We start from the raw sequence: 554555 nt of genomic DNA, 5'->3' as shown, positions 1-554555 counted from the left end.
CTAAAATTGACAGATATATGAGTTGGCCGATAATTAATTAAGTTATTGGCAGGGAAAATTCAGTATATTTAAATCAGGAGAAAAGGAGACAATTTTGTCATAAACAAACAAAATATCATACACTTAAATATTATTATTAATATTAATAATTTAATATTAATTAATATTAAAACGTCAGTACTCTTTCATGAATAATAATTATTACTATTATTGTTGCTATTAAATTATTATTATTAATTAATATTAAAACGTCAGTACTCTTTCATGAATAATAATAATTATTAGTATTATTATTGCTATTAAATTATTATTATTAATATTACTATTATTATTATTACTACAATTACTAATAATTATCACATCACAGTTTCAAAATTACATTTGACTTTACTTTGTCATTTCTTTACTGATATTCCTTGATTTCAACAGATGCATTTGCTGATACTAACTATCATTGTCTGCCTTCACTCAGTGTCCTGCGGTACAACTTCACTTTTTGTAACTTGACTAACCTTCTCAACTTCCTGTCTCTTGACTGTCCTTCCTGTCTCACAATCCAACTGCCTGTAACTTGACTGACTTTCCTGTGTCTTAAACTTTTCAAAAGTCAACTGTGTTCACCGGGATTTGATCCTGTGACCACTGGGTTACTAGTCACCTGCAATCCCCACTGAGCCAAATCTGCAGACAGTATAAATAATTTCGACGTTCCTCCTGATCTCGGTTTCAGCAGTGAAATTCATTGACAGTTCAACTGATATATGACTCAGGCCAATAATCAACTCAGTTACTGGCAGGGAAAATTCAGTATATGAAAATTCAGGAGACAAGGAGACAATTGTGTCATAAACAAACAACTGTTTGTTAACTTACCTGTTTCTGGGCAACTTCACCTGATTTATTAGCCAAAATGATATATCACTTAACTTTACATGCCTTAATTTATTCTGCAATATCACAATCAGTATCTATACTGTAAGAATCTCCAAACAAATGATATTTTAAATAAAATAAAATAAAATATCAGCTGCTATATATGTCCACTCTGCTAATATAAGGGTAATATGGTGTTGGAAGAGAGAGACAATTTTGTGTTTTTAAACTGTTAAAAATGTCCATTGCAAATTACTAATATTGGTAAATTAGACAGATATATCAACTAACTTTATTGATGCCATGTAAGTCAAATTTCAACTGCCCAAGGTTAGACTTGAAGCAGCAACCTCATGGACACTAATCTCTTGCTCTACCCACTGAGCCAAACCTCTAGATAGCTGGCATGCTGTCGACGTTCCCTTTATCCCAGTATCAGCACTAAGGCTTTTGAAAACTGACTGACAAATGAGTCAGCCGATAATCAACTAAGTGCTTGGCAAGGAACAGATCATCGACGATTTATATCAGAAGAGAAGACAGATATGTCAGCCTACACTTTATTCATGCCATGAAAGTCAAATGTTACATGCCACAGGTGGGATTTGAACTCACGACCTCTGATACACTGACCACTTGATTTAGCAACTGAGCCAAATCTCCAGACACACTTCAAACTGTCGACCTTTCATTTAGCTCAGTATCAGCAGTAAGGCCTGTCGAAAACTTGACTGATATATGACTCAGACTGATAATCAACTTAGTTCTTGACAGGGAAAATTCAGTATTCAGTATATGAAAATTCTGGAGACAACAAGACAATTGTGTGTTTTTTTAACAGTTATAAATTGCAAAGTAGGTCATTGATGACTTATATCAGAAGAGCAGAAAGATATATCAGCCATTATTTTATTTATGTCATGAAAGTTAAAAAATCACCTGTCCCAGGTAATACTTGAATCCCCAGCCTCAGAGATACTAATCACCAGCTTTACCCACTGCGCCAAACCTCCAGACAGTTCAACTCAACTAATATATGAGTCAGGCCGATAATCAACTAAGATTTTGGCAGGAAAAATTCAGGAGGCGATGAGACAATTGTGTGTTGTTTAAATGTTTTAAATGTTCATCGCAACTTAACTTGTAACTTGACTAACCTTTCTGTCTCTCAATCCACCACCCCAATGGTGTTCTCTTGAAGCTTTGTCAACAGCCGCACAGTACAAGTCTTGGTCGTGGTGAGTGTTGTGAGGTCATCCATGTGTGCTCTGACAGGTGGCAGCTTCAGGACAGATCTCATGTGCTGTCCTTCAACACCCAGCAAGATGCTCTAATGATCATCTCCTTGGCCATGGTAAAGGCAAGTGGAAAGATGGTGCATCCAGTCATAATGCCTACTTCGAGGTATTGCTTTACAGTGGTTTACTCTGCTGTTGACAAGCGTAGTTGCACATCCCACAGGTAGGCTTTGACAAGACTTGTGAGGGCCGCTGGGACCCTGAGGAAGTCGAAAGCAGTCCAGAGGAGGTTGTGAGGGACTGAGCCAAAGACATTGGCAAGGTCCAGGAACACCACATGAAGGTCTGTACCCTCCTTTTTGGAAACCTTGATCTGACGCCAGATGGTAATAGCATGTTCCAGGTAGCCGGAGAAGCCTGAGATGCCCGCTTTCTGGAATGATGTGTCAATCAGTCGGTTTCTTTGCAGGTATCTCACCAGCCTGTGGGCTCCCATACTAAAGAAGTTTTTTTCCCCCTCAACATTCAGGAGAGTGATCTGGCAAAATGGGCCGACTTCTGATGAGTCCTTTTCCTTTAGGATAAGGATTTCTCTGGCTCTTCACCAGGATGTCCTGCTTTTGCCATACCATCTTCCTGAGCCTCCAGAGGTATCGTAGGACATCTGGTGCAATATTGTAAAGTTTGTATGGCACTAATTTGGGACCTGGGGCTGATGAGGCTATGCTCTGTGCATCATTTTCACCACTTCAGACCATCTGGGTATGCTGATGTGTAGTTGGTGTGTCAGATGATCAGTTGGTGGGATGTCAGGTGGCAGGGTGACCTCTTCGTGGTGTCAGTTGTCTTTACAGGACTTTTCCAGATGTTTTTTAAGGTCTGCCTTTGACACAGAGAGACTTCCACACTTCTCCTTTGTGATCCAAAAAAGCATAGCAAGGTTAAAGTACAGCATGTTGTCTAACAGAGCAAGTCATAGAATAGCACATCATTCAACATAGCATAAAATGTCATATCATATTGGTGCCAAAGCAGACTGAAAGATTGCAATGCTTTTTAATTTTTTTAAATGGCAAGAAGCAAATCTCTTGAAGGAGGTGAGCCATCGTTCATTTAATTAGCTGCACTTGTGCTCTATCTGCTTTACTGAATAAAGGTTAATTGTACCTCTGAATTCAGTTGAAATCACGTGAATACTCAGGCTCAGAATGTGGGATTTATTAGCATAAATATGTTTGTACATTCTCACCATCCTCATTATTATTATAAATTGCGCAGGGGACAGATACTAACACCCAACAGTTATAACACAATACTGAACATTTCAACAACTTATACAAAAAAAGAGACAAAGGAGGAAAACATCATCGTAGAGGTAAGAGGGGCGGAGGAAGAATCTTTATTCCTCATTATTCTTCTGGATTTTGGCTGCTCTCTCTTTCAACTTTTCTGCATAAAAGTTAAAGGACTCCTGGAAAGAGAGAGAAAGAAAGACGATTTAGTATCAAACATGTACAAAACAAACACTCACCTGCGAAATACTGAGGCTGTAAGGTGTGTTTGTGTGTGTTAATATCTTGCTCCTCTTTCCAAAAGTAAGCAGCAGTGGAGCCCTCCTGGGTACGTCAAAACAGTCTCCACTCTCCAGCCAGGTTTGTCTTGTTTCATCTTTAAATCCCCACTAATACACAAGTAAGGGATTTGTAGCACACTCCCCAAACACACACTCTCTGCCTCTGTTCCTGGCTAATTAATCAGTGTTTTGATCCAGACAAAGTGTTGTGGTGGGTGTTTTTTTATGGAGGGGAGAAGGTGAGAGCTTTTCTGCAGATTACGCAGGCCTCTTACATTGTAAGTTTGATTATTAATGTCTTAATTACTGCTGATAAAAACTGTAGCTGTTCGCTATAGAAGGAGGGAGAGAGTGAAATCCTGGCAGAAAGTTAAAACACCTTAATGAAGGTGAGTTCACCCACATCATCTCCCTGGATTTGGTTTTATTTGTTCAGGTTTTGAGATATCAGTCTGAAATTTTAGCTTCTCCAAACATATTTTGGGGCTGAATTGGAAAATTAAAAAAAAACACTAAAAAAATCCTATTCAGAAAAAATATTTTTGATATTTCACAAATCTCACTGTGAACACTAGAGCTATTTTCTTGGAACAAATCTGTATGTTTTTGCTGTTGTGGTGCTGCACCCTGTATATTGACAGAGAGCAGGGAGAACAAGGACAGGTGGGTTTCTACTTCAAATGTGTTTTTAGAAACTTCTTAACATCCCGACTGTTCACCTTCCCCTCTCCTTGCAACTCCTGCGACTCTACTCTGCTTATAAAACCCAGCAATCACTTAACTATCCTGACATCTGGTGAATAATGCAGCAGCTCCTCTGCCTTCATCCCTCTTTCTCCTTCTATCTTTGCACTGCAGGTGAATGACTGGAAGGTAAGAGGTGGGCTCTGTTCTGCACCTGCCTCGAGGGGACAGCGCATTAAAGTGCTAGTGCTGAGAGAGCTTCTGTGTGTGTGTGTGTGTGTGTGTGTGTGTGTGTGTGTGTGTGTGTGTAAGAGTGTGAGAGTCCTTTGCCAAAAATAGGGCTACATCAAGTTACAAAACGTGCAATGTGCTGAAATGCTCAAAAACACTCAGAGCCAGAAACGGAGCGTGGCTATTGCAGTGACACCATCTCGCTTACACCATATATGGACTCTGACACACACACACACACACACACACACACACAAAAACACACTCACACACACACACACACACACACACACACACACACACAGGAGGCAAGCTGTAGGCCTGTGTACATAGTACATATTGAACTACCCTGAGCACGCTGACCTCTCTGTCACATATCTGTTGCGCGCGCGCACACACACACAATGTAAAGCATTAGGATGCCAACTGCCAGCATTGGTTTAGGTGTTGCGATGTGTGTGTGTGTTTGTGTGTTTCTATTTGTAAACAGATCTGTTCATAATATGCTGTACATGTCTGCATGTTTGTATCAGTGTGGAAAGGTGTGAGTGCATGTGAATGTGTCTAAAACTTAAAATTTCTCCACAAAAGCAAATTGAAATTATGAACAGATTCTGTTTAACATCCTAAAACGCAGGATGCAATCACATTTGTAGCTTATTGATTGTGTAGATCATCTCCTTCATGTATAAACCTGTGTGTTTGTGTGTGTATGAGCGACTCACGGGGGGCTCGGGGAAGGGTGCCTGCTCTCCTAGGCTGCTGTAAAGGTGAAACAGTCGTTTGAGTGACAGCTCGTCTAGGTCCATCCCCTCGTTCTTCATCTGCTCATACAGAGCCTTCGCTGCCGGTAGGTCCTTATCCAGAACTGCCAGACGAGAGGGGGAGACAGGGAACGTCAGCAATGAGACAAAACTTAACTCATCAAATTATTCTTCTTCTTATCTGAATGACAATTATTTAAAAAAAGTGGATTTGAATTATACATAGTATAATCATATATAGCTTAAATTGAAAAGCGTTTAGAAAAGGTGCACTACATTTTAAAAAAGTCAATAAAATTCAGTAAATAGAAGATAGAGAAAAAAGAGAGAAAAAACAATGTCTATTAAAACACATATGAAGACTAAGCCTCTGGTCAGGAAACTTTATCACTCTTTTCATTTTCAGAAATAATACATCTAAAAATAATACATCTAAAATAAGTTATTTTCTGGATACTGTCTCCATCCTCAGATAGGCAAACCTGAAATGATTTAAAGTATGTTCTGTACCTAAAACAAGCAGCTGCATGTATCAAAGAGACAAAAGTGGAAAGTAAGGTCACTGGGGTTGAAAAACGAAAAGAACAAGGGAAAAGAAAACCCCTCAAAGAGAAAAAAAAAAGATGGAGCGGAGAACAGAGGCGAGCAGTGCATCGCTAATTGTGTCCCCTATGGCTGCCCTGACCAGCCGGCTAGCTGATGCTAATTAAATAGTCATGTCTGCTCATCTCTGGTGTGACAAGGTACGAGAGAGGGGAGACGGGAGGGTGAGAAGGTGAAAGGAAGGGGAGGACATGAGGAGAGTTAGGAGGTAAAATAAAGGAGGGGAGGACAAAAAAGAGGAAAAGAAAAGAACAGGAGTGAAAAGGTGGAGAGTGCGAGAAGAAAAAAGTGTGGGGAGGAAAAAAGGATGAGTGGTGGACTGTGTTGCGATTAGCACGCTAGGCTAGCCAGGACAGCTAACTCATTAGAGGATGTGTTCTTCTAACCCCTGAATGTCTTGAAGGCACACACACACCTTGATGCGATGCATTGTTAATGTGTCCGCAAATGTTGATTTCGACGCAGGCTTTGTGTTAGTGTATAAATGTGTGTGTGTGTGTGTGTCTTACCATGACACTTCATCATGTACGGGTACAGCACCTCCTTCTCAGTGAAGTCTGGAATAAGGCTCAGCAGGACCTTGATCTTGCCCAGCTGTGTAGACAAATATTAATTTTCATACAAGAAAAATATCAGCAGGATTCCCACACATTTTCATGGATAAAATTTCACTTATTTCCCAATATTTTTGAAAGACCCATAATACTTTTTTTCTTTTTTACTTTTCACATTTGCACGGCATTTTGTAGAGCTTCAAGAGCTTCAAATTCTATTTAAACATAATTTTAGCTAGCTGGCATAGACGGAGGGAGAGAAGTAACGCAGGGAGAAAATGAAGAAACGTTTGTGATGGTGAACAAAACATCACATATTGGTGTTATGTTACATTTCGAAATAAGATCATCTTATTTCATATGTGCTTAGACCCCCCTTCAACCAAACACCCTCTCTCTCTATTTATCAAACCACAAGTGACACAAGAATGAGGTCCAGTTTTGTTGCAGTCCAATCACATTACAATATGCCCAGGGCATCCTGTAGCTCACCTGGTAGAGCAGGTGCCCTGTGTGCTGCTATGTCGTTGAAAAAACAAAACAAACAAACCCAAAAAAAAAAAAAATGTGCTCAAAGTTTATCTTAGGTTTTTAGCCCAGTGATGCCGAAGTAAAACTGCCTATCCCTGCTTTAACTTAATCTGCACAATTTTATCATTACTAACAGGTATCATGAAAAAGGTGCACAAACTATTCTTAAAAAATATAGATCCTAAAGAAAAGAAGTGTTGTTTTACCTGTCCAGGACGCTGAGACTTCGCAGCCAAGTAGGAAGTCAGCACCTCCTTATTTTCAGCCACAGCGTTACAGCGCTACAGCAAGACAAGAGGGACAAAAGAAACACGTGAGTGATAACATGAAGGGAGGTCAAGACTCTTCAACTTGTGCTCTTTCACCCGTACGTACAGTATATAAAACACACGTGCACTCCACCACACCCACGCATTCATATTAACACCCGCGCGCCTACACTCAGGTTAAAAGGTTAATTATGGATTTAATAACTACTCGTTTCTTTATGAATTTAAATGCACGGCACTGTTCACATCAGAAAGCATAATTATACTCACTTAGTCACACTGTAGGCCATATTTAGTGCTCAGTGGAAATATAAGTACAGCCTGAGATGTTCATTGCCTGAATAGCTGTGAAACTTTAATCAATTACTGGAAGATGGAAAGTCAAAGAGATGAAAGATGACAAAGGTTTTAAAGACAAACCTGAGAACAGGTAATTGTTCAATATTCATTTTGCAACTAAAAATCATACATTATATAAAAAGGATCTGTTGCAGCTGTTTTTTAAAGACAAGAATATGCACTATGCAGGGCAATAAAAGCAAAAAAATAAATAAATGCCAACATTTTTGGTATTTATCTACAGCAATACAGTGTTACTCACTGACCTATGTGTACACCGATATGATACATCTTTCATTGAAGGGTTCCTACAGTTTGAGGCAAGTCTGATTAAAGACTTTTGAAGACTTTTCGATGCAACTTTGAATGAAATTTAAGACCAACTTTACGATAACCAAAAATTGAAGGGAAACAACAATAACCAACATCAGTTACTCAGTCAGGGCCAATGCCCAAATGTTTATTGTGATGTAAATCATGACTATTTATATATACTATATAAGCAAATTATTTTTTTCCCTACCTAATTGCTGAGACCATCAAGTCTCTCTTGTAGTGTACTTAACATTACTGTGCCAGTTCTTTTTGTGATGGCAGATGCACGCATGAAATACAATGCATAATGTACACATTCACTAGGCGAAAAGAGTAAAATTTCTTCAAATTACATTTCTGTGTTACTTTTATGAAACATTTTCAAATAAACTAACAGTTTTGGATGATTCTCTCCCTGAGACAATCCTGACAATACTTATGAGGACAAGTTAGACCTATTTTGACTGAATAAAGTTCCATAAATGAAGTCATCTTACAGGTTGGTCATATCAGCAGATATATTCAAATTGGACTGATGCTAATATTTCATTTTAAGCCTTTATCAGTTGGTACTGATGATGTAATGATAGTATCCTTCACCCCTAACTGTAATGGCTATTTTTAGGGTAAAACTTGATCAGATTCTTTTGATCAGATGCTTTTTTTTTTTTTTTTTTTTAAAAAAAGAACAATTTCAGTGCACTCGACCTTAATAATTCGATATACATTTGAACATGACAAGATTTTAGAAATTATGGAGAAAGTCTGATAAGCAGAAGACTTGTGTTGCTGCGTTTAACCTGTGCATGACTGCTGCTGATGAAGACATGCACGCATACATATGATATAATGTGCTGTGTGTATTTAAAGTGTGTGTGTGTGTGTGTGTGTGCAGGAGATGCATTAACGTTGAGCGGGTATGTTCTCCTGGCTGAGCAGCAATGGGGTCCGATTACCAGCCAGTCATAAACTAACGTGTTTCCCTCCGTCTGCACCTCGTACAGAATTAAAGGCCTGTAAGGCTTTTAACAAGCACACTGACACACACACACGGAAAAAGCTGCCTTCTTTCGGAGTCACTAAGCGGCAGAATGGCTTGAGTACAATCAGGCAATTAGACCGACACTATGCCACTCAACTTTGCTCCGTGCTCTCACTCTCTCTCTCTCCCGTGTTTTGTTTCCCCCTCGCTACACCGACCGCTCCCAAAGGTGACGCCACAACCGACCGGGCCTGCCGCCTCCCCTGCTCCTCACACATATTGCCTAAAAGCCCTGGATACCCAGGGAATGCTTCCTCCTCTTCCTCAATGACTCCCTCGTCCCGACACACACATGTACAGCTGTAGACGAGTGTGTAAAACCTCGCTGCTTCCCTCCGTCACTTCTTAATGACTACCTTCATCCCTCTCGCTCTCCTCTCGCTCCCCGCTGACCTCACCTCCTTCTCTCCTGATAGCCTTGTCATCATTATTGTCTGCTCGCCTACTTAAAAGCTTTTCAGAGTTTTGGGTCCTGCTTCACTTGTGATGGAGGGATGCAGGAGTCGGGCCGCTTCCCTCTAGTGACCCTCGAAGAGCATTTTCGAGGGGAGAAAACAGGCCATGGTGAAGGAAAAAAAAAGGAGCGCAATAGTTTAGCCAAAGGTCACACCAGCGGAGTTTGAACTTTGTGTTCAAATGAGAGAACATGTTTAAGCGTCATCCTTGTAGTTTTACTTCCTATCATCATTAATATTGTTCCTGCAGCTTTGTTTTCTTGTTACGTTATTTGCACAAGTATTTAAATGTTCTGAGTTTGGAGGGATCGCAGCCCAAAGATGTATCAGCAGGTTTAGACTAACAACAATTTTGGCCTGTTCTTTTCCAGAGCAATTTACAATTCAGCGCCGGAGTCATGATTAACAGTTCAAATTTGACAGCAATCAAATACTCTCGCTGATTAGCGGGACGTCTTTACAAAGCAGGCTGTTAATATCTGCTGCCTTCTAACACTATGTTTAGCAATTTTATTCTGTTTTTGTCATTAGTTAGAATTTTTTGTATCAGTATTGCCTCCAGATTAATAGACATGTCCTAGTTTAAAGTTAAAATGTCTGTAAAGGACTTTGAATTGTGTACGAACTGAACTGTGTAATCTTTATTTGTATTTTCTTTATTAATCAATCTCAAAGTTGGTCTATAAAATGTCAGAAAATTGTTTTTATTTATTAATTTTTGACATTAAAACTTGATAACAGGACTATTTTTTTAAAATTGTTCTTGCTTCTTCTTCCTCTCTAATAAAAAAAAAATCGAGCCAAGATGCATATCAAGCAAGAAGCATATTATAGCTTTAAAATCATGTAATCCATAGTTTGTGTTTAAATAGTGATGAAGATGAGAGTAGTGAGTAATGTATCTGTTCATTAACATGCATGCTCGTCAGACATCCCTGTTTAAAGATTGAGAGGGATAATCACTCAAGATGTCAGTGAGGAATGAAGAGCAGACACACGTCGTCTTCATGTCTGAGAGGATCTACACGGTTTTATATTTCCAGTTTCCTTCAGTGCTCGAATGGTCCAGAGGAGCTGCTGTAACTGACCTACTTGGTAAATGAAAGATAAAAGGACGAAATCAGGCCTCAGCAAAAAGCCAGCTTTTATACTTTTAACACATGAAGGACACTTGACTCTGCCTCAATATCACGCCGTTTTCAAACGACTACAATTTGGAAAAACACATTTGCTTTTTTGAAATATGATGCTTTAAATTCACTGACCTTTGGAAGCATGTTCTGTGTATTAACTACAGCTGCACCCTGAAAGTTAAAGATCTGAAACATCGGCTGGAGACCCCTCAGTTCACTGAGATTCTTCGGGCAGGCTTTATTTGGTTTTCTTATTAGTCAGTGTACAGCGTACTTTCGGGAATGTTTCTGCCCCCAAGCATAGCTGCAGAGTAAGCGCTCCTCGCTTTCATGCTATTCTTTGGTTCAGGCAGCTGTGGACCCAGACCCGGGGTGAGTCTGAGTGAAGGCATGTGTCGACAGGATCCGTCATTTCCACACTTTCAACTCAATGTCTATGCAAGCAACAATGCAAAGCATTCTGGTAACACCATGTTACGTTTCGAAAGATGGGAAGACAGGGACTCACCGGCTTTGGGAACTCCTGGAAAACTACGGGTCGGGTACAACTCTGGTATTATATATTAACTACTCAGATTTGATTGTGTTTGTAGCCCTTTGTGCACTTGTTCAAAAAGTACTTTGATTAGATCTTTTTTTGCAGCAAATTATGATTTATAAGAATTTAACATCAATTATTTCTTATGTCCAAAACACAGAGCCAATACATGTCAGGGTGAAAATGAGAGAAGCTCAGATTGTGTGTGAATATGAACCGACTAACACGGATTCCTTTCGCTCATGTTAAAAAGTGATGAAGTGTAGTAAGTGAGGGAGTTAAGTAATACATCTGTGTTCATTAATGAGCGCTTCAGTCACACATGCAACTGAATGACTGAGAGGGGTAATAACTCAGCCAGTGAGAGTGAAATAATCACACAAGAGAGAGGAGCGTCTTCAACTCCATCTTTCTGTTTTTCTCAGAGTATTTCTTGATCTCTCTTTCTGCCTCGTCCTCTTCATCCTTCCTCCTGTCTCTCACCCATCGAGCTTATACATATTCATGTCCCCAGGCTCAATGCAAAGTCATTGAGCTGTAATGTATGAACTGTGTTAAATAAGTGAAGCAGTAGGAGGCCAATTTTCAGACCACCAGACTCATTGGTGGAATGTGGGGGAGCACTTCCTGACATAAATGTGAGGCCGGATGAATAAGTCAACGATTGTGGCGGAAGAATGTCTCCACCTCGGGTCTGACAACTGGACGAATGCATCTCCAGCTCCCTTGTTGATTTGTGTTTTTCTGCAGATTTTAATTACTTTGATGCAATAATTTAAAAAGCAGCCAAGCAAGAGACACTCAAATGGAGAAGTGCACACCGGGACAAAATGCTCCAGATGATTTAAAATTTAGTTTAAGTGGTCACAAAAAGTTTAAAAAAAAAAAAAAAATTTATAGAGCTTTCTCCTCATGCTGCGCAACCTAAATAATGTAACTGCACTATACGGCACATTGCAATGTTTTTGCATTTTCTTTGGTATCAAAAAAAATGATTTATTTAGAGGCAACCCATACCATCATCATCTCCTCTCCTGTTTGCACAAAGACAAACTGGTGAGTGATGAATGCATGTGATGAGAAACACAACCTGACCTGGAAACCATGGATTTCTTCACTTCATGTTTAAAAAGTGATGAAAAGAAGCGAACGAGAGCAGCAAGTGATGTATCTTTATGCATTTGCATGAATGCTTGTCAATTTCCCTCCAGTTTTAATAAAAGTGCATCTCATCTCAGCCTCTGCCAACCACAACTGAAAACCTCTCTCTCTCTCTCACACATGCACACACAGACACAGACACAGACACAGACACAGACACACACACACACACACACACACACACACACACACAGCTTACCTTACCCATCCCAAACAGCAGTAAAAAATATCTACCTAAAATCCTGTTTTTCAATCTCTTGACACAGATTTGGAAAACACTGAGCTCAAAATACATTGCAGTGATAATTAAAAGTGTTGGCTCTCCTGCTTAAACTTTTGGGACACACACAGAAACACAGAGACACACTCATACTCACAGCCAGCATGAACTTGGCGTCTTCAACTTTGTCCACCTCCAGCAGCTGGAGGAAGAGGTCTGTAGCTGGTCTGTAGCAGGCAAAGTGGTTGGCTAGTCGCTCTGCCATAGCACTCACTGCAATACAGTATGCACATGTGGTCAAGTGTTTTTCAAACTGTTTTTCAAGCTGGATTACATCATTTTCATTGTCTTTTTTTTAGAGTTTTCATGCTTTGTATTTCTGTTTTTTTTCTAAATACATGTATGTGTTGTGTGTCTTACACTTGTCCAAGGCTTTGTCATTGTCCTTTTCCAAGACCTTTCTAAAGACGAAGGACATACTGGGGTTTGGGCTGTCTGGACTCGTGTACATCGCCTCCAGAATCTCCACTGCTGAGTCAAAGTCACCACTGATGAGGATGGGGAGGGGGATTAAAGGTTAGTTCAGTTAAAAGTAGATCAAAAGTACAACTAAAAAGCTTTAGATGTTTTATCCCCAAACAGATATTAAGAAAACAGGCGAAACGAACCCTGTTCTGAGACAAGAAGAGTGATTCTGCAACACCCTAAATAACATACATATATATATATATATATATGTGTGTGTGTGTGTGTGTGTGTGTGTGTGTGTGTGTGAGCGTGTGTGTGTGTTATATAATGTATGTTAAATAAAGGGCACAATTCTTCCTTCATCGGTGCAGAATGATTGTTGGATGGAAATCGTGTGAGATCACTAAGAATGAAAAGTTTACCATTTTTAAGATAAATAATGGTAAAATTCCAGAGGGTTAGTAAAACGGTTTCAAAATTTTATCACCACTAAACCTGCTTTTGATTACTGCTGTTCAAAAAAAAATACTTGGTAAAGTACTGTCCAGCATCAAGCAAAGTTAGCAACAGTCTCCAAGATTGGCTACATGGTGCCATCAATGCAAATATTTTATGATTTTCATATGTTTACATTAAGGTATTGGCTGTGTTACTATTTCTAATTATTATGCAAAAAAAGTGGTAATTTTATTTGCCTTTTTCAATATGAAAAATAAATATTTTTAGCACATTTTTACAATTCATTATAATAATAACCATAGTAATTTGAGTCACTACAATCATGATATAAAATTTTCATAGTTTTTCATCTCTGGAGACAAGAATGTCCAATATGGCCATTACTGCAAGAGTTGCTGGACTACGAGGAAAACAGTGTATCAGTAATATGCAAAACCATGAATCACTTTTCAAACTGTGATTGGACCCCTTGTGAGAGGAACATTAGAGATATTATGAAAAACTGGCCAGATAAATAATACATTTTAAATGCTCCCAATTTCACATTACGGTGAAATTGGTTTGTTTGTTTTCCTTTCTCCCGGTTAGTGCAGACCAGCTCATTCTTCCACTCACACTGTGAAATGTTTTTCTGCTGAGGTTGCCACAACCAAACAAAGCTTGCACACCAAAGAGCTACAAATCCAAAACAACTCAATCTGGCAACCCGACCTCGCTACTAACACTTTACGCTCCCTGCTCCCTCCCCACCGTCAGCAGTCGTGATGAATATTTAACACACAGGGTGTGTGTGCGTCTCTGTGTATGTATATGCGAGAGCGTTCCAGAGGTGGGGGAACATATCTACGCTGATTGTTGCGACTGGGACCGTCTGAATAATTCAGCGGGGGGCCCCTCTAAATGTGGCGCTGCGCTTTCCGGGCCTGCTTGCTTTTCCGCCCCGGCTCTTAACCAGTCAGCTTGACTCAGATACAGCGGGGACGCACGTGTCAGAGCCGCTCAGAGCGTAGCTCCCGGAGGTCAGGGTTCAAGTTGACAGGCCGGCGCTGCGATGGCCAATCGGGCGTAAGACTGTCTTGCTATTCTTCACTTCCTGCTGTCCCTCCGAGATGGCAAGGGGACGGTGGCGCTCGAGCTGGGGGACAGCGCTAATGTGGCGAGTGGCACAATGAAAGTTTGATGCACAGTGTGTTTCGTATATTTGTTCTCTGTTGTTTGAGAAGCGACAAAGCAGAAGTGGAGGATGGGTCTTTTCATGACATTAAAAGGAATCCATGAATAATCCTATTATGTCCGTGTTTCCTATTTGTTCTTGACGCCCCGCTCCCTGTGTAAGCTTTTACTTTAAGAGTGTGTCAACGTGGGTTATGTCACACTTTGCTGCTGGTGTTGCATTTAACTGTTTATCTCGGTGTGCTGCACAGTAATACCAACAGAGTTTACCAAGTTGTATAAAAGACTTTACACAGGACAACAAATGCATCATAAATTGAAATTATAATGTTTTGTTCATGCAACATGCAGCCCTACTCATCGACAATGATTTGTTTTTCTGTTTGGTGTCTGTCTGTGCTCCGTTTGACAACACATGGTGATAAGGATAATAGACATGGGTGGTATCACAGTATTACACTATTCCAGAGTTTTTAGAAATCCTGAAGACATGTTTTTCAATACTGTTATAAAGACAGGCGCTCCACTTCCTATTAAACTGATTGTATGTAGTGCACAGCAAGCACCACCAGAGCTAGTCTCCGGTCTCTACTGGTAAAACAGGTAGCTGACAATAAAGACACCACGCCACCTAGTGGCGGAGCAGAGGCTACAAGCAGCGATGAAAGGGCCCTTGCACCCCCATGTATGTCGGGGTACTGGTGGGACTCCAGCTAAAGTGGTCGTTTATTTATGTGAAAGTCGAATAATGCACACAGAGAGTTTGAACCCTCGAGTGAGTTACTTCACATGGGGTAGTATTTACAGTGGCCACTAGATGGCAGTGGAGGGGGCGCAAATTGACACCTAACAATCATGTAAATTCAATGATAATTGTCCCTCAAGGCTCACTTCCTGTTGCCAGTAGGTGGCACAAATACAACAAGTGAATATTGTATACAGATGTGTTCCCGGCAGGACCCTTATCAAACCTAGGAAGTTTCAGGCAGATTGGACAATGTACACCAAAGTTACAGCAATTTCCTGTTTTATGGCTATATGGCATAAAAATTTGACACCGTGCCACGGGAAAACCGTAAAATTTTTGCGCGGACCTTTGATAACTTTTCATCACCAAGGGGTTACAATGAACACACCAAATCTAAGGTCGATCGGATTAATCCTGTGGGACGAATTCGCAAAAATATGAGGCCAAAAATCTGCAAAAATTGACACAAAATTTAAAATGGCTGACATCCTGTTGGGTTTGGGGGGGTGGGTCCAAGAGGCTTTTTTGTGCATCTGGGCATGATACATAAGTGTATCAAGATTCATAATTGTAGGTGAAACTGGCCATTCGGGCTACACGTTGGGGGGCGCTGTTGAGCCATTTTGCCACACCCCTAAACCACCAAAATACAAAATTTTTCACCAGGCCAGACATGCTTAGCAAGTTTCATGAGTTTTTGGGCATGATGCAACCTCCAAAAATGTGATTCATTTGGCAAAAAAAATATTAATCAGGCCAGTTTGTCCAGGTTTCAAAGGGTTAAAACAAGAGCCTCTAAAAATATTACTTATAACTCTGTCTTTCTCTTTATGCTAATCAGAATGTGCCATCCCCCGTGTTTGATTAGTTCCTCCTCAAAACGTGGTCAACGGTCGTCAGCCGTACTGATTTTTAGGTCTTTCTTTATGCAAATTAAATGTGCCAGCCCCCGCGTTTGATTGGCTCATCCGCGGAAGGCGTGGTCAGCTGTATTATTTATATGTCTCTCTTTATGCTAATTACAATGTGCCAACTCCCGTGTTTGATTGGCTCCTCCTCGAAAGTGTAGTCAGCCAATCAAACACGGGAGCTGGCACATTCCAATTAGCATAAAGAGAGACATATAAAATGATACAGCTGACCACGCCTTCCGAGGATGAGCCAATCAAATACGGAGGTTGGCACATTCCAATTTGCATAAAGAGTGACATAAAATGATACAGCTGACCACGCCTAGCAAAAATAAGCCAATCAAATATGGGGGTTGGCACATTCCAATTTGCATAAAGAAAGATCTATAAAACAATACGGCTGACCACGCCTTCCGAGGATGAGCCAATCAAATACGGGGGTTGGCACATTCTAGTTAGCATAAAGAGAGAGGTATAAATGAGTTCGGTGTAAACCGAGATAAACAAGTTGCAATTACTGCGGTGGCATTTCGCTCATTCACGCATTTGTATGAATGCAAGCTGTGCTGAGAAGTGCAGAATTTTCTTCTTTTACTCTTACTATCTGTGTAACATTACTTTTGAAAAAGATGTCTGGGAGCTTGGGAAAACCTGTGCAGCTCTCAGCTGCTCCAACTACAAACTACAACTTTAGAAAAAAACGCCTTTACTTGTGCTGCTGTCTGAGAGGTACAGTCTGCATAGCATCCCTGCAAAGCACCAACATATTCGCCAGAAGTGGGTCAAAAATATTAACAGAAAGGACTAAATTAAACAGGAAATGGTATGATTTTTTCCAAACAGGTTAGTAATGGTTAAATTCAACTCTTTATTAGCTGTCTGTATTAGCTTACGTTAGCTAGTACAATACATTACAGCGCCTCATCACTTCCATGATGGTGATTGTACATTTAAATAACCTAGAAATCGCTGTTTACTAACCGGGCTTTCAGCAGAAGCCCACCCGGCGATCGCAGCAGCTAAACGGGCATTCAGCAGCAGCCCACCTGGTGACACCCGACTAGCCCGGCTGACTACGGAAAATACGAAATTCTTCGTCTGGCCGGTAATACGTTTCAGGAGTTTTTGGGCATGTTGCAAGCTCCAAAAAATGATATTTTTTTTGGCAGAAAAATAATAATAATTTGCATTACAAGAGGGTCCTCGCACCAAGCCTAATAACTGCAAGTTTTCTAAATCAAATTTGGTGAAAAAAGCTTTATTTCAACCAAACTGGAGCTGGTGACTGTTGGAACAGTGGATTTATTAACTAGATTAGAACAAGAGTAACCAAGACAGTCTGGGTGAGTATTATTTTTATTTCTATTGAGTTTGAACGTTTTGTGATGAGTTAATGAGGCAATTAAGCCTCATCAGTGTCCCATGGCCTCAAAGGGTGCAGAGTTGTATTTCTCTGAGGAAAATTGGTGTGAGAATATTACTTTTCTTAAAATTTTGTGGGTTTCTATTGTGTATTAATAGGTCTTAAAAACTTATGTAAGCAGCGCACCCGCAGTCAGGGGGGTGTCACACACACCTATACAGTCATATACCCCAGAGAAATTTTAGGAAGATATGAAGACATGAAATATTACATATCACCCAAGCCTAAAGGATACAGCTGATATGCTGAAAACTTCTTGGAAGAGACGGATTACGGCAAATATCTAAAAAGTTGCACGACCAAATTCCTGAGTTAAAGGCCTTTTGTGCAGGCTTTTATGTGTTTAGGGGATATTTCAAATTCATTTAATTGGCACGTTTTTCTTTACAAAAAGTAGGACAATGTCAGAGTCACCACATGCAAAAATCCTCCACCTTTTAAGATCCTCCTCAACTCAAAAAACAGTCTTACTTGTTGATGTTTGCGAGGGCCATGTTGTTAACAAACACCATGCTGCTCAGGTTGGGGGTTGTGCTTAAGCTTTTCACCAGTGACTCCACTTCCTGTATCCCCTCCACGTCACCTTTGTTACCCAAGGCCTGAATCAGTCTGGTGATGGCGAGCACCGCGGGGATACGGCCCTCCTGCAGCATCGACTTCAGTTTCTTGAGAGCATCTGAGGAGGAGGGTAGGGCATGAGTGTGTGTGTGTGTATGAGTTATGTAAGTGCGTGTTTATGTCTGTTTCTTACCTTCAGTCTGGCCTTTCTTGCTGTGTGTGATGATGAGCATTGTGGAGGCGGAATCGCTCAGAAGGAAGTTCGGCAAATGTGATACAGCACTGAGAGAGAGACAGGATTTTTTTTTGGCTTATCAGACACTTCTAATTCGTTGAAAAAAACTTTTAAACTTGTCTTTCAAACTTCTCGACTGTTTTTAATCCAAGTTGTGCCCCCAAAGACAAAGCAAACTACCTTATACTTGCTAATGATCACAACTGGGGTGTAACGTCAGCCAATATGATCAAAGTTACTGTGAAGATCACAGAAATACCACAGAGGTCGCTATTCATTTCATCTCTACAGCTGTATTTGGTTATTGTGGCTAAAACTATAATCAATGAGTAGACCTGGTTTGTGGCGATATTGGAATCACAGGATTTTTGCTTCAATATGATGATGTACTTTTGGTATTTAATTCACCGGATCACCCATTAACAGACATTTCAATATGGTTAGTATATTTTATACGTTATATATTCTACACATGTGGATGGAAGGAACAATGTGAGTGTACAACTACTATATGCCTCTTTTCTGGTAACACAGTACACATGATGTCATTTACTGCAAGTCTTTAATTCTAGCGGTTTTAATGTGTGTAATCCCAACAGAGGAATTTATTCATTTATATTTCTATATTGTGAAATGAGATATTGTTGTGGAGAACGCTCCGGCTATGCGAGCCCACTTTACCATTTAAAGCAAATCTTTCTAATCTGTGATGATAATATAATAATAAAATGTTATTTATAAAGCACCTTTTAAAACACAGTGAAAAAGTGCTTAAGGTTAAAAACAGAGTACATTTAAAAACATAGAAGGAATGAAACAAACTGAGAGCCAAACACTAGACATGAAGTAAAAAACAGTTGATGAATTTAAAACATGAGGAAAATCATAGTTCTTCAAAAAAAAAAAAAAAAGTGAGGTTTTAAAAGTGGTTTAAAAGACACAGCAGGGGCGAGGATCTCCTTAGGTGGGTCATCCAGTCTGACTGCTTTATCACATTTGTGAATTAAACTGGACTCAGGACCTGATGACTGAATTAAAACCTCTGTGGCATCTAAGTTTTCTGCACTGGGGTCATAATTAAGCATCACATTGACAGAGTGGATAAACACACGAGCTGAAAGATGAGACAGATTAAACAATGGGAACACGTGATTGACAGCGAGTCTGAGCCTCTTGTAAAACCTCTCGCTGTAACCCGGAAAATAATACAGACATCGAACAGTTGATTACTTCCTGCTGAGCGGCTGCGTGTGCGTGTTTGTATATCTTTGCGTGGTATTATGTGAGAGGATGAGACCGGAACATCGAGGCCTCACTCCTCACATCACTTCGTCCTCCCTCGCTGCGTCTATTTGCTGTCCTTTTCAGTCCTCCTCCTTTTCATTTCCTTGCCACTAAAACCTCAATCAAGCTTGCCTCCCATCTTTTTTTTTGTATTTGTTATTATAGCCCTGCAACCAGATTAATCCGTCCGCTCAATTGAGCATCAGGCTGGCAATCCTTATCACCACGGCGACACCAGGCCAAGCAGCATCCGGCAGCCGCTGTGACAGGGTCACGGCGGAGATTGGAGCGGTAACAGGGTCGCCGACGGATTGCCGTGGAGACCGAGCAGAGGGGGAGTGGGGTCAGAATTATTCTTATCGGGTGGGAGAAAATCTCCAGAGGCCGTCTCTCGCTCACCTTCTCCCCCGACACACACACTCTCACTGCCGCTCGCTATCACCGTCTCCTTCTAGGGGTATTGTGCTTCAGCCAATGAATCCAACATCCACCCCTTCGTCTCTCTCTCATCATCATCACTCTCTCACAATCTCTTAATCTCGCCATAAGCACCCTGCTGCTCAATTCTCTACAGATTACCCAAAAACAAACACACACACCCACACGCGAAGAGAATTAATGCCTATAGCGTCTTCATTAACCTCGTACGTGATTAAATCTCGCCCTCCTCGCCTCACACACTCTTCCTTTCCTGTTTTATCTCCTTCCTTTCCTCCCCGCTTTCCATCTTTCCCCGACTCTCCTCTCAGCTCATTTCACTTCTCATTTAGAGTGCAGATAAACGAAGCTTTTATCCAGGCAGGGATGCCATAAACCAAATCAAACAGAGACTGGAGATGAGTTATCGCTTGTATTGCCTCGCGCTTGTTGAAACAGGGGTCTAAAATTGATACGATTATTTCTCATCACATAAGAGAGTGAACCATGTAGAGAGCCCGAAAAACTGCTTCGAGAGTGATAGTGTAATGGATGTTTTTACATATTTTTCCCCCCTGCAAATTAGTAACCGCGTCTTTTCTTTCAGTGTGTCGTGTCATTATACTATTATCTCTTTGCTTCTGTGTTTTTTCCTCTGCAGCGAGAAAGTGATATAAAGAAAGGGACAAAAGGAGATAAAGAAAAAGGAGATTACCTAAAAGGACAAACAGAGAAGATCAGCGCTGCACTGAGCTCAGATCTCTAATACCTCTGTCTGTCCATCCATTTGTCTCGAGCCCTGATATGGCCCCCGCTACGCAACAACACACGATACATTACTAATTGAAGGAAGATTGATGTTTTGCGCAAAATCACCCGCTTCCCAGAAAACCAAAATTAATCTGTACATCCGAGCGTGTGTGTGTGTGTGTGTGTGTGTGTGTGTGTGTGTGTGTGTGTGTGTGTGTGTGTGTGTGTGTCTTGAGGCTTAGTAAGAACCACTGTTCATATCCAGCAGGGCTGAGTGTGTTCGCACACAATCAGTTTATAATCCTCATGTCTATTGAGGAGATGTAGTTTTAGCCTGAGGTGACCCCGTGCCACAGACTGAGGAGACTGGGAAAGTAGCAGAGCATTAACCGCACTACATGTTGAATTTGTTGTGTTTATAACCAAGATGCACTGCTCTGATGTCTGTCTGCCCGAGGGGGGAATACGTAAAAAAAAAAAGTCCTGCATTGAAAGGATAGTTTGAACCCTTTTAAGTGGGGTTGTACTCATCCATAGTCAGTGTTTTACATACGATATATGTTTGTTTAGCACACCCCCCACGTTAAAAAGCATGCAGGAACACCCACATGGAAGCTAAGCAATGTAATGCAAGGGACAAGGGCAGCAGATTAACATATTTTAGCCACCTAAAAAATATCAATGTTAGTTTAAGTATATGCCATATTGAGAATATTTTTATCATTTCGCCTTGCTGCAGAAAGCCTGATCCAACGAGAAAGCTTCAATTCCACAGCTATGCTTTTGTCAAAGCCACCAGACTCTATTGACAAAAACACTAATTTTAGCTGGCTGAACACAGGAAATGCTGGTCTATGGATGCCTTGATCCCTATGTTCGTTTGCCATCAGACAGCCCTTTCCAGAGAGGAACTCAAGCCATTAAGATGCTCTCTTTTTAAAACAAATGTAACATCATTAAACACTGGAGTTGCTGGTCAAACTCAACCTTTGTGTCAATGAGGTACTTTGAGAGTTCAATCTAATCGTTTTAAGCATCAAAGTCGCACAATAGTGCAAACAAACTAACTGATTGAAGCAGCAGTAGACCAGCAGCTCCAGTGTTCAGAAATGTTAAATTCCTGTTTCTCTCAAATGAGTCTGGCTTTGAAGAGAGCAAAACATGGCTCAAGTTCCCTGTGAGAAATTGCTGTCTTGCAGCAAGGTGAAGATATAGATTTTTTTAGGTTATTTTCATAATGCTAAAATACATTTTGCTGCTGCCCAAGTCCACAGCAGCACATTACTTAGCATCTGGGCTGCTACTCCTGCCATCGGCATATTTTGAGACAATGGGCCCCTGGGCACGGATATGCAAAGGACCCACCACTGTGCAGGACATACATACTTTGTGGAAGTTTTGCATCTCTTTGTGGTCATTTTGTGTCTTTGTTTTTTTCTTTTTGTATTGGTTTAATTCTCTTTTATGAAATTTTGTATCTTTTTTGGTCATACAGTGTTGCTTTGTAGTCATTTTGGGGCCTGCTGACTTAGATCCACTGTATGTAATATAACTGACTGATGGATAAGTACCTCTTACAAGCACTATTCAAAAGATCTGAACTATTTATTTATTTCTATTTATTATTTCACTGTTTTGACTCTGATTGATTCAATATAACAAAGATACTAAGAAGAAATGGCTCCTTGGTATTCAGTTGCTGTTGATTATCACAAATGATCATAAAACTGTCGAAACATACTACTTACACGCTTTTTGTAAGGCTTTACCAAAACACGTCATTGTCGTGCAGAATGAGATGTTGAGGCACTTACATGTCCTTGACTGCCATGGCATCCTCCAAAGATCCCTGAGCCAGCAGGGCCCGGATCAGTTGATCATAATGGGCAGGGGTCAAAACCAAACCTTTTTTATCCAATTCCTTCAACAATCTGTAGGCTTCTGTTGAGAGTACAAGGGAGAGAAAAAAATGAGGCTGAGGTTGAACTAGATTTTTTTAAAAGCTAAATCTGAGATAATCTTCATATTATTTCAAGTTTACATGTCAGTTTCTTATGGTAAAAAATATTGAAACAAATCATTGTAAAACAACATGAAATGGGAGAAAATCTGCTTGAGTGAGAAGTTGGACTATACAGAACTAGGTTTTTTTAAATGCACTAGTACTATCAGCCTAATTATTTGAATTACTGAAGTGACTTCATTATTTTTTTTTGTCTTTTTAATTTTATTTATATCGTTCTGTCTAATTGTTTTTTATTTTCCTTTCCTTTTTTGGGGTTTGTGAGATTATATTTATGCCACCGTGTTTTTATATGTGTTATGTGTAGTATTGTTTGCCTGTAAATAAAAATCTATTAAAAAAAAAAGGTTTTAGCACCTCTCATTGATGTCAATTTGTCTGTGTTTAGTTCAGCTCTATATCATGAAGGACAACAACACTGGGACCTCCTGCTGCTTACCTTGGGCTTTGCCCCTCTTACAGAGGCCAAACACACGGACCTTGTTGTCAGTATTATCAGTTACAGCTTCGGGATCTGCTGCCTCCTGCTGTTTGGCGTCCGCTTGTTGGTACCAGCTCTGTAAATGACACACAAAGGTAAAAAAAACAGCGATGAAACTAAGTCCGATGCCTGCACACACACATACACACACACGTTCAACCATGTGCTTGCACAGAGCTGCTGTGTGTGTATATGTGCGCGTATGACGGCGGGCAGGCAGGGCAGGGTCCCCTAATGCTCGGTCACCCGTGCAGCAGAGAGGGGAGGGGGTTAAGCTGTATTGGCTAGGGGCAAATTAGGTCTGGCACCCAAGGGGCAAAAGAAAAGTATGTGTGCGTTAGCGATTGTGTGTGTGTCAGAGAGGGGGTGTCAACTCAAGAGCCCCCAGGGGTCACTAAGTTCATCGCTCCAGGCAACAGCAATCACTTCCTGTCTCATCACGCTTCGGGCTATTGGAGCACGCTCACATGCAAACCAAAGCTGAAGAAAAATGCAGGAACACCAATATTATCTTATTTAATGCAAAAGTCCTCTCTGAATGTGTTGCATTAACTTGATTTATCTATAAATATTCACGTCCTCTTCATTGAGTGAGGCCACACGCACATATATAACCAAGACTCCAGCGGCAGCCATATGGTGGCATTTAGCTGCTGGCTAAATTAGTCTGGCATTACAGATTTACAGACAGATCAAGCTGTAATTCCTTTCACCAGCCAGCCCGTCTGATTGACCACACTTCAGATCAGAGCTGCAATCCTGTTTCCTCTGCATGTAATGAACAGAAGCTTAAAGTGGAGCGGGGTGAGGGGGGGGGGCTGTATGGAGCGAGCAGCTGATGAGAGTTTTCAGAGGTTTTTTGGGGTTAGTTCCTGTGATCAGAGGTTAGGGTCAATGCGCTCTTTGGTTAATCTATGCAGTATGAAAATAATTGAAAAGGAGAGCATTGTGTTTTAAATTATGGGGAGCAGCTTCAGTTTAATTTGGCTACACTCAATACTCATCTCTGCAGCTCTGATGAAGCTCTTCAACAAATCAATACAGAAGATTATACAGTTTTAACTAGACTTACTGTCCATTAACCAAAATACTGCTAGGCACCATCACAGAATACATGGCTGTCGTTAATAAGGGTCGTGTTTATGACGAGTCTTTATAAAGGCCCCTCTCTTACGGTATTCACAACCTTGCAAGTGGAAATTTTCTGAAAGCTTGGAGTTCAAGAGTTGTGTTAACAAATTAATTTTTTTAGAACATTTTTTAGCTTTTTGCCTTTATTGGATAGGACAGCTCAAGTGTGAAAGGGGATGAGAGAGAGGAGATGACATGCAGCAAAGGGCAACGGCCAGAATCAAACCCGTGGCTGCTGCGGCGAGGCCTAATGGGGCGCTCATAATATGTTATTATGAGGCGGGCCTTTACATTTCTTTCCCTGTCATTATGATTTTGCATTTCCTGCATGTTAGCCGCTCGCTAGCTTGCTAAATTGTGAGACTCATTGGCTTCTAGACGCCGATAGTCGCTGTTGCCTAAGCAGCGGTGTTGTCACGTCTTCACCACTTGAACACTACGCACATCGTCACCCTGTCGTCACCATGAGCTCACGAGTTCTAATTGAAGGCAGCAGATTATGGGGTCCTTTATAGGGTTGGGTGCTGTTCCCATTTGAACCGATAGTTGTACCTGAAAGTTGAATGTGCTTTTCAGTGATACTGAACTTATATTATATACATATTTTTTTAAAAAAGCCATAAGTACCACAGAAGATTGTTGCTCTTGTTTTAGCTCGCCGTGCGGCTCTTGGTGCTTTCACCTCGTGTCTGAAGTTGAACCCCATGATTCCACAGACCTCCGTTGCCAGCCTTGTAGCTTCATGGCAGGCTTTGGGGCACTTTTTGGCACTTCCACCTTTTGTCTAACCTGTACTCTCATCAAGATGTGTTCTCAGGCGCCAAAATTTAGCACACATGGATTTAACATGAATCAGTTATCTGTAGTACAGATATAATTTGTTGGTATACTTAAAAGTACTGAGTTCAGTGCCCAACTCACCCAATACCTGACTTCAGTTTATACTTAAAATTCTGGTTATTTCTGCTTTTTTCTTTAGTACTTCTGTAAGAGACTCAATATAAGAATAACTTAATTTAAAATGTGTAAAAGTTCATTTTCCTTGAATGCAACATAGTTATGTATAAAAATGTAAAAGAATAAAAATGCATGCATGTAGAATTGTGATTGGACGCTCCCTGTACTCTTGACGTCATGAGCAGTGCAGCTGAGCAGAGAGCTGCACAAAGCACGGGAGCACATAGTTTCTCTACGGCGTGACTGAGTGTAATTTTAACTTTTTTCAGTAAAGGTTTTAAGCTGCATTACATCTCCTGTCATCCACATCAGACTGAAGTTACTGTGCCTACAGCTCACCAGTGGCTTTTTTTGACAAGGAATGCGACTACAACTTCTTTTTGCGTCCTTATATGTTGTTTGTTTTGAGATTCTTGTGTGATTTGACTGCTTTAACGCTGCTGCTTATCACTGAGATGCAATAAAGCACTCTCTATGGTTGGCGTTTTGGAAAATGGGCTGTAGTAATTCTAATGTTTATTCATCAAGGATACCTCTTATATCAAGGGAGGACTGCAGTTTACCATATATTTAAAACCTATGCAATGTTGGAAAATACTGAGAAATAACCATTATAGGTCACCTGAACCCAAGCTTATATCCATTAACTCCTTTCCATATAATATAAGCTCCAAAACAAAAAGATATCTGACATAGATATCTTTAAAATGACACAAAATTAAGAAAAACTGTAGATCCTCCAATTCAAAAAACTAAAACAGAGAATTTGCGATTTGAAATAGTAAAAATAACATATTGTTGATTGGCAAATCATTCAGTGTGATAGACAAATGTACCGTCACTCCATTAGATTCAAGTGTTCAAAGACAGAAATGTGTGCACAGGCACCATTTTGATTTGTATTTAACGAACGGTTCTGCATGCTTGTGTGTTATGTTTGACCTCAGGCACTTTTCGAGACCTTCAGAGCTCTTGGAAATCTCCTGACCGCTGCTTTTAGCTTTATCTGCTCCATACCCCTCGGGAACCTCCAGGCAATTATTCTTCTGAATGACAGATCAGTCTAATGAGCATTAGTGTGATCTACATATTATAAAGCTAAGGTTTTACCTCAGGCACCTCAAAGGGAGCCTCCTGGCCGTTTTCCCTCAGGATGTCTGCCAGCATGCGCAGGGTCCCGTCCCTGGGAATGACGTTCTCCTCCTGCATCTTCGTCCACACCACCTCTGCCTTTTTCCAGTCATTTGACTCCTCTGGAAACAAGAAGACACAAAACAGCAGTGTGTTTCTTATATAATCTGTTATGAGTGCAATAACACCAGACTAAAGTCAGTCCATACTGTTTGTAGCTCATCACTCAGCCTGCACTGGAGAGTCATTTCAGACAAAGCGCTCCATGCTGAGAGAGGGCAATCACTAAGCACTAATCTGATCAACTGACTGACCCTCAACTATGCTGTAATTTAGGAAACACACTAACTAGAAGGTGTGTGTGTGTGTGTGTGTGTGTGTGTGTGTGTGCATGTGTGTGCAGTGAGGGTAATGGGTTGACATTCAGCTTTAACACTCCAATCACAACTGTTATCTGCTCTGCTCTCTACTGCAGCAATCACACCATGTCTTCTGTTCTTACTTCTGACTGATCCCATCCTCCGTCCCTCTCTCCCTTACACACACACACAGACACAGACACACACAGACACACAGACACACACACAGACACACACACACACACACACACAGAGAAAGAGTCTGGGGCACCAGCGCACCCACAGGCGGAAGGTCACGACAGCAGAGGAGATTGGGGGTAAGTGGGAGGTTGCAAATGAGAGAGGACAAAACTGAACAAACAGACAAATGAAAGTGAGGAAGAGACTTACTGCAGAGACGGAGGAGGTAACCATACATCTGATCTCTGTCACACTCGAACAGCTTGGCTGTCATGTCCACCATCTGCTCCAAGGTCTCCATCTATACACACAAACACAATGATATGTAATTTAAGTTGGAATGTTTGTATTTTCACGTTTTGTTTGCATTGTACTTTGTGGCCTTGAGCAGCTCAGCCTGTATCTGTGATTGTGTGTGTGTGTGTGTGTGTGTGTGTGTGTGTGTGTGTGTGTGTGTGTGTTACCTGGTTGAAAGCAATGCATTTCTCTGCATACCACTGTAGGCGTCCAGGCCGAGCCCTCACTCCAGGCGTCTAAAAAGAAAATAAATTGAGACAAAAACAGATAAGAGAGCGGATGACTAACAGTGTCAATAAACTATCTTCTGCAATGAACATCTGAGTGTCACTATATGTGACTCCTGGATGTATTTTTCTTTTTAGAGATCTCACTGTGTTCCCAAATGTCAAGCAATTATTTTATTAGTGATCAATGTTATTATCAGTGGGGACAATGACATCTAAATCCACAGAATTATGGTCCAAGTGATAGTGGCTATAAATGTAATAAACCAGAATTACCCTTTAAATCTAGTCTGGAATAATTTAAAGCACCAGACCTAAATTACAGGTTGTGTAGCTATGTGCATTATCCATATTCATCTGAAGCCATTCAGCCTAAAAAAGATTTTAAATATTGCTTTTAGTTGATGTATACCCGTTATATTACAGAATTACTATGGATAGATAAACTGCTGGTTTTAAAGTGAAATGTGTCTTGTATGATCTATTGAGTGCAGCACAGGGATGCATTTTCAGATTATCTTTAAGTGTAAAAAGAAATGAAGTGAATGTTTGTGTAGCCTTGGGTGGGTTTAAAGCATGTAGGTACAGAAAAGCTGCAAGGCGGTGCATCACTACACAGATAACACACCTGGTATAGAGTGAAATGTGTTTAGAGGAGTCTGAGACATGCGTTTGGCATTAGAGACGCACAGCAGGGCTGCAACTAAGGATTACTTTTACTTCCAATTAGTTGGTTGGTTATTTTTTTTCTGCTGATTAATGAGTTATTAAGTGTATAAAATTTCAGTAAGTTAAAAGAGCCAAATGTGACGCCTTCAAATTATCTCGATTTGTTTGAACAACAATCTGAAGATAAAAAGACATTCATCTCACAATTATATAAAACAGAGACAAGCAGCCTAATCATATATTATGAAGACTAGAATATGTCTTCGCATTTTTGACTCAAAGAATTTACTGCTCATCCAAATGATCATCAATTCATCGTCTTGTTTAGTGGAGTGGATTGTGTGTAGACTCAGGACAATAGAGGTTATGCTCTATTTGAATTTGAAATCACAAATGTTTAAAAAATTCAATGCACGTTCTTTACAAGCTTTAAATAAATAAAAACTGGTGCAATACCAGTGTCTGCAGTATAGTGTGAAATTAAGCTGTAACAAGAATATGTATAAATTCTGTTTATACCAGAACCTATTTTAAACTGCATTTAGCATTTTTATTACCTTTCTAATTTTGGCATTCGGTTCTTTTGCTAATAATAGTTTGAATGGAAAAAGCATTTTGTTTCCAACCTCAACATTCAGTAGAAAACAGAGAATACATACATTTTTAACTTCAGATGCAAAATAACAGGTTAAAATTTCAAAACAGAACAATAACTATCTAGATTTAAAATGTACTGACTAAGAAGTCCCAACAGTCCTGAATAAGCCTGCATTTTTTAAAGATTTGTAGTACTTTCGTATTAAAACCAATGATATGCAGATAGAGTGTGTGTGCGGTGAAATAAGGGCTGACATAGATTGATCTCCAGGCTCGTGTAGCTCAGATTTAGCCTGATATGTGGAGTGACTAGATGATTATTATCATGGAATAACAGTGATCAGGATTTCATCTGTCTCTTTGGGGGCTTTGATACAATCTGAATAAGACTAGGATTGAGAAATCTCTTCTCTCTTCCTGGTAATCTGAAAAAGAGAGAGACGGAGCGATCTGCCAGGAAGTTAATCTGAACGGGGGATCAACAGCGCTCAATCCCCGCTGGCCTCTTTGATGGGAGCCCATCATACTGTGAGAGGGTGGGGAGAGTCAAGAAAAGACGGGCTTCATCCCTTTCTCTGACCGTCCCTTGCTGCCGTCATCCTTTCCTCCGTCAATCCCCTCTCCCCTCAATCCCTCCCTCTTCCTCCAAATCTCCCCTGCTCCTACTCGGTCTTTTCCCCCTGCCTCTCCATCCCTCCATCCGGCCCAGGCAGAGGCATTATGTTCTTACCCAGCCAGCCAAAGGGACAAATTAAAATGTGTTGCACTCTCTCTCTCTCTCAGTCTGTCTAATCTTCTTAGAGACTAAGGCCCAGTGCAAGTGCTCCATCTTTTTTTCCTCCGATTCCCTTTACTTGTTAAAGTCTTGCGGGCTCAAAGCAGCCTTCTGCACATCTACTCGTCTCTCTCACACACATGCACACACAGGAATATGTTTGGGATTTCGAATCCGTCAGGACAAATCTCCCTAATCTGGGCAGAAAACAAAATCCTCAGAAATAAGAAGGAACATAACTTACACACACGCAGGGCTGGATCAGGAGAATACAAAGTAGAAACAAACAGCAGACACTCTCACTTTCAGGAGGAGATAATGGAAAAATGTCATCGGGTCAGATTTTCAGGACAATCCTCTGACTGACACACACACACACACACACACACACACACACACACACACACACACACACACACACACACACACACACACACACACACACACACACACACACACACACACACACACACACACACACACACACACACACACACACACAGCATCCAGAGTTCATACATATTTTTTAGCGACAAATTTCCATGACTTTTTAATGACTTTGAGGCAAATTTGAAGACCACATATTCTCTGAAATGACCATTGATACTCCTTATCCATCCTTTTTCTGAACTACTACAAAAGTTTATTTTGATATATATAATATAAAAAATAATTAATTCAGAACAGAATTAGAACTAAAAATTTAAATATCATTTAGGGACTGTTCATTATTTATGAGGGGGACGAGGTGGTGGAAAAAGGGGGAGGCATGTCCAATAATTTTTTAAATGATGGAGAGGTACTTATTTTTTTATTTTGGCTTTATGGGAGGGGCATACAAACTTAAAGGCTGTATTTTGTATTTATCTTACTGCAGATTTTTGCCATTTGCCATTTTTTTTCTTTCAGAATTTGGTGATTTTTAAAGAAAACTAATGTTTTTCTGAAAAAATGCTGTTTTTATGTTTGGCAATTTTTAAAGAAACAAATGGTGAATGTGTTATTATACAGGTTTGTGCAAAAGAATTCCATGACTTTTCCAAAACTTTCAGGATCAATTTAGTTTTTATAAACTTTTCCAAGCCTAGAAATTGCTATTTGCAAATTCCATGACATTTCCAGGTTTTTCATGACCATATGAACCCTGAGCATCACGCTGCCTCTTTTCTTGCGTGGCCTTGAGATGTTTCCTTTCTCATCCTTACATACATGTACACAAAAAGAAACAGATAGAGCCGACCTCGTCTCACCTCCACTTAACAAACCCTCTCCATCTCAATTCCTAATGTTCTAATTCCACTAATCACCTGGCCACTTAGTCCACACACACACACACACACACACACACACACACACACACACACACACACACACACACACACACACACACACACAAACCTCTCTCTAACACAAAAATACATAATAGCTCCACTACTCTTTAGCAATACTACCTAACCTTGACCATCGCACACATGCGCGTGCCACAATAATAGGCCCCGGCCACCTGACAATCCTCTACCTAACCTTGACCATTTAGCACAAAATTGGCCACCTTTCTCTATCATTACATTTAATTAGCTGTGATTAATCAGCTGCCAATTATACCAAACACAGCCCAAAGAGAGACACCACTCTGGACTGCCACTTGACGCTCTCAGAGGGGAGAATTAAAAAAAAGTATTTGTGTGTTTGAGTGTGTGTATGCCTATCTGAGTGATAGATATGATTATATTGTCTTATATGTCCTATTGTCATGTAAGAAAAACGAGCGACACTTCAGATGGGAACTTTCTGTTCAGAGACTTTTGTTGTAAACATTAACACAGATAAGTTTTTTTTCTGACTCCAACAGAGGTAAAATAAAATAAAAAAAACCTTTAAACTCACATTTGGTCACCACTACTTGGTTTGTTATGCTTTAAAGCTCTTGAATCAGTATTATTATATTAATAAGAGATGAAATGTGTTATGTGTAAGGTGTCAATCATGATGATGAATCTGTAAGTCTCCTTTTAGCATCTTTCAACTTATTGTTGTTGAGGTTTTTTCAGCTCACAACTTTTTGGTTCACTCTTACTGTTTTAAGCAGCAAAACTAAAAAAAAAGCTCTACTAAACTGTGCACTATGGGTTCAGCACTAAACAGCAGGCAAACAAAGATAGTGGCTGACAGCTTAAGAGCCACATATCTCTTACCAGAAAAAAACAAATTAAATAAAAAAAATAAACAAAACTGGACTGATATTCATCAGTTTGCGCAAAACACAGCTTCTACTGAATATGTAAATAGAAAACTGATTGCTAACACACTCTGTGCAACAACTCTATCAGCAATTTTTTTAACATTAGTATGTCAATGTTGTCTTCACAGCTTGTTCCACTGCACCTAGTCTGGCGTACAGGATGTAGACTGTGGGGATAAAGCCCGTCATTGGCTGCCTATTTCAGATGACAACATGTTTCCTTCGCATACCATTTTCATAATCCACTTTATGAGACTATTCTCGCACAGCTGCATCTATCTCCACACTTTGTTTTACATCTATACGTGAAACAAGCTGAGCTACAAACCTCCATGCTTCAGCATATTTTATTTTTTATGTGCCATTATCTCTTTGGAGAGATTTAGCTATTTTAATGCCGGGGCTTGTCTTTTCCACCACAAAAACCTCACTACATCCTGAGCTTAGTGTCACCCAAAACCGTACAGTGATTGGTTTAAAGAAATACAAATAACTTAAAGGGTCTAGCTATGTGAGACTACACTGAGCCAAAGTGGTGAATTTTTTTTTTTTTTTAAATAAATAAAAGTAAGTGACCCTTATGTCCTCAGAATGGCTAAAATCCTGGCTATAGTTTAGAATTTCAGCATTAACCATTGATTATACATTTTAGTTTAACTGTTAGACTGCTGTTAACAGTTGAACAAAGCAAGCAATTTTAAGGTATAAAACATTAGGTTCAGAGAAATTGTGTGGGATTTTTCTACTGTTTTATGATATTATTTTTACTACTATTATTATTGTTTTTACTATTAAATTGTGCCTTAAACTATATCTTATGTCATGTTCTATCCCATCCTGTATTAATATGTCACTTTTTTTTGCAACTTTTCACTATAACTCATTTTTATTTATTCATATTTTATTTTTACTTCTCTATTTATCAGTACTTATTTTTGTCTTTGTGATGCTGGAACATCTGAATTGGAAATTGATCAAAAACAGCTTATCTTATCTAATTTTATCTTGTCTTATCATATTCTCTAAAGACCAAACAATCCATGCAAAAATAAAACATTTTAGTCAATAATCATTCAAGTAAAAATGTGAGTTTGTGACATTCTGACATTTATACACTAAACAATACATCTACAGGAAGCCATCACATGTAGGAAGAGCCAGATAAATGAAATGTGTCACTGGGTTCAAGGTCATAATTTGAGCATTTTCTTGTTTTCTGTTATTGAAAATTTGTCATATTGAATTCCTGTGTGAGCCCATACTCTACTATCAACCCTGAAGCTGTTTGTTGACAACTGAAGATTCCCCATTTATAGTGTCTCATTTAAAGATCTACAGGTTTAACTTCCCATGAAAAACTAAAACTCAACAGATGGGGTTGACGCAGCCGAGCTTTTGTCCCTTTAACTTACATCTTCCACCGACATCAAGGACAACATGTACATCTGCGGTCCATTTACAAGGCATCATCAACCTCACACAGCCCTGGCATGTAGCTGGCTCTTTTTTATAAGTAGGATAACGGCAATACAATCTAGCAGAAGGGGAATGAGAGCCACAATAACATGTCGATAATATTTAAGAGGGTTTGGAAATCCTCAAGAGGGACAAATCCCTCTTTTAGTGCACACCAGGACACGAGAGACAACAAAGTCAGAGCAGGGGGGGGTGAGGTATTTTTTCCCCTCAGTTTTGTTCTCATCCTGATCAGACAACATAATGGCCTTGTTCTCTTTCCTCTGAATCAGGCTCATCCCTCTATTTGTTTATTCATCAATCTCTCCGTCCTGCTATCCAGTCCCGAACCGCCCACAATGTTTTATCCACGTGAAAATCGCTTCTCATCTGGCCGCTTTGCCTTTCTCTTTTTCTCACTATAATCTACAGGGCTTATAGGAGGACTTAAGACAACAAAGATATATATATTCAGAAAATATTCAGGTCAGATGAGCTACAATAACAATAAGAGTGTGGCTTTTACATCATGCATGTCCTCTGTGGCTCCTGACAGTCGTGCAGAGGTCATCCTGACTTTTGTTCGACTTTTTTTGTCAAGTAGCTCCTTTTTTGCAGCCAGGAAAATCAAATGAATATACCAGCCTTCCATTTATGTAGGTGTCTGTATATTGGTGAAATAATACCCCACTATTGTACATTATTAACATTGGAAATCATTTTTTCATTTCATTTCATGATGAGTCATCCTTTTTTGTAAAAATTTGCCTACCCCAAATCAGCCAAACTAGTTTTTATATCATTAAGAAACAATCTAAATATAACGAGTTATTATCAGCAACATTGCAGTATGGTTAAAATATTTTAGAAAAGACCTAATCAAAATCTGTCCAAGCTTTTTGACAGTTTTCCACAGTCTTTGCTACAGACATGATGTTTAGCACTCAGACAGTAGTGAAATTACTTTGTGGTCAAACTGGTGAATTATCACGCATAGAGATTTGTCTCATAATTATAAATACTAATAGCAGTCAACAAGGTGACTGATTTTATTATTAATTATTATGGTATATTTTAAATCTCTTAAAATAAAATAGCAGTGATCGGCTACATTTCATCTTTACTTATTGTATTTTGCCGCTTGGCCTGAAGCATTACAGAAGGGTCAGCTGTTGTTGTTGTTGTTGTTGTTGTTGTTGGGAAGAGATTGTGGTTGAGATTAGTCACATGAGGCCACTCAACTGAGGAGTCTGCAGTTGGGTTTTTGCAACAAAACCTTGTTGTTACATTTAGATAAAAAAAATCATAAATGTCTCCAACTCTCCGATTGAGTGGTAAAACGGGGTCTGAAAGGCAGCGGTGTATTGTTAGAAAACATGTGATGTGTAGCTATAAAACATGACTCTGAATGCCACAAACATGGTTGGAAAAGCAGCAGTGTGCCGCTAAAAACCACCAAGCTTTGGGTGCCATAAAGGCAAAACCATTCATTTAAGTCACCTTTTGAAAACTAGAATACACAAGTGAAGGAAGAAGCACTATCTAAAAATCCAACTCGGCTACCATAGTTCTTTATGTATGTGTGTTTTTACCTCAATGACTTTGCGAGCCTCACGGTAACGGCCTGTCTGCAGGAATGCGAAGAACAGATCATACAACATGGTCATCTCTCCTCGCTCCCGGCTCGTAACGTCCATGGCTGAGGAGAAAGACGGAGAAGCAGACAGACAGAGAGACAGATGGGGTTAACAGAGCAGAGAAAGGATGCGAATAAAAATGCGTGCAAGGTGAACAAACCCACTGCACACTTCATCTTTTCGTTCTGATTCCATTATTTGGCACAATGTCCCAGGCACAAAGCAGCCGTATCAAGTCTGCTCTCAAACAAACACACGCAGGTCCCGAATGAAAGCCTAAGCTCTCATGGTAAACTTGCTAAAGCGCTCGGCTCAGCGTTACGTACTATCTCTGTCCAGCAGCTTCAGGACAGGTACCACGCACGCACGCGCACACACGCACACACACACACACACACACACACACACACACACACACACACACACACACACACACACACACACACACACACACACACACACACACACACAAACTGCAAACTCAAAGTTATCCAAATGGACCTGCATATTCAGCGAAGCAGAAGAAGGAAGTTTAATCCCTCTCCCTTTACTTGCCTTCATCTGAAGTCAACAGAAAGAACTTAAATCGTTAAGGAACTCATTTATGACCTAAATCTAAATGTAGACACATTTGTAGCCTGATCAGGTGGACTAAATTTGAGTTGCATTTTTGGGTTAAAAATCCCAATTTGAGGCTTTAGCATAAGGCTTAACTACATCAGTTCATTATTAACGCTAATTTATTCACATTTCCTCCTCCACATTCCTGTAGATTTTATCATGACAGAGACCTCCAGGTTAAAAGCACGCACTGTACAATGACCTTTTTTGTTTCAAAGTAGTTGAGTGGTTGCTATGGTAGCCAGGACCTCACAAAACCCCCATTTTATTTTTTTGTTGATGCTTGAACTCAAACCGGGGTCAGACATGTGAATCAAGATCTTTTGACGAGGCATGTTTTTTGGAGTGTTTTGGAGCGCTGAAGGCCAGTCTGTTGGAAGTCGGCAGGTTTTGATGGTTCCAGTACGTTTCTGCTTTTATTTATGATGGTGTTATTTTATTTTAAGGTGACTATAATAGCATGGGTTGATAGGAGCGGGGCGAGGCATGGCGCAGCACTCAGCATATACTCACACAGCTGTCAGGTCGTGTGTGACTCAAGGTTTTTGTCACCCCTCTCTCCTGCTTTAAATACATGAGTGGGAGACATTTGCTATTTCTATATCCACTGGTTAGCTGGCACTGGTTTACATGCTGGCCTTTGTAACACAATCGTTGTAAAGTAATTTTGTTTTTGAGGGTGCAGCGCCCAACTCTGAGGGTCCGCCACCTTTTGGGGGGGGTCAGAGATGAGGGCGGGAGGGAAGGGTGGATGAGGGTGTGGGTGAAAGGGGATGGAAGGAGGTGGAGAGGTGCTCTGCTGCACAGTTTCAACCTTTACACACTCCAGAGCCACTTGCCCCGGCGCCACATTGAACTTGACCTGCTCACCGTGCTGCTGTCAACATACAGGGAAACCGTTCAAAACGTGATCATCAGACGTGCTTCACCGCGACCCTGGTCTGAACCTTTCTCACTCTCCGGTCCTCTTACACACTCTTGGAATTGTTGCCACTTGTTACGTGCAGGCTTAATGCAAACTGAGCGGGCACTTTGGATTAGCTTTGCTCCACACAGAAATGGATGATAAAAGGTTTTTGAGACAAACACGGGAAACACAAAGTATGGAAAAATATTAGAATGTGTCCACGGGAAGAGGTGAAAGTGTGCACTGCCATTATGAACTTTAATGATGCCATCTGGACATATCAAGCCTTCAACAAAGTGTGATGCTTGTGCAAACTTTAAATAAATCATGCCCTTCAGCGTATGCAGGTGGCCGCTGGGTTTAAGGGCTCATTTATGCTAAACATTAGATGTTTTGTCCGTACTCTGAGTTAATTTTGTTTGTATGTGTGCACCTTTTCTGAAAGCTTAAGTATACAGACAAAATGAAGCAGTATCACTGGAAAACATAGTGGTGTAAATAAACCTTAAGGTGCTGACCGTGAACTCCAACAACCCCTGTTAAGATCCAACTGGTGACCTTTGTTGCCTAGCCCTTCTGTGATCATGTCATTTCCTGACATCTCTCTACTGTTAAATTTCTAATTGAAGAAATCTGAAAAATCTTGAGCCTTTTTCATACAGAGATTTGTGGCAATGCCTCAGCAAAGACTCTTCATTGTGCCAGCTTTACCTTTTTACCAGAACAAAACAACGCAGTCATAATGCCTCTGTGATGTGTGATTTTAGAAAGCATGCCAACGTTCCAGAAGCAAAAGAGGTGTGACAGCCGTGACGTGTAATGACGTCTCCCAAATTTTCATTTTCGGTTGCTTCCTGCAGTGCATGACACACTGCCAGAGATGAGGAAACAAAATTTTGAACTGAGCCATGTTGGTTTGATGAAAGCTGATCTTTCAGAATGATACCGACCGCTTGGCTGTGATCGTCCACATCGTCAATCGGAAAGGCTGGCGGTTCAATCCCCCTCTCATCCAGTCAACATGTCAAAGCATCCTTGGGTAAGATACAGAACCCCAAATTGCTTGTAATGGCTGTTCCATCGGTGTGTGAGTACGTGAGTGTTTCAAAACTGAGTGGCAGGTGGCACCTTGTTTGGTAGCCTCGGCCAGCAGTGTATAAATATGTGTGTGTCCTATACAAGTCTATTTACTTAACACATCATCAAAACATCACAGCTGTCCCGCCCTGACCACTGTCCATCTTATACATGCATTGAGTCGGTGCTCAAACCACCTCTGCTGCCGGTTTAGAGGCAAAACAACTCTGTCCCTCTATTCTACGATTGTATTTTTTATGCAGAGCGGTGAAGCTGAATGGTGGTTCTGTGTTTGCATTATACATTCCTGCCTCTAACACGAAGTGTTTAAAGAGCCTACAGTTTAATAAAATTAATGAGGGTATTGTGGGGATCCTGTTAGCCATACTATTTAGGATTGACTGAAACATTATGGTGTAGTCTATAAAAAATCCTAAAATAGAGAAAAATACCCATGCCATGTTTCTGGATTTCAAAGTGACATCTTCATGTTGCTTTTTTTGCAAAGGTTTCTCCTCTAGAATTACATTAATTTGGTTAAATCAGCAAACCTGAGATGCTGGAACCTGCTAAGACATTACATTTTAATTCCTTTTTGTTGTGTGTTAAACTCCTGAAGTTAATAATCAAAAGTGTCAATTAATGTTGGGTTGATTTTAGGCCCAGATTGATGGATCACAAAGAGATGACAGTAAAAAATGTGTAACCTTTCTGCAGCAGTTCGGTGTCTCCTTTCTCCACCAGAAGCACAAGGATGTCGTGGATGCAAGGCAGCTGGTTGTAGAGCTTCTGACACTCCATTGCTGCGTCTAGAGCTCCGGACAGGTCGTCACTGCAGGCACGTGACCACACAGACACACACACACACAAACACACAGAGAGAAAGAGCGAGTTAGACGTCAGGTCTGTCCAATCAGTCATGTAGAGGATTGTGTCTGCAGAAAACAGAGAGTGTATCATGGGGTGTTAACCCTCTGACCTCCTATTGAAGCACTGTGACCCTCTGCAACAATACAGGCCTTTGAATTCATGACAGCACAACTGCAGGTGATGAAGCCTTTTGGCCCCAATACATCATTTTCACACAATCAGGCACGCTCTCACACACCTGTCGGCGAGGGGCTAATGTCTCCCTGGACAGGCTTTTAGAGGAGAAGCAATGCAACAGACAAAAGGACTCGACTGATCTTTACCCTCTCGGCTCAGCTCCTTTTGCACCTTCCAACTTCTCTTGCTTTCTCCTCCTTTGTCCTCTCCAACCCTCTTTAACCTCCCTTCATGTCCTCTCCTCTCATTTCCCTTTTCCTCCTGATCCTCTTTCCTCCCTTCCTTCTCTTTTTCCCCACACCATGCTCCTTTTGATTTCATGCTGTCAGCTCTCTCTCCCCATCCGATGACCTCGCCCCCCAGCTGAGCAATTTAGCCGAAATATGGCAACAACATTAGAGACCCCCACCACCACCAGCACGCTCCCTTCATCTCATGTCATCCTTCTCTTGCACAATCCATCCTCCCTCGCTTGGCCCGTCCCTCCCGAACAAACAAAAGAGCGCGCAGGCAGAGGATGAGTGCGCCTGATGGAGTGATAACGAAAAAAGTAGAGAGATGGAGACGGCGAAAGGAAGCAAGAGAAGCTGAGAGAAGAAGGGGGAGGGAGAGAGACCACTTCAATCCCCTCTATTGTGACAGCGCTGCCATCAATCTGTTGATTGGGTAATTACCATGTCAATCACGCAGAGGTCAAAGCAGACGGGGCACCTATGGGGGGGAGGCAGTCAGCGAATGAGAAACAGACAGATGGACAGAGCGTGAGAGATTGAGAGCGAACAGGTATAATTTCTGAAGTGTTTTCTCCTCTAATCAATTAGACAAGTGGGTAAGAGAAATATGCCCAAAAAGACCAACAGTCCGTAAAAAAAAAAAAAAAAACAGGAAATGGTATGACCTTGAGTTCAGCTTTGGTGAGGCCGCAGCCAAAGAGAGCGATGGTGGGGAGGAGGAATGGAGTGATTAGGGTTGGAAGGTAAAGAGGTCCGCTAATTGAAATGAAGAGGGACAACATTATTCAGTAGCGCCAGTCAAGAGGCTGTTCAACTGCACAACAGTCTGATTGAACGACACAGATGAGAGACTAAGAGATTTTTGAAAACGGGAGAAAGAGTGCGGAGACAGAAGGACAGGAGCGGGTGCAGTCCTGGGTGTGTAATTTACCCAAAAATGAGACAAGGACAAGAAAAAAAGTGTAGAAAGATGTTTAGAATTAACAGTTACTTTAACTGTTGTGGTGCAATGCGGCTTTTTACACTGTAGCCATTTTGTGTAGCGAGACGTGTTGGTGGATGTCGCAAAACTCTCTCCGTTTCATCCCATCTATCTGTCCACCTCATTCTATCCTCCATCACACTACTTATAATCCCTCTATCCTAATGAGACATCTTAAAAAAACACCCCATCACTCTTGGCAAAAAAAGAAGGGTCTGGTGTTGCAATTACACCCCCTCAGCCTTCCTCCCCTCTCCCCCGCTCTCCGCCCACCGATCCACCCCAAAAAAGAGCTAAGGATGTTGAAAGATGGATAATTTCCCCTAGGTACAATTTAACTGTCACTTTGCGTTGCCATTTACTGCAGCACACAGCCCTGTTAATGTCCTCAACTTTGCATGTCAGCCACTTTCCAGCCAATTAAGCCCTGAAAAAAAAATAAAAAAAGGAGCGCTTTGCTCAGTGGAAACCTGAAGGATTAGACAAGGAAGCTCATTTTGCCTCATCTCACTCCCCCCCTCCTTATTTTCTCCCTCTCTGTCCCTCTCTTTTGTTCGGAGGAGATCGGCAGGCCTGTTATCAAGCCACTGTCCTTGCGTGGGGGAGGCTGAGGTGTCTGTGTCTCGATACGCAAATGAGACTGCGATTATGACACCACTAGCCCACTGTTTCCTATGCTGAAGAATAGCACTTACTAATGTGTATGTCATTCACACAGGTGACTGCTTACATGATGCAGTTATTCAAAATCTACATCTGTATCTGTGTGTGTGTGTGTGTGTGTGTGTGTTGCAAAGCTGCATTTATTTTTTGAGCAACTTAAACCCTTTTTCAACCGGACAAAAACCTACTAACACTTCTGGCATTTGTATTTCATGGCAAAGATTACAATCTGCATTTATTCCAGAGACAAATGACTATGCAGTAGTCAGAAGTCTTTTTCAGCCCCGATCAGCGATCAATCAGCCACGATGGAAACACAACGTCAAGGTACTTTTGTCGCCTCTTTTATGCAGTGATGTTTAGTTTAGCTTTTTAGTTTGGTCATTTTTACAAATTTTAAAACTCAAATACACAAATAGAAAAGTAGTAATTTCATGTTTCAAAACGCTTTTGGCCAGGATAATCGTGACAAGTGTTTTCATTACATCCCATGTCTCGAGGGTTCGTCACTATGAGTGATATCGCTCACTTTACAATAGTTTATCTGGCTGGAGTTGACAGTATTGTTTCTTTCAACATCTTTCTTTTCCCTTTACAAATATCTTTTATTATTCTTATCCATTTACTTGTATGTTTCACTTCAGAGTGGTTCTATTTATCCACCAATGACATCCCGTTTTCTTTTCAGCTCTTTTTATGTGATTGTTTTTCTTTGAAACGGTGCTTATCAGCAATGGGATGCCCTCCTCTCACTTAAGGCCTCACCAAAATTCTATGTACACACAATAGAAGACAGTAAAAAAGAGTGGAAGTGAATGAGGTAGCCACTCATCTCCCATCATCTCTCTATCCCCCCTCCCAACCCCTTTTCTTCCATCGCCACCCTCTCTGTCTTATCACACATGTCTTGCCAGCTCTTCACTTTGTTGGACTCATTAGCATTTCCTGTCGCTAATCACTTCCATGAGGATGTGGCAATCTGTGCTAGTGTAGTAGCAGGTTAGTGCACACAACACTGAGTGGACGAGCATGAAGGCTAACAGGGCGGTGCATATGATGGGCTGTCAAGGGCTAATCTGCCGGAGAAGTGTTCATTAAGTCATTAGCGCTGACGCAGCGATGAGACGGGTGCAGGCGGGAGTGATGCCTGCTTTGTCCTCTTTTATCGCTTCCCTCCGTCCCTCCTCCCCCACTGACTGTCTGTTTGTCCCTTGACTGACGGAATGAAGAGGTGGAGACGATCGGACGAAGATAAAAGATGAAAAGAAAAAGAGGAAAAGAGAGAGAGAAGATAAATTCAACTGGAGCGCAAAAGTCAAGTGTTGTGGTACTCAAATCTGCCCCGAGGCTTGGCTGAACCACCACTGGAACTACATGTTAAATTCACTTTACATTCCTAAACATTTCACACTTTGTGTCCATCTTCAAAAGAGACACTTTTATGGAAAAAAAAAAAGTTCCCAAAAGCATTTTATGAATGAGGGGTTGATGATGAAACTAAGAGTATCGCAACCTAAAGGCTATTCATTGCCTAAAACTGTAAATGTTCAGTGTGAGCCACAATTTGTCAAAACCTCCAGACAAGTGAAGCCATTTTAGCAGCACAAAGAGAAATTATCTCGTGTTGTGCATTATCTGATCAGCTCTTGTAATCGGCCGTCAAACTACTGAGAATGATTATCTGCCAATAATGATTGGTTAGCGATTAATCAGAGCACCCTATGCAATCACAACATAACTTGTGCTGCGTCCCATTCAAAGTCGGAGGTCAATATAGTCTGAGCTCCTACAAGACAAAGTACAATGGAACGCCACTCGAATTTGGGAGTTCCTACTCAACAAGGAACAAGGAACACATTGTAAATGGTAAAAAATCAACTAAAAGGTAACATCAAGTATATTTGCATGTATTTTATTAAAATAATACATCTTCTATCATATAGTAGAACCCATTCTGCATGTAAATTGATGTCAAAATTTGAGTAATTAGTATTTTAATAGTAGTATTTGTACGTACTTATTTCTAATATTAGTGTTAAATATTAATATATTATTAAAATATAAGGAGGTGGCCCTGCTGACGGGGAAATTGGCTATGGACTAGCCACAGAAACATCCATTCGTCACTGTCTGTCATGTCTTTTGTTACGTTTGGTGTTGTGCACTTAGAACACTTGGAAGTTGTAAATTTCAACTGGGAAATTCCTCTGATTTTGAATGGAAGCAGCATTAATGCGAACTTTGTTAGCTGCTATTTCTGGCTACCGACTGGTAACAGCTAACCATAACTTTGTTGTTTGTTGTTCATAATATAGAATTATCAAAGAAACAATAGGGTGCAACCCTCAAAGCGTCAGTTGTGAGTTTACAGTATCCTGATGGTTCCCCGGCAAAGATCTCTATTTGTCCGAAATATATTTTATATTGTTCCCAGGATGCAAGCTGCTACTAGCCACCTCATCACACAACAGTGAGATCACAGAGATCATTTGTCAAACACTCATTGTAATCTTCATGTACTTGCTTATGAATCCAAGTTTGTGGCCGATAGTCTAAAGCACTGCTTTTTAGCCTGTGCAAACACAACACAGGAAAACATCCTCAACTGCCATCGGTGAATTTCATCTTATTTTCTGATAAGCAAACTGGAGTCAACAAGGCAAATATCGGCCGATACCGAAGTTTGGGGCTAATAAGTCAGTGCACACCTGGAGGAGGCTAAAATACAAGTTAATACAGAGAAAGTAAATGAGGAGAAATATGTTTTTCTTTAGTGTTTAGAGAAGCTAAACTACCCAAAAAAACAGTCTACCTTATGCTCAGGTGAAGTGGACCACAAACTAATTTTATCTGGACATCAGGCTCTATCTTTAATTTGTTGACTACTTCCTAGCCAGCTAAAACACCAGCCATTAGCTTAGCTTGTTCACTGGTGTTCATTAGTGTGTGTTCACTGCAGTATCATTTGGAGGAAGTACAACTGGCACTTGATTTGTGAACAGGGCTGCGGTAAGCTGTTGTGTGTGAATGTGTATGTATGTGTGTGTGTATGTGTGTGTGTTTTGGCTGCTGTTGATGACCCAGGAGTAAATTAGCCTGCTAATCTCACAGAGGCAGTGATTAACGAGTGAACCTGGAAACTCTTGTTGGTGCCAGAGACCAGACTTACAGCAAAACAAACAGCGGCAGGGGAGCGCCGGTGTGTGTGAGCAGTCTGAGTGTGTGTGTGTGCACGAGCTTCACATGCAGAAGCTCTACCTCTGCTGCAGCATGTACACTAGAGGTAAACAGTGTGTGTGAAAGCATGTGCAGGGCGTGTGTGTGTGTGTGTGTGCAGCCCATAACAGCGCACTGCGTGGCTGTGGTAAATCCAGCAATTAGTGCTCTGTACATAATTAACATGCTAATGAGTTGATCTACTTAAAAGCCGCTCCGACAAATAGAACACACACATACGCTGTGTAACACACGGAATAGAGTTGAGGGGTGGGGCAATACCAGTGACCCCAGTGTTTGGTAACAATCATTTGCATATTTGCATTATGGGAAGAAGCATCGATGGCCATCTCTCACCCACACACACACACACAAACACACACACACACACAATTACACCTTGGAGTATAGCAGTGGGTGTTTCAGGAGATCAGGGGGTGGGGGCTCATGGGAGAGGTTGCAGCTGGCGAATCCTCTAACAAACAAACCTGGCTCTAACAACCACACTTACACACACGCACACACACATAAATGAGCAATTTCCACATCCTCTCTCTGTCTGAATCGCTGACCCAGAATGTAACCTCGGCTATGATCATAGGGAGGGATGAGTGACTCATTGAGACACACATACATACACACACCTGGCAACTGGATTTGGCAGATGAAGACGCAAATCTGAAAACAAAAGTGAGCTGGCTGACTGCTGATCATAGAACTTCAGCCATAGAAATAAAACATACCATGACACAAATAATGGTTTAGCCTTAAATCTGTGTGGACAAGTGTTTGTGATTTACAAAGTGGGCAGAGTTACCTTTCCAGGTAGGCAGTAACAAGGGGTGCGCAGAGTATAGCAGTGGGCTTGGTCAATCCCAGGGTGAAGATGGTGTCCTGCAGGCGTCGGATGGTGTCGGGGCCGCCTTTAGGCCCCACGGCGTTAAGCACTTGGCAGAGCGCAGTGACATTTGTGTAACTTAACACCACCCCCTTCTCCTTCATCTCCTTCAGTATGTCCAACGCCTCTGTCATGGCGGAGAGAAAATAAAGAAACATAACTCTCAACATGCGTGATGCTTGGTTGACACTCTCGATCAAAGAAAGTGACTGTGAGGGCGATTTAGAGGTAAAAGATGAATGAAAAGAACAAAAGACGAGGAGAAAGGGAGATAACGCAGCGAGATGAAGGGAGAGGAAGTGAGAGGTGGGCAGAGCTTGGCTGCGAGAAGAGTAGGGTGTGTGAATATGATAAAAGGCCCCTTTAGCTAATTCCATGTGGGGAAAACAAACCCATATTAAAACAGCATTTTGTGCCCAGCGGGGATGCAAATCCAACCCCGTATAATGCCAACTCTGCGCTAATTGCTACTTGCGGTTTTCTAAACGAGACTACAATTACCGGACCCCTACAATGGAGGCCGGCTTTTTGCCGTGGCCATGTGGAAAGCACTTGGGGGGCTAAATTATAGGTATGTGGCGACAAGGGCCCGCCGTGGCCCCAGTGAGACCTCGATAAGCGGGCTGAGGGGTGGATCAGTTTGGTCAAGTCCAGCCGGTAATGGAGGGCTTTTTACCGGGCCACGCGCCCATCTGGCCAACACTAGGGGCTAAATGGTGAAAAAGGGAGCGTGTGTGTATATGTGGTGTATCAGGGTAAGGTAATTAAGATGTGTTTACTGTCTATTTAGACAGCTGCTAATGGGCTGACAGCGATACAGCCGCTCTCCACCACAGATACTAATCTATACAGCGTGACCAAGTGGAGGGGCGGAGATGGAGAGATGCAGAGACACAGAATATATTTGAATAATGCGTGTTTAGCCAGTCCTCCGACTGCAGGGCAATATGGGCGCCTTGCTTTAAATTCACCCAAAAAAATATCTCCTTGCGTTGAAAAAAGATTGTAGAAAATGCAGAAAAGCAAATAAAGTTAAAGTGAACAAATGTGGGTCTAATGATGCTAACACCTACAGAGTTGGTAATATAACAAAACCCCTCAAAACAGGAGCGTCACTCTCCACTGGGAACACACTCACAGACACACACACTTGTGGGCTGAGGGACAGGGCCACTGGTGAGTGCTTTGGCATCCTAATTTCAGTCTGTCTCTCCATCTCTCCACCTCTCTGTGCCAGTTGTTATGGCGATGGGAACCAAAGGCTGTCACGGATTTAATGGGACGGGGGAAAATAGAGGCAGGAGGGGTGGAGGCGACATGGCTAAACAGGGGAGAGGGGGGAGTTAAAGGGAGGAAAATAAGAGAGGGGTGAAGCTTGTCAGAGGGATAAGTTTGGTTTGCTGGATGAGGGTTTGACAGGAGCGGAAAGGAAAAAAAAAACAAAGTTACTGGTTCTCTGTCACTAGTGTGAAGATGTATCACATTTTTATCACCAGCGCAGTTTGAATTTCTGCAATAAACACGTCTGGACATTCAGAAAATGGCTCCTTTGTAGTTTTCAGTTTCTTAAGTTCTCCCCTTTTCCTCTGCTGTGATGTACTCTAGATGATCAACGTCTTGGCATTTCAGATAAAAACTACGACTTGTGCAAAACATACTTGCCGATACGCTAACCTTCCCGTTTCACTTTTCATACCATTTTTTCCTTTTCATTATCAAAATCTGTTTCTGGCACTGAACTGCGTGTTTAAAGGCCAAGGACTCAAAGTGTATGGTTTCCTTCCTGTTGGCGCTTCCTCCTCTCTTGCTCCCTCTCCAACCCTCTGGGGCCAGAGAAGAGCACCTGTCGACCGACACGAGTCAAACATGACTGCTGGTCTCCTCTTCTCTCTGCAGACTGTCTTATGCATGCACAAGTCTGACGCCCTAAGTAAGGGTTTGAGGGATGCTTAAGTGATTGGGGGGGTCGGATTGCCCTCCCTCGCTGCGGTGGGGTACCCAGCTGTCCTCCAGAAACCATGAGCTTACCTTTCCGACTTGCTTAGGCATCCAGCCACCAGCCTTCAGCCTCCTCCTGGTACTCTGCCGGAGTACCGTGCCATGAAACACAAAAACTATCAATATTAAATGTATTAAACATAAAAATGCTGACCCAGTGTACTCATCATTTTGTTATTTTAATTCTTTAAAAGTTATAGAAAAAACAACAAAAACCAAATCTCCGAATCTCTCCAAATTTCTCTCGAAACCCCCCTGAGACTACAAGACCCCTAGGTTCTTGTTTGGGGGACACAGTTTGATTACATTTAAGCTACCGAAAGTGAAAGTATTGAAATGGACCACATTTATTCTGCTAAATGGCCTTCTCTGTCCTTCCGCAGACTCTTGCATTGGTTGGTTTTTATTATAAGTGTCTACCTGAGTTGGTTCCTTCTTAATTGTGTACATACAAAACCAAAATCAATACGGCCTTCGCTCTAATAGTATTCTCTTCATGTTGGTCCCCAAGGTTCACACAGAACTTGGCAAAAAAGCTTTTCAATTTGCCGTCCCCTCTACTTAGAATAATCTAGAGAGGGACTCAGAACTGTCTGAACTGATCACTATAGGGGAATTTAAGTCACTTTTAAAAGATCAAGAAAATAGCACAATGTTGCACTATCACTACCACAGATGAGATAAATGCCCAATCTTTGGAAAAGTCTCCCAACTTTTATTACATGTGGCCAGAACAGAGACGAGAAAAAGAGCAACAGAGGATGTCCTGTTCGAAGATGGTAATATCATGGACAATTTCCCCGTGGTCCCAAAACAGAGCGCTTCTAGGAGCCTGTCAGAGGAGTGCATGTCTGAGTATGTGACTGGGAAAAGGAATGAAGTAATACCTGTCTCTCACCAAAGCTGTTATTTAGGTGCCCTCACAGTGGGGTTGTCTTATTGATGAGGTCCCCTTATATTTGAGCCAATAACAGAGATAAGAGACTCAAAAACTAAACTGGAAAGCAGAAAAGTATCTCTTTTAATTAAAACGACAACCAGCTTCTAATATAAAATCAATAAAATGCAATGAAAGTCAACCTGCTCACAGATGGTGGTATCAGCATTTAACAATTGCCCTATAATGACCTGACTTGTAAATCTGTGCTGTTTATCAGTTCATATGCAACTTATTTCTTGCTCTCTGACTCTCTGTGTCTCTCTCCATGTCTCCCTCCCTCCCTCCTTCTATCCATACCTCTCTCCATCACTCTGTGACAGACCCGCTAATCACTGAGACCAATGGCTTGGAGTTGATCCGCCCAAATGGAGCTCCACAAGCTAACATCCCTCCGTCCAACGTCCAACCCCCGCCTCCCCTCATTCCCCCTCCATCTCTCCCTTTATCCGTCCGTTTAGCCAGTATGCATATCCATCAGCTCAGCCGAGCATCGTGGCCAGCAAAGCGAGCCAGACCACACACACCCACACACACATCAAGAGACGGGGAGGCAGACAGGCCAGGTAAACAAACATCACACAGCCCAATGGTTCATCTAATGTTCCATGACTTGACTGCTAGTGACACACACACACACACACACACACACACACACACACACACACACACACACACACACAGACACACACACACACACACACACACACACACACACACACACACACAGACACACACACAGCACCAAAGATGAGTCCTGGACCACCTAAAGCCAGAACAAGTTGTGTTTACCAAAGTGGGAGGATGGACAGATGGAGGCAGAGGGGCAAGGGCAGGTCAAAGAGACGCCCGGTGATAGAGGAGAGGTGTATTTTAAAAAATGAAGGGAGACAAGTGGAGGTAGAGGGAGGTAAATGGGGTGTTCAGGCCTGTGTTGATACATGTGGCAGGTTCACTGGGTCAGGATCCATAGATTAAAGGATGTACTCATTCTAGTATGGGATATACTATGGCTGGGCAATGTCAGAAGTTTAACTTTACAATATTTTGGACCAAATACCTCAATATCAATCTTGCAGCAATATTGAAAGGCTGACTATTATTGCTTTTCTAAAATATTTACAGAATAAAATTTCTGATAAAAAATGTCATTAATGTGAATATAATAACAGTGTTAAGTATTATGTTTTTTATAGGAATTATTAATATTACAAATACACATTAAACTATTGGTAACCTAATAGAATACTGAAGTCAATTGCTTTTTCAGTCAACTAGATACATTTTGCTGCAATAAAAATCATGCTGACAAAATTTTCCTTTGAGGATATAATTTTCAATAGGACATTTTTTTTTAAAAAAATTGTAATGTATTTTTTAAAAGAACACTCCACGTTTTGCAACACATTTAAAATTGCAATAATATTGTATCATGGCTTTAGAGTCATGATAATATTGTATTGTGGGGCTTCTGGTGATTCTCTCCCTTAGTAAGCTCAGAAAATGAAATAACTTGACTAACTAATAAAATGAAAAACAGTAAAGTGATCTAATAATATGCTGTTTGTATCAGCCAGCTTTTTTTTTTAGGTGCAGATTTTATTCTATTTTTTTTTTTTTAAATAGATGTCATTTTAGCAGTTCCCAAATGACCCAAATCTTAATTTAATTTTAAGGGTGTCAAAGCTACATGTTTGTTCGCATGGTTGCCATATGACCAAAAGTAGTTTACAAGAGACATAAGAGACATAAGAGACAATTGAAAACTTAAGAGACAATTGAAAACTCAATTGTTCCGACAACACCTAGGCACTTAACCTGACTCTTCTCCGCTTTGCCCTTTGGGGTAAATTAAGTCAGAAGGTCCAAAACCCAGCACCTAATGATTATCTAGCACTGACAAAGTTGTGTGATGTTGTATGTTGACTGTCATCGTAAGTAGTGATACTGAGATTGTTGAATCTCAGATGCTGAGATCGCTACTGGTTTCAAAAAAAAAAAAGGGGGGAAGAGAGAGGCTGTGCGGCACTTCTTCTGCCACTAGACGGCAATACCTGTGACCAATCACACCTGAAGCACTTTTTGCACTTACTAAGGGTTTTTTCCTTAAGTCTAAATTCTTGCTTGTGTTGTACGTCGCTTTGGATAAAAGCGTCTGCTAAATGAAATTGTAGAATTGTAGAATTGTAGAACAACAAAGCAAGTATTCTCTGTAACACTGAAACAAGTCAATCATTGTATTGATTATCTTTGGTATGGATGGCAGCGATGACTTGGATAAATTGTTAATTTAAAGGGATTCCAACATATAACAAGCAGGCGAACTCTGGTGGATGGAACGCAAAAATGTGTCATATGTCATATATACTGTATATATATGTTGTGTCAGATATACAACAAGCGACAACAATATAAAGTGAGTTCATTGATCCATGAGCAAGCCTAAGCAACAGCTGGAAAATAGGTTGGCGGTGCAAGAAGCTTTACTTTAACAGAGAAAGGGAGAGCAGTTTTTCAAAGAAGCGGCACGTCATTAGCCTGCTTGCTAATGCACCGAGCAGGTTACGACATCTCGTTTGGGAAAGCCTGAAGTAATCAGTGGGTTGGTGAGAGAGCAATTAGCAACTAACACGTACATATTATGATTTTGAGGGAAACTTTTTATGATGCACTGTTTTGCACTTTTTTTCTAAACATTTTCTGTTGTTGGATTATGAAGTTTAACTTGATAAAAGTGTGGATGCTTGAGAGTGTTTGTGTAAATACGTTGACTGTGCAGTTGTGTATACTCGTGCATTTTTGTCTCTGTTTTGAATTTCTGGCTAACATGTAGACCATAGGTTGTACAACAGTGTTGGTAATGTTACTGCATCCTAATCATTCAGGAGAAAAAAACAGAAATAAGGAGATGGAAGGTTAGACAGAGGGACTACGTTGGACGAATGTGAAGATCGAGGAAGTAATTTTAAAGAATTGCAAAAGAGTAATGGTGGAAGGAGGGTAAGATAAGGATAAAGTCAAAAGGAAGTGAGGTGAAAACAAAGTTGTCTGGTGAGGTGGGAGGCTTTGAACCAAGGGCAAAAACAACAAAGCCATTAGAGAGGCTGAGAAATAAAGAAAGATGCCAGGAGACATGATCTTCAGCCGGGCCTGGTGTGTGCTGGGAGCCGGGCGGACCAGCGTCTGGGTGGGGACAGGCTAACATCAAGGTTAGCCATGTGTGCTAATGTGGCTGACAAGCGTCCCCTCCATATGCACACTCTGGCTAATGGCAAATGCGTTTGCGCTGCCTATACACACCCCAACACACACACACACAGATGAACACACCAACCTCCATGCCCAGCAAATGCCTTTTGCTCGAATTCACATGCAAATTTGCGTGGTGCAACGTGTGTGTTTGTGTGTGTGCTTGTGTGTGTGAGAGAAATGCTCAAGCACTTCGGCGGACATGATCTGCCATTAGCATCAAGGCGGATTTCAATAATTCTGGAAAAATACACACAGTCCTGTAATTTTCCCCCTCTCTCATTTCTCACTGATGCGGACGTGTGTGCGAGGGGTGGGGGGGTGAGAGAATGACACGTTTCGAGACAGAGCGGGGGAGAGAGGGTCAGGTAGAGAGACACAGATGAAGATGGAGAAAGAGAGAGCGAAGGGGAGGAGAGGAGAGGAGAGGACCGACAAGGGAAACATTTTGCCTGTCATTGTGTGCAAAAAGCAGAGCGACAAAACTGATGGTAATTGGGTCTTCGATGGGCTGAAGGAAACCCACCGTAGCATTCTGAAAATGGCCGGCTAATGTGGTTTGAGGGAGGGAGAAAGACAGATTGTGACAGAGTTGGTGACACACACACACACACCCGCACACACACACACACACACACACACACACACACACACACACACACACACACACACACACACACACACACACACACACACACACACACACACACACACACACACACACACACACACACACCTGTAGGCTTTTTTACTGTCAGTGGAAAAGTAGTGAGGAACTACGTGCTCATGGGTTTAGTTGACACAGAGTTGTACGTATGTGTGTTGTGTTAAATGTTTTGGTTTTTGATTAAGTTTTTAATGACACCTAAAGGTTTAGTGTGGAAAATTTAGGGGGATTTAGTTGGGTCTAGTGGTGAGAAGAGAAGATTGCAACCAGCTGAATCTCCTCCTGGTTAAAATTCTTTCGGTGTTCATTGTTCAGGAGATTTTTACCAGCAGTCGAATTTTCCACAAGTCTCTTCTTTTTAAAACAGAATCGGTGATTAAACTCGGTAAAAAAAACACTGCATTTTGACGTTACAAATCACTGTTTTCTGATGCTTCTCGTTGCAGAGGGGCAGCGAACAACAGTGGCTGACGTGAAAACATGAATCTAGAGCCAGGATTCAGTTTGTTTGTTACGGTCTACCTTAGAAACATGGCAGTGCAACATGGAAATCTCTGTGGATGAGGACCCGCACTCTATGTAGATTTTAATGCATTAATATGTCTAAATACAAAACTAAACCAACGTTCAATTTTTTCAGTTAAGTACTCACATTATCCCAAACGCTCCAAAAACAATATTCAAACCCAAAAAACTCTGTAATTTCAATCAGGGACACAGTTTGTGTCATTTGGTCATCTTAGGGTGTCAGTGGCATTATATTCCCCTTGCACAAGCCTCATGTATGGGGTGGTCTGCCGGAAGCTGTCATAAATCAACCTTTAGTGCAGTTTTAAGCCACATTTTTACGCTACACTTTTTCGATCTTGGTCATTTTTAACACTATATTTTAACTGGATGACAAATTTTAGTCATCAGACATCAGGATCTTAAGTTTTCAGAACATGTCAACCTTAAGTTATGAGAGTTGAGCACACATTAACAGGTGCTGGACTACCAGTCCCTCTGCAGCAAGTAGAACACAAAGAGAGATCTCTGCGTATAATTCAACTCCCGGTAAAAAAAACTCCTGAACTGTAAACACTGAAAGAAATCCAAACTGGGAAAAAGTGACTGTAATGACTGCATTGCTCAGTCTTTTGTTACTGCTTTGACTGAGAGACCCCAAGCAGCAGAAAATTATATGCCAACGTTAAATAGGGTTAATCACTAATTTAAAAAAATAAGAAAAATAAGAAAAGTAATCTTAAGCTGCAGCCCTAGAGGAACTTACCCTCCACTTTGTCGTTCTTGGAGAAGAGCTTGATCAGATTGATGTATTTACTAGTATCGAACACTGCTGCTGAGTCCTTACGATCTCTAAAGACAGAGAGGGTGAGACAGACAAAATTAATGTATTCCACTCACAGTAATGCAACTCATCTATTGTACGCTCTCCTGTTGGACTTGACTCTGATGAGGTGATGAGTGAAGAAAAGGAAACAAGGGAGGAAGGGAGAGTTTCCTGTGTTTTAGCCAGTCAACAGAGCGGCTGGACCCTGCATTAATGTCTCCCCTAATACCACTCAAGTTAAACTTTAATGGCCTACTACTAGTCGCTGCGCTACCTCATGTGTGCGTCACATATTAGTGTGTACCCTGTTTCACTCACATTTCCCTCTTCAGGTTGAGCGCCTCCTCCACATTGTCGTGGCGACAGCACAGGTTGAGGAGGTACGCATAGGCACCAAGCGTCATCTCCTCCTCGTGCTGCTGCTTCAGCTCAAGGGCGTACTGCAGGTTCTGATCAGACAACAAAGCTCTCAGAAAACAGCAAAACAACAAACAGACAAAGCAACTAATTTCAAGAAAGAGAAAAGGTTTTGTGACACTGAGGCATCCAAACACATCCTACCTCCTCCTGGCAGAGAACATAGATGGCTTGTTTGAGAACAGTGCCCAATGGTTCCTTCTTTGCTTTCAGGTCAGCCAATTTCTTTTCAAGTTCGGGCAAACTAGCCTCAATTCTCTGATGGAGATAAAAAGATGTTAAATAAATGTACATAACCAAATACAGACATACACAAGCTTGTGCATGAGATGTTTGAATAGATAAAATATACATATCATGCATGCACACTCATCTCCACAGAGGAGTTCTGTTGAAGTTATCCAAATTATCCTGCAACATTACACACACCTTAAAATCTAAGACACATCAAACTGAAATCAAATAACTAGTAGTGACGAAGGCCAACTTGGACTTTGCCATGTTTCGCCTGTGTGCCAGCCCAAAAGTTGCACGTGAACATACTGCAAAAACGTTTTCATCAAGTCACATTTTAAATGTCAAGAGACAAATACATTCTTCAATTGGACTACAACCAACATCAAACTGGCATGTACACTGTACACCTGAATGAGAGGAAGTAAGTCACAAGCAAAAAATGACGCAAATATTGACAAATCATTTCTGCTAAAGAGCTCAATGGCTAAAGACAAACAATCTTAGCAATCTTACAACAGCAAACTTTGTTTTTTTCCTTTAAATGCATAGGTCTCCCTTTGTGTCCCCTCTCTAAAGTAGGAGGTTTTTTAGGGTCAGTGAATGCAGCACATGCAAAGCTCTCCTTTTTTTTTTTGCACGGTGGGTAAGTGACCTGTGGATCAGTTCAGGGCTGATCAAATCACATTAATGGAAAAGAGGAGCAGATGCAAACTTTTGGACCTAGAAGAACAGACGGTGAAGTTTCACTTTCAATGGGCCTGCTACTCCGTCTGTGCCAACAGTATGTTCTGTGCTCCGAGAGTGTGAGGGAATGGATAACCAAGTGGTAGGTGTAGTTCAACAAATCCATTAGTGGTGGCAGATGTTTAAACATGGAGGGCAGCCAAAAATCAATGAACGCGTAGGAAATCCTGAAAACATGAAGTTTGTTTAATCTAATGCCCTCTTGATTTCAGTTGTTTGTTTCCTGATTTCCATTTCTCTTCTATTGTATCAGCTCCACTGCCAACTTAACAGGCTGAATTGGCGGACAAAGGCCTACTAGTGCTAACAGTGCGTGACGCACCACAAAAATGGGGGTGACACACGCTCACTGACAGCCCAACTGCTGACTGTCAGCCTAATGAGTCAGGACCCTTTGGGGAAATTACAAGACAAACTGTGGTGATTGATTAGATCTAAATTTTTGCAAATTAAATTCAAATGTGAAGTTAAAGCAAAGTTAAATCAATAAAAACCTTCTTGAAGCTATGCACCAAAAATGTATTATATCGCATCTCAAATTTTTACTCTTCCTTTCAAACTGTCGTACTTACGCGGGGAGCAGCTGCCACAAAGCCAGTGGCACGTCGGTCTTTGGGGTCCAGCAAAGCAACCACATCCTGACACACACAGACACACAGTTTGCAGTTATCATCTACACAAACTATAATAAACGTACAGAAAACAAAAGTAGCACAAAGACATCCTTGTGACTGTGTTGACTCTACTGGTGCCAGTGACTGAATGATCTGAACGTTCTATAATAAGTAATACTAAACTGGTAAAATGTGATGAGAACATTAAAAGACAAGCTCTTTACCTTGATGAGCTCTGGGATGTTGTAAGACTCCAGAAGATTCCTGATGCCTCTGTAGATGTTTACTGAAATGATTATGTTCTGCAGAGAGACAAAGAAGGAGGACATCAGCATCTGGAACTGAACCTGTTGCGTTTTGTTAGAGGTCAATGGTTGAGAGTTTAAGAGGAGCACCACCCAAAATAAGAATCCTAACGTATCATTTCCTTGGCCTAGGAACTATTTATCAATACTTACCAGAGAGGTAAGTCTCAAACATGTGATGTTATCAAGCATAAAGTCTGAAGCTGCTGCACAGACGATGAATGGGAGCCTGATTTTGTGGAGTCACTCAACTTTTTTTTTCTTTTCTTTTCTTTTTTTTTTTTACACCCAAACTATACAAGATACACTTTTTTATCAATTCTAAAAACGTTCCACATTAGACAGGGAAATCATTTTACTGAACTCCAAACGGCCAGTTAAGACGTGACCTTTGACCAAAAGTGTAAAACATGATTTAATCTTCCACAACATGTCTGGATGTCCCAACTCAAACCTTCACTCTTCAGAAATGGAGCGCGGGGAGGAGGTCATGTGTTATGTAGTGTGTGTGTGTGTGTGTATGTGTGTGTGTTGTGAATAATCCAAGTGTGATTACACACTGCAAATCATCTCAGATCAGACCCTGTAAGCTCCTTTAAAGCGGGAAGGTTATGAATGAACTGGATATATAGTATATCAGTGTATGAATGTGTGGTGTATGTGTTTGTTTTAAGTAAACTCGCATTAGAGTTCTGATTCTCTGCCCAAGCCCTATTGGGCTCGACCCAACCAGCCGTGTTCAGGCCAGACTGCGCTGTAGTTTCTCATTATTCCCTCATCCTTGAATTGGGTCGGGTTCTTGCCAATTTATCTTTTTATTATTATTATTATTATTATTATTATTATTATCATTATCTTGCATTTAGGACAGGAGTTTTAAAGTACTGAATCGAGGGAAAGTGAGAAAAAGGTAAAGCAATATATTGTAGATTCGGGGAAAAGAGATATAGTGTGCAAGAGAGAAGACAAAAAATGAGAGAAGGAGAGACAATTAGCACATGTATTTGGGCTTTTTAAATGTGGGTGAACTTGCTTACTATGTCCTCTCACATTGCCAGTATGCAAGAAAGTGCATATTTTTGTATGATAACACACAGAGCTCCTACTAAAACATGTCAGCATAAGAAATTGGCCAATAACCAATATCAATATATGCACTGTTGTTACCACCTAATTTTACTCATCATCAAGTCTCTTCTGTAGAGGAATTAACATAATATCATGCATACTCTTACGTGATGGCCCACCAGCAGATGGAGACAGAAAATATCGTGCATCACTAATCCCGATGTTAGCTGGTGTTAGCCGTTTTTTTTTGCAGTGGAAAAGGGTTTTAGTTGCCAGTGTTTACTTCTGCCCTCCCAGCAGTGGGAGAGATGTGCGTAGTATGCAGTTTTATCCACTTTTCCACGGGCCGCCAAGCAAACCAGACGCAACAAGAGGCACAGGCCACTCAGATATGTGTGCGTGTAGGTGTTTGTGTGTGTACCTGAGCCTTCAGTTGATTGAAGTATTTCTGCAGTTTGTCCTCCTGTGCCTGCACCTCACTGCCTGTCATGCTGTCGATTATATTGTATAAGAAGTAGGCTACCGTTTCTGTTGGGGATGAAAACACACACACACACACACACACACACACACACACACACACACACACACACACACACACACACACACACACACACACACACACACACACACACAGTGAGCAGTTGTCTAGGGAATACATTTCATTTGCAACCGTGTCAGTCACTGCATCCATTTGTACATTTATACTATTTTTCTGTAACCTCTGCAGAGTGTGTTTGTGTTTTTGCTGACAGAGGCTGCTTTTGGGGCTGGAGTGTGAGTGAATGTGCAGTGGCTGGCAGTGACAGCTTCCCCCTACTTCAACTCTCTCTCTCACTCACACTCACACACACACACACACACACACACACACACACACACACACAGATGTCGTCTAATGGGATGTGACATGGATAACAGTCTCCATCGCTCCCACCAGCACAAACACCAGTTTCCAGCGCTGGAGACTCTCCGTGACATACACACTGACACGGAGCGACATTAACGCTCCACACACACAGCCAGACGGGATGCTGCTCAGTAGTCACACACACACTTTTAACTACTCAGCGCTGTGTCAGCAGCCAGGCTCTATTTCCTCCAACAGAGAGAGCAGGTCTTTGACTCTCAGACACACACACACACCTGGACATAAACACACACAGGCTTCATGACGAGAAGTGGGCCAGTCAGCAGTATCCTGCTACTGAGACTGAACATAAACACAGACACACACAGAGACACACACACACAGACACATACACGGGGCAACTTTCTGTCATCTGAATTATAGTTGGAAGCTAGCTGAGACAGAGACTGCAGTCTGCAAGTTTCTGTACCGATATGTATTAGATGATGAGCGCACGCGCACACACACAGACATAGACACAGACACAGACACAGACACAGACACACACACACACACACACACACACACAAACACAAACACAAACACAAACACACACAAACCCTTCTCCAGCTTTCTCACCTACACAAAACCACTAACGAGTATTGCATTCAAGTACACTGTCAGATATAAATGTCTTCAATTGCCAGTGAGAACAGTTTGTAGAAAAGCTTTCCTACCAGAAGGCTTGGAGTTGTCTCTGGAGAAGCGCTCGTCGTTGTACAGGAGCTCAGTAATCTGGGAAAACAGATAAATAAATTAAACACACGCATACAGAGTAGGACAAGGATTGTACTTTAAAAGCTACTTTGAATCATATTTCAACATAATTGTTCCACTATTTTGACAGAAACTGTGATAGTGATACACATGGCAGCTTTACTGGGAATTTTTGCATTTCATTTTACCTGAAAAAAAAAAGAAAATTAAAGTTGTGTTTTTTGCTATGTTCTATACCTAACTGTACCTTATATTGGAATATGATTTGTAGGACAGGGCATTTTGTAGCACAGCAATTCTCCTTTTAGAATGATAGTTGTGACAAATTTTACCTTTATCAAAAAAAGTACCAGCTCCTGGGATTTGGATATTGCACTTGGCCATATTATAATATTTTTGATAGACTGTGCAGCCCTACTTAGTGGTTAAATTGCCTGATAGGCAACCCAATCATAAACATTTCTTTTTTTACTATTTGTCTCACCCTGTTAACCTTAACCCACTACATTTTGCAGTAGTTTAAATTTAAGTGTGTAAATTAATTGTGCATTTTCATGTCTGCAGATCACCTTGCTCAAAAATGCCCTTTGAGGGACCAATTAAGTATTTTCAATTTAGATGACAACTCACCCTAAACATCTCATTATTTATGTGGCATATGGAGATTTAGATAAAAAGCGGCAAATGGCATTTGTTTACTATAAGTTTTACTATAAATAATTTTAAAAATCAGTTAGAGCAATTTGCTTTTAACTTCAATAATTATTTTGATAAAGTGTTATCTTTTTTATATGTAGGCTTTTTTCATTTTGTTAAGCTACTAAAGTTTTTTTCAAAATTAGAAATCGTGTTATTGGTATATTATTCTCCGCAGACACACAACTCACAGTGTGGGCATGTTCCCACTTACCTTCACCATGGTCTCCACATCAGAAGACCTGCAGGGGGCAGTAGAGGACAAGACATGAACACCCAGCCCACATGCACCACCAGTGTGTGAACAAGACTCCCATCGTGTCAGGGTTAATGTGCAATTTGCTCATAAGTGAGGCTACGTTTTGCTTTAAGGTTACAAACCATAAAAAGGACATTTCTGAAAATACATCTCTTTAAGAGCAGCACCTCAAACATACACGTATTCTCTCTCTCCCATGTCTTTCTCCACACTCCTACAAACTCTGCTTAACTCCATGTTCATACCATTCTTTCCCCATGAAGTTGTCAAATCACAATATTGCAAAATGTCTCTAATCTAAGCCCTTTTTACTACTTATTGTTTGTACTGTCTGTGAACTTTGAACTATTGGTGAACTACGGATTTAAATTTAATCTGGTGTTTCATTCATTTAAATAGGATGTGAAAATTGTTTTAAATCTATAAGAACATACTAAGAGTTTTTTTTCTCAATTTTATCCTTTTTAAAAAAGATAATTTTTCCTTTTATTCTCCCCTACTTGGAACATGCAATTCCCATCACACTATATGCATGTCAGATATACAAGTTTAGATGAGCTGATACATTTTCTTGACATCAAATGGGGTTTGAATCATGTAACCATAATCCTGAAAGTGTCATGTCGCCACAGCTCCTGAACTGACAGCGTAGCACAATACAATACAGCCAGTAAGAACGACAGATTTTTCAGTTTGACACTCTCAATCCCGCAGTACAAGAGAGGAAAGACAGCAGTACAAAAGCCTGGGAAACCACAAAAGACACACACACACAATTACACACACACACTAAATGATGACAACGTGTGACATTTCTGGCGTTGTCAGCTAGTTGGTGGAGAGGAGGAGAGAGGGGGAGACAAGAGATGAGAGGAGAAGAGAGAAGAAGAGGTCTTTAATGATTAAATTATCCCCTGACCTTGTCTTTGACAGGGGCAGGTCCCGCTTTGCAATGACACGACGCTCATTCGCACACGCACTCACACACACATGCATGCAAGCACGCACGCACACACACAGAGTCCCCTAGCGACAAGCCCAATTATGACCCTGTCAGGCAACCTAACAGTCAGAGGGGTGTGTAGGTGTGTGTATGTGTGTTAATGCAATGAGAGCAAAGTAAATGGAGGAGAGGGAGCCACAAAAAAGACGGACAAACTGTTCTTGGATACAATGACTTTAAATATATTTTGAAATGCATGCACGCACGCACGCACGCGCGCGCGCGCACACACAAACACACACACACACACACACACACACACACACACACACACACACACACACACACACACACACACACACAGAAGACATGCCAAATTCTGCACAAAAAAATCTGGTAATCTACTTTACTTTTGGTTTTGAAATAAACTAAAACTCAATTGCCGCAATCGTGCATCTGCTGCTACTACCCCTATTTTCCTTAGAAAAAACATTATCTACACTTTATCTATTGTGTTAGTTAACATAACAGAGAATGAATAAGCTGAGGTTAAAGCTCAAAGTTGAGCTTGACTGTGCCCATTTCGGCTTTTTTTTTTAGTGGAAGAAATAACTTTGGTCCCTGCAGACAAAGTCAGCACTTTTCTCTTTGACTCACCTCCAGCGTTGCTCAGGGGCCAGAGTGTTTTTGTGCAGTGTGTAGTGTTAAACTGTAAATATTCATAAACACCCCTCAACAAAAGCCCACGGGTCAGACCCTGGTCCTACGGCTAACTCTGTGTGTGTAATTGTGTGTGTGTGTGTGTGAGAGAGAGAGAGAGAGAGAAAAAGAGAGTGAGTCGGGGTCTGGGTTATGAGGGGTATTGGTGGGCATCTGCTAATTTACATATCTCCCACGGTGCTTTGGGGCGAGAGCTGAAGGATGACTGCCTCCATATGCATGAGGCAGCCGTGTGTGTGTGTGTGTGTGTGTGTGTGTGTGTGTGTGTGTGTGTGTGTGTGTGTGTGTGTGTGTGTGTGTGTGTGTGTGGGCAGCTGCAGGGAAAAACACTCCATCACACACACACACACACACACACACACACACACACACACACACACACACACACACACACACACACACACACACAAAGACACACACAGACGCTGTAGATGGTGTGATAGGCTGCACATGTCATACTCGTAGCATATGCTGCAGTGACCTCCATAGCGCTACAGGCCTCCCTAAAACGCCAGTCAGGAGTTGTGAGGCAAAATATGGAGAAATATGGAATATCAAATGACGGAGAACACATTAAGACACAAACAAGCGACGGGCTAATTGACTCACCGTTTGAAGCCTTGGATGAGGCTGCTGCGGAAGTGATTGAGGTCCAACGAGGGGCAGGAAGGATCCGACACTGAGAAACAGAGGAGACGGGAGGATAAGAGATGAGAGAAAACATAAACAGTGTGTGTTCATGTGAATGGATAGACGTGGTTTACAATGCGATTGTATCTGGGGTATAATGTTGGAAACCTAGTAACATGTAAGTGTAAGAAAAGATCCTACATTTTACTCAAACTCACTAAGTCAATACATTCCCCTCCAGAGGCTGCTAAGTACCAACTTCAACTAACTAGTAACTTCAAGCTTCTAATTTTGGCTCCTGGGCAGCTCAAATGCCTCGCTCTAAAACACCTCAAAGATACTTCTGACACAGAGAGTAGTGTTTGTCATTAATGTCACCCATCCTGATTTTCCCAGCTAGGAGTCAACGCCTGTTTCTTTGTCCAGGACACCAAAATTCAAGACAAACAAGATAAATAAGAGTTCCAGGGTTGTAATAAACTACAACTATTTTTAAGAAAGGATATGAGAAGCATTAGTCAAAATGTTATGAATAAATTAAATGTTTAATCCAGAAAATATGGAAAAACAATAAAAGATACCAGTAACCAACTTCCAGTGCCCACGATCACATCTTTAAATTATTTGATTTGTATGATCAAAAGCTCAAAAGCCAAAAGTGTTCAATTCATAGTAACATAAAACATAAAAAGCAGCAGATTCTTCACACAAGAGATGTAAATGTCTGTTGTAGGGGTCTCTCAATCAAAGCAAGAACAAAAGACAGGAGGAGTTCAGGATGTTTTTAACAATAGGTCGAATAATCTGCAGGGGTCTCCTTCTCTCTAAGACAAACAGACCCAGTGGTTTAAACTGGTAAAAACACTGAATAAAGCAGTTTCATGGTAAAAATCAGTGTTTCTCCAACACTGTCTGCAATAGCACGGGCTGGAGCCGAGGTGCCGCTAAAGTTTGCTCAGCTTGTTAACTTAAGATTGAGATGTAAAAATGTGGCTTAAACTCTCTGGGTTTGAACATTGTTGGAAACATTTGTGACAGGTACACAACTCAACAAAATACATAACACTAATCTAGTCATTTTAGGACATTTTAATGTAGAGAAGTTACATATTATATTTTTAAGAAGCTGCGTTTGGCATTTTTTTGCTCGATTAATCAGTAGAAGGAAGCTTTTTGAGGGTGTGCTGTGTTTATGGCAATACTGCATACTGTGGAAAAACATGTCAAATGTTAAAAAATATTAAAAACTGTCTTTATGTGAAATACATAAAGAGGCAACAGAGCAACGTATGTTAAAACGAGTGCCGGATGTTTGAGACTAAAACGAGATGAAAGACAGAAAACAGGAAGAGTCATCCATTATTTAACAGCCTTCTCTATCCCGTCCCTCTGCCAGTTGAGGTGCCTCTCGTTCTCGCTCTTTACATATTCACACAGACTAATCTCTTAAAAGGCCTGATGAGCACAGAGGAGTAAGTGGGCAAATGTATGAGTGTGAGTGTGTGTGTTAACGCTGGTCCAATTAGCCCGCAGGCGAAGCAGCAATTTTTATGATGATGGGTGCTCAAGATGCCAAGATGCAGTAGAGCTTCTTTGGAATGTGTTGCTGTGTGTGTGTGTGTGTGTGTGTGTGTGTGTGTGTGTGTGTGTGTGTGTGTGTGTGTGTGTGTGTGTGTGTGTGTGTGTGTGTGTACACATGCTTACATCTAGTGTAGAGTTCGGCCAGGTTGCTTACAGCCATCGAGCGAATCTCTGTAGCCACGAAGCCATCCGCCTCCAAAGAGATGCCTGCATCCTAAATAGAGACAAATATGTGAGCAAAAACTTTTAATTCACACTTGACCTATATAAACACACACGCACGCACGCACGCACGCACGCACACACGCACACACGCACACACAAACACACAAACACACACACAGAGACATACAGATTACCTTGAAGGCCTGTTGAACTGCTTCCATGTTGGGGAAGGCAGGGAGGACGTAGTTGCACAAAGTCTCGACATCGAGGCCCACCTCGAGCTCCTGCATGCCCTTCACCACCTCAATTATCCCTACAACATAAGCAAAGTCAATAATATCAACTTTTTGTCCTTGAAAGCAAAGCTGGCCGTTTGTTGTGTAGTGACAGAGGTACTTAAGATTATTAACGAAATTTGTGTCAACAGCCAATACAAAAAAACTGAGTTTGATATCAGTGTTGCAATTAAGTTATTTCTCTGACTGATTACAGTTTAAGTCTAAAAAATACCAGAAAATAGTGAAAAGGTCCCCAGAATTCAAGTTGTTTTCTTAAAACTTACAGCCTCGATTCAAAGAATATTCCTCTTATGATGATATAAAAGAAAAATCTGCAAACTGACAGGAAGAGGCTGTAACAAGTGCAGGTCTGGCATTTTTACTTTTTAACTTACGCTGGTGATGCTCAACCTACAGCCCACAAAGCCAAATCTGGCCTGAGATAGGGTGCTAACCACTTTCTAATTTACAATAAAAACAAAATGATTCATACTAGAACTTTTTTGTACTTTGAAAGAAAATAACATGTCAGAGTACATTGAAAGACATAAAAAAAGTTTCTTTATTATAAAGTGTCTGGACTGGATCGCCCGAAACCCCCAATAGTGGTCCAAACCCGAATATCCTCCAATTCTAGAAACTTTCCTACACATGACCTATGCGATGTGACAAGCAACTCATTTACTGATAAATATTCAGTGCTGGGATGGTTACTATTGAAATGTAATAGGTTACAGAATGAGTTACCCTTTTAAAAATGTAACTGAGTAATGAAAATATTTCCAATACTCCATCACACAGCGAAAAATGCAAAGCAACAACATTAATGTTATATAATCTTATGATCTGATTAGGCAAATTGTTTCAACATTTTATTTCATATATATATGAAATAATATGTCGTTGAGAATGCGAGCAGAATAAGTTGGTATCTGTGTGGTGACAGATTAATTAAGAATATTTGGATTAATAGTCAAAATAAAAAAACATTCAAGTGAGAGACAAGTTTCTTATATGCACCTAATGCAAGAAAACAACAGGTTAAGACTTTTAAAACTTTTTTGTTTGGCTGTTTTAAGCCAATCGCATAATGCACTTTTACCGAAACGCACACTTTCCTCCACTCACTCTTATGTACAGGCCTGGAGCTGTGTAGGCACTTTTTAAATATGAGTCTTGGAAATGAGCTGGCACACACTTTCTTTCACCCCTTCAGGTAAGTCACCACACACAGACACACATACCATCGACAAAATGCTAATGGCTTCTTCCCTCTCCACCTTGAACTGGAGGATACGTGTACATAAACATGCACTCGGCCAGAAGTGGACTCCTACACCATCACCCTGCTCTCCAGCAGAGCCCTGAGGTCCTGCCCCAGGGAAGGAGGCCAAAACAGCCACATGCATATGGAACAGGCACACATGCACTCTCAAAACACCCGCAAGTGTGTTGGTGTGCACATGTGGAGGAGGGAGTGCAGCACTTTGCATTTGTCTGGAAGCGTGCCCACAAAGGACACTGGCCTCAATGAGTCCCCGTGTGTGTTCATTCTCAGTGTGTGTTGCTATGCAGTTTTAGGTGCATCTATATGCTACATATGACCACATCCAATGTACCGATCCACCTTGTTCCCAAGCGGACTTCAGCAAACTACCATAAAGTGCTTCCTTGAGTTGACACACCTCAAGATGTTGTGTGTATTTACCCTCCACTCAGGTTCTAAAACACACACACACACATATATATACCGCTCCGTGTTTCTGCAGCCTCTTGGGACATATGTTCACCTGGCAGTCTCTCTCTTTAACTAAATAAAATATGAGTCCCGGGCTTTTATACGCCATTAAAACCTGCGGCTAGGGCTGCATTACCCCAGGTACGACTACCTGCACCACTCCATCCATCCATCCAGCCTTCTCCTCCATCCGTATCACTCATTCATCCACCCATCTCACTATCCATCTACCCTGCTTTCAAGAAAAAGAGAAAAAGTAAACAGGCAATCTTTCTCTTCTTCTCAATGGAGGATCCATCCGTTCTGTCGTCCGCACGTCCATTCTTACCCCCTAATCGCTTTCATCCAGGCTTTTTTTATGAAAGAAAAGAGGGAGCTCCTGCTTTCCTCCTGAATAATCCATAATCAATTTCACGGTGAGCCAGACAGACAGAAAACAAGTGAATGAAGAGCTGGAGGTATAAATGCATGAGCTGGCCTTCTCGCTCTCTCGTGCTTTCCGGCTTCCGCATGTGAGCTTTCATGATCATCAGCACTTTTCTGTTGTCCTACAAGCATGACTTTTTTGTCAAGTCAAGTCTGTGACAAAGAGCTTTTAACCCTTTGAACCACAGGCTGCTTTTCGCTCAGTTGTCGCTCCCATTATTTACAGGCTTACGGCCTTTAAGTCAGGGGCAGTGGAGGTACTAAAGGCGCCAAATTAAGGTCTACATAAAAGGGACAGCCAACAGGATGGGACCATGGGCAGGATGTTTTGACAACGTGTTATGCGTGCAACCCACTGCCAAAAGATTTAAAAAAGCAGCTGATGACAGTTAGCAGCTAACTCAAATAAGAACAGCAGCTGGAAAATTTGGAGAGCAATGAGGTCCGGAGCTTCTTGCCCTCCAAGCAAAGGGCGAGATCGTCCGAAATATATCAGAGACGGTAAATGATTGTTATTGCCATGTTATGCCTGCTGTTGTTTATAAAGAGCTGCTGATGTGTATGTTATATGTTACACCAGAGCGCAATGCTGTTGTGTTACACATCATGCCTCCTTTGCTTCTGAGATGCCTTTGGTGGTCTTAATATTTATGACCATGAAGAGAAAAGGTAAGATTTCGGAGTCAAATTGCCGCAATCTGGTTTCTTTAAAATTACCTCAGCATCTTCCCATGACTGCTATGTGAAGTATGAGACACTGTCCATGCTGTAAAACGTCTCCATAGACATAAAATATGAAGTTGTCGACTACACCAAAAAAGTTGAGAATAATTAAAAAAACAGTGAACATACTACACAAAATAATATGTGATATTATAGTGTCATTTGCTCCCTTCTCCCTTTAGGTCTTTTTTCTTTTCACTCTATAATCCGCACATGTCAGAAACCCTTTTTGCCTTCTCCCCTGTCTTAACAATTTAAATAAAGATTCAACACAGAGGAGAATTGAGAAGAGTAGAGGCCTCCTCAGGTTGGTCAGCATAAAGCCTGACATACCATCCAGGGCAAGAAGTATCAAAGTAGTGAGTTAAGCATGGCAGTGGTCACAAGATATCATCATCAGATTCATGTCTTCAGGTTAACTGTCACAGACGAGAAGTGAGGACGGAGAAACGAGAGGAAAAGAGGAGTGGAGTGAACCGGTCGCTGTCATTTCCTCCCGTCCTTGGACATGAGTACCTGTCACTTCTCCTTTTCTTTCTTCTCCAACACCATCTGTCTCGCCAGCTCTCCGCGTCTATGACTCTCGAAAGGTAGACTTTGTTTTCTGAGAGGCGTTGACGGGTTGTTGTTTGGAGACAGAAGAGAGTGCAAGAAAATCTGTATATTTTGAGGCAAGAAAAGCTGAAATTTCATCCTTGCTTAATTTCTTTGGCTCTCATCCCACCAATTAACTCGGCTGAGGCTGAAATAGAGTTCACGGAGAACTACATTACAGATTGCCGTGGCAGTGCTTCATGAACGCAGCCCACTCTACTTGACAGAGCCGCATTAAAGAAAGAGTGAAAGGGTTGAAGATGAGGTCATATAAACAGAGTAAGGTGTGGGTGGAGGCCAGGAATAAAAGTGGACTAAACAAGGGAGCTTTTACATCTCTCATCACCTAAAACACATAACCAGAAACACTCCCTTCCTCTGCACTTTGCCCTCCCTCTCCCTTCCTCTTTTCCTTACTCCGCCATGTCAGAAGTGATAAGAGCGCGCTGCGTCGCCAGGGCTGACAAGCAGTGACTAGCTGGCGGCAGGTGGGAAGTATGGCCCAGCATATGCTTCCGCTAAACCCGCCAAATCCACACCTCATCAAAATGCAAAGGGGATTTTTCCCCCCCTTCTTCCTCCCCCGTTGCTCTCCTCTCAACTCTACAGCTCTGGCCTCTCTGCCCGCTAGTGACACCTGTGGACAAAAAGTGACACGGCGCTTAATATTTCATGGGCCGTGCACACTGGGGCGCGTAATCCAAAGTGAATTCCCTCAGAGCGCTTGCATTTACATGAAATCAAGTCACTCCTCATCAGTCACATCACCTGCACTGCCCCCCGAAAGCCCCCACCCTTCTCTTTCTCACAAATGTGGACACACACACACCTCCTGCAGCCAGTGAGTGTGTCAGAGAGCGCAATAGGGAGAGAGAGAGAGAGAGAGGGGAAAAAAATGAAAGGCTGCATCATTCATGAGGGTTAAGGCTAACACCATCGGAAATGAGCCAGCAGTGTGTTAGAAAAAGAGATGTTTCTCCACTTTCCTTCCTTCCATCCTTTTTTCCACACTGCGATACTAAATGGATGCAGTCTGATGTGTTTGTGTGGCTTTGAGACTGTGCAGTCAATTGGGAAATTTAAGTAAAAGTGTGTGTCTAGTCTACATGTACGCGGTTGTGCATGTTTAAGCTCATGTCTAGTCCTCTTCTTCGTGCTGCCAAGCAAGGCGCTGAGGCATTTCACCATCCAAACTGAGAATCTGTCTGGACCACACACTGAAGTCAATCTGCACCGTCACCACAGTGGTCAAACCAGTTTCTCCTCCCTGCCAGCTCAAATGCTGTCAATTAGCTGACAGGGGAAAAATACATCATTTATTAATCGCTCTAAAAAACCCCAAAGAGAGAGCCAGAGCTCAGCATATATAAAGCACTTAAAAGCCAAGCCGCCGCTGAGTGCGTTTGACAGGGTACGTTCATCATGAGTTGTGAATTCTGACAAGTCTCCAAATGCCGACCATTTGTCACTGAGATGATTTCAAGCACAAGCACATCGCCGAAAAAAACAAGAGAAAGAAAATATCCTTCTGCAAAGACAGAAATTGGGAACAGAAATATTCCACTTAATACTGTAACTGCACATGCTGAGCCATTATACTGCAGTAAATGGCAGATAGAGAAGACAAACTTAAGACATTGATACCAGATTCCCACAGATACCCCCTTTTCCACCAAATTAGCTCGGGCTCTAAAACTAGTTTGGTTCACAAGTCCTAGAACCTCGGTGCTATCTAGCAAACCAGCCCATGTTTCTACCAGCTTTAAGGGGAAAAATTTAATCAAGGATATGTCACCAAATGAGGGCATTGCAAAATGCACAACAGCAGTGGTAACAAAACGGTGGATTAACTTTTGTCCTGTTAGCATACTTGTTTTTATATGGGCTGTCAACCATTTTTTTTTTTAAACTGCTGTTAATCGTTGAATTTTAGAAAGTATTTGCGATTAATTCATTTTTGATTTAAATGGTGAGAACGGTCCAAAATTAGCTGCCATGTTGGTGGGAAAGAGTATGAGTGTGACACAGGCTGAAGGCTCAGCAGAAAAGAACAGCCTTTTGTCTATTTCCAAAGACTCATTTCGTCTCAAATTCATAAACTGTCAAGGATTTCAATGACCCATGGGAACCTGGGATTATGTGCATTACTGTTATGTTGATGAACTGCAGAAAAAAAAATATCTCAGTCCTTTGCAGAATTTTTTAAAAACAGCTATACAAAATGACAGCATACATTTTCCCTGTAATTTAATCTTGTTATATCAGCCAATTTTACATAAATGCTCTTCAGTTTGTGTGATTTAATGCTGATGCTTTGGTCCTGTCAATTTAACATGGGTCGAGACTTAATAATACTAGAAAATATTGTTTTTCATTAAAACTCATAGGCAATGGAAATAGAGGAGAAGGGGGAGGAGGAGGAGGAAGAGGAACACTTGGGGGAAGAATTGAGCTAAAGAACAAGTTTGGTTTGATAAAGTCTTGGAGAACAGCCACTGGAGCAAAATGACCTCTGGCCCCTCAGCCTCAGGCCTGTATGTGCATCCATGTTTGTGTGTCTGCATGTGCTTCAGGCTACTGAGCCCCCTAGAGTCCACCAACAAGTAAAGGTGGTTAGTATAAATGCAGTAAAGAAGACTCAGGTGCCCCCTGCCAAGAGGCAAAGTTCACTGGACCAACCATCCTCACACACTAGTGTGCACCACTTTCAGCAGCTTCTACACAGTTGATACAGTCAGCTTAGCTTTAATATAGAGTCAGTGTGTGCAATAAATGCCATACTACCAGGTTTAATGTTGAAAATTCCATCTTTTCATAGATGATGGACAATTGTTTTTTTTTGGCGAGACACCAGTTTTTGAGTAAATATTATCTTCACTGTACTCTATACATTTCTTCAGCCTGGAGTTTCATTCAGTAAAAGAAAAAAAAAGTCAAAACATTAATTGGTAAAAACATGTCCTGTAGCTGTGCACTGAGGGGCTACAAGAGGCCAGAATTGGAAGATCAGGACAAGGAATAAAAACTGAGCACACTTTCTGAAAGTCTGAGTTTCTTTTTGGCTCATCTGTCCAAAGTGGCTGTCATTATGTTTTGCGATCTATTCCTAGAGCTCTCCAGAGAGACCAGCATGCGCTTGCGTTTGTGAGGAAGTGTGCACGTATGTCGTTTCATCTCTTCCTGCTCTAACTCGCTCACGCAGGGATCGGACATCTTTGCCCTTGACTGCCCCAGCCCAGTGAAATCTTTCCCAGTTGGACCACTCTGTAGGGCATTAATATTTGAGCGAAACGCTCCTTTAAAAGCTCTTTCTGGTACAGAGGACTGAGGAAGTCATAATCCCCTTTACACCACAGAAATAACACACATACATGCTCATAAACTGAGCATATCATGCTCTCCATGTCAGACTGGACGTACAAAAAGCTGGTGGGCACATTTTTTTTTCTTTTTTAGCAATCCATTAGATTCTCACATATACATGCGATTGCTCACATGAGGCTGGAGTGGCTTTAGGGTCCGACTACAAGCTTCTCAACACAAGTCACCATGTTCACTTCTCAACGACTGGTCTCTCTAAAGCTACTGCCTTCCAGGTGATGGCTGAAAGGTAACATCTGTATTTCTTGGACCCTATTCTCGCCCGTTTCTGTGCCTAACTGCATAATTTTTGAAAACTGTCAACGCCTGCAATGTAACCACTAGAGGCATGTTCACCTCTCACCGCAAGTACTTGATTTGACACTGATATCCTCATATCAATATTTTAAGTATCTGGCAACACAGAGATACACAGAGATAGACTTTTTTGTCGAAGAGTAAGATCCTTTTTGTTTATCCAGAAACATCCATGAAATCACTTTTGCAAAACCCACCAGACTGTTGTTTCCATTAGTCATGTAGACTCAAAAACATGGGAAAATAAGGTCCAGGTATATATGAAGACATTTATTCAAAACCTGAACAGTAGTTTGGCTTGGTTTTTATTAAATCAAGCAAACAAGTGAATTTTCTTTCGAGATTTGGGGCAATACTCAAATATGATGCAGAGTGAACTTTATACAAAACAGGCAAAGCTTCAGTGTAATCAATATTGTTAAGTAATTAATCAAAAGGAAAAGCTAAAATTCATAGCTATTCAACAAACAAAAGAAACTGCAAATATAAAATTCACCCCTGTAATGAAGCTACAGAATCAAAGTTGAAAATCAAAAGCTCTGTGTGTGTGTGTGTGTGTGTGTGTGTGTGTGTGTGTGTGTGTGTGTGTGTGTGTGTGTGTGTGCGCGTACCATGTGTGTTGTTTTCTTTCAAGTGCTGGACAAAGAGGGGCCAAAAGTAGTGAGGTCTTACAGGAAAGTCCTGCTCCTTCATTTTCTTCATCAGCTCTAAAGACATACCTGCGAAAAAAATGTAAACAAAAAATGTTTATATATTATTCAGCTAAATGTCTTTTCAGTTTCCCATCCGGAAAATAACTTTACATAATTTGCATCTAAATATCTTTTATGTGGTTAATTTCTTTATAATCACAATTCACCAAATGCAAATAGATCAGTGTGGGTGTAGGGAAATCAATTGATGTATGCAAGTGGATGAGACAGTCTCTCTAAATGCGAGTAAATGAGAGTGTGAGCTGTACCAGTGTTCTTGGCCTCCAGAGCACAGGCCAGAGTAAAGCTGAGTGCCGAAGTGTGCAGGTTTGACTCCTGCAGCTCTTTGCAATATCCATGGATCTTTTCCACTGACTATAGTGCACAAAGAAATAAAAAATACATTTAAAAATTTAAATTAATATTCAACATCCACTGTAAAAAGGTTCAGGGGGTGATGGATGTACCGTCTCCATGTTGACACAGTGTCTGAGGAAAAAGTTGCCCATGTTGGCGCTGTCGCTGTTTTCAGACTGCAGAGAGGGAAAAGTCTTCAGGATTTGAAACGCTGTGTCCTCCTTGCCCTGGGTGATGAGGCTCAGGCCCAGGTTCATAGCATCTAGAGGAACAACGACAAACACTGAGCCTCATAACACTGTAAACACTGATGATTGCAAGTACAGGTGATAAGTTAGAAGTCACTTTAATAACATTACTGCTGAAGATGACAGTGAAGTGGAAATCAGTGAGGTGTGTGTTTACCTGGAATATAACCCCTCTCATACTTCAAGCATTCGATCATCACTGGGACATGCTGCTGGTGTCCGGTCTTGGCAAGAGAGTAGATGATCTGCATGATGTCCCTGTCCATCAGACTGCAGTCTGTACTCTCTGCTTCCTCCAAAATCTGACAGAGAAAGAGAGAGACAGAGGATGGAGACAGAAAGGATGAAGAGAACAAGGAAAGCAGGGAGAAGAGAAAAAATGAAGGAGATATGGAGAGGACAATTTGTTAGATAGGCAACCATTTATTAGATATAAAATATATGTATAAAATGTATGAAAATTGGGCATTAGTATCGCCTTAACAACAACCTGAATGACCACAGACCTGTTTTAGACTCTCAAGGTCTCCCTTCTCAGCGTAGGCGTTAAGCAGTGACACATAAGTGTCAGCACCGGGTTCAATTCCTGCTCCTCGCATCACAGTCAGGATGTTCTTAGCACTCTCGATGTCCCTGCACAGTGAGAGATGAGAGCTGGTTTAAAATTGTTATTTAAACACCACAACTCAGAAAAGCTCCCACATATTTTCTACCTTGCAAAAAATAATGATTAGGAAATTCTTAAATTTAAAATTTCAATACAAGCATATATTGTAAGCTATAAGAGTGTTGTAAAGCAGTGACACTCACCCTGCACGAGCATGACCTGTCACCAGGGAGCTGAACACGGCCTCGGTGATGGGTAAATCTTTGCTCTTCATGAAGCCCAATATGGTGCTGAGAAAGTGAAGAAGGGACCTATTATGCTTTTCTGCATTTTGCATTTTACATATAGTGTTATAAAGAGGGATGTTCATATTAAATGTGGGTAAAGTCTCAAATAATGGGGTAAATGTATGTAAAAATAATCCCTGAGAGCAAAAACCGAAGACTTTCTACTGTTCTGAGCTCTCCATTTCCATTTTTTTCTACTCTGGCTACAGAATGATGTCATAGTGTGCTGGATATCTTTATATGGTCATCTGTTCCTGCAAGGATTTATACTATGTAGCCTACAGTGCTATATGAAGCTATATCATGCTAATGCCAGGGGAGCATGTTAACTTGGTTGCTATGTTTTTAATTGCTCACTGATTTCGAATCACATTCCTGCAGGAAAATCTGTACTTCATGACCATTAAAGCATGTAAACATGTTCTAGCAGACACCTCAAATACAAGTTTTAACCTAAAAATTGATTCAAAAAGACTAATAGTAGATTTTGGATCTGTAACCAAGCTTGACCAAAAGACAGCTTTTGAGGGCAATGCTGTTTTGCAACCATCTGTCAAGTTGCAGACGTCAGAGCATGAACTCAGCTGTTGGTTGGTTCATGAGCAGAACACAAAGTTTGCTGACCTGGCTCCCTCGATATCCCCATTTTGGCAATAGGCTGCGATGAGTCTCTGGTAGGTAACCTGTGCACAGCAATAAAAGGGACATCAAACAAAGCTTTAAGGTGAGGTACCATTTTTAAGAAGGGATGTAAATAATTAATATGCATAATCAAAAACAATACACTGCATATTAAACAAATTCTTCATTTGAATGACTATTTCTGTTCCATTGGCAGTGCTTGGTTAATTGATTAAGGCACACAGAAATCTAACCAGGTGTTTTTTCTGCCATCACTGTACCCCACAGTGCAGTGCTTACTCTGTTGGGCAGGATATTTGCTGCTTCCATCTTGGCCAGAAAGTCAGTAGGAGAGAACTTGAATTCATTCTGCAGGTAAACCTTCAGCAAGGCGTTGTAGTGACTAACATCATACTGTGCACCTGCGGACGACAATGTGCCAATGCATAACATCAACAAAACTAAAGAAACCACAGCACACAGTGACAAAATCATTATGATTTATATATTTTACAAAGCTGCTGGAAATTCTCTTGAACCTTGTATTTGTAGCTTGAATACATGAGAATGATGCACTTCATACAGCAGCTTTTAGTGTAACTTTCTCCAGTTCAGTCTCAGCCTAATACAGGGTTCCTACAGCTTAAGGCAAGTTAGATATTAGACTTTTATAATGCCACTCATAACTCACATCAATTGCCAAAATATTTATTGCAACTTAAAACATTACTTTTTGGTGATGTTCATGTATAAGGAGTTTGGCATTTTTTATGTGTTTAAAAAAATAAGCAACCAAAAAAAAACAAACAGATGTTATCATTTTTTAAATTTTACAATATCAGAAAAAAAATACTGAAAAATCCAGTTTCACATGTCTGAGCATTTTTAAGAATTTTAAAAGATTTAATTAATATATTTTAATACCAATTAAGGCCTTTTTTAAGATTAATGAATTTAATGCCTTTTAAGACTTTTTAAGAGTCTACGGGAACCCTGTAATAACACAAACAAAAAACACCTCTAAAAGCTTAAACATTTGAAACTGTGGTTAAATGCTTTGACTCTGATGATTGCACTGTTTTATTTGTTGTATTGTTACTGTAGTTTTGGCAGTCACTCCTTGCTGTGGGTGCCATGTGATACTATGTTTGGTTGTAGAGCTCACTGGAGCAAATTCCAGATCTGCTGTAAAGGTTCATTTGGCAATAAATTATTTAATCTTGAAACCTGAAGTTGAGCAGCAGTCAACAGCTATATAATAGAGTACTGCAGTTAAGTCTTAGGCGTCTTTAAACTTTGTTATCTTAGCAAGGTTGTAACAATCGCACACACTTATTTCTCAGTAGTCTCTCTACAATAACACAACTAGAACGTACAGGAAATATGTATACAGTATTAAAAACACAAATATTCTAGAATAAAACAAGAAAGTTGCAAGTATTTAGGGTGTCATCCCTTACCGCTCAACATGTTTTGAACAATCTTGGGCAGATAATATGAGCTCAACAGTATTAATCTTCTAGTGTATTTACACCTGGTTGCATACAAGACATGTTCAAAGGTCAATATTGATTGTTTGGGCTATTTTTTGTTATGGCTGTATGAATCCATGTTTCACATTAAATATTGCTGTACATCGAATGATAAGATGGTTAGGTTGTTCTCAGTTATCAATGTTGCAACCTCTTACCCAACTCCTGCAGCTTGTCCCAGACACGGTGAGCCAGCTCAGTGCGCTCCCCAAGGGCCACCTCTGGCAGCAGTGTCCCACAGCTACGCAGCAGCAACAAGGCCTGGTTACTACTGGGATAACCTGCGAAAAAACAAGAGAAATTGAGGATGGATGTGGAGACAAAGACGATAAAAGCAAAAACACAGCCCCGAAGCCCCTCTGATCCCTGCCGACCTGTTCTGCAGATATCATGGAAGATGCGGAGCAGCAGGGTTTTCGTGATGCGACCGGTTCTCCTCACAGAGCTGTCCAGTCTGGCCAGAGCCCAGTCAAAGTGCTTTGTCTGCTTGATCCGCACCGCAATGCCGGCCTCATCCTTCTGCTCTGTAACCGCGGCATAGTTGCGCACACACCCCACTGCATACGTCCACACACGACTGTAGAGGAATAGATCAGGAGGGTAGAGAAGACAGAGATGGATCCAAGTAGTAAAAGAGAAGTAAAAAGCCAGAAAAAGGAATATCAGAGAAGGAAAAGAGGGAGAGAGGAGACAGGACACACAGAACAAAAACAAATGATGATACAGTGGGTGAAACACAGTGGGTGATAAAATAATATCACGATATTCAGCGTATGTTTGCGATGGGGATATTCTTGACGAAATAACAAAATACTGAAAAATATTTTACCATTAATTTCAAAAACAACTGGACACAAAATTTTGTGTTATGGTTTTATATGTCATTATAAATGTAGATTTGTTTAGAAATATTTAGTGAACAAATGATCTCTTTTCTTTATTCTTTATTTCTTTAGTTTGTAAAAAACAGCTGAAATTCTGTACAAATATAAACAGTAGAACAAATTAAATTAAGCTACAATTGCACAGTACAACAATTGCCAAATACCTTAAAATATACCTAAACTGTACATTTAATGTAGCAATTTTGCTTTTAGCAATTCTTGTTGTTACTGCACACAACACTCTGACATCATCATGTATTCAAGTTAAAATATTGCCATCATGACAACATGATTTTTTCTTATCATATTAAAATTTGAACCCATATTATCACGAACAATGTGAAAAGGCGCACTCCTGGATCACAGACAAACACAGTTCTTCAGCGGGTGCATGTGAGACATGAAACATTTATCAGCTCTCCTTAACTGTCTGAATAGCACAGAATATGTTGAGAACAAAAATGCATTACAATATATTCAAGATATTGAAATGAAAGATGACTACAAATATTTAGGAACTAAAACAGATTTCCAATTGACATAGATTTCAAACACAGATACTATTTAGCAGGAAGATTTGCAGCATCTATATTTAACATGAGTTTTATTGAACATGTGAAATTTAATTAATTACTCGGTTGTAACTGCTATGAGCTTTCATTGAGGCAACAATGCATTTGGCATGGTTTGAAATAAGCAAAGTTTTTAAGGTTTTAGGGTATTTAAACAATCATTAATTCTACCAAAAACTGATTAAAACCACTTTAATATATCTTGAATACAGCATATTGTGTTTTGCTTTGGAACCATGCGATGTATTTTAAGTTGTTACATTTAAAATGGAGCAGGGGGAGCATTTTTCTTCTGACAAGGACAAAATGTGACTTGAGAATTAAAAGTCAAAAAGCTTCACACCTGGCAAAGTAATTGTTTAGCAATTGGTGATCTTATTACATAAATGTTGTTGGTGCAATGTACCAAACAAGTTGTTATCAGTATATCTGTTTTCATAGATTCATGAAACTCAGTTTTCCTGCTGCCATTTCTCAGCAACATCCAATCGCCGCTGTCGAAAATGACAGTAATTTAACATGACTATCACAGGGATCAGCCAATGCAGCAGGTTAAGGTAAGTGTCTACCAGCGTTTCTCTATTGAACAAACAGGAAAAATAACTGAATCTCTGTGTGAGGATGCAGCACCTTATTTTGTGTTATTGCATTTCTCTGTTTGTTTAGCTGATGACTGCTAAATGGCACGCAAAGAATTGTCAAATGGACTAATAAAATATCTGTCTGTCTTTATATCCTGCTCAAAAGCTGTTCCTATTTTAAAAAGCCTTGACCTTGACAGAAAAAGCCCCAGCAGTGACCAATAGCTGCTACCATTTAGCTTTAGCATCGGCTCAGACCAGTGTCCTTCTACAACTTCTTTCTTAATGCCAAATCTGACTAAAAGCTTTCTGCATCACAGATGCTGCAGCGTGGTAACGTGACTGATGCTCTCCAATGATGGGCCTTTTGTTAAAAGCTGCCATGTAGCTAAGCTAATAACAAGTTTCAGAACAAACAAATTTACTGTTTGCAGTTACATACCTATAACGCTTTAAGTTTTTGTCATTGGCTTGTTTATGAGGCAGCTACTTGGTTACACAACGTCTGAACATCACCTTGTGTAAAGGGGGAGCCATGTTTAACTAACCTGAAAGCTAACCTTGCAGCTAACTGTTGGCTAACTTATTCTAACATACACATGGCAGCACGCCACATTAATGCTGCAGCACATATTAAGATGTTTACTTGTGTGTCTTGTTTGTCATTGAGCCGCAATGACAAATCTGCGTCACGCTCACGCGTGGATGGCAGCTACACAAGCTAACAGACATGATACCTGGACGCGTTTCCCGAAACTGGGTAAATCTGTCGGGAACAAACTCCGGTCCTCGTGCCGCCGAGAGCTCCGCTGTACAGCCGACTGAGCGGCGGCCCGGTCCTCTTGGTCCCGGTAATCTGAAGTAAGCCCGAAGGCGAAAATTTGAGTAACCGGGCTGATCTCAAGAGCGCAGCCATGTTTTCTGTCGCACAGTGAAGGGCATGCGCAACACGTGACCGGTCAAAGAAAGTACCGCGAGAATTCGCGTGAGTTTATTTGTATATACTGTGCTAGTGTGGAAGAAGTGGACTTCAAGATCTATGACAAAAAGTAGCAAGTGTATAAATACTCTGTTGCAAGTTAAAGTTGCATTAAAAGTGTATTCAAAATCTTGACAAAATGTACATAAGTACTGGCAAATTTACTTAAAGTACCAAAAACGATTGCAGAATGTCCCATTCTAGGTTCATATTTCACTGGCTCAGAAATATCATTCATGTGCATCACTAATGCTGTAGCTGGTTAAGGTGGCACGACTACTTTGTTTCAGCATTGCAAAATAATACATCATTTATTACTTGATTTATATTTTTTAATAATGTGAATCTGCAGAGAAACTAGTAAGTAATGTCAAATAAATGTAGTGCAATAAAAAGTAAAACGTCACCCTCTTAAACTTAGTGTAGAAGTACTATAAAGTAGCAGAAAATAAAAAATACAAAAGTACTTGAGCAAATGTACTAGGTTGAATTCCATGAATATAATGTTGTAAAAATATTAAATTGGGTATATACATTTATTGTCATTTTAATATATAAAGCTAACCTTGCAATACATGTCTGAGGATGAAAAGATATTTAAAAAAAAAAATATCCTACTAAATTCTTATCACTTTTATTTTCTATGAATTACACAAAAAATTTAATTTTCTGATCGCACCACCAGATACAGGATAAATGTAAATACCTATATGAACAAATACTACATTGCATTTGGTCAGTTAATGAATGTATTATTCTGGTATATCATAATGTTATACTCTGTTTGTGATTATCAAACTTTTAAACTTTACTTACAATGTTTAATGCAAGAACTCGTTAAATAAAATAACTTTCTGCTTATATTTTGTGGTGGCTTAATGCAAAGTGGTGATAGTATCATTCTTTATTTACATCATCCTGAACACAAAGGTCAACAGTATGTGACACGCACACCAGTAATGACCTTTGAAAGGTATACACTTTGCAATGAGAGAAGATCATTTAGTTTTTCATATATTTTTATTACATCATAAACTTTTAAAAACATTATAATCATTAGTTCAATTCTTCAATTAGTTTGCTATACCCTTCGCTCTTTCCTTTCTTCAAGCTCTTTTCAACTTCAGTCTTTGCTTTCTCCATGCTGCTCCTCACGCTCCCTCTTTTACTATGCTCGCTCCACAACTCAATAGCTAGTTTACGAATCCCATGTTCATTGTCCAACACCCAGGCTTGAAAGAATTCACACTTCTTGCTTGCCAGGAAGTATTTCTGTCTCCTTGCTCCTTCCTCTCCGTCTTTGGACAGGGATGTTTTGGCCTGGGAGAACACAGAGCGAAGCTGACTCAGCGCTGCCAGGCAGTATCCCGTAGCATCCTTTCTGTCTCTGCCTGTCGTGATGTGAGCCACGGCTTCCACCGCCCTGGCCGGGGCGAGGGGATCCTCCTTGTCGAGGTAGCCTCCACCCAAAACGAGAGTTTGTCCACAGTCTACAGCCTCTTGGACAGAGGTGAACACCCTGTTTGAGCTCAGGGCCTCAGACAGAGCAAGAATCATGTCACAGAGCTCAAACATCAGTGAATCAGTGTCGTTATTAAACAGGCACAGGGTGAACGTGTAGGCAAAAAGTGCATTAACCAAACTGTAGCATACAAGAGGAGATGGTTTTGCACATAAGGAACTCAACTTTGGGATTTTTGCAGAAATCAGAGGGACGCCAGGAACATTTAAACTTCCCTTGCTTGTTTCCTTTCCGCTTCCTCCTTTATTTTTTTTCAGCTTCATAGCTGATTTGCTCTGATTTTTAACCACTTCTTGTGATGCCTTGACTTTATTATCATCCATATTTGTAGATTTTTCACTCTCTAGTTTGCTCACTTCCTCCTCAAGGACCTCCACCAGTGCTGTGCCTCCCTCTTCATGCTCCTCCCACCATGGCTTCCACAGGGGAACCAGCCCGCCAAGAGCTCCACCTTTCATCAGACCAATAAACGCCTCTTTCTCTTTACTGTTGAGAACTTCCCACAGCTCCTCCTCTGAAAGTTTGTCAATATCTATCCCTGAGAGCCGATCAGTTAAGTCCAGCTCCTCTTCTGCACCATCCGCATCCTCATCTATGTCTCCATGCAGTAACTCCCCTTCTCCAATCTCTTGAAGTTTCCTCAAAATAGCCTCTGCCTCTGTTTCACTCTCCTCTCCAGCCTGTTGAAGCTCTGCTAACCTGGACAGCAGCTCCACGACCTGCACTTTCTCTGCTCCTTCCCCTTCGTTTGTGTCATCTGACACAACACCAGCGTCCTTTAACAAACTTTCCATCCCGCCATCTGTCCTCTCTGCTTTTTGTCTCAGCCCCACAAGAATCTCCTGCATTTTATTTCTCCCATCACTTTCAGTTTTCCCCATATCCTTCAGTTCCTGGAGAACAGACTCCTTGTAAAACTCCTCCGAGCACACGGAGTGATCTGGGCTCTGGTAGCAAGCCAAGCCACAGTACTGCAGGTTACACCGAGGGCAGGTGTAACAAGAGGGCTTGCTTTTACACAACATGCAGACTACACTTCTTCTGGTGTTACTGCCATCCTCTGTAGCCTCTTCGTCTTGTGTCTTAGCTGGCGTGAGAAACTCCTCTTGTCCAGAAGCAGCTCCTCTGGAGGGAAGCAGAACTCCATCTCTGGACACAGTGTCGGGCTCAGTATCTGTCCACTCCTCCTTTGGACCGATGTCTGTCAGGAGACTTCTCACAGACGGAGGGAGTCTCCGTCTAATTGCTGGATTCATAGCGGTTGATCTCGTTGAAGCTCGATGTTGTATCAAAAGGTGGTCACAAGTCCAAAACAGGTAACCTGACAATTGATGACATTAAAATAATGTTACTACGGATGCTTTCAGTGCTTAATTGCGTTTCTGTGACAAAGTGGGTTTGACAGCTTTAGGTGCTAACGTTAGCTTAAAACACAACAGTGTGCTTTTAACGCCACGTAACATCGTAAAACGCTTTAAAATAACACTAAAGGTCGCCAACAAAGCTTTAACGGCAACGCCCGATGTCACTGTAAAAACTTAAATTCCGCTTTAATATTTTTAAAGAACAAAAGCTACTTACTTTAGAGCATCTGCATCAGCACCAACGTTTCCCGTATGTATTAAGCAAGCTGCCATGTCGCCTTTTGATGACGTGTCACGTGGTCTTACTGCTGTTACTTCTACTATTACTACCACTGCAACTACTACTTTTACTATGAATAACAACAACAACAACAACAACAACAATAATAATAATAATTATATTATTATTATTATTATTTAACTTTATTGTTCACACTGCAATGTTTTGTTGAATGTGGAATGGCAAAAAAAACACCATGGGCTTATATCTTGATATAATGTTACCTAATTAAAAAAAAAAAATATTATCACGTATAATTATTTTTCTACAAATGACCCCAATTACATGGTATGGAGCACAAATTGCCATTTGGCAAATAATCTCCAGCTAAAACCAAGGAGAATCCAGGTGAAAAGAACATAACCATATGAAAAGTTTAAATAGTCTATTGCAATTTCTGTCCTTTTTGTTCTTCTTTTTCTTTTTACTTTGCCATATAGGTTAATTGGTCTTGTTCAGACCCTCAAAACTCAGGCATTTGTTGTATGCAGGTATACTTAACTTAATGTTTGTTTAGTCCAAGTTAAGATAGTTTATTCCAAAGATGATCTTATTAGTTGAGTATCAACTGTTAATCAACACACTGTTATAACCATAAGAAGATGAGACATCATTTAAAAATGTTGTTGGAAAGCAGCCATCCAGGTATGAATGACTCAAAACAAGACAGTATGCATATCACAGTCTAAATAACTGTCCTTCCATCTAACTTTCCGTCAGTTTGTGCATTATGCACATCCGTCCATATGTGCGTCTTCCTGACTGCAATGTGTGTCTACATCTCCCGTGGGGCTGTTTGCTATGAGGTGATTGTCTCCTGCAGGGGGTCAAGCATGGTAAAGGTCATGCAGGTGGGGAGTTGTCAGATGGCCGTCCACCCCTCACTGGGCCAAGGGGTTCCCGTGCCGCCTGTCAGAGCCCATGGGGAAAGGGGGAGAAGGAGGGGGGTCCAAGGTCGACGTGTGCCATGCTGTCTTGGCCCCGCCCCTGGCTGCCGTGCCAGCAGTCCTGGGTGGGCTGCTGCCTCCTCGAGTCTCCTTTACTCTTCACTGCCATGTCGTGTGACATGTTAGTATTCCCAACACTGAATCCGTATGCTTACTTACTGACTGTTAGGCTGATAGTATGTAGTAATGCAGAATCTCATCCTGGTTAGGAATTGTTTTTGTCCTCCATGCATGAGATTTGATCATTTTGCTCGTTGTTGACAGTATTATTAGGACAGGAATACTATGATATATATAAAATAGAACAACAACTAGCCAGAAATTGGACAGCAGTAGTTATGTAAGTGAGACACAAAGACATTTTTTAGCTATAAAACCTACATTTATCTTATATCTTTTGCATGGATACACTCTCATAATTATTTCATCACTTGTCCCATCATGTCATCCAACAAAAATAATAATTATACATTTTTTTTCCTTCAAAAAATATTGTACATCCCTCATGATCCATCACACAAACATGCATAATTAGGACCCCCTGTTGTGTCAGTTAATATGCAGATCATTAGTTTGATATTAACAAAAATCTATAATGAGTATGAAATTAATCTTGTGATATACTTTCTAGTGCATGTGAGGTTTTGCTCTAATGTCTTACTTTACTAATGGAAGAGATTATGAAAGTGTTCATATTTTTAAAATTTGATTTAAGTGCATTAAAATGAAAAAGAAAAGCACAAAATGCATGATACAAATACACACACACACACACACACACACACACACACACACAAACACATCCCACTGTCTGCCACCAGCTGATAGGTGACAGGGAACAGGCTCTGCCTTTTGGGCATGTCCAGCCCTGGCATGTCTGGAGCTGTCTACTGTACAGCAGCAGCTCTGTGTGTGTGTGTGTGTGTGTGTGTGTGTGTGTGTGTGTGTGTGTGTGTGTGTGTGTGTGTGTGTGTGTGTGTGACTGCAGTAAAAGAGAGTGGACTTATGTTGATGTAGACTGTTCTGTCACCTGTCAGCCCAAAAGGATCTGGCATTATAGGGCACCCAAAAGGGAGACAGTGTGTGTTTGGGGGGGGGGTCAGTGTCCAGTGTGAGCAGCCGGTTGCCAGTGTTTCACTTTGACTGACTCTCAGGAACTTCTTTAACAGTTAAAGTATAATGCAATTTAATAGATACAATTTAATAGATAGAAGTTATAACACAATTTATATTAATTAGAAATAAACAGATGAGCATAAGGACAGTAAAAAACAACAACAGCAAAACAACAAAAAAGCAGTCAAACAATTACAAAGACATTAAAACAGATACACAATAGATTTAAATTCATGAAAAATAAAAGGATAAAACAGATCAAAAAATAACTAAACTGGGGACAATGATATACCCTAAATTATCAAATGGATCAGCCTACAGTCCATGAAAGCTTATTTACTTTGGATTGGGAGAATGTATACATAGTTTGAGTGTTATTTAAAAAAATAAAAATGCATATATATGAAGCTGAGATGCTGAAAATGAGTATATGTATGTGTATTGTGTTTGTGTACTGTCTGAGTGTCAGTGAGTGTTTGGTGGTGGAAGGTGCATTGCAGCAAGCTCTCAACTGAAACCTGACATAGCAACAACACCCTCTTTCTCCCTCACCCTCTCACCCACCTTTCATCTCTCCCCCATAAACCTTTTTTTCATGAATGAATCCAGGAATGTAAGCTCAGCTCCCCTGCATGAAAGCATCAATGTACTCCTTAAATAATTCATCTCCAGGATCTATTATTTAACTATTATTTTCGCCTGTTCTTCACAACAAGGCTTCACTGTCTCCTCCTCCTCTTCTCCCTGTCAGGTCCTTCGGTCCTTTAATTGACAACCTTTGCAGGTCACTCAGTCCACATAAACAAATCCCTGTTTCCTGTGCAGCTACTTGATCTGCCTCGACCAAGTGGACTCTCCCTTTGAGTGTGTGTGTGTGTGTGTGTGTGTGTGTGTGTGCTGGGTGCAGTGCGGCGTGTGATGTGCTAAAACACAGGTAGATGGAGCGGTAGCCTCTCAGTGACCTAAAGCGGCTGTTGACAGCAGTGACAGTAGAAACAAGCAGGAAGAAGGAAAAAGAAACCTTGCAGCACTCAAGTCAACAGTCTCTCTTTGTCTGTCTCTCGACCCAGGCAGGAAATGGAGGGTCCTGATGTTTCACAGTAGCCTACACCAGTAATTTCATGTACTATTATTTCTTCTACACCAGCGATTTCTTGTACTGTTATTTTGCAACTCCAGATTTTTGCTTACCCAGTCAGTCATGTACTGGTTATCTCGCTGTTCGCTCTTCCTACCTCTCTCCCTTTGATGTGTAAATAGTTATCATTGTTGGGATAATCTATTATTGTGCACAGTTCTGATGACAACTAAAACTGCAAATCTTTGATGTGATAGATAATCCCGAGGCAAATTTGTAGTATATTTTATGTGATTCCTTTTTCTTTTTTTCCATTTGTGATTCATTGTTATTGCCATCTATCCTAACTAGGCTGACCTTCTTCAAAAATATTCTTTAAACTCTCTTTCCATATTTTAAAAATCACATAATTCATATACTTGTTTCATTTATTTAATTAAAGAGTTATTTTTCCACTTTTAAAACAGCATAAAAAACAGATAGATGTAAAGCAGTGTGACAGAGAGGTCAGGAGGCTCGGCCTTCACAGCAGCCACGCCCACAAAAAATTTAATGAAATTAAAGAACATTAATTGTTAAGAAAAAAAGCTGAATAAAATAAATTTTAAAAAAGAGAGAGACGTAAGCAGGTAAGTGCATGTTTCAGTCTCTACTCTCTTTGTTTTTACAGTATTTGGCTCAAAAAGGAGATGTTGTTTGTTTAAACTGGGCTGAAGCTTGCCGTTTTCACAACATCAGTTGTGAAACAAGCAAAAAACTATTGGGAATTGAACTTGCAGCATGCCTGTCTTCTTCAGTAGAGAGACAGACGTGACAAAACGTGTGCAGTGATGACATTCAAACCCTTTAAAGGGGAAACTTTTTCAACATGGAACCTATTTTCCCATGTTTTTGAGTCAAAAGGACTGATCGGAACAAGTTTTGAAATTGGTCCAGTATTGAGTAAGAGTACTGCAGCCATGATAAAGGCCACAGAGTGATCCTTCACGGCAACATCGTACCACAGATGTACGCTCACTAAAAGTGCTTGTTTTTGCTACTTACAGCATTGTAACAACATTATGGAAAGGATCCCTACAGAGAAATCAAAAGCTGTCTTCTTCTTTCTGGTCTGTTTATTATTGTCCTTTTATAACAAGGCTTCTCCTCGAGCAAGACGTGGTTAGACACAATAACAACAGACCAGTTTGAAAAAAAAAGGTAGAAATAACATTTCATTTTTTTGTAGGGATCCTTTCCATTATGTCAGACAGTTATAACAACAATCTAAACCTGTCAGTGGCAAAAACAAGTGCTTTTAGTGATGTACATTAACGTACAGCCCATGTTTTGGCTGTCAGCTGCAGCGGTCTCACTCAATACCCAACCCATCTCAAAACTTGTTGTTCCATTAGTCACTTTGATACAAATAAATGGGATAAAAAACAATATTAAACTCACTTGACCTTATTTTAAATTATAAAGGATGTCAGGCTGAATTTTTGAGGAAATACATAGGCTATACGGTAAACCCAAGACATCCAGAATATTCCTGTTGGATGATACATCAACATTAATATGTGGCACTTTATTTCTATTTTAGTTTATAACAGGCCTGACCTTTCTCTGTGTCATGACTGGTAAAAAAAAAAAAATTGAGTGAGACTTCCATGTTTTTCTCTCTACCTCCCCTTCTCCATCACACCATTCCCGCAGGAGCAAACCTGAGACTGACTGTGTATCGGTGTATCACCCACTTCCATCTGTCTAACCTCCGGCCCCGCCTCTCTCCATCCCCACGAGAGGGAGCAGCAGATCAAGAAAAGGGGAGGAATGGAGGAAGGAGCAAGGGAGCGAAAGAGAGAAGTGTGTCTGTGTCCCAAAGGATTGGTCTCTGTCTGTCTGAATCAGGAAGTGAGAATGTGACGGCAGGAGAGGCAGAGCAGAGACATCTCTTCTGTGTGTGTGTGTGTGTGTGTGTGTGTGTGTGTGTGTGTGTGTGTGTGTGTGTGTGTGTGAGAGAGAGAGAGTGTGTTTTGTATGGACCTTGTTGAGCTGAGGTGTCATATATGTGAAGATCACAGTTTCAAGCTGGTGGCAACCAGGAATGATGCTCCAAATCACTGAAATGCCAGAGACAACTGTGTTGTGATATGTTATGTGTGTATATTTGTGAGTGTGTATGTGTGGGTGGATGTGTGTCAGTGTGTGTGTGTGTGTGTGTGTGTGTGTGTGTGTGAGAGAGAGAGAGAGAGAGACTTACGGGACATTTGATGGAGATTAATACAGCTTTTAGAGTCTGAAAGTGAAAATGTCATCAGTATGTCACCTTGGAAAAAAAAGACACTGTGACACTGTCTCATCTAGATCCTGATGTACACACACACACACACACCCAAACACACAAACACACTAGTTTTGTGTCTGACATACAGTAACACAGCCCTGTCATTTGAACTCAAGTAACCCCTCCTTGGCACCACCTTTAAAAATGCATTAATATAGACCGATTTCAAACTGAAAGTTATTGAACACAATAATATATAAATATAAAGTTAGTGTTTTCATACATTTGAAGTAATGTTTAGGTTGGTAAGTTTATGTGACTACCGCTTGGAGTGGCAGACGCTGGATTTTTCAAACATTTATGAGTCCAGATAAAACAAATATTCATTATGTCAAGCTTACCATTTATCCTTTAGTTTTGGTTCTGTCTCATATCTATAATTTTTAGTTCAACCATACAATTCATCTATAGATTTGAGCTTGATTAAATCTATTTATCCATGACCTTAAGCTTTATTTCAACCATGTATCCTTTAGCTTTAGTTCAGTCATTTATCCATGACTCTAAGTTTGACCATTTATCTATGATTCTGAGATCATTTTAACCATGGCTTTCAGTTCAACTATTTAGTCATATATTTTAAATTTATTTCAAATATTTATCCTTTACTTTTAATTAACCTTTTTTTCAATTATTTTAACCAAATCAGCAGATTTGTATCTGTATTTCTGCATCTCACAGATACGATACTTTATTATGTAGTGGATATGTTGAAACTTGATGACTTTATTTCACAACCTGTTTTGTTGTTTGTTGGTCTCTAACACTTGTCTGCAGCTTTGCAGGCAGCTCACCTTAATGTCACATTGTCCCTAATACCCTCCAACCTCCAGATGACAACGTGAACTCACATACTATGTCACTTTAGAAATGTTACCATGATACTTATGAAACATACAAATGCTAACATTTTCTTCTGGTGGGTGGGCTGATCAATTTATCTGTGTATTTGATAAGCTTTTCCAGCTGTTCCAACCCCTTATCAATTCCTTTTAGCTAACTATTTCAATTCTTTAGTCATTACCCCTCAACCATGCAATACTTTTATCCAATTCTTTTCTGGTAATTAGCAAATTAGTTTCAAACTCTTAATCTAAACATGTAGCATTCAAGTGTTTATTTCTATTTTCTCATATTAGCTGAGCTACTCTGCAGATTTTCCACATCACCATCCCAATAATTGAGGTCCCCTGTTGGAGTACAAGTACCCCTAGTTGGGAATCACTGATGTAGATGCACGTGTACGCACACAAACTGTGTGGATGAATAATTAGATAGACACAGGGCTGTCTCTCTGTTTCCGCTCACACATAAAACTGCATGAATGTAGGCCAACTCACTGTCGGCTTCACTTCCCTCTCAGCACAGTCAAAACAACACACTAACTGTTGTCTCCTCTTGTTCATCAACCTCTATCTATCTCTTGTTCCCTCTATCTATCTTTAACTCTCTCTTTCATGAGGTGTGAGTCACGAGGAATTGTCCAGCAGATCAACAAAACAACTGTTCTTGTGATCGGGCACTGCTCTCACTCGCAATGACGTTGATATAGTTATGGTCACATCATTATATCCGTATTAGCAGGAAAAAACCCTTCACGCTCCAACACCTACATGCCTTCACCGCATGCTATCTCCTGTGTCTGATGTGTGTTCAGACTCATTTACTCTGTGTGTGTCCCTGCCTTATTCTAACTTGACAGATGAAGCTCGACACATATTCATGGTATGTTCAGCCCAATCTGCTATTCTATATGTAGCGCACTGCAGATGTTTTTTTAAGTTAATGAGAACAATAAAATGACTTTCCACAGCTACAATTAAGTCTGTAGTGTACATTTTTCGTAATACTAGTTCAGGAGTCTATTGCCGTTCCAGCGGCACTGTGATATTTTTATGGTTGTTATTTTTTGTCAAATGCTGCATAACAATGTGTAACAGTTAAAGATAAGTAATAAATACCGGTTAAATATTACTTAGTGTTATCAGAAAACAGCAGCATTAAGAAAAATTCAAAAGCAAAGTTCACACACACACACACACACACACACACACACACACACACACACACACACACACACACACACACACACACACACACACACACTCACACACACACACCCCAAAACCCTCACACAATCCCTGAACACAGCATACTGTCTGTTTACCTGCAGGCAAGGTAAAGCAACACAATGGAGGAACTCTCTCAAATGTTGAGAAGGGACAGGGGAACACTTGGCATTTTGGGCAAACACAGTCACACACTCTTACTGCGTTAGTGTTAACCTGAAAAGGTTGTGTGTTAGTGTGTTTGACAGCTCTCCGACCCTGGCTGCGATGTTGACATTAGTGGACACGGACACATCACCTCTGCTTTGGGAAAAGGCCGACGGTGAGCCTGGCCTCGAGCACAGCAGGGGGTTCTCTGTATGTGTGTATGTGTGTTTGAGGTTTTACTGCATATTTATTGTTTTTGTTAAAGTCAAAGCACCACAGACATCTACAAACACCTGCCTGAGCAGATTAATTTGTAGCTCTTCAATGCATCTTTGTGAATTTCTGCATGTGTACTAAATGCCATTGTATCAAGTGTCTCGTGTTGATAAATAGCTGGTGTTGTTTTTCAGGTGTTTATGGTGTGAGTTCTGTTGTATAGGTGAGAGTACTTTTGTGAAGAGCAGCTTCATTTCACACTGAAGCTTTCTTTTCTCAGTTTTGAATAGTAACGTGAGGATAAAACGCATGTTCTTGAAACCTTTCCCCACTCTAATCTACTCTTTCAGCCATTTGTATTATAGCTTCACAGACAAGGAGCCTCAGAGTGTTGATTTTTCACCTTGTGTATGAGTCCGTTGTTGACTTCACTTTGTCACGGAAATCAAATCAGATCAAGTTTTATATTCCGCAAATTGTCATCGTGCCAACTCTGGAGGATTGAGCAAATGGAAGAGGACAGCAAGACGCAAACAAACAAGCACGTATAGATGAATAGCCTGACGCTGATGTCAACAACATGCCCGTCATGTTCAGAGCAGAAACGGAGCCTCTCAACCGTGACATGCAATTGCAGGAAAAGAAGAAAAGGTCAACAAAATGATACAGAGCAAACTAATGGGGAGAGGAATTCATACATCTGAAATCTGCCTCAACACTCATTGCTTTTGCCTCTTTTTTTTCTCTTCTTGTTTCCTTAACCCTTGCATGTGTGTGTGTGTGTGCTTCACGTGTGTTTGTGTGAGCACATATGTGTGAAGTCCAGAGCTCTCTTTTGATATATGTGGTGTGGAATGTCAGGCATGTCTCGTTGCATTAGTGAGCGGTGAGGAGGACGCTGCCTGCCACTGCGCTCCGATGAAGGCGCCTCAACAATGGATACTCCACTCCCACCACCCTTCAACCCCCCCAAAGCCTTGGCACTTATCAGTTAGGGGGTCTGTGTTCCTCCAGGGGGGATGATTGGGGGTGGGGGTTGCCTGTGAAAAAAACTGGCCTGAGGCGATGTTTAAGAGGCAACTTTTCGAGGAATTGTCGAAGGAGAGGAAGCAGTTTTTGTGTTGAAGGCGGTGATGATGTGAAATGTTCTCTGTGGCAGCTTAATCCCTGAGTGCCGCTGCTCATTAGCTACATGCAATGTTGCAGCTTTGTGATTCAGTTCAATATGCAGTCCACCTTCTTCAGCCAAACGTACAATATTTCCCTATGAAATGGAGTAAGAGTGTAAAGTAGCATGAAAATAAAATATTCAAGTAAAGTACCTGAATTCATACTTAAGTACAGTACTTGAGTAAATGTACTTAACTACATTCCACCACTGACTCATACTAAAGGTGCAGGTTTCTTTTTAGCATTAGGGGTACACTCCATTTTGAGCAACAAACACTTGCATTCTGGTGATTTTTAGGCACCAATTGTGCCTTTTCTGCATCACTTTATGTTTTAAATGTAGTGAATTTGATCAGAATCAAAGTCCCCTTTCATGTTTTCATTTTGAGGACAAATGCAAATGTTCTAAATATTGAAGGGGTATCCTCTGCATCCAACCAGATATCTACACCTATGACTCAAACAACCTCTTTCTCCTCCTTTTCTCCATCTCCTAGGTCCGCTTAGATCTCCTGACCTTTGACATCCATCCATACATCCACTAGCCCTTTGGTGTCTTGTCCATCTCGCTATCTGTCTGTCTGGCCCCAAGTCACACTCTTAATGCAAACCGCCGTCTTATCCTCAACCCTTCCACCTCTCTTTCCTCCGGCCCGTTGGCTGCAGGTGGATGTAGCAGGTCTGTCGCAGGGTGGCAAAGCTGTCATTCACCGTGTGTGTATTTGTGTGTGTGTATATGTGTATGTGTGTGAAGGGTGCGAAGGCAGCTGTCATGCTGTCTCAGGATCATATGTTGGCTGTCAGACATGCTGTAAAACTGACATCCAACCAGCAAAACACACACACACACACACACACACACACACACACCATGAAGTCATGTGAGAACACAGAACCCAAAATCTTTATTTTATATGTTTAAAAAAAATGGCATATTTCAACTTTAAATTATGCTGCAATTCTAAATCAGCACATTCTTCTGTCAAAAAATGAACTGAAATTTGTTGGCATATACTAATGTATTGTTTGAACTGAAGCCCACACAACGAAGCACATTTGTCATTTTGAACAGCAGGATGATTGGATTCTTAATCAAACATCTTATGTGCTGAATGGTTGAGCAAGACACTGAAACCCTGCCAGCCATGGATGAATTACTGAACAGGTCTACCAGACACAGGCCCAGGGGCCCAGACTGTCAGGGGGGCCTCTGACCTTCACTTGTAAAATGTCAAATGTCAAATTAGAATGACTGGAAAGAGACCAACAATGAAGAGACACAAAATTACCACAAACACAAACCAACAACAAGATGCATTTGACTACAAAGCGACACACAATCACTACAAAGTCTGTGTGGTTTGCTCCTATGTCTGACATAGTGATTTGCAGGTTGACCCACAGCCCATGGGTCGGGAGGTTCAAGTAAGTTTTTTAGAACAAATTCTGCAGCTTTATCATCAGCGCTGGCTATTGACCAAGAAAATTTGTTGAAGTCCAATATATTTAACCCTTTGAAACCTGGAGCGACATCACTTTTCTTGTGAAAGCAAATAGCAAATAGCTAAAAGCAAATAGGTAACTTTCAGCTCCAGTTCGGGTCATTGATTAACACATAAGTTTACAGGTCAGGCAAAACAGATTGGCTCTCATAATGAGCCAGGGTGGGGTATGTTTTTAAGTTCCCTAAACCGATCATCACTAGTAGGAGAGGTAGTGGGGCCCTTTTTATCTGTGCCCAGGGGCCCATTGTCTCATAATCTGCGGATGCTGCCAGCTCCTAGGATGCTGACCCTGCACTGTAACATCTGTTGACAGAGGTCAAGTGAAGAGAAGAGTTCCCTCAAGGATCAGTAAAGTGTTTTATTATTTCTATCTATTATTCATGCCTGTCCCACAATGCAAAGGTTTTTATGTCATATGTCAAGAATACAATGAGTTTATGTGTTGAAATGTGAAGAAAAATGGCCTGAGATCACAGCACCAAACCTCTGTTGTCACTTTGCAGCTCCTCTACAGCCTGCTGTGTGTGTTGTATCTTTTATTCTGCAATTATCTTTACAGTATGTGCACGTGTAGGAATATGTATGGGTGTTTTTCTGTATGTGTGCATTAATGCACATGTGTTCATGTCTGCATGTAAGTGTGCGTGTGTGTGTTGTGGGATTTCTCAGGAGAAGGTGAACGTCTCATCTCTTTGGTCCCTAGCCTGTTCAGGTAAATAACACATTCACACACCACTGCACACACCATTGATCCCCACACACACACACACAACACATAACCCCCCCCTCCTCTTGTACACCTTTGATCCCACACTCATCCTCTTCTCTTCTCCTCTCTTCTCTTCTCTTGTCTTCTCTTCTCTTTTTATTTGGAAATGCCTGCACAGCTACTTGGTGGTGTGTGTGTGTATGTGTGTGTGTGTGTGTGTGTGTGTGTGTGTGTGTTTCTGATGTCCAGTGAGACAGGGGAGGCGGGCAGGTCTCCGTTGGCCACAGCACAGCTGTCGTTTCAGGTTAGTGCAGGCGAGAGGTGGCTGAGGAGGAGGTGGAGAGGGATGAATAAGTGAAGAGGCTGCAGACTGGACTCATGTTAAATGTAGAAAGGCTAACAGACCAGACTGCTGTTGAGCTGTGTGTGTGTGTATGTGTGGGTGGGTGGGTTTCTGGGTTGTGTGTGCAAGAGAGAGAGAGACAGAGAGAATGTGTGTATGATTCTACGTGCGCACATGAGCTCTACAGAGGACCTGCTGCCTGTCCCACTGAGCTTCCAATTAGCACACACCACTAGAGCAAGACACACACACACAGACACACACATACACAAACACACACTGAGGACCCTAGAGAGAGGCCTCAAACCTGCCTGTCAGCTACTGTTAGATCACACTGCACTGGGCCGACACCACAACACACACACACACACACACACACACACACACACACACTTGAATGCAAATTTACACAAGGATTAAGATCAATAAAAGTTACTCATGTATACACATTTAGCTGAATTAAATGATAATATCCACAAATTTAGAGTAGAGTAAATATAGATTTATATGTGTGTTTATAGAAATAAAAACAGTAGAGTAGAAAAAAATTATAAAAGTTTATCAGATTTCCCTGTTTGTCAAATTGAACGTGATCAAACGTCCACATGAAACACACACATAAGTTTACACACGGCATTATCACTCACAACCCTCCACAGCATTGCCTGTTTTGTCCTTGTGCATATTTTAATGATATCATCAATAATGGACATGTACCCATTCTTCGGTAGGGTAAGCTAGGATGTCACAGCTTCAAAACACACACACACACAATAAATGGGTCAGACTGGTTGAATTTGGATCTTTAATTAACAATCCCTGGTTTGGCTGGTTCATTAGTGAGCCCATTAGAGTGCTGTTTGCCAGTGAGTGTCGCTCCCTGATTGGCACAGACCTCCGCACAGTGTCTACTTAACTTTTACATGGTTGCTAAACCTCAAAGTTCAACAGAGTGAGCTAAGCTTTATTTGATACCTATAGGTTACCCAGTTTCCATCATGGTTCTTCATCAGTTTCTTCATCTTCTTTCATCAAGCTCCATTTTTTCTTGACATTAATTTTAGTCCATGATAGTTACATCATGGTGCATATAGCAGGGGTCTTTAGCAGTTGTTTCATGTGTTTCACCTGTGTCTTGTTTTACTCACCTGTGTGTAGATAGTAATCAGCCCCTGTGTATTGAAAGACCAGTGTTTCATCAACATTGTCGCCCCAGTGTGTTCATGAGTTGCAGCCTTTTCCTTGTGTTTTTGCTTACCTGGTTTTTGACTTTGCTCAGATTAATGGGCTTCTTTACTCCTGTGATTTCCCTGAATGGACTTTTCTTCCTTCGCTGTCTGTCTACACATGACCCCTGCTTCCTTTAGTTAAGATTTGGATTTGATCAACTGTGATTAGTGTTTGGTGCTTTTCTCTGCATCTGAGTCCCAGTTTTGAACAAAATCACTACACTTAGCGAAAAGAGAGACATATACAGGGACATCCTTCTTCACAGGCCTATATTGCATAAAACTGAGTTTCATATTAAACTGAGCTTCAGTATAGTATAGTATATAGTATATATTTACAAATAGGCCAGTTTATATTTTTGCTAATTACATTTTGCATTCGTGTTAGTGTGTGTTTTTTTAGACATATTTTAATTTTGAACAAAAATTTTTTTTTAAAAAAACCTAGATTAAATTAACAAACAATAATTTGATGCCCCCCCCTGCATGACCCCCTGTTGAAGACCCAGGGTATAAAACATAGCAATATAGTGAGATGTTTTTGTGAAATATAGGAGGATTTTCTCCCTGTGGCATACTGTAGCAGACTGGGATCAGCTGCAAGCAGTGGGATGAAAGTATGAGCTTTGAAAAACTAAACCAAGTTAAGATTCAGATAAAATCATGTAAAAAAAAAAAAAAAAAAGTTACAAAAATCTCCAAAACTACATTTATGTGTTTTAATGTAGGACTCTATTTGATCCATTGCTTCTGAATTGAATTTTGTGGAGAACTTTTACTATCTGAGATTTAGTGTCTTTACACAACACTCCAGCAGGGTAAACGTTCCCTGACATGAGGTATTAAGATGACGCACAGGTCATCGCACAGGTTATCTACAGTGAATAAAAGAAGATTCTCTTCGTCTGACATCACCATCTCAATACTATTACTTTGTCTTCTTTATCATTTCCTCTCTTTTTTTAAAGTACCCCTCCACCTTTCCTTGAACCCTCCAACTCAAAAGCATCTCTCCAGAAAGCTTAAACAAATCTTCTGTTCCTCTGTGTGCTCCCTTGGGTGACATCGACGTGACATTACAAGTTCGGGCCCGAGCAGAGATGCAGCTAGAGAAAAAGCTGGGACTGAATATGAAGATGAGGTAGATGCAGAAACGAAGGTGACGGCCTTCTCTCTGTCCATTCAGGGAGAAGATTGTCCTTGCTTTGTTAAATGATTTCTTCCAGCTGAACTCTTCTCCCAATATCAGTCAAAGGGAGGTTGCCGAGAGATCTCGGAGAGAAAACGAGGACTGGATGTATACCCAGAGTTCCCTGGGTCACCTTGGAATACAGCTCACTCAGTAAATCAATCCGTTTATTGCCATTTCAATAACCATTCAGGTTGTTTTTGTCACTCTGTACTGTGCATGGGCCAAGTAGCAGTCAGACCCCCACAGACTATGTTTTACATTTTTTATATTTCATGACTGTATAGGAAAATAAACCGGTTGAAGGCTATTTCAATGCAAAGAAGGGGTTTAGTGCCTTTCCACTCCAACAAGAGGCATATTTAGGGCATGTCTTTGTGCCGCTTTTTTGCTTTCCCTCCTCTGCTCTGTAATTTCAGTCACATCTTGCAGGTAATGGCCAATGAGGCCCCTGACACTTTGGGTTGACACCTTTGGGCCCATTCAGTAATCCGCTCATGTCTCCGACCCATTTTCTTGTCTTCTCTGTGGGTCTCTCCTGTATGTTCTGCGACAGTACCTCTCTGTCCCACTAGATGGGGGTGTTATACTACTGATGACCCGCAGCAGCCATTCATCTCTGACCCGGCACAGTGGGTGCACTTAGCCAGAGCTCTAATTTACCAACTCAGGCCAACCTTTCTATAGCAGGGCATTTTAACAGCACTGTAATTACACTTAAACCGTACTGCGCTGCATGGGATTCTATATCCTTTCAGGTCTGTAGGCCACTGCGGCCTCAAGTTTACAGAAGCAGATTTGTTAGTGGGAGATTTCATTGTGAGACTGGTAGGATACATCTGGCTGGAAAAGTGAATCACTAGCTTCATGTTCCTTGATTTCCTACTTTTGAGGTGCCCTTGAGCAAGGAATTTAATATCCAGACTCTCCAGTTGCTTCCACTGGACTCCCTTTGGATTGTTTGGGCCTGTGTTAAGTGACACCCCAAACTGGTGCCGAAGCAAGTCTGAGGAAAGTCGCCTAATTCATGCTTCATGGTCCTGTGACAAGGTTCAATGATCTCTGTGAGATTATCGGCCTTAGTTGATGGATCAGGCTCAATGGGAGAAAACAAATTAAACATTAAAGGTTGGGTCCAAAATGGTATTATGATAGACTGACTGATTATTCTCAGACGATAGAGACTTGGGGGTGCCTCCAATTTGAAGAATGGGCTGAAGAGATTGCAAGAGTGGCAGCGTTCAAAAAAATGTCCTATAAATGGTTTGGGAGGGTGGATTTAGGCAATATATATTATAAAATGGGGCAAACATTTAAACTTTTGGCATTGTGGTTAGCACTGTTGCCTCACAGCAAGAGGGTCCGCGTTTCGATCCCAGGTTGGAGCGGGATTCGGTCCATGGACGGGGGCGGGGGCCCTTCTGTGCGGAGTTTGCATGTTCTACCCGTGTCTGCGTGGGTTCTCTCCGGGGTCTCCGGCTTCCTTCCACATTCCAAAGACATGCAGGTCAGGTTGATTGGTGACTCTAAATTGCCCTTAGGTATGACTGTGTGTGTGAAAGGTTGTCTGTTTATATGTGTCGGCCTCGCGATAGTCTGGTGACCTGTCCATGGTGTACCCCGCCTTCCGCCTGATGACAGCTGGGATTGGCTCCAGCCCCCCGCGACCCTTGCTAGGACAAGCGGTTAAGGACAATGAATGAATGAATATTTAAACTTTTGGCCGGGCTTCTGACATGGTTCACACCTTGTGAGGAGTCACATTTTTATATAGTCAGTGGGTGGACAAAATCAGCATTTGCTTTGTACTTGCTTGTTTTGTGATGGTTTATTTGTTGAGTTTCGTCTTGTTTTAAATATCTTTGTCCACTGCATATGACAGAATGTGTTTATGTTGATAACTGAGGCCAGTTACATATGTTATGATGACAAACTAGGCAGTTGAGGGTGGGGTGTTTATACATATATTTTGTGATATATTTTGTGATGCATTTTATTCTATATTCAGTTCAAGAAAAAATAAAAACAGTTAATTAGAAAAGATCTTAGGGTGCCCGGTGGCTTTGTGGATAGAGTAGGCGCCCCATGTACAGAGACTGTGTCCTCACCGCAGCGGCCGTCGGTTCGAATTCCAGCCTCATCCCTTTGCTGCATGTCGGCCCCTCTCTCTCTCTGCCCCCCCACCCACACACTTGACCTTTCTTATCAAATTAAAGGCATAAAAAGGCCCAAAAAAAAAAGAAAAAAAGAAAAGATGTAGTGGAGCTGCTCAGGGGTCAGATTCCTGTGTTTGTATGTCAGCTTCCAGGTTATATATTAAAATCCTTAACTTCAGCTCTACATAAAATGTGAAGTGGGTTAAGTTAAGACTTCAGATATGATGTAGAATATATACCCTACTAACGGACATGCAGCTCGGTTTGAGGCAGTGGCACTTCTGCTTAGAGAGTCAAATGCCTGGTATTCATGGTATTTAAGCCCATGTTTTGTAGAAAAGATGTTTCAACATATTGCTGATATTTCCAGCCTTACTTGAAATACTGGTCATTTTATAGACATATAAGTAACTCTGATTTCACCTTTCTTCATAAAATGAAGCCACACTTTGGACCATTTCTTCCGCTGCGTCATGATTCCTTCTTTTGCATCATAGTTTTGCAATGTGCAACTGTTGGAAAAAAACAGGAAAGGGAACTGATTAGCTCAGACGCATTCAATTCTATTGGATCGGACAAATTAAAACAGTTTTTTAATTGCAACTGGTTCACAGTTTCCATGCCTTAACATCGAGTATGCAAATTCTGAGACTGTTACAGCTGCAAAAGTAAAAGTGTTCACCAACTTTAACTATGATCACATTCTCATCTGTTTTTTCAAAGTAGAGTTGGTCCAAGTGACACTTGCTGATGACTGGCGACATATGGCTGCAGCACATGCCCCCCTGATACTAATATACAGCCCATGTACACGCGTGTTCCCTTGGCACACAAAAAGTAGTGGGTGTGCCCCACCATGTGTCTGCTACTGGACGTTAACTGTGATCACAACAGTCTGTGTTTGTGTGAGTGCACGCATGTGTGAGATATATTCATAGTATGACATATGCTTGGAAAATACATGTGTCACCAAGTGTTGGCCATGCATGTGAATGAAATATGTCCACGCATAGCCTACGATGTCTACACACACTGTTTTTTCTGCGTGTGTGAATTTGTACATTGAGCGCAAGCTTGTGTGTGATAGTAATCCGGATTGGGCAGCTGTGCTCATTCGTATTCAGCCCTGAGGCACTTTGAGGCCGTCTCGCTGATTAGGGATCAGAGACACAGAGAAAGAAGGAGAGAGAGAAATAGGAGAGAGTGATGAAGAGAGGGAGAGAGTGAGAGACAAAGAGAGAAAAACAAAGCAGGAGAGAGAGGTCCTCTCCCATTTAGTAAACAGTTGGTTAATGACTCTAATCCCATTAAGCAGGGGGAGCAGCTTGCCCCCTCACATAACATGCATTAATATGTATATGTAAGTGTATAATGTACATACTCTTTCTCTCTCTCTCTCTCTCACACACACACACACACACACACACACACACACACACACACACATCATACCCTGGAAATGAGATTGATTTGCCCTCACAAACAGTCGATAGAGCCCTAATGTAACACTGTAAGCTTTTAAGGAGGCTTGAAGAGCAGACTTATGAAAATGACATGTAAATCAAATGAGCGTTGTATATGTTCAGGCACGATTTGCCAACAATTATTGTTTTGACCCGGCTCCTCAGTTGACAAAAGAAACCTGCTCCCTCTGAGGAGCAGGAAATCAGCTTTTCAAGTGCTCTTGTGTTTGAAGAGCGGAGGGCAAGGCAAGGCGTGATTGCTACACTCTGCGGAGAGGATCACACATGGGGTGATTTCATACAAGCAGAGAAAAAGCGGCAAAGGCACTTAACTCAGTGTTTACTCTGCTAACTTGTGCTGATCTGGAGAGAAAAATAATGATAAAGAAAACTCTCTTTGGTGTATTAAACAGCTGATAAAAAAACTACAATTCAACATTTCAGCTCGTGGCCTTCTTCAACACAAAGCTTGTGTGTGTTTTGCCTCATTTCTATAATGTCTAGATGGCAAAATAAACAAGTGCCTGGTGCAGGAGTTGTTAACCCATAAGTAGATTAATACAGCATACCGAGAACATGAACATGCGTGGGCATACAAAAGCATCAATATGCATGAAAAACATTCAAATGCTTATCCTTTGCAATGCCATTAAAGTGAGCCACACAAGGACATAGGTATTGTTTCAACATTGTGAGGGACACATATGAAAAGGGGGGTTTGGGGGAAAAATGTCCAAAAAACTAAAAGTAAACTGAACTAAACTAAACTAAAAAATATATATTCATGATTATGATTGTTATATATTTGCAATCATCTCATAGAAAATACATTAATGATTTTTATTTTTATTCAATTTTTACAGGTTATTTCCCTTTTTTAATTTCATTATTCTATTGACAATTTCCAAGTAGTTTTCTTGTAACTTTTTACATTTATGTTTTTGTAAATTGTTTTGGTCATTTCTTTTTAAGTTGCTCATTCCCTTTCATGTTTTTGAAATAAGTCAAACCAGTTCGCTCAGGTTTCAAATGGTTTAAAAAAGGATACTCAGCAATAAAATTCAGGCAACTTGAAAGAATATACTTTTCATCTGCAACCATATTAGTGAACAGCATCAGGAAAGAGAAAAGTTATTCTCTCCTTGTGATTAATTCTGCAATCATGCATTAGAGAAGCAGTTACAGTATCACATGTCCTGGGATGGAAAGAAGGTAATGTTGAGCACTTAATTCTCAGTGAAGCCTACAGCACACAGAGAGGAGGGAGTTACATATGGCACTATACTGTATATATATAATGTAGTCTGGCTGTGGCCTGAAGACATTAAGTCTATGTACCTCCAGACAGGCTGCCTTTGGAGACACATAACTTTAGATCTGGTCTGCAAGCCACTGTTGGGCTCTTAGGCTTTTTTCACTTCAACCACTGCTGGTTGACCAAACATACTGTGTCAGAGAATAACTTACACCCTATACTGTAGCCTCTATAATAACTACTTTTTTTTTTACATTATTTTCACGGCCTAATTTTAGAATTGTATTTAACTCCAATCTCTCTGTGTTTCCTTATCAATAATACCTTTTTTGAGGGCATTATAATCAAGGGTGGATTACTAGACAATGGCCCCTGGACACAGATATGCAAATGACTTCCCCCACCTCCCCTACGTCTTCTTTTTGGTTGTTTTGTGTCTCTTTGTGGTCATTTTGAGTCTCTTCTTGGTCCATATGTAAGGCTCATTTATGCTCCCTTTATGTGCATAATAGATTAGTTTCAAATATTGTAAATGTCACTGATCTCATACTTCCATGCGTCCTTTACGTTGTCATAGATACAGCCAATAGATGGCACTAGAGTGCGGAGTCAAACATTTCAGACAACGACAAATAAGCAACAGTGGAGGAGGTCATAATACTGTACCTTTAAACTTAAGCAGCATTGTAGATGGTGGAAGTCTGTGCTGCCATTATATACATCACCAAGATGTTGATGGAGAAACCTTTTCACTATCTATCTATATTATCGATTTATTCCTTTATATCCTTATTTAAATTACTTCTTCATCTCATATCTTGCCTGAGCTATGCTACACTGTCTCCACGATCTTCAGCTGTACTGCTCTGTTTCATCTGTATCTGTAAGCTTTCAGAAAGCATGCATTGATACTGACAAAATGAATACAGACAACTGACAAAAGGCTCTGTTCGTCCCCATCTCCAAACCTTACGTTGAGAATATATGAAAAAAATAGACACACCTCCTGATTTCCTGTGTATTCATGAAACTATGGTAACATTGTGTTTATAAGTGTCGATATGACTCATAACAACATGAGTAACAAAGACAGAGGATGCTTTGTGAGAATACGTCATGGTGGTGTGTTAAATTGAGTTTGGTAAAAAGAAGGCCCTTCATTTCTGAGTACTTGCTTTACACGGTCAAGATAGATCCCTCATTTCATATGATGGAAATGTCTCCTCGAGCCATGCTAGAAAATTCAGTTTCAGTTTCACAGTTAAAAATGAGCACTGATTTAGTTTTATTGTGATTATTATCATTAACACTAGTGATTTAAACTACCACAGTATACAAATAAGATAGCATTTTATATTAACTGAGGTAATTCCACACCAGTGCCGGGTCAAACAGAAGGCACTGGGTTTCCCGTTAATATTAAGGCATATTCATGGAATAAATAAATAAATAAGTTTTTAAAGGGTGTTTCGTAATGTAAGATTGCATATTTTAATTATTATAATCATGTATGTTGTGGAAGTCTTACCTTGACTGTCATATTTGGGTGGGCAGGAGTACTACAGTATTAAATATGTACTGTAAAGTATTTTACAGTATTTTCAAAGCCAGCTTTCCTCAATTGGTAATAATTTATGGGGCTCTAAAATGTAATCCAACCCACAGGAGGAACTTCAGGTGTCAGCATGAAGTTTATTATAAACTTAATTTATGATCACATAAATTATTGATAGTATACTTCCATGTTCCAAACTATTTATAAACACACAGACAGACACACAGGCGCCAACATGATGACATCATGTTCTATGTACTATAATGGAAGAACGTTAAAATGAGTAGTTTGACAGATTTTACTTGAAAATGTATACTAAATGTACCTCTACATGAAATCAAAACAAAGTAATCCCACTGTAATAGCAGAAAGCATAATATATGTAGGTTTGCTGCCTTAATAACTACTATATCTATAGATAAAACAAAGAAGTTATGATCTATATTACAGTCTGTAAAACTCTGTTTAGTTTTTACTCTCGCAATAATTTATGTTAAGATGATGCTCATCTGTAGGCTCCAAAAGCAAGTGGAAGTAAATTCTAATGGAGCTTATACTGAAGTAGTTAGGAGCCAAATTAATAGCTTGACCAGTAGAGAACTGCTATTTCTTTGATAGGTTGCTTAGTATTTTATCCTATCATGCCACATGCCATTATTATCTTTGTCAAGACATCTACCTTAAATGTGTGGAAGCAGAGTCACTCAAATTTCTGATTAGTTTGCTTAAAGAGTACAAGGACTACCTTCTGTAACCTGTTGCTGATTGGAACTAGAGGTTGGCACTAATGTTTTCCTAATGAGTAAAGAAGGCTTTTGTTTACTTTTACCTGTATGAGAAAGAAACTAAGAACAGGGTGATACTGGAGATTAAAAACTTTCCAACGGTGAGCTTGCTGGGAATTATGTAACTGAATGAATACTACTTGGGCAGAGAGTAGACTGTACTGTTTATTGGAGTTTTTTTTTTTTTGGCATTTTTGCTCGATCTGATATTGAGAAGAGAGAAGGAAAGAAAAAAAGGATGAGGGGGGATTACATGCATCAAAGGGCCCAAGCTAGACTCAAACTCAGGCAGTGGTAAGGACACGCGTCATTTCCCTGCTCTGTCCATAATGTCCATAATTCTGCAATATATGAAATATGCTGACTGATAAATAACAGGGAATATAGTGTGTATATAAACAAAAGCTTGGGAAGCATTTCATCCCTCTCTCACGCAAAAACACCAGCAGCAAGTGTGTGAGCAACCAAATAACTTAATTTTTACTGTTTACATTATGTCAGAGGAGCTACATGAGGGACTCATCATTTGACCAATCGTGTCTCAGCTTCGGATCAGCATTTGTCCAATCACAGAAGAGAGCGAGCTAGTTGTCCTGCCCCCACACTGCATGTTGAAAAAGAACGTCATCTGCCTCATACATTTAGCTTTAGCCAAAATTAGCTAGTTGTTCAAATCATAGATACATCTCACCGAAACGACTGTTTTTATTTTCAACCGACAGCCTCCGTAACGATTATTTATTTGGTGCTCTTCGGGTTTGCAGTGCCGCCAAACATGTATATAAAAGCCTTATTCCGATGCAGGGACATGCTGAAAGCAGAACTGATCGTGTGAAATGCTGGCTAGCCTAATCAAAGCTAGCTGACGAGCAGGGGCCGAGAAACGAAAGTGGCTAACATTAACGAGAGATAAGCCTATCACAAGACGCCTGGGTACTTAAACATACCTGCCGCTCAAGCCACAACACGGAGGACTCACGGAGGTAGTTCCTTTCCTACAAAGTAAGTAAATTCTGGTACTTGGAATTAGCAACGTTTCTTGTAAACATCTCATACTAACATTGGCTAGTCACCTGCTAATGTCTATACAAACACTTTGACAACTATGAACTTCGCTAGCTGGTCAGCTAGCAACATAAGTGGCCTCAATTTCAATCAGTGACAACTGACTCTCAGCTAACGTTTTTATATATGACAGCAGGATATTTGTATTTGTTTTGGTGGTAATCATGGTGGTTATGATATTATCAGCCCTGATGTTGCGCCAGGTATTAATCCTGTTTTGTTAAGTGAGTGACGTAAGTTGTTTTTACCTCATGTTTTGCTGGACAGATGTAAAATGTACCAATAGCTTCAGTGTGCCAGTTTATCATAAATTACGTTAAGTGGTTTAAACAGTGAATGACAGTCCAACTTTTGCTAAAAGGTGCATCATTTGGTCAATAATGTAATTCCATTATGATTGTTAAGCGTCTTTTAGTACCTAAAAAAGAGATCTATCTATCTGTCTATCTGTCTATCTATCTATGTATCTATCAGTTATTACAATAACACATTTGCACTCCTTATGTTGTAACTGAATACGTTCTTGTTTGTTTTTTTTTTGTTTGTTTGTTTTTTTATATAAGAGGCTAGAGCAGAGATACTCAATTTGCTGTGCTTGGGGGGCACTTTTGCAAAATAACAGGAGACCAGGGGCCAGTTGCAGCAGCCCCATGTTTCTAGGATTTAAGGATGTTTTGGGGATTTTGGTACACTTCTAGAATTTAAGGACTTTCTAGAATTTTAGGCCATTTCTAGCATTATAGGACATTTCTAGGATTGTGGGACTTTTCTAGGATTGTAGGACATTTCTAGGATTTTAGGACATTTCCCGGATTTTTGGACATTTATTGGATTTTTGAACATTTATTGGATTTTAGGATGTTTCCAGGATTTTTGGACATTTTAACATGTCTATTGGATTTTAGGACATTAGTGGCTTGGTGAGGACCAAGGGATGTGGGGATCTTCCGCTCGCATTTGTTTTTGATAAGCAATCTCTATTTTGATGCTATTATATGTTCTGGCACCTTTTGTATACTAAAAATTCCAGATATACCACATTTGAAGTGATAGAGATTGTTTTTACACCACAAAACCCAAACAGCATAAATGTTTCATGCATAGCAAGGGCTAAACTAAAGTTACTTCCTGTTTGTATTCCCAGTCTGAGTTTGAAACACAAGTGCGGGAATTAGCTTCTTTTATTGCCTTGTTGTGGGTAGTTTTATTGGTGTGTCTGTGGCTGTGTGTTTGGCACTGTGTTTGTGTGACAGTGTGTTCCAGAAATGGCAGCATCATCAGTGGCATGTTTGTGTTGGCACCTTGATGTGAAATCCTGCACTAGCTGTGCTGTTTTAGCCTATGACCACTGCGAGTCCGTTGGCTGGCCCAAAGGCATTTATCTATACACTTTTGGTCACGTCTGTTGATCGAAATTGCTTCATGCACACGCAGATGTGCGCTCAGATATGGTGTTAACTGGCAAGCTTGAAATAACTCAAAGATAAATTTGTCAAGTGCAAAGAGGGGTAGATGGACAAGCTGTGCGCATGTTTCAAAACAGAAAAATACTGAGTTGCTGAAGAATTTTCTAATAACCATCCAGGATAAATGAATACTCCCAGATTAAACTAATGTCCACAGCATGACATCTGTGATAAACATTATTATCCATGATACTGGGGTGTTAAAACCTTTTGTAATTTACCATAAACTTTTATCACATTTTCATTGTCATATTCAGATTATGCCAGATTATGTAAGGTTATTCACTTAAAAAAAAAAAAGAACGTAATTAAGATAAGCACAGATCTTGGGTGTGACTCTATCTGTGATGTCAGGATTTTTACTGCTTTAAATCTGTAAAACATTGTGATTGTGACCAGAACTTAAGCATTGAACCATCTGGATACATTTTATTGTCCATGGTAATATCAAACCAAATTGCACATGTTGTTCCAGTATGAATTGAGATTGCTTTTAAATCATTTAGTACATGGTAAAGTTGAACACGTGAGTTGAGAAAGAATAATTAAGCGCACATCACATAGGTTTAAGCCTAACAAAAAAAACGCAAACACTGAAGAAAAAAGTAATGCCTGCACACTTTCTCCATGCCAAACAAGTTTAATAAAGACAATTGCTACGGTTACATGAATACCAGTATTCCCCTATTATTCCATATATGACAATATTCTGAATTTGATGCGCGTTATATAAACAGCATTTACGTTTAAATAATCTGAATTATTTTCCGTATTTGGCATTTTCAAATTCAGACATGTGGGATGGGGGTGGTATTATTTGGGTTTGAGCATTATTTTTGTGCTTGTAAACAAACTCATTGTTTTGATCCTACTTGGATCTTTATCAGATCCTCTTTATTTTTGACCTGACAAAGATCCAAGTAGGATCAGAACGTTGTCTTTATTAAACTTGTGTGGCATGGAATAAGTGTGCAGGCGTTTCTTTTTTTCTCCAACGTTTGACCTGTGAAATAACGTGTCATTCATCTCCCCGCCTTTCAACACATCTCACCTTTTTGCAACTTCTGAGGCACAGGTTAGAGTAGGCACAATTACACATTCTCTCCTTGTTGCAGAAAACCCGCTCACAGTCCAGCATAATGTCACAACTTTTGCCTTCTTCCTCTTCGGCTGTAGTCTGATAGACTCGCCGTCTAGTTAAATAACGGCCTCAGCTTCACTGACGCCACTGCACTGAAGATGACAGAGGCTGTCTGTTCAAAGAGCACTTGTGCCGGGAAATTGACTGCTTCTGATGCGACTTCAATGATGAGTCATCAAAGAGGGGATCTTACATATCTGTTTGTTCCACCTCTTCAATTTGTAAAAAGAGAGCCCGTATTGAGCGGTGATTCCATTTTAGTTACAGTTTTTATCATAACAGAGGGCAGTCCCAGATAACTTGAGTGTTTTAGTCTTTCAGATGTGGATGTGGCTAATGGATACTTAATCAGCAGAAAGATGATGCCCCGTCTAAATGGCAATATAAGTACATTAATTGAAATTGATCATTTTAAAATCTAGTGTATGCCCTCATTACTTGCTTTCTTAACCAGAGATGTAAACTGCAAAAGGAAATGAGTGAAAACATGTGCTTAAATTATGATATTAAAGCTTTCATATACATCGATATGGCATAGCTGCATTGATTTTTATTTTTTGTTTTTTAGCACTGAAGAGAATTCTTAGTATCAGTTCAGTTTATAAATTGGATAAATAACAACAAGTATTTTGGGAAAACCCTCTATGCTGGAATACAAAGTATGTTGTCAGTTTAGAAAAACAATTTCTGGACACATTACTCAGTCATTCCTTTCATCCAGCAGTCTTGTTTCTGTCTGATCCTTACATTATGGGTGTTAACTTTTGACTTTGTGTCCATTCCATTGATTTGTCCACTTCTTACTACTTTGCATTGTGAGATGATTTTAATCCACAACTTTGGTTATATAAGTTCCCACCAGACATTCAGGCAGCACTCCACACATTGCATAGTTGATGATTTTAGAAACAGTGCTGGACCGCTGGTCTTCAGAAAGGTTAAAAGTTACATTTAATTCCATCTTAATGCCAATTAATTATATGTTATCAGATGCATCACTGTCGTACCCCAAAATGAACCAGCCAGTTTGACTACTCTGCCAAGTAGGATTAGGCAGGTGGGCCCTCATGTGGCACCAGTGTCCTCCTCTGACTCTTATGTATTTTTCTTTTGAGAACCACATGCAAACCAATAACCTTATGTTGGTTATTGAGAATTTCACTCAGCTGCTCCTCTATCTATGGCACTTTAGCACCTGCTTTCGGAAACACCACCATGCTAAATTTCCCATCAGCCTGTTTACAAGGTGATTCATTGTATTCTGATCATATTGTTTTAATTTGTTGCTCATCTGGTACACGGCCACAAACAGTTATTTTCCTTACCTGTCATTTTCCCTCCAAATAAAGAAACCTGTTGGTGGACTGTCATCTGAAATGTAGATGTAGGCAATTAAATCACATACTTTGCACTGCATGTCACCAAAAAGGGAGAGAGGGAGAGCTATTGTGTTAGTGGTAGTTCACTGCTGTGTGTAGTCTGTGGTCTGTGTTTGACAGGCTAATCTGGCCCTGCGTGGATCCCATCAGCAGCTGACTGTTAAATTGAGTTAGCTTGTTAAAGCTGCCCTGCTCGTCTGAAGTCTGAGAGCTGCAGGCCAGTCTGTTCGCCAGCTTTCAACTTTCATTCTCAAACAGCATCAGCCGCTCACTTCATCTTGCAATGTGAGAGCAACAATTGTGTGGTGCGAGTAAATAAGAGTGAGGTCAGTTTCTCCACCTTTGTCCCTGGAATCCACATAAATTTATGAAACACACACACACACACACACACACAGTGGCAAGGCTGTGCAGCTCTCTTGTCGCATGCTGCAACCACCAACATCTACTGCTTCTGTTGCTGTGGCAACCACTCAGCTGCCACTCCAAGCTGTGTAACCATGGAGACATCAGACTGGGTGACATCACTCTTTGGAGTCCTCTGTGCTTACATCAGAACTTACAAGTTAAGCAGTATATTATTTTTTATGCAAAACCAATAGAGTATGGCACGTATTGTAGCTGTGTGTCGATGATGACTTATTATCAGCATCAACATAAAAGGGCCCTCGCTTTGGTACAGTGTGCATGCGGTTGCTGCAGAGGTGAAAGAGCAGATGATTTGGTGTGGTGATTGTGTGCATGTCTTTGATATCTGCTCAATAATAAGTTGAATGCGTGTGTGAATGCATTTGTTGTCAGGGTAATAATTCAAGTGGTTTGGAGTAGTGATGCTTCCCAGCCCTTTGATGTGTGTGTGTGTGTGTGTGTGTGTTCGCTGATATGCAAACCATAACACACCTGTTGTATCTCAATTAAATGAACTGGGAGACAGGAAGTCACTAAGTTCTACATTTATCATATGCACAAAAATGACCGAGAAGCAGTTGTTGGCATTGACATTCTTATGTGTCATGCTCCCTTACAATGTCCATCACTGATTTTATTTATTTACTTGTTTATTGGACAAGGACAAATGCATAAAATATTGCTATATATATATATATATATATATATATATATATATAATACAAAGTTGATTGTAGTTATTTGTAATGATGGAAATGGATTTTTAAAACGCATATTCCATGGTTAATCTTCAAAAAAAAAATACATAAATAAAAGTTACATCATTTCAAGTCAGCTTTTGTCAAATCTTAATTGTGTCTCAATTAAGGCTGGCACAATATCATATTTTCACTAAACAATTTTGGCCAGAAGAGTTTCAAATTATGGCAAAAATAAGTCGTATTCCTCTGTAACATTGTTTATCGTGCATTTTGTGTGTAGAGAGGTGGAGAGTCTGTAGCTATACAAAAGCATATAAAAAGCAATTATCATAATGGATAGTTAAAATGCTCCAGAAGGTGTTGGGGGACAGTGACAAAGCAAGAATGAGATGCTTTTGGAGGCACTGGATTATTTACACAATATTATCATGTGTATTATAAACATGATGTTAATAATTTGTTTCTAAATTTTGTGGTTAACATCAATATAGGCATATCACAACACCCTTAGTCTCAAATAGATGGTGTTCACAATCACAATCAGGTGTCAAGTCATTTGTTACTTGAGATCAATATGTTGTCTACACCAGTTGCGTTGCGAAGGCAGCATCTCAGTAGCATAACAGGAAGAGCTTCTTTCCCCTGTGACTGTCAGACTGGATTTGTTTATCACCAGTGATTATACAATGCACACAACCCAATACAAGCACAGGTAATTGCGCCCAAAAGTCAGTTATGCACATGAAATGTGAATGAAGTGCAAGCTGTCATGCAGGCTTGTCTGTTCGACTAGATGCGAGACGAATGACTATAAAAGGCAGCTTAAATGCTTATGTGTGAAGTCATGTGATTTTTTCCCCTTCACCTACCCCAAGGTACCATTAGTTTTATTTTGGTTGACAAAATCTCAATCCTGGATTTTTCTTTGACCTTACATAATGGATCAGTGGATAGAGAGAAACCAGGAAGTTCTATTTTGAAGTTATGTAACCTTCAGCCTCAACTACATATGATTCAAGAGACCGGAACCTTGAGTATGCCTTCAACTTATTTGTAATTAGCATTTATTGATATTTTCAGGAATTAAAGCACAAGTTAAGAGTACAATTTCTGAGGCTAAGAGGCCATTAAGTAGTGTGACAATCAATAAGACTGTATAAAATCATGTTCTGTCATTACGTAACCAATTAGCATGGCTGCATAGATTTTATTTTCCTCTATCAAGCAGCCTGATGTTCATTTAGCTAATGCAGGTGCAGTTGAAGACAGATAACACATCCTCTGGAGCTCTCCATAGAGTTTGTTAATGCTCTTAGTAGCCAGCTCTGGCTGGCCAAAGAAGCTTTTAAGCTCACTTCTCAGTAAACAGAAGTGGCTGTGCTATTTCTGGATTTGATGAGCAATGACCAGTGTTTGATTTAAATATTTCTTTAGAAATATTAAGTGAACAGTTCAAGAAAAACACACATGCTTAATAGCTCCAGGAGTCCAGGTATCTTTGCAGGGGTCACATTTTCAGACCCTTGAAGATTCATTTGAAATCTTGAATCTCTGTTTGTTCGCTGAAGAGTCATAACCATTGAAACTGTAAGTGGAAGGCTAATTTATGTTCACAAGGTGATTCAACAACTGGATAATGAAATCTTGGCAGTCTATGTTATGAAATGTACAGTATATGTATCTGAGTCATGAAGCAGACACACTTTTGTAGATCTTTTCATTCGGTACAATCACTTAACATTACTGACCACGCAGCTACGTAGGCAGAATTTATTTCCGGAAAAACATGCATTTTAAATGATATTTGACAGAATATAGGCCTACACAGTAAGTTTTACACAATTAAGTATACTAAATATGTTTTTCTTTTAATTGAATGTTAAAGAGTTGGTGTTGTAATGTTTATTTTTTCCCGCTGCATTATAAAAAAACGTTCAATTTGGGAGATATTTATTTCCATCCGAGTCTGAGCCTTGTAATCCACACACAGCAAAATGAACATGTGTGTTGTCAAACAGTTGTAAACTGGCAAAAGGCTGAACATTAAGAAACACAGCTGATCATAATTCTGATTATGGTTAATCATAAGCACTTTCCTTAATCGATTATTGGTTAAATTCGGGATCGACTAATCATTGCTTGAAAATAACATAAAAACTATGCATATTTCAAACAGTAGTTTGCAAAAAATTGATCAAGTACTTGTCATCATCCCTAGTTCAGATGTCTGCAGATGATGTATCAACCATGTTTGTGCTGCTTATTTAAAAGTCAGTTTTGTGCTAATTTTATGTTTTAACTTGGATGATTCGTATAACATTTCCTCAACTGCTGATTTGAATTCACTGTCTGGTTTTCTTTCTTTTTTTTGTCCTGTGTCTGTCTGTTTTTTCTCCCGCTCAGGTAGCAGTGGGTCTCTCACTAGGGAAGAGCCATGGGTGCGTTCCTGGACAAGCCCAGGACGGAGAAGCACAACTCACACGCAGAGGGCAATGGCCTCCGCTATGGGCTCAGCTCCATGCAGGGCTGGCGGGTAGAGATGGAGGACGCTCACACCGCTGTGTTGGGACTTCCTGCTCCTGGCATGACTGACTGGTCCTTTTTTGCCGTGTACGATGGTCACGCTGGCTCAAGGGTTGCCAACTACTGCTCTAAGCATCTTCTGGAACATATAATAAGTGCTAGTTTAGGGGGCGGAGGAACCCAGGGCTCCCAGGCTGGCTCAGATAGCTCCAGCAGCGACCAATCAGCACTGGTTCCTCCTACAGTGGAGGCTGTGAAAGCTGGGATCCGGACAGGCTTCCTGAGGATTGATGAGCACATGCGCAACTTCTCTGACTTTCGAAATGGCATGGACCGTAGTGGCTCCACAGCAGTGGGAATCCTCCTGTCGCCAGATCATTTCTTCTTCATCAACTGTGGTGATTCTCGAGGTGTTTTATACCGCAATTCACAAGTGTGCTTCTCCACGCTTGACCACAAGCCTTGCAACCCACGTGAGAGAGAGCGTATCCAGAATGCTGGCGGCTCGGTGATGATTCAGAGGGTTAACGGGTCACTGGCTGTATCCAGGGCCTTGGGGGACTATGATTATAAGTGTGTGGATGGGAAGGGCCCCACAGAGCAGTTGGTTAGCCCCGAACCAGAAGTGTTTGAGATGGTTCGGGCCCCGGAACAGGATCAGTTTGTGATCTTGGCATGTGATGGCATCTGGGATGTCATGTCCAATGAGGAGCTGTGTGAGTTTGTGAAGTCTAGGCTTGAGGTGACTGATGACCTAGAGAGAGTCTGCAATGAAGTGGTGGACACCTGCCTGCACAAGGTGTGTACAAATTTGTTTTTAAAGCATGACCTTTGTGTGTTTTTGCTCAAAATGTTATAAATGCTATTTTGTCACTGGAATGTTTAACCTCATATATATATATATATATATATATATATATATATATATATATATATATATATATATATATATATATATATATATATATATATTCCAGTCCAGCCATACACAATAACTCATTTTCTTACCTGCTCTTTCTTCGCTGCTCTCTCCTCCCGTCCATCTCAGGGGAGTCGGGATAACATGAGTGTTGTGTTAGTGTGTTTGCCCAACGCTCCCAAAGTGTCGGAGGAAGCTGTGAGGAAAGACGCTGAGCTCAACAAATATCTGGAGTCTCGAGTGGAAGGTGAGAATGGATGGATGGAGAAAAAATAACCAATATTTACTGTATATGCAAACATAATGGGATTGTTGAATGTGAAACATGTTAGTTGGTCATTTTAACAATCTTTCTTTCATTTCTCTTGAAAACAGCTCTTTTTGTTTGGTTTAATGAGTAAATGTAAGGTGATATAATTAATAGGTTCTTGACACTGACATTTTTCAAGACCGTAAATCCCAATTAAATATACTCATATTGTTTTAAAATGTATAGTTGGGAAAAGCATCTTAGATCCAATAAAGGTTGTTCTTGGAGAGATAGGATCTTTCTCCAACTGAAACGTCATATTTGTGTGTATGTTTTCTCCACGGACTGACCCTGCCACTCTATTGTCTAACCTCCAGCCAAGTTATCCACGGCTCACAGCAGAGGAATGACACCATCATGACCTCCTTTTCCATTTCAGCAAGCATCTTCTCTCTTTATTCCCTGTTCGCTCCTCTCCTCCCTTTTACGTCCCTAAACGCATCTTTCTCTCCTTTCCATCCCTCGCTAAAACATTCCCTTTCTTGTTTGGATGGATTTCATTTCATCCCATTTTTCTTTGTCAGGATGCATGAGGCCCTCTGATGAGCACAGTGCAGCTTTTCTAGTCTCTGTTGGTTACGTCAGTCCTCTTGTCTGGCCAGTGTTAATTTTGTGAAAAATCAGGGCTGGTCAGCTGTTTCAGATTTTGGCCAAAATATGAAATGTATTCTTAAACTTAAAATGAACCTTCACACTTGCCTGTTTTCACCAACTTGGTACAAATTTTGTTTTAGTCAACAGAAAGGAAAAACTTGGTTCTAGGGTTTGGAAGATAGGTTTTTATATCCATTGCAAGACTATGTAATGTAGGTGGTAGTTAGTGTGAATAAAAAAAATGTATGTTTCCTAAATGGTTTGATTTGCACTCCAGAGTTTGTTAAATTCATTTCACATTTCAGGGTCAAGTGCAGTTATGCAAAAGTTCTGTTTGGTTGTTTGGCTTCAGGTGCTGTCTAATACTGGAAGACAGACAGAAAGAGAGAATAGAGAGAGGGAGAGGAATTCTCTGGCTGAACATTGACCTGGCCTCACGCCACTCTCAACTCAGTTGCAGCCCTCTTTCTGTCACCATCTCTCTGTCTCATACACATTTATTTCCACAAATTCACTGTCTGTTTTCAATCTTCACATTTTTTTCTCCTCATTTGGCACATTTTTGGTCTCTCTGTTCTGTTCTGTTCTTCTCTGCTTCTCCTCTTCTCCCCCAGCTGTTCTTGGCTATCTCCAGCTCTGTTAATACCGACTTCAGTAACAACATGTCCTTTGCTGTTTTAGAGATGCTGTCCCGGCCAGGGGACGAGGGGTTTCCTGACCTGGTAGCAGTGATGAGGAACCTGTCCACCGACATCAACATGCCCTGTCTGCCACCAGGGGGAGGCCTTGCCAGCAAGTAAGGACCTCCACCCTTGAAGGGGCTATTTTGCGTAATTTTAACACAGCAGTTGTACATTATTTTGTTGTCATAAACATCTGGAATATATATATTTTTAAAGTTTTCATGATTTTGTAAAAATCTGTGTCAGTGTGTTAACTAAAAATGTCTTTTGTAATATGTTAAAAAAACAAGAAAAAAAAAACAGTATTAGAGTATTTTTACATCAAAATCCCTGTCAGTTCTCTTTCTGTAAAACCCAAGCAGTAACCTTTGAGGCTGAAAAATGAAGCCAATAGGGTAGTACCAAAATCCGCAGTTCATTAAATGGCCATTTGAGGCTTGCTCCAAAACTGAGCCAAGAAACCCATGTTAAGATGTTGAACTTTACCAGTGGAAATAAACATGTTTACAGCCTGGCACAAAAAACAATTTTGGTTTCTATAGCTAATTTTAACATTCATGACAACTGTGTGTGGTTAATTGTTTTTATAAGTTACCAATTAAGGCCCAAAGATACGCATTAAAGGGCAGGGCCACTTGAGTCACAGGCTGTCTGCTGATATTGTCCTCGACGGCTTCCAGTCAGATCCATCCCTCACTCCTCCACAGCTCCAGCCTTTTGTCCAAATATGATCACTTCTGGCTCCAAATAACCAACATGGTGACAGTCTAAATGCCAAAATCAAGGCTTCATAAAGGGAGCACACAAACTAACTGGTGATGCCCTGGTAGCTAAGTCCATTATTTATATAGTCTATGGTAAAGCCAGGTTAAACGGTCTTAAATGAGTCCTCCTGCGCTCACGCTTCTTAAAATTTGTCCAATCAAATGACACTCTGGGCAATAGCTAGTCACACCGCTCATATAAAACAGTACTTGACCATTTGTTGGTTGTAGTAGCTAGCAAATTCAGCATGATCGAGAGCGAAAAGAAGAGATGGGCGTTTATATATCCTTTGCAAACACCTTTGTTTTCATTTCCAAAACAATGTTGTGGAGGTGTTATTCATTCACCTCTCCCACATTCTCCTGATTTAACGATGAGGGAGGTATGTGTGGAGCCGACCATCTGGACTCCTCTGTCATAACGTCTCGCGCTTATCTGTAAGTCCGCCCACTTTTGAGCAGTCCAGTGAAACGCGAAGGATTAGACTGAAATCCCTCTTGTAACTGTACACTGATCTAACATTCTGTTTCACTGGAAAATGCGTCACAGGGACTTTTAACCATAAGGAGAGGAATAAAATGACGAAATAATACGTTGTAGTATTGTTATGTACACCTGGGGAATTGATTTCTTATTTTTGTATGTCATTAAATACCCACCCAAGTTTGCAGTCATTACAATACTAGGAAGATGTTTTTCTTTTTTGACAACTGCATCTTACTGTACCTTGTTTTTCCACATACGCCCTCTGTTGTTGCTTTGATGGATTGTTGGAATTGAATAGCTCAAGAGATGTAATCACATTTTTGTGTCTATGTTCTGCAGACGCAGTGTCATCGAAGCAGTATACAACCGTCTGAACCCATATAGGGAGGAAGATGGGGTGAGTATCTCTGTGTGTGTGTGTATATATATATATATATATATATATATATATATATATATATAGATATGTGACCTTTGTCCTTCTTTGGCCATTTACACAACACTCAAACATCTTATGCTTAAGTCCTGAGGCCACAAATGTTTCAGTGGTCTCTGAAAATCTCTTTTTCTTATGCTGATCCATCCTGTTTGATGGACAGGCTGGTGATTTGTGTGTATTGTATTTATTTATTCTCAAAATGAAGTATTAGAATTTCCTTCAGAGGTGGCTTTGAGGCCAACACACCCTCCCATTATGATAAACATGATTTTTTTTTCCTGTGCATAGTGCATGATGCACACCTTCCTGTCAGGCCTCATAATGGGTTATGCATGCATGACAACACAGCTTTGTCGAAAGTCTGTCTAGTGGAACTGAGAACTTTTTCGCTTTAACAAAGTACAGTGAAAGCATTCACTTCTAAGTTATTCGCTCTAAGTGGGGCACTCCCCGTGCATCAAAGACTTCTTTCATCAGTTTATTTGTTTGTCTCCTTCTCTGCGTTTTATCTGTCCTAACACAAAGCAACCCCAAAATCACTCTTAAGTGAACACTTTCTGAATTGGTCTGTATTTATTTGACACTAAAGTAATGTAAAGTACAATTCTAAACAACAGTTTCTGCTACTGGTATTAGAACAGTGTTTCCTTTTTTGAGGATGACTCAATGTTTCTAAAATTTTAAGCTCACTTTTTTTCTCCTGGCAGTTAGCTCTGCATCCTCCATCTTTGTACTGCCTGCATGTGTTATTAGAAACACTGGAAATTTAGTTGCACACATACTGAAGATAAAGCAGTTGTCAAAACTAAATATACTATAAGAATAAATGACAATAAGTCATGACACATACCAACAGAGTAAAGGCATGTAGTTCAACACCATGAACAATGAATTGCTCAAAGGGATACTTCACTGAAAACCTGTTTCAAGTTTCAAATACTCATGTTGTGTAGGTTCAAAAAGTGCCAATTTCAATGCAAACAATCTATTAAAATGTCCGAACATAACTCTCAAACCATTGCTGCAGCATTATACTCTTTCCTCTGTCTTTCCCTTGCTCAGTATGTTCTAGGGACACAAATACGTAGCTTCTGTTTGTTTGTAGTGCATTTTACTCAGAGATTCCACATTACTGGAATAAAGAGGATCCACTTTTGGGTCGGCTTTGCTTTTTAACACTTAAGCAAGAAATACGGGCAAAATGCTGCCCCAGTGTGTGATTTTAGATAGCATGCTTGCATTCCCAAGAAAAAAGAGATGTGACGTTTATACAACAGCATCAGCGTCTAGTGTCTGTCTATGTGTGTGAAGTCCTGTCATGCCAGCTGTGCCTTTTTTACTTTTTAAATTTGGTTCTGTTACTACCTCAGCTGCTGGCTTAACAGCGGAGCTAGTCTGTCTCCCTGCTCTGTGTTCCTACAGACCAGCGAGAAGAAATTTCTGCCTTGAGCAGGTGGTATAAAAGGGACTGGTGTTGTTAGTTGTTTACCTTTGTCACATGCAGCTATGTTTGTTTTGAATAACAATCAATAAAATATACCTATACAATTGAAATAAAAGCAAAGGCATGTTTCTCACAGTATCCTTTCTCAAATAAAGGCCTAGTTTTTTTTTTATTTAGGTGAAGTGAAAAAAGGCTGTATTGGAGATTTGATGGCACTGAGGAGTCTGTGTGAAACAAATGTCATAGTCCAGCAAGTGTCTGAGGATGTGGCTCCCTGTGGCATCCCTCTGTCCTTGGACCCTCAAAGCAGATATAGAAAAACTACCCCAAAAAGCTCTTAAATGGGGGGAAAAAATGGTTGAGACCTCAGGAGGATCAACGGAGGAGGGATCCCTCTTCCAGGACGGACAGACGTGCAATAGATGTTGTGTGTACAGAATAGATCAATATAATAAAATGACATTGGATGGATGGTTAAATATGTCATTGTGTGTATGTGTTGTGTAGAGGTGGATCAGATCCGTCTGTGAAAGAATGACACACTAAGCCGTCACTATGATAATTGTTGCCATGTCCTGAAGCTCTGTCCACTTGTTTATCAGCCGTCTCGTATGTTCTTGTATGTGTGTGTGTCTGGTGGTGGTGCACAAGTCCTGAGGTGGAGCCTGATCTATAAAAGGGATCCGTGTGTGTGTGTGTTTTTGCACATGCAAAACGTTTCCCGTTGGGTAGCTCGTGTTGGGGATGAGGTGATGTTCACCTCATTGTGTTATCTTGGTTTGTCTGGAAGGACGGATTGTTTGTCTTTTGGCACACATGCACACATTCATGTGCTAATTAGAAGGACTTTAACTACTGTGCTTAAAGCCACTGTTTATAGAGTTTTAATGCCATTATAGCCAAATTATTTTGCTGCAAAGTTCATTTGTTTGCAGAAAAATGTGACAGTCTTGGTGAAAATTGGTGTGTTCCGTGATGCTAGTCTAATTTTTAAATTATACACATAATGGCTTTAAATAGATTTAAATTGTAATCATCATAGCAACAGTTTTTGAGGAATGCTGATATGTTAAATTTGACAAACAATTATAGTTTTATTTTACTGCAAGTAACATAATTGTATAACACTTAAGAACACATGTTTTTCTAGCAGACTTCAATCTTTCAATCAAAGGTGCTATCAGTAAATTATCGCTTTTAATAACCTCTTGTTGCAGCTTTGGGAAGCTGCAACATTTGTAAACAAGTGTTCCCCTCAACAGTTTCCAGTATTTGTAATTTTTATGACAAGATTTCACATATCATCATCTCTAAGTTAACTTTTATGGCACTTTAAAGAAAAAAACAAGGCTACATTCAAAAGTATTAAGTATAATTTCTTAAATTTTCAACATCAAGTATTTATATCTACTGAACTGATTCAGATAGGTGGTGCTGCTACTACAACTAGCAGTAAAAACAGAAGTCAGAATGAGTCACATTTTAAGTTTTATCTGCAGTATTATATCCACGGTATTTATTTAATTCCTGTATAGAGTGTCCCAGGGATGATGTTTTCTGTAGGCCAATGTGGAAGTCAATGTTGCCTGGGTTTCCTCGTCAAAAAGCCAATGGGATTTATTCATTGGGTTTTGTATTATTACAGGAAAAAAAGCTCAAAAAAGATTCAAAAAAGAATTTGAATGATTCTTACACATCTTGTTATGCAAGATAATCTTCATGAATGAACTCCACTTTTAGGATTTTTGAGACATAAAAGCTTCAGAACTCACAAGTGAGGTATTGTCTGGCACATTTTTCCTTATTTCAGACATCTAGCCAAACACCCATTCAAAAAATGCATTGTTTTCGAGACAAGGAAGCTGGAGATGCTGAACTGGTAACTCATTTCCAGGTTTTAGGATTTCTTCCTGGGACACTCAATCAACTCATTACAAAAAAAAGGTTATTATGCTATAGTGCATTGACAAAATACATCACATGTAGCTAATGTTAGCTTCATCATAATTCTAATACATCATACTTTTTTGATGTCTAGAAAACAATTAATGAGCGACAGTGTTTGAAAAGGGTAGTAATATGTAACTAAAGCAAGGCAGGCATGACAAACAACAAACCCCAGTTGATATGTTTTGTGTATAAAGCTAAAAAAAAGAATTACTAATGGCTCCTTAAACTCAAAAAATCCCAAAGCATTTTAATAAAATAACCCCAAATAAAAATCAGTAGAATCTCAAGATGTTATTTAATCATTGCAAAACAAAAGTGGTTCCATTCTTTATAAATATATTTAGCAAATGGTGTGTCGTAATGTTCACACCAACACACACACTGATAAGGGATGTATAGATTTGTCTAATTGTGTGTTCACCCTCTGATTAACGCAGCCCTCCTGTTTCATTTGGTAAGTGATCACATATATAACTGTTACACCCTTTCTCCCTTTCTTCCAACCCCTCATCTACACACATGCATACACACTCACACACATTCTTACAGGCATGTAAGTGGCGACCTGCAACGCATATTCCCCCTGTCACCCCTTCATCAGTCTCTACTCCCCGCTCTGATCTCTGGCATGTGGAGCTCCGTTTAGACTCTTAAGGCGTGTGTGCGTATGGACGTCCGTGTGCAGACATGACTCCAGGTTCGATGAGGATGAATGGTCGTTGTTTCTGGTCCTGTCCGTCCCCCCTCTCACGTCACACGCACACGCCCCACACGCATGCATCGCTGTCTCACTCAGCCTTTCCACAACTGCACGCAAGTATATAACAAGTCTTCGTTTCTGTGTCACTCCTTGCAATAAGACGAAAGGCCTTGGGATTGTTGTGTTGGCGTATTGCTACAGAAAAAACCTACACACCGAGATTGAAAATGTGCCCTGGCTTATGCTGCTATTGTAACTACTTTTCAACTATTTTTTTTTTGTTGTTGTGTTGATTGGTAGGTAAACTTGGCCTTGAAGTCCAGTTTTGGGAAGCAAGTCATTAAATGACTGTCATGGTTGTGTTCCTATATTTGATAAGAGCGTGCCCTCTTTTTTCACCCTGCTCTCCCTCCTTTGTCTCGTTTCCCGTCTTCTCTCTTACTCTTCCTTCCCCCCCATCTCTCCTTTTCCCGCCATATTTTCTTCTCCTCTTGCAGAGCGGAGCTGAGTTGGAGTACCACTGGTAGCTGTCCAGCACAACTGCCTGATTCAAAAAACAAAACAGGACCACTTTTCCACTCAAGATCACATCCATAGTCACCTTTTATGTTCCTCTGGGATTTTTTTTATTTTGCTTTTTATTTCCCACACCGAGATCAATCGAAGCAGACATACTGGTTTTAAAACTAATGTGGAGGAATGCAAAACAGATTTTGTTGGTTCTTTTTGTAGAACAAAAAAATAAGAACAACTTCACTGATATCTGAAACAGAACTACATATACAGCATATTCATCAGAGGAGAGGCAAACAAGCACAGTTTTTCTTGCCCCCTCCTTTTCTTGCTTTTCTTTTTGGTGGTTGTTTTTGTGGTGGATTGACGGAGAGACACGGGAGCAGTACTGTTCTGAACACTTTAGGGCTCTATGGTGCTTTTCTCACAACTGAGAGAGAAGGGAGACCCTCACAAACCTGAACCAGCCACTCATGGATGTTTGTAAGACACTGAAGAGACTAAAGTGGTTTGCTGGCTGCATTTTTTTGGTGTTACTTGTTTTGAAGTGTGACCTTTACTTTGCACCTGACTGGCAGTCAATCGACCACACAAGCCTGCGCTTCCCTCAAGCCATGCTGTCCAGTTCAGTCATGCTTGGGGTTCTGGGCATTACTGGTACTCAAACAGGGGCCCAACACTTCACCTGGATGCTGGAGGCAGCCTCACAGAACTCCTGGATTTAAAACTCCCCATGTCCTCGCTTTCCAAAGACTTCTTGGTCCACTTCATAACCCGAGGCTACACGTCTGCACACGAGGGGAGCACTCGTGAGAGTCTGTCTGGCAACTCATTTCAATCTGGCTTCTCCACACTGCGTCCAAACTAAGACAGGACACGGGCCGGTGTGCCTGGCTGCAGATAGGAGTTACATTTGGATGGTTTGAACTAAAGTGAGAGGACTCTTCTTGCACGTCCTTGCTCATTTTCTCCCCTCCTGTCTCTTAAAGGATGTTTGCAAACAGTTGATTTCTCGCTCTTCTCCTCTGTCTCTTTCCTCTCTCTTCATGTGACAGAAGAGACTCAGCTGTCATTTGCATCGGCAGACAATGCCAGAATCATAAGCTTTTGAGCCTGCTGTTGTTAAAGAGATAGAAAGATAGAAATTATATATTAAATTCATATATATAGAGAGAGAGATATATATATTTTGATTTGTGTGTTTCATCTTGATTCCCATCCATGGTGTTTGTTGTGGCCTAATGTGCGTGTGGTCGGGACGTGTGCATACATTTTGCGTGTTGACAAAACACAGAAAAGTTGCACACATATGCCCTGTTTAGAGCTGGCATCAACATGCGTCTCAGATGATCTGATCACAACTGGATAGCACTAAATACAGCTATAAACAAGAGGTGGATCGATATTGGTTTTTCAGGGCCGACACAGATTATTAGTAGTTAATGAGACCGATAACCGATATTTTGAACTGATATGCATTTACAATAAAAATAAAAGTCTTTCCATCAATACTTAGAATTCGGAATATAACAAACTCCATCACAAAACAAAACTGTTTAAATGCCTTTAGCAAATGTTTCATCAAAACTGAAACTTTCAACATCATATACAGCAAGTTCCCAGCAACTTTTTTGTTTTTTTAGATAAAAAATACATAAATAAAAGTAGCTCCCTGAGGTTTTACAAAGTAAAAGTTCCTCCCACGCTAACACTTTCTTTGCACTTTTTTTATCAATAATTGGCCAGGCTGATAATCTGTCGACCACTAGTATAAACGGCCACCAAGACTCGTTTCTGTTCAGTCAAATACTTTCCAAGGTAGTCTGGGACACATTTGGCCACGTGTTTTGTAATATAAATGCTAAGATGTCCTGATGCGACAAGGACTACGTCATCAGCGCAGGATGTGGTAGTTGTTTTGGTGGCAGTGCACTAATGCACTATAACTTACACATTTCATTTCAAGTTGAAAAAAATGTTGCGAGAACGTCCCTTGTTTTGTTCTATGGAAGGAGAGGTGTTGATTTCTGCCGACAGTGGCGTCTCCAGCTGCACTGTCACAACTGCTAACGAGAGCAGTGAGCATGCTACAGAGCAGCTAGTAAAAGTGTGGGCATCATACCTGCGTACGGGCTGATAATTAAATCCGAAGTGCTCAGCAGGAAACACATGATAGGGACAGGTATGAACAGCGATGTGTCTCGGCTGTCCACTTGTGTTCGGATCACCGAAACGCTAACACCAGGTCTAAACAGGCTCACAGTGTTCTCACTGCAGCGGTCCAAGGACAGGGATTGGGGAAAAAGGAATTCCAGCTTCTTCTTCTTCTTCTTCTTCCACTTTTCTCCTCAACACACACAATCCTGCTTGTGCTACAACTTGCCTTTTCTATCTCTCTAATATCCTGTGCAAACAAACAAATAATGCCTATTTTTTTGTTTTGATTTTTAAAAATTCCTATTTTTTTCTTTTTTATAATGTTTTTTGGTGTTTTCAGAGTACTGTGGCTGTGGTCCTATACAGACAGATAAGAAAACGACAAGGGGAGCATGAAATATACCTTATAAAGCGGACTGGGAGAGAAGTAGGTTTTTGGTGTTTTGCTGTAGGAAGTAGAGGGACACCGTAGGGACGGACGAGAATAGGCCCTACACCAGAGCTGTGTTCACACTGTCACTGAATTGCTGTCCTCAATTTTTTCCACAGCTACCCTCATAGACTTTGCCTCAAAGGCACAGGACGGCTGCTGGGAAAGCCCTGGTTTGATCGACCAGGACTCCATTTCATTTTTGTCAACCCAAGCACTAATAAGTGATTGAAACTTCTGATACAAAGCCTCATCCTTTTTTGAAACAAATGCGCGCATATACAAAGCGGATACACATACTTTGCACGTGTATTCTTTTCTGTAGATGCATTTAAAATAGGCTCTAAGTATAAACAAAACTGTAAAATACACTTTTTTCCTCAACCATTCAATGGCAAACTCTGTGCTTTCTGAAGTGGTAGTATTGAAAGAGAATGGGCCTAACAGAGTTTGCTGGCTGATTAATGTTCTTGTGGTACACTTTGCTCTTGGTGCCATATGACAAATAGGTACTTGATTGTGTAGACTTTTTTTTGCAGTTGTTTTAACGGGATGATTGGTTTTTCTGTGTGGTGGAGGGCGAGGGAGGGGCGGGATCTCTATAGTTGTGCATGTTTTGTGATTGAGGGAGGAGTGTGTTTTGTGTGTGAGATGTACTGGGCGGATGGGGAAAACGTGGGCATGTTCAGTGTGGTGGAACACAATGTTAGAAAGGAAAGGTGATGATGAAAGAACGACAGAGAAAAGTGGAATACGTAGAAGGATATAATTTTTCTTTTAATTATGTTTATCTTATTTTAAGATTTTTTTTTTTCATCCAAAAAGAAGTTCTTATTTTTAACTACATCTGATTTGATATTGTGCCTGAAATTGAGTCATTCCCATTGTGGACTTTATACCTTATACTTCCTTACTTTTTTGCATTGTGTGAGGTTTCATCACACTGAACACAGTCCTCAGTTTAGGGTAATCTTTAAGCTATATCAGACACTGGGCTAGGAGAGGAACTAATGGAATAATTTGGATTTTTCTAAGTGGGGTAGTATGAAGTTCTTGTCTATAGTCAGTGTATTACTTAGAGTAGATGGCGGTCTGGTGCGCCCCCGGTTTAGGGAAGTGGCATTAGTACCACTGCTGCTGTAGACGGGGGCAGCAACAAAATGTATTTTAGCCACAAAAAAAGTCCTGCCTAAAAAAAAATCAATATCAGTTTAAGTGTACGCTTTACTTCTCCATCAGACAGCCCTTTCTAGTGGGCAAGCTGTTAACCGCTTCAGTTCCCCATCTATACTCTTCAAAGCCACCAGACTCCATTTACAAAAAGTCATTTTAGCTGCTGGTCTACTGCTGCCTTGATCAGAAAAGTTTTTTTGTGTTATTGTGTGACTTTGGGGAATCTGAACTAACCCTCTTAAACGCCAAAGTCATGTGGTCTTGTTTTTCTTGATGTCAAATCACAGAACCAGCTTCAGTTCCCCATCAGAAATTGCTATCTGACGGCGAAATAATGCAGTGAAAACATTCTAAATATGGCGTACACTTATAATGATATTTGTTTTAAATGTGACTTTTTTTAGTTGGCTAAAATGTTTTGTTGCTACCCTCGTCCACAGCAGTGCATTGCTAAGCTCCTGCGTCTGATCCCAGCCTGCTTCTCTAAAACTGACGGTGATATCTACTGTATGTTATACCCTGACTTTTACCTCATAAAACATCACTTCGGAGATCCGAACTATTCCTTTAAGGGAGGGAAGGAGGGAAATCATTTATTTTTCTGAATGTAATTTTTCATTATTCACACTGATTCCACTGCATGGACTGAATACAAGCAGCACTGCAGCATCACAGTCTCTCCTCGTCAGTCTTTTAATGACAGTACAAGCTCTCTTTGCTCCCTTTGTTTTGAAAAAAAATTACTTGATCATTATTCTGGTTGTGGATTATAATCTCTAGACACGGTTCACTTCACTCAAAAGAGACTCTGGTAAATAATTTGACCCTGACTCGTTGCTTTGCTATCAGGATATGTTAAGACAATTTTACAAAGCATATCGTCTCCTGAAACTGTCAGTTATTCTGGGCCGGCGGGGTCATGTGACTGTGACACCCTCAGCAGGCCCGCGAGAATTTGGATGACATGACATTCCTCATGTGGGCTTTCTGGGATGGAAATGAACCCGAGTGCTCTTTGCCACCTCCTCCTGTCGTCTCCGGTCGCTCTTTCTTTACATACTGTTAGAATTGACAGATTTATTATTGCAATGACAAATTCCACTCTTGATTTTATCGTTTCCAGTGCTTTTTAGCTCTTATAAAAAATGCTGTATTTGATGACATAATGAGGTAGTAATGTGTGACCCACTCACCTTCACCTTTGACCTTTGAGAGGACTAAAGGAAGGGGATGTTTATGAGACACCCGGAGTATTCACCATCCCTTCTTTCTGTACTAATTTCCCAGTATGCTATTGTGATGTTACAGACCATACAGTGAACATAAACGTCAATAAAAGATGGATTTAAGTTTAAAACGCTTTAAAGCTTTTTTGTCACTGTAAATGTCAGCTTTGTGGCTTTTTTGGAAAGCTTTCACTGTTCTGTTTTGCTGTTATCCAAAGGCATTTTTTTCACTGTTCTGAGCCAGTGCGCACAAAAAAAAGCTGTGTGAAGAATAAAAACTCACCATGTTGCTCAGAAAAGAAAGAAGTCTTTTGGCACAACCTGCTGTCCTCTAAAGTTTTAATGTAACTGGGATTATGACAAAAATGATTGCAACAGTTTAGATTTGCAGCACTTATTTTTGTCTATTTAGCTTCTTTCTCCCTGTGAGATTTTGTCTACATTTGACCTGTGGTGTGCAGGACATACCTAGCCCTCAGATGCACCAATATGTGACATTTTGTTTACCATTATCTACATTTGTTAATTTTCTCCCAGTAACCCTCTCTCCCTCCATGTATGCCAGCTATCTGAAGTTATGTTTGAATAGAGTTTGAATCTGATGTGTTTGAAACTTGCTCTGCGAGAGAGGCAAGAAAAAACATTTCTTATAGATTCTTGAAAAGTCATGGAAAGGTTTTTATGTCCATGAAAATGTGTGAATCCTGTAAAATGTCTTAAAAGTGCACAGATAGCACTCATGAGGGTATCAAAAAATACCTGCTTCATTGGCGTAGTTCATTTAGTTTATTCCACACGCCACCATAATATCTCTTCCTGCTGTTGTTTTATTATAAACACCACGCTACATGTAACATTTTAGTCCTTGAAATGTCTTCTTTTTTCTACATTTTGGATCCAAATATAGTTGTAGATGGAGCAGATATATACTGTCCCAGCTAGTGGTAGAAAGTAATATTAAGTAATTTATTTTCCGCTCAGGTTTGAGGTACTTTCCTTTAGTATAGGAATTACTGCACTTAAAATTAAATATTCTTTAATTTAAAAGTAATGTGAAAACATAATGTGCTTTTACTTGTTAAACATATTTAATTAATTACACTTGTACTATTTTGAGTTTTTTTCACACTGTGTTGTTACTTTTCTAAAAGAAAGTAAAGGGCATGAGTAATTCTCCCGCAATGTATCCCAGCCAGCACTGCAACAAGAAATGTTAATCTCCAACCATTCCCATTTCCCAGTTTCCCACATTCCTCAGGTGGCACTGCTGTGTGTGCGTGCGTGCGTGCGTGTGTGTGTGTGCGCGCGCGCGTGTGTTTGTGAGAGATAAGGAAGAGAGGAGTGTGTGTACTGTGACCCTCAGAGCAGTTGGATTACTTGATGTTGGCTCTTTGAGTCAGTCTGTGTGTCTGAAGAAGAAGAGCTGCTTTTTCTCGTGATTTCTTCTTTTAAACTCGGATCAGATGAGTTTTAAAAGAGACACCGGTGTTATGGAGCTGGGGGAGTGCACCAGAAACCCGGGCTATAAGGACGCAGACGGCGGCGGGTCGGACACCGTTAGCGCGGACCCCGAGGAGAAAAACGACTCCACTTCGCTGAAGCTGGACGCGGCGGAGGACGAGTACACGCAGATCAAACCGTACGCCGGGATGCCCAAGGAGGTGTTGCTGCTGTACTCATCCCAGGCCCGGTACCGAGTGCCCCGGGAGATCCTGTTCTGGCTGACGGTGGCCTGCACTCTGGCGCTGGTGGCGCTCACCGTCACGGTGATCGTGCTGTCGCCGCGCTGCCTCGACTGGTGGCAGGCCTCCCCGGTATACCAAGTCTACCCCCGGTCCTTCAGGGACTCAGACGGAGACGGAGTTGGGGACCTCAAAGGTGAGATGCCCCAGACCCCGCTGAGTGCTCTGATACTGGAGGTCATTATGATCTGTCATTTAAACCGTATTCACCAAACTTGACATTTCTTTCTATTGACGGCTTTATTAAAGTCATTTGGTAGGAATGCTTGACGCATAAATTATAAGCATCTAATAGGAATAACTTTTGGTAATTTATGGGTTACCCGGTTGTTTGAAAATCTTACTCCAGCAAAACACTTTTTTAAAAAAAGCATTAAATTAGTTTTTAAAAATAATTTTAAAAACTACAAAAACAAACGAGACAAGAAGATGACCTCCAGAAAGTGCTAAAAATTGAAATAAGATTAAATCTTTTTTTTTCTATAAAATTTTAAAATATAGAATTACAAGAAATACAGTTTTGTGGACATTTTACCTTTTTTTTTTTTTTTTTTTTTAAAATATTAGATAACACTCCCCAGCTAATTTTGAAATTATTTCCTTGTCACCTTTAACACATTTTTTACAGGGTAATTGCAGGCATTTCTTGCTAAGTTGCTCATCTTGTTTTTCCACGTTTTTGAAAGAATTAAAGAAATCTTCTTAAGTTTCAGAGGTTTTAATATGACTAAAAGGCATTTCAATGCAGCACAAGAAAACTGATATTGATCCAGGTGTTAAATAAATAGCCTCAGTCATTTACTCGTTACAAAATCATTTACCAATGCTTTCCACATTGATTATAAGCATATACTAGGAATGACCTTTTGGTTGCCAGCTTGTGAAAATCCTCCTCCAGCAGTCACTTTATTCACCTTATTAAGTTGTTATTAACCTGTTTCTGGACCAAAAAAGTTTATTTACAGCGTTTTAACATTTACATTTTTTATTTTGGATAATAGTTCCCTTTTAGAAATATTGGTACCGGTGATGTAGTGGAAGGTAAACACAGGTACACATGGTACACCCACCTAGTTTTCTGTGCTATTAGCCAAAAAGCCAGTGGAATATTAGGGAGAGCATACACACTTTCTCTAGTAGTAAACACACCTCATCAACTACCACTTACACCACTAATTAATGCAAATGCTTAAATTATACTGGTTAAAATTAAAAAATAAAATGCACTGAGAACCATAAAAAAAGTGATAGTAAAGTGATATTGTAGTCGTATAATATATTAGCACTTAACGTTGTTTTAATCTTTTTAAAGACAGCTCTGTAATTATTACTCTATCCACATTGTTTTTTACTTGTCTGATATATAGCACCATACAAACCAAATATACGTTAACTCTACTGTTGATAGCATCAATATTTATACATGTTTTTCTCTTATTTGTCTTCGACCTTGTCATTGGGACCAAGTACTCCAGTATTCACCGTTGTTGTGTCTCTGGTCTCTGGCAGGAATTCAGGACCAGCTGGATCACTTTGAGTATCTGAACATCAAGTCAGTGTGGATCAGTCCCTTCTATCGCTCTCCCATGAGGGACTTCGGCTACGATGTGGAAGATTTCCGGGCCATCGACCCGCTCTTTGGAACCATGAAGGACTTTGAGGAGCTCCTGGCTGAAATGCACAACAAAGGTGTGTTTTTAATTTTCCCTGTGGATGTAGAGATTTGATCGTGGATCATCACATACCTTCTTTTAGGGGTAGAAGAGTGCAACAGTGTGTTTGACTCATACTAATCTGTCTCTGTCTGTTTCCACCAGGTTTGAAGATGATCATGGATCTCATTCCCAATCATACCAGCGACAGACACCGCTGGTTTAATTTGAGCCGGAGTAGAGATCCTCACTACGAGGATTACTACATCTGGACTGACTGCGATGCAAACAACCCGAGGCCTAATAACTGGGTTGGTAGTGATTTTAAATGAACTGATGCACTGATGCACTGATGCATTGCACTTCATAGTAAGGTGTGATGTATTTGAACTTCCAAACAAGTTATATAGCATAAAAAATTTAACAGTAATCACATGGGTAGTTTCTTAAAGGAATACTTCACCCCCAAATGATAATTTGTATATCAAGTACTCACCCGGTGTTACAATTAATTTAAGAAAGCATTGTTTTTCTCACATTCTTCAGTGGTGAAATAAGCATGCAAAAACCAGTTCATCAAGAAAATTATTGATGAACTGGAGTCATAGGGGTCCACGTTTAACAACAGCAAATCTATATCAAAACATTTGTTTACAATTGCTCACACAACTAGTTCAGTATAACCCAAACCTCATTTATCTTGCTGTGTGCTCAGTACTTCCCAAAAAGACAGCTCTGTCTGACAGGAAACTGACCAGAAAGTGAAACTTATCTATGCTCTCTTCAAGTCTAGACTCCATTAATCTAAATTGCAATTTTACCTCACTTAATATTGGGGCCGCTGCTCTACGACTGCTTTTGTAGGTAGTTTGTTTGTGTGACTTTTGTGAATGCAAACTAAACCTTTAAAACACCTAAGTCACATAATTACACAAAAAAATGAACTGATTGAGGCAGTGGTGGACCAGCAGCTGCTTTACTCAGCGAGGTAAAATTACTGTTTTTGTCAGTGGAGTCTGACTTTGAATAGAGCATAGATAATTTTCACTCTCAGTTCAGCTTTAAATGCAAAGTTTTAGCCAAACTGCTCATGTTTGGGAAGTACTGAGCATATGGCTGGATAAATGAGACGAGGATTATACTGCACGAGTTGTGTGGGAGTTTGTAAACAGATGTTTTGATGGAGTTTTGCTGTTGTTAAATGTGGACCTCTATGACTTAATTTCATTAAGACGTTTCACAGTTTTTGCTGCGGAAGCATGCGAGAAAAACATAGTTTTCTTCATGAATTCAACGTAACAAAGGGTGATTGACTGATATACAAATACTCATTTGGGGACAGAAGTGTTCATTTAATATCTACATTTCCTAATCCTCTTCTCCACTGTTTCCCTCCTCCTCTCTCACAGGTGAGTGTGTTTGGAAACTCATCATGGACTTATGATGACGTTAGAGGACAATGCTATCTGCACCAGTTCCTCAAGGAGCAACCAGACCTGAACTTCAGAAACCCACATGTCCGCAAAGAGATCACTGTGAGATTACATGACCGCACACTGCTCTTTCTCACACACCTCACATACATTACCTCATCTACTGACTCATTCCGAAAAGCTTTTGGTTTTTGGTGACTCATACCTCGTCCTAAAATCTTGTTGTGTTGTCCTCATCTATTTTGTCTTCTCTCATGTCCAACAATTTAAGAGGTGTCGAAAATCCTGTCTTATCTTTTGCAGTGATGTGTGACAGTCATCTGATTACACATTAACTTTGAATAGCTAATAATTTGTGCATTTAACTGCTGCTCAAAGTGCAACATAAGGAATTACAGACTGTGAATGTGTGCACAAATGTCACTAACAGTAACAAGTCCGCTTTTGTGCTCAGTGGGGGTGCAAGAAAATATCGATACTGTTGAGCATCTGAATGTTTTGTGATACTTTATCGATTCTTAAAAACACTTCTTTTTTTATTAATATTTTAATATCAGTGGAAGTGATTCATTTTGTGTTGTGTTTAACCCCCAACTACGAAAGATCCATTGATGTTGTAATCTGTCATCAGCCGTTTGACTCTTCCACAAACACAACAACACTATCATAAAAACAAAAACACAGGCCTATGAAACAGGCAGAGTCATAAAGGATGCACCTCTATAACTGACAGTTTTTCGGAAATTAAAAAAAAAATTGCAATGTATGGCCTTGCTATATTGAAAAAGTACGTAGTAGTATGGCAATATATCAAATCATAACCCTGTATTGTGATGCATCGTACCACCAGATTCTTGCTTATTCACAGCTCTAGTTCTCAGCACTTTTTGCCACATTCTCAATCATAATGTAGACACACTTTTTTATTACTTCATATTTGTCATTTTATTTTAGGATTTAATTCATTTCTGGCTGGGGAAGGGAGTGGACGGGTTCCGCGTTGACGCAGTGAAGCACCTCCTGGAGGCCGCACATTTGAGGGATGAACCACAGGTGGACCCAGATAAACCACCGGTGAGTTTTAGCTCCTCATAACATTTACCCTCCGTTCAGCAACTGTACCATTGTTTACTCTAATGGGTGCTACGTCTGACGGCAGGAACGTCTGCCTGGCTTAGTTCTAGCAGCTGTTTGTCCTCACACTGACTCAACGTGTCCACCAAAGATGGTAATGTCTGTCTGATCTGCCAGCTGAAATTGATCCATATCAAATGATAGAGCAGATGTGACACATTTAACCCGGTGTGAGGCCAAGCTTCAGCTTCGGTCAAATTTAATATCAGTGACAGACATTTGAGGGTGAAGTATTCTTTAGTCATTGCAGTTTCAGTTAATATTTTGGATACATTTTGGGGTGTAAAGTGCACAAACAGTTTGCCACTCTATTGTACTCTCACCTTGCAGCCACTATGAGATATGCACAGATATGCAAAAGGCTCCATCACCTCTCCTACATAGGAACAAAGATTTGAGGTGTTTTTGCATCTTCTTTTTCTTGTTTTGCATCTCTATATAGTCACTCTGAATCTTTTTGTGGTTTTGCGTCTCATTGGGGTTTTGTGTCCCTTTATTTCATTTTCTTCTTTTTTTAGGTCATTTTGTGTCTCTTTGAGGTCTTTTTTCAGTAACTGCGTGTGTCTTTAATGTCATTTTGTGTCTGTAGAGGTCATTTTATGTTTTTTAAGGTCATTTTGTTTTTTTATTGGTTTATATGACCTCCTTGTATTCATTTTGCGTCTCATTGAAGCTTCTGTGCATCTCTTTGTAGTCTTTTTGAGTCTCTTCCTGGTCGATACTAGTCAATTTGAGTTACATTTTCGAGGTGAAGACTGGGGGGGGGGGGTTGACAGTCTTGGCCCCTTGACCCGTGCCTGGTAGGCCTGCTTAGTAATACATCCATTCTCACAGTTCTTCTATTTTGAGCTCAGAAGCTCAGGGCTCAGTTTTAGTTGACAATCTTTGTTGTAACGTTGTTATGCAACTACATTATGTATTATTTTGTCGAATTATATAAAGCTTGACATGTCAGAGTCCAGATATAAACGATGTGAGGGATAAAAGTGGCACTGTGGGCAGAAGCAGCTCCACTGAAGCAGTACTTTCCAATGAAGCTGGGAGGACAAACATAATCAACAGCTGTGTGGGAGCATTCGCACTGTACACGATGTATCATTCATCATTTATCTCTCGCCTAAATGGCAGGTTCACCCTGTGCCCGTTAGGAGAAAACACTCTGACTGGAATTCAAAGGGTTCATGATTCATGCAGAGTTAAGCTCACTGAGAAAGAGAGTTTGTTCCATGGAGACTGAAGTTATTTCTCACAGAGGAAAGATTAGTAGAAAAGAGGCATATTTTGTTGGATTAGCGAGTCATTGGGATTTACTTACCACCGAAGAACAACTCTGTAATACTGAGACTGACTCGTCTACTTACTGCTGACTGAGAGGTAACCTCACAGCTGCATTGACCGAATGATAACCCACGCCAAGCTGTGCTTTAAAGTGTTGAACGAGGGGCTCTGTTTGGGCACTACACAGAGATTTTCATGCATTTACAAAAACACGAACCACAACATTGCAATGAAGAGTCACAGCTGTGTTTTTATTGCATTGTTGGGAATTTTACCACAACCCTCAACATGATTCAGTCAATCATACCTGAGAAGCTATCTGTGTTGTTATTGTTTTAGTGCCAGTTTTGGCTTTAACCTCATACCAATGCCGGTGTGCTTAACTAGCAGTTGGTTGAATGTTTCACTCATGTGGCGGCACGTGAGCTCAGTGGTTAGCGCAGCTGCTGTTTTAGTAATGAAGTCTGTGAATAGATTCATGGCTTTCTGTGTGGAGTTTGAGGGCCGTCTTTGTGTTTGACTCTACCACGCAATAAGACGTACGGACTGGGTGTTATTTTGTAGGATTATTATGTCACTGTCCCCCTATAGAGCTCTCAGATTTTAAGCAGGTCCCAGCAGGTCAAATTTTCCAAGTAGGTATAACTTATGGGGACAATTCACCCCTGTATATGTATTTTGGACATTTGGGTGAACATTCCCTTTAACAAGACTAATTTCTGCTGATGTTTCTTTTTACTGTCCTCTTGCCCTTTTTATTGAGACTACAACGACCAGCAAGTGTCAATAAAATGAGCACAAAACTCTGAACATCCCTTACGCAGCACTCCTGTGGGTCTGTATAATTTGGCCTCTTCTCTCTCTCTGTATCTGGTTTCTCTTTCTTTTCCAACCACCTGCTCTGTGACTGGACCCCATGCTTTGGCCAGACAAAGGAACACATTAACAGCCAAGCTCTCCTAACTCCCAATGGGCAGAGGAGAACAATGTTTGGCTCTCTTAATTCACTATATAAATGATGATCTCACGCCTGAAGATTTACCATGAATGGACCACTCGTACCCTAAAGCAAATGTAAAACCTGGCTATAACACATGGGCTACGTTCTCTTATATTTTTTTATATCCCCAACCCTCCAGGAGTTTGTAACCTCAGAGTGGGACCTCCACCATGACTACACCACCAGTCAGCTGGGTTTGCATGACCTGCTGCGGGAATGGAGGGCAGTGATGGACGAGTACAGCCATGAGCCTGGCAGATACAGGTATGGCAGTCATAACAATATATACATAACTGGGACTGATAATACTTTCACCTTCTTAAGTATTTATGATGATGATGATGCCATAAAACTTCAATAATTCATTCAGAGTTTAATTTCTAACGCATTCTTGATTTTTACAGTCCTGTGCATTGTGTGTTGCACAGTGGAGTCAAACCATTTGTTTATAACTTGAGTGGCCTGTAAAGCCTAATCTTCTCAGGCAGAAAATTTCAAAGCCCAACAATGCCCAGTCTAGTAACCAGCCGACATCAAGGAACCACTAGCACAGGAGTCAGAGGTTCAGTAATATAAATTTGGGTCAAACCATTTAGAGCCTTAAAACTTATGACAATGAATCTTAAAACCAGTCCTGAAGTTAACTATTAAGTCTTGTTCCACTCCAGGTTCATGGTGACGGAGTCGTATGATTACCACGAGGTGGACAAGACCATGATGTACTACAGCACCCCACTCGTTAAAGAAAGTGACTTCCCCTTTAACTTTTACCTGCTGGACCTGCCTAAGAACACCAGCAGCCTGTGGGTTCAACATCTGGTCCACCTCTGGATGGCCAACATGCCCAAAGGACAATGGCCCAACTGGGTGGTGAGTCACAATCAAAAGTTGCAAGAAAATTTATTGAAAATAAGCCGAAAAAAAAGTAAAAAAAAAAAACACATACAAAACCTAGAAATTATATTTCTTTTTTTCTGTAACATAACTTAAATATATAAAAACAGTTTTCGGTACATTTCCCCCCCTTTTTTATACATCTAATAATCTCCCCCGGGTAATTCACCTTTTACTAATTTTTTGCAGTTTGTATGAACTTTTCTTGCAAAGTGGCTCATTATGTTTTTCAAACATGAAGTTTGACAGTTAAGAGGCTCATGCATTTTCCTCTAGGTGCTCAGTCAGACTTAAGGAAAAAATGTTTGTAGCTTTGGGGAGGGGTCAACAACCCAGCTCTCCTTCTCCTCCAATAAAGTACAGTCCTTTATTGTCATCTATCCTGTATCCTTTACTTTCTAAAATTGGCTGTCTCTTTCCCTACCCGTCTATTTCACCCTGCTGTCTCCCTCTACATTTATCTCACCCACCTCTCCACCTGCTCTTGTATTTCTCCACTGTTATCAGGTTGGGAACCATGACAAGCCTCGGATTGCCTCCAGTGCTGGTCAGATCTACAGTCGTGTGATCAACATGCTGCTGCTGACCCTCCCAGGCACGGCCACCACCTACTACGGCGAGGAGATCGGCATGGAGAACATTAATGTCACGGACAGTCAGATACAGGACCCTGCTGGCAAATACAATGCAGTCAGTACTGTGAACACACACAAAAACGTACTCATTGGAGCATCTCTGCTAAATGCAGTCAGTGCAAAAAATGTGCAGTGTTTAGGCTATAAATAGTAGCATAAATGTCCTCAGATGCACCACAAAATACAACCTGTAAAAAGGCCATGAAGTAAAATCGGCAATCTGTATGCCATTTAAAAAATTGCTGCTGAAGATTCTCAGTCATCCAGGTCATGGTAATAGTAACATTAAAACATCGGAACATCATAACATGGTAAAAACACAACATTGAAAAAACTAAGCAATTTAACCTTCATGTTAAGATTTATTGCATGTTTGTTGTATTTGAGAATGCGTTAGTTTTACCTTGTACCTCATAAACTGGCGACAGAGTGCACATGAAATTGTGTCTATAAACATTCACTGTCAAACTGTTTGTTGTCAGAGGAAACTGAAATAGTAACATGATTCCTGTCCTCTCGCTGCAGAGCGCCAGTCGGGACCCTCAGCGCTCTCCAATGCAGTGGAGCGGTGACATGAACGCCAGCTTTAACAACAAAACCAACATCACCTGGCTGCCTGTACACCCCGACTACAGGAGCGTCAATGTGGAGGTACAGAACTCTTTCAATACTGTTCAACTCTCAGGGTTCCCACAGTCCTGGAAAACCTGGAAATGCCATTGAAAATCATCTAATTTTCCAGGCCTGAAAAGTCATGGCATTAGTAAAAATCATTGTTTTTGAAAAGTCAGAGAACTGTGTTTAATTGTTGCAGGAAACTTTCGGGAGAAAAACTTTGACATAATTACATCTAATAATCTCTTCCACAAATGTATTTTCTGTAAGTTAGCTTTCGACATATTGCAGCTCAAATATGTGTCAGCTAAGGGCAGCGCGATAAATTTTTTCAGAATCAACATTGTGCTGCTGCTTGATACAAATTACACACTACATAGTATGTATTGTTATTGGAGATTTTTTGGAAGTGCATATTTTTTAGTATTTATTTATTTATTTTTTTCCTATAGATAATTACAGAAGTGCTTTTATGTTGTATGGTAAGCTGTGAATGAACTACCCTAACAAATATAATTTCCTGTGAAGAATTAGTGAAGTATCTATTTATCTATCTTAAAACTTGCACAGTTCTCAATTTCCATGACCAATACCAGCCAAGACTTCCTCTTTCAGAGAAGTTACGTGTATATCTGACGTACAGTGGCAGAGAGTGTGTGTGTAGAAAAGTAAGCAGACCAATAAGCGCAAAGTGAGGAGCATGCTTTTCCAAAATGGAAACTTTATTATGAGTCCTTGAAAAGTAATGTAAAAATTTTTAAATTTTGTCCATGAAATTGTGCAGGAACCCTGAACTCTGAAGAAACATCTGTTGTAAGTTTCTTAGTTTACGTCTTTTATCCCCTTTTAGGTGCAGAAGAAAGACAAAAGCTCCATTTTGGCTCAGTACCGTTTCCTGAACACCCTGCGTCAGTCCGAGCTCCCCCTCCACCGCGGGTGGTTCTGCTACGTCCACGCTGATGCCACCGTCTTCTCTTACCTCAGAGAGCTGGACGGGCTTGCCCGAGCTTTCCTAGTGGTGCTGAACTTTGGTAAAGAATCTGCCATCACAGATCTGTCCTCTGTTCAGGAGTTACCAGATGAGCTGAAGGTGCTGATGAGCACAAACCGAGTCAACGACGGTAAGGTGTTGCAAAAGTCTCGTATCCAGACAGAGGCAGGAGAGGGCTTGCTGATTCAGTACTCCACCCACACTCGCTTTAACCCCAACCACCCTGAACAGTGCTACGTCTCTGAGAAAGCCTGCTATCTAAGTGCCATGGACATACTTTATAAATGCTAATGAGTAGACAGTGGCATTTAATATTGCAGTTTCACAGCAGCAATCAAATCATCAAGATTTGTCTTTGGTGTCTCCTTTCAGGAATTTGTGTCATAATAAAGAGGACCATTGCAGATGTATTCACAGTTGATGTTATCTTCTCTTCCACTGGTGTTGTCATGGTCGAAATGGTAGATGTTCGGTGTTATCTCTTCCTTCTGCGTGGAGGCCGAGGAGGGTCCAGGCCCAGCTCTGTGTACAGGAACGCTAACGTGAGGGCTTCCTGCGTCAGGGAGAAAAGACAGAGGGCACATTTGTCAGTCTGTTACTCAACTGACAAAACTAATAATAGTTTTTCTAATGTGACAAAGGAGTTGAGATAAATTCAAAATGCAAAAGATGACAAAGAAAGATAAATCGTGTGCATCTTGGATTCAACAGCTGTTTATTACCAATAAATCCAATGCATTAGTTCTATCATAAGAAACCTAGGTGGTATGTAGAATAGAAATTCAAAATAAAATAAAAACAAAATAAAAACAAACTTTTATCCACATGGCTAATTACCTCTAAAGATAAAAAGGATTTATTGAGCGTGTGTGATCTGGGTAAACTGACTGAAAACTGCATACACACCCAAACTGTGCAAATTACTTATTTAGAAAAATGAATCAAACAGAACTGCTTCTAATTAGTCTTATTTGTAGATGCATTTGAATGCACACATTTAAAAAAGCTCGGCTTTTGGGCAAAAAAGTCTTTTCCGACGTTAAAAATCCCTTTAAGACCTCTCCAGTCTTTCAGGAGAGTGTGTTACCTCGTCCAGCATCAGCTCAAAGTCCTCTGGTCCGAGGTGGTTTGATCCAGGCTGGATATTGAGAACTGTGTTTGGTGTTGGTTCATTTTCTAAAAAAAAGAAGAAAACAAAAGTCAGAGGCAAAATGGAATGAAAATCTCTCAAGTTAAAAACTTCCTCTTTTAATTTTACTGTCTTCCCACTTTCTCCGCTCCCCCTCTCCCTCTGTCCAGTTGCCCCAAATCTTCTCCCTCTCTCTCCTGACTCAGTCTTTGCTTTCCTTTCATTCATTTGTGCTCCCATCTGATATCGCCCTCCCTCTCCTCAAACCCCTCCATATTATCCCCCCTCCCTCCCCGTCTCTGTGGCACGGGCTGTTTCACAAGTGCGGTCTTGACCTTGACAGCTCCCAGTCTGTGGCGTCTAATCTCTTGCTCTGATACACTATCTCTTTACCATGCTAATGGGCCTGCCCACCCGCCTGCATGTGTCTCTGCCATCAGCACTTTATCAAAGACTCCGGAGAACAGAGAGAGACAGATTAGGGAGACATATACACACAGACCCTTAAGCTGCCTGCTGCATGTGTGTATGAACAACAGAAAAGTGAGAGAGGGTGAAAGAGAGAGATAATGTGTGCATCTGAAACTACACGAGCGAACGAGAGAGAGAGAGAGAGAGAGAGAGAGAGAGAGAGAGAGAGAGAGAGAGAGAGAGAGAGAGAGAGAGAGAGAGAGAGAGAGAGAGAGAGAGAGAGAGAGAGAGAGAGAGAGAGAGGTGTAAAGAGGAGTACCACCAGTGTGGTGGAGGCAGATTATAAGTGAGAGGGAGAAAGAGCCTGTCTAGGGGGAAATGAGAGCAATTAGCTGACACACACACACACACACACACACACACACACACACACACACACACACACACTATACTACAAGGTGACCTATGCTATACTTTGGTCATGAACTTCAAATGCTGTTAGCAGCATCCCCAGACAGACAGCCATACTGCTGCCTCTCCAGACATGCACACTGACACTACTACTGGGAGCCGACCCCGAGCTATTAAAACCTCTGATGATGCAGAAACTACACCTAAAACGAACAACACACAGACACACACACACACACACACACACACACACACACACACACACACACACACACACACACACACAGCTGTACAAAAGCAGGCATGGCTGTACACAATATGCATATAAATCAGTCATGTCCAGCCTGGGGGGCCAATTGTGGCCCCTGAACTGATTATAAATGGCCCTTGGTTTGTCTTTCAAAATATACTATAGATGGCTTGCCACACAATACTGATCAATCAATCAAGATCACTTTTTCCTTTCACCTTGCAATGGCAGGAGTATCATCAGTTTGTAGAAATGCACCAAAGAGGAACTAATGTGTTTTCCTCATCAGAGATAAACAACAAGGCCGCCGCAAAGAAGCATCAACAGTGAGGACTGACACTTTTTGGAGCAGTGAAAAGTTGAATACATTTTGTTTGTAATTTTTTTTCTTTAATAACCCATTTGATCCCAGACGTAGCTGGCCCTCAGGTGTTTTCACATATCTAATCTGGTCCCCGCTCAAAAAAGTCTCGACACCCCTTATCTAAGTGATCAACAAGTGACTAAGCTGTTGTGACGGCATGTGTGAGAGTTCATGTGTGCACGCACCTGACTTTGGCTTCATGGTGAAATGTGCATGGATGGCGTTTTTTAGCTGCTTGGCGTATTTGAGGACACCTGACAGAGGAACCCTGGCATCACCGCTGTAGGCCGTCAGCAGAACCGATGGGTAGCACTAACACACACACACACACACACACAAAGATGGTTAACCTACAGTACTTTACACTGCAAAATGTATTAATTATTAGGCAAGGCAAATTTTTTTATATAACGCATTTCATACCAAAAGGCCACCCACATTGCTTTTGCTTTTGTTTGTTAGATGTAACTGAGACCTGAATAATTAATTAAAACTACAGTTGAGGAGATAACGATGGTGAAAAGTGAAATCTACAATTAGAATAGTTACTGTTATGACTCTTACTCCCCTTAGGCTCACATTTCTACTGCATTAAAAGTTCAAAATAAACCATTTCCCATTGGCTTTCAGTTATTTTTTCTAGTATAGATCAGCAATAAGTGGGAAAAAAACAAGCAGAGCTTCTTATGGAGGAAAGAACAAAGGATCCTTTGTTTCAGAGAAAGCCCAAAAACCACCAGTAAAGCCGATGTTATTCAAACACTGGTTCTGGACCAAACAGTGGGCCATGGGAAATTAAGATGCAAGCTCAACATAATCTGATCAGGTCAATTTACACTGCAGGAAAAAATAAGAGTAAAACTAGTAGTAGTAGTATTTATAATATCCTACAAATCCAGTTGAATCTCACAATTAAATCTCAGCAAAAATACTTGGAAATTCACATGACAAAATGCATTTTCTAAAGCCAGTGCACAAAAATTGCAGCAACTTTGTTTTCGTTCCAGTCTTCCTCTCCATACCTGAGGGGTAATGTTGTGAAGGGGACAGTAGGAGGAGATGGTGAGTCTGTGTTTTGGGTTTTCTACAGGGTCCCCCCATTCTTCTCTATCCTCTAACGTCAGAGGCAGACGGGGATCCTCCATCGTTCCCAACACATCCAGGAAAGGAGCCTAAAAACAGGAAAAGAGATGGCATTGGATAGGTTCAGGTTACTTTATTTGTACCGGTAGGTAGATTTGGTTTGGCATCCATATAATATAGCTGTCACCACAGACAACATAGGGGATTAAACATGACTAAAAGATGAAACAATTAAAGTGTCCCAGCGCTAATCAAAATGTTAAATATGAATACCAATAAAAAAAAATACTAAGACAAACCCTAAAAACTGTGACATAAATTAATCAGAAATACAGGCTCAAACATTATTCTGTGCAATTTTTTTGTGTGTTCACTGTGGTGTAATGCAGAGAGAGACTGTGTTTTACTCTATATTTAACCCTTACATGTTGAAGAAAGCCTGTTCTGTTATATTTGTACATAGAACAACACTAAAAGCTACACACTCTCTTCACATAAACACACAAATCTCTAATGATTTAACCTCTTACCTGCAGGGTGACGGCCCGCATCATGTGTGGGTGTGTGTTGCACAGCGCTCCCACTGGCACAGCTCCAGCACTGCAGGCTGTCACTGCCGTGAGTGACGGAGAGGAGACTCCTGAAGAGAAAAGGTGATGGAGACATGCTCTGAGGTCCTCCACTCCTCTCTGCTTCCCCTCCACGCGAGCTTGTCTTTGCCAGGACAGACCCCGCTCCCCTCCGCCTCTAAGAAAAGGTAAAGAACACAGACACACTTCAACACACAAGTTTGAATTCCAGACTTCATCTCACAGACATTTTCCAGCAATATCCAGGGTTCCCATATATTTTCATGGGAAAAATTTCAAAACTTTTCCATGACTTTTCAAAGACCCATAATAATGTTGCTTTCCCTTCCTGTCCAGCACTTTTCAAACATCAGAATCAAACTGTTTTCACACATAATGTCAGTTTAGGGAAAGACGGCATGCGGGGAGAAGATGAAGAAATGTAGGTGATAGTGAACACAAAGTTGTTGCACACTGATGTATGTTTGAGCTAAATTAAGTCAACAGCTACAGAAAATAAACTTGCCGTTATGTTATATTACGTGTTTAATTTCATCACGTGTCATTACATTTAATGACTTTTCCAAAACTTTAATTGATTTTTACTAATTTTATGACTTTTCCATGCCTGGGAAACATGACTGTGAGATTCCATGAATTTTCCAGGTTTTCAATGACCCTGGGAACCCTGAATATCAAGCCTCACAACATCAATACAAATTAAATGAAAACACAGATACACTCAGCCAATCAGGTTGGTTTTTCAGGTACTGGAGAGATGATGTGCTACCTGATGTGGCAGTAGGCCAGAGCCCAGCCCTGCTCCAGCAGCAGCCTTTTCTCCGGGCAGAACTCCATGTTTAGGTCTCTGCCGTAAGCTCCGTACACATGGACCAGCAGCGGCGCCTGTTTCAAACCCTCCATAGAAACTGAATGAAACAGAGTCACCGGCACCGAGGAACCATCCTACAGAGGAGAGGCAGAGAGACGTTACAGAGTATTAACCCTTTAAACCTCAGCAAACTGGCTTCACTTCTTTCAAAATCATGGAAAGCAGGTAATGAGCAGCTTAAAAAACTAGGGGAAATGGCAAGTAAACTATATTTATAATTTTTACAATTGCATATTTAAAATCATGTCATTTAAAATCAATTTTAAAGCCCTTTGTTAAGGTCATTTCCTTGTTTGTTTGTTTTACTCTCTTTTTCTTTTTGCTAATTTTTGGGTAATTTTCTTAGACTTTTTTTTTACTATTTCTTGCTAATCTTTGGGTCATTTCTTGTTAAAAATAATTTTCTAAATTTACTTATTTCTTGAAATAGGTGGCACATTTCAAAGTTGCTCATTGTCATTTTTTTTTTTTTTAAAGAAACTGAATCAATTCGCACAGGGTTCGAAGGTATAAATACTTGTGAAAGGCATCTGAAAGCAGCACAAGAGACGTGATGATGATCCAGGTTTCAAAGGATTAAATAACCTTGAAACAAGTCTTAGAAATTTGTCTTGCAAATGTCATCACCTGCCCTTCTGTGTTAGGGGTGGCATGACAGAGTGTCTCTGTCTCTTATGGCTAGTTACCCTAAGAGCTTCATCAGTGGACACTTGAGTCTTAATACAAACTGCTCACCTCCCTGCTGATACAGTTTCACGGTGCCTGCATGCTTCTTATATGTCATGTGTTCTCACCTGGCTGCAGGCCTCTAAGCGGGTGGTGGTGTAACCGCCCTGCATCTCTGGGGGGGAGCCATCTTTAGTGCCTGATAAAAGCAGCCCGTCTGCAGGGTACAGACAGTACGGCATCGGGGGGCGGACTGGAGATGAAATCAAGAACTCAAACACACTGCGTTGGTCTGCCAGACCTGGTGTCTTGGTTTGGATGGAACAGGCCCAGCAGGGGAGCTGTGGAGTGTAGAAATATCAATGTCAATATCAATGCATACATACACAGAAAGATATGTATATGTGGAGATGTGACTGGTTTCATGATAAAGCGCTATAAAATTCCTGATGGTTAGTTTTACTATTACTAATTATATTTATATTATTATTATAATTACTTAAAGCTGTGATAATTTTGGTCACTGTCAATGTGACATGAAATACATCTCTATGACCCAGTTTATATTTGATGCATTGTAAATATCTTTCTTTTTCTGTGTGGAATATGTAAAACAAATCACCCTCCGGGACATCAGAGACCATTCATCTAAAAAAATCAGCAATGTAACAGAAAAACAGGACCAAGAGTAAGCAAAATAGTACAGAAGCAAGTTATATGACTAATAGCAGGCACGCCAACAGGGAAGTAAGATATGCAAAGAAAGAAAAAATTGAAATTGAGTTTTGGGTCACACTGACCTGTACAGCGTATGCCTCCTTCGGATCGGTCAGTGGGACCACGATCAGGGCGAGCTCACCGGCTGGCGTTCTCGCAACCAAAACAATGTGGTCTCCGACAACGTCCATGTCTTTGAGTACAGTGTCAGAGCCGGGGGTAAACAAAGGCACCCAGGAGACCATGGATGGCTCTGAGAGAGAAGCCTGTACCACCTAGTTTTTTGAATTTTAAAATTAAAGCATGAAATATTCATAACCATGTTAAATTGGACACATTAACCCTTTGAAATCTGCGAAAATTGGCTTGATTTTGTTTTTTAAAAATGGGAAAAGGCATTGAGCAATGACAGCGGAGATGACCCAAAAATGAGCAAGAAATGTATAAAAAGTACCAAAAAAATTACTTTGAAATTTGTAACGAAGAAACAAAAACAAACAAGGAAATGACCTGTAAAAATGCTTTAAAAACTATAGTAATTTTGTAACATAATTTTAAATGTTCTTATGATAAACATGGTTTTCCCTAGCTTTTTCTCTCTTTTTCTACAGACATTTTTCCCTACCTTTTAAACATTTTTTTTCTTCAAATACTCATTTGTTTCACTTCGTGAAACATTTCTTATCAAGTAACTCATTGCCTTTTCCCCATGTTTTTGAAATAAATTGCACTAATTGCTCAAGCTTCAAGGGGTTAAATACTTGTGAAAGGCATCTGAAAGCAGTACAAGAAAAGTGATGTTGCTCTGGGTTTCAAAGGGTTAAACAGTGCCGAAGTAAACCTTTAAAAAAAAACCCCTGAGACAGTTTCCATGTTGTATTCCTGTGAAATGTATGTGCCCTATAAACAGTGTGTGTTTATCGGTGTACTGCACAAACTCCTGATATTCTACCTGATATTCTTGTCCAGGTCCAGTATTAGCCAGTATAATCAGACTCCGTCTCCAGTGCTCCACGTGGTACAGGAGGTCCAGCTGACGTGGCTGAACCAGTAAAGGCTCTAAATGGGAAGTTGTTCCATCAATCAGCAGCACCTCTGAACTGCTCCTGCTGTTGCAGTTGATGCTCACTATCTGTCGGTCTCTGGAAAGGGCAACCTCTACAAACACACTGAGGAGATGTCGGTGTATCAATTATAGATGGCGTGGGAGCAGAAACAGCTTAGATGTGACATCACTTACACTTACTCAGGATGTGTTTCCTCATACACAGAAGTTACCCGGCTTCCGCTGGAGGTCAGGTCCAGACGAAACACTCTGCTGCAGCGCAGACCCTCCAGAGTCGTGTAAAACAGGACCTCATCTGTAGCCCACTCTTCACCCGCACAGACACACACATACACAAAAACAGCCTTCAGTTTTAGTCAGTGTACTGCTGCCTCAAGTGCAGAATATAGAAACTTACCAAAGCTTAAGACTTTGTCCAGTGTCATTATGACGTGTGGGGGATCCAGAAGAGGGGAGTTTCTCCTCCCGAGCTTCACAACCACACACCTGAATGGGCACAATCATCAATTTTTTCATGCAGTAACTAACAGTCTAGCTCAGTAGTTCTCGACTGGTGTAATCATGGGGTCCAGATTTAGTTCTTAGTCATTAGTTCAAAGTCCACACATAGGATAAACTGCCACATTTTCAATTTTATTTCATAAAATGTATACAAATCGTCAGTGTAGACCATAATAACATGAAACATATTCCTTGACTAAAGTGCAAAAATCGAGTCACATAGGTCCATTCAGAATGGCCCACTTGTGGGCCGCGACCCACCAGTTTAGAACCACTGCTTGAGCGTACTCAAGGTATTTTGTGTGTATGTGTATTTGACCTTGGCTCTTCGCTGAGAGTCGTTTTTAGTGTTGCAGCGAGATGCTTTTCTTGTGGGGACAGACGTATTCTCTGGACAATCCACTGAAACCTCTGCTTCCTCTCTTCATTAACAAGTTCTGTCTTCTCTTCCTGTCCAGGGACTTGTCCCAGATTTAGCACCTGCTCTGGCTCCGGCTCGCCTACAAACGAGGAGAGGAAACTGAGTCATTCACAGAAGTGTTCTTAATAATGGAGTGCATAAAAAGTTACAGATGCGATATGGGAATAGGGTTATAAAAAGGTGCTGCAATTTAACTTCTGTAATCTTCTTTTTGATTTGCTTCCAGTCCCATTTAACTTTTTTTTAATAATTCATTGTTTATGGATGTGTTGTCAAGTTTTTGGAATGCAATATCATCGTTAATGAGAAGTTTCCGGCTGTAAAGAGCTGTTCACTTAAGAAGGCAGGCTGCATTCATGTTTTCTGCTTACTCTGTCTCTGGTCCATTCTGTAGATGCCGTCACCTTCGATGAAATACACATGGTGATGTCCGCAGACCTGTAGAAACAACAGCCATTACACTGAGCTGTAAAACATTATTTGGAATTTCACAAATACCTCGTAAGCAACTGCTGATTAGTGTAATTTAGGTCTTAAAAAACCTACTTATCTCACACAGAAATGCATACACTGTTAATATTAGTGTCCTAACTACTAGGAAATAAGTCATGATATAAAGGATTATAATTAGATTGCTGTTCTCATGCATCAGGTTGGCAGGGGACTAAAATGTAACTGTTTATTTATGTTCTTTTTGACATCTTTTATCTACCAGCCCCACTGAGGTAACATTCAAAATCATGACAACATTGTTCAAACCCAAAGCAGAAGGCAGGCCTCACCACTGAGTAATCAGGTATGTTGGAGAACCTGCGGTACGTTGCCTTCAGTCTCTTGTAGAAATACTTCTGCAGGTCCTTGTACCTCTCAATTCCAGAGCTGAGATGATCAACTGAAGAGATTGAAGTGTCCTGAAATCAAACAACTTTATAAATAATGGAAAGACTTTATTATACTGTAACTACAAGCTTGCAATTGCAAAGGCCATTGCTGTTCGAATAAAACTTTCTTGCATCCTGTGCAAGTCCTGTCTTTTATCTCATTTCATCTATTTTCATCTTTCATCTATTTCACATTATCATCTGGCTTTTTTTGAATACTTTTTTTGCTCAACTTGATGAACTCCTTCATTTTTTTCCAAGCCTTAGTTTGGCTTTATTGTTAGCTTCTAATAATAATAATAATAATTATAATAATAATAGCAATACATTTTATGTATTGAGCACTTTTCAAGAAACTCAAAGACACTTGAGCAAAAATAGAGATAGAGCAAAAAGATGCAAAACAACAGTAAAAATAAATAAATAAATAATAATGAAAAGATAAAATAATTGCACATTGTGATAAACTGCACGTTAGTTTAGGTCCAGATGTTGTGTCTAAGACTTAGTTTGAGTTTTGGGGGAATAATTACTGGAAATAAAACAAAAACTTAAAGCATTAGTTATACAGTTACACAGGTGTTTGTGTGTCCGTTTCCTGCAGCTCATTTCCGTGTGAGTGCAGTGAGTCTCAGCCAAACGGGCTCAGTTTCAGCCCTGTGCCCTTATCTGTGACTCCGTACAAGCGCAGTTTTGTCAGCCTGGTGAAAAGACACCGTTTTTGAATAATAGATGGACCTGACGTTATCGACGCGATAGTTTAACAGTCAGTAATGTCACACCAGAGCCTGAGGTGAGTAAAAACAGCATCTTTAACGTTAACTGAACACCCTTACCGACGTGTAACAACGATGGACGGACAGGGAGAGCCATGTTATCCGTTTGAGACCGGCAAGCTCCCAAAACCGTAACCGAGACAGTGCGAGGAGACGAGCAGATGAAGACAGCAGAGAGGAGAGCACTGCCATCGCGGAGATTAATTATCAAACTGTTATTCAGCTATATTAACATATAATAGCGGTAATAGTGGTTTTAAGTAGCTAACTGCCACAATCGGGTAAGTTAAAGTCCGTTACAAGCGCTTATTTTTTATGTGAAAAATAATCATTGTATTTAAACATGAAAAATTATATTATTTAGGTAATTAAATCAACCATCTGTCCGTTGACAGCAGCAAATTCACTACACGTGCATTATTTCCTAAACAAAGCCCGCTGTTGATGACGTAGCGAGCAACGTCAGACTAAAACAATCAACTTCAGACATGCGCAGTGCCAGTTTGTAACTGACAATCGGACATCGTCTTTTCGACAATCTATTGGTATGTCTCAAACGCCAAAAGTGTACGGAAGTAGCATGTACCCATTGTGGGTGTAACAGGTGATCGCAGTCGAGCATACCTGCGAACACTGCTGCGTTGGTGGAGTTTACAGATGAAATAAAGCCTTATTTTTGTATATCCGCGTTTTGCCGGTAACTGTGACAGCCCTACAGTCAGTGATTTTGTTTACAGATTGATTCCCGCCCACAGCTTCGAGGGTAAAATGGAGAGGGACTCCGCCGGTGCTGCAGAGGAGACCGAGCCGGCGTCGCCTTTGAGGAAAAATATTAATGAAGACTCCCGCGCAGCTAATTCCCAAAGCTCCCGGGAAGAAACCTGTGCTACTACAGATGTCGCCAGAGCCAGGTGGACTCTGCTGAGACAGGTAATGCTCAGCACAAACCTCCTGTGGTTTTAGACTATTTTCACAAGCATTTTTTGGAAAGATGTGTTGAATGTTTAACACAAAATGCGTTGTTGGACATCTTTGGGTTGTGTTTGTCCCCTGTAACTGAAGTAATAAGGGTGATGGGATCATATTGTTGTACCTAATCTTTCTCCCTGTCATGTTTCCCTCTCGATTATGTCTACACAGCTGTTGTTTACTAAACCATGAAATACAATTGGACTATGTACTTCACATTGTATTTATTCCTAACCCAGTACATGAAATATGGAGGAGCATTGCCAGTGTAATATACCTGTTCAATCTGTTACAGCAGTTTTTCTTCACAGTGCTATGATCCGCTTTGACCTATATTATAACTTAATCCTTCTGTAATTGTGTCAACAATTAATTAATTTAAGTATTACAGCTTTACAGAAGCTTTGCCACCAGTAAAAATCTTTTTCTCTCCACTGGTTACAGAGTCTGATCAGCTTTGCAAGTACAAGAATAGTGCACACGCTTTTACTTTTTCCCATAGATGGGCATCATTCAGAGGTTACGCTCGCCTGACCAGAAAAGCTCCCTGCAGTAGGGCCATCTTGCATTCTGCATTTCTTCCTCCTGGTGCAGTAATGACCTCTATGTGCATGAACTTCACCAGAACAAATAGATCCTGATACAATGTGATGGATTCTGTTTTTAACATTTAAGGATAAAAGATATAAAAGTGGCAAAAAATCTTATACTCTTGGTTAATCTTCCTTTTGATGAATAATAAATTAAAGTTAATGAGTAATAGTTGAACAAACTTGAATATATAAGTTTAAAGACAACACAATGAAATCTGAGAAGCTCTTGGTACAGCATGTACATGGACAAAAACATACCAGAAATGCACAATACATACCAAAGGTAACAACAATAAATCAATAAATCAGATATAGTGTATTTCACATTCATACTGATGTGTCTAAAACTGGAGTCTAAATGTCTGCAAGGTCTATATCTTGCTGTATTTAAACCTTCAGACACCCTGAAGCCTCCTCACATGCTTGCATTCAGACAGTCAAGGAATCTGAGGCCTCCATAAATACCTAACCACCATGACCATAGAAGAATCCTACGCTCATACAGTTAGTTTTACTATACATGGTGACATTCAAATACTTTCATACTGAATAACTTTTTTACAACAATATGCAATTCATTATAGTTAATTATACAGGGCAATCTTTACTCTGTTTATAAAAACACAGACTTAAAGTATAGTTAAAGGAATAGTTCATCCAAAAATGAAAATTCAGTCATTTTCCGCTCACCCTTATGCCGATGGAATGTCGGGTGGAGTTTTATAGTCCACAAAACACTGCCAGAGGTTCACGTGGAAAAAGCTTTGCACTCATCTCCCAAACAATTGAGGCAAATAGTGACCGGGTTTTAAATGTAAAAACACCAAAACAAAATAATACCACGATATGTCTCCATGTTGCCCGTCCAAAGAAATCCAAGTGTCCTGAAGCTCTGACGTGCAAAGTTATTTTGACAAACATCGCTGGTGCCATGTTTTTAAAGCCTTGTTGTAGCCTGTAGCTCCCAGTGTGGGACCCATGTTCACGTAAGCATGCTTGTGCGAGACCAGCGAGAACTCGCCAAATCTGCACGCCAGTGTTTACATGCTACCTGGAAGCCTCCCCTACACGCAGTAGTTTTAAGATCCAACAAAGGGACTTGTTGCTTGCTGCTAACTCCTAAGTGTCTCTTTCTCACTGTGACATTGTTAAACATGACTTTGTTAGTGAAATTTTGAACAAATTAGAAATGTAAAATTTGTTAAAAATATATTTTCCTCTATTGCATGTTGTGGTCCTCCCAAAGGACCTGGGAAACATGACTGATTGATTCAGCAAATGCGCTCAGATAAAGCACTTTGCACCACACACTTAATACCATGCACTCTGTGCCATACAGTTTACATTACTGTTAATGCACTTTTGTCCAATATATGTATTGTTGCTTTTCTTTTCTCTTTCTCTTTCTCTTTCTGTTTCTCGTTCTCTGTCTTTCTCTTTCTCTTTGTTTTTGTCTTCTTATTTCTTTCTCTTTCTTTCTCTTTCTCTGTCTTTCTCTTTCTCTTTATTTTTATGTTCTTCTTTCTTTCTCTTTCTCTTTCTCTTTCTTTCTTTCTTTCTTTCTTTCTTTCTTTCTTTCTTTCTTTCTATTGTCTGTGATCTGCCAAGGGACTATGGATTTTTTGTATTTTATACTGATGTTAATTAATATGCTATGTCCTTTTTAAATAAACATTAAATCAATTAAATACATTTTCAGCAAATTTACCACTTAGGTATGTGCTCTTTTGTGAAAATCTTTTAACTCCCTTAATTTTCACTCCTGTCTCTCACAGGTGTTGCGTCAGAAGCAGGTGGACACTCCAGAGGTCAAACAGGTGTCTGTTCGCAGGTTTGCAACATTTGACCTTTTCACCAGGAAAAGACTGACACAAGACCCCAGTGATACCTCCGATGACCAGTGGGCGGAGTACAGAAGTGTCTACTTTCCTGAGTACAGTGCCTTACTCAGGTACACAAACTGGAATAGACGCACATAAAGCTCTAGTTTTGTGACAGCATAGATAGAGCACAGTGACAATGCAGCACAAAAGGGGTCTTTTTTATGGTACCACTGTACATCAGACTAGCTGGGTAAGAGTCAGTATTTAACAATTTCCAATTAAAATGTCATGCTGCTTTTATTATTAAAGGTGAACTACACACAAAATTTCAAAATTCATACATGTCATTCCTATTGACTAAGACAGTCAAAAATATTCAGAAACTCCCCCTGTCTCCTGGATCCAAACAATTGAGTGCTAAAACTCAAATTTGTGATCTCATCTTGTATAAATCTGGATCTGCTCCATAGACGATGAATCTGGAAAGATGGTGACTGTGTATTTATCTGCAGAGCCCTGTGCTTGAATTTTCTTATTTTTGCCTTATTTTGGGACATGCATGGGCCTGTACCCCAATAGTGCTCAGGTGAGGTCATATACCATATACAGCAGGCCTCGAAGAGACAAAGCACTAAAAACACAAATTGAAAAGCTGTTAAAATAATAGTTATTTAACTCTGATGTCTAAAAATGTCCCTTTTCCAGTGACAGTCACCACAAAGGTATGCAAGTAGTTTAGATTTTAGAAATGGGAGCTAAATTTTTAAACTTGACATCGAATATAGTTATTGATTTGCAGAAATATATATATATATATATAACAAAAGTTCTTCTTGCCAAACACTTTTTTTACAACTCAGCAAGCTCAGCTTTTGACATGTATAATTAAATTCTTGTTCACATTTTGATACTATTGCTTTGGAACAAAGCCAAGTTTAAACCAGTAGTTAAGATTTTGTGGCTAGTTTTATTGTCAAAAAAAAACCCAAAAAAAAGAAGAAAGAAAAAAGTTGTTAAAAGAAAAAAGAAAAAAGCAGAACATATTGTTCTCCCAGACTGCTGTGTAATCCTCTGTATTTGTGTCTCTCAGGGATAACCTGGGGCCAATCAGAGTTAATGAAGTGCTCAACAGTTTTGACAACACCGGTAATGTCTGTAAGTACACACTTTATCTTACTACTTGAAGGCATGTATTGTCATATTTTTGTGTGTGTATACGTTCACAGAGTGCAGTTTTACCTTCACTACTCCCTGGCTTTTATCCCATTCTGACACGCACACACACATGCACGCACACACGCACACAGGAACATACTCACTACAACTTTGGGTGTTAGCGTCATGCTGTGTGCTGCTGGTGTTTGATTGATGGTTTGATGCTGATGGGTTGATTCCATCTCTGTGAATGAGAGTGTGTCTCTTGTGTGGCTTCTACAGCGATTTATCATGTGGTCATTCCTCACAACTACCTTGAGATGCCCTTCAGAAGGAAAGTGGGCTGCAGTCTTCTTATTGCTCCAGTCGACAGTGATGAGTGGTTTGGGAGAAAGGAAAGAGCGTGACTCAAACAGGGGTTTGCACATGCTCTATGATATGGAGTGGAATAGCATCACCTGAAACACAAGAGCCTTGATTTCACCTTCATTCTGTTGAGTTTTTGTGAAGCATTTAGCTCCGCTGAGTTTACTTCAGTTTGAGTTTTATTCCAGTTTTCCTCTGCTTGGTTATTTCTTGTCTTTTAACAGTGTCAATCCAGTATGAGGGCTGTTTACATGAGTGAATATGTCAGATTCACACAATCTGTGATTTTTGGATTAATCCAACAAGTTTTCATCCCAAGTTGTACGTATATCTGCTTTTAAGTGGACTTTCCCATCTGCATATTACATATTATATTCCTTCTGTGCCTGTTATTGATGTTCTGTGATACAGCTCCCATGTCAACACAAGCACATGACGGGCTTACGCTCCATGTGGTTATGTTTAGACACCACAAACACATGGCAATCAACAGCGGGACATCAACAAACGCACATGCTTGCACAGATGGTTAGGATTAGGCAGCATGGACATGGCTGATGAGATTTAGATAAAAGAAGCAAGAAAAAAAAACATCACATTGAGACCGGAAGTGGATATCGGACTCCCTCATGAAATTCTGGGGTTTCTTGGATCCATCCATTGTCCTGCCTGCCCTTGTACGGGCCTTCGTGCTACTTATATTGTGTTGTTACCGGCAGCATTTCAACTTGATGTGCCGTCCAGCGGCGTATCATGCGGACACGACAGGTTTTGTCCAGCCTTGTTTTCAACTGATGCCACCCATCTGCGATTCATGTTGCCATGGCAGGTGCCATCTGGCTGTCTGGCCATCCTGTGGTATATAATAACACTGTGGACAAGTTTATTAAAGATAACAACATGTGTTTCAAAGGTACAGTGTGTAGGATTCAGTGGCGTCTAGCGGTAAGGATTCCAGATTAAATTCTACACGCTGGACCATTAATACAATGATAAGAATATGTTTTAACTTCACAGATGTGCTCAACTGACAATACATTTAGATTTGACCCCTTTCAAGTAATTATGGACCTCTTCCTGTGCAGGTCCACCTTCACAGGCATGTGACGGGTTCTGACAAAGGTCATGGGTCAGCGTTAACCAGCCAGATGGCTCCACAGGAGTCAGGGTCAGAGGTGACGGTCATGGCTGGGGGCTACTTCACTGAACACTGGGATCAGACTATATAAGTCATGACAGAGCTCAGTGGCAGCTCCCATTCCAACCTGCTGCAACGAATAATCCCTTTCTTCTACAAGGGGACAATGGGATCAATACTTTTTTTCCTTTGGAGAGAGAAAATGAAGAGGTCATCATGTTTTTGCCTTGAGGCACTCTAGCAGATTTCCTTGTGTTCTTCGTGATTTGCATTCCCCCTGTTCTTCTTTCACTTTCTCCTTTAGTCCTGTAAAGCAGTAACTAGTGTAATTAAAACTGCAAGCTGCGATAAACGGGGGCCCATGCACCTGTGCGCATGCCGGGGTTACTGACAAGAGCACATCAAAGTGTAAAAAAATGTCATTTCCTGTTGCCAATGGGTGGCGCTATGATCATAACTTAATGCAGGTGTCTTGAGGCAGAGACCGTTATCAAGCATGAGAAATTTTAGGGCAATGTATCGAAATGTTCATAACGGCCAGAGTTATGAATCACTTCCGGGTAATGGCAAAACATGGAAGTTTGATGGCTTGCTACAGTCACACGGCATGATGAAAACTCAAGCTTTTGATAACTTTTCATGATGAAAGTCTTAAGATTATACAGACAAAATTTGAAGTTAATCTGATAAAATTTGTAGGAGGAGTTTGTGAAAGTATGAACCGTGTAAATGGACAAAAATGCAGCAAAATTGCACAGTTGATTAAAAACTTTAGGGTATTTTTCCAAATACTTTTCTGTATGCCTTAGGATTGCACATATACTTGCTAATTTTCGTACATGTAGAAAAGTTGTAGAGGGTGCTGCATAGCCATTTTGTCATATCCAAGCATGAAAGCGAAAACATATAACATTTTTCAAAAGTTCTGATTACGTTCAAAGTTTCTTGAATTTTTGAGCACCTTTAAGCCCTCAAAAATGCAATTAATTTGGAGGAATAACAATAATTTATTGGATTTCAGTGCGGTCCTCCTCGCATCGTTTGGTGCTCAGCCCCTAAATATCTTATCCCTCATTACTCTTCTCACACCATGCATATCCGACACATCCCTCCATCTCAATCTACCCCTCTTACCATTTCTCCTCTTTCTTCCTCCCCCTCTGACCCTCTCTCCTCTCAGCTGGAGTTGTGCTTGGCCAGATGGGTAACTGAGTTCCTGACTTGGCTGGTGGATTAGCACAGCCGGAGATGAGAGCATAGAGGTGGGGAGAGGGGAAAAAAGGGGGGTAGATGGTGGGTGGGCATGCCTGAGGTGGAGTGTGTGGATGTGTGTGTGTGTGTGTGTAAGGAGTGGAGAGCTACTAGCAACGGGACCTCGCTCATCAAACAATGAGCCAGCCATCTCCCTCCTGTTCTCCATCCCATGTTTGGGACTAGTAATGCGTGAGATCAATTAGGATTGGTTGAGAGGAAGCTCTGAAAGGCCCAGAGGTGACCCTGTCAGAGCTCTGGGGTATATTTTTGGGAATGGCAGAGAAACCCTGATAAATACACAAACATACACACACACTCCTACTGATGTGTGCAGTTAAATATATACATCCACACATTTACGCTTGCAAAAATCTACCATCTTGCTAATGAACACATTTTCACTTCGCCCGCCATCACACCCTCTCCACCTTTCCTGCTATCTTGATAATCCCCCACCCCTGAGGTGTGGACAAGCCCAAATCCTGGGGGTCCTTGTCCTCCTGAATAGCAGGCTAAAAAGCCTGGCGGGATTAGCCCGCAGCCTCCAAAATGTGTAGACTCAGCTTAAAATTGCTACCCCCCTCTCAGCATGACCCTTGCTGTCGGCCATTGTGTTTGTCCCACCACTGTGCACGTATGTGAACAATATGTTGTTTCTTAAGGTGACGATAAGCTGGAGTCAATGGTTTCATTTCAAGACCAGAGGAGCAGGCAAAGAGTCTCAATGAAGATGTTTTAGGAAGTGGAGAGCGTGATTTCGAGATGACATCATACTCTGTCAGAATGAGAGGATTCAGAACATTTTGAAGGAGGAAGATTCAAGCCTGAGCCTGGGTTTGACCTTTTAAAACCTGGTTCAAAATCTTTTTTTTTTGTAGTTTTCTTGCATTCAAGACGCCATTCACAAGCTATTTAACTCTTGAAGCAAATTGATTTGATTTCTTTCAAAAACATGGGGAAAAAGTTTGGCACAACTTGGCAAGAAACACAGGGTGTTCACTCGAAAGAAAATGCTCAGTTGGGCACAGTTAAGTAGAAATAAAAGTAAAATGTTAAACTGACAAAGCCATATTAAGGCTGTGATGACTTTTCTAATGACAAAGTCATAATTATACTTTAATCGGGTCTGGTAGTGTTTTGTTCTACTGCCGTGGTTTTTAGGTCGTTGTGTGTCAGTATATGTTTCAGTACCAGCTAGGTCTGGGCTATATATATCAATATCATACCGAAATTGTACAATCAGTGTCGATATCGCCTAGATTTTGGATATTGTACTTTCTTAAGTGTTGTCTTTCCCTGGTTTTAAAGGCTGCATTACAGTAAAGAGATGTGGTTTTTTGAACTTACCAGACTGTTATAGCTGCTGGCCTTTACACGCTGAGTCATTATATCAACATCACTGGTAATAATTTGATCTAAAATCTCATTGTTTAAATACTTTGCAACAGCAACAATAGTCAACCGTACAATGTTGTTGCAGTATTTTTTCCACAACGCCCAGCTGTTGTATCAACTCCAATCACTTTGTTTGCTATAATCATAGCACGGAAAATATTTTCGTAAATCAATATGTTAAAAAATGTATATGAAAACTATTTTGGGGGAATTTATTTTGCAGATATTGAATTGGGTAAAAAAAAATCTGTCTGTCTATCGCCCAGTTGGCTACAAATTTTTTGTAGTTGCAGAGGGCAGAAATACGACTTTTGGTTTTTTGTATAAATTGTGTTTTTGATGAATATTTTGAATCCACGTCCATGAGGACCTCCACCTGGGGATACCTGGTGTTTTATAGAGGGCACATGCTTCATACAGGTGGTTTTGGTGATATAGATACTCACCTGCGTTCCTCACGCCGAATACAAAGCACCCCCTCTGGTGGTCATTCAACAGTCATTGATTTGCAGTCACATTTGTAACTCGTTTTATGTTGTCAAGGAATAATTGGACCTATTTCAGACCAGATCACTCTGAACTATTTGAACTCTGAACTTCCGACCTCCTGGTTCTTTCGCTGACAGCGGGGGCTTGTAAATTGTAAGAGAGCTTTGTGCGGCTGTTGTTTGGGGTTTTAGGGGTGCTTGTTTCCTGCTAGGGATCAGGATTTTAGGACACAATGCAGGCCCTTGGGGTTGGGTGACTAAGAATGCGTCACAGGAGGTGTGTGCATGTGTGTGTGTTTTGAGAGGGTTTAGGTAGAGATTGTTGACATTGCAGGGCTTTTGGTAAGAGGGCTTGCTGGGATGTGGGGTTACTTGTTGGGTTTATGTTGCAGGAAAAGGTCACAGTGACAGATTGGTGTGCCCAATCACACACAGACAGGCATAAATTATCTGTTAGTGTTTGGAAGCCAGAGATGCAGCAATGCTTTTTCCTGTTCCTGCATTAGTGTGTGTGTGTGTGCGTCTTTGTGTGTAATCAAGAGCTGAGCATCCTAATGAAGCCTAATAGAGCTTTCTTCGCTACAGCTGTCATTGTCTGAATGGCTACCAGCCTTTCAGCCTTTCAGCCTCTCAGTCATCCTTATTATCTCCCACAGACTTCACCTATCACCAACAAAATACTATAAGCCCCAAATGTTTGAGTGCTGGACAGGGAGAGCTGTGGAGGGTGGACCGGTTAGCTCATCGTTTCTCTTGGTATATCTGGTGTTTATGGAAGCAAATAAAATAATTCTTTAAAACTACCAAATACTTCATACTGACATTTAAAGCCCACTTAAGTAATGAATTTGAAATATTTTACAATGAAATGCTGAATTTGAACAAATTCACTAATCCAGATACAAAAGTTTCAGAATATCAAATAAATAATAAATCAGGTTGCTCAAATTTGATTGGTTAAATTCAGATCCAATATGTGGACATATATATATATATATATATATATTCAAATTCTGAAATTGTTGTATTTGAATTTGTGAATGTGGAAAATAAACATGTATTCAAATTCATTTTTTAAAAATTGCAAATTAATAAGAATTAATATTTGAATTTTGAAGAGGTGAATTTATATTAAAAAAAACCAACAAAAAAAAAATCTGATACATAGTTGTTCCAAGTAAAATATTTCAGTACTGGAATTCAGTGGTGTTTAAATTTCAATATTACATTTCAAGTGTTTGTTGATATTATATTACTTTCATCTCTTCCATAGAAGCTTTCATCTCTTTCATAGACATGAAGTTGTTGCAAATAAATCATTTTCAGTATTTCTTAAAAAGTCAATCTTTTCTATTCATTGATTGGTTGTCTGGTCTACTAAGTGTTAGAAAATGTTTAAAAGAAAAACTTTATCAGTGTTTCTCAAAACCCAAATATGCCATTTACTGTCACAGAGAAATAAAGAAAAAGAAGTTAGAACTGTAGAATTTTGATTTGAAAAAAATAAATAAAACAACTAATCAGTTATCAGATTAGTCTGTGATTAACTGGCAATAATCTTTTGTAGGAGAGAGAATATATATCAGCAAAGGTAAAAAAAAAAAAAAGTATTTCCTAATAAATAAGGCATTATGCTGCTTCCCTCATCTCCTGTTGCAGATTTGGACAGGTGTGTGTGTTTTCTGTATCCAGTGAATCTGTCACAGTCATGTTTGTGTGCTTAATGTGTTGCACTAGTGTTCTCACTGTTTTGTGCGTGTGTGTATGTGCTTGCACAAATACACGCGCGCGCATGTGTGTGTGTGTGTGTGTTGTAATAGGTGCCCCCTGTAGCCTCCCCTTGTGCCAAGCCTTTAGCGGAGCCCTGTTTGCATAATTATGCTAATTCATTGTGCCATAGTGCTAATTAGACCTTGTTAGACAATAGAGCTAGACTGGGAGCTGGCAGGCATACACACACACATACACAGACACACGCTCACTCAGACTGTTGTGTCAATGACAAGGTTTGTGCTCCCCCTCTGCGCTGTTTATAACTTGCTCTCTATAGAAATGGTTCTCGACTGATGTGCTCTGGACCGAGCTCAGGTGTCTCTTACGATTTTGATTTAAGCTAATGGCACAAAAATCGATGTGAAACAAGAACACTACACAAATACCCTCACAATCTGCTAAAATTGGTCCATGCATGTATTGTCGTTTTCTTTTATTCCTCTGAGCTTTAACAGGCATTGTATTTGCAAGGTTGACATTTTTTGCGATCAAATAGCTTCACTAAAAACTTGGAAAAACCCAATTTCATTTCATGCAGATGTTTTTATGCGAAGCATTTGAGTATTTTGATTATACTGTAATACAACTCAATTCTATTTCGTTACTTAAAATTGACAGTTTTTTTTCTACCGTACATTTTAAACAGATTTTGTTACCAGATACATTTTGATGGGTTTTTTAATATTTATTTTGTTTGTTTGTTTTATTAAGTTACTTTTATGTTGTGATTTATATTATATAACGACGACAGTTTAACATACATCTTATGCAGATTTTTTTTACGGGATTATTTTTTATTTGCATCTATTTATTTTTTATTATTTACTTCTCTATGTTTATTGTATTAAGTTACTTTTAGTTTCAGTTTCTATTATATCATGTTGACTTTTCCACTTTTTTCAATGCAATAGTGTTGTATGATTTTTTGCAAAGGAAGTCTTAGTGTGACTGTTGAGCTGCCCTGTTTTTTGTGTTCAAGCTTCTAACAAATCCTTGAAGGTCTGTTTTTAAGGGCTTTTAAGGCATTAACCTAAAAAAAGGCCTTAATTGGTATTAAAATGTCTTTAATCAAAATATTTTAAGTCTTAAAAATGCTAAGACATGGGAAGTTTGATTTTATGACTTGTTTTGTGATGTTGCATCATATAATCTCAAAATAATCTTTTTTTTTTTTAAATTTTTGTAATTTACCAAATGTCTCTGACATTAGAGGAAGGATAGTGTAACTAACAAATGTCAGATATTTCCGAATTCGTAACCCTCATTTCTTCCACAAGCCCAAAAATAATGTTTTTTGATCAAAAAAAAAAAAAACAAACTCTGAGTAATCCTCCACTTTTGTTTTTTTGTAAAATTGGTCTAAAAGTGGCATTTAAGAAGTCTTAAAAATTAAGAACCCTATATCACAAAGTGGTAATCAGGGTCAATAAATGTGGCTAGCCTTTTAGCTTACACCATTGCCGTTTCCTTACCTTTTTAAAAAAATATATACATCAAAATAAATTATCCAGTTTCAAAATAAATTGTTGTTTTTTTTCTCATCTGTAATAAATGTAGAAGAAACACTTATGATAGATAGTACGTTGTTTTATTAACATCTTTCAAATAAGCCAAATAAATATTTCCAAGCACAATTAAATGCAATTTTGTGTGATGTTTGCTACTTCTGTATGTTATTTAGAACTGGATAGAAATCATAGACTGATATGCTTCATAACTGCTGTTTAAGATCATTTTTAGCAATTGCCACAGTAATTATTTCTGAGTCAATAATTTAACCACTAAACCCAAAAAGACAGTCAAACAGTAAGTGGCTCTTGGAAGTGTGTACGCACATGTGCATGTAGTGTGTGTGTGTGTGTGTCACTTTGTGGTGCAGGAGTGGGGGTTGGAGGTGGAGTAGGCAAGACTTGAGTGGCTTGAGGGCACATTGAAAGAGTTGCCGGTTGACTTAATTGAAAGTAATTGATTTTCGCTTCTTGTCTCCTCCATCCGTTCACTGGAGGAAACAAGAAACGGGGACTTGCCTGAAGTACCGCTGGATGTTGGAAGATTCTTGACACCCGAGAAGTAAACAGTCATTGCGCTATATCTGAACACAAGTTGAAGCTAATGTGCAGATGCAGTTATAAATGTTTATATGCGTGCACACACATGCATGTGCACACTGAAATTCCCCACAGTTAACCGCCATTGTGACTTTCACACAATAGGGATTGAAGGTGAGCTGTTGGGTGTAACTTTGCTCAGGGAGTCTGCTCCCATTATAGCCAGCAGTTGATTATGTGAATTTGTGCATGACTGAGAGTTTGTGTGTGTGTGTGTGTGTGTGTGTGTGTGTGTGTGTGTGTGTGTGTGTGTGTGTGTGTGTGTGTGTGTGTGTGTGTGTGTGTGTGTGTGTGTGTGTGTGTCCAGATGCGTGTGCACGTGTGCACTATTACCAGTAAGCGGTGGGGATTAAGTTCAGGAAATGAGTAGAGCGTTAAAGGGTGCTTCCCTGCCCAGTGCTCCTGCATTGTCACTGCTGCTAATACTCAGCTAATTACAAGGACATACTTTAACAGCAAGCTCAGCCCGTAACCCTCATGTCTCTCCACTTCGCTCCCTCCCTTTCTTAGGTTACCCCCTCACCCTAGAGTTAGGGGATGAAATGAAAGAGAGAAAGAAAAAAAGAAAGAGTAATAACAGGTCTCTCCCCTCCCTAAAAGCTCGCCCTCCCTCTGGACGGATACAATTATTGGATTTTTCTCCATTTAAGTCACCCAACCCCCTATGTGCCCCTCCTGGCAATGTCCCCTATGGTGCCTAAGCTCAGCATACACTGGCCCCTCCAACCATGTAACACACACAGACACACACACCAAAAGAAATAAAGCTGTGACTTATATCTAGGTTGCTGTGCCAACTCTTGTGGTAATCATAGTTTGTAAACTTTCTTTTTCCACTTTAGAAAGAAAGTAAGCATAAGTAAACATAAAACTGCAGCACATTTTATAAAAGCTTTTTCTTAAAACAGATTGAAGCAGTGAGATTTGAAATATAATGAGAGATCAAGCTGAGCCTTTTTCATATTTATTCCAAGTTTCCATTTGTTTGTCAGTGTGTCTGCATGCGTATTTGTGTGTACCATGAATGTATGCACTCACACAAATTTGCTGAGTATGCTTGCATTAGAGAGCTAAGTGATTAGTGCATGGTAGTTAATTTGGCTCTCCTCCCTCTTGTACTGATCAAGTGCAACACTGTGTACTTCCAAAGGCACAAGTGCACACACAAAAGTGTGTGAGTGTGCGCTTGTTTGTTTATGTGTGCATGCACAAGTCAGTGTGTGAACGTCCCTGATGATGTTTTAAAACAAATAGATGATTAATGTGATTAGTGTGTCGGTCGGGGAGTGAAACGGCTATGGTAAATGGCTACATGGTCATATGGGAATAGGCCTTGGCTCCACTCCAAACACTCAGTCTGTGTGTTTGTGTGTGTGTGTGTGTGTGTGTGTGTGTGTGTTTCAGAATTTCCTTGCTTTGCATTGGTTTCACCATTTTTCAATATTTCCCCCACTGCATTTACAACCAACACCATTGGCAGAAAAAAATGTTGTCATTGCACGTTTCTGCAAACCACTGATAAGTACATTTACTTATTATTTTGTAGTGGATACACTGAAAATGAACTTTTTTAATGATACTGTCCTTAAATTGTGGTCAGATTGAGGCACAAAACACATTTTGTCTTAAAATACTCAGTTTTTCTGGGGTACAATCTCTGCTGGAAAAGTTGGCACGCAACCAATGCTTCTGTTAAATCTGCAATAGGTCGCTAAAAACACCCGTTTGGGTGCTACAGAAAAAACGATGGGTCCCTAAAACATACATGTTTTGGAGGATGAAATGCCACTGGATGTGGTCCCCCAAAGAACCCTAAAACTCAAAGCCATGGAAAAAACAAAGATCAGTCCTTTAAACGCACCCATGTTTTTGGGCTCAAAAAACACTGTAAAAAAGTCATAGTAACAACAGTGACTGGTCTCCAAAAAATCACCCAAGTTTGGTGCCTTTAAAGCTGCTGGAAAAAAGCTATGGGTTGCTAAAAAACACCCACCTTTTTTGGTCTCAAAATGTGGTCTGCAGCTTGGTAGCCGTCTTGCTTGTAGGTGTCGGTTCATCTACCGTCCCCTTCACCTCCCAATAACAAACTATGTCACTTTAGAAACATTAATACCAATGATACCAATGATAATTTGCTTTTGGTTTGCAGAAATGTACAGCACCATCATTTTCTTCGGAGAACTGGGCTGCTCATAAAAGCTGTCATACCTCTTTTTTTTATCCATTTAAAGGAAAGAAACAAAGTGTTTCAGCTCCTACATCCACAAATCATACAAACTCCTGAGTGAGCACCAGAGGTGGCTTTTACTTAATCTTTAATTTACAGCAAGGGATGGATATGCAAAATATATATTTTATTAGTCACTGTAAACATGGAGAATTATCATAAATGAGCTATACATCTATCCTTGGTTTCTGGGACTGTTTCCTCAAAAAGCCACACCAGAGAGGCGGAGCAGCCTTCAACCTGTCAATGTGTGTTTGCTGAAACTGCTAATGTGTTTGTTATTTAGCTAAAGAGCCATTAACTTGTGTAGTGAGTCACTGTAAAGCTTTAATGCACAAACTGCTACAGTACTTGTTCACTCTGTCAGTCTCTCTCTGTCTGCAGAGACGCCCTAAATAGCCCCACAGGGGCCTTTAACTGTCAGTCGGCTGTGCTAACGCTGAAGTAGGTGTTGACGCTAATGGGTGTGCTAAATGCTAATGTGAGCTAGCGTGGGCCTCTGAGGGGAAAGTTAACTGATTTTCAAGTGGCCCCCTGAGAGACGGCCCTAATCGCTAACTAGCTGTAGCATCTCTCTGGGGCTCCAGGCTGAAGGGACTAAAGCAGTTCTAACTGCAGACTGATATTTGTGCCGAGGCTTTTATTGTGGAGTATTATGGGAAAAAAGATGTAGTGGACTGTTGTCTGTGTTTGATGTTAGTTGGGGAAGTTAGAAAGAGTTAAATAAGGAGACGGTGAAGAAAAACAGTATGTTATTATATGTTAAGAAACACTGTGAAATGAACATTTAGATTTCCTTCAATTATAAATCAGAATCAGAATCGAGTTTTATTGCCAAGTACATTTACACATACAAGGAATTTGACTTGGTATTTTGGTGCAAAAAATAATTATAAATGGCTTTTGATCTATCTGTCCACAGCAGGCCACGGCACCACAGACAGTGCAACTAGTATATATACATTTAGTCATTTTTTTCCACTTAAAAAGGTCTTGAATACCTGACAGCACTCAAATGATAAATAGCAAAAGTTTCTCCTAAATAAAGCACTTTTTTGTGCGTGTAAGGGCAGGAAATAGAAATGAAGGAACACTGACACTCTTTCAAGCCTCCTGTTTTAGCCTCTCTGTTCCCTTATCTCTAAAGATACAGGGTCCAGGCCAGATATACCACTAGGCCCTGATGTTGATTAACTAAAAAAATCATTTTTGGCTTATACATACACAACAAACTGCTGTGCAATTCGTGTGCATGTACTTAACATGTAAGTGTGTGGGGGTGTGTCTCAGCAGGGACAGAAGAAGAGAATTGCAGGAAGATTAGTGTGCAACCAGGTTGCTAGACAGATCCCCTCCAAACTCTGCTGCCCCACTGGGCCTTTCATCAAGAGAGAGTGTGTGTGTGTGTGTGTGTGTGTGTGTGTGTGTGTGTGTGTGTGTGTGTGTGTTTGTGTGTGTGTGTGTTTGTGTGTGTGTGTGGGTGGGTGGTGTGTGTAGGTTCAGGGCTGGAAGTAGAGAGGGAGGGTTAAGTGTGGTATTACAGATGGAGATTTTTTTTTTTTTTCAATTTTTTTTTTACATATAATTTTTCAGTATCCTTCATCTTCTCCCTCCCTCCCTTTCTTTCTTTTGCAACCTTACATACAAATCCCACTTTTTTTTGGTCCTTTGTACTCTCTAACAAACATTGCCCTTACCCTGACCTTAACTGCCTTTTAAATAAACCTGAACACGATGTTTTCATTGATGTAGCTGTGTGGAGGTTCCCAATGTAGGAGGATGCGCTGCCTCTGGGGGGCCGTTACATACAAACATATAAAAGCATTTTTAATAAAAGTCCTGCACTGTTCAGTACAAAGTCTAAAATCTTTAGAAAAGGTGTATTTATGACTAATTTGGGAGCTTGGTTGCAAGGACACCCATGAATTGAGGTCACTGTAGCTAGGCTAAACTCACTGCTCACCATTCCTTCATACAGGATAAAAAAAATAAAGATGTTCCGATGCCATTTTTCCTTCAAGATGCCTATTCTGATATCCAAACTTGCAAACTGGCCAAAAGAGAATACCGATCCAACATCATTGTATAGAAAAAAATTGACATCTGCATACTTGTAACTATACGGATGTATAATATTTGCTGTCATTGTTGTATGGCATGATTCTGGTTAAACTCTTAACTCTGTTAATCATGAACAAATACATAAAGAGAATAAAGGCCATAGGACTTTATTATCTAATTTGACTTTTTTTAGAGCAGCATTAACATAGTAAAATAAAGACAAATACATTTTTAAATCGGTAACCGTATAAAACAATGATGCAACAACAGCTTAATGCTTCACAAATGAGTTCTTCTTTCTCTGAAACAGTAGCTGCCAGTGGCTGCACAGCACAGCTTGCTGAGTAGGCTAAAAGAGCCGAAAAAAGAATTGATTATTTGGAAAAACTGCTGTTTCATCCAGCTGTGATATTACTTTGAATTTTATTTGTAAATTATTTGTTATTGGTGCATACATTTTTGTGCCTGCAAATACCTGGTCCAACATTTTAGGCAGTATTGGAGGCATTTCTGACACTAGTATTGGTATGGGAACAACTCTAAAAAAAGATTTGTGTTATTATGTGTAATGGGTGAAATAATAAGTCAATAATATAATCACAATTATATATTTTTATAATTGATTAGTGTTGGATGTAAATTTCCCAAAAACTTTGTTTTGTCCAGGTTCTTGAATGTGAGGATTTTCAGCTTTTCTCAGATATTTATCATTGTAAATTACATATATTTTGGTTTTAGACTGTTGTTAAGACAAAACAAGACATTTATACATATCACATTGGACTCAGATGAATTATGGTTGGCATTTTTCTGTATTTATTGAAATATTATGTAATAGAGTACATGATTTGTGAAATTAAAAAAAAGAAAATTGTCAGGTTAATTAATAATAAATGATAAAAAAATTGTTATTCACCTTTTTCTATATAAGAAAAAGTCAGAACAAAGAAATCAAAGACCATAATTACAAAGCTTTAGTTGTTATCAGTAAATCATTTGGTAAAGAGACTGCATGTTTGAGATGGATCCACATACCCAGTAGAAATCCAGAAGATGTTTTTAAGGTAAAGACTGTATTTTTGGCAAGTTGTTTAAAAGATGTTTCACTCCTCTGCAGCAGAGTTTCAGCTCACTATGTCAGTGCCACAGGTCCTAATTTTCTCTTCCTGTGCTGCTGGTAACATCTTCCCTCCCTGTTTCATTGCTTTCCACCCTCTCTGCTGTGCTTCTTCCCTCCCTCTCTGCCTTCCTCTCACTCTCTCCACCCACCAGTGATTGCACAATCTTCCCATCACCACCATAATCATAACAGCCCAGATTCTGTGTGCCAGTGTGTAACAACTGCCAGTCTGCACACACACACACACACACACACGCATGCACACACGCGCACATGTGTCCTGGAGGAGAAATACAGTTGGAGCTTTTATGCTGCTTTCCCAAGTGGCTGTTTTCGAGCGCAGCCACAATGGAGGGCCTAATGTGGATTTGTTTAGAGAGCTGGTTAATTGGAGTGGGATGCTCTAATTGCACCTCTTTCATGGTGTGTGTGTGTTTGTGGATTTGGATGTGGATTTGTGTGTGTGTGTGAGTGAATGTGAGTGTCACCTGGCCTTTGTTTGGACTGTGTGTGGGAAAAACATTTGCTCAGCTATAACTACACTACACAAACACTATAAGCTACATAACACACACATAAGGGGTGTGAAGTGTCTAAGTACAGAGAGCTGGAGGGAAACAAATAGAGAGAAAAAGAATACATGAATAGTACGCCTTATAATAGGTATAAGCTACTGTATGTGCACACACCCCCACCCGCTTCCCTCCATCATTTTGGTGAATGCACAACTTGTGTTTGTCCACATGCATCTGTACAGTGCTTCCCTCTGCCTCTTTTAGCTGGTGTTGTCCCCCAGTTGGGGGTGCTCTAAGTCTTTGTATGACTCCACTGGCTTGTACATGTGTGTGCACTGATGCCTGGCTATTTGTATACTGAAGCTGCCTACCAGTTTGGCATCTGTGTTGTCATACCTCATTGTCCTGGTATGCCTTTTAAAGAGGTACACTAAACTCACACATACATAGATATGCACAAATATTATATGTAGGACAAGTAGTTTTCAGTGTGGTCGTCAGGCCTACCAGTAGTCAGCTGCTCAGCATTTTACAAATGAGGTGGCAAATAAGTAAAAGCTAGAGTAAATAAGTGAGGAAATGTAATAAATGCAGCTGGTTCCATAGAGGACACAAGGGGCTTAGCAGCCATCAACTTCTATGGGAGATGTTAGACGTGTCAGAAAGTGCTCTCCACCACTATCATCAAAACTCTAAGTATGAAAATGTCTTCAGGAATAATGGTGTTTAGTCAATGACAGGGAGTACTGAAGCCGAACACCTTATTAAAACACTTTATGCGGATTTGTCCTTTATTATGTCATCTATGTGTACATGAAACTTGGGAACCAATCTACTAACAAAATGAAAATTTGAATATGCCAAAGTGAAATGATAAAAACTGGAGAAAGAAATTGATAATAAAAAAGTTTTGCTAACTCTTACATCAATGCTCATGTCTATCATAGTGTTGCAATATGAGAATTTCACGGTACAATAACCTTATTATATACACTAAAAAAATGTCACAGTTTTACGGTATACTGTATAACAAAATTTTTATTATTGTTATTATTATTGTCAGTTACAGTGATATGAAATGAAGATAGAGAGAACAAAAGCTTTATTATAAATGAAGCCATTTTTTTTTTAATGCGTAAAACATCTGCCAGCCAGTAAAGGAGCAAGAAGATGAACACACAGGTGAAATTTTCTGTTTGTTTTTTTTCCCCCCAATATTGTAGATGAGGGTTATCATACCATGTACATTTGCTTAAGTGTCATACCACAGTATACCGCTGAAAACCCAGTTTAAAATTTATAATGAACATATTAATGATGCCTTATAATCTGCTTATATCACTGTATGATCATAGTTGCAAGAGCTCATAAATATTCATAATGCTGTATAACTGTAATCATAAAACATTACATCACATTTATAATGACTTAAAAGAGTCATAATACTTTATAACTGCTGGTATTTTTTTAAGAATCATAGTGTATTATAATTCTCATAGATGGAATACATAATCTTTTATAATACATTATAATGTGAGTATATGATCCCTGTTTGCTTTTAATAAAGTGAACAAATATCATTCAGTCTGTTTAAGGACGACACAAAACAGAAATTGAGTACTCCAATTTACACAACTTTTTGATGATGAACGAATAAATGATGGACATTTACATGTTGCTGACACAGTTCTGCTTTAGGGTCATAAAAGACAGTAAAATGAGAACTGGTTAGGTACTCGAAGTGGACACAACTAAATGATGGACACATGTACATCTCACTAAGTTAGGTTTCCCAAAAAAACATTCTTTACACAAAATTGAGTCAAATTATGGATACTTACTTGGAGTATTACTGTTACAATGAATTATAACAGTGATAATGATGATTACAATGTATTTTAACTATAAGAGTTATAATACGCTTTGATTATTGCAAAAAATGTGTGAGCAGAAATTATGACCTTATATGTCATCATAAAAACACCTTATAATGTGTTATAATTGGTGTTATAAAGAATTATGAATATTTCTAAGTGCTAAAAACTGCAATTATAAGTAGATTATATTGCAATATAAGTATGTTTACAATGTAGTATAGACATGGGCATCATGATAAGTGTTGCTTTATATTAAAATGAATTTTGCTGTCAGTTTTATCCACTTCTGAATCTTTTCTTTCAACCCTCTGTAATCCACTTTCTTCATTCCTCATCCATATCATTTGTTTTTCCCTTCGACTTTCCCTCTTTACTTTGTCTGTCCAGTTCTCTTTCAGTCTCAGTCCACCATCCACTTATGATGATTGTGTGTGTGTGTGTGTGTGTGTGTGTGTGTGTTTGTTTGTATATGTGTGGCTTCCCCTGTGTGAGTGCAAACACATGGCGTGCCCTAAGTGGGCCATAGGCCTAAAGCTAATCAATGATCGTCATTTAAGCCCATTCTCATCCTGCAAACACACCCGTGCACAGACACACACACACACCACAGTGCTTTGCTGATCAATTGAAAATAAGTGTCATTCACTTTTGGCTGTCTGCTAGAGGACATGGACAGAGGCAGGACGGTCCGCCTCTATTTAGACTGTTTGTGTATTTCTGTATTTTAGTTCTCATTGTTTGACATCATGAGATGTCACAGTGATCTCTTTTGTTAGCATAAGTGTGTGCTTTTGCCTATCTGTGTGTGTGTGTGTATGCAGATGCACGCGTGTGTTTGCAGGGTCAGTCTAAATGGAGATGTATTATTAGTAACCATTCTGAGCGTGGTCACTGTAGTTCCCCAGCAAGGCAATCAGATCACTTAAGAGGCTTCTTGGTCTACGGTCTATGGCCTAAAGCTTCCTGTCTCTCCTTGTATGCGTCTTTCTCTCTCTCTATCCTTTAATGCCCCTCTCCAACACACACAAAAACCCCAGCAGCCACAACCATCACCCCTTATCTCCTCTCTCCTCATCCTGCCTCTTCTCCTCTCTACCACTCCTGCCTCCTGTCCTTTACCTCCATGAGGGGAAAAAGGACAAGGTCATGAAGATAAACATAGAAAAGTGTAAGTGGAAGAGAGAGAGAGAGAGACAGAGAGAGCTGAAATGAACCATCTCATTTGGACATTAGCCCCCGGGCAGCTGTGGTGAGAGTCTAGCTAGCCTAGCGGATAATGCCCAATTGTGTATAAGGCATTTTTTAGCTTCAGTTAGCCGGCTGCTTTGACAAGCTATTACTGGAAAGAATGAAGAGTAGAGCAGAGTAATGCAAGACTCCCTGACAGGTGGGTAACTGCCCCTGGGATTCAGTGGCAAAGATGTTGCTTTGCTTACACTTTACTAGTGCAACACACACTAATACACACTAATGCACGTGTGTATTTGTGTGTGTTGACAGCATGCTTAGTGGACTGTTTCTGTCCGTGCGTGCACTTTGACGGACAACATCACTGCAGAGAGTCAGCTCTTTGTGCTGCATATAAACCCTGCTCACTTGAGTAGGCTGTTTGGTGAAATGTCCCTTAACCTTGGTGACACTGAGGAGTTTTATAGTGAAAACTGTGAATCTGCTCACATGGATCAGAGGAGCTGTAGCCCAGAATCACAAATAAACATCCATATTATACACATCACTTATTATAAAGATGCATATGAAGCTTAATCTATTTTGTATCTTGAATTATTTATTAGTTTTAGTCACTTCAGTTCATTCCAGTCTTACAGTTTTAATATGCGTCAACACATGTAAAATAGTTGTATGCAGTTTGTGTTTTTAACTTTGGGCAGATTTGGGTGATACATTGGTTTTTGTTAATTATTTAATTTGAATTAATGTTATGAACTGCTACCAATTTCCCTAAACTCCTGTATTTCAAAGTGATGTTGGTCAGGTTTGCATGTTATTAATCCCAATTGGGAAATTCATCTTTGTATGTTTGCTTTAGTTATCATTTTTATTGCTAAAATAAAAACAAAAGTTATTTGAACTTTTTTCCCTTCATTTTCTGTATTTTGTTTTTAAGAGGAAAACTATTTATTAATGTTGGTTAAGTGGATGTGGTGTGAAAAAATTAAGATTTAATTTTTAAATTTTTAAATATTGATTGAATATTGATCCATCTCTGGGTTTTCCTCCCATCAATTTATTAATTATTTTGGTTCATAAAATGTCAGAAAATGCCCAAGTTGGTGTTTTCAAGTTTCTTATTTTTTTTCAGATCAGTAATCCAAAATGTAAAGATATTCCATTTACAATCACATAAATGGCCGCAAATCATCAAATTGGCAAAGCAGAAAGCCATCCACCGTTTCAGCATTAATGCATTCAGTGCAGATAATGTTTTCAATATGCAAGTTAAGCCAAATTTGTGTTTCCTTCATCTATGGACAGAAAGGTCACGAAAATGTTTTCAAAAATTAGCTAAAAGCTAAAGTTGTGTTGCAATGAGAAGAGTTTTTAACGCCTTCGCTGATTTGTTTAATCGACACAGCCTCATTATTAAAGAGATGCTGGTCCAGTGAGTCATTTCATGTTGTCCAACTGTCCTAACTTGTTGTTTTACTCTTCATTACATACCTATACTGCATCATATATGTATACTCTCTGCAAATGTGAAGCATTATGTTTCTGTGATTTTAACCTCTGTTCCTCCGACCCTTCTTGCTTTACTGTCAGATAAATGCATTTCCATGATATCTACCATAACACCCAGGAGCCTCGCCAACTCCTGACCACTCAGAGGATCAAAACAACTATTATGCTGTTATGAATGTTCCACTTACTGCATGTTTTTCTTAGTTGATGTGACCCAGGCTCCTAACAGCCCGACGATCCACACAAACTGCTGCATTGCTGTTTGAAAGAAATTTAGAGTTACCGTGTTTGTCTGATCTGCAGTTCTACAAAGTGTTCACTCTCAGTGAATCTGTAAAATGCTCTGTTATTTACACTGGCACAAAGTCACAAATGTCCGTGGGAAGCAAAGTGGAGAAGCTGTTCTTGAGCTTATATCCATGACTTTTTACTTTAAGTTAAGCAGAAAAAAGTCACATTTATAAATTTATGCTCACATATTTTTACATATAGTCCTGAATTCTGAACTGTAAGAATTAATATTTTTTTATTCCAAATAAATAAGTACAGAAAAACTCAATAGTAATATGCAAAAATCAGGTAGTAATGATGATACTGTGCTCCATGTGTGCACACCAAAGTAAAACATGGATGAGCTTTGCAGAGAAGAGGAGAGAGAGGAGAGGCGAACACAGAGAAGAGGAGGATGTCTAATAGAGATATATCATTACACTGTTATATGTGTAATCTATTGTCCTGCCATTGAACAGCAGCAGCGTGGGTTTGGCAGTAGGCCATGCACACACACACACATACACATACACACACGCTGTGCCTCCAGTGGGGCAGTAATAGAGGGTGTGAGTGTATTAGTCGCTACAGTCCAAGTGTTAAGTGCTGGCCTGGTGTGTGTGAGATCGATGACAGCCGGGCGGCCCCTCATCCACACACACATAGACACACACAGAGCTGTGACACATAGCCTGGGGTCAGGGGTCATACACAAACATCTCTGTCTCTCAAGCACACACAGACATCTCTCTCTACTTCAGTGTGTATGTATGTATCAAAAACACTCTGTGTCTATTACACACACACGCACACACACAGCCATACATACACCCATCCTGTCCTGTGACTGTAGGGAGGGGCCTGCTGTCAAGCACCGGTGGTCCATCGATACTCGGGCAGAGCACTAATGCCTGCTGTCTGCTGATGGACGCTGGCCTGCCTCCAGGGACCATTATACTCACTGGGACACAGACAGACTCACACATACACCAACACACATCAGTGCACTAACATGGAACACAAGCCTACAGAAGTACTTGCACACATTGCATAGTACTTGCAGGATTAAACACATCAAATACATGTACAGATACATGTAGGTATATTTTTATTGCTGCACATCTGTAGTTTTGATTGTATAACTCAGTCATGTTGGATGGAGTCTGGACATCCAAAACATAAGAACGACATGTAAAAAAAGAGCTTGTTTAAGTTGGTTAATGCAAGTGCAAATTTTCACCCCATCTCCGGCCACACGGTGCCACCGGAAGTATCTGTGCAAAATGCAAAGCCATGGCATGACAGCTTATTTAGCTCATGTAATGTCTTATAGTTTTAAAAAATCACGTTTACGATGTTAAAAACGTATTTTTTACTGTTGCAGGCCTTAAAACATTTTTACAGCAAAGTAGTCTGTGCAGATCGGCTACAGCGCACATCATTTGCTGCGGTGCATTCCTGCTGCGGTATTTTATGATACCATCCCACACAGTCCTCTTCTTTGCTGTCCTGAGCCAGACAGTAGGGTCATCAGGTCATCAGCGTTCACGTGGCTAAAATCGCCAGAGTGCTGCAGGATCAAGTGCTACATTCTGATCCTTTGCCATGCTACCCATCGAACTGCAATCCAGACACCATTAGAGCTTACTCTTCTCTACTTTACTGTGGCTCTTTAGTCCTTTTCTTCATTCTCCTTTCCTTAGCACCAGACCCCTCGTCTCTGCAAAATCCCTCCAATTGAACACACTCTCTCAGGTCTGTATTGCTCACTGAGTGTCAGGCTCAGTGCCTCTTTAAGTGAATTAGCTGAACAACAGATGTGTTGAAGAGAGGAAGATGATAGAACAGATATCTCGGGGACCCTACAGTGGATGGAGCGAAGCTGGTTCATGTGTCTGAACTCTTACAGTAACTCCCTTTGATGTTTACTATCACATGTAAAAAAACAGCCATGTACTAATCTAAGGCTGTGCAGGAACTAACAAACCATTTTTTCCAATTTTTTAGGCTTTATTTAGACCCCCCAAAGAGTATAAACAAAAATGAAATAATGAAATCAGGGTCTGAGCAGCCCTCATTGGACACACGCCAAAAATATATCTGACCTGTGGCAAACACTGTACTGTTTCATCTGGGACAATTAAGTAAAAAAATCACCATAAAACTGACCATAAAAGAAATATAAGGCCGAAGGTAGAATTGATCCCACAGCTGCTGTGGCAAGGGGCGCCACAATGAAAATATTGTTTTTGTATATGCGGCGCGTGTCTCTATATGCAGCTTGTTTTCCCTTGTTGGCCACCATAGGGGTTCCACTTAGGTTAACAAACCCTAACCCAAACCATGTGGGCAATTGCTGGTGAAAGGTAAAAGTGCAGCAAATCATCCTGAATTCTAGGAGCAACTCGCTGGGTTCAACTTGAGACATGAGGCTGAAGCTCCTCAAAATGGGGAAGCCAGCCATGGCCGCAACTATGGCCACTCCATAGTGAGCCAAAACTTCAAATCGCCAAAGTGCTACAGCGCCGATCTGCCACAAAAGTTTAGGTGTCTGGTCTATTTTCTTGTCTATGTTGTTTTAGAAATAGCTTTGCATCACTGCTGATCTAGCAGAAACCCACATACACGTATATACACACATACACAAGCAGACAAACGAAACCATTTTTACACAGAGACCGTGCAGTAGGTCAGCTACGAGGTCCGTTATTTATGGCGCCTTTTTTGCTTTTTTATACAGAATAAACCAACAGCGACATTTTAGGCAGCATGGTGGCACCCTGGAAGCAAAAGGGCAGTGACATGTGTGACATGTAACACAACAGCAGTGAGAGTTAATTATATTTGGCTGTCTTGCAGGATACATTTAATTTTCATAGAATTTATTCATGATATAAAGCCAGTGTTCATTTTTTAAATTGGAATGTGTGTATTTATGCATCCGTGTGTGTGAATACAATGTGTAATACAGTACCAGCCTATATAAGAAAATGTTACAGCACTGGCACTAAGAGGGTTGCTTTCATATAAAGTAACAATTTGATTGAAAACAGAGTTATTACTCTTTAAAAATATCACCAAGTAGCATTGTGATCTCATTCAGCCCTTTGTATCCATGGCTGTCAGCAACGGCAAAAATTAGTCTGGTTTTTGTTCCAATATTGATATCTGTACCCTGTGAATTCCTCATTAGACCAGCTAATTACGACCCAACACTGCAACAGAGTCTTTGTTTTATTGGCTCGACACAATAAAAAGGCATCCCTAGAGCTCAGAGAAACCACGGGCCCATAATATAATAACATGAGGGAAAAGAGAAAGTGTAACATGTTACAATAAAGCTCTTGATGGTGTTTGGAGTAAATCCATATTAGATGAAAAGAATAATTAGAGTTGATATAAATTCATGGCATAAGGGGAAGTTGACGTCTCTTGATAAGTCTGTGGATATAAGTGCTTTTCAGGGGTACTTGCTTAGTGAGGAGGACATTTTTTTATTTTCTCTCTGTCTTTCTCTCTATATTGGTTCAGAAAAAAATACACAGAAAATACACTGAAATGCTACATTAAAGGAACAGTTCACTCCAAAACCAAAAATGTATCAGTTGTGCTATTCATCAGTCTAGATTGTTTTGGTGTGAGATATGGACCACAGAGATGTCGGCCTTCTCTCCAAAATATTGGAACAACAAATAATAATAAAAAAACCCAAACTCAACAGCAGTGTCCCTTTCCAAAATCATGACTTGATTACTCAAAAATAATCCACAGACCTTGTTGTGAGCAATAACATGTGGGAACTATTTTGCTTTCTACTGAACTGCACGCCGACTGTTTCACCGTGCAGGCATGCATCTAGTGTTAGCTCAACTAATGTAACAGCTCAGCCGAGGAGGACGGAATTAATGTTTATATCTCATGCTGGTGGGAGAAGTTTAACTAGACGTAGGCGTGTCTTGATAATTACGACTTATCCTCAGTACACGGACATAACCTCTCTCATTTTACTGACTCGAATATTGCCCATTACATGTATGTTTGTTTACATGTTTTGAGAGGAAGTCCTGATAGGTGTTAGCAAGCCAAATCCTAGCAACGAGGTGTGGTTTGTAGTTTTACCCTCCAACAACTTCCTTCTCTCCATAAATCGCCCGCATCCACCCAGCTCCCAAGGCATCCATCCCAGGGGCAGATTTTGGAGGTAACTGAAGTGTTCCCCAGAGCTTTGCTAAGCTTGTCTACTAGTCCCAAGAGGCGTCACTTATTTTGTTTTTGTCGTCCAAACTTTGTATTAAGTCTCAAACTGAGTAATTTTTGGCTACTCCTTTAAAGCTACTCTAATTTGATGTAAACTTTCATGTGTATGTATATGAACAGCTGTTACTTTTTTTAAAAGTATGTGAAATATTCATAGGTCAATTCCATTGTCTGAATATTCCCAAAAATTAAACATTCATTGCTCTTTGTCAACAACTTCTCTGGTGTGTTGCAGTCATGAGTGTCAGATTTTCGAACATATGTAGGTACACAATTCCTTCTTCATTGAATGATAAGGTTGATGGGTGTTGTTCGGTCAAAAGAAAATAGTTCCCACATTTAACTGCTCACAGCAAGGTCTGTGGATTATCATGAATAACCGGGTCATGATTTCTGAAGAGAGACATTGCTGATGGGCTTTTTAAATATATTTTTGCTACTTTTAACGCCACATCCCAAGTACCATCTAGTTCCATTATATTGGAGAGAAGGCAGACATCTCTTCGGCTGATATCTCTAACACTCGGCCACTCACACAAAAACAACCTAGACTAATAAATAGCACTACGAGTAAGAGGAAAAATGTGTTTTTAATTTTGGGATGGACTGTCCCAAAACAAGCAAGAGCAGAGCAGCAGAGGAGACAGGGACAGGGAGGAGAGGAGTGAGCAACACAGAGAGAAGACATGAAAACAAAGTGAAACATGATGAGCGAGAAAACAGTGAAAGGACACCTTGAGAGAAAGAGAAAAGAGGAAGATGGGTCCTGACAGTAGAAGGGGGCTGTCTGCAGATGTGCCTGCATCAAATCCAGGCGCCTGTGGGCATCATCACCATACAGGCATACACACACACACACACACACACACACACACACAAACACAAGTGCACAAATGCACACACAGATGCACAGTGATAACCCATCAGCACTGGCCAAGTGTTGTTTAATCCAACCTGACTTGCACTCGACAGAAAAAGCAAATTCACTTCCACTCACAGTCTGGAAAACGGAGCGCTCTTCACATAAATGGCAGCGCTCTGAATTACCCCGTTTGTGTGTGTGTGTGTGTGTGTGTGTGTGTGTGTGTGTGTGTGTGTGTGTGTGTGTCTGCTGGCATGCACACACTCCACAGCTCATGTTTTTATTTTTGTGATGATTTTTTCAGTGTGTTGGTGCGTGTGTGTTTACATGTATTGGTGGTGACAACCTCTTCAGCAGTACCCCCTTCATTGTGTGACAGGCAGATAGCTAGGCTGCTCTGCTCCCTATTGTTAGGGGGCTGTCATCAAACCCTGCTTGTACAGCCAGTTATACTGCTGTGTGTGCGTGTATGTGGGAGAGACAGAGAGTTTGCACTTTGGTGCGCTTCTACATCTTCATGTGCGCTAATGCATACACCTGAGCATGTTTTTCTATCCGTGTGTTAATGAGTAGGCTTGTTTTTGTTTGTGTATATGAGCATATGTGCATAGGTGAGTGTGTGTTTGATTTGTTTATCTGCGCTACAATGAGAGAGAGAAGAGAAGATGAGGGCTGACAATCCATTGTTTGACAGACTGATAGTTTGGCTGGAGCGCTCTACTGTACTCCCCTCTCCTCTCCATTGTTATGTGACTTGTCATTAAGCCCTTGTTGCCCAGTCAAAATGGGCCGGAGTGCTTGTTAGCCACAGCACTGTCATTTGTGGAGAGGAGTAGGTGAGCCCGACACAAACACACACACACATAAACACACACATGCGGAGATACGAGAGGGCACATTCGCAGAGTGGGTACCGCAGATGTGAAAAATAATTTTTGCTCAGTATCTATGGTGCTTGATGTATTATTAACATTCTCATATAATATTGTTAACAAAGACACAAGATGTGCTGATGAAATTAGGAGCCCTGCAGTGCTGAAAGAGCTAAGGAGAAAATTCCCTACAGTTTTCAAAGAATAACACAGCTCTGGGAATAGAAAGGTATTAATGAAGAGGTGAAAATTGGTGGAAGGAAAACAACTCCGGTGTATTTTCTTTCTGTAATAAATAAAAACAGGATAACTCTGTTAACAGGCTCAATGGTTCTTCTGGTCTTGTTAAGATGTAAAACCTTTTTTTTTTTTTTTATTTGTGTAAGTTACAGTCGGGTAGAGTGATAGTGGAATTTCTAAAAAGAGTAATTTCTGTTTTAGTTTAGCCAGAAGTTGTCTTTAACTTTGTATTAAAATTTATGAGCAAGATGACATCTTACTCAATCTTGTGTCTGTTGGGTATGGGTTCGATGATGACAAACCCTCTGGACAATGTCCAAAATTTCAGGCTGATCTGGTGTTGCCAGCAGATATCTGAGTCAAGACTTCCCCCTCCATGTGCTGGTCCTTTTGCCTAATCACTGCAAAGAGATATCTGCATATTGCTGCCGATGAATTAAAAAAAATCTTGTCCTGTCGCCTAACAGGACAAGATTTTTGGGGCCCTATGGCAACACACAATGGGCTTAGAAGTTGTTATTCCACTGTGTCACCAATACAAAAATTGGCTTCAAACCTTGCCCACTTACTGGGGGCCTGGGTTGGACTGGTGTGGGTGTGGAACTCAATACCATAGCTACACTTCCTGATTGCTTCTGCGCAAAATCTGGCTCCAAATGACAAAGACAGCAGGGCCTGTATCTAGGATATTGATAAATAAATAAATAAATGGTTACTCAAAATACTTTTGCTACAGATACAAAAGAAAAGGCCACGTGAACATCTCCAAATGAACCCTTTGCATGTAGAAGCATATCCATGGTTGAGTACAGCTGTTTGTAAGTGCAACATCAACATGTGACTGGATCCAGCAGTCTTGAGATCCTTGAACTGTAAATGAACGGAGGTACTTGTACCTGAGTCTCATGCTACACTTAGGGGCTTTTTATATGGCAATGGTTCTTACATGAAAGGTTAAACTTTTGCTGCGTTTTGGCCTTTCATTCATCCAACAACTGCATTTAGGGCGCCTGAAAATGCAAACTTTTGAAACTGGGTTTCAGAGTTTAATCTTTTAAAAACACATCTCCTTCTGTCTGTGTGTAAAGTGACTAAGTGCAGAATCTGTGAGGACGGTGACGTCACACTTCGTGCATGTGCGTGGTGTTCTTCTGTCATGTGTCGTTATAAAGTTACTCTGCCAACTGCTGGCCTGGCATGCATACAACAGCATTTTTGGTTGTTTTTGTGGATTGGTGTTCACAAGGATCATTCTCATAATGTAATCATATATACACTTTTTTTTTAAATGTAAAGAAAAGAGTTTTCCGTTTTTAGTACTGTCGTTCTCGTCTAAATGTGGCCTTAGCTTGTGCATTAATGTTATATTAAAAACATTCAGGACACCTTACAGTATATGATGTTGCACAGCTACACCAGACAGAAGTACACACACAAAGATTTGGATTTACAGACAGACAGACAGACAGACAGACAGACAGACCAGTATCCCTCTCTGGTCCATTTCCTGTGTCTGGAAGACGAGGACAAACAGGTGACGTCACTTCCTGCTGAGGACAATCACACAGGAATAGGCTGGGAGCCTCCAGAAGTGCTGTCATCGCCATAACAACCCTGACCACAGCCAAGAACACACACATGTACACACACACTAACACACACACAAACACTATTGTTAGCTCCAAACTCGTCTCTGTTTATTGACATAATTTTGTAGCATTGTACATTTCTGTCGGTCTGTGTGTCTTTTCCCCGATCTCACTTCCTTTATGCTTTTCTATCTGCTGCTTATTTAGTCAGTTTCAGCACTGTGTGTTTCTCTTTTCTTCAGATACATGCTGACTTACATATTATCTGTTCCTTCAGCCTCACAACTGTGGAGTGGTATCAGTCATTACTCTTCATCTTTGAAAGTACATAAATCTGAAACACCTGAAAAACACTTTGACGTCTTAAAGATTTAGTAAAACACAACCCTGAAAGTTGCCAGGCTGTTCTCAATACCTGTTTGGATATTTTTTTTACGAAAAGAAATGCACCCAAATCAGCGTAATGAACACGTGATCATATGCCAGTCATTTGTGCATAACCCACATTAATGAAAAGCTGCAACCACGTGGCCGATTCAGTTACAGTGCCTAACAAGGAGCGGTCTTGTAAGGAGGCAGGTTGGGGTGATGGACGGGTCGAGTCATAAAACCAGACTTTCCCCCAAGATTTTCCCACAGAGCCAGGTGTTTGAAACCGTATGAACTTTTAGTGAATTTTGGGAAATTTTAAGGTATGTCTTCACCTTGTTTTTTTTCTTAAACCTAATTTTCTTATCTAAACCCCTAACCTCCGTAACTGTACATTTATTACATTTACGTAGGGACGTAACATCATTCGTGGGGATATCATACTCAACTGTTGTGTGTGCATATACTATACTTTACTTTTGTTTCTTGTCAAATCTTCAGGCCGTATTATCAAATGAATTTGGCAACAGCACAAAAATAATGACAAAAAACCTTAAAGAAATGTTGAATATTGTTAAAAATCTGCATTGCAGTGGCGCCCAGTTGCTCACCGGGTAGAGCGGGCTCCCCATGTTTTTTAGTGACAGAAAAGTAAACAATTATGAGTAATACTGGTATTTTATTTCTACAGTCTTTCAGTTTGAGCAACTTCAAGCCTTATTTATGATAAGAAAGGTCATAGGGTCACTAATGAAAACACGCCGTAATAGAAAACATGGATGATACAAAAACATCTGTTGTCCCACTACATGGTCAATGTGAAGGGGTACTCTTCATCATTCGCTTAAAGCAGGAACAAGCTGTGACCTTGTGGATGTAGTGAGAGCGAGGTCCTTTCAGAGGCCACAGTGCTGCTCCCCTGACCTGCAGTACCTCCTCTGGCCTGTAGGTGGGAGCAGTGGCTGCAGTTTGACAGCTCTGCTGTAGTAGAGGAAGACCTACAGCAAACACAGAACAACTGAGGACTTTTCTTGATTGAGTACAAAGAAAACATGCAATAGAAGGGAATAACAAAGTTGTATTCAAGTTGTCTTGTGATTGTTGTCTGCATTTATTTTCCTATCAGTATGTTTTGTAAGTTTGTCAGTTATGATGTGAGATTTAGTGGATTTAATGAAGTGTTTTGTTATGTTTTTGAGATAACTTCCTATGCTCTGGGGTCTATTTTACTCTACTTAAATCTATTCTGTTTCCTGGTAGTGACTTACAGGAAAGGGTACGGTGAACAGTTGATTACACATTGTTACACTCAACGCATTCGCCTTGATGTGCGCTCTTATGTGTGCTCTTAATTGATTGACCCGTTGTTATGGATCGCCTTGTGGTCGTCACACGTCAATACTGCCAGGTCTTAGTATTCCTGGGTGAGAGGGGGAGAAGGAGAATGGGGGAGAAAGAAAGAAAGAAAGAAAGAGAGAGAGAGGGGGAAGATATTGATCAGGTGCCGTGTGCATCGAATTCCAGTTTACCTGACCTTCCAAACTGCTGCCATCATCACCGCTGATGTCCATTCCTCTCTTGCTTTCTTCCTGCTCTCCTCGATTCACTGTCCTTTTGTCTCAGCCCCGTGTGGATTCGTGCATGTGGGTGTGTAAGTGTCCCTGTCTTCTGTGTGTGTCTGTGTGTGTGTGTGTGTGTGTGTGTGTGTATGCATGCATGCTTGAACTGCAGATAAAGCCTAAATTGAGCTGTTTTGATTGTTCACTGAGAGTGCCCACAGCACAAGGCCCCTCGGCTGAGGAGCACATACGCGCACACACAGGCACACACACAGACACACACACGCACACACACACACACACACACACACACACATTCAGCCCCGCTCCAGTCACTCTGCACTCCTTCTCCCCTGCTTTTTTATTAAGTGGTGTTGGCAACAGCATTGAAAATTCTTTTAATTACTAGTCAGAATAACTTTCTGTCTCTGGGATGAAGCGGGCTACTCGTTAACACCAAACACTGAAAAAAGCCTCCTGCATGTCTTAATGTCTCACTACCACTAATCCTTGTTTACATGTCTTGTTTTTTGGGGCTAGACTAGCTTCAGGCCTAACTATAGGGAGGTTGTTTTGCGGAAGGTGACTTGGAGAAGAGTTTTTAGAGCGATTACAGCTGTCCTTGTCGAGTAGTCCTTAAGAATTTCTTTTGCTAATTCATCAGACTATTTAACAGAAAAATTAGTCAAATTTTCTTCCTGGTATTATTATTCATGGAGTCATGTAGAAGGACATCTTTTAATACAGTGCTTGTGAAAGTTGAAAGAATATTTATAAAAATTTATGTTTATGCCAGCGATGTGTTTTTCTCTGTTAAGCCGAAGGACAGACTGGCTGAATAAATGGCCAAGTGTTTCTATTATATGCTTTTCCATTCATTTCACTATTCCTTTTCTTAGCTCTGAGGGGTTAAGACACACAAAAGTAATATAGACTGAGTGTGCTTTTTACCTGGTGCCGCTACATAGATTTACAATTAAAAATCAGTGTGTGAATATGAAACAGTTGTGTTTGTTAATATAAATAAGATCACCATATTCATGACACCATGCTTTGGTGCAAGAAACAAATCAAAAATGGAAAAAGAGTGCTTTGAAGTCTTGGGTGACATGTAGGTATAATGATAAAAAAAGCTTTTGGTCACATTCTACTCCAATAAATGAGTTAATAACTGAGTTAAAGGTGTATCATGCAGGAATATTTGGTTGTTGTTTATGTGCAGAGCTATTGTGCAATATGTTAAGGACACTTGTGCAGTAATTTTGTGTAGGACTTTTGTGCAGTTACTTTAGGTAGGGCAACTCTGCAACACTTGAGTCTAGGACACTGTCCAATACTCTTGGGATATGTGGTTCTGTGGCTGATACTGTATGTTAATTGTGGTTTAATTGGACATGTGTGTCTCCATGTAACGTGTTCTCTTGAATGACTAAGACAATTTCTGCTAAGGGAGAAAATAAAGGCTAATCTAATCTGATTTTATTGCTTCATCATATGAGATGTAGATGTGTGTGTTCTATGTTTGGATGTCTCCTATTGTTGCCCCGATATTACCTGAGTGCTAAGGGAGTACATGCCCATAAAAAAAAGCACAGAAAAAAAGGAGAAAATAGGTAACACAGGCAGAGGGCAGAGTCTCTTTTTTTGCTGTGTTCACATTTTTTCTGCATTGTGTCTGCAATTTTTGTAGTTTCCTCTTGGATGCATGCTGCTAAAGGTATGGTACCTGGATGCTAAAGTCCCGATTTCACCTGTAAGCTGCAGGAATGCCCCCAACATAGCAAAATAAGAAGATTAGAAAATATAGGCAGAGGGCAGACTCTCTGCAGAAAAATGCACCGCTGCACACTTCTAGTGGGTCATAAGTGATGATGTGAGAGGAGGCCTATAAAATATTTTTAAGGAAAATCCTGCTTAGTATACCTTTAAATCTCAGCTTTAGTATTAGATACTTTCATTGGTTCTGAATGTGTAGAGCTTTCTTCTCTCCATCATTTTTAAATATAATGAAATCTAAGCAGTTCTCAGCCAAGGTCTCCAGCAGGAATCCCTTTGCTCATATCCCAGATTTAGCGAGATGCATTGGCATCTCTGCTTTCAGAGGGATTTAAGAGGAGAAATACATATTTGTTGATTTGAAAAGGGAATGAACCTGAACCAGAGTCCAATGATACCGTACAATTATGCAAATGCACACTTAAAAAAAAAAAAAAACTGCACGCAAATGATTTGGCGGAAACGCTTTAGGAGAGTGAGAGGTGTGCATGTGTTCACGTGGATGTTGGCATGCAAAAAACAAATGCACTGGACATTGTTCTGTGGCTGCACACACACGCGCACACGCACACACACACACACACGCACACTGAAAAATACACACACTCCAGGGATGATGTCTGGCTAGGTGGATAAAGTAGTGCTATTGTAATTCGATAGATGGCTTTCCCTAAGATAATCTGCCTTAAACAGATGATCATTTTGGGAGTAGATTTGATTGATGTGGGACAGGCAGAGGAAGAACAAGAGGGAGAGAGAGCGTGAGGATGTCTGTATTTTTAAGTCTGTGTGTGTATGTAAGAGAGAGAGAGAGAGACAGAAAATTAAAAAGGGTACGTATGGTGGAGAACAGTATTTTGTGCCAGCTGGACTCTGAATGATGCTCAAACTGGGACTTCTCTGTCCCCCTCTGTCTCCCTTTGTTTCTCTGGCTCTCTTCATGTTGTCATTGTTCATTTGACCAATCACACTTTCCTTGTTTCCGTTATTTTATATCCTCTTTTTTATAGCATTTGTGATGCTGTGGGCCTTTGTGCACAGTCATATTTGACTTACGTCATTTCAAAAACTTTGCACGACTTCCTGTTATTGTTGCAGCATTGATACACTTTACCCTTGAAACTGCAGCCAGATAATGTTTGGCATTTCTGCCTGAAAATAACTTACAATTAATCAATTACTAAATTAGTGGCAGAAAAAAAACAGTTTCTACTTATTGGAGCAGCATTACAATAAAACCTGAATATCCGCTGCAAATTGTGCTCTGCATTTATGACACCTGTGTGACGGCAAACAAAGGCTCAGAATAACGGACCCTGACATCCCAAGTTATTAATATTGCAATCACCAGCTTAATTTTTTGCAGTGCGGTAGAATAATAAAATCAGCTGCTTTTTCAGTCCATTAGATACATTTTGCTGCTATATAAAAATGACCTAAGTTAGATAAACACACTGAAAATTTCAGAGATATTGACATAGTTTTCCCTTGAGGACATAATTGGCAGTTGAAAAAAGAAAATTATTTGTCATATATGCTAAATACTCATCATATTGCACAATATTTAAAATTGCAATAATATTGTCTTAAGACTTAAGTATTGCGATAAATTTGTATCATGGGGCCTGTGGGTGATTCCCATCCCTACCTCCCAGCATCCCTCCCTCATCCCTCCCTCATCCCTCCCTCCTGAGTGGCCTTTTATTTGCTGAAAAAGGGGAAATATTGGAGGGAGAAATAAAACTCTCTTCCTTCCTTCCACTCACTTCCATCTGCTGTGTGTTTAGTGTTTTCCTGTCTCGCTCTCTTTTCGTCTAACTCTGCCTTCCTGTCCCTCTCTCCCAACATAATCCTCCGCTCAAGCCCCTAGGTTGCCGTAGAAACATCAATAACATTCCTGCTTGACAACATCTTAGTGCATTAAAGTGGTCGTTGGGAGACTCGGCCCAACAGAGGTGTGCACACACACAAGACACTCACACACTCTAACTGAAAGCCATCACTAGCATTTCCACAAAAATAGCAACGACTCTGCCATGTCTGAGGAACAGAAAGAGGGAGAAAAATCAGGAAAAGTTTAAAATATCAAAAAATCAGGATTGAATATTTAATCCAAATACTCTATTGTACTATCAAATGAGTAGGAAGAATTGAATTCTAATCCATGTTGTCAACATTTCTTAACATTTGGTGACATAACAAAGTGAAGCTTGACATGTATCAGACTTAGACCTTTCATGGCGGTGAATATGTGTTTGTGAAAGACACAATTTAGATGAACACATTTGGTGCCGATATTACAGAACACTTTTTTACATTTTAATTTTTGTCTTGATTTTGGCATTTCCGTGTTATCGATGTTTTTCGTGGCTGCAGGGTGCTATGGTGATTATCAGAAGTTAGACCCCCACCCCCCCTTCTCCCTGCTGCCAGGTGTGAGTCTTTAACTCTGAACTCTGACCTCTCGTTTGTAAGGGAGGGGGGAGGTCCTCAGGCTGCAACTAATGATTATTTTCATTATTGATTAATCTGGAAGTTGTTGTCTCAATTAATCCCTTGGTCTATAACATGTCAGAGGAAAGTGAAAAATGCACATCGAATTTCCTTAAAGATATAGGGTGAATATTGGTAAAGTGGTACACTTTCTGACAATTTACCCTCTACATCATCTTTAAATTTCAAATGTTTTAGCCCTTCATATGATACTACTCTTAATAGTTTATGAACTCTACTTTACTGTACAGAAAAAAAGAGAGAATCATGAATGAAAGCATGGATGACTCTTCCTCAAACTCACACTAATGTAAAACCACATTTTACCCCACTCTACCGTCAAAGTGGGACACCTTTAATGGCAAACCCGGACACTTGAAACACATTTTTTTCCCCTCACATTTTTCAATTTTCCTTTGGGGATCAAGAAATTGCCTTTTTATGGCTGAGGTTTAAAAATGGCTCTTATCTGGCATTTGTATGTGTTTTAGGTAGCCATTATGGTCTTACAGGTTGTAGTAGGTTTAGCGAAAAAATTTGAGACGGAAATGTATTAAGACTTTCACCAAGATCTGCAGGAGCTGCTGCTCCAGCCTGAAGGCTTTTAATAAACCTTTGAGAAGACATTTTAGTCATACATTAAGATAGAAAATATTAAAAATTGCTTTAAGTATTTTTTAGATGGATTACAAAGATTCCTGCTAAGTTTCCTAGTCCCAAAATTTCCTCTGTTCACCTTAATGTGAGACAAGTTTAGTCATTTCTGCAGCACAGCAGCATTGGATCTGGACTGCTTATTTCCGTTTCTGTTGCACTCTAAAGATGACGTGTGTGTGTGTGTGTGTGTGTGTGTGTGTGTGTGTGTGTGTGTGTGTGTGTGTGTGTGTGTGTGTGTGTGTGTGTGTGTGTGTGTGTGAGAGAGTGTGTGAGAGTGACAGTATCCACTAGAGTCCACTCTTGGCTTAGAGTAACATCACTTTCTGTCACTTTTGCCTCTGTCTGTCTCTCTTCCTCCCGCCCTCTCTTTCTCTCTCTCTCTCTTGCTTAGTCCATCTCAATTAATACTCTCCCACCTCCCTTCGAGGGCCTATTATACATTAGCCCTCTAAATCGAATCTCATGGAAATTGCCAGGGAGACTAGCGCCGCCAGTTTGACTGACACACAGCTGGATTTGTATTCAGCGCGATGAACAGCCGAGCACCTACACATGCAAAATTACATACACAGACGTGTGAACACACTCGAGCGGTCAGCCACATGCTCGCTACATGACTGGGGGTGAAAGCGAGCAGTTTGGACACAAATACAGTGAACTGAGCAGTAGGTGATGCTTTTTAATACACACAGATAATATAGTGTACAGTACGGGGGCAAAGTGTGTGTGTGTGAGTGTTTGTGTGAGTGCGTGTGTGGCGATAACGATGCTCCCTCTTGGTGACAGTGGCTGCAGATTGTTCCATGGACAGACCTGTCATCATCCCAGTCAAATTATTCTGATTGGCTGCTGATTTCCTGATGGCGTCCCTCTGTGTGTGTGTTTTGTGTTTGATTGAGAGCCCGTGCGCTTGCATTCTTGCATATGGGATTTGTGTGTGTGTGTGTTGTGTGATTTCTTGATGGAAGCCCCGTTTCATCATCTGTTGCCATTCCCACCTGTCTCCACGGTGACTGTGCTGTGTCTAATCACTTGATGTGATTTGTGTTGGTAAAACAACGTACCTTCCTCTGATGAGGGCCTCCCCCCCAGTGTGTGAGCGTGTGTACATGTGTGTGTGTTTGATGCAGGCACCCTTCGGGGCTTCCAAATCAACATTGTCAAGATCCCGCTGTCCCATTATACAGAGACAAACCTTTTTGTCTGATACACACACACACAAACACACACACACACACACACACACACACACACACACACACACGCACATACACATAGGGCCAGATACAAACTGAATTTGTAGCAGATCCTTGTTCAACATTGTGCAGTTGTCTTGTGAAGCAATCAGGACAGATTTTTATAACTTCCCAGTTTTACCTTACTGTTTTACGATGGTGACACACACACACACACACGCACACGCGCGCGCGCGCACGCACATGCACATGCATACCTTGTGAGTGCTCTTGTCAGACAACCACATAATGGGCTAAAGAGGTACACGAAACAGATGGTTTTCCAGCTAGCCGCCTCACTAATGCTAACAGGACATGTCACACGGGCAAAGAGAAGAAGAAAGAGGGTGAGAGAGATAAAGAGGGAAAGTCGAGTCGGGAGAGATATTTATTCAGGGACAGAAAGTGACAGAGACTGACAGCGTGGAAAATCTACTTTCAAAAGGTTATGTAGAGAGAGGTGGCAGAGTTGTTACAGAGCAAGAGAAAAAGTACTTTCTGAAAAAGGACTCGAAGTTTAAAGCAACCAAACCTCCACTGCAAACCCTGCTTTAAAGCTGGGTCACATTAATTTGGATGCCAGTTTTTGTATGAGTGTTTGTCGTCATCTATAACTTCTCAGTTAGTTTCAATTTTGGATGGATAAAGGGCTGGATATCGAACCGCAATACTTTTTGAATACCTGCCGAAATGTGTCTGTAGCATTAGAAATCAAAAATCAACTATCTTTTTGTACTTAAAACTTAAAACTTTGGATTCTTTTTTTTAGTTTATGAGAAGTTCTCCATTGAACACTGATGCATCAAACAGTTTGGCATTATTATAATGAAAAAAAAAAGAATTAAAACATGTCAATTCTGCAGCATGCACCATGATTTGTGAGACCTGCACATATGAAATCATTTTTTGTGTTTCTTTTTGTGACGAGGTTATTTCAGAGTAATGTCCTTTCTGTTTTAAGTCAGTGGGTGCAAAGGTGCATATGAGGACGTGTGTTAAAGGGTAACTGATATTTTTCAACCTGGACCTTATTTTCCTGTGTTTTTGTGTCTAAGTGACTAATGGAAACAACCATTTTGCATAAAAATAGAAAAAGGTCTGCACACTGTTAAACTCCCAATGGGCAATTATTATTTTTATTTGTTTATTTTTTAATTTTTTTCATTAGGCAATGTTTCGATCTACAACATCTTCCTCAGGCCAACAACCATTTTGGAAACAGGCTGCAATTTAACCAATCCAATCATTTTCAGTTAACACTTTAAAACTTGTTCGACATCAGTTTTCTTTCTGCATTCAGACGCAACTCTCAAGCTGTTTAACCCTTTTGAAACTTGAGAAAATTGGTTTGATTACTTTCAAAAACATGGAGCAAATAGGCAATGACCAACTTGGCAAGAAATGTCCCATAAATTGCAAGAAATTAGTAAAAGGTAACAAAGAAATTGATCTGAAAATTAGTTTTAAAAGAGAAAGAGAATTATAAGAAAATTATCAAAAACTGTGTAAAAATGTCCAGAAAAATAGATTCAGAATGATTAAAATTATATATTTAAAGTTATGGCACAGGATTTTTTTTCAATTTTTTCAGGTAATTTTGTTGTTGTTGTTTTTTAATTTATAAAAACCTATTTTTTTGGTAGTTTTCTTGTAACATTTCACTGTTATCTTGGTATTTTTGTGGGCCATGTGTTATGAAGTTGTTTATTGCCGTCTCCCCATATTTTTGAAAGAAATCAAACCATTTTGGCCAGGTTTCAAAACATTAATCTCTGTCCACGGAAGGTACTTGCTTGTCGATAGCGATTTCAGGGCTGTTTCTGGTTACACTAAATGGAAATTACTCCAAAAAAAGTATATCTCTGTAGGGATCATTTCCATAATGTTGTCAGACAATTGGAGCCTGTTAGTGACACAAACAATCACTTTAGGTGGGGTAAATTGATGTTGCAAACATGTCCTGAATGGCCACAGTGCAGCTTTTATCGTGGCTGCAGCCCTCTTGCTCATTACTGGACCAATTTCAAAAACTGTTGTTCCAATTAGTCACTTTTATACACAAAAACATGAGAAAGGGTCCAGGTTAAAAAACACCAAACTTACCCTTTAACGCCAGAAGGACAGCAACAATAAAAATAATTGACACAAAAACAGACGAAAACATTGGAAAAAAAGGCGACAAAACAAAAAGACAAGAAATGAAACAACTGTATCTTTCCACTTTCTTTCCAATCTCACCGCCTCTTCCACCGCTACACCAACACTTCACCCTAGAGACTCTGTGTTACCAATCTGAGCCAGGCTGTGAAACATTAGCACCATGCAATATTCAGCAGGACTAAGTCAGGCTTTTAGCATCAGGCGGGTGTAGGCTCTATATGTTTAGAGGCAAGCCTGCAGCAAGAACAATCTGATTAGCTAACAAGCAAGAGCTTTCACTGCTCAGGGTAGTGTTTGATGTCTTTGTACAGCTGTGTTTGTGCCGCTTTTATGTGTGTGTATTCTTAAAGTGTATGTGTGCCATCATGAAAGATGCTCCTTTGCTTTTCAGCTAATCTGAGAGGGTTGAAAGGTGAGAAATGGTGCAGAAATTATGTGTTGAATGAAATGTTAAAATGGCAGTTGTGTTTGTCTCCTCACAGTTACTGAAGTTGTGCGCGCTTCTGTAGTTTCCTTTCAGTTTTGCTTTGCAATTTCTGATGTGACATGTGGCACAGATTTAAAAAGAAGTGAAGATGTTATAGTGTTTGTGGGAGCGGGAGCTGAGGTGTGTATTCTTCCACTGGCTTTGGGTCAACAACCTCTGACACTCGCACACACATATATACTGTACATGAGCGCACACACTATCTTCCCTCCTGCTATATCACAATGCAGTGTGCTTCTTTCTTCAACAATGACCCAAAGAAAACCATACAAAACTCCCTGAGCCATTGTACTGCAGCTAAGGACAACACAGGCTTATAACTCACATTAAGTGTAAAAACACTCAACAATACAAATAAATAATTATTCAATAATGCACAGAAATAAAGCATCCTAGTCTTTCTTTGGCAGTAAACTGAGAGATAACACTGCTGAACTGACTGAACTTTCTTTGTGATTCTCTTGTTTTCCCGCCTTCCTCCTCTCTCCTGTCCGCACTCTTCGGTCATGCTAAAATTCTTCTTTCTCTTCCTTCCTGATGTTACCTCTATCCTTATGTCCCCTCCTGAATGTTTTGGACCTCAAACGGACACAGAGAAAAAGCTGCTGAGTAAAAGGAATATGTCTAATACGTGAACTGAAAAAAACAAACACTTGGATTATGCTATAGGTACACTGTCATTTAAGTAGAGGAAATATTAACAGCGTTAAACAAATTTCTCATATTTTTTGCATGTGTTTGAACTGCAAACATCATCTCCAACCCAAAAGTCTTGTTGGTGCATCCTAAAGCTGCGTATGCACTGAAATATTTGCACCCATTTCTGACACTATTTTTGTGCTGTTTGACTCATTTTGGAGTGAACCAAATTTCAGATTTGTATAGTACCGATAGTGACTTAGGCAACTGCCCCAACACGCCGTAGAAGATTCATATGTCAGAAATTTTGGTCGGTTGAAACAGAGCTACGAGTCAATGACCCGCAGTCGGTGCCTTTTTCTCACTGTGCCAGTGCAAAATAGCAAAAAGAGAGTCTGAAAGTGCCATTGTGACACACATGTATGTTTTTGCAAACTAATACTTTACATTTGCATGTTGCATACGTATCATATCAACATTTCTAAAGGGGTGTAATGTATGATCTGACTTCGTCATTGGGAGGTGAAGGGGATGGTGGATGGTGTGTCACTTAGACGAGACGTAAGCCAAGCTGCACACCAATGAGACCAACAAGAACAACAGCTTTTTTGTCACCAAACTTGGGTGTTCTTTAGGGACCCGACACTGCGTATCCAGCTGGGATAGTGCTGTGCTGTTTTTCTGAGACACCACTGCTTGTCCAGCGATGATTATGCCTATAAAACCAGGTATTTTAAGCCAAAACATTTCCCTATCCATTACCAAGTGGTTTCTGTGCCTAAACCTAACCCCATATCAACCACAGAGCTGTGATACATAGAGTTTTAATATATCCGCTACATAATAAAGTGTTCCCATGCATGGTTTGCAGAAATGTACAAGGCCAACATTTTTAATGGCAACTATGTTGGAAAATATAGAGGCCAAGTTGGTGGATCTCTGGCAACATTTTACATGTCTTCTCGGTGTTTCCTTCTCCTCCAATCTCGACCGATAACAACAGAAACAATGGCAATAATCATTATTATGAACCACGAGTAACATTACAAATCATTGCAAACAAACTTCTACCTGCCTCTGAGCTTTCACACGGATCTTTATCAATAATTGTCAATGGCTAATGGTCCGCAAGGGCCGACGCAATTCATCTTTTATTTTTGTTTTTATACATCACATACATATGTTCAATGTGAGCTCTTGTGTCATGGCTTGATAACCAGACCATACAGTGTGAACACATGAATTATGAGGTTTTGCTTTATATCGTTGATGATTTACTGGTACAGTAGGTGTTAGAATAAAAAAAAAAAAAGTATTAAAATGTGCTCAAATCATAAAGTGTATGTCAGGCATAGGACACATATCTATGCAACATGGCAAAGTCACACGATGCTTGCAGTGTTTCAGTATACTCTCCTCTCTTTGTCCTCTTGTTTTCCTTTCCCCATCATCCTGTTTACCTCCTTAAATTGAGACACTATTTCTTCTTTTTCCTTTCTACCTCCCTCCTCTGAATCCTTCCCCTCTCTCCTCCTCTACAGTGCACCAGTGTTTCATTATCTACTGAAACTTATTATCTACTACAGCAGCCAGGTCTCTCTTATGTGCATATATCTCTTTATCTTTTTCTATCTTTTACTCACTTTATCCACCTACACACACTCGCTCACACATATCCTCGTCCTGTCGTTGTGAATTCACTGCTCTGGTAAACTGTTAAACCTACCCACGCCATCTAACCTCGCGTTAATCCACCATCTGACTCTTCTCTCCGCTTCTCTTCCTGTCGCTCATCCCTTTCTGGCAAACAGCAGCTCCTGAATAATTGCAGCGAGGAAGAAATTTTCAATGCATACGTGATGGGCTCTCTGAAGCATCTCTCTCTCTCTCCCTCTCCCTCTGAAAGTCTATCCCTTCTTCTTAATCCTACCTTGTCTAACTGAAGAGCCTAGTTTTAGACACACACACACACACAGACACACACTTCACACAACTGGGATGAAAGCAGCTGGCTGCAGGAGGAAATGCATAGGGAGAGAAACTTATCTCTCAGCGGCACCATGTTATCCGATACACACACTCAAACGTTGACTGTTTGGTTGCACCTATTCATTTATACACTCACATTACGGCGTGCACACATATAGAGGCGCACACGTACAGCCATTCACATACATCCACCGGTCAATCGCTGTTTGTAACTCGACCTTAATGAGAAGTGCTTCTTCATATAACAAAACACTCGAGTTGTTGATCATTCAGTTTGCCCATACATCTGTTCAATAGTGCAGAGTGTGTGTCTGTGCACGCGTGTGTATTTGTGTCAGGTGTGTAGGTGTGTGTGTGCAAGATCATACATTATGTGGAGTGTTTTAACACTGTCATGATTAGTGCAGTTATGTGTTGTCAAGTGGGAGGAATCACTTCCATTTCTAAACAGGCGCAAACATAATGATGTTTACACACACACAGACACGCCGACGCACACACAACAACAATGCATCCCACAGAGGGATGTTTGAGAGGTAAAGTGTTCTGCTCACTTGACAAATAATACAGACCCACCTTAACACCAGTATGTGGCTTTGAGGGATGCACTGATTTTACAATTCTGGGCGGCTACCGATGTTTATGTGGTGGATGGCAGATACTGATATTTTTACATTGTTGTTTATTTTGTTTTTGATATTTTTTCTCCCTTTTGTGCCAGGGAAACACAGGCATTTACACTATAAAAAATAAGTGACATGTTTCAAAGGCATTTAGCCCTTCATTACACTACCATTAAATGAGCACAAATTCAACATATAAATCTATGAAATGACCTCTAAGCCTTTGAAACCAGGATCAACCTCACTTTTCTTGTGCTGCATTAAGACACCTTTAACAAAACCTTGGTTTTTCGAAAAACAGGTAAGATGCTGAGATGATGCTTTTGGTAAAAAAAGCCTATAAGCAACTTGCCATGAATGTCCCACAAATTGAGAAAAAATAAATGATTTAGAAAATAATTTCAAAGAAAACTATATTTGTAAGGAACTAAATTATTTATTCAAAATTATGTTGCAGAATTATTGTAGCTTTTTAAGCACTTTTTTCAGGTAATTTCCTTGTTAGTTTTTGTTTTTTGCTTTCCCTTTTGTGTAATTTTCTTGTACTTTTTCCTAGATTCTTGCAAATTTTGGGTCATTTCTTCTTAGGTTGCTTATTGCCTTCTGTCACTTGCTTTTAAAAGAAATCAAGCCAATTTGCTCAGGTTCCAAAGGGTTAATATAACCTTTCACATGAAAAACTTTTTTAAAATAAGTGCCTCCTTTGTACTATACAAACCCAAACACATTTTCTTGGGATGACCGCTGCCATCAGCGATCTTGTCACAGAACAGTGAGATCATAGAGTCCATTTGCAAAACAGTCATTGCATTCGTCCTGTGACTGGTCATTAATATAAGTTTGGATGTTAGTCACTGGCCCTGCTTTGTAGCTTGCAAAAAAAAGGTGTGATGCAAAAAAAAAATAGCCACTGCAATCATTGAATATTATCTTATTTGCCAATCGGCTGATGACAGTCAACAAGGAGAATATCGTCTGATACTGATGTTTTTGTCGATATTTTGGCGTTCCCTGGTTCTGAGTGTGTGTGAAACCAGCTCACTTTTCCCTTTTATGTCAGCTCTATGGAGCTTCACAAAGTTTCTACACACACATTTGCACACACACAGTCACCTCTCATTCCTGTTAGTTAATCCTCCCGCCCTCCAGCTGTGCAATCATAATTTAAAGGTGTTGTCTGTATAATTTCTGTGGATTATGTGATTAGGAAGCTATTGTGGCAGATTAATGTGTGAATGAGGTTAACCCGTGATGAAATGGCTTTTGTCAGCCTGTGCCCTCTGCAGCCCATTGTAATGCTCCGTCCTTGTCCTTTTGTGTGTGTGTGGAAGACAGAGAGACAGGTGGAGGCCAAAGCCTTCTAATCTTTAAGCCACCGTATTTATTTATGATCATATGTCCTGATTTATTTCGTTAATGTGTCGAGTGTTTAGTCCGGTTTAACCCTCACCTCACTCAAACTCTCCTCATCCCTTTGCCTGCTTCCTTCCTCCCCCTCTTTTTCTACTCTCTGCACATTAACTCTGCGGAGAGAGAGTGACGGAGCGACACAGCTCAGAGCAAGAGCTGCTGTTGGATCTAGATGGGGCTCTGAAGAGAGGAGGCATGGCCGCGGCAGAGCCCGGAGCCAGCTGTCACAAATAGAACATTTAATAGTGTCTCTCTTTCTCTCTGTCTCTCTGGAGCTGGTCTGCTGTCGGCTCAGGTCATTCCAGATAGGACTCTATCTTAGGATGATCTCACTGACAGCACCCACTTTAGACTAATCACTCCATTTAGACTGGAGTGGCCCTGAGGTGGGAGGGTGAGTGAGAGAGGAAGGGAGAGACAGAAAGAGAGAGAGAGATGACAGAGATGAACAGTTACTACCCCGCAGGAGGAGAAGGAAATGAGGGAAGAGCCGAGCAACGGCCATGAGTCGTTGAGAGAGAGAGAGGAACGGCAGACTGATTCTGAAAGAGAGAAAAAGAGAGATGGCAAGCAAGTTTATTTTAAGAGCAGCCTGTGAAGCATAATAATTGTTAATTGAAATGAGGAGTGTATTGCTAACCTTGGGATATTTGTGTGAATATATATGTCGCAGTCTATTTATGCAGGCCTGACTGTTTGTTTGAGCTTGTTTACATGTGTGCGCACGTGTTCTGAAGTCAGAAAAGTCACCGAGATTGCACCCGTGTCTCTTTGTGTTTCTGACCATCGCTGCTTTCTGATGGTAGTCAGGTTTCAGATTTCTGAAGTGTTGCCCACAACTCTAGTTTACAATATGAATGGATTTGGTGTTTAGCTCAGTTAAGTCCATTCTCTTAGTTTTTTAGGTGAAATTAAGAATGGAAAAGTTCACAAAATGCACATCCAGACTGCAAAAAAATAGACGCTGGGCAAAAGATGATACAGAGAAGAAAAAACAAAGACACAACAAGCACTAGACTGTGCTCCCATAAATATTTAAATCAGTTACCATTTAAATACTTTTTATGCCCGGTCACCTGACAGGTCACTCAATGAACTTACAAAAAACTTTTTTATTGACAGATTTTTCTTGAAAGATTGATTTTTAATGACCTTGTCCCTGACTGTAAGAAACAGTTTTTACACACCACTGTATGTTGTATGGAGAGTATTTTTGTTCCTTTGATTTAGACGTGACATTGAAAGTATTGAGTCAACAGGACCTGCCTTCAAGATATAGTTTCAACGGGACATGAAATAGCTACAGAATACTTGCACATCCTCTGACTATTGAAAGTACACTGTGATCCCTGATGGCACCGTCTATTCAACGAAGCCCAGTGTGTGTTTGTGCGTGTATGAGGTCTTTTTACTGTATGCCAGCTAATAATGTACAATAGCTCCCTCTTTCCCGTGTGCCTCTCGTTCTCTCTTTCTGTGGCCAGATAACCTCCACCTGTCACTCCTCGTCCTCCGCCGCTCCTCTCCCATTCTTCCATCTCTCTTTCCATCCGTTCATCCCTGGGTGTCCCTATTCATCCAGAGTGATGGAGTTGGTCCGACTTGCCATTGCCTTTCAATGTGGGAGAACACACACACACTCACACATACACGCAGACTTTGTGTTTGCCACCCATTTACCTGACTCAATGCCTCTATTCTCTGGTTTCAAATTGACCGTTGGCTGGACAGATGGACAGATGACCCATGGTGGTCCTTCTCTCTCTCTCTCTCTCACTCTCACACACACACACATATACACACATACACAAAATAAAGATTTGGGTTCTCCAAGAACACAAATAAATGTTCAGAATACATTACATTCTTTATTCTACTTTTATACCTCAGTTCTACTTGCCTTCTCTCTCTCCGTCTCTGTTGCTTTCTTCCATAAGAATATGTGCAGCATCACTTTAGTGGTCTTGAGAGTTTCTTTGTAAGTACCTAAGATAAGTGTGATCATTTCCTATTGCATTATGTCAAAGTTTCAACTTTATTGGCCACATACATTGATTCATACTAGGAATTTGACTCTGATTCTTCAAAAGATTGATACACAGAACAAAGGAAAATCTAAAGCAAGACAATATAGATGTACAGCTAAACAAAAGTAAGCAAAAATAATCATAAAGCTATTCTGTGCATGCAAATAAGTATGAAAAAAGATTCTGAGTATGCATTTGCAACATGTTCTCATTCCAAGGCGTAACATTTTGCTGCTTTGCAGTGGGTTTTCGTGTCTACATATTACGCTCTAGGTATCCTTCTGCTTCTGCTGGTTAGGATTAGGAAAAGAAGGCACATAGTTAAGTGTTGAAAAAAAAAATACATTCAGATAGGAAGTGAACACCAGACTCCCATGTGAAAGTCCATGGTTTGTTGGACCCATCTTCCCCTCCTGCCCACCCCTTAGGTGCACTTGTGCGCCTTACATCATGTCGTCATGTCATTTGAACCTGGTTCTGTGCAGCCATGTTCACACCTGACGCTGTTCAGCCGCTTTTTATGCTTATGTGAAAGGTGGCTTTTGGCGTCAGGATCTTATGCCAAAAGTATTATCAAAGCAGCAGTATTTTACGAGTTTTGAATGATATCGGGCTGGTATTTGCACCATAGAGAGAATAGTTACACTGCAGCCATTTGGCTCACCCTGAAAAAACATGATTATGGATCCCACTGCTTGCTGTGCTGGATGAGTACTTGTCGTGTTGAGGAATCAAGCTCAAAAGCTTTTAGGATTATGGTAAAGAGGTCATGATGAGGGCTAGTACTGGCCAATCTCTCATGTTGATCTCCTTGAGATCAAAGTGGTAAAATTCAAATTAAAAAAAAGTACCGCCAGACGGCCAGGTAATGTTGTATAATGAGCATAGAGCTAGCATAAAACATAAACTTTAGCAGAATAGCTGAATAGACCATTTCATGTTAATGTCATATTTCAGCGTCACCCAGGAATATACAATAAATGTAAATAGCCACATTGACTATTTGCTGTAAACCCCCAGGAATAAATAGCATTGTTGGGTACAGGCAACTTGGTGAAAAGAGCATCTGCCAAATGAATTAGAGCTGCAACTATTGATTGCACCATATTTTTTAATGATCAGAATGTCAGAGAAAAGTGACAAATGCTCCTCGCAATCTTCTTTCGCCCTGTGTTATTTTTTTAAGTCTTTTTTTTGCCAACCAGCATGCCCAAAATATCAAATCCTCACAAATGACAAGCTGGAACTATAAATATTTGCATGAAAAATTACTTAAATGTGAAACAAATTATTAAAATAGTTGGAGATTATTCTGTACATAATTCATTTATCAATTAATTAACTGTTTAGCATTAAAACAGATAAAATAGCTGGACAGCAAATATACAGTGTCTACATATAGTTTACTGATGTATATTACATTTACACTCTGTGAAGCGAAAAATGCACAGCATCTTTGATATACCTATGAAAGGTTGGGCCGCAACATGGTACGCGTTTGCTGAGCTCTTGTATCATCCATAACTGTGGCTTTGTCAACAGTCTGTGGGCCAGATCTCTTCCATCTGAGGTTAATCCTACAGAGAGAGAAGGATCCCAAACCTGAATATTACCGCAGCTCAAATCTCCTCGCAGTCAGACGCCACTACTCACATCTCACACCTTCACACAGAGGGGTTTGCATGTCAAGATAAGTGGAAAAGGTAAAGGGAGACAAACACACACGGTGCAGTACGCTGAATGGCAAATGCACACACACGCACGCACAGCACATACCCGTATAAAGACTTATTCATGCACACAGATAGACCCATACCGAGGAAGGACACACTTACAGTATGAACGCACACACTTGTGCACAGACACACACTGGCAGTGCGGCTCATCTGTGTGGTATCTGCTCTCTTCTCTCTGCAGTAGGCAGATAAGTGCCATAGTCAAACCAGCGAGGGAGAAACACTGTAGTAGATAGGCCCTGTAGCTACTCGGTACTCCCTGCAGTGGCTCTGTGCAACTTTGTGTTTGTAGAGACTGAAGCTGAAATGCATTTTGAAATGTATGGAAATCCCTCTTTCTGAAATTCAATCAAATGTTAATGTAAAGTTGAAATGAAAGTTGCCATTTGAACCAACTTGTTGGAGTTTAGTTAATTATGTATTATCGTTAGTTTGAAGTTTTCCATGTTTGTGCACACTTACTGGATTTCTTGACTAAGAAAAACAGTATGAAACATTGGTGGTCAGTGAATACCATAAGTTATATCTTATTAGGAAGTTACTGCTTAGAAGAACATTTCAACAGCAAATTGGCATCAGCATCTGTTTATCAATCACTCATCTTGAATTAGTTTAGAGAACTTTGCTTTTCTTGAATGCATCCATGGTGAACGAAGTATCCAAAAAAGGTGAACATTCATCACAAATTGAAGTCAAAGACGACTACGTTTAATAACTTCAAACCTATATCAAAACATCTCTTAACAAACTCTTGCAGTATAATAAGATAACACATATAATGTGTAAGAAACAGTAAAATGATGTTCAGATATAGTTTCACTGTTAAAAATAGTCCCTGTTAACTTCAGTTCATGGAGAATGTTGCCTGTTCTTAGTTCTGCATTCAACGTGATGAATGCACGTAACGTCATGCAAGAAAATCAAAGATTTCTTTATGAACTGAAGGTCACAGGTGGGGAGTAATTGATAAACAAATGGTCATTTTGCAGTTTGAAGTTTTCCCTCAAACTTGTTTTGCTCTTTCACCACATGCAAGCATGTCTTACCTGTTATTGCAACCCTCTATCTTATTCTGAACCAGACTCTCCCTTAAAAACAAGCAAACAAACAAAAACACAAATACTTGCACTACTGGTGAACCCCACATCTTTGGAATGACTGTACGCACTTCTCATAACCACTTTGTGAAGAATATGACCTAAAAACAACCCCTCAATCCTGTATCCCCTTTTCTAGTACCCTATCTTATAGCTATAGTTGTTCTTATGAAATGATAAATGATAAAAATATAAATAGCATTGCAGCAGCTTTGCACTAAGCATTTCCAATCATTTGTGCACAGTTCTTCAGAGCACCAAAAGTGGTTGTGCCATGCTGCAGGCTTCAAACCTTTTGTGGTCCCAGTCTTTTGTGTTCAGTACTACAGAGGACTTTTTTTCCTCTGCATTCTGCCCCGTTGTGCCCTTCTCTATAGTGTCCATCTTATTCAGCTCGTTTGCCCTACTTTTTCTAACTATCCATATCGCAGCTCATTATTTGTATAATCATGTGTTTACTGTCTGCACAAGGATTAAAAGGGCGACCCCAGACTGCTAACAACCGATAATGAGAATGAACTCAGTAATAGCCAGATAACTGGTTTGCTGTTTTATAGTCTCATCTTTGTTTTGCCTCTCTTTAGCCTGTGATCTCTGTGTCAACACGGTTGCATAATTTGACTCTGGCTTGTTACCAAATTTGTTTGATTTAACTCACTTTACAGTAGCCTGAGACACATCAAAACGCACTGAAATAAAAAAAAAAATGCTTTTCCGACAGTGTACAGATCTTGCATTGAAATCCATTGTGATTAATTGCAGGACAAACAACACAAAACAAAGATTCAAAAGAAGTAGTTGAGAGTTAGGACAAAGTGTTGTTTTTCGTTTTTTTCTCACTGTAAAGGTTCTTTTAGGAGCAGCATGTGTGAACCTCTTTGATTTCTTCTCCGTGATTCTGTCTGCCTCTGTGCACTAAGTGTGACCTGATGTGGTATCATACAGTAGAGCATCAGTCTGAAGAGCTCCATTGATCTGTACACTGACCGATAGACCCATAGACTCCTACAAAGCCGTCTGGGTTAAAAAAAAGAAGCAATAGCAGTTTATCTCCTAGCAACATACAGTAACATCATCCTGAGGTCTTTCTTCATTCTGTGTCAGACTCTTTTTCTTTCTTTCTCTCTCTTCTATTTTTCTCTGCCTCCTCACACCCAACAACACTTGAGTAGACTCCTTTCGACTGCCACTACCCGTTGTGTGTGTGTGTGTGTGTGTGTGTGTGTGTGTGTGTCCGTGTCCCTCAGGGGTCCTTGTGCATGTCCATCTCTGTGCTTTCTACCATGCAGGATAAAAGCCTTTCAGCTGTGACTGCTGCCAAATCAGCCCCTGCCACACCACCGCAACTCCACTCCAGCACCAGTTAACTATCACACTGCTGTCATTAGAAACAGTGTGTGTGTGTGTGTGTGTGTGTGTGTGTGTGTGTGTGTGCGAGAGAGAGAGAGAGAGAGAGAGAGAGAGAGAGAGAGAGAGAGAGAGAGAGAGAGAGAGAGAGAGAGAGAGAGATGTAGAGGATGGGCTAGAAAGCAATACCAGGCCCAGCAATCTGGGTCACAGGATTCAGATGGCTGAGCACCAGTGATATGTTTCTGATCAGGTCCACTGGTGTAAACGCCTTCAGCACTAGCTAAGGAAACACTGCAGATAGACTCCTTGTGAACACAAGGTTCAGTGAAAGGGGCAAATGTGGTGTATTACAGGCTAGCTTTATCCACTCACAATCAGACTCTGTTTAGACAGCATCCTGTTCCCTTTAAGGAAAAGTCAGTTAGTATTATGTGTTTTCTTACTTTCAACAAAACCAAAATTGAGTATGAATTGATCATAACATTGTGTAGCCAAAACAAGAAACAAGACAAGCAAAATCATAAATACAATAATTTGTAAAGCCTTTTTGGTCATGCAACATAAGATTCTTCTGTTTCATTGTCTTTAAGCTGAGGTCCTTTTTGCTTATTTAACAAGTGGACGCTTTAGCTGTGACTGTCCATTAACATTCAGTTTAAAAGGTTAAGAGGACACTTCCTTATGTTATTTTTAAGAGGGTTTAGTTTCAGCCTCCCTAAAGCTTCTGACTGGAAGGGTTAATGGGGCACGGCATTATCTAACTGTTACGTTATGGTCAAACCAAAACAGGCAACTTACCTGGCTAAGGGGGCACTTCCACTCGTGACCTCTCGCACTAACTAGCTCATAATCCAGGTAGCTCACTTGTTGACAATTGTGTATCAGGGGACCTAAGTGGCTTTACACAACTAAGTCCCTTAACAGATCAGACAGCTCTCCTTAATGTCCCACACGAGCCATGTGTGGGATAAGATGAGTCTCAGATGCAGAGCTGGACTATAGTTCCAACTTCTGGTAACTGAGACAATAATAACATCTGTTTCCTTGTTTGCCTCCCTGCCTCTTTAATCCTCATTTTAAAGGCTACCTATGGTATTTTTCAACCTCAACCCAGTTTTCCATGTTTTTGTGTCCATGTGACTAATGGGAAAACATTTTGTTTATGTTACTGTATTCAGAGAGAGTGCTGCAGCCGGCTCGAAGGGTATCTGCAAATTCTGATTTGCTGAAATGTTTCAGAAAATACAAATGTGAATGACTAGTTTACAGAATACAGATATATAATGTTAACACTTACAGTGCTGTTTTGTTCAAAGCATATGCATAATTTGCATAGATTGAGTTCACAAGGTCAAATAAATTCACAAAATTATGTAAATCCAACTAAATTTTAGGTGGACTTAACAATTAGATATAAAGTAAACATATTGCTAGATTTTTTTAGATTTTTTAAGATCAACTTCTCAGATTGTTCAGTGCAAGATCCCCAATTGTGATGAAAAAATCTTGGAGAAAATCCCAGGCAGGGAAGTCAGAGATTAACAAAGTGGCAAAGAGGTGGGGGGATTTGTACACAAATGGAGGAGAGAACAAGAGGAGAGAGGAGCGCTTTTTGACAGCAGAGGTGAGGGGTCAGATGTAATCAGCACCTCTGTAATTCTCCTCAGCAAGTCAATTCTCTGTTTGTTTGTTTTTAATATTCTCTCTCCTTCCGACCACGGTGTATTTGTGTGTGTTTGTTGGAGTTGCGAGGGTGGAGAGGGGGGTCGGCTGAGGAACGAGGAGATGAGAGGCTGACTATCAGATGGCACGTGAGTGTGCGGTTAGCCTCCTTGCAGCTCACGTTTTGGGTCTTCGATTATTTTTTGGGTTGCAACACTGAAATAAATTGTTTCATTTTTATCTTTGTGCAAGAGTGTGCGTTTGGGGGTCGGAGGGGTTAAGAAGATGCATTTGGTTTAAAAAAAATGTCTTTTCTCTTTCTCTTGTGCCCGCTCTAACCTTTCCTCCTCTGTCAATCATTCTTGTTGCCACAGTGATGGAGAGGATTGCATTAACATGGAAATAACACATTAGGTATGCTTGAGTTTGTATGTTAGCCATATGGCATATGTTATGTCTCATCCAGTGTGTCTGGTGTTTATGAGTTATGCGTTAACCCCGTTCTGTGTGTGTGTGTGTGTGTGTGTGTGTGTGTGTGTGTGTCCCTCTCTCTGTCACACGTACACACACAGCTGCCATTAAAGCACAGCTGACTCCATACCTGCCATATGACACATGACCCTTATGCTCACAAGCAGTCTGCAGTACACTAACCGGCTCACTCTCCCAGCAAGCACAGCTGGCTCACATGAACATGTGTGTGTCTGATCGTCCGTGTTTGCATGTTGAGCAGTCAGAGAGCGTCGTGGAGGAAACAACAGGGTTGATAATTGGACATGTCCGTAGAACACACGCAAACAAGCAATGTCCCCTCCCTACCGAGGAGCTATAAACATGTAAATGAGAACAACACCGCTCTCCTCCTTTTCTACTCCCTTGTCCATCCCCTTCATTCCATCACTCATCACTACGTCCACACCGCAATCAGCATGTGTGGGAGAGCAGGACGCGTTGTCTAGTTGGTCCTAGTGGGGACACTGGCTGAATATGTAGGCAGGGAGCTCGGCATGGTGATTAACATGTCTGGCAGGGGACAGCATGTGTTAGGACAGACAGGAAGGTGATGGACAACATCGTTTGGAGTTAGAACAAACAAGAATAATCCTAGACAGTTTTTTGCTGTAGTCAGACTTTATTGAAATACAGAGAAGGATGTTTTAAAACAGAAGAGAGAAACAAAAAATGCAAAAAAAAACAACCCAAAAAATCCTTTCAAAATTTTTATGCACTTCAAAATAGTTTGTCAGATTCTGGAGGAAATGTAATTCCTGTAATTCATCATGTTGAAAGCAATGCAATCCTGGCAGCATAGTATTTCTTTCAAAACAAATTTGCAAATAAGAAATATGTAAGCATAACTTAAGACACAGGGTTCTCTGCATGTTTTTAAGACTCATGGAGGGTTGATTGTGTTGTTTTATATGTCTGTTATTAAAAATAGCAATTTGTTAGTACATGTAATCAAAACATGAAAAACAGGAGTCAGGTGTGCAGTGTTGTCAGTGTGTCCAGTAAAACTTTAATTGAACAGCAACTGTCTTTGATTGACAAAATGCTGCACATGGAAAGCAAAATCAATCATCTGGATCATCCTCATTTTATTGGTTTCAGAAAATAGGTTGCAACAGTTTTCAAATTTCAACAAACACAGTTAATTCATATATACAGCTTGGCACTTTATCTTATCTGTCTTCGCATTTAGCTGCATCTTGTCTCACAGGGACACTGACTGATTCAGTTCAGTTCAAATCCTTGCCAATAGTAGGGACAGAAAATGGAGAGGCAGTCAGTCATGCTGCAGGCCTTTCAGTCATTTGAATTTCTGTTGTCTTTCTGTCACTTAGCAGTGCCTCTCAGATTCAGTCAATCAGGTAGTTAGCCATGTATCTTTGTGCTCCTCTATAATAGGCAGTATTAGACTAAGTAGTGTTTACTAGTTGTGCTGGTAGCAGTGTTACATTTACACAGAAAAGCTCCCATCAGTATCCATACAACATCAGCAATTGTGGCGTCTGGGAGGCCACGAGAAAAGGTAATTTGAGCAAAAGAAAATGACACCTTGGGAAAAAAAGGAAGATCGAGCGGTGAAATAGAGAAAGCAAGTAGAAAAGAAAAGAATAGAAAAATACATGGTGATTTACGCAAAAGTCCAAATGACAGGGAATTGGCCACAGACACCTGACTGTGTTATTATATCACCATCAACAACGGCGTGCTCCTCTGCCAGGGGGAAAGACGGCAAGAGGCTGGAAAGAAAGGAAAATAAAGAATAAAATGAGTGAAGATCTCCCCAACACAAACAAACCCCCCCCAAACAAGCGTGTTTTCTTTTGGCTCGTGCAGCGAGTGCGAGGCTATCAATTCAACCTCCCTGGGATTTTTTTTTTTTTTTTGAAGCAGCTCCATTGCTCGGCTCTCATTGTTGTCGTATTGTTTGTCAGGGTCCAGGCGGGGCCAGGCAGAGGTGGTGGTATCAAGAAGAAGAAGGGACAATTTGATGGATGTTTGTTGATATCTAGACCACTAGGGCTCTGATTGCCTAACATTAAACCAGCAATAACAGGCCAATCATCCCACTTACACCTCCACACGCCAAGCAGCCGAATTGGATCAAACTGGCTTTTTCTCTCTGTCACTTTCTCACTCATCCTCTCTCTCTCTGTCTCTCTCTCTGTCTCCCTCTCTCTCAGTCGATTCCTTGCTCTTTTCTCCTCTCTCCTGACATGCTTATTAGCTGATATTGATCCAGGCTGGTCAATTGTCAGCTCCTCTCATCCGCACCGTATTGACGGCATAATCAGTGAGAGAGGAATGGAGGGAGGGAGAGGATGATAGGCAGATGAAATTTTCTGTCAGTGGGTAAATTATTGGCTGCTGGCTTGTTGACCCACGAAGCTGCTCGTACCTCCTGGACACATTCAAACACACACAATCAGGCTCATTCATAAAAGTGAGGTTCATTTTCGAGAGCATTTATGTATTAAAAATACATTTGCTGTAAGAACCTGTGTTCATTGAACATGTAGACTGATATGTTCATTATCCTTATCAGTGTAGACAGCGATAATAACTGTAAAATGGAAAACATCTGTACTTTCTAACCAAACTGCCACTGGAAAAAAATAAAAATAAGATCCTCAACAAACTATGAAATCTGCAGCGAGCCATTGCAGACACGTATACAGTATATAAACACTTAAAAACACATGCTCAGATGTATTCATCAACAACAGCAACAAACTGGTTAATGTTAACTTGTGCATCAAAGATGCTGTGATTCATACTTTGTTTAACCTGTGCAGTAAATCTGTGAGTGATCAGCTGTGCATGATCTGCAGTGATCAGCTGTGCATGATCTGCAGTGAGGGGCTGAAAACTTTGGCGCATGCTCACGAGCTGTGCAAAGGGCTGTTGTGTTCACTGTTGCTGTAAACCAACATGACGTAGAGCTGCAGCGAACGAGTATTTACATTATAGATTAATTTGCCTGTTATTCTCTCAATTAATCAGTTAATTGTTTGTCAATAAAATGTCAGAAAATAGTGAAACATTTCCCAGAGCTCAAAGTCAAGTCTTTAAATGGTGTGTTTTCGAACAGCCGTCCAAAAACCCAAAGTCAGTTAGTTTATTATCATCTATGACAAGAGAAAGCATCATATTTAAGAATCATTAAATCAGCATGTTTGGCTTTTTAACTTTAAAAAAAAGAGAGACTAAAACGATAATTTGATTACCAAAACAGTCGAAAATTAATTTTCTTACGATCCACTAATTGACTAATTGATTAATGGACGAATCAATGCAGCTCTAACATTAAGCAGGACTTCAGTGACCATCCAGTGTGTTCGATTCAGCTTAATACAAAATATTTATGGGAGAAATTCTGTTCTTTCTCCTTTTCTTTTTTTTTTCCTTTTGGAGGCATTCGATAGAAAGTAGATGTATTGGTCATTTTTTAAACCAAGTTTAATAAATGAAATAACATTTTTCCTTGATCCTGCTACATCTTTGGAGTTTAAGGATGAGTTGATTAAAATCAGCAGATACTGTGAAAATTCCATGCATTTCCTTGGGCAGCTGGTGGCATCATTCGATTTCTGCAGTGCATCTTTGAGTCTTGTGTCCAAATGGCTCCTACAAGGTCAGTCCATCCAGTGAAACAGCTTGACCCGGGATGTTAGGGGTTTAACCATGTCTCTGTGAAGATGTGCGCAGAGCAGTCTCTGATCTCCTATTGTTGAGTGAAACTTAATCACATCTCATCCACTCCACTCTCCTGCGACCGGACATTAGCCAGAAGAAGCTCTTGATCCAAGTCGGGTCAGCCTCACCATGATGCCACCTCTCCTTCCTCTCTTTGTCCAGCGCTTTCGGTTTCGTTTCTCCCCTGGTCTGACTTGCTGCTTGGCACGTGTCACCAGTGGGGATCCTCTCGCAGTCTGCTGCGTTCAGTCACTTTTCCCGATGTTGATAAATGCTTCTCTATCATAGAAAAGTCGTGCTTCAGCAGAAGGGGTCATGGTGTCAATATATATGCATACATATATATATATATATATATATATATATATATATATATATATATATTACATGTTTTACACATGGCACAAATGGATGTTTTCTTCAAACAACTCAGATTTGAACCACTTTAGGTACATTTTTGCTTTTTGGCTGTTTGACAGATGTCAGTCAGGCTTAAGTTATTTAAGTTGTATCCACATTGTTGATGTGCAAACAATGTGTACCTTTGGTGCTTTTTGTAGTTGGCACATGCATGTTATTCTTGACAAGTGCATTTTTTTCTGCCTTCTGTCAAAAGGTTTGGGCTTTACTTCAAGGACCCAGGACCACTGTCTGGGATTTTAATATGTATGAGTGTGTGTGTGTGTGTGTGTTTGTGTGTGTGTGTGTGTGTGTGTGTGTGTGTGTGTGTGTGTGTGTGTGTGTGTGTGTGTGTGTGTGTGTGTGTGTGTGTGTGTGTGTGCGTGTGTGTGTATATGGGGGTGCATTATAATTAGAAAATGAAATCTCATTTGATAAGTGGAGTGTCACGTCACATATGCCACTTGTGTTGTGACTGTGCCATCACCCCCTAGTGCCTCCCCTGACTCCACTGCCTCGCTGCCCAGCTTCAGGGCTCCGTCTCTGGGGAGAGAAGCAGCTGGCATGGCCCCTCTGTCGCTGCAGGGCTGGCGCCCATCTCATATTCTCCCAAACGCTGTGCAATACACACACACTCACAGAAAAACACACACTCACACACGGCTCCTTCTGCACATTAAGTTTTAATCAGGCACTTAGCTGGGCATCTGTTACAGCTCTGTCCGCGCGGCGCGTTAAGGACCTGTCGCCGCAGGTTACAAGCCCAACAGATCCGCTGACTGATAGACCCCTGGCCCACTTAGCGGCTGACGTCACAGCTGTATCTGCATGGTCTGAGAAAACTGTCTCACTGCCTACTTGACCCTTAAATCAGAGATTGTCACTGGCATTCATTCAGTGGCCTTTTTTTCTGCTCTGTGATTACTCTGAAGGTAAAATAAGAAAGAGGAAAATAAAAGAGGCTCAAATGCAAAAAAATTAAGTTGATGTGTTCATGTGTCAATATTTGCTTAAAATATACACAAACCACTGCCAAATTCTAGTCCAAGTGGATGTTTTTGGCAAATTTAAGGAAACTCCCTCAAAGCCTTTTTGAAATATTGCATTTTGAGAAATTGTGTTCACAGCAATAAACAGATATGAGGTCACAGCCACCTTCACCTATGACCACCAAATTCTCATCAGTTAATCATTGAGTCCAAGTGGATATTTGTGTCAAATTTGAAGAAATCCCCTCAGGGCGTCCTTTGTTTACAGGAATGGGATGGACTGAAGTATGGAAGTACAAAAATATGGATTGACAACCCAAAAACATAATGCCTCCACCTTCAGCAATCGCAGGTGCAGATGCAGATGCCTAAAAAGCACCATCAAAAGCACCACATTATATGTTAAGTATGAATTCCATGTATGTGCATTTCTGTAACGAAAATAGAGGTCTATGTGTGTCTCTTGATTTTCTCAACAACGGTTCATTCGATCGACTTCATGCTTGATGAGTGTGTTGCCTGGGACGCAAGGAAGTTTAACGATTAGTGTGAGCTCTTGAGATCACATGGGACTTATTTATTACAACATAACTACCCACAGACATACACACCGTGTCATGTATTGAGAGGGGACAACATACTGGGCACAGCTGGCTCTCTGTCGCTCTCTAGAGTACATTCAAGAACAGATCAAGAAAGACCAGAGATGTTACATTGTAGCAAACTCAGACATTTCAAGCATCAGTGATGTAACTCTAAATGCTTTTGTTCAAGGAAATGGCTGATTTTATTGAGGCCATAAAATGTTCTTGTGACTTTTGCACCCAAATGACGCATATCTGCTTGTATTATTAGAGGATGCAACTATGCCATGGCAATACAGGTGTATTGGTCAGGACCCAAGAAAGCACAGTGTTGAATAGAAAGGTCTTTGAATGAGCTGTTCTCAAGAAAGCTGAATTTCGAATAAAAGGAGCACTTTTAGAAGGTTAAAGTTAAGCAGCAGGTAGATGATAATTTATATCAATTTCCTTGAGAAGCTGTATCACCATTCAGGGTTACTTCAGGTTGGGTTGAAAACCTTGGATTATTATCAAGGTTAGTTATTCAGTGAAATAAAGAGCAGGCATTGTGATCTAATGCGTTTTGTGTGTAGGGTGAGAAGAATGAATGCAAGTCAGTTATGTGTGTGTGTTCATAGCACTGGAAATATGAGAAACCTTTTCACCTCACCAGAGTTTAAATACCTTTCCGCTAAATTTTTATTTTCTTTTTAAACTTACAGCGTTACTTAATGTTCAAAATCAAGACTGAGATTCAGTAGCCAGTCGCTACTGAGTATCTCACATTTTTCTCATCAGTCTTGTTCAGGGCTTAGTGGTGAGTTAGACTTGAAGCCTAGGTGGAAAAACATTCTAGTACGCAGTTTATTTTTTGATAATATTACATTGAAGATCACATGTATTTTTCACTTGCGGCATTCCACTTGCCTGAACACAGTTTACCTTCCCTGGGCAAATGTTTAATGTTAATCTTAATGTTAATGGTGGGCATGCAGCACTGCCAGGTAGAGTGCACTCAGTGTACTGCGGTGATGTAGTTAATCTAGAGACAAGGTGCAGATATTTTTCCCTCATTGACCAATCAAATGGTTGAAAAGTAGGTAGATTCAATTGACTAAGATTTTTTACTAGTAAACACAAAGTGCAGTTGGAACTGATGGAACGTTATAAGTTTTGCAGGTATGTGACAAATTTAAAGTTAGAGCTGGTGGTGGAGCTAGATAAAAGGTCAGGGGATCACCAAAGTTATTTATCTTGCGGGGCACATGGGTAGCAAATTTCAAGGCAACTCTTTCAGTATCTGGCAAGATTGTTCCATCTGGAACAAAGTGGCAGATAAACTCACCGTCTGACATAGCTGTCCCTCGAGCCCCATGCTAGTGTGGCTGAATAGACAGATAGATGGAAACGTAATTATACATAGTAGAAGTTCAGAGAGAGAACTGACGTTTCAGAAAGGATGAAAAGGAAACCGAGAGGGATGGAGAAGCTAAAGTTTGAGGTGAAAAGAAAGAGAGGAGCACATGTGAAGAGTTGGACACAGTCAGACAGACAGAGCTGGGTCACCTTGGCAGGTTCTCCATTGATCACAGGAAACAACCTGCTCCTTCCCCAGACACCCACAACACACCTACAACACACACGCACACACACACACACACACACACACATGCACACAGACACACACACACACACGTACGTATGCACACTTGCACACACACACAGCACAGATGCACACACAAACATACTATGAGCAACATTATTAAATCTGACATGAGGAAGTTGGCAAGTGTCATATGAGTTGTTTTGCGTGTGTGTGTGTGTGCATTTGCATGTATGCACACCACACACACATTTGAACCCACAAAATCTCAAAAAGGGCTGCTCACACACCTGCTACACAAAAAGATACTCCGCACAAACATTGTCTTTGCCTTTCTTTCCTCATGCACCCGGTTCACACAGTCCCTATTCCCATCTGTTCTACACACACACACACACACACACACACACACACACACACACACACACACACACACACACACACCTTCCCCTGGGTTTTGAGGTGACAGTGGCGTTGACAGTTTGAGCATGGGTTGGGTGGGTTTTTTGCGACAAGTAAAATTAGCAGTCTGCCGCAATTCTTTCTTTCTTTCCTTGTTTTTTTCTGACTGCCTGTCCACTCTCTCTCTCTCTCTCTCTCTCTCTCTCTCTCTCTCTCTCTCTCTCTCTCTCCTCTCTCCTCTCTCTCTCTCTTCGTGGCTGCTCTGTTCAGTGGCCCGCCACATCGTTTCTCTTCCCTGTCAACGTACACACATACATGCACACTGTTTCTCTGCACTGTCAGCCTCTCTGTGCCGCCTGACGACTTAATAGCTCCCAGTGAGTGGATTTGAGCACTCCGCCTTTGTGTGTTTACACGCGCTTGTCACGCCCGCAATATTCATATGGTGATGAGAAATATTCATTTCTGGAGGAGAGGGGTGGAAGGTGTTGGCGGTGGCCCGGTAGGGAGGGAGGGAGGTGAGGACGGAGACAGGCGAAGAACTCTGAGCCCTGACATCTACTCTGCTTTAGTTTGTTGATGCCCTTCCTGTCTACGATCTCTCATTTTGTCTTCTCGTCCCTCTGTCCTGTTCATCCTTCCTGCCTCTCCTGCTGTCCTTTACTCTTCTTCCTGGGCCAAAACATCCACGCCTCTGTCAGGTTACATCTGCCAATCCCTCCATTCATTGTGTATTCTGGTTTCATGTCAGTCTTCAACTGCGGCTACTTGAGCAACTAGCGCAAAGATTCCTTGCTCGAGGACACTTCACAAGTAGTTGGCATCACAGTTTAAAAAAAAATGTCCTATATGATGTCGCACTCAGTTCACTGTGCACACTTCTTCTTCCCTCCTCTTTCTTCCCTTTCTCCTCCAAAAACTTCATAAAAATCTGAACTTGGAGCATTGGATGATCGTGATGTTCGGCACAGGATTTCTGTCAGTGTGAAAGCTTTAAAGAAAAAGTGCTTTACTTTGGTGGTGGTGCAATGAACGGTGCACACAGTGTTACTTAGTGCTATTTAGCATTTTGCTCAGCTTGAAATTTGCTTTTTGCCCCACTGTTTGGAATTTGATGCACAAGTGGGAGGTGAGGCACAAACAGGTGGGAGGTTATTTTAAATGAGGCAGCACATATGAAGTTGTTGGTACAAAAATATGTCCCAGACACTTTCGCTGAGTATAGATAATAAACTGGATATGAATATGGAGGACAAGTCTATACATCCTCAGAAATGAATCAAAAATATCCTGTATATAGCCGCTCACATCTCGAGCTGGTGGAGCCAGAGTCTGTGGTATCTCTGTTTTGTCCAGTTCCCAATCACAAGCAGTGCCATTGCTATCAATCATGATGTCAAACCCTCTTTTATATGCATTTGTATACGTACATAAAAATTTTACTTTTAATATGATTAAAACATGCATATTTCAGTACAGCATCTGTTTTCCACAGCTGCTTTCTGACAAGCATCTTCATCAGTTCATTAGTTGACAAATCTGAAGATTTAGCTTGTGACCATTCCCAACCTTGTGAAATATGCAAAAATGCATATAAAAGTGTGGCCAGGACTTTTTGAGCATTTTCTACTTTCAGAAAAGTTACCATGTACAGTAAGGTGTGTGCATGAGAGAAAGAAATTGAAAGGTAATGTGTATATTCCTCCGGTCTCAGCTCATAGACTGCCTTTTTTTTTTGTTTGTTTGCTTTTTTTGCAATTACAGCGCAGAACATTTTTAAAAAGTGTCCTTATGTGTGGGATGCATGCAAATTTGATTAGGATTTTAAAACTCCTGTAGTCTATCTTTAGTATAATAAGTAATACTGGTAATACTGATGTAACCATCCCCTGATATGGTTCCATCAGTATTGTAACTACTGTTTTATAGTGCAACAAGACAGTTCCTACATTGATTTGGTGAAGAGAAGCAAACATGCAGAGGCAGAGAGAAACTCAGTCAGATGTTCCATGTCTGTCCTCTTCCTGCTCCTCCTTCTCTGTCCTCTATTGTCGAGCGAGCGGCCGGTCTCAGGACTTATCTTGACACCGGAGCAGCAATCACAGGCTGGGAGATTGAGCGCTGTTTATTTTGTGTCAATATGTCCGCTGCGACCCGAGGGCCTTAGGGAATGCAAACACACACACACACACACACACACACACACACACACACACACACACACACACACACACAGATTCATTCACAGCCTCGCTCACTCAATCACCACCCACCCCTGTTTAAAATGAATGTATGATATCTCGCCTTTCACTATTCACATCTCTGTTTCTCTCTCTCAGCAGTATGACGCTTAATCTCAGTGTCGCTCTGTTTTGTCTGATATGGGGCAGCACCAATGCATTTTTATTCTCTATCTTTTATTGCTTTTTATTCAAAGCCATGTGTGTCTGTGGATGTGCGCTTTTGCGTGGATGTATGTCGGGAAAAAAAAGTATTTTTGTGCTCTGCAAATTTAGACTGCATGTGTGTGTGTGGACTCCCTGCCTAAAGAGTAAATCATCTCACTAACGAAGCAGCACCATCTGCAACCACTGTTGACCACCAAACCAATGACAGGCCTCGTCTGCTTTGGCTGACAGCTGACATTGTCCCGGCCCCTGCTGGTAACTCGGGGCAACAAATTGGTCTTGTTGGGTGATGATGGGGTGACTAGTGTGTTACTGTGTGTGTGTGTGTGTGTGTGTGTGCATGACAGAGAGAAGGGGAGAGAGAGAGTGCGAGAGAGAGAGTGCGAGGGGGGACAGACACACAGAAAGAATTGAGAGGAGCTTATCCCTCCCACTCAATTACTGACTCTGACTGTGTGTGTGTGTGTGTGTGTGTGTGTGTGTGTGTGTGCATGCTGTTTCTTCCCTCCCATTCATCTTCAGGCTCTGACAGTTGGCTATTGTCTGCTGCCTCTGTCACTGATGTCACATATCATACAGTGCAAGTCGGTCCAACCCTGCATCACCCATAAAATCTTCATCACTCGGTGTGTGTGTGTGTGTGTGTGTGTGTGTGTGTGTGTGTGTGTGATCATTAGGACCATAGTATAGGGGTCTAAACATTACCCATATGTCCATTTCTTATCACATGTAACGATACACTCTCTAATTTGGTTATTGAGCCAAAATCAATTTAAAAGGTCAGCTGTAAACTGTCTTGAGTTTGTGGTTAGGCACAAAAAAAACACTTTTAGTTTTTGATGGCACAGCCCTAGGTCTAAAAGCAGCGATGTCTCAATAAAAAGAACTGCTATTCAAGAAAATACTTCTGCTAGAAAACCAGTTGCTAAAAAATACCTAAAAAAATCCCCATTTGGGAGCTGAAAAGCAGCTGGAAAAAGAGCCACAGGTCAATAAAAACACCCATGTTTGGGAGCTAAAAAGCCACAAGAAAAACATAACAGTTTCCTAACAAACACCCACATTTTTGGGCTAAAATGCAGCAGGACATACAGCAGCCTGTCATCACCAACACTTATGTTTGGGAGCTGAAAAACACTAGAAAAAGAGCTATGGGATGCTAATAAACAACTTAGTTTGATGGCTTAAAAGCTGCTGGAAACACAGCAATGACTCAGTAATAAAACAACTGGTTTTGTTGTTTGTTGGTCTCAAATAGTAGTCTGCAGTTTAGCAGATGTCTGGTGGTTTCACACCATTCACCATACGCTCCACCTCCTGTTTACAAAGTCAGCTCAGACACTTTGTCACTTCAGAAACATTAATATGATACATATGAAACATGCAAGGGTAAAGTATTCAGGGTTACAGATTTGTACAGTGCGGACATTTTCTTCTGGCGACTTGGCCAACATTATTGATCAGTCGCTGTCATCTGCTGAGCTGGATCCAACAGATCCTGACACATCCCTCACTGAGATCATTTTAGTTGTTAGATGAGGCCATAAACATCCTTCTCCTTCTTCCTCACTCATTTATTAGCTGGCCTTTATTGTGTGATGAACTTCAGCACCTGTGTTCCTTCCTTATACAGGTTGATTTTAGATTTAATAAAAGAGATTTAAATAATTCTGTCTGATTTTTTAGTGGTGGTGGTCTATCAAAGCAGCTTGCCTCAGGTATAATACGCTGTGGGAGACGCTGCAAATATGATGTGAACACAAATAAAGCGTCATTTGATGAAAATTAATGAGCATAAAAACTTCAGCACAAAGTTTCTTTCCAAATATGAAATGTTTTTTTTTTTTTTTTTCAGATTGACTTTTAAAAGTAGTAATCTGGTCCGGCTGTTGTCCAGAGGGGCAGAGACAATTGCACAAATACACAGAAGTGCATGTGCACACACACCTCATGGGAGCCATTTCAATAAGTTCCAATCTCGGATATGAAATATTCATCACAACCTTCTGTGCCCAGTTACAGTGCCATGCTCTCTGTATGTTGCCTGGGTTTGGTTTCAGTCCACTGATACACACACAATCTCACTCACACTAGGTGTTAAAGTATTCTTGTCTTGTTGTTGTCCCACCTCTTCTGCCCTTCTCCATTTCTCCATTTCACTCTCTGTTGCTCTGCCACTCTCAGACACTTTCTCTTTTTCATGCCCCGTCTTCCTTCTTCCTTTTTTTTGCACTTTCCCCTCTTTCACTTTAGCCCTTCATGCCTCCTCCACCAAAAACAAGAAAACATTCCTTTTTGGATATTTTTATGGTTTCCCCCCTAATTAATTTGTCTCAAAGGTGTGTGTCTGTGTGGCATGAAAACTTCCAGTTGTTTAAGATATGGAAGAAAGTAATGTATCTTCTGTATATGTAACTTATTACATCACAAACACAAATGCATTTCTCTATAGTCAGTGAGTACGTTTAGATGATGTTAGAGAAAGTGAAAGTGTTGTGTTAGTACGACTAAAACTGGACTTTTAAAATACATGTAAACCTGTTAGTCTGACTTAAATCGTATTAATTCGATAATTCAACTGGAATGTGAGCCGTTCCATCATGTAAAAATGGGGGGGGGGGTTAGGCATTTTTTTTAAATGTAAGCACTGAAGAGGGGCTTGTGTTTTTAATTTTGTCTTAGGTAAGGGACATACAATGAAGCTAAGTGATGTGTGACGGTGAATGGGGCCGCAGCAAAACATACCCACGCCACCTAAAAAATCAATATCAGTTTAAGTGTACATTATACTATTTACTTACCTTCCACAACAGTCAGTGTGGGTGGCGGTAAAGCAGCAATTCTATTGTTCAATTGAGTAAAATGACTGTTTTTAATGGAGTCTGGTGTTTTTGAACATTTGGGAACAGGCAGTGAGCGCTGTACTGTTTCCTATAAAAATGATGGCAGAAAAAATGAGATCGAAAACTAAGCTGATCAAATATGAATCAAGATTTTGTCACTGCTGATGCCTAATTCACAAACATATTTTAGCTTACCATTTCAGTCAGCTTTCATCTGCCAGGCTTCATATGATTTTTTTGACAAGCATGCATCAGCCAGCAGTGGGAGTGTTTGGTTATTTGCAGCACAGATAACCAAATGCTATTGGTTATTTGCAGCACAGTGCATTCTGGTAGATGTGGGTTTTCTACCTCTTGAGCAAAAACAAACACCACAGCCCTCGTTCTCTATTTTCTTTGATCATGTAGTACAAATTTCAAAAGTATTTGCATTTTTTTGCTGCTTAAGCAGCCCAGTTTTATGAAAAGATTGTCTTTTTAGCAATGAGATGCTTCTTTAAAAGAATACACCCGTGAACATGTTGAATATCAAATTCTCACATCATGTTCATGACTGTGAGTGTGTCTTCAGTTTCCACAGTGCACCGTTGCTCCTCTATTATCAGCTCTTTTTTTGGAAACTGGCCTTCACTGCATTTAAAAATGAAAGAATACCTGACAGTTTATCGATTAGAACTATTATTTCGTAATTGCTTAAAAGTGAAAATATGTTGAAAATCAATTCTTTCTTTTTTTAATTTTCCAATACTTTTAAATCATGAACTGACCAAACTGACAGAAAATGGGTCACAATCTCCAGACAAGTCCAGACAATCAAAATTCTAAAATTTCAGTCATACATTCATCATTGTCTGGTTTATTAATTTGTATGTGTGGAGGCACTGTTTTGTAGAATTCTGTCTGCGCATTTGTTCAAAAAGAGACAAAAGATTAAAAAGTGTTCAGAATTCGATGTATCGTGTTTTGTATTTCAAACTCCAAGAAGAATGTAGTGTCTGTAAAGCAAAAACTTAATGATGAAAATAGCATTTTTGCTCTTAACAGGCTCATCTGGCTACATGTACAGTGCGGAGGTGAACATTTCACTTCAAGTGAGCACTCACATGCGCACACACACACAGATACCCACACGTGTGGAGAAGGAGGTCTTCTATGGTACAATAAGTAGCGGACCAAGGGGCCACATCCATTATGTTCCAGCATGGCTGTATGAGCGCTCCTTTGTCACCTTGGACAATAGACACACTCTGAAGGGGGCGCATGCAACTTTGTCGTGTGTTTTACTTGGGATTGTCTGGAGGCTTTTATTTTTTTATTTCTATTTTCAATATTAGAATAGAATTCCAGTGATTGTGCGTACCATTGTGATTTTCCAGTTTGACTTCTCAGATGCAAAATCCTCCGTTTTTAGTCCCCATCATCGGCTCCCCATTGCCCCAGTAAAGGCTCTCCCTGCCTGGACATTTGAAAAGAGACATTGGGGAAACGAGGAAATGACCCATGCTTAGCCACACAACATGCTAGCTGTGCTCAGACAATCAGCATAGCATTAGCAGGACTGTTGAATAGAGCTGTCATGGCTGCCTAGCCTCGGGGAGCCGGTGATCTGCCTATGGGCTTTATGGAAAGTGGAGGTCCTGTGGAGCCACTGAGGGCCAGAATGGAGGCCAGTGTGTGTTCTGTTATAAACTCCTCAGAGCGCTGAGGAGCAAGTGTCTTTGTGTTACACTCCTGTCCTGTGCTGTTTGTTGCAAAATTATAAGTCCTTAAAACCACAGTTTCCAAAATCCAGAATGAATTTTGAATCTAAAACATATTAAGCTTGAATTCACAAGTCAAAAATCTACAAAACGATTGCTAATAACCTGATATTCCTTAGTCCAGTGATACTTCATTTACAGCCTGTGGGCCAAATCTGGCCCTTGATAGGGTGCTGGGTGGCACCCCCCTACCATTTTCCCAAAAAAACAAAGTGATTCAAACTAGAAGATCTTCTCGTACTTTTAGTATACGTAAGGTGCCAGAACATAAAACAGCATCAAAATAGAGCTTGTTTGTAAAAGAAAAGTGACAGTGAATCCTCTGCAACCCCTGACAGACGTCCTAGCTAAGCTCCTATGTCCTAAAATCCTAAAAACACACTGAAATTTGAGAAATGTTCTATAATCCTAGATATTCCCTCAAATCCTAGAAAGATCCTAAAATCCTGGAAATGTCCTTTAATCGTAGAAACATTCTTGAATTCTAGAAATATCCTAAAATCCTTGAAGTGTCCAAAAATCCTAGAAATGTCACAAAATCGTAGAAACATCCTACAATCCTATAAACATCCTAGAATCCTAGAAACTTTCTAAAATCCTGGAAATGTCCTAAAATTTTAGAAATGTTCTAAGCTCTAGAAACCTCCTTAACTTCCAGAAACATGTATGGGGCTGCTGCGACTGGCCCCTGGCCTAATGTTGCAAAAGTGGCCCCCATGCAAAGCAAGTTGAGTGTCCCTGCCTTCGTCCTGCCTGTTGGTTAATCTACCTGTCTGCCTATGTATTGCATACAGTTTTAATGTTGTATATATTTACGTTCTTCTACTCCTCAGTCGCGCTCCCTTCATTCCTCTTCCAGGTGTTGTGGAAGGTTTTATTTTGAAGAGACCTGCCTTTGGGAGAAAGAGAGAGAAGCAGATAGACAGAGCAAGAGAGGGAGTCGAATAGGGCTAAGTGGCCTTTCGTTGCCCCCAGGGTGTGCTCCGTTGGCGTCCGTGGGTGCTCTTTGTCCAGAGCTTTCACTGTGATTAGAGCATTTGAGTTGACAATTCACTTAAGACCCCCTTTTCTTTCTCTCGCTCTCTCTTCCCGTCTCCTTGCCCCCCCCACCCCCCCACCCACCCTCTATCGCCTTGCTCTCTCTCTCACACACTCTCAGGGTATATTACCTGTTCTTGTAATGCAGTTAAGCTCAGCTAGAAGCCTTTCCTCGTAATACCACTTAATTCCCCATGTGGCAGCCAAAGTAACTGCAGTGAGGGAAAGAGAGAGGTGACCAGTGATGGTGGTGGTGGGGAACAAGGAGAGAGAGGGGAGATGAGAGAGTAGGATTGAGAAAGGTACCATCTATGCTGCTGCTGCTTGGTGGGCCCGAGCCGTCGACCCAGTGTGATAATGGCTCTGATTGCAGAAGTCCAGTGTGCCTCTGCCTGAGAGTCTCATGTAAAATATGGGACATTTCGTAAAGGCAATAAACACATAGGGCTTTTGAGAAGCAGGAGGTGGAGGATGACGGAGGCTCCACTTGGATTAGTCCTCCTGTAATGCGGTGTTCCTGACAACCAGGGAAGTCTTAAACATCCAACCTCCTGCTGGGAAAATGCAGTGGAGCGCTACTTAATGTCAGTGTTTCCGATCCAGGTGGGGTTTCAGGCTCCTAACCCGACTTTACTGACAGGTAGTCATGTGACGGCACCTCAGTTAGAGGTACACAAATGATGCTATACAATATGATTTGAAAATGTTAAGTTATTTAAATGAGTCCCAGTTTCTTTAGCAAGCAAGCCTGTTAAGTGCCTTTTAAAGCACCCATATTCATTTCCCTTTTGTTGTGGTGAATGACTTAAGATGAGCTGAAATAACTGGACAAAAAAAATTAGTTTACTAATTTGCTGAAATTACATCTGCAACTACACAATGCAGCTGTCCATTTCTGCAAACCACAAATAAGTTACATTTGCACTTTTCATTAATGTTTCTAAAGTGACGTAGTATGAGATGATTTTGTTGTTGGGAGGTGAAGGGGCTGGTGGATGGCGTGTCTCCTAGGCAAGACGCCTGCCAAGTTGCAGACCACAGTTTGATATCAACAAACAAAACAAGTTGTGTTTTGGCGAGACATTGCTTTGTTTCCAGCTTCTTTTTAGGCTCTAAAGTGGGTAATTAGTAACAACCTATTGCTGTTTATCCAGCATATTTTTGGCTCTAAATACAGGTGTTTTGTAGCAACTTTTCGGGCTGTTTGCTTCTGCTTTTCATTCTCCAAAAGGGAGTGGTTTGTAGCAACCCAGTTCTCTTTTTTCAGCAGGGATAGAGCTTATCAAACAGGGTATTTTAAGCAAAAATTTTTTTTCTAACATACCAAAGTGCTTTATGTGCCCATATCTAATTCCCTATTTACCATGACATTGTTGAAATGTTAAGTTTCAGCATATCCACTAAATAATGTCATGCAAATGCAACATATCCATAGTTTACAGGAATGACCAAACATTTTTGTAACTAAGTACATATTTAATTTGATTTTGACAAAAATACCAACACATTTACTGGTTTCTATTTGAATAATTGTTGGTTTTCTCATTCATCTATGGTATTAAAATAAACATCGTTTAGTTTTAGACAATTGGTCAACTTTGGTGTCAAGAAATTGTGATCGACATGTTTTGTTTTTTACTATTCTCTGATATTTTTTGATAATTGTAGCTCTTAACTCAAGTTCACAATTTTAATCTCTATGCTGTCCTCTCTCTTCATTGCATTAAAATAGTAGGCTGAATAGACAGCTATTTAAAAAAAATCACACTGTATCAACTCAACAGCAAAAGTTGAACATAAAAAATGAGCATTAATTTCAGAAAATAGAGAACTGATTTTGCAAATGAAAAAATATTTTTTTGCTGTCATTCTCTCTTTTTACTTTCCACTACTTTAGCCTGAGCTAGAAGCCAGTAGCCAGCAGAGATAGAATAAGACAGACGAAATGAGAGGAGAGGATGAGAGAATACGTAGCAAAAGAGGGAAGAAACTGACAAAGTGACAGAGAAAGAACGAAGGAAGGAGAAAAAGATAGAGAGAAGGAGGAGGAGGAAGAGGAGGAGGGGGTGACATTGCTCCTGGGTTAGTGCTCCAAAACGGAGTGCTAAAATCATTTCAGCTCAGATAAAGCTCTGGCCACTGCCAGGCCGCCCCGGGATATCTGCCCTGCTCATCTGCCTCTCCAATGAAACGCCTGCACACAGGGAGCCTTCAGGCAGCCCGACACACACACACACACACACACACACACACACAAATATGAACATGCCCGCACACACTGATGCAAATACACACCGTCAGAAATACACAGGGGAGCTGCTGTATCACATGTGCATGCACTGGCTGGCCTCTCATGGCGAGTTTGTCGCAGTGCAGTTTATTTCAGTTGAGAGAGAGAGAGCGACACAGAGCCCCGGGGTCTCCTTCCTCCTCTGAACTTCCCAAATTAACACCCTGCCACCACCACTCCTCGTCCCAATCAACACTGCCCACACCCGTCTCAATCATATATACCTCAGCCCATAAACTCTCCCCACGCACCCCGTCTTTCTATCCTGCTCTCACCTTCTTATGAACTGCTTTCACCGTGCCCTCACCACCAGTCTTTGCTCCGAAGTTTAGCCTCGTCATTTCAGTTTACTCACGATCAAGTCTTTGCCTTGTTATTCTTGCAAAAATGCCAAAACCAATGTTGCGACCTTCTTGATATTTCTGGAATGGCTGCAAGGACCAAATTCAGACGCAGATCAGTGAGATAACAAACTATCAAAGTTAAATTAAAGTCAGTGTTTCGTGCCAACACTGTGAAACTGGCCAATCAAGGGCTGGAGTGACCCTGCAGGCAGCCAATCATTCGAGTGGATCAGCATAGTGTACACAGTATATGACTGTATTCTGTCTATAAAACTTTCTGTAGCGTAAATCAGATCTCTTACAGAGTTTTACTGCAACAAGCTTATATTTCTAATCATCTTTGCTCAGTTGTGATCTCAGCAAACTGTCTTTGCCACTTATGCCATACTGAAACTTCTCTTCTTTCATCAGCCACATCCAATCCATCATCAAAGCAATTGTATTGATGATGTATTAAATGTATTGTGATCAGAGTGGGGATTAGGTGATTAAGACTAGAACTGAAACAATTTGTTGGTTATTCAATATTTGCTGTTTTTTCTTATCTTATTTTCGAATAAAAATTTTCAGCATTTTCTGACATTCTAAATCGTAAAAAAAGGTACTGTTTATGGTTTGCTTGAGCATGAACATAACTGACCTAATCGCCATGAAAAGAATGTTAGCACTGTATGTTTCTGCAAACTACAGATATTTTACATTTGAACATTATAATAGCAGATATGTTGAAACTTTATGGTTCAACATCAATTTAGTTATCAAGTTGTTAGGTATAGGCATAAAAACCACTTGGTTATGATTAGTTAAAAGTTATGTTTTGGATTAGAATTTCGGGTTTCAGTTGCACAATCACAGCTGGAAACGTCTTGCTGAAAAACAACCAGTTTTGTTGTTGGTAAGTCTTGAGCACTGCTCATGTTTTGGCCTAAAATTCCAATTTGTGGGGGCACAGTCCTCCCAGAAATGCAGCAATGTCACTTTAAAGATCAATCACTTTTGTGAAATTATCCCAGCAAGAAATACACCTTTGCCTATGGAAAAGACAAACAGTTTTTATTGCACTATCCTGCAGAAAATGCAGCAATGTCTCAGTAAAAAATGACCATTTTTCATTGCACTATCCCCACTGGAAAGCAGCGATTGGTTGCTTAAAAAAAAGAAGAAGAACCCACATTTGATGCCTTTCAAGGCTGCTTGTAAAACAATGACAGGGCACTTAAAAAACAGTTTTGTTGTTAGTAGCTATTGAACAGCAATCTGCAGTTGTCTTCAACTTGGCAGGTGTCTTGCCCAGGGTGTGGGGCCGTCTTCCATGTATTGCCATAGGTTAGAGCATTAATAGTCAATTTGCACAGTTAAAACACATTCCACAGTCCATTTGAGAGTCTGCCTCTCAGCAGCACTGTCTCTGTATCCAAAACAGACCTGCACCCTCTTGTTTGCCTGCCCACACCCTTCCTGTGCTCCCAATAACCTCCTCTCTATATTATGTCTTCCCCCATCTCCCTCTCCTCTCTTCTCTGCTCGGCACCTCTTCACTGAGATAGGAAATCTGGGTCTCATGTTTAAGGCATCAGTGCAGTTGTTGGGCAGACTCCTGGATGTGATTTCTGTCTCCCTCCTCTGTCACCGACTCCCCGTCACCGTCACTCTTACTGAATATATCCTTTTCTCCTTCCCCATCCGTTGCCTCCCTCTTTGAATTTCTATAACTTTGTGGTATACAATTTAAAATCTGTACCCCTCACTACAAACTGATGTGCCCACAGACGTACTTACACACATAGGGGCAGACATATTTTCCATCCAAAAGTATGCACATGCACATACACTCATGCATACACCTCAGACTGAGTCACGGTGGAGTGGGTGAAGAGTTTTGTGCTATCGCTTCCTGCCAGTCTTATCTATGTATAACTGGTTGATGGCGTCAGAGGGCCACCAACCAAACTTTGATTTGCAAAATTTGTGATTTTGAGTGACTGACTTATCTAAATAAAGTACAAATAACTCACCACACACATATAGTACTGACTCCATCAAGTGTTTAATAGAATGATTATCCAATGAGATGGTTGTTGACTTAAACTATCTCAACCTCAAGGTTGAATTTGTAGCTGTTGTGGAGCTTTCGATCTTTAGTAGCAGTTACATGTTTTTTTCTGAACACTGTAAAGACTTCTCGTCCATGTTGGCTTTAGAGCTGCAGTGATTAGTCCATTGATCGACTAGTTGATCAAAATAAATTTTTTTAGTACATTTTAAAAAAAACATTTTAGTCATTTTTGGGGCAACATTGTCAAACTTTTGCTTTTTTCTCTGCTTTGTATCACTGCAAGATTAATATCTTTGGGTGCTGGACTGTTTGTCAGGGAATTATAATGCCATTTTTATGCCTCGGTGCCGGTGATAGCTGAGGCGGGAAGCATTATGTTTTGGGGTTGTCTGGACGTACATTAAATTTTAATATTTTTGTGAGGTGAAAAATTCACGATTGAGATTATCAATATATGGTCAGTTTGTTCAAAAAACGTGGGTTTGGAAATTTTGAGTATACTTTAGTGTGAACAGTCTGTTGATTGTGGTATACTAAACCATACTTTCAGTAGACAGGATGCAGACAGAGTATGTGGGCAGTAAGTTTGTATGTGATTCAGAACACAGAATAATCCTCATGCTTAAAAAAGACAAGATGGTAATCAGTTATGGTCTGTATGCAGTTGTTTTTTTTTTCTTTTGTATGTAAGTGCCATTATGTGTGTATGTATCATTATGCACTCACTTGTTTGTTCTTGTATCATTTGCAGATGTAAATTAAATTCAATGTTATTGACATTTAAATGACATTTATGTAACAGGCAGCCAGACAAGTTAAAATAGAAAAGGACGTGGGTGAGCAAACGAGAGATAAAGAATCTACACTGAAACTACTGGTAGAAACGATTTTATTATAATGCTTATAATGTGAAAAATGACAGCAGGGACAGAGGTCGCAGACTTCCCCAGATAACAGCAGAACAACTGACACAGCTGCAGCTTCTCGCCTTCCACAGTCTTATTTACTTGGAGATGGGTCTTGTTTGAGAAGAGGTATTTTTTTCGCAAAGCCTACTCAGGGCACCAATTTCTGTTGAAACAACTGGTGTTTTGGTGTCAAATAGGGTGACACTTGTATTAAAATGGCTAGTTGGTTGAAATTTCTATCCATAGTATCATCAAACGTCACAGTCGCAGGATACTGACAGTAAAACAAATATAGAACAGTTTTCACGTTCTGCATTTGGGAAATTTCCACATTAAAATTTCTAAAAACAACTAGACCAATGTCCAGTATTTTTTCAGTTTCATACTTCAATTATCCCAAACTTTTCTGTCATTTTAATAAAGGACAGGGTCTGTGTAATTTAGCTGCCTTCGCCTGTTTGTGGTTGTCTGGCAGAAGCTGCCATAAATGGACTTTTTTCTGAGATTTAAGCCCATTTTTTACTATATGCTTTTTTAGATCTTGGTCAGATTATTGGTCATTCTTGGTCAGGTTATCAGAGTAACAAGCTGAACAAACATTTGCTGCAGCTTGGCTCCATCCCTGGTTGTAAAACTGCTTTATTCAGTGTTTTTAGCAGTTCATATCATTGGATCCATTTGTTTTGGAGAGGAAGTATCCTCTGCGGATAAAACGGCTCCTGGTAAAAACTTCCTGAATGCCCAGATTTAATATGAAACTGCTATTTTGTGTTTTTACTAGTTAAATCATTAGGTCTGTTTGTTTTAGGAAAGTAAGAGACCTCTGCGGATAATTCAGCTCCCAGTAAAAAGCTCCTGACACATTAGGATGTGCTGAGCTGTCCGCAACAAGTCAAACAGTATCAGAAAAACAACTTTTTTTGTTGTTGTTTTTTTATGTGAAACTGCTTTATTCAGTGCTTTGGTTATGGTCCATATAAAAGACCTCTGCAGATAATTCGGTTCCTGGTAAAAACCTCCTGAACAGTAAACACTAAAGGAATCCTAACCGGGAGACACTTACTGCAATGATGGCATTGCTTCGTAGATAGTAAACTTTATAATATTAAAAAAGAAGAAATACATTGATATTTATCCAATGATGAACTTGTTTTATTACATTTCACTCCATATACCTCCTGAACTTTGCTATAAGGAAGATTATTCTGTTTTTTTTTTTTTCCTGTGTCACATTTGTTTACATTCAGAGAGAATACTTCAGGTTGAAGTCAAGGAGGAGCTCAGTGGCAGCCGTCATGTTTTCTCACATAGTTTTATTCTTTTTCTACAATCCAAGAAACGGGAACCTCTCATCAGTCATTTTAATCTCAACTGTCCGTTTTCTCTCCTCCCTCCACCCATTTCTCATTTTCTACCTTCCTCACTTCCTTCACTCTCTCCTGCCGTTCTCACCTCCCATCTCTTCTCTTTTTTCCTCACACCATCCCAACTCTTTTCTCCCCCTTTTTTATTCCCTTCTCTCCATCTTTCTCTTCATCAGTCACCACCAGTCCCCTCTCTTTCTCTTTCTGCTGTCCTAATTGTTTATATACATTAACATTCAAGAAACTAGATAGCCCGGTGCAGGTGACACCCTGTAATTTGACATCCTTGCCTTTCTCCAAGGAAGGAGAGAGATGCAATCTGTGGCAATCTACATTGTGTGTGTGTGTGTGTGTGTGTGTGTGTGCGTGTGTGTGCAGCGTAATCTGGGGTTGTCACACGGCCCCATGCCACTCTCCGTATGCTAATCAATGAATGAAGCTCTGCAAAGCTCTCGTCTGCCAGCTAAACCCCACACCTCAGTGCTGATATGTCTATTAGCCGCATGTCAAACTCCCTCTTTGTTTCTGCCTCCTCCTGTCGCTCCCCGCATCTCATTCCCTCCCCTCCCCTTCGATCGTTCCTCCTCTCTGTAATTCTGTCTCTTGCACTCTGTCCTTCTATTTCTTTCTCTGTACTTACTTACTCTTTCTCTGAATACTATGATTCTGCTCCTGTACGCCTCACCTCCCCTGTATTCCTTTGCTCCTGGACAACTGTGTACTTTCAATGGTTATACTCACAGTTTAATTTTTACTGTCAATGAGAAGTTCAGGGCATGATGGTGAAAGCAGCTGATTCATAAAACGTCAGTATAATAAAAACAAGAATACCACTTATAGCTTGAAAAACATTTTTCCCTTATTCTGCTTCATATTTAAGTAAAAAAGTGGACGATGGAAATGAAAATCGAAAGATGTGTTTATTCCAAAGGTGTATCACCTATTTTTGTTGGTTTGTAAAAGATACTTCCCTGATTTTCAACCATCTTTTTATCATTTTATCATAACAATGTGGGGAGTATGAATCAATCCAACCAGTGCCGAGACCCCCCAACCCCTCCCACAAATTGTGTTATCCAAAGGAGTTTTGTTGGCTCTTGGAGCTGTTGCTCTATTGCTTGTGCTTCTGCATTTTGGTACTACCCACTACCCATGCCACCATCGTGGACACAAAGAGTATAGAAGTGGACCAAGAGACAGACACGCCCATAAAACTTAGTAGTGCTGCTTGAATATAAACCAAGATAATGTTACTGCACTGCCTATTCTCTTCTAGATTGTTTTCAGAAACATATTTTAGTGCTGTGTTTAGCTGTAATAGTAAGAGTTTGTGAACAGGAAGTGGGTGCTAAACTGTTTCCTAAACAGTGAAAATGGAGGCTGAAAAAACGGAGAACAAATTGTAAAACTAAGCAGTGCTGATCAAATATAAACCAAGATTCTGTTACTGTCTTTTCTGAAATGTTTTCAGAAACATGTTTTGGCGAACAGGTTAACTGTTATATGAGGTTGTAAGCTACCAGCCAGCTGCCATAAGTTTGCGTTACTTCACTGACCAGCCAGAACATTTTTTGTCTGGTGTGGCGCAGTGCATTTTAGTAATTGTAGGTTTTTTACCTCTTAAGCAAAAGCCACAGCCTTTTTCTCAGTTCACTCTGGTCATTCAGCTGTAATTTCAAAAGTATTTGCATCTATCTCCATCTACTGCAGACAGCCATGTTTTAATAAACCATCCTCCCAGCAGTGAAATACTTCTTAAAGGTTTGGTATCAATATGATACTGCATGGAGGTGAATTCTTGGTCTAAATTATATGTGGCATTATACAGAGGAGCCCATAATATCAGGTTTAGTGCTTCCACACTCAGTAAGTAATGCTACCATGGTAGCTTTTCACATTACATCAAAGAACTGTTTACACTTGGATCACAAAAAATGTATAAATAGTATATTTTCGACATAGACTCCCTAAATGTGATTTTATTTGTACATAAAATAAATATGATGACAAAATACACCCTATAAATAATATCATACACACACCGTGCAATGACTTCCTATATTGGTGCAAAGACAAGCTGCCCTGCTTGCTCTACATATGGCATTGCTGTGCTTTTATAATATCCCTCCCACTGCAGCGCTGTCCTCTGCATCAGCAACCTGCACCAGATGAGATTCAGGAAAAGAGTCCATCATGTCAACAGATATGCTGACAAACAGGGAGAGGTGAGATAAAATGAGATGTGGTCATGCATTTGTCTTAATGCTTTTGCGAGCTTTAAGACAGGATGACAGACAGACAGACAGACGGACAGAAGGGCGTGGAAGCAGGCAGAAAAGGAGGCAAGCAGACAGTTATAGGGGCAGTTAGACAGGCAGTCAGCCCTGGCATTTTGCAGCAGATAAGTAAGCTATCAGAGGAGGGGGATAAATAGCAGAGTAAAGATTGGTCCCGGCCCCCTCAGAGAGGAGCGGGGGGCCACAATGCAGGCGTGGTGGGCAGATAGCCCCCTGCTCTCATTATACTCTGCCTAATCCAAAACGATGTTTACTCAGAGAGAGAGAGAGAGAAGGGCCACGCTTATCGAAGCCCTGCACAGTCCTCCAAGCGTGTGCGTGCATGTGTGTGTGTGTGTGTGTGTGTGTGTGTGTGAGAGTATGTGTTAAAATGAGCCTATTCCAATGGAAAAAGGGATCAGGAGTGTCTCCAAGGCAGACTCTGTTGGCGAGAATGTCGATGCTTATCACACATTGCCTGGCTCCTCTGGTGAAAGGCGAATAGGCTATCTAAACTGCCTATTCACAGCATGTGTATTTACCATACCAGCTAGGCAGAATGATCATTTCGTAATTGCTATTCTTATTAACACACTACAATTAATAGTTCAAGGCTTTATAAAACCTGACCTAATCAGATTTGGTAGGGGATGATATTTTGGGTGCTTAAGTGCATTTACACTAGGAAATATGGAAAAACGCAGTACACTGTGGGTATTCAGATGATGCACTCAGAACAGTCAAAAAGTTGATATAATATTTCTCACACATACTGGTCACCATGTTGCCTACATAGCTGCAGGGGTGGAACCACAAATGCATTTGTACTTGTGAAATTTTGCCTGATTTCCACAGTGAACACTGAAGCATTGTACATATATACATCTATATTTTAAACTATCACAATACTTTTGTTGAATAAAAGCCATCTGTTTATTTATAGCATCAATTGGGTAATAATATGGTGCCCCAAACTATAACTTAAATGCTAATATTAGCTTGCTAACTAGCTAACAGTGGCACATTTTATCACAAGGCTTTGATGTTGCATGTCTTGTTGTGTAAGCTGTATGATCAATGGCCGTAAGTTACATTTGGTGTTTATGCATGTTAAAATTCATTTTTATATTAATATTTTTTTATTGTTTTATATATTATAATTTTTAAATATTTAATTAGGAAGTCACATTGAAATTAAAACCTCTTTATCAAGTTATAACTAGCCAAGACAGGATGATACAGTAGCATAAATACAAAAAGTGCATTAAAAAGTAGCAATATTTAGTCTAGAATGTGTTAGTTGATTAAAGCAGCTACAGCTAGCAAGGACCATTTACTTTAATCTAGTTGAAAATAATTTAAAGAGATAAAAGTGTCAAATCTGAACTTGACCAGCAGATCATTCCAGGACCAAGGACCATAGAGGAACAGATATGTTTTGCCAGCCTCTGTGCTGATAAATGCAACTTTAAACTGATAAACTAAACACAGGTGAAGTCAACTGAGCAAACAAGCAGATAGAAGCAAGCATAAACTGTTGCAAGTGACAATTGTTCATCAAATGTTCACCTGCTTGCAATTTACAGAACTTAAGAAATAACTTAAATATACTTGCACCGTATTCCCCCACTTGACTTTGTCCTAGTGGCGTTCCAATTTTTGTTGTTATTTTGTTGTGCCCATCCAAAGCCAAAAACACTTTTTGTTGTAGATTGATGCTGCTTTATATAATAATGTATATCAAAATGTTTCCAAAATGCGCAGCTGTTTCAAGACAGACTTTTGCTGTCGTTTCAAAATACAGACTCTACCCTGTCAAAGTGTTACCTTTTACAAAGTACCATATTTTTGTAAGTATCATAGTGTTTTGTCGCAGAGATCTCACTGATGTTGTCAGTTTGAAACTCCTCAACTAACAAACTCGACGCAGCGACCAGTTCTCTCGTGCCTCGCTGTGGTGCCACGCACACAAACACTTGCACATAGCTGCACACACTTTTCCCTCTGTGCACAATCTTTGTAACTCTGTCTTTCTCTTTAACTCTGTCTCTCTCTCACACACACACATACAACACACATGCACACACATCAGCTCTGTGGTCTTGTGAACTGTGTGTACACCCTGTCTAGGCTGTCCGGGGTAATCCTGGCCTCCACTAAAGTAGCCTTGTGAGAGGACAGATTGTCAGTTGATCATGGCCAGCCGAGAGCCTTATCCCTTATTGGATCGGCCATGGAGGAGGCTTAGGAATTATCTGAGGCCTCGCTTAATGTGGAGACGGATCACCGCCAGAGAGCCACGGAGCCTGAAGACACGCTGGGCCGGAGGGGAGAGAGAGAGAGAGACACACTGTGTGTGTGTGTGTGTGTGTGTGTGTGTGTGTGAGAGAGAGAGAGAGAGAGAGAGAGAGAGACAGGTGCGTGTATCAGTATGTAATAGTGACAGAGAGGCATCTGTGTGTGTGTTGTGTGCGTGCTCAAAGCAACATCATGGCCCACTTAACCCCATCTTGACACCTCTCTCTCTCTCCCTTTCCTTAGTGTATTTTTTTCCCCATCCAATCCTGTCCTCCTCACCTCCCTCCCATTACTCCTGTTATTCGTCATCTTCTTCATGGTCACTCCTCTCCCTGCCTAATTCTCACTCCTCCTCATCTGCTTCTTCATCTCTTCTCCCTCTTTTCTTTCTCTGCTCCTTGCTTTCATTCCTCAGCTCATCTTTTGAGCCCCATGTTTTATTTTGCTGCCACCTCCATGCATCCCGTCCACATTCCCAACTCGTTAAATAAACCCGCTTGGTCAGTGATTTTGGCATCAGACACTGAAGCAAAAGGCACTTTTTCACGGTTGTTTATAATACTAGCAGCTTTATAACATCAGCTGCAGTTTGATATGTGCCTGGGTGGCGTCAGTTGATAACTTAAGCGGCAGTATGATACACGGACAGGAGACATCACTTTTTACCTTTTGCAGCAGTTTGATATGCGGCCAGGTGGCATCAGTCTGTAACTTTCGCGGCGGTGTGATGCATGGCTGAGCAGCATCACTTATAACTTTAGCGGCAGTATGATACACAGCCGTGTATCATACTGTCAGTTTGTATCTTAAGATACGCCACCAGTAGCAGTGTGATATAAGAAGCTGCAGAGGCCCATTAAAGAGAGGACGGGACGGGCGGTGGATGGGCGCAAAAAATCCCAGACTTTCACCTGAAGTACAGTGTTTACTTCCTGTATGATGGTGCATAAAACCATGATGTTTTTTTCTAATCCTAACCTTGTCCTTTTGTCACACAAGGAAAAAAACAAATTGTGTTTACTTACATTGTAAGTGTATTTTAAGACTATGCATCTGAGAAGCAGAAATTGTTTTCCTGTGAAAATAGAAGTGCATTTTAAAAAGACATAATGCATGTAACAGGCATTAAACGATGTGGCATCCTGGAGAATCAACAACAGACTCAGGAGGATATCTATTCAATTAAATTTCAATTCAGTTTTATTTATAAAATCCAATATCAAAAATCAGAAATTGCCTCAGGGGGCTTTATAGCATATGTCATCTCTGTCCTTGGACCCAAACAGTGGATAAGAACAAGAAAAAAAAAGAAGAAACAAAACAGTAACAAAATGTAACAAACATATAACAAAATATCTAGCGTGTCATTTGTAGCCTTGAAAGTCCACTTACCAAGTGGGGGTATTTGACGAGTTGGGATGAGAATGTGTTGCTCCATTCTGCTTAACTTTCTCCGTCTCAACCCACCTCCCCTCCCCGTTCCTCCCTACACCTTCCTCCTGACTGCTCTTTTGTAGAACTTTTAAATTGTTCCCATTTTCCTCATCCACACTGTTGTTTGCTGCACTCTGATCATCTCCTGCCTCCTCCTCATCATCCCGCTTGTCCTCTCTTCTTTTACTCATCCTATCCTTTCTATAGCACTATACCGCAGCATTCTGTCCTCAGCAGGAGAGCTAACAGAAGCTGATAAAAGAAAGGCGAAAAACAAACATTATATTTTCTGCAGATAGAAACTGAGCAAAATTGCTTGCTTTGTTAGGGGAAACTGTTGACCAACACCTCAAATCTCTGAGCCCTCCAGTGTCTCTGTAAATACAGCATCTGTAGAACACAATGACCAACAGCTGGTCTCATACATAAACTGACCTTTGTGACATCTTTTAACATGTGGACTGTGTAAAGAGCGCTTTAATTCAGAGACATTTAAACAGTGAAAAGCAGCAATCAATATCGCTTTCAGCACACGCTCACTTAAGCAGATCCTTTTATCTTTTAAATGAATGTGTTCAGGCTGTGTATAATTAATTCTTGCTACTGAGGACGGAGTAACAGCCTTGTCTCGAGTACTGTTAGCTTATCTTGGTTTAGCTATTTTAGGTTGTGTTTCCCCAAATAGCACCTGGATCCACTTGAGATATTTGAAATAGTCCTTTAGCTAATTCCATCTCTGCTGCCTGATCCCGGGGCATTCAAAGGCCAGGGATGCCTCAGGAGGTCGCGGGTGAGGAGAAGGATACCCTGCTGACCAGGTTACCTTTCTTAGCCTGCTGCCACCTCGGCCCGAACCTGGATAAGCAGCAGAAAATGGAGGGATGGATGGATAATTCCATCCCTGTGCATGAGATTACTGACAGCTACTGAGGGCAGATTAGCACTGCCATAAGTCTTGGAGTTCCCAGGGTCACCGTCGGGTCACCAGGATGTTTGGGGGGTTTAGGACCACTTCATTACACAGTCAATTCAAAGGGTAGCTGCAGCCAGGAGATGTGATTGGCTTAGCAGGCCGTCTGCCTCCAGTACTGTACACTGTGTCAACCGTGCAGCATGTCTTACTGACATATTTTACCACAGCATGAGAAAAAAGTTTGTTGATAGTGAAAACTGATGATTTTAAAAAATTAAAAAAGCAGTCTAAAATTTGGTTCAAATGATCTTGAGAAGTTCTCAAAAAAGCATCATATGTAAGTGTCTGATACCTGTAGACTGCCTAAATAGTTTAATCAAATCTAAATGTGAATAAATTGGACTCAATTATAGTAATAATAATAATAATGCTACCACAGCATGCAACCACATGAAATGATTTCATTAGTTTATTTTGCCACTTTTCTGTACAGAGACTAAAGTAGGCACCAGTGATTGGTCAGACTGCAGATGAAAATAAAATCATGAAGTTAGTTACATTATGGCATAGCAGCAGAAATAAGCCACTTATTTGAGAAAAAATGAACAATTGGCACATGTTCACAGATACTTAAAAAACAAACTAAAAAAAACAAACATTCAATCAGAAAGACTTTACTTTTTGTTTGTCTCACAGGTTTGAAGTTATTCCTGCAGCAACCCAGACAAAAGTTAACCATGTTAGCACACAACCCCAATAAGCTTCACATAGGGTTTTCGGGGGGTGACACCATTGACAAGGTTTAGTGCCTGGGGCCGATAACTATATTAAGCTGATACACACATGCACACACACCTACACTGCTTCATCTAGTAATTGAAGGTGAGAAATAATTTCATTATCCTCAGGAAGAGTAATCTGCTCTCTACTCCTGATCCCTTCATTTCCTACAGTGCACCTCAACCTGGGAGGCACGCACACACACACACAAACAGGCACCGCATACTTATCACACATGCATGCACACACGTACACAAACACACAGACAAGCACACATAGTTCCTATCACCCTGGGCTATTAATGTTATTGGAGTTGGGGATTAACCATCAGATTCACATATGCTTTACAAAGCTTTATTACTTAGAGCTGTCTGTCTCGCTCTCTCTCACACACACACAGACACATGCATGCATTCACACACTCACTCATGCACTTGCATACACACAGGCACATAACTCTATTAAAGAAAGTTAATCTGGGAGTTGGGGCACCAGTTGGTGGACAGGAAGAGGCCCTCTGCAGAGGGGATGAAAACATGGTGAGAAATATCCGATTTAAACTTAACATTACTGGTGCTTGACTGAACTCAGTGCACAGTGTTATCTGGTGATTTTCTTGATCTGATAATCACATGGGCTTGAGGCATTTTAGTTTAACACACAGATGTACAATTCCTTTAAAGTGTGGACATCCTGACAGAAAACAGCCTGAAAGGGAAAAGTACAGCTTTGTCCAGATTCTTCCTCTTAAACCTTCCTTTTCAGGTTCAGGGATGTTGTTATTGATGCCACTCATGACCTCTGTACATCATCAGAAGTCAATAGCAGAAAGAAAACTAAATAAAACTGCAGACTAGAGTATAGAGATGATAATTTTTCTTCTTCAGCTCATGTTGTTAGATGGCAGATCACACCAGGTTTAATGTTGCATTACCACCCTCTACTGTTCACCCGCCCAAGATGTTCTGGGTGGCCCTTCATGTCAATTGTCATGATGACACACATCCTCGCACACAGAGGGGAGGGGCTGAACTGTCATTTTACAGGGCAAAGGTTTGTGGTAGGACACCATTATGTTTCATATGAACACACAACCACAATGGGGAGGGGTCAAACTTAAGGGGGGAGGTAAGATTTAGGATGCAGCTTAAGATGCACAAGGACCCACATACATCTATTCTAGAGGATGAACAGGAACTGAAGCTGCTCTGGTGTCTCTGCTCAGTCCTGCAGCACAACAGGGCTTTTAATCATTTTTCTTGCCTGCCTGGAGAATATTGGAGTTAACTGTTATTGCTGCTTTTAATTTATTAGGGTAAAAAAAAAAAGTGACACATTAAGATTTGTTCTGTTAAGTATGTGCAACAATCTATATCACAATAAATTGTCTTGATAAATGTAACAATAAGCATTTTAAATGTCATCAGTACATAACTTTTATAATTTATATAAATATATATATATAATCTGAGATTTTGCTGCACCGACAAACCAATTGACAGTATAAAGTTTACCCTGTGACAAGTGCCCAGCTGAAGGGGAATAACAGATGAAATTTAAAATGTCACATGTCTTGACACTCTCTAGACACACTATAGCTACTCTGGCTGTCATTGTATGTGTGTGTGTGTGTGTGTGTGTGTGTGTGTGCTGTCAAGCCAAGATGTAGAAAGCGTGTTTTTTTTTCTAATGGGGAAAAGGAATATTTGGACATTTTATCAATAGGCATTATTAAATCCTGCTTGCTTGAGCTAATCTTGGCGGACCGGAGCGAGGGGAAAGAGAGAGAGCGAGAGAGAGGACGAGCGAGAGAGATAGACACAGAGAGGGAAAGTGAGAGAGCAGTGATGTCTGCCCCATGAGGTGAAGAGAGACCGCCTGTAAGCCGCTTATTATATCGACTACCACCTTTTCTCTCTCCTCCTCCTCTCACCCAGCCGCCCTACCCAGCTTTCTCTCGTTACCTCGCTCATTTTCTATCTCTGTCTCCCTCCCTCCCTCACTTGCTTTCTCCAACTCAGTCTATATCCCCTCATTCTCTTTTTCTCAACAACTCCTTCATATAAACACACACAGATGCATGTGCGCACACAAACACACACAGACTGCGCCAAGCCGAACCTTCTTGTTCAAAGCCAGAAGCGAAAAGCTGAAGTTTTATTCAAATGAATGTTTACTTCTTCTACTGCCAACGTGTGTGTGTTGAGAGAGAGAGAGAGTAAGAGAGAGAGAGAGAGAGAGAGAGAGAGAGGGAAAATAGCACCAAGTATGCAAGTGTGTGTGTGCTTTAGTGTGTGTTACATGCACAGCAGAAGGAGAAGGGCTGACAGTAGGTGATAAGCCAGACAGGCCTGCACGCTGTGATTATCACCCACTGGACCCCCTGTCACACACACACACACACACACACACACACACACTTGCATACACAGTGCCCAATGAGAGAGTGTGTTGCAAGGATTTAGGATAGACAGACGGACAGACAGACAAACAGAGACAGAGAAGCCTTGGATCACAGGCAAGGTGGAAACCACAAGAGAAGCAAATGAACACAGACTGGAAAATACAGCGCATCCAATTATGTTTCACTGAACACTCATTGTCTTTATTTGGGTTTTATATCAATATTAAGGCGTTTTGATGTTGAGACACTGGAATCAAAGCACTTTGTCACATTTACGATGCGAGTCAAATGATGCAAATAAAGATCTGTCGCTGAAATGGATAGAAACATCACTTAGTAAGTGAGTCTCTAACTCCCTTTTGGTCTCTCTCTAACTCAGGTGTGTGGCCGTCTGAAGAGGTGATGGCTCATTACTGCCTGCAGAAACGTCACATGTTCAAGTGAGTTATCCCTCTCTTTAAACCTGTTCACTCCATCCTCAAAGTAATGATTCACCATGAAAACAAGAACTTATAGCCGTCATAACATTGATTAGGATCTATATATTTTCTGATGATGCATTTAAAGGGACAGTTCACCCTAAAATCAAAAGTAAATATCTTTCCTTTTACTTGTATTAATATCTATCACTAAACAACAATCTAGACAATCTAGAAAAAATATGTATTTTGGATCTTGGGGTGAACTCTCCCTTTAGTTTAATCTAATTGAAACAGTTAAGAGTTGTTTTTTATTATTATTTGACAGTTGGACATCAGTAAAATATTTACTGCATAAATATCGAAACATTCAGAAATATGTTTGTCAGAATGCAATGGCCTTCTTTCTACCTTGTTTGATTTCAAACAAAATTAAAAAGCTGCATGACAGGAAATCATTTCATAATAAAAATCAGTATGAGCACCATTATTCTTCCTCTGTAAACTTATTTAAAGCATGGCATTTGCTGTAATAATAGAAGATGGAACAGTAGAGAAAGGCTTTTGGATCTGCTCTAATTTAAATCCTGAAGTAAATGCCTGGCTCTTGTGTCATTCTGTGCCTTTCCATGCCACGCTGTGTTGTCCTGTGTTGCTCTTTCCCCTGCTCTCGTCTGCTGAGCACCGGCCTGCCCTGCGGCACGGGGCTGAAAAGCACCCAGGCACCTTTGATTTCCACTCAAGGTGGAACGTCACCCTTTGATTTCCTGTTTTAACATTCAAGAGGCGGGAGGCGAGGAAGAGAGGGGTATTGATCAGAGCAGCGTAGTGAAGGTCAGCGAGAGAGGGAGGGAGGCAGGGAGGGATGAAAGAGGACAGGGGTAGAGATGGAGGGGAAGGGGAGATGAAAGGAGGAAGAGGATGGAGAGATGGGTTGAATGAGCATGCAAGCTACAGGACTGTGTGTGTGTGCGTGTGTATGTGTGTGTGTGTGTGTGTGTGTGTGTGTGTGTGTGTGTGAGTGTGTGTGTGAGTGTTTTCTCAGATTCCTGCTGATTGAGCTTGTGCTTCTCAATGTTCAGTATTCAGCTTTCAGGTTGATGGTTGAATTGATATTTCTTATCCTGCTGTGTTTACTGTGTGTGTATGTGCATGTGTGTGTATGATAGCGTGTGTAAGTGTGCATCTACTGTACAGTATGTGTGTGTGTGTGTGTGTGTGTGTGTGTGTGTGTGTGTGTGTGTGTGAGTGTGTGTTGGTGCTAAACTGCTAGGTTTGGCTCAGCAAGGTGAATCTCACTCCCACTCTCTGCTGTCGCCCTCTCTCTGTCTCTCAGGGGTGCAGTGTGTGAGTTAGGAGGAGGTATGACTTGTCTTGCTGGGCTCATGGTAAGTGACACACAGACACACACACACACACACACACACACACACACAGATACACAGATATTTGCTGGAGAAGTGGTTTGGCTTCCCTAATGAAACTGACCCTCACCAATCAATACACAAACAGCATGTGCACACAGTATCCATACCTATTCATATACATATCATTAGCTCCTTATGTGCCTGTGTGTGTTTTTGTACCTCAATAAGTGTATGCGTGCACACTCTTAACCCACTTTAAAATAGTCACATGTCTACTCTTCGGCGTTCACCACCTTAGGCCGTATTTACAGAACATCTTAGCATCTTAGCCTGTGGTTAGTGTCTTACTTATTGAATAACTCAGTTGAGAGTAATTGACAACATGTATTTGTACTGAAAACCGCTCCTAAATCTATGAACAGAAGACTCCTAAATTAGGAAAAGCTTTATATGGTTGATTAAAAAGTTATGGAGAAGTTTTGAAAATTTGCCTATGACATTGTGTAGGAGCCCCGACGAACAAAGCAATTACAGAGAAACGGTCGTTGGAAATGGAAATCTTGGATCTCAGGCTCCCTCTAACAATGCTCATCAAATATGTGTCAAAAAAAATCATGCAAGTAACAAAATGAGATATAAGCCATATTACACTGCAGGAATCAAGTATATAACATAAACATACTACAAAATAAAAAACATCAGTTTGGGGTAGATTGTGGTGTAGATTGTTTAGATATAAAGCCAGTGTTTCTGATTAACAGGATTATTTTTGAATGATGTTAATAATATTCTCTTTTATCATGTTTCAACACATTCACTCAATCACCAGACCACCTGAATCCTAGCTATATGAACTAGCTTAGGTCTTAACTGCTGTCCTGTACTGACACAACACACACACACACATGCACACAAACACACACACTCAGATATACCGCAGTCCGTCAGCCATAGGGTTTATTAGCAAGGGTCTTAAGGGCCCTTCCACATAGCAGGCGTCAGTGTCCCATCGATCTGCTAGATGCCATTCTGTGCTGTGTGTGTGTGTGTTTGAGGTGTGAGTGTGTGTGAGAGCCTGGTTTTATCTCTTAGCAGTCAATACACCATGTTTTGACATTGGTGGCTTGAGATGGAATCCTTCCTTCACACCTCTCCTTCTCCTCATCCCTCCGTCATCCGTCACTGACACCACATTCAACTTTTTTTTTCTCTGTTGCCCATGTGAACACTTCATTAATTATTCCTCTAGTTGTTACATTTCTTTCCTCCCTTCCACTCTGTGTTTTTGTCACTTATTCACCCCCTTTTCCTTCTGTTTTTCCGCCCCATACCATTTTCAGGTCCTGATTTCAATTCCCTCTTCCATACTTCAACATCTCCAGCAGTGTCCCGTTTGGCTGCACTCTGGATTCCAGTATAATATTTTGTTTAATACTCCACAAACCAACCCATCACAAGAAGCATCCACCCAAAATACCTTGTGACATGCAATCATATAAAAATATGTCACCTTAATATTTGTTGGCTCAACCCCAAAATAGATTGAATTAAGATTCTCTTGGAAGATGTGAAGCACTTTTGCACTGACAAGCCTGGTGAAGGTTTTTAGCTACACTACTGACATGACACTAGGGATGACTGTGTTGGTCAGCCATTTGGTTGGTCCATCACTCGGGTCAGAACTGAAATAACCTGAGAACTATAAGACAGAATTTTGTGCAGACATTTATGATCCCGGGAGTAAGAATCCTAATATCTCTTTTTTGATCTCCTAACCAGCTTGCACCACAAGCTGGTCAAAATGGAAAAATGAAATTCGCCAACTTTCAGCTAGTGCCAACACCAGGCTGATATTTTAGTTTTATGAAATGTCCCTTGAGATTCATGTTCCCCAATAAGAATTCCAACAGTCACAGCCATACATTAGAAAAAGTTAGTATCTCTTTTGGTGTCTCAAAAATATACTCAAAGGTCATTTGAATTAAGTTAAGAAATAAATCCTGAAAGTCATCAGTCATTGATACACTGCATACCTGACAAAAGGTAAATAATCAGTAACAAAACACAACACAACACCTCCAAAATAACATGTTAATAATTATGTCTGTGAATGGGGTTTTTGTTTTAACTGCTTAGCTATTGGTGTTACTCAGGGAAGCACACTTGGTCCTCTGCTCTTCTTGCTATTCAGCCACTGTAGATGTACTTATTTTTTTGTTGTGTAATAAAACCTTATCAGACAGATGAACATATTTACAGATTACACATATTAGCAAACTTATAACAAATAATAAGTCTTCTAAATCAGATAACAAAATAAATAATTTATCGGTTTAATTTATTTGTCACATAAAATTATGAGAATATAATTTCAGTGAAATGCAATTGTAAATGGTTTGTTCATGCCCTTTAGAACAACATCTTGAAGTATTTTACAATATGAGGCACTATCAACAGGATTACATACTTTACATACATACTATGTCAGTGGCTTCCAAAACTGCTACAATTGTTGAAAAGTGAATCAATGATGTGACAGTGTTGTGGTTTATGTTTGATTGGGTTTAAGGATACATTATGGTTTGGGATTACTTTGCTGAGGTTACGGGAGCTTCATTGTCATTGTTTGCATTATAAACACTTGGTTAAGGTAAATGATCTTGGTGATACTTGAAAAAAAACAAAAATTGATTCAAAAGGTATAGTTTTAGGTTTGACATTGGATTCTGTATTTCACAACAGTGCACAGAGTTTGACATTTTGATAGCCTTTGTGTAGATTAGGATGTTTGCGAACATTTCTGACTCTGCATTTGTGTGCAATGGTGTTGGAGGGTTGTTGCAGCGTTGAGCTCCTGATCTTTCAGCTGGATGCTCTGGTTCAGCCTGGAGGTCCCTTCCTCCGTTTGAGCAGATGGTGGGACGCACAGCACTCAGTGACCCCCTCACACACCCTGCAGGGCCGTAACATGTGTGTGTGTCTGTAGGAGTTCATGTGTGTCAGAGCGTACATATGTTTGTGTTCTGTTTGCCTCAGAAATTTTCATACACTTGATATGCTCCATCATGTATTTTCCATATGCCATATGAGTCAAGATTACATTGAATCAGCCTTATGGGATTTGTGTGCATACCAACACAATAGCTACTTGCACTTACACTCACCCATGGGTGTATGCACACACACAAACTCCTTAACAGAAATTGACAGCCTGACACACACTTGCTGATATAAAAAAGCATCTGCAAAGAAAAGAGAATGTGAAATGATGAGGTTATAGTAAAGCACACACCTCTCTATCTATATCTCCCTCGCACAGAGACACACAACGCAGCACAAAGCTTTCTATCCATTCTCCCGTCTCGCTCTCTCTCCCTCTTTCTCTTCGTCTCTCACAGTCTGCGCCGCAAAGTTATATGAAGGGCATCAGGCAGGCCCGGCGAGCCGAGTGCAGAGTGACAGCGGCGAACGGAGTGATGGCTCGGCCCGATAAACACCCAGCGTCAAATGAAAAGGCTCTGCGCTTGCCATCATCCCCTGTCACAATGCAATTACTGAACAGAGTGATAGCAAGATAGCAGCCCCCACCGCTAGCCACAATGATAAAAGTATTGACTGATTTGATTGAATGATTAAAATAATGCAGACATAAAAATGGGGTGAAGATAGAGAGGGAAATGGCAGAGAGGAGAGGGAGCAATGGAGAGGGAGGGTGGGGCGGGCTGGGCTGCCAAGAGTGAAGCTTTGTAGATATGGTTATGTCATTATTGTGTGTGTGTGTGTGTGTGTGTGTGTGTGTGTGTGTGTGTGGGGGGGGGTGTTCAGATGTTTGCTTCATCTAAGGGTGCTTTTGGTTTTGTTCTTTTGTTCTGTGTTGTTTCATTTCTCTGTCTCTTTCCTGTCTCTCTGTCTCTCAGGTTGCCATTTGTGCTGACGTGAAGGAAGTTCTGCTATCAGATGGGAACGAGAAGTCCATTCAGAGTATCCTTTCATCGCCCCCTCTCCTTCTCTTTCTGTCTATCTCTCCATCTCTGCCTCATTCCTCTAGCTCTCATTTATTTATATGCATTCTTATGGATTTATTTATGTGGAAACCTTTGTTTTTTTTATTGGGGTTTCATTCAAAGAATTTGTCGTTTGTGCATTCCTGTGCACAAAAATCACACATAAATTCATTACATGTGAAACAAATTTCACGTTAAATTCACAGGTAGAGACATGCAGTTTTAGCACATTCACGTGTTAAATTTGCATATATAGATATAGATTATACATGGGAAAATACCAGTTTCGTATGTCATTTTTTATGCATAGGACAACATTCTTACATTTTATATCACATAAGTAACACCCTTTGGTGTGCCGCTCATTTCAGCTGATCTTTAAAAGCAGAAATCTGCATATGAATGGATATAATTCTTTGAAAAGTTAATATAAAGATAAGAGAAAATAGCCAGTTGGTTCTGAGATTGTGTTTCTGCCAATGGGTCAGCCTCTGCACAGACTGTTTATCTCCTGTTCAAACGTGATTGGTCAATACCACTTGGAGTACAAACAGACTACAGACTAAAATCAGAACACTTAGGATACCAAAATCGTCATAGCCAACAAATTCAGCATATAAATGTATAATCTGTTTAGAGATTACATGAAATATTACATAGTTAAATGTGCAGCGTGAGATTTCCAAAACATGGCCTTACGCTTTAAACTATACCACTCTAGTGACAGTTTTTTCAGTGTCTGTGTCAAAATTTGGTCTTTATATTCCTAGTATCTTTTCAAAATAAATTTCAATGTTCACAAGAAACATCAACAAAACTGCTTAGTTTGGTTTAGAAAAAAGATCAAAGACTGTCAATTTACGTGAGTAAGCTAAGGAGTATGTCATGGCGTGTTAGTTGAAAAAAAAAATCATCATTGACTTTTGGTTTGGACACAGACAGTGGTTTCCCTGGTGAATGTCTTGTGTTTGTTTGACCCATTCACCATCCCTCACTCTCTATGCACACTTTCATGCTCTTTATACTACGTCATTGCCATGGATGGGTTCATGGAGTTAGTTGAAAGCACAGTGCATCTCATATAGACACTAAAGGGTACCTTGTGCATCTGTATGAGATGCCAAGGGCCACTGACCAAGTTGCCGTGTCTAATGCCCTGGGAATGAGAAGATCATGTGATTTTTTTTGTAGGAATGTTGTATTAGATTGCATTAATTTTAGATAGGTGTGCCGAATGAACTGCCAACTGAGTGCACGCCAATGAAATAATTGCAACCCCTTAACTACATTAGTCTAATAGTTTCTGCTTAATCAGTCATAAATCACTGTGCCAGTTGTTGTTGTCTATTAAAATCAAAAACATCTTGCAAGCTAAACCATTATTATTGCTAATCAATTCTGTAAATATTTTAATATCTTCTTCACTTTGCTATTAAGATTATATATTTTTTTAATGAAATCTATTTTTGCAGCGACCTCCTGCAGCTGTGCAGTGTCTCTTTTTAAAGCAGTATCGTAAACAAAAAGTAGACAGTGCGCTGTAACCTTGGTGTGTCAGCCCTGAAATCAGAGACGGGTTTGGAGAGAGGCAAAGAATAGCCAACCACCTCTTTTATCTTTACGCAAAAGCAGCAGATGGGGCACCCACAGTGACAAATACCCAGCACCAGCGCTCAACATGGCATCTACCAATCCCAGCTGCCCACAATGCCATGTTAAGAGCACAGTAATTGCCATCCTGTCAGATTTTGTTTGAGACTTCATCTAATGCTAAGGCTAGGGTTAGGGCTTGATGAGTGTTTTACAAACAGGAACAATCAAGGTTTGTTTAAAATGTGTTTGTGTGTGGTGAAGGTTTAGGCCTATAATTAAGTTTTTAGGACAAATCTTTAGGTGAGATTTTTTTTTGCCAACATTTGTTCTTTTGAGTGGGTTATTGATCAGCTCTGTCAGCTTGCAAGCCATCTTGCTCCTTTTTTTATCCATTTTACACTTCTCCCTGTCTGATCTCCTTTGTAGCCTCTTGTTTTTCCTCTCTTTTCTCCCAATCTTCTTTCATCATTCTTGTCCTTTTTCTCCCGTCCTCCCAGATCTCACTTCATTCACTCGACAACTTAACAGACAAGAAAAAATAAAAGCTCAGACTCGCTACAGTTGTTTCATAAAAGCAGGAAATATAAATACACATTTCTTCCCCATTGACCGACATGGCACTTCCATATTTAGCTGTGCTTACAATATCTCCGTCTCATCCGGCTACAGTGCTCCTTTACTGATCACAATAAGCGCAAACAATAACATTATGGAGCCTGTAAAACACACACACGCACACTTGGGCACACAAACAATACGCCATTGACCGACTGCTTTGTTTCGCAGAACAAACACATAGAGAGAATTGTAAGTGAAATCATAGCGAGAATGGATCGAACACACACAGAAAGAGAGAGGGAGGGTTGAGAAAGACAACAATAATTTGTTCTGGGCTCAGCCAAATTGTCCCATTCACACACTGCAGACAGTGTGTGGCATTTCCTCTCGCCAGGGAAGCTGTTGGTCTTAGCCGTGTGCTAATGGCCACTGTTTGTCTCACATGCCCTTATCGTGTGGCCAGTGTTAACAATAGAAAGAGATAGTGGCTGTGATATGGCTCAGTTTTACAGTAAAATAGATGAGACGATATGCAGAAAAAGAAGTTGTGAATAGATGGCGTTTAGATACATCTAGTGAATAGATTTTTCCCCTTTCCTTAGGTCCTATCTACACATATGCAGATATTTTTGTAAAAGGATATTTTCCTCCATTATTTGATCTCTTGTCCACACTCGAATTGAGTTTTAAGTGACTAAAATTAGATTTTTTTAAAAACTGTTTATATGTGTGAGTGTTTGGGTAATGATGACAAAATCTCCTCAATATGTGTTGTTTTCTGGAGTGAGATCACTCTAGAAACAACATCAATGGTGGACAACCAGTTTACTAAATTTTTGTTAGCACTGCTTGGTCTCATCAGTACTTTACACTTAAACTTAATATTGATGCACCACTTAATGGACTTTTGGAGGCATTTGCTGCACCCAGTGTTCAATTTAACAATTTAACACCAGAGCAGGGCTGCGTTTTTAGCCCCTTGCACAATACCAAAATTGTGACTTCATTGAATGCATTTGTCTGGTTACTTTAAGCTGCCAATTTTTTGTTGTTTGTTGAAAATTGGCTGATTTTTTAAAGTTTTTGTGTTTGTAAAAATCTGTTCGTTTTAAATTTTTTTGCGGTTGTGTTTTTAGCCTGTTGTTTTAAGTGAAATTTGTCATGCTGCTGTCTTGACCGGGACTCCCTTGAAAAAGAGATTTAGAATCTCAATGAAACTTTTCCTGCTTTAACAAAGGTTAAATAAATAAATAAAATATTAGGCCTGCCTGAACATCTTGATACTGAAAAAAATACCAGGGCAAAACCTACATCTGGGAATAATATAACTAAATAGAAACTAGAACTAACTAGAACAAGTATTTAGTAGACTGCAGTAACATTAGAGGAAGAAAATATCAATTTTCAAAAACATCTGTGTAAGTGTATACAGCTGTAGAAGTTGTTGACCTCATTGATGGTGCAGAGAAACATACAAACATACACTGTAGAGAGCAGAGACTGTGACCTTGAATACTCATGCTGAAAATCAATGGAAATGTTCCATTAAGAATGATTGATGCATGTCATTGGCTGCTACTTTTCTACTTCAAGTGATGGGAGCAAATATTCCTCCACTTTAATGTTCAATAATACACAAACCTCCCTCTTTCACTTCTCCCCTCTTTTCTTCTGCATGTGTTTCTAACCTGTGTGTGTGTGTGTGTGTGTGTGTGTGTGTGTGTGTGTGTGTGTGTGTGTGTGTGTGTGTGTGTGTGTGTGTGTGTGTGTGTGTGTGTGCGCGCGTGCATGTGCTGACCTCTCCCCCAGTGGTGTGCTGGTGATGAGATTACAGTAAGCTGCTCTGCTCTTCGTCCCGTCATCCCTATGCATAATACACTGATGCACAGGTGTCCAGCATGAGTGTGTGTTAAATGTGAGCTAACCTACATATTATTGTGTAACTGTGTCCGGGAGGCCTCTTTGATTTTGGACTCACTCTCCAGCTATCAATCCATCTATCAATTTATCACGCATTCCTGCTTCTCCCTCCTGCTCTCTGTCTTTGTCGATTGGATTTGTCTCAGCTCTTTGCAGGCTTTAAAGACAAGGAAATCCTAATTGAATTGCTTTGCAACTCCACAAGCCAGTGTATTACTAGACAACTTGACATCAATCGCCCTGCCTTTGTGTGCGTTCATCTGTGTGTATGTGTTTTTGCGGCAGAGGGAAAAGTGTGAGTTTGTGTATCTGTGGTTAAAAGCTTTCCCATTGATCCAGCGAGAGGCTGCTGTGATCTGCTTCTGCAGGCTTGCTCTCTATCCCTGAAGATCATCTCCGCTCACTCATGTTGTCTCCATGTGGGTGTCTAACATATGTGTTTTTACCTAAAGAGGGTCCTGATGTTGCTTTTTTGCAACATGACACACACTGCAACAAAAAACATAAACCAAATATCTTGTGATAGGAAAGTTGGCAGAATCTCTCAGTTATTAAAAGGTGAATCTGGGCAGTAGAGGTAGATGATTTATGTCTTTTCTCCATCCTAAGATCCATATGTTTCAAACATGCTATGGTTCACACACAAAAAAATGTATATTTGGCAATGTATTTTTCTAAAAGATTCATTGCAATAATCCACATGCTGTGGAATTGTATGTGATTTTAACAACTTTAAACTATGCCAATGGTGAAAAATTTTCCATGAGAGGCCTACCTGCAAAAATTCATTGCATATAACAATTGTTTGTATCTACTGAAAGCATCCTTTGCCACATGCAAATAGAAAGCACATTTACTTCATATAATATGGGGTCTCCAAGCATGTTCCCACAGTTAAAGATATGTGTCTGTGTCTATTATGAATCCCTGACTGCGGCACATCAGATGTACGAGGGCTGGTTAAAAGAAACAGGCAAGCTGGAAAGTTTGGGTCAACACAGGTATCAGCTAGGTGAGAATATTTTCTTATCTCTTTATCTTTCTGAAAATGTTTTCGCTCTCCAGTTTAGATAGGGCTATGCAATACAATTTTTTTTAATGGTCATTGTAATCTCAATTTGCGTTAAAAAAAACATAGCAAAAGACTGCAATATAGCACTCAGGCATTTTTAGTTGAAACAGACTATCAGTAGAAATCTTCACTTTAACGTGTAACTATCTTTTTTATGTTCAGTTCAATTTTGTCAAAAAGATTGCTGGAGATTATTTCTTTTTATTTTTTGATTCAACAAACCATTTTGTTCTACTGTAGAAATTTACTGAAAGCAGCAGCAAGGCTGAACTGAATCTCTTTTTATAAAAAGTAAAATTGTTATTGCAATATTCAGTAACATTGTTGCATACTTGAGTCATTTGCCTAAACCTAATTATTACTCTAACATCAGGTCCTGTGAAGTATTTGAATTAATTATTGGCTGATATTTTTATATAAAAAAAACAGAGGAAATTGTTCCATTTGTATCATTAGCTATCTGTAAGTGATGGTTTTGGGCCAACATGTCTTAATACCATCTTTATATTTGTATTGTATGAATCTCTCTTATGAATCATATGAATTGCTAACTTAAAATAATCCAAATTAATTTTTATCTTGAATAAATAAATCAATTTTATATCTTAAATAAAAAAAAACATCAACAACAAAAGATCACCCCCTTTTGTGTGTGTGTGTGTGTGTGTGTGTGTGTGTTTGTGCGCGTGTGTGCGTGTATTTGCACAGTCATCCAAGCAAAATGATTCCTCTTGATAGAGATCCAGAGAACTTTCCACCACCCGCACACACACAGGCACACCTCATATGCAAGGACGGGCTAAAACGTAGTTAATTGTTGTCCCTGTTTTTTTTATTTTTTTTAAACATTTTACCAGACTGACTGTTTTACTCCCCTAGCTCTTCCCTCTTTTTATCTCTGTCTCTCCGTTTCTCCCTCCTGCACACATTTACATGAGTGGAAGATGGAGTGAAAAAGTAAACGTATAATTAGGCAACATTACTTTGATTGTTTTCTTTTCAGATTATGCCTGCTGTCATCGACGCACCGCAAGAGAGGGCGAAGGGCATGATGCGATTGGACAAGGGGAGGGAGAGGGAGGGGCGTGTTGCGTCGTGTGCGCAGATGCATGCATGTGTGTGTGTTTGTGTGTGCGTGTGCGTGCGTGTTGGGACCTCCTGCTGTGAATTGAGATTGTGTTTCTAGCGGGGCCTAATGTTTTGTTTACTGAGTGTTAATAATGTCTAATTAATAATCCCCCACTCTGCCTAACAGTCTGAGAGAGAGAGAGTAAGGGGAAAATGGTGTGGAAAAAGAAATGGAGGAGAAAGCTACGAACAGTACAGCGCTTACACAATCTGGAACAACTAAATTATATCCATAGAAAAAGAAGCAAAATTAAACGCTTACTTCAATGCTGTTTGCCACTGAAAAAAAAAAATCATGTAGCAGATTGTCTGAGCAATCGTACGCAACCACTAACTAAGGAAAACATTATTGAAATAACTGTAAAAACAGAGCGTTAACTTTCTGCTCCAATGACAAGAATTTGACCCAAAATGACACCAAACTGAAACTTATTGTGGAAAAAAGCTGACATTGATACAGACACACCAAAATATATCAGAGCTTGAGGAAAATCCAACACAAGAACTACAACCCAACCGCCAGAATACATGTTGGCATGGTATGTTTCTGCAATTCAAGGTCTTGCTAAAAAACACCCAGTTTTGGTGCCACAATAATGGCTAGAAATGCAGATCATGTCTTGCAGAGAAACATTTGTTTTTTGCTAAAACTTGTGCCATAAGTGATTGATTAAATGCTGCAATGCCTAACTAAAAAACACACAGTTTTGGTGCCATAATCGCTACTGGAAATGCAACAGTGTCTCGTTAAAAAATACAGCTTCAGTGCCACAATCACAGCTGAAAATGCTGCAGATGTCTTTCAAAATCATCTAGTTTTGGTGGCACAATTGCAGCTGGAAATGCCACAATGTATCGCCAAGAGACAGCCAGTTTTTGTGCCATAGCTGCAGCTGGAAATGCTGCAATACCTGGCTAAAAACCACCCTGTTTTGGTGCCATAATTGCTACTGGAAATACTGCAATGTCTTGAAAAAATTTAGTTTTAATGCCACAATATTGGCTAGAAATGCTGCTGATGTCTTGCTTAAACAACCAGTGTTGTTTTTGAACAGTGGTCTACAGTAATCTAGACCTCGGCAGTTGTCTTGCTCAGGTTTCACACGATCCACCATCCACCACCTCTCGATGATAAAGTGAGCTATATACACATAATAAAAACTAAGCACTTTAGAAACATTAATATGATATCTATGAAACACACAAATGTAGCATATCTGTGGTTTGCAGAAACATACAGTGCCAACATATTCTAGGCTGGAAACTGAGCTCCTTCATAATTTCTTTCTTGTATGGTTCTCTAACTATAAATTATTAACAATAGCTCATCTATCATATATTTTCTTTCCTTTCTTATTGCTTTTTAATAGAGTATTTTGTGTAGAAATGTACAAATCATTTGTTTTAAACGCTGGTCTTCTACCGTAAACCACGTGGAAACTGCTTTAGTCATACCAATAAAATGAGGAAGAGAGAGGACAGTGTGATCTTTCAATAGCAACATGTATGTTTTGTGCGTGTGTTTGTGTGTGTGTGTTAGTGTTCACATGGTATAAATGTCAAGTGTCATGTCAAAAGCTCCCTCTCTTTACCTCACAGATGACATCTCTTCCCTCCCTGACACTTTCCCCAAGTCTCTACTGAAGCAGAAAAACAGTGGGTGTTAGAGAGAGAGAGGTGTCATGGAGCTCAAAGTGTTTGAGAGAGAAAAGAAGCGATGAAAGACAAACCGCCGTCGCTCGCTGTGCGATTTCACCAAAGCTGGCTTCCCTCTGTCACCGACTCTGAAAATACTAAAGTTTGGTTTCTGTTTTATGTGTGTGCTTACAGAATGGTGAGGTGGGACTGCGAGTCAGACATTTCAGCACTGGAGGGTCACTTTGACATTGTCATGTGTGCAGACTGGTAGGTCCTCTCTCACACACACACACACACACACACACACAAACACACACACACAGATTTATCTCAGTGTGTGCGTTCATGGCATTAATTTTCACTTTTGCACGACAGTTCTTGCATGGCCCCCCACCAGCACTTGGACCTTCCCCTGCCTTGTCCACACATGCACACACACACACACACACACACACACACATATACATATGCTCAGATGCCCGCCTGCCTCCATTTTACACCAAATTGCCTCGTTTTCATGCTCAGTGTCCCAGCAAATGGATGACTTAGGCAAATTGCAAATAATTGCGCCTTGACAAGGAAGGAGACACAGTAAGATAAAGAAAGAGTTGAGGGCGGATAGAGGGAGGAGTAGAAATGGAGATGGAAATGGAGAGATAGAGCAACATAAACATAACAATTAGCCCATCGTTCATTGAAATGTAGATCTTGTGGCCAATTGAGAATAACATCTTTTTTATTGCTCAATGCATCTGGATGTTTTGTTTTTTTTTGTGTACCCTGTACAGCGACATTCTTTGAAAAAAAAACACGAGGAATGGAAAGAATGATCCATGATAACAACTGAGAGTTTGCATTGCTCCTCTGAAACATGATTCCCTTCTTTTTCTTTTCTTTGTAGAAAATCAATTTTAACGGTGGATTGTGCAACCTTGACTTGTTTACAGACGCACTGACAAAAAAGAAAAGTATACTTTGCTCTTTGCAACTAGTGTATCCTGGGCTGAGCCAATTCACACCTACAGTATCTGCTAGAGTAGCCCAGTCTCCAGAAGAAAATGTTGGCATTGTAAGTTTCTACACATCACTGTATGTTTCATACGTATCATATCAACTCACTAACGTATTTCTGATTACATATGTATGTGCTGACTTCGTCATCCCGAGGCGAAGGCGATGAGACGGCTACCAAGACACTTTACATGAAATGCAAAAAAAAGCGTTCTTGAAACACAAAAAAATTCAAAGCTTCAACATATCCGCTTTACAATAATATACAATAATATGCTGAAAATCTGTATTTTGCAGAAACATAAAATGCCAATATTTATTCTGGCTATCTGGTTTACTAAAGAGAGAAAAAATAAGAAGCATCATCTGTTATGTCCTCTTAATCATGGAGACGTGAGAAATTACAATGAAATTAAGAAAAAACAACATCAAGGACTATATATAAAGAAATATGTTTTTTCTCGTGTGAATAATGTAAATGCAGCACTCTCATATCTCAATATCTTGCCATATTTGCTATATAAAGATTCCCTATCTGTTTTGCGCCACCATTACTTCTTAGGCCCGTTTTACACAGCATGCCTCAGCAGTGCATGAGCAGCGCCGAACGCGATGTGTTTTATTTCAATCATATAAAATGTGGTTTCAGGCATGTTAATGGGAACTGATTAATTCTGAAATGGTGTTAAAACGGTACTTGCTTTTGTCTTGAACTGCTGTTGAAAATTTAGAACTCTATTTTAAAATGAAAACGTGAACGTGACCGTGCTTTAACTTGGCCTCCACATGGTTCAGCCAAACTGTGAGACGATTCTGGAAGCAGAAGCAGAGGGCTTGCCCAGAGTGTTTTAGCAGGAGAGAACTGCTGACCTTGACTAGCGATATTGTTGGATGATGAAAGGATCACTTTGAGGAACTCTACTTCCTGGTGGAGCTCACTGAGGCAGTCAAAAAAACGTGATGAGTGGTGAGGTATAGGGATAGATGAGATTCACCCTGAAATGCTGATGGCAAATGCATTTACGTCCATTTACCAACACACATGCACACTGACACACACGCTCACACACACATGCTGAGAAGATAGACATGCTGTTGGCAGAAGCAAAAGTACTTGACAATTTTCCAGCTTCACAAACACTGACCAAATTTAGCCGCTGTACTGTATGTGTGTATCTATCTGCACAAGTGTGTGCATGTGTGCTAAGTGCAGCATTAGCAAACGCCGTTATCATTGTTGTAATGTCACGGTCATTACAGGTAATAGTCAGGAACAGCACCCAGAGGGAGAAAAAGAGCCGGCATCTAATAGAGGATATTTTACAATGGACTGGCGTGTATGCACGTGTGTACGATAGATTGAAGCAGATAGTGTGAGAACAGAATAAACTGCATGTGAATTTTTGATACTTCAGGTTCTTCATGTCTTTCAGCAGATGTGTGCTTTAGTCATGCGTCACTGCGGCGTGCGTGCTGCAAGATGTTTTTCTCAGTGGCGCCATCTTTTCCGCGTGTGTATGCAAGTGAGTGACTGTGTGATAATTGCAGTGATGGTGGTTGAAGAGTGATGGCTGACCGATTAACGGGCGCATCGTAGTGATGATCACCTGCGAAAAGGTCAACAATGCGGCTTCCACTCCGATTAATTATAGCTCCCACTGGTAGCTACGGAACCACCGCTGAGCAGCAAGGGGAGCCGGAGAGAGGAGGGGAGCAGGCAGAGAAGTGGAGTTTGGTGGAACATTGTGTATCAGTGGTACATTATGTGCTTTCTTTTTTGGATATCCTGCTTGTCCTTGAGTACGGGGTATTATGCAGAGGGAGAATTGTGGAGTCTTGGAGTGGATTTTGCTGTTAGAGATTTTATTTAAGTGTTTTTAAAGTGTGAATTCAGTAGTGCTCGCTGCGTCGCCAACTTTCAGACTTGATGAAATGGCCCTGCTGCAGCAACACATTATGAACTGCCTGTCTGTGTGATGTCACAGCTGGGAAAAATACAAGGAATCATAGCTTAGTGTAGTGCCAGACTTGGTCTCTAGATATAAAAAGTCAAGGCCAGCTATACTGCTAGCCAGTCACCATAGCTGTTGATTAAAAAATATTGCTACAGTTGGTAAATTACTTCTGCTGAAAATGAATACCCCTTGGTGAAAAAATGTCACCAGTGACCTTCATATACAGCGCAGTAGCCCTGCCAATTTGTTGCAAAAATGGGAAAATAGCCTCCACTGCTGCTTGCAGCAATCTTACAGAAAGTCACCCACTTTCAGTAAATATTGAATCTTACTCTTGAAATGCACTTCTTGTTCTTCCAGCTCTGCCAGTTTAACCTGTCTTAAGCAAAAAGAGTTTAAGGCCCATTTCTCCATCATGAAACAAACAAAAAGGAGGTGTAGGTAAAGCTGTTAGGATTGACAGAGAGGATGGCGAAAGAAAGAAGTAGACAATAAAGAGATTTAAAATATAGCTTAAAGAAATAAAGAAAACGAGGGAATGCAAGGATCACATTTAGTTACTCAAAGACGTGTTTTGCTTATATTTATTTCACGTTTATTTGACCTTCACAGCGCAGGGTTTGACACCAGAGGGCTGTTTTCACATTCATCTGCTGAAAGAGTAAAATGTCTCTGTGCTCAGTTTAAATCTGACTTGAACACATTTATGTCCAAACATGATTTTATGACAATCATGGTCCAGTATGCAACTATGCACATGTGATGGTGATGATGAAACCGAAAACCTCTGATGCACACACACCAGACATGGGGACTAGAGTTTGGAGCTTGGACTCAAACATAATTTTACTGACTTACGTAACACAAAAATAATTGTTAAAAAAGTAAATAACACTTTGGAAATTCATATGTGTGAAATACTGCAGGTTTTGGAGATTTGTAGTTTTTGCTGCAAATTAAATTGAGAGTTATTAAATTTTCTATTCATACATACCTACATAGTACATAGTATGATGATAGCCACGTTAAATGTATCTTTTTAAATGTGTAGACTTAAATGTTATATATATATATATATATATATATATATATATATATATATATATATATATATATATATATATATATATATATATATATATATATATATATATATATTAAGTGGGGATACTAACAAATAAACAAAATTTAAAAAATGACTTGAGAACTGACTTGACTCAGACTCGCGATTTAGAATTTATGATCAGTGCTTCTTTTTTTTTTTCTTTTTTGGGGCAAATAATATAAAATTAATATATTATAATAACTTAACATAAGATCCAAACAAAAAAATCACAAACACATTCACAATCACAAAATGCAACGTCTGGGATATCAAAATAAAGGATTCTGGACTGATCATATCCGTTTATCATGCCACTGAAAACAACGTGGACTTGCTCCTTGAAGACTTTAACACTCTGATGACAATGGACATTTCAGTGGCGATGTCTTGTGTTCAGCAGTGAAACCTTTGAAATATACAATATTTGCATATTCACTGACTCAGGATTGAGAGGAGAAAGGCGGCTTTTTGGAATTTTTAACTAGTTAATTTAGGAGATATGCCTGTCATAAGTGATTTACAGAACATAAGACTGACAGTGGTGAAGGAATTGTGAAGTCTGCCCTCTCATGTGCGTGCGTGTGCATGTGTGCATGTGCGTGTGCGTGCTTGCATGCATTTGTGAAATGGAGAGAGAGACAGAGAGAGGGATTCCTGCAGTGGGCATGTGGGTGGCAGAGGATCCTTGGCTGGGATGTTGGCATGTCTGCTTTCTCCAAAAGCTGTCCATGTGTGGGCCCTGAGATAAAGCCCTGTTTATGTGTGTATGCATTGTGTGTGTGTGTGTGTGTGTGTGTGTGTGTGTGTGTTTGTACATTTTATCTATTTTTGTACAATATTTGTATATATATGTCATTTTACTCAAGTTCAACCTGACTGTTATACCTTTTAGCGGATGGATAGGAACTTAGCATACTTAGACGACTGGTGCATGAACACAAACAAAACACAAACGTGTCTCTGTCGAAAGAGCCATGTGATGACTCGGCACAGTAGAGACTAGCCTGGACAGAAGGTCGGAAAGATGTGATGGCAGGCTTCAGCTATCAACGAATGAGGCAAAAATCCCTATAAAATAATAATAATAAAAATAATAGTAATGAAAGAAATAATCAAATATATATAGGCATTCTGTTGCACTTTCTGTGACTTTGAGACAGTCAACACCCGAGTGTTGCTTGGTGCATGCAGATTATGATGGATCAAGATACATTGTTTACTATTTATGTTAAATTTTTAATATAAACACATCATTATCCTCCTTTGACGTTTCCTTTTTGTGCCAGTGTGCTTTCCACTGCACTGCAGAACAGAATAGGACAGAACTGACCTATCTATCCACATTGCTGATACATGCCAATATTTTACTGTTAAAAAAAACAACAAGCTGGTAAGATTCAAATAAAATAGACAGTTTACAAATATGTTGACCCCTTTGTATCATCAGGACTTAACTGTGTCAGTGATAAATATTGAATCAATTATCTGTTGCTCAGATCTTATTAAACGTGTAAGTACAATACTGGTATTGAACATTTTATATTAAAATATGTAATAATTTTGCATTTTTTGCCCAACAAAAAGCTAAAAATAGAATACAGTGACATATTAATGGATCTTAGATTCAGTTTCAGAAAATATGAAAACCAAGAGGTGTCCAGCCTTTTTACTAGAGTTATTCTCAGAGGCACACTTAGTGTCTTAGCCAAGAAAAATGTAATTCGCTCCAAGAGTGCCATTCAGCTACACACACGTGTATGTGTATATGCTGTGTATATGCTTGTATATGCTGCTTCATAGGATGAAAGAGGCAAAGCAGTTATGTGCTGCCTGATGGTTTTGTATTAACTGAGTTTTTAAGAGGGTCTAGCTTAACACACTCACTGGATTGCACTTCACTGGCTCTATATTTAGTGTTTGCGTGTGCTGTTTTGTTTCTTTTTGTGTACATGGTGACTAGGTTGTGTTGCTATTCCAATCTTAAGTGGCTTAGTCTTGTTTTCCCACATGACAGCACATGTAGTAAGAGAGAATTTCCTGGATGGTGTGGGAGTGAATGATCTGAAACTAAGAGAAAATGCATAACAATTCACCGAAAACTGGAGTCATTCTAAACGGGACAAGGGATTACTTACAGACCAATAGCTTAGAGTTTATTCGTTCAAATCTTGACAGTTCGGAGAAAGTTTGGTTTAGAAATTTTTATCTGATTTTGATGAAACTGAAGATAGTGCTCCTTCACATTTTTCTTTGGCTCACAAGTCTGAAAATGACCAAAATATGATACTTTGTGTCAAAAATAATACATAATACCCTAGAAATGCATAACAACAACAAAAAAAACTTGCGTCATAACCCTTAAATTTCCCCTTGGGAGACTAAGCAGATGATGTCATGCATTTCCATGGGCTCACCCCTGCAGCTTTGACGACATCCTGCGTCTTCACATACATGTGTAAGCAGACAAATATAGCAGCAACGCCGTCACACACACACACACACACACACACACACACACACACGCCCTTTTCATGCCCTTTGACCGCCAGTCAGTTTTGACTGGAGTTTGCTGCGCTGTCCTGGGCGGGAGGGGTCAGCGTGAGACAATAGCTCTCTGACAGTCTGGGGGCGTCAGAGGTGACCTTAAAGGGTAGTCCACTGAATTTGAGAGTCCATGAATATTACACTGGCTTTATTAAACTAAACAGTGTTTTAGACTGACAAGAATATCACTTATCAACATTTAATTATATGTTTAAGTGAAAATTTAAACAGCATCTTACTTGCTTCGACAATTCTGATATGTCAACTAAGTATGTGGTGAAATAATAGCATTTGGATGCAAATCGATATTATTCTTACACGTATATACAAGCGGTATTCGTGCCTTGTGGAAAAGATAGTAAGTTGTGTTGAACTGTTTTGAATAGCGATAAATGGCAGCATTTGTCAGCTGTTAAAGAAGTCAGAAGCAACCAACACTTAAGACAAAAATAAGAGCTTAAAATAAAAAAATAAGAGCTTATAGAACTTGATGAAAAAGATTTATTGCCAGGTATAGTTAACACAATACGAGGAATTTGCACCAACCCACCAGAACAAATTCCTCGTATTGTGTTAACTATACCTGGAAATAAATCTTTTTCTGATTCTGATTCTGATTCTGATTCTGATTCTAATGACACCAAAACTGTGTCGATAAACAGAAACAGTGGTCATACACTGAAATCAAGCATCAAGGATATACGATGGGCAGATAAATTATATGACTGGTAAACAAACTGATAGTTGGCATGCAACCTAATGTGGCCTAGGTTTGTAGCAGCAGGGATTTTTCCTTTTTATTCTTTCTACAGAATTTCTCTGATTACATGCTGTATTTTCTTCCCCCTTTGGATTGAAGAATTTCGCATATTCTTTGGTTATTTATACTACTTTTATACTGTAATACTGTGTATATTGTACTTCTGTTCAAATGAACAAATCTTGCCTCTGCAATAATAGTCTTAAACTAATGGGTCCATCATTCCTAACGGCCCAACTGCCACAAAAGGTTCATATTGTATGTGTTTGCAAACCACGAGTACATAGCAGTAACGTAGTATATGAGCTGACTTTTATCATCAGCAGATGGAGGGGGTGAATCACATGCTACCCAGGCAAGACGCCTACCAAGCTGCAGACCACAGCTTGAGACCAACAAACATTGAAACAAGGTGTGTTTAACAAGTCATCGCTGTGTTTTTAGCGACTTATTAGGCACCAAACGTAGGTGCTTTGTAGCACCCAGTCAGCGGGGATAGTGCCACAAAAAGTGTTTGTTTTGAAATGCTGCTTTTCCTGCCCGGATTGTGCCCCCAATATTGAGCATTTTAAACCAAAACTTTAACTTCTCCTAATCATACCCAACTGGTTTTTGTGCCTAAACCTAACAACATGTTAAGCTCCACGTTGTTCAGTTGTAAAGTTTTAATGTATTGGCTACGTAATAACAAGCAAATATTACGTGTCCGTGGTTTGCTGTCACGTACGATGCCAACACTGTTTTTTCAAGTGACTGGGTTAGGAACAACCTAATAGATATCTTTGTTTAACACATTGTTTAATTAGCAGTTAACCTTTGAATTTCTCCTTGATGGCTTACAGTAATGGGTTGTTTTTATGAAGCTTACTGTATGTAACGTGGCTTTATTTGTCACGTCACAATGTTAAGGCAGTGTCTGTAGACATCATCAGCGGTGACTGTTGCTCTTTTTTGTTAACTGTTGCCCTCTTAATGACATGATGTCCCTCTGCTGCCCTCAGTGTGTGTGTGTGTGTGTGTGTGTGTGTGTGTGTGTGTGTGTGTGTGTGTGTGTGTGTGTGTGTCTGTCAATGTGTGTGTTTTAGTTGTTGCCTCCACCCAACTAGCTCACTTCCTTGTTTTCCTTGTCACTCACTTTTCCCGTGAACCAATATCTGTGGCAAAATAAACCAAACACAAACCTCTCACCTTTCAAGTCAAATAAACTTTGCACCTCTTTCTAACCTTAGAAGAAAAACAAACTTCACTCATACGTACACACATCCTGGTTGTGATGGTAAGCCTGTTCCTGGTGTAGGTTTGGGCATGAGATGCAGAGTAGCTGCTGTGATGCTGTGAACCTCTCGTTCCTCGCTGGGATCAGAGGATTTTAAATGAGGAGAGGTCAGAAGCTGTGATTGGAAAGTTATGTCCAGATTGCCACTCCACTGGCCAGTTGGACGGATGTGCAGGATTATGTCAAATCTGCACTGTATTGTTGCATTTTAGTCAAATTACTCCACTCTCATCTGTGATAATAGGTACACACAAACACACACACACACACACACACACGCACACACACACACACACGCACACACACACACTGCTCTACTTACTTATGTAATAAATTGAAAATTGCCTTTGTGGACATAGAGACAGGTGTTACTTTGTTTAGAATTATCTGAGTGGATTTGGGCAAGCATGTGTGTGTTTGTTGCATTTATCTCCCACAAAAAAACGCACTATTATTTTAAATCAACTTGTTTAAAAAGTAAATTATGTAAAGTAGAGAAAAAGAGAAACAATTTGCTGTAACGTAATTTATACTTTTAGATTTATATCAGCTAGGGCTTAAAAAATATTACAAGTTGTTTTCTGTGACCTTCCTTAATACATACAAGAATAAGGATACATGTACATACAAGAAAAAAAGGTTAGAAAGGGAAAAAAATCAAATAAAATAATTAAATGTATAAAAAAAAATAATTAAAATATTTATATAAGTCTGGACATTTTACCCATTTTAAAATAATTATTAAAGTCAGTGATTTCTCTCTCTCTTGTTTTTAAAACTGATTCTCAGGTTTTTTTCTTGTCATCTTTTCCTAATTTCTTGCAATTTGTGAGACATCACTTGCCAAGTTGCTCCTCTAACAATGTTTTTAAAAAAATGGATAAATAAACCAAGCTTAGGTTTTAAAGGTTTAAATGCATGTGAAAGGCGTCTGAATGCAGCACTAGAAATCTGATGTTCCAGATTTTAAAAGGTTAAGAAGCATTTTTGTAAGTTGATTACTGTAACTTAAACAAGAAGAGTTCATGCAATCTTACCGTTCAAAAAAATATGTAGACTTGTGACTCAAATCAAAGCCATCATCAACATTTTGTTTATGTCCATACGTATTCATGCACACACACACACACACACACACACACACACACACACACACACACACACACACACTCTGACTCAAACAGGCACTCTGGCATCTTATACACAAATACAAACATGAATACACTGTAACATGTATACACACTTCCCCATGGAGCACTGTGTGATCTGATATTATGCAGCTGAAGTATTTACTGAGTTGTGCCTTATACTTATTATTATACAGTGGCAGTATGATAAGCTTGATATATGGTACCTTTATTATGTTGTACCAATCATTTTGTTTGTGAAGTTGTACATATGGTGGAAAAAACATGCATAAATGCTCTAATTCAAATGTACACACTCTCAGCCACACACACATGCAAGTCGCAGTGCAGTGGTGTTAAATGCACAATGGAACCAGTTAATTAGATTTCATTACATTTATTTTCTGATTTATTTTTCCTTTTGTGTGTTGCTTTTGTTCTTATATCTTCACATTAACTTCAGAGCTCACTCTCCAGGTATTAATTCCACAAATTCAAGGTGCTTTTGCACCGCTTTGAAGTATCCCAGTAAAAGTGTGTATGTGTGCACATGCACATGCGTTTGTGTGTGTGTGTGTGTGTGTGTGTGTGTGTGTGTGTTTACTGTTATGATGTTATCTGTGCATGCTGGATTTTCTGATGTTCTGCATTCCTCTCAGTGCCTCGACAACAGGCCGAGGTAAATGCACACGGAAACTCAAACAAAAAGGAAAGAGCATCTTACTCATGCAAATTGTTTTTCCCCCTTCTTCCTGTTGGTGGATTTATTTGTGAACAAAAGAAAATAAATAGCCTGCTGCTTTATCTGGAGCTGCTATCATAAGAATGCATTCTAACCTGACTCTCCCTCTCCCTTTCAGTTTGTTTCTCGACCAGTACAGAGCCAGCCTGGTTGATGCTATAAGGAGATTACTGCAACCTAACGTAAGTGTGTCTGTGTGTGTGTGTGTGTGTGTGTGTGTGTGTGTGTGTGTGTGTGTGTGTGTGTGTGTGTGTGTGTTGCCTCTGTGTGCTACTGTATATATCTCTGCTTATCCCCTTCCTCTAAATCACCACCCACTCCTCTCAATCATAATTAGGCCTCACCCAAAACCCTATACACATTAATAGTCTGACAGGATTAATATCATGTAATGCTTTAATGCTTATTATGAGCAACTTGAATGCATCGCTCTGATCTCCGGCTCTCTCTCTCCTGCCTTCCCTTAATCATAAATCCGAGGCAACTTCTCCCTTTTGGCCCCGCGATAAGACCCCATGCTGTGACAGCCAAAGCAAATGGGGGGAAAAAAAGCAAAAGGCTGGAAGAGATAGGGTTGAGGTTTCTATTCATCTGAGGAAAGAGGGGTGTGTTTTAAGTACAGAGGCCAGACTGGTATAGGGTGTATCTGTTTATGAAAAAAGGAGATGGGGGAAGAAGAGGAGGAAGGGACGAGGGAAGAGTGCGATGGATCTTGTTTGAAATCTTTTAAATACAGCAAACCAGAAACATGCAGGTTAAAATGTTAGTTTGAGTTTAACACAGAGTCATTTAAGGGCCACAGCATAAATAGACCTTGTTCAAAACCCGATATACAGTAACAGTCTGACAGAATCCATATCATGTAATGCTTTATTTATTCATTTATTTATCTATTTATTTATTTTTGCTTTTATTTGATTTTACAGAAATAGACAGTTGAAAGTTCATTATACAATTATTCACACTTTCCTCTACCCAAACAAACCTATTCGACCCTATGGCATGAGTAATGAAAAAAGAAATAATAACATTCATGTTTAAGAGACAAAATAAACACATTAATGATCAGAAAAAAACATAAATAATGAAAAGGAAAAAATAGTGTTCAAAGATTTACATGATTTGATTGACATTTTAATGCTTAATATAAGCAACTTGAATTAATCACTCTGACCTCTGTCTCTCTCTCCGTAATCATAAATCCAAATAACAGAAAACAAACAATAAAAAGAGAGCAACCTCTCCTTTCATAAACACTGTTTCTGTGGACTGTTTTCACTAGAACTACGTTTTCAGGGTTCCTGCAGCTTATGGTAAATTAAATTTAAAACTTTTTCAATGCCACTTGGATTGAAATCAATATTTTTTCAAAACTAAAAGAAAACAACACACAAGCTGACATCAATTACTTATGTTAAGGGACACTTTCTAGCCAAAGATGTTTATTTTTACATAAACATGACTTTGTTTTGGTCCATGGCAGAGACGAGGGTTGAGCAGAACTGGGAAATACTAACCATTTGTTGTTGGGTTTTCTTTACGAGTTTTTGTTTCTCACTTTGCCTGTGAGATTCAACTGCTTTGATTCACACTAGACTCAGTTTGAAAAAGCTTTTGCATAAAATACGTTGAGTTTTATTTGCACTGCCTTTTGCTAGTTTCAACCATGCCTCGAAATCTTAATTAAATAGCCCGTTTGTATCGTATCAGGGTGCATCTAGGGTATAGTGACAGCTAAATCCTCTGCTCTGAACGTATAATATATAAGTGTTGTTGGAATTTTTAATCTGATTTAAGACATTTTTACACCAGTGAAGGCCTGAGTTTTAAATTTGATGAATTTGATGCCTTTTAAGACTTTTAAGGATCTGCAGAAACCCTGCTCTCTACAGAAGAAACAGTCCCTGTGGAAGCCACCGACCACTGCTTCTGGCAAGAGATGTTGCTGTTGCATTTTTTAAATGTCATTTTTAAATGCTGTCAGCACCTTCAATGGATTTCTTTGACAGACATTTTATTGGGGATGGATGCAGGAATCCCAGAGACCGATATCTCAAAACCTGGGCACTTAAAAATGAAACTATCCACTTGATTATATGCCACTATAATTTAATGAGAAATATGTTTGTGAACTAACCCTTTAAAATCCAGTTTCTTTTTTAAATTTGTTACAAACGACAGAGGTAACTAGAAAGACAAAAGGATTATATTACTAATATTACTCTCAGCAGTGACACGCGTTTCCCCAATTGACATTTCAGACAGCGTCATGCGCAGTAACACCTGCAACCCAAATCTGCGTCTCGGTTGCAGTTGAATGCAGAAGCTGCTGTTGTTGCATGACAGACATGACATCTGGCCATTGTTGTACATCTGTGTGTTGAGTCTCTCTTCATGTCTCCCTCTCTTTAATCCAGTGGAGATAATTCAGGGGCTAATATGATTTGAGTGTCGGCCATCAGACTGTCTCTGCCACAACAAGCTTTGCCAAATATTTAATAATTTGCTAAGCTGATTAAGCAATTAACAAAGCAATTAATTCTCCCATCTAATGGCACTAATTTGTTGTTTCTGACAAAGGTGGTCCATCCGGTGGGCTGGATCCCCTTAATCAGCTGATTAGTGCTGGGAGGAGTTGTTTGTTTGCTTTTAGTGTGTTTTTGGAGAGAGGGAGGGGGCGTTGGGGAAAAGTGCAACTGGATATAGAGATGAAAAATCATCCGCCAAGCGTTGTGGTCCTGTGTTGTGTCAGTGTTTGTTTCGTAGTGCGTATGTGTGCGTTTGTGTGAGCATCCCCCTTTGCTCCATTTAATTAAAACAATAATAACACAATCAACATGAAATACAACTGAAAGCTGAAGGATTTCAAAGAAACTTTGAACCTGTTGGTAATCCTCTTAGTCCTTGCAGGACGTCTGTGATGCATGTGCACATACAAACTGTCTCTGTGTCTTTCCTCACACATGTGTGTTCACATTTCCACGGTTGGTTGGGTTAGTAGAATGTTTTTTCTTTTTTTTTTTTTGTTTTTGGTTTATCATTTAATTTGTATCTGGTAAAAATCAAAGAAAAGGGAGACAAACTGACAACTAACAGTGTGAAATTCCCCCCTACGTAAATGTACTCAGTACTACATTCATTATCCAACTCCGAAAGTTTCAACCCACCTCTGATTTTGTTATATTCAGGGCATGGCGTTGGTGTTTGCTCCACTGCGAGGTGAAACTCTGAGACTGTTCTGTCAGCTGGCCCAGCAGGCCGGACTCTGCACCTCTCAACACCAGCAGTATGATGCTCAGGTCTGGGATGTTCACTTGAAGGTAAGAAATGCATCCAAGAATAGAACGACATACCCTTTTTTCACCCAAATTAGCGTGTAGCAAAATGTTTGGTGGAAATTTAGAGACAGATTCAGATATTTCTAGTCCAAGTTAATACTATTCTTACATGCCTCGTGTTTGTTGAGAGAGTGTGTTGGTGGCTGTAATCGTGCCTTGTCAGACAGATCCAGTTTTAAACGCTCAAACACTTGTAAAGCTCAGTTTTGGAAACTGTAATTATCTCAATGTTAAATCTTGACCTGTGCAAACCTGTTAATATATGAAAGTATTCCTTCTAAAAGTGACTTCACTGTCAGAAACAGTGAAGTCCACAGACTGATGAAGACTCTTTTTTTTTTTTTCGGTTGAACCTTTACAGGCTCACAACATGTGAGCTTTGCATAATGAAACAGGCTTGTATGAAAACCTTTAAAACACAGTTTAATTACTTTCTCAAAAATACACCGAATCTGTTGCTGCATAATACAGAAACCAGCAACAATCCAGGTCGCATAATGTGCACTCAGCCTTAATAAAGACTGGCGGATTAGCCTGTAGTTTGATGTTTAGAGACACTTTGTGAGCCACACCGGAGCTAAAAGAAGCTGCCTTAACTTGGCACCATGAGGGAAACAAAGAGAGGGAAGGAGAGAGAAAAAGAGAAAAGGAGTGACAGAAAGCACATGAGTCGGCAGTGTTGAAAGAAGTGGTGTCCAGCTGTTAACTCCATTACACACACTGCTACAGAAGAACAGGACAGCAAGGAGTGGGCTAAATTGGTGCACACACATTCACCAACACTGGTGGGGCAATTGGACAGACTGGCCATTAAAGTGCCTGTTAAAGTGGCCTGAACCCCAGTAAGGAAAATCTCGCTCCTTCTCTCTTTACTACTTGTCCCTTACTAAATTTAGCATCGCAATCACTCACCCATTCTATATCGAAGTGGCTCTGGACCCTCTCAAACCAACTTTAGGTTGAGGAGACATTGACAGAATCAAGACAGGTTTAGGTTCAGGTCAAGTTGTCCCAGTCCACATGTGACACCACCCTGCAGTGAGAGTGTTTGTGGCCACCGTCTTCATGTGACGTAATGAGAAAGACGAATGAAATTTTGCAATGTCACTGACCTGTGCAAACACTGTCCCCAAAAAGTTTTGTTAATATACATATAATTTGAATTAGCATACATTTTACTGAAAAAGATAATGCCCACCAGGTTACATTTTTATCAACTAATAAGAAATCTGTTCCCTGTTAATATTGTTCTCAATTGTTTTCTGAAAACATCCCCTCCTGAAAAAAAGTTTGATAACATTTTTATGATTAAGTTTTTGCCAATAAAAGCATTTGGTTGAAGTGAGGGAAATATCGGTGTCTTGGTTAAATATTTAAAAAAAAAATCCATCATGACTTGAAGCACAAGATGGGACACAGCGCATTAACAACACAACCCACTGTTGAAATACCAAATTAATTTTACTGTGCACTAATGAACAATATCACAAACAATTATGACCATTTCTGCTTAAGAGTTCAGTGGCTAAAAGGAATAATCTTACCTATTAATACATTATTTTAACACTCACATCCTCTTGACTTTAGTCGTTTTGCTTTTCTTTACTTCCGTATCTCTTCTTGTGTGCTAAGCTGCCAATCAGAGTGATTTCACTCACCAATGGGCTCCATCAGGTTGTGCGCCACCGTAGGCTCTAAGACTGTTTGAGACGCAGGACTGAAATCGCTCTCATTTCTGCACTCAGTCATTCACCTTGACCTCCTCTAACTTGTGGGCAGTACAATAATGTTCCTGGATTCATTTTTTTTTTTTTTGCCAGTGATTGTAACTCAGGCAAAAATCTAATTTTCTTTAAAAGATATTGGCAATTCAAATTAGTAGTACATTAGTTTATTTTGTCGCTGTGTACTATAATATTTTTATTTTACCATGATGAATTAAAGACAAAATAAAGTTTAGTCTTCTGTTTAGTTTCCTTTCTTAGTTAAAACTGGGAAGAAAATATGCAAAAAGTTGCTGTGCAAATAGGTCAGATGCAGGGAGAAATAGAGGCCTATATATGCAGAGAGTGAGACCCCTTCTGATCGGAAAAACGCAAATGATTTTTGAACATGCATAAATAAGACAAATACTCGTTAAGTTCATTCAATCTATGAGGATTTGCTTCAGATGAAAAGTCTTATAGTAGGTGGTTTTAAGCTCAGCTATTTTAGAAAAAGGTCACAAAATTATAGTAAGAATAGAAACCAGCGACTCTGAAAGAAGGAAGAAGGGGGGAAAGCTGAAAATTACAAAGTGAAGAGGGACTAAAGAGAGATAGTGGCATTAGAGTGGATGCTGCCATTGCTTTAAATTAAAAAGAAATGCAACTTTGTTTGAGAAAGCTGCAGAAAGAATTGATTTGGCCTCAAGGCTGCAGAATACAGTCATTGAATAATTCTAATGGTCCAGCACCTCGACCGCTTGGGGAAAATTGCTACTCAGACCTGTTTTAGTGATGAGAGTTGCTTGACAACAGAATCTGAGTGGTGAAATTCAGGCTAAAATTGATGTGGGATAAAAACTAAATGAAATAAAAATCAAAAACACCCTGAAAATACGCTGGCTTTTCCTTTCTTTTCTTTGGCATGCAAGGGGACTGTCAGACTTTTTGGCTCATTCTTGAAATTCACACTTCTGCATGATACACACACATACACACACACACACGCTGTCACACATGCACACACACATACACACACACACACACGCAGTCACACATGCACACATACACACTTGCACAGTGGGGTCAGGTGCTGCATGTGGATATGAGGACAAGTTGAAGTGCCCCCCTCACATCTGAAGGTGATTAAGTCTCCTCTGCTTATCTTCTGATGAACACTCTGAACAACCCCTGTGTGCTGTTTTGTGTGTGTGCTTGAATGTGACCGACTGACCATTCTAGACACACACACACACACACACACACTGTGCACACACAGCTAAGAAACAAGCTATATCACAATCCCGCACAGACCAGACATCACTCAGACAGCATATTGGCCAGACATTACACACAAACACACCTCATGATGATATCACAGCGAAACATACACTACCATCGTGCACACACACACACACACACACAAATGAGCAGCTGCTGCTTATTTGCACCACAGATTAGCTTTCTTCAGCTATATTTACTTTCAGTGGGTGGACCAGAACACAAGAAAAATGCATATCAGAACCGACAGAGGAACACACACTATGGATTTTCTTTCACTGCGGCTTAAAACAATCAAAGACCAAAAGCAAGTGTATCAATTTTGAGGAACAAGCTGGAATTGAAAAGCCTATATATAATGCCTTTAATACTGAGAATAAAAGTAGTTGAAATAACCCAAATTTATAGACCTGCTTAATTTTTTTTTTAATTTCTCGACTTCTTTCTTTAATGAGATTATGTTTGAATAAACTTTTCACATTTTGAAGTATAATGTTAAATATGTTATACATCTATTAATTTGAGCAGTAATTTATAATATTAAAGACATGGTAAACTAAAATTAAATCTGCACATCTCTATTTTATTTATTCTTTATTCCATTGTTTTTACTCTAACAAGTGAACAGATACTGTAAAGCTGTCATTGTTTTGCTGTTTTAGCAAACGAGGCACTGAATGAAAAAACATTTCTATGAAAGTGAAAAAGCAGAGGCAGGTTTTTAGTTTGCCAGACGGCCACTGCATATTGTAACACAAATATCTGCAGTGCTGGGGCATTACTAGTTACATGTTATTAAATTACATAATAAATGCAGTCTTAATCAGTTACAGTTACTACAAAAACATCATTAAAATATTGGTAATTGCAAAGGGATTACAGCTGAATACATTCTCTTTTTTTCTAGAAAGCTTATATGTCGAATAAAAAAATACTTCTATTTCATTGCATCTTTTTGGTGCAGTTTTGTCATTTTTTGGCATAGCCTATTCCTGGACATTTTTCAGCTTTATTGCCCAGCTTAAAACGTTTGTTCTAAAAGTAATTAAATGTAATAAGTTACATTACTTTGAATGAGTAATTCAAATAAAAAATTGAAATCACTATAAAAACAGTAATATGGAAATGTTTCCAAAATCTGTACATCATTATGTAGCAAACGTATGCAAAAACACATCTAAAACTAATACTCTACTACTGAACCTTACTTAAAAGTTAAAAAAAAACTTGCCCTGTCACTTGGATTCGCTCTTAAAATGAAAGGCTTCTTTCTTAGCTCATGCTACGCCCATCCACCAAGTTTCAAGAAAATCGGGCAAGTACATTTTACGTGATCCTGGTAATAAACAAACTGAAAACATTACCTTAGCTTAGATAATAATATAACTGATGTTCAGTGAAATCAACTCTAACTCACCACATGTGTTATGGGAAACCCCCTTTTGCTTATTTCCCAGCGTATTTTGTTTGGAATCATTAGCATGGAAAGCAGAGCTTCGTAAAGCCATAAGATCACATCATATGATACCACTGAAAGCCACAAAAATATCATACTGAATTATCGCCCAACTCTGATCTCAGGCTAGCAGCACGCTCTAATCGAAATCGAAACTTGTTAAAATATTCACAAAACAATATCCTGTAATTGGTTAAGTTTCCATACGTGTCATCTAGGCTGAGTTTTACTTCTCTTCTTTCTCCCAGAGCGACTCACAAGCTCCTCCATCTGGCACCGACGCCGTTAAACAAACGTACCCTCAGTCGCTGCGAGTGCACTGGCATTCCTCGCTGTGCCAGATTCGACACACGTCAGATTTGATTTTGTTTGGAATATGCCGCCTGTCTTAATGTTTGCTTTGTGTGTGTGAAAGACAGAAAAAAAGCGAGCAGGGAGTGTTTTTAGCAGGTCTTTACAAACTAGACCCCCAGCTCGCTACGCTGCAGTTTTCCAAACATACACACACTTTCGCCCTTTGACACAAACACACTCGAGGGACTGGAGACAGCAGGCAGGCAGGCCCGATGTGCAGCGGTAGTGTGTGTGTGTGTGTGTGTGTGTGTGTTTGTGTGTGTGAGTGTAAGGCGTGTGCTGGGACGGGCAGACAGGGCTAGCGCGTTATCCTCTTATCCCCACTGTTGTGGAATAGAGAGGCAAGCAGCTGGAGGGACTGCAAGCAGCCTGATAATGCCAGCGCTATTTTCTAACCCGCCATCTTAATCTTGTTACTCAAATGGTTGTGAAGAGAGAGTCATGAATTTTAATTTCTCTCAAACACACACACACACGCAAGTGAGTGTGTGTGCACATGTGTAGATACCCCGTCTCCCTCACATGCATAAATAGTATCCCCACTGTGTCCATGCACTCACACTCATTTCCCTGCCTACTTCTTTTCTGTCTCCCTCCTTCACTCTCTTTTTCCCTCTCCCCCTCAGCTGCCTGGCTACCCCCCACCCCCCACCCCCTTTTCTCTGACATATCTTCCTTCCCCCTTCTTCACTCTCCCTCCCTCTGCTCCCCTCTATCTTCCCATTTCCTACATCACGACCCACTTCTCTATTTATTCAAGCCTGTCCTTCTATCCCTTCCTCTACTCGTCTCTCCATCCACCCAATCCCTCATTCTCTGTTTCCTAATCCTGCCGAGAGAGACCCCAGACATCCGGTTCATCCGTCCCTCCCTTGTCTCAGAGCCCCCCTCCTCTTTCGTTTTTTCCACCTTGTTCACTTACTCTCCGCTCTATACAAGCAGAGAAAGAAAAAAAGAGGCAGAGAAATAGAGAGCACGAGAGAGGGAGACAGAAGCCGAAAGTGGCAATAAAATAGATGACTTGCACCTTGGAAAGGAAAAAAAAAAAAAGATTGTGGGGTCGGTGGGGTGGGGGGTCGCGTTGAGAGCCGATTTAGCCAGCCACCCATGAAGCTGATTAGGCAGCCTGCGATCAGGAGGAACAGCTTTGCTTGTTAAACTTTTCACCTCTGCGAGCTCTCAGCCCTCACCGCGTTAAGGCCCCCTCCACTCCCTCCCTCCCGCTCCATCCCTCCATCTATCGCTTCCTTGCTCCTTCCGCCTGGTAGAATTTGAATGTGAATGCTGGCCGTGGTCCCCATAGCAGGCTTAGCACAGGGGGCAGGCAGCTGCCCCTCCACGCCCAACCACCCCCTGGGCCGTCTGCTCCCGCTCTCTCTGCCTCCCTCTATCACTCTCTCTCTCTCTCTCTCTCTCTCTGGGGGTCAGCGGTTCAACCACCGGCCGGTGCCTGGAGGGATGGCCACAGGAAGATAACACACATGAAGGGCACAGGGGGAGAAAGGGAGGGACAGAGGGAGAGAAGGGTGAGACAGACACGAGCAGTTTGGACATATTCAGGAAGAAAGGAGAAAATTTGGAAAAAAGCAGAAAATGGAGAGATGGTGGCAAAGATCTCTGACTTTGTCAGGAGGGATGAGACATTTAAAAAAGAGATGTGACAGGTCACAGTTTAAATCACACTTTGGAAAAAAGACCATTTTTTAACTAACTTTAAAACAATTACTTCAATCAGCAACACATAAATGAATTAATTTTTTTTTTTCAAATCTAATCATCAAGTTCGATTAACACAACAGTTTGGAAATCGAGTTGAGAAAACCAAATTCATTTATGTGTTATCAATTGAAGTAATTATTTTAAATTAGTAAAAAAATAGCTTTTTTTTAGTTTACAAACCTGTTTTCTGGGTGCTGTTGTATGTTGTTGTAACCTGTAAAAATAAATAATTAATTAAATAATTTGCTTTAACTTTAAAAAGTTATTGTCCACGCTGCCTTAAATTTTTAACTTGACTAAATTTGAGAAAACAAGTTAAATAAATACGAAATGACCTCAACTTTTCTTCCCAAATTCAGTCAACTTATAATTTTAAGGCAGCCCTGACATTAACTTTTTTTTTAAGTTAAAATAGTTTATTTTTACAGTGTAGACTATATTCACAAAACATTTTCAGGACAACCACTTTCTCTGGTTTTATACCCTTGTACCTCCAATGTGTACTTGTACATTGTAGCTACTTTTGTATGTAGAATGTGTGAGTACCAATACACACTGAAATTGGAGAATTAGAGTAGAAGAGCTCAAAATACTCAAGGGGGGAAAAGGGAGGTTACATTTTTCGGCATGTGTTTCGTTTCACGGGTCACTTATTCTTGCGTGTCATCAGGTCAATAGCAAGGTGGAGCAAGGTCTGTTTCTGGCTATCCAATATATGGTAGTAATAATAATAATTATAATAATAATAATTATAATAATAATAATAAAAGTAATGGAATGTGTTGCAGGCAAAAGTTAAATCAGTTTTTTTGCAGAATGCAAATGTGCATCTGTTTAGTTTAATTTAAATCATTTTGAAATTTCCATTTAAAGCACTTTGGTCAAAACCTGTGATTTTTTAAAATGTGCTCATTACATAAATTTAACTTTTTTGTGTGTTGGCACCCCTGCTGTGTCAGAGCAGTGGTCTCAATAGGGAATTGCATTTTACATGTGGTGCTAATGTCAGCCTGAACACAGCCTAACAACCACCCAAAAGAAGCTTTAAATACTCTGATTAATTCAAATGTCCATAGTCCTGGTTACTCTTTGTACTTCATTGCTAAATTCTACCTGCACAGTCAGACACTTATTTGCATATTGCATGCATTCATAACTGAATATGCAACTGTCTAATCAACTTATTACAATATATGTGTTTTAATACAGCTGAATGCAGGGAGAGACCTGCAGGGATTGTAGTTTAGCTGAGATCCACCTGAGTGTAGAAGAAAAGTAACTTTTACTGAGGAGAAAAGTTTTTCTTTTTCAAAAATGAATGATTGATGTTTTAATATACATTTAACAATGTTAGGTTAAAATGAACTATTACAAGTCCTTTTTCAGTTGCTGATCAATGTATTTTGATGCTGATATTGATATTTTGAAGGATTTCATGATTTTAATGAGTGCCACAAAATGGCCTAATTTGTTGGTAAAACAGCACACAGTCAGAGTTTTGGTTTGTATGTTTAGTAGGTTGGAGGGATGATCATTTACTTGCATATTACTTACATGCCGCTGACGGGAGTGAATTTGGGGTCAGTCTGAGTTTCTGTTTGTTGTGGAGAAACCTTTTCACACAGTCCCCCCCCCGCCCCCATCCTGGTCTCACCACACACATGCACACACAGACAATCACACACTCTCACATGAGCCGACCCACTAAACTCACTTTCATAAGTCTCTGATCATTTGGCCAGACGCTGGGCGAGCTGATTAGCCGGAGCATGCCCAAACTGCCAAGTCTGCTTAAAAGGGCACCGAGTGGGCATCCCACAAAGCTGTGTTTGTGTGTGTGTGTGTGTATGTGTGTGTGTGTGCATGTGCGCGTGTCTGTGTATAAAAATTAAAGTTTTTGTGTTTGCAGGAGTATGCACACTGGAGGTTGAATTAAATAATTAGTAAACTGATTTACAGAAATGTTAGCAGCAACTGTTTTTCAAGGAAAAATGCCCAAAATTCTCTAGTGTAAGCTTCTAAAATGTCAGAATTTTTTGCATTTCCTTTGTCACTATTTTCTGGGGTTTTATGATCAGTAATGAAACTTATATTTAGATTTTAGGCCCATTTTTGTCAATAATATCTGTTCTTGAGCTCTACTACATAGATAAATTAAACATTATCTTGATAAAACCTGTCATGTTGCAAGTGTGATTTTCTTGTTGTTTTTTTTAAATAAAGGTTCAAAGAAGGAAAAAGAAATAAAAATTGGCCATAAGATTTAAAGTGTGAATTTTGGGGAGATTTTTTTTTTTTACTTCAAAGCTACAGTTGGTAACTTTTATTTTTTAAAATATAATATTGTGACATGTTTGCTGAAACTTTCACTACATGTCCACATGAGATGGATACTTTGTGAAAAAAATAATGCCACTCTTCCATTTCCTACAGCCTCTAATGGTATATGCTAGAATCTACTGCAGCTCGTGGAAAACAACCAATCAGAGCCGGAGAGATGTTGTCAGAAAGATTTTTTAGTGTACTGTTCAGCTCTAAATTGAGGAAGTTCGTGATCCAGACGGCATATTGGAAGCAGTTGAGCCAAACACCAAGCGCCGCCCACCAGCTGGAACAAACTCTCTCATTTTACAGCCATTACACTAAAATATGTTTCTCCAAGCATTTCAATAGGCAATGCAGTTACAGTATCTTGATATCTGATTGGTTCTGCAGACTTTGACCACGGTTCATGACTGACAGCTGCATTAGAGACTCCTCGGCTCTGACTGGTTGTTTTTGTTCTCTTGCATTGGTTCAATTAGAAGCAATTCGAGGACAGGCAGAGGAACATGATTATTTTTCACTGACTATCTGACTTATGTACCTGTACATTGCACTGGGTCAAACCTCACCCTCTGACTACTTGTAACTAATAGTTGCTTTTTTTTTTTAACATGTTTTTCTAATGTGTGCTTGGTGGTGTGGTGGTTAGTGCTGATACTTCACAGCCAGAAGGTTTCTGGTTCAAATCCAGGTTGGGGCAAGGTTTGGTCTTTCAGCAGGGGGCAGACTTTGCATGTTCTCATTGTATCTGCATGTGTTCCTCAGGGTTTCCTCACATCATACTCACATACCAAAGACATGCAGGGCAGGTGAATTGTTGACTCCTAACACATTAAAAGTGGGTTTTCACATGGTTCTTTCCTCTTTAGTGCAGGTATGAACAATCAGTCTCTCCCACCTGACTCCTCCTCTGTGCAGGTGTGGGTAATCAGTCTCTGAAGTGAATATTTAGTCAGACAAAGTGTGGCGCACGGCTTCTTTGGAGGATAGAGAGTGAGTGTTAAACTGAACAGTGTGATAGAATACCCCAGTAAAGCCACAGTAGCAGTTATTTGTTTGATCCTTTTCAGTTTTCAGTGACTATGTGGGCCCTCATGGTCACACCATGGCAACCAGTGTGTTCCACAATATTGTAAAGTATTGATGAAATTAGAGAAAATATTCAACCAAACTGAAGGGATGCTTGTGTAGAATTTTCAGTCTGTTTTGTTTATGCTTTCGTGTGTTTTTCAGATGCTGACGGAAGGAAAAGACGCCTACGACGAGAACATCCACTATCCTCTCCTCGTCACCTTGACCAAAGGACCTCAACCTGTCAGCCACCAAAACAAGTGAGCCCTCAGCTTCACACAGTACCACTCCACATCCTTTTGGATATTTGAGATGGAATGATGCTATAGAGTCATGTTGACAATGTGAACTATGAGTGAGGGGGAAGAATTGCACTGAAAGAGCAGTATTAGAAAACAGTAGGGTTGCGTTTGTCTCAATGTCAAGTGTTTAGTCAGAGAGAGTGAATCAAGCTGTGGTCATATTTGAGATATTTTTCATACTAATGCCGGCCACTGAGAGGGTTTATTATCAGATATGATGCATGGCTTTGGACAATACTTGAGCGTGCATGTTTTGTGGTGTGCAGTGTTGAAGAACAGCCTCATTTCCAAAGCAGTGGGGGCACTTTTGTTGTGGCTGAGGAAGAAGAAAAGGAGAGGCGGATATATTCCAACCTAGTATGTTTTAACCGTCTGCCATATGCCAAATAACTAATGTCAGCCTCCAAAATATCAGTCCTTTAATCAGTTGGCCTGTCATGCTGTTGACCAGTCACTGCTCAAATCAGCTAATCACTCATCCCTTCAGTTAATCAGTCAGCCAGGAAAGAGAGCCACATTTCCACACAGTCAGCTGACCAGTTTGTAACCAGTCTATTCAGTTACCTAATATGGCAGTTTGTTAGCCAGTAATCCAGTGGTCATTCCAGCCAACAAGCCAGTCACTGAACCAGTCCCATCAGTCAGTACTATGGACATTTCCTCTGTCACTTATTCAGTCAGTATTAACCTATGCCACTGTGTTTCTGGCCCCAGCATGGAGGCCAGTTTTAATTCATTAACCATCACAGACTGTGGAGCAGCTCGCAGTTTTATTTCTCTTTGTTCCCTTCTTCCCCCGCTTTAATTTCTTCTAATATAACCCATTCATCCCAGTCAGAGGTCAGTATTAAGAACTTCTTTTGTGCATTTCTTACAACAGTACATGGACATATTAAGGCGTGTTCAGACTGAGGAGCAAATGTTGCTGCCCAGGAGCTACAGATCACGTAGTACACAGTAAGCCTGGGCAATATATTGATTTTATATTAATATAATGATACGAGATTAGATATAATTTTAGATTTTATATGTGTTGTTTTCTCACAGTTTTAATTAGGGCTGTCAGCTTAAACATGTCAATCATAATTTTAACAGGCTGTACTGGGCTGAGTCTGTAAAGCTAAAGTGAACCTAAAAGAACTAAGAAATCCAGTGATACCTATCCTGCCTTGCTAAGCTCTCAGTGAAAGGGCTGAATAATGCTCCAAAGTTAGACTAAATTTTGGGGATTGAAAAGCAGAATTAAAATGAGCTCTATGGGAATCTCCCCTTTAAGTCTGTCCCGTGAAGTTTTTGCTGTCATTTGATTCCTAATCATGATAATCTGGTAAGAATTAATTTACTTTGTCAATCTGGACTTAAAAGCTTTTTTTGCAGTGCAAAATAATGACCAAAAAAGTGACTTGAAAAAAAGTGATTAATCGCAATTAACTATTAAAATTAACTATCTAAAATTCTGGTCAATTGTGATTTAAAAAAATAATTGTTTGACAGCCCTAGTGTTAATGTAATGTTTTGAAATTACCAGACTGTTTAAGATGTTCTGTTAATTGCCTTTGCTCATTTACATCATTTCATCCTCATCACTGATGATTATTTATCAAAAATCTTATTTTGGGAAATATTTTTTTCGGCCAAACATCATCATACTATTTGACTATCTTCATATTGCCTAACCCTGTTTCACAAGTAGCCTAAACTACATCACATTGTAATTCAACATAACACAGCTCTGTCGGTGTGTGTTTAAAATGAAAGACAGACACTATGAGTCTGCCAACATTAACTCCAACTTTACCGGTAATTTTCTTTAAAAGTTTTATACTGACAGTCCAAATCTGTTGTGTCACACACACACACATATCAGCCCCCACTGTGTCTGCAGCTATGAGTCCACCAGGTTGCACTGACAGCAGTGGATATCAAACGTGTGGCAACAGAAGCGAGGTCGCTCGGCAACAATCAGATCCTGTGGCAGCTGCTAAACGCGCTCAGTCTGAACCAACCTTCAGGAAGTGTGTCTGAAGACAGACAGCGAACGACAATACATGTGCATGAGGTTTAATGACTCTTATCACTGGCATTTATTGATAAGTGACCTAAATACTGTGGAACCGATTTTTTAAAAATGTATGATATGCTGTGGGATTTCTTCACATCTTGACTGTTTTTTTTTTTTGTAATGCAGACCTCTCAACAGTCTCTTACTCTTAATGTCCACTGGGTGCAGACACTCTGCTGCCAGTTCACTCTGTTCACTGGCTCTGTCAACGCAGTATCTCACTCAAAGTTCATGTGTACCAAGTCTATTTTTCGCTGTCCCGTAAGTGCTATGTTTACTTAATATTTGAAGGAGTACTCATTATTTCATTTAGTCTTTAAATACATACGACAAAACTATATTTTTTGTTTGTTTATTAAGAAGCAGTTTTCTTTCTGCTAATTAACACTATTCAGAAAGTACACATACAAACATGACTTGATGTGCACAGTAACTAAAATGCTACCAAAATCACAGTATATGAGCTGAAGACATGTTTTCAGACTGCATATAAAACACCCAAAAATATCTGCAAACAATTCGAAAAAATATTGGAATGTGGGTGCTGAAGATCAGACTGCTTGAGCAGCGACATGATGCAGCCACATCCAGTGGACAACAGGGGTTAGAATATGATTTCATATCGATAAACTCTAGGTCTTGAAAGTCAATCTCATATCCTCAAGAGAAAAAATGTCACACATTTCAGACCAATTGCTCCTCCATTTTCTGTTTTTTTTCTATCGGCACAACTGTTTTACTCAGGTCTTTTCTCATGCATTTAGTTGTTTCCTGTTTCCTGTGGTATTAAAGAAACGCCAAGTGTCAGAGGGTCACTCGAGCCTAAAGCTGTACCTATCACTTGTAGAGTGTTTCCATATTTCACTGTGATCCATTGCTGTATGCAACAGCCAATAAGCTATGCAGTATCTCTCAGTGGCTGCTGTTTACATTCCTCATATTGAAGAAAATAATCCACCAACAGAAATGAGAGGTATTCCCTGTGCGTAACTACTCAGAAAAGTAAATTAAGCCGGTTTTATCAGTGGTCTCAGTGCTTTGAGGGCTTAAATTGCATTGCAAAAAAATGTTCGCATTGCAAAGGTTTAGAAGTGTGTTTAATTACAGTTTTATCTGTAATGCAGTTTGCTGTATACCTTTGATATCTGTGAGCTAACACATTAATACCATCCCAGCTGTGACTGTGTACAGTGACTTCATCGCTGTCTAATGTGACATCACCAGCCCCAAACAGTTTACTGTGATATCCACTCTGCTTTACTGCTTCTCGCAGCATCACTGCATCTCACCAACTCATGCACCTCTGCTGTGATCAGAGAGTGCTAAGACTTTTTCTTGCAAATCGGCATTTCTCACCAGCTGCCAGTTCTCTTTTCTGCCCTCTCCGTATCAGGCTCTCTAGATTTATAATGGTGCTTTCTGTTCTCACCTGCCTTCTTTTCTTTGTCTGCGACTAGTTAAAGTAATTACAGTTTTGTGGACCTGGCTCCAAAAGGACAAAAAAAACCAAAATCAGAGTCAGAAATTAACACAACAGATATTCCAAAGTCAAATCCTACGTCACTAAATGCAAGCTAAGAACAGCGGGCTAAAGTTTGTGCCCACTAGCTCCAAAATCACAAAGTGATGAAACTGGTTCTTTAAAGTAACCTGGTTCATGTCATTCATCAGCCACTTGTAAACTGACTTAAAAGACAATTCTTTTGGTTCACTAACCTCCCACTAGTCAATGGGAATAAGGTGAGTACAGGCACTTCTTTTTTATTTTACTTCGATCACTGGTGGTGATGTCACATTTTACACAGTGATGTCGTCACTTATTGTTGTAATATTAGTGCAGTGTGCTAGGACACTTCTCACTGTGACATCAACAGACATTGAAGGAATCACTGACAGTCAGTATCACACACTGGCTCAGGGAATGTGACAAGCTGGCAGTCCATGCAAGAATTACACTTTTGACCATTTGTATATCGATTACTCACTTTGTGTTACGTGGAATTACTGAAGAAAACATGCATTTTCTTATTTAAAATACTATGTTTTAGTGAAAATGAATGTGTCTGGGAAGTACTGAGCATACAACTAGATAAATGAGATTTGCATTATACTGCACAACTTGTGTAAGAGTTTGTAAACAGAGGTTTTGATATCGTCTTGCTGTTGTCGAGCACAGTCTCCCATGACTTCAATTCATCAAGAATCCTCTTTTTTTTTAATTCTTTAATCACTGTTAAAGGCAGGCAAGCAAAACAAAGTTGTCTTCCCGTATTGAACATAACATGGGGGGATTCACTGATATACAAATGGTCATTTGGGGGCTTACGTATTCTTTGAAAACAAGCATTTTATTAAACTATGTTAACAAGAAAAATCAATAGAGTGTGTAGATCAGCAATGATAGCAGTGAATGAATTTGTGTAGTGTGCTGTTGCAGTGTTTATAGCTCAGGTGAGCCTAATCAGCTGACCACCCTCCTGTGTCAGCCAGGTGCCTACTGAGGTTGGCCCGGGCAGCCTCTAGGACAGTTGGGTCGGGGTGGGGGTGGGTGGGGATCACAACAGTGTTATTTAGAAAAACTTGTGTGCTGCAGTTGAGAATTACCCTGGGCTAACATCATACAGAAATGCTCTATTCCCATCTATTTATGTCACTGTGTAGGCTGTGTCTCAGCTCAAATATGTTTTTAAATATTAAAGAGAATAATATGTGCAGGCCTTACCCACACTAATTCAGAGCAATTTCAGATTGGATCTATTTTGATTCTTCTGTCTACACTGATTATTTTTTGTCCAATCATTAAAAAACAAAACTACAAGAAAATTCTCCAGTTAGATTTCTGGGCTTTGACACCCGCAACAAAACTGAATTTATTTAAATTAAATATTTCAATTTATTGACTTTAGTGTGGACACAGCCTCATGTAATGACGTTCTCCATTCACATCTAATTTCCTCTGCTTTACTGTAATCAGTGGGTAATGGTTGTTGTACTCGGTGATCTAAGTGTGGGTCTTTTTTTGTGTGAATGAATACAAATAAATAAATTTTCTTTGAAAACAATTGGGCTCTAGGCTTAGTTTTTTCTTTTGAAACTTGTTCTTCTCCAATTATCCATGTGAAATTGTACAAAAGAAAATTTTCACAAAAACTAAAAACAGCAATATTTCCTCTGTCACTTTTTTTACGATGATTAATTTAATTTCAATAATAGAATAATATAAATAACAGTAATAACAATAATAAAAATAATAGTGTAAATGTAAAAACAACATTTAATACTGCATTATTAACAATCCAGTATTAAATGTTCACCGATGTAATAAAGTTTCCTTTGTGCCCAGATCGGCTGTGGCCTGGGTTTCAAACACAATGGCCTCCTGCAGGCTAAGCTGGTGCCAGACAAGGTAACACACACAGATACACACACATGTGCTCACACACACGTATCAAGCCCAGTCAACAGTCTACCCCTCCACAGGAAGAAAAGAGAGAGGGATAAAGGAGGGAGGGAAGGCAGTACACAGGGGCTAATCCTGCAGGCTCACTCTTCTGTTTATCAGTCAGAAGGAGGGAGGGAGAGTTAGCAGAAAGGGAGGGACCAGAGAGGCCTCCTGATCTGTCTTTTGATATTTTAAAGAGGTCTGTTCTCTCCTCCCCAACACTTTGCTGAAGAGACAGAGGAGAGATAGAAAAAGCTGCAAAGAGAAAGGGAAAGGCTGAAAAAGACAAGAGGGCAGCGGAGGAGGAGAGAAAAGAAATGGGACAAGACACACTGAATGGCTTGTAAGGAAAGATGAAGTGAGCCCGCTGGAAATGAGGTGAAACTAGATCGAAACAGCAGGGAAAAAAGCTTCAGCCGTTGAAGAAAAGAGAAGCTGACTGAGAGATTGAGATTGACTGGCCGAGTGAGTGATCGAACAGAGAAAAAGAGAGAGACAGAGTGCTCCCGGCTCGACACAAGGGCCCCATTAACTTGACCACTTGCCCTTTGCACACAAAGGCAGGGCCGGCCCACTGCCCCTCCCACCCAATTATCCACGATTAGGCTCAGTGCACTGTGTCAAGATGGAGAGGGGAGGAAAAGAGGAGAGGGGGAGCAAGGCGAGCACAGGGAGGAGGAAGCAGGGGACAGAGGGAGTAAAGACTGAAGGGAAGCGAGAGGTGGATGATGAAGGACGACAAAATTGTTGAAAAGACGAAAGATATTCAAACATTTGATTTAGTGTCATCCATGCAAATGAGTGTTTTGTCAATGCACCGTGAAACCTTTTCTACTGTGGCTTATATATTTTCTGTATTTGCTTGTGTTTCCCTGTTTGCAGTGTGGTTTTTAATATTGTGTATGTGTTGTCAAATTAGTGTCTCAGTTTGCTTTTGTTTAAGTTAAACATATGTTGTTAAAGTGGTGAAGATATTTTCTTCAGTTGCTTGTATTTTGTTGAGCATAGCGTCACAGTATTTTGTGTGGCAATATTGTATCACTGGATGCCAAATATTGTTCGCTTTACGTATGTATGTATTAATTATTTAATTATCCAAAAAACATTTAATTTGTTGGTACAAAAAGACAAAACAGAAGGGGAAGAACTAATTAAAAGAGAAAAAAAGAATACAATTAAAAAATAAATATATCAATTATAATTAAAATAATGATAGTAAGAAAATGACAATAATATTGACAATGTTAATCATAGCAATAATATTCATAATAGAAATGCATATTTAGGAAAAAAAAATAGATAAGATAGCTCGGTGGTAATAGTATGAAAGGGATAAAACAAAAAAAAATCGACCAAAATAAAAAAAATATATATATCTATTAGCTATTATTTTATATAAATGATTAATATTGCAAATACAAATGTAAGTTTTGGTATGGCCTACCAGAATAAATAAATCAGTTCCTTTTTTCAGACATTATGCTGTAAAAAAAAAACAAACCAACAAAAAAAAAAGTTGAAAAAACTGGAAACTTTCTTCTTTTTTAAATTTTTAAAAATTTTTTTTTTTTTACATAAAACAGGTGTTAAAAAGGTTTTCCCTTGGGAAAACAATTAACAGTTTAAAATAAGTAATATATCATAGTATATGTTTTTCCAATATGTTTAAAATCCCAATAATATTTCATTGCAACTTGAGCATCAGGATAATATCATATTGTGGGGCCTCTTGTAATTCCCACCCCTACCATTTACCCATCTGTGTGACACTGGGCAACATTAGCGTACACTTTTACTTGTACTTGTAGGTTTGTGACCAATCAAAATCGAATATCAAGTCTCCCTTTGCTCTGTTTGGGTGTCTACCAACTCCGCACTTGTGTCCCTTGTGCCCCAACATGTTGTCAAACTGTCACACACGCCGGCTGTCGCTTTTACACAGACAACATTTGGCACTGTTACTCCCTCCGCGGCCGACTTACATGCAGAAAAACTGTTTGCCCATTCCATGTTTGTATCTTTTATACAGAGCGGCAAAGCAGAACAACAACACATCATTCCTGCCTTAAACAGGCACTGTAAATGGGCCTGGAGATGCAGACACACTCATCGCCCTCAGTGACACAGTATCCCCTGGCCTCATCCTACCTGCACACAAACACACAAACATGACACAGTGCACCTATCCACACACAATATGCAGTCAAATAGGCTGGTACATGCAACAGCCATGACATACAAACACACACCGACGAACACACAAATTTTCTTCACTGCACTCACCATGGGCTCAGCTGCAGTCCAGCCGTGTTGTGTCATGTTGTGCTTTGTTGATACTCAGCCGCCAGCGAGCTGGCATCCCCAGGGCCTTGGGCTGGTTGCCACTGCAACATGGCACACCACCACTGACTGCACACACACACACACACACACACACACACACACTATATTTCAACACAGTCTTTGCCCTTGTTTTGACTGACAAATTTTGATGCCACAATTTGAGATGTCGAGAAAAAGGCAGAAAATGTCCTAATTTAGTATGTCGAAAAATGGCCAAAAACTACATAGTATGTTGAAAAACATAAAATTTTGACATGTCAAAAAAGTGGTTGAAACGACATATTATAGCTTGTAGAGACACGTCATGGTATATAATGTCGAAAAAAGGGCCAAAATCCTCATAGTTGCATAGCATGTTATTACGGCCAGCTCGCAGCCCACACCAAATAAAAGAGACGCACTCAAAAATAAGACAAACCAACTAATGTTTATTGATATACATTAAGAATATGTAACGGGCTGTTGACTTGTGCATCAGTGATGTCTGCAGGTGAGTGGATGCTGTGATAATGTGTGGTGCATGTTGTTGTGCGAAGAGAATACAAGGAAAAAATGGTGCAGGGCAGTGAGGCTGGCTGATGGCAAGGCAGGAGCAAGAGTGGGACCATCCCCACCATTGGCCAGGTGTTCCCAATTAGCTGGGAACACAGCTCCAATAGCTCCACAGAGCCAAGAACCTGGAGACACAAACGATCCATGGTATACACAACAACAGGTCATGACTCTGGGGTCATCACAATGTCGAAAAAAGGGTGGAAAATGACAAAGTATAGTATGTCAAACGTCAAATTCTAACATGTCAAAAAATGGGTAAAAACATCATCATTATAGCTTGTTGTATAAAAACGACATGACTTAAAATTTTGAAAAAACATGGCGGACGAAGACATGGTATAATATGTCAAAAAACGTCAAATTTTGACATGACAAAAAAAATGCGTGAAAAATACATATTAAACCTTTCATGATAAAGCATGTCAAAAAATGACTTATTAGAGCTTGTAGAGTTGCGTCAAAGCATGCAATGTTGAAAAAGAGCCCCAAAAAAAATCATAATTTAGCATGTCCAAAAAAATGGCCAAACAGAACCCATACTATAGTATGTCAAAAATGGTCAAATTTTGACATGCCCCCAAAATGGATGGAAATGACTTGTTATAGCTTATAGAGATGCATCATATCATACAATGATATCATACAATGTTGAAAAAATAGCCCAAAAAGTCATAATTTAGCGTATTGAAAAGGGGCAGAAAACCGCATAGTATACTATTTCCAAAAAGGTAAAATTTTTACATGCCCAATAAAGGGCTGAAAATAACTTATTATACCTTGTAGAGTTATGTCATAGCATACAATGTCAAAAAAGGCCAAAAACACCATAATTTAGGATGTCCAAAAAATATCTAAAAACTGCATGGTATACTATGACGAAAAAAGGTCAGATTTTGACAATTTCCAAGTATGACAAAAAAATACTCAGGAGAGCTTGATGAGTCGCATCATAGAATACAATGTTGAAAAAGAAAGACCAAAAAAACATCATTTCACATGTCCTTATACTTATAATAGCTTGTAGAGACGTGTCATAGTATAAGAAGTGGAAATAAAGACTGGAAAACACACAAAAAAACATTATTTCGCATGTCCAAGAAATGACCAAAAAGGCAATAGTATAGTATGTCGAAAAAAGTCAAATTTTGACCGCTCCCAAAAATGGCTGAAAACGACTTATAATAGCTTGCAGAGGTGCGTTTTAGTATACAATGTGGGAATAACGGCGGAAAAACGCCAAAAAATCCATCTTTTAGCATGTCCAAAAAATGACCAAAAAGGCAATAGTATAGTATGTCGAAAAAAGTCAAATTTTGACCGCTCCCAAAAATGGGTGAAAACGACTTATATTAGCTTGTAGAGACGTGTCATAGTATAAGAAGTGGAAATAAAGGCTGGAAAACACACAAAAAAAACATTATTTCGAATGTCCAATAAATGACCAAAAAGGCAATAGTATAGTATGTCGAAAAAAGTCAAATTTTGACCGCTCCCAAAACTGGCTGAAAACGACTTATAATAGCTTTCAGAGACGTGTCATAGTATATTAAGTGGAAATAAAGGCTGAAAAATGCACAAAAAGCCATTATTTCGCATGTCCAAAAAATGACCAAAAAGGCAATAGTATAGTATGTCGAAAAAAGTCAAATTTTGACCGCTCCCAAAAATAGCTGAAAACAACTTACAATACCTTGTAGAGACGTGTCATAGTATAAGAAGTGGAAATAAATGCTGAAAAACAAACACAAAAACATTATTTCGCATGTCCAAAAAATGTCCAACAAGGCAATAGTATAGCATGTCGAAAAAAGTCAAATTTTGACTGCTCCCAAAAATGGCTAAAAATGACTTAAATTAGTTTGTAGAGACGTGTCATAGTATAAGAAGTGGAAATAAAGGCTGAAAAACACACAAAAAAACATTATTTCGCATGTCCAAAAAATGACCAAAAAGGCAATAGTATAGTATGTCGAAAAAAGTCAAATTTTGACCGCTCCCAAAAATGGCTGAAAACGACTTATAATAGCTTGTAGAGACGTGTCATAGTATAAGAAGTGGAAATAAAGGCTGAAAAACACACAAAAAAACATTATTTCGCATGTCCAAAAAATGTCCAACAAGGCAATAGTATAGTATGTCGAAAAAAGTCAAATTTTGACCACTCCCAAAAATGGCTAAAAATGACTTAAATTAGTTTGTAGAGACGTGTCATAGTATAAGAAGTGGAAATAAAGGCTGAAAAACACACAAAAAAACATTATTTCGCATGTCCAAAAAATGACCAAAAAGGCAATAGTATAGTATGTCGAAAAAAGTCAAATTTTGACCGCTCCCAAAAATGGCTGAAAACGACTTATAATAGCTTGTAGAGACGTGTCATAGTATAAGAAGTGGAAATAAAGGCTGAAAAACACACAAAAAAACATTATTTCGCATGTCCAAAAAATGTCCAACAAGGCAATAGTATAGTATGTCGAAAAAAGTCAAATTTTGACCGCTCCCAAAAATGGCTGAAAACGACTTATAATAGCTTGTAGAGACGTGTCATAGTATAAGAACTGGATATAAAGGCTGAAAAACACACAAAAAACCCATTATTTCGCATGTCCAAAAAATGACCAAAAAGGCAATAGTATAGTATGTCGAAAAAAGTCAAATTTTGACCGCTCCCAAAACTGGCTGAAAACGACTTATAATAGCTTTCAGAGACGTGTCATAGTATATTAAGTGGAAATAAAGGCTGAAAAATGCACAAAAATCCATTATTTCGCATGTCCAAAAAATGACCAAAAAGGCAATAGTATAGTATGTCGAAAAAAGTCAAATTTTGACCGCTCCCAAAAATAGCTGAAAACAACTTACAATACCTTGTAGAGACGTGTCATGGTATCAGAAGTGGAAATAAATGCTGAAAAACACACACAAAAACATTATTTCGCATGTCCAAAAAATGTCCAACAAGGCAATAGTATAGTATGTCGAAAAAAGTCAAATTTTGACCGCTCCCAAAAATGGCTAAAAATGACTTAAATTAGTTTGTAGAGACGTGTCATAGTATAAGAAGTGGAAATAAATACTGAAAAACACACAAAAAAACATTATTTCGCATGTCCAAAAAATGACCAAAAAGGCAATAGTATAGTATGTCGAAGAAAGTCAAATTTTGACCGCTCCCAAAAATGGCTGAAAACGACTTACAATACCTTGTAGAGACTTGTCATAGTATAAGTGGAAATAAAGGCTGAAAAACACACAAAAAAACATTATTTCGAATGTCCAAAAAATGACCAAAAAGGCAATAGTATAGTATGTCGAAAAAAGTCAAATTTTGACCGCCCCCAAAAATGGCTGAAAACGACTTACAATAGCTTGTAGAGACGTGTCATAGTATAAGAAGTGGAAATAAAGGCTGAAAAACACACAAAAAAAACATTATTTCGCATGTCCAAAAAATGTCCAAAAAGGCAATAGTATAGTATGTCGAAAAAAGTCAAATTTTGACCGCTCCCAAAAATGGCTGAAATCGACTTATAATAGCTTGTAGAGACGTGTCATAGTATAAGAAGTGGATATAAAGGCTGAAAAACACACAAAAAAACATTATTTCGCATGTCCAAAAAATGACCAAAAAGGCAATAGTATAGTATGTCGAAAAAAGTCAAATTTTGACCGCTCCCAAAAATGGCTGAAAACGACTTATAATAGCTTGTAGAGACGTGTCATAGTATAAGAAGTGGATATAAAGGCTGAAAAACACACAAAAAACCCATTATTTCGCATGTCCAAAAAATGACCAAAAAGGCAATAGTATAGTATGTCGAAAAAAGTCAAATTTTGACCGCTCCCAAAAATGGCTGAAAACGACTTATAATAGCTTTCAGAGACGTGTCATAGTATATTAAGTGGAAATAAAGGCTGAAAAATGCACAAAAAGCCATTATTTCGCATGTCCAAAAAATGACCAAAAAGGCAATAGTATAGTATGTTGAAAAAAGTCAAATTTTGACCGCTCCCAAAAATGGCTGAAAACAACTTACAATACCTTGTAGAGACGTGTCATGGTATAAGAAGTGGAAATAAATGCTGAAAAACAAACACAAAAACATTATTTCGCATGTCCAAAAAATGTCCAACAAGGCAATAGTATAGCATGTCGAAAAAAGTCAAATTTTGACCGCTCCCAAAAATGGCTGAAAACGACTTATAATAGCTTGTAGAGGCCTGTTTTAATATACAATGTGAAAATGAAGGCCGAAAAACACACAAAAAAACAGTATTACCAACGTCCAAAAAATGACCAAAAAGGCAATAGTATAGTATGTCGAAAAAAGTCAAATTTTGACCGCTCCCAAAAATGGCTAAAAATGACTTAAATTAGTTTGTAGAGACGTGTCATAGTATAAGAAGTGGAAATAAATACTGAAAAACACACAAAAAAACATTATTTCGCCTGTCCAAAAAATGTCCAACAAGGCAATAGTATAGTATGTCGAAAAAAGTTAAATTTTGACCGCTCCCAAAAATGGCTGAAATCGACTTATAATAGCTTGTAGAGACGTGTCATAGTATAAGAAGTGGAAATAAATACTGAAAAACACACAAAAAAACATTATTTCGCATGTCCAAAAAATGACCAAAAAGGCAATAGTATAGTATGTCGAAAAAAGTCAAATTTTGACCGCTCCCAAAAATGGCTGAAATCGACTTATAATAGCTTGTAGAGACGTGTCATAGTATAAGAAGTGGAAATAAAGGCTGAAAAACACACAAAAAAACATTATTTCGCATGTCCAAAAAATGTCCAACAAGGCAATAGTATAGTATGTCGAAAAAAGTCAAATTTTGACCGCTCCCAAAAATGGCTAAAAATGACTTAAATTAGTTTGTAGAGACGTGTCATAGTATAAGAAGTGGAAATAAAGGCTGAAAAACACACAAAAAAACATTATTTCGCATGTCCAAAAAATGACCAAAAAGGCAATAGTATAGTATGTCGAAAAAAGTCAAATTTTGACCGCTCCCAAAAATGGCTGAAATCGACTTATAATAGCTTGTAGAGACGTGTCATAGTATAAGAAGTTAAAATAAAGGCTGAAAAACACACAAAAAACATTATTTCGCATGTCCAAAAAATGTCCAACAAGGCAATAGTATAGTATGTCGAAAAAAGTCAAATTTTGACCGCTCCCAAAAATGGCTAAAAATGACTTAAATTAGTTTGTAGAGACGTGTCATAGTATAAGAAGTGGAAATAAAGGCTGAAAAACACACAAAAAACATTATTTCGCATGTCCAAAAATGACCAAAAAGGCAATAGTATAGTATGTCGAAAAAGTCAAATTTTGACCACTCCCAAAAATGGCTGAAAACGACTTATATTAGCTTGTAGAGACGTGTCATAGTATAAGAAGTGGAAATAAATACATAAAAACACACAAAAAAACATTATTTCGCATGTCCAAAAAATGACCAAAAAGGCAATAGTATAGTATGTCGAAAAAAGTCAAATTTTGACCGCTCCCAAAAATGGCTAAAATCGACTTATAATAGCTTGTAGAGACGTGTCATAGTATAAGAAGTGGAAATAAAGGCTGAAAAACACACAAAAAAACATTATTTCGCATGTCCAAAAAATGACCAAAAAGGCAATAGTATAGTATGTCGAAAAAAGTCAAATTTTGACCGCTCCCAAAAATGGCTAAAAACGACTTATAATAGCTTGTAGAGACGTGTCATAGTATAAGAAGTGGAAATAAAGGCTGAAAAACACAAAAAAAACCATTATTTCGCATGTCCAAAAAATGTCCAACAAGGCAATAGTATAGTATGTCGAAAAAGTCAAATTTTGACCGCTCCCAAAAATGGCTAAAATGACTTAAATTAGTTTGTAGAGACGTGTCATAGTATAAGAAGTGGAAATAAATACTGAAAAACACACAAAAAACATTATTTCGCATGTCCAAAAATGACCAAAAGGCAATAGTATAGTATGTCGAAAAAGTCAAATTTTGACCGCTCCCAAAAATGGCTGAAATCGACTTATAATAGCTTGTAGTGACGTGTCATAGTATAAGAAGTGGAAATAAAGGCTGAAAAACACACAAAAAACATTATTTCGCATGTCCAAAAATGTCCAACAAGGCAATAGTATAGTATGTCGAAAAAGTCAAATTTTGACCGCTCCCAAAAATGGCTGAAATCGACTTATAATAGCTTGTAGAGACGTGTCATAGTATAAGAAGTGGAAATAAAGGCTGAAAAACACACAAAAAAACATTATTTCGCATGTCCAAAAAATGTCCAACAAGGCAATAGTATAGTATGTCGAAAAAAGTCAAATTTTGACCGCTCCCAAAAATGGCTGAAAATGACTTAAATTAGTTTGTAGAGACGTGTCATAGTATAAGAAGTGGAAATAAATACTGAAAAACACACAAAAAAACATTATTTCGCATGTCCAAAAAATGACCAAAAAGGCAATAGTATAGTATGTCGAAAAAGTCAAATTTTGACCGCTCCCAAAAATGGCTGAAAACGACTTATAATAGCTTGTAGAGACGTGTCATAGTATAAGAAGTGGAAATAAAGGCTGAAAAACACACAAAAAAACATTATTTCGCATGTCCAAAAAATGTCCAACAAGGCAATAGTATAGTATGTCGAAAAAAGTCAAATTTTGACCGCTCCCAAAAATGGCTAAAAATGACTTAAATTAGTTTGTAGAGACGTGTCATAGTATAAGAAGTGGAAATAAATACATAAAACACACAAAAAACATTATTTCGCATGTCCAAAAAATGACCAAAAAGGCAATAGTATAGTATGTCGAAAAAGTCAAATTTTGACCGCTCCCAAAATGGCTGAAAACGACTTATAATAGCTTGTAAAAACGTGTCATAGAAAAGAAGTGGAAATAAAGGCTGAAAAACACACAAAAAAACATTATTTCGCATGTCCAAAAAATGTCCAACAAGGCAATAGTATAGTATGTCGAAAAAAGTCAAATTTTGACCGCTCCCAAAAATGGCTAAAAATGACTTAAATTAGTTTGTAGAGACGTGTCATAGTATAAGAAGTGGAAATAAATACTGAAAAACACACAAAAAACATTATTTCGCATGTCCAAAAAATGACCAAAAAGGCAATAGTATAGTATGTCGAAAAAAGTCAAATTTTGACCACTCCCAAGAATGGCTGAAAATGACTTAAATTAGTTTGTAGAGACGTGTCATAGTATAAGAAGTGGAAATAAAGGCTGAAAAACACACAAAAAAACATTATTTCGCATGTCCAAAAAATGACCAAAAAGGCAATAGTATAGTATGTCGAAAAAAGTCAAATTTTGACCGCTCCCAAAAATGGCTGAAATCGACTTATAATAGCTTGACGAGACGTGTCATAGTATAAGAAGTGGAAATAAAGGCTGAAAAACACACAAAAAAACATTATTTCGCATGTCCAAAAAATGTCCAACAAGGCAATAGTATAGTATGTCGAAAAAAGTCAAATTTTGACCGCTCCCAAAAATGGCTAAAATGACTTAAATTAGTTTGTAGAGACGTGTCATAGCATAAGAAGTGGAAATAAATACATAAAACACACAAAAAACATTATTTTGCATGTCCAAAAAATGACCAAAAGGCAATAGTATAGTATGTCGAAAAAAGTCAAATTTTGACCACTCCCAAGAATGGCTGAAAATGACTTAAATTAGTTTGTAGAGAGGTGACATAGTAGAAGAAGTGGAAATAAAGGCTGAAAAACACACAAAAAAACATTATTTCGCATGTCCAAAAAATGACCAAAAAGGCAATAGTATAGTATGTCGAAAAAAGTCAAATTTTGACCGCTCCCAAAAATGGCTGAAAATGACTTAAATTAGTTTGTACAGACGTGTCATAGTATAAGAAGTGGAAATAAAGGCTGAAAAACACACAAAAAAACATTATTTCGCATGTCCAAAAAATGTCCAACAAGGCAATAGTATAGTATGTCGAAAAAGTCAAATTTTGACCGCTCCCAAAAATGGCTAAAATGACTTAAATTAGTTTGTAGAGACGTGTCATAGTATAAGAAGTGGAAATAAATACTGAAAAACACACAAAAAAACATTATTTCGCATGTCCAAAAAATGACCAAAAAGGCAATAGTATAGTATGTCGAAAAAAGTCAAATTTTGACCGCTCCCAAAAATGGCTGAAATCGACTTATAATAGCTTGTAGAGACGTGTCATAGTATAAGAAGTGGAAATAAAGGCTGAAAAACACACAAAAAAACATTATTTCGCATGTCCAAAAAATGTCCAACAAGGCAATCGTATAGTATGTCGAAAAAAGTCAAATTTTGACCGCTCCCAAAAATGACTAAAAATGACTTAAATTAGTTTGTAGAGACGTGTCATAGTATAAGAAGTGGAAATAAAGGCTGAAAAACACACAAAAAACATTATTTCGCATGTCCAAAAAATGACCAAAAAGGCAATAGTATAGTATGTCGAAAAAAGTCAAATTTTGACCGCTCCCAAAAATGGCTGAAATCGACTTATAATAGCTTGTAGAGACGTGTCATAGTATAAGAAGTGGAAATAAAGGCTGAAAACACACAAAAAAACATTATTTCGCATGTCCAAAAAATGTCCAACAAGGCAATAGTATAGTATGTCGAAAAAGTCAAATTTTGACCGCTCCCAAAAATGGCTAAAAATGACTTAAATTAGTTTGTAGAGACGTGTCATAGTATAAGAAGTGGAAATAAAGGCTGAAAAACACACAAAAAAACATTATTTCGCATGTCCAAAAAATGACCAAAAAGGCAATAGTATAGTATGTCGAAAAAAGTCAAATTTTGACCACTCCCAAAAATGGCTGAAAACGACTTATATTAGCTTGTAGAGACGTGTCATAGTATAAGAAGTGGAAATAAATACATAAAAACACACAAAAAAACATTATTTCGCATGTCCAAAAATGACCAAAAAGGCAATAGTATAGTATGTCGAAAAAAGTCAAATTTTGACCGCTCCCAAAAATGGCTGAAATCGACTTATAATAGCTTGTAGTGACGTGTCATAGTATAAGAAGTGGAAATAAAGGCTGAAAAACACACAAAAAACATTATTTCGCATGTCCAAAAAATGACCAAAAAGGCAATAGTATAGTATGTCGAAAAAAGTCAAATTTTGACCGCTCCCAAAAATGGCTAAAAACGACTTATAATAGCTTGTAGAGACGTGTCATAGTATAAGAAGTGGAAATAAAGGCTGAAAACACAAAAAAACATTATTTCGCATGTCCAAAAAATGTCCAACAAGGCAATAGTATAGTATGTCGAAAAAGTCAAATTTTGACCGCTCCAAAAATGGCTAAAATGACTTAAATTAGTTTGTAGAGACGTGTCATAGTATAAGAAGTGGAAATAAATACTGAAAAACACACAAAAAACATTATTTCGCATGTCCAAAAATGACCAAAAAGGCAATAGTATAGTATGTCGAAAAAGTCAAATTTTGACCGCTCCCAAAAATGGCTGAAATCGACTTAGAAAAGCTTGTAGAGACGTGTCATAGTATAAGAAGTGGAAATAAAGGCTGAAAAACACACACAAAAAACATTATTTCGCATGTCCAAAAAATGTCCAACAAGGCAATAGTATAGTATGTCGAAAAAAGTCAAATTTTGACCGCTCCCAAAAATGGCTAAAAATGACTTAAATTAGTTTGTAGAGACGTGTCATAGTATAAGAAGTGGAAATAAATACTGAAAAACACACAAAAAAACATTATTTCGCATGTCCAAAAAATGACCAAAAAGGCAATAGTATAGTATGTCGAAAAAAGTCAAATTTTGACCACTCCCAAAAATGGCTGAAAACGACTTATATTAGCTTGTAGAGACGTGTCATAGTATAAGAAGTGGAAATAAATACTGAAAAACACAAAAAAACATTATTTCGCATGTCCAAAAAATGACCAAAAAGGCAATAGTATAGTATGTCGAAAAAAGTCAAATTTTGACCGCTCCCAAAAATGGCTGAAATCGACTTATAATAGCTTGACGAGACGTGTCATAGTATAAGAAGTGGAAATAAAGGCTGAAAAACACACAAAAAAACATTATTTCGCATGTCCAAAAAATGTCCAACAAGGCAATAGTATAGTATGTCGAAAAAGTCAAATTTTGACCGCTCCCAAAAATGGCTAAAAATGACTTAAATTAGTTTGTAGAGACGTGTCATAGCATAAGAAGTGGAAATAAATACATAAAAACACACAAAAAAACATTATTTTGCATGTCCAAAAAATGACCAAAAAGGCAATAGTATAGTATGTCGAAAAAAGTCAAATTTTGACCACTCCCAAGAATGGCTGAAAATGACTTAAATTAGTTTGTAGAGACGTGTCATAGTATAAGAAGTGGAAATAAAGGCTGAAAAACACACAAAAAAACATTATTTCGCATGTCCAAAAAATGACCAAAAAGGCAATAGTATAGTATGTCGAAAAAGTCAAATTTTGACCGCTCCCAAAAATGGCTGAAAATGACTTAAATTAGTTTGTAGAGACGTGTCATAGTATAAGAAGTGGAAATAAAGGCTGAAAAACACACAAAAAAACATTATTTCGCATGTCCAAAAAATGTCCAACAAGGCAATAGTATAGTATGTCGAAAAAAGTCAAATTTTGACCGCTCCCAAAAATGGCTAAAAATGACTTAAATTAGTTTGTAGAGACGTGTCATAGTATAAGAAGTGGAAATAAATACTGAAAAACACACAAAAAAACATTATTTCGCATGTCCAAAAATGACCAAAAAGGCAATAGTATAGTATGTCGAAAAAGTCAAATTTTGACCGCTCCCAAAAATGGCTGAAATCGACTTATAATAGCTTGTAGAGACGTGTCATAGTATAAGAAGTGGAAATAAAGGCTGAAAAACACACAAAAAAACATTATTTCGCATGTCCAAAAAATGTCCAACAAGGCAATAGTATAGTATGTCGAAAAAAGTCAAATTTTGACCGCTCCCAAAAATGGCTAAAAATGACTTAAATTAGTTTGTAGAGACGTGTCATAGTATAAGAAGTGGAAATAAAGGCTGAAAAACACACAAAAAAACATTATTTCGCATGTCCAAAAAATGACCAAAAAGGCAATAGTATAGTATGTCGAAAAAAGTCAAATTTTGACCGCTCCCAAAAATGGCTGAAATCGACTTATAATAGCTTGTAGAGACGTGTCATAGTATAAGAAGTGGAAATAAAGGCTGAAAAACACACAAAAAAACATTATTTCGCATGTCCAAAAAATGTCCAACAAGGCAATAGTATAGTATGTCGAAAAAAGTCAAATTTTGACCGCTCCCAAAAATGGCTAAAATGACTTAAATTAGTTTGTAGAGACGTGTCATAGTATAAGAAGTGGAAATAAAGGCTGAAAAACACACAAAAAACATTATTTCGCATGTCCAAAAAATGACCAAAAAGGCAATAGTATAGTATGTCGAAAAAAGTCAAATTTTGACCACTCCCAAAAATGGCTGAAAACGACTTATATTAGCTTGTAGAGACGTGTCATAGTATAAGAAGTGGAAATAAATACATAAAACACACAAAAAACATTATTTCGCATGTCCAAAAAATGACCAAAAAGGCAATAGTATAGTATGTCGAAAAAGTCAAATTTTGACCGCTCCAAAATGGCTGAAATCGACTTATAATAGCTTGTAGAGACGTGTCATAGTATAAGAAGTGGAAATAAAGGCTGAAAAACACACAAAAAAACATTATTTCGCATGTCCAAAAAATGACCAAAAAGGCAATAGTATAGTATGTCGAAAAAAGTCAAATTTTGACCGCTCCCAAAAATGGCTAAAAACGACTTATAATAGCTTGTAGAGACGTGTCATAGTATAAGAAGTGGAAATAAAGGCTGAAAAACACAAAAAAAACATTATTTCGCATGTCCAAAAATGTCCAACAAGGCAATAGTATAGTATGTCGAAAAAGTCAAATTTTGACCGCTCCCAAAAATGGCTAAAATGACTTAATTTAGTTTGTAGAGACGTGTCATAGTATAAGAAGTGGAAATAAATACTGAAAAACACACAAAAAAACATTATTTCGCATGTCCAAAAAATGACCAAAAAGGCAATAGTATAGTATGTCGAAAAAGTCAAATTTTGACCGCTCCCAAAAATGGCTGAAATCGACTTATAATAGCTTGTAGAGACGTGTCATAGTATAAGAAGTGGAAATAAAGGCTGAAAAACACACAAAAAAACATTATTTCGCATGTCCAAAAATGTCCAACAAGGCAATAGTATAGTATGTCGAAAAAGTCAAATTTTGACCGCTCCCAAAAATGGCTGAAATCGACTTATAATAGCTTGTAGAGACGTGTCATAGTATAAGAAGTGGAAATAAAGGCTGAAAAACACACAAAAAAACATTATTTCGCATGTCCAAAAAATGTCCAACAAGGCAATAGTATAGTATGTCGAAAAAGTCAAATTTTGACCGCTCCCAAAAATGGCTGAAAATGACTTAAATTAGTTTGTAGAGACGTGTCATAGTATAAGAAGTGGAAATAAATACTGAAAAACACACAAAAAACATTATTTCGCATGTCCAAAAAATGACCAAAAGGCAATAGTATAGTATGTCGAAAAAAGTCAAATTTTGACCGCTCCCAAAAATGGCTGAAAACGACTTATAATAGCTTGTAGAGACGTGTCATAGTATAAGAAGTGGAAATAAAGGCTGAAAAACACAAAAAAAACATTATTTCGCATGTCCAAAAAATGTCCAACAAGGCAATAGTATAGTATGTCGAAAAAAGTCAAATTTTGACCGCTCCCAAAAATGGCTAAAAATGACTTAAATTAGTTTGTAGAGACGTGTCATAGTATAAGAAGTGGAAATAAATACATAAAACACACAAAAAACATTATTTCGCATGTCCAAAAAATGTCCAACAAGGCAATAGTATAGTATGTCGAAAAAGTCAAATTTTGACCGCTCCCAAAAATGGCTAAAATGACTTAAATTAGTTTGTAGAGACGTGTCATAGTATAAGAAGTGGAAATAAAGGCTGAAAAACACACAAAAAACATTATTTCGCATGTCCAAAAAATGACCAAAAGGCAATAGTATAGTATGTCGAAAAAGTCAAATTTTGACCACTCCCAAAAATGGCTGAAAACGACTTATATTAGCTTGTAGAGACGTGTCATAGTATAAGAAGTGGAAATAAATACATAAAAACACACAAAAAAACATTATTTCGCATGTCCAAAAAATGTCCAACAAGGCAATAGTATAGTATGTCGAAAAAAGTCAAATTTTGACCGCTCCCAAAATGGCTGAAAATGACTTAAATTAGTTTGTAGAGACGTGTCATAGTATAAGAAGTGGAAATAAATACTGAAAAACACACAAAAAAACATTATTTCGCATGTCCAAAAAAATGACCAAAAAGGCAATAGTATAGTATGTCGAAAAAGTCAAATTTTGACCGCTCCCAAAAATGGCTGAAAACGACTTATAATAGCTTGTAGAGACGTGTCATAGTATAAGAAGTGGAAATAAAGGCTGAAAAACACACAAAAAACATTATTTCGCATGTCCAAAAATGTCCAACAAGGCAATAGTATAGTATGTCGAAAAAGTCAAATTTTGACCGCTCCCAAATATGGCTAAAAATGACTTAAATTAGTGTGAAGAGACGTGTCACAGTATAAGAAGTGGAAATAAATACTGAAAAACACACAAAAAACATTATTTCGCATGTCCAAAAAATGTCCAACAAGGCAATAGTATAGTATGTCGAAAAAGTCAAATTTTGACCGCTCCCAAAAATGGCTAAAAATGACTTAAATTAGTTTGTAGAGACGTGTCATAGTATAAGAAGTGGAAATAAAGGCTGAAAAACACACAAAAAAACATTATTTCGCATGTCCAAAAATGTCCAACAAGGCAATAGTATAGTATGTCGAAAAAGTCAAATTTTGACCGCTCCCAAAATGGCTAAAAATGACTTAAATTAGTTTGTAGAGACGTGTCATAGTATAAGAAGTGGAAATAAAGGCTGAAAAACACACAAAAAACATTATTTCGCATGTCCAAAAATGACCAAAAAGGCAATAGTATAGTATGTCGAAAAAGTCAAATTTTGACCGCTCCCAAAAATGGCTGAAATCGACTTATAATAGCTTGTAGAGACGTGTCATAGTATAAGAAGTGGAAATAAAGGCTGAAAAACACACAAAAAAACATTATTTCGCATGTCCAAAAATGTCCAACAAGGCAATAGTATAGTATGTCGAAAAAGTCAAATTTTGACCGCTCCCAACAATGGCCAAAAATGACTTAAATTACTCTGTAGAGACGTGTCATAGTATAAGAAGCGGAAATAAAGGCTGAAAAACACACAAAAAAACATTATTTCGCATGTCCAAAAAATGACCAAAAAGGCAATAGTATAGTATGTCGAAAAAAGTCAAATTTTGACCACTCCCAAAAATGGCTGAAAACGACTTATATTAGCTTGTAGAGACGTGTCATAGTATAAGAAGTGGAAATAAATACATAAAAACACAAAAAACATTATTTCGCATGTCCAAAAAATGACCAAAAGGCAATAGTATAGTATGTCGAAAAAAGTCAAATTTTGACCGCTCCAAAATGGCTGAAATCGACTTATAATAGCTTGTAGAGACGTGTCATAGTATAAGAAGTGGAAATAAAGGCTGAAAACACACAAAAAAACATTATTTCGCATGTCCAAAAAATGACCAAAAAGGCAATAGTATAGTATGTCGAAAAAAGTCAAATTTTGACCGCTCCCAAAATGGCTAAAAACGACTTATAATAGCTTGTAGAGACGTGTCATAGTATAAGAAGTGGAAATAAAGGCTGAAAAACACAAAAAAACCATTATTTCGCATGTCCAAAAAATGTCCAACAAGGCAATAGTATAGTATGTCGAAAAAAGTCAAATTTTGACCGCTCCCAAAAATGGCTAAAAATGACTTAAATTAGTTTGTAGAGACGTGTCATAGTATAAGAAGTGGAAATAAATACTGAAAAACACACAAAAAAACATTATTTCGCATGTCCAAAAAATGACCAAAAAGGCAATAGTATAGTATGTCGAAAAAAGTCAAATTTTGACCGCTCCCAAAAATGGCTGAAATCGACTTACAATAGTTTGTAGAGACGTGTCATAGTATAAGAAGTGGAAATAAAGGCTTAAAAACACACAAAAAACATTATTTCGCATGTCCAAAAAAATGTCCAACAAGGCAATAGTATAGTATGTCGAAAAAGTCAAATTTTGACCGCTCCCAAAAATGGCTGAAATCGACTTATAATAGCTTGTAGAGACGTGTCATAGTATAAGAAGTGGAAATAAAGGCTGAAAACACACAAAAAAACATTATTTCGCATGTCCAAAAATGTCCAACAAGGCAATAGTATAGTATGTCGAAAAAAGTCAAATTTTGACCGCTCCCAAAAATGGCTGAAAATGACTTAAATTAGTTTGTAGAGACGTGTCATAGTATAAGAAGTGGAAATAAATACTGAAAAACACACAAAAAAACATTATTTCGCATGTCCAAAAAATGACCAAAAAGGCAATAGTATAGTATGTCGAAAAAAGTCAAATTTTGACCGCTCCCAAAAATGGCTGAAAACGACTTATAATAGCTTGTAGAGACGTGTCATAGTATAAGAAGTGGAAATAAAGGCTGAAAAACACACAAAAAAACATTATTTCGCATGTCCAAAAAATGTCCAACAAGGCAATAGTATAGTATGTCAAAAAAGTCAAATTTTGACCGCTCCCAAAAATGGCTAAAATGACTTAAATTAGTTTGTAGAGACGTGTCATAGTATAAGAAGTGGAAATAAATACATAAAAACACACAAAAAACATTATTTCGCATGTCCAAAAAATGACCAAAAGGCAATAGTATAGTATGTCGAAAAAGTCAAATTTTGACCGCTCCCAAAAATGGCTGAAAACGACTTATAATAGCTTGTAGAGACGTGTCATAGTATAAGAAGTGGAAATAAAGGCTGAAAAACACACAAAAAACATTATTTCGCATGTCCAAAAAATGTCCAACAAGGCAATAGTATAGTATGTCGAAAAAGTCAAATTTTGACCGCTCCCAAAAATGGCTAAAAATGACTTAAATTAGTTTGTAGAGACGTGTCATAGTATAAGAAGTGGAAATAAATACTGAAAAACACACAAAAAAACATTATTTCGCATGTCCAAAAAATGACCAAAAAGGCAATAGTATAGTATGTCGAAAAAAGTCAAATTTTGACCACTCCCAAGAATGGCTGAAAATGACTTAAATTAGTTTGTAGAGACGTGTCATATTATAAGAACTGGAAATAAAAGCTGAAAAACACACAAAAAACCCATTATTTCGCATGTCCAAAAAATGACCAAAAAGGCAATAGTATAGTATGTCGAAAAAGTCAAATTTTGACCGCTCCAAAAATGGCTGAAATCGACTTATAATAGCTTGACGAGACGTGTCATAGTATAAGAAGTGGAAATAAAGGCTGAAAAACACACAAAAAACATTATTTCGCATGTCCAAAAAATGTCCAACAAGGCAATAGTATAGTATGTCGAAAAAGTCAAATTTTGACCGCTCCCAAAATGGCTAAAATGACTTAAATTAGTTTGTAGAGACGCGTGTCATAGCATAAGAAGTGGAAATAAATACATAAAAACACACAAAAAACATTATTTTGCATGTCCAAAAAATGACCAAAAGGCAATAGTATAGTATGTCGAAAAAGTCAAATTTTGACCACTCCCAAGAATGGCTGAAAATGACTTAAATTAGTTTGTAGAGACGTGTCATAGTATAAGAAGTGGAAATAAAGGCTGAAAAACACACAAAAAACATTATTTCGCATGTCCAAAAATGACCAAAAGGCAATAGTATAGTATGTCGAAAAAGTCAAATTTTGACCGCTCCCAAAAATGGCTGAAAATGACTTAAATTAGTTTGTACAGACGTGTCATAGTATAAGAAGTGGAAATAAAGGCTGAAAAACACACAAAAAACATTATTTCGCATGTCCAAAAATGTCCAACAAGGCAATAGTATAGTATGTCGAAAAAGTCAAATTTTGACCGCTCCCAAAAATGGCTAAAAATGACTTAAATTAGTTTGTAGAGACGTGTCATAGTATAAGAAGTGGAAATAAATACTGAAAAACACACAAAAAAACATTATTTCGCATGTCCAAAAATGACCAAAAGGCAATAGTATAGTATGTCGAAAAAGTCAAATTTTGACCGCTCCCAAAAATGGCTGAAATCGACTTATAATAGCTTGTAGAGACGTGTCATAGTATAAGAAGTGGAAATAAAGGCTGAAAACACACAAAAAACATTATTTCGCATGTCCAAAAAATGTCCAACAAGGCAATCGTATAGTATGTCGAAAAGTCAAATTTTGACCGCTCCCAAAATGGCTAAAAATGACTTAAATTAGTTTGTAGAGACGTGTCATAGTATAAGAAGTGGAAATAAAGGCTGAAAAACACACAAAAAACATTATTTCGCATGTCCAAAAAATGACCAAAAGGCAATAGTATAGTATGTCGAAAAAGTCAAATTTTGACCGCTCCCAAAAATGGCTGAAATCGACTTATAATAGCTTTGTAGAGACGTGTCATAGTATAAGAAGTGGAAATAAAGGCTGAAAAACACACAAAAAAACATTATTTCGCATGTCCAAAAAATGTCCAACAAGGCAATAGTATAGTATGTCGAAAAAAGTCAAATTTTGACCGCTCCCAAAAATGGCTAAAAATGACTTAAATTAGTTTGTAGAGACGTGTCATAGTATAAGAAGTGGAAATAAAGGCTGAAAAACACACAAAAAAACATTATTTCGCATGTCCAAAAAATGACCAAAAAGGCAATAGTATAGTATGTCGAAAAAGTCAAATTTTGACCACTCCCAAAAATGGCTGAAAACGACTTATATTAGCTTGTAGAGACGTGTCATAGTATAAGAAGTGGAAATAAATACATAAAAACACACAAAAAAACATTATTTCGCATGTCCAAAAATGACCAAAAAGGCAATAGTATAGTATGTCGAAAAAGTCAAATTTTGACCGCTCCCAAAAATGGCTGAAATCGACTTATAATAGCTTGTAGAGACGTGTCATAGTATAAGAAGTGGAAATAAAGGCTGAAAAACACACAAAAAAACATTATTTCGCATGTCCAAAAAATGACCAAAAAAGGCAATAGTATAGTATGTCGAAAAAAGTCAAATTTTGACCGCTCCCAAAAATGGCTAAAAACGACTTATAATAGCTTGTAGAGACGTGTCATAGTATAAGAAGTGGAAATAAAGGCTGAAAAACACAAAAAAAAACATTATTTCGCATGTCCAAAAAATGTCCAACAAGGCAATAGTATAGTATGTCGAAAAAAGTCAAATTTTGACCGCTCCCAAAAATGGCTAAAAATGACTTAAATTAGTTTGTAGAGACGTGTCATAGTATAAGAAGTGGAAATAAATACTGAAAAACACACAAAAAAACATTATTTCGCATGTCCAAAAATGACCAAAAAGGCAATAGTATAGTATGTCGAAAAAAGTCAAATTTTGACCGCTCCCAAAATGGCTGAAATCGACTTATAATAGCTTGTAGAGACGTGTCATAGTATAAGAAGTGGAAATAAAGGCTGAAAAACACACAAAAAAACATTATTTCGCATGTCCAAAAAATGTCCAACAAGGCAATAGTATAGTATGTCGAAAAAAGTCAAATTTTGACCGCTCCCAAAAATGGCTAAAAATGACTTAAATTAGTTTGTAGAGACGTGTCATAGTATAAGAAGTGGAAATAAATACTGAAAAACACACAAAAAACATTATTTCGCATGTCCAAAAATGACCAAAAAGGCAATAGTATAGTATGTCGAAAAAGTCAAATTTTGACCACTCCCAAAATGGCTGAAAACGACTTATATTAGCTTGTAGAGACGTGTCATAGTATAAGAAGTGGAAATAAATACTGAAAAACACACAAAAAAACATTATTTCGCATGTCCAAAAAATGACCAAAAAGGCAATAGTATAGTATGTCGAAAAAAGTCAAATTTTGACCGCTCCCAAAAATGGCTGAAATCGACTTATAATAGCTTGACGAGACGTGTCATAGTATAAGAAGTGGAAATAAAGGCTGATACACACACAAAAAACATTATTTCGCATGTCCAAAAATGTCCAACAAGGCAATAGTATAGTATGTCGAAAAAAGTCAAATTTTGACCGCTCCCAAAAATGGCTAAAAATGACTTAAATTAGTTTGTAGAGACGTGTCATAGCATAAGAAGTGGAAATAAATACATAAAAACACACAAAAAAACATTATTTTGCATGTCCAAAAAATGACCAAAAAGGCAATAGTATAGTATGTCGAAAAAGTCAAATTTTGACCACTCCCAAGAATGGCTGAAAATGACTTAAATTAGTTTGTAGAGACGTGTCATAGTATAAGAAGTGGAAATAAAGGCTGAAAAACACACAAAAAACATTATTTCGCATGTCCAAAAAATGACCAAAAAGGCAATAGTATAGTATGTCGAAAAAGTCAAATTTTGACCGCTCCCAAAAATGGCTGAAAATGACTTAAATTAGTTTGTAGAGACGTGTCATAGTATAAGAAGTGGAAATAAAGGCTGAAAAACACACAAAAAAACATTATTTCGCATGTCCAAAAAATGTCCAACAAGGCAATAGTATAGTATGTCGAAAAAAGTCAAATTTTGACCGCTCCCAAAAATGGCTAAAAATGACTTAAATTAGTTTGTAGAGACGTGTCATAGTATAAGAAGTGGAAATAAATACTGAAAAACACACAAAAAACATTATTTCGCATGTCCAAAAAATGACCAAAAAGGCAATAGTATAGTATGTCGAAAAAAGTCAAATTTTGACCGCTCCCAAAAATGGCTGAAATCGACTTATAATAGCTTGTAGAGACGTGTCATAGTATAAGAAGTGGAAATAAAGGCTGAAAAACACACAAAAAACATTATTTCGCATGTCCAAAAAATGTCCAACAAGGCAATAGTATAGTATGTCGAAAAAGTCAAATTTTGACCGCTCCCAAAAATGGCTAAAAATGACTTAAATTAGTTTGTAGAGACGTGTCATAGTATAAGAAGTGGAAATAAAGGCTGAAAAACACACAAAAAACATTATTTCGCATGTCCAAAAAATGACCAAAAAGGCAATAGTATAGTATGTCGAAAAAGTCAAATTTTGACCGCTCCAAAAATGGCTGAAATCGACTTATAATAGCTTGTAGAGACGTGTCATAGTATAAGAAGTGGAAATAAAGGCTGAAAAACACACAAAAAAACATTATTTCGCATGTCCAAAAAATGTCCAACAAGGCAATAGTATAGTATGTCGAAAAAAGTCAAATTTTGACCGCTCCCAAAAATGGCTAAAAATGACTTAAATTAGTTTGTAGAGACGTGTCATAGTATAAGAAGTGGAAATAAAGGCTGAAAAACACACAAAAAACATTATTTCGCATGTCCAAAAATGACCAAAAAGGCAATAGTATAGTATGTCGAAAAAGTCAAATTTTGACCACTCCCAAAAATGGCTGAAAACGACTTATATTAGCTTGTAGAGACGTGTCATAGTATAAGAAGTGGAAATAAATACATAAAACACACAAAAAACATTATTTCGCATGTCCAAAAAATGACCAAAAAGGCAATAGTATAGTATGTCGAAAAAGTCAAATTTTGACCGCTCCCAAAATGGCTGAAATCGACTTATAATAGCTTGTAGAGACGTGTCATAGTATAAGAAGTGGAAATAAAGGCTGAAAAACACACAAAAAAACATTATTTCGCATGTCCAAAAAATGACCAAAAGGCAATAGTATAGTATGTCGAAAAAAGTCAAATGTTGACCGCTCCCAAAAATGGCTAAAAACGACTTATAATAGCTTGTAGAGACGTGTCATAGTATAAGAAGTGGAAATAAAGGCTGAAAAACACAAAAAAACATTATTTCGCATGTCCAAAAATGTCCAACAAGGCAATAGTATAGTATGTCGAAAAAGTCAAATTTTGACCGCTCCCAAAAATGGCTAAAATGACTTAAATTAGTTTGTAGAGACGTGTCATAGTATAAGAAGTGGAAATAAATACTGAAAAACACACAAAAAACATTATTTCGCATGTCCAAAAATGACCAAAAGGCAATAGTATAGTATGTCGAAAAAGTCAAATTTTGACCGCTCCCAAAAATGGCTGAAATCGACTTATAATAGCTTGTAGAGACGTGTCATAGTATAAGAAGTGGAAATAAAGGCTGAAAAACACACAAAAAAACATTATTTCGCATGTCCAAAAAATGTCCAACAAGGCAATAGTATAGTATGTCGAAAAAAGTCAAATTTTGACCGCTCCCAAAAATGGCTGAAATCGACTTATAATAGCTTGTAGAGACGTGTCATAGTATAAGAAGTGGAAATAAAGGCTGAAAAACACACAAAAAACATTATTTCGCATGTCCAAAAAATGTCCAACAAGGCAATAGTATAGTATGTCGAAAAAAGTCAAATTTTGACCGCTCCCAAAAATGGCTGAAAATGACTTAAATTAGTTTGTAGAGACGTGTCATAGTATAAGAAGTGGAAATAAATACTGAAAAACACACAAAAAAACATTATTTCGCATGTCCAAAAAATGACCAAAAAGGCAATAGTATAGTATGTCGAAAAAAGTCAAATTTTGACCGCTCCCAAAAATGGCTAAAAACGACTTATATTAGCTTGTAGAGACGTGTCATAGTATAAGAAGTGGAAATAAAGGCTGAAAAACACACAAAAAACATTATTTCGCATGTCCAAAAAATGTCCAACAAGGCAATAGTATAGTATGTCGAAAAAGTCAAATTTTGACCGCTCCCAAAATGGCTAAAAATGACTTAAATTAGTTTGTAGAGACGTGTCATAGTATAAGAAGTGGAAATAAATACATAAAAACACACAAAAAAACATTATTTCGCATGTCCAAAAAATGTCCAACAAGGCAATAGTATAGTATGTCGAAAAAAGTCAAATTTTGACCGCTCCCAAAAATGGCTAAAATGACTTAAATTAGTTTGTAGAGACGTGTCATAGTATAAGAAGTGGAAATAAAGGCTGAAAAACACACAAAAAAACATTATTTCGCATGTCCAAAAAATGACCAAAAAGGCAATAGTATAGTATGTCGAAAAAAGTCAAATTTTGACCACTCCCAAAAATGGCTGAAAACGACTTATATTAGCTTGTAGAGACGTGTCATAGTATAAGAAGTGGAAATAAATACATAAAAACACACAAAAAAACATTATTTCGCATGTCCAAAAAATGACCAAAAAGGCAATAGTATAGTATGTCGAAAAAAGTCAAATTTTGACCGCTCCCAAAAATGGCTGAAAATGACTTAAATTAGTTTGTAGAGACGTGTCATAGTATAAGAAGTGGAAATAAATACTGAAAAACACACAAAAAACATTATTTCGCATGTCCAAAAATGACCAAAAAGGCAATAGTATAGTATGTCGAAAAAGTCAAATTTTGACCGCTCCCAAAAATGGCTAAAAACGACTTATAATAGCTAGTAGAGACGTGTCATAGTATAAGAAGTGGAAATAAAGGCTGAAAAACACACAAAAAACATTATTTCGCATGTCCAAAAATGTCCAACAAGGCAATAGTATAGTATGTCGAAAAAGTCAAATTTTGACCGCTCCCAAAAATGGCTAAAATGACTTAAATTAGTTTGTAGAGACGTGTCATAGTATAAGAAGTGGAAATAAATACTGAAAAACACACAAAAAACATTATTTCGCATGTCCAAAAATGTCCAACAAGGCAATAGTATAGTATGTCGAAAAAAGTCAAATTTTGACCGCTCCCAAAAATGGCTAAAAATGACTTAAATTAGTTTGTAGAGACGTGTCATAGTATAAGAAGTGGAAATAAAGGCTGAAAAACACACAAAAAACATTATTTCGCATGTCAAAAAAATGACAAAAAAGGAAATAGTATAGTATGTCAAAAAAAGTCAAATTTTGACCACTCCCAAAAATGGCTGAAAACGACTTATATTAGCTTGTAGAGACGTGTCATAGTATAAGAAGTGGAAATAAATACATAAAAACACACAAAAAACATTATTTCGCATGTCCAAAAATGACCAAAAAGGCAATAGTATAGTATGTCGAAAAAAGTCAAATTTTGACCGCTCCCAAAAATGGCTGAAATCGACTTATAATAGCTTGTAGTGACGTGTCATAGTATAAGAAGTGGAAATAAAGGCTGAAAAACACACAAAAAACATTATTTCGCATGTCCAAAAAATGACCAAAAAGGCAATAGTATAGTATGTCGAAAAAAGTCAAATTTTGACCGCTCCCAAAAATGGCTGAAAACGACTTATAATAGCTTGTAGAGACGTGTCATAGTATAAGAAGTGGAAATAAAGGCTGAAAAACACAAAAAAAAACATTATTTCGCATGTCCAAAAAATGTCCAACAAGGCAATAGTATAGTATGTCGAAAAAAGTCAAATTTTGACCGCTCCCAAAAATGGCTAAAAATGACTTAATTTAGTTTGTAGAGACGTGTCATAGTATAAGAAGTGGAAATAAATACTGAAAACACACAAAAAAACATTATTTAGCATGTCCAAAAAATGACCAAAAAGGCAATAGTATAGTATGTCGAAAAAGTCAAATTTTGACCGGCCCCAAAATGGCTGAAATCGACTTATAATAGCTTGTAGAGACGTGTCATAGTATAAGAAGTGGAAATAAAGGCTGAAAAACACACAAAAAAACATTATTTCGCATGTCCAAAAAATGTCCAACAAGGCAATAGTATAGTATGTCGAAAAAAGTCAAATTTTGACCGCTCCCAAAAATGGCTGAAATCGACTTATAATAGCTTGTAGAGACGTGTCATAGTATAAGAAGTGGAAATAAAGGCTGAAAAACACACAAAAAAACATTATTTCGCATGTCCAAAAAATGTCCAACAAGGCAATAGTATAGTATGTCGAAAAAAGTCAAATTTTGACCGCTCCCAAAAATGGCTGAAAATGACTTAAATTAGTTTGTAGAGACGTGTCATAGTATAAGAAGTGGAAATAAATACTGAAAAACACACAAAAAAACATTATTTCGCATGTCCAAAAAATGACCAAAAAGGCAATAGTATAGTATGTCGAAAAAGTCAAATTTTGACCGCCCCAAAAATGGCTGAAAACGACTTATAATAGCTTGTAGAGACGTGTCATAGAATAAGAAGTGGAAATAAAGGCTGAAAAACACACAAAAAAACATTATTTCGCATGTCCAAAAAATGTCCAACAAGGCAATAGTATAGTATGTCGAAAAAAGTCAAATTTTGACCGCTCCCAAAAATGGCTAAAAATGACTTAAATTAGTTTGTAGAGACGTGTCATAGTATAAGAAGTGGAAATAAATACATAAAAACACACAAAAAAACATTATTTCGCATGTCCAAAAAATGACCAAAAAGGCAATAGTATAGTATGTCGAAAAAAGTCAAATTTTGACCGCTCCCAAAAATGGCTGAAAACGACTTATAATAGCTTGTAGAGACGTGTCATAGTATAAGAAGTGGAAATAAAGGCTGAAAAACACACAAAAAAACATTATTTCGCATGTCCAAAAAATGTCCAACAAGGCAATAGTATAGTATGTCGAAAAAGTCAAATTTTGACCGCTCCCAAAAATGGCTAAAATGACTTAAATTAGTTTGTAGAGACGTGTCATAGTATAAGAAGTGGAAATAAATACTGAAAAACACACAAAAAACATTATTTCGCATGTCCAAAAATGACCAAAAAGGCAATAGTATAGTATGTCGAAAAAAGTCAAATTTTGACCACTCCCAAAAATGGCTGAAAACGACTTATATTAGCTTGTAGAGACGTGTCATAGTATAAGAAGTGGAAATAAATACATAAAAACACACAAAAAAACATTATTTCGCATGTCCAAAAAATGACCAAAAAGGCAATAGTATAGTATGTCGAAAAAAGTCAAATTTTGACCGCTCCCAAAAATGGCTGAAATCGACTTATAATAGCTTGACGAGACGTGTCATAGTATAAGAAGTGGAAATAAAGGCTGAAAAACACACAAAAAAACATTATTTCGCATGTCCAAAAAATGTCCAACAAGGCAATAGTATAGTATGTCGAAAAAAGTCAAATTTTGACCGCTCCCAAAAATGGCTAAAAATGACTTAAATTATCTTGTAGAGACGTGTCATAGCATAAGAAGTGGAAATAAATACATAAAAACACACAAAAAAACATTATTTTGCATGTCCAAAAAATGACCAAAAAGGCAATAGTATAGTATGTCGAAAAAAGTCAAATTTTGACCACTCCCAAGAATGGCTGAAAATGACTTAAATTAGTTTGTAGAGACGTGTCATAGTATAAGAAGTGCAAATAAAGGCTGAAAAACACACAAAAAAACATTATTTCGCATGTCCAAAAAATGACCAAAAAGGCAATAGTATAGTATGTCGAAAAAAGTCAAATTTTGACCGCTCCCAAAAATGGCTGAAATCGACTTATAATAGCTTGTAGAGACGTGTCATAGTATAAGAAGTGGAAATAAAGGCTGAAAAACACACAAAAAAACATTATTTCGCATGTCCAAAAAATGACCAAAAAGGCAATAGTATAGTATGTCGAAAAAAGTCAAATTTTGACCGCTCCCAAAAATGGCTGAAAATGACTTATATTAGCTTGTAGAGACGTGTCATAGTATAAGAAGTGGAAATAAAGGCTGAAAAACACACAAAAAAACATTATTTCGCATGTCCAAAAATGACCAAAAAGGCAATAGTATAGTATGTCGAAAAAGTCAAATTTTGACCGCTCCCAAAAATGGCTAAAAATGACTTAAATTAGTTTGTAGAGACGTGTCATAGTATAAGAAGTGGAAATAAAGGCTGAAAAACACACAAAAAAACATTATTTCGCATGTCCAAAAAATGTCCAACAAGGCAATAGTATAGTATGTCGAAAAAAGTCAAATTTTGACCGCTCCCAAAAATGGCTGAAAACAACTTATAATAGCTTGTAGAGACGTGTCATAGTATAAGAAGTGGAAATAAAGGCTGAAAAACACACAAAAAAACATTATTTCGCATGTCCAAAAAATGTCCAACAAGGCAATCGTATAGTATGTCGAAAAAAGTCAAATTTTGACCGCTCCCAAAAATGGCTAAAAATGACTTAAATTAGTTTGTAGAGACGTGTCATAGTATAAGAAGTGGAAATAAATACATAAAAACACACAAAAAAACATTATTTCGCATGTCCAAAAAATGACCAAAAAGGCAATAGTATAGTATGTCGAAAAAAGTCAAATTTTGACCGCTCCCAAAAATGGCTGAAATCGACTTATAATAGCTTGTAGAGACGTGTCATAGTATAAGAAGTGGAAATAAAGGCTGAAAAACACACAAAAAACATTATTTCGCATGTCCAAAAAATGTCCAACAAGGCAATAGTATAGTATGTCGAAAAAGTCAAAATTTGACCCCTCCCAAAAATGGCTAAAAATGACTTAAATTAGTTTGTAGAGACGTGTCATAGTATAAGAAGTGGAAATAAAGGCTGAAAAACACACAAAAAAACATTATTTCGCATGTCCAAAAAATGACCAAAAAGGCAATAGTATAGTATGTCGAAAAAAGTCAAATTTTGACCACTCCCAAAAATGGCTGAAAACGACTTATATTAGCTTGTAGAGACGTGTCATAGTATAAGAAGTGGAAATAAATACATAAAAACACACAAAAAAACATTATTTCGCATGTCCAAAAAATGACCAAAAGGCAATAGTATAGTATGTCGAAAAAGTCAAATTTTGACCGCTTCCCAAAATGGCTGAAATCGACTTATAATAGCTTGTAGTGACGTGTCATAGTATAAGAAGTGGAAATAAAGGCTGAAAAACACACAAAAAACATTATTTCGCATGTCCAAAAAATGACCAAAAAGGCAATAGTATAGTATGTCGAAAAAAGTCAAATTTTGACCGCTCCCAAAAATGGCTAAAACGACTTATAATAGCTTGTAGAGACGTGTCATAGTATAAGAAGTGGAAATAAAGGCTGAAAAACACAAAAAAACATTATTTCGCATGTCCAAAAAATGTCCAACAAGGCAATAGTATAGTATGTCGAAAAAGTCAAATTTTGACCGCTCCCAAAAATGGCTAAAAATGACTTAAATTAGTTTGTAGAGACGTGTCATAGTATAAGAAGTGGAAATAAATACTGAAAAACACACAAAAAAACATTATTTCGCATGTCCAAAAAATGACCAAAAAGGCAATAGTATAGTATGTCGAAAAAAGTCAAATTTTGACCGCTCCCAAAAATGGCTGAAATCGACTTATAATAGCTTGTAGAGACGTGTCATAGTATAAGAAGTGGAAATAAAGGCTGAAAAACACACAAAAAACATTATTTCGCATGTCCAAAAAATGTCCAACAAGGCAATAGTATAGTATGTCGAAAAAGTCAAATTTTGACCGCTCCCAAAAATGGCTAAAAATGACTTAAATTAGTTTGTAGAGACGTGTCATAGTATAAGAAGTGGAAATAAATACTGAAAAACACACAAAAAACATTATTTCGCATGTCCAAAAAATGACCAAAAAGGCAATAGTATAGTATGTCGAAAAAGTCAAATTTTGACCGCTCCCAAAAATGGCTGAAATCGACTTATAATAGCTTGTAGAGACGTGTCATAGTATAAGAAGTGGAAATAAAGGCTGAAAAACACACAAAAAAACATTATTTCGCATGTCCAAAAAATGTCCAACAAGGCAATAGTATAGTATGTCGAAAAAAGTCAAATTTTGACCGCTCCCAAAAATGGCTAAAAATGACTTAAATTAGTTTGTAGAGACGTGTCATAGCATAAGAAGTGGAAATAAATACATAAAAACACACAAAAAAACATTATTTTGCATGTCCAAAAAATGACCAAAAAGGCAATAGTATAGTATGTCGAAAAAAGTCAAATTTTGACCACTCCCAAAAATGGCTGAAAATGACTTAAATTAGTTTGTAGAGACGTGTCATAGTATAAGAAGTGGAAATAAAGGCTGAAAAACACACAAAAAACATTATTTCGCATGTCCAAAAATGACCAAAAGGCAATAGTATAGTATGTCGAAAAAGTCAAATTTTGACCGCTCCCAAAAATGGCTGAAATCGACTTATAATAGCTTGTAGAGACGTGTCATAGTATAAGAAGTGGAAATAAAGGCTGAAAAACACACAAAAAAACATTATTTCGCATGTCCAAAAAATGTCCAACAAGGCAATAGTATAGTATGTCGAAAAAAGTCAAATTTTGACCGCTCCCAAAAATGGCTAAAAATGACTTAAATTAGTTTGTAGAGACGTGTCATAGCATAAGAAGTGGAAATAAATACATAAAAACACACAAAAAAACATTATTTTGCATGTCCAAAAAATGACCAAAAAGGCAATAGTATAGTATGTCGAAAAAAGTCAAATTTTGACCACTCCCAAAAATGGCTGAAAATGACTTAAATTAGTTTGTAGAGACGTGTCATAGTATAAGAAGTGGAAATAAAGGCTGAAAAACACACAAAAAAACATTATTTCGCATGTCCAAAAAATGACCAAAAAGGCAATAGTATAGTATGTCGAAAAAAGTCAAATTTTGACCGCTCCCAAAAATGGCTGAAAACGACTTATAATAGCTTGTAGAGACGTGTCATAGTATAAGAAGTGGAAATAAAGGCTGAAAAACACACAAAAAAACATTATTTCGCATGTCCAAAAAATGACCAAAAAGGCAATAGTATAGTATGTCGAAAAAAGTCAAATTTTGACCGCTCCCAAAAATGGCTGAAAATGACTTAAATTAGTTCGTAGAGACGTGTCATAGTATAAGAAGTGGAAATAAAGGCTGAAAAACACACAAAAAAACATTATTTCGCATGTCCAAAAAATGACCAAAAAGGCAATAGTATAGTATGTCGAAAAAAGTCAAATTTTGACCGCTCCCAAAAATGGCTAAAAATGACTTAAATTAGTTTGTAGAGACGTGTCATAGTATAAGAAGTGGAAATAAAGGCTGAAAAACACACAAAAAAACATTATTTCGCATGTCCAAAAAATGTCCAACAAGGCAATAGTATAGTATGTCGAAAAAAGTCAAATTTTGACCGCTCCCAAAAATGGCTGAAAACGACTTATATTAGCTTGTAGAGACGTGTCATAGTATAAGAAGTGGAAATAAAGGCTGAAAAACACACAAAAAAACATTATTTCGCATGTCCAAAAAATGACCAAAAAGGCAATAGTATAGTATGTCGAAAAAAGTCAAATTTTGACCGCTCCCAAAATGGCTGAAAACGACTTATAATAGCTTGTAGAGACGTGTCATAGTATAAGAAGTGGAAATAAAGGCTGAAAAACACACAAAAAAACATTATTTCGCATGTCCAAAAAATGACCAAAAAGGCAATAGTATAGTATGTCGAAAAAAGTCAAATTTTGACCGCTCCCAAAAATGGCTGAAAATGACTTAAATTAGTTTGTAGAGACGTGTCATAGTATAAGAAGTGGAAATAAAGGCTGAAAAACACACAAAAAAACATTATTTCGCATGTCCAAAAAATGACCAAAAAGGCAATAGTATAGTATGTCGAAAAAAGTCAAATTTTGACCGCTCCCAAAAATGGCTAAAAATGACTTAAATTAGTTTGTAGAGACGTGTCATAGTATAAGAAGTGGAAATAAAGGCTGAAAAACACACAAAAAAACATTATTTCGCATGTCCAAAAAATGACCAAAAAGGCAATAGTATAGTATGTCGAAAAAAGTCAAATTTTGACCGCTCCCAAAAATGGCTAAAAATGACTTAAATTAGTTTGTAGAGACGTGTCATAGTATAAGAAGTGGAAATAAAGGCTGAAAACACACAAAAAAACATTATTTCGCATGTCCAAAAAATGTCCAACAAGGCAATAGTATAGTATGTCGAAAAAGTCAAATTTTGACCGCTCCCAAAAATGGCTAAAAATGACTTAAATTAGTTTGTAGAGACGTGTCATAGTATAAGAAGTGGAAATAAATACTGAAAAACACACAAAAAAACATTATTTCGCATGTCCAAAAAATGACCAAAAAGGCAATAGTATAGTATGTCGAAAAAAGTCAAATTTTGACCACTCCCAAAAATGGCTGAAAACGACTTATATTAGCTTGTAGAGACGTGTCATAGTATAAGAAGTGGAAATAAAGGCTGAAAAACACACAAAAAAACATTATTTCGCATGTCCAAAAAATGACCAAAAAGGCAATAGTATAGTATGTCGAAAAAAGTCAAATTTTGACCGCTCCCAAAAATGGCTGAAATCGACTTATAATAGCTTGTAGAGACGTGTCATAGTATAAGAAGTGGAAATAAAGGCTGAAAAACACACAAAAAAACATTATTTCGCATGTCCAAAAAATGTCCAACAAGGCAATAGTATAGTATGTCGAAAAAAGTCAAATTTTGACCGCTCCCAAAAATGGCTAAAATGACTTAAATTAGTTTGTAGAGACGTGTCATTGTATAAGAAGTGGAAATAAATACTGAAAAACACACAAAAAAACATTATTTCGCATGTCCAAAAAATGACCAAAAAGGCAATAGTATAGTATGTCGAAAAAAGTCAAATTTTGACCGCTCCCAAAAATGGCTGAAAATGACTTAAATTAGTTTGTAGAGACGTGTCATAGTATAAGAAGTGGAAATAAAGGCTGAAAAACACACACAAAAAACATTATTTCGCATGTCCAAAAAATGTCCAACAAGGCAATAGTATAGTATGTCGAAAAAAGTCAAATTTTGACCGCTCCCAAAAATGGCTAAAAATGACTTAAATTAGTTTGTAGAGACGTGTCATTGTATAAGAAGTGGAAATAAATACTGAAAAACACACAAAAAAACATTATTTCGCATGTCCAAAAAATGACCAAAAAGGCAATAGTATAGTATGTCGAAAAAGTCAAATTTTGACCGCTCCCAAAAATGGCTGAAAACGACTTATAATAGCTTGTAGAGACGTGTCATAGTATAAGAAGTGGAAATAAAGGCTGAAAAACACACAAAAAAACATTATTTCGCATGTCCAAAAAATGACCAAAAAGGCAATAGTATAGTATGTCGAAAAAAGTCAAATTTTGACCGCTCCCAAAAATGGCTGAAAATGACTTAAATTAGTTTGTAGAGACGTGTCATAGTATAAGAAGTGGAAATAAAGGCTGAAAAACACACAAAAAAACATTATTTCGCATGTCCAAAAAATGACCAAAAAGGCAATAGTATAGTATGTCGAAAAAAGTCAAATTTTGACCGCTCCCAAAAATGGCTGAAAACGACTTATAATAGCTTGTAGAGACGTGTCATAGTATAAGAAGTGGAAATAAAGGCTGAAAAACACACAAAAAAACATTATTTCGCATGTCCAAAAAATGACCAAAAAGGCAATAGTATAGTATGTCGAAAAAAGTCAAATTTTGACCACTCCCAAAAATGGCTGAAAATGACTTAAATTAGTTTGTAGAGACGTGTCATAGTATAAGAAGTGGAAATAAAGGCTGAAAAACACACAAAAAACATTATTTCGCATGTCCAAAAATGACCAAAAAGGCAATAGTATAGTATGTCGAAAAAAGTCAAATTTTGACCGCTCCCAAAAATGGCTGAAAACGACTTATAATAGCTTGACGAGACGTGTCATAGTATAAGAAGTGGAAATAAAGGCTGAAAAACACACAAAAAAACATTATTTCGCATGTCCAAAAAATGTCCAACAAGGCAATAGTATAGTATGTCGAAAAAAGTCAAATTTTGACCGCTCCCAAAAATGGCTAAAAATGACTTAAATTAGTTTGTAGAGACGTGTCATAGTATAAGAAGTGGAAATAAATACTGAAAAACACACAAAAAAACATTATTTCGCATGTCCAAAAAATGACCAAAAAGGCAATAGTATAGTATGTCGAAAAAAGTCAAATTTTGACCGCTCCCAAAAATGGCTGAAAACGACTTATAATAGCTTGTAGAGACGTGTCATAGTATAAGAAGTGGAAATAAATACTGAAAAACAGACAAAAAAACATTATTTCGCCTGTCCAAAAAATGTCCAACAAGGCAATAGTATAGTATGTCGAAAAAGTCAAATTTTGACCGCTCCCAAAAATGGCTAAAAATGACTTAAATTAGTTTGTAGAGACGTGTCATAGTATAAGAAGTGGAAATAAATACTGAAAAACACACAAAAAACATTATTTAGCATGTCCAAAAAATGACCAAAAAGGCAATAGTATAGTATGTCGAAAAAGTCAAATTTTGACCGCTCCCAAAATGGCTGAAAACGACTTATATTAGCTTGTAGAGACGTGTCATAGTATAAGAAGTGGAAATAAAGGCTGAAAAACACACAAAAAAACATTATTTCGCATGTCCAAAAAATGACCAAAAAGGCAATAGTATAGTATGAAAAAAAGTCAAATTTTGACCGCTCCCAAAAATGGCTGAAAATGACTTATAATAGCTTGTAGAGACGTGTCATAGTATAAGAAGTGGAAATAAAGGCTGAAAAACACACAAAAAAACATTATTTCGCATGTCCAAAAAATGACCAAAAAGGCAATAGTATAGTATGTCGAAAAAAGTCAAATTTTGACCGCTCCCAAAAATGGCTGAAATCGACTTATAATAGCTTGTAGAGACGTGTCATAGTATAAGAAGTGGAAATAAAGGCTGAAAAACACACAAAAAAACATTATTTCGCATGTCCAAAAAATGTCCAACAAGGCAATAGTATAGTATGTCGAAAAAGTCAAATTTTGACCGCTCCCAAAATGGCTAAAACGACTTATATTAGCTTGTAGAGACGTGTCATAGTATAAGAAGTGGAAATAAAGGCTGAAAACACACAAAAAAACATTATTTCGCATGTCCAAAAAATGACCAAAAAGGCAATAGTATAGTATGTCGAAAAAAGTCAAATTTTGACCGCTCCCAAAAATGGCTGAAAATGACTTATAATAGCTTGTAGAGACGTGTCATAGTATAAGAAGTGGAAATAAAGGCTGAAAAACACACAAAAAACATTATTTCGCATGTCCAAAAAATGACCAAAAAGGCAATAGTATAGTATGTCGAAAAAAGTCAAATTTTGACCGCTCCCAAAAATGGCTGAAAACGACTTATAATAGCTTGTAGAGACGTGTCATAGTATAAGAAGTGGAAATAAAGGCTGAAAAACACACAAAAAAACATTATTTCGCATGTCCAAAAAATGTCCAACAAGGCAATAGTATAGTATGTCGAAAAAAGTCAAATTTTGACCGCTCCCAAAAATGGCTAAAAATGACTTAAATTAGTTTGTAGAGACGTGTCATAGTATAAGAAGTGGAAATAAATACATAAAAAGACACAAAAAAACATTATTTCGCATGTCCAAAAAATGACCAAAAAGGCAATAGTATAGTATGTCGAAAAAGTCAAATTTTGACCGCTCCCAAAAATGGCTGAAATCGACTTATAATAGCTTGTAGAGACGTGTCATAGTATAAGAAGTGGAAATAAAGGCTGAAAAACACACAAAAAAACATTATTTCGCATGTCCAAAAAATGTCCAACAAGGCAATAGTATAGTATGTCGAAAAAAGTCAAATTTTGACCGCTCCCAAAATGGCTAAAAATGACTTAAATTAGTTTGTAGAGACGTGTCATAGTATAAGAAGTGGAAATAAATACATAAAAACACACAAAAAAACATTATTTCGCATGTCCAAAAAATGACCAAAAAGGCAATAGTATAGTATGTCGAAAAAAGTCAAATTTTGACCGCTCCCAAAAATGGCTGAAAACGACTTATAATAGCTTGTAGAGACGTGTCATAGTATAAGAAGTGGAAATAAAGGCTGAAAAACACACAAAAAAACATTATTTCGCATGTCCAAAAAATGTCCAACAAGGCAATAGTATAGTATGTCGAAAAAAGTCAAATTTTGACCGCTCCCAAAAATGGCTAAAAATGACTTAAATTAGTTTGTAGAGACGTGTCATAGTATAAGAAGTGGAAATAAATACATAAAACACACAAAAAACATTATTTCGCATGTCCAAAAAATGACCAAAAAGGCAATAGTATAGTATGTCGAAAAAAGTCAAATTTTGACCGCTCCCAAAAATGGCTGAAAACGACTTATAATAGCTTGTAGAGACGTGTCATAGTATAAGAAGTGGAAATAAAGGCTGAAAAACACACAAAAAAACATTATTTCGCATGTCCAAAAAATGTCCAACAAGGCAATAGTATAGTATGTCGAAAAAAGTCAAATTTTGACCGCTCCCAAAAATGGCTAAAAATGACTTAAATTAGTTTGTAGAGACGTGTCATAGTATAAGAAGTGGAAATAAATACATAAAAACACACAAAAAAACATTATTTCGCATGTCCAAAAAATGTCCAACAAGGCAATAGTATAGTATGTCGAAAAAAGTCAAATTTTGACCGCTCCCAAAAATGGCTGAAAACGACTTATAATAGCTTGTAGAGACGTGTCATAGTATAAGAAGTGGAAATAAAGGCTGAAAAACACACAAAAAAACATTATTTCGCATGTCCAAAAAATGTCCAAAAAGGCAATAGTATAGTATGTCGAAAAAGTCAAATTTTGACCGCTCCCAAAAATGGCGAAAAAGGACTTAAATTAGTTTGTAGAGACGTGTCATAGTATAAGAAGTGGAAATAAAGGCTGAAAAACACACAAAAAAACATTATTTCGCATGTCCAAAAAATGTCCAACAAGGCAATAGTATAGTATGTCGAAAAAAGTCAAATTTTGACCACTCCCAAAAATGGCTAAAAATGACTTAAATTAGTTTGTAGAGACGTGTCATAGTATAAGAAGTGGAAATAAAGGCTGAAAAACACACAAAAAAACATTATTTCGCATGTCCAAAAAATGACCAAAAAGGCAATAGTATAGTATGTCGAAAAAAGTCAAATTTTGACCGCTCCCAAAAATGGCTGAAAACGACTTATAATAGCTTGTAGAGACGTGTCATAGTATAAGAAGTGGAAATAAAGGCTGAAAAACACACAAAAAAACATTATTTCGCATGTCCAAAAAATGTCCAACAAGGCAATAGTATAGTATGTCGAAAAAAGTCAAATTTTGACCGCTCCCAAAAATGGCTAAAATGACTTAAATTAGTTTGTAGAGACGTGTCATAGTATAAGAAGTGGAAATAAATACATAAAAACACACAAAAACATTATTTCGCATGTCCAAAAAATGACCAAAAAGGCAATAGTATAGTATGTCGAAAAAGTCAAATTTTGACCGCTCCCAAAAATGGCTGAAAACGACTTATAATAGCTTGTAGAGACGTGTCATAGTATAAGAAGTGGAAATAAAGGCTGAAAAACACACAAAAAAACATTATTTCGCATGTCCAAAAAATGTCCAAAAAGGCAATAGTATAGTATGTCAAAAAAAGTCAAATTTTGACCGCTCCCAAAAATGGCTAAAAATGACTTAAATTAGTTTGTAGAGACGTGTCATAGTATAAGAAGTGGAAATAAAGGCTGAAAAACACACAAAAAAACATTATTTCGCATGTCCAAAAAATGTCCAACAAGGCAATAGTATAGTATGTCGAAAAAAGTCAAATTTTGACCACTCCCAAAAATGGCTAAAAATGACTTAAATTAGTTTGTAGAGACGTGTCATAGTATAAGAAGTGGAAATAAAGGCTGAAAAACACACAAAAAAACATTATTTCGCATGTCCAAAAAATGACCAAAAAGGCAATAGTATAGTATGTCGAAAAAAGTCAAATTTTGACCGCTCCCAAAAATGGCTGAAAACGACTTATAATAGCTTGTAGAGACGTGTCATAGTATAAGAAGTGGAAATAAAGGCTGAAAAACACACAAAAAAACATTATTTCGCATGTCCAAAAAATGTCCAACAAGGCAATAGTATAGTATGTCGAAAAAAGTCAAATTTTGACCACTCCCAAAAATGGCTAAAAATGACTTAAATTAGTTTGTAGAGACGTGTCATAGTATAAGAAGTGGAAATAAAGGCTGAAAAACACACAAAAAAACATTATTTCGCATGTCCAAAAAATGACCAAAAAGGCAATAGTATAGTATGTCGAAAAAATGTCAAATTTTGACCGCTCCCAAAAATGGCTGAAAACGACTTACAATAGCTTGTAGAGACGTGTCATAGTATAAGAAGTGGAAATAAATACATAAAAACACACAAAAAAAAATTATTTCGCATGTCCAAAAAATGACCAAAAAGGCAATAGTATAGTATGTCGAAAAAAGTCAAATTTTGACCGCTCCCAAAAATGGCTGAAAACGACTTATAACAGCTTTTTGAGTCTCATGATAGCATACAATGTCAAAAAAACAGGCCAAAAATGCCATAATGTAGCATGTCAAAAAAAGGGCAAAAAACCGCATTATATAGTGTGGCGACAAACATCAAATTCTGACATGCCCCAAAATGGCTGATAATGAGATAATAGGTGTCAGAGTTGTGTCATAGCATACAATTTTGAAAAAAAAAAAGGTAACAACAGTCATAATTTCGCATTTTGTTAAGGGTGCTTGCAACTCACAACAAATAAAAGACGTGCTCACAAGGTAGACAAATCAACCAGTGTTTATTGATATAAATGAAGAGAAAGGTAATGGGGTTTGGATGTGTTCATCAGTCATGTCTGCAGGTGAGTGGATGCTGTAATAATGTATCATGTGTGTTGCAGGTGGGAAGAGAATACAGAGAAAAAATGATGCAAGACGGTGACGCTGGTTGAAGACGAGGCAGATGCAACAATGGGACAATCCACAGCGCTGGCCAAGTGTTCACAATCACGCAGTCTGCTCTACACAGCCCAGGACCTGGAGACACAAAGCATACATGGAATACACGCCCACAGGACCCAACTCTGAAAACCCACAGGACCCACAGGTAGAAAAACGTCAATTTTGACATGTCAAAAAAATGTCTGAAGTATACAATGTCCAAAAAAAGGCCAAAAACATCATAATTTAGTGTCAAAAAATGGCCAAAAACCGCACAGTATTGTGTGGCGAAAAACGTAAAATTTTGACATGCCCCAATAATGAATGAAAACTGCATATTATAGCTTGTACTATAGCTCATAGCATATAATGTCTGAACAAAGGCCAAAAACGTGAAATTTTGACATGCCCCAAAAATGGCGGAAAGCAACGTAATATAGCTCGTAGAGACGTGTCATAGCATACAATGTCGAAAAAAACGCCAAAAACATCATAATATAGCATGTAGAAAAAATGCTTGAAAATGACGTATAGTATGTCGAAAAATGTCAAATTTTGACATGTCAAAAAATGGCTGAAAACGACATATTATAACTTGGATGTGTGCACCAGTGATGTCTGCAGGTGAGTGAATGCTGTGATAATGTGTGGTGTGTGTTGAAGGTGTGAAGAGAATACAGAGAAAAAATGGTGCAAGGAGGCTGGCTTACCGCAAGGCAGATACAACAATGGGACCATCAGCAGCATTGGCCAGTTGTTCCCAAATATGCAGTCGGCTCCACGCGGCCCACGACCTATGGGGACACAACAAAGCATACATGGTATACATGCCCACAGGACCCTGCTCTCAACATCCACAGGACCTGACTCTGGGGTCATCACAATGTCAAAAGAAAAAGGGGAGAAAATGACACAGTATAGTATGTCGAAAAACGTCAAATTTTTACTTGTCAAAAAAATGGCTAAATATGACATATTATAGCTTGAAAAGCCACGTTGTGGTATACAATGTCAAAAAAATGACCAAAAACATCATAATTTAACATGTCAAAAAAAATGGCAAAAAGAACACATTGTAATGTCAAAAACAATTCAAAAAATGTCTGAAAAAAATACATTATAGATTGTGAAGACACGTCATAGTATACAATGTCTAAAAAATGCCCCAAAACATCTAAATCTAGCACGTCTAAAAAATGGCCCAAAATACCATATTATAGTATGTTGGAAAACGTCAAATTTTAACATGTCCAAAAAATTGGCTGAAAACTATTATAGTATTAATTATTAAACATTATAGCTTGTAGAGACAAGTCATAGTACACAATGTTGAAAAAAGGCTAAAAATATCACAATACAACATATCGAAAAAATTACTGAAAGTGACATAGTATAGCATGTCAAATTTTTGACATGTCAAAAAAATGTCTGAAAACAACATATTATAGCTTGTAGAGATGTATCATAGTATACAATGTCGAAAAAAAGCCCCAAAATGTCATAATTTAGCACATTGAAAAACTATGACATTTTGAGGACTTTTTATGATTTACTATATGACATTTTTGTGACATTTTCATGGAATACTATAGCATGACTTTCTTAAGGGTTTTTTAAAATGACATACTTTACTATGACTTTTTAAATATATATTATTATATCATTATATCATGTCCTTTATGACATACTCACTTTGTAAAGTGATGCAGTATCTGAAGAATGTATTGTGGTTATTATTATTATTACATTTTTAATTTGGCACTGATGTCGAATTGGACACAAGGATGAACTGATCAGAGTTTGGTGGCCTAGGTGCAAGGTCACTGTGAGCTCACAAAACATGTTTTTAACCATAACTTTAGCATTCATTTGCTAATTCTGACAACATTTCACACAAATGTCAAGTAGCATAAAATGATAAAATGATGACATTTTTCAAGGTCAAAGGTCAACTTCACTGTGACATCAACATTTTCCAATCTTAAACTGTAAGTGCGATTTGACTGGTGTGCAGAGGTATTAAACCACAAAGCAGTAATTCTAGTTTTATTTTAGGACTGAAGCAAAGATAATGGTTTTTCTTTCAACGGTATTTTAAGGTATTTAAGTATATGACATGCACCAAAAACTGTGAAGATAGTATATTCAGGCATGCACATACACATGTTTCTCACACTCGTTGAGATACAGATTGTGTGTGTCAGGTGTAAAACTACACCTCTGACTGTTTGACCTGCACACTTACAGCCACAGCCATAGACTCAAATAAGCCATGTGTTTCAGTGTATATACAGTGTGTGCATCTCACAGCCAAACATATTTACCCGTCCCCTGTTCTACTTTGTAACCCCTCCCCTGCACCACTTCGTCCATCGCCCAAAATCTCTCAAAACCTTTCAAGCCTTTTCCTCTCTCTTCTCCTCCTCAAGGCAATTTGAGGAGGGCTTTTTAAATGATCCGCTCATTATCGGTTAGTGGAGTCACTTTGGTTTTTCAGCTCCGTCTGCTTGCCTTCCTGCTTCCTTTCCCCCCTCTCTCTCCTCTTTATCTCCCTCTGTTTTTGAAGGGTTTTTTTCTGCTTGCCCCCCTCCACCCGCACCCCCACCCCTCCCACTCCTCCCTCTAGAATGGCTTTTTGGTCCGTTTGTTTGTGCTCATGAAGTGGAATGCTGCAAAGTCCCTGAGAGCATTTTTTCTTCTTTTTTTTTTAAATTCAGAAAGCCATTGAGTATGAGTTGACATGGCAGAGTGGGAGCTACCCCCACCTCCCACACACACACACACCACATTCACAACGCACACCTGATGCTGGCCTTGACGACAATAATGTTTTCCATTACAGGGGAAGGAATTGAGAAATATGTGGAGGTGGAATTCTGTGGTATTAATGTAGTCACCTGGAACTGGGTGGAATAGGATACGGTCTATACAGAGTGGGAAATGTGTGGGTTTTAGTGTGTTTATTATTGTGTATTTTTAAAAAAACAACACTTTTGTGGCCTGTAGACACATTTAACAGACGTAAACACTCGAAATCAATTGCGCATTGACTCCAATCTTTTATTTCAGATGCTTTGGTGGCTATATAGGCTGCCTGTAGTTATTCCCATTTACCTGTTCAGCCCCTCGATCTCTAATACCCATTAAACCTGTCCATCTGGATATGTAGGAGGCTATTTCACTGACTGACTTATTAGCTGACTGAATGGAGTGAGCTAAGGTCAGTCCGGATGCTGGTAATATATATACGCACGTTCACACAGTACAGTGATGCTTACACATGAGCTTATAGCAACGGGCTGCTAATTAAGGGGGCTGTGCTGTTGACAAAAGCACTCAACTTATAGCTGATTAGGTCAGACCGGGTGGAAGCGACAGACATGGCGAGAGAAAGAAGGAAACAGACTGCGAGACATATAGAACGACACAAGTGGTTTGTGTTGGTCGAGAGTCCTTCCTATAAATGTTGACAGTCTCTCGTGGCAGTGTTTACCCTGCTTTTAATGGCAGAGGGCCGACATTAGCCACTGTAGGGGCAGCGCTGAATTAACACCTGCCTCTCTGCATACAAGCAGCTCCTTTCTGTGCTATTGTCTGCCTGTGACTTTGTCAGTCAGTTAATCAGCGAGGCCATCAATCAGTCTGTGAAACGACTACTTTGTTAGCAAGCTTTACATTTAATGAGTAAGACATGCAATTAGTTAAATTGGCAGCCAGTTGTATTTTTCAGTGTTGTTTTTGTATTTTTGTACATGAATATTTGATAAAATAGTCAAACTCTTTGTTGATATTTAACTATGTTACGAGAATTGTGTTTCTCAAAATTATTCACAAATGAAAATTAAAAAAACTATTTCTGCACTTTGTATGTCCGCCTTTCACCTCAATGCAAAGGTACATAAATGTAATGTTTCGTTAGTTAAAAGAAGTCTCTCTGAACATAATCCAGGCAACAATTACGTTGTTACCACAACTGACATCTCTTTGGTGCAGATGGAGTCCACCTGAACAAGGTGGGTGCACGGGCGCTCTCTGCCAACCTGGGATACGGCCTATTGACTACCTGACTACCTGCCCACTGCATCACCTTGACGGTTCACACAAGTCCAGCACTGACCGGTCCATCAGTGTTTGATGTTCCCCTGGTCCTAGTCCCTCTCACAATGGTTCCACCATGTATACAGGTACACTTTCTACTGGACTTGGACCATTTAATGACACTGTTTACATCCCTGTCAGGATTTCCAACAGGTAGTTGCAGAAAAATATTATAAAGAAAGAAAATCTTGATATTATGTCCTCTGACATTGTACATCATGGCACTTGCAGAAATATAGATCTATATAGACCATCTGGTGTCTGTAGTAGTAATCTTATCACAATCAATGTGTCTAGAAACTCCAAACCTGATATTTCAGAGAACACAGCCTCTTTCCCTAACTCATCTGCAGATTTCAAGAGGTGAAAAGGCATTGGATTGATGCATATAAATGTTCGCAGCATTATAAAGAAAATTGATTACATAAATATTTGTATTTTCAACAACAACCCTGACATCTTAATCCTTTAGGTGCCTTGGTTAAAAAAGTCAATTAGTGATCATATTACACTAAAATATGATAATTTGTTTAGATGTGATAGACTTACTAAGTGTGGAGCTGTTAAAATCTATGTCAAAATTCACATTGAAGCATCCGAGTTAGTTAGTGTGTCTGTCCCAAAACAAAATGAACTACTGATAGTAAATATAGAATTAAGTCCCTCTCGAGGCAGTTACTGACATTGTTGAGAATCTTACTCCCTTTATGTCCTCAGAAGTGACTGTTATGGGAGACCTTCCCTTAAACTGGTTGTCCGCAGACTCAGACAGTCTATAGTCCATTTGCACTGATCTTAGATTTACTCAACTGATCTCTGATCCTACTCACTAAATCAACCTTGATTGACATTATATTGACAAATCAGCCTCATAAGTATTATTCCAGTGGCGAGCTTCCGTAGACATAAGTGATTATTGCCCAACTGTATGTACCAAAGACACTTGGTTGCCCAAATCCAAAACTCAGATTGCTATCAAGAGAAACTTTTCTTCTTTTTGCCCTCCACCTGTTTTCTGCTACTGCATTTACTGCAGCCCTTCGAATCACTGACTCAAAGAAAGCAACTGGGGAAGATAATCTGGCTCCCTGTCTCCTTAAGATCTCTGCTCCCATAATTTCAGAACACATCACACATATTTTTAACGTAACAATTTTTACTGGTACAATTCCTAAAGTACGGAAGTCAGCTTGTGTTTTACCTCCGCACAAGGGAGTAGAAAAAAGTTTACAATTATCATCCCATTTCAAAATTGTCCTGTCTGCCCAAAATCCTTGAATCATTAGTAAACAATAAACTTGTGTCATTCTTAAATAGATATTCTGTATTAATCCCCCTCCTAGCAAGCTGCCTGAGCCCAACCAATGAGCCCTAGCAGCAAACTACTTGAAACAGAACATCAAAAACAATAAAACTGTCAGGAGGTTTAGCTCAGTGGGTTAGATGGCTGGTTGGTATCGCTGAGGTTGTGGGAACAAGCCTTACTCAGGACAGGTGTCTTTTAATAGTTATTGTCCAAATGTGATAGATAAAGGAAACATCCAAGATGGTATGAATAACTGAAGTGTGGCTCAGGGGAAAAGCAGCTGGTTAGAGTCTCCTGATTTAGCAGTTTGTGCCTCACAAGTAGAGTAGTTATGCAACAGTACAAAATCCATGGCTGAAATTTAATGGGATAATGCCAGAATTAGAAAAACTATACATATACAAGACAAGGAGACAAATATGTCACAAACAAACAACATACCATACATTTGTAATGTAATTTAAAACTAATTTCCAGCAACTCTTCATCACCTGCACTAGTCTATATAAGCTTCCAACAGCCCACCATCATTCCCACTTAGAGAATGAGTGAAATCAAAGAAAGGCAGTTAGGCTGGGGCACCAGGCTCCCCCAAAACTAAATCCACCGCCGATAAAAAAAAAAAAAAAAAAAAATGGAAGCAATAGAGAGCAGCTGAATAAGAGAATCCCATTTAATGTCTGACTTTTGAACCACTGATCCTATCAACTTGTTTTAAAAGTCATGTAAAGCAGAGAATCTAGAGGTGGCTTCTAGCTCACCTGCTAGAGTGTGTGTCTGCAATGGCAAATTTTTTGCAGCAGCCCTAGTTCAATTCCAGCTTGTGGCTCTATGCTGCATGTCACCCCCTCTCTCCCAGACTTCCTATTATTCTACAGTTGTCCTGTAAATAAAGGGAACCCCCCCCGAAAAAATAATCTTTAAATAAAGTGGAGAATTTAGGTTTTCCACTGATATCAGATTTGCCCCTTTAAAACATCCAGACGCTCCGCAGTGAACGTGGTTACATCATCAATTTCTGCGCATTGATTGGCCAGAGAAACCCAAGTTGTTCCGTCCTCTGAGCCAATCAGCGAGGGCTCTGAAGGCTTTGTCCCACCTCCTGTGTCCCGATTGGATGACGCTTCCAGCGTCCATGTTTTTCCCGGAAATTTGAACACACGGAGGAAAAACGAGACGAAGCACGAGCGTTTGTTTACATGGAAACATACCCAAAAAACAGCATATTAGCAAAACAGAGCTCAGCAAAAAGCGAAACCAAGATGTGAAGATGACGGTGAACAGCTGAAGAGACGCTGCAGCTGATCGTCGTCACAAACAGCTGATGCAGCAGCAGGAGGAGGACAGGCAGGACACACCAGTTTGGAGACATTAGCTGATGTTTGGTGAGTGACTTACTTTTTACGGTGTACTTAAAGTGAATCTCTTTGAACGACTGTCGGGGTGAATTAAATGTGCGCCACACTGACGATGCCTGCTGCTCAGCCCGGATATATTTGTTCACCAAAGTGACTGATGTGTTTTGTATTTTATAGGAAACTGCGGCGTCTCCAAAACTGAGCGAAACGACAGGCGCTGTGAGCCGCTGCAAGGGTAAGATTTAAAGAAAACAGCTGAATGCACTGTGCTGAATGGGATCAGTATGTGTATCGGCATACATATCTACATATCTAAACATATCTATGCAGTATTAACAGCACAGCGCAGTATTGATTGTACTTTTGTGTTTTCAGCTGCTGGAAGCGAGGAGAGCTGTCTCTGCCGAGGAAGAAAAGGATGTTTGGAGAGGGATCACATCAGACATGACATTAGATGAGGAACACACCGCAGAAGGCTGCGTTTTGGGCCACCCTGAGACAGACCGGCACCGACTGCAAACGACCCCGAAGCAACAAAGAGACATTTCAAGCATCTCATGAAATAAAACAACTCTAAATAAAGCTTCATATTTTCAATATCTTTTTGGCAAATGTGTGTTTTTCTCAATGAACTGATACTGTGACAGGTGTCTTCAGTAACAGAATAATAATATTGATAATAATTATAATAAATAATAACATATCAATTTATATTGTTATTCTAATAATGATATGTTGATATATTATTATAATACAAATAACAATAATATAATATGGACAATAATAATATAATAATATTATATAATAATAATGATGATGGTGGTATATTAATGTTATATATTAATATTTTTAATAACGAAATATTATTATTATAATAATATAAATGGGAGGGCAAACCACCAGTGACCAATGAGAGAGGGATATTCTGTCCAATCACAGGTGATTTTCAGCTCGCCCCGCCCCCTGCCCCCCCATATATGGGCATTTTTGGTCCACAGTCGGACTTTTCGTGCTCTGGTCGAAAAGTTGACAGATATATGAGTTAGGCCGATAATCAACAACGCTCAAAACAGGTCAAAATCAGTATCGGCAGCGACGTCTGTCTAAAATTGACAGATATATGAGTTTGCCGATAATTAACTAAGTTATTGGCAGGAAAAATTCAGTATATTTAAATTCAGGAGAAAAGAAGACAATTGTGTCATAAACAAACAAAATATCATACACTTTAATATTATTATTAATATTAATAATTTAATATTATTAATATTAAAACATGTCAGTACTCTCTCAAGAATAATACTATGAATAATAATAATTATGACTATTATTATTATTATTATTATTACTACTATTATTATTATTATTATTATTACTACTATTATCATTATTACTACTATTACTAATAATTATCACATCACAGTTTCAAAATTACTTTTGACTTTGTCATTTCTTTACTGATATTCCTTGATTTCAACATGCATTTGCAGATACTAACTATCATTGTCTACCTTCACTCAGTGTCCTGTGGAACAACTTCACTTTTGGTAACTTGACTAACCTTCTCAACTTCCTGTCTATTGACTGTCCTTCCTGTCTCACAATCCAACTGCCTGTAACTTGATTGACTTTCCTGTCTCTTAAACTTTTCAAAAGTCAGCAGTATCCACCGGGATTTGATCCTGCGTCCATTGGATTACTAGTCACCTGAAATCCCCTCTGAGCCAACTCAGCTAACAGCATTAGCAGAGAAAATTCAGTATATGAAAATTCAGGAGACAAGGAGACAATTGTGTCATAAATAAACAACTGTTTGTTAACTTACCTGTTTCTGGGCAACTTCACCTGATTTATTAGCCAAAATGATATATCACTTAACTTTACATGCCTTAATTTATTCTGCAATATCACAATAAGTATCAGCAGCAGTGAGGCCTGTTGAAAACTTAACTGATAAATGAGTCAGACAATAATCAACTAAGTTCTTGGCAGGGAACAGATATATCATTGACGACTTATATCAGAAGTGCAGACAGATATGTCAGCCAATATTTTATCCATGCCATAAAAGTCAAATGTTACTTGTCCCAGGTGAGACTTGAACCCCCAACCTCTTGCACTATGAGTGAATGCTTTACTCACTGAGCCAAATCTCCAGACACTTTGCAGCCTATAAACCTTCACTTTAGCTCAATATCAGCAGTGAGGCCTGTTGAAAACTTGATCGGTAAATGAGTCAGGCTGATAATCAACTAAGTTGACTTATATCAGAAGGGCAGAAAGATATATCAGACAATATTCTATTTATGCCATGAAATTCAAATAAGGTGTGTTTCTTGTAAGACTTGAACTAACAACCTTAGGCATGCTGAGCACTTGCTTTACCCACTGAGCCAAACCTCCAGGCACACTACCTCTTTTTGACGTTCCCTTTAGCTCTGTGCTAAGAGAGAAGCCTTCAAAAGGCACTTGTCTCAGATAAGTCTTGAATCAGCAACCTTAGAGATACTAACCACCTACTTTAACCACTGAGCCAATCCTCCAGACAATCTGCATGCATTTGACGTTCTGTTTACCTCAGTATCAGTAATGATGCCTGTCGAAAACTCAATTGATGTATCAGTCAGGCCGATAATCAACTAAGTTCTTGGCAGGGAAAATTCAGTATTCAGTCTATGAAAATTCAGGAGACAAAGAGACAATTTTGTGTTTTTTTTAACTGTTTAAAGTGTTTGTTGCAAGGTACGTCATTGATGACTTATATCAAAAGACCAGACTGATATCTCAGCTAATATTTTGTCTTTGCCATAAAAGTCAAACACACCAGATAAGAGTTGAAGCAGCAACCTGACACACACTAATCACCTGCTTTATCCACTGAGCTAAACCTCAAGACACTTTGCATCTTTTCAATGTACCTTTTAGCACTTGTGCCATTCTCTTTTACAGTAAAAGTCAGTCCAGAGGGTTTAACAGGAAAAAAAAATCTGTTGTGAAAATTTGGAAGGAACTTCAGTGACTTTCAATATGAATGACACCAGCCTGTCTGATAGTCACTCTGTAAATCTTGCCAAACCTTCATTTATGATTTATTACCTTCATGTATGTACCCATTTGTCTGTCTGCCTCCTCACCTTGTTCTGTCTCCATCTCTTCTCCCCACCCGTCCCCCCCTCTCTTTGGCCTATGTGCCTGTGGTCGCCAGGGCAACAGCTCTAACCTGCCGACCCATGTTCCCGTGGGCCAGGGGGCCATTAGGGGCCAGTCAACAAGCCTCTCTTCCTGCCACAAGTGGTACTGGCGGGATGGAGAGGGCCCTCGTCTCTGCTTTGAAGGTCAATGAGGCCGCAGCCCGGCACTCTGCCAGTGACTCTTAGGCCCCCCAGACCAGCATGGCAAAAAACTGCATTGAAACGAAGGTCCAATTCAGCCTCACGCAGATATAACCATTGTTACAAGTCCCCGGTTTGAGTGCATATCCTGGATTTTACAGTGAATTACTGCTACACTTTTACCCTATCCAGTGATGAAATCAGTTTTTCAAAGCATCCCATTTTTTCTATAACTAAGTGAAGTCTCACAGGCATACTTCTGAAAGGCTCAGGTTTTGTATGATCACTTACTTTACTGATGGAAAAAAGTGGACTCTGACTGCATTGCTAATATTGGATAGTGGCTACAAGATATCACTATAACCTCACCAGACAAGTGTGGAGCTACAACAATTAATTAATCGATTAGCTGACAATGATTTAATGAATTTCCAACTTAGTTGAAAATTAATCACTTGAGGACATTTTTTAAAAGAAAAAAAGTCACCCAAACACCTAATTACATGGATTTTGTATTTAACGGGAAATGTTAAAATCTGTATTCACGCCTGGCAGAAGTCATTGGTATTTATAGGCTCTTGCTACAATCAGCTACCATTGGCAGTGATGGAAAAATGACACAGCGATGGATGTGCTAATTTTGGCCCCTCTACCCACACAATACAATGGTGGGCTGCCACAAAAAACTGTCCATCTCTGTACAAACAGCGCTCTAAAATGTTTTACAATTTAGTCATTTTGAGAGTTTTTGAGAGAAACTGCCTTTGTAAGAGATTAAAAAAAAGAAGTAAAGACAGGCATACTCATCTACTGCAGCACTTGGCAATAAGAAAAAAAGGCTATCGCCTGTTTTAAACTGTTTTTCCTGAATTAAAAAAACCCGGACATACATGCATTACTTTTGTCTGAAAAAGGATATAAGACAGTAAATTGAATATTTTTGAGTTATGGACAAAACAAGACATTTGAGGACATCAACTTGGGCTCAGGGAAACACTGATAGACTTTTAAAAATATTTTTATGACATTTTATGGAACAAACAACTACATAATTAATCAAGAAATTAACAGTTAAACAAAGATGAAAATAATTGTTAATTGCAGCCCTAGACTAATGTGGTCCTTACTCTTTTGGTTTTATCCCCCAGTGATGTCCTCTTGTGGCCCTTTATCTCAACTTTAACCTGTTTATGAGTCATAAGCTTTTCAAATTGTTTCAATTAAAATTTTTTAGAGGTTTAAAGGGGTAAGTTTTTATTTCAAGAGAAAACAGTATGATTTTATCTTGCTATCCCATTTTTTAAATGTATTTATTTAAGATTCAAACCCATGTAAACCACATCCAACCGATGTAAATCTGTTCGCACTAGCTAAAGAGCTAATTTTCTTTGGTGGTCCTTTTGCGTGATGTTAAATGCTAGAATAATAAAAAGAATACAATAGGCACAATAGTTTAAAATATACAACACTGAGGTAAAAAGACATATAATACAGTCAAACATGTCCATGTTAAGAATACACAACATAAATAATCAATATGAGTGGCCTAAATCCAAATATAATTGTCACTGTTCAGATTTATTTTGAATTGCTGATTAGAATCCGGGATCACTGTAACAGACTGCAGACATGTTGCATTTTTCTTTTATTTACTGTATGTAATTAAAGTATAATGTCCTCATCTGGCAGTGTATGTTAGTCTGGGAAAAACAATCCAATTAAATCTGATATTAAACAAAAGTAAACTGAATACATTGCAGTTTTAAGGTACTGAGTTAGTCAACAGCATTTTTCTCACAGTCTACCTCTATGTCAGCTTACCGGGTGGCATGCACCTGTTCCAAACAATTTTCCGGCTATTCTGTTTTGGGGAGGTAAATACTCCAGTAGCCACTTGTCTGCCTCCTCAGGGGGAAATGTACATAGATTATGTCCACACTAATCCTTCTGCGACAAAAAGGCATTCTGCTTCAATACGGCAGTTGGTGTAAGGGTTTCAACAGATACACTCATCCTTACAAACACACACTTGCACGTGTACACACACACAAACACACACATTTCCCATCCATATGTGCATAAGGACGCCGGTGCAATTAACCTTTAGCTGATTCAGTCCTGGTACTCTGTTTGATTGAATAGAGCTGGAGTGTTCCCTGAGCCATAACCACAACCTCATGTGCGTGATTGAGGGAATGTGTGTGTGTGTGTGTGTGTGTGTGTGTGTGTGTGTGTGTGTGTGTGTGTTTCTGAAATACTGAATGTTGAGCTTTAAGTAATGAGAGTAGGGGCGGTAGCCTATTTCATAGCTTTCTTATAAATTCCCATGTGTCTATGCCTGTAAATCTGAGTGTGTGTGTGCGTGTCTGTCTGTGTGTGTGTGTGTGTGTGTGTGTTTGTGTGTGTGTATTTGCCCCTGACTCCCCATAAGTGCATCCACTTCTCCAGCCAATGAGTTTAGACTCTGAGCTTCAGTGTTATGGCCTGGGTTTATCCTGCAGAAGAAGAGTCCTCTGCTTCAGCTTGAGTCCAGCCTGCGGCCCTGGCACACTGTCATCTGTCAAGAGTCTACTAGCCTCAAGCTCTCTCTTTGTTATTGGCTCCAATGGATTGAGCTAAGTATGTGCTGAAATTATTGGAACCCCCTAGAATATTGGCATGATTCAGAAGAGCCAGCTTATTGTTGCCCTGCATGTGTACATTCATACACCAAATTTCTGTTTTCTGTTTCTCAGTGACTGTTTACATGCACACTACAGTTTCATGTCATGTAAACAACAAATTATATTTAGACATTCTGAATTAAGCCTTACTCCGAATGTAGCATTTTCCAATTAATCTGTGAGAAATGCCTATATTACAACAGAAGAACATGTTGCACATCAACTTCAGAACAGGTGTGTAGGAAAGTGACGTGTGGGACACAAACTCCATCTAACTTGCAAAGGAAATACATTTATTGCAACATTTTGGAAACTGCACCGTCTTCAGGCAAACTCTTTTTACATGCACATGGAAAGACATTAAACTTTAATTACAGAACAGCAAATGAAGGAAACTACATGTTGATAATGCAACATGTCTACAGTCTCGCAATATAAATCTGAAGGGTTGCAATGTTATTACAGAAAGAGAGCTCAAATATTTCTGTTTCTCCTGAAATAAAGGATAGTTTTAGCCCTTCAAGACTCTAAAATGATTGAAATAAACATTCATCTGGCAAAGGTCTGCTTATGAACATCTAAATGAGCATTGCAATAAATGCATTTCCAAGTTAGACAGTGATCATTTGTAAATATGCCTATTATCTGGGTTTTCAGATCATTATTTGAGCATGTATACAGCACATTCTAAATATGTGTCTCAAGTGGGATTCTTACCGTAGTTTGCCACACGTGGCCTTTGATGTTTACAGTCAGCTCTGGGCATTGTAAACAAACCAACTCACCAACAGTTTGCGAGGCTGTGAGGTAGAGATGCACGCCCAAAGCCCACATTTCTGGTCAGATGAAGAAACACACCTGCATGGTCAAACAAGTTTGCTACCAGTGGATACATTTGTAAAACTCCCATTTTGGCAAAATGGCAAAAGTTTTTCTAGCGGTTCCTCCATATTTGATATATGATAAATGCGATATTAGGGCACTGATCTAAGTCAAACCCAGCCATAACTAGATGCATGTAGACAGAAAAATTAGTGGAATACTCATCTTCATTAGCCATTTAAACAAGTTTGCAGGAATATTGTCTTTTATTAGAATAAGGGAAAAAAAAATAATATTTTGTGCATGTAATCATCGTCATTGTTGTTGCTCTATTTATCAATCATATCTATGACTACCTGCGCACCTCCTCACTAAACACAACCTCACCTGGACCTCAGCCATGCACAACTAGTGAGCCATTTGTCTGTAGCGCAGTTTGTGTCCTTCAGTGCCAGCTGATTTAAACAAGAGCCCAGCTGTAGAGGCAAAAGCTGAGCACTTTACTTGTTGCAGTTGCTGGCCTGATTCCCCTGCAGCTCTGCTGTGCCAGCCGGCCTTGAAAGGAAACAAGAGTGCCAAGTCTTGCCCACTCGTGTCTGTTCTTGAGTTTTACTGGGTTATCAGTTTGGTGTAAATATGAGTTTTTGAATTATTGACACATAACCAATTTTATGCATGGTGTGGCAATGTATGGTCTGAACACTGAATGGTTGGCTGCACCTCGCTGTTACTTTTTTTTATTTGTGGACATACTTGCTCATCTGTTGTTGGTTTCTTTGATAAATTAATTCATTGTTTGGCCTATAAAATTTTAAATATATAGTAATCCCACAGCCAAATAAATTAAGTTTGCAATGAAATGAAACATGGGAAATTGGATTTGATTCATTATTTAAATAAAAATAATTATGGCAGAAGATGGAAGACTTTATGTTTCGGCATCTTAGAGAGAGATAAAAAAGACTACAAACCTCTTGTTTCCTAGCAAAGCTCACTGCTTGAAAAATATAATATGCTAAAAATATCAGCTAAGGACAGAAACATAGTAGCAGCACTTCCATGTAACCACAGCCATATCAGCAGCAGACAGACAGACAGTTTGTCTGCAAACTACAAATGTTACATTTGTGCATTTTATCAATATCATAAAAACGTTTGTGAAGTGACATATTATATAAGATGACTTTGTCATTGAGAGATAGAGAGTATGGTGTCATCTTGGCGAGACACTGGCCAAGCTGCAGACCACGGCACACCTCTGTTCCAGTAAAAGGGTTGTGTTTTAGCGAGTTATTACTGTTTTCAGCAGCTCTTTTAGGGCTTTTTTAGAGACAGTGCTGCTTTTCCTGCTGGGATTGTGCCACCCAAACTGCACATTTTAAGCCAAAACATGATATTTTCCAAACCACAGGCAAGTGATATTGTGCCTAAACCTTACCACATGTTAGCCAAAGTATTGTTAAAGCCTTGAGTTTCTTGAGTGACCACCACTAGAGTTTGTTAAAAAAAAAAAAAACACAATTTCCATCTTACATCGGTAATTATTGATCGTTTTAAACAAGATAAGGATATAGCTCTAAGAGACTGATTTAATTGGTGATGAACCTTTGACTTTGTTGTTAACCTGTAGTCGTGCCACTGCATTTAACTTTCTGTTGTCTATATAACAAAATGAGAGAACGTATTAGTGATTAACTCACTCGTGTTTCGAATCCATGACTATATATGTATACTATATCTTTGAATACTTGTGTGCAAGTGTAAGTATTCTGTTGTAGTTTTGTGTTCACTGTATGTTTAAAGGTAAATTGGCAATAGATACTGTATGTGTTTTGAATGTATCTGTGTGTGCATGGATGTATGTGGCTGCATGCACATGACTATATGCTACTGTATCGCCCTGTCTCCCCTGCAGTGTGCTCATGCTATAACGTGGCTGTGCTAGCTTAGAGTCATGCAGCGTGCTGTTGTGCGCTACTAACTCACACAGCTCTATTAATTAGCTGTTTGATGCTGTTAATTGGGCTCCCACTGCTGCACTAATTGATAACGCCATTGCCATTGACAACACGAAACACAAACACAGAGAAGTCTCTCGCCGACAACCTATTCAAGCACCAGAGAGTGCGAGTGGGTCGGGTGAAAAGCGGGAGGAAGTGATGGATGAGAGTCAGCAGCAAAAGGCCCGCGGAGGAGAGAAAAGAGAGACAAAGAGAGATGAGGTGGGGGGGGTAAAGAAGGGGCAAGATGTTAGTTGGGGTTTTTTTCATCTTTTACAATGCAATTTCTAAAAGTTTTTCTACCACTGTATTGGTATTCACGACTTGTGGCTAACTCTCACAAACAACAGTCTGTGTTTAGTTTTCCATTGGATGAAAATGTAAATGCAATCTCATGTGTCAACGCCTGGTAATAGCAATATCATCTTTCTATTGCTCTGTGATCTGCATAGCTCCACATCCCTCCCCTCTCTAATGGCACTGTTCAGCTATTCATTGAAATGTCTGTTATCATATATAGCGTGTGTTTTTACCTGTCACTGTCTCAGAGCGTGAGATGCCAGCGCTGAACATTGGAGGCCAAAACAATATTATATGAGCAGTCACATTATAAAATTCATTTCGAAAAAGGGAATGTTTATATCTGAATTTTACCAATTAGTATTTCACATGGGTGCCACTGAAAAGTTCTATAATTGTCACTTTTTTGTGAGCGAAAACTCAGAAGCTTTACTTTTACAGCAAAAGGCCCCAGAGTCACTGACAGAGTGCCTTTAATTTACACTTTTTATAATGGATCTAAATGACTCTTTAGTTTATATAATCCGTGAACTAAAATTGAAACGGGATCAAGAAATTAATAAATAACCGTCACCACTGTCTAACCACTTTGGTCAGGATGTAATATCTTGACAAACATTGATTTCCACAAAATTTTGCTCAGGCATTTAGGGTCCACAGAGGACGAATTCTAATGATTTCTTGGACCACTGTCCAACTCACTAATGGTTTAAATGACAGCCAGCACACAAATTACAATATTCAACATAAACCACAATGGTATGAACAGGAACATTACTAATACCAACAAGTGCCATTTGTGTTTTAGAACATTAAACAGCAACCTACAAACTTCTCAGTCCAGCACTAGGCATGATGGGAACTGTGGGCGCCTCTACAGTATGACGGTACATAGTGTTGCACACACATTCATGCTCTGCTGGACCTACTACCTCAACAAAAAACAGCAAAACTCAGATTTCAACACACAGAGGCTGTGTAACTTCACTCTTTGCCCAGGACGCCAATACGCCAGTATTTCTTTATATAGCAAACAGTAATTTGCTGCTATATTAACGCTCTGAATGTTGTATGCACCTCCTTTTTATTGCCATTGTCAGCATGATGCCGCAATAACGTAAGCATTCTGCTTGAAGCACCACTAAGTACGATCTCACAGGGCTGCTAGCATAGCTGCAGACTCATAATCTTGTTTCTCTATTGTACTTATATTTCCTTTTCTCTCCTTTAAAAGTTGCCTAGCAAGAGGTGTGTGTGAGCGCACATGTGCACGTGTATCCACGTGCATCCATCTGCTGTGAGTGCAGCACTGTCTTTAATGGTGGCAGTGGTGGCAAATTACAGACCAGACCATTACTACCACACACACAAAGAGCTCTTTGGACATCTGGACACACACCTGTTACCCACCTTATGGTAGCAAATGCAGCACACCCAAATGTGCTCTCTCACACACACACACACACACACACACACACACACACACACACACACACACACACACACACAGTCTTTTGCGGAGGCTTTTTCATTTTTCCATCCATTTTCTAAAGAAAAGTACTCTCACTCTTAAGCTGGTATATGGCCTTCCTACTCTCTTGCTATTATATGTCTTTCCATTAGAGGTAATTACTGCTCAGACTACAGTGCTAGCTCCAGCATTCTCATACGGTTTTATCACTTTTGGTCAAAGAGCTGGCTTGATCATGTCAAGTATGCATTCTACACGCTGGAAAACATGTCACACGATACTTCAGTCAATAATGGCATGTAGCTAGGGAATTCTTATTATCTTTTTTATTACATGCATGTACAACTGATGGTTAATTTTTGTTTGCCATTGTTAACAATATCTAATCTGACAGGTAACAGGTTTGCCTGTGAAATGAATAAATGAAAAAAACGAAATGCAACCAAAATGTTACTTGTTTTTACCAAATCAACCTGCTTAGCAAAATCTAAATCATAAGAGTAAATTCATGATAAACACTAATATCCTGCTGTCAGGAAAACATTGTAAATATTACATCTTTACATCTTAAAAATATAAGGTGTCATGTGGAAAACAGTTTCAGACCGCCCTGAGCAAATTGGCTCTACTTCTTTCAAAAACACAGGAAGTAGTCACAAGCTATGAATTACAAAAAAAATTACAAAAGGAGAAAAGGGTGTAAAAATAAATAATAATAATAATAAATCCAGGTTGCTCATTGACTTTTTAGCCATGTTTTTCAAAGAAGTCAAACCGATTTGCTCAGGTGTCAGAGGTATAAACGCATGGGAAAGGCATCTGAATGCAGCACACAACAAACTGTCATTCCAGGTTTCAAAGGGTTGAATCAATGTTCCTCTATACAGTAATGCACTTCTTTGAAACTCCCACTGCTCCTGAGAGACTCATAAACCAGCCGTGACCTGACAAAATGGCGTCCGACAAACATGAAAGACAACTTCCTGTATTTGGCCCTAGTGCCCAATAGCGGCCTGCTCTCGTACATCAAACGGAGCTCAATAGGAAATGTCCCTGCGGAGACAATAACAACCTTGATGGCTTTGATTTAGCCGGCGACCTCACTGTACAAACACTGCACGCAAGCCTGTGTTTGGAGGTACCCACACCTCCCAAAACTGGAGGCTTTTATTATGTTCAGTGTCGGACTTCAGACACTGCCTGAACTTCCTGCCAGCAGACAAAATATGTTTCCTGTGTCACCAGGTTGCTGTGTTTGTGTATGCACGCGCATTGTATTATTAGTACCCCTCTGTAGCCTTTTGTGAACCATATGTGTTGGTTTCACAAAAGAATTTGATCTAGTTGAGCAGCTTTTCACCTATTATCTGACTGCCTCAAAAGACTTTTCGCTTGCAGTCTGTAAAAGAGAATTTCTTCCAATTAACCTGCTTTACTAAATGCAAAGAGATTAACTGCCCCTGTAAACACATCATCACTAAATATTCTGATTTTTGACCTTCTGTTGCATATTTCCATAACACATCAAATCTGATTAATCCTAAAAATCCCATAAAAGAAAACTGATTTACTTCTAATGCACAGATCATGTTTTGCAGTCTATTCTGTGTGTTTCTCTGAAAAATCAGAAAGCAAGAGCAGAACAGTCTTCCACGGGGAACAGATTTGCATATCTGCCATGCCTCCCGACAGGCAGAGAAGTGCTATCCTGACAGGCCTAATGAACTAGCCGTTTAAGTGGTCAAATTATACACTCATCCCTTTTTATCCTCTGATATCCCGTCTTTGTACAGGTGATGGAAAGGCAACTTTCTCCATTCACACCCCTTTAGAAAAACCAACCTCGCCTAATCCCTACTCCCTCTTTCTCCCTCTCCCTCTCTCCATCTCTCTACCCTCTATTCCATGACATTGGCGGAAAGTGCAAGCATTCATAGAATAGAAGCGAGAGAGAGAGAGAGAGCGGCAGAAGGGAAAAGGCAGTGCTCTGAGGCCCTTTGTGGAGAGAAATCATGTCGAAAAATAGAGCCGGGGCAAGAGAGAGAGAAGGAGCGGAGGGAGTGGGAGAGGGAGAAAGAGAGAGAGAGGCTGTCACAGACCTCAATGGCAGCATTATGTAAATGGCTGACATCCCCTGATGTAAAGCTGAATAGAGAGACATTAATGTCTTGTGTATATTTAAAAAGCCTGGGCCCAACTCCTCAGGATTGCGAGCGGCAGATCCCGTAATCATGTTGACGAAGTAATGGCAGAGAATTAGTTGTCCATTAAAAGTGTATTATGCACCACGCTGGCACATGAAATTACTCTCAAATAGTGGAATGGCTGAGGGGGAGTGACGAGGGAGAGCAAGAGAAAGATGGAGGGGAGTGGGAGGAGGACGTTGATGGATAGTTCATGCGTGTGTGCGTGCGTGCTCGGCGGGGGCGTGAGTGCGCGCCTGTGTGTATGAATTCCCCTGCTCTGACTAGGGGAGGCAGGTGATTGACATCTTTAGACTTTGAGAAATCAAAGCAGTGTGAGTGTGTGTGGATGGGTGCACAGCGGGACCTGAAAGATTCTAATGAGGTTATAGAGGGCTGGGTGTCACACACGCACACACACAAAGGCGCATTTGCATATGCACATGCACACTCGCTGCTCCGCACACAAGTATAGATATGTGACAAGTTAAAAGTATGAGAGGAGAGCGTGGAATGGGATAATAAGACGGAGGAGGGGGTGAAAATGTCTTCCAAATTAGTGAATAGATGGAGGCTCATTCTTTACCCCCTTGGCTTTTGTTGTTCTCCTGCACCACATGAACCACAATTGACATTAACGTAGCACTTGATATGAAGGAGAAATATTTCTGTGAGCCAAAAGGAGGAATCTCGCTGCACACGCACAGGTAGTGTCAGTTATCTCGTCTCAGTCGTCTTTGAGCGGCAGTCTTTAGAGTCTGCTGTCATATTTGTCAGATTGTCCCTTTGTCAGGCCTCATGTGTGGTATCTGGAGACCGCAGTGTGTGAAACTCTTGAAGTTTCTTTAAAAAAAAAAAAAAAAACTGCTTCCAAGCCAAATTCCCCTACATCTACTTGTCAAATAACACGAATATCACTTTTCTGTTAGCTCCTTCCCTGCAGCCATATTCAAAGAGCACCGGCGCAGAGGTTTGAGTTTTTTAGGTGCCAGCCAAATACAGTGAAGTTAAAATAAACATCTAAGTGATGGTTTGCAGTCCCGCCTCCCTCCCTCCCTCCTTCCTTCTTTCTTTCTCTCCTCCATTCTTCTCTCGTGTCTGAGGCGATAGAAATGTAATTCAGATGTCAAAACGCCCCGTCTCGCTCTCTCCCTCTCGCCCTCTCCCCCATCTCTCTGTCTTTCTCTGTCCTTTTCTAGTCCGTCGTTCCTATTGTTCTCGCGGCTGCTCCTTTATCGAGCGAGACATCGCCGAGAGGGGGAAGAAAAGAAAAAGATGACATGCTTTCTCAGCCCGTTGCGGCGCGTCCCCGGCTAGAGTGGCTTGTCATTTGAGCGATAGAGGAGTGACAGCTTCCAATGTAGAGGGAACACCCCTGCGCCATAATGGGACTGACTGGGCTGCCACAGACCTGTCTGTCTGCCTGTCAGTCAAACCTGTCCATCAGCTCTCTGTGACACCAACCTGTCTGTCTGTACTGTACAGCACTCTGGCCTTTTGGCTGTCGTGCTCAGCCTATAAGAAACTCTATACTGTCTGTATCTTTCTCTCTGTTTGTGGATTTGTCTTAATATTTACTCAACTATTAATAATGTGGACTGTCTGTATTTGGCTGGTGGTCACTGTGCTGTATCTGTGTCTGCCTCCCTGTTTTCTCTGGAGCTTCTTCTCACTGAGCCTACATTTACCAACCATCTCTCTATCACATCACACATTCTCATCCCTAACAGTATGTGTCGCACCATCCTGCAGCCAAATTAGCTGTCAAATTACCCCTCTGACGGCCAATTGATTGCTATGACATTTCAGTACATATTGCCATTCCCACTGCACCCTGCCGTACGAGACATATACCACAAGATGCACCCTCCTCCTGTTCTCAACAACAATGCACGTTCACATCTGGTTAAATGGAGTTGTTGGAAGCACCTGAAAGCTTTTGGACTGCAAATAGTATGAAATATAGATGGTAGTCCCTGTGGTCATGCCAGACACACTGCTTAAATGCATCAAACGATGCAAGGCCAACTAGAGTTTGCTTATGCTCTGATTTGTTTTAAACATTGCCATCTTTTGAGATAATTTTAGGGCCTTTAATGTCTTATGAGACTGGCTGAGTCAGTGTGAAAACTTGACTGACACTTCAGGCCGTATTTATTTTGTTGACGTGCAACAATTTCGGATGAAAAAAAATGGACCCAGTGTTCAAAGGCCTTTAACGTTGTCATTTACCTTGTTTAAAAGGCAGGTTTCAGTCAAACGTCCTCTGGTTTCTAAACAAAAAAAGTATTTTTCATTTCCACTTTGGTAGCTTTCCCGAACCTTAAATTTCTCTCTCCTCTCCTCTCCTCTCCTCTCCTCTCCTCTCCTCTCAGCCAGTCTGGCTCCAACAATAGCCATCAGAGCCCCTCCGAGGGAGGCCATCGGGGCACAAAAGCACAACGGAAATGAGGGATAACTTCTGGGAAGTCTGGCCTCTCCTACTCATTACCTCCCTCTGGCCCTCCTTCCTCCCCTCCAGTATCTCTCTCTCTCCCCCACACACTTTTTCTCTCCCTCTTGTGTCGAAGTGAGTGATAACTTCTGGGGCAGACTGGCCTCTCCTACCCCACTTGTGCATCCCTCCTGTCCTGCTTCTCTCTCTTTCTCCCTTTCTCTATCATTCCATCCTGTATCTCTTGGTCTTCATCTTCATCTATCCTTCTCTTTCAATGTGGACTAATTTGTCGCGAGGTTTCGCCACACACACACACACACACGCACACACGCACACACGCACACACGCACACACAAACACACACAAACACACACACACACCAGAACCCAGACAGAGGGCAAGGAGCAGGGGGCCTTTGTGACACGGGTTAGACAAGTTGTAGTTAAGAAAGGACTTATTCTGTATGTGTGCAAGTGAGTGTGTGTGTGTGTGTGTGTGTGTGTGTGTTTTGGGGGGTTACAAGGGAGAGGAAGGGGGTCAAGAAAAGGAACAGAACTTTCTCTTTTGTGTTGTTTTGTGTTCTTGGAGGAAGAGCACAACAAAAAGGGGAGAACCCAAATGATTTTGCTGCCCTTCCCTCCTTCCGCCCCCTCCTTGTTCACTCACTTACTTATGGGACCCTGTTGAATGGGCAGAAACGGCCTCGAGGGTGAAGAGAGCCACACAGACAGACGGACCACAGTGTGGAGATGTTTGTCCAACAGAGAAGGAGAAAGAGTGGGAGAAAGAAAGATGGAGTCAGGACCACCTGAGTGTCACCCTCACCCTGTCTCCCCCTCTCTTCCCTTTCCTCCTCTTTGGCAGAGGGTCACCATTCAGCCCGAACCGGTGACAAAGATGTCCAGTGTGCGTTTTTAAGAAAAGAAGTCAGTGTCTAAAAGGAAGCTTGACTGCATTGCTTTAACTACAGTGTGTGTGTTTGTGCGTGCAAGGGAGTGCAGACCACACATTATCAAAACTAGTGAGAGTAAGACAAAGTGCAGGAAGCTCAATTTTCTGAACAAACTGCCTGCTGAACATAAAATATCACATTAAAAGAAAATAAAAAAAAATTGAAGAGAAAACAGTGCCGCACAGAGATTCATAAGAGTACGTTTTTCAGTGGAGTTGTTGGGTTGTTTTAAGATTAAGTAGAAATGTGATTTTACGTTCTTCATTTCACCTACAATTTTCTAATTTGAAGCACAATTGCTGAAATCACAGTTTACTTAAAGTGTTTGTTGAACTGCAGTTTCTTTTTTTATTTGTACTTTCTCACAATTTTTAAATGAGCAATGTGAAACACTCATGTGAGTTTGTTCCCACTCAGACGTCTTTATTTGACTACAAGTGGGAGTTCTTTTTCAGAACTGTTGCAGTTTAGGTCTATCGTTTTTTTGACATAAGTGTATTGAGTTATGCTTTTTTTAAAATATATTTTTGGTAAATTGATTATTATTAGGGGTGGCTGTTTCTGTCTCATTATGAGGCTTGTCTACTGACCTATTTTTATTGAAATGAAAAGGTGCAGCAAATATGTTGAGCTGTTGCATTTATCTAGACTTTTTTTTTTTTCAGGAACACTTTTGGGTTAGAATTATAGTTACAGTCTTTTATTGCCCAACACCTCATCATGTTCCTATTGTAGAGATTATATACAAACGTTTAAACTCAAATTAGCTTGTGTATGTGGGTTATAAACACTGGTGATGCCAGCAGACCAGAGCTCTGTACGGCTCAGCAGAAAAGTAGGAGACTCAATTTTGTTAGTCCAAAATAAATTTGTCCGATTGGCAACTGCATCAAATCACTGGGAATCATCGGCTCCTCTGTTCAAGAAATTAAATCTTATCTATTTTTAATATCAATATATATCAAACAAATATTTGTATGTATAAATGTATGTTTAAAAAGCACCGCTTATCAGATGCATTTCATAACTTCTTTATAATGAAATCTGACATTCATTTACCTCCCCTATTAACGCACAACTCTCAGACAATATTTTCTGAAATACAGAGGATCATTACTGTGGAACTTTATTAGAACTTGTCCATCATTGTTTTCATTTAAGTCTAACATGAAAAAAACCTGTGCTGTAGTTAATGTATTAGCTGTACTGATGTGTATGTGTCTGTTTTATTTCTGTTGACTATAACTACTTGTTCGATATGTTGTCATGGTAAGGCAAAATTTTCTGTTAGTATTCGAATAGATTGTAAACTCTTCACCTCTCCTGCACAATTCTTGTCATGTTTGTTATCATCTATTTGCTTTTATTTAATCTTGTGTGCCAATAAATAAATAAATAATAAAATAAAAATACTTATTCAGTCTCTCATTTAAACTCGGCACCAACTGAATTTTGAACAATGTTCGCGTGCTGCTTGGACGGACACAGATGGTATTTTGCATTGCGTCTGCAAAAAAAAAATTCACATTTGCGCTTCCATGGTTGTCAGTGCCAATCAGAGGCGACTGGAGCTGGAACCGATAAATATTTGTTATTCCTGCAAAGTGATTTGTCCTGGTTGTGAATTTAGATTGTAACTGTTCCTTTTTTATACAAAAGGCAGATATTAGAAAAAAGTTAGTGAATGTCTTGCCCAGGGAAAAGAAGTTTTATATATTATTAATTTAAAAATACAAATATGTTTGGAGGAAATGTATTGAGGAAACGTTATTAACTTATGTTCCTGGTAAGTCACAAAATGTTAATACTGAAATCCTAAGTAAAATGTTCACTGACAATGTAAAATTTCATCAGTTTTTCTTTCATATGCACTCTTGCGATACAATATGCGCTCATAGTAACTTAAGCACGACTCAACTTTTTTATTTTATGTTGAGGCATTCACAGCACTTGCTTTAGATTCTCTTAAGATCCAGGTCTTGATTTAATACAAAAACCCCTCTGTCTCAGGTGTCAACGCCAAGCACTTTGTACAAAAACAGACCACTTTCTTAAAAAAAAGGTTGCCTGTGAACTAAATCGAGGCAGGGATAATGTGTCTTACCACAATGTAATTTCAAATAACTAATTCATAGGCTGTAAATATAATTTCTAGGAGACCGTGTCGTAAACCAAAACTATATCGTAATACAAACTTGATGAAGTCTGTCAGAATACTTTGTTTGCAAACCTGTGATATAAAAATTCTGAAATCGTGAAAAACAAGCCCTTTCATCTCTGATATACCACTTTGAATAATGGCCTTTTTGAGTAAAAAGAAACATTTATTCCACTTTCTTTTTTTTTAAGTTTTGCCTCTTAGCTTCTGGTTTCCCAGGGAGCACCAATGCAGACATCACAGTAATCCAATTTAGGAAAATACTTAAGTAACGCTTTCATGTTAATTTCAACAAAATCTGCCCGTGTTACCCTCCAGCTGACGCCATCATTTCGCTCCTCGCTCTGTCACTTGTTTCCATTCTCTGTGGCTTGTTTTCATTCTCTGTTTCTCAGAATAACATTGAGTTTGGCCACACGGTGTGTTGGGTGCACACTGGAGAGAGAGCGAAAGAGAGAGAGCGAAAGAGAGAGAGAGAGAGAGAGAGAGAGGGAGGCCTGCGTCCCATTAATCTGCCACATATGGTGGATCTGCAAATGACAGATCCTTAATGGTAAACATTGACGGATAGCGTTTGCTTGTTTCTATTGGTGAGCTGGATGGGTACACTTGTGATAAGTGCTCCATTGCCGAGGAGAGAGATGGTGTAAATGGGGCAGGAGAATACCACTAATAAAGCCCCCCCCCCCACCTCTGCTCCTCAAGCTAGACCTTTTGTCCCACCTGCTATTCTCCGGCTGTGAAATTAGGCTGCACCCCCTCCTCTTTCTCAGTCCTCCTTTCTTTATCCACCTCTTTTCCTTTTGGGTGAACGGCCATGTGAAGAGGTTCATTACCGCTGTGGCTGGCCCTACTCAGGTATGGCTAGGTCTGTTCCCACTATAGGCCCAGAGCTCTCTCTGTGTCTGGCCCCGCTGGCTCCCTGGAAAAGGGAAACATGGCACACAAAGGTCCTGTTAGCACTTCCTATGAAATCAGCAGTTTTCTCTAGAGGTACAACGCTCCAATTACTTAACACTCAGAGGATGCTATACCCCCCACAACACAACCCAGTGCTTCAGTGTGTGTGTGAGTGTCTTAGTCCTCCCCATCATGGTATTCTTCAAGGAAGGGCCTGTGCTAGGTGGCTAATTAGCACTGAAGACACTCTCCTCCTTTTCTTCCACTCATCCTTAAGCTTTTCTACTCCTCCCCTTCTTGCAAGTGCATTTTATTTACCATTCTTTCTCCAAGATGGTGCCCCCAGCTTCCTCTCCTACTCCCGCCTTGACATATTGTACACTATACAAGCAGCCCGTCCATAATCGTCCAGGGCTCTACCCTCCTGAAATGCACAGTGGAGACCCTGGAGGAGCTCTTCATGGCTGAGGATGCTACTTGGAGATGACAGGTCGTGGATCCCTGCATGAATGGCTGCCCTCCTTCCTGATGCTGTTACAGCCTTGTTAAACAGCTCCATAGGGTCTATGTAGACTTTGTTAGCAGGAAACTATTCCAGATGAGGCAATCATATGGGCTAAACAATCCTCACAAATTTTCCTGTGATAATGAAATTGTAGAGTAGCCCAAATAATGCTACAATAAGTATCATAAGTTGTTTTCGTGCGCCATTATTCTACCTCATAACATCCACTAATGAGTTTGAATTACAAAATGCTACATCTACAAGGAACTAATAAAATCCGCTAAGATTTAATATTTTAACCCTCTGACACATTATCCAGCTGGCTTGAATTCTTTCAAAAACATGGGAAGAAGGCGGTGAGCTACAAAAGAAGAAATTAGCCAAAAAGTTACCCAACCAATTTGTAAAAAGTACAAGAAAATGACCTGAAAATTAGAAAAAAAGAAAGAAAGCAAAAAAAACAAGAAAAAAACAAGGAAATGGCCTGAAGTTTTTTTTCTTAATGTATAATTATTACACTAACAACCAATAACATTTCTTACCAAGCTGCTCGTTGCCTTTTTTCTTTTTTTTAAATTTTTTTTAAAGGTTTAAATACTTGTAAAGGGCATCTGAAAGCAACAGGGAGAAGTGATGTCACTTCAGGTTTCAAAGGGTCAAACTGCAAACTTTTTTTTTAAACAATTCAAGTTTTCCGTTTATCGCTCTACTTGCATGCTGCTAATCAACGGTACACATGAAATTTTGATATCATTCAGTCACAAAGTCTTCAGACAAACATGACCCAGCGGCCAATACAGTGAGAACCTGGGTGGTCCAGAGATCACCATGAGAGTTAAGTGCAGTGAAAGCAGAGCACAAGTGAATCAGGAAGAAGGGATAAGAGTGTCTCCTTAGTACAATAAGACAGGTGTGGAGAGGGCTGGAGGAGGGGACAGAAGACGGGGGGGACAGATGCATTCACTGACTACAGACCTGGACTTATATTTCGCTTTGGGTGAAAAGGTAGCTGCCCTGGGATCTAGCAGCTAGCACTTTAATTTAAACTTTTGTTGTTTTCATGACAAACTCATCCTTTGACTTAAAGAAATTTTTTAAATTCTGACTTGTTATGGAAAAGAAAAAAACTGCAAAATAACTGACATAAACTTTCCTGCTAACTGAACTGCATCTTGTATTGGATCTCTATAGGGACGAGATAGACCACAAAGTTATCGCCATAACAGCAGACAATGCTTCAAATATGGATGTTGCTTTAAAGAAGCTACACATTCTAAAATGTCGATACTTCACACATCTGACAGCAAAGAAATACAACATATATCTATACAATCACCACAGTTTCAAGATTAGTATCACCAACACAGTCTCTGATCAAATGTCTCCCCTTCTGTGTTTTTGCAGAACATTATGACGTGACAGTGAAGTTAACCTTTGACCTTTTGGATACAAAATGTCATCACTTCATACTATTAAGACATTTTTGTAAAATTTTGTCAAAATTTGCCTATGAATTCTTGAGTTACAGCCCAATTAAAGTCACGGTGACCTTTGACCTCCACATTCTGATCAGGTCACCATTGAATCCAAGTGGACATTTGTGCCAAATTTGAGGAAATTTCTTCCAGGTGTTCCTGTGATGCTTACGAAAAGGAAATGGACAAAAAAAAAAAAAAAAACAATAGATCTGAGAAGCTGCTCCTGGTATATTTAGCAGGATTTCTATAGTGATCTTTAATGACCCAGGATGTAAATAATGCTTTTGTGTGATGTTGTCTGTCTAAACTCCTTTTACAATCATAAGGAAACAGTTTCCGCCCTTTTCCATAATCTATTATTAATTTCAGATTCATCCTCATAGCCTATCAATCATCATGGGCTGGATCTATAACCAGATTACTCGGAACTACCCTATATAACGACACATACACACAGGCAAACACACACGGCCACACAACTATAGATATTATTACAGTAACATTATCACTAATAGTATTGGTGGAGGTTTATCCCATCTCACTTCCTATCATATCACTAGATTGGATTATTGAATTCCTGAGCGTGACGCTTGAATTAAACTTCTCTCCCTCCGTGCTAGGTGAGGAGATAAACACATACCAGCAACAACTCTGCCCATCTGCCACTCAGCTGCACCCGTTTTAAGTCGAGGGCACAATGATAACTCGCTCACAATAAAAGCATCGGCAGCATAAAGCCACAAAGAAACAACTTTTGACTTTGATGACAAAGTTACTTTATTTGGAATTAATTTACTTTTGCTTTATGTTAGATATAATGTAAGTATACCGAGGCTAGCAGACTTCTACCTTTTATTTTTTGTTTCATTTAATTCACTTTACATTAACATTTACTAATGTCCTCTTGTACATCTGCATGTTGCACAATTTCACTCTTCCAGCATCGATAGTGGGTTAATTTCCTCCCTCAACAGAACTTGATCAGTGGTTTTTCTTCACTCTTTTTTTAAAACACATTTTCCGACTCAGTTTGGGGATTTAAAGGAGTCATAACACGACTTCTTTAACCTCTCGGCCTCAGCTGCTGACTTGAGCTGACAGGTTAATGTTGGCTCACTTTACTCTTTAATCAGGGGAGTGTTTTGTCTCAGTGTCAACTGTACAATGTCTGAATATTAAAAACAGTAAGAAAGAGAGAAAGAAATCATAATATTAACATGGTTTATTGACATGTGGGCACTAAACAAATTGACATCTTGTGGCTGAAAAAATGTATCAATCGAAAAGCACTTTTATGTTTACATTAGTCTATAAACCTTTAAAGAGGGGAATTTATGCAGCTTTTGGGATTTAAGAAACTCAAGATTTGAGAAAACGTGTCCAGCTAATGACAAAGCAACCCTTTTATACATATATTATTATATTCTATAATGTTTTATAATTATTTGCTACCTCATTTCATAATTAATATAAATAATATTAGAATTACATAAGAAGGCAATTACAATTAAAGGAGATGGCTGTATTCACGGTCTTATATATCTATATATTCTACACTACCCCTTTAGTTATTAATTGCTAAATAATAATAACAATAATAATAATAATAATAATCATTATTTGGTGTCATTTATAGTAATTCAAAAATTATTACAGTCAAGTTATTTAAAGTTATTTCCCTTTCTGTGTGTCATCTATTTTTCGGTTGCAGTTAAATATGAAGAAATGAGTTGCGGCTCCAGAATAAAAGCGATTAAAGGAGAGAGGATTATTTTGAATGAGGTCAGTGTTGATGTGAATTAAAACAGCGTCTCCACTGGAGGCCTAGTCACTCAACCAGACAGTGCCGAGGAGGCTTATATTGGCAGAGGCGTTAAAATCCCGTTTTCTCCCCTCTCTCTCTCTCGCTCTCTCTCTCACTTGCACCACCTCTTCTCCATCTCTCCCCTCGACTGAGAAAGCCGAGTCCTGAAAGACAACCCGCATCATCATGCCATTAAATATTTAAGCAAAACACTGAAACTATATGAAAGATTAAGGGTGCATAAAAATAATTAAGGATTATCGCAATGAAAAATGCATGCTCGCTGTAACCTAGGAGTTCATGATATGAACAATACAATATTAATGGTCTGGAGTGGAGGACTGTGCAGGCAATTCTGTAGCCTCATTAAAAGGAATGTGTTTGTGTCTGGCTCCGGCAAGGCTGCAAGCTACAGATACCAGATCAGCCTGCACTGTTTACAGGTCGACAAAACAAACAAAGGTAATGAAACCATACGGTGTAATAAGGTGTGTGTGTGTGTGAGTGAGTGAGTGAGTGTGAGTGTGAGTGTGAGTGTGAGTGTGAGTGTGAGTGTGAGTGTGTGTGTGTGTGTGCGCAGGGGATACCTTACCATGGGCCTTTCCTAATAAAACACACTGATATGAAACCACCCAGCAGGCTATTTGTAAAACAACTTTTCCACGTGGCATCAGTAACACTGCCACTGCGCCACAGTCACACACTGAAGGTCATTTTCAATGCAGGTCGAATACCAGGGATATATTCAGAACCGCGGAAATTAGAAAGCACCAATACCTTTAAATCACATTACCATGAACAGACTCCATTTCTTTCACTGAATTATAAAAGCGTGAACAGCCTCATATATCTTTTATGTCCATGGCCCATTTTTTGAGGAGAAGTGCGCTCATTTCTCGCGGGACATTGATATTTTAACAGTGTTTTAATTATTGGACGAGAGAAGCTGAAGGGCCGGCGCAATGATGAGGTTTTCCCACATCGTTGGTTTTCAACAATGTCAGCTCTTTGACACATTTTCAGGTCATTCCGCGATGAATGAAATACAAATGAAACCCATCGCCTATTGGAATAAGGTATCAATAATTGCCGGCACAGCGTAAAAAAAGGCCGCGACCGGAGAATTTGGGAGATTTGACCTCTCCAGGAGCGGGGGATTAGGGGGCACACATAATAATAGGGGAAGTTATTGTGTCAGCGGATTATGCAACTATCTTTAGGTGCCAGCACAGGCCTTATATATGATGGAAATGTGTAAGTTTAAAAAGCGTCAGAAATATGTAAATAAAAAATACCCTGTGGTTACTTATGGTAGGAATGGTATGAGCTGCGCCTTAAAAACTGCCCTGTTTGTCTTTTTTTCTGGTGCGGAAGTCACAAAAAAACTCTGGATTTCAATATCTCCATTTTACATGTTTCAGGGCTGCACAGACAGTGGAAAAGGTCAAATGTGTAAGTTTAAAACACATAAAATAGATCTCAATAAAAAAATACCCTGTGGTTCCTCATGGAAAACGTGCATTGTGTATCTTAAATATTTTATTTTCTTTTATGATGATTGCTTCAAATGCAGTTTTGCTATTTTTTAATTAAAATCAATTCTACTTTATTTATGACAAATTTGGCACTTCCAAAATTCCGCTCAGAACCTATTATCTGACTAATTTAACTTCCAACAAAAAAAAAAAAAAGATTGGGTTTTTTACACACACACACACACACACACACACACACACACACACACACACACACACACACACACACACACACACACACACACACACACACACACACACACACACACACACACACACACACACACACAGGCTGAAGTGCTCCTGTCAGAGCCTCCTCAGTGAGATGCTCCCCTCCATTAGTGCGGGTGACCGCACACTGTGGCTCTGCGCGCGCTCCCCCGCTCGAGCTGCAGATTACACGCAGATTCTGCCGCTATTATGAATTCAAATACATCCTCCCTGTGATTGAAGGGAACCATTACAATAAGTCACGGGCTGCTGCTGATAATGGCACAAGGTAAGCACAGCCTTCAGCCGCCGTGACAGGATATTGAACGGAGGTGAAAAGTTAACAAAATTATCAAATAGCCAAAGACTGTGCTTCCTCAGATGTCACTGGGCCGAGAAATGAAATAATAATACAAGAAAAAAAATACATGGGCTCCCATAAGAACGAATTTAAATCACAGACTTTTCTGCAGCTTTTGCTGCTGAATAGCACAAGCACTAACTACTACATAAAATACACTCATGCAGCTTGACATGTGGTGATAATATACATGTGCCTAACGCAAGGTACAGTAAAAAGCTTTCCTGTTGCAAGCTGCTTTCCATCCTTTTCATGCTTATGTCCATAACCTCTGTCAGAGTGTTCTTATTTTAAATAAATGTGGGAACTAAAAACGGTGGCCTTGTATTGAGTGTATTCTGTGCGCAACAGACACAGAGGGGCAGCAGCAGCTCCTTAATCATCTCAACAGACTCCCTGGCTTGCATTGTTCCTCAGTGGCGTAATTTTGCCCAGCAGTATGTCAGTTATACATGTTCTCAGACAGGAGGGAAAACCTGATGAACAATAAAATAAATGTGGGGAAACCAAAGCCACTGGGGATAAATATTTGGAGTGAAAAAGTCTTGCTTTTAACTGATGTTGTATTTTCATGTGAATAAAAGGTGATGCTGTCCGTCTTATTCTTACAATTTCCCCACACAAACCAGTAAAAGCCAAAGAATGGGGATGCTGTGTGTTGTCGCAGTCGATATTTATGCTAATGTCTGTGCGTGCGCGCGCCTCATGGAGTCGTTCTGCGGGGAGAAATGATAGTCGCATTAACCCTTCAACTCTTATTTCATGGCTGCCTCGTTAAGAAGCTTGTGGATTTAATTACCGGCGGTGGAGGCTGGGAAGGTACAAGGCCCCGTGTCGCCGTGTAATTGGAAGCATTTCTCTCTACACCCAACTTAACATTTTCCACCCATCTCTAATTGTCGAGTACAATTCACACTCATTAATAAGGCGAATTATGTAATTTTCAAAACAGGACTTGGTTGTGGATGATAGAGAAGGAGGGGGATGTTGAGCAATAGACTGATAATTCCTGCGGACTTGCAGTACAAAATACATGGCCCATGCTGCTGCTGCATATAAGCAGAGCTATAATTAAAACCACATCAATTTTAGAAGGCGCCTTTTGTGCATACATAGCATTAGTGTTGGGGAAACTCTTAAGTGCCCATCCACACTGTGCATGCATACTATACTTTTGCTTGTGAAGTCAATTTCAAAATGGCTATCTTGTAGAATGCACTGTGGGCCATGCGCACGCGCGCGCACACACACACACACACACACACACACACACACACACACACACACACACACACATCAACATAACCTGCACTATATTTAAAACTGTCAAATCACATCATGGAAACAATATGGATCAACTGATATATAGCATGGCCTTGTTCGAGAAGTTGAAGGTTAATTTGGCTCAACATAACAATATTTATATCCAAGAACACAGCACTTTTCTATAATGATCTCTAATAAATCATACTATGCCTCCCCAAAGTATCAAAATGGTTCAAGATTGGCTTCAAGGTTAAAGCTCCATTCACATGGGATAAAAAAAAGAAGCTACTGTGCTAAATATTTTTAAAAAAAATCACCTTTACTGACTTCAGAGATTGTCATATATGTGATAGCTTACAATAGTAGTAACTTCTGACAACACCTTAAAAAATAATAAGTAGTGATGTAAGTATCTAGGTCATAAACTTAAGTAGAAATAGCCATATAAGCCATATAAGGGTATAGAAATACTCATAATACTAAAAATAATAAAGTCTTACTTAAGTAAAAGTACATGAGTATTGGCATCAAAATAAAGTACCAAAAAAAGAAGTACTTAGCATCCAGGCTGCCCTAAAATTTTAAGTTGACTGAATTTGGGAAGATGAGTTTAATCTTTATAGTATCATCTCAACTCATCTCCTCAAATTCAGTCAACTTACAATTTTAGGGCAGCCCACAACTTTTTTTAGGTTAAAACAAACAGTTAATTTTTTACAGTGTAGCTTAACGCATAATGATACATTTTTATTTATACATTTATTTATATTTTGTCCTAATACTCTGTAAAGTAACATGTAACTAAAACTTTAAAATAAATGCAGTTAAGTCAAAAGATCAATGTGTGTCTGCAAAAGGTATAGAGTACCCTAATATGGAAATACTTAATGAAAGTACTAGTATGTCAAATTTTTATTTAAGTACAGTGCTTGAGTAGATGTATTAAGGGGATCAGAGGAATTTAGGAGTATTTAACAAATGCTGCAAAGAGGACGAAGCTGCTAAAAATATTTGGGAATATAAATTAGCTGGACTAATTCACTAGGCTTCATTGTGGCTACTACATGGCTTCATTAATTAACTCCACCCCTTCTGTCCTTATCAGTTCCCTTTTCTTTTTATTCACTTCCCTGTTCTCTCTCCTCGCTGCCCTGCCAGGTATCAGAGCCACGTGGCTTTTTTCAGTTTGCTCACACGTTCATATCTTCTCTCTCTCTTGTTTTAATCACCATTCAATAACCCCCACGATGACTCTGTGAATGGCGACATTTAATGGGCCGCACTTCATTTGCTCTTTTAAAATTGGCTCGCGTTGATGGCAAACAACAACGACAGGGCCCTGCCTGGAATAGAGAAATCAGGCGCGGTGACAGTCGTGGCGAGGCGAGGGCCGAACACTGCTGCAAATGAAGTCCTCAGCCACAAGACTCCATTAAAACGTCGCAATGTGATACCAATCTGCAACTTTATTATTACCCGCGCCCCCCACCCACCCCCTTCTACACCAGCACTGCCGCCACTGTAGCCGCCACGGTACTCCATTCTGCATTATCAGAAAACACAGTCATTAAAAAGCATTTGACCTTTTTGTAGCGAGTATCGAGAAATTACCTTTCCTGTTTGGCTCTCGCCCCCCACCACCGCCGCCACCCCCCTCCTCCTTCCCACCTTGTTCGGCGAATAAATCACTTCATGGCAAATTGTAATGCAACTCCTCCTTTGCTCTGAGTGGCGTTAGGTTCGCTCTGCCTCGACAGCGCCTGAGGAGATACCGCCGTAATTAAATGTTACATCTGCCAATTGTTTCACAGGGACAATGAGGAGGGAGGGGACGGCTGGAAAGCAGAGGAAGAGAGGACGGGGGAGGAAGCGGTGGAGGAGACAAGTGGAGGTGAGACAATGCTCCAGGGTGGACTGTTTGAAGAGAAGATTGCAGAGGCCAGCCAAGGAAAAAGGGAGGAAGAGAAGGGAGTAGACAGGTAATAGGAGGAGAGGAGAGATTGGAGCAAAGACAGACAGATAGAAAAAGCTCTTGGCCTCACATTGAGCATCTCAGTGTCATCGTCCTAGTCTGTATTGATCTGATGTGTGTGTGTGTGAGTGTGTACCCTTGTGCGAGTGTGTGTGAATGAGACAGACAGATGAAGTGTTAGAAGTGTAACAGCGTATCCTAACACTTTGAAATCCTCTGCTCAGACAGCAGCTATCTCACATATCTTGGCCTCGCTGCCTTTCACCGACACCTGGAACCAATCGCCTCGCTTAGTGGAAAACAACCAAAGTGCCCGTGGCCGCCTGTGTGTGCGCTTCCGTGTGTGTGTCATAATGAATATTTATTGTCTTACAATGCATCTCATCATACACCTCAGCATCCACTGACACATCACACACATGCACACATGCATAAACATTCAATGACACACACTAATGTCGCACACACACAGCTCCTCCCCATGTCTACAGAGCGAGCCTTTGTTTACCCCTGGTGAAATGAAAACTGCGACGGGAGTTGTTCCAGTTGTTACATATCACCCTGTGAGCAATTAGCAAACTGCACAGGGGGCGGAGGAAAAACATACAACGTTCCACATGACACCGTGTGTCCATGTGTCTGATTTCTGCCAAGCGCAAGTGTGTGTATTTCTGTTGGCGTGTGTATTTTACCTTCATTCTTTTGAATTAGATCATTTGTGTCTTTTTCTGCTTTTACAGACAAAAACAGCAGAGTGTCACGAGAAGTAAATGGAGTGCAGGCACCACACTGAAGCCATGTTCTGCATTTGAAGGGTCACGTTACCCACAATAAAAAAATATGTTTTCTCACTTGCCTTTTGTTTTATCAGTCCGCACAAGCAGTTTTTGTTTTCTTGGTTTCGCCTTGGTTTTGAAATATCTAAGATTTCTGCTGCTATCCCGAGACAATGAATGTGAATGGATTTTCCTCTGTGGTGCTCACAGCATTGAAAAACAGCATTTAAAAAAATCTCTTAGGTTTTCATCAGGATGATTTCTTTAGAAAGTAGCTCCGTTCTTTTTTTTTTTTTTAAAAAAAAGGTTTACGATAGGGTCTGTGGATTTAATTGATTCTGAGGAGAGGGGATGAATTTTTAAACTGTCATTTTTAAATGTAATGAAATTCCACTCGCCTCAATACTCGGTCAAATACAACCCAAACTATCTCCATAGCTCTGCAGGAGTACAGTCAGAAAATGTGATCATTTTTGTGATGTGGTGAATGGACCTTTCTGGACAAAACTGTTAGATTTTGGAGAATGCACCCAGAAAAGTTTTGTAAATTTTTTATTTTTCTAAAGATTTCCAGGGGATTTTAGTTAGGGTAATTATGTGACTGCTCCATGCCACCAATGATCAATAACTCTGGTATATACTTACAGTACATACAGTAATGTGTCAGCACTGTATTGTGCTGTACCCCCAGGCTAATGTTACATTAACCTAAGCCGTGCCACCGTAGCAAATCAACAAGGGGATGAGGGACGGATAAATGGGGGGTTATGTGGAAATAAACCCTGCCATATGTGCTGCAGGGAAGAGATGCATTTCCATAACAGCGATAAATTGGATTTAACGGCAAATCATAGTCAACAATGGTTGAGGACGCTGAGGGCTGTTGTCTGTCCCACCCTACAGCGAGGATCTACGGAGACCTCCGTGTGCGTTCATCTGCCTAAACGCTCTCGTCTCGGTGAAGGTATGAAATCGCTCTGACCGTAAGCACCTTCTCTTTCCAGCCGTGACCTGTTATCCATTTAGTTGAGTAGAGTCAGGGGAGTCCTTATTTCTGCCCGCGGGCGGATGCCAGCACAGAGTCGACCCGAACAAGCCCCGCCAGTCAGTCTTTAAGCTACGGGGAGCAACCTACCTGTTACACCTGCTACTCAGGCCCACAGGTGACACGACAATGGAGAACTGAGGCCTAATGATCTAAACCGAGGCTCCAAATGAGCAAAGTTAACATAATTTCACATACAAATGAATTATAAACCATCTCACATACTATTTACATAGTTAATTTATTATTTTTTTAGTAAATTGCTAAATACCCAAAGATAGAAATTAAGCAAAAATGTCCTTCGGGATTCTATCCTGGTTGTATTTTAAGTATTCTTTGTATCTACGCAACATTGTAATACCAGTTTACAAAGAAATGTCTCTCAACTTGTGAAGTTTGAAGCATTTCTCTTAAAAAAACACACACACACACACACACACACACACACACACACAAATTGTAACAATAGGAGTCCTAACACTCAGTTTAAATGGGATGGACCTAATTGTAAAAAGCAAAGAACACAGAGGAAGATCACACACACACACACACACACACACACACACACACACACACACACACACACACACACAAATACGCACACCTCCCACTGACGGTGATAACAAACAGTGATTAGCATGTGAAAAACAACACAGACGGGGTGTAAGCAAGCAGATGCCTGTTCCCCTATTAGCCATGTTGATTAGCCTACTGTCTGGATATCTTTGTTTTGGTGGATGTGTGTCTCTCTCACTCTTCTCCGCTCTCTCTCCCTTGTCGACACACCCAAGGCCACCCTGTAAAACCCAAACTCATCCTAAAGCCAACTCCTGCTTCTTTTACCCAGAAAACAAATACACAATCAAACAACACTAAGCCAATTTCCTCCCTTGCCGAAGCTTATTCGCACGCACACACACACACACACACACACACACACACACACACACCTCCTCTAATTTCCTGGGGCCGTGGTACTGGCAGGGAGTGTGTTGTAGCGCCAACAGAGCTCTGTGTTTGGGGTAATTGCTCTCGCTGCGTTAGTATGGAAATCTGCAAATGTGTGACAGGGCCAGATAGCTTCCTCCAATGTTGTTCTGATCCTGCCTCTAGGCCTGCAGCCAAACTATTTTATCTCTTAATGCATTAGAGTGATCTTCCAATTAGCCCATGCTCATAATACTCCCCCATTCCTGGTGGCTGCCTGCTCTGGGCTGCGGAGAGACGGGGAGGGAAGTGGCGTGTATGTAAGCGTGTGCAAGTGTGTGTGTCCACGTAAATGTGTGTGTTCTGCGGCTTGATGGGATGGGGCGGCGGAAGAGGAGGAGGAGGAGGTAGGCGGGGTTGCCGACCAGGAAAAGTGAAGTGGAGAGGATGCGGATGTGTGTGTGTGTGTGTAAGTGTGTACGCGCATGCAGGCGTACAAGAGGGGCGGGTGGGTAGTGGGTGGTGGTGTGGCGATAGTTCTGCTTGAGAGGTGAAATGAGGTGCTTATTGTGCGCGGTGTGGGGGTTGCGCCGTTAGTCCGGGGCTCCTGTTGTAAAGTTTGCTGATAAGGGGAACCCGGCCCTTGAGCATCCATTCTCCTCGGTGTATTAGCGCTCCCTTATCAGGGGCCCAGATAAAAACCGGCATGCCATTTGCCTTCGGTGGAATTAAGCCCTCCTCCTCCTCCTCCTCTTCCTCTTCCACCCTCCTCCCTTCTCCTTCCCTTGTCTGCCTTGGCTAACCGGGCGGGCTGCGATTAACCTCGACACTGTCCAATATCCTCGGCAGACTCCCGCCCGCAGATTAGCCGCTATTAGTTATGACCAACTAAATTAACCACCGCCGCTTCCCTGAGAAAGAGAGAAGGAGGGAGTGGGAGATGGAGGAAGAGAGGTGGATGGAGGGAGATGGAATGAGCATGAGGAGGTTCATTTAGAAAGAGAGGGACAAACAGGGGAGAGGCTGATGGAAAGAGGGTGAGAAGTGAGGGAGGGAGAAGGAGAGAGGCCAAGTGCTCTGAGCGGTGTGTGTGTGTGTGTGTGTACACTCTGAAGTGGCTCATTCTGTATCGCACACTCTGGGACGTACGTATTGCAAGCCATACACAACCTCCGGATGCGCTGATATTAAATGATATATGCACATGACACACAACACTGGAATTGCCAGAAAATATTTTGAAATCAAAACAAACCGAAGTGTTTGAAAAACACATTATTTTGTCATATTCACCAAAGCAAATGCTAATTTCTTCCATAAATGTTCATGTACTCTCTCACACAGACACGCTGGCCAAAACATCACTAATTACCACAGTCATTTTGCACATACTATGCAATTTTACTTATTTACTTAATGTCATTTCACTTGACTCCATCTCAAATTATAGAAAATCTAACCATTGTCTCAGTAGACTGAGCCAATCATCACGATAACTTTGCCTTTGAGTAAAGCGCTCTCCTTTTCAGCAGTGTCAACACCGCTGAATAGACCGTCAAGTGAAAATGAACACAATTTTCCAACACTGCTAACTGTCACAAACACTCTGCGGCTGACAGCATCTCTTTGGTTAATGAGCCGCAGGGTTTACAGCAGGAAACGTTCTCACATTAATGGCATTTCTGGGTTTGATTTTTTTTAATTGCATTCAGCACCTTGTTGGAAAACATCAGGGGAATTCAAACAATAGACTCATTGAATGAAAACAACACACACAAACACACACACACATAAAGGCATGCACACTGATATTGTGTTTCGAGAATTAATGTTATTTGAAACACTTTAAGGCACGTTTTAATTATTAAATTAATAACAAAATATTATTTTTGATTATTTCACATGAATTGACTCAGTGGAGGAGCTGGTTTAAAAAGCACAGAACAGTTATTTTTATGTGCAAAAAGAATAACGTGTGTACAACATAATTTTATATTATGAAATTTACGTTCAACCTGTTCATTATTTTTTATTTCTGTTTTGTTTTTGTTTTTTCCACAACAAATTAAAGGCCATTTTTAAAAAATAATGCTGTCTTTGACTTTTTTATATAAATATATCAAATATATCAAATTCTATTATTTAAAAATAACCTAAATTAGTTGTGTTTGTGATCCTGCTCAACATCTTCATCTCTTTCTGTTTGTTTTGCCCTGAGTTTCTGTTGGTCCTCAGACCCGCCTGCGTACTCTTGACAGAGGGTCAAACAATGTGACTGGCACAATACAGAGGGCCTTGCATTGCTCTGTGTGTGTGTGTGTGTGTGTGTGTGTGTGTGTGTGTGTGTGTGTGTGTGTGTGTGTGTATTTGTGTTGACTTGGGAGATAGGCACGTTGGCTGGGGGCCACGGAGCACACACACTGCCTTTCTGTTTGCATGAGCTGACCCCTCACACACACACATCCCAAAGACACACACTCACAGTGTCACACCACACCCAGCTAAGCCTGCGCTAACAATATTAAGCCATCACATCTGGCCCACATCTGGGCTGTATTGACAGAAGATGCGACAGGGGCAAAGCACGGCAGCAACCTGCACGCGGCGGCTGCACGCGGCGGCTGCAGCCTCGGCACCCCGGGCGATCGTCTCCCCCTCTCCCTACGTTTGCTTCTTCTCTCTTCTTACTCCCCCCCAGCTGCTTTTCCTCCACCATGTGCAGATATGATACTGGTATTCATACGGCCCTGAATAGACAGACAACCTCATACATCCGAAAATCAATACTCAGCAGGTTGATTCATCCAAAGAGCTAACTGCAGTATTAATTAGAGATCTCTTTAAAAATCAACCCACTGTTTGCTTCTCACATCGAGACTGTGACTATTTCTCTTTTAGATTTTTTATTTGTTTAGTTATTTTGCTTTTTTCAGGGGTAAGTTTGACCAAAGAGAAAAGTTAAAAATATGTTTTTATATTGAAATGATCCAAAGATATGTTTTTACATGTGAAAAGGTTTCAAGTAGAGGTAAACAGATTTTACACAACCTGGGACCATTGATCAACTATGTAAGGGGTCTACCTCACCTGGAGCTATGAACTTATATCTCTATAAGTGGTTTGTCCTATATGTTTTTAAATGCACTACAATGCACACATTATGTTTTGTTTTGTTTTTTATGAGACCTGTCTATTTGTTTTTCTCTCCCCTCCATTTCTCTTCACTTTTCTGTATATTTGTACTTTGAGATTATATCTTATGTTAATATCTTGTCTGATAAACTGAAAAATCCCTATAAATAAACTGCTAAAAAAGAGACACAGCAGGTAAGTCAGTCCATATCACACATGATCTTAAGTTGTCAACATAAATGTTTAACCAAATACGCAAATATTTATTTTTGGATAAATTGCATTTAATGGTCAGCCACAGTCTAAATTAAAGGACAATTAAAAAAACAAATTGTTGCTGAATTCTATGACAATAATTCTAAAAAAGCTAAAAGCTAAAAATGTCTCCATAACATGCCCTATATTGTCACTGTAAAATACTTGTGTCGCTTTGAAATGTAGCCCGCCAACAATACAACCTAAGCTGCAGTGAAGACTTGTATTAAACAAACATGCCGCTGCTGTTTTACAGGAAAAACAGCACAACATGTGAGCGTGCTGTACACATGCTCTCCTTGTATTTGATGTCGGCGGTACAGTGGTGTGTCTGCTTCACAAGATTGCTCGGTGACAGTGTGCCTTCCCAAACCGGTCTTCTCTTTTCCCTTTTTGTACTCAGCTGTCACTCAGAAGCCTCGAGTATTGGATAACGCCATTGAAAACGGCCGCTGTAATTTTAATGGGGAACCAGTGGGCTTCAAAGGACAAGAGAACATGGCACGGTTGTTGCCCTCCACCGTGTAAAACCACAACAGGAGAGTAAAGCCCCCCGCTCCCTCTCCCGCCGCCACCCTGTGTCCACAATGGAGAAACCTGTTTATCTCTGCGTACAATTAAGAGTGTGAAATTCAAACATGCCGAATTAACTAAGAAACCCCGCTTTTGTTACAAAGGAAACAAAGCCTCAGGAGAGAAGAGAGAGAGAGAGAGCAGGGACGGAGGAAAAAAAGGATTTCTCAGTCATGAGAGAGAAAGACAGCGTGGCTCACTGATATCCAGAATAATCACATTTCCCTCAAATAAATCAGACTGGTTGGCATGTGGTGCAAACAGACACACACGCACTGTAATGCATCTACAGACACAAACACAGGTTTAAAACCAGGACTATGACTTTGCATGCTGACTTTTTATTTTCACCATCCTGCTCAACACAGCACCCTGAAGCTATATGACAACGTGCCAACCCCACCCTGTGCGCTCGCTCATTCACCTACTGTTTTTGGCCCGCTAACAGGCCGCTGGCATCGCACGCCAGCCAGACCACCCTGACCGCCCTCCTCTCCATCTTCTCCTCTCCCCGCGCCAGCAATCAATCCAGCCAGTCAGGCTCAATGTGGTTTTACTTACTGCCACGACAACACCTCACATTGCCCCACTTCCACCTTAAGAGAATGAGTAATCAACAAACCGGGAGCCATTTGCCGACTGTCAGTCAAATCCAGGACTCCACTACGCTATCAGTCCTCCACCGTCACCAAGCCCTCCTTTCCTTCCTTCCTCTCCTCTAATACCAATTTAAATCGTTCAACGTGCCTTTCCTCCCGCTGCCATTATTCAAAAAGATCATAATAGTTTTCCCTGTGCCCAAAGCACAAAAATCAATTATTTCCCCACAAAGACTTGAAAGTACTTAGCGCGGGCCTGCGAGGGGAAAAGCTGTGGGTTATATCAAATTGAAACTGCACTCATTACACAGGCACACAATTAGTTACCTCTGGTCTGCCTGCCGCTCTTTAATTTCCGAAACGGCATATCTGTATTATAACAGAAACAAGCATGCAAATGCTATTGTTGGGGATTTAGAGAAATCAATAGGACGGCTGGCGAGAGGCGTTTGGTGGCGCTGTCACTCAAAATCTGCTGCCGGCGACTGATAAAGGTCTGAATTCAAATTAGCGCCAAAGCCGGCCAGTGACATCAGAAGTGACATCCGAAATAAAAGGGACGGCTTCATGATATATGTAATTATTCTCCTCGCATTTGCGCTACATTTTTTTTTCTTCACTCTCCCTCCTCTTTTCCTCCCCTCCCTCATTCTCTCTTTTTCCTCATTGTGTGTACTTGTGTAACTGTGTTTTGCATAAAGGGATTAGGAGTGCCTTAATGAGAAACTGTAATTGTTTTTTCAGCCTCGCTCTATGGATATGTTCGCATGTGTGTGTCTGTGGATATTTGTGCCGGAGACACAGACTGAAAATATGTCTTGAATGAATGTTCCTTGTTTAATGCAAAATGAATACAGTATTGAAATAATATGTTTTTTTCCCTCTTCCATATCAGAGGACTATTGGTGTGAAAGCTGGAAGGTCTGGGAGAAAACTATGTTATGGAATACATTTCCCCACAATAATGAGCCAAGAGCTGATACTGAACAATGGAAACAGAACCAGCCTCAGCTCCACTTTGTCTCAGATACCAAATTATTGACATCTTTTCATTTTCAGTGTTACCAAACTTTTCTGTTTTGCAGAAATCCTGATAAGGTATAATAGCTGCCGACACAACTTGAGCAAATACATGAGTGTAGCGATGTGTTTAACATTGGATATTACTCACTGGAGGCCATTTATCAGTGTTTTCTTCCATTAGTCACTGTTGATAAGCTGTAATGCTGAACTGAAGTCTCTTTAAAGTACATTTCAAATGCAAAAACGGTAATCGGTGGCTGGAATGTTTTTCAGAAATGCCATTTAAAGTGTCACTCTGTTAAATAACATATTTGAGCATGGTCTAAATATATATTTAAGTTTATATTAACTAATTATTTGGCTCAGGAGTTAATTAAGACCTTTTAACAAGCCACTCAAAACAAAAGCGAGTTTTTACACTTGATCAAAGTTGAGAGTAGAGAAACAAAAATGCTTTAATGTGATGTATGTTAGGGGCGGGGGGAAATCGATAAAGCATAGTATTGCGATATTTTGTATGGCAATATTGTACTGATACAAGATGACTTCTAATTTTGTGAAATGAGATGTGATGAATATATTCGTATGACACTATAGTTGTCAGAGATGGCGCAAAATGTTGATGAGTACTAAGTGTGTGAAATCTCAATATATCGCTCACTATAGAGCAAACTTTTTCGTGTTTATTATTTAGAGAGAAGTGACTGCATGATTTGGGACACACAGAGGGCAAACTATCAGCCATGTGACATCTTGAGGGATGAAAATGTTGTTTAAATATAAAGAAGCTGTCACCTGTGTAATTTCCTTAATTAAAAGTTCTGGGGTTTGATCCCCAGCAGCGGGACGTCTGGTTTTCTAAGTGAGGGATCATGTCCTTATCAGCACACAATTGACTCCTGTTGTTGGAACACCATGTCCTCCTCTAGGGCACAGAGGGAGACATGGAGGGGACAGCTGTGGAGGCTCATCACCAGCAGGTGAAAACTAGCAGTTGCAGACACTGTACGAGCGAAAAAATGTCTTGAGCCAAAAGTGGAGTTAGAGGAGGCAGGGGCCAGCATGCAGAGGAACTGAGACATGACAGTCATGTTAGTATCAAGTGTAAGGCTGGATTTTAACTTTAATCAGGTTATCAAGAAGCCATTAGCCGCATTTACACTGCCTGTTCAAGGCGGGAATATCATTCCGATATGCCACTTCGCTGTTCTGTATATAACATCCGATCACAGACGGGGGGACGGAGTGGTCTCGCCTCTGGGCCAGGAATGGAGGTAGTACTAGCATCGAAACGAGGTCTGTGCAAAACATAAAGCCGAGTGTGATGTTTCGACAATGTGTTTATGTATGAAACCCACTACAGGAGATATAAAAAGCTGCTGTTAGCATAGTGGCTTTTTCAAAGAAAAAGAACAGCGTTCATAAATGTCGGCCAAGTGGGACAACATTGAGATTTGAGAGGTAGTTATGGCTTTCTGCCTTTTCTGCCTTGCTTCTCTTGATCCTGGTTTTGCACTGATTGTAAGCATATGAAAGGTTTAACATTATACTGTTCAATCGAAATAATGTGACTGTGGGGTTTGGGGTCCTCTGCAAAAAAAGAAATTGAGCTATAAACACTTAATTTTGTGCATTCTTGTTATTTTTTTATGCACCAATTAGTGCCTTTCTACATCAATGTATGGTATAATTGTCTTTAATTTTGTAAAAAGTCCTCTGCTACTTTTATTGGGGCAGATGCACATGTTCTAAATATTTCGGGGGACATGTCAGCTTCATCTGCCTCGAAATCTACACCTATGATCTCAGTCTGTGTTGTGGACTAAAGCAAAAGTAATTAATTTCTAGGGGTCAATCAATATTGTTTTTTCAGGGCCAATACCAATACCAATTATTAATAGTAAATGAGACCAAAACTGATATTTGGAACTTTTTCAATAAAAAGAATTAAGAATTTGGAATATAATAAACTCCAACATAAAACTTTGTTTAAATGCCTTTATCAAATGTTTAATCAAATAAGAACGCTCTCTGAGGTTTTACAAAGTTAAATTTCCCATGCTCACACTTTCTTTGCACTTTTTAATTAACTAATCTTATCGGTGATCTTTTTTTTTAAATGCCAATACAGATAATCAAAAAAATGCCAAACATCGGCTCCAATAATCAGCCATAATCTGTCGACCCCTTTTACTTTCTATATGGAGTGATTAAGTGATGCATTACTTTAAAAAAATAACAACACGTAACACATTACTTTTTTTAAGTAACAAACCCAACATTGTTGAAGGTAGGGTTATAAATAAGGTTTTAGCTAATGATGGCTCTGTGACCTGTGAAGCAGTTAATCATCATCATGTCCAGGATTTCTTCATTCCAGCTCCTCTCCTCTCCTCTCCTCTCCTCTCCTCTCCTCTCCTCTCCTCTCCTCTCCGCCCTTCCACCCCTCTTTCCACGCTGTGATGCTCACTTTGGCAGAGCGGAGCGATCAGCCATATTTCTGCCTTGTCCCGGAAACAAAGCCCTCTGCTCTGGGCTGGGCCAGAATGAAGTGGGGCAAAGTATGCAGGGGAGGGGAGAATGTGCCCTTTGTTGCCCCCCTGCCCCATTCTCTCTATCTCTCCATATCCTGCCTCCCCCTTTTACTCCCACCCCTGCTAGTTCTCTAACACTGAAGGGAATGGCGAGGGAGGGGTGGCTGGTTCATTCAGCATCGGTTAAACGTTTTCACAGCGGCACAATGCCGGGGCGGAGTAGGCAGGTGCAAGGCAGAGAGAGGGAGGAATGGAGGGAAAGGCAGAGGGGGAGAGAGAGGAAGAGAGAGAGAGGACGAGAACAACAGGTTGACCTACAACGGACCGTAATCATGTAGCACCATTAACCCCCAGAGACCCCCCACTCTCTGTCTTTCTTGCTTTCTCACTCTTTCTTTCTCTTTCTCTCGCTCCCTCACCAGTGTACACAAGCTTACTGCCCCGGCACTTGTAAGACCAACCAAGGACACAGACACACACACACACACACACACACACATACACACTGGCAGAGCACACAGACACACTCACACCTCAGTGGTACATTTGCACTCATCTCACATAGATGGCTAGTCAAGTGCGAGTAAAACACACATTCACGCGCGCACACACAACAACAACAGAGAGGGCATATAATACGTCAAATCACACATGCTAAGATAAGCACTCATGTCATAATATGGACACACTCAAGCCCGCACACACACCGGCTTTCTCCTGGCCCAACCAAGTGTGTGATGATCAGTAGGAAGGCTGTAAGAGAGGAGGGAGTGTGTGTCTGGGTGTCACTGTGTGTGTCATTCATCTGCTGCCAACGAGCAAATCTTACTCACTAAAGGTCTGTTGGCGTTTATTTACTTGTATGCGTATGTGCATGTGTATATGGTTGTGGGTGTCTGTGTGTGAAGACTTTGTTCAGTGTGTCCAGTTTAACTGTCTGAAGTTTTTAACATACTTTCTCTTTGTGTGCACAAACATGGTGGTAATTGATTTTTTTTTGCAAAACAGGCCACAGATGGAAATAGTTTCTTGTATTTAACTTTCACCAATGAATGGAAAGAGCTGCAAGCTTGGCTCTGTTATTTGTTTTGTAAAATAAAGGTTAAATAGTTTTAAGAATTGATGGAGAGATATTTGTACATAAATATCCTGAAATATCAATATTCTTTGAGTTTCTCTAAAAGATTTCAACTGTGCTTCCTCATGAGCCTTTACAGTCCTGATAGGAATTTGCATTCAGAGAAATCAAACAAACAAAAATGTTACTCATGTCAAAAATACACCTCAACCTGGATACGGTTTAGTGCGAGTACTTATAAAAGTAATGACTTTGCGATAAAACGATCCGTATCAGTGTTTATGTTTGATGTTTTTGAGCTGTATTACCGCTGTAGATGTTTAAGATTGTGGTAATTCGAACTCCTATATATACTGTTATATACTGTTTGAGCTCAGAAAAACAGCCCTGTTTTTAACTTTGTGATGATACATTTTCAAGCTGATCCAAGAGGGTTTTTAAATGGTTTATGTAGCTTAAGAGGCAGGAGAATTTCTGTAACACATTCAAAATGTGTTATGTGTCATGTTAATGTGGAGAGGGATAAAAAAATACTTCTTAATTTTTTGAAAGTGACCTAGTATGAGGTGGCTTTGTCATCGGGAGGTCGAGGGGGTGGTGGATGGCACCACACCTAGGAAAGATGCCTGCTAGCTGTAGACTGCTGCAGACCACTGTTTGAGACCATCAAACAACAAAACCAGTAGTGATTAAGGAATCCATCACTGTTTTTCTGTAGCTTTTTAGTCCCAAACGTTGGTGCTTTTTTAGTGACTCATTGCTCTGTTTCTACCAGGGATAGTAGCATGAAAAAGCAGTTGTTTTTCACAGACATAATTGACTAATTTTTCTGTGGGGATTTAGCCACCAAAACTAGGTATTTTAACCAAAACATAATCTTTTCCTAAATAGAACCAAGATTTTTTTTTGTGCATAAACATAACCACACATTAACCACAGCACATCGAAATAATAACATAACGTGACATATCTGTGGCTTGCAAAAATGTTCAATGCAAAAAAATGTTCTGGTGACTGGGTAGAAAGAATATAAAGGCCTCTGTGTGAGAGCTGATTCTCCATTTTAGCCTCTTTTACTAAATCTTCCCTGAAACTGACCTTGAGTGTGTTGCTTTAGTTGACAGAAGGCATCTCATTTCTTCATTGCATCACAAACACGGCTCAGTAATTCATCTGTTCCCTCTCCTCTCCTGCAACATTTGAGAATTCCTCCTCTCTCTTCCATCCTTCACTGTCCCTCTTTCCTCTGTAACCTCACTCCTCCACACCTCTCCATTCCCTGAACACACCTGCTGCTCTGGATCCTTCCCTCCTCTCCGTCTCCCATAGGTGATCGATGACCCTGCGAACATGAATCTTCCATTAAAGCTGGAGCAACCAGGTCAGGATACGCTTCTTAGTTTGCTTTGTCGCGTCCTTTTTCCTTATCTTCATGTCCTTTGTCGTCGTTTTTTTTTCTGCACCTGTCCTCTTTGTCTTTCTCTTTTTCCTCATCTCACACCTCAAATCTCTCCTTCCTCCTCCCTCCTTTTTTAATCTTTTCTTTTCTCCCCTCAGTCTCACTGTCATTCAGACACAAGTTCATGTGAATTGTCTCGAGTCTCCTCCTTCCCTGATCTATCTCTACGAGTGTAATACAAGATGAGAAACTGCATCGTACTGAGAGATGCAGGCTATGGAGTACTCTGGCACGCATGTGACCACACAAAAGACACATCACACACACACACACACACACACACACACACACACACACACACAGAGGCAATGGCAGGCCTACTAGTGCAGTACCATTAAGCAAAGCAAACAGTAGCTGGAGTCCCATGTGTCCACCTTGCTAATTTTGAAATGCCATGTGATATTAACATAGGCAAATCAGGTCGCATCTAGCTCAACTCCAGTTTGACAACCGCACCATACGCTCGGGATTCTTTATCTCCAAAACTGCACTACCTACTATTCTGCTCCCTCATTGTCTTTGTTGCTGGCTTCGCTATTCCCAAGACGACATCAAGAGATGACAGAGCCCGCACTCTGGGGATTGTTTATTTAATCTGGGATTCAGTAATACACGGTCGGACCCCGAACAGCCGATGTAAGCAACCCATTAGCTGCCATGTAAAACCAGCTACCAGCAAGAAGCCACTATAGCCTTAAAAGAATTCACTGGTTCCAGTTGCACTTCTGCGCTGTTGTCAAGGAGACTGACCGCTGTGTTTGCTCAGTGGAAAAATAACTGTGCTTGCAGTTTTCATCCTACATTCGCCACATTGTAAATTGCTGCATTTGAAACTTGATTGTGTTATTTTTGATCTATACTTGAATGACTTACTGGACTTCACTCTTTGGACTTCATTCTGGGCCGAGCACGAACCCTGCCAGTTCGTGATGTTTCCAGTCAGTATGCTTTCTATTGCTCCTCTGTAGAAGTTCTTGCTCTGGAATTTAGCCTTCCTAAGTTTCCGTAGGAAGTAGAGCCTTTTCTGTGCTTAGCATAAAAACGGCAGACTTTGTTCTGACCTAACATCAACACACCATCAGTAAAACTGCTTGGGGGGGGGGGGGTTCTGGGACAGCAGAAATCACTGTTGAGCCCTCCGGAGATGTAGTGGACTAATCAATGAAACATTGCCCACTTGAGAAGCAGCCGTCTATCACTCCCAATAGCAAGGCCAATGTCACGCAGGCACTCACCACCTATTTGCACAAGGCATGTTCTCAACATCGCATACGTGTTTATTTGATTCTGGCCACCATCCTCTTCATAACCAACTCTGTTTATCATCCTGACTTGCATCAGAAATTCAACTGATTCTTCTACTACTCAGCAGGAGCGGGAATCTCCAGGCACTTTAGAACTTGTTTCAATTATGGTTCAGAGATGCAATAATTAAACGATTATCAGTGCATTAAAGTTTTTTATTTCTTTACATGATTTATTTTTTCTCTCTGTGCTACTACTATTACTTTTTTAAAACATAGCATGTTTGTTATGGTCCATAATTAAAATAATCAGTAGGCCTGCCCCTTAAAAAGTCAGAGATTCAAATCATCCGACCCCTCAGTCAACTGAACTTGCTTCAAGTTGAGCAGTTGTTTTTCGTTTGTTTTTGCTGGGCAGTTTGCTGGGCAGTGTACTTCAAATTATATTCACATATTTATTTGAAATTTTTAGTTTTACCAGGAGAAGGATATTTGTGAATTTTTAACAGTTGCCTATACTTCACTAAGAGCACAACAAAAAATGTGCTGGGGACATGCCATGAGCATGGGCACATTTGTGGCATGTCAGCATCTCTCTGAGTTGGTTTGCATTGATAGTCTGCTTATTAGTCTGGAACCTCTCGGTTCATTTCCAGTTTCCAGGGGGCATTATCAAAAGCCATAGATCAAAAATGATCATAATGCAACTGGACAGACCTACAGCCAATCAGAGCAACAATACATGTAAAGTTATGCTGAGCTAAGGACGAATGTAAAGAGACTACACTGTGTATAGATGTGATGCTGCATCAGCAATACCTCAATTAATGAGTGTTGCTGTTTTTGCCATCAGAATTTGAAAACAGTATGTAAACAGGAAGTTCCACACTATCTGCTTGCGAAACTGTCTTAACGGTGCTCCTTTTTACTGAACTAGGTTTATGCTTGACATAGTGTCCTCCGAGCAAGGGTGTGCAAAACAAAAATGACATTATGACGTATTTTGTATTAAGTGCAAAAGCTCTTCAAGTTGTCAGTCACTGCATGAAACCCGCCTTACATCAGATAAACAGTTGTGACTGGCTTGAAGCAGGTCAGGTTGGGTGAAAATCTGTTTGAATGCTTTTGCCAGAGGAAACACAACTTGAGCCTGGTTCCCAGGCTAGTTGATTAACACATTTTAGAATAAGGAGAGTATCCGTTCTTTGATACAGACAAGTGACTGACATCTTAAACACACCAAAATATGAGTAAAAAATACTGGCTGGTGTGTGCTGCCCTTTAGTCAACCTGTACAGGCAGCGACTGAAAGGTTCCGAGTGTTGTTATGATGCAAGATGTCAAGCTTCACACATTAATGGCTTATTGGACGAATCTCCAATTACTCATCTCCACTATTTAGAGTCTGCTGGGAACAATAGTCACAGCTCTGAATGTCACACCTCTGATTTTGCTCAGAACATGTCTGGACAGCCACATGTGAAAAAATACTTTAGCTGTTCCAGTTGAGCAGGGATTCCCCTGCTCCTCAACCCCATGCTGCTAGAAACACAATGACTTGTTCTTGCTGTTTATCCAAAGTGGGGAGTTTTAGTTTTGGATAGGCATTTAGAGGATTAACCGGGTGCTTCCAAACATTCCTGTGTAATTAGACACCGCCGCTGTCAGTCATGCAGAAGCAAAAGCTGATTGGCTGAGTGTCAAATAAATCGCTGCCTTTGGGAATGTCCCTGGTGGAGTGTCAGTAGTTAGTCTTTGAGCTGCTGAGTTCACTCACCTCGACTGCTTTATTCAAAGTCACTGGAAGAAAAAAGACCCGGGGGTGAATGAGTGTTTGAGTGTGTGAATTTAAAAGAGACGGAGAGAGAGAGTGAGAGATGAGGAAAGCAGACAAGGACAATCAAGGAAAACCCTCCCAAAATAGTTCAGGGACATTGCTGTTGGAAAACAACAGAAATGTTTGCAGGAACCTCTAACTTTGTCTGAGCTAGGTGAAAGTGAGAGTTAAGTGGAAAGGGGAGGCAAAAACAAATGCACATCTTGCAAACAGAGAGGGGGACAGGGCAGATACAGAGATGAGCCAACATAAATGAGAGAGGAAGAAAGTAAAACCGAAAGGCAGACCCAGAGTGAGGGGTTGAGTGAGAGGGGGAGCATGAGGACACAAGGGGAACTAAATGTGGATCGTCTGATCTGGATCATATAGTCAGCGCTGATGAATGATAGATGAGCGGAGCATTACCACCCCTCTGCAAACGATGGCGAGGAGGGGAGGCAGGAAGAAAAACAGAAAAACAACAACAGTCACGCTTCCTCCTGGAACCTTTTGTCCCCCGGTTGACCCAAACATAACTGGGTTGTCTCTCTCTCTCTCTCTTCATATTTTTGCATCTCTCTTTTTCTGTTTCTGTCTGTCCTTGCAAGAGTGATGTTTTTTTCATTTTTTTCAAATGCCTAAAACAAAGTTATGTGTACCTGATAGGATGTCTTGCAGCCATGTGGGTCAACAAAGTGTGTGACCTCAACACAGGAGAGCCCTGTTTTTCTCCTGTCAGCTAAACGTCTTCCTTTTCATCCTGACTATGATCCAACCACAATCTTTTCTTCACCTAAACCTTGTCATTTTCGCAAAAACAAATGTTAACGATAGCTGTGGGTTTTAAATTACTCATATAATGACATATTGCATATTTTGGTGTTCACTTTGGCGTAGGGGTTTAGTGGGGCAAATACACATTGCTGAGCAGTACGGCTGAACAATACGGGAAAATTATCTAATTGGTCTCCTGGATGAAAGTCTTGTGTTTGTTTGATCCATCCACCAACCCTCCTGCCCATCCTACCCGGACTCTCCCTCTCTTTATACAACATCTGCCAAGCAGCAACCTTCAGGGCTGAAAAATTAGGCCAACATAGATGTGTGTGAATAGCCACTTGAGGCTGGCTCCAGAAGCATGTTAATATTATAATATTAACATATTAAAATACACAACTTCATAGCAGAAATAAACATGTTTACAGCCTGGTACAAAGAAACAGTTTTTCACAAAAACTCCCTCCATGTGTGGGGATGAATTTTTACATAACTAATTTGTTTACATTTTTCTCAACCAAATGTGGTCTCTTCTGGCTCCAAAACAACCAGGGCTGTACCCAATGCAGAATAATGTAAGTTTAATCAAATTTAGCAGTTTAAAACACATATTTGACTATTCATTCAGTGGGTCATTTAGTATGAAAGTGACATCCATGTAATATAGTGAATAGGCTAATTGCACTATCGACGTATCAGAAAAGTGCAACATTTTTTGTCAGCACTAGATATCAAATAAAAGCCAGAGACTGCATCATATTAAGTTGCTGTGAGCTGTAAATTCACTGCTTCTAAGTAGACAGCAGATGATAACATTATCTCAGAGCCTTATGGTGCAAAGCCTCTCCTTCTGTGTGCCTCGTACGCAGCAGCCTGTACCAAAGAGCAGCATCAATTAGAGGAGTGCTCACTCTGAGGCAAAATCTGAGGACCCAAACATACCCAGAGGTACACTGACTGACAAAAGAAACTGCTCTACTCAAAGCAATCTGAGTTAATTGAGGGGTCTCCAACTGATGATTCGAATATCAGACTTTCAAGTAACAACCCTGCAAAAAAAAGATGTCAACGACTGACATGCCAAACTCAAGGCTTCAGAACAGTGTCCATAAACCAATAGGTGACATCAGAGAAGCTACGTTGATTATTTTTACAGTCTATGCTCTCAGCATCAAATATTGTCACAGCTGGGTTTATAGTAATGAGCCTGATGCAGCTCATAAAGATGCTTAAGGTTGCCTTTTGTTATCACACGCCAAGGGGTGTGAAAAAGCACCGGTAAACAAAGAAGAACGGGCTGGCTGTTTGACTTTTCTATTTTTTGACAAGGTAAACGACATGTTAGGGCACATGAGTCAGAGTATGCATGGCTGCATGTGAATAATGTAAATTAAAAAAATGAATAAAAATGGAATATTCATTTTCATGAGCCATATTAACAGTTTAGCAGAATATTTTCTTCGTCAGATTAAGGGTAAAAATGAAATGGAGAGATGGTACTGTTGAATTTCTTAAATGTCATTTTCCAAAGCTGTGAATACTTCAAACTAAATTCCATTCACTCCACAGTGTTGGGATGGAGGGAAAAATCTGACCTCAAAATCAGATTTTCCTAATATTTTTGATGTTAGCCACTTAGACTACAGTAGATTTACCTGCAGTATCCCAACAACTCTATTTCAGATATTTATACTGTAGTCACATTGAAAGTATGAGTGAGCAGAGAAAGAGAATGAGCAAAACAGTTTGCCTAAGATTCGTCTTCACCTTTACATGGCAAGGTTGCTTTAGACAGACATGCACAAAAACACACACTGTGCTCTCGCGCCAAGGTGGTGAAGGATGAGAGAGGGCAACACAAAGCCCTATTCACTGATAGCTGGCACACAATAACATTCATTTTCCACTTCTTAGCAAAATATTATCAATTCTTAACAAGATTGTGGACCTCCACTTCTCTCTATTAAATGGTCACAAAGGCAAGTATGCATCTCGGGGTGAGGAAAAGATGAAATTCCTGTGGTGACATCAAAGTGCTTTGGAGGCAGCACTTTATAGTAATAAAGCCACATCAACCTATGAAAGGGATAGGTGCCTGCTGTATTTTCAGCTGCCATTGCTGTTGTTTGCAATCCTTTCTGAACACAACTTTCCAACCTTGACGGCCGCGGATGTCGAATAGTTCTTCGTTTAAACAATAACCAAGTCGTCTGTGGCACTTACTAATTTTACAGTGAAGGACATGGCATTATTTTGGGGCATTGTGCCTGTTTGTGAGGCAGTCATGAAGTTACCTGCATCAGCCCAGTCGCCAGAAGAAAATGTTGGCATTGTACATTCCTGCAGTCCACAAATAAATAACATTTGTACATGTCATATATATCATATTAATGTTTCAAAGTGGCATAGTATTTGAGCAGACTTTATCATCAGGTGGAAGAGGTGGTGGTGGAAGGTATTGCACCTGGGTAGGAAGTCTGCAGACCACTGCGATCCATCACTGTTTTTTCAGCAGCTTTTTGGTCAGGAAAAAGACGTTGATTTCCCAGTTGGCTTAAAGGCCCAAAAAGCAGCGTTTTATATCAATATATTGCTGATTTTACTGAGATATCACAGATTTTCTGGCCAAAATAGTTACCAAAAAAAGGAGTTGTTTGTTGAGGAGAAATTTTGTAGTCGGGACAGTGACACAAGACATCACTTCCATCCAGGTAAGATTGTGTCCTAAAACAGGGGCTAAAACATGATCTTTTCCTAACCTTAACCATGTGGTTTTTGTACTTACACCACAAGTTAACCACAGCATTTTTTGAACCTTAAATTTTAATGTATCTGCTAATGTGCAAATGTAACAGTGATTTGCAGAAATGTCCAAATGCCAACATTCTGTCTGGTAATCGGGTTGTTTGGCATACAAAAAAATCAGTGCAACACATTTTTAATATTGTCTTTAAACCCAATGAGTTTTGGTGACATGACTGAGGTTTTAAATATGACCTCTAAAACATTTGCAGTTAAGTAATAGACAACTGAGAAATCAGAAAGTGGACAAAATAAAGTTTACACCATTAAAATATGTAAGTCTTGAGCAGTAAGCACATCCCCGTGGCATTTAGTTCCATTCTCTCACCCAACAGAAGCTCTTCCAAAAAATAAGAAAAAAAATAAAAATAAATCTTAAAAACTTAAACAGCAACACTTGAAAAGATATTATCTTGCACTTTCCTGTTAATATTTGGGTCAAACTTTTAAAGATGCTGTGATGTCTTTTCACTTATTTTTATGCCTCTTTGCCAAAACTTTAAATTCCGGCTCAAGTATTTTCTTGGGCCTTGTTTACCTGCATGTTGTCTTCAGAATCTCACTGCCACTCAACCATGATTTATAAAAGCAATTTGACCTTCAACCAAGGTTTACTGCTTCCCTTCCCAAAAGGAAGTACATTTAGTCCTTAATAGCAATTCTGTATGGAACATTAGGTCCGACCTTATCGAGATATTGCTGTTAAAATAATGGGCATTGACCTACAGCACCAAATATAGCTGGATCGCTGCAGATTTGAAGTTGAATAAGCTGAATTCAAGTGATGAATTAATTTTCCACTACTCTTCCCTTCATTCTCCTCTAAACACAGTCTGCTCTGCCTGCGGCAAGTGTCCTGCTCCGCTCGCTCAACTGGAGAAAAGCTTAAACTCCCCCTCAGGTAAGGATGTCTCCAAGGAACCCACACTCTAAACACACACACACACACACACACACACACACACACACACATACACACACAGGACTCAACACACCTGCAGAGCAGCAGAAAGGGTTTAAAAGCCTGCCTTATGTTAGCTTAACATTAGCATCTGTTTAGGCTGAGCTAATGAGGAGCTAAATGGTGAAGTGCTGTGAAGTGTGTCGTAAGTGTTGACATTGTGTAGATAACAGCTCAGATAAGACAAGCTAACAGATTAGCAACTGCAGCCTAAACAGACAATTTGCCTACTGTCACAGATATGGAGCAAAACAAACAGCTTATTCTGCCATTCTCACATAACATTTCAGGTTTCTTAATCTTTTTCACTTTGTGTTTTTTTTGCATTTCCAGAATTATCACTAGCTGGGTTTCCACCCAAATGTAGCACACAATTTAACAGCATTTTCAGAAAATATGCAAAAGAAAGTGCTAAATTATGCATGCTTTTTCGTCACTACTATTTTGCGATTATTGGTAGTTGGTTTTTCGAGATAAGCAGTAGATGACATAATTTAAGAACAGTGAAAAACAAAAACAAAAAAGTTTTAAACAACTATATTACAATTCCATGCTCTTGGAAGAGTAATGTGGCAGCTCAGTGTGCATACATGAACATGCTTGGTTTGTCCGTTCTGGGCTACTGTAGAACATCATTGCAGACTCCGTAGAGGATGGTCCGACCTGTACGTAGATCTATTTTATGGTTACGAAAACACAACAATTCTTATTTTCAGGTGATAATACACAAATGAAAATGTTGTATGAATATTATATAGCATTTTTGCCAATAGATGTCCCTAAACCCTACACACTGGACCTTTAAGAGCCATCCTGCGACAATGAAGAGAGCTTGTGGCGGGCAATGCGATGACGGTATGTCATGACTGTATTTCACTTAGTCACATTTACGTTTTAATTTCTTCTTAAACCACTTTTAAGAAAATTGACAATTAATCTACTTGTACCTTGCACCTTGTATAATCACAAAAACTTTTTTTTTTGAGTTTATATCGTTTCCACTCAGGCTTTTTAATGCACAAACTGAAGATGCGCATAAAAAGAGCAAAATGACCTGCACCACATGATGCTTTTTCCTCCCGAAGAATAAAACCAGTGATGGCTAAAAAGTATGCTTCTTCTTTATTTCCGAAATGTTCATCCTAAAATGTTCAGTATTCAGTGAAGTGGATACACTGAAGGTCAACAGCATTTCTTTATTATCAAATATATTATCAAACAATCAATGTAAGACTGGTTCTCCTGGTTCTCCATTTATAAAATCCCTTTTTGAAATATGTGGTACTCGACTCGCAATCTCTATATGGAGTGCATGCCATCCAGACAGCAAAAATGCTGTCTGTGATATATATTACTTTTTTATTCCAGCGGTGCAATAAACAATATAATGCCTCAGCTGAGCAGCCAAGGCAGATATCCTTTTATTATACCTCAAAAGCATGTAACAAAAGCAAGAAGAAAAGAAGCACATTTCAGCATTTTGCGGCAGGTTAAAATGATGCACTTTAATTAATGGAAACAATAATGTGACAGGGTTAGTTCTCAAATCACAAAAAAAAAAAAAAAAAAACATTTACTAGTCAAGGATGTGCTGAGTTTTTTAAAATATATTATCTTATTAAATGTATGCTTTCACCTCAAGACAATGGTGGTACAGCAGCACACCTTGCCAGAAACAATGTTTATTTTTACTAGTTACTCGGGTAAATCCACAGATCTCAGTTGATTAAAAAGTATCTATCGTGCAAAATTGTGACAGTTTTCCTTCATGTCACAACACATTTGTTATCTTATAACAGTTCAATTAAAATGCATTGATGTGATTTTATCTCAGTGATGTAAAAATACTAACAACACAGTAAAAGTAAGTACTGAAATGTACTACAACTGTTGACGTGTTATTGTAACAATAGCTGTGGTCATCGTTCAGAGATCTGGAAGGCCTGCATTAAAACTTTCCACTCTGAGCAACATCCCCAGCTCAATGTGAAAGTATAAATTCAGATAATATGCTCAATCAGAGTTAAAGCACTTTAATTGAAAGAAAATATCCATTATAACTTTACAAAATCTCATGGCCTTTATCACTGCATCCAATCAACAGCCATTACTTTTCAGTGTGACATTTACCGTGAAAGGCAGACACGGACTGAGACTGTCTGTGTTGTCTTCAGCATTACGTGATTAGAAGAGAGAAATACAGTAAATGAATAACGCTAATAAAAAGGAGCTAGAAGAGGTGACAAATCTCCTCATGTGGAAGTCAAACATTAAGATGGTTAACAACAAAAAGGAATTTTTAGGAGTAAAGTTGATTCCACATTTTACATCCACACATGCAAGGAATTTATCATTCAGATCCATTTCTATGAGATCTAAAGGTCATGCTTTCACAAAAAAAAAACACCAGAGGAAAGGATTATCCGAACCTAAAAGCATGACGACGTCATAACAATAAAAATATAATTTTAAGAATCATATATATAACTAGATGGCAAAGTCCACGCCACAGCTCTAACAATAACAGTGAACGACAGCACTGGGATCACTTTCAGAACAATTTAATAAACGCCAGACATACTGACAACCAATCAAAGTCCATCTGAATTAACACAATGTTACTTTTGCTTAAACAACATAATTCTTGGGCTCCAAATCACCCCCCAAAAAAGTTTTTTTTATCAAACATCCTACTGCCTAATGGTCTTCAGCCACTTTAACAATCAGCAGGACACGATCAAATTAACTTTGACACTGTGTGGATAAAATTTGTATATAACTACTCAACAACTATCGTAACATTATGTTGGATCCTCCTAACTTGTAGGAATTTGGCGAACCCTTATCCCCCTGGTTTTCTTTTTCACTGAACAATGTACAGCAATATCAGCTCATCAATATCCATTTCCCTATAGGGTGCCAACACAGCTGGAGAGCACAGAGCATGCTCGGCGCCACTTTTTATAAAACGCATCTTTCATCAGTGAGAATCTCACATTGTTATCTTCATCACCACAGTTGTCGGCACAGTTATCGATTATCGGCCTCAATGTGATGTTGTCATGAAGTTTCATGCATCATTGGGATCTTTTTTAATCTTACAAAGAAATTTTGCATAAAGCAATATCTACTTGCAATTCCTTGTAACAGAGTGTGTGTTTGGGTTCTGAACAGTTTAACCACCGTTTTAGCATCTCAGACACAACTACCAAGACAAACTTCAAGGAAACATAAAGGAAGGATACATCGTCATACTCCAGGTTCATACTACATCCTCTGAAAGTCACTGAGTAGCTTATTGTGGGTTCTACACATAAAGACATAAAAACTAACAGCATTCTGCTACTTCAAGGTCTTTTACTTTCTGCCTGCTGCAGCGTGCCCTCTCTCACCTGGATGTAAGTGGTGGCATTGTGAGGATCATGTTTTCTGATTTCTCCAGTGCCTTCAATACCACTCAACCAGACCTGTTCAGTAGGAAGCTGGTCAGGATGGGTGTCAGTTTGTCCACTGTCTCCTGGATCTCCGACTTCTGTCAGAAAGGCCCCAGTCTGTGCGTCTAGGCAGCTTCCTGTCTGATGTGGTGGCCAGTAACACAGGAGCACCTCAGGGGACTGTTCTGTCTCCATTCCTGTTCACTTTGTATACCTCCGATTTTCAGTACAGTTCTGAATCAGGCCACCTGCAGAAGTTCTTGATGACTCTGCGGTGGTTGGGTGTATCAGAGATGGGCAGCAGTCGGAGTACAGGCAGCTGATGGACAACTTTGTGGAATCATCTGCTCCTGAATGTTACGAAGACCATGTTCAAAACTTTCCTAATCTAATCTAAAACTAATCTATCCTTTCTTTCCAGTCGCACTAACTTTTATAATTCAGGCATAATCATTTAAATTTTACACTGACATTTTGACAAGGACTGCTATGTTAAAAGAGCAAAACTTATAACATTATAAAGCCACAGATTCTTCAACACAGGTCTTGTTTGATGGAGGTTGAAGTATAGTGCATCCACATATGGGCACTGGTCCTTTGTCTGGTAAGTTGTCTGAAAGTTTGTTGGACTACTTGCCTTGGTAGTGCCAAAGGTTTTTCATAAAATCATATCACTGCATGCATGTAAAGACTTGTAAAGGTTTTATGAAACCTTAAAAATAAAAACTAACGTTGAGCAGATTCTAGATTGATTTTCCATTTGAAGATGAATATCTGGTCGACTGCACCTGACATTCTCATCCAGTGTGATAATTACAGTGGAGAGCAATAGACGGGTAGCGAGAGAAAAGATCACTGATTGAATAACACAGGAAAGATGGGGATGAGTCATGAGATGCTGATTATTAGAACAGTGGCTAAGATGTTAGACTTACAAAAGGTCATTAAGATATGGCAGCGCTGAGATATCATAGATGAGAGCAGTAAAATACTCAGAACAGCGTGGAGACGGCAGAAAAGAAAGTGAGTGGTGTTGATAATGGCGTGCGTGCATTTTGTGACTGTCCGTACACCGCTTTGCAGCTTCTCTTTTTCTCCTTTTTTTTCTCAGTTTCTTTTTCCTTTTTCTCTTCCTTTCTTTTATTCTGTCACTCTCGCCCCTAAATCTCCCTATGAAATCTACTCTTGCCACGGGTAATTACAATGAACAACTTCATATGGCTGCTCCGCCTGCTGCCAAGATAAGGCGGGGTAGCACGCGCAAACACACACACACACACACACACACACATACACACACATACACACACACACACAAAACCATCCCCTATCTTATCTCCATCGTCACAGAACAACCGCCTTCTGCCCAATTCTGCCCTAATCTTCTGCGTAAACAATACTGATATTTTACCGCCGACCACAATGAAAGGAGGAGGGAGGAAAGGGGGGGGGGCAGGAGCACAGAGAGGAGGAAGGGGAAGGAGAAAAGGACTGACGCAGGAAAGATGGAGGAGAAGGGTGCGAGAAAGAAATCACTCCTTAATAAAAACTCCCTTTTAATATGCATAGCATAGTATGAAATTAAGTAGGCTGTTATAAAGGTACATTTTCACTGTTGCAGTTCTTTGTTATCTTTGCTACAGTCGCTCCATGTCAGTGGCCTTTTATTAATGTGCTTTAAAATCATAGCATTTCAGACCAAGAATTTAACTCTATAGGTTTGTTGGGTTGACTGCACATTTACTTTACTTTGATGCCGACTGAAAAAGACTTTCACTACATTTTCAAGCTTCCAATCACTGTGACCCAGCATCCTTAAAAACTGCAGTTTAGGTAAAAGCTTAGTTAAAGGGATACGTTGCAGATTTTCAACCATTTTTGTATAAAACAATGTCGGTTATATGTTTGTCCCTCCATTTAACCAGTGTCTAAATATCGTTGAGTGTCGAGACAATTTCCGGATATGCCTCTCACTCTACGCTTTTGCTACATGATTTGGTGGAGGACATGCAGCCCCTACCTGCCAGTTAAGAGGATTGAGGAGTCTCATGTCTATGACAGTATAAAACAGTATATAAAATATACAATTTATATAATATAACAGATTTTTCAACAACTGGGAATCACTGCAACCACAAGAGCTTCTTCAGCATAGACATAAAGGTGTACACAAACTGTTAGGCTGATTAGTCCAGTAGTTTGTGAGATTTACTGCAGACAGACAGGCACACTCACACATGTAACGGAGAAAATAACACCCAAGTTGCACCACATCAGAATTATCCTTTAAGAGTGTGTAGCTAAAGTCAGTAAAAATCTGTAGCCTACAGGCAGGTAGAAATTACAAATATAATAGAAAAATGGAATGTAAATGCACTGACTGAACAAAACCTAGCATACACCTACATCAGCTTTGATTGACATCCCGCCCAACAAGCTTCAACAGAGGCTCCTGTTGTGAAAACACTACTGTTTGCTTTTAGTGACCTCAGTCTATACCTCAGTGTAAAATAGCCTGGATCCTCCAAAGTGTCTTGGCATTTAAATAGTTTTAGCTGACCTGAAAGTCCGTGGGACTGAAGCGATCTGAATGCTGAGGCTTTTAAGAGGATGCCCAGCTCCAGTGCGGAGCGGCACAAACTGACAACAGACCAAGGTTTATGTATATATTTAGATTTATAATTCAGCTCCTACACTCAGCCAGCTTTCTTCCCTGAAGCCACAACCAAAGGAACACAGACATGAGCTGCGTGACCTTTCAGCAGAAGATTGCGAGAGAAAAACGAGAGCAATGTCAAGGAAATTAAAGAAAATCTCCGTTATGACTAAAAGCCCCCCATCGCGCATTGTGTGCGATACTTTGCATGTATATCTTGTTATTTCAGCCTCAATTAAACTACAGAAGCAGCTTCCAGTCTAAGCAGTTGAATCTCTCACTCCCTCTGTCATCCTGTCTCCCCCTCTCCCCCCGTATCCTCCTCCCTCGGCAGTGATGGTGCAGGATAACCTCGAGGGTCTGAGGAGAATTAGAAATGAAAGTTGATTTAATCAGTCGCTCGCTCACATACACCTCAGTCCAGGTTAGAGGGGGACAAGGGTGTGTGTGTGTGTGTGTGTGTGTGTGTGTGTGTGTGTGTGTGTGTGTGTGTGTGTGTGTGTGTGTGTGTCATCAAAACACGGCAGCTCACTCCAAAGTCCCTAAATCAGCCAGGACATTTCTATTGTCAACACAACACTAACAGCAGTGCTGAGGCCAACTGTTTTTCATGGGAAACTGTCCAACAAGCAGCTTTAGAACCAGTTCATTCACATAAACATGTTGTTACTTCTACTGTACATTAACATGAGAATCAGATCACAATAAATTCGCCTTGTAAAAAAAAATATTTATTGCTGCATTTTGTTTCTCCCGAATAACATTTTTGTATTTCAAGTATTAGCTAGGCTTGTGACAAAGTTGAATGTGTAATCTAATTAATATTCTTTACTGAGCTGATAAGCCCCCTCCTGATGTCAACAATGAACCTGGTATAGTTGTCGCATAATCCAAATTTTCTGATCAAGATGACGTCTGTTCAATGTAATATGAGGTTGGAGGATGTCATATAACAGAAAGGTGGCAAAATTGTAGAAATACTGAATTCATGAGACGAATTAAAACCAACACAACCTTTAATCCTTCTCAGGGAAATCTGAGCAGTCACCAAATAAGAGTAAAATTGTCTAAATATCTGAGAAACATTTTCATACATGGTCTAATGCAAACACACCAATATCTCAGAAAAAACAACACTTATTTTTGTCATTATCCCTGCTGGAGACTTGAATGCAGAGGCTCGTGCACACCTTCAAAATTAGTCCATAGCTATAGAGAAAATTCCTGCACACTGTCCATCTACCTGCAAAAAACTTCATTATTAAGACCTTCATCAGGTTTTCCTGCTGAAAATAAAACACCAAGGGATCACTGCAAAACACCCATGTTTGGGGCCTTAAAAAGCCCTGAAAAAACACAGACAGGTTGCTACAGATGCACGTTTGAAGCCCAAAATGCTGATGGAAAACACAAACAGGTCGCTAAAAATTAAAACAACTGGTGTTGTTTGTTACTCTCAAACAGCTGTCTGTAACTTCAGCTGTGGTGCTTATGCCACCCACCACTCCTTCCACCTTTGATGAAGTATTCTCATATATGTAATCAGAACTATGTCACAAAATTATACGTATAAAACATAAAAAATTAATGTATCTGTGGTTTGTAGAAACTTAAAATGGCAACATTTTCCTCTGGCAACAGGGCCAAAATACAACGCCTTCTCCACACTGCGAGGAATAACATTTTTGAATGAAAAAAAAAAACATCACTGAGTGAGTTTCAGTCATTGTGGAATATAAGCTCTTCAACGGGTCTCTAAAAAAGAAAAGGGCTCCTAAAAAAATTAAAAATTTCCGCTTCCTCAGTGGTTTCTACGGTTCTGATCATTAAATATAATATAATAATAAATAATATAATAATAATATTAAAATAATATTATAACAATATACAAATTAATATTGAAAGAACGGAGAAACTCCATTCTTAAGGCAACAGAAGCAGGTCACTTTTATTAATGTGTCTGTTTAATCTCATATCAGTGCATTCATTAGGAAAATTCAGATAGTGTAGTTTCTCAATAACTCGTTTTTTTTTTAAACGGTCAAAAACAAATCTTGATTATATGACTAACATAATAATATTTGGTTATTACTTGGATATAGAAAACCATAACAAGCTCAAGAGAGCAGCTTATTTGCGATTCCCTCGAGGGATGAACACTTGTTTTTCGCAGCCTGTCACACAGTAAACAGTGTGAAAGTAAACACCAGACAGTATGTTTTAAACGTGTCATAACGACAGATAACGGCGGCTGATACTCAGAGGGGAGGTTTTGTGACCCCTGGTCTTTGACAAAGTTAACAGATACAGGAGGCGTCTCTTGCTGACAGATTTTCAGTGGTTGATACCATGAGAGCCCATTTCAACACGGTCGGGGGTGGATTTCACTGTGTGCTGTGGAAGCCTATTTGTTGTGGAAAGGATTACGGTGACCGATCTAGTCGCAAACAAGATTAGTGGCCGCGGATCATGTTTGATTGGGAAGCTCCAAAACATCCCTCACAACTGAGACAAGTTGCTGCCCTGCTTGTAGGCAGAAGGCAGGAAATCACAAAATACACATGCAAATAAATCAGGACAAGAGGACAATCTGTACTCTTTACTTCGCTCTCTCTGACCAACACATGTCTGCGTGTCTCACTGTGCAGGTCTGTCTGGCTGACTCTGAAAAACAAGAGACTACAAAGTGCAATCTGAAGTAATTTTTCCTTTGATTTCCAGATTCTGAGCTGCAGATTTGTGTCTTTTTATAGAGCTGGCCACAAGATGCACACACACACCCACTCACACAACCACGGTCACACACACTCAGGAGTATCTGTAATCCCTAGTTGAGACAGGCAGACACCCCCGGTGCATCACTCTCCCGTTCATTTCATAGATCTGTCATCGTCCCCGGACAAAAGCACCTCGCCAGGATGACTAATCTGCGCTCGGCTCGCTGTCCTGGCTGACTCAGGCTGCCATGTCGATTCTATTTCAGACGTGACTCAGCGATCGCTGAAGCGAGCTATGATTGGAATGGAGACAAGTCACACAAAGGGGAGACAGAGACAAAGATGGACAGAGAGCAAGAGAGAGGGGGAGAGAGGGGAATTCTATTTATTCTCAACTCATTAAAACTTATTCAAAAGCTGAGAGATGACTGGAGGCATCACAGTGCTTAGATCACTGTGTGTGTGTGTGTGTGTGTGTGTGTGTGTGTGTGTGTGAGTAAGTAAAAGAGAGAAAGAGACAGACAGAGAGAGAGTAAGTGTCTCAGTCCTCCCTTGTCTCCCCTCCAGCAGAGACAGTGAAGGCTCCAGGGCTGACACAGGGGACAGCCCACCTCAGCCTGGCCCAGAATCCCTCACCTTGTCTGGGCCACTAAGCACACTGCGGCCCCTCAGTCACCAGGCGTACCCATCCAGACAGTGATGCTGCCTAGCTGGGGAGGCTGGGACAGGAGTGGTTTTGGGAGTTGGGGTGCAGGCTGACAGGCTGTCATAATAACGGTGCGAGCACACACACACACACAGCATAAAATATCAAGACGACGATATGTGAGAGAAACCACATCCCTGTTTCTCCCTTCACGACGTCTTTCCCCCGACCCCACCCATCGCCGAAACCACCAACCTACAGTGTCCAGGCAGATCATCCTCAACGACCCAAATTGGTGAGGTAAGCAGAGTCTGACATGCATGTACACCGGCACGTACACATACAGACATCGTACACTGTGCCAAGACACACAAACACTCCCTTAGACACATACAGACACGCAGCACCTCGCACAAAGAAGCACATGTATGAACTTCAAGACTACACTGCGTACAACACAGGTGACCATTCACCTGTCACCGACAAACACACACACTGTGTCCCTCTCTGTCTGCAATTATGGAAGACACAAATTTTGTAGCTACAAAACATTTATGACAGCCTGGGACATGTCCAAATCATGATAAGTCATTTTAGTGCCTTCAGATTTAGGGATATGGGCAGAAATGGAACATAATTTAATAAGTATGTATCCTTTGGTGTATAATGGCCTGAAAATAACAACTGTTGTGTTTTTGTTATCACAGCCGTTTACATCTACATAGGAAGCGGGTCCTCGTCCACAGAGATCACCGTGTTTCACCGCCATATTTCTACAGATTTCCAGAAAGAACAAACCAAACAGCAGCTCTGGATAAGGCCATTCGTGTTTTTGCTTCGGCCACCAGTTAGAAGCCCTTTTGCAGCAAGAGATTTGGAAAAACACTCATTTGTTTAAACACAAAACAACATTTTCAGTGGTTTTATTGGTTTAAATTACTGTGTCTATTTGTTTTAAAGAGGAAGAGACCTCTGCAGATAATTCGGCTCCTGGTAAAAACCTCGTGAACGTCTGAATCTTAAGTCACAGAGAGAAAAGGTGAGCATAAGACAGGTGCTCGGCTCGGGGCTCATGCTGAACAGCTTTGCAGAAAAACTGATTTGTAACATGAAACTGCTTTATTCAGTGTTTTCACGGGTTTAAATCATTGGGTCTATTTGTTTTGAAGAGGAAGAAAGCTCTGTACATAATTTGGTTAATAGTAAACACCTACTGAACGTCTGGATAAGAAACACTCAAACATAAACTCCTAAAATGATTTGATCAGTCAGATTGGGACATAAGGTCTTGGAGGTTTTGGACGAGCAGAGGCTGCTGTCTGATGTCGGAGACCCTCTATTTTGGCCTCTCTCTCTCTCTCTCCGTTTCTTTTCCACAGATACATTGCAGATCGGTGGGCCTGCTGTCTTTGCCAGGCAGTGGTACACCATTCCTGCTGAATTATTCACGTCTTGCGGAGAAGAGGAGCAGGAAGAGACAGACCGTATAAAGCCAAGCTAATTAAAGTGGTGGTATTAAAAGTGTGCCGTGTCTCTTCCGAGAAGAGAGGAAAGAGAGATCAGCGGTGATACCTTTCCTCTCTTCGCGTCTCTATCACTCGTCCCCCCGCCTCCCTCCTTCTCTCGCTTCACTTATCCCCCTCTTCCCTCGGCTTTCTCAGGAAAATTACAACCTGACTGCTCACTTTAATATTTCAGCATCTAAGTGAGTGTGACAGGCTCTCCTTTGTGTCGTTCTACCCCCCTCCTCCTCCCCACCTCCACCCCCTTCATGTGTCTCTACCTCCCTCCATCCACCCACCCCTCTCTCTCTCCCTCTTTCTCTGCCCCAACCTCCGCGTGTCGTTTGCTTATCGTTCCCCCGATGGCTCAACTTTTTACCATGTGACAGGAGAGAGAGAGAGAGAAAAAACAAAAACAAATCAGGCTCAAAGCGAGGCCTCTCTGCCAGGCTATCAGGCTGTCTCTCTGTGAATTTCATGACACGTACACGACCATGAACCTACAATGAGGAGAGGTATCGCTTCGCCCTGATGTACGCCACTCACACTCAGGCTTCGACGCACACAGGCGGTGTTTCGGAGTGACAGAGAGGGTAGTGATCTCATCCACAGAGACAGACATGGACTCAGAATAGAGGTGTGTGTGTGTGTGTGTGTGTGTCTTTGTGTGTATATTAGAAGCCACCTCCTATGCTTGAGCCTTGAGCTCCTTTGAAAAGACGTTGCTGCAAACAGGAATGGCCTTTTGTGTGTGTGCGCTCACATGTATCATCGCAACTGAATATGCATGTGTGTCTGGACACGTATTATACACAAATGTATTATACATGTTGGAGTGTGAGAGGTGTACTTGTTGGTGCGGTGATAAGAGCGTGTTATTGGAGGTGAATAGTCAAGAAGATGGCTCGGTGTGTTGTGTGTTCATAGGCACTATGATACACATCAATAATTTAGCTAGCCTCCCCTGCTCCCCATTCATTCTATTTTCATCTCTGCCATTTGATATCCCTGTCTGCTTCCACTCTCAAAACACAGCGTATTATGTCCAGAAAGCGAGCGAGAAATATACAAAGAGCCCGAGGAAACAAGCTCTTTATTGCAAGAGGTAGGAAAGTAAATGCTGCAACAACGGCACGCTGACAATATATGCACAAAAGCATTCAGGAATTACATATCCGCACCTACACATGCACTGGTATGTCTGCACACAAACAGCGTTCCACGCACACAAAGGGGATCGCACACACAAACTCTCAATGCAGTGAGCAGGTAGCGACATTGTACACAACATTGATCATATAATTTACTCCTCTCTATCAAGCTACAAGGCTATTGATCAAATAATTCCATATGCGGGCCTCGGCCACTGCCAAATTGCTAAAATGGGGCTGCTCTACTCAAAGCGTGTCCCATAATGGTTTTGGCATTGATCGCGGCTCTCCCTCACTCACTCCCAATGCAAACAAACTGCATTTAACTGCAGAACTTGAGAGCGAGAGAGGGTATACGGGCGAAGCGATCACACAAATCACACAAGCGCAGAGAGCTGAGCGACAACACTGACACTTCAACATGCTTACACCGAACGTACACACACAGGCTTTCAGCGTACGTCGGGGTGTATATTTGTGTGTTCATCAGATGTTGAAATGAACTATTTGCTGTCGGTTTCGGAGTAGAGCTGCATCGTGAAGCGGCAGGCGGGTTTAGGAATGATTGGAAGATTAAGGCCAGTTGAAAGGCCAATTTGACCCCATTTTCACTCTGATGGCTCAGCTGGCTGATTTCCTGCCGCTGCGTCGCCCGGAGGCTGGAGTCACACACACACACACACACACATACAGTTGGTGTGTTAATTCATGTGTGCAGCATTTCATGCATATACGTACAAAACCTGTGAGTGTGCGGCACATGCATGTACACATGGATACACATCCACAGATGCCAGTCGCTGTTTGTGACAGAGAGTGTGTGGCAAAAAAGTGAAAGGAAAAGAAATGAAAAAGACACAATAGGATGAGTGATGCACAGACAGACAGAGGAAGTGACAATGGCGACAAGGTCTAGGTCATGAAATCTCATGGAGGGCCCTCCCTTCAGACTCAAAGTGTTGTTTGGCGACGTATGTGTGTTTTTCAACTCTTTATGTCAGGAAGAAATATTGTGAGGTTCCAAAAAAGCTCATGAAAGTCACTCTGTCAGGCTGTCAACACAGAAACGCAATCTGCCACTTTTTTCAGCTGCCCATCATGCACGTCTGACGAAACAGATATGTTTCGACTTTAATCAGTACGGCCCTTGTAATTGCTTGTGTTTGACCTGTGTTTTTCATACTTAACCATGATCTGATAAACTGTTTTAGGCTTTGTTTTACAATCCAGATGCCAGAATAAAATGTTGGTATTGTACATTTCTGCACACCACAGGTTTGTGACATTTGTTTCATTGACATTTGTTCACATTTCATAAATATCATATCAACATGCCTAAAATGACATAATTCAGATTAAAGGTACATCAGCTGTGTTTCTTATCAGGAGGAGGACGGGATGGCAGATGGCTTGATGTCTAGGCAAGAAGGCTGCCAAGCACCTGATAGAAGCAGACCAGGACCAACAAACAACAAACAAACAACAAAAATGAGCGCTTTTTAACAACATGTCAGGGCACTTCAGGCCATGTTTGTAGCAACCAAACCTAACCACACTTTAACCACAGCAGTTCCAGTTTCAAAAGCTGCCAGTAGCAATGTGGTATAAGTAATTGGAAAGTCCCTTGGGGGGGGGGCGGGTCCAACAAATCCTGGACTATCACCAAGGAGGCTGCTGTCTGCTTCCCATATGACTTTTGAGCTAAACCATGATGATTTTTTTCTAAACCTAACCACATGCTAGTGTTACACAACAAAATGAATGTAACTATGCAGAGTTTTCCTGACGTAGTATGTTTATTTTGAAATAGATTGTATGCACCTAAGGAGCAGAAACTTACATTTTCAAGACAAAAAACAAAACAACAAACAAACAAAAAAAAGTGCACTTTGAGAAGACACAGTGCATTTTAACAGGCATAAATCGACACACCTTCCCAGTACGTCCCATGTAGATGAACGACCACTGACCAAACACTAGTATTTGACGAGCTGGGATGAGAATGTGTTAGTAGTAAAAGGAAGATGACCACAGATAAGTGTTTTGGCTGATTGTATCCTGTAGACAGTGATGGAGGACTGAAGCTGCTGCTGAACTGCTGACGTGCTGCTTTCATCGAGCAGCCTCCCTAAACATGGTGTAAACACACATGAAGCTGCAAAAAATGCATCTTTTTCTCTCTGTTTCTGCCCTCTGTCCACACTGAGCTGGCATTTAACTCACCTTAAAACTTTTTATTTTTCAAAAATGGGGAAATTGGAGATTTTGTAAAACAATAACACACTATCCTACTACTTGCCAGATGTTTGCTGTGCTAACCACTAGCAAGTGGGAGAGAAAAGGGATTTAAGTTTAATTGTTTTTTAAAAAAACAACCTAAAAACACCCCTTGTTTCCAATCATAAACAGTGTTTTAAAATGAGCTGACTTAGTATGGATGTAGTCTCAGAGAGAGATGCAGGATCATGAGAGATCCGTAGAGGGAAAGAGCTGAGAAGTGCGACAGTGGAAACACAGGAAGGGAGGAGAGACGCAGTGGACAGGGAAGGATGGGAGAGAGATAGAGTGTGACAGAAAAGGAGAGAGAAGGAGAGTCCAGCTGGTGGCAGAAACAGAGAGAGATGTAAGGATATGACACCTCCTGTCTCCACACCAGCCCTCGCTGGCCTTTGCTGGGACATACATGACAGCCCTGTCACACTCACTTAGACTCTCTCTTTATCAAGAGAGATATATGTTGTGAGGAGGAGAGTCATACACAGTGGGCAGGAGAAGAAAAAAAGGAGAGAAGAGTAAAGAGAAAGAGAAGAAAGACAGAACCAAAGAACGAACAAACGAAAGAAAGAAAGGTTAAAAGCTGTAGTGACACTGAATCAACTCACTTTCATATTTCTTCCACACTGGTGCCTCTCAGCCTGCCATGCTATTAATGTCCTTGACATATCACCAGCCTGTGTGTGTGTGTGTGTGTGTGTGTGTGTGTGTGTGTGTGTGTGTGTGTGTGTGTGTGTGTGTGTGTGTGTGTGTGTGTGTGTCATCTAATCGTTAGAAACTTTCTAAAGCTTGTTCACATCCACTGAAAGTTCACAAGCATCTCTCTCAAATTAGTTTTTAACCTTCGACAAAAGTTTTAATTAACAAATGAGCAGCTGCTCCCACACTCAGAAACATTTTCTTTCACTGTCATTTCACTGTAACTGTGCACATCCCTCTGTTCTGTCAGAGGTTTTTTTGGAAGGTAGATGTGTGCTTCCAAAGCACTCATATTAGGAAGATGTGGGAAAAAGCACTGTGAGTGTGCACTGTGCTGGTCAGGATGTGTTGCTTTAGGTACCGACATGACCCAGAGCCACGAGTTTGAAGTATTCAACCTAAGTCCAAAACTGGCACCGGCTTATTTCATGTATTTCCAGATGATATTGCACAGTGGAGCAGCAGAGGTTAAGCCAAGTTAAACATAATTTTTAAGAGTCCTCTATGTTGGTGACCCCAACTCCATCAACACAGAGCGCTCTCATTAAAGTAAATGAGCATGCTACGTTTTAGTACTCAATACTTCAGTTACTCTGAATACAGCATTGAGGAGGTTTGGCACTAATGTTGAGCAATACGGCTTTTTCTCTTTAAAATTACAACAGAAATACAGCAACATCACAATCGCCACAAAAAATGTAGGCATTCCTGCAAACCACATTTTGTTTGTATGTCATTATGTGGCAGATAAATTGCAACTTCACTGGTTTTTTTACATTTCAACAATGCTGTGATTAATGTGTGCTTAGGTTTGGGGACAAAAACCACCTAAAAGATCATGTTTTGGCATAAAATACCCAGTGTAAGCTGTTGCGATAACTGCACTATTGTCATACCAAGCTATTGGCTCGCAAGCAACCGATGCAACTGTTTCCTTTTTTTATGGGAGCGCCGTGTCCTTGCTCTAAATATCAAACGCCAGCAGCATGAGGAGGAACTGAGCAACTATTCTGCACTAAGAGCTGCATGTTTGCAATTTTTGTCCTGGTCCCAGAGAGTGGAAAAATATTCAACTTTGGGTAAACTGCTGCAGCCACTCATCACTGCTGCATTTTACCCTAACAATCAGATTCAAGGAGCAAGACAAATACAAAACCACACAGACCGACCATCACAGTGCTGACCAACAACAACAACAACAACAACAACAGACAAATGAATACTGAATCCACACAAAGCTCTAGGTCTGTCGTCTCTCCCTGCATGCTTCAGCTTTCCTCTCATCAAGAGCAAGTACGCTACCTTGTGCCGACACTTGTCGGGATATTCTATATCATCGCAACCAAAGTGTCTCAGCTGAAAAAACACTGCGCAATTTACTGCAACTCATCGCCCTTCTTAGTTCTGCATTTAACAATAAACGACTATTTATTTGGCTTAAAACTGTCTGTTTTGTCATTTAAAGAGCGATAACATACCTAATAATAGTCCAACTGAGCTTATTTACAAAGCAATAAAGGTTAAATAAGCAATCTGCAAAAACAATGAAAACTGCAGTAATACTACATATTGTGCTATTGTGTCCACCTTCATCACTATTGGTGGGATTCGTACAGGTGGTACAATCCCGGCTGGAAAGGCAGCAATGTATCTGTAGAAAATCAAATCCTCTTGGTGGCACTAACCCAGCTAGAAACGCGGCAATGTCTTTATTTTTTGAAAAAAAGAAAAAATTTTCATGGCACTCTTTTTCCTTGAGGTCACTGAAAAACACCCACACTTGTTGGCTAAAAATTCACTAGAAATGCTGCAATGACTCACTCACCACACCAAACTCAGAAATCCTGTTTTTTTTTTACACCTCGCTGTGTGAACTTGCCATTATCAAACCACTTGCACAACGCTGAAGGCATGATATTGTCAAGAATATCATTATGCTGTTGCGTAAAGATTTTTCTTTATTAGAACTAAGAACCAAACCATGAAGCCCAAAACAAAAGCACACAAAAGTGGCAAAATATAGAACGTATATCCATGTTCGCCCCCTCCTTCCCTTTCCAATGTTACTTTGCACCCACCATCCATATTCATGCCTGTGGAAACAGGAGAGAAAACATCTCTGGGCGTCCCATGATTTGCATGTGATAAATAAATGAGGTGAACCAATCAAGGGAGCTCTATCTGTGTATGTCTGTGGCGCTCAGCTGGTTAAAATTGCATGACAGGAGGAGGGGAGGAGGGGAAAAAATGATCGGTCCAGCACGGTAGTTAGTTTATGTAAAGAAAGAGAGACACTGAGTGAGAGAGAGAGGGGAATGGCAAATGCAGAGCCTTGGAGGGCCCTGTCGCACCGCTCGACACAATAATGAATTTCAAATAAGTTATTCACTTCAGGAGTAAGTGGCTGGCACCCACTCCTTACAGCTGGTTTGTTGAGATAATTGATTTTCAAATAGTTTTGAGGACGAGGAACAGGGACGGGGGCTGGCGGAGGGAGAGGAGGGGGACGTCAGCGAGCGAACAGGGGATGACAACTACAACAGGGGTGGTGTGGGTGCGTGTGTGTGTGTGTGTGTGTGTGTGTGTGTGTGCAGCTGCTACTTTTGAGTGTGTGCATGTCAATTATGTGTGCGAGCGAAGTTACAGGGATGTTTTAATTCGCGTAGGAAAGAGGCCGTGTCGGAATGGAGGCTAGCTGTAATTAAACTGATACAGCTCTGCAGGCGCGCACACACACTCATGTAGGAGAGATTAATTTTTCATGTCTCGCACGTCTACTTCATCTCCACCGTCTCTCCTCTCTCGTCCTGGCTCAGGGCGTGTTGGCTAGCTAAACTTTGCGCCGCTTTTCGCAGCGCTGTTAACATGGCAGCCCTCCTCTGCTGGCTGCACTGACACAGATAACTGAGCATCCGGGATGACAGCGACACAAACTCAATGAGATGCATTAGTGGCAGGATTTGAATTGACAATGTAATTTACCACATCTCCCTCTCTCCTCTGCCAACTCTCTCCCTCTCTATCTGTCTGTACCACCCTCTTCTCGCTATCTCTCTGTTTAATTCATAGTAAGAGGAAGAAAGTGAGGTGAGGAAACTCAAGCAGCCGCCGGGGTTTCCATCATGAATATGTTTCACACGTTAAACATCATACAGGAGAGAGGAAGAGATAGAACAACAAACGCTGTCCAGCCATTGCTCTCCTGCATCAGATCACTTAAAAAGGATCTCCTTAACCTTGATAATACATTTTAAAATGGTAATTCAAAATAAACCAGAGTTGGAGAGAATACTAGAATAGATTAGTAAAAGTACTGTTACTTTGAGATTTTTGTAACTGCTTGCCCCCCATTTTGAGCTGCAGGGTCGCCAAAACAAATGAGTATTTGTTCTGGGTTTGCTCTGCTTTTTTTGTTGTTGAAGCATTAGGATAAGAGGAGTGAGGTGCAGGGTTAGGTTAGGGGGCGATACAGGCTGAAAATTATATTGCGGTATATTTAAGCTACATCTGGATACACAATAGATAGGCTGGCTAATGTATCATCATGATATGACTCTAGATATCGTCTTAGATTTCAGATATTGCAATAGTGCACGTGTTGTGTTTTCCTAAACTCACCAGACTGTTCAAGCTGCTCTGTTATTTGCAAACATACACATTACTGATGATTATTTATATTTATAACGGGGTATTTGTTCAAAAATATTGTGATGTTTTTTTCCATATTGTCCAACTCTAGTATACACATCAAACCACAGAGCCCTTATATCCACATCAAAAATACATTTCATTTTTATAGACAGCACTTTGCCGCCTCTGCTCACAAATGACTGACCTTTACAACCACTTTTGTCAGTCCACAGACAGTAAATAACCCACAATGAGGTCTAATCACAAAAGGACACCATGGGGATGCAATAATCAATATCAAGAAACCGAAAATAAACTTCTAATTTCTTATAGAATTAACGGCAGAATAAAACATCACTAAAGCAGACACGACACAGAAATGTATCAACAACAAACTCTGGAGGCTGCAGCCCCAAACACACATTCAGAGAGCTGCAGTTCAGCGCAAAGTGTAACGCACACAACCCGCGAGCACGCACAGCACGCACAGCACGCTAAGCTGACGTTTTGCTGCACTCACCTGTCTGAGCGTCATCCTGCGGGTCTCCTGCACCACCAAGTCCTCCTCAATCTGCTCCAGTTTCAGCTTCTCTGGGCCCAAAACCAGTCCTCTCTGGCTCTCTGTCCCAGTATAACCAGTCCTCTCAGGCTCTCTGTCCCAGTATAACCAGTCCTCTCAGGCTCTCTGTCCCAGTATAACCAGTCCTCTCAGGCTCGCTGTCCCAAACAGCCAGTCCACTCGGCTTCGTGCTGCACTCCTCGAAGTTTCCAAATATTTAGAGCTAAATGCGACTCTGCAATCACAACATTGCAGGTATCATCGGTGGGAAACAGCAGGAAGGCCTCCCGCACCTCACAGATGGCAAAACTTCGCTGGTGAGCCACCAAGTTATGCATGTTGACATTTAGCATGTTAGCCAGCTGCCGCACAAACGCCATAGGTGTGTTTGATTTGAGTCACGTGACACGCTCATGGGGCGGGGCATTCAATCTGCTACTTTAAAGGAGACTTTACCTGTGCATGTGACTTGTGACTTGTGATTTTGCGCAGTTGGCTACAATACTTATAAAAGACTTATGATTTTAAAAATACAAAAAATGACTTAAGTGTTAAGAGCAGGCTAAATGTAATTAATTTCTTCCATCCTTGGAATAGACTACAAACGTACAACGAAAAAGTGTATAGATGCAGTCTATTAGGGAATTTGTTTTCTCATGTTTTCATCATGAAATAAATGCTTTTAAGAGGAATTGTCATTATCTTTTGTTGGTTGCACCTGTTCAGTTTATAATACTTTTACCATCTTAATTGAGTATTAATAACTTTATTTGTATAGCACTTTTCAAAATCAAGTTACAAAGTGTTTTACAAAGAAATAAAAACAAGTTTCAAGTTTCAAATCAAGCCTACCAGATAAAGAATAATTAAAAGTAGAATTGATACAAGAATGATAACAAGCAGACTATAAATTACTAACAAAAGAAAAAAAAAACCATAAAGACATGTAAAAAAAAAAAAAAAAAAAGATTAGAAATGAAAGTACAAACTCATCCACCATCAGCATGCCATCCATATAACTAAATAATAATCATGGCCTAATAACAATAATAATAATTACTTTATTTACATAGACCTTTTCAAAAACAAGTTACAAAGTATGTAAATACATGTAGAGATATAACAGTAAAGATATAAATACATGAAAACAGGAGAAATAAGCAGGAAAAAATAAATAAAAGTAGAACTGATACAATAACAATGACAAGTGAGGTATGAATTACTAAAACACACTTTAAAAAAAAATAAAAGTGAAATCAGAAGATTAACCAATTCCAGGGAGAGCAATTCTGGAAAACCATATTTTTAAGAGAGAAAAAAAAACAGAGCAGTCGTTACAGCATCATGGGGCCCTAACTCCAAAGGCTCAGTGTACTCTGTTGTTTACCCTTGATGAGGTAAATAGCTAATATATTTTAGTTTTCAGAAAGTTGAAGCAATGCCACAAAAGTGATCCCTTGTAATCTGTGTCATCTCTGCTCTATATTAAATGTGCAGAAAGTTATGGATTACGCCTTTAAACTAGAAATCCAGATGTCTGACTACCAGTGTTGAAAAAGTAACACATTTAATTGGTGCAAAAAATATTTCAGTGATTAAAACATGACTTCTGCATTATGTTCACTTGATTTAGGTGTTATATTACACACCATAACCCCCCCCCCCACCACACACACACACACACACACACACTATAATAATGCAGCAGAAATTTATGTTAAGCAACATTCTGGATCAGTCATGAAAGTAGTGTAACAACAAGTCAGCGATCTTTTCAAAACCTTAAGTGGTGCTTTAGTTGTCACAAATCCAAAAAAACGTTGTCATTGAACCTAATCCTGGGTTTACAGAATCATCCACCATCAGCGCCGTTTGATGGACGGTTTGAGAACGCACCTCCCCTCTCCTTCCATGACTTGAATTCTCAGGCAACAAGACGGTTTGACAGCTTTGGCCTTGGGCCTAGATACTCATTTAGACCATAATTGAGCTATAAGCTAAAAGGGTAATCAGGATAGCCTCTATTTAGCACCTGACTGACTGTCTCTGTGTGTGTGTGTGAGTGTGTGAGTGTGTGTGCATTTGAAACTCAAACCTTGTCATTGTGCAAGAGGAGGAACGAGGATCTGGCTCTGTGCAGACATGTACATAATCTCTGGAGCCAAATTCTCACACAGGACAGAGGTTTGCGGGGCTAAAATCAGACACATACATGCACATGTATACACACACACACACACACATAGGGGCTAATTGTACACACTTGAGAACACACTCGGAATACAATAGTTTTTTGTGTTTGTGTGCATGTGTACATGTGCGTGTGTGTTCTTTCTGATTCAGATTGACAGGATGCTTAGGAGGCTGTGTGCTCACTATAATTACACACACTTGAGAAATGTCGGCTCTCGGTGTTGGAGAGGAGGGTGTAATCAACGCTCGCTCTGTCATACACACACAGACACACACACACACACCTGACATTCTTGCAAAGATTAGCAACACACCTCTTTGCTCTGGAATCCAATCTGAGGATGAAGAAAATAAGTCAGGTACACACACACTCACACACACACACACAAAGGAAGCATCACTGCCATCGCAGTCATCATCAGTGACAGCTGTTGTCTTATCATCAAATCTGTCATCATCATCACTATCATCATCACCGTCATCGTTGCATGTTGTTGGCAGCAATCTTTGTTTATTACTTTCGTCAAGAGTTTGTAAAACATAAACCCATTTGCGTGTGCATGCTCACACACACCCACAAAAATAACACTTTGGGTGCTTGTTTTGGATATTTGTAAACTGCCGAACCATATTCAAGTTCACGTTGAGGTAAGATATTTCGAAAACAGAATGAGCAAACAGGAAATGGAATAAAAAAGAGATTAAGCCTAAACATATTTTTATTTGTATATGGACACAAAGAGACAACAAAGTGTAGATAATGCAAATCATTCGAAGTACACACACCTTCATGGCTAAACGTTTAAATATATATAATATAATATAAATGTCGGCATTATATGTTTCTGCAAACCACAAATATGTTACATTTGCTCAATTCATACATTTCAATATTACAAAAGTGACTGTATATAAGCTGACTCTGACATCTGAAAATAGAGATGCCTTTCAACTTTAGTTTTAGATGGCGTGACACAATGTCCGAGACAACAAACAAAAGCGGTTGTTTTTTACAATTCATTGCTGTGTTTTGTAGCAATCCATCACTGTTTTTCTAGCGTTGATAGTCCATGAAAAGTGATTGTTTTTTACCAAGACATTGCTGTGCTTCTTGCCAGAATTGTGCTGCCAAACCCAGGTATTTCAGGTTTCCTAACCATAATCAAGTGGCTTTTGTGCCTAAACCTAACAACACTTTAACATCATCACTGTTTAAAGTTTTAACATATGTGCTACATAACGTGCAAATGTAGCGCATCCAAGGTTTGCGGTAAGGTACAATGCAAACATTTATTCGAGCGATTGGGCTGACACATTATTTCCAAAAGTGGATTATGCACGATTTCCTATCTGCTTAGGTATAACTAAAGCAGCCTGGTTCATGGTCACAAGAAAAAAACACTTTCAGAAATTGTTCTGCGCACCGTGGTCTTCAATGTCACATCAACACTGAGCCATTTGTGCATTTCATAAAAAGATTATTCACACGGCTGCAACAGGTTTTTCTGTACATAAACACGTGATTTGTGAAAAGAATAAACTGTTGGGGAGAGAAACACTTCAATAAAATGTTTAAAAACAATGAATTATGGCTTCTGTCTTTGCCGTATGAATTCCCAAAAGAAGACGTAAATCTGGCTTCATCTCGATCAAACATTCAGCCAGCATTTTTCTTCTGGAACTGAAAACTTACTTCTTAAAGCAACTTTCTAAAAGCTAAGCTGACTAAAAGTGTTTTTCTCTCCGTTCCTCCTGGGCATCTTAATTACCTCGGGCACCATTTACCAGAGGTTATTAAGGAACAGCTGTCCCCTCCCTATGTTTATGTATGTATGTTTCTGCCCTCCCATCTCAGCCCTTAGGCTACAGTGCTGCCTTTTAGCATAACAAGCGTGCACTCCGCAGTCCAGGTTCCACGGTCATTATTCTGCACCCTGTGGTCCCTGCATTCCCAAGTACTCCCGCAGGTCCCAGGCCTCCCACAGGGCAGTGTTGAGGGAACACTGTTTTCATTAAGACGGTCATTTTCTGCACACTGTGATTTGCGTGCGTTCTTTTAAATAGTTTTTAAAAAGCCAGGGCCCCTTGCATTAAATACCGCCGCAGTAGAACTATTAAGTGGAGAGAAGCAGCCGGACAAACTGTCGCTGTTATGGCATTTCAATTCCGTCACAATGGGATGGCGTTAAGACACACACATGCACAAACACACACACACACACACACACACACACAGACCCACGCACCACCTTAGCCCCTGTTGCGGACAGACGGCACGTAGTTAAACATCTAAACATTGCTTCAAGCCTCTTTTTTCCATCATTATTACTTTTGCACAGCTTTCATTATTACTAAGATGCTGAGAGACACTACAGCTCAGACACACACACACACACACACACACACACACACACACACACACACACACACACACACACACACACACACACACACACAACCGTCCACTGTCTTCTCTCTACCAGCAGCCATTAGTCCCGTTTGCCGAACTTCAAGACAGGCAAATTAATTACGGCCTTCTTGATCTAGAAACAATTATGATTGCTGCGCGGCCTCCTCGGCGGAGCCTCAAAGTGTCATGGCTGCCACTCCCAGCATCTTTGAAGCGCTGTGCTAGTGGATGGCACTATTAGTGTGGCACTGCATCTTATCACCGTGGCCCCATCACCCTCCTAAGAACTCTGAGGCAGTGTACCCTCTAATAATTAATAATTACCAAATCTGACTGCAGATATGCTTTTTCTCATTAAGACCGAAGAGAGATACTTGATCATTTCTGTGTGTGTGCGTGTGTGTGTGTGTGTGTGTGTGTCTACAGTCATGTGTGTAAATGCATGCTTTGCTGTGTGTGTCTTTGCATAGCAGTCTCTTACAAATACATCCATACAAAAGTTTTGTCAGACTCTTTCAGAGGAAACCTTAACCAGGTGCTTCGAGTTGCCTAAACATAACCATAGTTGCCTCAGCTGCCGGGGGCCAGTTTCACCAAATTTGCAAGGTGCAAGCTGAGATTTGCATTGCATTGAACTGGTTTGCACTCAAGTTCTAATTTGCAGAAGATTACCAATTACTAATGTATCAACTGCTTCCTTCCTGAAGGCTCAATGATCAACACAACTAATAGAGAGTAGAGTCAAGTTCATTTAAGTCACAAATTATCACTGTCTTAGAAGTAGGGCACACAAAGCAAATTTCTAGGTATTAAGTTTACAACAAATATACTATCTAATGCAAAACAAAAACATGAAATGTTTTTAAGAGTATTTTCTTTAAACTTGGTGAATTCACTTCAGATTGGTGTTCTTACATGTTTGGTGTTTCAGGTTAAAACGAAATGCAGAAAGAAGCAGCATAAGAAGAACATGAGAAATATCCACAGACATGAATACATTTGTTTGTCCTGAGCTGGAGGTTTAGGCAAGCAGAAATTTTGTCAGCCTTTCATAGCTGAGACACGCACTCAGTCATGTTCACGTCAACTCACTGAAGTTAGCACAGCAAAGTCTGAAGGGCTCACATTCCCACATTCCCACATGTGCGCGCGCGCGTGCGCACACGCACGCACACACACACACACACACACACACACACACACACACACACAGAGAGTTTGTTTGTGTATCAGATCTGTTTAAGTGTGGAGGTGAATGTGTGTATGTACATGAATGTGTGGATGTATTCTGTGCAGAAGGATTTTACCAGCAGAAAATCCGCAGGCCTGATTCCTCATGAACGTCTTCTGAGACAAACCTTCATCCTTCATCTTTTTTTGTTTCTTGTTCTTTGACAAGCTGTAACACATTTTACAGAAAAGCATTTTTTGGGCTGCTGCTTGTTAGCTTGTTAGTTTGCTATTAAAAATGTGGCAACAAAAAAACCCCAAAAAACTGTGAACACAATTACCTCTCTTACAAAATAAAGTTATGAAGTTACTCAAAGGGACAGTTCACCCCTAAACAAAAATGCACATTTTTGCTCTTACCTGTAGTGCTATATATACATCTAGATTGTTCTGCTTTTAGTTGCTGAGTGTTGGAGATATCAGCTGTAGATATTTCTGCCTTCTCTCTAATATAATGGGACTAGGTGGAACTTGTGGTGCTCAAGGCACCAAAAAAGACCTTATTGTGAACAGTTTCTTACAGGAACTATTTTTTTGTTCTGAACTACACCAGTCACATATGCACTGCACAGCATAAGGAAGCATGCAGCAACACATGGATGAGAGGCTCATGCTCGGGACAGCACAAGATGTGCGTCCTCCTCGGCTGAGCTGTTAGCTAGCTCAATGACACCTCTGGACCATGAGTAGATGAATGCTTTCTTCTGAGTGGAAACTCAGTTGGCAAGTGTAGTTTAATGAAAGAAAATAGTTTCTCTATGAAACACTTCACAAAAAGGTCTGTGGATTATTTTGAGTAACCGGATCATGATTCAGGAAAGAGACATTGCTGTTGAAGTTTTTTGGTTGTTGGTTGTTTTTTTAAATCAATTTTATTCTTTTTTTTTCTATTTCTTTCCCATTTTTTAAAAAATTCCATTTTTTTTTCTTTGTTTCTTTTTCTTTTTTGTGTGCTTCGAGGACCACAAGCTGAGTGCCATCTAGTGCCATTATATTTGAGAGATGGTAAATATTTCTGCAACACACAACAATTCAAAACAAAACAATCTACACTGATAAGTAGCACTACAAGAAGAAAAAGATGTATTTTTTGACACTGTCCCTTTAAAAGGTAGATTCACTTAATGACAAAATAACATATTTTACTCACCTCTTCTGGTATGCAGCCTTGCAGGAAGATCATATGTTGATTTTTTTTTTCAGTTGAAAGTCTTTCCAATGAAAACTGCTCACAGGGACGTCTGCGGTTTATCCAGCGTGACATGGACACTGATTCTGGAAAGACAATTTACTGTTTTTGAATATTTAAAATGATAACTTTTCAATGTTGTGCACAACACAAACAAAATTTCACTTACCTTCTTTATACTGTTTTTCTGTTTTCCTGATCCAAACTACATAAAAACATTTTTAAAAAACAAAGCCATGTATTAGTATATTGAGCATTACAAATGGAGATGACTTTTTGGAGCTGTTCATTAGCTTGCATTTCACCAGGATGCTATTTGACTGCCAAAATGTCACTCAGACTACATACTTGTGTCTCAGCTTGTATTCTGAAATGTGCAGGGGAAAAAGAAAAAAAAACAATGGCTTAGCTATACAATTAATTTATCTGAAAAAAAAAATCAATATGAAAGAATTCTTTAAGATAGAGCGCCATGAAAAGGTCAAATCCATCAATCAGTCCCTCTCTCACTCCCCACTTCTGTCACTCATGATTACTTTATTTCCTTGCGTCTCCTTCTGCAGCTTCCCTCCCTCATCTTGTTCCTTCTAACGCTTGTTCTTAACATTTTGCCTGCAGGAAAATAACATTACACCCCGCTACTGAATGGGCTTTTTGCATGTCTCTATGTGTGTGTGTGTGTTAGTGAGTGCATGTGCTCAGACGCCGGCAGGCAAGTGGTGGTTTGGGTGTGAGTGCCTGTACCTGTTTCCATTCAGGTATAGTGTGCTTTCACTTGCCTATCTGAGCATGTGCATGTGTGTGTGTGTGTGTGTGTGCACGTGTGAATGGGTCTGGTGGATTGGGTGCGGTAGCCTTGCGGCTGCCCCTGGCCTCCGGACCTCTCCCACAATCAACCTTCCCCTGCCTGCCTTCACCGCACTGACCTGGACTATTGTCCAGCACAAAGCACTTTGGAGAGCAGCACCTCAGCAGGCATTAGCATTTTAATCACAACACACACACACACACACACACGTAAACATTGTGGTGTTTTGTGAGTGTAAAGCCCGTCAACAAAAAGCGAATATTTCAGTAAAGAAGTGATTTTATATGAGAAAAATAATCTCCATCACAATGGGAGCAAAAAAACAGAGAACTTCCATCAGAACAGAATAATAATGTTTTTCTCATTTAATAAACCATATGTACTTTCTGCTTTATTTGTCTCACCGACTACTTCTCCAGTTCCTGCTTATCTATCAGCAGTGCTGGAATGTAATGTGACATATTTACTTAAATACTGTACACATCTGTGGTTTTTGTAGTGTACATGAGCATTTCCATTTTATGTTGCTTTCTACATCTACCCCACTGCAATTCAGAGGCAAACTTTACTTGACTACATTTATTTGACAGCTTTAGTTACTAGTTACTTTTCAAATTAAGACATTTGTTTGTTTGTTTTGAGTTCAGCTTCCTGGTTTTGATGTGAGAAACATGGATGTTAAATGTCCCAGTGTACAATGAAAAATACCAGGTTTTGACGCTAAACAAATGTCTGCTAAATGCCCCGACATCTTGTTAAAAATACCTGATTTTGTTTACAGAAAATGACTGCAAAGTGTTCCTCTGTCTTGTTAAAAATACTTGCTTTTTTCTGCTGCTAAATGTGCAGATGTCTAATTAAAAATACTCAGATTTTGTTAAGTACTTTTACTTTTCATGCTTTAAGTACACTTTGCTGATTATACTTGCATACTTTTACTCAAGTAAGGTTTTGAGTGCATGTCTTTAATTGTAACCGAGTATTTTTACAGTGTGGTATTTGGTACTTTTAATTAAGTAAAGGATCCTTCTCCTCTGCCCACAGGTGTTTTAGTAAAATAAAAAGACCCGAAAGAAGACACTCATCCTTCTTAATTGTTACCATTAGATGCACTTCCTGAGCTAACTGCATTTAAAAGCTGTTGCGTAGAAGTGATTAAAGATAAGAAACACCAGCCCTTGTTTTTTTTTTTCAGAGAAGCCATTTGGAGTTTTTCATTTATGCACAGTATGGAAAACAACTTAAAAAGCTTTGATTTGCTGCCGTCATTGCTTTTGTTATATTGTTATTCTCGCTGTGTGTGAGCGTTTTCATGGCAGCGTGCACTTAACGTGACACTGCCTACTGTCAATCACCTGACACCCACAGGGAGAAATGGGAATCTCTGCCAGGAGTACATGTCACATTAAACACCACAATCACATCCGTGTTTGTCATTTAGCTGGGACATAATTGTAAAGTTACTTACCTTTAGGCAAGACTTGTTTTTTAAAGGGTGATGTTTACTGTGATTGTTGAAGCCTCTAATTAGATGGCAATGTGAGACAATGGGCCTCATGCAGTAACATTTTCTTAAATTTCTCTTTTATTTTCTCTTAATTTTCTTGTAAGACAAAACCTATGAGAAGTCAACTACAGGTGCACCAAACCATACAAACCTGCTCCTACCCAGGTGTGTTCAATAAAGAATCCTACGTTAAATCAGTCAGTTATTAGCAAAGGTAACGCCCCTTAAACACTATACAAGAGCAGATTTTGTGCTGTGTGCAAAGACTGTGGCACATGGCCAAGACTGGAGACATGACACTTAGAAAGGTTGTAAAAAGACATTTTGCAGTAGTAAAATTGATGTACTGTTAAAAAACTTAAACAAAGTAAATGTGTTTTCAGGAAAATGTAATAAAAGTAAAAGTATGCATGCGAACGGTTTAAATATATTACATAAATCAAAATAATTAAGATAATCAAAAGGAGAAGCAGCAAGTCCTTATTCATACAGCACATGAGAAGTTTTTGCAGGAAAAATACTTTAACAGTGATTAAAAAAAAATAGTTGCAAGTTAATTTTCAAATTAATGAGCTAATTGTTTCAGCAGCACTTGTATACTTCAAATGCTTTGCGTAGAAAAATCAAAATTTGTAGGAGTTATTTAATAATAGTAATGGAGTCAAAAGTATAATATTTCCCTCTGAAGTGTAGTGGAGTAGAAGTGGAAAGTGGCGTGATCTTAGAAGTAAAAGTCAGTCAGATTTGTACTTTACTGGAGTACTTGAGTAAATGTACTTAGTTACACTCCAGCTCTGGTCAGCAGAGGGACTCACAGTAACTGAAATCACAGTGATTGGGATCTATGGACTAAATATAGTAAGCAAGCAAAGTTTATTTTTATAGCACCTTTCGCAGACACCAGTCACAAAGTGCTTCACAATCAAAATAAAATTAAACTAAAAACAAATAAATCAAAATAAAGTCCAGATAAAATATACAGAGAGAGCAGATAAAAAGAAAGGATTAAAACACTTCATGCTACCCAAAAGCCTGTCTGAACAGGAAGGTTTTTAACTGCTCTTAAACTGACTAGTCAGGTGACCTCAAACTGGATGGGAAACTATTCCAAAGTTTGGAGGCTGCAAACTGGAAGGATCGATCTCTCCAGTTCTTGAAGTGCATCTGAGGAACATTTAGAAAACCCTGATAGCTAATCTAGTATTTCTTTACCCCGAAAATTAATAATCCAATCATTATAATTACTCTGAAACATTATCAAAATGTAATAAAATGATATTCATGCAGTTTTTAAAGGTCTTCCAATGTAAAACGTATATTTCCTTCCTTCCAAGGCAGCAATTGTGAAAATTAGATGTTTTAAAATTTTGTCTTACCTAAGAAAAGAGCAAAAATAAGAAAACATTGGTGAATCCCAAAAGCAGTGGGTGCAAACAAAATGAGCACAAATCCTGGATACGAGCAAAAATAAGAGAAATATTTTTGTATATTGTTTCTTGCATTAGGCCAAATGGGTTTAACTCTAAATTGTACTCGAGAAATACCAGAACATAATACTTTTGCTGTGTAAGAAAGTACTGATCAGCAGTTTAACAGCACTAATTTGACTAAAAACAAACTGCATTTCTATAATTGTTTGGTCATAGTCCATGCAGTTACAAGCTTTGTTTACGCTCCTGCTCGGTGTTTCAGTGTCACAATGAAATCCCTCCTGACAGAAACAGTGACAGTCGGCAACAGGTTAACACTGGTTCCTGCAGGTGAAGTGAAAGAAATCCCCTCAGTTACATGAAAATCACCCACTTATAAAAAGAGGTGTCATGTTCCAGGTGACTCCGGTGCCATAGAGTTAGGCCTCAGCTTAATAATAAAAAAATCATAACCGGGGCTAAAAATATGCAGCCTTCCCTGAATGAAGGCGATGAGGAGGAGGATGTGATATCTTCCCGTCTTTAAAAGCAGTCTTCCTCTTTCACGCCGTCCCACTCTCCGATTGGTATAACAGGTAATTAGTGGTGTGTCATGGCCCCGGGGAGCTGAGGAACGAGGGAAAAGGTGGGTGAGGAAGAGAGGCAGGGAGAGTGAGAGAGAGATTTCTGATTACCTGACAAGTTAGGGCTGGAAAGGCTACACTTAGCCCATTAAAGATTTTTTCTCCAGCATGACATTTGAGAGCAGCTGCGAAGCCGCGCGCCACCTTGCCATTTCCCAGTACACTGGGCATCCATTTAGGGACAGGGATGGAGGGAGAGAGAGAGGCAGAGAGAGGGAGGGGGGAAGAGAGAGAGAGAGGCCACCAGGCCATCACAGCGGCACAAATGGATTTCATTCACCAAGGTGAACTGTAGTACACTGATAAATGCACTTCCTTGAATGTCAGCAAATGTCACCCAAGAAGCCATTTGCCACTGCTTTAATAGCTTCCCCAGACTTACGGAGGGAGTGACAGAAAGTAAGAAGGTATGAGGTGAGATAAGGAAGATGATGAGTCACATGGAGTGAGGGACAGACAAAGCGAGGGGACAAACAAATGCACAAGCGAAGCACACAACACACGAAAACGACGGCGGAGGGATTAAGGCAGAGAGAAAGAGAACAGATGAGAACAAGGTTGGGCTATTGTCACTTCCACATGATTAAGCAATTAGCTATTTGAGACGTCTCCAACAAGGTGGTGCAACGAGACAGAAGTGGCTATTTAAGAATATGATCCCTCTCTCGATTTCTGTCTCTTTCTCTAACCGTTCAGTTTATCTTCACATTGGTGTGTCTGTTTTTGCACCTGCCTATCCGTCAACTTCTGAATGTATTTACAGTATATGAGTGTTTGCCTCCTTTCACTCTCTGTGTGTACATAGATATACTTGCTTACACTCTCATACACACCGTGTCTGTTCAAGCAAGAGTCCACATCATTAGGTGTAATGTGAGAACTTGCAGGTTCAGTTAATGCCTCAGCTTCCTGAGAAGTGTCACGCGAGGACAGGGTTAAAACAAACATGCACAAATATGAGCAGATACAGGGCTGCACGTACACCTTTTAACAAGGGCGAAGGTTTCTTTTCAACATTGAGGGGACACGTGAAACAAGGGGGATTCGAGGGCAAACATTAGACACTTATTTTCCTGCATTCGGATTAATTTCCATCATAGATTGTATAAATAATGGACGTAGCTACTGTGACGTCGCCCACTGGTTTGTGGACTTTCTTTTGTAAAGCCTTTTTAAAGCCACGCGGCGATCTTGGCTTTTTGGAGTCAGAGGTAATTATAATTTGGTGGGAGGATGGAGCTGTGGAGGAGCAAGGGGTGGATTTGACTCATAAGCCACATTTGCACTGTTCATGGCAAGAATATCACGCCGTTATGCCGCCTCGCTATTATGTATATAACATCCAACCGTGGAAAGGGGGGACTGTGTGGTCCCGCCTCTGAGCCAGGACCGGAAGTTGTAAGGGCAACGTAACGAGCTCTGTGGTAAACGCAAAGTCAGAAAGCTGTGACCATGGGCAGCATGGGAACGACGTTTTGATGACGTGTTTATGTGTGCGACCCACTGTGGGAAACTTAAAAAGCAGCTGCTCGCGATTAGTGGCTAATACAAAGAAGAACAGCGGCTGTGAATGTCTGCAAACTGGGAAAACCATGAAATTCAGGAGCTCCTTACCCTCCGAGCAAAGGACGAGATCAGCCAGCATAAAACGGGGACGGTAAATGAGTAGCTAGTATGTCATACATTGACTATACGTAAGTATCTCATACAGCCCCACTTCAAAAATCCTGAACTATCACATTAAGATCCAGATGATCTGGAGGTTTTTACCGGGAGCCGAATTATCCGCAGAGATCTCTTCCTCTTCAAAACAAATGGACCCTGTGATTTAAACCAGTACAAATGCTAAATATAACACTATATAGAGCCAGTATTTGGTTTGTCTGTTTTGGGCTACTGTAAAAAAAAAACATGTCAGTGTAACATTGTCATCCGCATAAGGACCCGCTCTCCATATAGATATAAACTGTTCATTCTAAGGCAACAAAAACACAAACATTTTTATTTTCAGGTGATTAAACACGAAAGAAAACACACCTATTCTACTCTATTCTACTTCTGCCAATATGTCACGGTAAATCCTACACACTGGAACATTAATTGTTTCAGTTAAATATAGACCAGCAGTTATTCTTCAGCTAAAAGTGTTTTCTTAATCTTGCTTCAGCGTACAATATTAAAAGTCCAATGATAAATCCTTTGACCCGTTGCATGAGGTCATTTTTTGTTAGTAAAGAAATAGCAGATAGACTGAAAAATAAAAGCTCTGGTTTCCCCCAATTCCCCCACTTGTTTTTCTGCTTCTCTTTCACTTGTACAATACTTAATCCTGTTGTTTTCCTCACACTTGTTTTACTTCTTTTTAAAAACTTGTATATTATGTGTGAAACCTCCTTTTGTCTCACAACTTTTCCAGCACTTTCATGCCTGCATGTGTGCTCAGTATGCTTGAATTTAACAAATATGGCTCTGTGTGTGTGTGTGTGTGTGTGTGCGCGCGCGAGGGTGTGTAGGTCGTTTCGGCTGCACGAGTACAACGCTGGCTGCAGCCAATCCTAATCCCCCATTCATTTCCACAAGCAGTTGCTAAGGTTACAAATTACCTTTGGTGCTGGTAAGTGGTTTCTTTTATGACACTGGACGCCCTAATCCTTTTACTGAATACATATTTCATTTAGGATTAGCACAACAACGGATACAGTTGTTCTTAGAATATTCCAACTCCAGCGCTCTGTTTTTGTTCGTACTCATCAGGCACACCGCTTGCATATCAACGGCCAACTCTCCTTTAAATTAACTAAATAAATTAATAAATCTTATTTTATTTTATTTCAGTTTTTCATTCTTCACTCTATAGTTGCAGAGAAGCCTGAGGGGAAGTGAAACTCTATCAGGCAGGTAGTGTTAGATAGGTAACAACACAGCTATTATCTGGCAAACAATTGATTAGACCACATTATTCTCTTTTTCAGGTGTCTTTTAACAGATGGCAACAAAGGAGACGCTTTCCTTCCTTTAATCTCTGCCAACAGTTGATACACACTTCGTGACGGCTTTTAATGAAAAATAGGAACTTTCATGTTTTTCGGGAACTGAATTTGACTGTTTGAAAATGACAAATGGATTTGAGCTGATGATTGGCACACTGATTGAGTTTTGTGGTGCTTTTAATTCAACGCCGACAGATGTCATACATTCTCCTCTTCCCACTACAACCAGTATTGAAATGGGGTGTTTTTCCTCTAACTCCAACATCTCCATGACCTCAAAACTACATCTGTGTCCCCATCGTGTTATTTAAAACACACACAATGAATTTTTTACCCAGGACAGTCCAAGTCAGGCCTCTGTCTGCTTAAGTGTGAGGGGATTTAACAAGAGTAAACACAACTTTTATAGTTTACTTGATTACTAGAGAAATAAAACAAAGCATTGTCTACTTGATGGCAATGCAAAGAAAATTTATTTTTCAATTATACATTTCATACAAAGACGATTTAAAGTGGCTTACATAACTCATGCAGACGTCAAAGAAGACATACAGTACGTATAGATGTATTATAAGTATAGAAAAAAATTAATTAAATTATGAAAACAAATAAATAGAAGTGAGTTTAGGAAGCACAGGTTGGATAATGATCTGCGATCTTAATATTCAGTAGAAAACATGCTTTTATAGTTTTAAACATCAGAGTCACCTCTAACTCCTGGAAAGTAACACCAGTTTGTGCAGTACAACTAAACACTGCCTGTGAACAATTTACACGCCACAACCTGATGACCTGAGACATGTTGACTGTTGTAAAAATTAACAAAAGATATGTTTTAGTATTTAACCATACAGATATTTCCAGAAAAGCATATGGTATTTTAAACTCTACTTGTTCTTTGTTAGGACCCTATCAGCTGCAGCCTGAGCGGCTTTTTGGGGAGAGACCTGAGGAAAAAAACAGTTTAAGCTCAACCTGCTGGAAATAAAAGGGTGGATAGGTTTTTCTGAGTCTTGCCTGGACTTGAAAGCAATGATTCTCACAGTTTTTAGGATTGTAATAGAGTTTGTTATTGACTTGATGTGGCCAGGAGAATTTGAACTTGAGCCTTTACAGCAGGATTTCTCACTTGATTTTCAAAATAAAAGAGCTAAGAGTTGTTTTGAGGACAATTATGATTCTTTTAAAGGTTCTTCTTCTTTCCCTCTCTCTCCTATTTGATCTAAGTTGCTTTGTCATTGAAGAAGAGTTACAGTGAAGAAGAGAAAGATGTTTAAGGACCAAATTGACCGCAGAATCTAGTATAATAAAAAGGAAACCAGGATGCAATGGTGGAAGAGGTACTAAGGTAAAACACTTAAAAACACTTCAGCATAAACAGCCTCACACACAGACAGGCTGCGTGTATGCTGAAGTGTTTTAACTGGCAAAATTGTGTGTTTGGGAAGTACTGAGCTCAGACCTAGATAAATAAGACCTTTTTTTATACTGCATGAGTTGTATGAGAGTTTGTAAAAAGATGTTTTGATATAGTTTTGCTGATGTTTAACAACTTTTACTTCAGTTAATGAAAAATGTTCTCCTTTTTTGGATTCTTTGTTCGCCATGCAAGAAAAATTATGTTTTCTCGGTGAATTCAATTATAACATGAGCTGAATATTGATATGATCATTTTGGTGGAGAATTATCCTTCAAGTATAAGCACCAGTGCAACAATTCAATAAAACTCACCTACATATAAAAGTTCACTTCTAAAAGCATCAAAGGTACTTTCTCTAATGCGACTGATATTATATTATATATGATATCATTAGATAGTTAATACTGATGCATCGATGTGTAAGCAGCATTTTAGAATTATAGCTGGTTACGTTGGAGCTACATTTAATCACTGGATATTTTCTTTAGCCAAGCAGTTCACAATTTAAGAGGGACATAAGATAAATCTAAGGGGTCATAAGATGAGAAATGGAATAAGAAAGAAGAAAGTTTTTTTTTGCTGTTATTTGTAAAATGTTGTTTAATGAAATCTCTCTGGCCCTCAATCAGTTCTTTAATTTACACAGTATGAGCAGTTTCGAAGCGGCTGCAACAGTAGTATGTAGGGAGATATAGGCCAAAACGCTAAGGAACCACTTGTTTTAATTTTGAAAGAGTTGTATTTATAAACTTATCACTTGCTGTTTTAGGTAAAATCTTTATCTAATAATCCCCTTCGAGGGGCTGGTGATGTAGTTTAGCTTTGGCTATATATGCGTTTAGCCTGCATGACCACTGCTTGTGCAACTGTCAATGTGTCAACTCGTCAATTTTCTCTGTACTTGTTCCCTCGCAAACAAACTAATAAAATAAACAGCTGTCATATGAATGTAGTGGAGTAAAAGGTATGATATTTCTTGCTGAAATGTCATATTGTAAAAGTATTGTGTAGCAGAAAATAGAAATACTGAAGTAAAAGTGACAAAAAATGTATCTTAATAAAGTACTAAGTTATTTTCCTTCACCGCTGTCATGATATCATCGGATTTGATAGCTGACTACCTGCTCAACTGGCTGAATAAGTTGCTGTTTTGATAATTAGCCGCTGCTAACTGGCTGGCTGGCTGAATGACTGATGGGCATATTGACTGGCTGCCTGTCTGCCTGCCAAACTGACTGACTGGCTGACTATTGAGGCTTAGTCCTGCTATGTGGTGAGATCATCATCACTGGCAAGCACAACAAAAGACTGATGGGAAGAGGCTGTCAGCTTGTGTGTGTGTCTATGTGTGTGTGTGTGTGTGTGTGTGTGTGTGTGTGTGTGTGTGTGTGTGTGTGTGTGTGTGTGTGTGTGTGTGTGAGGGGCGGGAGGGATGGGTGGGTGGGTGTATAAGTGTGTGATGGCTTCATTCCTGTATCAACACAGTTCTCTCTGTGGATGAGTCAGTAGGCCAAGCCTGACCATCATCCTCTCTCATCTCTCTCTATCGCACACACACACACACACAAACACACACGCACACACACACACGTGCGCGCGCACACGCACACGCACGCACGCGCACACACACACACACACACACACACACAGGAAATCAAAAAGCTCTCATCACTCACACACTCACACACATACACACACACACCACACACACACGCACGCACAAAAATGTGGGCTTGGGGGTGAAGTGGTGCTTAGAAGGAGTGAACTTGGGGTCAGGGTGGAGAGAGACAAGAGAGGGACAGATAACACTTGTGTTGGAGACACTATGTTTTATTTTCGGCGTCTGTTTCTGTCGACTAATGCTGCAATTTTAAAACCGCTAAACTATTCATAAACAACGTTTTACAATCATATCATGGTTGTATTTTTCCCAGCTCTCTTCTCTAAAGGCGTGGAATAAAGAGAGCAGCAGAGAGAGAGAAGTGACAGGAAGAGCGGAGCCCTTGTTAGGACGGACACATGGGGGAAGGGATTTAGCGTAACACCCAGCTGTCTACCTGTCTGTCTGATTGAGGGGAAAGTGGGGTTTTCAGTGTAACACAGAGCCAAGCTGTTCTCCTCTGTGGCGGCTGAAAGTGTGTGTGTGTGTGTGTACTCTCGTTGCTTGCTTGGTCTCAGGGGCGCCATGGTGAGGAGGAGATAGGCAGACAACCAAAATCTCTCTCCCCTCTCTCTCCTGTCTCCAGTATAGATGTCTCTATACGGACACAAAGGGAGAGGATGAGAGACACCGAGAGAGATGGAAACAGAGGGAAGGCGGCAACAAAACAGGCCCTCTCCATGCCAATGCAAAGCCCCGCTGCACCCATGTTACTTTCTGTTTTTGTCTTGTTTCTGTCCGCTGAATCTCAACCGCCCGCTTTGAGGATATAAGACCTCTCCATTCTTTCTCTTCCTTCACTCTCTCCTATCTTTTGACTGTGCTGTCCATCCTGTTTCCTTCCTGACTTTCTCCTTCAGTGAAAGGACAGACTGAGCAGCGAGTTTGTCTGAGCTGCTTCATTCATACTCGATGTTATTGTCCTCTGAGCAGGGGCGTAGCACCAAATTATGGTAAGCAGTCTCTGTGGCCCCCTCGCCCTCCCTGTCTTCAGCCACATCGCTCTCACACACCTTAACATTATTTTTTAAAAAGTCAGTATGCTTTCTTTCCCTCACCTTTTTGTCTTTTTTTTTTGGGAACCCCAATTACCCGTTCTTGGGAAAAGACATAACAGTATAACAGAAAAAGACGTTGCTCTCTCAGTTCCAGCTGCGTTTGAATCCTACATTATAGCAAGATTTTTTGGTAAACCAGTGCAGCTGTAGTTGCCAGCATCCTACTGTTATTTTACAGCATCACTTCTGGAAATTACTTCAACAGTATATTACTGTTAAATTTATTAAAGTAATCTACAGCAGAATGTGAGGTCTACAGTGTAATATCAGCTCCAAAAAACATCAAGATTTACCATATTTTGGAAAAAAGATAAATTACTGTTAGGCTGTATTTTTACAGCAAGTTACAGTGTAGTTAGGGGGCGGGGCTTTACCATTTGGTGTGTTTAAGGGGTATGAGGGGCCTCGGAGAGCTTCCAAAGTTTTTTGATTGAAAGTTCGATCTTTATATACTCTCTATATAGAAATATCGCAGTAGTTTTGGGGCACCATGATGATATTTGTTTATGATATATGAGCTATTTAGATTTTAAATATATAATAAGTCATGGCCTGCGCAAGAACTACAACTCAGTAATGAGATATATTTCATTTCATATCTCCGTAAAAGATCTTTGTTTTCGGTTTGATTAGTTAAAGCTAGGTCCTGTGTAGTGTTGTGTTTTGTATGTTATCGTTGTTGATGTCGTTGTTGTGGTGGTGATGGGATGTGATTTTTTTGGTTTGGGTTTTTTTTGTGAGTATGTAATGTCATGTATCGAATGTGGTGTTTGGTGTGGACCCCAGGAAGAATAGCTGTTGCTTTGGCTATGGCTAATGGGGATCCCAATGAAAAATAAGTAAAAACAGAAACAGACAAATTGAAATTACTGTTGGCACAGAATTTGAAAAAATAATTTTAAAAAACTGGAAAAGTGGGCCTGGGTAATCAGGCCCACATTTTGCATGACCCTAAAATTGCTTTATCATTCAGTTGCAGTTGTTTTTTAATTCTAATGATATGAGCAAAGCTGGTACATAAGTTTATAAGGAGGAAAGCTGCTACTATTGGACTTAATATGATGAAATCTAAAAATATATCGGTCATATACTCAAATACTACTTTTTAATTAAGGCTATATGTATTTGTTTCATACCAGCTTTCAGTTACATATGATCCTAGTTTTTCCAATTATGCATCAGTTTGTGAATAAGTTTTATTTTTTGATTTTAAAAAATCTCTAATAGGATTATGTAACTGCAGTAGAATCAAGTCTCTCAAGTTAATTCTTAAACATTTTTCCTCTCATCTACAGAATAATAAATTTCTATTTAAACTTAAACTCCCTGTGGTAATATGGGAGTGTGCAAAAACAAGCTAATTACATACCTACTTTAAAAAGAATTCAATAGCTAATACAAGTTTTTTTTTAACATATAAGAATCTCATCCTTTAATGACTAATTTCTTAAAGGAATAATCTACATAACATGTAATTTCCATAATGCAGTCATTCTCATTACATTAGAGCAAAAGCCAGTAAAACGGTTAAAGGCCTGAACAATGATGCAGTGGCAATTAAAATGCTGGATAACCCACCTGACCTGCAGGCAGTTATCCCTAATGAGATAATAATAATCTCCTCTTAAAAAAAGAACATTTAAGTCTATTTCCTTTCAATAACTTACATCATTGTCATGCTGCTTAAATATGGTTAGTGCTGTGGATTCATCAGTGGTTTGATGCAAAGCGACATAAGTGGCAGTTTTTTAATCATTGGTTAATCATTCAAGTTCATGGACTTAAAAAACATTTATGATCATACATAAAACACCAAATTAAATTATAGGTGCAAAAAAAGTGAAAAGGTTGACCATGGTAGTTTATGATTATGAATTTGGATTAATTTAATGACTGATTTTTTTAAAGCATGTTTTATTTTATGTATTTGCTTTTGCTTTGCAATAAAAATGTGCAAAATGCTTGAGCATAAAATCTTGGAAAGTAAAAAATCAAGCTAAACTGCAGCAGCCTTGAACATGTGAGGATATAAATAGACACCAGACTCCACAAGTCCAAACACAAAAGATTTCTCAGGCAGCCGAGGAGGGATGCAAAGTGCTAAACTCACCAGCACCCAGTGACGTGGTGATATTGGTCGCTTTCCTGCCGGGGGAAGATTTAATAAACGCTGAAAAACAAACACGGTCTGCGCGGTGACGGGGTTGCAGCGGGGTGAGGACGGTGGCACACACTGGACACATCCTCCTGTAGGAAGGAAGCAGAGTTGTGGAGGGGGAAAAAAGCAAACAGGAGCCACGGACGGGTCTCTTTAACCCCGCCGTGAACCCGTGACCTTACCTTCCGACTACTTCCCATTACCTCTGCACGACATTTAGCCCACATACCGCAGAGCGCACACGCACACGTAGCATTGTGTGGGGCTGTTTGGGAGGGGTGCAGGGGAGCAGCGAGGGCGGCGGCGTGCTGTTCATGGAGGGGTCAAAAGAATGAAAACCACCGTGTTCACAGGGCAATTACAAAAAGGCATGGGCGCTGATGGTCTGTGCAGCCACAGTCAACTGGGAGAGAAAATATTATGGTGCAGCACAGAGGCTACAAAAAACAGCCAGGTTGCCAAAATATTACAGTTCCGTTTTTCACCTTTTTTTCATTTTATCTCTTTTTAATTGACGGATTAAAGGGGTTCACAGCGAGAGAAAAAAATAGGGACAATATAATACAAATAGCCAATCACAGAAATGTCCCCATTTTTATATCGTTATCGTTGTTGTATTACAAGGAAAATATCAAAAGACAAAATTCAGTATTGTATTGTAATTTAAAAAAAAAAAAGAACATTGGATGCTATTTTGGTAATTATCCTATGATATAGCCACTAAAAGGGACGTATAGCTGACTAAATACACATTGTTTGCATTGGTTTTTCGTTTGGTCAACAACTAAAAATCACACGAAAACTCGGTAATAATTAGATATTTCTATGATGTCTTCAACAGCAATTAAGCCTCCAAGAAATTGTTGTTTGACATTATATAGCACATTTTTAGACACCATCCCTATTATTTTCCTGGTTTGTGTCAGGAAACTAAAAACTATGAAAGTATTTCATATCCTACAATAAAGCTACTATAAAAGTACATAAAGCTGAGTAAATCTGCAATGGAGTTTTGTTTGTTTAATAACTAAAACTCACATTAAAACTCTGTAATAATTAGATTTTTTATTATAATGTTTTCAAAAACAATCCTGCCACCTGAAATCACAATATAAAGCACATTTTGTGCTTGCTTTAATTTTTTAATTTTTAAATTATGATGCCTTCAGCAGCAACCAAGCCTCCAAGAAATTGTCATGTGACATTATATAGCTCATTTTTTAGGTACCATTCCTGTTATATTCCTGGTTTGTGTCACGGAAACTATATTATAAACTATCAAAGTAGCCAATAGTATCCTAGATAAAGCTGCTATAAAATGACTTCTAGTTGTGAAAATGTACATTGTTTGCATACGAATTGAGTTTTCATTTGTTTAATAACTAAAAGTCACATTAAAACTTATTATATTTAAATTAGAATGCTTTCAAATGCAATCCTGCTACTTAAAATTGTTTTGTGACAATATAAAGCACATTTTAGCTACTATTATTATTCCTGGTTTATTTGGGTTTTATTGTGATAAAATGTTGTTTATGAGAACTACATACCGACTTCCAGTTGTATTTAATTCCCTGCGTTAATGCAGTTATATTTATATTGTTTAACGGGCTGTTATAGGCTACCAGATCTATGTTTTGCGGTCTGTGCCATAAAGAGTGGGGGGTTTCTTTTTATTTCCTGTGATATACGTGGTGCTTTTAGATTATTTTCCCTTTTGAAGTGGCTAAGCTGTCTCTCAAATGTTAAGAGATAGCAGGTTAACTGGGTGTAAAGGTCGCGGTTGCTTAAGAAGAGAAATGAAGCGGCCACAGGAGACACGATGCAGGGCAGCAGATCCACAACTACAGCTGCCACACATGAATGTTTGATAAGCGGGCGGGATAATGGCTCCTTAAATCAGTCAAACATAAACATCTCCATCGCGCTCTGACATCTGCCACCCAAAGCTAATAAATTAGAGCTGAATAATGAATGAACATTTACAATAATAAATGTGGAATATCTCGATGTGTCATTTAGCAAGAAATATATAGGTCAAGTCTATATATGCCTGACTGTTTTTATTATGACAGCACTTATGACTTTCACTGTTTGGTCTGAGCATTACTTTAAAAAATGTTTTCTTTGTTGTGTTTTGTATCTGCGTGTGGACACGGCAGGTTACACGCAGGCTTCATTGGTTTCAGCAGTGTGTGTTTGAGCCCCACGCGTAGGAAAACATTATGGTTTCAGTAGCAGGGAGTGGGTGTGCGTAGTGAGCGTATCTAACTTGATACAAACTACTGATACTGTAAGCCAATCAGCGCCGGACTGAGGCAAAATACACCACAACAAGCAGTGAGAAAATAATATTTCAGCTACGGGAAGAGATTAAATCGTTGAAATGCGCATTTCTCTTCGAAAATGACAAACAAAAATTTAAACATTTAATCGAACGTTTTTCCCCTTTAGTCTATGATGTGAATCAAATTTAAATTTCAGCTTTAATTGTAGTAAGTTGTATTTTTTTCTTGAGTAAAATGCTTGACAAATGTCAGTCGCATGGCCCTCTGGCTACTCTTTTTAAGTCTTAGAAATCACTTATTTCCACATACTGATTTAATAAGTACCTGCAGCAATTAAAGGAAGCTGTGGATAGAAAATCTTGGAAGATGCGGAATCTAAATCCGGTTGTTTGAGGGCTTTATTACTATCACTAATTGAGATATAGGCCTAAAGACTGCAATGGCAGTGATATGCTGACAATAATGCATGTTTACCTTTTTATTATTTTTGCAACACTGTTAGAAACAAAAACAAAACTATAAGCTCATAAGAATCAATAATAGCATTAATAGTCTGGTTCATACTTGCGGTTGTTGTATTGTTTTTTTTTGTATTATTCGAAACCTCTGCGATACACAGCGCACTACGAACAGAAAACTAATACCGAGCACTGTTTGTTTTGGAGTCAAACTGCTGTTGACTCGTTACAACTTTCCTTTCCTTTTTCCTTTCCTTTCCTCTCACCTGTGCAGCAGCTCGGCTCACCGTCACCCCTCCCTCCTGCTCTCCCAGACGTCCGCTATTGATCTGGCGAGCCAAACGGAAGCGCGTGACATAAATCAGATTGGACGGCCGCTGCTCATCCGTGAGTAACCGGCTCCTCAGCCGCCGTTATTATCCTGTAAGCTAATATCCAGTTATAGGACGGTTAGTTCCGGTCCTCACCTCTGATTGGCTGCTGAGTGGAAGCCGCTGTGATGTAATCTATAAAAAACACACCTGCACCGCCACAGCACCTGCATCAATCTGTTGCCAAGCAACCACTTCACACGGATGTTTTTGTTAATGAAAAGAAAAAAAAAAGCCAAATCCTTAATCAAGTATCAAAATGTATATATAAATAAACAATTATATTTTACATAATATAATTATACAACTATTTATATTTATTTTTAATTTTATTTTAATATTTGTCATTTTACAGATTTGGGTTTTCTCAGTGACAGATGATTTGAATTTTTAAAGTATTGAAAGTGTTAAAAGTAAGGTTGATAACAGTTCTAGACTGATGTTCTGGGATTTTTCAGGTTTAAGGGTTCTCGTGGTCATTTAAATTAACTTTCACAGACACCCGGGAGTGTCAGGAGAACAGTGTTTTTGAAGCCTATTAAGGTGGATATATCCCATTAATATTAATATCCTTGAAGTGATGTCCAGGTGGGAGAGTGAGTTAGATTAATTTGACAAAATCTCCTCCAAGTCCAGCAAAGTAGGTGTTACTGGAGGGCAAATAGATTTAATGAAAGACAGCAGAAGAGGATCCAATACATCTATGGGAGCAAAAACAAGCAGTCTACATATTTCAACAGTAACTATCAGCCTTTTCTCAACTACAGTGCATAATAAACTGCCACTGCTGTAATGAAAAACTATGCAAATTGTCCAACCAGCCTCTGTTTGCAACTGTTCTTCCAGTTTTCTGATATGCTGCCTTCCTGCCTGCCTCTGTGCAGGAATTGTTCTCCTGAACAATGATCACAGCCGTGCAGGCCAACAATCCCATGCACACTGAGCGGATATGACATGGCCCACCTCTTTTACACTTCTTGCCTGTCTCAAACTTGACTTGGGGGTAAACGGGCAATCGAGTGGAGTAATGTCAAAAGCTGCAGTCAAGGAGGGAGGGAGAGGGGGAGACTGGGAGGGGGTGGGGGGCTGTGACGTCGGTTTGGTTCATTGCGTGCCATGCAAACACCGCAACAAACAAAATGTGAGACAATGACAGGATCGTGGGTGACACGGTGACTGCAACCTTCACTCAGACGCACAAAAGAGGGAGAGAGGGGGCGCACTTACTCGATATGGATCTATGGATCACTCACATTAGTCGATTACAAAATAAAGCTTTAATGAAAGCATTATTCGCTGAGAGAGAGAGAGAGAGGTTGCTACGCAGAATACTTATACTGCAGCCTGTCTATACTTACTGATTCTTATGAATCAAAACTTGACGTCGGCTATTGTGTAAAGAGGCCACTTTCAGAGTGTTAAATCATTATATATATACAAGATTATTGTAACATTGTTATCGGCGTTTTGGTGTTCAGGGCTTCATGACTGTAAATGTGGCTATAAAGACCCTCACTATGATAATGACAATACGATATTGCGATTAGTTTGCCAAATTGTTAGTTCCCAAAACCTCCAAGCCGGTGATAGAATTAACACTGGACTCAGTCATTTCTATGTAGGCCTACTGTTTTTGTTTGTTTGTTTGTTTGTTTTGGTTGATTGTTTTTAGCTGGTCAAAGTGGGACCATTTATGGCTACTTTATTTGCTTGGGGCAAAATTACTTTTTTTGTGTTGTTTTTTGTTCAACGTTTTACAGTTTAATCGGAACCTGTTAAGTAACTAATAACTAAATCATCAAATTTAAATATAGTGGAGTTAAAAATGCAACATTTCCCTCTGATATGTCATGGAAATGAAGTCTAAGGTGGCATAAAATGGACATTAAAAAGTACCACTTCCTCAGAACTGTAGACCTGGGAAATGTAAGCAACATACTTTAGAACAATTTATCTCAATGTTTTTTTTAATAACATTTAAATATAGTAAGCTTAGACACTTGGCTCTAGTAAATGATATTCCTTTACAGGTAAAACTGTAACACTGAAAGTCAGGCCTACTTAAATTAGGTACAAAAGTATTATCTGCAAAACTTCTTTGACGTATAAAAAGTAAAAATACTAAATATGCAGAATAGCCCTCTTTGGTGTGTTTTGTTATATAGTTACAAAGTATTGCTTAAATATTAACTGTAGTGTATTAACATGTAAATAGGCTATGTCAGATATGGGTGAAATACTAATCTGGAAAAAGTCATAACCGTAGCTGGCAAATAAATGTAGTAGAGTATAAGTACAAGTATTTTTAAGTACAGTACTTGAGTAAATGTACTTAGTTACTTTCCACCATTGCCTTACTGTTATGTCTTCTGTCTGTGTATCGCAGCTGTTTTCACACCGCCTCATAATCTCCTCCGCCCTATCACTGTCTTATAAATAAGCGGCTGTTTCCCCGCTGAAATGTTAAAATGGAAAAGGTCAGCAGTGGAGCACGTGGCCGGCCCAGCAGCATGTGAACCCGGCCGCGTGGCCAAAGAGTTGAGCGGCCTCGACTGTATGCATGCTGTCTGAGGCATCCACATCTCCCACATTAGCGAGCTTTGAGAGCGATATGTCAGCCAGAGTAATTACGGCCTGTCAGCTCCTGTGACACCGGGCTTAAGGGCCATCTCCACAGCTCCTATCTGCATCTAAGAGCCGGCCCGCTTAATCAGCCCTGACAGTCAAGTCCAAAACAGTCATATTTTCCTGGAGAAATTCTGTCAACATTTGTGCTGATGTAACTCTGGCCAGCTCTCCAGAGTCCAGAGTGCACTTTTAGGGCCCACACATGCAGATGAGTGACTGATACTCACAGAGTCTTTAAGAGTTGGATGTTTGACTAAACTGAAGCTGAGAAAGTGGAGGTTTTACTATTCAACAAAGTCACTGGGGAGTTGAAGGTGAGCATCATATGTAAAGCTCGGGGCAACGCATCTGATATGCACCCATTATATTTATTTCTCTGTCTCCAAATCAACCCATCTACCTGGAAGAATGAACACTGCACGGCCTCCTCCAGCGCTGCTGCTCCGTGTCACACTGCTGCCGCTCTTTAACACGGGGGGGACCAGGCGGCTGTGCGCCTTAACTGATGGGGAGAGAGACGACATGAGAAAATGCGTATTTGATATAGAAGAAACGGCATGAGCAAAGAGGCTGTATGAGTGCAAACGTGATTTTTTTTAGAAACAGTTGTCAAATATATCAAAGATCCCAAACTGTTTTTCTGTCACTATCAGCAGGCGAGAAAGTGCCAATGACCTAAATATACACTGTAAAATCTGACAGGTTGCTTTTACTGAAACAATCTAGGACAATGACTGTCTTTGAAATTCTAAGTAAATGTAATTATTAGTCTTAATTGATGTTTACCTTATATCTCATTGCTAAGTTTACTTAAAATTTAGTTATATGTACTCAATTTTGTGAAGTTGTTACAACTGAAGTTTAATTGTCATGTCAAGTTTAATTAAATCAGTCTTTATAAGTTTTAGCAACTTCAGTAAACTTTATCATATTTAAGTTATATCAGTAACTTGATTTACTGAAATTGCAAACACTTAGAAATAACGAGGTAACTGCAGTTGACATTTTTAAGTTGCAACAACTCCACAAAACTAAGTATTTACAGCTAAATTTTAAGTGAAACAACTAGATATAAAGTAAACACAGTTGAAGATTTGTAGTTATATTTACTTTACTTTTTCAAGGCAATCTTGATAATCTTGATTCCAAGATTATTTTGAGTAAGACTAACCTGATTTTACAGTCTGGCCACTTTGTCACCTTTTGGCGGATATTTTACAAGCAATGGCAGATCTCATTTTTGAGTGCAAACCTATTATGTAACAATAAAAAAATAAGCATCTTAAGTCTTCAATTCAAGGAGAGCAAAATACTCATAATTTCACTTAGCTTACATCACCATAAACAAGCCAAATATAAAAGAAAAAAGCAAGTATCCTCTTTGACCTGAAGACTTGAGATGTGCTACCTATTTTCACTTCTTTGAAATAAGCTCACTGGGTTTTAGGTTTGGCACTTCACTGAGATTGTTGAACCTCTTTTTCTACATATTGTGTAACAGTTTGTCAGTTCAATGGACGATTAAACTGCCTATTTAAAAGAATTAGGATGGCGTCTCATTTGCCAAAAACAGCTTGATAAGAGAAAATATTGTCAAATGTGTCGCTTTTATTTTAAAGCACACAACTGGCTACTAAAAATATGTAAATGACCTCTTAAAGGGGGAGAGAAAGTTGTATGACTCCAAAGAGAGCATATACTCACACCCACATTAAAGTGTAATAATAGAATACATAGAAGTTGGACTTTTAAATTCATCCCAAAATTTGGTGGAAGCCACCTGTTTCGGAAATGATGACCGTGGCGCGGAGGGAGAGAGACCAGACGAGCCTAATTGATTTTTAAGTGGTGTCTCTGTGGGTTAGGAGAGTAAGAGGGGAGTCCACTTCAGGGATCCGCCAAACTCCTCCAGTTTGTACCTGAATTGAGGGGCAGTGATGTGTTGCTGATGCGGCTCAACAAGCCACACTGGGGGCCAGACGAGGGGTGGACAGAGGGGCCAGAGCCTGAACTGCTGCTCGGTGCTCCGGTGGGGGTGGGGGGTGGAGGGTGATTATAAGTGAACTTACTTCTGCAGAGGCAATAAGCTGACATGTCAAGCCTCATTCAACAAACAATAGAAGACATATCAGGTTTGTGATAGGGCCACGCAAACACCCTCGTGCTCTCTCTGCCCTGTCTGTGATCACACATCCTTAAAAACTCAATTTCAACACATTTATAGTCTTAAATGTGTTATTATTAGATACAAGTGGGTTGCCAACGTCGCATTCTTATAAAAAGGAGGTAACACACGCGCGCGCGCGCGCGCACACACACACACACACACGCATGCATGCATCACGGAGCCCCGGACCTGCAGAGAAAAAGCAACTCTCCCTGAGTGAGCGGAAGAAAAGGGGGAGAGAGGGAGGCCGGTTCGCAGCTCCACTCTTCCAGGGTCTCACACACAAGATCCGGGCGCGCGGCTCCATTGAGTACGAGGAGGCTTTTGCATGGAGGTTCATTAGAAGTAACGAGTTGACACAAGGTAAATCTTAATGTTGAGGCGCCTTTCTCTACCGGCCCGGGGAGGAGCCCTCATTAACTGTCGCTAACAACCCGTGTAAATACACTGATTGGACAGCTCCGATACAAGCTCCCAGCCCTGCCAGGAAGTCCCCCTAATGAGACCACACAATAAAAACAATAAAAGAAAGGAGAGAGAGAGGGAGGGACAGGGAGAGAGAGAGAGGTGTTAAAACTTTTGTACAAGCTTTTGCTATTAAAGTTGGCGCCACATTTACAGATCATTATGACAACACTGTCAAAAATTGTATTCCATCGTCGCATTTTTTAATTTCTTTTATTTCAAGTTAAGGCGCTGCCGTGTCTAGTGCATGCTCCTGGAGACGTGCACGGAGTTGTGACCTATTGCACCTGTGATTACAAGTGCTAAGTTGACAACTGTTTACAGTTTTAAAGTACAGTAACCGACTTAATTGTTTTGGCGCTTTGGGTCATTTAATTAAGTACATCATAAGCACGAAGTCCTGCGTAATTTTAGCCTTTAAACGGTCTTAAAAGGAAAAATAAAATAACATTGCACAGCAGCATGACATAAGTTTTATCTGAGAGAAGAAGAGAATGCACTGCAAAAAATATCAAAAATACTTCAATCCTAATTTTATCATGCTTTCCCCCAAACGCGGTTAAATTTTGCAATTGGCATTAAGAATGTTTCCGCATTACATAATTTTCGCACAAAAACGTGTTAGATTTTTAAAACAAAACGCACCATATCCCGTTATGAATAAAAAAAACACTGACTTACAATATTTATGAAACTAAGCTGTGATACAAACAAGTGATATCAGCATAGCTCATTGTCAGGAATTTCGCACTTTTTCAGGAAGAAACATATTTTCGAAACTCAGCGGTTCAGTAAATGACTTGTTTAGATCGATACTTTTTACAGTGTGGACTCTGTGCAGAGTCTCCGCATCCTGGCATGGCCAGCATGGGACGGAGGGGATTGTGCGCCCCGTCCCGACAGCATTACACATCTGCTCCGCAAAGGCACAGACCTCCCCGGTGCTCGGTTAATAAAAATGGCAAATATAGCAAATTAAAAACGTTTTTTGTGATCTAACAGAATACATCTAGGGGAGGGGGGGGGGGGGGCTAATTAACTCTAAACTAAACAAATCTAAACTAAAAAGGGATGATAAGCTTATCGATATCATTTTATAAATATTTTTAAAATGTCAGAGAAATACAAAAATAGCCGTCGAACATTATTGGTAGCATCATAGACTGAAACTTACAGGAGCAGCGGTTGCTTTTCCATCCAGCTCTTGAACAAATTGACCAGTGAAACAGCAGTGGACCAGTGTCACGTCCAGTCCCAAGCTCGAGTGGTGACAGTCCGTGGACTGGACTCTGTTCAGCTCTGCAGGGGAGGAAGAAGAAAAGAAGAAAAAAAAACGAGCAAAAAGAATAAAAAGGAAATTCCTAAAATTTTTGGTTAAAAACCACCAGCACTGCATTTCTACATTACTAAAAACTGTCAACGATAATTAAAAGTTCTCACGTTAAAAAAAATAAATGCATGCTTGCACGCGTACATGCATATAACATTATAAAGATGCAATGAGTCTAAAGGATTAACAAAAATGAAAAATGTGATTTCTGGGGGTACATACCCGTCGTTGCTCCAAAGTGTCGTCCTGTGTATTGTTGAGATGAATCCAGGATGGAGCAGCAGGCACACGAGTCTCTCCTGTGTTTGCCAGGGAGGGGTGTGCTGCTTTTTCTGGCCAGCCTCTGCCAAACCGGGGTCAACGAGGGAGCAAAAAATAAAACAAGACCCTTTTCTTTCGTGCTGTCTTTCTCTTTCCCTCTTACCTTTTACAGTCAACACCTTTTTCTTTCTTTCTCTCAGCCGGTCCCCTTCTCTCTCTCTCTCGCTCCCGTACATGACGTAACATCAGCTTTGTTTATTTGCTGCCCTTATTGGAACAGACTGATAAAGAAAAATAACTAATTGGCAATTATGGAAACTAACATTTTAGATTCATTAAGTGCTTCAAGAATTGAATCTCTTTTACTTTATATACATAAAAGTTTTCCAAGCAAAGTTTGGCAAAGTGATTTTAAATCAATTAACAGAAATAATGTCACACGTGAAGAAACATGTCTGTGCAAAGCAGATGACAGGCGCCTCTGTCTGCTTGACCAACACATTAACAGTGTTTCAGCGTGCAAAACGTGTTTGTGTTGTCGTGTCTGGAGGTTTAGGCTGTAAGTAAACGGAGAAGACGCTAAATGCTCGATGTGCATTCAGAGCTCTCGTCCCCCGCTGCTCGGAACATTCAGCAAGCCCTCGGATAAACACACAATTACGGCAGGTGAATAAACTTGTTTGGGGGGTGTTAATTACATGCTTAACGTAAACAAAAGCCATGTAAAAGAATGTGAATTACCACTGGCTTTCCTCAATCCCCCATTCAGGTTTTACATTTCACCTCTAGTCTTTTTCGAGAAGTGATTTCCGAATTGCCTGCGAGGGCTACTCCCAAACAAGGCTCCTCCAAAACATAATGCTGGATAATACCTGCAGCCTCGACTTGAATGGTGATCACCTAAATTGGTGCACCAGGAACCCAGTAAGGTAGGAGGCTTTGCATATTCGGAGTAGTGCTCCTAAGCTGCACTCTCAACTTAATTTTGGGGTCGTGCGTGTGTATATGTGTGTGTGAGAGAGAGGGAGAGCGACAGAAGGAGAGAGAGAGAGAGAGAGAGAGAGAGAGAGAGAGAGAGAGAGAGAGAGAGAGAGAGGGAGGGAGGTGGAGGGCGTGGGGGGGTATAGGCTAGGAGGTTAGTTTTAACACCAGCATGAAAATACCAGCCTTTACTTCCAGTCCACGGAGCTTTCCAACGGGACCAATTCAAGTGCCACTTGGAATTAGTTTGTATAGCAGTGCAGTGGACAGGTTTGATCCCATATACTACCCCCCACCCCCACCCCTTCACACGCGCGCGCACGCACAAACCAAACGCATGACCCTGCAGCAGGATCATCACAGCCCCTGCTCTGTATCACATACACCTACAGACAAACACGCGTGAATACATGCGGGAATTATCCTCTTTTGCCCAAAACACCCGTGCGTAAAAGTGCGCGTAAATGCACCTGCAGTTGATAAAGTATGTCACTTAAGGTGCGCATAAACAGGTAGCACTGACTGTACATGCACGGTCTACTCACTGTCAGTCCAAGCTTGAAGTCGGTGGTCTATCTGGACAGCCCCGGAGAATGTGCAAATCTGAGAGAGAGGGAAGGAAAAGTTTTGAATTCCTGAATGATTTTGTAGAAAGGCGGCTTAGGATCATTATGTCAGCTTTATTGAGGGCGGATTAAGCGGAGTCTAGATGCTACGCCTTGTACACGGCCCTTTCACAATGTGAGCACTGTTCGTGTTAGAGTGAACTCACACTATTTTAACACCCTATAAGCCCTGTCTAAATATGAAGCCGTTTTAGCCATAAACATGAAAATCACACCGCCGTGGCTACTGCTATAAGCCGAATCCTGTGACTGGATGTGGACATTGATCATGTCCTTACCACTAGATCAAATACATGAAAACTGCTTTTATGTCCCCAAGAAGCTTTCATGTTGCCATTTGATTGTAATTCAAATACTAATGGTATTAATTAGGAGACTGGACTATCAAAAACACCGTGATAAACTGGTGGCATTAAAAGGGTGATGCCATTGGCAAATTAGTTTTCGAGCTCAAACGCCATGATCTTTGTTTAATCAACACAACGTTGCGCATCGATATTCATTTGGAACAATAAATTGTGTTGGTTGGAGAGGAGGCAGCGGGCAGGGGGCCAGGGCTGCGCCCAGCGTCCCGGAGGCAAGGCCGGGGACAGCAGGAGGGGGAGCCGCGTCACACTGCAGCCTCCACCCGGACCAGCACCCACCAAACACACCAGCGAGCCCGAGTAAAGTCATGCCATGTCTTTCAAAATCACCGGTGGATCCAGGGCAAACGCCAAAAGATTATAAGATTGTGTCAATTTGATCTTTTAGAGAACAAGAAAATGGAAAGTGATAACATATATGAAAATGAAAGACGTAGAACATGACGCCTTCTTTTCTCTCCCATAAAAAATGAATGGACTGATAAAAAGATAAAAAAAAAAGTAGCTACTACGGGAAAAATGTACGAAAATAATGTGCAAATTGACTCGCTTCAATTCAAAACGTGTATTCCGGAGTTGCAGTCATTGGTTGTCCATTTGTCACCCTTTTAAAGCTCCCTCTGCCTCCCTCCCTCCCTTCCCGTCTCTGCTAAGCATCTCAAGTCTACATATCTTCTTTAGCTTTAACGAGCCTCGTTAAGATCGCAATAATATTCCACCCTCTAATTGCTCATTCCATTCAGCAGATAGGCGAGCATTGGCTTGTGCCTGATGCGCGCGGTGCGGTGGGAGGGTTGCTGTGGAGATCGGAGACTCTGATAACCCCCCGTGCGTGCTGCACAAGTGGTGAAAGCCTCGCGCTACGTACTGGCTAATGATTGGCACGCTTGACAGTGATTGGCAGGGCTGCCATGACAACGCTACAACGACACCAAGAAGACCAATAGAAAAGGGAAACAAAATGTTTCAATGCTACACTCAACGGCGGATTTAGGGGGGAGATATTATGAGGCTGGTGTCATTAGGCGATAGCCATTGAATCATTCAATCTTTTTTACTTGCCGTATTTTTTCGGTTTTTCCTTTTTCTCGATAATTTTCTTTCTCTCTCAGGTCATTTCCATGGTTTTCAGATCCCCTTTAGAGCTTTATCCCTCCCATTTCTTCCTACCAAACTTCGCTGATCGCCCTGTGCTCCTGGCGAACAGCGCTCCCACCACCAGGTCTCCAGAAGACTTGTCCATGTTTCAGCTACCGACCCTCAACTTCTCCCCGGAGCAGGTGGCGAGCGTCTGCGAGACGCTGGAAGAGACCGGAGACATCGAGCGGCTGGGCCGCTTCCTCTGGTCCCTGCCTGTGGCTCCGGGAGCATGCGAGGCGATCAACAAGCACGAGTCCATCCTGCGCGCCCGGGCGGTGGTGGCTTTCCACACGGGGAATTTCAGAGACCTCTACCACATCCTGGAGAACCACAAGTTCACCAAGGACTCGCACGGCAAACTGCAGGCCATGTGGCTGGAAGCACACTACCAGGAGGCCGAGAAGCTCCGCGGTCGTCCCCTCGGACCGGTCGATAAGTACCGGGTGCGGAAGAAGTTTCCGCTGCCTCGGACCATCTGGGACGGCGAGCAGAAGACGCACTGTTTCAAAGAGCGGACACGGAGCCTGCTGAGGGAGTGGTACCTTCAGGACCCATATCCAAACCCCAGCAAGAAAAGGGAACTGGCTCAAGCCACTGGACTCACTCCTACACAGGTCGGAAACTGGTTTAAAAATCGGAGGCAACGAGACAGAGCCGCGGCGGCCAAAAACAGGTTGGTGATTTTTTTTTGTCCTCGCTGACAAAACACAACAATGCAAGAAAGTTTGTCTAAAAGGTATAAAAATGACAAGAAAAAGAGGATATATTTTTTTATGAAACATGTAGTTGTGTTTACGGACAGACTGTCTGGTGAGAGGACGAGTCTGTCTGGCAGGGGGAGGGAGCAGGCTGCGGCGACATTTTTGTTATGAAGTGAAATCAGCTTGAACACCGAAAACACTATTTCTGTTGTTTGAAATATCTAAAACTACATTTTGAAAGTACAAGATGTTATTTTTTTTATTGCGAGGACCTTATTTTCGGCAGATATAAAATTTAACTTTGCGGATATTTTTAACACAATGTGGATTTATCAGAGAAAAATAAACTATTAATGTTAAAACTCAAGTTTGGCGTTCAAATAACTCCTAATAATAATAAAATCACAAACGGGTTCGCTGTTAAACTGAAAAGACGATTATAGCCGAGTGTTTTTACATAGAAACAGCTTGTTTACGTTTTCCGTGAGAGTGAAAGTGCTGTAATAACTCACAGAGTGATCAAATTAAATATAGAAACATTACTGTATTTCACTTATTTATAGTTTAGCCACTATTTAGATGTTAGCAGTGCAAACATCCCTGTGAAATATTTTTAATCAGTTAAAAGCAAAAAGTATAAAATAAACAGGACGGGATACTTCTTTATATGTATTTGGACAAATATTAAATTGTTTTATCTTCACCTTTAAATACATTTCAAATTGTTTTATTTTGCAAATAATTTTAAATATTATTGTGTTTGCTACCAAGGCTATGTAACTATTTATTTAAGCTACACAGCGTAGCGTAGCCACATTTATCATTCTAACATGTAACTTAGCACTGTTGAAAAAAGATTATCTCAAAGGATAACAGAGATATTATTGATATTACTTGACAAAAATGAGCACGCGTATTAAAAGAAGACATAGGCTGTATTCATAACATTAAGTGTGGTATCATTCCATTGAAATGCTATAATTGATTAGAAAATACCTCGGAGAGCACTAAGCCATATGAACACTATTCTAATCTTTTTTGCTAAATGAAGAGATATATTTCCAGCCTGACATTATCCCGCCGTGATGGAGTTATTATCATGAGTGGATTGGAGATAAACATTTAGGATGATTGGAGTAACCTGGACCTCGACGTCACTCATTCATACATCAGACTGAAATACATCTGTGGTCAAAGCCTCACGATATTTTGGTTCAAGGCCTATATTTTATTTCAACAAATAATAACAATTTGGTTATGAAACAGCAGAGTCTTTTGGATTTGTAGGATAAATAAAACCGTGCAGCACTGAATAAAAATAATGATCAACGTAATGGTAAATGATGGCGACAATAAAAGCAGAATGAAATAGCTGTTTTTGTAGAAAAGTACCTTTTATAAAAGTTTTACTTTTCCTACAGTGATATGACTCGTAATTTAAACGCCAGATTGCTGACTTGCGCGTTGCCTACTTTTGCAGAAGAAAAACAAAACAAAACAAAACAAAAAACCCCAATTTCTTCTAACATTTGGTAGTCTAAATAGTGCTGTGTTTTGTCCCCTGAAAGCTGGCTATTTGATAAAAGCATGCATGCATGGCTGGGGCCGGCAGGGGGAAAGAAAGGCGAGTTTGAACCCCTATTTTGCAGGAGGAGGAGGGGAAAGGGGGACATTCTCAGGTCTAATTGCCATTTCTCTCATTTTTTTTCTCCCCTTCTTTTTACCCTCCCCTCCTCGCTTCTTTTCTTCTCGCAGGCTCCAGCACCAAGCAATAGGACCGAGCGGTATGAGGTCCCTGTCAGAGGCCGGCCTCACCCCTCACAGCTCGGCGGAGTCGCCTTCAACCGCGGCCAGTCCGACCACCAGCGTTTCCAGTATGACAGAGAGAGTTGATACTGGGACGTCCATCCTGTCCGTCACATCCAGCGACTCGGAGTGCGATGTATGATACGGAGAGGAGAAAAAAAGAAACACACAAAAACAAACAAAAAGAGAAATATTTACAGGGAAAATGGACCTGAGAGGAAGAAAAAAAGACTTATGAAATATCGCGGATGAAAAAAGGACCGATTGATATAAATATTAAAATAAAAAGAGATAAAAGCACGTCGTTTTTTTTTTATTATTAAAAGCGCTTTCAAAGGACCCACGCCTCCCCCTCCTCTTCATACCCCCACACCACCACCACTACAACTAGACTACTTGCATGTCTCTCTTTTTTTAAATTTTGTAATCAGGGAGAATAACCTGAATGCAAGATTTTCCATCAGGAACATCGATCAGAGGGAATAAAAACAGATCGTCTTGGTGTCTTCGTCGCTTTTGTTTTTTTCTCTCTTCCTCATCTCCGTTTTTTTGTTGTTTTTTTTTTTTTTTTAGTCCAAGTGCTGATGATGATGGTGATGATGATGACGGCGAAGCAGCCGCCATGCAGACAAGATGCAATCCTGTTTTTACTTTGTGTTCATCAGACAATCATTTTAAGTCGTAAGCACCTTTTTTAAATACACTTCTGTCACTGCCTGTGTGGGGTACATGGTTTTAAAAAAATGTCGAACGGAATCGTTTATGACTGTATCAGATTTTTATTTTTATTTTCAAAATTTTATATTGAATTATGTATATCTCAAATAATGCGATCATTCTCCCGGTCTGTAATATACGTGTAGAAATATGCTTGTACATAATTATTGCTCTCCCCCCCGTCTCATCCTCTTTTCTATCCCTTCCTCACTTTTCTTGACTTGGTGTTCCTACATAAAATATTTGTCAAAACTTAGAAGTGCTCTAGGCGTTTTTGTTGTTTTTGGGGGGTTGATAACGACATGTTGAAATTTACATTTATGCAAAAAAAAAAAAAGAAAAAAAAAGAAAAAGAAAAGTGGAATTGCTTGTTATTACATTTATTCAAGACTACAGGCTGCCCCCCCACCCCCTCTCCTCTCTGCCGCCCCAAGGTCGCCCAAAGCGCTTATTTACATTAGCCTATTCAATGTTTCTTTCTTGCGTGGTTATTATGTTAATGTACCATACATTTCTAAATCAAATACAGTATTCAATTTGCTATACCTCTTTGCATGATGTCTGTCTCTCCATCCGATTACGGATAAGGACATTGATAAGTGGCTAAACACATGTTCATATTGGGTCATTATTGGATTGTGGGAGCATTAATGCTCATCATGGCTTACGCGTTTTGCACTCAGATGGGTGAATTTACCTCAAATTATTTCCGGAGCAAAGTTGACTCGGTTTATTTTAAGATCACATTGCGCTTTTGCGGGGACAAAACGCAAACTAATGTTGCAGCTAAAATGTGATACTTTATTGATTTTCTATTTTCCAGATGTCATATTTCCTATCTTTGCCATGTGATGTAGGTAAACTCGCCCTATATGTCTGCCTCTGTATACTAATTCTGGCAAACGTCAACGTCATGCAGCACTTAAAAATGTGAGTGCTATTTCCTCTTTTGTTTACCGTTGCTAGTGAATACAGAAATTAAGTAAACGCGCCATTAAATGGGCTAATCACGATGGGACTCCTCCCCTGTCCCAATCTCCCATTGTGGCCCGCTGAAAAGAGCTTTTCTTCCTCGGACGAGAACCATTTCCCCCTCCAAAAAAAGGCTTTCTCTCCTGCAGTCCCTTTCCATCTAAATCCCCAACCAATTATGCTACAGACTGGGGCAGATTTGCTATAGGACACTGTTGCAGAAAGTATAGTTTTGGTGGAAACACTTGCGCAAAAGATTTTTTTGCTTTGCTAAAGCTGCGCTGAGGATTTCCTCTCATGTTAATACGGCGCTGTATTAACTGCGGGCAACTCGAGTGTCTGTGAGTGTTGCAGTCATCTTTAGCAGCAGAAAGTAGGACAGGGGCTGCTGTTTGGCTCAGGGAGACCGCAGGACTTTTAGAAAGTGGCAGAAAAAGCTACCGCGGCGACATCAATAGGGTAAAAAGCTGCAGATTTCTCCCTGATTTTTCTAAGACAGCTGAAACTTTCCAACAAGCTCATGTGGGCCTACTGTGTGTCAGGGATGAACAGGATGTTTGGATATTTTTGCAGGATGTTTGGCAATTTTGTGCAAAGTCTGAAAGCTTGAATATAAAATACTTTGGGGCGGTGTCAGTGTGAATAAATGCGCACGCAAAAGAGGCTAGAAGGGGGTGTTTAACATTTAGAATAGAGACCAGTTCTGGTACAAAAGCGAGCCTAATTAGACTCGTTTCATTTGTTAATCTGATGGATACAAGTTATTAACAAAGCAGGCTATGGGCACAGGGGTGTAAAAACATTAAACAACCTTAAAGTCATAAAAATTACTGCTGTAAAGTGAAATCTTCTCCGCTAAGTCTGCTTTAATTTAACAAAAGTTAAAATTGTGTTAGCTTGTGTTAAAGTAAAAAGCGGTGTTAGATACTTTCGACCTGACTTATGGATAATGTTTTTTTTAATCAGTCTTCTCTGGATGAAATGTGCGCATAAACTATCTGCACGCACACTCCAATCAAAACACAAAAAAGTGTGTCAGAAGCTTCAGCCATACGATTCAATAGGCCCGTGATCTTAAAATAACCGAGGCCATAACGCACACAAACGCACAGCTCAGCTCCCCTTGTTTCTGGCTGAAACAAACCACCTCCCGCCGCACTCATTGGCAGCCGATTGCAGATGAAGTAAATCATATTTTAAACCCATTCCGGGTCTTAAATCGGCCTGCCAGAGACAGATAGGCCCTATCAAGAGCACCGAGGGGCCATGGCACCGCCGCACCACCAGACCCTTATCACACACACAAACCCCCACCTCTCTCCATTTTACGCACTCCACAAGTTTTATTGGCAGCGACAAGTCCCGGCTATGATTGAGATTAAATTAATCGTAAACTGAAGAGCATTTTTATCGGCAAAGGAGGACACGAGGATTAGGGCTCTATCTGAGAGATGGAGCCACAGATAGGGACTCATGAATACAAAACAAGCGATGAATGGGGCTTCATTTGCGCAACGTTACGTTCATTATCCCAAGGCTGTGGAAACGCAGTGTAAATATGCAGATATAAACTTAACTTAAGCGAGGGGAAAAATAATAAAAGCGACGTGTTTGTTTGAAATTATGCTTTTAAAAAAGTCAGCAAAACATGCAAACTTCCACTCCTTTATGGGAGCGCTCCTACTTCATGAACACAAATAGTGTATTTATAATATATTGCCACAAATGTCTGTGTTAAGAATATTATACGATACCAAAGACACACCAAAAGTCAATGTTAATGAAATATCATAGTGATTTTCCATTAGAGCATGTAAATGAGACGCATGTAAACAGGTCTACATGATTGTCCTCGCTGCTAACATATGTAGGCCAGAGTGGCAGCAGTAAAAAAGAAAAAAAAGTGCTGGAAGTGTGAGTCTATCTGTTGCTGGCTGGGGTCATTAACAGTGGGGGAGCTCTTGTTCGTGATCTGTCAACTCAAATATGGATCACAAGACAAAGGAACTTAGCGAGGAGTAATCTCTGTGTGTGATACTTACATGAGAGTAAACGAGAATGTGAGACAAGTGCGGCAACAATGGAGAGACTCGCATGTTTTTCTCTTTTCGCTGCCTGGAAGTTGTTTTGCATTTGTGCATCTGTCAAACAAGATTTGCATGAACGTCAACAACATAAAGACGATTAGGGTTTTTTATGACTTCCAGATTTTAAGTCAGAGTGATTTAAAGTGTCTTAAAGTGCGAGTGAATGCTCTTCTGAAAAATAGATTTCTCTCTGACTTGTTTGCGTCGTGATGATCCGCTTAGAGGTCGTAGTTTACCTTCCCCTTTCATTCCAAACCGCAACATCTTGTATACCGAAGTTAATGCAGGCACTGTGAGTCCAACTATAGGGAACAAGAGGAAGGAGGGGGGACTATTAAGCCAGAGTCTGGCGGTGAGAAATACTTGCCCTGCCCTGTTTTTTCTCGGATTTCACCGGTTAACTGAACACAACTTTCCTATTGGTGTGTATTCATGCAGCACCCAAAGAGCACCACTTTTCCTATAGCCTCAGCAGCGCGGCTGTCAGTGTAGGAATGAGCGGGGCCCTTTGCACTAAACTTTCTGCTCTCACTCTCTGCTTTTCTTTAATAGGTAAGACGCGGGGCTGCAGCATTCATCCTGACTGTAATTTATACTAAGTTACATGACCATGACCTATCATTGTGGATTTTAGACGGCAGCTACTGTTCTCCTTTCCTGGTTGGGCATCACTGAAAAGGCCAAAACAACCGAATATTCATTAATCAAACATTATCATTACCTATATTTTCACCTTAGCATCACTCTTAAAACATAGTGAAAAACATTTAAGAGGAATTACAGCAGCATTTTTCATGATTTTACGCACACTAAATGGATTATTAGATATTTTTTAAAAAGTGCCATAAAACTCAATTAACTCAACTGTCCTGATATTGAAAAACAGGCTATATGCTAAGAGTGGTGTGTGGATGTGGGGTCGGGTCAACAGCTTTATAATTCGGCGCCTTAGTAAGCAGGTAAGCGTCCTGTGATATTTTGATTTTGTGCGTCCATGAGGTGCGTAAATTGTGCGCGTTTTTGCCAGGCAGGCGCCATGCACCTGCTGCTTGTTGTCAACTGATCATCCCCCCCAGCCCCATCACACACACAGTCTGTCAGTCACCCATTTATCACATGCACACACACACACACACACACACACACACACACTCTCCAAGACAAGAGCAGCGTTTGAAAAATGTTCTATTAAATTGCAATTTGGAGGTCACACAAGGCAGGAGGCGATGATACAGGATCAGCGGTGTGTAAGCTTCCATTATATGTGGGCTACCGTCTATAGATCATACTCTGTCTCTCTTTCATACTCAAGTCGGGAGGTGTGTGTGTGTGTGTGTGGGGGTCAAGGAATACTCCAGTCTAATGCTTATTAGTGTGAACTGCCATTGCACAAGCCTCATCTTTTTAAAACAAGCATAACATGAAAGCAACCTAACTCTGGCTTACTCAACCGAACACAACCCCCCCACCTACCCACCCCTCTCTCACGCGCACACGCGCACACGTATAGCCTTACACGGACAGCACATATGGAGGTTGTGTGTGTGTGTGTGTGTGTGTGTGTGTGTGTTGGGGTGGGGGGCGCTTGGTGCAGGCTGTGATCTCTCGCCTTGTGCACACCGAGTGGACAGAGGGCTGAGCAGCTTAAATAGAGCCCCAGCACCTGTGTTTTCTACCGCCGTTCTCAGGCCTTCTTAGCATGGCACGGCACAGCACAGCACTGATGGATATATGTATGCAATGAGAACCGCGGCGCGAACACGCAGACGTTACCCACACCATGTGCCAGGAATAAAAGGCAAGGATGTTTATCTTCAGAATAAAGCTACAATGAATAATTAAACTGGAGTCCCCCATATTGTGGATTTACATGCTGCACCCCCCTTTCTCAAATCTTGTTCTGGTTAAAGGTTACTTGTCCATTAACCAGCTTTTACCCCATTGTGCCTAATCAAAGTCAATCGATTTGACTAGATTTTACAATAAAAAAAAAACAGAAATTGACACCACAGGAGGTCATTTAAAAGTGGATATAAAGAAAAAAGAAAGAAAAAGCGGCCAATTCGAAGCAATATTCGCCTTTTCTCCATTTGCACTCCAACACATCTGCTCTCAGTCATTTTATAAATATTCTCAAACGTCTCCTCAAATACGTGACGCCACTGAATATCTATTTATGAGCAAGTAAACCCATTAAAACTGACTCCATCCTACTCTCGGACTTGGTGCGTTTTGGTGACACGTCCCCCCGTTTTACTCCCCCTTTCCTTCCATGAATTGGCGATTGTTCCCCGCTCTGGTGCTGAAGGCTATTGTCTGTCAGCTGGAGCTCCTGCCTGCTCTGGTACTGAAAGCACCGGATGAACCTGGACACGGACACCCGGTCCCGCTGCGCCCACACACACCTCATACACCAAATATTTTGTGTAACTATAAAGATTTGGGACAATGACGCATGAATCTGGACGGAAAAAAGGCTCGAGGTAAACAACGTCATGGGCATAATGACATTCAAGGCCTTTGCAGTAAAGATTGTGCATCTTTATGAATGAATGGAGTGAACATCTGTCGAAATCAAGTCAAAACAAATCTTTAATTGTCTTACATCCAAATCAAGACTGAAGAAAGGCTAATTTAAGGTAAAACTACAATTTCATTGTTAGAAAACGGCTGTTAAAGTTAAAGTTTTTACATGAAAAATGGCCCACCTCAAACTGGTGTGTTATTTGTGAGTTCTGATTGAAAAATCATCACATGTTGAAGTTATCATAGTTTGATTAAAGCAGTTCATTTGTTGTATATGTGCAAAAATATATTAAATTGTCTGCCAATTATAGATGATCTGATTGCAAGACACATCGTGTCCTCTAAATGTTTGTTGTTGTAACAAAACCAGCTCACAAAGGCTCATGTGTACTGGTGCCATAATTCTAAAATATGCATTGCACCATATCGGTTTAGCATATATCACAGTGACAGGCCTAATATGTGGAACGCCATGAAAAGCTACGGCTTCAGTAAAGCCTGCCCAATGACACGCCTCCTTTTTGTGCACTTAACAAAAGGTCGCGGATTGGGGTGTCCTTATCAATTTAACCTCCATTTACTAAGATATAGGATGGATTACCCGTGATGCCAAGCTGCACCAACAGCCCCGACCAGAGGAGAGAGCACACTGAGAGGGGACAGCGGCGGGGCAGGCAGGTGCAGAGCCGGACACAGTGAAAGCTGAGCGCAGCAGAGAGCCAAACGCGTTCCTGGACTGCCATCTAGAGGAATATTTTGGTAGAAACATGACTCCAAAGCGTGTCTTTCTAAACTGTTTCTTTCGTGTAAAGTGCTTTTGCAATGGGAAGCAAAGAGGACCAAAACTGACACTTTTAGTCAAGTTTTCTGAAGTTCCATTTTCATTATTGTTTAAGGCTGAAAGCATTCTAGATGTCTCACTTTAAACAGGATTCCCCAAATGTCAGCCTGACACCTCTGGTGTCTTTAAAGACGTCTGTGTTTGAATGATGACTATTCAACATGAGCTTGTCCTAATGGAGGCACCAAACATTCCAGCAGTGTTTAGTAAGTGGTTTCATTCCACCACTGACAGCACTGTTTGAATTCTTACCTCTATATACCTCTGTACTGCTATATTCAGATGCCTTTTATGAGTATAGACATTTTTTAACCCTAAGCTTGTTGGTTTGCTTAAAAAAAAGGAGGCAATGAGCAACTTGGCAGAAAATGTCCCACACATTGCAAGAAATTGATAAATTTAGAGTAAAAAAAAAAGAAAGAAAAAAAAATAAGAAAAAATGTCCACAGAGTTATCATTATCATCATCATCATCATCGTTATTATTATTATTATTATTATTATTATTATTATTATTATTATTATTATGCCTTTTGGGTAATTTTCCTGTTTTTATGTATGCATGTATTCATTTTTTAACATTCCTGTTTTTTTGTTTAATATTTTGTCTGTTTTGTTTTTTTGTGCTAAGTTCAAGTTCATTTTCTTGTACTTTTTACTAATTGTTTGCAAAGTTCTGAGTAAATCCTTCTGACTTTGTTCATGTCCTTCTTCCAATATTTATTTTGAAAGAAATGAAGCCAATTCGTTTGGTTTTCAAATGGTTAAATCCTCCTTGTGCTCCAGTTAATGTCAGTGCAAGCACGAACATACATCTCCAGGCTTGCACTACAGGGACAACTGCAGGGCCAGAGAAGTCATACTGCCCACGCACACACTGTACACACACTGTACACACACTGTACACACACTGTACACACACTGTACACACACTGTACAGGGTGAAATCATTAAAGTTTCATTGCATGAAAGTCAAATGATGTTGGAACACTGAACCGGCCTCTCCATTTAGTGCTAGATCAAAGATTCAGACGCCAGAGAGTGAAACGGAGCCCTCGATCCCTGGTTAATTTTTCAAAACTGATACCCAGAGTTTTACTGAGGCCGCCAAGGAGCCAAGTGACTGACTGGTGTGTGTGTGTGTGTGTAAGATGCTGGGGCTGCTGGTGGTGGTGAGGAGGCATAATGGTGTCCGCTGGAGCGCGGCCTTTTAGAGTTTAACTCCCCTATTATGGCGAGCTGGGGAAGGGGGAGGAAGAGGACAGGGAGCAGGCAACAGAGAAGGTTTCACTGTAAATGGACAATGAAATGCTTGCGGCAAACTAGGCTTGAATCCACCATTAAATCAATGAAGGAGGAGAAGAGTATGCAGGCATGTTACACGCCATAAGCAATATCTTTTTCATTTCCCCACTTTGGAGCCACTCACATGTTCTAACACGGTTTCAGCCCCATTTCAGGTTCACATGAGTGTATAAGCAACCTTTATGTGGGGTCACTAGAGTCGGTTTACAGTTGTAGCAGCTCAGTGGTTAGATGGAGATACATCCAACTTTCATAGACTCATTAGCTGATAGAGCCTGGAGGTAAAAAAATGCACTTTAGGAGAAAATGATTGGATCTTTGGACTCCTTTTATGAGCTGCTACAATGCACACATCAAAGGGCCCATAGGACATGAATTGCAAGATGAATACATGAATGGAATACAGACAAACACAAGCAAACAGACATATTTAAAGCTCATACCTGAATAGAGTTTGAGAAACCATATTATAGTCTCCCCCTTCTGAATTTTCCACTGTCCACGTCCCTCCTCACATATTCAGCCTTCATCATCCAACTGAAAGGTTTTGCTTGTCATAGCTGCTCTTGGATGGAGATTAACCATCTGGAAAAAAAATGGAGAATGTTTAATGACATTCCTGTTTCATATTCACCCTTCGCAATTCATTGTCTATGAGAGCATCTACTTAAGAGGTGCATGGAAGATGTACCTTGCTAGTTAATAACCGGCTCTGGGCTCTGGAGCCCCTCAGCTGAAGCGTGCTGTTTTGTCCGACCACTTTTTCTATTTTTAATAGGTTCCTGTACATGAGTCGGTCGTGGAGTATCTTTAAAGCGCCTCTTTAAAAACGGCCTCTGTCCCGAGGTGGCCTCCAGAACACATGCATTATTGAAGCATGCACCGGCCTTGTCCTCCGCTCTCCCTCCACTCAGTCCAGTTCAGCAAGCAGCAGCAGCTGCACAGCTCCCACAAGAGCCAGGCGAGGAGAACGAAAACACTGCCCTGAGTTGTTCAGAGCTTGGAGACCTGATGTATGACTGTGGAGAAGGATGAAAAAGGAGCGGTTACAGGTCAAAACATCAAATATCCTTCACAAGTTCACATTACAACTGAAGTTCAGATGCTTATGTTCACCCCAAGAATGTTGGGAAGCTCAACAGTCAGGTTTTTCACCCTGGTAAAGTAAATATGATGACACAGAAACATCTATATCACATTGCTCATAAGGAGTCGACACATCTCAAAGACTTAAAACAATAGCAGAAAAAGTTAAAATTATATCAAAATTATTCTTTATGAGCCATATTTTTGAACATCATAAAGCACTGAATATTAACCCTTTGACACCTGAGCAAATTAGCTTGATTTCTTTTAAAACATGGGAGGAGGGCAATAATAAAGAGAAATCATTCAAAAATTGAGAAAAAAGTACAAGAAAACTAAACATATAATTAGTATAATTAAAAACAGTTTTTTGGGGGTGTTTTTCCATAGCTTTTAAAAAAAAATTCCAACTCAATACATTTTTTGCAGTTTGCTCGTTGCCTTTTTCCCATAGTTTCTGAAACTAATTAGCTCAGAGTTCAAATGCTTAAGGGATCTGCTTTAAAAAACATATTTTTAGGGATATACTGTATAATTTCATCATTGCTAAAACAACATGCAGCTGTTTTAATCCAACATCAAATCTTTGGCTTTGTGTCAGTATCTTCACTCTGCACTCTCTCACACGCACACACGCACGCACACACACACACACACACACACACACACACACACACACACATACACACACACTATCAAAACCAAATGTGAGCAGTTGGAGAGAATTGAGAGAGGGCAAAGGGAGAGGTTGAGAGCTGTGTAAATGGTCAATTGGCTTAACTCAGTGGTGTCTGTTCTTGGTGTGACGATGTCAGTGGGCAATGTGCAAATGTGCACTCTTTTGATTTCCCTGATGTAATCCTCTGCAGCATACTGGTAGCTGTAAAGCCCCGGGGAGGAGAGATGAGTGAGACGCTGGATAGTGTTTGTTCTAGGATTAAGATATCAACTCCTCACGTTCAGTCATTCAAATGTCACACGCACGCATGCAGAGTGCAAACACTGTATGTGTGTGTATGAACACACAGGAGCATATTCTCGCACACACACATCTTCTGCTCCTGTATTCACACTATATATCTGAGTCTGTGCTCACAGAGTGTGCAGCTGTCTCATTATGTTACACTGCCATCTAGTGATCTGTAATAACTGGCATTTAACTGGAAAACCTTTAACCAGATTGCAAACTTTATCCACACACTCTTACATTACTTTAAACTTGACTGGAGATAGCTTTAACTCTTTTAAAATATTTTTCCCTTGTCAGCATGCAAACATCTGTACAAGTTCTGCAGCACTCAGGATGTAACTGCTCAGCTATCAGCTTGCTGTTGTGGCATTCGGAAGGAGAAGCACATTGTTTCCTAAAATGTTTGAAGTATTGGATATAATAATGTAACATGAATTTGACTAGTTTTTAGTTGCAGTACAGGTTCAAAATTTAAATTCTATGTCAAAATGAAATGTCATGAAAACAACTTATTACTGAGTCTAATTATAAGTATGGTTATGAATGTTTTAGTAGGTTTGTTATTCAACAATCACATTTTTTTTTATCTCAGCAGGATTTCCAATGTCAACTTCAGAATCCATCACACCTTAAAGGAGCAGCGTGTAGGATTTAGTGGCAGCTAGCATTGAGGATTGCAGATTGTCAAGCATGAACTCCTGATTATGATTCCTTTGGTGTCTATTGTACAGGAGGTTTCAAACTGCTGAATTATCCACAGAGGTCTCTTCCTCTTCAAAACAAGCAGTCCAGTTGATTAAAACTGGTAAAAAAAAAAACAAAAAAAAACACTGAATAAAGTTAAGTTGACAAAGACCCGCTCCCTATATAAACCGCTCATTCTAGGGTTACGAAAACTCAACACATTTAATTTTCAGGTGATTACACAGCACTATAGAAAATGTATTTAATAGAATATATTTCATTTCTACCAATTTATCCCCCTAAAATACACACTGGACCTTAAAACTCAAAGACTGCGACTGTCTTTGACATTATTAGCTGGTATTGTGCGATCATAGATTAATATGATATCATATGATCACACCTTTTCTTATTCCTGTCATTAAATGCAACCTCAGCTGTATCATAGATTGTCTTTAACATCACATGTAGACAGGTAGTACAATCGTCTTCATCTCCTCTCACAAATACTTAGCCAAAAAAAAAAACCCCACATGATTCATCTATTAAGAGATTATTAAAATTCAAGCAGGAAATGGGCAATAAGTTAGCAAACACTTGACAAATTGAGATACATAACCTAAATGTATAATCAAATGATGATGGAATAAATCCTACACAAAGTTCTTTGTAATTTCAAACATAAGTAAATACACAAAAATTAATTACTGCTCTACATTTTTTGACAATTACAGAAGCCTGGAATTATCATCACTGACACCTTGATATACAAACACGAGTCAAGCAATAATCAAAAGAAATGTTTAACTTTAACCACAAGGGGTCATCACGAGCTCAAGGTTCAACATTTGACTTAATTCATGAAATGATAGGATGCAGCACAACTGAAGGACAAACCCAACAGCCAGAGACAGCATCTGGCACGATTTCACTCTTAATACATTACATGCAAAACTATTCACTCCTCAACTCTAAAGAGCACACGGCCTTTCCTGTTGTCAGCACCAGCTGCTAATGGCATTCATGGCTTCCAGATCCATTCCAGTAGTTACATGTGTGTGTGTCAAGTCAAGTGTACAATAAATTACAAATGGTGTATGCAGAAGCTTTAAGGTCACTGACACATATCCCCCCCTCTATGCCTACCTCTCATTGTGTGGTGAAATTATACCCGTGGCATGTTTTCTGCATTTCTCACTACAAAATTGCTTTGGCTGAAACCCAGGAGCGTTTGAAGTGCAGTGGAGAAGCTAATCAAGCAGTAAGTGAACGGCAACAAAGCAAAAGAGACTTCAAGCAGCTGCCACTGCTGTGGGTGAGAAAAAAAACAACAACAAGAGGAGTCCACAGCTTGGAAACCAGTCTAGTGTAAGTTATCATGAAGAAGACAGGAGAGAGGAGGAGGGATGGGAAACAGAGGGAAGGAAGCAGAGAGCTATAGCTATTTTTCTCATTTTTCATGCTGACTTAACTCGAGTATGAAAACACAAAACAAGAAAGTGCATTTGAAAGACATTTATGAGTATTGTACTGACATTATATCCAGCAGTAATACTGGATCTGCTATCACGTGACAGCATCCCTCTCCATCACCTTGTCTTTTTGTCACAGAGCTTGTAAATTTTGAGTTAGTACAATATAATCTGTCTGCTCCGGGAAGCAGCAACATACCAGATGCATGAGATGAGTATTTGTGCAAGTGAGCCTTTCTCAGCTTTCTCTAATACTAAACATTTAAAGTAGATGAAAGAACTGCATGTCAGCATTTGATGAAACAAGCCTTAAACACTAGAGACAATAATAAGCACTTTTTAAACTCACAAATGAGTAGACCTTGACAAAATAAGCTTTGTTTGGCAATGAATACTTTGTTTACATAGCAACTCTTATCTTGTAGGCCGACAATATGCTCAAGGGCGTAGGTTTCGTTTCAACACTGGAGGGGACACACATGATTTGGGGGTCTGCCAGATGATTTTAAGCATCAAACACCAAATTTTCTGGACATTTTTGAATGCACCAAGTTGTTACTTTTCTGCATCAATTCATGGTGTAAAATAACGTCTCTAATTCTGTAAAAAAAAAAAGAAAACTCTGCTACTTCTATAATTTTATTGAGGGAACAAATGCACATTTGAAATATCAGAGAGGACTTGGCCATTGCACCCCACCCCAAAGTCTACACCTATGAACATTAGGGGTGTAAATCACTGGTACCATCCCAGTACTATATTATGTCGATACTTTGGACAACAATACAATATTTGCCGATATTTCAAAGTCAACATGATATAATTTTGATTTGATTCAATTTAGGAGCCTGCGACTGTTATGAGCCGATATTATCTGCACATTTACCATAGTCAGTGACAGCAGAAGCTGCCACCCCTTTCTTTGCTGTCGGCCAGAAAAGATAAAAACAACATATCCAAAATAATTAAAACTGGTTAATTCTGTTTGAAAACGCTTACTGAAATAATGTTTTCATTTATAATTCAAACCATGATCTATAACTCCTAAAACTTCAGGGCTGTCTGACTTGGAGACAAACTTCCAACATCCTCAAAACGTGGATTAAAAAGATGTTTTCACTAAAGTATAAAACTAAATAATAACTGTCAAGGATCAAAGACAAAACAACCGTCTTTTGTAGGTCACATTCCCCCACATATACAACATGCTAATGTTATTAGCATAAGCCTATAGCATTGAACAGTGCAAAAATTAACTTAGCAGCGAGCGGACTTTTCCTCGACTCATAACTGAACCAGCTTCCTATAATTTATGCTTTGACTTACTCACCGCTGGTTTGAGTCTCTGCATCTCCCGACAGAACAAAACAGATGACTTTCAGTCTGCATGCACGTTTTTCTCAGTCAACATTGTCGAAACCGCAGCGTAACGTTAGCAACGTTAGCACCGTTAGCAACGTTAGCAAGAACAGGTACGCAGGTACGTCATGTTTCCTCAGTACCGCTTTTGTTCAAATATAACGTGCGCTGTCTGTTGACTCGAAGTTTCTCCGAAAACAAAACATTTCCACACTGACGATTTGTTCCCGAGTAAATAATCGTAATATATCCTCATCGTCTTTCTCTCGGCTGCCCGCCATCATCTGCCGGACGCTGTGTGGCGTCACGTGACACAGACTTTCAAAATAAGGGCGCGCCTGAAATGTTTCTTATGTTTTCACTTTGCATCCATGCTATGTGATCGTCGCTCATTTAGCCGATACATCGATGCAGACCGATGGATCGTTACACCCCTATATAAACATATTTATTGCTGTTTTAAAGTATTTTTCAAATCATAAAATTATTTTTTCATTTATTTAAAAGGGAGTTAAAACATAAATGTTATCATTTGATGCACCAGATTATAGTTTATAGTTTATTCGCATCTGCAGTCCAAATATGATAATAGTTCTCAGTCTTGGGAACGTTACTAATGTAATGGGTTACAGATTACCAGTTACCCTGTTTAAAATGTAATAGTAATGTAACTATTTTAATTACTAAATAAAAGTAATATAACTTATTGCATTTGATTATTTTGCTAGAAATGGTTGTAAACTGGGCAATAAAACAGAAAAATGTAAGTATAAAGGCTTTGAAGGCATTCCTGCATGGCGAAGAAGTGCAAAGCAACAGAATAAATGTTTTATTCTACATCTACACTTATTACAGAAAAATAATGTATTCTATTGAAAACCACTTTGTAAACACCAACATTTTGATTAGTAACTGTAATCTGATTTTTTTTTCTCACTAACTGTAACAGAGTAAAATTGCATTTATTTTGTGATTTAATAACATGCAACTAGTTACTCCCCAACACAGTTTATCCTTTCAGTTGCTGTTGCCTATTAGTTAATATTAGTCTTATTAAAAACATATTGATTTGTAAACGTTTTAATTTTATTGTGTGTACATAGCACTGTGTGTGGATGTAAGAAGTAGCAAAAAGAACTCTAATCAGATCACCATGTATAAATAAAGGTTTGGATGAATGAATAAACAAATTTACTTGTCTATAGCTCCACTTATCTCTCTCTGTGTAGGTGTGTTCTTGAAGTCAATATAATCCTTTATTATCATTTTTAGAAGCTGATTTTACTCATTTATGTGCTCACCTGCCCTCTTCTCAGTGCACCTGATGCAGAGCCAAGCTGTGCCACTTTGTGTGTGTTCATCACTGTGGTCAGGGGCCTCACACACGTGCAGTTACACTCTCTGGTCACTAGGCGGGAGCAGCGTTAAGCTCAAACAGGTCCTTCAGCACTTCCCTGCTCAGAACTCAGCTGCTTTCCCCCTAAATTATGGAGAAAACCAAATGGTTACCTTTCATCACGTCTGTTCTGAGGTTTCATTACTCTTTAAACAAATCTACACAGGAGTAAGTGGAGTGAGCACAGTGTGACAGTGTGTGTCTGCGCAGTGTGTGAGTGGAGGAGTGAGGTTTCATGGACATCTCAATCTCAGGTCGCTGTGTGTTTGTTGGTGTCAGAGGATCATATGAAGGAGTTTGTGTTTATCAAGCAGACGCCTTCATTTATACTCACCTCGTCTTCCTTTTCTCCTCCATTTACAGATTGGTTTTTATGGTTACAGCCGTCCCACCTCAGGTGCAAGGCCTACATGCTAGAGGCCACACTCCACAAACTTGGACATACTTTTGACAGCTGATAAGGGCATGAAAAACAAATTATTATTGATGGTATACACAGTTTGCACCTGACTTATTGCTCACTGAACTGTGGAGGTTATTAAAATAGCAATCCACTGCTGCACCAGTTACTGCAGCCAACAACATACCTTGCATGCAAAGTTTAACTTGAGTAGTTTTTGAAAACATTATTTAATTTTTCTGCACAGTGCCAACACTGAAGAGTGTGCACACACACACGCACTATGTGCTGAGTCAACGGTCGGGCTGGTTGAACCCGTTAATGTGTTTAGCTGGAAACAGATGAACCTGAACTGTACACACTCAGAGAGACAGGTCAAGTGTGTACAATCAACAGTACTGATTGATCAAAATGAAAGGGAAGTTCCCTTTTGTCTGCAGACAACCCCAGAGCAGGATGTGAATGAGCTGCATAACCTTTAAGCACTTAAAGCAACAAGTTGTGTAACAGTGTGTATTTTATTTCCATCATTGTTTTATTAGTCACTGCCGTCTGTAAAGCATTTAGAAAACATTTAGATCAGGAGGACATCATTAAATGTAGTTCATGTGGGGTAATGTAAATAATGCAATTCCAACATAAAAACAAAGACTGAGAAGAATATACAGACTAACAGAGAACTAAATGGGATAGGACATTGCCAATTTGTGTTTTAACCCCTTAGACTCATTAGTTTTGTTCTCCTGTGTTAAGATGCCTTTCAAAAGCTCTGCAATCTGAAAATTGGATGAAAACATAGTAAAAAAGCAATGAGCAACTTGGCAAGAAATGTCCAGAAAACTCAGGTCATTTCAAAATGACCTGAAAATTACCTGTAGGGAGATTATTGAATATTATAGAAAAAACAGGGAAACCATCTGGAAAACTTTAGTTTTTAACTCTTATAATTAAATATTTAAAATTATTTTGTTTTTTAACACTTGTTAATGGTCATTCTGTTTATTTTTTTGTTTTGTTTTTATTTTTATTTTTTTCTTTTATCAGGTATTTTTCTTGTAACTTTTAAATAATTTCTTGCTATGTTTCTAGGCCATTTCTTGTGAAGTTGCTCATTGTCTTCTTCTTCTTCTTATGCTTTTTGAACAAAATCAAGCCAATTTGCTCAGGTTTCAAAGGATTTACAGAAATACACGCAAGATGTTTTCATTTTTAAAAGAGTGAATTGTTAAAATAAAATAATGAGGTGCATATAGCTGGAGTGAAATATTTTCCTGAGAAAAAATGAACATATTTTAGCCCGAATTGCTTCTGGTACCATTTCACGGATCCTATTATTGACGTTAAGGAAGTATCCTGAATTCATATTAATAGCACATGGAACTTGTCATCTAATGATGACTAAGCTTTTCTCAGGTCCTGAACAAGGAAGTGAACAAAAAGAAATATCAACTTCTAATGAGTGACAGAGGAATGTGCTGCACTGCTGAACATAGTCAGTCAGAAATTAGTTGCAGGCTGTAAAGAAAAACTGTACATTATGTAACAATGTGTCTGAAATATATAGTCACAATAACATAGCATCTAAGGTTAAGGAAGGTTAAAAACAACTAACAGTTTGCCAAATTGTGCATCCTTGTTTTTACATGTTACTGTGATATCATATGACGTCTACTAACAATAATGAAAAGGGGGACTGAGCTGATGAATGGCCTGGTTTTAACAGCAATTTATCTGAGTGACATTCTGTGCTGCTAGTTGATATAACATCAAGTAAAAGGCTAGATAGGCCGAACATAAAATACAGCGCGCTATGAAAATCTTGTGCATGATTTAACCTGCCCCTTTGGTGTTCAGAGTGAACACCCAGCGAAATCATAAAGAATGGAGTAGTTAATCTTCACGCTGGACAGATTTAATGGAACGGTGTCAAGTGACAATAGCTGGAAAAGCCATCTGAGTGAACCTAATGCGATCAGAATAGCCCGTGTCTGTCTCCCATCTAGGAATTTACAGTGGGGGGGGGGGTGAGCCTTTTCTTAACCCACAGTACACACACACACACACACACACACACACACACACACACACAACCAAGTGTAGTGTACAAACACACAAAAATACTACTGTCCTCTCTACTTTACCTACACACGCTGAAACAAAGGAACACACTAATAATTCTACATAGTTTATACGCTTTACTTTAACTCCCTCTATTTGGCATTCATAAGCAGTCTACAACATATCAATAAATTGTTATAAGACACTACAATGTGGTTGTTTTAGGTATTATTTAATGCATATGTGAAAAACTAAACCTACTAAGGCTGGCGTGTGAACAAGCAAATACAGTGATTAAATATGTATTTATAGGATAATTAATCATTCCTGACAAATACTGCACATTAAAACGCTAAAAAATGTCCTTACATGTGCGATGACATTATAATGTGTTAAACACCATTTATTAATGTTTATATACTGCTTATAAATAGTAAATAGGGGACTTAATGTACCTTTGTGTGTTTAGGCTACAGAAGTTAAATGTTTGACTCCAGCTGAACCCTTTATATATATATTTTTTATATGTCTTTGTCTCAGGAGTGGGCTGCAGCGCTGGACTTGGTCTGCCAGGTGACCTTTCACTCGAGCAAAGGGCACCCGCAGTGTGCTTATGTATTTGTGAGAGTGTGTGTTTTGTAACAGTACGCGTCCAGCACACAGGGAGTGCATTAATGCTTGTACTCCCCTGGCCATCTCTGTCTCTCTTTTTTTTTGACCGTAACTCTACACCGTGCTCCCCCACCTCCAAACCCCTCCTCCTCCTCACCCCCCAAACCCCCCTACTGTTTTATCCTGTTCTATGGGACACACCTGATACACCAAAAATGCACAATGGCTGAGGAGAGGCTGAAATCATTGTGCTCATCAATACACACACCACAGAGTTTGACCTCAAAGTGTTTATGAAATTCAAATAGAGAACAAAAACAGAGGCCTTAAATGTGTTCTGAAAGTAAAATGTCTTGCAAGTAGTTCTAATGACATCATTTCGTCAATAGTTGCTTTTTATTGATTTGTCATTACTTTGATTAATCGGGCCAAATGTGTAATACTGAGCTATACAAATTACAATATTTTCAGTAACTGAATGATTTAAAGCATTTTGTTTATTTCAGCTGGTCACAATTGGATATTTGGACTGCTTTGTTTACAAATTGTTGATGTAAAGCAACCAATAACAGCATCAGAAAACACTAATATTTAGTATAGTATAGTTTTGGCAGAGGTGTGTAATTAAGTACATTTACTAAAGTACTGTACTTAAATCAAAATTTTAGTTACTTTTACTTTACTTAAGTACTTTAATCATGTTCCACTTCCTACTCCACTGCACATCAGAGGGAATTATTTTACTTTTTACTCCGCCCAAATGCCCAAATGCTGCAAAAATTAAACAGATGTAGCTAAAAGGATTTGTCGATTGATTAGAAAATTGATTGGCAACTAGCTTGATAATCATTTCAGTTGTTTTTCATGCAAAAACATTTCATAGCTCCAGCTCCTCAAACTTAAGACTCGGTACTTTCCCCTTGTAGGTATTTTAATTTCTTTTTGTTATTCATAAATTGATTTGATTTTGTTTCTAAATTGAGTACTTTTACTTTTAATTCTTCAATGCAATTTCGTAACATTTTTGATGTGGGACTTTTTACTAGTAACAGAGTATTTTTATGGTATAAGTACTTGTAATGAAGGAATGGATCTGAATACTGAGTGTTGTTTAATGCATTACTGTAAAAAAAAAAAAAAACCTGCCAGTCAAGTCTGGAGTGATAACAGGTTCCCAAACTGTATTTTAAATGCTCAACTCTTGTTAGTGTTCAGATTGCCTTTAATGTTTATGTTTTGGTCAGCTTGTGTCTGAGCTCTTCCCCAAACAGGAGGTGGATTTTGGGTTTGGCACTAACAACAACAATACAAACCATCATGAACTTGTATGGGTGCATAAGCACAATTGTATCTCTTCACATGAAAACAATGACCCTGCACTGCGGCTCAGCGTTACTGCATCCCACCGCCTGCGTACCATTTTCATTCATATCTGGATGCATGTTATATTTAGGCAAAGCCCTAAAATCCTTCAGCTCAGCAGGCATTTTCTACCATGTGTGCATTGCAGATTTATTTCTTACAGTATCACTATGAAGCTCTCTAAAATCAGTTGATAAGCAATGTAAAGATTCTATGATATTAATACATATATGAATTTCTGCACAATGTAAAAACACAAAAATATTAAATGTAAAAATACTGTGCATGCATTATGTTTGAAACTAAAAGAATCACAACTTTTTTTGTTAAAATGATTGAAGTTGCAAAGTATTTTGGTATTATAACCCATACAGCAACATGTTTACTTCCCAGCTTCTCCTTCTCTTGGCAGTGCCACTGCACCTCATATATTACCCACTTATGTTTTTTAAGATTATCAAAGAGGAAACTCAGTATTAAACATGTTATTCTCATTTCACAGTAGTTTAATCTGTGTTAGTGAGCGGTATGTTGTTACCTATAACGAGAAGAGAGGGAAGAGTTTCTTTCTTCACTAACTATTAACTGAAGTTGAAGTGCAGCTCAGTCCAGATTCAGTAAAATATGATATATGAGACATAAGAATTCAGGCATGACTGCAAGTATTTCTCTACATAAACGTCCAGGCGTTCACCTAAAACTAAAACATGTGAAGGTTCAAATCAGTACACATCGTGTTGCTCCAGAAGCCCGCAGTGAAAAGTGAGCATTTAATGACAGTGACAGTGCAACCATGTTGATATTCCTCTCTGCCGTCTGACTCAAACACTTTCCACTCTGCAGTAGCAGTATATCAGTAATGTAAATCCCAGCTGTCTCGCTCCCTTGTTAGTACAACCACTAGCTTCTCCAGGCAACAAGTGTCAAGAATATTAACTGTTTACACTCAGTGACATTGCTGGTTTCAGATATATTTGTTGTGTACTATACTATTATCCTCAAAACCACTCAACATTTAATTTATGGCAATTAAGTGGGATCATATATGGAATCAGAGCTCGGTCACTTGCTGCACATTTTGTCATTAAATTTATTTGGGTTGTCTTAAGATCAGTGGATCTTTAAAGTGACCCAGTGGATTTGACAAACCACCCAGAGAACCTGACTTTATGCCTCTCTGTCCTGCTGAAGTTTTCTTGAGCAAAACAGTGAGTCCATTCCTGCTCTGCCACTGCTGCTATAAAAGTTTGACCTCTGACCTCCCTAAAGGGGGTCTAAGTGCAAAGAGAATTTTCCCACTGGGACCAATAATGTGTCACATTATAACTATCATCACTGTACTGGACATTTCTACAGAGTGCATTATCATCACTTAACAAAAGGTTAAATTCTCATCATGTTGTGCTGTTGACAGAAAACCTTGTATCTCCAGTTTTGGTTATTTTGTGCATTAAAGAAACTGAAAGATAGTTTGTTCTTCTGTTTTTCTAAATCAGAACACCTCTTCAAATAATTTGGAAAAATGCAAGAAGTGCATTGTTTCTTTTGTTTGATAATGTTGTTAATTTCTTCGCATTTGGGAGACATAAGGTTTTTACATGGCAGTAATGCATGATTTGTAACTTGTCACTGTGATCAGTTTTGATCCACTGCTTTTTTTCCACTGCTGACTATGTTTACAATAACTGCTTCATCAGTTTTCCCTGCAGTTTGTTAATTAATGCAGCTAATGTCTTCTGAGAAAGTGAAGCATCATTATCACACGTTTGTCGATAGAGTTATCTTGCATAAAATCTTACTTGATTAAAATTAAAATATTAATTAAAAAATAATCAATTAGAGTCCTAAATGACGCCAGTAAAAGTGCATTTTGTGAACTCTTGTTCAAATAAAGGAACATCCATATAGTACAGTTACAGGAAACGCTCTCTTAAAAAGCCGACAGCATCATACAAATTTATACTTAGAAATTATTTTCTGTTAATGCATGTTCGTGTTAATTACTTGAAAAATCCCGACGAAATAAATCAATGTATTATGTCGGTATAAAATCAACTTTATGTCTTAATGTTTTGTCCTATTAATGAGCAAACAACACTTTAATCCAGACCTGACAACTGCAAATAATCGCCGCAAAAAAATATAATAAAGGAATAAAACGCAGAAAAAAAGGGGAGAACAGGGCCGCGATTTAAATTACTTTAACTAAATAAGATTAAAAAACAAACAAACAACTTATTTACAACATTTTTAAAATTAAACTAACGCCAAAATCAGTATTTTGCTGCTATTATATGCGCAAAATAATAATAATGAAAACTATATTTTAAAAAAGTTTTTCATTTGGTTATAAAACGATAATAAAACAGTTTAGTGAACCAACTGAATGTGGATATATTCGTAAAACAACAAAAGCTGATATAATCTGCAGCAGCCACGCGACTGTATGTAGTGTCGTCGTTGAATATATAATCCTCTGCATTATTTCATGTTTTTAAATAGATACGGAAATTAAATGATAATCAAAACTCAAATATTCACGAAAACAGGGCAAAAAAACCCGCATTTTTATGGTTTGACTGTGTAATTAAGATGGCAATAATTACACACTAATTTGCTCAGTCATGGAACACAAACAGATCTCAGGTCAGAACAAATCCTACAAACCTTAATATGCAATAAAAGTGAATGGATGTAATTTTTACAAGGCCAGGACTCCACATTCTCAGCTGATTATTTCATCGCGTTGTTTCCTGAGGCAAAGTGGCATTAACCTCTTTTCTACACGATTGTTTGCTCGAAGTTGTTCAACACTTGAAGTTTTCTCCGCAACATCCTAAACCCTCGGTGCGTGATTAAAAAGCTTGTAGACGCGACTAGTTCACACCTGTCCTGCTGTTTATGCTGATTCCTCTGCAGATTTTAGGGAGGGGGGCATTATTCCTATAAGCCAGCTTGGCTGAATCACACCAGCGTTTATAACCAGTGCGCCTTGTTAGGACTTTTCTTCAATGCTGGCGGATTTTCCTAACATCTCGTGCCCAAAAAACCTTTAATAGCCTCCCCTCCCCTCCTCGGGCGCACATGGCGCGCTCACAATGCCAGTTCAAGTTCACATTTCAAACCTTATGGGAAACAAGAGAAAGTACGAGGAGACGAAAATCACAACTCTGTGGGGTTACAGAGTTGGTTTGGTGAGAGACCAACTATTCCGTGTTATGTCTCCTCACAAGCCGCTATTATAGGCTTGTTTTGAGTAGACCCATATGCACTCAAGTCCTCGTTAATTAGAAAGCGTGGGCTTTGGGCTGCATGTGTAATTGACCTTCATGCGCCAGGAGCTGTACCCAACAAGGTGCGACTGATCCTTCGCCTCTACAGACGCGGTCGAGACAGTTCACACACTCTTTGTGTACACTTTTCATATTTACACTCCCATTAGAGCCGCCAGGGCCGACAGGATAAATTATTACTGAACCATAAATGTCTTTTGCTGTTGTTTTAAGCATTAAAACAAAATAGTTCTCCACCCATGCGCGTGTCAACCCAACAGCCAATCAACATGTAGTAAATTATGAGCTATGCTGACATATATAGACAATCTTTGAAGTCATAATTGGTGTGAATTATATCTTATAATGATGCATAATTGCTATTTTAACCCAAAACAGTAAGATTAAAATCGCACGTCAAAAGTGAGAGGAATGATGCTATGATAAATTACACAAAGAAATGCCATTATACTGTTATCATTGTGATAATAAACCACAAAGTGCATCAGCATATAAGAGAGAAAGTCCTGAAATAAAAGTATAAAAGGCAGAAAAGTTGTTGTTTTAGGTTTATTCTCGGGCAGCAGACTTTTTGGGGGTGGGGGGTGAAGGTGTTGCACGGCTGAAGCTGTTCAAACAAAGTGTCTTCTTTCAACGCCCGTTTCCAGTTCTGTGTTTTCTTTTTCTTTTTTTCTCCCTCTCCGCCAAACACTACGGCACTTTTGTTCTCCTCAGCCGAGCGCGGAAAGATAAGGTGTCATCACTTGAACATCAAGGTTCCCAGTTGGGAAATGCGCGTATAAATTTCGCCCAGCTTTGCCCATAATGGCCACATGCCACACATGTCTCTTGGCTGGTGTTGTTTTTACAAAGCACTAGATTAAGTCTCACTCTCGTTTTGTCATTTTAACATCGGCAGTGATGACTTAGGTGAACTTTGACCTAACGTCGGCGATCGTCACTTAACATAAAAGCCCATTTCTGCAAGCAGAGTAACATTCAGAAACGCAATCTTCTCATTCAACAAATAGATTTAGGGTATGTTCCCTAAATCTAAAAAAAACCCCAAAAACATATCAAATATGCCCTATGCATATTTTCACATATTTCCCAACTTTTGTTTTCCCAGTTCTTACATTTTCATTTTAACTGCAAAAGCCAAGGACACAAGCCTGGAAATAACTTGCAGGGAACGAGCAGAAACGACTTCCCCTGCAGCATTTATGATTAGATGGTAGATAATCCCGGGATATCGACTCGTGCACGCCGGCAGTCTGCCCACACGTAAAGGACAATATCCCCTTTCTTAGAGCAGTCATATGTGTCAAAGGCTAAGAGCTCTTGATTTTTAGGTAATGCTATCTGATTATACATTTCCCTAAAGTTATTAAGGAACTGAAGGTTCAGCGCACATTCAGGAGGCCGGAGGAAATGGTGAAGCATGGATCTGATCCAGATTTACCACTGCACACAAAGTTATAGTTTGCGTCAATAATGAATGTACATTTCTACAGTCAAAGCAAGATTTGTTTTAAAAAAATGCACACATAAATTCCAGCAAACAAAGCCTATTCGATCGTGAAAAGAGTGATATTTGCCTGCAGCTGTTCTAGTGTGGGAATATTTTTTGTTTAAATACTCTTAAAATGTCACCCAGCTTGAATGGTTTGAAGAGGTGACCAGTATAAGACAAACTTTATAAACAGACAGGCTTTCTGCAACAAAATGATAATGATAATGATAATGATAATAATAATAATAAAAATGGATAATTATTATTTTTTTAAATGTCAAGAATCATTCACAATCAAAGAAATCCTCCATTTTAAGCCATGTATTTCTTTTTCTTTTATTGTAAAGGGTATATGAAACTATAGGTGAATCGTTTTATGTTTCATTATTTATCGCAAAGTTTACATGCAGTCTCTTTCCAAATGCAAATGATAATAATAATATCAAGAGATTAAGATATTTCATCTTATCACGGCTCTTATAAGACACTTGAGAATATCATACCCCATCACAACCCCCCTCAAAAAAAAAAAAAAAAAAAAAAAAACTTCTTATGGCTCTCTTGGAAAACCCTATGTAAACAAAAAGGCGATGGGGTACCTGTAACTCGGTGCCTAAAGAGTCTGTTGATATATCTAAACCCCTAAAGTAACAACGGTAATAGTAACAAGAATTAAGACATTTTATTGTTATTGTTTTCAACAATATAACATGTTACGTTATTACATTCCGGTAAAATACTTTTTCTTTTTTTTTCTTTTTTTCTAGAACGACCTAGTTCCGCCTCACTTTTTGTCTGCACCAGCACTGCAAAAATGATCCGTTTTCAACAAGTCATAAAATCTCCATTAATCTTTCGAATTATATTTCCCTTTAGCGAATTAAAGAGAAATTGTGCCAATAAATGGCTCCTGTTTTAAGCGTAACTCCAAAATTTCTTAAGTGCTCTGCCACTTGTTTCTAGAAAGTCCCCGAAACAAGCAGAAGTTTAATTTTGGGATTTTTTTTTATCCCCACGTGTTTAAAAAAAGACTTTAAAGGTTGAATATGAGACTAAATGATTTGGTACGGTGGCTATTTTCGCAGTGTTCCAGGTTTGCACCTTGCCGCTTGAAGCTTGCCTTACGCCACCTCGTAATTACTTTTCCAGAAAAAAAAAAAAAAAAAGACGGTGCTCTCTGTCCCCACTTCTGTGCTGTTTTTTAAGAGCCGAGGTCCACTAGATTAGAAGACATAGGGTTCAGTATGGTGTCGTGGTGCAATGAGTGGTGATGGTGCACCGAGTCTACGCCGCTGGGTACCGGGATGGCGCTGGGTCCCGGCGGGGGCGCGAGGCTGTGCAGGGACTGTAAACCGGCGTTAGAGCCGAGGAGCAGAGCCGGGCTCGGAGACGTGTGATCCGGCGTCCCAGAAGGTGTTTTATCGTCGTCCGAGCTACCCAAAAGAGATTTATTTCCATTCATGGAAGAAGTCAATGGGTTGTGACTATTGCTGTTGGAGTTCTCGTTGTTTTCTCTGCCAACAGAAAAACAAAATCAAAATCAGCATGGTGCAAATAATAATAATAGTAATAATAATAAAAAAAAACCTCCTGCAACATATTAGCGCATCAGAAAAAAATACGCAAAAACTGTGAACTGTTAAACTAGCTACATTACACATAATATAAACTAGAAATATGCAAATTAAATAATTCTAAATAACTTTTTAACACTGTGATAAACACAAAAATCATCCACACACACACTAAGCAAAACTAGTCCGTGCTACCATGTGTAGTTAAATATTAATTAGGCGATATTTACAGTAGACACAATAAGCATCATTAATACCAATAAATGATCAAATGCTTAGTCTAATAATTTATTAATGCACCAATCAGCAACGCTTTTATATGCACGTGTACCAAGATGCAGACAATAAGTAAGTCACTGAAATAATTAGAGACTATGGCTCACTTCACCAGCAGTGCACAGAGTTAAATGGCTGCAGACAATAAATCTATGTGACTATTGAACCTGCATTAAGTGTCTGTGTTTACGGCAAATTAATTTAACCGGAGTGACCTGTATGGGTAAACACGCCTATCAAAGTGGGCAAGCTCACGGCCTTCGCTAAGTCTGAGTAAATGACAGCTCTAATTATTGCTAAACGTGTGCATGTCGCATATGGTGGAGTTCATATGTTTGCAGTGGTGAGTAAGGCTTTTTTCAGTGGGAAGACATGATTTACGCGGAGCTTTCAGTCCGAATTAGTGGCCAGAGGGTGAAAGAAGACACCAACCCCGGCGAACACCTGACTACAACACGTCTCCCCAAACCCTCTCAGCACGCCTGTCTGTGTGATTTCCAACATTTGGAAAGTACAAACGACTCCTAATGAAATGTCAACCTGGCTGATATGGGGGCTGCGAAACCCGCCACATCAATTACACCGCAAAACAACTTTTAAACGTGTTCTGAGATGTTTTCTTATGTGTTCACCCCAGTGTCTGAAGGGTTAAAAGCTTGTTTTCTTTCACCTCTCTGATCCTAATATGGAAGTCAGATTTTATCTCATAATAAGTGTGCTTAAAACATAAAAGTGGGTTAAATGCAACTTTTATAACCTTGTAATTTAAATGGAAACAAGCCTTTAATTTTACGCCTTTTAACTTTTTACGCACGGCCTGCACAATTTTCACAAACATAAAACAGTATGGACGAGAGTTTACAACGCAACAGTATAAAAAAGTGGCTGCGTCTATTACAACTTTTGACAAAAGTGTTTGGAAAGAACTGGAATAATTTGATAAAACTGAAAAGATATATTAATTTTGGGTCAGTTTAATAAATATGCAGATGTAGGTCACCAAATCATTTGCTCACAGAAGAAACACTGACTGCCTGTTTCAAATATGATTTCTGTCTATTTTTGCTTAATGACACAATGCTAAATTACTGGAAGATTCCCCTATAATATGAAAAATATTTGAAATGTCTATATTTTCCTACCTCTCCTTTGCCTCCGCTGCTCGGTCTCGCTGCCGTCGGTTTTTGAACCAGTTGCTGACCTGCGTGGTGGTGAGTCCCGTGGCCTCGGCCAGCTCTCGTTTCTCCCGCGGGGACGGATAAGGATTGTGGGTGTACCACTCCCGCAGGACGCTCCTGCTCTTCTCCTTGAAGCAGTAGCTCGTCTCTTCCCCGTCCCAGATGGAGCGGGGCAGGGGGAACTTTCTCCGGACGCGGTACTTCCCCACTGCGCCGAGCGGGCGGCCTCTCAGCTTCTCCGCCTCGATGTAGTGCGCTTTGAGCCACAGCTGCTGCAGCTTCGGGTGGTTGTGCGGCGAGAACTGGTGGCTCTCCAGGATTTTGTAGAGCTCTCGGAAGTTCCCTCGGTGGAAAGCGACCACGGCTTTCGCTTTAAGGACGCTCTCATTTTTGTGGAGGTGTTCGCACGCCGGGAGGGACCAAAGGAAGCGCCCTAGCCGCTCGATGTTCCCCCCTTGTTGGAGCACTTCGCAAACACACGCAACTTGTTCCTGCGTAAAACCAAACGTCGGAAGCATGGACATGGCGACAACGTAAATCAATACAGATTATATTGTGCCTTACTTCCACGTCTCCTCTCTCAGTCTCACATTAAATCAAAACGCACTAAGTCCATAAGCGCAAAAAAAGGTCCCCAAAAGAGCAGCCTAAAACTTAAAACAGCCCAAGGTAAGGTAGTATCCAACTGCGTGTTGTGGAGTAAACTCAAGTCCATTCAGCCATGCAAACCCCAGGCGACAAATCCTCATAAAGTTGGTGAGAAAGAGAGAAAGTTGCTACTCCTTCAACCGTCCTCCTCCACCTTTTCTATGCCGTTTCAACATAACCTACTCCCGCAGACCGGGCTCGCTGGCTCGTTTTAATAATATTATTCTAAGCTGGCAAGACAAGCGATTATATGAACTCTGATTGGTCGGTTATCTGACCCGGGGATGGTGAGGATAAGACAATAGCCTTAGTCAAATTATTTGCCATGGTTACGCTGTCACTCAAAGTAACCTGATATGCTTTGAGGTGGCTCCCTGGCAAAGTCAACCCGATTGTTCCCTTCACGACCAGCCCGCCTACCAATAGAAATATTGCTCTGATTTTTCTTCTAAAACACTTTTTTCCCTTTCCCCTCACTTTGACAGACACCTCGGGCAGCCAAAGAGCGCAGAGCAGGGGGTGTGCGAGGCGAAGGAGAGCCGCGCTGGTCCCACAGCTGGGGGAAGGATGGCGCCAGAGCGCGCGCAGCCTGCTGCAGTACGTCTTCATGCCTCCAGCGGCTCTCACAAATCAATCAGGACTCCCACAACGCCCGGAACTTTAAAGTTAGTCACTCCAGCATTTCATACCAGTGACACGACTGTCAACTGCCGAAAGCACGTAATGTAGCGTTTAAAGAAAAGCTCGCAAAAATACCTGACCGGCTTGACAAGTTAAAGAAAAATGTATACAAAGAAAAATAAATCATGTCAGAGAAGGCCATGATTTTCAAATATAAATTTAGATACACTTGATTTAACTTCAACTGAAGTTGTAAAAATGGTATTTGTAAATTGGAATTTTGCTAACGTGGTTACAGGTGTTTGGAAATAACCTGAAGTCAGATATAAATGAAAACAGACTGCATGTTCAAACATGTGACCATGGAAGTGCGTCATATAGATATGTAATAAATTATAGTAAGACAAGAAAAAATAAGACTTGAGTCTTTTGAAAAAGTTCAAAAAGTAAATTCTAGATAGCAATTTATCAAACACATTGTATGCATAAACACTGTACGCCATAATATCCCCAAAGGAGCTCAAATCTGTTATGGATAATTTAAGGGACTTTTAAAATTTGGTATAAATATGACATTTCTATATTTCTGATTCTTGTAAGAATATTATATTTCTGCAGGAACAATAAGATATGTAGCCCTAATTTATTATAATATTACCGTGATACACTTTATTATTTAATACATATGATAACAAAGATAATACTGAATCTGTATCTAAATATGGAGTGAGCCAGTGACGGCAAGAGCGCACAGACAGAGTGGCAAACAATGTTAAGGTGTGCAGCCGGTCTCGTGGTGACATGAAGTGCTCGCGTGTGCGCTGAGGAGTCTGCTGGACGGAGGGAGAGCAGAGAGGGGCGAGAGGGGAGAGTCTGTCGGGCAACAGCGGAGAGGAAGAAAAACGACATCAAGCAGCAGCACCGGTGAGCCAAAAAATTCCGTTTGTATTTAAGTCATCTGGCTGACACGGTTTAGTGCAACAGCGCAGGAAGATGGGAGTCAGAGATGATCAAAATCACGAGCTGGATTAGAAGATAAGATTGGAAGAGTTGCCCTGAGTAATCAACTCAAACGATGATTAAGATAAAATGATGCGGAAAAACAAAGTGAGGGGAAAGGAAACAGTGAGAGAATGGATTTTTAGATGCAAAATGAGGAGGTTTTATGAATCATGATACTTGTTGATGAAAATGATGAGTGTCCTCCCGATGGAAGACCTCTGCTGCTCCCCAGACTGAGAGAAAGTGGCAGCAGCAGCAGCATGATGAAAAACACTGTCATATGGTTTGTTGTGGTGTTGTCAGGTATGTGGTGGTGACGTGTGTCACGCGGACGGCCATGTGTTTCTGTTATTGACTGTTGGACCAAAGATTGACCAGTTGGTAGATTTCTATCGCCTCACCATGGGACCTCTTCATTAGAGATACGATTGTCAGCTACACCCACACTCAGTATCACATCACTCGACCCTGCTGCTGCCTCTAACCACACACACACACACACACACACACACACACACACACACACACACACACACACACACACGGACTCCACTTTGCTGCTGACTAAATGAAAGGTGTGCATAACATTAATTTATGTTTCAAATGAATGATTATGATAATAAAATTAATTAATAATTTCTTAAGTGTAATTATGTGCAGAACTAATTTTTATACTAAACAATAAGATGTAAATATATAAAATATATATGGAGGTCCCATCAATAATCATATCATCTCAAGGGTGCAAAAATAAATTTTAGTCATTTGGGGATCAAATTTTTCCTCCCAGATAAAGACCAATTTGTCATAATTTTCCCTCCTATTATTGCGGCGAGCTATTTCATCCAAGTAGTGACTGTTTAAAAAGGGAGTTATTAGTGTAATTATGAAGTTAGTTTATCACCACACGAGGAGTTCTGTAAGAGGAGCCTGATCCCTGTTTCCGCGTTGTGTTCTGCCTTTGTTTAATAAATTGACTTGGGTTTCGCCTGAAGCGCAGTTCAGAGAGTATTACGGCATTAAGCTGACTGATGGTAATCGTCAGGGGACCGGGGGCTCGCCTGAAATGGATAGTGAGGAAAACAAGGAAGCGATTTATGCATATACATGTACAGCTCCCATAGAGAAAATCCCATAACTTCAATAAGAATGAATGAATTATTCCCTCATAACATAAAAAAATAAGTAAAAAGGACATACTAGTATGTATATTTAAAATAATGACAAAGCCATTTAGCATAATATAGTATAACAAATATAGAAATAAATAACTGTCTGAATGGCTATTTATTTGTTGACTTTGATTCAGACAGTTCACTCATCGGGGAGAGCTCGAGCGCAGAGAGCGAGACCGACGAGTGAAAATATGAGCGCGCCTGTAAACACTTTGACAGACGTGACATTTTAAACAGATTTCAGATAAAACTTATCACCCCCATCCATCTAACATACACACGCCTAAATGCCTCGTAAGTGAGCCCAAAACACACAGGAGGCTCTCCCGCTGCTGAAAGAGGTGCTGCAATTACACTCACAGTGGTCACACTATATTCCACTGGGGTTATGCATCCAGACATTTTCATATCAAAGGCCGCTCAGATGTGCGCTGTGAAGCGCAATAATTTATCAGAGCTGAAAAGTACTCTTTACCAGGCCGTAATTGATAAACAAATATGAATACATGCTACTTTTTGTGCACTTCAGATTTAACTTTGGGCAACAGCCATGTGTCCCCTCTGTCATCAGTGGTCACATGAAGGCCCACTTCATCCCTAACTGACTCTGTCCTTAGTCATTTGGATTATTTTTGGGCATGATGAGCGCAGATGTAACTAAAATAGGGTCTGGAGTCTTATAGGAGCTTGAGGTTGGGGGCCATCAGGGGTCTCATAGATGTTATTTTGATGAGATAATGCACTATATGAGCATGAATATTTGGATTATTGTCCCACCCGGCTTTATGGTATCCCATTTTATTTATCACTGCAAATAATAACATCAACACGTATGAAGTTCTATGGAATAAAATCTTGGGGATCTCATTTGGCATATTAGTGTGAAAAAATAATTCCTGCCTAAAATTGTGCTGGCTGTTATGAAGAATATAAAATATAAATATTTGTAAACAAAAACCTTAATACAGACATTGTGACAATACTGGTTGACTATTGGTGCTTTCACAAGATATTGACACAGTGAGATTGTTAGTGACTAATCATCAGTAATGTAGAAGAGGCAAATAATAAAACAGCTAGAACAGTCTGGTAAATTCAGAAAATTACATCACTTTACTGTAATGCAGCCTTAAAACAGTAAAAGACAACACTTATAACATTAGGATATCCAAAATCTAAGATGAAATTTAGTCTAATATCCCAATAAGAGTTGCAGCGATATACTGGTTTTTACCCTGATATGAAAGTTGACTGTTATCATAGCATGTACATTCACATATCTAAGATAGTTTGGGGAAAAATGCAACCATGAATGTCACCTTTGTTTAAGTTATTTTCCAAAGGGACACTTTTTAATCATACTTCGAGCAAAAATGGTTTCAAGTTTAAATTATCGTAATAAAACATTTGTTCAACCAATAACCCTTTTAACTATGAACTCACAAGTGGTCTGCCCTGGTAAAATGCACTACAATGCACACATTTTGCTTTTTTCTGTTTTGTGTTTTGTTTGGTGACCTGTCTGTTTCCCTGTTTCCTTACATGTCTCTTTATGTTTATGTTCATTTTTGTACACTGATATTATATTTTATGTTAATTTCTTGTCTAATTAACTGAAAAATCTCTACAAATAAAGTGCTAAAAATATAAAAATAACAAAAAAAAAACCTCTTCTGTTTTCATTCCTTTAAGGAATTCCCTTTTTATCCTACCACTGCGACCGTAATCCCGATATCGATATAATATCTATATATCGCCCAGCCCCTGTCATAAGGAACACCTGCTAAGCTGGTCACATTCAAATCAAAAACTGGAAAACATTTGATTAGAGAGCAACGGGCCAATTCCACAGAGAGGATAAATCAGAGTAAATACAAGAGAGGAGCAAGCAATTAAAATGTGAAATACAAAGCGTCTCCGTTATTCATGGTCAGGGCCGCTGTATGCGTGCACCAGCAGTGACAGGGCACCCCGGGGTCCCATGGCTGGCCCGTGACAGTGTTTGTAAACCACTTGTTTCCACGGATCAGTTTGATCAGAGGGCTTCGGCTCTGAAACGGTAATTATTACGGCCGCTGATGAATGGAGATCGCGTTTCCTCTAATAGCCAACCCCCTATTTTCACAACCTCCCACCGCTCACCTCGGCCGCTCTCCACCACGACCTGCACTAATTGAGCTGATTACTGCAAGATGTGTGTTTTGGTGTGTATGTGTTTGGGGTTGGGGGGCGCATAGAGGCTTATATTCTGTAAGACTGACCTGAGACAAGCGCAACAAGGGGTTGATGAGTAACATTCTTGTGCACAGACATCCAAATGTTAGGCAGAGAGAGAGGAATTATTAAAGCCAGAACCTGTGTGTCTATACCGGTTAAAGGGATATGAATGAGGGCCTATCCAATAATTGGTTGTTTACATCTATCTTGTTACCCCAGAGGCCGAAGCGATCCTATAGAGCGAGCAGGAGGATTTCAATAAACCGCACAGGCAAGCAGCAGGGAGGGGTGAGGGTGGAGGAGTGCGTGTAAATGTGTGTGTGCGCGCGCGTATGTGTGTGTGTCTCGTCTTCATTTCCAGAAGGCTCTGACCGGTCGACAGGTTCATCAGATTGGACGGTTTACATTTCAGGCCAACTCCAGAATATATAGGCCTGCACAACACGCAGCGATTTCACAGGCAGTTAAAAGGTGAGTCAAGCATCACCTTTAGATAACGATCATCGCAGGGCAAACACCAGCATGAACAAAATCATGCAGAAAAGGCAAAAAAAAAAAAAAAAAGGTAATTAATGAGAAAGTAAGAGATACGTAGGTGAGATTCTCCATCCACTTGCATTTTCCTTTGAATATATAGATAAGCAAACGCACAAGGTATGATAACATCCCTACTTCAGCATGGAAGTCATCTTGGAAATGTTTTTACTCAATTGAATTATAACTAAACACATTATAATCATTTAAATTCAAGATTTCTGCCAACATGGGATGCTGGATACAGATACTTTACATACAAACTCAATGTCTAATTTCCATTATCTATAACTTTAAATGGTAATCAAAACATCCAGTGTTCATTCAGTAAATACGTTTACTCTTGTTTAAGGTGGAAAAACGTTCTGAGAGAACACTCTGACTACAAGATAAATAAAGAAATGTGTCACTGATTAAACTGCAGTGCAATTCCATTGTGGTTTTATAGTTTTTTTGTGCAGTCTGACCCATATAAGTTTAAGTTCAACACTGGGGTGAATATAAATACAAAACAGTGGGTTTGGATCCTCCCTCAGGAAATTTTGAGCATCAAAAACTTAATTTTCTGCATTCTGGTGATTTTTTTTGTGCACCAATTGTGCTTTTTCTGCATCAATTTAACTTGGAAATTTCAATTCAATTTAACAAAAAAGAAAAAAACCTCTGCTACTTTCATGTTTTCATCACATTTAAGTCACATCTAAATAATGAGAGAACTAGTCAGAAATAAATAAATAAATATCTGCATGAATGCTTGGATTAAGTATTATTGAATAATGTCACATACTTCATGTAAGACCTGAACCTAAAACTAGCAGGTGAGCTGTTTTCACCATTTTCTACAGTAAAGAGGACAAATTAAAAGCCCTGCAGTTAGGCACAGCCTGTTCAGTCATGCAGCTACATGTATTACTAACTGGCAAAAAAACAAAAGGCTTAACACACCAATACCCCACTGCCCACCCACCACACACCAACACACTACTGTGGAACTAATTTACACCCAAATTACAGCTGGCCTGAGCACTGGAGCAAACAGCAACAAGTGTCTGTTTTTCTACAAGGCTGGTCATTGGAGCTGATGAGTAGCAGTTTGTGTGTGTGTGTGTGTGTGTGTGTGTGTGTGTGTGTGTGTGTAAAACAGAAAGGGAGTGAGAGAGGCTCTTGCTGCTGAGGTTAATTTATTCGATCAATCACTCCATTTGATTCCTGTTTATTTTCAGGAGTCGCATGGTCATTTCAGCCGCACACTGAGCCCTTTATGCGCTGCCAAGGCGTTTCCCCTTAACCACTAAGACCGTATTGCATGCATTCGGCTGTAATTTGGAGAGGAGAAGGGCTCCAGCACTTCTCAGATATTTCACGGTTCCTAACCTTTATGGTGAAATCCCCTCAGACCTGTCTCTCGTCAAACCCGCAGTGTGCAGACACGCAGGTATATGAGTTTCACACATACACTGATTTATGTCAACGCTGTGGGCTTGTTTTAAATGACTGCAAACACACTCCAGTGTGGAATTATGTATTATTATCATCTACAATTTGGCAAATGGTGCACAGGGAAGAGTGTGCAGCCTCTCCTTGCATACGTTTTCTTTCGTACAAGCTAGACTGTATGATTTTACTGTAATTTTTTCTTTGCCTGAACCAGTTAGACCTGCATAAAACAGCATCTTACTCTCTTCTTTGTTTTTAATTTGCAATACATTCACTAACTAGCTTCAAACTAAAAGTTTGTATGGATTTTTATGTGCAGTTGATGCAGTTTATAATGCTGCATATTGAAAATGAATTGCAAACCTAACTAGCACTTAACCCGCTCCTTTCGAGTATTTTGATACAGCAAGCGACTAAGAAAGCACCATGGGACCAATATGTGCGATCAGATAAACATCAGCCTGCTCTACATCAAAGGAGACAGAAGGCTGGGACGTATAATAGGATCTTGAAAACTTATTGCTTCTGCTCTTGTAACATTTGAAATCGCAAATAAATGCCTCCTTTGGCTAGTAACACGAGGGAAGAGTTTGCCCCCACCCCAAAAACAAATAAAAAGAGGACTCCACTGTGATGTTATGTCAGTGTAAATAAGGCCAGAGCTGGGATCACAACTTATTTTGGAAACTGGTGTTACTAAAACAATGAAGGAAGCATAGAGACACTGAACAACAACAAGTCAAATTACCCACGACAGCTGTGCAGTTAAAGTTCAGCTTTTACAGTATATCCGCTGAAGTTACTTGCAGAAAACATTTCTCGAATGGCCACGTTTCTATTTTTGTTCCAGAAAATGTGTGAATTCTTAAATTGAGTATTCTCCTTAAATCAAATACTCCATATCCTGTGTGAATCTTATAGATCTTACAGTGTAGTTTTCCTTTACATACAACCCGAGCTCTCTACTTATAGCAAAAGTCTGCAGCATCGCTTAATGTTTTTCCCTCATGCAACATTCTTCCTTTTTACAGTGCTGGAACTCGTATGTCAGGAAAGAATTTATTAAAAGCGACCCACAGTAATTAGCAATGTGCTAATGCTTGAATTTGTATCCATTCCTGTATGCCGGGTTTTTACAACGCTTCGTGGTTTCACTTGAAACAAAGGCTTGACCCCGTGTCATTGGCCATATGGGCAGTAAATAGTTCCATGATAGAGTCAGGGGTTGTAGTGATACTGTACCGCAGAGAGAGACGTCTTATTATATATCATACTACATGGTGTTTTTATGGCATGAAGATGATTGTCAATGAAGCTTTGACAATGTATTGGTGCTTTATTTTTTTACTGTGTCCAGATACATCAGTTTGTGGGTTTTACTTTTTGTTATTAGTATCTATGGGGATTCAAAATATGCTGCACAATTTGCTCTGTCTTTAAAGATTTGTGTTATGTCAATAAACTTAGCCACTTTGATGTTATTATGACATGGCAGTAATTGTTTAACATCATATAAAATATTGCAATTGATATTGAGAGTCTGAATTTTGACAATATAATTTGCATTGCACGAGCATGAATGATTTAACTGAAGATTAAATGGACGCCCTACCCTACATCCCCCCTACAAGATCTACCCTGTCTCACGTCAAATTGTATAATACCAATGTTTGTTCACAAAGCAAATCGTTGCAATCAAAAAGTGTAAGGAGTTCACAGTTCACAAAACCATAAATATCTACCACATGTGGCACAAAAGGAAAAGTCAGGGAATCACCAAAGTCATTGGGATAAATCATTTTGGACCCACGAATGTCTGTACAAAAGTTGGTGCCAACCCATTCAACAGATGCTGAGATATTTACAAGATAAGTGAAAACTTTAAGCTGCTTGTGGTGCTAGTAGACAAGTTAAAAGAACCACCAGTGTCATTAGGATTCATCTTCTGGGCACCACGAATGCACCAAGATTCATGGCAATCCATCTGATAAATGCTTTAAAGACTTTTTTTTCTCTAAAAAGACAAAAAGGTATTTTCACTAAAAACTACAAATGTCAACCACGTGATGATGCTAAAGGCAAGGTCCGGGTATTACCAATGTCATTAGGGTTCATCCTCTCGGCAACATAACTGTGCCAAGATTTATTCAATCCATCCAATATGTGTTAAGACTTTTTTTCTCTGAAAACAAACAAAAAACAAAAACATCTCAACCCACCATTGGTGCTTGAGAAAAAGTCAGGTAATCACCTAATTAAGTAAGATGTTTCCCCTGTGCACCATCAACATCTGCACAACATTTCAGTCCAAACCATGAAACAGTTGTTGAGATATTTCAGCCTTAATCAAAGTGGGGGGCTGACTGACAGACCAACATTATTGCTAGAGCTATGCTGCAAGAATGGTTAACATTAAAACATATATATATATATATATACATATATATACATATATATATGTGTGTGTGTATGTGTATATATGTACATGCCATATGTATAACCAATGCTTTCATCACAGTATAGACTAGACTAGATTAGATACATACATTTAATGCATCAGTCATTTAAGCTCTGCAAACCCCGTATTCACTCTAAGGCCTCCAAGAAATCCCATTAATAATGTTTCTTTTATCGTCTAAATGACTTCTCTCTCATTAAACCAAACCATCCGTCAAACTTTCTGCTGTATTCTGCTCACTATAGGGCATATTATGAGATATCGTGAAGATGAAGGCGAGTGTTTGCTTTGTAAATAGAAGTGTGGCACAGTGTATCGCTCATTTGTTTTTATATGGAAGAATTGGATTTCATGATTGCTTTTTAATTCTGCCTGCAGGGTATATTAAACGCCTGCAAACCTCTGAACACTTTGTCCAGGAAACTAACAATTATAGTCAATCTGAGCATATGGAGACCACAGCTATTTGAGAGAAAAGATGGGGCTTATGTGGAGGAACTGCCTCATGCATCATTACACTTTACTAAGGTTTAGTTTCTCAACACAGTGTTGCTGTTTATGCCAGTGATTCAACCTATACCCTTTTAAACTTTTCTCTACAAGCCAGTGTGGATCGTAACGTAACACCATCTATTACAGCAAATTATATTTGAACGTAAGAGTATAATAGAATAGAATAATACAAAAATGTCATGTTTCTAAGTGTATATTTGTAAACTAATTGCTTCTGCACTTGAGCTGGAGTTCAGTAAACGTGAACGTTTTTAGTATTTGTAAAAAATGAAATTACTTTTAAATATATTTGATAGAACTTGAGATCCAGAGCAGCTTGTTTACATTAAAGTAAGCATAAACTTACATCTTCCCTGCCCAGACTGATTCTGCTGGTCCCCGAATCAAACCCTCTTTAACTTCTTTACCTTTTTCAACATTTTTAAACATTTTTAAAGCTCTCATAGCCTGTGATTAATTTCCCATTTTGGGAAAAACCCAATCTAACATTACTATACAATGTTCATGTTCTGTCCCAAACCAATATTTTCAATGTAACTTTTTCATCCATTTATGATCTTGTCACTTAAAACAAATTAGAATCACGATGGCCATAGGGTAAGCAGAGCAGCCCAGAAAACAACAGGTCTTACCTACAACTGCCCACAACTAGTTCTCTTAAAAATGATGCTCAGGTACAAATAGCTTTCAAAGGCAAATACATTTAAAAACAATGTTTCTGGGATCAGGCCTTTTATCAACATACCAGTTCCCACAAAATTTTATGGACAAAATTTCAAAACGTTACATGACAATAACTCATAATTAAAATGTACACTGAGAACATGAATCCATCTAAAAAATGCAGTGCAGTTTAAAAGTAATAAAGTAGAAGTGGGGCATAGTATAGGAAATTGTCGATTCACGACCCCATAAAATCACATTATTTTTCTCTTGTTCTAATATATCAGATTCAAATTCTAATCAAACATAATCCCAGTAAGAAGGCAGACAGGGAGGAGAGACAGAGCGCAGGGAGAAATTGAAGGAACGTACGTGATGGTAAACAAAAAGTTGTCAGGCACTGATTTACATCGGAGCTACATTATGTCAACAGCAACAGAAAATAAGTACACCGTTATGTTTCATTGCATAGAAGGTTATCCACAAAAGATTACTTTAACATTTAATTTCATCCATGATTTTTCCCAAACTTTCAAGGATTTTTACTAATTCCTCTTTTCCAGTTTTTCCACAACTGTGAGAACCCTGACATAATGAAAAAATATTTATGTGGAGCGCACCTACAAAACATTCATTGTCAACATTTTTCATTTGCTCTGCCTACAATATCCTTTCACGTCTATCCTCCTCAAAATACTTGGATACAATTAGGAACAGATTATGACCTTGGCTAAATACAAAAAAAAAGTTGAGACCAACTTGAAGCATGAGACAGTTTGCAGTGACTTTAATATAAAAGTGTTTTAGTTGCCTAAACCAAACTCAGTGCAGTGCGAACCTGTCTCTGACAAAAGCAAAATCCTGTTTTTTGAAGGCCAAAATATCCACCCTGACCTCCTCCCCTCGGCTTCTGTACAGTGGCTACAACACATCAAACTTCCTGGATTGAGAAAGACATTGCCAGTAAACATAATTCAACCAGCAGAGCAGCAGTGTAACCCTTGAAACTGAGCCCAACGGCCACACAGATACAACATACTTCAGCTTCTTTAATATCTGGTTTTCTATGTGATTTCTCAAAGCTGATGACCTCAGGTGAGAGGCAAAATAAGGACTGAGCTCTGAATTTAGAGTTTGTTTTGTGAGTCAGCTTTCTTCACCACCCCATATCACTACAATTTGGTGGGAGTTATGACTAAAGCGCATGCATCAGTATTTCCTCTGTCATAAAAAAAGTCAAATGGCCCGCCGTATAGTTGCAGTCTGCGTCTGCAAGGATTCATTTGTGCTTAGTTTCCGTGAGAGTGCAGCGGTTTACTCCGAGATGCCTTTCCAGACCACCAAGACAAAATGAGACGAGCTGATAATGATATACAGTATGAGCTACGACAGACCCAAAGCTTTTCGTACGAGCTCTGGAGGTCATCTCTAGTGAAGACGTGCCTGTCGGCGTGCAGGGGGATGATGAGCTTTCACACAAGCAGAAAGAGGGGGATTACTGTCAATTGCTCCCAAATTTGCAATAATACCCGCTGCCGGGCCACCCACACATGTGCTGAGAGTCAAGTGATAAATTGCTGCATATGTCCATTCCACAGTGGCAACTCCACCAGCACGCTGCCCACAACGATCTCCATTCTCTTATGCCGTGTGACATGTGGAAACAAGTGCAACAGCTTTAACTGTAAGAGGCATTGAAAATCCAAAATGTTTACTTGGTTATGGAGGTTCAAAATGGAGAGCTGTTTTACCAGCTTAGTATTCGCTATCAGGCTAAATATTTTTGTACATCTATTTCTGAGTCAGCAGAAAAACAAGCATTATGGTTTAAATCTTTGAAATTTTATCTGATCATCATATTTTTTATCTTTTTACAGTCTGTCGTATTTCCTTTTAGTATAGTTGTTTCTGATGTGAAAATGCAGGAATATGGAAAATCTGCATGCAACTTTAACAACTACACACACAAGTTCAGTGCGATTTATCTGTGTTGCCCTGTTCCATGTTCTGCAAATTTTATGAAAGCGGCCCAACGAGATGCCACTCCACACAACAAACCATACAAGACAGAGAAAGTCACCAGAACAACACTTTGGACGAGCGTGTTAAGTTCGAGTTAAGTTCGAGTAAATGCCAACGTGAAACTGACTTTTGACCTTTTACTGGATCCTGGCGGGTCTGCAGCTGCTGGCTGAATGCAGCAGGTTGACTAAGCTGCATTGTTGGGCTTGAGTGGACCAGTGCCAGATTGCGTGTTTTTTTCTTTTTATGGTCCTGACCAAAAACGACCGGGCCACGAGGTAACTATGTCTCATTGCAGCAGTGTCTAAGAAGCTATCATGAACTGCACAATAAATTAACTAATTGGACCCCAAATGTGATGCTAACAATAGCTGTTGTGGCTAGCCCAGTTCTTCTTTTTATGATTTTTTTTGGCTTTTGCCTTTTTATTATGTATAGGACGGCTTAAACGTGAAAGGGGGAGAGAAAGGGGATGACATGCAGCAAAGGGCTGCAGGTTGGAGTCAAACCTGCCGCCGGTGTGGTGAGGACACCGCTTCTGCACATGGAGTATCCACTCTATCATGTGAACTACCAGGTGCCCCTAGTTAGCCCAGTTCTGTGACCAGCATATAATATTAGCAGCTGCTGGTCAATCTAAAGCTACACGTTGTCCTTTAATTAGTTGTTGGGGTCATTACGGTGTTTGTTGTACAATATTGGGTCTTGAGTAACCAAACTGACGTCCCTCATTCTGGCAGCAAGCTAACCGTGATCTGGAGGTATGACAACAGTTGCAACAAAGGAATTCATTGATCAAGCATATATTTCCACAACCAGTAATCCATCGAAACTGAGGTCCACCCAAATATTTTTCCTTTCCCAATAATGTTCTGCAAGAATGTACGAACAAGCATTGACAATAAGCTACAAAATCAATTTTTGTGCAACATTTTCATAGAAAAATCTGAGAAACAGCTTTTAATTTGAAATTTATCATAGTACTTCTACCTTATAGTTGCTAAATGTTAAATCAAAATGACTATGAAAATATTACATCTTTATCAACATCACGTGCTCTTTTATACTGAACAGCAATGCAGTGAAGAATTCCACCACGCAAGAAAATTTTTTAGCCGCTCAAAATGAATACGGCATATCATATATTGAAACTAAACCCTTCAGTGTGTTGTCATGTAGGAATATACGGTAATTAGTTCTGATCATATCATTCCTCTGCGAAAGAGCCAAGCAGATGGCTAATCCGGTCCCAGTATCTAATCAGAGCAGTCATTCTAATGACAGTATAATTTCATAAGAGGCCTTTTGTCTCAGAATATTCAGGAGCAGCATGGGGGGGAAATCGGAGATATTCATCATCAGCACAGATTGGAAACAGGCCCTAATAAATGACACATTTGCTTCCTGCCTGTCTGCTTTAGAGGAATGGCAGAATGCAGTGAATGTGGTACAGTGTGTGTGGGGAGGGAAAGACATGGTTGGAGTGTGTGGGTGGACAGCAGCTGCAACTTCATGCACTTTTCTGACTATGCATGTGTTCGTATGCCCTTGTGTGTGTGGAGGGTGAGGTGTGTGTGTGTGTTGTATGTTTAGTAGTGAGAGTATTAGAGTTCAGTCAAGTTAATAGACGGGGCATTAATGTAGAATTTACACCTTCAGGTCAGGGCACCAAAAATCTAATCAGTGCTTAAGATGCAGCTGGTCGCTCAAAAGAGCGTGTGTGTGTAGTTTTACAGTTGTATTAGGCCGCACAGAACTCTATTGCTCTGATCTGCGTCTTTGTTGCCATGCAGTTATGATAATGAATATGAAAAAAATGTGTTTCTAATACAGCCAAAAAATGAAGAATGAAATAGAAACGACATCCATAAAATCAGATGTGGCTGTAAAATCCAGCCATGTTTCTGTGTGTGTGTGCACCGCGTAGAGACACCGGCCCACGAAGAGACGTATTATTTACAGCACTGCGGGAAGTCGCAGCCCAGCAAAGACAGACGAAAAATATATAGACGCACGAGGGCAGGATCTTCTTTTAGCCAACTTAAAGCTCCGAGCCATATATCACGTTGGATCTCGGCTCGCTGTTTCCTGCAAACTGCATGCAGCCTGACGCTGTGCTTCTACCTTGGGAAGGAGTATCTTGGGGTCAGGAAGTGAATATGAAAACACACACACACACACACACACACACATACACATACACACACACACACACACACACACACACACACACACACACACACACACAGTGAATCTTTCCCTGACCCCCCCACTTGCTCTCGTATACACACAGGTACAGACTAAATTCATTCACCTACACACACAGACACACACACATACACATACACACAGACACACAGACACACACACACACACACACACACACACACACACACACAGAGGCATGGAGGGGGCAGGCGGGGTTGTAGCAGCCAGAGTCATATTTACATCAGCCAGTGTAATATTATCAATAAAAGCCAAGAGGACAGCAGCTCGCCATAACTCACGACAGGCAGGGAGCACCACAGCTGTTCAGAGTTCGTCTTCCTCTGAAGCAGTGGGGGGAGACCAAGAGAGATGTTAGAGCAGAGAAAATGAAAGAGAGACAATGGAGAAGGAAAAAAAGTCATGAAGACAAGAGGATAAATAAAGACACAAAGAGGGAGGCCGAGACCTATTATGCTTTTCCTTATTTTCTGTCATAATGTTACAATGTCCTTTGTTCATATCAAAACATGGCCAGAGTTTCAAATAATGAAGTAAACATATGTGAAAATAATCCCTGCGAGCAAAAACCTCAGGCTTCTGAATACTTTGCTGCCAATGTTTTTTCCTGCTTCAGCTTTAAGCTGAAATCAGCTCGTGACGGATTTCTTTATATGGTCATCTGCTCCAGGCACCCTGCTGCAAGTGTTTACATTACACTGCTACGCGTTGTGAAGATTTTGGTTTAGAAACTTTTATTGGTGATTTTTTTGTGGAAGAAAGTGCTGCTATACTCTGTTACGGTCATTCTCTGGCCAGAAATATAGTGCTACATGTATGTACAGGCTAATGTGAGGGGAAAATGTAACCTTGGTTGTTGATGTCGATAATTTCCAACAGAATTCGCATCATAGTCCAACTGACACATGGCAGGATACAGAGATTTTAGTTCACAAGCTTTTTTGGGGAACTTCTGACAGTAAAAAGCACGCTCTATTCAGATATAGTCATTCTCTTGCTGCAAATATACTGCTACATGTAGCTACATGTGAACATCAGGTAAATCTTGCAGATGCTGTTAATTTCTCTCCAGTTTCGGGTCAGATTTCTGCTGGAACATGTCCACTTTTGAAGATCTTGGTTTAGGACCTTTTACCTGTAATTTTTGCACGATAGAGAGTGTCGCTATATTCAGTTACAGTCATCCTGTGGCTGCAGTCACGGTGCAGAGACACTGAGATATAAAAGACCCCAAAACACTGACCAATCAGAGCAGACTGAGACGGGCACCAAAATGGAGAGTTTCAGACAGCAGGTGAATTCAGGTGCTCTGGCACAGACAGTATGAGGAAAATAAAGTGTTTATGAGTATTAAAACATGAAAACATGTTCTTGTAGGAACCTAAACACAAATATGAATCAGAAAATAAGCATAATAAGTCCCCCGTAAAGACATATATCCAAAATAAAGCCATTTTACCAGGCTGGGAAATATTGACCATATTATTAGGGCTGCAAAAAACACAAATTTTCAGCCTGTAACTAATTTGATTATAATTTATTAATAGTCTTTAGAATATCAGTAAAAACGTTAGGGTAGTTGCCTTCACAATTTCTAGAGCCCAAGACGATGTCTTTAAATGCCTTGTTATGTCCAAATTTTAACTTATATTAAACTGAGACAGCAAAACCTAACAAAGGAGAAGCCAGATCCTGAAGTGTGGCATTTTTGCTTTTAGATGACTAAAAAAATCAACTAATTATTTCAAAGAAGTTGCTGATTAATTTTATGACAAATCAATTTAACCGCCTAATTGTTTCGGCTCTCATTTTCATAAATCAATATTTGGTGGCATTGTATTATGACAATATAATCATATCGTATAAACATTAAACAAAATTCTGTTGTCCGAATTAATGATTTTCATGATTATTAAGGATTTTTGGACACCATTACCGTGCCATATGGCTTAACCATGGAACACCAGTTGCTGCAGTGAACTTTACTTTATGTGATTTTTAGATACATTTACATGTTATTATGTGCTGAATATCAAGATTAAAAATACTTAAATCATACTATTGATTTCAGCTTTATTGCTCAACTTTTTATCCAATTTAACAGTTTTTCTTTATACTTCAAATATACCTTTACAGTCTAATTGTAAAAACAGGATGATTTGTAAGTCACGGACTGTAGTCAGTTGATGAATTCAATCTGAATCAATAAGAGTTCTACTTTCATGCATGCCAGTAATCACGTTTTTTCTTTTTTGGGTGAAATTAGGTGTCACGTCTCATTTTGGAGCGATGCTCTTCAAATACTTCATCACCGGCCCCTCTCAGTTTCACTGCAGACGCTGGCTGACCTCATCGAGTGACCTCACCAATCACAGATCAAAGTCTTTGGGTTTCTGGCTGGTCAGGTTAATCAGAGGACCACCCTGAAGAACCAATCAGGTAACATCTTACTCGACTTAAAGGAATTAGGCCGCTTTTGACGAGCAACTATGTACGTTTCCTCTTGTGATGCACTGAAGTGCACGTTTGAGGTTCTTCTGTTTTCCCTGAGCATGTCACCGAGTCTGTTTGGGGGACTTTGATTTCAATTACATCAGTCATTAGTCATTTGGATTTGTTTAATTTGGGCTTCGAATGCATGCAAAACAATAGTGAGTGAGTCAACTGTAAGGGAAAGGAAATAATTAGAGGCTTATACATAAGGTATAAACCTTATATTGAAACTCCATACTGTTCTACTTTATTTTTCTTATTTAGTAATATTTAAAAACAAAACTGGTGTTTAAAAATTAATGTTTGAGAACAAATAACCCAGTCAAATCAGGGCCTATTTAGTGTGCAGGGACTATGCATGTGTGTCCATACATATGAGTGTGTATGCAGGTGTGTGTGTGTGTGTGTGTGTGTGTGTGTGTGTGTGTGTGTGTTGCTAAGAAAGGAGTGCTTGTATCACTTGCCCCTTTTTGAGGGGAAGTGACATGAGATACTTAAAGACCAAAATTGCCTCACTTAGCCAAACAAACTAGCTCCCCTGACATACACACACACACAGACACTCACTTATACACACATAAACACACACTTATACTTGCGCGCATGCACATACACACACACACACACACACACACACACACACACACACACACGTATACACACGCGCATGTCTAGAGCTCTCTAATGGCCAATAAACTCAGGATGTTCATTCCTCCTCTCAGGCTCACAAAAACCGAACAGCGAAATTATTGAGAGTAAACGGATTCCACTGTAGCTCTGCCTAATGACCACACACACGCACACACACGCACACACACACAGTTTGAGGGTCAGCGAAGGCTGAAGCAGATAGGATGTACATAATAACCCTAACATGGCTTTTATAAGCCTTCAGCTCTTTTGAAACGACAACGGCTGGGAGAGAACCCAGGCCTGCATATAAAAATACTGAGCTTTCGCCAGCGAGACTTTGAAGTTTTTTTCCTGCTCGATCTCAACTGAAGAGACACCCAGGGACACTAAGTGTCCATGCAAACAGAAAGACATCTTACTAGTGAATAAGAAAAAGCATGTGGGTTGCACTTTTTAGGCGAGATTAGTGTGAAAAGGTCAAGCATGTAAAGAGATGAAAAACAAATTGCAGATTATTGCAACAGTCCCTATGCTGCATCAGTGTATTAAGTGCGTTGAAGAATTTAGAAACTATATTATCTGATTGAATGAGAAAGATTTGTGTTCTGTAACAGCGGCTCTTGACAGGAATCCTGATCTCCAAGATAATACATCCTATTTCACTCTGCACATAAATAACCGTACAAGCTTCACAGAAGTAGTACAAAATACAGCTGGGCTTTTTGATGCAGAGAAACAGACATTGCTCCCACAAATTTACAGAGCATTTCCTTCCTTGTCTTGATACTCCCATCTGACCCGTTTGCAAATTATTGTCCCATCTCAGCTGGTAAATTCACTTTCCCTCCAAAGGACAATTTTTGCTGTAATCCCCCTACAAATTTCAAGAATTCTGTCATTTTATAGGGATGGCTAACAGGGGGAATGGGCCAGTACAGTGCAAGTGTGTGTATATGTGTGTGTGTGAGAGAGAGAGTTAGACGAGAGAATTCAACCCCCCAATACTTCTAATGGTTTCTTTCGGGACCATATGTCCTTTGCGTCAGCACAGCAGCAGTACGGCCTCTACAGTTACAGTCGGGTTCGGTGTGAAAGACAGACATGTTGTATAATAGAAGGTGGGAGGTGGAAGGTGGAGGGCATTAAGCTGTGTGTGTGTGTGTGTGTGTGTGTGTGTGTGTGTGTGTGTGTGTGTGTGTGTGTGTGTGTGTGTGCGTGTGTGTTGCATGGGGAGAGCTGCAGAGCGTTTCTGAAGAAGCAGATCTCTCCGTATTTCCTTACCGTCAATAAATCTAGGAACTCGCTATAGTGCTGACATAAATTAGCCTGCACCCCCGACACACCTACCTATCTTAAACCTCACTACCACTCAAACTTTTCTTGAACACACACACGCACGCACACACACACACACACACACACACACACAAACAGTTGATACACCCCCCCTCCTCAACTCAAGTCTTCAATCCCTGGTTCGAACTTTACATCAATAGGTGTCAGACTCTTTGCACACACACGCAAAAGTGCACTTACAAGCAAACTTCCATACACGCTTTGCACGCACACACACAGCAGCAGCACAGACACCCACATAGTTTTGGGTAATTAGTTGTCTCTCTCGTTGGTGAGTGCGTTTCCTCCTCAGGGTCACTGATAGCAAAACGCCTGTTAAACTTTATATTCCCTGATGGGGCGGAAAAGAGAGTGAAACAGAAGGAGAGTACACTCTCATTAACACGGCGCTCTGTGTTTGTGTGTGTGTGTGTGTGCGTGTGTGTGTGTGTGTGTGTGTGTGTACGGCTGGAGTTTAACATATGTGTTTACGTGTGTGTGTGTGTGTGGCTGTCTGGGTGGTGTTTCTATGCTCAGGCCAAGTCTTGTAAAGGTGAAAAGATACTCTTTAACCTCAATTTAGGCCAAGCCTTAAAAGTCTGCAGGAGAAGAGAGACAATTTGTGTGTTTACACTCCGTATTGTCTCACAAATGGGTCCTTTTTTTAAATAGTCAATTACAAAATTCTCTGAAGGTGTGTGTCAATAAAAAGAAAAATATATCTTTTATGCAAAATTTAATGTGATGAGAAAAAAATGATTAATTTGATAGTGAAAAGAAAAGAGAACTTATTGCATATTATGACACAACATATAGGAAGATGAATTTATAAAATAGAAAAAAATACTTAACAGATGAAATGACTGAAAACAAATTTGTGTCAAAAGATTAATCGATGAATTGATTGATCACTGAGTAGAAATCAGTTTCCTGCAAAAACGCCAGTGTCTTGCTTCAGCTTTTCACATGTGAGTATTTTGCTGTTATTATTTATCTTATCTTATAGTTAAGCATATGTATTTGGATAGACAAAACGATTTTAAGATGTCACCTTGGAATTTATAATTTATAACTGTAAAAAAACTAATATTATTATGAGGATTATGAGGATAATCCTTTGTTGTAGCTCTAAAACAATGTCTCTGTATGTTTGTGCTGAGGAGTCATAAAAATGGTGTAAAATTATTCTGCACTTCTTCTCAACAATACTAAAGCAGCAATTTGACATGTATTTAGCATGTAATTAAGAGCAGAATCTGTTTACTGTGCTGCAATGATATAGAAGTTATTTAAATTCTAAAAAACTACAACATGTTTGCCTTCAATGTGTTATATTTTAAAGAACAACTAGAATAAAACTGACAAAAACTGTAAGAAGTAAAAAAACAAAAAAAAAACAAAAAAAAAAACTACTACATTAAAATATAAGCCAATAATTCCTCCAGTACTCACATCTATGCCGACACAGTTTACTCTTAAAAAAAAAAAATTCCCTGTTGACAAAAAGAAGGATGTGGGAGATTTTAATGGACTCAGCAGAAAAAGCTTCTCTGAGGCACTTTGACGTTTTCAAACACACACACTTTTGGTGAATTAAAGAGATTCTGTAGATAGCTGTGAAAGCTTATCCTGTGCACCTCAGCAGATTCTAAAGCCCTTTTTCTTATGTGATCATTTTAGGTAATTGAATAAATTCCCAGAGCTCGGCGTGGAATTAGAAGAAGCTAGTCTTTGGTCAGAGGAGAGCTTTTAAGAAACCGAGGGAACGCACATCAGAGGCCCAGCAGTCGATGGTAATGTAATGAACGTTTACATTTACCTGCCTCTCACCTTTCCTGTTGGTATATATCCTCAATCTAAACTGCACTCGTCAAAGCTCCTGTCCAGTTTGCTTTCATAAATATACTGTATCTTTTTTTTTTCCTCATCCCTCGCCTCCGCGTCCCTGCCTTGGAAATGAAATATTTGGTGTTGCAGTGAGGGGGGGTTGGGGTGTGTGTGTGTGTGTGTGTGTGTGTGTGTGTGTGTGTGTGTGTGTGTGTGTGTGTGAAGGGGGGCAGAGGGCTGGTTACGCTGCCAGAACTAGCACTTCTGGTTGGAAAAAAGGGGTCTGAGTTTTCGTCAGACGTGCAGTGCGGACAGACAGGGCGAAGGAAAAGGCTTTTTGAAAGTGCAGTCCAAGAGCAACAGAAAACACTCCCTCTTGACCGTGTGGTCAAAAATGGGTGTAGAGGGAGAGGCGGCATCTGGCACGCCGCCTGGAGAGAAGGGGGAGCAAAGATCCCCGCCTCGGCCTGCTGTGTCCCCCCTCTGCTGCCAGCTGCAGCCTGTGGGTATGTGGTAGGAAAAGAGGATGGAGGGAAACAGGTAGAGCAGAGAGGGAGAGACAGGCAGACAGATAGAAAAGAAGAGCATCAGTGAGGAAGACAGGCAGACGGAGGTTCACGTACAAAAGCGCCAGGCAGGAGGATACTGAGAAGCATGGAGGCATATCATGAACAAGGTCAGAAAGACACTGCTAGGAAGAACAGGAAATGATACAGGATATATCCTCTCATTCTCTCTCTCTTTCTCTCTGTCTGCACTCTCCGAGGCCTGCGCTGTAAGTGACAGCGCTGCAGAGGGAAGTTGACATTGCTGAAGTATGAATTTCACCCGTTTGTGTTTTGCGGAAAACACGGAATCGAGGCTGTCTGTCTGGATCAGGGGCTGGGCCCTTGACCCCTGAATGTCCCCTCCAAAGCAGACGGCAGGGTTTTATTGGCCAGTCAGACTCAATTTATTAAACACTGTGCAACTCTATTCTCGGCTTTTGAGTTAGTCTTTCCAAATGTGGCTGTGATATGTGTTTGGACGTGGATATGAGAGGTATTTCTGTGGCCAATGATGGCCTATTACTTGAGAAACATGCTGTTTTTTCATAAAAACTAGCATGTAGGATAACCCATTATACAAAACCTTGAAAAAGCAACGTTTCTTCAGCATATTTAGATACATTTTAACTCCCTGTGATACTTTTCAGCTCAGACTGAAACCAACATTTTGCGAGAAGAAGAAATTCACTCAGTGCAGATGTACAAATTCCTTGCAACAGGAGATGTTTGCCCAAAAAAAGGGCTGCTTAATTAAACAAAATATTATCGAAATCACCCTGTGGCTAAGTGCCATATTGAAATTGCAAGAGCAGCATGTTTTTAATGAAGGTTAAATGTTTGTCACAACATGCCATCATAAATGAAGCATTGTGGTGCTACAGGGATGCCCCAACCCACAAATCATAGTCCAGATGTAAAGGAACGTGCTTGTTTGGTACAAGGGGCAACCTCCGGGGCTGAAAAATGGAGGCAACTTACAAGTGCCAAAAACTGCAGTTCCTCTAATGGCCACTTGAAGCGACGCTTTCATAATTAGTTAGTTAGCCCTCCAAGCTAATGATGCTGACTACGCAACTGACAGATAAGAAATAGTTAGAGAATAAGTTATAGATAGAGAATAACTTCTTGCTGACACCAGATATCATATATAACTGTATCATATAAAGTTGCTCTGAGCTCTTAATTCACTTCTAAGCAGAAGGAAGAAGATGACTTTATCTCAGAGCCCTAATGGGCAAAGCACAAGAGTGCTTGGCTTGAGGGATCTGAGTCGACTGAGGGGTCTCCGACTGATGTTACGAAACTTTGACTTACATTGGGGCCTAGTGCAGACCCTCAAATCAACGCACCATCAACATTTATGTTAAAAATTATTATTCCAGCCAAAATCGCTACTCATATTGCAATTGCACTATCTGTCAAAACAATCACAGTATGATTTTTTGCATATCGTGCAGCCCTCGTCTCAAACATGACAAACAGCTGCATTAAAACATGATCCACCCTTTAACACTGCAAGGTACAGACCTCCCAAATGGTACAATGTGAAAGGAAATATACAACTCATGCAGCTTGACTTGGGCAAGACTAGACCTCAACCTGAAACACAAACAATACGCATGCAGTATGCAAGTTTACTGCATGCTCATGTACTGTATATTTACACACAGATACACACAAGCACTCACAGGACAGTGGGTAATACGATATGCGCATCTATGGAGTGGTGGAGTAAAGTGAGACCTTCCTGTAATCAAAAGAAACAGCGTGCTACAATAAAGGCTGTTTTGAAACGGTCTGTGGCCTGAGGGATGGATCCCTCTGTTGGAATGAGGAAGAGAAAACGGACACTAAGCTGTGTGTCACAGAAAGAATAGAGCAGAATAAAGTAGAACAGAGCAGCAGAGAAGTGGCTGGCTGTGCAATCTTAACAACATTGTGTTGTGTTGAGCTGAGACCTATTTTCTATTCTGCCTTTGTCTTCTTTTCCTTTCTCCTCTCTTCTTTTGTCCCCTCTTCCCTCCTGACTTTGCAGGTTGCAGTGTGTTTGTGAGTCTCTTGGGCGACATCCATCAGTTAAATGGATAGGGGCTATGCAACAGCAGTGCTACAGTGAAAAGGAGGGCAGGGCGTATTCCCTTTCCTAAATCCAACCAGTCTGGAATCAATCTGCTATCACACTACCGGCCCTAAAACACACACAAACACACACATTTTAATCTTTAACCCTGGTGAGGCTGGCCCGTGCTATTTTTCATCCCTGTACGTTTATGCACTGTAGTGTTGTATCAGGTCTGGGATATGGTTCTCCACTACATCTCTGACTTCACCTGCTGCTGAAGCTCTTTACCAGAGCGCTGGGAGTTAACGGCTGCCATAAATAGTCATAGGAGTGTGTGCAGCGATCTGCAGGGCAGCGCAGGGCAAAGATATATCTGACAGGAAAGGAGCAAATCTCCTCTCCATGCTACCTGCTGTAAAAAGTTAAACCTTCAGATCAGAGACAGGTTGATTTTTGAAAAAGGATACAGAAATAAATAAAGTCTGTGAGGTGTCTACAGCACACTCAATTTGATTTGCCGGCCACTGTCTCAAAAACAGCTTGCACATGGACAGAGCATTCACAATATAAAACAAATCAAGTCAATTCAGAGTGAAAGTCTCAAAATTCTGGGTATAGGTATATCAACCGAACCAGAACAGCAACAAATATGTTTTTGTATGCAATATATTCTAAGCAGTATATTAAGGACATGGTTGCTGCAGAAGTGGAGATATAAACTGAATATAAACAGATGACTGGCTGAGATTTTGTCATAATTTTTTTTTACAGTCATTTGCAATAATATTCAGTCCTCCTTGATAAACACTGTATCCTAAACAAACGTGCCACGCTTGTTTCATTTCCCTTCTCTAATTGGGCCAAAAGTGAAGATATTTTCACAGTTTTTTGTTTGTTTGTTTTTTCATCATGCTGTAAATTTGGTGTTGACACAGAGTGGTAAATCTTTTTATGCGGAAATCTACTCTTTTTGTTGAGTTTTTTAATAAATAATTCTCATGATTACTCAAATGACAAAACCGAGGAGTAAAGAAGCTTTTGGTGTCAGTAATATATGCAAAGCAGAAATGGACCGACAACACCTTATGCATGGGCGCTATTGAAAACAAAAAGGTTTGATTGCAGAACTGTGGCTTAAAAAAGACATCTGCGTTTATTTCACGGACATGTGGTAGAAAATAACTCAAAGTTATGCAGGAATTGTAGGTTACTGTTTGTAAACAGAATTTTCAGCAAAAGTGAAGGCCCATCCTAGATTCACTCTTGTTTTGGAACGAGCTTTGTCCACTTGATATTTTACCTTGACATGTGCATTTTTAAGGTGCTGTGTTGGCAATTTTCATAGTTTCCTCTTGGATGTGTGCTGCTTATGGTCTGGCATCTGTTTGCTCTTAGAGTGGCACAATAGGAAGAGATATGGGTGTCATGTCAAGACTAAAATGAACCTTCCTTTTCAGCACTCTGCGGAGCGCTGAAAAGGAAATGTTCAAAAGAGTTCATCCTCTGATGAGTACTTAGATTTGTATGACATTTGATAAAAATCAGCCTGATGTTAGGACCTTATATTTATTATGTGTGAGCTGAAATTGCGTTAAGAGTGACCTTAAATATGAGGACTTACCGACAAATACTCAAAACAAATTTAATTGAAATTTGACAAGTGGCCCAGTGCTGGATGTGCGACGTACAGCAGCAAATACCTTCATAATTAACAATGCACTACCTGAAGAAACAAATGTTATTTTTAGGACGTGAAAAATCACATTGCATTGTTCTATGACATATGATTTATAAAGAGCCACTAAAGGCGTCTGTGGTGTGTTTATCACTGAGCAAAATTAAATGTATTTACCAGAAAAGAAACAGGAATGATTTGATTTTAATTTACATATCATTACTGATGCTGATGACTATGAGTGTCAGACCAAAGCGGACAGTGATCACAGGTCAAAGATGTGTCTATAAAGCTCATAAAAAAGAACTATTCTTTAATTTTTAAAATGCTCTGAATCAGTCCAACCACACTTATCTATCAACCAACCACGGTGAGACTCCAGGGCAATAAGACTCCAGTAAATGAACAGACAGCCTATTGTTCCTCTGTGGCTCTTTGCTGCCTCACCTCTGCCTCTGCCTGCTTAATTAAAGGTTAATTGCGTAGAATAAGTATGCACCTCCCGCAAATGCTCCACATTTCTCTTTCCATCCACTCAGAGCAGAGTTTGTGTGTTGGCTTGGTTGGATATCTGGAATTTATCAACTTGTTCAGGAAATGAGAACCAAGCTGTACCTAACTCAATGTGTGAGCAGGTACAAAACCAACATATGGGAGTGTGTGCTGTGTGTGTTCAAACAGAAGCATATGCACACACACACACACACACACACACACACACACACACAGGCAGAAGAATTCAGCACTCCCTCCGTCATTTTTAATCAAGAATATGATCCCTCATCCCATCTGGGTTTTCTGACTTGGTGGGCTGCAGCGTGCACAACACAACACATCCATTTATGAAGGAGTGAAGACACACACACACACACACACACACACACACACACACACACACCAATACGCACACATACATTATGCAAACATGGATAGACAATCTGTGTGGTTGATGAAGCTGAGACCACCAACTGTATGCAGGGAGTTTGGCCTTAGAAATCGCAAAGAGCAGATGGTACCACTCTTGTAATTGACAGGGATAGCCATTGAAGCAGCCGCTCTGACACAAACATACGCAGACAAACACACACACATTTACAGGAACGATTTTGTTTTCCAAAGACAATTATTCTCAAAAATGTAGCACAAAAGCGATGCAGCTGGCACGCAGAGGGGGAATAAAAAAAAAAAAAAGAGCACTGGTATAATTTTAGTACACTATTAGCCTAAAACCTGCGTGTGTGTGTGTTGTGCTTTGTCCCCCTTCAGGTTGATTTATTCAAGTAAATCCTTGTTCTACTGTCAGAGGCCTTCTTATCACTTCACGATCCCCTCTGCTCACTTACTGGCTTGTCTGTGTGTGTATGCATGTGTATGTGTGTAGGAGGACAGAGGTCAATGAGATAACATTTGGTGGACCACCTGCCGGGAAGCTCAGTTTGCTAAATACAAAGTCTCATCTAACCCACTACTGTGTGTGTGTGTGTGTGTGTGTTGGTTTGCTGTTTACCTGAACAACTGAGGTACAAAAGTATTTGATTACTGATAATGTTATGGGACAAGAACCATGTGAGGAGGAATACGGGCAAAACATGCAAGCCGTTTGTCTTCATCAGTGTAAGCTGATCAAACACACGTGTAAACAATATACACCAACTTCCTACCGAAAGGTCCTCTCATCTCAAATAATTCACCCCCAAAATTACCATTTTTATATCAATTATTCACTGCGTGTTAGATGAAGAAAATATTTTTTCTTGCATGCTTCCACAGTGAACAAAGAATTTAAGAAATCTTTATGAATTGGAGTAAAAAGGGTCTGCGTTTAACAACAGTAAAACTACATCAAAACATCCGTTTATAACTCTCACACAACTCACTCACTATAATCCAAGTCTTATTTATCCAATCAAAGCCAGACTTCAGTGACAAAAACGATAGTCGGTAGTTAGTTTGTATTATTGTGTGACTTTGGGGGATCCAACTGAACCTTTTCAGAACACAAAAGTATAGAGATAGTATAGAGACATAAGTATAGAGAATTTTCTCTATTTTTGGACTGCACATTCACCGTGTGGGGTTGCAAAAATAATGATTTCATCATAAATTCAACGTAACACAGGGTGAGAAACTGATATACAAATGGTCATCTGTGAGGTGAAGTATTTGTTTAAGAGTTTCGTTAGACTGCCATAAATCCTAACTATCTTCAACTTAAAAAACAGTGGCAACAGAAGTGAAACAATTTCCAAAAGCCACCTCCTTCTTAACAAGTGTGTATTCTTAAAACTCTCCCTAAATGGGCTTTATGACAGGAGCACACAGCCACATGTCACCTTGGCTTATCATTAGTCCAGTGCCAGAGGGAAAGTGTTACCATTGGACTATTGGAGTGGACATTAACAAGTTCTGCTACCAGCTCAGTGCCTCATAACCTGGAGGAGTGGGGTGTCTACATCATTAGCTTTAACTAGCTACACTGATAGCAACTCACAGGGAGGTTCACACACAGAAACACAGAGGGCAGTAGAGATGAAGAAAGAGAAGAGTTAATCTAAAAAGTTCTCATTATTTAAGAATACAAACAAACTTTAAATCGTACGATAGTTTAATTTCTTATTCACCAGAGATTATAGATGGATGGAAAATTTTACTGTGTGTGTGCGTTCAGCCGTGCACAAGGGTGTGCATATACTTGTAATGTGTAGATGGATGTGCACGTGCCTCACAACCAGAGGAATTTTAATTGTCTGAGACAAAGGATTTAATTTTTTCCCAGTACATCTATCTTTCACTCCTTCACTCTCTCTGCTCCTTTTTTTTTCACCGTCCTTTCTTCCATGAAACAATAAAATCGTCTGGCCTCTAAGTTATGGAGAGCGTTTGAAGTGGCTGGAGGAGCCAGTAAATTTAGTGGGCACCTTTGGGAGCCGGTTCAGTGGTGCAGTGGCTGCACCTATATTTCATGTGTGCATGTGCACGTGCCTGTGTGGAGTATGTGTGTGTTTGCATGTGTGCTCACAAGAGTCCTGGCTGTGCCTGTGTGTGTGTGACAGAAATGTGCTTAGATTTGGTGTGTGTGCACGTGTGTGTAAATGTTCATGTGGCTCTCTATTTCATAGTCATGCTGATTTGTGACCGTCTACATCAGGTTTCCCAGGACGCAGTAAATCCAGTAAGCTGGACAAACGCAAGCACGTGTTTGTGTATGGGCGTGTGAATGAACTTGCATGAGGCATATTTTACAGTTGTGGGTTGACCATCTTTGGCCAACTATTGCCCATCATTTTGTGCAATATATCTGGTGCTACTGGTGGTAGTTTGCCTTTACTGGATGCTGCTCGACAATGTGAATCTGTTGCAGAGGCAGTTGATGAAACGTATCTGTTTATTCAGTCTAACAAATCTGGGATTTCACTCATCTAATTCTCTCACCTATTTCCAGTATATAGTATTTTCACTTGAGTTAAGTTCTCTTCTTTTCAAAAAGACAAAAAAAAAGAAAAAAGAAAACCCAAAACAAACACGTCCTGTGCAAAGCTATGCATGTTTAAAGTTCCAGTTGCAAGTTTTTACCTCAATTTGCATTGCAAGCATATTATAAGACAGATTAAATAAGTGTAAAATGATTAGTGGCAGAATGTATGTGTATGTCAAACGTACGCTGGCTGTCACCTGGAGGCATTGTGGTGCTTTTACATGCAAATTCATAACCTCTCCTTTTTTGTCAACGCTACTTTTTTGAGGCCAGCTTGGTGACTTGGGGGCCCCGACCCATTTTAGACCGGTGACTTGATCCTTTCTATAAACACCCCACCATAACCCTACATGGACAAGTCATACAGGAGTTATAGCACAACCAAAACATTCTGCCTCACTTTTAGACAGTAATACTGTAACTCTATATAGCTCTAAACACCAACGCCCACAATATTCTCAGTTTTGAGATAAACAAACACTTGCTAAACTGTTAAGTGACACATGAAAGCTAAGCCACCAGTTCTTGGATTGTATGTCAATGTATGACAGGTTTAAATTGTGATCTCAATTCTAAGAAAAGAAATTCAGAAGAGGTTTGCATTTAATCCCCAATCATGCAGCCTTATGTGAAGAACACATTATTGTTTCCTGTCATCAAGGAAGATATTTCAAAGGTCCAGTATGTGGGATTTTGTGGCATCTAGCAGTGAGATTGGATGATGTTGGCCAACACGAAAATGCAAATGGCCCAGAGCCAGTGTTTGGTTTGTCCATTCTGGGCTACTGTAAAAACAACATGGCAGACTCTATTGAAGAGGACGTGCTTTGTATGTAGATGGGACGCCCTCAGAAATAAGATGGTTCATCTCAAGGGGTTTATCCTCATGAATAAACTTGTACAACAATATAAACCACTTATTCTAAGGTAACAAACACAGGATTCTTATTTTCAGGTGATTATAAACTTATTGGAACAGTTACAAATATCATGTTCCATTTATGCCTATAGATTACCCCTAAATCCTACACACTAACCATACACAAAGTAGCTAACGTTTAGCAAACTACTATGGAGCTCAATGTCGATTTCAGCAAGGACAAATGGTTGCTGTCGTCGACTGACCCTTTGACCTTCGAGAGTCTTGTAAGAGCTCTTCCAAACTGCCATTTAAACTCAGTAATCTCCATTAACCAGATCCACATGATTCACCTGCTGCACAGCACAACCTAAACCAAAGTCCCCACTCATCCTCCACAACTTCAACCATCCAAGTCCTCTTTTATAATTGTTTTCCTCCTTTTATCCACAGTATTTTATGCTGATTTGGGAGGTCTGTGCTTTCGTAATTGCACCACTTAAAACTCTTTTAAACTACTTGTCACATTTACACACACAGACACACACACAAACACAAAGAGTTACGCACTGGTGGGCACGGCTACCATACAAGGTGCCACCAGCTACTCTGTTCACATCATCCACATGCACAGCGACCGCGCTATCCGGAGAAATTTGGGGTTCAGTATTTTGCCCTTCAACATGCAGCCTGGAGGAGCTAGAGAATGAACTTACGGTCTTGCCATAAGTGGACAACCCGCTCTTCCTCCTGAGCCACAGTAGCACCTAATTTACTTGCATAACTATTGAAAATACTTCTTTAAACAAAGTTGTTGCTGTGTTTTACCCATATTTCCATCTCTTTGCCGTTGCCTCACTCATCTGTTGCATCCCAGTCTAGTGATAATGCCATCACAATGCATTTGTAACAAATTTATCATTTGAAGTCAGTAATTTAAGAGGTAGAAATGTGAAAACAGTAAAGACGGAAAGATGTAGACACAAAGAGAGATTTGCATCAGAAGGAAATTAGTAGCTTTATATATATATATATATATATATATATATATATATGCTCTCTGTCTCTTAATGCTCCTGTCATTTTCTTCCCCTCCCTCCATCTCTCTCTGTCTTTCTCCTTTCCTCTCTCAGTTTTCCTAGACACCTGTGCAGGTCTAGTGTTTCAGCCGAGTCCCTGAAAAATAAATGCAGAGCTCCAATCTCTTAATCCACTCGGCTCCACGCAGCCACGTCACATGACACCGCCACGGCCGTCCTGATGCCCAGACAACACTGGAGGGAGAGATTATTGTGTGTGTCTGTGTGTGTGTTTGAGGAAGAGAGAGCCAAAGAAAGAGAAAGCAACAAAAAAGTACATATAAGCTACTGTAAATGAGGATCTGTGTTTGTATGTTAATATACACCAGTAGTTGTTCTGTCCAGTGCATTCGGACATCACATTTGTCTGACTGAGTGTCTGCATACTGTATGTTTTTTAGAAGAGGAATTGGAGTTGGGAGAGGGGAGGCAGACTAATCTCTTTTCATTCAAATCAAGGTCCTTGGTCCATGCTTTGTGTGTGTGTGTGTGTGTTTTGGGATGATACCCTATCCACAGCAATCAGTCTGACCTCCACTCTGGAGTGAACTGCTCTCAATGATTAATGGATCTGCCTCCGTGCTTGGTCGCCAAGGCAACCCGAAACCTGATAGCCCTCAGGAATTCGCTAGCTTGCCCTCAAAGTTGGTGTGTGTGTGTGTGTGTGTGTGTGTGTGTGTGTGTGCGTGTTTGTGTGTGTGTGTGTTGCTAGGCTGTGGGTGGGAGACAGAGAGGCTAAATGTGACGCTTTGGAAAGATGGTGTTGGTTGTGGTAAAGGTGGGAGAGGAGGAGGGAGAGACATCTGATTCAGTCAATAAAACAGGGTAAAGACATTTCCTGTTCGTTATTGTTTTCTTAAATCCATATAATGCATTTCATCTTCGTCTAGTCATGGGTGTCCACAGCCCTTTCTCTTAAATGGTAAGTATTGTTTTGGGCTATCAGTATCATGGTTTTTGTTTTAGGAGCATGTAAAATCTTGGTATCATTGCGTGCCACCTCCTAAAGTGATTTGGGGTTAAAATCAACACTACTGTTATTTGCAAATGAAAATTCGAAACTGTACATGAAAATGTGCAACTGTTTGCATCATTACTGCATGATTATATCTCCTGTGTGAGACGTTTGCCCATCTTAACCCACTGATGATTAAATCCATGTTAACAAGATGGCAGCTCTTAAGTTGAAGTGCTGCAGCTGCAGTGGACCGTACGCTTGACAGACCAACTTAACACTATGATGTTATTTTTAAAGGGCCACTTAACTCTTTATTGATCTGGAGACCACTGGGGCTCATTAGACAGAGGCTCAAGGTTAGCATGGCTTACATGAAGCACAGTGCTGATGCTTTTGTGCCATTGGATTGACAGTATTATAGATCATTTTTCTTTTTTTTTATCCCTTCAGGTAAGCAAAGAGTCAATTGCTACATTGGACGTAAAACAGTGCACACAAATCTAAGGTAGTTCTTATCACCCTGATGTATGCTCAAGTGTTCCTATTTCTGACAATTTTGTCTTTAATTAGTTATTCATTTCTACATTAAGGGAATTTTACGCCATGACTGACAGCTGTGTGAGCCAATGCGTGCACTCGCCTTTAATGGCACTGCTCGCGATTGGTTGGATGGGTGTTTGGCCAGAACTCCGCCACCTCAGAGATCACTACTGCACAAAATCTGGCTCCGAGTGACATCACCAACACAAGATGCAATGACCGTATCCTGGATATTTTGGCTTCACTTAAGCATAGCGAGGATATATGGGGATGCGTCGTCCATCTTTATATACAGTTGGCGGTATTTGACGAGTTAAGGATTGAGAATGGGCTGGATGGGATTAAGAGTCACAGTACTCAGTCTTTTAAGTCTAAAAGTGTTCTGAGGTTTGAACAGGTAAATAATGTTTTCAAGGAAAGCTGTCTTCCATCTTAGTATGTTAAACCGTCCATCTCTCAAATTAGTGGTTAAGAAACTGTAGTATTACAGCGCTCATACAAGTTGTGTGTGGCTAACGGCTGAATGTGTGTGTGTGTATGTGTAAGTATCTTGTATCAGAGCCATTGTGATAGCTGAAGGATGAATCTCTAGCAGGAAACCACACAGACTGCACGCTCAAACGCTCTGCACTGTCCCAGCCGTGGCATGAAATACCATCCTTGAGTGTGTGTGTGTGTGTGTGATTAAGTGAGAGAGAGAGAATGACAGAGAGAAGGTACTTAACAAATCTGCATCTTTGTGTCGTTGTATGGAAATACTGTAACCAGTGTTCTCAGCTTCAGATAATCACATCTGTGGTTTCTCTGAGTTTTGTGCCACCATGATGAAATACTTCCATTACCGGTCTGCAAATACAACTTGACTTTCTGATTTCCCTCTTCTTTGGAAAACTCAAAACTGTGGACTGCACTTTACTAACCAGAACTTGTAATGAAACACAAAATATGTGCAACCAATTTGCCTATGGAATTAGCATTTGGCTAAAGGAAAGAATCAAATTCACAAAAACAAAGAAATTAAGTAATTTACATGGTAATGCTTCAGCTGAAACAAACTTCTCTTGTTTGTACACAAGTCACATCTCTATGGTTATTAATTTCGGGGGATTATACAGTATGCAGACTTCCTAAAGAGATTACAATTTTCTCATAAAAAGCAGCAAACTAACTAAAGCCGCATGGTTATTTGATTAGTTCAAGAACAAAAACTCAAGAGTCCAGAATGTGTTTCTGATTATCTGATTAATGTTATTGTGTTTTTACTGCCAGATACCGATCCGACAGTGGTGGTGTTCATGTTTAGGTGTACATGTGTGCATGTGTGTGTGTGTGTTTGTATGTCACTGTCTGGGTCTATGTGTGCATGTGCTGAGTGACGGACGCAGTGGGGGTATCTGTGACAGTGTGTCAGGCATGTAAACCCAGCCTGACCTGGTCTGCTATGGTCCTCCAGGTCCCTCAACACACACACACAAACACACACACACAAACACACACACACACACACACACACACACACACACACACACACACACACACACACACACACACACACACACACACACACTGCTCTTGTTTCTCTGTTTTCTGGTGCTTCCTGTGTTCTCACACTAGTTGAGACTATTTGACAGGCAGACCTTTGCTGCTTCGCCAGTAGGATGCTGCTGTCAGTGTAAGTCGTGGTGATGCTTTTCTAATGAGATGCGCTATCAGCACAGAAACACAGATTGTATTTTCTCACATGAATATGATGCTAAAACACTGACTGAGGCTGTTACTTTCAGGTATGCAGATACTTTTAAAAGGACAACATCTACTAGATGACTTGCTGTCTGACAGGGCTGACATGTAGTCGGTTATTTTTGTATATTTATGTTCATTTTAATCTGGCAGGTAGAGGCTATTTATATTTATCACAACCTGAAAGGAAAAAAGCAGGATTTTGTGGCACATCAGCTTGTTGACCGGATGGAAAATGTTATCAAATGTTTGAGCTTGAGCACACTGATTAACAGATTAACGTTTCAACACCACCGTGGTTTCACCAGAGATAAAAACCAAAAGCATTTATTTTCTGGAGGGTCTGATGGATCAAATTATTGTTTATACTTATAAACTGAGCCTCATACAAGGTTCCTACAGCTTAAGGCGAGCTAGCCTTTATTTCCACTCCTATGAACTTTGAGACCAATTTTGCAATTAGCAAAGTTGAATAATAAGGACAATTTTGCCAAAATGTTTATTGTTACATAAAACATGCCAGTCCAGTGGAAAAAGTTAGATTTGGGAATTACCTCATCATCACCTAAATCAAAATCCAATCCTCAAATCAAAATTGTTTTCTTGATGATTTTGGTTTGTTCTCAGTTTGCATGTGGGATTCCACAGCCTTAAATCTCACCATGACCTGTTTAAGAGGAGGGACTTGGTGAAGGTAAGTGTTCCAATTCAATTATTTTGTATTTAAAGCTCTCGTCTATCGGAAACATTTTTTTCTTTAATGATGACCTCATTATATAAGATCTGAAGTGGAAACAAATGAAAGAAAATGAATGAAAAGACTTCTGAACAATCCTGCTGCTCTGGCCTTCCTTATCACCATAAACTTCCTCTCCATTCAAAAATTATTCTGATAGTTAAAGATGTTTAGATAATTATTCCCAACATCTCCTATATAACTCCAGAACCTCATTTAAACAGAAAATATATTCAAACTGAGTCTCATCCACACTTTACAGACAGGTGCAGAGGGCAAATTAAATCATGCAAAAGAAAACGGTGCCTGCACACTATCTGCTCCAAGTTTACTAGATAATTAATTCAGTGCAGACTCTGTGCAGAAACGTTTTTTTTAATATTAGATATTTTTAAAATGTCTCATTGTGAGTTTTCCTAAAACAGCTGATGGTGCTAGAAATATGTAAGTAAGACGTACCATGTCTAACTGTATTGGAGATGATACTTTCAGTGCCTTTATAATATCATACAGTGCTAAGAACTTTATTCTTAACTGTATACTTAACTAAGCCTGTAAGATTACACCAGGAAGTCAGAGACCTATAATGGCAACAGAGGCACAGCACACACACAACACAGGTGCACATGGTGTATGATGCCTTTCAGTAGTTTTTATACAGTTTGTCGAATTTGTTTATGTGTAAGAGGATGTTGATTAGCTCTGAGGATATGTCTAACATCTGTAAAAACGTGTGCAACACAAATGTAGAAATGTTATTGATTGAAATGGACTTTTAAATGCATGTAAAATAAATGCTGCCAGTGGTGCTAAATTAAAACGCACAAGTTTAAACATACAAACTAATGAGATTAATGTGTTTCTATTATCTAACAATTACATGCATGAAAGTGTAGTTTCAGGCTGCAGGTAGGTGTAAGGAAACAGCAGAAATTCAACTTGATATATAGTTGCAAATGTGACTGCATGCAAAATAGGCTGTGTGTGTATGCATCTGTAAACAAGCCAGAGTCAGACGCAGTTCAAGTGGACAAACTGTACAGTATTTCCAACCACCCAGGCAAAAGCAGCAGAAATGTTAAATCATTGTGGAATTTCTGACACATCATCTGAAATAAAAACACATCTGTGTCTCTACACAGGAATGAATTCAGTCAGTTAATAAGTACTATTGGAAATTTGACAATCCAACAATTACTTCTGTTTTTACAGTTTGTCTATTATAAATGGTACTATCATCTAAAGTGTTATTTTGGCATTTTTTAGGAATATATGTCTTTCAAAAATTTAACAAAAAAAAGCATCCACAATTTTAAGTTTTCTTTAAAAATAACCAAAACATTTCAGAGAGAAAAAAAGTGCCAAAACATTCTTAAAAAGAAGAAAAAATCACCAAAAACATCTAAAAGAACATAAACATTCCAAACCACATTTCTTAAATAAAATCTTCAAATTTTTTTTAAAACAAAAATTACCACAAAAAATCTATCTATTTTTTAAACATTTCCATGATTTTTCAAAACTTTCAATAATTTTACCAGTTCTGTGACTTTTCCAGGCCTGGAAAATGTGATCGTGAAATGCAATGACTTTTTCAGGATTTCCAGGACTGTGGGAACCCTGTAATAATGTCTGTATGTGTGTGTCAGCAGAGAAAAGCAACAGGAGGTCCAGGAGGAACAGAGAGAATAAACTGTGAACATTTAGTGTGTGTTCATATGCATGTGTTACGGTCGTGTGTGTAAAAATCTGAAGGAAAAGAAAGAAAACATAAAACTCAGATCAGGTTATCTGTCACAATGAGCCTGAGCAAATCAGTGATTGGATCTGTCATTTGTCAATGAAAACCAGAATGTTATTAAGTTCAGTGATATTATGTTTAACCCCGTCTGTCAGCCCGTCTTTCACACTCTGTGCCCTGATGAGCGGCTGAAATTAGTCATAATCATAACACTGACGTGTCTCCAACTCACTTTGTAAATGGATAGAACAACTCTGTCTCCTACAGACATGACACCACAGCGCGGTGTCCTCCCAGTTTAAAGTGCTGTGTATTTATGTCAGTGTAGTTTGTAAAATGTGTGGCCACACAGTACTACATGTCTGTTGCTATAGTGTATTCATGCAGCTGTGCACGCAAACTCTTAAGGGGGCAGGGAAAAAAATGCAGTGACCTTTAAGGATGCTATTCTAGATTTTTCACAACTAATACCAAAAGAAAAGACCACAGCCAACAAAGGATTGATCCCACTAACAAGTATTACGTGGTCATCTAAAGCCTGAAAGAGATGAATCCCCTTCGAGATAGATCTAATGTGTCAAAAAAATTATCCAACACAACAACATAAGGTCCAACATAACTGCTATATAATAACGTACAAATGTTACATACCCGAGATTTACTGAAACATACAATGCCATCAATTATCATGGCAATTAAGTTTTCCTTTATTATGTTCAAACACTGTAGTGTATTTTAGGCAACTCCCATTCACTGTCCTTACATCACACTGCCATAAATATCACTGTAATCACTAGTGCACCAAATCTGAGGCTGAAAAAAATGCATATTTACTTCCTAGTTAGTAAAGTTTACTTGTTGTGCAGCTGTTTAAGGAAATTATTTAGGTTTTTGACAGAGTAACACATCATGTGTTTTGTCTCTTCTTTTTAGATGATTTGTTGATAAAAATACAACAAAATTTAAATAGACTTTGAAGATTGCAGCATCACAAAAGCCAACAAAACAAGCACATGTGCGCTTGTGCCACCAAAGGAGGCATTTGGACCACTTAATGGCCCCAGAGAGATTACAGGAAAAAAAGGCACAGACAGATCCTGACTAAATTAAGAATTTCTAGAATAATCACTTTGGTGATTAGAACAAAAAGGGCAGTGGTATCAGCTCACTCCTTCCTGTGTACATCGCTGTATATGCATCATGAGTAAGTCTTGGATCAATTGTGTTTCCATGTCTACCTTTAACCCTTTGAAACCTGAGCAAACTGGCTTGATTTCTTTCAAAAACATGAGAAAAAGGCAACGGGCAAAAAAATAAATAAATGACCGAAAAAAATTCTAGAAATTGAGTACAAAAAAGTACCTGAAAGTTAGTTAATCGACAGACAGACAGACAGATCGATAGATAAATGACTAGCAAACTTTTCTTTAAGTAAGACAAATTTAAATTTGTAATCCTGATAATTAGCTATAAATATTTTTCTTTTTTTCGCTAGCTTTTTAAATAATTTTCTAAATCTATTAAATTCTCGCATTTTGTGGAACATTTTTTTGCCACGTTGCTAATTTCTTTTTTCCCCATTTTTTTCGCATCAGTTACTCAGCGTTTAGACTGTTGTGAAAGGTGTCTGAAATCAGCACAGGAAAAGTCATGTCGCTCCAGGTTTCAATGCGTTAAAGATATGGAATAGCATGGGTTAATACGTCAACATGCATGCACGCACATGTGTATCCGTGCACGTGTGTGATGAGAAGCCTGACAAAATGAAAGGCAGCGAGTGGAGCAGGGTTCAGTACAGGCTAGACCTCTAGCCCTAATCAGGTTACATGATTAATGAGGGGGGGAAATGGGCTCATGTTGTATTAAGAAAATGTGTGTTTGAACCCAAAGCGGCGGGTATCAGCAGCCTAATGCATCAGCCATCGACTGGACACCTGAGATCCACGGTCTGCTGCGCTGTTAGCTCGGTCCCAGCGGAGAGACGCTGCATCGATTCTCCTAAAACTCCCTCTCATTCACTCACTTTCTTCCTGTTTCTCTTTTATTCCTCCTTTTTTTGTTTCTCGTTTTATCATTTATGTCCTTTAATGCTCCCCTTTCACACCTCCTTTGTTTCATTTAATTACCCCTCTCTTGCCTCTTCATTCTGCACCCTTAATCCGTCTTCCTTCTTCTTTTCTTACCTCCTTTTTGCACTGCCCAACAGGCTCGCTGGGTTTGCACACACTGTACAATAGCATCAGTGTTTTCTGTGTCTGTTTTTTGCCTCTCTGTGATTTAGGTTCATTTCTGGCGTTGGAGCGATGGCCAACACTCAGCCCTCACAACCCAAACATTGAACAGTCTGAACAGTCATTTAATCTCTGCGACTCGTGGCACCACAGACTTGTCTGATATATTAGCTAGCGCTGCCTCATCCAATAAAGATGACCGAGGTTGTGTGCGAAACATACTGTAGAGGCGAGAACAGTACTTTCTGGACTGCTTTCCATGGCAAGACAAAGGTTTATTCATTATTCATGTCTCGAGGTTTCCACTAAAAAAAATTCTAAAAAATCATTAGACGGTTTTTGTATCAAAACATTTACTTTGTAAGCAACGCAACGGTTTTACCGCAGCAAATAACACAGTGACAGTTACATTTTGACTCGGCTCTTTGCCCCGCTGAGTGAAAGTAGCTGTTGTGTTATTGCTGGGAACCAATTAGACAGCCTCTGTGGTTCTTTGAAGCTGACTGTATCTTGACACTCTCGGGGGAGGTGAGTTGTTATGCAGTAGCTGTAGCACATATGCACGAGCTGATGAGTGATTAGTCTGGATTCAAACACAAACACAGCTAAACCAGAGCCTTGCTCATTTTACCCTAAGAAAATATTCAGTTTTCTATCTTATCAACAGCAGGGATTGTGGTGCACTAAATTGTAGTGTTACATTAACATGTTTGGGGTTGAGTCCTGGCTCTGCTGTGTTATTATGAGGGATAGTGACTGCAAAGGCCAAAGGGTCACAGGGTGCACAGTAGCAAAAAATGGCCTTTTAGCAGCATCAGGTGTGTTTTGTCAAAGTGAAAAGTAATAGTGTTTAACAGTATAAACAGTGAAGAAATACAGACTGAAATCAGGATACAAAGATCTTGTGACACAGATAAAGTTGAATTTTTCCTCCTTGTGGTGTCATTTCCTCTGGGTTTACTCCCTCGGTCATGTCAATATGCCAGATTTATGAATAATCAGAGCGCAGTCTGTGTTTGCTCTCCTCAACTGAACCATCATCTCCAATGAGATAGTTTACTCTGAAAAGTTCAGTGACTGACTCTAACAAAGGAGAAGTATAAGGCGTTCATTAAAACAAAATAACCCCGGGCTCAGAGAATCAAAGCAATAAAGCAGACTGGATAAATAAATAAATGAATGAAATGAAGATCGTGGAATCAAGTCAGAGAAAAGGGTGAGGAGACCACAAGAAACCCTTCAGATATGGAAACAAACCTGCAATATATAGACAAACGATTAGCGTACCATGTCATCAGTAAAGATGATTCACTGTTGTAGCGTTGCGCCCCGATGTACACACACATGCACGTGCACTGTAGATGTAAACACGCATACAAACACGAGCACACACAGAGAGAGACTCCCACTATGAATTCTGCAAAGACAGCAAGGAAAATATCTGTGTTTTGAAAGTATTACCAGTCATATTTTCATATTTCTTTCCCCCCGCTGTTATAATTTTCTCCCCTGTCAAACAAATCAAAACGCCAAGACCAAACGGAGGCTGAGGGAGCGGCTCAGATTTTCCACTGTCAGGTTCACAAATGCTGCTCTTACAAACAGGCACTGTGCAAGAAGACATGACCTGATCTGTGCACTGTGACCGTGCATAATGTGTGTGTGTGTGTGTGTGTGTATTGATTTTCAGGTCAGGGAGAACAGTATAGCTCATTATGTTTGATCTGTTCTTCCTCTTATGTATGCAAATATACAGTTATTACTAATATTCCTTAAAGTGTAATGTACCCTCCATTTTTAAGGTGGTGTATCTTACAAAGATCCTTACTTCATAATCCTCAAAATTATTAGCGCTTTTTATTACCAGCATTAGCTTTAATATTATAAAATGACTTTTTGTACTTAGGTACAGTAAATACTTCAAGACTTTTACTAAAGTAATATCTTAAAACGTGACATTAAATTCTACCAAAGTCAATTTTCTAGTAGGAAATCTTTACTTTCACTCAAGTATAACTTTCAGGTATTTTATATTGTTTTGTAGCAACCTGCAATTTTACTATTTTAATCCTAATCTTGAAATTAATGTAATTACATACTTGTATTATAAATTAATCAACATAAAGCCAATGATGAAATGAAGAGGTTAATTCTATAGGTTGACATTACTGACTTTTTTAAAATCATGATTGATGCTCAGTATAATGCAGTGTGAGTGTTTGTATGATGTGGTAGAAATGTAGTTTAGATTTCATGACAAGTGATTGTGTCTGGGCCACAGATGTTTAACCGCTTCAATACTTAGGTTTCTATTCTAAGCAGACTTTTTCAACCTGTCCAGTTACTGCAAAAAGGGATAACTCATTCACTACAGTGACGAGGTGATTAATGTTTTTTTTTTTTTTTTAAATTCATATAAAATGAAAAAAAAAAGACTAATTTAATAACTCATTTGGGTTTTTAAATGGCTACAGATTGTAATTCATGTTTAACAGGCAAAATTAAACCCTCCACACTGTATTGATGCTTTGCACCACAAGCCATCTGCCACACTACACTCAAACTAAATATATCATCACAAAAAAACTGGGATGATGAAGCAAGAGTCCATTTCATCTCCCAAACAGGAAGACCAGGCGATCCGCTGCCTTCTGGTTACATTTCCCCTCAGAGCGCCATCCGTCATCAAAGGGTCAGGGGTCGGGAGATTCATCAAAACAGTTTGTGCAGCGTGAGGTACACAAAGCGGCCTCTCAGGATTAGAGATGGCCTGCTGTGTTTATGGCTGTCTACATTAAGACCTATCCCATCATCACCCGGGCCTGCTTGGTGTGAACTCATCAACCATTCCAATGGGCTGACATGGCGAACCGTCACATACACAGCTCTCTCACAGCACTCCCTCTCCCTGCAGCTTCACACAAATAGTAATCAGGTCGTACGTTAGTTACACTTGTGAGTACTGCTACTTTTCTGAGTACTTTTTACCTTCTGCATGTTGTTTGCCTTTTTAGGTATTAACACCTAGTGAAGGCTTACGAGAGAGAGGCTGGGCTATGGTTGAAAAGATTCATGAGATTTGTTACAGTGTATGAGAGTAACACAGGATGTCATCAATTAATTGTACAGTCACAATTTTTGGAATTAACTACAAAAGAAAAAAAATTTATTGAGCTACTGTGAAACTTCCACATATTTTCCAGACTTTTTCTTGGTTTATAAGAATTCAAAACTCTTTACTCTTTACTTGTCCTTTAAAAAAACAATCTGTGTGATTAAAATCCCACTTATCATCAGTGCTTTTTTGCAGAGTACTTCCTGTGCTATTGTCAGAGTTAATGCAGTAGTGATGCTCTTGTTTTATAGTTGGACCAGGATATCTAGTCACATGGTACTCATCCACAGACTATACTTGATGCCTATTGTGTTTGACATGCGTTGATTGCTAGACAGCCGGTGTGGAAGAGGAACTTGCCCCCAAGCGTCCGATTGGCCTATTTAGCAGATTATTTTGGTTTCCATATTTTCTCTAATACGATGTCTGTCTGGGCTTGTGCAACCGAATGTAAAGTAAGAGTTACCAAAAATGCCTCCATGATGAATTTGTGACAAACTAAAGTTTGGTTCACATGTCGCTCAGCATTGAAAAATCTTGCAGGAGTCCATATATCTGTGTGTCTCTTTCTCTCTGTGTTCTTGCCTAACGATCGTGCCGGCTCCATTAGCTGATGTTTGGACACCTGTAGGCGCTCGGGGCTGGACGAGGAGGGCTGTCAACGAGGGGCTTTGGCAAATCGAGAGATTATCCAAACAGTGGGACACTGGCTAATAAAAACAAGCCCCCCGTTCACTGCATTAGCGCTGCATTAGCGCAGAGGGTACGGAGAATGGGGACCCGGGGGTCTGAGTGATGCACTGTACAAAGCTGTTTAAGGGATCTTCTGTAAATTATTAGTGATTTTCTCCAGGCTGTATTTACTAGATAAGTTACTGGAGTGTTTCCTTGTTTGAGGGAGGTGAGAGGGGGGTGTAGTTCTGTGTAGACATTTGCAGGACTGGAAACTCCAATAATCAAAATGCAATGAGAAAAATATCCTATACTGTACTGGAGATGAAATTCATATTTCCAGGAAAGGCTTAATGGAATTGCTTATTAGCTGTATAATGAATGTACAGAGAATAACACGGTTATGTGTGATAAAAATACTTGTTAATGTTTGCTAAAATTAAGGAACGTAACATTTAACATGACAGCTGAATTCATGTAATTGTGACACTTCCACTTGTGCAAGAGAAAAAATATTTATCTATATTGTACTGATGCAAAATGTATTTTAAATCCTTCTTACCCACGCAGTCATATCTCATTACAAATGCAGGGTAAAAAAAATCAACAGCAGTAAATGACAAAGTAATAATTAGGAAGAAAGTTGTTCAACAGTCGGCTGAGTTTGCAGTGAGTGTACGCTGATCATGTGCAGGGTCAGAGAATACAGTAAGCACAGTATATTCTCTGCCGCTGTACAGCAGCCGCACTCAGGGTGTGTACGCCGGTCATGGGCATAAACTTCAATTTCTGGCCATGACATTTATTAACTCCTACAAATACGACAGCTGCTGTTTTTTTTTTCTTTTCTTTTTTTCCTCAAGGCACGGAAAATGAAATCATCTAATTTCCTTCACATAATGTTGGGTTTTTTGTGAAGTTTCTCAGGGTGAATTAAGGGAATGGTTTCAATGCATTAAATCATTTATTTACACAGTGAAATGCCTCCTTTTCCACCAGTGACCAACACGGCGTAGGTGCCGTAACACACTGTAATCCATTTATACAGTTGGTTAATATATGGGCACGGGGTTAAGGGTTTAATTTAAAGCAAATGAGATTGGCTAAAATAAATCTGCTTCATGTTTCGGACTGCAGAGTTTTCACTGTCCTCGACTTTTACGCATTTCCAGAGTTTGTGTGTGATAAAAATTGTCTCCAAAGTAAATACATTACATACATTTATTCATTCATAAAGATTTGCAAATAATAACTTTACATATGAGCAGTTTTAATGGCAATAACTGTTAGCGAGACAGCGTAATGCCATTAGGGTATAATTGCTGGTCTCTGAGGTGGGAAGGACACTGCTGGCAATAACACTTGGAGAGAGGGAATTTGCCTTTTATTAAAAACTGCTTTGGTGACTGGGAGTAAATTCATTATCTGACTCTATTAGCTCAGCAGAGTGGGAATAAACTACAGAGGAGGTACCACAAAATGCCTCAGGCCAATGTGTTTGTGCGCTCTGTGTTTTCTTTTTATTTTATCACGGCTCATAAACAACAGAGAGTCTTTTTAGATTGACTGCTATCAGTTACGTGGCTTTCACTCCAATGTGAAATCAGATTGAGACTTTTTTTTTTACATAACCAGAGATGATGACTTCAAGATCCTTTCAGGCAGATTTATGATGATAGAATTGAGGGGAAGAAAAGCATCTTTTGTTTAATATATAAATAAATAACATTCTTTTAGTGCTAATCCTAACAAAGAAGTTTCAAAACAAAAACTTGTTTTTCTGGTTTTGCACAAACAGTGATACTAAAATATGTGTGTATTTTGTCTTTTGTGTTGTCTACAGTTACACGTCCCATATGTTCAGGCACTCAAACACTTCCATACAGTGCGGCCCTTAGCGATCATTTATCATAAATACATATACAGTCACTTATATCAGGGGAAACAGGCAATCCTCAGCTCATCTCCTCCATCCTCCCATCCTGCTTGGATTTACACCGCAGAGCCCATTTCAGCCACGACGTACATCCACTCAGCTCCCACCACTTTACCCACCTCTCTGCCTCTACCAGCCTGTTTCTCCTTATAGCCCATAATAATCCCCCAAAAAGCCTCTCAGGGTCTGCGTTTCCCAACTCTGAGAGCAGCAACACAATGGCAGCTCAGCGAGAAGCACAGGCAGGCAGAGATTGGTCAGTTTGATGAATGCATGCACATCTGTGGGAGATTTCCTCTGCAGATAAAATGAACACTTACTGGTTTTTAGTTTTTTTTCCCTCCCCGTCTCTTTTTTCCCAACGCTACGAGTTAAATATGTATCTGCAAGACTTTTGAGAGGGTATTGAGCTGTATTGTTTGAGAATGGATAGTGCTCAGCTTCATGAATATTAACAAAGAAACTCAATAGATATTGATGTTTTAAGTACAGGCCAGGGTTTCCACACACTGTCATGGACAAAAGTTTTAAAACTTTTCCATGATTTTTCAAGGACCTTGATCTTTTTCTCTTTTGCCACTTGCCCGACCATTTTTCAAATATATAAATTTAAAGCTGTAATCAAACATAATATCAGCACCCCACCTGATGTGTTCATGGACCCTCAAAATGTTTAACAAACAACAACAATAATTTCTGTTTTCACAGTATCTGTTACAAATGGTGTTATCTGTGCATTTTTTTATAGAAAACATGCCTTTCAAAAGTAAAATAAAATACTTTAAGTTTTCTATCAAAAACTGCCAAAAACTAAAAATTGCCAATAAATAACATGCTTTCTTTAAGAAACTGGCAGTACAATTAATACAAAATACAGCAATTTTAGGTTGTATGCCCCTCCCCTAAAGCCAAAAGTGGTTAAAAAATAGTTTGACATGCTTAGATCAACCAAAACTTTGTCACACATCGACACATTTTAAAGCTACGTTGCGTCGTGAGCTACAGAAAATTCACCATAATGTCACATTAATGTCATTTAATGTATCACACACAACCGATTTCCATGACTTTTCCCAAAACTTTCCATGACTTTTCCAGGCCGGGGAAATGTAATTTTGAAATTCCATGATTTTTCCATGACAGTGGGAACCCTGTCAGGCTACTCACATATTCAATTCAGTCTTTCGTCACATAATTTCTCTGATGCGGAAAGTGTGCTAAGGGTGCTGACACTTACGCTCATAAACTGTGACTTGTGCTGAACTTGCATACTGTCGTTACAGTCGAGCTCCAAGTAAATGCTAACAGTCTACAGTACATGTCAGCTAAAAGCTACGCTTTTTAAAGAACGCCCGTCAGGCTGAGTTTGTTTTGTCACGCTGTCCAGCAGCACATAAGAATCACGGTTAATAACACAGACAGCACAGTGCAATTCTTATCTCTACATCTGATGCCAGCTGCAGCCCTGATACAGGAATTATCATGCTTAATTTAACCCCTTCAACATGTCTTCACTTTGACACTTTTCTCTTCCTTCACTGTGACTGTGCTGCGGTGCGGAGACTGGAGGTGAATAATTTGTTGGTGTGGCTGTGACAGTGGAGGTAGGAGCCTACAGGGGTTTAGAGACCAGACTGTGTGGGCCGATCAGGTTGCAGTATTGACCCGAGGTCTGGCTTGAGTTGTAAGAGAGAGCTCAGAAAGAGAAGCAAATCCATGAAATAAAGAAAAATCAGTCTGTGTGTATGAGAAGGAGAGAGGACACAAGGAGCAGAGGGAGAGAGAGAATAATGTGAAAATATCTATTCTTTAAATCTGAATGATTAAATCATGAGTTAAACATATTGATATCTAAAACAAAAAAGGAACAATATGATTATTTACTGTGATAAAAAAATGGAGCAAGAGACTTATTGAAAAAACAGTGGAGTAACATGAGCGTGAGTAACATGAGCCGGTTAAACATCAGCAGCACTTTATGGTAGTGACTCTGTGGCCAAAGCAGAAAACTCTCCTAAGATTATGGTTTTTTATTACCAGCTACGAATTACCAAACCATCAAAAATACTTCTGCAATATGAAACTGAGCTCTTTGTTTGTCTTTTAATTTGTTAAAGGTCCCTCTTATCACGGGAAGCTGGAGACGAATGAGACAGTTGAACATAAATATTCAGCAGGTAACCTGAGAAGCTATTGGTTCATTTCAAAAGATTATTATTGGATAATTATTTTGAATTTGAAATACAATTTTACTTATATGCCTACAATGACACATGACTGACATAAAAGTCCTGGATCATAAAAAGAAAAAAGCTGCTCAGAATGTAAGTGGAGTTTGATGTAAAAATACTCATTTAACATTTGCTTTGAGTGAATTATATTCTCTGTGTAAGCTGAGGAGAGGTCTGAAAATACTCTTTAAGACAGAATTATTAATTTTTTATTATTTGGCTGCAAACAGCACTTTGATTTGGACTCAATATTCTGACAACTTCACACTGTCACTCAGATTATCTTATGTATGTTCTCTCTAATTATTTCAAGTGACTGTAGCTATATTTCTGGATTAATTCATTGATTTAAATTAGGCTACTAAAAAAACAAAAAATCATTTTAAAAAAAGGTACCCGGCGATTGGATCACACCTCATTTATCCTGTCATTTAATAAAGAAATGATCATGTGAAATTTTATTTATCTATTTTTTTGTTCAAATGCCAAACTCAATAACTAATATTCTGGCTGCAGATACTTTCTGTAACATCAGCAAGATGCACGCTGCACGGTCACATCTGAGAGGACTATTTATCTCTCCCTATACCCTACATTTGGTGACACTTCAGTTGCATCTCTGCTGCAGACGCAGCAGGCAGATACTTTTTCTGATGGCTCAGAGACCTGTTGCCCCAGATTTAAAACTTGCTGCACAGCACAGCAGTCCTCCCCGCTGTGCTGTGCAGCTCATTTGACCCCAAGCCATTGTTGAGTATCTCTGCTCTGATGTTTTACATAAAGCTCTAAGACTTAAAACTGTCTCAAAAGAGAAAAAATACTGATTTCTACTTTATGTTCAATTCTTTTTTTAATGTTCAGGGGGGACAGGACTTTGTGAGATGACTGCCTTCCACGTCGGAGGCCGATCAGGACCAGATGGACGGGGTGATGACCCCCCCGGCAGGCGAGAGCAGCGGTGCAACTGCCACTCAAAATCCCAGCGTGTTGATATGTGTGAGCGTAGATTTGTGTGTCGGAGGACGATGGGGGGTTGTGTTATGGCTCTGAGGGTGCTACGGCAAACAGGGTCCCCATGATACGAGTGACTGACACTCCTTCAACATCTGTTCCACAGAAAACTCTCACTTCTCCACTAACAATCTCCCTGCCTCGCTCTCTGTCGCCTCCCTCTCTGTCTCTTCCACACACACACACACACACACACACACACACACACACACACACACACACACATCAATCTTTTCATTTTACAGTAAAGCCGAGAGGAATGGAGAAATTAGATTTGGGCAGAATAAGATACTCCATTTGTGATGTGGCTCTTTGCAGGGTTCTCTGCATGGTTGACAGAGGAGGCTGCAGACGGCACTGATGCCTTTACCCTTCTCTTCTCCTTCCTCCCTCGTTCTGTCCCCCCTACCACCACCCCCACTCCTTGCTCCATGATCAGGTTTCTCGCTGTCCATCAGTGGAGAGGGAAAGGAGAAGAAGGGGAGGAGGAGGGTTGTTCTGATCAATGGCAGGAAACCAGACGATGGGAAGGGAAGACGTGAAACAGATAGGCCCCATAACCTACCTACCAACCAGGATACCGCAATCACTTCTCTTTCTCTCTCCATCTATTTCTTGCACACTTCTGTGTTCCTGTCTGTAATTCAAACACACGCGCACACACACACGCGACCTGCTCGGTTGAAAAACAAAGACCAAACACCACACATGCAAATACGCATCTGACCGCAAACATGCTGCAAAAAGCACACAGCAGCACCTAACTTCCAACTCTGATATGCCAACACACAAACACATACTCAACACCGCAGACTGCACAGAGAATGTATAGCTTCCCCTTTAGGCTAAATGCATACCTGCTCCTAATGGGACAACGGCTAATAATACACAAAATTAGTATTTATATTTCTCCCAGCCTTATGCAAATCTCAAACATATTGCTTTCTGTCTCCAGGGGGCCACATTCCCACACATGAATACACTCAGAGGTGCATGTGAGAGGCACACAAACAAATGCACACGCCTCATCCAAGATATGTGTAATTAGGCCAGACAGAGAGAATAGCTGTCTCGTTTGAGTTTATTAATTTGTGGTATTTTTATTACCGGTATTTTATGGGGGACAACACCATTGCTTATTCCTCGAGGCACATATTAGCAGAACGGGTAGTTGCCGGTTATTTAACTCTATTCCTCAGGATCAAATTATGCAGGATTCGATCCTGGCAGAGTTATAAGCCTAGCTGACAACACAACGGAAAAAGGTGGGGACTTAATTATATTAAAGACAGTGCTGAACATGATTGCAAGGCTTCATTTATTTGAAAATATACATTTGTACTCACAGTGCAAGTGTGATGCATCAATTGCATAGCTGTGTGTGTGTGTGTGTGTGTGTGTGTGTGTGTGTGTGTAGATGCATATATAAGTGTGTGTTTCTGATCTATACAGTGCAGCACTGCTGAGCTTTCTTGCCACCCCAGCTAACTCTTAACTCCTGTCAAAACATGGAGCTTGAAATTGAATTAAGACTCCATGCTGCAGTCCCTGCTGAGCCCCCCAACCAACGCCTTTAACACCCTACACTGCTCTGGAACACACACACACACACACACACACACACACACACACACACACACACACACACACACACACACACACACACACACACACACACACACACACACACGAACACAGTGCATTCCCAGTTCCGAGACTGTGTATGCCCAAGTACATATATAGAAGAGATGCACATAAATCAACAAAAACATCAATTTCGAAATTTGCACACACAACTTAATTAATGACAACCAATGAAACTAAGAATGGTTTTTAAAATCAGCTACAACATGGTGCACACACACACACACACACACACACACACACACACACACACACACACACACACACACACACACACACACACACACAGAGAGAGAGAGAGAGAGAGAGAAAGAACTACGAGAAAGTATTTTAGGTAGGATGAGGCCAGCTCAGCCTTGAAACTCTGTCGCTGTTAATACGCTGCAGCTGAAACGGAGACAAAGATACCTTTTCAGTGTCTTAAATGCTGACACTAGTTTTTGCCAACTACAGTCTGAGGATTTTCACTGCCATGTTTCAAGAGCGTTGAAATTATGCTTGGGTATTTGTTGAACTGAGATGTGTTGACAGTGCGAGGGCCAGGTGGACCTGATACGTCACAGAAAAAAAGAGCATGTTTTTTTTTTTTTAATTCATATTTCTTGGCTTGTGTAATGGGCTCAACGTACTATTTTTTTTTTTTGCGTAATTTTGTGTAACGTTAGTATTGATATTTGCAACTGCTTTTGTATGGAAAAGTATCTCCAAAAATTATGTATTTGGGGATAAAAGCAAAAGTCTCATTGTCAAACTGAGGTCAGGGTGCATATTATTTTAATTGCAGAATATTCTCTGTAAGTGCAGGTTACAGAAAGCCAAAAAGACCAGTGGTTATATTCAATTACAAACAGTAAATGAAAAAAATGTGAGTCCCACTGAGATATTAGCCAATAATTCGGCACACACTCAGCTGCTTTGTCTGTGTCTGTGATTTGTCCGCTGCAGTTTAGTTTGTGTTGCCTGTGTCGATGTTCTGCGTTTTATCCAAAGATTGCTCTCCAATGTGTTCTCTGTGTTGTTGGCAGTTCAAGTTGGTCTATTAGAAATCATGTTAAAACAATATTGTCTGAGTGAGAGGGTCATTAATCATCAGGCTGACAAGAGCTCTGGACATTGTTGACGAGTAATGAGCGTGTTCCTAACCTTTAATACATTTGGGCTGCTGTTAGTCAGGTGGATAATTAGTACGGTGATGATGATACAAAAATATTCTGTATGCCGTCAATTCTGGTGATTATATGACATTACTCAACTGAGAAGTGCTTACAAAGGCAGGAGTTTTGTTTCATTTTTACTGTTTGAAAATGTGACAGCTCCCACATGTTCTGAGATTCAGAGCTTTAAAGCAGCAGACAGACAAATATTACAACATTTCTTGATATTTGGGTTCAATTATGTCCTGAATTTTGAACTCTGAACATTCACATTTTAATAAATAAACATTTCTTTTCTAAGTACATATTCAAAAAATTAAAATAAAATTAAAACAATTTGTATTGAAGACATTTTTGTCTAAAAGAAAAACAAAACCCTGCAAAAAATTCACTGCTAAATACAGCTGTTTTCTACACATATTTTTTGCTTAGGGTCACACTTGATACGACACATTATTTATGAAGGGCTGCATCGGCTGCATAAATTTATGAATGAGCTGTTCAAGTCTGGCTCCTGCAAATGAGAGTTAAGTGGTGTGTGGGACATAACCTTTGCTTTGGGACTGAGCAAAAGGTTACTGCAGTGCATGTGTGTGTGTGTGTGTGTGTGTGTGTGTGTGTGTGTGCATGGTGAGTATTGAGCAAAGGCCACTTCAATGCAACCCAACACCAGCTCTTTGTCTGAGCGGCAGCTCACCACAGACTGCTAACCAGAGAGCCTCACTCTTTTCCAAATGCAATCGTTTTATGGTGTAAATAAATGTCCTGTCAACTGGTCATTACTAGCTAAAATCATATGAGCTTACATTACTTATAATAATAAAAATAAATAAATGGAAATCATGCATTATCTCATAATATTCTGTTTTGTCATTTTTTAGTACAATTTTTATTTCTTTTTGAGCCAAGCCCCTCCAAAAGTTTTTTTTTTTTCAATTTCAGTAATTATAATAAATCTTGTTTAGAGTAAATTCTGTTAATGTAAAGCAGAGCTTGTGATGTTAAATGTATTTCATCACTAACAATAAAATTCACAGGTTTAATGAGCTATGCAGAGTTCACAGGTTTTCCCCAGAGACAAAGAAACAACAGGATATAAGGGTTAACACCAGAAAACCTCTCACCTGTTTTTTATGGCTTTGACATTTAGCTTTTTTTTCCCCTTTTACACAATTTATCAACAACCTGTTGTATGTGGGGGAAAATAACAAAGATCTAAGATTCATAATTATACACAGTTTTAATGGGGTGAAATTTTGATACTAGAAAAAGTGAAACACTGATAGTATGACTTTTAATTTTCCCACGCTAGTCAGGCGTGTGTTACACTATCTATCACATAATGTCTCTGCATGAGGATGCTAGTGAGTGTGTGTGTGTGTGCGCATGTGTTTCCCATCCCTCCAGAGACGTGACAATTGTTTGTTGTGATATTGTAATGAAGCCCTCAGGCCCTCTTAAACTAATCAGACTCTCTCTCACTGTGTGCAGATAGATCAGTTATCAGGGCCGTGGGCAAGACAGGACGGTGCAGCGAAGCACGGCGTCTGCCTTTTGGCCTTCGCTTTGTGTGACACACACTCCCTGCCGTTCCTGCCTAACACGTTAGCATGCAGCCTGCCCATCAATCAGCTGCTCAACTCTCCCGTTTTAAGCTCCAGCTGTTGTTTCTTGTCGGGGTGATGATATAAGAGCATCATTTTAAGGTAATACAGCTCAGTAATGTTCAAGCAATTAAGCTAATGGTGTTTGAAGGGTTTTATACAAATGTTACATGTCAGAAAAGGTCGCTACTTAAAATGTATCACTTATCAATCCAAATGAGTTTTGTGATGCTACTCTGAAAAGCTATAAAATATTATTTAATCTTTTGTTGTTTTCAATGATCACCATTCTTTGCAAGAAAAATATGTTAGTTTTTATTTTTTAATTCATAATTATTTTGTCACTGCTGCCATGTCAAACAACATTGCCTCTCATGAATACCTGACCGTCCTCTGTACTTTTGTGTAAAAACAAAACAAAACAAAACATGAGTCGTGGTCAATGCAGATTTATATACTACATCTTCTTGATCTAAATGCAAAGGCTATTATGTAGTTTACAATTTTAAGAACATTATTTATTTTTCTTTTAGAATGGCTGGGGTTTGATATTAATGCACTGCGTGCCATTATAATAATATTAAAAAAGTATTGTTAAGATATTTAAAGTTATAAAAATACAATCTATGTACATGTGTGAATTAGTTTACTTTTCTGTAAATTAGGAAGTCTGTGGTCAAAAGCCTGAACTTAAGCAGTCGCATATAAGATAACAAAGAAGAAAAAAGTCAGTTTTTCTGAGTAAGATATGTTACACACACACACACACACACACACACACACACACACACACACACACACATGCATACAGACACTGTCCGTACGGAATCAGCTCCCTAGGACGCTGCAGGCATCTTTGGCGTGTTTTACATTTTTACTGCATTTGTGTGTGTGCACAAGACCTTGTGTGGTACATAATGGACACATTAAGTTTCACACTCGTGCCATGGGCCATGTGCCTGATCTTACACACATACAAATGCAAAGTGACGTGCAAAAACAAAAAGACGTAAACACACAAACATGAAGGCAAAGATGCAAAAGCCAAAACCCTGCCCCATGCCCCCCAAAAAATTAAAATAAAATAAATAAATATTTTCCTGTGGAAAATTATATGCCAGTAATAAAATCAACAAATGTGCCATTGTACTTCCTGGCAAGGATCAATATTCTGATACAAAGTAAATTGTTGAGGACAGGTCAGGGCTGTATGGATTTGGCCGGCGGCTTACGGAGCTTACAAAACAGATTACCCTCAAGAGAACGAAGTGAAAGTTAAACAAAAATAATACTGGTGTAAATTAACTCTCTTTGAGGATCTGGGTCTGTGGCATGTACACTGTGCACGTGTGTGTGTGTGTGTGTGTGTGTAGTGTTCTCTTGTATGATGATGATGACCATGATGATGGTGATGATGATTGGTTAATTGCAGGCAGCTTGCAAGTGTAGTGTAGAGCTTATTCTGTGTGTGTGTGTGTGTGTGTGTGCGCGCACGTGCGTGTGCATGCACGCATGTGTGTGTGTGCATGTCTGTTGTTCACAGGTTGGAGTGCAAAGGGAGTGGCCTGCGGTGGCTGTGAGAGGCATGTAATATGTTTAAATAGGGCAAAGTAGTGTTTGGAGAATTGGTAATTACTTACATCCCTCTCTGGCCATAGGGACACTGTCCAGATCTCACCTCCCCACCACACACATACACTTATACACACATACACAAAACATGATATGGGACCCAGTCAAACACTCAAATACACAAATACACAGTCAGAGTCACTCTGACAATCAACAATCACCAACAGGAGCCGGTGTAAGAAGGAGACAGAGGACACAGGCTGGTAAAGACAGTTTCAATGCAAAATTCCATCTATTTATATTATATGCCTGAAATGGAAAAGGCCACTTTTCTGTGGTCGTCACTGCCAGGCTAAAGTTTACCAAAAATGGTCCCCGGTTCCCTCCACTGGTTGGCTGCAGCACAACCTTGAGCTCCTCCCACTGCAATAATAACCACTGCACCACTTTAAAGGGGGGATATATCATCCATAATTATGATTTGCAACGACTTATGGTCTAAATATCTATCTTTTCTCAACTGTGTTAAATCGTACTGAATAATTGGTAAAAGTTAACATACATTTCAAAGTGTTGAAGATAGAACATGTGCATAACACTGTTCTTGGCTAACAGCATCATGACTGCAAGTAGGGTGTTTTTGCTCAACCATAAACTGTGACATCTTGTAATATTGTATGATTATTGATCCTTTTCCTCATCAATGGCAAGCAAAATAAAAAAAACTAGAGATGTGCAAAGACTGTGGTTTCTTCTTTTTATGTAACAGTTAACATGAAGTGAATCTAATTGGCCACCCCAGGTGCCACCCCATTATGAGTGGGAATCTGCACAGTCAATTTGAACTTTTTGGCATCAAAAACAAATTTTCGTTTAAAGGTGAAACTCAGTTTCAAATTAAACTATAAACAAGAACATAAGACACAGCAATGTTAGTAATGTTAAGTATGTATAGATAGTGGAGACAAAAATCATAATTTAAAGCACCTCATAACACCCCTACATAAGTCAGTGCCCAACTTGGGCCACTCCAGTGAAAAAGGTCTGGACACACCACTGCCTACATCAAATACAATTTTAACACAAGTAAACAGTGTGCAACAATAATGCCAGTAAGGCAGTGTGTGTGTGCTGAGCTGAGTATCACTGATCCACTATTGCGTCTAGACTGCAAAGACTATTCTCTATCTGGTCTCAGAAAGAAACACAGCAAAGTTCATCCACGTCCTTACAAAATAGGTCATGTTTGGTGACGTGATATCACTTGAAGGAAAAGCTAAACTACTGTAGCTTGAGAGCTAGTCTATCTAGTCTCTTTTTTTATAAAGCCAAGTATCACAAATCACAATCTGCCTCAGAGGGCTTTACAACATACAATATCCCTCTCTATCCTTGGACACTCATGGCAGATAAGAAAAAACTCCCCCCAAAAAATCCCTAAGCAGGAGGGATCCCTCCTTCAGGACGGGCAGACATGCAATAGATAACAATAATGTTACAGTAATACCTTGGAAAGAGAGAAAGAGAAGCAGAGGGAGAGATGCCCAGCTACAATAATAATAAAATAACATATAACAACAGTAAAATAAATATAAATAGTAATACATGTAACTTACAAAAGTATGTATGTTACATGCATAAATGGCAGTTTTTGTACATGACAATAATAGTCATATGTGTTAAGTAAGAGCCAGCTTACAGGACAATATGTTGATGCAGTTTATTCAATACATGTATGGATCAAAGACTCCGTCTCATTACCGTTGCGGTGGAGGACTGTTAAATTGAAGTAGATGGTGTAATAAAGATAAAAGCTGTCTCTGTATATGTGCACTTGATGCAGGTTGCCATTGTATAATAAAAATGAGACTGAAGGTGTTTTTTAACCACTTTCCAGCATTTTCAAAATCTTTACTCAACAGTTGAGACAAATCAAAACATAAATAGAGGTCCAACATTCTGTTGGATTTAAATATTGTTTCATGGACTGTAAAATGCAATCAAATGATAAATCAATATCATTCATTAATACGTAACCAGTAATGATTAATCCAATCATTTTGCTAAATTAAAAAAGGCCTCTAAGCATTAAACTGTTCCTTGTCTCTTGTTACGATAAAACTGAAAAAAGTCTTATGTTAACTCTGGTATGCTGAAGAGTTTAAGCTTCAAATATAATGTCTCTTTGACGATGTTTCAGCTTAATTTTTCCACTGTACTCAGATCAACTAAGAGCGAAAGAATGTCTTTAATTCAGCAAAATGTGTGTGTGTGCGTGGGCATGAATGTCTATGTGTGTGTTTGTGTGTGTGTTTTGGGTGAGAAGGTCACAGGAGGCGCCAAACTCGATTCCGGATTGAGTGTTTAACTTGACTTTCCACTGTCTCCCTTTAAACCAGCTCTGGCACTCACTACAAGTGAGACATCGAGTCGTGACCACAATACCACATTCTGCGTAAGAGGACCTTTTTCTCACTCATAATATTGACTGTGATAATGTTTTCATCACTACGTGGCAACACCAGATCAGATGAACGGCATTCTGCGCAGACCAAATACACGGCAGCTTCTGCGTGAGTGAAGGACAGAACGACTTATGTTGCTCTTACCTTTTTACCTCTGAATCAATAAAAGACGCTCTTTCAGGTTTCCCTGAGTTGAGACGCATGTGTGTGCTGTTCGCTCATCAAGACACGTGCACTTGCTCTGCTCTTAGAGGCCTATCGTTCTGAGTGTTTTTGAGAAAATGGACGTGAAAATATACAGAATTGGCTGTAATTATATGTGAAGGTTTATTTAAGTTTGAGGGTAACGTGGAGGGAAAAAAAGACAGACGGACAGAAATCCAGATGAGGGGCTTGTATGTGTGTGTGTGTGTGTGTGTGTGTGTGTGTGTGTGTGTGTGTGTGTGTGTGTATTTCACATTGTGGCTTGATGATGTTGTCTGGGCCAATCTGCCAGAGTGAATGGTTTGAATTTACTAGCCCACGACAGTCAAATTGTCCTAATCACTAAGTAAATAGATACTTCCCCAAGCTATCAGGGCACACACGCCGACAAAACTGCCTACAAGGAGGTAGGAGGTGAAAAAAAAAGAGAAAACTTTCACTGTTAATTGTTGTTTTCCTTTTTATTCCAACCTAAAAAACACCCAGTGTAATTATTCATAAGTGCCACTTTGATTTGGGCAAATTTGTTTGAAAGAGGCTTAAGGTGTTTCGCTTGAGTTATTCCCTTACAGAGTTTGGGTTGTGCACGGAGGGTCTTTTGCTTGCAGCGTTTTCACTTAAATTGAAGCTGAGAGCCGGGGGTTGGATAGAATTACACACCTTGTGCCCCTTTCTGAATGACTTGCCTCTAATCTAACCCAATCTGGCTTTCTGCAAACCTTATGGTGCTATATTTCTTTACATGCGTCGGGTCTTAAGATAGGATAACAACTGATGAAGATAATCCACTCAAATGAATTAGATTTGTTAAAAAAAAATGCTTTTAGCCGAAGTGAATCCAGCACCTCTTGTAAACATTTAATCAAAGTTTACAGCGGATTACGTCCTGAAATTTCAGTCTATCTTGATTTAAAAGCACAAACAAATGCGCGCTCTCATAACACAGGAAATTTGCTGGGATAAGCATGTGCAACAAGGCATTTATATCACATTATGTTGCTGCCCAAATACATAACAAGTATAATTCAACAGTCAATCAATCTTTCAGAAGCTGTGTTTTTGGAGTTTTCATATGGTGCATGTTTTGAAATTGAATTACGGAAAAACGCTACACTGCTGTGCCACATTTAAACATGAAACATTGTCAAGTTATTTCCACATCCACACTTCAAACACCATCAGTTTCTCCTGATGACTGGCTAACTTTAAGATGCGTGGCCTGTGTGTTAGTACATACCGACAGATTGTTAATCATAACTGCATCTTTTAACATTTTATTAAGCTCTACATGATGACTTTTGTATTTTATGCTTACTGTCTTTTGCTGTTTATTCTTACTATTGCTGCTCTGCATGTTTGCATGTAATGCTCAGCTACGTGATGCTGTTTGTCGTTGCTGTGTTATGGTTTTGTACTGATTTTCTGCTGTTTTTTTGTTGCTTTGCATGGCCTGTGTTCTGTCTTGAAAATTCCTGTTTGTTATTGGTACAGATGTTTATATGGTGTCCTGCTGTTGTTGTTATGTGAATTGGAACATTTTACAGGTTTCAAAACCAGAGGACTACAGTTGAAAATAATCCATCTGGCTAACACTGGCACATTTGCAGAAATATTGATTAATGTGTGTTGTCCTTTAAATAAAATAAATTAAATGACTGAAAATATGCAAAAACTAGAAAAAAAGAAGAAATGCTATATGTGTTGTTGGAAATCAAGGCCCAGTCAAGTTAGCGCATGGTTCACCAGTGATTTGAACATTAGAGTGTAGCTCAGGCCAAGTCAGCAACCCAACACCGGGGTATAAAGTGTCCGTCATGCCTGGTTTACACTGGACCCATGTCTGGAACAGGAGAAGTGAGGATACTGTGACATACCGAGGACTGAAACTCTCAAGTAGAGCACGTCTCAAACAGTGTCGGAGAGGGAAATTATACAAAATGCCACCAAATACATTTGACACATCTGATTTATGGTCATTTTCCACTTTGAAATTCTTAATGGAAAATTAATGAGCTTTGGTTATGAGGCAGTGTATGCTGTATACTTCATGTGTGAACAAAATGTCATTACTGGGGGGGATATGAGCTGCAAGACAGTTATGTAAATCAATTTTTAACTTTTACTGTACTGATGGTTGATATATTGCTGTAAAATTAAGCTGCGACTTGGCTAAATAGCTCATCAGCAGAATTTAAACTTTTTTAAAAAAATTGTCACATATAATAAATTTACATTTTTATTGTGACTTGTGACCATGTGTTTTGCTTCCCATACTGTACTTGATGGCTGTTATTTGATGATTCTCAAAGAAAAAAAAAGAATCAGTACAAGATCGTCTAGACACATACGTATCAGATGTCCACATAACGTGGCTTATAGGAGCTCCCAGTCTTCTTAACGTACCTAAACAGCAGCCGTAAGCTTTACAGTCTCACATTAACGACAACACCAAATACCACAGCCTGTGTTTAAGCAGTAAACTGTAAATGAGGCAGCTCACAGTGTGTGTGTGTGTGTGTGTGTGTGTGTGTGTGTGTGTGTGTGTGTTTGTGTGTGCGCAACAGTAAGAACTATACTAATAGCTTTGTAGCAGTTTGTAATAGAGACACAGTTTTTACTGCATGTGTACAAAAGTGCGTCTACGATTCTTTGAGTGTGTGTGTGTATTTATGGGCTAATTAGGATTTGAGTTACACCATAATTAGTTTTGTGGCATTCCCACAGCACAGCGTATCATGTTACGGCTCATATGCATAATTAGGGAAAATAAACATTCACGGCTTTAGTTGGCTGTTATGAATCTTTCAACGCTTTCCTTGTTCCCCTCCTCTTTCTCTGCTCCCTCCTCTCTCCGCTCGCTTCTCTTGTTTTGCCTATCTCACAAACCAACACATTATCTACGCTTACTTCCAGCTTTCCAGTGATAAGAAGGTAAGAGGCCCGTTTTGATCATATCTACAGCAAAACCTGGCTTGAACAAAAGTACATGCACACATGGACACACACTTTGATTTTTTAGGGGCATCTATAAACGTGAAGACAGAAAGCAGAGCGTTCATAAAGAATCATCAATATAGATGTAGGAGCCCGAGACAATAAAATGTCTTTTACAGCATTAGACCCTCTCACAGACACACACCCTCTGTCTCTCCTTCCATTCATAGTTACAGTTTTAAGGTAATTTGTAAGGTTAAGTATTTTGGCTCTAAATTTAATGTTCACGTCTGGTTTTGGAGAGAGTGGTAATATGACGACACCTGAACTTCTCTGGATTGCCTCCTGTGGCAGCGGATGACTAACACAGTCAAAGTAAGTAACAACACTAATGCTATGACCACACTACGAGTGACAGAGCAACAGGCTAATAGTCATTTCAACAAAAGCTGGTGACATGAAGCAAGAAACTAATACTTGTCGCTGTGAGACGTGCAACAAATCAAAGGTGAGCTGGCCTTTTTTCAGCGCTCTAATGAGGCGTTGAAGCGTCTCATAGGTTTTTGTTTCTTGCTGCTGTACTGCGATAGACAGTATAAATAATGGACAATATCACAGATTAGTTTGTGAACTGCCGTTTTAAAGCCTCAAGTTTAGCATTTTGACCGTCTCCACTGTTTTTTTTTTGGAGCCAGAAATGAGTGAGGGATGGATCTAACTGTGATGGCGATGATGCTTCATAGATAGCCTGTAACTCAAGTGGTCCTGTTCTGAAATATACGTAACTTTAAGCCTTAATGAAAATGTAAACGGGTAAAAAATAAAAAAAACAAATCACCCTCCATACAGTTGTCATGAATGTTGAAAGTAGCTAAAGAGAACAAAACCTTTGTACCTAGCTGTAAACTTGTTTATTTCAGCTATTTAATTGGGCATTTCAACATGATGGTCTATGGGATTTACTGCTTGGAAACTATCCTCAAGTGGCCATTCAAGTAACTGCAGCTTCTGACATTTCCCCATCGGCTTCATTGTTCAGTGTCGGTTGTTGCCGCTTGGATACGGTGTTGTTGCTAAGGTAGCTGACATTATGCTAGCTTTCTTTGTACACACGGATGCAATGGGTCAACAAAATGTGATGGCAAAATGAGGGTCAGACATTGATCAAAAGTTTAGATTTTTTTTTTTGACTAAACAGAAACTATACATCAGGTGTGTCGAACATATGACCCGTGGGCCAGAACGGGCCCACCAAAGGGTTCAGTCAGGCCCTCTGGGTGACTCTGCAAAGCGTGAAATTTCAAAGTCGTTTATACTGGAGCCCGAATGATTTTATCATTGGGGTGCTGGAAATAAAATTAAATAGATCATTCCTGATATCGACTGGTACATATCAGTTGAGGGCATCTGTAACTATGTACAGAAACACAAATCAAGAAATAAATTAAGAATAACTTAATTTCTGACAATAACTGAAACATTTGAATTCAGGACATCTCAAACTCCACCCATACTGTAAATCACGCATTTTTACTGTATCAGAGTTTGTTTAACTGTAAAATATCTGATGGTTTTATTGGTCCTGCCCACATCACATTGGACTATATGTGGCCTTCAAACCAAAATGAGTTTGACACCCCTGCTTTACATGATGTTCAGTCAAGGTGCTTTGTTGCAAGTAGCAGACACGCAGGCCCAGGTTGACGAGTGCGCCAACGAGCACTTAAGCAGCAACTCAACAGTGTCATTGCTGTGGTAGCTTTATCACTGGTGGTGTGAACACAACATAACAGCTTATCACACATTTGTGACCGTACAAAATAGAAATGTATAAATCATATTTCAATTATTGTTCGTGTGAGAGCGTTTGTTACGTCTCGCAGTTAAAAATGAAAAATAAACCTTTTCCTTCTCTGCCGCTCTGTTTCTCTCAGCTCCTCCTGAGTGAACACAGTATTTTAATATTGGCGCTCCACAGCAGACACATGATGTCAATCCCACTATTTATTATGTTTATTTTGCTCTCTCTCGTCATAACATACTGGAAATGTCAGCCTCAGTTTCAGGCTATGTGTCTCTTGGCTGGACATTAAAACAAATGACAGCAAGGAGTCTATTTTTCCTCTGTGTGCGTATGTGTGTTTGTGTGTGTGTGCACGTTGCTGACAGATTCTTCTTTACACTTCACGCTGACATTGACATTAGCCATTTAGATGTGTGTATTTGTGTTTCTCCAGAATCATGGGCCATGCTCACTTTGCAGCAGCTGACGTGTGTATTTGTTTGTGTATGTGCAAGTGTGAGTGTGCGTCTGCCGCCGTATTTACAAATCTCCCTAATGAGAAATTATTGAGGTGCGGCACTAAATTTTCTGTGCCACAGTCAATTTATTTTTCCAGGTAATATGTTCATATTTTAAAACCGCCTATTGCTCGACAGATGAAATGAGATTTCGGAGCGAGTGAAAAGTTATCCTCCTCCACCCCCATCCGTCCACTCCTTAGAGTTGTGTTTACAAGGTTGATTTTAAAATGGTTGTAACCTGCGGGTGTTTATAAGGCGAGTTTAGCTCGTGAACATCTAAGAAGTCACTGAAACAGACTTGCTACAGGGGGAGAAATTAGTTCCAGAGAAAAGACTGAAGGAGAGGGAGGAAGGGAAAGGGTGAGGAGAGGGGAGGACAATGGAAAGATGAGCAGGAAAGGAGGAGCAGGACTTCATCATGTCTGTCTGTGTTTGTGTAATCATAGCTGATTCAAATATGGATCTGTGGTCAAGCGGCAAGACAATATTTCCTTTGATTTTGGTGTTATTTAGCGCTCACAAAACCCCATACAAAATCTGATATAACCTGAAATTAAAATGCATAAGGATATGCAGGCCTATAATGTCTGCACATGCGTGTGTGTGCTGGGGGTGCTTGAGGCGTGCAGACTTGCGGATTTCTGGCTGGACAGAGAGCAGATGTCTAGAACGTGCTAAATGACTGACTTGTTGATAATCAGCCTGCCATTAAAAGTGTCAGGGTTTACATGCGTGTGCAAAAACCATGAACATGCTGGCAGCCAAGTCTGAGCAGAAAGGGTTTCTTCTTTTCTAGTGCAATCCCTCTTATCCATTTATGTTTCACAGAATGTCTCTAAATGTGCTGATGAAGTAAAATTTTGGAAGAAAACGTATGCTGGTAGTGCGTATTGTTTTTGTGCCTGACTGATCAATGGTAACCACAGTTTTTGACATTGGTCCAGTATTGAGAGAGACCCCGAAACAGGCTGGAATCACTTGGGCATATTCACACCGTCAAATAATGTCTACTAAAAGTGCTTGTTTTTGCCTCTGATAAGCTCAGCTTATTATTTGAAGTCTGACAACATTATGAAAAAGATCCCTACAGAGATAGACCTCGTGAAGGAGTAAGATCCTTTTTGTTTAACCAGAAACTGCCCTGAAATCACCATTGGCAATTCCACCAGACTCTGAAGAAATAAACAGTAATTTTGTCGTCTTAAAAACATGCATCATTCAGAGTTGACAGAAACAAAATTAAATTCACAAGAACTGTCCTTATCCTCCTTTGACTGTTACAACAATCACCAATTCTTGTTTGGTTAAAATAAACCCTTAATTGATTCAGCTAGATGTGAAAATATGCTGGCTCTATACACACTAAAATTACTGTTTATTTAAATACCATCTGGTGGAATTGGTGATACTAATTCTGGGCTGTTTCTGTTTTTTTCTAAACAAAAAGATCTTTCTCTGGAGGGATTCATTCCATGAATTTTAAGACACTTATAATAACAATCTGAGCCTTATAGTGGCAAAAACAAGTACTTTTACTGGACGTAGATTGAAGTATGAACATGCCCTGAGTGGTTAAATGGCAGCCCGTTTTGCTGTTGCCTTACGCAGCGGTCTCACTCAATACTGGACCAATTTCAAAATCTGTTGTTACTGTTAGGCAGTTAGATACAAAGACGTGAGAAATAAATTATTGAATACAGTTCTCATAGACCCTTCCATTTTTAAAAGTCTATATTAAATATATTATGAATGCTTAACTACATGCTTATGCTTATATACTTAAAACAAACCAGTTAATCTCAATACATCTCAGTTTAAATAAATCACTGAAATGAAATTAATGAAATGCGTAATATTATCACATTATCTTGTGAAGATTGTCAACATGCTCTCAAAACTCACTCTTTTATAGATCCGTTGGATTTTTATCTTTCTCTACTATAAGATGTTGGGGTGTATACATATATGTTTTCACAGCAGGATTAGTCCATCACAGAGAATGAATTGGACGGACCTGAAGTAGTTAATTTGAGCCAAGTTCACGTAAACACTGCCTGATAGAATGGATTTGATTTCCATCAAATTCACCAGGGACAGATATACTTAACTCCACCTACACACACACACACACACACACACACACACACACACACACACACACACAACCACTCACACACTTCACAAACACAGAAGCACCTGTAAAAGCTGAGCATTAAAGTGTGGTGATTATTTCCACTGAGAGTTGTGAAGGGTAAAGAAAGAAAGACAGGAAGAGAAAACTCCAACGAACATACTGTAGACACACACACACACACACACACACACACACACACACACACACACACACACACACACACACACACACACACACACACACACACACACACACACACACACACACACACACACTGCCATTGCTGAGCCTGTTTCATTCAACAGCTGCACTTCCTCATGGCTCCGATTCAGCACATTTCCATCAACCACCTCTGCCAGACCACAACACACTCCAACAACAGCCCACTTCAGAGCGCGCGCGCACACACACACACACACAGACACACACACAGATCCGAGTGCATTAGCTGTGTAGATTAATGAAAATGTCTTGCTGAACAAGGGAGAGAATACCTTGCAGTGTGAAATTGCTTGCAGACCATTGTGTGTGTGGGTGTGTGTGTGTCTGTCTGTCTGTAGGAAGCGAGAACAGCATGTTTCATCTCAAACCTTGTTTCTCACTGCTACCACTACCACCACTCACTCTCTCTTTTTCCTCGTCTCTCCCTCCTTCACACCCCCTCACCAGCTATTCATTTACACTTGTCAAGAGGTAGCCATTAAGCCCAAAAGCCTGCGCCGAAATTTTATTTCAAAACCATTTGTATTCCTGAAAGAAAAATAAATCCAGCGTTCCCTCTGACTGCATTAGGGCCGCGGTTTGGTGATTTGTTTAGGTTGATAACACTCACGGCCCAGCAGCCACCTTCTTTCGGTCTTCCTTGCTTGCTTTCTTTCTGTCTTTGGGGCCATACAAGGGCCCTTGTCTCAATGTTAACCAGCTGGCTGTAACATAAAGTCATACTTTATTTGACTTCTATTAGGAGAACAAGACATCTAATGAAGGGGGCTGCTTATGCACTGTGGGTCTATATGTCTGTGAAAAAAAGGGAGGTGGGGAGCTAGTCTCAATAAAGCAGTTGGATTTGCTCAGAGCTCTCGTAAAAGCAAGTGGGCCCAATCAAAACGACCATGAGGGAGAGGGCTAACAGGGCAGATTATGTCCCAAAAGTGTCCCACTGAGTCTTTTTGCTTTTGTGATAATATGTGTAGATTTTTCTTGTGTGTGTTGCAGTTGTATGCAAGTCTGAGTGCGCTCTCATGCATGTGCATCTATCGTCCTGGAAGGAGAAATTCACCAGAGTGTTTCTCCATTCAGCGTTTCACCCCAGAGCTACAAATTCTTCCCCCCTCTGTTCAAAAACTTGAGCCTGATTTCCAGACTATTTGTCTGGCTGTTTTCATGGTCGCGGTGATTTCATGACAGTATCCATACGCAGGCGCGGGCGGATTGGGGTTTTATCTTCCTGACATAGTAGCAATTGTACAATGTGATGGCCTTGGAAAAGTAATGGCTATTCACACGGAGCTGCCAAAATGAAACCCAACTCTAGATGACTGGGAGAATGTTCCCACATCTCTTGTTAAATTGTCTCTGTCTGCTCATTCATTTTGTGCAATTGTTTCTCTTTTTCTCCTTTTCTTCCTTCTTTCTTTCGCTCTTGGCTCCCTCTCTCTCTCCATTGGGCTTTGTTTGAAGTCTGCTTTAGGCCAGTAAAAGGACCCCCCCCTCCCATGGCAGTTTAAATGACAGCTAGTGAAACATGATACACTGGCCCACCATTAAAAAAAAAAAAAAAAAAATAGCCATGATAGCCATGCCGCTCGCTCTGTTAATCAAATTCGCCGTAATTGTCATCTGAAGATTTTAAAAGACGCAGAGGGGGAAACCAAAAGACTAACCTCTGGACCTGTAGCCCTGGGGTCGGCGTTTGTGTGTGCGCGAGTGTCCTCAGGGATCGTCTGAGAGTTTGTATATGGTCACGCTGAGTTAAGGAGCTGTGTCTGAGTTCTGGATGGAGAGTCTCCTAAGGGAGCCCATCGTCCACCCACTCTTTGTCTCTCAGTCTGGTTGTCTGTTTCCATGTCTCCCTGTGTTAAATCCTCCCACCCATTCTGTCTGTTTTCACTTTTTCTCTCTCTCTCTCTCTCATCCTTTGACCAGCTCCGTCAGTGGCCTTACTTTCAACTGTGGTGTAAACGCAAAATCTACCACAACAGTTAAAAGAACGCTCTAATGTTTTGAGCTGTTTTTAGACCAAAACGTGACACAATAAAATAAGATACTCTTCTGTGTAATGGCTACTGATTTTAACTAAAAGAAAAGATGAGGAGAAGGTGTTTTATTCACGTTTTACATCTACAGGAAAGAAGTACATAAAAGCTGTAACAACTTATGAAGATTAGACAAATGTATTATTATTTGTTAATTATCTCTGCCAGGGAAAAGCTTTGAGGGAATCATGCTGGTGGTTGTGTGTGTTTGTGTGAATCTGTCTGTTCGCAGCTAATCTAACAAACTACTAGAACAAACAGCCTAATATTTCATCAGCACATTTATGAATTTAAAGAGCCACGTTTATCGACAGTTTTAGACCATCATTGACTCCTCACTCAATGAGGCCACAAGTTTTTCAAACATCGGCTATGCTAAAAACACCAAGCCTTACCACCTGTTGCAGGCCACATTTGGGCCTTTGTTGTGGCTCAAAAACTAACACTGATAAAAAAAAGTTTGATCGTATTTTGAACCAAAACATCTGCAAATTCATTCCATTCTCAATATGTTATGACCCACTAAGGTTAGGCACATTACAAGAAAATAAGTCGACTTTTTTGGTTATCTTCACTGCTATCTTGACTGCAAGGGAGCCAGGAGGGACAATTTAACCAGGTACAGCTGGTCCATATTCTGGCTGCCACACTGTAAAATCTGACAAGTTGATCTTACTTAAAATAATGGAAGCCAATTGCCTTGATAAAGTAAAGTAAATATAACTATTAATTGTAATTTAGGTTTATTTGATATCTAATTGTTAAGGTTACTTAAAATTTAGATGCATTCATTTAATTTTGTGAAGTTGAAAATGACTACTGAAACTACCTTGTTCTTTCCAACTGTAAGCAGTTTTTGTAAACTAAGTTAGTCTGACTTAACTTTTTTCACGACAGAGAGGATTTTGAAGTTTGAAGTCAGGCTATCTGCAAATTCTGGTTTGTTAATATGTTATAGATTATGCAAATATGACTGACTATTTTGTAACCAGTAGAAAACAAATATATAGCTCAGTAAACAAGGTTTTCTGAAATAGCTAAAACTTAAAAAGATTGATTTGATTAAACTTGTAATTTTGAAGTTACGACAACTTCACAAAATTAAGTAAATATAACTACATTTTAAGTAAACTTAATGACTAGAAATAAAGTAAACCTAAATTAAGTCTACTGTCAGATTTCACAGTGCATGGCTGGAGCGGGGAGTTATTCTGTCATACCACACTGGGATCGTTTTAAAAGCGGAGTGCTTTGCCTCCCCAGTCTTGTGCAGATTTTGTTGATGTGGTAATTTCTTTCTTGATATTTGTACTTCTGCCCACAGTAAGCAGGCTAGGCAGTTAAGTGAATTCTTTTTTCATCTGTTTCAATTGTGTCTATTGTTATTTCCTTCTTTGTTTTGCTGAAATATACTACGCCATTAAAAGTCCAGTTATGAATAACATGGATCAAAGATTTGTCGCTTTTTTAGTGATTAAAAATACATGAATCCTCATAATAATACTATATCCATATCTCATGCACAGTGCCTGTTAACAGGAGAACTCAATCTGTTCTGTGCAACACACTGCAGCTCCATCAAAAATAGAGAAGATGCGTATTTTTCTGGGACACTTCCAAAACGCGCTTTGTCTTGTCTGCTGGAATTGTCTAGAGTCCATGATCAGTTTGGACGGCCGCCTGGCAGAGATGTGCACTCTAATGAATGCACTTTTCTATTTTTTCTATATTATTTCAGTCATAAAATCTACAACATAAAAATTGTACGATGTAAATAACATGTAAAGTATTTCCTCGTCAACCTATTTTGTCAGCAAGTGTTAGGATCACAAATTTCAGTCTTTAGGTATCTCATTTAAGAATGAAACTCCAGATTTTTGACACCATGCCACTGCACACTTTTGACCATTTCTCATTTCCCAGCTCAACCACGATCCCAAACCAACATGTGGGTCTTCGATCATCTGTGGTCTGACTGGTTTCGTAGTGGAGTGGGAGTTAGTAAATGATCTGTTTTGAATGGCTCTAAATAGCAACAACTAATGCATTACCACACGTCCAATGTGTGAATCCTGTTGTTTAACCCTCTGATTATGCGTCAGCAGTAATTAACCAGGTCAAACATGTTTTACACCTGCTCCATCAAAGGCATGTCTGATGCTGTGTGATGAGTAATGATGATCTGTGAGTGTTTTGACACTGAAAACACTGCCAAACTGTCCCCTGTGAGTCTAACTGGAAATGTGAGCACACATTAGTCTGCTGTTTTTATACCACACAATGGAGGGTTAAGGGAAGAATTAAACAAAGAGGATGACAACCAATCAAGGATATGAAACACATGACGGCGCCAGTAAATGACATGTGGTTTCGTTCTTTTTGTGCCACCAGGAATCCACCCAGCAACTGAAGTCGAAAGAGCAGACTCCCATTGGACAACCGGCACGACTTCACATCACTCAGCGAGCGTTTCACAGTGTAACAGACCGTATTACAGCACCGGGCAAATATGCACTTTATCGCCTACTCAAGTCTTTGATTTCTCTTTCTGCTCCATTTGGATTGACATAAATTGTGCAATATGGTAGCCTTGATTTCAGCTCCAGGCAGACAGGCAGCTGGCTGGAGGGGGATGAGAGACGGAGAGAGGAGTGTGGGGTCACTTAACTTCAGAAACTTAATTCTGTCCGTCCCAACTGAAGCATCTGAATCGTGACTGCGTTTATGTGTGTGTAGGTGCATGCCGATTCGCACCCGTGAGCCACTGACCACACATTTAACAAGGCGCTCCAGTGATCCTGCAGGCACAAGTGTTTACCCAAAGTCCTGACCTTCTTGCACTGATACTTTCACTGCTGATATAAATACCACACACACAAACAGGCGCGCACACAGCAGCAACGATACAGGTAACTTAATCCTCATTGTCCTCCATTCTCTCCATTGGCTAACACCTGTCATGTGTTCATGCTCTCCACCAATCAAATCCCACAGCCTTAATGATACACAAGATATTTTTATACTGAGCACTTGTTGTTGAGAGGCCTTCTGTAAAAATTGTGTTAGGGCGGGAGCGGGATCATATTGGGTTGCAGCATATGCATGTGTGTGTATGCATGTGTGTGTGGTTTGAAACTGGATAGGTCAGAGAAGCCTGTGCTAATATGTCCTAAAGAATGCTTATGACGAGGTGCTAACTCGCAGTGATTGCAACTGCTGGTGGCAGAGAGAGAGAGAGGAGAGAGAGAGAGAGAGAGAAAACGTTCCAGTTTTATTTGGGTTACTGTGGAAAGGTCCCATCATGCTTTATGTTGACAGGACATTTGTCAAATTGGAGTGATGCAACTGCCCTGAATCTTCTCTGTCACGTTGCATGGCTCCAGTTACTCTGATATATTTCTTGTTGGAAAACTTGGGTCAAACTAGGGCTGTCAAATGATTTACTTTTTGAAACAAACAAACAAAAACAAAAAAAACGCAATTAATCGCAGAATTTCAATAGTTAATTACAATTAATCACATTTTTTTTAATCACACGATTTCAATTCAACTATTTGGCATTACAAACAATTATTTTCCATCACCAAACTTTTGCCAAACTTTGGAGCATTATTTAGTCTTCTTCTTAAGAAGCTAGCATGACATGTTCGAATTTCTTAGGTTCTCTTGTTTAATATGGTACCAAAATCATTGCTCTAGCGTTAAAACACAGCACAGCACAGTCTTTTACGGATGGTAATGTCAGCAGGTGGTTAATGGGACTAAAGATAAAAAAATAAAAAACATTTAAAAACGTGTCATGTACGGACCTTAATGACATTGCTGTGTTTGTAGCATATTTTACAATGGATTTTACAATGGATTTGAACCCAGTTCAGCCAATCTTGGTCGAGGACTGGAACTGTCCATTCTCTAATTTAACATATATGTTGACCCAGGTCAGTCTACTGAACAACACACACTGGCATTCTGTATGTGTGCAGCATGAAATGAGGATATTCCCCAAAAATATATATGCCTGGTGTTGGATAGGTACTTTATAGCTGTAAAATTAATTTAAAACTTCCCAACTCATCGACCAGTGTGTGCTGGGAACGTATCCACTCTCACTAATCTCACTGATGGGTTAACACACTCTGAAAGGCTCCTTACAGTGCTGGTAATTGAGGAAAAACCTTCATAGCGAACTGCCACCGCTGTGTTAACCGCATGGAAACATATGTGTGTACAGTACGTCTGTGTGCATTTGCATGTGTCTGTGTGTGAACGGCCAGTCGGCATTCAGACCGACCTTGTGTATTAAGAGTGGAATTTATGTAAAAGTTCTCATATTCGGCAGTCATTTCCTTTTGATGTTCAAGCTCACTGTTTCCAGGCAGGAATTTTTGAACTCTGGAGAGAGAAATGGAGGGGGTAATGGAGTGGCGGAGAAAAAGAAAAACACAAATTGGTTATTTCTTCATCATAACCACACCCTTTGTCCTCATGTTCTCTCTCCTAACCACTCATGTTTTAATAATATTTTCCTCTCTCTCTCTCTTAATTGTCAAACACTATCATGCACTGTCAGGGTTAGTTGTGTTTGTGTGTTTAAGCATATCCCTGCACTTTTGGCAAACTTAACTTAGTTGGGATAAATGGCTACACACACAAAGACACACAATATTCATTATGGTCCTGGTGTGCGTTCTTTGCATTCTCATTCACATTTATTGACAGAGCTAATGGAATCATGTCTGTGCACATTTGCTTGTTTTACATTTTCAACATGTCTGTTAAGTGTCTGCGGCTCGCTGTACGCACGTTTGTATTTATGTGTGTAAGAACAAGTCTGTCCACGTCTGCATTTCACGGTGTGTGCACACATGCATTCAGCCGTGCGTCTGTGTTTATCGATATAGCTAATGGATTTTCTGCTGGCCCAAAGTTTGTTTGTTCAGTAACCCAATATGGCAGTCGGTTTATAAGGCAAGCCTTCAGAATAGAAGCGTGACTCATGACTCTGTCTGACACAACTGTCGATGACCTGACACCCATATCAGATAGCACGAGAGAGAGCGAGATATGAGGAGGTCATGAGAGGAAGAGTTGTGATGATCGATAGACCATCAAGGCAGGATGACATTTTAACCTGAAGAGTGGCAAATAATATGTCTGAATGTCTTAATGGAGTAATGATAGGCAGGAAAACAAAGATACACCTCGAGAAAGAAGAGGGATGTTTACTAGTGATATATTTTTCTTAATCTTAGACCAGAGGTACCAATAACCACAGATTCTTTTTAGCAAAGACTGAAATGTCTGAAGGACGTCTGTCATTTTGACAGATTAGAACACTTAAGGTCTACGTTATCTTAAAGTAATTCACATCCCTGTCCAGTTGTTGTGGTGTGCATATCAATTAGCTAAAGTTTAGCCATCGCATTACTGTACCGCAAAATACCATTGCAAATTATCACAGCAGCTGAGTGTCTGAAATTTCTTTAAAAAGACCGATAAAAATTATGCTGTTGATAATCAAGGTGAAAAAAGTAGAGCTGCCTCAGTTCAAAGTCTGCCTGGTTAGCACTAACATAGCAGGAGGGTCTAACATCCAACACCGAGACACTAAACTGTTCCAGCAAACTCACACTGACACCAAAAAGGCTTTGAAAAGACATTGAAATGTTAGCCATGTTTTGCTAACATTAAACCCTTTCACCCTGTGTTTGCGGGAAGACTCTCACAGAGCGAAAGCGAGACAAGGACAGGCCAAGAGGAGTCTATACACTTTGCTTTGTCATTAGATACCAACTTTAAATAATAAAAGAATTAAAGAAGTCTGCAACACATCCATGACCAAAGTGTCAAACATTCATTGTTAATTACAAATGTTACCATCGCTTCAGAGCCCAAAAAGTAGAAAAAAGAGGGACTGATGCAGCGGACGACGAAGGACAAGCAGGTAATACTGACACCGATTGTCAGCCAAAATAGTAGATTATAATGGGATTCTTACACCCTTGTCCGTTACAATAATGTGCAATGAGTAAGTTTAACACAGGCGCTGCCCTGGATCTTAAAAATTTGATGACATTACACATGAGGAAGGTCCCATCTGGCTACAACTGCCCTTGACAAACACGCACACATGAACATAGCTTTTCATTAAATTACTCTTTGATTTAATATGATCAACAGACACACAGAAGGCTGCAGACAGTGTGACACAAGCCAGATAGACCGTCCTACAGAGAACAGAGCGTCTCCGTCTCTTCCTCTGTACCAGCTGACTTAACATCTCTCCGTCTACCTTAAAGTCCTTCTCTTCTTCTCATTCTCTACCCCTGACACATGAAAGGAGACTGTAGGGTATTTCTACTCTTGAAAGGGATTTGAGTTGAGCCCCCAATAAAATTCTGCATGTCCGATGGTGACTTAGAGTTTGAAAAGAGCTCTTGTGTGAGTGACTGAGATGAAATCATGACTGCTGAACAGCATCTGGATATATATGCAGGGAAATGACTATAAAGTGAGATTACACTGAGCTTTACATGGACAGACATGCAGATATCCAAGCAATGACCTCTCATGCAAGCACAGATGTAAACGAAGACAGACTTTTAAGCTCTCGGACACATCTCTGATTTTTCTGTAACGGCATGTTGAAAAAGAGCAACAGCACGAATAGTACTAAGTCACTGTGTTAAGGCAAACGTAGCACTATCTTGGGTAACAACTTTGGCTGCAGTTACTGTAGCATACACTTCCCCAAATCCAATAAAGAGCAGAACAGGAGTGCAATCATCACTATCACTTTAACATATTAGTAACCAGGACTGAGTTAGTTAGTATAGCATGCTAACATTTCAATGCAATCGCAAAATAAATACCAGCATTTTACATTTCTGTGGACCACAGACACATTACATTTCTGAGTTATATAGCAGATGTACTGGAACTTTCTTTCAACAATGCTGTAATGAGTGTGGTTATGGTTAGGCAGAAAAAACACTTGGTTATTGTTAGAAAAAGATTATGTTTTAGCCTCAAATACCCAAAATGGGAATGCATTATCTGAAAGCATAACCCACTTGTGAGAACATCTATTGGCAAAAGAATATTTGATATTTTGGAGTAAAAGGGAGAAATGTAAACAGAGGAGAGATAGACATCGGCTGGCAGGGGATGAAAACAAAGAAATAAAGTGGATTAAGAAAGAACTGTGGGTTGATCAAAATGATTACAGGGAACAAAAAAAAGAAATAACAGCAGATTAAAAACAGGAAGAAAGAATAAAACCGGAAAAAAAGGAACAAGAAATTGATGGTGGAATAAGTGAGGAATAGACTAAAAGCAAAGAAGCAGTTTTGGAAAAGAGGACTTGTAGTAAACCTACAGTCTATGTGGTCGGGTCTGAACCATGACACCGTGATTAGTTTTAACATTTCACACTTTGGTTCACCTCGTATTTGTCTCTCTCTGTCCTCCCTTCTCCTGCTACAGCTCCAACTGTCCCCCAGCATTGTTCTCAGGAAAAAAAATAGAGGATGGATCGTCTTACCTTTTCAGGAAGGCAGAAAAAAACAGGCAGAACCTAAAACTCCCTAAAAACACAGGGGAGAAAAGGGGGAAGTGATGGTCGTGGCATGAGGAGGGAGGAGGGAGATGGGTGAAGAGTCGGAGGACTGGAAGGTTTGATAAAGGGAGGTTGGAGGAGGAAAGCAGCAAATACGGTATTTTGGATATTGGCTAACTTTTGAACCCTGCACAAACACGTCTTTCACAACTAGAATAAAACGTGGCGCTTGGCTAGACAGAGCTTTAATAAAACAGCTCAGACTCACAATAATGCGACCAGAAATATATTTTTTTCATATACAAAACACTTATCTGTTAGACAATTGCACACACACTGACATGTTGCTTCATGCCAACCTCATTCTGTTGCACCATGACAGCAGCATGATTCATGACATCAATAATGATAGCTGATACTAAATACTATTAATGACTTCTCAAATTGCACTCCTTATGTCAGTCACTCACACTGGAGTATCATGACCTTTGTGTACACCACAAGTACTGAACACATTTAGATTACTTAATGTTCTCTGTAAACGTTGTCAAACTGCTTTGAAGTGACTTCACAGGTACACTAGTGAGTGCTACACCTATAACAAACAAGGGCAAAAATGCTCACAAAACAATCTTAAAGTCTCTCCTCAAACATTTGATCTGCCTGATGGAAATGTTATCTATCTATCTTTGGGCTTAAAGTATGATTGCCCTGGTCAGCACTTTAATTTGTGACTACATTTTTTTTTTCACTATCATGTGATTTAGTATTTTTAATGTTTCAGGATTTTTTCAAGAAAAGCACAAAATGAATTTAATCTGGATTTTTTAAAATGAGGAATCGCCGCATGCTCTTTTAATGTCTAGAGTTCTTCATTGTCCACTGTGCAATGTTTGTGGTAAGAGTTCAGTCCTCGTCTTGCCCTGCCTGTGAGCCATGAGCTATATCAGGGGGACTTTACAGAAAGTTGAGACTTCTCACAAACACAGACACACACACACACACACACACAGAGTGGATGTTATCGGCATGATCAGGTATGTATGAGAAAAACGACACACAGACTCACTTGCCCTCTAGATAAGGAGGTACAAGTTTCCAGCTTTCTACTGCAGCCATATCCTGTTACTAATACTCTGCCCTGGGCATGAACGCCTACACACTCACACACACTGCCCTAGGGCACAGGAACATCAACTTCCACCATGGGCCTCCGTTTCTCACCCTTTTTGCTGTCTTTCACCTCTCTATCACCTCTCAGCTCACACTATGACCTTTTCACACCTGTTCACATACTATAATAGCTCGACAAAGACAGAAACAGACGGGTGTGAGAATGAACTGCTCATAAAAAGTGTTTACCACACATTATTGCTTCTAAAGACATTATTTTTTTGCACCATGAATACACACAGAGAGAAAAACAGAAAAATACAGAAGTAAAAACTGTGAACAAAACAAAACACTTTTCTGTGTGGTTGTACCCACACATGCTATCTACCCTGTTATTAAATATTTAATTACTGCAGCAAACTGTAGGGTAGGAGCTATTCTAAACAAGTTAATATGAGGTTAGTCAAGGATTGAGAAGTTTCCTTTCCCACACACCTTCCTGAAGGCTGCATTTGCCCTTTTGACTCCAATAAATCATAATAAACATATGACTGATTTATAGCCAACACATAAAGGTGCAACAGGATTAGCAGCTTTGCAACATGACGCTAAATTGTGGGCACATGTCTCTTGTAAAGTATCACTCTGGTTTTTCTGTCTCTGTGTTAGTTTAACAGTGTTGCACTGTGTAATGTATGACGCTGATTTGCATGAGGCGATAGACGAACCGGGAGGCAGACAGATGTATTCAGGTACCAGCAGCTGTAGGATGCAACTTAAAGTGACATTGAAGAGAATGCAGGTGAGGAGGTCAGGAGATTAAGGGCACTTCTTTACTCTGGAGCAGGTGCGACTCGCTTCCTCAAGGCCAGGTTCAAAGGTCGTAAACTGGAATGCAATGTCACGACAGCGATGTGTGAATTTGACTCTGAAACCTGATATTTCCTTACTTCTCTCATCTGCATCCTTCTAACTGTCACTGTTGTGTTCAGCTTACAGAAAGTATAAATGAACCTATTGTTTTATCAAGTTCCTGTATTGGTTTGTTGCATTGCAGAGCTACTTCCTGGTTATTTACCTGCTTACAACGCATATAAACATGTGCAAACTATAGCAAGCAAGCAACCCGCGACCCCTAGCAGTATGAGCTGTTGTGGATAACAAATGAATGAATGCACCTATTCATTAATAACAGACCACAAGTGCCAGAATTGACCAATTAGACTCAAGTACTTCACACAGCCATGTAATAAACACATTTAGATATTCATGAGTGAATTTATATTCAGGTAAACGAAACACAGATAAACAAGACCCACTACCAGTTAAAATAATAATCTGAACATTCATTCTTTGCAGCAGCAAGTTTTGCTGTTTTTATTTTGTGTAGAAATGAACCACATGTAGGTTTGTCGCCAAGCTGAAGTTAAACCAAGAAGCAGCTCTGCAATACAACTGACTAAGTCATTTAATTTAAGTAGAAACTATATAAATAACTTCATTTTCACTTTCTTTTATGCTTTCAAATAAATGTTTTAGATAACTGGGTTAAATTTTACATGCTCAAAACCTGTCAAGCCACATCTTGTCATTTTGAATCTGTTTGTAAATGTCTGTCTAGTAGAATTGATGCATTTGAAATATTTGGACTGACGCTGGTGAGTCAAATGTTTTCAGAACTTAAAAGGGCAATGGGGCCAAACTACAAGAAAATGAAAGTTGAAAGAAAAAAAACCCTTGTGTTGACAGGTTCTTGTCAATCAAACAACATAAGTAACTCAGATAAACTGACTAGATAACTTCAAACTAACATCGGAATATGCAATCTGAAAGCACTTGCTGACATCTTAAAAACACCAGTTCAAGATTACACCGCAGCAGATTTTCTTATCCTTTTCTCATTTTCACTTTACCCTCAAACCTACCATGTATCTCCTGCTGATGTCAACAATGAGCTTAGCAGAAGAACCTAGATAACAAGACGACCTGTCACTCTGTGCCTAAATCTTCTAACACACATACACACACATATCTACAAGTGAGTAAGGTCTTGACATGTTCACTCAAAGCCTTAAGAGTGAGATTATATGGACCTATCGACAGTTAACACACACACACACACACACACACACACACACACACACACAGAGAGAGAGAGAGAGAGAGACACACACAGTGAGTGGTTGGATGGACAGCTCCCACAGCACTAAATGGTAAACAGCAGGTTTTAGGTGACGTGTGGAATGTAGAAAATTCTCTTTCATAATAAGCTGCTCTCTAACACTGCAGGGCAGGTCAGTCTCTCTCTGTTTCTGTGAATGTGTGTGTGTTTGAGTGTGTGTGCTGTTGACCAACCTTTCGGTTTGAGTGAACCTGTCACGGCCAAAAGTGTGTGTGCGTGTGTGTGTGTGTGTGTGTGTGTGTGTGTGTGTGTGAAAGTGGTGGTCTTAGAATGATGAAGTGGTTTAAGCAGGCAGAGATTAGATGTGTGAACAGCTGAGCACAAAGTGGCAACATGGGAAAGGTGATAAATTTAACATGCACATGCAGGCCCACCTGCTCAATAGTGCACGTCTAGACAACATTTTTACAAACTGATTGCATGTTACATTGTGCAAGATGGGTCTAATAAAGTCTTGGTTGAAAAAAAATCAGTGTCAGAATGTAAGATATCAATATTGAGGCATGTTAGATGGTGTGATAAATGTGCTGCATTTAAAAAAACTGATCGAGGAGAGATGTCATCAACTCGAGTTATCCGTCAGCACCGCTCTCATGTTCTGTCAATGAACCCGGGTGCAGTCAGGGAAAATAGAGCAACATGAAATGCTGATTTGGCAAAATGAGTGTGAGGTAAATATGTTTTTGGCAATGGCGTTATGCTCGCTCAAAAGTGTACCCTGCATCACTACTGAGAACTATTTTCTGCACAGATACTTTGGGGATAATATTCTACATCGTCACACCTTAAAGGGTAACCTCAATGTTTTTCAATCTGGACCCTATTTTCCTGTGCTTTTGTGTCTAAGTGACAAATGTAGACATCATTTTTTTAAATTGGTCCAGTATTGGGCAAAAAAGGCTGCATGTAACCGATCTGGGCATTTGTACACAGTCAATTTATGTCCTTGTTATGGCCACTAACGGGATAAGAATAATATTCTTAGTGTCTGACGACAATTTGGAAAGGATTGCAGAGAACGAGTAAGTAAGTAAGTAGTAAGATCCTTTTTGTTTAACCAGAAATAGCCCCAAATAGCCATCACCAAACCCACCAGACTTCATATAAATATATAGTAATTTTAGCATGTGCAGAACATATTTTCACATCCTAACTGGGTGAATTAAGGGTCTATTTCAAATCAGACCAGAGTTTGATTGATGAAATAGTGGAGAGACAAACCATGTGTTAAGTGTGTTTTATGATGAAAAAATTAATTAATTCATTTATTTAAATGGAGTGTGGTGGGTTTGGTGATAGTGATTTCAGGCATATTTCTTGTTCAATAAAAAGGATCTTACTCTTTAAAAAAAACAGGTCAATGTCTGTAGGGATCCTTTCCATGATTTTAGACACTTAAAACAATCTCAGCCTGTCAGTGGCAAAAACACACATTTTAGTGGATGTGAACTGACAGTGCACAATTGCCCATCACTGTTATTTTGCATCTCACTCAATGCTGGACCCATTTCAAAAATGGTTGTCTCCATTAGTTACTTAGACAAAAAACATGGAGTCCAAGATTAAAAATACCCAAATTACCCTAGAAGTACACAAACACAATGCAAACCTTGTGCATAACCGCACACTTGCACTAACACAAACTCCTTTGTCACTTTAACTGACACTCTGTCTTGTGCAATTCATGTCAGTTAATTACTGCAGATAGACAAACTGGTGTGACTACATCTGTCAAATTCAGCGACCTACAATGATTCCCTCATCTTTACATTCAGACGTAGACATAGACACCTAAATATGTGAAAAAGGAAAAAAAAAACTTGTGCTCTCTAAGAAACACATTGTCCACAAAGACACACTGTCTCACCTTTGCACTTTTCTGTCATCCCACTGCTCTATTTCCTGGTTGTTACCTGTTTTTAACCAGGTGGGACTCGAGTGTGTGTGTGTGTGTCTGTCTGCTACTTGAGCAGTGACATACTCAGCAGAGAGTCACAGAGAGTTCATCCAACAAGAACAGGAAGATGTGCCAGGACTGTCATGTCCCAACAACTTTGCAGGAAAGCTCACACACACACACACACACACACACACACACACACACACACACACACACACACACACACACACACACACACACACTCATTTACTCCCACACATACAAAGGAAACAATGCCCTCTGTATTCCATACTTTATAGATTTGCAATTTGCAGTGGGAGGTAGCCATTGAGCAATAAATGAAAACACCTCAGAGAGTGTATAAATACATCTAGAAACCACAGTTTTCTTTCCTCATTCTATTCCCATCCCCTTCTGCCAACATTTCCTTGATCCGTTCGAAAATTGTGTTTAAACGTGGCCAAGTATTAATCAAAAGAGAGAGGGTACGAGGTCACATATTTGGACAAAACATGAACTTATTTCCCGCATCTTCCACATGTCCCTGGAGTTTTCTGGAAGTCCCCCTGTGAAAGCTGAGATGGGCTGGGTCTCTGACTCTGGTCGGGGCTTCATTCCCCTGGTCCATCCCCATCAAAGGCCTTCTGTTTGGGGGTAAAAGAGTCCAATTTCTGGGCCTCCCAGAACCATACCGTGTGGTGGCACGGACAGAAGGGCCTGGAGCGGGGAGGTGCTAAGTGAGCAGGGGGCTAAGCGAGGGCCTGGGGAGTGAGTGGACAGAGCGGGCCGACTAATGGTTCCCTCGCTGGGGAGAAGAGGAATGTCTGGTGGGGGAGAGGAGGGGAGACAGGACTGATATAAGAGGGATATGTGTGTATGAGTGTTATTTGTAGATGTTAGGAGAGATTAGTGTGTGTGGGTGCTTTATTTACCCACAGCGCCCCCATTAGGGAGACCCTGGAGAGAAATACATTCAGCACTTCATTCATTATACTCAGCTGTCATCTGTGGACTCACACCTACATGCATGCGCACAGACAAGCAAACGCATCCAGTCATTCCTGCATGATTATAACCATGTACGTGCAGCAGACACGCTGTCCTTCACACATTAATATGTAAAGCATGTCACTGATACAGTCAGGGTTACATGATTAATTCCCAGTGGCACTACCGAGGCTAAAACTGTATTCACTCAAAGCACAGTTACCAAACACTTGATGGAGGAAAAAATACTCTACATACAGAGATACAGTAAAGACACTTGGATTTAAACCAGTCCGTATGACCGATAAGCTTCCATTACTGCTCTCTGTGAAATTTTATTTTTTGCACATCCTGCACAAAACTGCACCACAGCTCTCTTATTGTTTAACAGGTATAATGTTTTTAATGTTATGTAGTTTTTTTAAAAGTATCGTCATATTTTTATGTTAAAGTTTATTTTTCATATTCATATTCTTGAGTTTTTAATTTACTTTTATGTTCAATGTAAGCACCAAAAGCCAAATAAAATTCGTACTAAGTGAGAATTGGTAATATTACTTCAGTTGATTCCATTTCTGATACTACCAAACATTTTGTATGTTATCACTCATTAGTGAGAATGACTTTGACATTTCTATGAGGGATCCTGCAGATGATGGTTAAGAAGCATTGAATGCAGTAGTTTCCAAACTTTTAGCTTGTAAACCTTTGATAGGAAGCAGTGTCGAACTGTAACCCTTCACTACAGGAAAACTCCTGGAAAAAAGGGGAAATATTAGCAAGGTCAGAAAACACTGATACAAAATTATGTACCATAACTTTCTTCTTATTTCTTATCCTTGTTTACGCTCTCCTGACCCTAAGAGATTTATGTTGCAACCCCTTGGTGACTCCTTACCCCGACATTTTGAGCCACTGACTAAAAGCATGGCACATGTTACAATGGAGCTACTCTCCGGTGGGTAGCAGCAAACAGTGACATGCATTGTCCGGCTGCTGATGTGGCCAGATGCCAGATGTTTGTGCCAGATGTAAATGCAACCACCCACCACGGATACATGACATTAAAAAAAAAAAAAAGACCAGCAATCCAGGAAAAAAAACTTTTGCTTTCAGGTCTAATACTGTAGGTCAGTCAACTATAAGGCAGTGACAGTGGGATGCGTACTACATGTGATGTGACAATCTTTTTGTCTCCATTTGTCCTGTCAATTTCTACATTTAGCAAAGTTGAAATCTTAACTTTGAAAACTAATATATATATATCTTGTATAAGAAAAAGCAAATAGATCCTAATAAAGTATCTCTTTTCTATTATTATGGACATTACCTAAATAATATTTAAAAAATAACTGTAACTTACCATAATCCATAAACAAAAAGTTTCTTCACTAGACTACATATGACAGAATTACAGAGCTCCTTTGCATTCTTTTTTTTTTTTTAAATGCTAACCTACATGTACAGTACACACGGCATAACTTTTAAACATGCTGTGGATACAGAAACTACATTTGTCTGTGCTACAGAGTGACTACATCCAGACTCTTACAATATGTATGCACACATACGCATGCATTTTTTATGTCTTAATCCTCATCTCACCCCTCTCATCTCTGCAGCTCTACACCGCAGACAATAAAAGACGGAAGGAGGTGGAAGGATGGAGGGGAGGATGCGACTCTCCTGTGAAAATAAACATGTGAAACAAACACCCAGTGTGCGGGGGTCGGGTTTCTCTGCTGTGACGACAATGAGCGTGAGGAAGAGGGATATCGTAATTGGAGCCCGACTGAAATACTGTAAAGGGATGTCTAGTGATATACACGCAAATGATTCAGGTCAAAGCTTTGATTGAGAGTATTTCTGAGTCCTGTGATGACGTGTGGTGCAGACGACAACTCACTACAGGCTGAGTAAATAATGATATTTGCACACTGGCAATCAGACACATGAGCATAAATGTATGAACGTATAAATGATACATGCAAAAACATAGAATCCGTACAGGCCAGGTTAATTTGATCAAAATTTACTTTGAGATAACCACCCACACGAGCAGGAAAACTGACACTGTCAACACATTTCTGAGAATCCCCGCAGAAAACATCACACCGACACTCAAATGTACACATACATGCACAAGTACCCCTGAACTTCATCGCAAATTTGAAAATGTACATCACCTGCCAGAAAGTGATAAATGTGTTGTTCTTCTACACTCTACACAAAGGATGACAGCGATAGGATATGACTTTAACAATAATAACCGTGAGTACACTTTGCGTCGTATTACTTTGTATACTGACTTCCACCATCACGCCCCAGATATGACCCCCACCCACACCCACAACCACACACACACACACACACACACACACACACACACACATACAAAAAAAACATTCCTGCCAGTGAAAGAGAAATGTCAGACATTACCTAAAGTATACCAAGCATGTTCACATATAGACAGCTGAGGAGGGATGTGAAAATGTGACAGAAATCTAAACATGATAGCGGATGTGATATCGAGTATCAATGCGGTATGTGTGAGAAAGCATTACTCTGTTTCTCTTGCTATTTCCCTCTCGCGCTCGTCCTCTCAGTCTCACCTGAGCTAAAGGTCCTGGGAACAACACGCTTACTCCTGCGGTGAGTGACAGCTCATGGCCCCGAGGCAGCTGGCTCCGCCTCCAGGTGAGGTCTGACCATCTCAAGTTTCCATCTCAACCCCCTCATTCATCTCCTGCCTTTGCTTGCTCTCACTCATTTTCTTGTAACACACCTCAAGGCTCGCCCTGCCACCTGACAACACTGCACGTATACAGACGTACCTGCAAGATTTGCAAGTTTCACAAAGACAAATAAAAAGAAAAAAGCTATGCACTAACTTAGAATGTCATATATACATAAGGCACAGTGTCTCAAACATGTACACCTTTAGTGTGTTAAAATGATGTACACACAGACACACAATAACACGCTCACACACAGACACACATGCTGTTACTCAAAATCCCACACATAGACAGAAATACAGCAACAGAAAAATAAACCCTAAGTACGTTAAGTTAAGAGGGTTTGTGTGTGTGTGTGTGTGTGTGTGTGTGTGTCTGTGTGCACAGCCTGAGGTAGTGGGGTTTCTATTACAGTGAAGCTTCCTTTCCCAGGTGAAAAAGCGAAGTAAAGAGAGGTAGTGTAAAATCCCACAGCCTCAGGGGGTGACAGCAACAGACGTGCCCCCTCATGCCTCCACTAGTATGCCCCCACCTGTCAATAAATACATTTGCATTCACATTAATAAAATCAATCAAAATAGTAGGCCGCACTACAATTATCTGTTGTGTAGAAAACATAAAATACAAGTAAGTGTAGCTCAGTTGAGAGAGTTGAATGAGTTTTCTCAGTCTACCACAAAACTAACTCACATTAACAAGTAGATATTAAACAATAAATGATAAAAGTGGGTTATTGGTGGAAATCTTGAAATATGCAGGGAGCTTTGACAAATCCTCAATAGGTAATAGGTAATCCTTAATTAGCAATTGTGACAGGTGTTTTTAGACTCTTCAACAAACCAGGATAGAATTAACTAATTTTGTTGCGGACAGTGCTTTCCTTTTCACAACACTCCTTTAGGTGGCATTTAGGAGGCTTCCACATAAGGGACCCTGGCCTGGATCCAAGTAAACTTGACCACAGAGTCCAGTTCATTTGGTTAGTGTAAACACCATTTGCAGCACCCCAGTATGCATCGATTCATGCCAGAGTCCACTTGAAAAGGTGGTCTCCAGTACTGTACATGTGGACTAAGGGCAGGTTTACATCAAGTGTAGAAAAACAGCTGCACCAAAACACGGATGTGGATCATTATTTGAGTGAGTAGCTGTCGAGTTGGTAGGATTGCAAATGCATTTTTTAGCGCCACTGATCTCTTCTGCAATCTTCATGTGCGTGCAGCATGTACCAAACTCATCTCCTGAACTGCACAACCATGTGTAATTAAGAAGAAAGGCGGGTGAGGAGGTCGTTCTTGACACTGTCTCCAAAATATAAATAATATAAGGCGTAATGCAAAGACTGACACCTCTTAGGTTCATTTTTTAGGATGATTTGGGGGCTTTTGTCTTTATTATTGTAGGATAGCTGAAGTGTGAAAGGGGGAGAGAGAGAGAGAGAGAGAGGGGATGATATGCAACAAAGGGCTGCAGGTGAGAGTCGAATCTGCTGCAGCTGCAGCGAGGACACAGCCCCTGTACGTGGCGCACCCACTTTACCAGGTGAGCTACTGCCCCCCCCTTCTCTTAGGATCTTGTGATTGGGGTGCCTAATTACAAAACAAACAACACAAACAAATGTCCCGTAGGTTATGACAGAAGTGGTCTCTGGAACAACACTACTAAAGTGAAAGCTAAGCAGTGGTGAAGCGTCGTCGTACTCAGGCAGGGTACAAATCAACTGTATCCAATATAAAACCACCCTTTGTCTCTGCAGCTGATTTTCAAACATCAAGTTAATCCCTGGAAAAGTTGTCACATTTCTCCTGAACTAGCTTTTGAATGTACCTGTTTCAATAAAAATACACCCACATTTTACAGTCATCATTCATTTTAGCTGCGTAATGCCTAAAATGCATTCCTTAAAGGTCATTGAGTGGTACAGTTTCCAGCTGCCAGGCTGTGTCAAGTCAAAGCAAAGAAATGACTTGCCAGGATGAGTCAGGCTACTATGTGAACCCCTCAGCCCTTGAACTGGTTATTTACATCTGGAAGGGCACAGCAGTGGTTGTTCTGCTGTTTTTATGTGTGAGCGAAAAAGCGAGAGAGATATAGTAACTGGATTAAAGTGGGTACATAAGGTGTATATACTGCATGGACGAGCTGTGGTGGGCCAGAGGTTAAACTGGGTTGGAGGTGTCGTGTTGCTGTAGGTCACTTTCTTTCAGCCAATCAGTGAGTTCTGGCACTCTGGTAAAAGTACGCAGAGTGGAGGCTGGAGGGACGCATAGAATGAGCTATGAGAAAATAAAACAAAAGGAGACAGGGATAATGTTCTCAGCCATTTAAATGAAAGTGCCAAAAAAATGAGGTCTGAAAAATGTGTAAATTGAAACGGCTGTACTTGAAGCCATTCATTTCCTGCGGTATCTGGGTAAATATTATGAACTGTACTCTAGAATACTGAGCACACTATCCATCATGACTCGCACAAGCCAAGTTTGAGCTCAGTTTTACTCCACTACCAACATAATTAGTAGGAGAATTATAATCTATACAATTGTGTGTGTGTGTGTGTGTGTGTGTGTGTGTGTGTGTGAGATGATGCCGTTTTGCCCCTGGCAGTTCTAAGGAAGAGAAACATATTGCCTCAATCCAGGATACTGAGTGCTAAAAACATGAAGGCAGTGAGGCTGCTTTCAAAGCTGCACGTACGCATGCAAGCGCACTCACTCACTCACTCACACACACACACACACACACACACACACACACACACACACACACACACACACACACACACACACACACACAGAGAGAGAGACATTGGATTTGATTCTTTCAACTTGGCTACATTAAATTGACAGAGATGATTCATTTATATATTCAAACCTTTTTTCCTGATGCACCTGTGGGTAAAAGGGTGGTGACAGCTTTGTAACACACCAAGATCATTTCAATTATGTTTATTTTGTAAACATGTTTTGGATGTCTCGCTCATTGAGCACTGATACAGTAATTGCCCATACGACAAATTATTTAAAACAATTTCAGCTTCTTTGCATATTTGCCTATATAACCTTCAATCCGTCCATCTTCAAATCTACCATACATATTAAATCTCCGAAATGAAAAAAGATCTGCCACAGCATATTTGATTCTTATAGATCACATAGTTAATCACAATTTTACACTTGGAAATGCAACAACTTGCATGTCCAAACAAATTATAAAACTTTTGCCTTACTCCCCCTCGCTTTTGCTGCCAGTTTAGTTATCTTATGTCACCACAGACTGAGCGTGTTTGCACATGAAACATTGTGTTACAATCTCTCACAGTGTCTTTTAACAAAGCTCAGCTTCTTACTTCTCTCTCTGTTATATATTCCACTGTTCCTTCAATCTGCACTCTGGCAAGTTCAAGACATTCAAGACGTTCAAGTTTTTGACAAATTATTTTTGTCTTTTTGGCTGTCATTTCCTTTGATAAGAATAATTTTGTACTTGCTAAGTCTATTGCTGAGACCTGAAAACTCTTCGCTTAATTGTTCAGAAATCAGACCGCTTGAAACCCAACTTATTTGGAAAAGAAAATGGGGAACTGGAAAAAAATGATTAGCTAAAGATTTTACTGTAAAGATGCATTACAGCATACAGAATGGGGCGCCCAGTAGCTCACCTGCTGGAGCCGGTGTCCCACACACAAAGGCTATGTCCTGGCCGCAGCGGCTGCAGGTTCAATTCCAACCCACAGCCCTTTGCTGCATGTCATCCCTCCCTCTCACCCCTGTCAAATAAAGGGGATGCCATATTTGATTCCAAAGGGAAAACTAACATGGAGGGAATAAAATTTAAAGTTTTTCATGACAACCACAACTTTTCATTTCTTGGTTAGTAGCAGAGAACAGCAGAGAGCGAAGAAATCGCAGCTGGTACAGGTGTATCAACACTGTGGAAAATGAGTACCAAAACTGCTTTAAATATTCAGAATTGATAACAAGTGATGAAGTTTCAACAGCACTACTCCCTGGTTAGACTTCAACTGTGCTGTACTTAACATCGCTGCATGCATGCACAGTTTTCGCCTCAAGATGTAGGCCAAGATTTTTTACCTCCAAATTACATACAAGTGTCATACACTCCAATTGTTACTTCTTACCGCCACCTTCAACTGACTTCAACAGCATGCTACAACATAGTGAGGCATGTTCTCTCCCAAGTAATATTTGCTAAGATCTTGTCTGTCACTAAATAAGGGTGTCAACTGTCATAAATAAGAAAAAATGGTCACTCTCTCAATCTCTCTCTACAGGCCAACACAGATGATAGACGAGGAGAGGTAACTGGATGGATTTCTCTGCTCATTCCAACGCCTCCAACACTACCTGCCAGCTGGCCAGACAGAAGCAGAGACTTCTGGGATAGATTTATGTGTAGTGGTGGGTCTAAATTGGCCCCACATCAGGATGGCCTCTCACTAAAGTATTAATAATGATGGTTCCTGTTTGAGTGTGTGCGCAGGATTCTGGCAGCCCTTACATGTCTGGCTTGCCCTCTCTAAGCTGTTCTCCGTCAGCAATACCACACAAGCACACGCACGCACAAAGAAGCACATTAACAGAAGCACTCGCGAAGACCGACACACATGCATGCATGCACATCGACACACACCACCTCCTCATCCCCACTTGGCTCTGGATGAACCGACCGCAACACACAAAGAGGCTCAGGAGATAGAGCGTGATGACTAAAACTGCTTCTCATTCATCACTCTCTTTTCAACCCTCTCTCTCTCTCTCTCGCCTCTTAACTCACCCATCATAAATACCACTGGTGCGAGAAAATCTATTTCCCCCATGTCCTCACACATGCACACTAAAATAGAGTCATTTCAATGCCTGTCCAAACAATCATTTTCATGTCTGAGGCGAGTTGGTTGATACTTTGCTGAAATGTACTCAATGTGCCCTATGAGCCGGTGGCTTCTTAGCTGAAGTGCCAGTATTGAAAATGTACACAAAGAAGTGTTTATCTGGCGGACACTGGATGGTTTGAAGCACACTGACAATGTGCTCCAACTAGCAACAGATTTGTAAGGCTTTTGAAACCACAGCTTACTCAGACAAGTGCAACACTGCAATTTTCACATCTATAAAAGGCAACACATAGTAAATGCCATGGACACTACTTTTTTTATTCCATTGTGGAACAATTCAATTTTGTCTTGAAGAATAAAACATGGATGTTTTTCTACCACAATTGTATGGTGACATTCTGTTGTGTTGTGATTAGTAGGTCTATTTATCTTTTAAAATAAAATCTCAAACAGGAATATAGGATTGGGTGAAATAGAGAATATCCACAATGCTTTTAAAGAAATTCCTTTATATCTGTATCAGAACAATATTGTAGGGTTGATTTTTGGTGCTTTCTTAAGATATTTACACAATAAGAGTTTTGATAAATAATCATCAGTAATGTGGATCTGATGACGTGGCAGGTAAAGGCAAATAATAGACACACACAAATAATAGTGTGTGTGTGTGTGTGTGTGTGTGCACGTGTGGGTGTGCGTGTGTCTGTGTGAGAGAGAGAATGGGAGCATACACATAAATCACACCACCCCTGTATAAGTCAGTGCCCGTCTTGTGCAACCCAGTCAAAAAAGTCTAAGCCACTGAGCTCATGGAAGTTGAGGTTGAGCTGTAACATGTATGGAAGAAGAAACTGCATTTACATCGTCAGTATGAGTCGAGTAAAGTGATAGATATTTTCTCCCCTTCCACACTTTCTGACCCATTTGCCCTATTTTAGCGCCCTCTCTTGCTGAGTTCCTTTCTTCTGTATCCACCACCCCCTTCACCTCTACACTGGCTGTGTTGTGCGGTTTTTGCTCTTTAAAGAACACCGCAGCCGTCCACAGTGGCAGCCTGAGAACTGTCACTGAGGCCGTTAGAAAACCATTAACAACAGCTCATGCTCCTTCACTGTAATCACAGCCTGTTTGCATTGGAAATGGTGGGTGAAACAACAGTGAGTTGCAACAGGACAGCATGGTCCAAGTCTTGATTAAACAGGCTCTGATGTGAGATTTGGGCACTGTTTAGGCAAAAAGATCTCCAACCAACAACTTGTACATGTAAAACAAACAGGGAGAAAAAAAGGTTATGAGAGAGAGAGCCTGGTGGCCTTGTAATTGTAGGACACTTTTAAAAAAAAATCTGTACAACAGCCAACATGCCCATCAGCAGAGGTTCAAGTGCTGATTTCCATGACTCACATGTTAAGATTTATGCCCTTTAAACATCTGCACGAAAGGAGAGCTCTTATTCAGGTCAATCTGAGGTCAAGCAGAAAATGACATTAGTGCCACTGGCTGATGACCAAAGCTGGATGCAAAACCAGATTCTCCCGACAGTAAGTATGCAGATACTGTCTTATATCTACTATATTACATCTACAGATTTAAAACAAGGGCAACAAAAAAGGGCCAAATATTAATTCTAGTTTTTCTCCTATATTTATTCTGCAGCCAATCGTTGACCTCTTCAGATACACAGACATGGGGATGTAATGTAGATCACTGTCTTGCAATGTATTTAGTATCGTAGGATCGCTGTATCGTGAGGCCATCATTATTGTTGGAATTGTTTCATGGGGTACTTTGGGATACCCAAACCAAATAACTACAGACAACTCTGACTTACGGTGCATCTGCTGTACACAGACAGAAATCCAATGTGATATAGCTTGTGTGCAAACACATACACACATACTACACAAACACAGACACATACACATACATATCATGAACTGTCAAATAACATCAGAGCAATCCTGAAGAATGCATGAGTAGACTGATCTTCACACACACACACACACACACACACACACACACACACACACACACACACAGTAACTCTAGTGGTTTTCCAGCGGGGCAGAAATATCATTATACAGTTAACTGTACATTACAAATGGGCTGCCAACTGTCTCTGGAGTACCACATGACCCCCGTTGGCTCCTACGATTGGCTGGCAGGCAGAACGGCAAGAGTATCAGGTTAGCGATTGATTGGGTGACGTGTGGTGGAACAGATGGAACAGAGAGGAAGTGTATTCCCAGGAAACCACACCAAACCATTGGGTTTTTCCACAGGCAGGTGAGGTGGACACACACACACACACACACGCACACACACACTCTAACAAGACAATTCCTGAACCTACACCTCTCCCTCTCTCTCGTACTGGCTCGGGCTCTTCCTGGCTCTCCCTCCAGCCCTCACAGGCTATTTGGCTCTGCATAGATCTTCATTATGTTTAATTACCTTCTCAGGTTTCACTGGAATGAATCCACATGTGAGTGAGTTGGGGGGCGTTCTTTTCCTTTCCTGATTCTAAAGCCATTTTTTATCTGCCTAAGAGGTGCAATAAATCAATAAAAGACAAAAAGCAGAATTGACATACTTTTCCATGGCAAGATTTATACTGGAACTAAACTGAAAAATCTGACTGTAAGTCCAACAAGCTTTATGTTGTTATTGGCTGACCAGAGCAAACATGGCTGGCAGTGTCAAAAACCGTGTTTCAATGACCAAGAAATTTGTTCTGGAGAAGCAAAAATGTCACATACAAGCGAACCTAACTTGAATATGTAAAAACAGAGATCAAAATCCATGTAGTTGTATAGAAGCCAACAAAAGCTAATGCTAATATTAATTTTTTAAGACAATAACTACATATTTTATTTATTTATTGTCCACTTCATTCGCACTTTCGTAGTTCAGCAGGTGGCAGAGGCTTTCACAGTCCAACTACAACATTGTTTATGTTCTAAATCTTGTGTTGCCAAAATTTTCATAGTCAAATTGACCTATGGGCAGATGAGGAAGTGACTCATCTAACAATATATTGCCAGCTTCTGGTCATACATATACAGTCATTTTCAGTTTTCACAGAAGTTTACCATTTAACGGAGGTAAATATAAAACTGATTTCAACTGGATTTTATGCCCGGATGTTTCCAAAGGTTCATGATTTGATAGTCATGACAATTCAGTCCTTTACTTTCTCCCTCTCATTTAAAACACTAAATGCAAGAAAAAGTCAAGATGGATTATTATCCAAAAGAATTTGATACTATTGACAGACCTGTACGCTGACAGCTGACTCCATAAAAAACAAGAAGCAACACTGGCAAGAAACTGTGTGTACATTTGAAAGACATTTAGTACCTGGATCAGTTTCAGGGCTGCTACAAATTGCAGCACATCAAAGACAGCTCCCTTCTGTAGTGGAATTAACTTCATATTGTGAATACTCTTATTGTGATAGCCCACCAGCCGATGGAGAAATAAAATACAATGCTTTTTTTTAAGTTTATGTAAAAGTCAGTCACTGTGGGAAAAAAAAGAGAAAAGAAAAACAACTTCAGCTTAGGGATGATATTTTGAAGCTGTTCACTTTGTCAATTAACATAAATATAAATCTAAAAATAGGTTGTGATAACCTATTTTTTTGTTAAAATAAAGGCAATTCAAGAGTAAGAAAATGGAAAATTTAATCTTAAACAAAAAACGTTGTTTACCTCTTCCTATTGTGAACATTAAGTGATTTTGATCCAGTGAAGATATTATAAACAATGCAAGTTCCAAGAACTCAAACTTGGTTTACTATGAAGTTTTGGTGTATTGTGCATCACACACAAGCCAAACGGCTTGACATTATTTGCCCTGTGTACAACTGTATCATATTCTAGGACACGCCTGGTTGGGAAACCCTGTGGGAGGCAGGAGAATTGCTCAAGAAGATGGCAGGCTAGTGGTTTTATTTACCAGCAGCAATCTGAGCCTTGCTTCTGAAAATAGTCTCATCCCATTCCTCCTCAGTGAACTATATAGTATACATTTCAATATTTACTTCAAGAAAAAAAAATCCTTAAAAGAAAATCCATCTGCATAGCTCCCCTCCCTGGGTTCATTCAACAACACTATTTTTCCTCTGAGGGAAAATAAATTGTTCAATATTTCTCCACCATTACACAGGAACCCAAATGGGGAAAAAATAAACAAAAGCAACTGGAAATAGCCTCAGGGGCAAACGACTAAACAAACTCTTTGTGGAATATTCTTTTTGCTGGTGCTACTCTAGTACTCAGTCGGGTAGGAGGTGGGCTCACTCACTCTTTGAAAACAGGTAACTAAACTGTACCTTTTGGAGGAGCCTCTCACTGAGGTAGTATCACACACAAGTTTTAAACAGTATTCTTTCTCGCAAGTTCAAATTTGGATCCCAACCATTTTTCCCTTGTGCACCCCATGTGCAGTGGCTATGTCCTTGCCACAGTTGCAGTGGGTTTGATTCCACCTTTGGCCCTTTGCTGCATGCCATCCCCTCTCTTTACCTTTCAAACTGTCTAATAAAGGCCAAAAATCGTCTTAAAAGAAAAAAAAACTACAATCACTTACATTACAACAGTGTACTTCACTGTATTTTATCTAAATTCATTGCCATATAACCCTTTTTTTCTATAGTGCTTGAAACTTTTCCAAAATACCACCTGCTACAAAGCAGCTTCACCTGGAAGCCATAATGTACCAGCACACAAATGCAACCTTAATACAATACTAGTATAAAAAAGATACTTCATACCTCTCTTGATATCATGGCAAAAAGTCCTTGGTATCCAAAAAAGTTTTTTTATTTGTTTTTTTTCTGTTTTACTAAAACCCTGCTCACAGTCCTGGTACTCATATTTATAAATGCTAATGAACCACCCATATCCGAGCACTTTAGGAGAACACTCTGTGTGTGTGTGTGTGTGTGTGTGTGTGTGTGTGTGTGTGTGTGTGTGTGTGTGTGTGTGTGAGAGAGGGAGAGAGAGAGAGAGAGAGAATGATGATGAGAAAGGGAAGAAGTGGAAGGTGGGGTATTGTGCAATCTTTCTGTAGGTTATTAATAACTCTGAATAACTCACTATATGCAAAGCAAGTGCTTCACTTCAGTTGATAGCTGTGGATAACTGTCCGAAACGGGGTCGCTGACTGCACTAAGAACACTGGCCTCATTCGTGTTCGACACAAATTTCCTCTATCATTATAGTGCTGAAAACACAAAACAAAAATTGAAGCATTCAAATGCTGACTTGGACGTTGATGACCAACAATTAAAGCTTTGAACCGAGCTTCTGCTGAAGTGGTGATGGTGTTATTTCCACCAACTCTGGGTGGTCCATACAGCCTGCTAACAGCTGTTTTCAACTATTAATTTGTTAGGAATGCAATAAAAATTCAGCTGTATTGAGCCTAGAAAAAAATCTCCAAGCTATTTGTATCATACTGCTAAAATATGTTGCATTTCAAAAAAAAAATCATAACATGTTAATCTACAACCATACATACTGCATGACTGTACCTTTGATTCAAACTGAACTACAACTGTATATCCTTTAAGAAATACATTTAGTCTTTTGGTGCCAAAACACACCTCTCCTGTACCACTATTTGTGAGTGTGCTGCACGCTGTGTTGAATTCTGCTTTGCTACAGAGACCTGTGGAGGTTTACAAAATGTCCCATGAAATCCAGCTGCTGTGGGCACGCCAAATATCGCTCAACAGATAACAATACGTGTCTGCGCTGTTGGGGCACTTACGGCCGCGCAAGCAAGCGAGTGTTTTGTGTCATGCTGCAATATGCAGGGGATGATTTTTGCAGGTGTCAAACTGTAAACTAGATGAAAACAGCTCATTTTGTGGCACCTGGGCTGGTAAAAGCAGAGAAATCAATGATGGATTGGGAAAATAATCATTCAAGAAAATCTAGCCCTATTGTTACTCAGGGCTGCGGCAGTTTGCCTCAGCACCCTCTACAACCCCCTTGAAAATACACGATGATTAGATTTAAAACAGACAAGACAAGGGAAGATTATTTGCAAGATTTCCTGAAGTTTCTCCAACTAGTAAGGTGTTGATGCTGCACTGTACTGCATGTGTGAGAGAGCAGGTTTGACTCGTCCGCAGCTCAGAGGTAATACATTTGGAGCGCAGAACCAGATGGATAGCATGATATTAATCACCAAAGCCAAATTACATGGCTCACATGTCACAATTTGGTACTTGTCAATATTTATTTTTAGTGTTAAACTAACCGGGATGTATATAGCTGCAGTTGTTTTCCTACAAAACTCAAATTTAAAGGAAGCATGCATTAACAGCACTGCAGGCTAAAATAAACTAATTACAGAATGTGTGAAAATGTCATCAATTATTCTTCAGAGCCTTCCTGAAGTGTTTAGTACCTTTAACAGGTGCATTTAAAATACAGCTTCTGGGAGTTTTCAAAACCACTTTCACTGGGTTTATTATCTGTGCTCCCTAAAAGGTGCACCACACCCATAAGATTTTAACTCCAGGTTAAATCCATGTTCAGGAAGCACCACTTGGGTAGCCTAAATCCATGTGTAATCTGTGTCAAGGAAATTGCTCCCATGTGTGTTAATGCTACTGACAGAACTATTAGGCCACAGTATTAATGGCTTGCTGAAACACACAGCTAAACAAACAACTGCCACAGCTAGCTTACCCTGTCTTTGCCCTGAGGGGTCCACACAGGCGAGAGATGTTACTCAGCGCTGCACACAGTAGCAGCTGTGCTAACAGGCACAGCAAGACTCGTGCTAATGCTTATAATATTTCAGCAACAGCATTATCACCAAAATACCACAGCAGTGAACTGCTGTTTTGTGTGCATGTAAACAAAAATAATTCTGGCATTGCATGCATGTTAAAGGGACAGTTCACCTCAAAACCTACCTAAAAACATTTTTATCCTCTTAGCTGTAGAGGTATTTGTCATCTAGATCTAGATGTTTATATATGACAACAATGTAAATATGGTAACATATACTTATAGCGATATGGTTTATATATAGTTATATGTAATTTAAGAAAATACTATTTATTTAAAGCGGAAGCGAGTCAATAATTTTTCAATAACGGATGGAGAAGGGGTGGGATTTAATAAGTTTGCACTTCTTCCCACTCCTGACATGTCTGTAGCCTATGTTTGTGTTTGTTTACAGGTTCATTCTTTCCTTCCTTTTTTTTAAATGTTCAAAATAAATTTCAATTTCAGATTGTTTTCGTGTGAGTTGCCAAGTGTTGGAGATATTAGCCATAAAGATGTCCGTCTTCTTCCAACTACAGTGGAACAAGACACAACTCAACAGCAATGTCTTTTTTCAGAAATCACGACCCGATGACTCAAGATAATCCACAGATCTTGTTGTGAGCAGTTTTATGTTGTAACTATTCTAACTCTAACTCTCCTGCTGAACACATCAGAGGAGACTACAATGGATGCAGCACACAATATCATAATATCCTGGGGGACAGACCATCAGTAATTGAAAAGCTGTCCATACAACAGTGAGCTACAAGACATGTCTGTAATGAAAATAATATTTTTTTCATACGCATCTTAAAAAGGGGAAAATCAAAATGTGGTCAAACAGAAGAATATTCCATAACTTAACTGTTCCTTAAGTTTAAGTGAATTTCCCCCCAAAGCGCCCACTTCCTTCCTCCTCCTGACACAAGGTTGCTATGGTCTCAGACTGGGTCCCCTGTGAGATGAACATGAGATGTGTCGATGAGATATGCTCATACACTCTCTGTATGTGTGTCAGCGGGGAGGACGGAGGGGCTGCGTCTGGACATGATGTCTATATGTGTTTGTGTGACTGCGTATGCTTTGACACTGAGTCTGTGTGTGAGAGAGATCACACCAGTGTTCTGCACTGGATGTGTATAAAAGCTCTGCCTATAGTAAATCCCCAGAGGTGGCAGCCTAACCCAAACATTCGTCTGTCAATCACTATAAGCCACCAACTATGGTCATGACCCGGGAACAGGAAGAGGCCTTGTTGTCCCTGAACGGATCTTACTGTGCTACTCTGGAGGGAGCCATGTATATAGAGATGTATCTGTGTGTTTAACTCACTATTCAGTATTATAGGGTGAGTTCAGAGGAAGTGGTGGACTTTTTGCATGGGACTTCTATGACAGCCTTGAATCGACTACTAAAAATGTTAAATGCACTACCTCTCTCTGTAGAGTATGCCATAAACTATCCCACTTAACGTAATATTATTGTTGAAATATTAAACTTACTGAAACAGCATCTGAACCAGCCACGCCTGTCATTTTTAAAAAGCGCAAGATTAAAGAGCAAGAGATTAATATTCCCGTAACCTTTGCCCAGCTGTTAAATAAGCACACTAGGTATCAGTCATGATGTAAGTGCAGTAGCCAACAAAGGCAAATGCTCTAAAACAGCCCAAAAAATTCCATTAGGAGAGACATGTTGTAGCTCCACAAGCGTTGCTAATTCACAAACATGTAGAAAAATCTAAAACAAATACGACAAAAACTTGCCGTTATTGCAGGGGCATGCGGCAAAACGACAAAACAAGCGCAAATATGATGCCAACACGGAAACGATGCAAAGTCAAAAACACACAAAACCCCAAAACAAATGCAACAGACAAATGCTGCATTTACAGTTAAAGATTCTCCAGGCCTCCAGGGGGAGTGCTATGGGGAACAGCTTGATTTTTCAACCCCTGAGAGAGAAAGAGAGACCACCCACGAAAGTGTTCATTTTTGAAGTGAGGACAAGTGGACTAAAGACACAACATACAGTGGCACGTATTCTTTGTATTTGGCCTTTGAATTTTACAATATTATAAAAGAGCTGCTGGACATAGAGTGATGGCTTGTTCAAAAAACAGCCATATTTGGGGTCAAATGCACTACTGGAGATGTAGCAATGGTTTGCCAAGAAAACACCTATGTTTTGTGGCATAAATGCTGTCAGAAACACATTGATGTGTCTCCGAAAAAACATGTTTGGGGGCAGAAACATTGCTGGACACAGAGCTATTAGTCCCAAAAACACCTACGTTTCAGGACATCAATGCAGCAGTCACTAGAAAACAACGTTTGGGGACAGAAATGCTTGTAGAAATGCCTCAGTGTCTCCCTAATGATCCACCGTTGTGTTCTCAAACAGAAGATGACAGGCTATCGACAGTGGTCTGCAGATTGGAAGCCCTCTCACCTAGACGTCAGGCCATACACCATCTCCTCCACCTCCCAATGACAACGTCAGCGCAGGCAGACTGCATGTCACTGCATAACAACACTCACAAATTCAATCTCCAGCATGTTCACCACTTATCTCCACAAAGTGGGTAATGCTTTAAGACTGTCTGTTTGTTTTAATCAGTATTAAGTCTTCTTGGATGTGGAGTGGAAACGCAGGGACCAGAGGGCGATGTATGTCAAGAGAAGTGTCCCCTTAGCAGTGATTTCTGAGTAGATAAATATTTTCATAGGTGCCAGATTTTTCCCTGCTATCCTCCACACTCTCAAACATGGAATATAGGAAATAATATTTTGATTAACTTTGTTTTTGCATTACTTATAGACTTAAAATCTCAAGACACACACACACACAGAGCAAAGAAAAGCAAGAACAAATAATATATAAATCACAAGAAAAGTGAGACTGCAACAGGAAGAGCAACAAAGATT

General features: G+C 39.6%; 9 protein-coding genes and 3 long non-coding RNA genes across 29 annotated transcripts; 4 read left to right on the top strand and 8 right to left on the bottom strand.

Annotated features, from left to right (window-relative positions):
- Positions 1-3314: 3314 nt before the first annotated feature.
- On the bottom strand, positions 3315-77721 carry lrpprc (leucine-rich pentatricopeptide repeat containing). Its single transcript, XM_042501937.2, has 38 exons — positions 77500-77721; positions 75100-75302; positions 74884-75006; positions 73494-73615; positions 73197-73255; positions 72489-72575; positions 72185-72311; positions 71836-71980; positions 71541-71692; positions 71343-71448; positions 70993-71100; positions 63139-63257; positions 62903-62993; positions 61178-61247; positions 58861-58888; positions 57911-57968; positions 56745-56851; positions 55175-55252; positions 54909-54974; positions 53500-53613; positions 53257-53387; positions 52879-52964; positions 44674-44881; positions 38423-38547; positions 35066-35172; positions 27676-27744; positions 27422-27512; positions 26652-26794; positions 23412-23529; positions 22764-22890; positions 18457-18545; positions 18177-18381; positions 12944-13071; positions 12681-12796; positions 7258-7332; positions 6476-6560; positions 5325-5467; positions 3315-3582 (listed from the first exon to the last, which is right to left on the bottom strand). The coding sequence occupies exons 1-38, from the start codon at positions 77676-77678 to the stop codon at positions 3511-3513; spliced, it is 4260 nt and encodes a 1419-aa protein (XP_042357871.2). The 5' UTR covers positions 77679-77721; the 3' UTR covers positions 3315-3510.
- A 638-nt stretch (positions 77722-78359) lies between these two features.
- Positions 78360-80929, bottom strand: znhit2 (zinc finger, HIT-type containing 2). The gene is made up of 2 exons (XM_042502315.2): positions 80845-80929; positions 78360-80584 (listed from the first exon to the last, which is right to left on the bottom strand). The coding sequence occupies exon 2, from the start codon at positions 80517-80519 to the stop codon at positions 78798-78800; it is 1722 nt and encodes a 573-aa protein (XP_042358249.2). The 5' UTR covers positions 80520-80584; positions 80845-80929; the 3' UTR covers positions 78360-78797.
- A 21837-nt stretch (positions 80930-102766) lies between these two features.
- ppm1ba (protein phosphatase, Mg2+/Mn2+ dependent, 1Ba) lies at positions 102767-124768 on the top strand. Of its 4 annotated transcripts, XM_088086627.1 has the most exons (7): positions 102767-103167; positions 110729-111647; positions 111897-112014; positions 113353-113467; positions 114945-115002; positions 118876-118892; positions 119636-124768. In XM_088086627.1, coding segments are annotated over exons 2-7 (1197 nt in total). In that variant the 5' UTR covers positions 102767-103167; positions 110729-110759; the 3' UTR covers positions 119637-124768. The 4 variants fall into 4 exon arrangements, with proteins under 4 accessions (XP_087942753.1, XP_087942750.1, XP_087942752.1 ...); XM_088086624.1 differs by lacking the exons at positions 118876-118892; positions 119636-124768 and adding an exon at positions 118988-119627; XM_088086626.1 differs by lacking the exon at positions 119636-124768 and having other exon boundaries at positions 118876-119627.
- A 1180-nt stretch (positions 124769-125948) lies between these two features.
- Positions 125949-136421, top strand: slc3a1 (solute carrier family 3 member 1). The gene is made up of 10 exons (XM_042501694.2): positions 125949-126515; positions 127889-128068; positions 128197-128342; positions 129441-129566; positions 130419-130538; positions 133016-133140; positions 133545-133746; positions 134278-134460; positions 134931-135056; positions 135871-136421. The coding sequence occupies exons 1-10, from the start codon at positions 126101-126103 to the stop codon at positions 136300-136302; spliced, it is 2055 nt and encodes a 684-aa protein (XP_042357628.1). The 5' UTR covers positions 125949-126100; the 3' UTR covers positions 136303-136421.
- prepl (prolyl endopeptidase like) lies at positions 135947-146600 on the bottom strand. Its single transcript, XM_042501693.2, has 15 exons — positions 146209-146600; positions 145274-145402; positions 144863-144929; positions 144390-144570; positions 143967-144055; positions 143750-143876; positions 143456-143672; positions 142587-142778; positions 141915-142127; positions 141019-141194; positions 140190-140406; positions 139599-139748; positions 138762-138888; positions 137099-137187; positions 135947-136564 (listed from the first exon to the last, which is right to left on the bottom strand). The coding sequence occupies exons 1-15, from the start codon at positions 146338-146340 to the stop codon at positions 136487-136489; spliced, it is 2184 nt and encodes a 727-aa protein (XP_042357627.2). The 5' UTR covers positions 146341-146600; the 3' UTR covers positions 135947-136486.
- camkmt (calmodulin-lysine N-methyltransferase) lies at positions 145977-324877 on the top strand. 9 transcript variants are annotated; one of them, XM_042501696.2, is made up of 18 exons: positions 145977-146165; positions 146904-147078; positions 149486-149661; positions 150624-150688; positions 234721-234781; positions 236097-236148; positions 240045-240108; positions 245148-245214; positions 248233-248307; positions 258679-258742; positions 261749-261880; positions 271970-272067; positions 277515-277577; positions 317477-317682; positions 318180-318337; positions 321510-324305; positions 324456-324513; positions 324654-324877. In XM_042501696.2, the coding sequence occupies exons 1-14, from the start codon at positions 146146-146148 to the stop codon at positions 317502-317504; spliced, it is 1140 nt and encodes a 379-aa protein (XP_042357630.2). In that variant the 5' UTR covers positions 145977-146145; the 3' UTR covers positions 317505-317682; positions 318180-318337; positions 321510-324305; positions 324456-324513; positions 324654-324877. The 9 variants fall into 9 exon arrangements, with proteins under 9 accessions (XP_042357630.2, XP_087942754.1, XP_087942755.1 ...); XM_088086628.1 differs by having other exon boundaries at positions 145978-146165; positions 146886-147078; XM_088086629.1 differs by lacking the exon at positions 318180-318337 and having other exon boundaries at positions 145978-146165; positions 146886-147078.
- Positions 317455-393523, bottom strand: LOC148187669 (uncharacterized). The gene is made up of 3 exons (XR_015778444.1): positions 392858-393523; positions 318227-318310; positions 317455-317612 (listed from the first exon to the last, which is right to left on the bottom strand). It is a non-coding gene; the product is annotated as an uncharacterized LOC148187669 (long non-coding RNA).
- A 1073-nt stretch (positions 393524-394596) lies between these two features.
- On the bottom strand, positions 394597-402380 carry LOC148187668 (uncharacterized). The gene is made up of 4 exons (XR_015778404.1): positions 402195-402380; positions 400088-400123; positions 399880-400004; positions 394597-398898 (listed from the first exon to the last, which is right to left on the bottom strand). It is a non-coding gene; the product is annotated as an uncharacterized LOC148187668 (long non-coding RNA).
- Positions 402381-402880: 500 nt separating this feature from the next.
- LOC148187667 (uncharacterized) lies at positions 402881-426105 on the bottom strand. 7 transcript variants are annotated; one of them, XR_015778437.1, is made up of 5 exons: positions 423502-424577; positions 423124-423248; positions 421674-421980; positions 419718-419819; positions 402881-404269 (listed from the first exon to the last, which is right to left on the bottom strand). XR_015778437.1 is itself a non-coding variant. In XM_088086615.1 (5 exons), the coding sequence occupies exons 1-5, from the start codon at positions 423774-423776 to the stop codon at positions 404243-404245; spliced, it is 666 nt and encodes a 221-aa protein (XP_087942741.1). In that variant the 5' UTR covers positions 423777-424591; the 3' UTR covers positions 402881-404242. The 7 variants fall into 7 exon arrangements, 3 of the variants coding, with proteins under 3 accessions (XP_087942741.1, XP_087942740.1, XP_087942739.1); XM_088086615.1 differs by lacking the exon at positions 421674-421980 and adding an exon at positions 413525-413661 and having other exon boundaries at positions 423502-424591; XM_088086614.1 differs by lacking the exon at positions 421674-421980 and having other exon boundaries at positions 423502-424591.
- Positions 426106-426476: 371 nt separating this feature from the next.
- Positions 426477-430135, top strand: six3a (SIX homeobox 3a). Its single transcript, XM_042502451.2, has 2 exons — positions 426477-427325; positions 429109-430135. Exons 1-2 carry the CDS (start codon positions 426634-426636, stop codon positions 429299-429301), a joined length of 885 nt encoding a protein of 294 aa, XP_042358385.1. The 5' UTR covers positions 426477-426633; the 3' UTR covers positions 429302-430135.
- Positions 430136-438058: 7923 nt separating this feature from the next.
- LOC148187666 (uncharacterized) lies at positions 438059-443462 on the bottom strand. The gene is made up of 3 exons (XR_015778573.1): positions 443149-443462; positions 438298-438625; positions 438059-438191 (listed from the first exon to the last, which is right to left on the bottom strand). It is a non-coding gene; the product is annotated as an uncharacterized LOC148187666 (long non-coding RNA).
- Positions 443463-454453: 10991 nt separating this feature from the next.
- Positions 454454-458077, bottom strand: six2a (SIX homeobox 2a). The gene is made up of 2 exons (XM_042502319.2): positions 456783-458077; positions 454454-455304 (listed from the first exon to the last, which is right to left on the bottom strand). Exons 1-2 carry the CDS (start codon positions 457340-457342, stop codon positions 454992-454994), a joined length of 873 nt encoding a protein of 290 aa, XP_042358253.1. The 5' UTR covers positions 457343-458077; the 3' UTR covers positions 454454-454991.
- Between the last annotated feature and the right edge of the window lie 96478 nt (positions 458078-554555).

Source organism: Plectropomus leopardus, chromosome 13 (assembly GCF_026936395.1).
Source record: "Plectropomus leopardus strain MGB_pleo_1.0 chromosome 13, ASM2693639v1, whole genome shotgun sequence".
Lineage (NCBI taxonomy): Eukaryota > Metazoa > Chordata > Actinopteri > Perciformes > Serranidae > Plectropomus > Plectropomus leopardus.
Note: the sequence above shows the minus strand (reverse complement) of the source record. Positions and strands in the feature narration are given on the sequence as shown.

Coding starts and splice junctions, on each gene's coding strand:
- lrpprc (XM_042501937.2), bottom strand. CDS start 77,678: ATGGCTGCGCTCTTGAGATCAGCCCGGTTACTCAAATTTTCGCCTTCG. Junction 53,614..54,908: donor TTGTGGCAGCTGCTCCCCGC/GTAAGTACGACA, acceptor TATCTCCATCAG/AGAATTGAGGCTAGTTTGCC. Junction 12,797..12,943: donor TGACAAAGCCTTGGACAAGT/GTAAGACACACA, acceptor ACTGTATTGCAG/TGAGTGCTATGGCAGAGCGA.
- znhit2 (XM_042502315.2), bottom strand. CDS start 80,519: ATGAATCCAGCAATTAGACGGAGACTCCCTCCGTCTGTGAGAAGTCTC.
- ppm1ba (XM_088086624.1), top strand. CDS start 110,760: ATGGGTGCGTTCCTGGACAAGCCCAGGACGGAGAAGCACAACTCACAC. Junction 113,468..114,944: donor GGGGGAGGCCTTGCCAGCAA/GTAAGGACCTCC, acceptor TATGTTCTGCAG/ACGCAGTGTCATCGAAGCAG. Junction 115,003..118,987: donor CATATAGGGAGGAAGATGGG/GTGAGTATCTCT, acceptor ACATTCTTACAG/GCATGTAAGTGGCGACCTGC.
- slc3a1 (XM_042501694.2), top strand. CDS start 126,101: ATGAGTTTTAAAAGAGACACCGGTGTTATGGAGCTGGGGGAGTGCACC. Junction 126,516..127,888: donor CGGAGTTGGGGACCTCAAAG/GTGAGATGCCCC, acceptor GGTCTCTGGCAG/GAATTCAGGACCAGCTGGAT. Junction 135,057..135,870: donor ACAGGAGCGTCAATGTGGAG/GTACAGAACTCT, acceptor ATCCCCTTTTAG/GTGCAGAAGAAAGACAAAAG.
- camkmt (XM_088086629.1), top strand. CDS start 146,146: ATGTCACACCAGAGCCTGAG. Junction 149,662..150,623: donor GAGTACAGTGCCTTACTCAG/GTACACAAACTG, acceptor TGTGTCTCTCAG/GGATAACCTGGGGCCAATCA. Junction 277,578..317,476: donor CTAAGCTGGTGCCAGACAAG/GTAACACACACA, acceptor TGTGTGTTGCAG/GTGGGAAGAGAATACAGAGA.
- prepl (XM_042501693.2), bottom strand. CDS start 146,340: ATGGCAGTGCTCTCCTCTCTGCTGTCTTCATCTGCTCGTCTCCTCGCA. Junction 143,673..143,749: donor TATGAGGAAACACATCCTGA/GTAAGTGTAAGT, acceptor ACATCTCCTCAG/TGTGTTTGTAGAGGTTGCCC. Junction 136,565..137,098: donor TTGAGCTGATGCTGGACGAG/GTAACACACTCT, acceptor TCCCTGACGCAG/GAAGCCCTCACGTTAGCGTT.
- LOC148187667 (XM_088086613.1), bottom strand. CDS start 423,776: ATGTACGGGAGCGAGAGAGAGAGAGAAGGGGACCGGCTGAGAGAAAGA. Junction 419,820..423,123: donor GAAAAGCAACCGCTGCTCCT/GTAAGTTTCAGT, acceptor TCTCCCCATCAG/TTAAGGCGCACAGCCGCCTG. Junction 413,662..419,717: donor TGCAGTGTTCATTCTTCCAG/GTAGATGGGTTG, acceptor TCCTTCCTACAG/GAGGATGTGTCCAGTGTGTG.
- six3a (XM_042502451.2), top strand. CDS start 426,634: ATGGTTTTCAGATCCCCTTTAGAGCTTTATCCCTCCCATTTCTTCCTA. Junction 427,326..429,108: donor GCCGCGGCGGCCAAAAACAG/GTTGGTGATTTT, acceptor TTCTTCTCGCAG/GCTCCAGCACCAAGCAATAG.
- six2a (XM_042502319.2), bottom strand. CDS start 457,342: ATGTCCATGCTTCCGACGTTTGGTTTTACGCAGGAACAAGTTGCGTGT. Junction 455,305..456,782: donor GCAGCGGAGGCAAAGGAGAG/GTAGGAAAATAT, acceptor TTCTGTTGGCAG/AGAAAACAACGAGAACTCCA.